Source organism: Amblyraja radiata, chromosome 26 (assembly GCF_010909765.2).
Source record: "Amblyraja radiata isolate CabotCenter1 chromosome 26, sAmbRad1.1.pri, whole genome shotgun sequence".
NCBI lineage: Eukaryota > Metazoa > Chordata > Chondrichthyes > Rajiformes > Rajidae > Amblyraja > Amblyraja radiata.
Window position 1 is genome coordinate 4,379,205 of NC_045981.1, and position 492,304 is coordinate 4,871,508.

The 492,304-nt window shown below is 42.3% G+C and overlaps 1 protein-coding gene across 2 annotated transcripts; it reads left to right on the forward strand.

Annotated features, from left to right (window-relative positions):
- The first annotated feature begins 58,368 nt into the window (after positions 1-58,368).
- shisa6 (shisa family member 6) lies at positions 58,369-462,765 on the forward strand. 2 transcript variants are annotated; one of them, XM_033044070.1, is made up of 7 exons: positions 58,369-59,404; positions 113,429-113,586; positions 161,449-161,559; positions 406,894-407,019; positions 429,137-429,199; positions 455,742-455,894; positions 459,051-462,765. In XM_033044070.1, exons 1-7 carry the CDS (start codon positions 58,848-58,850, stop codon positions 459,638-459,640), a joined length of 1,758 nt encoding a protein of 585 aa, XP_032899961.1. In that variant the 5' UTR covers positions 58,369-58,847; the 3' UTR covers positions 459,641-462,765. The 2 variants fall into 2 exon arrangements, with proteins under 2 accessions (XP_032899961.1, XP_032899962.1); XM_033044071.1 differs by lacking the exon at positions 406,894-407,019.
- Positions 462,766-492,304: the final 29,539 nt, after the last annotated feature.

Below are 492,304 nucleotides of genomic sequence, written 5' to 3' on the forward strand. Positions count from 1 at the left end.
GTAGGTGCAATGCAATAAATATGTTTCAAAGGGTTTATTTCAAAGAAAATCTCATTCGTTATAATTGGTGTTGAGATAAAAAATAAAATGCATGCAAGAAGGGCCGAAGAGAGGGAGAAAGGATAAATTATATATTTATTTAGTTTAATTAATAGTTTCTTATTTCAAATTAGTGTTAAAGTAACTTATCTTACAACTGTTTGCCAATGTGATATTAATGTTTTTTCAAATCTCTATAGGCAAGATGCAGTTTAGGCTAGGAGATTTCTGGACCCATATATAATCTAGGGTTCAAGAGGAATTATATTCAGTATCATAGTGTGTGATTTCCCATGGCAGTCTATGCAAGTCTGACACCACCATGTTGAATTGAATTGAATTGAACACATTTTATTAGCCAAGTATGTATACATACAAGGAATTTGCCTTGGTGCTTTGCTTGCAAGTAACAACACGACATATAGTAAACAATTAAGAATAAAACATTACAATTTAAACATGTGAAGAATTTTGGTTGTTGAGTTGAGCTACTGCCCGTGGAAAAAAGCTGGAAAAAAGCCGGAAGTGGCGGCGCTGCCTTGCAGCTGCGGCTCGGCTCGCCTGCAGTCCGTGGAGATCCTCAAAATCCTTGTGCACCACCTGCGTGACGCGCAAATGACACCCAAGTGGGACGGGCCCTTGGGACACTCCTTCAGACTGTCATTTGGATACATGGGCTAATTTGGGATAGTCAGCATGGTTTTGTACGTCATAAGTTCATAAGGCATAGGAGCAGAATTAGGCCATTTGGCCCATCGAGTCCCATCCTCTCCACATCCACTCTAGCCACGCCTTTCGCTATTCTGTATGTTTTAATGAGGTCCCTCTAAACACCAGAAAATATAGGCGCAGTGCGGTCAAACGCTCATCACAGGTTAACACACTCATTCCTGGGATCATCTTGTAAACCTCCTCTGGGCCTTCTCTAGAGCCAGCACATCCTTCCTCAGATACGGTGCCCAAAATATGTGTGCTACTTCTGTATCCAAACATTTACGATTTCTTCACAGCAGATTAATGAACCAAGACATTTCTTCCACATGCTTCCTTCCCGGTGTTAATTTGCTTGGCTGTGTTGCTACTCAAGTTGATCTTGCATCGTTTATCAATATTAAATGAAATGTGTCAGTCTCTGGCTCATTTCCCCATTCTATCCTGAGATATTCCATCTCTCTGACAGTGAACCTTTGTTCAAATACATAGACAGCTTCCAAGTGCCTTCACATCTCCACCAAACCACCCGAAAGGCAAGTTTTCCTGAGACCTAAGGAAATCCTAATTAAAATATATTACAAAATTGATGCCAATTTATCTCATCCAGATTCAGCATCCATCCACAGATTGGCTGAGAGTTCCCCATTGTTATTCTCCTCTACGTTAGCTTGCAGGTGTACAAATGAAATTATTTATCTGAGGGCTTGTATTCATCTTATTAGTAGAAAATCTAGTTTCAATTTTGAATTGACACAGAGATTGTCATTGAATTCAATGGATACATGCTCGAACATGCAACCTCATCATTCAAAGTCTAGGCAGTTGTCAGTCATTCCTGTGTTAAGCGAACAATTGGCAATAAGAATAGATATGTCGAGATAACATCAAGATATACCACAGCAAAGTGAATTGTACACAAAAATAGCCCCATGACGTGTACATAAAGCAATTCTTGTGGTGGTGGTGTATTAGAATTACTCTAGGACTGATCATGCTTGGTTTTGCCAGCAGCTCCACACAGTGCATTTGGCAAGCTGCATTTTAATAGTGAGTTCCAGGATGTACACCCACACTTGGCTCGATGTGGAATCCAACACTGGAGTACAGGCTTACTGGAGCTCCACAGCATATATTGATGGGTAACCTGCCTTCTTATTATGGGTCGTGTTAGACCTGGTACCACCTCTTCAAGCCACCACTTCCATTAATGGAGTCATAGTGTCACACAGCACGGAAACAGGCCCTTTGGTCCACCTCCATGTTGACCATCTAAACTAGTCCCATTTGCCCGCAATTGACATATATCCCTCTAAACTATTCCTATTCATGTATCTGTCCAAGTGTCTTTTAAATGCTATTATAGTAGCTGACTCAACAACCTTCTCTGGCAGCTCATTCTGAATAACCCATCACCCTCTGAGTGATAATGTTGTCCTTCATGTTCTTTCCCATAATTCAAAGAAGAATTTATATGCAATTTTTTAAATTATTTACAATTATTTTCATACCATAGGTTATTTTATTTATTTTTTATTTGATTTAAGTATTAGTTGCCTTTTAATGTGTTTATTTGTTTGTTTGACTATTAATACCTTGAAATTATTCCGAATGTCAGCAACTTTGAGACAAATTGGAAAAGTTTGACAGCCTTGACAGATGTCAGAGCTAGAATAGTGTATTTCCATCAGTCAAGGTTTTTCAGAGGAGATTCTGATCGAGGCTTGTTTCTTTACACATGGCTTAGTGCACAGGCCAATATGGGATCTACTGACTGTCTTGGCATCATGTTTGGCCACAGTCATTGTGAACCAAAGGACCTGTTCCTCTGCTATACAGTCCTATGTTGGCTGTAACAGACACAATCAGCTTCACCAGCAGAGGAAATATATCTGTCCCTCCATTACACCATCCTCCTATATATCTCCCCCCTTGGCTAAATGTTTATTTGCTCTTCCTATTATTCCTTACCTTAATATGCATTTTTGATTTACTCCATCTGTGCTTTGTGACATTTCTCTTTTATGAGCTCTGCATAAATATAAATCTGTGTTTTAATTTAACATCATTAATCCCACTCATATTTCAATTTTAATGTTCCTTTAAATGATATCATTTGTGGACGTCACAATTTAAATAAATGTAAGTGCTCCCATTAAATCTTAAATAGCCTGTAACAGAGCATTCCATATTTTGGCAAAGCCAAACCATGTTATATTGCTGTGAAGCAAGTAGAATGGTATGCCTTTAAATTACTACTTGACAGTTTATGCTGCTTTTGTGTTTTAAATACATGAATCGTGACAAATGGTATCACTGAAAATCACAATGGTGGAGTACATTGGCAATTTGTTTGTGCAGCCATCCCCGTGTCTCCTTTAGTTATCACAAAAAATTATGAATCATTGGCCAGGCTGAGGGCAAGACATTTGTTTCATTTGCAAGCTAACCGTCAGCCATCAGTTCCTATGAAAATAGGTACAAGATGCTGGAGTAACTCAGCGGGACAGGCAGCATCTCTGGAGAGAAGGAATAGGTGATGTTTCGGGTCGAGACCCTTCTTCAGATTTTCCCATTACCTTCTATCCAGAGATGCTGCCTGTCCCGCTGAGTTACTCCAGTATCTTGTGTCTATCTGCAGTTCCTTCCTACACAATTCCTGTGAAGTTCGTTTCAGATTCCATTTAAAAATACGTTAGGTTTCCCTCTCTGTTGTCTATTGACAATCACTTATTCATCAAGAAGTGAGTCCGGCCATCTCTGGAGTTTTGTCAAATCATCGAGCATATGTAAAAAGTTGTGAAAAGTTGGATGAACTGATGCGCCTGTTGATTTTTTGTAGTTTTGGTATTTCAATATTCCAGCATCTGCAATCTCTTATTCTCTCCAGTTAATGTTTCACGTTCATGACTTCTCTAAATATTTGTGCTAGTGTGCATTACCATTAACATGGTAAAATGTGCAAAGGGCTTCATAAAGGCCTTGGTAACGCAAATCCTGATATTTTACTGGCCAATATCAGGCAGTGATTTTGACAGTTTTGTTGTATGTTTCTTGTTTCTTTTGCTAGATTAATACTTCAGGTCAATGAAATTCTCGGGGCTAATGAAGGAAATCTACTCCCTACATTTAAACGTCGAAGGATGCTTGTTTCTCTTTCTCTCATGCTAATTCATCTTCTGTGTTTGTGCAACATTTTTACCGCTGAAGTCAAATTAATTACCCAAGTCTAACACTAAATCACATGTATTGTGATTAAGCCAGATAAATACAAGCCTCCTTACTTGGAGTGTTGCCTCAATCTATTAAAAAAAAAAACACACATGAATGGCTGGTTCTACAAGCACTTGTACAAACAGCATTATTGTTTAATAAGAAATATGACCTAAAAAACTCCCAGTAATTTATGGGAGAAAAAAATCCGATTAAACACTGTGGTCATCCATATGAAAATGCTATTTTATATTAAAATTGTCACAATATGTTATTATACTTATTGATGACATTAAAGCATACGTGCATAACCTATCCATCACTGCTGTGGTTTAAAAGCCGATGAATAAGAATATGCCAAATTGCTCATAACACAAGATATGGTTATAATGGCTCAGTGATATACTTTATTTAAATTTAATAGCTCCAGTAATTTCAGTTTATATATATTTTTTTGTAAATTGAATTGCTTTTAAAGATTGTGATTCAATGGCTGGGATTCATCGATGCACATAAAACATATCAAGGTTTTTGTTCTCCTTCGGTTTTTGATCTCTCCACGCTTAACCAAACGGCAGCTTTCACCCACCCTCAGCTACAGGGTCATTACAGGATGAGATCTATAACGTGACTGTCAATTATTGAAGAAAACGCAATGAATGATAGATGACAAACAAATTGGAATGCAGGAATTCTCTCGCTGGCAAAGCATTTAAAAAAAGCAGAACCTCATGTCAATAGGTATGCAAGGGTCGGCAAATGCTGGTTTACACAAAAAGTCAGAGTCCTTGAGGAACTCAGCGGATCGGGCACTATCTCTGGAGAGCATGGACAGGTAATGTTTTGGGTTGGGGCCCTTCCTCAGACTTGGGTCTGACAGAGCTCCTGTCGGAGAGAGGAGAACTTCTCCAAAAATGTCATGCTTTGACGAGATTTTACAGTAAAGTGGAAGGGTGAAACTTCATGTCAAGGTGAGTTGAAGGCATTCCGTTCCTATATAAAATATACTGAAATATCTCCCATCAATATTTTTAGGTAATCATTATTTGGGGATTTTCTTTACTCCATTCAACATTACTCCTTGCAGAATGAATCAATGGCTTTGTTTGTTCTGTTTAATATATTCACCAGCTCTGCATTGTCTACTTTTCTTTTATACACTAATCCTCCATTCGGTCAAACACCATGTGAATAAATTTGTTCAAAAAAACCTTAGGTTTAGATATAGGTTTATTATTGGCATGTGCATCGAGGTTCAGTGAGAAGCTTAGTTTTGCTTGCTATCTAATCAAATCAGATATTACTGCATATGAACACAATCAATCCAACCTCAAGTACAATGGGTAAAACAAAGGAATGATACAGAGTGCTGAACATAGTTCTCAGCATTGAAGTGCACCAGCTCTGCGGAAAGAGTCCAATGTCTTTTGCTGTTAGCCCTCTGGAGAAAGATATATACAAAAACACACAAGATCTCAACGGAATGCATTATCTTCATTCATTGTGACCAATTATCCAGATAGTCCTCGCCGTTTCCCCAAAAGCATAAGTTACATATAAACATTTCACTTTAATGCCAATGTGCCACTAAGCACTTGTGCCAATGTGATTCTCAGTAACCACTTTGTTCAAAGCCGTATTCATCTCAACCAGAAAAGATTGTGGTACTGGAATCAGCTTTCTCTGTCTATACTTCCAACTTCTCGACCCGACAGCCCTGACTGATGAAGGACAGCATGTTAAAGAGTTTCGTCACCACCCTGTCTACTTGTGACCCACTATCAGGGACTATATAGTTGTACTCCTAGGTCCCGCTGATTCAAACACTCCCCAGTGACTTACTGTTCACTGTAAAAGTGGTACCTTGGTTTGGTTTCCCAAAGTCTATTCAATTTCATGTTTGTGCAATATTACACACGTGCCATGCAATAACTGGTCACTTAAATTTCATCATTATTATAATACACATAACACTCTCAATGGCTTGTAACTGTTGACTGGTGGCAGACCAATTTCCTTCCGGGATAAATAAAGTTGTATCATATCTGCATTGGCTGCAGGCAACGACATTTCGTTCAGACCGAAAGGTCTGAATGACAAATAAAGGATCTAAGTCTAAGGATCTAAGTCTAAGTCTAAGTCTAATATCGTAAGTGCAACACTTCACACTTACCTGAATTAAATTCCATTTGTTACTCCTCAACGTACTTACTCAGCTGATGAAGATCCTCATCCTGAAGAAGAACATAACAGTTCCGTAGGGCTCCAAGTGAACAGCAAAATATTAATCCCTCATCCAATAATGGCAATATTGTCTCAGTGTTAAACTCAGTGTTAAACTTAAAAATTGCACCTCGCCTCCCACAAGATTCCTGTTGAAGCTGAACTAGGCTAAAGGGGATAAAATTTCAAACTGTATCACCATGTCTAAAGAACTGAGATCACTTCAATTTCTGTTATTTAGTAGTACTATGTGCCCAAATCTTGGATACTTAAAACCGTCAGAAGAAGGGTCTCGACCTGAAACGTCACCTATTCCTTCGCTCCATAGATGCTGCCTCACCTGCTGAGTTTCTCCAGCATTTTTGTCTACCGTTGAATTTTTTCAGCATCTGCAGTTCTTAAATAGTTAAAAGCAAGTTCTAATTCATTCATTCAAGCAGAACAAAGGAGGATACTTTGTGACTTTGTTGGGCACCTTTTATGTGGCAACTCTTTGCATACTTTGGGCACGCAAAACAAAGAATATCACTGTGACTTGTCACATGTGACACTAAAGTATAATTCATTCACGACTCTCAAGCTCTTCACAGATGGATAGAGGGAGGACTCAAGGATGTTCTCAAAGCCTCCTTGAAAAGAGTGTAGCATCCCCACCAACTAATGGGAATCCCTGGTCCATGAGGATCCACCCTTTAAGGCACGTCCAGCCCTAACTGTATCAGAGTCTTCTAGTCCTATGTTGGCCTCATCAGCCAGCTTAAAACCAACAGAACTGGCGTGGAAGCATGGCGTCTTCAATCACATTGCATTCTCCCAGGAATAGACACAACTGTCAATCTGTGATGGTCCTCAGACCTCTGTATGAATCATTTAATGTTTCAGCACTGACAACTGACAATTTTATCTCTGATATCATGAAAATAATTTATTAGGATTAATAGGTACTGCTGTAAATCCTCTCCCCAGAGCGGAACGAAATAAATATTGTGAGGTTTGACAGATATTATTCAGAAACAAACCTCAATCTTAAAATTGGAATAATGAGGAGACCTGTGGATATGAATGATATTAATAATAAAATGGGGTCTGGATTTAACAACTCTCTAAACGGGCATGGGAATAGCCGTGAATGATTAAGCCAGTTTAATTGCTACTGGTGCAGGCAGTGTGCCAAATTTGCATTGCTGTTTAATTTATGTGATTGGTGCGTGCAGATAGCACTCGCTGGCTGTATCCCTCAATAACGGCTGACATCAATTAACATTGGTCTGTACGACCAAGGCTCCACCTGCCTTGTTAAAGTGAGGTGTGTTTCGGCTGCAGCAGATCTGGCAGGTGTTTAGAACCTTTGTCTGATCCAGGAGACATTGATGCATGGCATTCTGCCTCTTGTGGCTACTCAGCGAATCAATAGATCATGGCTGTGTTTTTCTTTTAACCTCTGTGCTACATTCCTGCACCAACCCCATTTCTTTGACATTCTTAATAGCTATAAAAAAAATATTGATCTTGCGACCACAAATAATCTCTGAACTAAGACTATTATTGTTATTATTGCACTATTATCAAGTTTTTTTGTGTGTACATATGGGTGCGTGTGTACATATATATATTTGATCTATATGTGTATTTGTGAGTATGTGTACATGTACACACACGGAACTTTTTTTTCTCTCTCGTTTATTATGGGACGACAGATGGCACAATGGGCTAAGTGTTCGGCTGGCAACCGGGAAGGTAGCCGGTTCGAATCCCGCTTGGAGTGCATACTGTCGTTGTGTCCTTGGGCAAGACACTTCACCCACCTTTGCCTGTGTGTGAATGTGTGTGAATGTGTGTGAGTGATTGGTGGTGGTCGGAGGGGCCGTAGGCGCAGAATGGCAGCCACGCTTCCGTCAGTCTGCCCCAGGGCAGCTGTGGCTACAGAAGTAGCTTACCACCACCGAGTGTGACTGAGGAGTGAATGAATAATGCGATGTAAAGCGCCTTGAGTATTAGAAAGGCGCTATATAAATCCCATCCATTATTATTATTATTATTATTATTATTATTATATTTACAGTGTACCATGTTTACATGTTCTGCTGTGCTGCTGCGTGAGAATTCCATTGTTCCATCTGGCGCATATGACAATAAAACACTCTTGACTTTTGACTTTTGACTTGAATATATTTAGTGACTAATGCCCCTGTCCCACTTAGGAAACCTGAATGGAAACCTCTGGAGACTTTGTGCCCCACCTTGGGTGGGGCACAAAGTCTCCAGAGGTTTCCGTTCAGGTTTCCTAAGTGGGACAGGGGCATAAGCCTCCACATTCTTAAGCTCACCATCCTATAGTTCCCAGCATTTTCCCTGCAGCCCATCTTGCCACCTTCAGTCTTCCAGCACCTTTCCTGTATTTAAGGACGACTCGTAAATTTCAACCAGGGCCCCCGCAATTTTCTCTCCAGTTTCCCGCAATGTCCTCGGATATATCAGATCAGGCCCTGGAGATTTGTCTACCTTCAAACATGACGGCACCTTCAGTACTTCTTTGACAGTAACCCTGACTGCTCTCAAGACACTTCCAGTGACTTCTCCAATTCCCTCCTTCCTACTGTATTTTCCTCAGTAAATACAGAGGAGAAATACTCATTTAGTACCTTGTCCGTCTCCTGTGACTCCACACAGAGGAGACAAGCTTTGATTCCTGGGAGGTCCCACTCTCTCTTTAGTTAACCTTTTTCCCCTTATGTATTTATAAAATCTTGGGATTGTCTTTAATGCTACTCACCAGAGCTAGCTCCTGGCCGCTTTTCACCCTCCTGATTTTCTTTTTTAGTTTACTCCTTTGTTCCCAAAATCCTCAAGTGATGCACTTGATCCCAGCTGCCTATAACTGTCCCATGCATCCTTCTTGTTTTTGACTAATGTCTCAATTTCCATCGTCAGCCAAGCTTCCTTACATTTGCCTGCTTTGCCCTTCACTCTGACGAGGAAATACACATCCTGTGCTTTCTTCTGTACACTCTTAAAAGCATCCCACTTGGCCGATGTTCCTTTCCCCTCGAATAACCTGCTCCAATCAACTTGAGCGAGACCTTCTCGCATACCATCAAAGTTGGCCTTACCCCAGTTGAGCATTTTAACATGTGGACCCTCTCCATCCCGATCCATAACCTAATCGAACTGTGGTCACTAGTTCCAAAAGGCACCTCCACAAACACTTCATTAACTGGCCCTTCCCAATTTCCCAATACTAGCGTTGCCCTCTCATGTGAGAGGGCCTCCACATACTGTTTAATAAAACTCTCCTGAACACTTTTGAGGAATAGCACCCCATCTAAACCCTTCACGCTATGATTTTCCCAGTCTATATTGGGGAAGTTAAAATCCCCTATGCCAACAACCTTATTTGACCTGCAGCTGTCTGCAATCTCCCAGCACATTTGTTCTTCTAATTCCCGTTGACTATTCGGGGGTCTGTAGTACACCCCCAACAAGGTGATCATCCCTTTCTTGTTCCTCAGCTCCACCTATACAGCCTCACTGGACGAACAGTCCATAATGTCACCTCTGAACACTGCCGTGACATCCTCCTTAACCAACAATGCAACCTCCTCCTCTTTTTCCCTCACCCCTGTCTCTCATGAAGCTCCTGTACCCTGGAACATTGAGCTGCCAGTCCTGCCCCTCCCTTAACCAGGTTTCAGTCATGGCTACAACGTCCCAGTCACTCGTATCTATCAATGCCCTAAGCTTATCTGCCTTAATCATCAAGCCCCTTGCATTAAAATACGTGCAGTTTAAATCAACCCTCCTTCCCTGCTCTCCACCTTTCATCTGCCTGTTCTGTCCACTAACCTTTCCCACACTACCTTCCATACCAACGTCTAGCTTCTCACATACCGCTGTCCTGCACAAGATCCCACCCCCCTGCCAATATAGTTTAAACCCTCCCGTGTAGCATTAGCAAATCTTCCCGCTAGGATGTTAGTTCCCCTCCAGTTAAGGTGCAACCCGTACCTTTTGTTCAGGTCACCCCTGCCCCGGGAGAGATCCCAATGATCCAGAAATCTGAATCTGACTATGGTATGCATTGGTACATGTGACAATAATAAGCCTGAACATACGCCTAAATTCACACCTAAATGCTGCAATGAGCAGAGATTGAGTTGTGAGCATCATAACCCAACTTGCCTGCTGGTCGGGAAAGGCTGAACCGAGGAGTTAATGCAAAGACTGAGATAAAGGCCAAACTTAGCATTGCCCTGAGCTGGTTATGAATTTATAAATTATTCACTGTTGGCAAAGTAGAGAACAAGGCATTAACATGTTCCCAGAGTTCTGAATTCAGAATTGCACCATTACAGTACACAAGGTCTCTGAGCCCACAAGCTGGTGACATTATGCCAGGTGCCAATCACTCTAAAATTATTCTGAAGAAGGGTCTCAACCCAAAACATCACCCATTTCTTCTCTCCAGAGATACTGCCTGTCCTTCTGAGTTACTCCAGCATTTTGTCCCTATCTTCAGAACCAGCATCTGCAGTTCCTTTCTACACTCGAAAACTATTTCTGGGTGTTGTCTTAATTCCCTTTCAATCATTGCTGATTCTTATGAGTCACGTCCATCTTATAATTCTGTTCACAGAAGGTCCCACTGGCGTTCATTTCATTATTTGCAACACCTAGAAGTTAGCATGACAAAGATAATTGTGGAGTATATTTTGTGCCTAAATAGATGGAGAAAATAATTCAGGTCAGGGAATTCTTTCCCTAATTATCTGCTTTTCTCCCTTGATAATATTGACTTCATCTTGGCATGAGTTCCTTTCACTTCTTAATCACTCCCTGAGCATCATGAGCGACTTCCTTCCACTCTGATTCTGCGGGTTATGAGGTGACCTATGAGGCTAAGATGAGAACCAAAGATTCTTCCACCGATGGTGGCGGTGATATGACAGTAAGCAGGTAGCTTGTGAAGTAGTCCACTCTTCAGCTATTTGTGCTGGTCCTCTGTATAGTCCTTGAGCTTGCATAAGGAGTTAGCAACACCATGCAAAAGGCTCCTTCTCCATTCAGTGATTAAAGCCCAGAGGTGCTGTCTGAACGGAGTTTGTACGTTCTCCCCGTGACCGCATGGGTTTTCTCCGAGTTCTTTGGTTTCCTCCCACACTCCAAAGACGTGCAGGTTTGTAGGTTAAATGGTTTGGTACAAGTGTAAATTGTCTGTAGTGTGTATAGGATAGTGTTAATGTGCATGAATCACTGGTCCATGTGGACTTGGTGGGCTGAAGGGCCTGTTTCCATGCTGTATCTCTAAAACTAAATCTAAAAACGTAAAGGTTCCCAGATATTAATGAGAATGGTGCACCTCTTCAAGGAAACTTTGAGCACCTGCTTGAATCTTAATCGCTGACTGCCTTGTAATCTCCTCCCCCAACAGCTCAGAATAAGGAGTCTGATGGGAGGAAAGGGGTGTTTGAAGATCAAAATCTCTGACCCGGCAGAAAGCGCGTCATTGACACGGCAGTAATGACTTATATGCTTCTGAAACCTGCTCTAACTATAAGAGATATTTATCTTTAACCACTGGCGTATGGGATGGTTGCCAATTTTTCATTCTTAATAGATCGTGTACTTTTCTGCTAATGATGGAGAAGTCATTATGAAACCACAGAATCAAAGGGCTCACAATTACAAAAAAGAAAATGCTGATGTGTATTAAAATCTGCTCATGAAATGTTGTCACATTAAGGATGATAAAATTACAATCTGCAAAGGAAGGTGTATCATTAAATGAGTTAACAGAGTAAATTATGCACTGATTCAGAAACCAGTGCGATAATACTATGTAATCATGATTTAAATAACACAATCCACACCAACTAACGATACTAACGTTGGCTCCTTAAAAGATAGTACAGAGGGAGGCACCAAGTTAAAACGTTGTAGCAATAGATTAACTGGATTGGCAATACTGTGAAAGATAGATTCCAATTACATTTTGAATTCAGGTTGAGTTTAACTTAATATCTAAATTTTACCATTCACTATAAAATAGATCACCTGTTTATTGCTGCTACATCCTGATTTAATCATGATTTTTATGATACATATATCATATATTCAGGGCTAAAACATGGAGAATAGGCTCAGTTGTGTGTGACACTCATTTGACACTTGCCCAGACAAATTAGTATTGAGCAAATATATTGTGTGTAATAACCAAGAATAAAAAACCAAGTCCCAACCACATCCCAGGACTTTGCTTTTGCCCAATGTTCAGTGTTCCTTTGGGACTTAGAATTCCAGATTCACCATCTCCAGTAAGAATGTAGCTAAAAGGTTGCCCTGCAGAACATCACATATTTCAGTGGCAACAATCTTTGGAAAACTGAATCTAAGAATATTTTTGATAGAGTCTGAAGAAGGGTCTTGACCCGAAAAGGTCAACCATTCCTTCTACCCAGAGATGCTCCATGTCCCGTTGAGTTACTCCAGCATTCTGCTGACAAATTATAGAAAAGCCTATCAAACTAAACCTATTGAGTAGATCATCAGCCATTATGGCATGCATGTCTTACACGCACTGCATGAACATGCACCCTTCTATTGCATGAGTCTATAACAACTGATGATGCATTTCATTCATAAAATGTGGGAAGAAATTATTAGTAACCATGAGACAAAAGAATGAGTATAAACTAAGAGAATAGGCAGGATGAAAACATTCAGTTCCATTTTTTAATCTAACTCAGTCCAGTTGTCTTGCAGTGACTAATAACTATGCACTCTACATATGGAGGCATATCTGTCCCAACAGACATCAATATACTAAGCCCTTTATTGAAAACTAACATATTCAAACTAAAATGACAGTATGGAAATATTCAATTGTAAAATTAACATTTCAATTTGAACGTGAGAAAAAAAAGACTTACAAACAGAGCTTTGAAAAATTCCATTGTATTTGCTGACTTTGCAAACATTTTAATTCTTTCCCTCTTGAGTACTTTCTTGGTGGCTATAAAAGCCAGATTACAGTATGCGTTTAGATTTTCCTATACATCATTCAGATTGCAGAGGATTTGTGGATGTGATATTCAGTTTAATTATTTGACTGAAGTTCTTCGAGATTTACATCACCCAGCAGACCCTTGCTGTAATAAGTTATTTTATGAATGTATGTACAGAATAAGGTAACATTCAGGCCATGTAATTAACTAGGAACTAAATGTAGCGTCAGCTTTCTCCATGACGGCATGCATTTTCAGCTGGCAATGCACAAAATCAAAATGTTATTGCCATCCTCTGAAAGATATTTTTCAGCATGTACTGAACAAACCTCCAGTATTAAAGTATTAACTGGCTGATTGCAATGGAAATCAGTGTTCATATTGTCTCAGGCTCCATTGAAACTTGGTCATCAATTACTGAATATCGGTCCACATCCATTCATATTGTTCTCCACACATTGCTCTGTATCCCATAATCAAAACATAATCTTAAGCTTTGATAGCTCCAACTTAGTGATCCCACAATCTTTATACTTTTAGAAAAAGTAATTGATGATGAATCAATTTTAGATTTGCTATGATTGGTGGTTCAGACTGCAAGAGGTGTGCCTTATGGGCCTGTCCCACTTAGGCAACTATTTAGGCGACTGCAGGAGACTATGCAGTCGCCACAAGCTCACCACATGTTCGCGGATGGTTTCAAGGGAGACACCTTCATGGTCGTGAGGAGTTCCCGCATTCTGGGAACTAGTCACGACCTCATTTTGGTCGCCGTGAATTTTTCAACATGGAGAGTAGTGAGAACTCTCGAGCCGTAGGTGGGTCGCCAAGAGGTCCTGATGGGTTGCCAGGAGGTCGAAGGTTGTCGGAGGTTCTCGTAGGATGTAGCCCGTGCTGACTGGTGAATTTCATTGGCTCATTGGGAAAAATAAAGGTAAGCAGTAGTTTTCAGAACCAAGGATAACCGGACGGTAATGATAAATGCCGTGTATATCTGGCTTCTTAAAAGTTATCTCCAGTCCTTCTCCCCCCTGCCCCCCCCCCCTCTTTTAAAGGACTTACTGTACACTGTGCTTTAGCTGTCTTTATACAGCGCCAACCTACCTGTTCATTGTGGTGTGTGTCTGTTTCACCTTGGCTTTGCACCATGTGAATTCTTTAGACAGCGCTCCCACCGCTTGCCCTGTCCCCGTCTGCATAATGGGCTGGTGAAGGAAGCGATGTGTTTGTGTGTGTGCGTTCCACTCTGACAGTCGCCTGGCAACTTGACAGTTGCCGGCAGTCTGCTGAAAAATCGCCTAAGTGGGACAGGCCCATTAGTCATTATTGTACCACATTTTACAAAGTTTAAGATGAGATGTTAGGAAGGACAAGCATATCTTTCCTGCAAGATAAGCATGCGAGATGAAAATGGGATTTTCTAACTTTAACAACATGAACCCTTAGAAATAGACTAATATTGAGTTAATGGTACATTTTATTCCATGATAGAGCCCTATTAACTCAAAGAGCAACATGATGGTTTACATCAACATAGCTAAAAGCCCTGTCCCACGGTACGAGTTCATTCCAAGAGTTCTCCCGAGTTTGCCCTGATTCGAAATTCAGAGATTTATGGTAATGGCCACTCATCGGTACCATGGCTCTCGTGGACATTTTGCAAGTGCTGTAAGGCAGCAATTCTACCACTGCGCCACCGTGCCACCTTTAATTGGCTTAATAAAATATAAATTGTCCCTACTGTGTGTAGGATAGCGCTTGTGTGCGGGGATCGCTGGTCGGCGTGGACTCAGTGGACCGAAGGGCCGGTTTCCATGTTGTATCCTTGAACTAAACTAAACTAAGCTAAACATAACTAAACTAAACTAAACTAAATTAAACTAACTAAACTAACAAAACTAAACAAAGGAAAATACACAAACTCCTCTGCCTGATCCGACAGAAGACCAAATGGACCAATCAGACCCAAATCTGTCATTTTACTCCCAGCCTTGTCATTTACTTGACAACCCAAGCAGTAAAGTAAACAGCTACCAAACTACTTTGTATTATACATCATACATTTTGGTGAATCAGAACAGTTATTTTAAGCCATGTGTTGAAGGAGTGAGCAGAGACGTCAGGCTCTCTCACAATGACTTTATGAAAGCGGTTGTGTGCAGAAATGAAGTCATCAGTTTTGAGGAGGTTGGTTCATGTGGGTATGCTGGGGATCTCTGCTTCTTTTTGTTCTGCTATATCCAGTCTTTCAGGGCAGCCAACACTGGGACCTGGCCTCATTAATAAATCTTTATTTAGCTTGGTAAATCAGGCCACGTACAGTAGTTCTCTCACAGTGAAACCATATTCATTTTTTTAAATAAATATAACATTTTGATAACTATTGCTCTTTAATATAACATACCCTTCTTAATTTGCTTGGAAATATATTTTTGCACATCTCTCATGGCGAAACTGTGACATTTATTTTGTTGATAAATATAATATATTGATAACTATTTCTCTTTAATATGATGCACCCTTCTTAAATTGCATGGAAATATAATTTTTGCACAACTTGCAAACGAATACATTATTAAGAATTAAATTACAATATTTTTTTAATTAAAACTCATCCGAGCATTTCACAAGGACAGAATGAACATAAAGTTTACGTCACTGTAATTCACCAAATACCAATTTGTGGATGAATGTTAACTAATTTTAATCCTTAAGCATTATTCATATATTATTATTATATTAAACCATTATTATATTAAAATCATATTATTAAGGATCTAGAGCTGGTGACGACATTGACTTTTCATCACATCTTCTAAACCGCACTCATTCCTTCCATGGGAATATGCATGGCACAGTGCAGTTTGCTACATCGGACAGTTTCCCCATGAGAAGTGGATCAAGCGAGGCTGGATCTAGTTCCCACTCTGTTCAGCATCTCCCTATCTGCCCTCTGTCCTTGTTTTGTACGCCAAAAATACATTTATTCAAGTATTTACAATACTATTTGCAATACTCAATAATTCAAAACGAAACCCACCACCATGCTACAAGTAAAACAAATATTCTTAAATAACTATGTCCCCATCCTTATTAAGGAAGCATTCCACCCCCCGTGGTGCCCAGCAGTCCCGGAAATCCTCCAGCGTTCCCCTGGACAGTGCGTAGTCCCTCTTTAATACGACCCGGGCACGGACATAATCACGGAAAAGGGACAGGCAGCTGGCTTGGGCAGAGCCATCTTCCACCCGGAGCCGTGACTCCAGGATGACTAGCTTGCGAAAATTACCTACTGACAATCAGCATTAAGAAAACTGTTGCCGTGGGTCAGGGCTCTCCACTCTCACCCTAAATACCACTCAGCAGAAATCTGTCACCAAATTCACCTCCCCTAGGATCTATGGTGACTGTAGCCACTCTCTAGATGAAGAAACCAATGCACATAGAGGAAAGCCAGCAACCACTTTTGGGAGGTTAATCAAGTGAGCATGGAAGAGCAGGAAACTCACAATCAAGACCAAGATATCTGTCTACAATGAATGCGTGTTGAGCATGTTACTGTGCGGCAGTAAAGCTTGGATGACTTACCTACATCAAGAGTGGAAACTGAATAATTTTCATGTTGCTGTCTTTGTTGCATCCAGGTAGTTTCTTGGCACGGCAAAATCACCAGTGAATCTGTCCTATCCCTGTCCCACATGACCAGCGTCCCTGCGACCCTCAGGCCGAAGCTTCTCTGCTGGCTTGGATATGTACACAGGATGTGTCCCCAAAGGAGTGCGAGACTGGGAGGTCACCAATGCACTGAGGCCAAGAGTAATGTCAAGGCTTTGCTACAACGATACAATTAAAAGAGATATGACAAATGTTAACATTGGCACTGACAACTGGGAAGCAACTTCTGAGGAGCAGGGAAGATGGAGAAAGGACCTCCAGGTGGGTAGCAGGCCAGTTCAACGGCCAGAGACAACTCCACCTGTGGAAGCTGTGGGAGGGTCTGCAGGCAAGGATAGGTCTAGTCAGCCACACCAGGAAATGTAACCACAGAGGAAACATTCCCCTCTCCAAACAGGGCAACATCAAAGCCGCACCTCATATCTTGCAAATTGACAGATGCCAACAAACCATTTACAGGTCTAGAGCTGAAGTCAATGTTGACTTTCCACGGAAAGATGATTAAAGGCCAATGTGCATTTACCTAACGTCTTTCATGACTTCTTGCAGTGCTTCACAATTGATGAAAGATCATTGTACTGTTGAAATATAAAAGGAAATGTAGAAGCAATTTGTCCACAGCAAATGTTTAAGTGATGTTGATTGAGGGATAAGTAATGGCCAGGTCATTATGGATAACTTGCTGTTGTTTAAGAGTGCCAAGAGACCTTTTAAGTCCATCTAAGATAGTAGAAAGGGATGTCTGTCGCCACTTAAAGACACCACCACCAACAGACCTGAGTTTCGTCAGTACTGCCAGACTAAATTTTGTGCTCAAGATTTGGTTTGTACAAAATGTAGGGGAATGCAGTGGCATGGAATTTGTGCATATATAAAAATCTGAAATCTAAGGACTTGAGCATACAGATTCACCAAATGACTAAAATGATATGCGAAACCTGTCCCTCCAAAAGCCAGCAACATTGAATTCTTGGTTGCGATAGGAATCCATGACCTTCTGGCTGAGAAAGTGCGACCCTTAACAATAGAGCCACAGATGACAACCAGTTCATTCATTCAGCCAGGTGCACTGCTGGCTACCTTTCACTGACTCGTCATGTGTGGACCATGGGCTCCTGGTCCAATTCCCCTTCTTGCATTGCTTCATAACAGAACACATTCGAACACTAACGTAAAAATAGGAGCTCCTCACACGTGAGCTGATTAACATTTTTCATGCTGTTTCAGGTCTTGAAGAGCTGCCAGTCCTTAATGATGCTATTGCTGAATCTCTTGCTATTGGTAATAAGAAATGATAATAACATTTACATACTAAACACTCTCTCTTCGGGTAAACTACCACAGACATTTAGCAATGGTTCCGCACTGCTGATGAAATTGGAATAGGCCACTCTGCCCCTCGAGCTTCTCATTCAATTGCATTGTGGCTGATCTGCATCTTACTTTATTAATGAAGAGTTCCAGAGGCCTTAATACCATACCTAATAAACTATATCAAATAGCTTTGTGAGTAATTGGAGAAGAGAGATATGTTTATACCATCTTAGAGTCATAGCATCATACAGCATGGAAACAAGACCTTTTGCCCAACTATTGCAGCTCCGGAATTGGCGGCGCTGGTAAACAGCTGCGGCTCGCCTGCAGTCCGTTTGTCTTTACTTTTTTATGTTGTTTTTTTTCGTTTTGTCTAGTTAGTTTTTGTTTTTTAGGTTGTGTTTATGTGGGGGGGGGGGGGGGGGGGTGGGGGGTTTGAAACGGGGCTTGCTATCTCTCTCTTCGGGGGAATACGACTTTTTTATCGTATCCCCCTTCTCTGCCTCCGTCTGCGCTGAGGCCTGATGGCGGAGCTGGCGGCCTCGAGACTCCGGAGGCAGAGCCAGTCAGGACTTGCACTGGGCTCGCTCCCGTGAGGGCGGCCCAGCTCGGGGCTGGAACGGTGCTCCCGTCGGAGTGGCCCAGCCCGAGGTGGAACGGCGCTCCCGTCGGAGTGGCCCAGCCCGAGGGAGGAACGGAACTCCCGTCCGAGTGGCCCAGCTCGAGGGAGGAATGGCACTCACGTGAGGGCGATCCGGCTCGGGGCTGGAACGGTGCTCGGGTGGCTGGGACGGCGTTCTGGCGGCGGTGACCTGAGTCCTGGGGTTCAGCCGCGGGCCAGCGGCTGCGTCCGCTGGACTGGAGGGCGGCAGCTTCGACCACCCCGGGCCGCGGTGTTTGAGTCGGCCCGTTTGCGGGGTTTGGTGAGCCGCGGGACTGTTTGTGCCATCGTCCGGTGGGGAATCGCCTCAGCGCAAAGGGAGAAGAGGAGGGAAGAGACTGCAGCCCTAAGATTTTTGCCTCCACCACAGTGAGGAGGTGCTTGGAGGACTCACTGTGGTGGTGTTAATTTGTGTTTATTGTTGTTATTATTGTATGATTGTATGTATGACTGCAGGCACGAAATTTCGTTCAGACCGTAAGGTCTGAATGACAATAAAGGCATTCAATTCAATTCAATTCAATTCAATTCAATTCAATTCAATTCAATTCAATTCAATTCAATTCAATTCAATTCAATTCAATTCAAGCACGATTTCCTCTCTAAACTGGTGTCTTTCACCTCCATGTGTCTCCAAGTGTCTCTTAACTGCTGTTATCTTGAGAAGTTCTTCCCTCTGCGTCCTGGCACTAATCTTCACATTGGGTTGTATCACATGGACAGCTGACCATTGGTCCCATGGGAATCCAGTGGCTTGTTTCATCAGCACATTCTGCACTTCCGTGTTTGTGTATGTGCAGTGTGGTCGGAGACATTCTATAACTTACTTTAGTTTAGTTTATTGTCACGTGTACCGAGATACAGCAAACAGCTTTGGTTGCACGCTAACCAGTCAACGGAAAGACGGAGTCATAGAGTCATAGTGTGACTCAGCGTGGAAACACTCCCTTTTGCCCAATTTGCCCACACCGGCCAGCATGTCCCAACTACACTAGACCCACCTGCCCACGTATAGCCCAGATCCCCCTAAACCTGTCCTATCCATGTACCTGTCTGAGTGTTTCTTAAATATTGGGATAGTCCCTGCCTCAACCACTGCCTCTGGCAGTTTATTCCATACACCCACCACTCGTTGTGTGATTATTATCGATGCATCCACAGTGTACAGATACATGATACAGGGAATAATGATTAGTGCAAGATAAAGTGCAGTAATGTCTGATTAAGTTCGAGGGCCTCTAACATGGTAGATAGTAGCTCAGTTGTTGATTGAATGGTTCAGTTGCCTGATAACAGCTGGGAGGGAACTGTTCCTGAATCTGGAACAAAAAGCTTTTCACTGTACCTCGATACACGTGACAGTAAACTAAACTAAACAAAACTAAGTAAACTAAACTTCCTGCACTGAGGGGCTGGACATACTTTGTATCCAGTTACTCAGTTCTACATCAGCCATTGCGAGTTTATTGAATGATTAGTATCATTGATTAGGGGTTCGGGAGAGGAATCGTTGTGGTTGTGGGCCCAAGGGGGAGCAGGGTGAGCTACATGAACCAAGGTGGCATGTCTTAGTTTAGTTTAGTTGAGTTTAGTTTAGAGATACAGCGCGGAAACAGGCCCTTCGGCCCACCAAGTCCGTACTGACCAGTGATCCCCGCACATTAACACTAGCCTGCACACACTAGGGACAATTTACACTTATACCAAGTATACAAACCCAAGCCAATTAACCTACAAACCTGAACATCTTTGTAGCATGGGAGGAAACCGAAGATCTCGGAGAAAACCCAAGTGGTCACGGGGAGAACGTACAAACTCCATACAGGCAGCACCCGTAGTCGGGATCGAAACCGGGTCACTGCCGCTGCAAGCGCTGTAAGGCCGCAACTCTACCGCTGCGCCACCATGCCACCCTTGTCTTGTTGAACAAGATTTGACCCATTTTGTTCCCTTGTTCTGGAACACCCCGCCCGCAGAGGTTGCTTCTCTATTTCCCCAGCACTACTTCAATCAAAGCTCTGAACTACCGAAATGATGTAATTCCTTACTTTTAGTATACTTAAGTGAATACAAGCCATGTACTCACCATGCAACATGTCCACATAATTTAACCCCTGAGTTCACTTTTGTCTTTTAGTCAGTGTTTGTTATGCCTTATTATGATGAAGAATTCAGGCATCCTTTTAATTACATGTATGAACAGGATCTATCAACCTCACAGTTTGCTCATTGAGTTAATAGTTGTAATTCCATTTTAAACTGTAGAGTGGATATAATTGATGAGAAATTGTGCTTAAGCAAATTAGACCCCATGCGCTGACAATGGTGCTTGAATATATATGTATTGTTTGCAGGTATGTCTTCAAAGTATTTCCACCTTTTTACACAAACTGGAATATTTTTGTTACACAGTCTCTCTTATGGGCCAGTCCCACTGTTCGAGCTAATTCAAGAGTTCTCCCGAGTTTCCCCTGATTCGAACTCGGAGAATTACGGTAATGGCCGCTCGTGGGTACTCGGGGCTCTCGTGGACATTTTTCAACATGTTGAAAAATCTTCACGAGCTTACCGCGTTTCCCAAGTACCTGCCGTTAGCGTTACGAGCCGCTAAGAGACGTCCTGAGCTCCGACGAACCCGCTACGTACATTCTAGGAAAAGGGAAACGAGAGACATCGACGGTCTATATCACTTTCCCTTTCCCCTGACTCTCAGTCTGAAGAAGAGTCTCAACCCAAAACATCACCTATTCCTTTTCTCCAGAGATGCTGTCTGACCGTTGAGTTACTCCAGCTTCTTGTGTCTATCTTAGGACAATATCCTGTATGCTTGCCTATAAATGCCTACTAAATTACATAATTATATCTGAATCCACCACCTCCTTTGGCAGTCCGTTTCAAGCATCAACTCCTCAAAAAAATGACCCTCAGATCACTTTTAAATCTCTCACGTCTCACCTTAAATCTATGCCCTCGTGTTTCCCAAAATCTGTTAAATGGGAGACAGATTTTGACTATCCTATTTATGCCTCTTACATAATCTTATATCATATACAATCTATAATAAATGGTATGCATTATATGTATATCATATAGTGTATATGCAATGTAATATATAATATTTACTTTTATCAGGAAAATTCTGAAGTCCATTTGATACAGCCTGCCCAACCTTTCCTCATAAGCCAATCAGCCGTTAAAATCTAGCGCCTAAATCCTAAAACGCTAAATGCTAAACTGCTAACCGTTTCCCAGGGTAGAAACACCAAAGACAAGAGGGCATGTCTTTAAGGTGAGAGGGATGGGTGCCTGGAATGCACTGCTGAGGGAGGTGGTGATACGATTCGATATCGTATAGTGATATGACACTGGATAGGATACGATAGTGGCATTTAAAGAGGCTTTCAGATAGGCACCGGATATACAGGGAATGGAAGGATATGGATTACATGAAGGCAGAGGAGATTAGTTTAACTTGGCATCATAGATAGATACAAAGTGCTGAATGTAACTCAGCGGGTCAGGCAGCATCTCTGGAGAACATGGGGAGGTGTCAGGTGTTGTCAGGTGTCCCAACCCAAAATATCATCTATCCATGTGTTTAAGAAGGAACTGCAGATGCTGGAAAATCGAAGGTACACAAAAAATGCTGGAGAAACTCAGCGGGTGCAGCAGCATCTATGGAGCGAAGGAGATAGGCAAGGAGATGGGAAGAAGGGTCTCGGCCCGAAACGTTGCCTATCTCCTTCGCTCCATAGATGCTGCTGTGCCCGCTGCGTTTCTCCAGCATTTCTGTGTACATATCATCTATCCATGTTCTCCGGGGATACGGCCTGACCCACTGAGTTACATTCAGCACTTTGTATCTATCTATGATGCCAAGTTAAACTAATCTCCTCTACCAGCCTCTGCAGTTCCTTGTATCTATCTTGGCAACATGCTTGGCACAGATATTGTGGGCCCAGGGGCCTATTTCTCTGCTGTAGTGTTGTGCGTTCCATGTTCTAACATAATTTTCCTGCAGGTTAACTGCTCCCTTATCCATGCAATGATTCTAGTTAATGACCATGAGAAAACCGTCACCTTAACAGCAGGAAAATAAAGTAACTGGGTATTCAGCACTCTGGTCCTTTAAATTATCTTTGTTTTCTATTTTTCACCTCTCTCCCTACTTCCCAATAAAACATGGACATAAAATGAGGGGATCCGTATGTTACCCAGGGAGCAGATCTGCTTCGTACACAAGAATACAAGCCCCCTGTCATGGGATAAGCAATTTTGAGTATCCATACTAGACTCTGCAACATCTGGAAAAAAAGTGCTTCCTTAATAAGTAAGAACAATTCTTATTCATGTATAAACATCAGCAAATATCCAAAATCCATGTGGTTCTTGACACTTTAAGAAATATTTACAAATCCAGTATATAAATGAATGTCATTTTTTAAAGTTGACATGTTCCGGTCCAGTTTCTAAACTTTCTTATCTCACTTGACTTTCTTCTTGAATCTATCAAATGATTGCCTCTGGAATGTATGATCAAGAAAATGCCTTGATCCCAGAGTCCAGAATCCAGAATCAATCCTCAACTCTACCAACATAACAACAAAGACCCAATGTATTTTGGAACTTGATCCAAATATATTTTCCAGATAACTTAAGCCCCTGTCCCACTTATGAAACCTGAACGGAAACCTCTGGAGACTTTGAGCCCCACCCAAGGTTTCCGTGCGGTTCCTGGAGGTTGCAGGTGGTTGCCGGAGGTTGCAGGTAGTGGAAGCAGGTAGGGAGACTGACAAAAACCTCCAGGAACCTCCGGGAACCGCACGGAAACCTTGGGTGGGGCGCAAAGTCTCCAGAGGTTTCCGTTCAGGTTTCCTAAGTGGGACAGGGGCATAACAGATCAGTAAACGATGCCTCTACATTTCTTAAACGTATCTTCTCATATTATGGGAGCAACTGAAATAATTTCCTCAGCAACCATTTTTTTGAGTTGAATGTCTCATGTAATTTTAGGCCGTGGTGCTCAAACATCAAATTCAACCCCAGCTAAACTGTGCACTTCACTTCAATTCTGCACTCTGCTCATTTCCTGCTGTTCGGGACTGTTTAACATAATAATTTCCTGCACTCCATCCTACTAAGGAGCTCCAGTCTATGTATGTATGCTACCCAGCACCGCAATTTGATTGAATCTGGTACAAAGTGAGCATTCTGCCAAGTGTTTATGACTTGCCATGCAATCAAACCCATTTGCATAACGATATCGTTTTTATTTTAACACTATTTGACTGGTAAATGAATGTGTTTTTTTTGGTGTTCTGAACATGTGTTAATCTGCATGTGAATCCCTATAAAATGCTAAATGGACCAATTTTACACCTAAAACAACTGTGGTGGTCACACCTGGAATATAATGCTGAAATAGAGCATGCACAGGCATTGTTGGGGTTGCATGAAAAGATCATATCTTTGCTGCATTGATTACTATGAAGAGTGTCAAACCGTTTCAGGGCTCTCCACAAGGTAACCATAAAGCGTATAAAATCATGAGAGTTTATAAAATCATGAAAGGGATAGATCAGGTAGACGCACAGATTCCCTTGCCCAGAGTAATGGGATCGAGAACCAGAGGACATGGGTATAAGGTGAAGGGGGAAAGATTTTACAGGGATCTGAGAGGTTATTTCTACACACAAAGGGTGAGGGGTTTATGGAATGAGCTGTCAGAGGAGATAGCTGAGGCTGCCACTATTGCAGCGTTTAAGAAAATATAAAACAGGTGTATGGATAGGACAGGTTTAGAGGGATATGGGTCAATCGCAGGCAGGTGGGACAAGTGTAGATGGGACATGTTGGTCAGTGTGGGCAAGGTGGGGTGAAGGGCCTGTTTCCACGCTGTATGACTATCTAAAAGCAGCTGTAAAAAGGATGCTGTGGAGATGAGGAACTAAATCAGGACAGGAGCAATCTTGTAGATATGATGATGTGTTCTTATTGAATCCTGTGCAGTGAGCGAGTCTACCTCTCTCCCTGTAAGGAGAGGGATGATCAGTGAAGCTGAAGTTGCAGTCGGCTGCTCTGATGTACTTAGTCAAGGAAGGTTGCCATCAGTGAAGGATGATGAGGTTTCAAATGTCCCGAGCACAGAAGACAGTGCAAGATATCAACGTCAGAATGAAGATCCTTTCATTGATGTCCCACTGCTGATATCAGTGTGAAGGACTCTTCTTTATTCTATCAATGTTTAATGGCAGCAAGAGAGGGAATCTGTGCTGTGTGACTTACACCAATGTTAGGTGTGAGACTGACAATGAAGAAACAGCAAATCAAAGTGAATTGCAGGCACACTTCTACAGCCAATTTGCCCATGGATGTGACTTCACCCAGAAATGATTGTCAGCACAGTCTAAGCCAGTTATATACATTCTGTTCCATTCACCTATGTGTATTTATGTCTACTGCAAAACAAATCACCAATAACCAGATTTAATTTGAAGGCACTAAAAACTGCAGATGCTGGTATTTTGAATCACAAACAATCTGCCTGAGGAATTTAGTGGAACATGTGGCACGTATAGGGTGAAAGGAATTGTCGACCTTTTGGATTGCCAGCATGCATTGGGACTGAGAGTGGAATGGGTAGATAGCCAGTATAAAGAGCATTGTATAGGTGGTGAGACAAGGGGCAGAGATAAGTAGGAAAGAACTGCAGATGCTGGTTTAAATCTAAGATAGTGTAGCGGACGCGAAGTTGTCCGTTAAAGAATGAGGCAGACTCAAAGTTTGTCCAAAATACAGGTTCTTTATTTTCCACTAAAGGGCCGGTCCCACGAGCATGCGACCTGCATGCGGCGAGCGCGACCAAACCGGAAGCGGGGGCCACGCGGAGGTCGAGTGAGTGACGTGAAGTTCGAGCGAAGTCCACGGGAAGTTTGCGCGTGACGTACGACGTCAAGACTCTGCATACGGCGTCAAGACGCTGCGCACGCCCTTCGAGGTGGTGCGAATGGCGTCGAGGCAGCTGCGAGCCAGCAGGCCGTTGCCGCGCAGAATTTTTGAACACGGTCAGTTTTTCGGAGCACCACGTGATGTCAGAACCAGCTCCGCCCAACTCCATACGGCTCCGGCGATCGAAGTGGGACCGGCCCCGCGAGGCCATACGGCTCAAGCGACCACGTTTGGTCGCGCTTGCCGCATTGGGGGCGCTGTCCTGTGTATGGCTGCCCAGCCAGCAGCTGTCCGTCTTTTCATCTCTTTTTGTATTTTTAGTTAGTTAAAGTGTTTTCGTTTCTGGAGTTCTAGACTTTTTATGTGGGGGGTGGGGGTTTCGACCCGTCCTCGCGGCCTACCAGCGGGCCTGGAGCGGAGTTTCCTGTCGGGGACCGCCCAGAACCACGGCTTCGGCAGCGGCACAGCGCTGGAGCGCTATCGCGGAGCAGGCGATGCCTTGCCCGGGTCGCCGCGCTGGAGCTCCGGTGAGCTGAAGACCGCCGAGAAAAACATCGCGGAGCTGCGGGACTGTGGAGCGGCCGGCCGCGGGCAGCGGCGCTGTACTTTACATCGGCAGCCTGGGATCTCTAGCCGAGATCGCCAGTGGTGGAGCTCCATCCGGCGCGGCCCTGTTGGCCTCGGAAACCGCGGCCTCCAGTACGGAAGCGGCCGTTCCAGGTGTCCCAAGCCGCTGTGAGGATTCTCCCGACGCCGGAGCACCATCACCCGGCGAGAACGGCCTGGAACATCGGGTCTCCGTAAAGGCAACTGTGGAGGCCTCAATAGGCCCGACTATGGGTGAACTGGGGTTGGGGACTGGACTTTGTGCCTTCCCTCATAATGGGAACCATTGTGGGGGGATGTTCTTTATGTTTAAATCTCTTATTAATGTTATGTCTGTATTCCTTCTTTATGTGCTGCATGGCAAGAAGCATTTCACTACACCTAGGTGTATGTGACCAATAAATAACCTTTGAACCTTTTGAACCTTTTTTTGCTTGTGGGACAGGCCCTTAACTCTCGTTACTCACCAACCTTGTGCGCGCGCGAATAACCATTAAATACTCCCCAGGGGCACCTGTGACCAAACTGTGACCCCCTATCTCTCGTCACCGGGACACGTGATCCCCCCCCAAGAGCTGAAGGTTATGTATAATGCGTGGCCCACCTCCCGGTGGACGCAAAATGCTGGAATAACTCAGTGGGACAGGCAGCATCTCTGGAGAGAAGGAACGGGTGACGCTTCAGGTCGAGACCCTTCCTCAGAGATGATTTGTGAGCCGAGAAGGGGGGTGAAGATTTTTTTTCGTCACAGACTTAAATTGTTCCTGCACCTCAGTCGCAGAGATAAAATCCATAGCCCTTGAATTATGACACGGTGTGCATTTCCAGTATTAGCCACTGAATTGCAATTAAGAGCAAGTCTAGGATGAGTTTTCTCATGAGATACAAAGGCTGAGGTCAAAATGTTCAAACCCCTGCTGAGCATTGCAGACATGATATAGGCCAGGGACAAAAATTATGTCCTTGCACATTAGGTATTAGAGTATCAAGCCAGCTTCAATTGATTAGCCCGCATTGCAACCTAATCATTTTTTTCTTTTTGAACAAGTGAGCCATCAGGAATATATTCCTTGCAGGTAGAAAAGAGCACCTTGTATTTCTAACGCTAACACAAACAACACCGTTAATGAGTCCTTAATAAAGCCAGAAATCTGCATTTCACATGAATACTTCACCAGCTGAATGTTGATCATTTAGTCTGCAAGAAAAAAGCTATTTAAATGGGCTAATCTGTGCAGAATTATGAGAGTAGGTGAGATCCCTTCTTCAGGAGGCTATCTGCACTCCCTGTTCCCTGGGCAGTGTTGATTACAGTATGTCCAATCACATTTTTTTTCAGTGATCTTCCCTCTGATCATTTTCTAAAGCATTTCTTCAAATATTATACTTGATTTCCACACTGATGTTATGTGGGCCTTTTGCATTGACAAGCACAGTATGATTGTATTTCAAGTTCAAGTTCAAGTGAGTTTATTGTCATGTGTCCCGAATAGAGCAATGAAATTCTTGCTTTGCTTCAGCACACAGAACATAGTAGGCATTTACTACAAAACAGATCAGTGTGTCCATATACCATAATATAAATATATACACACATGAATAAATAAACTGATATTTATTTTTGCATTAGCTGAACCTGTTCCTCTATAGTTTTGTTTAAAGCCATTTGTAATTTGTGGTGTTGCGATTCATGATACAGGACAAATAGAAAGGCTGAGGGATAGTATGTGTGAGTGGAAAGATATCTTTTTCTGCTCACTTATATTTGTTAACAAAATCCAAATTTGTTGTTCTACTTTCTCTTTCTCTGAGCTGCTTCTTATAAATTGCTCCCATTATCTGCATTACTACCTCATTACCATCTCATTTTTAAACCAAAACAGACATTTCATTAAAGTAAACGTCTTTATATGAATGGGGAATAACGTCTCTCTGTGTGAATATAAATTGTGCTTGTGGAGTTATGTTGTAGAGTGCACCTCATGTTTAAGTAAGTAAAAGTGTTGCCTTTTAGGTTTACAAGGTAATGCAAAGATTTGATGTGTTGCATCTTTTCCTGGATGCAGAACATAATGATATACAGTAATTGCATGTTCCTTCCATGGGGAGAGGTTATTTAGTGTCTCCAGTTTAATGCTTGCGGTTAACTCTCTCATAGCTCCAGCGACCTGGCTCGATGCAGACCTCTGAGAAGTCTGCACAAGCTCCCTGTGCCTGCCTGCGTTTCCCTTTAATGCTCAGGTTACCTCTCACAACACAAGGATGGCACAGTAGTGCAGCGGTAGACTTGCTGCCTTGCAGCGGCTTTCAGTGCCAGTGACCCGGGTTCGATCCCGACAATGGCTGCTGTCTGTACGGAGTTTGTACGTTGACCCCGTGACCGCGTGGGTTTTCTCTGAGATCTTCAGTATCCTCCCACACTCCAAAGATGTACAGGTTTGGTATCAGTGCAAATTGTCCCTAGTGCATGTATGATAGTGTTAATGTGCAGGGATCGCTAGTTGTTGCGGACTCGGTGGGCCGAAGGGCCTGTTTTCACACTGTATTTCTAAATTAAACTAAACTTAACTAAATTAAAGGACGTGCTGGCTATTAGGTTAATTGGCCACTGTAAACCTACCCTTTGTGTAGGTGTCCGGTGGGAGAATCTGGGGAATGTTAATCGGTAAATAAGAGAGAATAGTTAACATGGAAATGAATGGATGAATGAGGAGGAATTTCTTTAGCAAGAGTGTAGTGAATATGTGGAATTCATTGCCATGGACACTGTGGTAGCCAAGGAATTATTGGGTATTTTTAAAGCGGAGGTCGATAGATTCTTGATTTGTAAGAGTGTTAAAGGTTACGGGGAGAGGACAGGAGAATGGGGTTGAGAGGGAAATAACAGCTGAGCCATGATCGAATGGCCGAGCAGACTATGGACTGAATGACCTAACTCAGCTTCTATATCTTGTGATCATATTATCTTATGAATGAGATGTCCTCCGAGAGTTGACATCATCTCATGGAGACACATGACCTTCCTCAATGTATTAAGGCAACATAACAGGAATAATCAAGAGCCTCAACATTGTTATTCCACAAAGTTTTGAATTTTCCTTTTTTTTTCTTGAACGTGGCGCATTTACTCTCAGAGAGAGTGCAGAATAAACTGATACAGACTTGTTTGCACACTTAACAGATGGGATTAAACGTTAACTCTCATTTATTTGCCATAGAAAGTAAAACACTTCAATGATTAAAGGATACCCAAAAATAATTGTTATCACCACTGAAAATATTTTCAAACGGGTTTATAGGGTGATAATATATCCTCAGCAGAAGATATGGTGTCCATTCCCATACAAGCACTTGAAACCTATTATCATATGTTTGCTACAATGATGGAGCATATCACAATATATTAGAGTAAACTAAGTTGGAGATCTCTTCCCTAATAATGAACGCACTGGATAACTCCTGAAGGTTTACTGTCCTCCAATGCTATGGTGCTCATGACTAATACTCCAGAAATTGCCACTGCCAAAGCCAAGATACTCCGACACATCTACAACACTGCTATCCACAAAGTGGAACATTTTTCATATACACCATGTCTGCAGACACAGGCAATTGCTATCCCATTGTTGGACTCTCAAACGTTTCCAAACAAATGGAAACTGCCATGAGGCATTCTATTGCAAAGGGCTGTCGTGGTCCTTCTGCCCAAGAAGGGCGATCTCCGCCGTCTAAAAAACTGGCGCCCAGTCTCCCTCCTCTGTACCGAATACAAGGTCTTTGCCAAGGCAATGGCAAACCGTCTGGGCCCAGTGCTGGCTCAAGTGATCCACCCTGACCAGTCTTACACGGTCCCAGGCCGGTCCATCCAGGACAATATCCATCTGGTCCGGGACCTGGTCTACCTGGCTCAGGAGACCGGTGTACCCACTGCCTTTCTCTCCCTCGACCAGGAGAAGGCTTTTGACAGGGTGGATCACGAGTATCTGTTGAGGACTCTGCGGGCGTTTGGGTTCGGACCGCACTTTGTGTCCCGGATCCGACTTTTATACGCCACCGCAGAGTGCCTCGTGAAAGTCAATGGATCCTTGACGGCCCCCATTCCCTTCCACAGAGGAGTACGTCAGGGATGCCCCATGTCTGGCCAACTGTACGCCATCTGCGTGGAGCCATTCCTTAGTCTGCTTCGGAGGAAGTTGACGGGCATGGTTCTACGCGAGCCGGTCATGGAGGTGGTCCTCTCGGTCTACGCCGATGACGTGCTCCTCATGGTCACCGACCCCGTCGACCTGCAGAGGATGCATGAGTGCCAACGAGTCTTCTCGGCAGCCTCCTCTGCAAGGATCAACTGGGGGAAATGTTCTGGACTCTTGGTGGGTCCCTGGCAGGTGGACTCCCTCCCGGAGGAGATGAGGTCTTTCACGTGGAGTACCACACACCTCCTCTACCTGGGAGTCTACCTGAGTCCCGGTGCGGAGACCTGGCTGGCGAACTGGCAGGAGCTGGAGGTGAAAGTCGTCACCCGGCTGGGGCGCTGGGCGGGTCTCCTCAGAGTGCTTTCGTACCGGGGCAGGGTGTTGGTCATTAACCAACTCGTGGCCTCCATGCTCTGGTACAGATTGACCACATTGGTCCCATCAGCCACCTTTGCTGGGATCATCCAGAAGAAGTTGGTGGACTTCTTCTGGGGCAACGGAAAGCACTGGGTCTCTGCAGCGGTCCTGAGTCTCCCGATCGAGGAGGGCGGTCAGTCGCTGGTGTGCATTCGCACCAAGGTGGCGGCTCTCCGCCTCAGGACCCTGCAGAGATACCTGTACTCAGGGCATCCTCCCAGGTGGCACGTGCTGGCAACGCACTTTTTCCAACGGAGCCGCTGCCTTCAAGGAGGTACGCGGATCCCGAAGGTGGGGGTCAGCCGTGCGGTCCTGATGGGGATGCCTGGCTTCTACAGGGACTTGCTGAGAGTCTGGAACCTGGTTGCCGTTGACCAGGCCCCACCTCCACCGGCGGAGGGTGACGGCCCGGGCTTGAGAGCAGCCGGTCCCTGTCCCGCCCCATCGGGTGACCGGGGGGCTCAAACGTGTGGAGTACTGGTGGTTGAGCAAGCCCCCGCTCAGCCGGAAGTACTCATTGGACCAAGGCGCCGTAATCCATCCCGGGAGCCGGTCCCACACAATTTGAGCCGCCTTTCCTCGACACCCTTCGTCTCCCTCCGAGACGCAGGGAGGCGTGTCCTGTACAGGCTCCTCCTCCACACCCTGCACTTCCTCGCCCTGGTCCACCGTCCGGACACCAAGTGGCGGTCGGTGTTCCCTTCCGGTCGCGAGGGGGGCCCCCGGTGGGGGTCCCTATACGCAGGGATTCTCCCCCTCTACATTGGGGACCTGGGGTGGAGGATATTGCACCGAGGTGTTCCCTGCAACCTGTTTCTCTCGCGGTTCACAGACTCGCCAGCCGCCTGCCACTTTTGCGGGCTGGAAGAGTCTGTGTACCACGTGTACATGGAGTGCGTGAGGCTGCAGCCACTGTTTCAATACCTAAAGGGGCTGCTCCTTGCCTTCTGGCTGCATTTTTCACCCACCATCCTCATCTTTGGACACCCTGTGCGTAGGGGAGAGGGTAGGGCTGAAGATGTGCTGGTTGGGTTGCTCCTGGGCCTGGCCAAGCTGGCCATCCGCGAGTCACGGCGCCAGACGGTGGAGGGCTCTACCCGAGCCAGCTGCCTGCCCCTTTTCCGGGGATACGTCCGTGCCCGGGTGCGGATGGAAAGAGAATACGCCCTGTCTACGGGCACCCTGAGGGAGTTCCGGGACCGCTGGGCACCGAGGGGGGTTGAATGTATCCTTGACAAGGATTGCAATATAATTGTTTAGCTCGTCTTGTATTATGGTGGTGTTTTGTTTTAGTGTATTGTCAATACTATTTTAATATGTGAATAAATATTTTTGATTTAAAAAAAAATAAAAAAAAATGAGGCATTCTATTGGGAAGCTCTTACACATGTACGCTTGTCCTGTACATCAGTACACTTTGGGGTCTGCAGGACAACTCAGGCCTAGGTGCTTTGCCTTAGTCTCAGCATAGATAAAGGGGTTGAAGTGAGATTAGAGCGAATATTCTTGGCATCATGTAGTATTTGATAACACATGGCATCAAGTAGTCTATGTTAAATTACTATCAGTAGGAAATTAGGTGAATATTCCCCAATAGCCAGAATCAGACATGGCTCATCCCTTGAAAACTGCTGTAGGAGTTTCTTAAAGGGCCTGTCCCACTTTGGTGATTTTTCAGCGGACTGCAGGTGACTGTCAAGTTCGCGGCACTCGCCTGAAAAACCAGGAACTGGAACGGCGACTGTCAGAGTGGAACACACACACACAAACACATCGCAAAGGTGGGGGCCAGGGAAAGTGGGGGAGCGCTGTCTGAAATTCACACGGTGCAAAGCCAAGGTGATACAGGCATGCATCATGATGAACAGGAAGGTTAAGACGGCTAGCACAGTGGATGGTAAGTCCTTTAAAAGAGAGGGGAGAGGGGGGAGGGGAGAAGGGGGGAGAATGGAGATAATCCACTAACTATCCTAACGTCAACATATTTCACAATTGTACTGTTTCTTGAACTTTCAGGCAATATCTTGAAAACCATGCCTAATATCAGTAATGGATTTGGACATCTAGTGGTGCTCATGATATGGTCGCTTCATTGGGGGAACCAAACATAGTTCAGGTAAGTGCTTTGTAAAACACCTCCATTCTGTCCACAACAGTGACCGTTGCTTCCAGTTGTCTGCCACGTTAATTGTCCACTCACTTTCTCTCTAACTTCTTTATCATGGTCTCCAAAGAAACTTGGAGAAGCTGAGAGAAATAGCAGATCCTCCTTCGGCTCAGCAGTGAATTTTCTGATTTTCTGATAACCATCCATTACAGTCTTGGATCTCATAATTCTGGCACTCAGTTTTTAGAGGTTTTTTTTATTGCAAATGTCATTTGCCCCTTCGAGTTAGACAGCCCTCATTCATTTGTTGTCACAGACATGATATTTAACTTCTTCTGTTCTCTATCATTCCTTGTCTCCTCTACTCCTGCACCGCCCCCTCCCTCCACCTTCTCCTCAGCCTTTAACTTGCATTATTTTAACAATTTCCCCGCTTGAGAAAGCTTATTGATGTGAAATGTTATTTGTTTCTCTCTCCACATTTGCTGCCTGAACTGCTGAGATTCTCTATTTCATATGTTCAGCATGTCCTTTGTGGTGGTATCTTCAATGTACGTCAAATGCAATAAGGACACGCAACACCTCCTTCTCAAAGGTAACTAATAGTCAGAAGTAAATGTTGGCCTTGCCTGTGACGCCCGTATCCTTGAACAAGTAACGTTTGACTATTAATATGCAACTCTTTTCTCCTGCTCTACAGGTGTGTGGTAGATGTTGGTTCAACTTCTTCTTCCAATCTAGGTTGCACTAAATAATTAAGTCAGACAGGACAGTTATTTATATTCAATGAAGAATGCAATCTAGGACAACCCCTTCCATGAAAGCAATTGCCAAATTTGGTAACTAGAAATGTTTGCAATTATTTAACTGGGGCAATTCCACAGACTGGACTAGTTTCAGGTGTTCCCAGGTGAGGGAAAGCGTCTTTAAGTTTGACACAGGACATTACTGTAAAATGAGCCCGTTGGTCCAGGCTCCAACAGCTCCATCAGTCTTACCCACAGTGTGATGGACTGCCTATGGTCCAAAGGGGCAGTACGGAGCAACACAGATTCCCCAGGTCCACTGAAGCTGTAATATATTTAAGTGGACTTCCTTATAGGTAGCAACAATGGATGACATGTTGGAGAGAATTGTATTGTACCAATGCACCAATTTCATGACATTTACAATATCATTGTACCAATGAACCTACGTACAATGTTATCTAGAGTCCAACACTCCTTGCATCATCACCTCTATCAGCAAGATCAAAGTCAGGGTAACTGTCAAATAGTGATTCAACTCTAACACCTCAACCACAAAGCAGATGAATGAAGAGTGCTTGCATCCCAAGGCTGTATTGGCAGATGAGTGCATGGAATTGCTAGCATTACGATCTTGCTGATGTACAAAAGCGTGCATCCAGGGAACCCTAATACATTGCTCTTTCTCATGCTGTTCACCTGGCCTAATATATGCTAAGAGCATCTTATCCCAAGGGCTTGTAAAAATAGATACATGATATCCTCTCTTTCCGTGACCTCTTCGTAATCTCATTCAAAGTTGGGCCATTGTCTCAGAACAAGGGGAAGACCATTTAGGACTGAAATGAGAATTGGAGCATGATGACTCTAAGGAATTATTTATCATAGGGCATTTTGAAGGTTTAGACATTGAGTTCATTGAAAAATGAGACCAACAGATTTCTGCAAGTGGTGAGAACAAAGGGATGTGGGGATAGTGCAGGAAATTTGAGCTAAGGTAAAGGATCTGCTAAGATATTGGGGAATGGCAGAGCAAATTTCATGGGTCAGACATTCTGCCCCTTCTCCTAATTATCCTAACTCTAAATCCTGCCCATTTCCTCTGTGTTTGAGATTACTGATAATTTTAAAAAGGGCAATGCTTCAAAAATATTCAATTGACCATGTCAACCATCGATCGCCCATTCACACGTCTGGTGTTATCCCACTCTCTCACCTGGTCCATGCCACACATTAGGGGCAATTTTACAGAGGCCCCATTACATAGAAACATAGAAACATAGAAAATAGGTGCAGGAGTAGGCCATTCGGCCCTTCGAGCCTGCACCGCCATTCAATATGATCATGGCTGATCATCCAACAGTATCCTATACCTGCCTTCTCTCCATACCCCCTGATCCCTTTAGCCACAAGGGCCACATCTAACTCCCTCTTAAATATAGCCAATGAACTGGCCTCAACTACCTTCTGTGGCAGAGAGTTCCAGAGATTCACCACGCTCTGTGTGAAAAATGTTTTTCTCATCTCGGTCCTAAAAGATTTCCCCCTTATCCTTAAACTGTGACCCCTTGTTCTGGACTTCCCCAACATCGGGAACAATCTTCCTGCATCTAGTCTGTCCAACCCCTTAAGAATTTTGTAAGTTTCTATAAGATCCCCCCTCAATCTTCTAAATTCTAGCGAGTACAAGCCGAGTCTATCCAGTCTTTCTTCATATGAAAGTCCTGACATCCCAGGAATCAGTCTGGTGAACCTTCTCTGTACTCCCTCTATGGCAAGAATGTCTTTCCTCAGATTAACCAACAATCCTGCACATCTTTGGGATGTGCAGCCCGGGGGAATAAAGTACGGGCGAGGACAGCGATGTGGCGTTCAAGGAAGGAGACTGGTGGAGGCCAGCAACAGCCTGGGACTTGCCTGGTACTGGCACCACTTGTAAGAACTATAGCATGGACTTTGAGCATGGCGCCAATACATGGCACGTCCTGCATACAGCTCAGTAGATTATTCCTGTTTTGTTTTTTAGTTTAGAGATACAACGCTGAGAAAGGCCCTTCAGCCCACCGAGTCCACACCGACCAGCAATCCCCACAAACTAACACTACCCTCCATGCACTATAGACACTTTACAATTATACCAAGCCAATTGACCTACAAACCTGTACGTCTTTGGAGTGTGGGAGGAAAGCGAAGATCTCGGAGAAAACCCAACCGGTCACAGGGAGAACGTACAAACTACGTACAGACAGCGCCCCTAGCCGGGATCGAACCCGGGTCTCTGCCACTGCAAGCGCTGTAAGGCAGCAGCTCTACCACTTTGTCTACGTGTTGCCCTGTACACTTGCTAATCGGGCATATGGTGATGATGATACTCTATTGTTCTATTCGTAAGGAAAATAATTTCACTGTGTTAACAATGAACATATGTTACAATATAAAGCACTGTTGATTATTGGGAGGAAACCGAAGCACCCACCGAAAACTCACACAGTCACAGGGGGAACATGCGAACTCCATACAGTTAGCACTCGAGGTCAGGATTGAGCCTTGGTCTCTGGCATTGTGAGGCAGCAGATCTTCTACTGTGCTAGTAGAACTAAAGACCAAGGTTGAATCAATACCTTTGGTGGTATCTGCGTGGAGTTTTGCACATTCTTTCTGTGATTGCATGAGTTCCCCTGTGTGCACCTGTTTTCTCCCACATCTCTGCCCATTTTCCACCGATTGCAGTTGGGTGCCACCACAGTGAAGAAAACAAGACAATCGGAAATCGAGGAGATCTGACCAGTAGTACGGTATTGGATTCCACTCTCTGCACCATTCCAGGGATGTCCTCCAGCAGTCGCCAGAAGAGCATTCAATCTCTGTTATAGCCTGCTAGACCCTAACAAAAGAGCAGGAGGAGAAGGAAACGGAGAAAACATGAGCAGCACTTTCAGCGTGTGCGGGCGGAACTGGATTGTGATACCAGTCTTGGAGGGAGAGCCTTCTCTCGACATGCATTCAAGGACCAGCTACTCTCCACCAATTCTTCCAAAGACCCAGAAGCATTGCTATAACAGTGTCATGACAAGAGGCTTGGCAGTCAGGCACAAGTACTATACCACTGATAATTACCAATGTGCACTCAACTTCCATTTATTTGGCTTTATGCTTTGGATTTGCAGATAAGCTTCATTTGCTTTATATCATTATCCATATTATCAAATTACAAGTATTATTATGCTAAAACAGGAAAGAGAATTTTGTTAATACAGTCTTAATATTCTGTTTCATAAATGCATAACACAGCGGCTAGTTAATATTTGACTACTGACTGGAAAATATCAACTGACTGAACCAGCACAAACATTTGATTTAATGAGTCAATAAAACAGCATGCGTTAGATCAGGGGAGGCTGAAGGTCATGAAGCAAGATATTAGTTATGAACAAGACTTTGAAATCAATATTAGCGACACAGAGCTGATGCCTCACGGTGCCATAGACCCAGGTTCAATCCTGACCTCTAGTCTAGTCTATGGATTAAGCACAGATGAATTTATCAAGATGGATAGAGGGGATTTACGCCCATGAAAACTCGGGAGGTGAAGACTCATCAGACGGAAATCATGAAGCTACCACCACGCAAATTCAGGAAGCTTGGTGAAATTCCTGGAAAATACATCAGCATCTTCTTGTTAAAGATATCTGTGAGAATAAAGCAGCCATTATAGCATTTTGCTTATCATTAATGATGGGTTATCATAATGGTAAAATGGAGGAATCTTAATATTGGCCAAATTAAAGGTATAATAAAATGGAGGATCTTTGCATTTGCAAGGCCTGCTTGGCTTCTGCATGTGAAAAGTTACAAGCTGAGAGCTGGCACCAGATAGTCTGGATCCTAGATTGATATGCAGGATAAGGTAAGATCCAGATGTCCTTCCCATTGTTAAAATGTATGAGGACTTTGCTGAGGAGCTCAGAGGTGTTGCATATGCATGGTCAGGATTGGCCAGATAAGGGGAAGTTGGAAATACTGTTAATAATGTTGCAGAGTTTTTTTTTTGCCACTGTTTGATGATTGGCTGAAGTGTGAAGCCTTGTGTAAATTGTTTATACAACCTGGGGAAATGTTGCATTACTTAGTTAACTGACTTCCTTCCAGAAGCTTCTGTAGAAACATTGTAATGGGGTACTTTGTAATTGGGTTAGGGAACTGTCAATAACAGTATAATGGAATCAATATTTGTGATTGGTTTGTAGGAGCTGCCACCCCCGTCTAATTTCGCGCCACAGGGTCCGATGACCTAAAAAGTGTGAACCCCATGAGGATCGAGGTCGATCTTCTGGAGAGGTGCTTGGGACTGCGTAACCTTTTGGAGGTTTCTGCTTTCACGAGGCTGAAGGACTTGAACGAGCAGAGACAAGGATCGGACCCGCGGTGGTTAGGTATTGTATAGGGAGTCTGTTATTGTTAGAAAGAATAAAGAATAGTGATCTGGTGCTTGACTCAGTGTTTTACTGAACTAGACTAAGGGGGGTAAGCTCTAGGAGCAGAATTACTGTGCTAAAGGTGTCACATCTTTGCAAGTTCTTGTTGTGCTGGTTTAGGTGGCACAGATGGTAGGCCTGTAACTCAGAATGGATTCAAGCTGATGAAATAACAACGACAAACCTGAGGAAATGTTAACTTATTTCCTGCTGCAGGAAGATTTACACCCTTATAATAACTCAGTGAAAAAGTTACGAGGTGAATGATTTGACTTCCAGGATATATTTCAGGAACACTGCACACAATATTACATTCCACACAACCTGAAAAGATCCACAATTTACTTTTGTTATATTTGCTTTAAAATTATAGATTTATTTGCTGAAACCTACATGGTGTTTTGTTTCTCATCTTTTTGCCTGGGGTTGGGATTGAAAGAGGGAAGAGGGGAGAGAGGGGAAAGGTTCCTAACAGATGGGTGTACCAGGGTCAGATGGATGAGTGGAAGAACTCAATGGATAAATCCATTTAACACTATCCTCAACAAATTCATCAAGTTGACATGGCATTAACACCAGCAGCGGGAAATCCAACATCTAAAAGCAACAAGAGCCAAGAGTCAAGAGTGTTTTATTGTATATGTCCCAGATAGAACAATGAAATTCTTACTTGCAGCAGCTCAACAGAATATGTAAACATAGTATTCTGTAAAAAGTATAATAAATGAGAGAGGGAAAAAAAGTTCAGTGTGTGTATATGTACATATACTCACAAATACACATATATACACATGCACACACATACACCAAGCTAATTAACCTACATATCTGTACGTCTTTGGAGTGTGAGAGGAAACCGAAGGTCTCAGAGAAAACCCACATCGTCGTGGGAGAACGTACAAACTCCGTACAGACAGCACCCGTTGTGGGGATGGAACCCAGGTCTCCGGTGTTGCAAGCGCTGTACGGCAGCAACTCTACCGCTGCACCACCATGCTGCTTCACCATTTTGTGAAAAGCTTTTGCTTGCATGCGATCCAGTCAAAGAAAAGTCAACACATGATTACAATCAGGCAGTTGACAATGCACAACCAAAGGACACAACATTTACTGCAAGATATAACATTGAAGTCCGATAAAGTCCAATTAAAGATATTTCAAAAGTCTCCAATGAGGTAAGAAGGGTTTCGGCCCGAAACATTGCCTATTTCCTTCGCTCCATAGATGCTGCTGCACCCGCTGAGTTTCTCCAGCTTTTTTGTGTATCTCCAATGAGGTAGGTGGGTGAGGACTGTACTCGAGCTGATGAGAGGACTGTTCAGTTTCCGGATCACAGTAGGAAAGAAACTGTTCCTGAATCAGGAGGTATGTGTTTTCAAACTTCTGTCCCTCTTGCCTGAGGGGAGAGGGGAAAGGAGGGACTGATCTGGGTGAGACTGGTTATTGATTATGTTGGAGGCTTTACTGAGGCAGAGTGATGTGTGGATGGAGTCAATCATGTGTAGATGGGAGGCTGGTTTGTGTGATGGTCTGGGCTACGTTTGCAACTCTCTGCAATGTTTTGCCTTCTAGAATTGAACTGTTCCAGAACCAGGTTATGATGCATCCCAATAAGAAGGCAAACATTCAAAATTGAAATGCATTTGTAGAAGTTGCGGATATGCTGAACTTCTTAAGCTTTTGAAGGAAGTCGAGGTGTGGGTGTGCATTCTTCACTGGTACAGGACAAATTGCAAGTGTTATTTATTCCCAGGAATTTAAGGATTTTGACCATCTCAACTTTGAACATCCCTATTTTACCTACTACTTATAAACGGAAACAGAGTTTGTAACCATTTGACAAGCTATGAGTTAATTTATGAAATGATGTATAAGGCATTTGAGGTATCATGAGCATCATTTACTTGATAGAAGCAATGTGTAGCTTGGCAAGCAATTGCTAAGCATAATGAAATGCTTATTTTCTAATTACAATACCTAGTTGGATTACACATTTGACCACCAAACCAATTTTATTTGAAACTTAAACTTGAATAAGCTAATCTCGTGTTTTCATGTATAACAATTATAGCTGAGTTTGTGCTATTCATTGTCACCACTGTTCAATAATTGACATTGCTGTGGTATTGTGAAATCTCATCACTATAAATGTATGACAATATTCTTTTATTGCATTTTGCTTCACTTTGCATGAGATAAAATTTGCATAATGGATTATTAATAATATTCCAGCATTATCTGCCTGCAGATTCAAATGCCTTTTTTTATGACAAACCGTACTGTTACATAGTAGGAGGCCAAGACACAAATCCTAGCCCCCTCTGTCAATTGCATAAAATGGTTTGTGTGGGATTATCTAAAAATTGATCCTTGGAGAATTGTGCAGATTCTGCATCTTAGCAACATGGCTGTTTGGTGCATAGTAACTTGAACGATTATATCTCACAAAGGTACCAATTTATTAATGGCAAACATTCAAAATTGAAATAAATAAATACTTTAAAATGCAATTTGACAGCTACTGACATTTATATAAATATTTCAAATCTACTGTAACAGTGATTTTTTTCATTTTGAGAATTGTAAAAAAAAACCTAATCACATTATCTGATTAATTCCAGATTCCGAAATGCTGTTTCCAAAAAGCACAATAGGTGTGATTCATCTTGAGACTCAAAGAAAGAAATGTATGTTAAATGCATACTTTATGCCCGTACATTGATATTGTTATTAAATTCTGTGCTGCCCAAAAATAATGACTTTTTTTTAAACAAGAAAAAAATAGGACGTTTAGTAAAATACATCTCCAATTTACTACGTCAAGCTTAAAAACCTCAATGCATTTCTGCCCACGGCTGCCTGCATTAAATATTTACCAGTAAATATTGTTGAAATATTTCCAAAATGTAAGATTAACATAATCAAGATTCTAATTAGTAACCAAATTTCCCTCAACTGTGTCAAAATGACAGATTTGTTACTCAGTTAAGAGGGCTAATTTTTGGTTGCAGAATTATCATGACCTGTTCCCACATTCATACTATTTAATACAAAATATTACACACTGCTGAGAAATGAATGGTACATATGTTTTCTTCCAAGTGTATAATAACCATTACTATCAGCCATTTTAGAGGCAATTCCCATGCTAAATTAATCTACAAATATTTTTTCTCACTCTGATCTTAATTGCTTTGAGTTAATGAAAACCTTCAGCTGTTTTTTCAATGAAAATGCAGTATTTTGCTTTACATGAGTTCCACTGGTACAGATATAATGACTTAAGATTTGGTCAACCTTCAAGGGAGTTATTGAATTAGCCATACACAGTTAGCCTTCTATCTGCAAGAACAGAGAATGTAATGGAATGCTTGGGGCTGGTGGTTTGAAGGGTAGTTGAAGGGAGGGAAGGGATTCGGGAAGATAGGTGGAAGGGTCAGGGCAAAGGTTGATGGTCAAGAGTCACGTGTGTTTTATTGTCATATGTCCCAGATAGAACAATGAAATCCTGAGTGGCTCCATGTTGGATTCTCAGTGCAGATTGTACTGGATCCTACCTGGGAGAAGGCAATTCTGGATTTAGTGTTGTGTAATGAACCTGATTTGATAAGGAAACTCGAGGTAAAGGAGCATTCAGGAAGTAGTAACCATAATATGATGTTTTAATCTACAATTTGAGAAGGGACAATCGGACGTGTCAGTATTACAATTGAACAAAGGAGACTATGGAGCCATGAGGGAGGAGCTGGCCAAGACTGGAAAGATACCCTAACAGGGATGACAGTGGAACAACAATGGCAGGTATTTCTTGGAATTATGCAGAAGGTGCAGGATCAGTTCATTCCAAAGAGGAAAAAAGATTTCAAGGGGAGTAAGGGGCGACCGTGGCTGACAAGGGAAGTCAGGGACAGTATAAAAGTAAAAGAGAAGAAGTATAACATAGCAAAGATGAGCGGGAAGCCAGAAGATTGGGAAACTTTTAAAGAGCAACAGAAGATAACTAATAAGGCAATACGGGGAGAAAATATGAGGTATGGAGGTAAGCTAGCCAAGAATATAAAGGAGGATAGTAAATGCTTCTTTAGGTAGGGGAAGAGGAAAAAATTAGTTAAGACCAAAGTTGGACCCTTGAAGACTGAAAAAGGTGAATTTATTATGGGGAACAAGGAAATGGCAGATGAGTTGAACAGGTACTTTGGATCCGTCTTCGCTAAGGAAGACAAACAATCTCCCTGATGTACTAGTGGCCTGAGGATCTAGGGTGACGGAGGAACCAAAGGAAATTCACATTAGGCAGGAAATGGTGTTGAGTAGACTGATGGGACAGATGGCTGATAAATCCACAGGCCCTGATGGTCTGCAACCCAGGGTACTTAAGGAAGTGGGTCTAGAAATCGTGGATGCATTGGTGATCATTTTCCAACGTTCTATAGATTCAGGATCAGTTCCTCTGGATTGGAGGGTAGCTAATGTTATCCCACATTTTAAGAAAGGGGGGAGAGAGAAAACAGGGAATTATACACCAGTTAGCCTGACAACGGTGGTGGGGAAGATGCTGGAGTCAATTATAAAAGATAAAATAGTGGCACATTTGGATAGTAGTAACAGGATCGGTCCGAGTCAGCATGGATTTACGAAGGAGAAATCATGCTTGACTAATCTTCTGGAATTTTTTGAGGAAGGGGTTGCGTCCAATCACTGACCAACTTCCCAAACAACCAGCCGCTGTCTCCAAGGGCATTGTGTCCAATCACATAATGCACTGGCCACTCTGCGGACAATGAGATGCTGTCTCCGAGGGGCGTTGTGGCCAATCATCGACCTGCTTCCCTTACTGAAGCAGAAGATGGCTGCACCCAACACTTGTTCTCTGCTGATTGCACACAATGCTAGGCAAAGAGACATTTCAGGTAACATTCTTTGTAAAGATTTTTTTAGCTGTATGAAGTCAATTAATTCATGAAATAATTATCTTTTGGGGGCTATTTTACTGGTTGTGTGTTAGAAAAATTCTAAACTTGACTTTCAATGATAAACATCTGGACAGATGCAAGAAAGCAGCTATGACATATAATACACAATAAACTGTATAATAAATACACAATAAACAAGTTATGCATTCTTGTACTCTTACATGGGTATGACTACTCATGAAAAATATAAAAAATTTCAGCCAAATGGCCCCGCGTAAAAATACTGATTTCCTCAGCAAAATATTGATTTTCAGGTACTAGAATACTGAAATGCTCTGACAAAACTTGGCAGCTCTGAATATATCGCGTAATTGGCAAACTATTAAAAATAACTTAAAATCCAGGAGCTAAGGTGGGCCCCTGGACCCCACCCGTAATGGGCGAGCACTCGGAGTAAGATTTTTAATTTCCAAATGTTGGCAGGTACGTTACCCCGGTTCACCTTCCTACCGGACCACGCAACACACATCTAACATCTCCAGTTCCATCCCGGGTTATGCCGTCTGATGAGCCTATGGGCGGGTTCCCGGTAACACCATCAGACGAGCCTTCAGATGGGTGTCCGGTCCTGCCGACCAAAAAACCTTTGGGCAGGTTCCTGGCCCCCATCGGCCGACTTGGGACAGGCCCCCAGTTACGCCAACTGATGAGTCTTCAGGCGGGTTACTGGTCGTGTCGACCGATGAGCCTTCCTGGCAGGCGCCACGGCCATGGCACCTCGGAACGGTCTCCCAATCTCGGCAAGATTGAGATATGATCACCAGGTAGACTTGATCGCCGTAGAAAAAAATCCAGAAATTAGAAAATGCTTAGCGCTATGTAGAAATGAAGCAGACATCCCACACCACAATCCTTTGTCAATTTGAACAGTTTTGGCATGATCTCTATTCCAGTTTTCCCGTCACTGAACTAATGGAGCAGACATTCAATTTTGATCACATCATTAGATAATGTCTGATGATTCTTAACCTTGTGCATAAAAATGATTTGGGCTTAAAACACTATCAGAATCAAGTGACTATTAATACAAATTCATTGAACATATGCATGTTTGGTATAATGACACTAAAGTTCTCTAATATAGTGCATGTGTAGCATCATCCACAATACTTGACCATAACCAAAACAAATTATAATAAAGGATATTACATTGAACTGTGGAATAATTTCACAATATTTTGAACTCCACACCAACATTTACTTTTATTGCTTATTTTGCTGAAGCAGTAACTCCAAGTTGGTTTCCTTCAGGGGGCTGCTGAGACTAAATAAAGCATCTGCACCTCTGATGTCTCAAGTTAGTGGCTTCATTCCTAGCGTAAGGACAAGTATTAGTTTTCAATCAGCCAATATAAAGGAAATTTACTCAACACTGATTGAAAGATCATAAGATCATAAGTGAATTAGGCCATTCGGCCAATCAAGTTTACTCCGCCATTCAAACATGGCTGATCTATCTCTCCCACCTAACTCCATTCTCCTGCCATCTCCCCATAATCTCTGACATCCGTACTAATCAAGAATCTACCTATATCTGCCTTAAATATATCCACTGACTTTGCCTCCACAGCCTCCTTGGCACAGAACTCCATAGATTCACCACCCTCTGACTAAAGAAATACCTCCTCATCTCCTTCCTAAAGGAATGTCCTTTAATTCTAAGGCGATGACCTCTGGTCCTAGACATCCTCTCCACATCCACTCTATCCAGGTCGTTTATTATTTGGTAAGTTTCAATGAGCAGCCCCCTCATCCTTCTAAACTCCAGCGAGTAGAGGCCCAGTGCCGTCAAACGCTCATCGTACGTTAGCCCACTTATTCATGGGATCATTCTCGTAAACCTTGCCCATCAAGCATTTCTGATAATTTTCCAGGGAAAGACTATGACCAGGAAAATCTAATGATCTTTCCCTTCCCTAATTCTGAAGTAATGAAGTCAATTGTACGCTCCCCGTAAGGAAACCAACCAGCTTGTCGGCTCATTGTGGTGCAGGGATTAAATGTGAAGCCTTTCATGACTGTGTGTTCCCAATCTCAATGCTCAGAAGAGTGTCAGCACCCACAGATAGACACAAATAGCTGGAGTAACTCAGCGGGTCAGACAGCATCTCTGGAGAAAAGGAATAGGTGATGTTTCGGGTCGAGACCCTTCTTCAGACTGAGAGTCAGGGGAAAAGGAAACGAGAGATATCGACTGTGATGTAGAGAGATGATAGAACAAATGAATGACTGAGATGCAAAACAGTAAGGATGATAAGGGAAACAGGCCACTGTTAACTGTGTGTTAGGTGAGAATGAGTTACAGACAACGAGACTCAACAAGACAACTGAAGCTGGTATGACTTGGGTGGGGGTGGAATGGAGAGAGAGGGCATTGCAAGGGTTACTTGAAGTTAGAGAAATCAATATTCATATGTCTTCTTGTTGAGTCTCTTTGCCTGTAACTCGTTCTTTCCCTTATCATTGTTACTTTTTGCACATCTTTCATTCATTTGTTCTATATCTCTCTGCATCACTGTCTATATCTCTTGTTTCCCCATCCCCGACTTTCAGTCTGAAGAAGGGTCTCGACACGAAATATCACCCATTCCTTCTCTCCTGAGATGCTGCCTGTCCCGCTGAGTTACTCCAACTTTTTGTGTCTATCTCCAGTTTGGTTTATCTGCGGATTAAATTATTTCCAGCCAGGCTGATTTGAAATCACACTGGGAAGAACAATTTTTATTTATTACTCAACCATAATGGTCATTAAGCACTAAAACATGTACATTCTGATGTTACAATTCAGAAATGCATATGCGATATCAATGCAGGAATAAGATGTGATATATACACTTAGTCTTCACTCAGACTCCCTCAGCAGCAGTACCTGCTCCATGTGTAGCAAATCAATGCAAACTGCAAACTAGGATCAGTTAAATCAGTTACAAGGAGAAAAACACAGAAATGCTGCTTCTGCATTAAAATGCATGTCTGACAGAATAAAATGGCATTGTTAATCTCACAATGCAGTTAAGTCTTGATGCTTAGCATAAGCTAAATGTTAGTAAAAGCATCGTATAAAATTGTCAGTACAGAAGATTTCACAGTTATTACATAAACTCATTAAACCTGGTTATGAAAGACAATCATCTGAAATGGCATTTAAGTTAGAGCAGAGGCCAAATTGCCCAGAGAAGCTCAGATTTATTTGGCATTTGTCTATTTAGCTTCTTGCCTGGTGGCTTAGTGGTTCATCTGAGGATTCTACGTTCTACCAGTAAGCCATGAAGGGACATGTGGTAGATATCGACCAGTAATGGCAAGACAAAGAAAAAAGATCTTGGGAGTCTAAAGCTGACAGGCAGTTGCTGGAACATGCACTAATCCAAAGGTCCATGGTGGCATGTTGCTGCAGCAGTTGCCCTACTGTTCTAGTGACCCAGGTTTAATCCTGACTTCACATTCTGTCTGTGAAGTTTCCACGTTCTCCCTATGACTGTATGGGTTACCCTCAGGTGTTCCACTTACCTTGCACATCCCAAAGGGTTGTTGCTACTTGCCTATTGCCATTTGCCTCAGTGGTAGGTGAAAGTTGAATGAGTATCAAGTTAGAGTCACAATATGAAGTCACACCACATGGACAGGTCCTTTACCACAAGGAGTTTGCACCAACCATCAACTATCCATTTAACCTAGTTTTATATTAATCCCACTTTATTCTCCCCACATTCTCATCACCATTCTTCCACTCACAAACATGCTGAGGGAAAAGATGGGCTCACCAACTACCATCCCATTGGAATGTTGGTAGAAACTGGAGCAATTGGAGTAAACCCTCGTAATCTCAGGGAGAATGTGCAATCTCCACACAAACAGAATTTGAGGTCTGGACTGCAACCCCACTAATGACACTGTGAGGCAAAGGCTTCACCAGCTCTGCCACTGCTCCATTGATGGACATTGAGAGACACAAGCTTGCTGGGAAACAAGGAGGGTAAGGGGATTGATAGGGTAGCTCTGAGAACTGGCAAGATTCAATGGACAGGAACATGTCCTTTGGCCCATAATGTCTGTGCCGAACATGATGCCATATTAAGCTAATCTCCTCTGCCTGCATTTAATTCATTTTCTTCCATTCCCTACATATCCCTGTGCCTACCTAAAAGACTCTGAAACACCACTATTATACCTTCCTCCACCAATGCTCCTGTAGCATGTTCCAGGCACTTGCCACACTTTGTGTAAGAAACATGCCATGCACTTCTCCTGTAAACTTTGTTCCTCTCACCTTAAAGTATACTCTCTTGTCTTTGACATTTCCACCCTGAGAAAAAGGTTTTGACTGTCTATGCTTCTCCTAATTGTATCTATCTTTATCAAGTCTCCCCTCAAATCCTCAACCTCTGATGTTCCAGAGAAAACAATCCAAGTTTGCCCAACAGTCCCTTATATCCAGGCATCATTTTAGTAAATGTCTTCAGCACCCGCTCCAAAATCTCCAAATCCATTTTGCTTCGGGTGACCTGAACAACGCACAATTTTCCAAATGTGGCCCAACCAAAGTTTTATAAAACTGCAACATGACTTCCAATCGCTTGCTCACAATGCCTTGAGCAATGAAGGCAAGCATATGTTTAAGGAGGAACTGCAGATGCTGGAAAATCGAAGGTAGACAAAAGTGCTGGAGAAACTCAGCAGGTGAGGCAGCATCTATGGAGCATACCATATGTCTTCTTTGCTATTCTATCTGCTTGTGTTACCACGTTTAGGGAACTATGATGTGGAAATATTACTGAGAGAGAAAACAGGGAATTATAGACCAGTTAGCCTGACATCGGTGGTGGGGAAGATGCTGAGTCAATTATAAAAGATGAAATAGCAGCACATTTGGATGGCAGTAACAGTACCGGTCTGAGTCAGCATGGAATTACAAAGGGGAAATCATGCTTAACTAATCTTCTGGAATTTTTTGAGGATGTAACTCGGAAAATGGACAAGGGAGAGCCAGTGGATGTAGTGTACCTGGACTTTCAGAAAGCATTTGATAAGGTCCCCACATAGGAGATTAGTGGGCAAAATTAGAGCACATGGTATTGGGGGTAGGGTACTGACATGGATAAAAAAATTGGTTGGCAGACAGGACACAAAGAGTAGGGATAAACGGGTCCCTTTCATAATGGCGGATAGTGACTAGTGAGGTACCACAAGGCTCGGTGCTGGGACCGCAGCTATTTACAATATACATTAATGATTTAGATGACGGTATTAAAAGTAACATTAGCAAATTTGCAGATTACACAATGCTGGGTGGCGGTGTGAACTATGAGGAGGATGCCATGAGGCTGCAGGGTGATTTGGATAGGTTGGGTGAGTGGGCAGATGCATGCAGATGCAGTTTAATGTGGATAAATGTGAGGTTATCCACTTTGGTGGCAAAAACAGGAAGACACATTATTATCTGAATGGTGTCAGGTTGGGAAAAGGGAATGTACACGAGATCTGGGGGGTCCTTGTTCATCAGTCACTGAAAGTAAGCATGCAGGTACAGCAGGCAGTAAGGAAAGTGAATGGCATGTTGGCCTTCATCACAGGAAGTTGAGTTTTGGAGCAATGAGGTACTTCTGCAGATGTATAGGGCCCTAGTGAGACCACATCTGGAATATTGTGTGCAGTTTTGGTCTCCAAGTTTGAGGAAGGACATTCTTGCTATTGAGGGGGTGCAGCGTAGGTCCGTGAGGTTAATTCCTGGAATGACAGGTCTGTCATATGTTGATAGAATGGAGCGGCTGGGCTTGTAAACTTTGGAGTTTAGAAGGATGAGAGGTGAGCCTATTGAAAAATATAAGATTATTAAGGCTTTGGACACGCTAGAGGCAGGAAACATGTTCCCGATGTTGGGGGAGTCCAGAACCAGGGGCCACAGTTTAAGAATAAGGCATAAGCCATTTAGAACGGAGATGAGGAAAAACTTTTTCTCACAGAGGGTTGTGAATCTGTGGAATTCTCTGCCTCAGAAGGCAGTGGTGGCCAATTCTCTGGATGCTTTCAAGAGAGTTAGATAGAGTTCTTAAAGATAGCGGAGTCAGGGGATATGGGGAGAAGGCAGGAATGGGGTACTGATTGTGGATGATCAGCCATGATCATATTGAATGGCGGTGCTGGCTCGACGGGCCAAATGGCCTACTCCTGCAACTATTTTCTATTGTCTATTGTCTATTGCATATACTACTTTAGATTGCAACTCAGTTTCTGGAGATAGTAACATATAACCAGCATTTATAATTTTGTATGAAATTATCAAACATTTCAACACAAACGTGTTCCAATTCATTTCATAAATGTAATGATTGATCATTCAAAACGTTGTGCTTAAACCCTGAGTTTTGTTTGAGGTCCATGGCTATTTTACTATTGGTTATTTGGGCAGCTAGCAATCCTAAAATAGTACTTAATAAGTTGGGAGAGGTAGGAAAGGGTGACAGAAGCAAGAGATGATAACAAAAAAAAATGAAAATACGAACAGATATTAAATGCTCCAACTGCAATGAGAAAATACCAGGAAACGAGGAGGATAAAACCGTGGTGAGGGAGCGAGTTAAAGGTCGGCAGCTGCTAGCAACCGACAACTCTGAAATCTGAGGTGGACAAAAATGCTGGAGAAACTCAGCGGGTGCAGCAGCATCTATGGAGCGAAGGAGATAGGCAACGTTTCGGGCCGAAACCCTTTGAGGCTTCTGAGCCTTTGGAAAATCAAGGAGAATTCTGATTAGGGGCAGTACTCGGGGTCCCTTGCTGAAAAATGCGAAGACCATTGAAAATCGCTTGAGAGAATGCAATGACGATTGACTGACCACCCGAGTTAGTCGGGTGAGGCTCCACATCTCCCATACATTGTAGCCCGGGACAATGCACTTGGTTGACGCGGGTGATGAAAATGCAATACTATTCAGCAAACGAAAGAATTAAAACTGGGAAAATATAGTGATATCTTCATAGATTTTGCTCGGGAAAGAGAAAGGAAAGGCGGGAACGACTGGGAATAAAAGGGAAGAGTGGGTTTGTCGTGAAATGAGAACACTTTGGTTTAATGATATGGATGCCGTGTGCCCATTCCCCATTTGTTCACAGCGCAAAGTTCTTGCTAAGATTTGTTGTTGTTTCATCTTGCAAGTGTAATTGTCCATCGCTTAGACCCTCGGTTCAGCATTTTTTTCCGGATTGATGGAATTCCTGTATCCATGCAGGAAGAGCGAAGTGCGTAACTTTGTTAGTAACCTGGCAACGGATTACAGTGGTTTTAAAACTGTGAGATGATACAGCATGAAAAGAGGCAAAGGTTCACTTCCTCGTTCACAGCACGTTGCGTTAATAAGACACTCCGACCAGATTCTGAATGTTTAAGAAACCGCTGGTATAATTTCATTTTCCTCCGTTTATTTATTAAGGTCCTTTATTATTTTGCGCCAATCAGGAAATAACAACTGGACGATGTCCACAAATTGGTGGAACGGCAACGAGGAGAATATTCCTGACTTTAGTTATCCATGTGCTTGCTCATTTGATGTTGTGGGTTAGTGTAAGTAGGCTATTGGTAAAAGCTCCCTTGAAACCACCAGACACTGGAGTCGGGATAGCAATCGCACCATCAACCACCTTCCAATAAACGTAGCCTTTCCATCAAGCAGCATAGGCATTGTTGTATTTAAAAGGCATTCACTTTTCCACAGTAATAAGTGCAGTGCCTACACCATGTTACCCGCCTACTAATATTGGCAATGTGTGGGAAGGAACTGCAGATGCTGGTTTACACTGGAGAAAGGCGAATAGGTGGGGTTTCTGGTCGAGACCCTTCTTCAGACTTTGGTACATCAGTCGATTAGTATACTGATACTAGTCACCTGAGCAAGGAGTCACAAGACCGACCTGTGATCATGTTCCATGTATGTTGGAGATAGACACAAAATGCTGTAGTAACTCAGCGGGACAGGCAGCATGTCTGGATAGAAGGAATGGGTGACGTTTCGAGTCGAGACCCTTCGTCAGCCTCAATGTTTCAATCTCCGCCTGTCAATACCAAGTTTAAAGTGGGTTGTTTAAAATAGCATTCATTGGCGCTGCAATGAATGAAATTGTTCCTGGGGGGGGGGGGGGGGGGGGGGGGGGGGATACTTTGCTGGGATTGCAGGGGTCAAAGCAGAGCGATTGACACGATTGTTATCAGTAATTGAGATGCAATCAAAAGATTTAAACGAATATGAAAATGAATCAGATGCAGCGGCGAAACGGTGCCACCGGGATTTCTCCATTTAAAGGACGACACTGATGTTTCCCTTTTAAATGCATGAACTGCAGTATGTTTGAAGAACAGAAATATGTCTGTCTCATCTGATCTCTGGTAATCTGCCCGGGGGTGGCGGGAAAGTGGCACCGTGTACATTTCACTCCGGGTCTGCTGGAAGAGCGGCCGCGGGTTTCCCCAAGGAGGGATGGATGGAGTCACTCGCTCCAAACAGTTTGTAACAAAAACCTCAACCGGCGCCAGCCTCTCTTCAGCAGCAGGGGAAGCAAATGAAAATTAAATTTAAAAAAAGGAAACTGAGATTCTGCTGCTAACTTTGATCTTCTCCAGTTGCTCGGCAACCAGAAGCGCCTGGCTACATCTTTTCGGTTTGAAATCTTCCCACTTTCCCCTGATCTTTACACATGTCAATGCATTTGAAAGAAGGTAGATTGCGGAGCGGCGTCAGCTGAACAAGAGAGTGTCCGTCCTAACCATGTACCTTTGGTTCATCCCGTTGGTTTAATCGTTGATCAATCTCAGAGTTCTGGACCTACACGGAACGCTCAGTCATTCTGTGCACACTTATAACGTAGTCACTAATAAGGTGTCGAGTTAGTTAAATCTCCATTCCCTGCTTATTGAGACCGAATGGTAGATATATGCCTGCCTTAACACTGAAACACGTCTTTTATTCCAGATCCTCTCCCCCGCCTCCCACGCCAACACTAAACAGTCGAAGCTACCTCTCCGAACACTAAATTGATGAAATTATTTACAAGTGATAGTGCCCTAGGGACGCCAGTGTGAGAGTCTCTTACCTCCCCTCCCCCCCCCCCCCCCCCCCTCCTCCCCCCCCCCCCCCTCTCTCTCCCTGTTAAATCGATGACAGAATACAATGTTGTACTGAAGAGTTAACTTGCAACATTCAGTTTCAGGCTCGCATTTGTTCGCACTGCAATGAATTCGAAGCAAACCTTCAGTGAGAATCATAGATGGAATATCCGGCAGATATCACGCTGCGCCTGGGCCGTCCAGTTTCGTGGTTCACTAACAATCTAAGGAGGTTTGGTGTCTAAACAAAAGGGTTTGATATACAGTTTAACACACACACGCCTACACACAAGCGATTACACATGGGATACGTGCCGTGTTGAATTGTGATTAGACCGGAAGCCTACTCCTGCGTTTGAAAAGTTTTATATGTACCAGCAGACAGACACAGCTGCGATGGGCGCTATATAAATGTATGTCTTCTATTTACTTGGTGCCAAATTTAATGTGGTGCAAAATATTTATCTCAGCTGACCAGACCAGGGAAGTCAACGCATTTGCAACAGGTTAAAACTTGCAGGAAGCAGGGACCTTCCCAGGGCATGGGTTAGACGAGCAATTGAATCAATTCAGCTCCAAACTTCCAAGTCGCTCTTGCTTTGGTCTTGGGCGATCATAAACAGAACACAAACCCTACTACAGAATTGCAAATCCCTGGTTGGTTTTTATTGCACTGTGCCAGAAATTGTGTTTTAAACGCCTGTTGTCGGAGTGCGACTCTTCCCCGCTAGAAAAGTCTTAATTTTCCAATTTTTGCGGCGAAACGGGTTCTAGCTTTTACAACCTTGTTAGCCCGGAGACTGATCTTGCTTAACTGGAGGCTCACCTGTCCCCCGACACACACCCGCTGGATTAAGGAGGTGCTTTACAATTTAAAGCTTGAAAAACTTAGGTTCTCTCTCAAAGGCTCTACCAAGACATTCCTAGATACATGGAACCCTTTCTTGGAACTTGTTAACTCTCTCAACTTGACCCCGGACTCGGAAGAGGACTGAGTGCTCTCCACCATTGTTCTGCTCTACTGCAGCTGCTCTCCCCTTAACCACCCCCCCCCCCCCTCCCCACACTTATTTATTTAATTACTTACTTATTTACTGTTATTAGTGACCCCCTTTTTTTTTTTTTTAGTACTTTTTGTTTCGTTTATCTGACCATATTTGAGTGGATGTGTATGTATGTGAGTGTTGTTTGTCCCCGTTTGGTTCCGACCTGATTCGGGTGGGTTGAAGGTGGGCAAGGGTAAGGGCTTTGAGGGTCGCTTACATACTGTTGCACAATTATACCTTGACTGTCACTGTCTGTTATCGTTGTATGTATGCAAATTGCTGTGAAATTCAAATAAAAAGATTTAAATCAATTTTCCAATTTTATATGGTATGGTTTTTTAAAAAAAAATCAAGAATCACTCGGCCCATCGGGTCCTTACCGGCTCATAATCCGAAAATGCTGCAACTGTTCAGCGGGAAAGGGGAGGAGCGTCAACGTTTCAGCTCGATCACCGTTTGCCAAATCCATGCATCCGAAGTGAACCGTTAACTCCGTTTCCATTTCCATAGTCGCTGCCTCACCTGCTGAGTTTTCCCACCGTTTTTTCTTTTGTTATATTTCAGATTTCAGATATCTGCTTTTAAAAAAAAAATTATTTCCACTTGGAACAAAAAGGTATCAGTTTCTCTCATAATTTTTATTTTTTGCCGCTGTGGGAATTTGCAGTCGGCGATGAACGAAGCAGCAGTAGAAACACAGAAACATAGAACATAGGTGCAGGAGGAGGCCACTCGGCCCTTCGAGCCAGCACCGCCATTCATTGTGATCATGGCTGATCGTCCCCTATCAATAACCCATGGAAATCAGTAAATCAGGAAAACAAATTAAAGGGATATGGGCAAACATGGACAAATGGGACGAGCTTCGATGGGGCATCTTGGCCGGCATGGTCGAGTTGAGTCGAAGGACCAGTTTCCGTGCTGTTTGACCCTATAACCAACGCTGGGACTATGAAAGTAGCCGGGAACCCCATGAGGTCAGAGAGAAGTATATCACTGCAAGGGTTATTAGACCTGCTAGATGGAATATACTACATCTGGCATGTTTTTTTCCCGTTGGCTGCCATTTGGACCGACTCTGATGTACAGTAGAAAGACACAACACGCTGGAGTAACTCAGCGGGCCAGGCAGCATCTCCGGTGAGAAGGAATGGGTGATGTTTCAGATCGAGACCTTTCTTCAGACTGAGAGATGCTGCCTGTCCCGCTGAGTTACTCCAGCATTTCGGTTTAAACCAGCATCCGCAGTTCCTTCCTACACAGCTTATGTACAGTATAAACACATTGACATTTTCATTCACGTTTCTAAAAGTAACGATTTTTCATTCTCTCCCCCATTGATTTAAATCGCCCGAAATATGCTCACCCTTGGGAGCTAAAATGCACTCATTCGCCAAAATTACATGGGACGGGATTACTCTGAAGAGACCCGACCCAAAACGTCGCCTGTCCATTCCCTCTCCGGATGCTGCCTGGCCTGCTGAGTACCTTTGCTCATCTCTCCTGCATCTGCGGGAGCTGAGCGGCGCCCTACCAAAGCCGACCGTGTCTCGCTGCGATCTATGATTTGCCATCTGCCATCGCAGAGATGAGCGGCTCCAGGAAGCTATTGCAATGAGATGGCGAAAAAAAAAGCTCTGCATACTTCGAGGAACACATATGATCGAGAGAATGGAAACACAAGGAACTGCAGATGCCGGTTACAAAGAAAAACAGACACGATGTGTCTGAAGAAGGGTCTCGACCCGAAACGCCATCTATTCCTTTTCTCCAGAGACTCTGTCTGACCCGCTGAGTTGCTCCAGCTTTTTGTGTCTATCTTCCTGCTGGATAAACTGTCAGGCAGTATCTGTGGAGAACATAGATAGGTGATCATCTATGATCCTTTTAGTTCCTGAGTAACTTTGTTATATTGAAGCATGAAAAGTCATGCACATATATGGGGGCTGTGTTTGCAATATCACCTATTTGTTTCACTAGATTTAGCACAGTGCCGCCACTTATTCCAAGGCACCCTTTATTTGTTTTCATTATCCCAAATTGCCAATGGGGTTGAAAATGCTCTTTAAGATATTCATCTTTGCACGCACAGTGCCCTCCATAATGTTTGGGACAAAGACCCATCATTTATTTATTTGCCTCTGTACTCCACAATTTGTGATTTGTAATAGAAAAAAACACATGGGGTTAAAGTGCACATTGTCAGAATTTAATAAAGGCCATTTTTATACATTTTGGTTTCACCATGTAGAAATTACAGCAGTGTTTACATATAGTCCCCCCATTTCAGGGCACCATAATGTTTGGGACACAGCAATGTCATGTGAATGAAAGTAGTCATCTTTAGTATTTTGTTGCATATCCTTTGCATGCAACGACTGCTTGAAGTCTGCGATTCATGGACATCACCAGTTGCTGGATGTCTTCCCTGGTGATGCTCTGCCAGGCCTATATTGCAGCCATCTTCAGTTTATGCTTGTTTTGGGGGCTAGTCCCCTTCAGTTATCTCTTCAGCATATAAAAGGCATGCTCAATGGGTTCAGATCGGGTAACTGACTTGGGCACTCAAGAATTGACATTTTTTTAGCTTTTAAACTCCTTTGTTGCTGTAGCAGTATGTCTGAGACCATTGTCTTGCTGTAGAATGAACTGCCGGCCAATGAGTTTTGAGGCATTTGTTTGAACTTGAGCGGATAGAGCGTGCCTATACACTTCAGAATTCATTATGCTAACACCATCAGCAGTTGTATCATCAATGAAGACAAGTAAGCCAGTACGTTCAGCAGCCATACACCCCCACCACCGTGTTTCACCGATGAGGTGGTATGCTTTGGATCTTGGGCAGTTCGTTCTCTCCTCCATACTTTGCTCTTGCCACCACTCTGATTATGTTAATCTTTGTCTCATCTGTCCACAAGACCTTTTTCCAGAACTGTGGTTGCTCTTTTAAAGTACTTCTTGGCAAACTGTAACCTGGCCATCCTATTTTTTCAGCTAACCAGTGGTTTGCATCTTGCAGTGTAGCCTCTGTATTTCTGTTCATGACGTCTTCAGCAGACAGTGATCATTGACAAATCAACACCTGACTCCTGAAGAGTGTTTCTGATCTGTCGGACAGGTGTTGGGGATTTTTCTTTATTATAGAGAGGATTCTTCTGTCATCAAGTGTGGAGGTCTTCATTGGCCTGCCAGTCCCTTTGTGATTAGTAAGCTCACCAGTGCTCTCTTTCTTCTTAATGATGTTCTAAACAGTTGATTTTGGTAAGCCTGAGGTTTGGCTGATGTCTCTAACAGTTTTATTCTTGTTTCTCAGTCTCATAATGGCTTATTTGACTTTCATTGGCACAACTTTGGTCCTCATGTTGATAAACAGCAATAAAAGTTTCCAAAGATGATGGAAAGGCTGGAGGAAAGACTAAGTGCTGAGAGCTGCCTTATACCTGCATTAAGGGGGTAATTAAACACACCTGAGCAATTACAAACACCTGTGAAGCCGTGTGTCCCAAACATTTTGGTGCCTTGAAATGGGTGGACTATGTGTAAACACAGCTGTAATTTCTACATGGTGAAACCAAAACCGATAAAAATGGCCTTTAATTAAATCTGACAATGTGCACTTTAACTACATGTGATTTTTTTCTATTACAAACCTCAAATTGTGGAGTACAGAAGCAAATAAATAAATATTGAGTCTTTGTCCCAAACATTATGGAGGGCACTGTATGTTCAGATTATGTGGTGTATTGGGTTGCGATACCATATCACTTTATTTATCCCAGCAGGGAGATTGATTACTCGCCAGCTTCCTACTCTCACAATCCTCAAATCCAGGTGGAGTTCCCTCACCCAATCCCTCGGGTTCATACCGAATCCGCTCATACGACAAGCAACAATTCAAGCCCACACGTGTAGCTTGCAGACCGCTATAATTATTTGCTCCACATTCTAATAGTTAAACGTCAATTCCAAATTCCCTTAAATAAAGTTTGGCTTTGGGGGAGTGGGCAGATTCAGATTTGAACGTGGCCTCTCAACAAAGAGTTCCCTCAGACCTAACCAGCGCCTGACCAGACAGAGACTTCATTAGATAAGAGCTTGATCGACCGAGGATCGATTTAAGCTTCTTTAGTAATTGATTGGATACAAACAGGCGGCTTAAACTCAACGCTAGCCCCAGATGTACCCATTCTGAATGAGCGACGTTCCCAGCCTGTACAGACAGTACATCTATCTCTGCATGTGGCTGATCTTCCGGCAGCTGCATTCCAGTGGTGTTCAGCAGTGCCTCTCTCTCTCTGAATATTTCCCCCCTCTTTTTGGAAGTGATCTTTCACTGGAAGGCTGGGTGTACTGCGGTGACGTTGTTTGTTCGTGGGGGTAGTGCGTGGGTTGGACTGCTGGGGGTGGTTGGTTGGGGTGGAGGCGGACTGCCTGGGCTCGCTCGGCTCTCAGCTTCACTCATTCTTTCTCTCTCTCGTCTTCTCATCTCGGTGCCAACGTGAGTAACATCAGCAGCGAACAAGGGCGAGCCGAGCGCCGCGGTAAGTGTTTGCTTTTTTACAGCGAGAGTGTGCGCTGCAGCACTTGGTGCCAATTCACGGCGGAGTGCGTTACAGCTCAACACCAGCGAGGATTTAAATCTAATAAACACGTCCCCGTCTCTGCTTTGAAACGAACCGGAGCAATTCCCGGCGTTGCTGTTTGCCGCTCCTTGTCTCGGAGACACGGTGTTCTGCTCGAATGTAATGCATGCCCGGGTGACTTGGGTGCGCCGCGCTGTACCGGTGATATTTAGTATGTAGGTAGCGATCTCTCTCCACCAGACTCTGCTATAACCGGCTTTTTTTATTTTTATTGCTGCCCCCCCCCCTCTCCCTCCCCCACCTCTTGTCCACCCCTCCCAACCTCCACCACCCCCTGGCCCGCCACCTTGCCCCATCACAGCAACCCGGGCTAGTGGAAGCACCTTAAATCCCTCCCAAGATCTGATGGTCCACGAGAGAGAGAAAATACTCTTCAAAACTTCCACATCCCAACGGTACGGAAGGGATTTTCGCCTGTGGACGAGGGATGTGATCCAATGCAAACCCCCATCCTGATATTCTTTTATAAAAACAAAAGACTTTTGTTATCTTCCCTGCCTTGGGTAGAGGTTGCCCGGTTTGCCGCAGTGGATAGTGCATCTGTTTGATTTATACTCCGTGTGTATCTATTGAAATAGATATCTCAAGCCCGTTTGTTTCCTGGGCGGATTGAAAGCGATGCTTGTGGCGAGCCCATGGCTCTCGGGCATGCGGGAGCTGGCCGTTAGCGGAGGGATCGGGCAGCAGGGCAGGAGGAGCTAGTTTCTGCCCGGGGAGAGATCGCAGGAGAGAGGTGAGGAGCGAGAAGACAGCGGCGAGGCGATGCAGCACCTTCTGCTCTTCCTCGTGTACATGGACCCACTTAACCTGCTGCTGTGCGCAGGGAGGACCCGCAACAGGACGCTGGCCTCTTCCCGGCGTCAAGGGGGTTACACTTCCAAGGTGCAACAGATCAACACCACGGTGGTGGTGCCCGTTCTGCAGATCAGCAGGATGAAGCCGCTGGTGCTACAACACACGGAGAAATGCCGGGGTCACTACGACGTGGCCGGCCAGTGGGACCCCGATTTCGAGTGCAACAGGACTTCCTACAATTTCTGCTGCGGAACCTGCTACATGCGCTACTGCTGCCAAGACAAGAACTACCGCCTGGAGCAAAACAGCTGCAAAAACTACGTGACTCCCAAAGTGGAGCTTCAAGTCACCACCGACCCGGATCGGAACGAACTGGAGAACGTGTACGACCCCAGCAAAGACAAGACTAACAGCACGGTCTACATCAGCTGCGGCGTGGTCGCCTTTGTAATTATAGCTGGTGTCTTCGCCAAAGTTGCCTACGACAAAGCGACTCGACCTCCTCGTGAAATGAACGTTTCCAGGTAAGAACAAGCTTTTGTTTTTTATTGAGACAATGCGGTGGTGGTCTAGTGTATGTGTTATATATATGTATATGTGTGTGTGTGTATATATGTGTGTGTGTGTGTGTATATGTGTGTGTGTGTATATATGTGTGTGTGTGTGTGTGTGTATATATATGCGTGTGTGTATATATATGTGTGTGTATATATGTATATGTGTGTGTATATGTATGTGTGTATATATATGTGTGTGTATATGTATGTCAACACACACACACACATATATGTGTGTGGTGACTTCCAATGGTCACACATTCCATGGATTTCTTCGTTATCACTTCTCAAAGAGTCTCAAAGGAAAATCACAATCATCACAAAATCATCCATGATAATACATTCACAGAAATGTGCTATTGTCAACTATATACATAGTCAACTACATATATAGTCAACCGCGCGCGCGCGCACACACACACACACACACACACACACACACACACACATCTATATATCTATCTGGTGATGTATTGATGGGGAATGGGACAGGAATGGTATAGATAACCTCCGTGAGTGTGTAAGATCTCACATCTGATGCTGGATATTGATATCCAACAGTGAATAAAAGCATCTCAAGTGAGACCAAGTTAAGAGTCCTCTAGAAATGAATTTTGACTCTGGAGCGGTAGGTTATTGATAACACAGTAACTCGAAATATAAAGAGTCACAGCACCAAAGCCAAACTAGAAACCCACAAAAGAATCAAAAATCTGCCAAAAAATCCAATATAAGACAATCCACAAATTTATTTTCATAGAAATTTTAACATATTGTTAAAAAAAAGTGACACAACTTGCAATTGTCCAATTCATTTGTCAACATGAAGTTAACATGTACTTAGAACCAAGAAACAGTCCAAGACCAATGTAATACAAATATATTGAGATCAAGTTATATAAATCAAGTTTAAGTAGAATAAACTGTTAATTAAAACTCTTCCAATCAATCTTTGAAGCCCTAAATAAAACATTATTTACAAATTAAGAACGCAACATCAACAGAATCCTCTTTATAAGGAGTCTGCAGAAGGGTTTCGACCCGAAATCTTGCCACTTTCCTTTGCTCCATAGATGCTGCACCCGCTGAGTTCCTCCAGCATTTTTGTCTCTCTTCCACTTTATGAAGAACAAAATGATGGACAAAAATGTTATATCTTGATTTATTTTGGTATAATTCATTTTCCTCATCTTAAAAACTAGATTAAGTTAATGCAACAGCAGCATGAAACTATTTGCAAGGAATGATGTGGTTGCTTTTATTCCTGGTGGGATTATTTTCCATGTGAAATGTCAATTCCTTTTATTTTTCCATCTTTAAAATTATGTCAGAGAAGAACTGAATTGACCGTTGCATAAAGTAACTTTTATTTCTTTGGCATACCCATTATCTGCCCATCCGCATGACCTGCTGTGCAGGTGTCTCTATCGCTGTAGAATTAAATTACGGGCATTTTACCACATTCCCATTGATAAAATTGGGTTTCAAGTGTATACCTGTGTTAAAAGCAATGAGAGAAGTGTGTACACCTTTCATACAATGAATAACATTGCTTGCACACTCATGATTTAATCCGAGCCTGATGGAAAACTACAAGCTGTACCTTGGAATCAGTGTGAAACGTACAATCCTATGGTTCAATACTTCCAATGTATGAACAAATTGTAAGCTCCTGTTCCCATTCTCCTCGTATCAAACCATACATCTATGCTTAAGCAAACACATTCAAAGATCTTTTTAGTTGTAAAGTGTACCGAGAGTGCAGCCAGAAGCACAACCTAAGGCTGTTATGTGTAATGACATACATTACAAGTTCTGGCTCAAATCTAGGAGTTGTTGTATAACTCATAATCACATCACCATTAACTCTGGGCTGTTTGCCATTCGTCCATTTACTTTTCCAACATTTTGCAAACTTCACACACCAGCAGCCGAAGCTGCAGCAAGTGTGAGAAACCGAATGTAACCAGCTCTAATGATTAATGTGTTCAAAAGGGAACTGCAGATGCTGGAATATCGAAGGTACACAAAATTGGGAGAAAGAAGGAAAAGGGTGCCCCTTTTCCTTCTTTCTCCCACCCCCCATCAGTCTGAAGAAGGGTTTCGGCCCGAAACGTTGCCTATTTCCTTCGCTCCATAGATGCTGCTGCACCCGCTGAGTTTCCCCAGCAATTTTGTGTACCTAATGATTAATGTGATCTTGTATATTTTGTAATGTGAAAACTGCTGGCAGAGATATGAAGCAGTTATTTAATTACAGAGTTCAGTTACAATTAAAATACTTTGGGTAACGCTCTCTCAATAATGGGATGATTAGAGACTCTTGGTTTCATCGTAGCTTTCTATCTTACTACTGGCCATTCATTTACTGACATGTAAGAAGATAGTATCATTGTACCTATGGATTGTAAGTATGCAAGCATTTAGCGTAACCAAACCACAGCATGAAAGTGAATTGAACCAACATTGCTGCAACCCAATGATTTCACGAAATAGTAGAATTCACCTTGCTTTTTATAAATGCAGCAAAGTGTATGAAGATTAAAGGGTTTTAGCTACTAAAGCTGATAAGTAAAATATATTGCATCACATTTTCATTTCTAGACATGCTTTCAGTGGCAGCATTTTACCTACAAACTTTAAGTACGGTTACTGGATTTTGATGAGATTTTCCGGTAATATTCACCATATTTTTGATTAAAACCCATGCTTCATAAATCAGTGTAAAACCTTCTTATTTATATGCCTGCTTTGGATGGATTTTCTTTAAAGAGATAAGCTGAACATTTAAAAAAAACTAAATTTGATTAAGAAAGAAAATAACAAGAGGGGAAGGTGATAAATCCGTAACTTATGAAGGAGTTCAGTTTTATTATTTACGGAATTAATTTCAAAAGCGAATTGCTTATCCTACTGCATGAGCGGAATGAAAGAAACACACAGCAGCCAAGCACATGGTAGTGTAGCACAGTGCCTAAAGCATAGGGAATCCTACTGTATCATCAGTATAATGTACAGTGTCTGGCACATTGGAAATCCATGTATATTGGCTGTATAGTGTACAATATTTGATGCATGGGGGGTCCAAATATATTCCTAATGCAGTGTACAATGCTAGAAAATATGGTAAACTCCAGCATATTAATTTAAAAAAAACAAGAAATATTGACGTACTCTTCAGGTAATGTACTATTTCCAGTATAGTGCACAACGCCCAAACATTGGGAAACTGAATTACACAAAAAGAAGTAGAAAGAATCGTAGAATACAATCAAACCACAGCCCCAAAAATATTAACTATTAAGCAGGAGACAGAGAGAATAGGTTGTGGTGGCTGTCATGGGATCAGTCCATTTCTGGCGTGTAAAGGCCAGCTGGTCAGATTTCAGAATCAACGTGATCCCGCAAGGAAGAAAGGCAAGGATGGATTGGTTTGGAAATCTTGGATGGCAAGAGATGTTGCAAGTTCAGTCAGAAATAAAAAGGAAGCATGTGTCAGGTTTAGGATGCTGCAGTAACACAGGATCCTTGCGAAATGTAAGGGAAGCAGGAAGGCACTTAAGCAGGGGTTCAGGAGGACTAACAGGGATCAAGAAATATCCTTGGTGGGTAAGATGAAAGAGAATCCCAAGGTATTATATATAATTTAGAAATAAAAAGATAACTGGCGAGACAGTAGGACCAGTCTAGGATGAAGTATTTATGCCTGTAACTGGAGGAAATACTTTACATCAGTATTCATCAAGGAGAAGGACATAGTGAGATTGGGAGGAGTTTGCGGATATTGCGGGGAATGTTAATTTTAAGAAGGAGATTGTGTTCGGTCTTTTGAAGAACATTAAGGTGGATAAGTTTATGGGGCTGGAAGTATCTATCCCAGGTTATTGGGAGAGGCACGACAGGAAATTGCTCATGCGATTAGGAATTAGATTTTTCTACCTTCTTTCTCTGTAGGTGAGGTCCCAGAGAAATGTAGAAATGCAAGTGTTGATCCTTATTTAAGAATAGCAATAGGGATAAACCAGGCCATTTTAGATCGGTGAGCCTTACGTGGCTGGTAGGGAACTTGTTGGTGAAGATTCTTGGGAGAAGCTCTGCCTGCATCTGGAAAGGCATAAAGTTCTCAGGGATTGTCAGCATTGTTGTGTGCGTGAGCTTGATTTACAAACCTGATTAAGGTTTTTAAGGAAGTGATGAAGATGATTGCTGAAGGTAGCATGGTGGGTGTTGTACACATTGTCCTTAGTAAAGCTAGGCTGATCTAGAAGATTAATGCATATGGAATTACTGGAGACTTGGTAGATTGGATTTAAAGTTGGCTTGGCCATAGAAGACTCTGGATAATGGACAAGGGATATATTAATATTGTTTTACAAGGAACAGTAAAGGGATCTCTGTTTGTGATGTATATAAATGATATGGACAAAAATGTAGGTGAGCTATTGGTAGATTTACAGATAACACAAGAAATGTAGATAGTGAACGAGGTTGTCAAAGGGATTCAGCAGGAGAGAGAACAGTGTGAAATTTGGGCAGAGAATTGGCAGATGGAGCTTAATCGGGTCAAGTGTGAGGCGTTGGGAGATCAAATGACACAAAGGAGCTGGAGTAACTTAGCGGGACAGGCGCTTAGGAGAGAAGGAATGGGTGACGTTTCGGGTCGAGACCCTTCTTTAGACCCAAACCGAAACGTCACCAACTCTTTCTCTCCAGAGATGTCGCTTGTCCCGCAGAATTACTCCAGCTTTTTGTGTCTATCTTCAGTTTAAACCAGCATCTGCAGTTCTTTCCTACAAATGTAAGAGGAAAATATACAGTAAATGCAGGATGCTTAGGAGCATTGATGTACAGAGGAATCTTGGGTTGCATATTCATCGGTCTCAAGGCAGCACAAGTAGGTAGAATGGTAAAGATGGCATATGATACATTTGAGTTGGAAAATTGTTGCCCCATTACAGTAAAGATGGGGAGACTTTGGAGAGGGTGCAGAAGAGGTTTACCAGGATGCTGACTGGATTAGAAGATATTGACTATAAGGAGTTGTGGGACAAAATTGGATTATTTTCTTGGAGTGTTGGAGACCTGATAGAAATATATACGGTTCTGAGAGGTATAAATAGGATAGATAGTCAGAGTATTTTTTTCTCGTTAAGAAATGGCAAATACTATTGCTTTAATGTGGGAGGTGAAAAGTTTAAAGGAGGTTTATAGGACAGGTTTTTTTATACAAAGTGTGATCGGTGCCTGGAAAAGACCTGAAAGTGATAAAAGAAGATCCAATAGCAATATTTAAGAGACATTTAGACAGACACATGAACTGGGGATGAGGGATATAGACCATCTACAGGCAGATGCACAGATTAGATTGGCATCATGGTCAGTGCAGACCAATCAGCCTGTTCCTGTGTTGTGCTGTCCAATGAGGTATTCTCAACCCCGCACCACAATTCCCCACTGGCTCTATTCCATACCTTACAGTCGCAGGCGTTAGATTTGATTTCATGAGGAAATCTCTCGGAAAGCAGCCAGCCTCGATGGACTCCCTAAATGTGTGAAAATATGTGTAAATCAACAGACCAAAATCATTGCTGGCATCTTCAATCTCTCCCTGCAACAGTCTTCTGGTACAAGGAACATTGCATCATACCTGTCCCCATGAAAAATAAAGTGACCTGTCTCTGTGACCATCGCCAGTAGCTCTAACATCGACCACGGTGAAGTGCTTTGACATGTTGGTAATGGTCCACATTTGTGCCAGTCTGCCAGATAATCTGGATACTCTGTATTTTGCGTACAGGAAAAATATGTCTACAGAGTACACCATCTCTTTTGCATTACATTCAGTTATGGATCATCTGAATAATAATAATACCTGAAGAAGGGTTTAACATCTGAAGGGTTTCGGCCCGAAATGTTGCCCATTTCCTTCGCTCCATAGATGCTGCTGCACCCGCTGAGTTTCTCCAGCATTTTTGTGTACCTTCAATTTTCCAGCATCTGCAGTTCCTTCTTAAACATAACAATACCTATGTCAGCTTGCTATTCATTGACTACAGTTTAGCCTGCAACACTATAATGCTGCATATGCTCATTCCAAATCTTCTGGACATTGGCCTACATGAAGCCTTCATCTACAATTGGCTACTGGACTTCCAGACCGATGTCATTTCGAATTGGTCACAACCATTCCTCCAACCTGCCTTCAGCGTGTTGTCTCTCAGGGTTGCATGCTCATTCCTTTGCTCTATTCCCTGTGCACCCATGACCGAATACAACACCAATTCTGTCTTAAAGTTCTCTGATGTCGAGCTCGTCTACAAAAATAATGACAAATTTCAGGAAATACACGTAGAACCTAGTGTCATGCTGTCGGCCCTTAATGACAGCAAGAAGAAAGAGTTGGTTATTGACCTGAGGAAGCGTAAAGGTGAATATAACCCTGTCTTCATCAATGGAGCTGCAGCACAGATGGTTGACGACTTCAGGTTCCCAGGCATCGATATTATTAACAATCTAACTTGGTCATTTCACACCGATGAGAAGATCAAGAAAGTGCATCAACGTATTTACTTTCTTGGGCATCGGAGAAGATTTGATGTGTCCACAAGGATTCGCACAAACATCTACCGACGAACATTGGAAAGCATTGTGACTGGATGCATCACTTGAGTGTGGTGAACATAATCCAATCCAACATGGGGTTGTGACGTCATTCCATTTCAGTCCATCTTCATCCATTTCAATCCATCTTGCATCAGGAAGGCTGGAAGTATGGTCCTGGATGCGTGTCATCCTAACCATGAGCTTTTCTAGCTAAGGGGTTGCCACGTGTTCTTATTCGTAACTCTACCTCATTCAGTTATTCCATGTTTGTACTTTTTGCATTCTTTTGCACCACTCAGATTTTGCACCATAATCTTGCACCATTCTGCTGTTTTGCATTTGTTACAATCATGGTTGTTTTACCATTACTGTATATGTACTATTTACTCCATGAGCTTCAGGTGAACATGGAATTTCATTGCACCTTATTGCACATGACAATAATCTACAAATTGAATCTAATGTTCTATGTTCCCAGTACATGGTCAATGTGGTGTAAAATGATGAAAGTGTTTGTGTCCTGGGACTGTCACCATGTGTAGAATCATAGAATCACACAGTCATGCAGCATTGAAACAGATCTCATCCATGCTGACCTTTTAACACATCTGCAGTAATCCCATTTGCCCACATTAGTACCTTATCATTCTATGCCTTGTCTATTTAAATGTCCATCCAAATGCTTCTTAAATATAATGATTGTATCTGATTCCACCATCTCCTCTGGGAGTTCATTGCAGATATCAAGCACTTTCTGCATCAAAATCATATTCCTAACGTTCATTTTAAATCTCCTCCCTCTCACCTTAAATCCATGCCCTCTTATTTTTGATACCGCTACCTTGGGGAACAAATAGACGTTGACTATCTACTCTATCTTTGCCTCTCGTAATCTTATCAACGTCTATCAGGTCATCCTTCAACCTTCTTCATTCCAGTCAAGACCATTTGCAAGACCAGTCTATCCAATCTCCCCTGGTGACATCCTAGTCAATTTCCTCTGGACTTCCTCCATTGCAATCACATACTTTCTATGGTGTGGTGACCACAATCCAGATAATACTCCATATAAGATCTGACAAGTATTTTGTAGGGGTGTAACATAACATCCTCATTCTTATATTCAATGCCCTGATGTATGGAGGTATGCAAGTCATTTGCCTTCTTAACCACCAAACAATCATTGCTGTTGCTTTTATGGAACTGTGGACATTGACTCCTAGGTCTCTCTGTTCATCAACTTTCTTTAGAGTTACTGTATACGTCCTGCCCCTATTTGGTTTACCCCATGGTGTAGGTTTAGGTTTATTATTGTCGTGTGTACAATGGTACAGTGAAAAGCTTTGTTTTACATGCTATCCAAACAAACCAGATACACCATACATAGATACAATCAGTACAAATTCAAGTCCAATAGATAGAACAAAGGGGAAGATACAGAGTTCAGAATATAGTCCTCAGCATTGTAGCACATTAGAGCGTATCAGTTCCTAATGTATCACCATTGAATTTTTCGGTATTAAATTATGTCCATCTATCCATCAAGGTTCCTCATGGAAGGTTGGTTAAGAAGGTTCAATGGTTGGGTAGCAAGATGTATTCAACAGTGGCTGAATGGGAGATGCCAGAGAGTAATGGTGGATGGTTGTTTGTCAGGTTGGAGGCCAGTAACTGGTGGGGTGCCACAGGGATCTGTGTTGGGTCCACTGTTGTTTGTCATGTACATCAATGATCTGGATGATGGTGTGGTAAATTGGATTAGTAAGTATGCAGATGATACTAAGATAGGTGGGGTTGTGGATAATTAAGTAGTTTTTCAAAGGGGTAACATGAGGGGGAACTTCTTTACTCAGAGAGTGGTGGCTGTGTGGAATGAGCTTCCAGTGAAGGTGGTGGAGGCAGGTTCGTTTTTATCATTTAAAACTAAATTGGTTAGTTATATGGACGGGAAAGGAATGGAGGGTTATGGTCTGAGCGCAGGTATATGGGACTAGGGGAGAATACGTGTTCGGCACGGACTAGAAGGGTCGAGATGGCCTGTTTCCGTGCTGTAATTGTTATATGGTTATCCGCTGTTCCAACTGATCTACATCCTGTCGCTGTCTTAGACAACACTGTCCACAATGTAGTTGTAGTTCTTATTCTTAACTCTACTTCATTCAGTATTCGTGTCATCTGCAAACGTTCCAAGCTGTTTGCAGTAAAATGCTGGGGCTGAACAGCAGATGAGGCTAGATCTGCAGAGAGAAAAATTGTTAACATTTCACTTCAATGATCCGCAGTTAAACTATTAGTTGATCAAAATATGAAAGATGATGCATGTGTGCCAACCCCGATGCGATTGTTCTGATTAAAATGCCAAATAAATACATACAGTACGCTTAACTATTTTGTATATTTATTCCAATAAAGAGCATTTCAATATCAGTCATATGAATATCGATTTTGAGAGATTCGGGTGTTAGATTCTTAGTAGTAAAACAATCCAATTAAAATGATGTTGTGAAAATTGTTAGGCAGGGGCTGAATGACGTACTGTAATCATTCACCAATTAAAGTAATTGAAAGGAATCAAGGTCCCCTTGGACTGGGCTGTTGATTTCAAAGTAGGAAACCAATTGAGAGAAGCAATCAGAGATTGACTAAAGTAAAAATAGATTGTCCAATCAGTAAACATTGGATGGTCATTGAACAATACAGGTTTCCAAACCAATGAACCCTTAAACTGATCAAGTTTCCTTAGTCCATAGAGCAGATGGTCCTTTGCTCTGCAAGTCAGGGAAGGCAATGGAGCCTCTGCTCCATGAAATAGGGCTTCCAAGTTCCTTAGAAACCTACACTCTCTAAAAATACATTCTGGATGACATTGACACATTACTGACCCTTTAATGGTGAGCTACTAAACATCAACCAGGCTATATCTCCAGTGCAAATTGCCATTGTCGCATTTTCAGTACAATACTGATAGAGCTCAAGAACTGGTTGAGAGAATAATTGATATAGAATGTAGCTCAGTTCATGGATTACTTGGTAAATGCAACTTCTGGTAATGAGCTAAGATATGAAGGCTAGGTTGGTTGGCGCAGATTTGTCAGTGTCAGAGATGAGAATCTATAAATGCATAAAATCTGCTGTGCCAAGAAAAAGGGAATCAATAATTCTCCCCATTCAAATTCACTACTTGATTAGGCCTGTGGGAAAATGCTTGAAATGTTCGGCAGGTCAGGCAGTATCCGTGGTGAGCAAAATAGAGCTAATGTTTCACGTTAATAGCCCATCATCAGAAATGGGATAAGTAAGATATGTTTTAAGTGGGATGTTGGGCGAGAACAAGATTGGATGTGGCTGTAATGGATGATGGTGGACTAGCTTACTACCACAAGGTAACCAGAGTCATAATAGATTATTCCTTGAAAAAATATGGAAGTTCAGAATCTTTATGGGCATTTGCATCTGTTGCATTTAGGACATGCGGGAGGTAACATGATGGACCAATGAGCACTCCCTAACTAATCCGACAAAGATAGAACCACTAAACCTACAAAGTCGGGTATGAGCAGCTTTATTTTGGTTTAAAAAAAGTTAAGAAATTTAAAGAAATAGAAGGAAAACCATGAGGATCTTTAGTCACAAATGTAATAATTATATCCAAGGCTCCATTCTTTCGGTCTGATTTGGGTTCCAATGTATCCACTGTCTCTTGCTTTCTTTTTTTCATTTATTTTCTATTTCCCTGTTTCATTTAGCTATTCTGAGATGACAGGGTACTATTCTCATGTATTTTATTATTCACCTTCATTTGGTGAGGTGCTTGAGGAAGTATCAAGAAAATGTGGCCTTTTTCCATTGCACAGTTTGCATGAACACTACATCAGTCGCTGCCTCAAAAAGGCTGGCAGTATCATCAAGGACCCACACCATCCTGGCCACACACTCATCTCCCTGCTACCTTCAGGTAGAAGGTACAGGAGCCTGAAGACTGCAACGACCAGGTTCAGGAATAGCTACTTCCCCACAGCCATCAGGCTATTAAACCTGGCTTGGACAAAACTCTGAACATTAATAACCCATTATCTGTTATTTGCACTTTATCAGTTTATTTATTCATGTGTTTTGTAGTCAATGCATATTATGCTCTGTTGTGCTGAAGCAAAGCAAGAATTTCATTGTCCTATCAGGGACACATGACAATAAACTCACTTGACTTGACTTGACTTGACTTGACTTGACTCAGTGCAATCTCTGAAAGACCATGTCCATAACACAAACCATCTACTGTTCACCACACCCAGTCTCACCAAAATGAAAGGGAACATATTGATCTCGGCACATAAGATCTTGGTTTTTCAGCTCTGTTCAACATTTCGCGGTTCTCTGCTCTGAACCTTTGCGATTGTCATTCACAAAACCGCCACTCTATAACCCCGGTTACATTATTGCAATAGGCAATATCATTGCTGTTTTACATTTAACAATACTAAAAACATCAATATGCTTTGAACTTGACATTTTCATAATAATCATAAAATCTTTACCATTTGCTGGAATTTTTAACGAACAGTTCTGTGCTCATCAAATGGTCTTTGAAGCTTAGAGTCACACGGTGAGGATGACTCTCTTTTCCATCAGTATGACATACATGCCAGGAAGGTTTGGTTTTATTGAATGATCAAGCAGTATATTTACACCACTATCGATCCTTGTGCAAGGGATGCACAAAGGATAAAAGATGGTTGTGCGATTTGGAAGATTGCAAAACACTTGCAGGATGTAGAAAATTCAATAAAACACAATAGTGATATATAGCTCTGTTTAAGCAGCAGAACCTCTTCAGAGCTGATGGGTGAAAAGTCCTCCTGTGCAATGTTATACATTCTGCAATTAACATAATTTCTGCACCATTATCACATGCATATATCAACCGTAAAACGTTGGGCTTGTATTTACAGTTCATTAATTTTGCTGAAACATTTTCTGTGCACACTGGTACAATATAGTCAAGGGGAGGGTTTGAGGATTTTGACCTTTCTTTGCATTTTTTAAAATAAACTACGGTATTGGGAACAGTCTGTCCTGATTGTAAGTGAAGTGAGGTTGCAATTGCAAACTATGGAGCAAATGTAACCTTTAATCCAAAGTTATCAGCCGTCAGGATTAGTAATGATAACAAAAAGTATTGGGCTACCAACCCTAATGGAATTCATGCTGAGTTATGCATAGAAGTGGGGAATGGCTTTTCCAAATCCCTGCTAATTCTAAAAAAAAGTGGTACAATACCCTACTTTAAACATTGGAGAGGATTGAGGAAACTGTCATTAACCTGTCATTAAAAATAATCATGTAATTTTAGGTCCATTAACTTTATATAGCAGTAACACATTTTCTAGAAAGGATCACTGTCAATGCATTCTACATCCAGCTTATAACCCAGCGATATGAATATTGATTTCTCTAATTTCAAGTAACCATTGCATTCCCTCTCTCTCCGACATCCTGTTAGTTTTACAGTTTCTATCCCATCGTTACCACCTCCTCCATGGCCAACAATGGACTATTGAGGATTCTTTGGTCATCGGTGTGATCTCTGATCTGTTTTTTACATTTTCACACTGCTAGTTTCCCTCTCCCCTGACTCGGTCTGAAGAAGGGTCTCAACCCGAAATGTCATCTATTCCCTTTTTCCAGAGATACTGCCTGACCCGCTGAGTTACTCAAGCATTTTGTGTCTATCTCTAGAGAATCTTAGCATGGCTTCCACAAAATGGGAGTATGGGATGTTTGAGGAGATGACAAAAGAGGTGGGTGATGAATGATGCTCCTTCGTTTATGAAGACTCGCATAAGATCTTTGATGAAAAGCTATAAAGCAAGAATGAGCTTTATGGGGCTTGCAGGCAGACGTGGATTGTATTAGGAACGGGTTGCATTCATGTTGGCACCTTTATTTGCTAATTGTAATTGGTTTTAATAAGACTGAAGCCATAAAATAATATTACTTCTATACCTTATAGTCCTTGTAATGTGTATAGCAGGATTACACATATGTCACTGGACTTGTATTGCAGCGACACGCTGTTAATCTGAAGAGTAAATTCAAGTCCCGTTGCAGCTGAGAACGTTCAAACTCTGTTAATTGTTGGACCTACAATTTAAAAAACCCCACAACTACCAGCATTGAAGGCAATGACACCAGTGGTCGATTGGAAAAACATATCTGGTTTAGCAGTGTCAAGTCGGAAAGGAGATCTGTGTTACTTACGCAAGTGTGGCCTTTATGGGATCAGACCTTCGGCAGTGTGGTCAATTCTTAAATGGCAAGCCATTCATTTCTAGGGCAGTCAAGGGTGAATGTGTAATGCTGGTTTTGCCCTGTCCTGAAGATGAATGGATAAGTGATTTTTCTTTTTTTCTGCATGAAAGGGCGGTCCATAGGGATAATCATTAACTAATGACTGCATTCATTTTGCCTTTATCATTTTTTATCAACGGAGGCATCAGAAGAAGTTCGCGGAAGACACAAAGATAAATGAAAATGTAATAAGCGTAGCTGGGAACAATAGACTAGAGGCAGATTCATATACAATGAGGGAATGGATCAGCAGATATAATTTAATACAGATTCGTAGTACAAGTGGACAGGGTCAATACTACATGTTTAGTTTAGTTTAGAGATACAGCGTGGAAACGGGTCCTTCGGCCCACCGAGTCCACACAGACCAGCGATCCCCGCACATTAACACTATCCTATACACACTAGGGACACTTTTTTATTGATACTAAGCCAATTTGTAATCGGGATCAAACCCGGATCTCTGGCGCTGCAAGGCCGCGACTCTACCACTGTGCCACCGTGCTGCCCTAGTGTGGTGTAGTGTTGCATACTCAAGGCTGGTGAATGGCGAAGGAATCCTTGTGTTGTAGTCCATTAGTCTGTGCAGGTTCACAGCTGGAGACATGAGCAATGGTAGAATTGAAGAGGATGCTAGGACAGTTCTATATCAGGCATGGGAACTGTTGGACAGCACTCTGTTTTGATCAAGTTCCATAGATAGATGGAGACCCTGGAAAAGGTTTGCGGGCCAATTAATAGATTGCTACCTAACTTAAAGATATTTAATTAACAGTAGAAGCTTCAAAAGTTATAACATCACATCATGATAAAGGGGATCTACAATATTTAAAATTCTAATATGATTACATTTCTCACAAATGGATAGTATATTTGACCTTGAAAAGTTGGTCATAAATATGTTAAGAATTATATTTTAACCCAAAGGGTTGTGTTAGCAAGGAATATTCTCCAACAAAACATTAGTGCATGCTTGCTCAATTATCAATCTTAAACATGAGACTCATATATTTTTGTCAGCTAATTGCTTTAATAGTCATGAACCCAAACAGCTAAAGAAAGTGAAGATATGGATATTTTGAACGGCAGATCAGGCTCAAGAGATTGTGTGCCCTGCTCCTGCTTCTGAATCATAAAAATAAAACTGGGTTAGATGTGAAGAGATACTCTGCTTGTTGAAAATAATTGACCTTGGGAAAGTATTACAGCTGAGTGTCAATTCAGTGCAAGATTAAGCATGGAGCTGAATGTGTTACCGTAAGCTGCAAACACCTTCACATACGGAAGAGAGGTGGTTACTGAGGGCTAAGTCATTTCAGCCTTCGGGAATTGACCATTTGCAGGGAATAGAAACATAGAAAATAGGTGCAGGAGTAAGCCATTCAGCCCTTCAAGCCAGCACTGTCATTAAATATGATCATGGCTGATCATCCAAAATTAGTACCCTGTTCCTGCTTTCTCCCCATATCCCTTGGTTCCATTAGCCCTAAGAGCTATATCTAACTCTCTCTTGAAAACATCCAGTGAATTGGCCTCCACTGCCCTCTGCGGCAGAGATTTGCACAGTTTCACAACTCTCTGGCTGAAATTCTTTTCCCTCATCTCAGTCTACGCCTTAAAGCCCAGTCCTATGGTACGAGTTCATTCCAAGAGCTCTCCCGAGTTTGCCCTGATTCGAACTCGGAGATTTATGGTAATGGCCACTCGTCGGTACTCAGGGCTCTCGTGGACATTTTTCAACATGTCGAAAAATCATCGCGAGTCTTCCCGTGCTTACCTGCCGTTAGCGGTACGAGCCGCTAAGAGACGTCCCCGAGCTCCGACGTACCCGCTACGTTCATTCTCCGTGCTTACCACGAGTTTGATTTTTTTTTAAACTCGGGAGAGCTCTTGGAATTAACTCGTACTGTGGGACAGGGCTTTTATCTTAAACTGGCCTACCCCTTATTCTTAAACTGTGACGCCCCCTGGTTCTGGACTCCCCCAACATTGAGAAAGTTTTTCCTGCATCTAGCCTGTCCAATCCCTTAAGAATTTTATACGTTTCTATTAGATATCCTCTCATCCTTCTAAATTCCAGTGAATACAAACCCAGTCGATCCAATAGAGCTCAATTTCTCACCACTCTCTCCTGTTTAGCTTTTCCCAAGAGATTGTGCAGTTTTGAATGGGGCCAACACAGTACGTGAGTGAGGGGGAGGGGAATACTTAGTTTTTTTCCATTTTTTCTGCCCAAGGTCAAATTGTAAAAGGTAAGCTTTTAACACTCAAGACTGGTATTACCTAACCACAAATATCAACTTATTTCAATGCTTTTAATGCCATGCAGCATTGGCCTCTATCATGAATTAGATCTGAAAATGGAACAAGCTTGCACTTATTCAAGCCATATTCATAATAATCCCATCACTGTTTATCATACTGAGCTACAATTCCAATAGTCGGGGAATCGAGAACCAGAGGACATTAGCTGAAAGTGAGGGGAAAGATTTAATAGGTATCTGACGGGCAACCTTTTCACGCAGTGTGGTGGGTATATGGAACAAATTGCCAGAGGAGGTAGTTGAGGCAGGTTCTATAACACCATGTAAAAGACATTTGGACAGGTACATAGATAAGGAAGATTTAGAAGGATATGGGCCAAACATGGGCAGTTGGGAATGGTGTAGATGGGGCATGTTGGTCTGAAGGGGCAAGGACTTGTTTCCATGCTGTACGACACTATGAATCTTTTGGGTGATACATTTTATAATTATGTCAAATTAACTGAAAATCAAGCTGTACATTTCACCGGTACACAAAAATGCTGGAGAAACTCAGTGGGTGCAGCAGCATCTATAGAGCGAAGGAAATAGGCAACGTTTCGGACCAAAACCCTTCTTCAGACTGTATATTTCACCATTCATTTATTTCATGGTTCTCAAATAAAGTTGGCACAATTTTATTATAAAGTTTACAAATTTAATGTTGGTTTATTTAAAATAAATATATATCAAAATTGTAGTTAGGTGACAAGACTAAGGTAGCGGTAGTGTTGCTGCCTTATCGCACTAGAGGCCCGGGTTCCATCCTGACTGTGGGTGCTGTCTATGCAGAGTTCACACACCTGTGACAGTGTGGGTTTTCTCCGGGTGCTCCGGTTTTCTTCCATGTCCCAAAGACGTGCAACTTGGTGGGTTACATTTTTTTCTATAAATTGTCCCTAGAGTGTATGATAGAACTAGTGTACGGGGTGAGCGCTGGTTATGTCATAAGGTTATAAGGAATAGGAGCAGAATTAGGCCATTCGGCCCATCAAGTCTACTCCGCCATTCCTTCATGGCTGATCTATCTCTCCCTCCTAACCCCATTTTCCTGCCTTCTCACCATAACCTCTGACACCTAGACTAATCAAGAATCTATCTAAGTTAAATCACAACAATTTGGAAATAAACTGGAAACTTTTTAAACATGAATCACTTTGCAGATCTGACACAATTTTGTAGCAGGAGCAGGTTCACCCTTTTTCCAGAGAACATAGTGCATGTTGTTTTGAGGAGAGCCTGCCATAACCAGGTTTTAATAACATCACCCCAAGGTGGACCACAGTCGAGTATGTTCTTTGAATTACTCCTTCTCTGGGGTCTTTGTATGGTTCAAATATCCCACCCACCTATCTTGTGTACTCATCCACCAAATCCCCAGACTTCCCAATGAGCCTAAGATTCTCTAAGTCCAAGACTTCCGTGCGCTCTGACCTTTGTAACTCCAAACTTCCCAAGCCAATGACTCCCAGAATCCATGATAGCACACACCTCCAAAACCCAATTGACCCTTTCTGATTCATCAACTTCCTATTCTCCCTGATTAAATACTTGACCCCATTCTACTTAATGTACTGATGGTCCCCATTCTTCCCTTCTTACTTGACACATTCAGAAAGCGTCAAGTTTCTTCTTCCTTTCAATTAATGATGAACACCAAATATTGGGAGTGCAGCAGCAATGTTATAACGTCATTAGGAATAGAATTAGGCCATTTGGCCCATCAAGTCTACTCCGCCATTCAATCATCCAGCTTATTTTATCGTCAATTATAACCCCAAGAAATTTATTTTCATGCACTCTTTCAACTTCCACCCCATTTATCTTTATACTTACTAGTGTATTTATTCTACAATTACCAAATAACATTATTTTAGTTTTACTCAGATTTAATGAAATTTTATTCCTATCAAACCATATTTTCAATTTACCCATTGTCGTTAAGACTAGAAAAACCTTTTGTATTTCGGTTTGTGGAGTAGGTGTGTGGAATAAATTGAACGGGGAATTAAAGCAATGCACAAACATGAATCATTTTAAAATGATATATTAAAAAATAATTTTCAAGGGGTACAGGGATGGAGGGGATGGTTGACAAGTGGGGGTTAATGTTTATCTATTGCTTTACTATTGTTTACTTATGTTTGGGTACTTCAGATATGAAGTTTGTATGTGCATAATAGTTGTATGTATATATATGTCTGTAGGTATTATGGGAAATTGCCTAGGGTAGTATTATTATTATTAATTAATTGATTTTTAAACATGGTAGAAGTGTTGGGGAAAAGGGGTGAGATTTAATAAGTTATTCTTCTTCTCACTCCTTTTCGAGCTTGTACAGACACATTGGAACTTTGCTTTTGTTCTTTTCATTGCTTTGTAAATATTGATTGTAATGTCCAATTGTTTGATAATTTCGATTTTGTTACTATTAATGTCTTTAATGTCGTTACTTGTTCGGAATAAATAAATAAATAAATAAATAAATCTATCTCCCTCCTAATCTAATTTTCTCCCCATAACCCCTGACACCCGGACTAATTAAGAATCTGTCTATCTCCGCCATAAACATCTCAACTGACCTGTGGAGAAGGCCTCCACAGCCTTCTGTGGCAAAGAATTCCACAGAATCACCACCCTTTGACTAAAGAAATTTCTCCTCATCCCCTTCCTAAAAGAACGTCCTTTAATTCTGAGGCTCTGACCTCTAATTCCAAACTCTCCCACTAATGGAAACATCCTCTCCACGTCCACCCTATCCAAGCCTTTCACTATTCTGTATGGGTCAATGAGGTGCTCCCTCATTCTTCTAAACTCCAGTGTTCACAGAACTATTGCTAGTTGATACGGGAAGAGAAACGGCCAATAAATATCCCACACATTAAACAGCAAGTCTCCAACCCTGGTGTATTAAAATGGAGCAAGAACAGGTGTATTCATTTTGTCGATGTACGAAACATATCACTCGAATCTCCAACAGATGCTGAGTCATTGCTGACATGACAGGGCAGCTGTTGTAAGTGACATTTACGATCAAAGAATGAAAGTAATCACATATTTACTTAAAGGTATGCAGCTGGTGTATTAGTTAGAAACATCATAGGAGTTGGCATTTTTTATCTAAATGATTGAGTCTTATTTCTTATGTGAATGTCTATAAAAGCTCTTACTGCAGGGTTTGTGTTGGTTAATGAGCACATTTCATCAATTTGAAATTTATACCTGGAAGATTTTAATATAGGAAAGTAAAATCGCATGTACAGAGATTATTTTTTCATTATGAAATAATTATAAAATATGCCCCACTCCCCGAAGGTAAAAGCTTTTTATGTCCTTTTACAAATCATCTTGAAATTCCTGATATATGACATTAGAATCAAAGCACATAGATTCTTAACAGAACATTAAAGGGTTTGAAAGGTTTATGTTTGGGAAAGGTTGACACCAATAAAACGGTTGCCTATTTAAAAGTGCTGGTGCTGGATAATCAGAAAGTAACCAATGGTTCAATTCCAACAAAGAGTATGTGGTGCCTGGCTTATTGTGGCTTGTTACTGGTTAAGAGTGTTAAATTGGTTACAGAGTAATGAAAACTCCATGGAGGGTAAAATAGCAAATATCCTTTAGTTGGAATTCAGATAATCTCTTATAGAGTTCTAGATAGTTATGAAAACGCTTTTAGTAGATATCTAGAGATCGGCATTCTATCCTTCCCTTGCCAGCTATACTTAATACATATCTTTTCGCTTATCTTCATGTAGTGAGGAAATGCAATATATAGGAAGAATAATATTACTTTTATCAATAGCTTAGCTTCCTGCCTATGAGGTGCCATCACAATTACACCAGCTATGGTCAAGTAGAAATGCAGGCATTGCTAATGTTATCTTTTTTTGGATTTTAAGAATATATATAGGGGTTCCTGCATTTAAATTGAACCAACACAATCAAAATAGTTCTGATCTGTTTTTGCTGTTTCGTGTTAGTTTTAGTTTTTGATATACAGCAGGAAGCTGTATATGAGGAAACATGCCCTTCGGCCCACTGAGTCCATGCTGGCCATCGGTCACGCTGTCAGCCTAGTTCTATGTTATCCCATTTTCCATCCATTTCCTACACAATAGGGACAATTCGCCACTTAACCGAGAGACCCGCATATTTTCGGGACGCAGGAGGAAAACAAAGCATCCAGCGGAAACCCACGTGGCCACAGGGAGAACATGAAAACCCCACACACTAAATTAACTGCTAATTTAGTGCAGATCTATTCTCCAAGAGCACCTGTGAGTGATCTGTTCCTTGGCCTCAGCCACTTCACAGCAAACAATGTTGTCATAGATGGAGATGATCTGTTGACTTTTCTTGACATTTTCTGAAATCGTCCTGAGGGTACTGTTAGGGTGGCTGGGTTGGGGAAAGCTGGGAGCATTTGGCAGTGTCTAATCCTAATTAGTATGTCTCTTAAAAGAACCATCTGTATTGCCTTCCTGAATTCATTGGCACAACTTATATATTACAGTACACATCCCAAGATGAGCAGGCAAATAAATCATGAGATGGAAACGTTTCACTAATGTTACAGTCCCCCCATGCAAAAATTTAGCACATGGCCCTGATAAGAGTTTAATATTAAACTCTTGCTACTTAAAATGACCGGCACCCTCATTTGACGATGTTTCTCTTGGCTTCGGCAGTTCGCTTCTGTAATCCAGAAGGTTGCCAACAGAAAATCCAGGGCAACAAATCCATCAAAAAACATCAAGAAGAAAACATTTCCTTCTGTATTATCTAATATAACTTTACTACATTTTAATTCTAGTGGTGTTGAATAATATATAATTTGATGGCTTTAGTTCAAATAATGCTGCGTGTAAAGTCCTAAATATTATTCAGGATTATTCAGTCTGAAGGAGGGTCTCGACCCGAAACCTCACCCATTCCTTCTCTCCAGAGATGCTGACTGTCCCGCTGAGTTACTCCAGCATTCTGTGTCTACCTTCGATTTAAACCACCATCTGCAGTTCTTTCCAAATCGCAAGGCTGCTACTTATTTATTTAACATGAAGAATTAATTTGAAAAGATTAGGGGTTTGATAGACCCTGATCTTGATTAATCGTCCCATGGCTGACCATACTAGTGACCTACATACATACCCATTTAAACATTGTATGAAGAATAAGTACACTACATGTGACAATGGTGTAATACTTAGGAAGGAACTGCAGATGTTGGTTTAAACAGAAGATAGACCCAAAATGCTGGAGTAAATCAGCGGGACAGGCGACATCGCTGGAGAGAAAGAAAGGGTGACGTTTTGGATCACGACTCTTCTGCGAAGGTCTCGACCCAAAACGTCACCCGTTCCTTCTCTCCAGAGATGCTGCCTGTCCTGATGAGTTACTCCAGCATTTTGTGTCCCTCTGTGATTTAATTATGTTATATTTGAACATACGAATCGATGGTAGCCCATTCAGCCTTCAAGTCTGCTCTGCTATCTGCTGTTACCTTTCAAGGATTACAAATTTGCCTATCTCAATATTATCTGGGAACAAAGTCCAGATACTCTGCTGGTTATGAAACATAACAATGGTTTCTTGAAGATCACAAACTGCAGCTGAAATGTTGACAGAGCCACACACGGCTTTCTTAGGAATGGGGGTCATGCAATTTACCTCGGATAGACAATAGGTGCAGGAGTAGGCCATTTGGCCCTTCGAGCCTGCACCGCCATTCAATATGATCATGGCTGATCAATGCTTTTAATCTACGTTTGATCACCCCTACAAATACAACCAAAATCTATCCCTATTCTCTTGGTGACTTTCATTTGTAAGCTGCTGGGAAAATGCAATCTTACATTTCCATGTGTTCACAAATTGAATTAGAAAACAATTTAGAAGCCACTGTAAAAAATAAATGCTCGGATTTAAATTTGTGGACCTCACTGTGAAAGACACAACTATCCTCTGGAAATTAGATTAGATTTTGTACTCTCACCCTTGTGTAATTGGTTAACCTGAATGGATGTTTGACTGATCCAGCATCTATGTTGCTAATAAATTCAACTCAAGTTGTAGGTTCCAACCAATGCACTGATCCAGGTGGGATGAAATATAAACAGTGAATGGTTTTGGTACTAATAATTAAGTCAGTTAGCAAGTTTGTTTATTCTCCCCATTCTCTGTTCGAGCTCAAACATTAGGAGACCATAACATGATAGATTTGTGACTACATCATAAAATGTGGCAGACTCTCAGAATTTACATCCACAGATCTAAAGATTGTGAGGCATTGGTAAGGCTGCTGAGAAGCTTAGCCTGGCTTTGTAAGTAGAGTCAATGAAGTTATTATTGCAAAAGTATGATAGAATCATTTCCATACATCCATTACTCCTTGCCAGCCTTCATTGCCTCCCCATCCAGAAGAACCTAACATTCTGAAAGATTTGGCTTTGAGTTTGCGTTGCTCCACTGACATGCTTCTTGCGCTCTCAGCCATCTACAACCTGCACAACTCTGCACTGGACCACATGGACAATAAAAAAAAAAACATACGTCGGGCTTCATCCCCTCTAAGCTAGTTACTAAGCTCAAGGAACTGGATTTCTGCACATCCCTCTGCAACTGGATCCTCGACTTCCTCACCAACAGACCACAATCTGTACGATTGGCAACAACACCTCCTCCTCGATAACCATCAGCACGGGAGCACCTCAAGGCTGTGTGCTCAGCCCCCTGCTCTACTCACTCTATACTTACAACTGTATGGCCAGCCACAGTTCAACCTCCATCTTCAAGATCACTTACGACACCACTATTGTTGAATGAATTACAGATGACGAAGAATCGGAGTAGAGGAGGGATATCGATCGACTGATGAAATGGTGCCAGCACAACAACCTTGCTCTCAACATCAGTAAAACCAAGGAATTGACTGGTGACTTTAGAAGAATGAGGATCCACAAACCTGCCTTCATTGCCGGGACAGTGGTGGAGAGAGTCAAAAGCTTCAAGTTCCTGGGAGTGCATATCTCTGAAGATCATAAAGAAAGTTCACCAACTGGAGATTGATGAGATTTAGTATGTCAACAAATACGCCCTTGAACTTCTACAGGTGTGCAGTATGTTGCCTCGTTGCATCACGGCCTGGATCGGCAACTCAAACATCCAGAAACAAAGAAGGCTGCAAAAAGTGTTGAACACTGCCCAGGCCATCACAGTACCGACCTCCCTGCTATCGAAGGGTTCGACAAGAGCTACAGCCTCAAAAAAGCTGCCAGCATCATCAGAGACCCACACCATCCTGTCTACGCTCTCATTTCACTCCTGCCATCGGGAATATGGTAAAAGAGCTTGAAACTGTAACGTTTAGGTTCAGAAGAAGCTTCTTCCCTTAAACCATCAGGCTGTTAAACACTACAACCTCCAAATAAGCTCCGAATTATATAAACTGGGGGCATTATTTATGATTTTGCATTACTATTGTGTATTGATTTGTCTATTTGACCTTTTTTTACTAAATATACTGAACTTTTTGTTGTTGTTCATTATGGGTTTTGCAGAGTACTATATTTACATATCAGTTGTGCTATTCCAAGTAAGAATTTCATTGTTCCATGTCGGGATATATGACTTTTGACTTCAAAATTCTTGTGTTTGTCCAATTCCGGCTGTGTGTGCATTTCCTCAGTTCAGTGTGTAAATGTAAAGAGATCGAGTCCATAACTATAAGACCTAAACACACGGTCGACAGGGGGAGATGGAAAGGCAGCCGACAGTTGAATTGTGAGAGGACATGTCTGTGGCCCATTAACGGGGACTGAAATACAAGTGGCTATAGAGCAGTGAAGGTTACCATTAATGTTACAAGAAGCAGGAGAGCCTGAAAAGGAAGTGGAAACCAGAAATGAGAAACAGAAATGTATTTTTTCAGCTTCCCCACTTCTTTTCGGAGAGTATTGACTTTTTCCTGTGGTTTGTTTTAACAAGTATATTCTAACACGTTTCCATTGCGTGCAGTGGAATTGATAGGCCTATTGAGATGCATTCCTATCAATGGGCAGTGGGGTGAAAACTATTGGTGTGAGAATGGGATGTAGGGTGGAATAATAACTCCCTGTCACTCTACATTCATAACATGTAATAACATGTCAGGTAAATATCTGCAATAAAATACTATTTCTCTGCAAGAAATTAGGACGGAATCTTTATTTTCACAATGGTCGTCCACTCGACTAATGATTAAATTAAATTTCTAAATTTCTTTATTTATATAGCACATTTTTAGTCAACTTGCATTGACCCCAAAGTGCTTCACATAATTACATCCACACACACAGGCAAAGGTGGGTGAAGTGTCTTGCCCAAGGACACACACAGGCAAAGGTGGGTGAAGTGTCTTGCCCAAGGACACAACGACAGTATGCACTCCAAGCGGGATTCGAACCAGCTACCTTCCGGTTGCCAGCCGAACACTTAGCCCATTGTGCCATCTGTCGTCCCGCCATCTGTGGAGCAGCAATGCATGTTTTTGACAAGTTTCATTTTGCCGGTTCATAGTTCATGTATGAACTTCAGAATGAAATGGAATATTTGGTTCGGTAACTTGAACGTCCAGGAGCGGAAAAGATTGCAGAAAGTTGTGTCCACTGCCCGGTCCATCATCGGCTCTGACCTCCCCACCATCGAAGGGATCCATCGCAGTTGCTGCCTCAAAAAGAAAGGCTGCCAACATCATCAAAGACCCACACCATCCTGGCCACACACTCTTCTCTCCATTGTCATCGGGAAGAAGGTACAGGAGCTTGAATTCTGGAATAAACAGGTTCAGGAGCAGCTGCTTCCCCACAGCCGTCAGGCTATTAAACTCGCCATCAAACAAACTCTGAACAATAACAGCCTATTGCACTTTATCTGTCTATTTATTGTGTACATACATGGTCTATAGTATATAGACATACTAGACTTTTATCTCCTGGTCTGCATTATGTTTACATATTGTGTTGTGCTGCAGCAAGCAAGAATTTCATTGCCTAACTGGGACACATGACAATAAAACTATCTTGACTCCTGAATATCACAAGTTGTTGATGGAGCCTGGCTTTATGTTTTACAGTACACAAAGTAACACTTCTTAAGCATTTTCATGATGCACCCTTTAAATATCTACATGGCAGCAATTTGTGTCTCTGTGATGTCTTTTTTACCTGTTCTATTCCGATTATATGTTTTTATTCGGATTACTATGTAAGGTGTCCTTGAGATGTCTGAAAGGCGCCCATTAAATAAAATTTATTATTATTATTATTATCTTCTTCAGAGTACCTTCAGGAGGTTGCAGCCATCAACTCCAATCCTTCATCCATATGCATGAATCTCATGCCTTGTATTTCTCCTTTCCCTTTTCACTGGTTACACAAATTGTAAGTCTGTATACTGAGCTTGACATTTTCACTGCCCCTTCTACTTCTATGCCTTGTCTTCACCTGAAGACCAGCAGAAAAGTAATTTCCTGCTGACATCAGTTTTCAGCAGCTGTCTTTCCACTTCCAGCCTCTCCTCCTCCCACCTGGCTCCATCTGACTCCCCCGTTTCTTTTCTTTGCCTCTGTCTATCATCCACTTAGAAACGTAGAGACAGAAAATAGGTGCAGGAGTAGACCATTTGGCCCTTCGAAACCAGCACCGCCATTCATGGCTGATCATCCAAAATCAGTACCCTGTTCCCACTTGCCTCAGTCTCCCAATTCCACAGCTACCTGGCGTGAACTGCTGATCATCCTTCACCTCTCCTCTGTCCACCAATCATCCTTTCTCACCACTACCCCTCTCTTTATACCGGCTGGCTATCCCCCATCTCCCCCCTCAGTCCTCAAACAGGTTTTCAACCCCAAATGTCAACCCTTCCTTCCTCCCCACAGATGTTGCTCCACCCACTGAGTTCCTTTGACCATTCATGTTCCTGGTAAAACAATAATTAAGATGACGAGGGATAGTGGTTGTGGGGGGTTGTTGTTGTTGGGGACATGAAGAGGGTGGCGGAGGGTGCATGCTGCGGAAATCTCAAGCCTCAGAGTTATGGTCAGCTCAGGTTTGGTAACACCTCTGCTAATTTAAAAGGTCTCTATATTAGCCAGTTCAATGTAACATCCTCTGATCATTGAATGCTGCATGTACGAAGAGCAAATTGAGTTGAGCATCCGATACAGTACAGAACAGTGGTAATGCTGCTGCTTCACAGCACCAGTGACCCAGGTTCAATTCTAGCCTTGGGTGCTGTCTGTGTGGAGTTTGCATGTTCTCCTTGTGACTGTGTGGGTTTATTCCGGCTGCTCTGGTTTCCTCCTACATCCCAGAGACATGCAGGTTTGTAGGTTAATTGGCCTCTGTGAGGAAGGTCTGTTTCCATGCTGTATCTATCAATTCAATCAATCAGCTATTTTCAGTCTCTGAGGCGCAGTTGATCTCATGAGGTAGAGCAGAGAAGAACTAGAAGGCTGCAACCTAGTTTGGGAGAAGTAACGTTTAATATGAGGGAAATGTTTACTTTTAGAGTTCGGCAGAAAGATAAAAAGCAGGACATCTCGGGTTGTACCGTTGGGATTATCTTCTGTGCTACAGGCTAGAAATAGGCTGGTAAGACAGTCAAAGTCATGGCTGAAGAGTTGGTTTAGGAGGGAGGACTTCAGATACATGGATCATTGGGGTCTCCTCCTGCACCAGAAAGATATGTTGCACCTTTGGGGTGGCACAGTGGCACAGCGGTAGGTTCTGCCTTACAACAATTGCAGCACAGGAGACCCGGGTTCGATCCCGACTATGGGTTGCTGTCTGTACGGAGTTTGTACATTCTCCTTGTGTGGGTTTTCTCCAAGGTCTTTGGTTTCCTCCCACATTCCAAAGATGTACAGGTTTGTAAGTTAATTGGCTTGGAATAAAGGTCAATTGTCCCTAGTGTGCGTGGGATAATGTTAATGTGCAGGCGATTGCTTGTTGGTGCGGACTCAGTGGGCCGATAGGCTTGTTTACGCGATGTATCTTTAAACTAAACCAAACCTGAACTGAAGGGGACCAGCGTCCTTGCAGGAAGATTTGCTGGTGCTACTTGGAAGGATTAAAAATAGTGTGGTAAGATGGTGGCGACCAGAGTAGTGGGGCTACAGGTAGATTGATTGAGGAGAAGATAGTGGTTAAGTCAACAAGTAAGTCTGATAGGTAAACAGGCAGGGTCAGGATAATGAAGATGGTAAGGATCATGGTTTGAAGTGTATTTATTTTAATGCAAGGAGTATCATAGGTGAGGGAGATGAACCCAGTGCCTGGATTAGCTCAAGGAACTACAATATTGTAGCCACGCGGAAACCTGGTTGAGAGGAGGGCAGTATGGGTCTGGGGGCTATGTTCAGGGCTAGTAGACAAAAATTTCTGGAGACACTCAACGGGTGAGGCAACATCTGTGGAGAAAAGGAATAGGCGATGTTTCGAGTCGATGCTTTCTTCAGACCAATGTTCAGGGCTAATGACTTGCTGTGAGGATGAAAGGTACGGATAGCAAGGCTTGGAAATCTTGAACAATAATAAATCAAAAACTCCCCTGACCTGTGCAAATTTCTTCCCATTACAAGCAGTCTGAAGAAATGTCCTGACCCGAAATATGGTCTATCCATGTTCTATAGAGATGCTGCCTGGCTGGCTGAGTTACTCCAGAACTTTGTGGGGGTTTTTGCAAACCAGCATCTGCCGTTCCTTGTGTCTACAAGAAATATTGTAAGTTTAGTCAAAAAGGGAAGCATATGTAAAATTTAGGAAACTGAAGTCAGATGAGACCCTTGAGGAATATAAAGGAAACGGGTACATTTTTGAAGAAGAAATTAGGCAGGCCATGAAATATCCTTGGCAAGTACAATTAAGGAGAATCCCAAGACATGTTATGTGTATTTGAAGTGTCTGTAGCTAGGAAAGGGATAGAGCCTTTAAGAACAATGGAGAGGATTTATACATCCATATTCATCAAGGAAAGGGACTTGGATGATATTGTGGCAGAGTATGTTTGAAATGATATTGCAATTAAATATTACGAAGGAACATGTTTTGGGTGTCACAATAAACATTAATGTGGATAAGTGGATAAGGGGCTAATGGAATCCATCCCAGGTTACAGAGAAAAGCAAGAAATTAGGCTGCTGGGTGTTTGACCATGATATTTGTGTCCTCTTCAGCCATGGATGCCAGATGCCAGAAGACTAGAGAATAGCCAATATTGTTGCCAAGGGACAACCCAAGAAATTATAGGCAAATGAGCCTCACATCAATGATAGAAAAAAATATTGGAGAAGATACTTAATTCAGTTTAGTTTATTGTTACGTGTACCGAAATACAGTGAAAAGCTTTTAGTTGCATGCTAACCAGTCAGCAGAAATACAATACATGATTACAATCGATCCATTTACAGTGTATAGATACATGATAAGGGAATAACGATTAGTGCAAGGTAAAGCCAGCACAAGTATAGTCCGAGGTATATAGTTGTTCAGCACTGGTCTCTGGTTGTTTTTTAGGATGTTTCAGTTGCCTGATAACAGCTGTGAAGAAACTGTCCCTGAATCTGAAGGGGTGCGTTTTCACACTTCTATACCTTTTGCCTGATGGGAGAGGGCAGACGAGGGGGTGACCAGGGTGTTATTCATCCTCGCTGGGCAATGTAAGGTATAAATGGTGTTAATAGAAGGGAGGATGATTTGTGTGATGGTCTGGTCTGCGTCTACAATTCGTTGCAATAAGGATAGGGCTTGCTCACATTTGGATAAACATGGACTCATTAGGGATAATCAACAAGGTTTTGTGCAGAGGAGGTTTGGCCACATAGATTGTATAGAGGAAGCAATAAAGGTTGATGGGCTTGGCAGCAGATGTTGCCTACAAGGACTTGAGTAAAGCATTTGATACAGTCCTTCACGCTGGACTGGTCCAGAAGATGAAGTTGCATGGTGAGTTGGTAAAATGGATCCAAAATTAGCTTGGTCATAGAGTGGTAGAGAGGTTGTTTCTGACTGGAAGTCTGTGACCAGTGGTGTTTTGCAAGGATCAATGCAGTAACCTTGCAGGAAAGGGAGCACTCTGGAGAGAAGGAATGGCGATGTTTAGGGTCGAGTCACTTCTTCGGAAGTCCGAAGAAGGGTCTTAACCCAAAACGCTGGTTCACTTACTGATGACAAGGAAGGTCGTCAAAAGATATGGATCAATTGGAAATTTGGGTGGAGCAATGGCTGACGGAGTTTAATCTGGACAAATGTGAGACGATGCATTCTGGGATGTCTCACGTAAGAGTGAAGTAGACAGTAATAAAGCCCTGACAGTCTCAAATGATGTGGAAATAAACTGCAGAAAGAAAAATATTCAGTTGCATTACTTGCAATGTCAAGCATCAAAGTGAAGAAGCTTGCAGCACCATCTGTATATTCAGGAACCAAATACTGAGGAGAAAATATTTAACTGTGAGATTTGTTGTGCCAGGTTTGATAAACAAATCGATTTGCGTGATCACCTCATAATTCACAGTAAAAATATATTGGCAGAGCCTTTTGCAGGATTGATGTACAGATCTCATGGTACATGTCCACAGTTGCCTGTCAGTAGCAACATGTGGATGATACAGAGGGCATATAACATGCTTTCCTTCATTGGTCAAGATATTGAGTATAAAAGTTAATTGTCAACTTTACAAAACTTTGGTCAAGTTTGGAATATTGTTTGCCATTCTAGTAACTGCATTACAAGAAATATCTGAAGGCTTTGAAGAGGGTGTAAAAATGGTTTGCCAATACTCTGCCCGAATTGGAGTGCATTAACTATCGGGAAAGTTTTGGCCAAATTTGGATTGCTTTCTTTCCACTTTGGAGTCGGAGGGGGTGACGATAGAAATATATAAAATTATCAAAGGCATAGTTAGGGTAGGCAGTCAGAAGCTTTTCCTTAGGTTGGACTAGTCATATGTTTTGGGGCATAGCTTGAAGGTAAGAAGGGAGAAGCTGTAAAGGAGATACGTGAAGCAAGATTTTTTACATAGGGAATGATGTGCCTGGAACAGAATACCACTGTGGGTGGTGGAAGCAGATAGATGGTGACGCTTAAGAGGCATTTAGACAGACGCATGAATTGCAGGGAATGGAGGGATATTCAGTGCATCCAGAAAGTATTCAGATTCCTTCACTTTTTTCCACATTTTGTTACTTTACAGCCTTATTTAAAAATGGATTAGATTCATTTTTTTGATATCAATCTACACGCAATACCCCAGAATGAAGAAGTGAAAACAGGTGTTTCAAAATGTTTGCAAAGTAATTAAAAAGAAATAACTGAAATATCACATTTACATACATATTCAGACCCTTTGCTATGACACTCAAAATTGAGCTTTGGTTCATCTTGTTTCCATTGATTATCCTTGAGATGTTTCAACAACTTGATTGGAGTCCACCAGTGGTGAATTAAATTGATTGGACATGATTTGGAAAGGCACACACCTGTCTATATAAGGTCCCATAGTTGACAGTGCATGTCAGAGCAAAAACCAAGCCATGAAGACGAAGGAATTGTCCGTAGACCTCCAAGACAGTATTGTGTCGAGACACAGATATGGGGAGTGGCATAAAACAATTTCTGCTGCATTGCAGGTCCTGAAGAGCACAGTGGCCTCTGTCATTCTTAAATGGAAGAACTTTGGAACCACCAGGACTCTTCATAGAGCTGGCCGTCCGGCCAAACTGAGCAATCGGGGAAGAAGGGCCTTGGTCAGGGAGGTGACCAAGAACCCGATGGTCACTCTGACAGAGCTCCAGAGTTCCTCTGTGGAGATGGGAGAACATTCAAGAAGAAAAACTATATCTGCAGCACTCCACCAATCTGGCCTTTACGGTAGAGTGGCCAGACGGAAGCCACTCCTCAGTAAAAGGCACATGACAGCCCGCTTGGAGTTTGCCAAAAAACACCTAAAGGACTCTCAGACCATGAGAAACAAGATTCTCTGGTCTGATAAAACCAAGAATGAACTATTTGGCCTGAATGCCAAGCGTCACGTCTGGAGGAAACCAGGCACTGCTCATCACCTGATCAATACTGTACCTACGGTGAAGCATAGTGGTGGCAGCATCATGCTGTGGGGATGTTTTTCAGCGGCAGGAACTGGGAGACTAGTCAGGATCGAGGGAAAGATGAATGGAGCAAAGTACAGAGAGATCCTTAATGAAAAGCTGCTCCAGAGCATTCAGGACCACAGACTGGGGTGGAGGTTCACCTTCCAACAGGACAACGACCCTAAGCACACAGCCAAGACAATGCAGGAGTGGCTTTGTGACAAGTCTGTGAATGTCCTTGAGTAGCCCAGCCAGAGCCCGGACTTGAACCTGATCGAACATCTCTGGAGGGACCTGAAAATAGCTGTGCATCGACGCTCCCCATCCAACCTGACAGAGCTTGAGAGGATCTGCAGAGAAGATTAGGAGAAATTACCCAAATACAGGTGTGCCGAGCTTGTAGCATCATATCCAAGACGATTTGAGGCTGTAATCACAGCCAAAGGTGCCTCAACAAAGTACTGAGTAAAGGGTTTGAATACTTATGTAAATGTGATATTTCAGTTATTTCTTTTTAATTACTTTGCAAACATTTCTAAACACCAGTTTTGCTTTTTTATTATGGGGTATTGTGTGTAGGTTGATGATTAAAAAAAAAAGAATTTAATCCATTTTAGAATAAGGCTGTAATGTAAAAAAATGTGGAAAAGTGAAGGAGTCTGAATACTTTCTGAATGCACTGTAGACCATGTGCAGGCAGTCGGAATTAGTTTAGATTGGCATCATGGTCAGCACAGGCATGGTGGCCCTGTTCCTGTGCTGTACTGTTTAATGTTCCTTGTTCCACTTTGCAATAAGGCCAGAGAAACTGCCCTTGCGAAAGTAAGGTAATAAATTCCAACGGATGATAAATCTAGAGAATGCCTTAAAGTATGTCAGCAAAGTAGGGCACTTGCAGAGACAGAAAAGTGATGGGATTGTAATCAGAGATGTGTTTTGGGGGCAATTGTAAGTGCCAGTGCTTGATGATCGTGGGAGGGAGCAAACATTGATTGGGGGAAGGTGGGGTAGCCAGGTCAATGCCCATGGGATGGGTCTGGAGATCGATGAGTAGGGATTCATTTTGGGAGATCAGTGACTTGATGGCAGTCTGGTTTGATGTACCCGCTGCAGGAGTTTGGATGTGGAAAGTGATATCACATGGGGTAAAGGGCCTGTCCCACCAGCATGCAGTCGCGGGGAGTGCGACCAAACGTGGTGGCTTGAGACGTAGGGCCTCGCGGGGCCGGTCCCACTTCCAACCGCGTAGCCGTCTGGAGCTGGTCCCGACATCATATTCACCAATCAGCTGGGCAGGAGGCAGGCCGACTGAATTTGGACGTCGCACGGCGCCGGGCGGTGACGTCATCGCGCAACGGCACACCGGGCGGTGACGTCATCGCACAACGCCACGCGCTAGGCTTATTGATTGGACATGATTTGGAAAGGCACACACCTGTCTATATAAGGTCCCATAGTTGACAGTGCATGTAAGAGCATCCAGACGCTGCGTACGGCATCAAGACGCTGTGTACGCCCGTCGAGGCACTGAGTACGGCCTCAATGCAGCTGCGGGCCGACAGGCCGTTGCCGCGTGGGATTTTTGGACAGTGTCAGTTTTTCGGAGCCCCGCGCGATGTCCGGACCAGCCCTGCACAACTCCATACGGCTCCGGCGATCGAAGTGGGACCGGCTCCGCGAGGCCGTGCGGCTCAAGCGACCACGTTAGGTCGCGCTTGCTGCATGGAGTCGCATGCTGGTGGGACAGGCCCTTAAGTGTTGGGATCCCAGGCAAGCACATTACTTGAAGGCCATTGTGTGTGTCAGGTTCTGTGCATTGTCCTGGAATCTCTCAGATTCACCTTTCACAGCGCTGTAAATCCCTGCTGCCGGCAGACTGACCCTGGACCATCTCCTGCAGCTGAAAGTTGGTAGTGGTACAGAGACTTGCATTGCCCAGAACTATTTGCCTGTGGACAGGTCCACTGATCTCTTGCAAGTGCACAAAGATCCAGAGGAAAACAAAATGCAGACTGTGAAATTTACATAAATCTCTTAAGTTTATTTTTGCTAAATGTGAACCTTTATTGAAGTTGTGTTGTGTAGTTCACAAACGTGACTGCAGACAATCCAAATTTGAGGTGACGTTCTGTTTTAGTACCAAGGGAATTCATCTGTTGAAAATGACACTTTACGATGAATGTCAAATATGGCAAATCATGGTTGCAACGTTTGCAGTTCCTTCTTACACAGCTCGTTACAGGTTGAGTTGTTATTAGAACTCTTGTACTTCACTTCATTTTATTATGAAAGAAATTAGTACAAAGTGCAGCAAAGTGGCGCATTGATAGAGTTATTCTCTTCCAGAGGCCCAGGTTCGATGCCGACTACGAGTGTTGTCTCTATGGACTGTGACTGTGTGGGTTTTCGCCGGGTGCTCCGGTTTCCTCCCACATTCCCAAGACGTACAGGTTTGTAGGTTAATGAGCTGTTGTAATTTGTCCCTAGTGTGTAAGATGGAGCTAGTGTACAGGTGTTAAGATTCTAGGCCAGCACTTCACTTAAAGGGCATTGTGTGTGTCAGGTTCTGTGCACTGCCCTGGGATCTCTCAGTCAGATTCCCCTTTCACAGTCGGCATGGATTCGGTGGGTCCCCGGGGCCTTTCTCCATTCTGTATCCCTAAAGTAAGGTTGAAGGAAGTATCAGGCCTTGAACACAGTTTTGCTGCAAACTCAAAGATTTTGCTTCTACTATGCATTGTACTTGCCATGTTCATTCAGATTGATTTTAAAGGTGTCATAACCCTGAGGGTTAGATTAGATACTTTTATTGCCACATGTGACAGTCACAGTGAGATGCTTTGTTTAGCGTACCTGGTTATACAAAGAGTTGCCACGTCAAAGATGCCGATAAAATCACAATGTACCCCTTATTTTTGCCCCAATGGTACCCCCCTCCACCCCTTTGTTTTTGGCGCTCCCCATGCTGTTCCCCCCCCCCCCCCCATGCTCTTGATGGTCCTCCACTCCAGGTTCCCCTTTGTCCTCAGTCCCTATGCAACCTCAGGACTCGGGTCTCTGGTCCTCAACCTCCGGCCTCCAGTTCCTAATGTCTCACTGTTCATTTTGTAGGTTCAGACATGAAGAATCACAACTTGCTCCTGGTAGTTAAGTCACTCAACATTCCGACCATTGGTCGTAATCCAGCAGGAACCGGAGCAGGCCATTCAGCCCCTTGAGCCTGTTCTACCATTCCGTGAAATTGTGGCTAATGCATGTGCTATATCTCTGACCCAGCATCTAATCGGTTATACGATTTAAAATTCTTGATCTTGTGTTGGTCTCCCAGATTGGGACCCATCAATTGTCAAGGTAGTTTCAACAGCTGGAATTTCTGATTTGCTCTCCATATTTTCGTGTTCAACGGGTCCTCCCACCCCACACACAGTCCACCAAACAGCACAAATATCCTGGCTCGGGTAAAGAGAGCACAATGAGTACAGGCTAATGCTCTTTGATGGCAGCTCTACAGAGTGAGGTGGGAGAATAGGGAGCACACTAACAACATGAGCACCACTGGGCTGTACCTGATACAGGTCCAGACTTGGTCCTGCATCTGCACCACTTGGCAACCCACTCCACCACCCAGAAATCCCGAGAAGCGAAAAGGGTCTGGGATTCATTTCACCGGACTTCACTAACATTTTCTTGACCTTTGCGTTGGGCAACGTGTGTTCCTTCGGGCCAACATAAGGAAAATCAGTCCTGTACTCTGTGTGCTTGCAGCAGACCAGAAAGAAAACAATTACAAATTTAATGCAATTCTCTTGCTATTTATAGTGTGACTGGCAACAATCTGACCGTGTTGTAAATTCTAATATTGCTGTGGTTTCAGTGATATGTCTGCTTATCTTATGTACTTAATGTACATGCCAGGTATTTTGATTGTAAATTGGTTAAAACATGTTGCACAATGCTTAATAATTCCTTTCATGCAATTCAATCAGTGAATAAATTGTCTTAATGTACCCTGAATGTACAAAATGATACTTTGTCTATAATTAATGAACATTTCAATGATCATTCAAGACATTTTCTTCTTCACACTTGGTTGTTTTCTGGCTTATAAGTAATGTCAAGCAAGATGCACGGAGTCTCTTGCACGGAGTAGGTGAATCAAGGACCAGCGGACATAGGTTTAAGGTGAAGGGGAAAAGATTTAATAGGAATCTGTGGGGTAACTTTTTCACACAAAAGGGTGGTGGGTGTATGGAACAAGCTGCCAGAGGAGGTAGTTGAGTCTGGGACTATCCCCTTGTTTAAGAAACAGTTAGACTGGTACATGGATAGGACAGGTTTGGAGGGATATGGACCAAATGCATGCAGGTGGGATTAGTGTAGCTGGGACATGTTGGCTGGTGTGGGGGAAAATTGGGGCGAAGGGCCTGTTTCCACACTGTATCACTCTATGACTAAAACAGTGATGTTTCAATTGTTGATATTTTTCGAGAATTGCTGGTTAGGAAGAGTGAAGAGAAATTCAGAATTAAGTTATGAAACCAAATGACAGGCGTGAACAAAACTCAGTCTCATTTTAGTTTTCTTTATTGTGGAAGGTGTGTATTTTGGTATCAGACACAAAAAAGCCAATAGTGCTACTGGCATCAGTGCTGCTTCACCAGTTTTGCTTGCATGCATCCTGTGTCTAATTTGAACGTGTTTTGTTCCTGTACATTGCAGGACTCCCTCCAGATATAGTCGTGATGAATTAGCAGTTTTTCTCTTTTTTTTATGAAAGATAGCAATAGCTGCAAACAAGTAAACAAACTTAGACACAAAATGCTGGAGTGACTCAGCAGGACAGGCAGCATCTCTGGAGAGAAGGAATGGGTGACATTTCGGGTCGAGACCCTTCATCAGACTGAGAGTCAGGTGAGAGGGAGACACAGATGTAAGGTGTGAAAACATTTCTTCCAACAATTTATAGTCTATTCTGGGGTAGACAAAAATGCTGGAGAAACGCAGCGGGTGAGGCAGCATCTCTGGAGCGAAGGAATAGGCGACGTTTCGGGTCGAGACCCTTCTTCAGACTGATGTCTATTCGATGCTCCTTTATATCTTCTCAGTGACGCAGCAATTTCACTGTGTAGTAATGGCATACGGTGACGTCAGGAGGAGAGATGTTCACTGAAATCGGAGTCTCTGATTCCATGAGTCAAACTAAGGAGGGTTATCTTTACTAAGAAAAAAAGTTATTTGAACGAGATTAAACACCGATTCATTGTGCCTCATTGATTAGCCATTTTAAAACTCTGAATAGGATTGAGTGTTTCTGAAAAAGGATTCCATTTCAATAAATGTGTATTAATGCATCAATTACATGTGCAACTGCTGGAACTGATTTTCTTTTTAGAAAACTGTCCAACACCGTGTTTGGGCAAATATTCATCACAATACACACTGATGTTTCAGTCTAACAGATACTGGGTGATGTGAAGGGTCAATGCAGTGTCTCCAGTATTCATGCTTGAATTATCCACTTTGCACGGATGTCTCAAGTGTGTGGTATAAATGCACCAAAATCAAAAACTGGAACCTTATTTAATATATTTCATAATTTGAATGGCTATCTGCTCAAAGTCCCTGTCATAATAAAAGTCAGAGAAAATGTGATCAGAAGGAACTTGTTTTAAAAAAAAATTGGGAACACCTTTAAAGAAAAATGTCCCAGTCAGAATTATGTAACTTCAATTTGTGTACTGGATATGGTGAGTGGATCTGAATGGTCTAAGTCATGATAACTAAGATGCTGCTCAGTGGCATTTCAGTATTTGTAATTGTTTTTTCACACACACACACACACACACACACACACACACACACACACACACACACACACACACACACACACACTGGGAACAAAAATCACTGAAATGTGTCATTGGCTTTTTGAGTCGGAAGTTTGGAATAGCTGGACGAGGGACAAGCACAACTTTGTTTGGGCAAACATGCACATCCTTAATATTATGGGCAAATGCATGCCATGCACATTCACAACCTTATGGCATGCACAAAGTGTAAGAAGCAACTGCAGATGGTGGTTTCAAGATAGATACAAAAAGCTGGAGTAAATCAGCAGGTCAGACAGCATCTCTGGAGAAAAGGAATGAACAGGTGACGTTTCGGGTCGAGACCCTTCTTCAGGTCTCGACCCGAAACATCACCTATTCCTTTTCCCCAGAGATGCTGTCTGACCCGCTAAGTTACTCCAGATTTTTGTGTCTGTCTTATGTCATGCACAGTTCTTTGAGATGGTTATTGGTGGAGGAGCTAGCTTTTCCTTGCATCTGATGATCCCAAGTTGGTTTACATAGCAATATCAATCTCGATGTGGTCCACCCGAGCACATCCTCGGTATTTATACTTGGTGGTGAGGTAAACCTAATCAGGTCAGCGTTTTTAGAAAATTGGGAAGGTTGTCTCAATTCACTTTCAACATTCTGAAAAGGTTGCATCTTTAACTTTTTTTCAGAGTTTGGAGGATTTACAAAATTTGCTTCCTGAAGAGAAACGAATAGCTTGTATTTATATTGAAATTTCCAAGCATTTATACTGAATTTATATTTGTATTTTACAGGTCCCATGCAGGACACTCAATTTGCCTTTCCACCAAGAAAGCAATTGTGAACTGTGATAACTGCTATAATGTATCTTAGGACAGTTTAGTTTTAGTTTAGAGATACAGCACAGAAACAGGCCCTTTTGGGCCACCAGAGCTGCGCTGGCCAGCGATCCCCGCACATTAACACAATCCTATACCCACAAGGGACAATTTTTACATTTACCAAGCCAATTAACCTACAAACCTGTACATCTTTGGAGTGTGGGAAGAAACTGAAGATCTCGGAGAAAACCCATGCAGGTCACGGGGAGAACGTAGTCGGGATCGAAACCGGGTCTCTGGCGCTGCATACGCTGTAAGGCAGCAACTCTACCGCTGCGCCACCGTGCCACCCCAAAGTTACATCAGAAGAAATCAAAAGGCAACATACACTGGACCTCATCCATTGCTAGATTGAGGCCACATGCAAACTGGAAGAATAGCACCTCATATTTCACTTGGGTAGCGTATATCCCAATGGTATGAACAATGAATTCTCCATTTTTAGGTAACTAACCTACAATATCTTCCCCCCCCCTCTACCTTTCCTCCACATTTTTGTCCCCACTGTTCCCTGTGCCCCACCTGGATGTGCACCCATCCCTCCATTTCCCCATCTCCCTATCCCTTTCCACCTATATTCCTTCCTCTAGCTTCACGATTCATGCCTCTTCTTTCCTATGTCTTTATCTCACGCTTCTTGTCTTTTCCTTTGGATTTTGTCCAACTTTCAGCCAAACCCCCCCCCCCCCCCCCCTCACCTGAATCTGCCTGTCACGTTCCATCCCCACCTCCCTTCCCTCTCTTCCAGCTTCCTCCCTCCTACTATGATCAGTCTGAAGAAGAGTCACGACTTGAAACGCCACCTATCCATGTTCTCCAAAGATGCTGCCTGACCCGCTGATTTACTCGAGTACTTTGCGCCTTTAACTATCTAAGCTAGCGTGCAATTTCTTGTGCCCGCATTAAACCTTCCTTGAATCTCTTTACTCTGTACCAAACCCTGCCACAATGTAGAGGCATGTGAAAGGGGGGAATGGGAGTGAAATTCAAAATATATCAACTGGTACTGGTTAGGACACAATAAGGAAACTGATGAAATGATAAAAAAATAATCATTGTAAATAAAGTTCATACGGTAAAGATTTTTTTTTTGCAATTTCTGTAGAAATGCTGAGTAATATGATTATATAAAATGTGCTTCTGTTTGGAAGGTGTTGGGCTCCATTTCATCTTTCCAGCCCTTAAAAAATATCCTACTTATTCCAACACTTACTTGACGTGGCAAGGAATAAACCAATGTGGTTCTATCTGAAAACGTTGCTCTTTTTTTTTTCACTTAGAATTTTATTGATTTTTAAGAGATATATATAAACAAGTGCAACACCATCACCATAAATAAAACAAAGTAAGAAAAACAGCAATCAAAATTAAAAAAAAATAAGTAGACGAAGGGGAAAAAAAAAGTACATAAATTAAAAAATTGGAAAACTTTGCTCTTGAGCTATTTATAAAATTACGGAAAAACACACCTCATTTTTCTGTTCTAAACCTCATCGATCATTGATGTAGACAACACTGTTCCAAACAATGAAGGGCCAAGTATCCTGTACACAGTGCTGTATGAGACACTTTCTGTCTCCCCAGATCCTTCAAGGGGAATGGAATTAAACATTCAGGCGTTCAACATCCATGATCAAAGTTCCATTGAATGACCTGCCCATCGACTAGTTTAGACTACGCTGTGTTTAGTCCTAAAGTGAACTACCATGGGACGCTGCAAGTGCTGTCCCTTTAACAGTAGTATGCGAAGGAACTTACCTGTCAAGTTAGACTTATTAGTAGTCCAACTGTGAATCTAGCACTTCTATTGCTGGGTTGTAAAAACAAATTGTACTGCTTGGTTTTGCAAGAATCTAATTTGAAATTAAAGGCTTAGGAAGAATACTGCCTGTCCTTGCAGCAAGCTCAGGATTCTGGAATGGAGCCAACATTGGGAACTGTAATGGTGAATTTATAATAGAGAATCAGAAGTAGGCTAATTAAATGTTTAAATTTTATTTTCTAATCTTACTTTTTGACAGGTGCATGGAAGGCAGAGGTCTTCCAGAAATAAAATCTTTTGCTCTGAACAATATAGAAACAATTATTTCATTGAACAATCTCTTCCATGCAAGAAAATGTTCCTCATCCACCACTTAGTCCATTTGTTTTTATTAATTATGAGCACCTCCAGTTTACATTATCAGCAAATATACATGCAACTCTGACTATGGTTCTTGAAACTCTTAAGTCTGCTTCTTCCATTTTGATGCAACTGCGCAACTAGTGACTTTGTACCCTCTTTATTCGTACCTGTTTCCGACCTATTTCCGGAGATTTAACTCCATTCCTTTGCTATATGACAGCAAGGACCAATGAACATAATTGGGTTAGCCGTGACCAGTGGTTCCAAAGGGAACCTGCAGTTCAACCACAGGTTCCAGGCATCTAAATCCAGGACTTAATCCAAATGACCATTCTTCAAAGTGTTAAGCCCAGTTATGCTGGAACTCCTCAGCTTTACACTCTGTGAACTTTGGTGGCGCAGCGGTAGAGTTGCAGCCTTACAGCGCTTGCAGCGCCGGAGACCCGGGTTCGATCCCGGCTACGGGCGTTATCTGTACGGAGTTTGGACGTTCTCCCCATGACCTGCGTGGGTTTTCTCCAAGATCTTCGGTTTCCTCCCACACTCCAAAAACGTACAGGTATGCAGGTTAATTGGCTTTGTGTATGTGTAAATTGTCCCTAGTGTGTGTAGTGTAGTGTTAATGTGAGGGCATCGTTGGTCGGTACGGACTCGATGGGCTGAAGGGCCTGTTTCCATGCTGTACCTCCAAACTAAACTAAACTAAAAATGTCAGTCTAACCTGAGGTAGGAATGCTAACTACTCTGATATCAATGGGCTTGCCAGCCCATTATGTTACATGTTAAATTTGTTATTTATTTTTTATTTACTTTATTTTTATGTTTTAATCACTTATTAGTTTCTTCAACCTTTTAATTTTTAGAATATTTTTTAGGGGATTCTATCCTAACAACTTTTTACTGTTTCTGAACATCAGAGTGGCGCAATTAAGTGTTCAAAAAGGAACTGCAGATGCTGGAATATCGAAGGTACACAAAATTGCTGGGGAAACTCAGCGGGTGCAGCAGCATCTATGGAGCGAAGCTCCATAGATGCTGTTGCACCCGCTGAGTTTCCCCAGCAATTTTGTGTACCTGGCACAATTAAGTGCCTGACAGCGCTAGAGACCTGAGTTAAATCCTGAGGTATGGTGCCATCTCTGTGGAGTTTTCATGTTCTCTCCCTGCTCTGCTGCCTCCAGCATTGCAAAGACACCTGGGATAGTCAGTACAAATTGCCCCTAGTTTGTAGGTAAGAAACAGGGGATAGGTTAATGGGAAGGTGCTGAAAATAAAATGTGTTATGGTGGGAACAGTGCAAAGTCAAGGTGCTTGGTGGTTGGCATGGACATGGTGGGCCAAAGGGTCTGTTTTGATGCTGCGACTCACTCTGACTCCATGAAACTTGTCAAGAAGTGAGGCCTAGTCCCTAGGCTTGCATCCTGACGGTGGCTATCACGATGTCCTGAACGCAGGGAGCGAATGAACCCAGCTCACAAAAGAGTTCTTGCCAATCTCAGAGTTGTGCCCTGGTTTGCAGATTATTCAAGTTCAAGTTCAAGTGAGTTTATTGTCATGTGTCCCTGTATAGGACAATGAAATTCTTGCTTTGCTTAAGCACACAGAAAATAGTAGGCATTTACTACAAAACAGATAAATGTGTCCATATACCATGATATAAATATATACACACATGAATAAATAAACTGGTAGTGCAAATAACAGAAAGTGGTTGCTAATAATCAGAGTTTTGTCCGAGCCAGGTTTAATAGCCTGATGGCTGAGGGGAAGTAGCTATTCCTGAACCTGGTTGTTGCAGTCTTCAGGCTCCTGTACCTTCTACCTGAAGGTAGCAGGGAGATGAGTGTGTGGCCAGGATGGTGTGGGTCTTTGATGATACTGCCAGCCTTTTTGAGGCAGCGACTGCGATAAATCCCTTCGATGGAAGGAAGGTCAGAGCCGATGATGGACTGGGCAGTGTTTACTACTTTTTGTAGTCTTTTCCTCTCCAGGGCGCTCAAATTGCCGAACCAAGCCACGATGCAACCAGTCAGCATGCTCTCGACTGTGCACCTGTAGAAGTTAGAGAGAGAGTCTTCCTTGACAATCCGACTCTCCGTAATCTTCTCAGGAAGTAGAGGCGCTGATGAGCTTTTTTGATAATTGCGTTAGTGTTCTCGGACCAGGAAAGATCTTCAGAGATGTGCACGCCCAGGAATTTGAAGTTCTTGACCCTTTCAACCATCGACCCGTTGATATAAATGGGGCTGTGGGTCCCCATCCTACTCCTTCCAAAGTCCACAATCAGTTCCTTGGTTTTGCTGGTGTTGAGGGCCAGGTTATTGCGCTGGCACCATATGGACAGTTGCTCGATCTCTCTTATTGTGGTGGAGGCCATCCATCTTGCCCAGCTAAGTGTGGGTAGGTGAGGATCAATTCCATCTTGATTTGGCCAATTATTATGCACAACACTACATCAAATATGCTGTCCAAATCCATGGCCACTTATCTGCTTAATGGATCCCAATAGATTTGTCAGACATGGGCTCTATCCCTGGATAGAGTACTATTCCCTCCTTCATTATACTGTCTAATGTTTTAATTGCTGCAGATGTCAGTACCTCAGGCTTATTGTTCCCAAGGTTATCTTCATGACACTTTCTATAAAATTTTCATATTTGCATTTCTACAATCTTTGGACAGTGATCCTATTCCTAATGCACCTTTGAAACTGCTGGCCATCTGTGCTCTCTATTTATGCCACAAGCATATCTCTTACCAGCTGTGGCTCAGTTGGTAGTATGCACACATCTGAATTAGAATCACTGTAGGTTAATTTTTCACTCCAGAGACAAGAGCACTCTCAGATCTGCTGTCCTTTTGGATGACATGATTAATTACAGGCCATGTGGTTTAAGGTGAATGTGGCACTATTTTGAAGAAGGCCAGAGATTTCCTTGGTATCCTCGTCAAGATTTACCTTCCAATTAACAACACCCGCAACTGATTAGTGGGGGTTATTGGCCCCCTAGTGTTTATGGATGCTTGCTGTTTGAAAATTGGTGGCTGTGTTTCCTACAATACAAGAAGGAGTACACATCAAAAGTATTTAATTTCCAGAAGGAAAAATCGCAATGCAAAGGTCAGGAAAGGGATTGTAAAACAAGGAACTGCAGATTTACACAAACCCCCCCAAAAATGCTGGAGTAAAGCCCCTGTCCCACACTTAGGAAACCTCTGGAGACTTTGCGCCCCACCCAAGGTTTCCGTGCGGTTCCCGGAGGTTGCAGGTGGTTGCAGGTAGTGGAAGCAGGTAGGGAGACTGACAAAAACCTCCGGGAACCGCACGGAAACCTTGGGTGGGGCGCAAAGTCTCCAGAAGTTTCCGATCGGGTTTCCTAAGTGGGACGGGCATAACTCAGTGGGTCAGATAGCGTCTGTAGAGAAAATGGATAGGTGACATTTTGGGTTGAGTCGCCTCTTCAGGCATCCATGAAAATCTTTTTTCTTTCAATTTCTTGCACTTTAATAGTTGCTCGTCCTGGCAATTGCAATCTGCACCAGTGGTTTTCCTTGAAAATGCAGACACAAATAACCCATTCTACATTATTGTCATCCCTTTATCATTGGATAATTGTTCTCAGACTTATTCGAGTTCCATAACTTCAATATCTATCATTCTCTTTGAATATGTTTTAATACTTTATTGAAAAGCTCCTGTGGAGATTCACTGGGGCATGGCTCTACTATTTGTGCTTCTCACCTTAACAACATTTGCATCTATGAAATGCAAATGAAGTTCCCATTTCTCAAGAAATGACATAATTTGATTAGCAGGTGATATTAACGTACTTATTCTGGCTTATCCATAGATCAAAGTTGCTTTTCCTAATCTCTTTTAAGGGATGGATAATAGGTTCCATTTCAGTTGTTAGATATCCCTATCTATAGCCTTAAGAAATATGTATTGAAGTCCTCTGAGTTATCACTAGGGTTAGCTGTATCTAAAGTGAACTATATTTCGCAATTATGTTCTGGAATTTTACTTGTGAAAAAATATCAAGGTTTAATTCATCAAATAATGTAAAAAGAATGGGTTGCCTACTTAGCAACCAGATGAGATAAATTAATGTGCAACCCAGGAGAATTTAGCTCATTGTGGAATTTTAATGAAATCTGTCATTGTGGATATTGTCCTATAAACATGCTAGTTTTAAAACTATGAATTTGTGATTTCCAGAGAAAAGATTAGTGTTAAAGAGAAAAGCATTATTTTACTTGAATAATATAATAATACATGGAGAATTCAGATAGGTTCTTGCAAAGAGCCGAGATGAGAAATGAGCCGAGATGAGAAAAGGAGCACACAGTCTCAAGGAGACTGAGATGGGAAAAACATGTTTTACACAGAGAGTGGTGAATCTCTGGAATTCTCTGCCACAGAATGTAGTTGAGGCCAGTTCATTGGCTATATTTAAGAGGGAGTTAGGTGTGGCTAAAGGGATCAGGGGGTATGGAGAGAAGGCAGGTACAGGATACTGAGTTGGATGATCAGCCATGATCATATTGAATGGCGGTGCAGGCTCGAAGGGCCGAATGGCCTACTCCTGCACCTATTGTCTATGTTTCTATGTTTCTATGTCTAAGAGGAGATGATGAGCACAGCTCGCAGTACAATAATCAAATGCAGGGTCTGTACCTGGTGGAGAACATTGAAGAATGGACAAGGGTGAAGATGTTACAAAGCAGCAATAAAGTGAGTTCAATTTCGGAAGCTGTAAAAATTACTCAGGAGCCTTTGGCAGCTCAGGTGATAAGAGTGTGCTCCTGTCCAGACAGACCAATCTACTGGATGTGTGGGAAGGAACTGCAGATGCTGGTTTACACCAAACATAGACACAAAATGCTGGAGTAACTCAACAGGACAGGCAGCATCTCTGGATAAAAGGAATGGATGATGTTTCAGGTCTGAAGAAGGGTCTTGACTCAAACCTAGCAGCAGCACAACATATATGTAAACATAGTACTCTGTAAACACCATAAAAACAAAAAAAAGTGCCATTATTGCAACATGAAGGAGGCAAACAAAATTGCAATACACACACACACACACACACACACACACACGCACGCGCACGCACACACACACACACACACACACACACACACACACACACACACACACACACCACACCACACCACACCACACACACACACACACACACACACACACACACACACACACACACACACACACACACACACACACACACACACACACACACACACACACAATATTATTGTTATATATATATATATATATATAACAATAATAATGCAAAGATAAAACAATGCCCCATGTCTAAGTAGTTCAGAGCTTATTTGGAGGTTATTGTGTTCAATAGCCTGATGTTAGGTTATAAGATGGATGCTGCTAAACCTGGACTATACAGTGTGCAGGCTCCTATACCTTCTTCCCGATGACAGGAGTGAAATGAGAGTGTGGCCAGGGTGTTGTGTGTCTCTGGTGATGCTGGCTGCCCTTTTGAGGCAGCGACTCCTGTAGATCCCCTCGATGGCGGTGAGGTCAGTACCTGTGATGGACAAGCCAGTGTTTACCGCTTTTTGCAATCTTCTTCGCTCGAATGACCGAACCAGGCCGTGATGCCCCCAGCCAATATATATTATCTACTGTACACGGGTAGAAGTTCAATAGAGTATTCGCTGACATGCTGAATCTCTTCAATCATTTCAGGATGTAGAGGGGTTGATGGGATTTCTTTATGATTGCATCAATGTGCTGGGTATAAAACCAGGGAAGTTATGCTGGAATGGTATTCAACATGAATTAGGTTATAGCCAGGGTAATATGCTGAGTTTGCGGGCACCATGTTATAATATATGATTGTACCTCACAGGGTGGATTGGAGATTTAATGAGAATTTTCCCAGTACATGAAAAGTGTAGGCATGCGGACAAATTGGATAGATTGAGGTTGTTGTCTTTAGAAGGTTGAGGGAAGACTTAATTGAGATACGTACAATTATGGTAGGCCCAGATTTTGCAAATATAATTATCTATTTACTTCAGCAGAGTGATCAAAAACTGGGTAGGATTTGCTTCACTAAGAGGCTGAAAAACAGCTGATAAACTTCAGGAACTCACTGCTTGAAAGGACTTACAGCATAAATCATATTTGAAATATACTTGGATGGTGTACCTAATAGTCCGTAACCTGCAGTGCTGCATATCCAGTGCTGAAAGGTCAAGTAATAGTTGCCTGACATGGACACAATGAATGTCTCCTGTGTTGTAAATGCTCTGTGATTCCATGTAAAGCACTTTGAAATGAGGTTATGAGAGGTGATGTAAAAGGCAAGCATGTTGATTCCTTTATAACACTACACTCTAAATTATATGCAATCCATTTAAATCTGGAAGCTGATAAAATGTTGATCTTCGGAGTTATAAAAGATAGACACGGCTTCCAAGAATGACTGGCAAGTGGAAACAGGAATCACACAGAGTTTGTTTCTTTTGCTGGAAATATTTTCGATCATCTCTGCACTTGCAGCAAGAAAAAAATGAAATTAAAAGTATATAAAAATGAAAATAGGAATCTGACCTTTAGTAACAGAAATTAACTCTGTAGTTTTAGAATGTCCAGGGTATACTTCACTAGAGGATTCCATATTTTCACTGAACCATTCCAGTTCTATTATCGCTTTTTGCTTCATATTTTAATGGAAATTGCTATTGGATTCTCACAAAACTCGTCTCTTTCCTTAAAACTAATCTTAAATCACACTTGTAAATCCAAGACCTGTCGAGCATTAGTTATTTTGTTCTTCTGTACTGCAATCTAGAAGATAACGACCAATTTACACCCTCAAATTACATTTACATTTTTATCCGGTTTATCAATTTAATTTCACATTCCCGTCCATCCCGATTACAAGGCCGTATTCTCCTGCACTTGATGGTAGTGCAGTTTGTTATTTCAAATTCATTCTGGCATTTTAGCAAAGTGCTCTTCTAAAACTGCCATGCCATCAGAGAACACGGAACAGTACAGTATAGGAACAGGCCTTTCGCCTGTGTTGAACAGGACGAAAACAAATAAACAAATCCTTTCTGCCTGCAAATGATCCATGTCCCTCCATTACATGTGGCTATCTAAAAACCTCTTCAAATTAACTATCAAATCAGCTTCCACCACCACCCCTGGAACCTCCCATTCTCAGTGTAAAATCCTCTTGGATCTTTCTCTTTCTCACCTTAAATCCATGCCTTTTGGTATTTGACATTTCCATCCGAGGAAAATGATTCTAATTACCTTTCCTATCCATGCCTCTCATAATATTATAAATCTCTATTTGTTCACCCCTCAGCCTCTGACGTTCCAGGAAAAGCCAATCCAAGTTTGTCCAACCTCACCTTATGACAAATACCCTCTAAACCTGGCAGCACACTAAAGACGTATAGGTTTGTAGATTAATTGGCTTCAGTAAAATTGCAGATTGTCCCAAGCGTGTAGGATAGTGCAAATGTATGGGGTGATCGCTGGTCAGCACGGACTCGGTGGGTCGAAGGGCCTGTTTCCGCGCTGCATCTATAAAGTCTAACGTCTAAAGTACAGTGAATGGCCAACCCCTTAGTTTGCAACTATTGAACTCTTCAACTGGCAGTGTTCTCTTTAGCTTTTTTGGGGAAACATACCAAAAGCCTGTTGTGGGTCACCTCCACATCTACCTATTGTTAGTTGGCTTCGAGGTAATGATCACTTCCTTGCTTAAAGTGGCTCAGTTCAGGAACTGAACAGAGTGGGGAAAACCAAGTACCATCAGCCAGCCAGCCAGCCAGCCAGAGACCCGCTGATAACACTCTCACCTTTGATGAGAAGGTTGCCCATTCAAGTCCTGTCCAGAGACTTCAGCAATAAGCTCCGGGCTATCAAGCCAGTGGGCTACTGAGAGAGTGCTGTGTTGTGACCTATAGATCTGAGCCACTCGAAGGCTGTAGCTGGTTGATATAAAAGTATTTATTTGGTTAGAGTAACAGACATCCTCCTGGAGTCCCTCTTGGAAGAATATCCAAAACTAAAAGTACATCAACTTTATATATATATATTTATAAATGAAGGCAACAATAACCGATTAACTACAGTTTTTATGGCTGTAACGATCTACTCTTTAAGATTTTGAATGTAGGCAAGTGACTTTACAGAATGACACATTATAAATACAATGGGAGCATCTTGTAGCTGCCAGACACATCTCTCAATGTTCAAACACCTTTGCTGGGACACAGTAATTCACATGTTCATTCAATTAGTTAATAGCTATCCAGGTGATAGATAATGCCCCTGTCCCACTAAGGAAACCTGAACGGAAACCTCTGGAGACTTTGTGCCCCACCCAAGGTTTCCGTGCGGTTCCCGGAGGTTCCCGGAGGTTTTTGTTAGTCTCTCTACCTGCTTCCACTACCTGCAAACTCCGGCAAACACCTGCAACCTCCGGGAACCGCACGGAAACCTTGGGTGGGGCGCAAAGTCTTCAGAGGTTTCCGTTCAGGTTTCCTAAGTGGGACAGGGGCAATAAGTCTGCCCAAGAAGATTCTAACATCTCTATCACAATGGTGTGAAGCAACTCCAGAGATGCTGCCTGACCTGCTGAGTTACTCCTGATTTTTGTGTCTATCTTTAAGTTGAAGACTCCTGGTTTGATGTAGGCCATTATACATATTCTATTATTTTACATTCAGCTGATACATATAAGAACAAACTACGTGTTAGTTTACAATGTACATTAGACTAGAACTTCTGAATACTGCTTCTTGTTTTCGAATTAATACCTGCTACTTCCACATAATTTAATAACCCCTGAATAATCCCTAACATGTCCTTTGTGTCATGTTTTGGATGAGGAATTAAATCTAGAATATCCTGTCATATCAAAATGTACAAGAGTTACTGCCACAATTTCAAACATGCATAAGCAATTTTTTCCCAATGTCGTCTCTCAATTAAAATCGCAAAAGTGGATTATCTGCGCATTATAAAATTGTTATTTGTAAGAACATTCTGTGTAGAATTTGTTTTGTTGCATTTCTGCAATAGAACAATGACTACACTACAAAAGCAGTGGATTTTAGAAAGTCTTGAGGCCGTCACTAACGATATGTAACGGCAAGTGTTTCTTGTTTCATTGCCTTTCATCCCTTGCACTGCAAAATCCCACAGGTATCAATAAATGAATAAAGCAACTAGTCAGATATGGATAGCGTTGACCTGGAAAAGACTGGAATTGGTGCTGCTTCTTTGAATGGCATTAGAAGATGTTTCACTTGCTCACTTGAAATGCCATACTTTGAATTTGAAGTCTGATGAAAAGACATGGCTTGAATTTAAACCCAGAACATTGTCAATAAGATACAAGAATACTTGCAACTGAACAGAGTTGAATGCTGTGTCCAAGCAGACCATTCATAATTTTTTGCAAAGTATTGCTCATTGCCATTTGTGTCATTGTCAGAGATTCTTAACAGTCCATAGAATAATGGCTGGTTTAAAACCACTTGGAAGGAACAATCACTGCATGACCCCTGATGTTTTAGAGTTGGAGGCTAATTACTACCGTACGTTTTAAGGAGGTGATTCCATTTGCTCATGAGGATGAACCATCAGACGTCTGAATTACATTCACATCAGGGGGTCGATTGTCACATGTCAATCTCAGCAATGATGGGCATAATCATAACCTTGAATGAAGTTGGACGATTCCGCACCCACTTAACATTGACGGTTCTAATTTAGATTCAGAATTATTTCATAAGAGCTTTACCTGGAAGTTTAAAGCTTGTTTTGGTCTCCTTTTAAAATGGAAGTTGGAGTTCACTAATTTATGTGGGGTCCAAAACATAATTTTGGACAGAACTAGTTGGACGTAATGCAGTCAATTATCCAAACTGTTCGCCAATGTGAAGATGGAGGCAGGTGAAGATAGAAGATTCAACTAGAGCAATCCCCCCACTCAACATCAAGACTTCTCGTTAGCTCAGTAATGCCAGCCTGAATCCATCAAGTTGCATTGGGTAGGTAACTGCTCACAGGTTTCATTTAAATGAGGCTTAGGGGTTTGATACTGACTGTGACTGCTTGGCCATTCAAGCTCGCTTGATGCTGATCATTCACCTTGTTTGTCCAGATGAAAGTGGGTTTTCTCCGGGTGCTCCCGTTCCCTCCCACATCTGAAGATTTGCAGATTTGCCTCTGCAAATTGCCCTGATTGTGCAGGGAATGGATACAAAGTGGGATAACATAGAAATAGTGTGAATGGGTGACCGATGGTAGGCGTGGACTCAGTGGGTTGTAAAGCCTGTTTACATGCTGTATCTCTAAAACAAAAACTCAAAAGTATTTAACAAACTCAAAATATGGGAGCTACAACACCCGTAAAAGAAGGTGTTGAACTGCAAGAACTGAAATAAGTTTTCCAAAATAGTCCATTTTGTGTTTTGTCTGGCTTTGGTGTGAAGAATGGTCTCGATCCGAAACGTCGCCTATTCCTTTTCTCCAGAGATTCTGTCTAACCCTCTGAGTTACTCTAGCTGTTTGGGTCTATCTATGGTCTACTTACATTCTAATTATTAATAACTATTAATACGTGGCAATTGCAGGCTCATATCCAGGTTCATTTGGTTTTAAAAATATCTAACCAATTCTTCATTGCAGCAGAAATGTTGTTCCTTTGTATGGGTTACTAACGCACATTCTTATTAATCAACATATCTTAGGCACACAGTGCAAGATTTTAAGAGGTTTTCAATTCACACTTATGCTTCCATGTTGCTAACCTTTTGATCCTTTGTAGCATTGGTGTACAAATACATGTCTCACCAGTGCTTCTGACGTCCTTGCTCACTGTAACAGTGGCATTCCTTCTGCACCAGCTGCCGCCCACACATTTTAGAAAGATCACAAAATTACATCACAGTTCTCGAAGGAACGGAGAGAATTGCTAGCTGAAAAAAAAGTCTATTTCGTCTTATATCATCTTTATGCTATTATTATTAAATCATGATAGCTATTGACTAACTGTGACAAGATCACTATTTCTTGCTCTATGCCAGATTCAGACTGACAGTTAGAAAACACTTTGAGATCACTGCTCCATTGTCACCTATTTTCCCCACTTAACCATAAGTGGTATCTCAAATCATTAACCTTTGAAAAGTGTAGCATAATTTTCTTGAATCAATCGAATAAATTTGTTTTTGGAACCATTATTAGTTTCTGCTTCCATCATCTCCGCAGAGAACCAGTTCCATAAATTCACCACTCAGTCACTAGATAATGGCTTGGATTTTCCGTCATGAGTGATGGCAGGTTCACTCCAGAGTGAAACAAGGAAGTTCTAAACTTTGACCTGAATTCCTCTGCCCAATTCTAGGCGGACCTTGCTACTAAACCCTGTGGGATCTTTCTGTGCAGCAGGGTATTTTGTTACATGATTTGTGTTTAATTTAGTGTTTACAATTATTTGTACGTTTTTTGATTTTTTTAAAATGTTTGAATTATTTATTTCATTTTTAATAAGTCGGTTGCAGCAGACTTCCCTCAGTGACATCACTTTACTCAACAAGACTCACCAGAAAGGCCAAAAAAATCATAGCAGACCACTTTCACCCGGCACATCACCTCTTTAATCTCCTCCCATCAGGAAGGAGATATAGAAGCATTAACAGTAAAACATCTCGCTTCAGAGACAGCACCTACCTCCAAGCCATCAGATATGTGAATTTGCACTGTCAAGTCTTCTAATGTTTTTGCAGATTCCCCGCTTGAAAGGGATTTGATTTATCTACCCCGAAATGATGAACTGGATTCACTCAGACCAAACACTTCTTTTCCACCTTTTATTTTCTCCTTCTTTTATTTTGGCAGATTAGTCTTTAGCAGTTTTTAGCAGTTTTAGTCTTTATCAGTTTTGGTCTTTATCAGTTTTGGTCTCTATCAGTTTTGGTCTTTATCAGTTTTGGTCTTTATCAGGTGAAAAACCGGCTGCCAATCGGGTCTGTAGAAAATCAGTCCTGCTTGCCTTTTCTGGCTATCGCGGCAGTCTTTTCGGACAGTCCTTTTGATTTACTGTTCAAGTTCTCTGCTCGCAAGTCTCTTGTATTTTCTTCCCTGGCTTCTGGTGCTGTGTGCCCTTTTGGCCCCCAGGCAGAACTCGGCAGGCTGGGGTTCCGCCCACTTTAATCACTGTCTCGTGATTTCAATTGTAGTATTTCTCTGCACCTGTTCTTTCATTTCAGTTTGACTTGACATGCACTAATCACTCTGCACTTTCTTTTGCACTTGCACTTACACTTAACATGACGCTGCTGGGGACTGTCCTTCCTGTATATATTGTCCTTCGTACGGTAATAAGTTGCATTTGCGAGATGGCAAAGCTCGGCCGAGGGTTTCTTCACCTTTCAGAAGAGTTTCATGGGAGGAGCTTAAGATGGACACAAAATGCTGGAGTAACTCAGCGGGTCAGGCAGCATCTCTGGAGAGAAGGAATGGGTGACGTTTCTGGGTTGAGACCCTTCTTCAGACTGGAGCTTCTTCCGATCTCTGTAGATCACATTGTAAGAAGCCTGCCACTATTTATTACTTGACCCTTAAGTTATTTGGGAAAGCAATATCAACTTTCTGGAATTGCTTCAAATAACTGAGAGGAATGGGGAGTGGGGAACCTGAACTGCAAGTAAGTGCAACTTGCCCATGTCAATAAAATCCAGGTGAAATTCCATGTAGTAGCTTTGCAATTAACCATCCAGGCTGCAACCTTGTCCTCCTGTTCTACTAAGGACGTTATCTAATCTTCCTTATATTCCTGAAAACAGCAATCATGTCACCTCCTAATCGTCTCTTTTGGTGAGGAGGTCTCAGTTGATGTGCTATTTTCTGATTGCAATCAGAACTGTACACAGTATTCCGAGGCTGCTTGTGACATTTTATATAAAGGTACAGCATTGCTTCATAAACTGAGCTCCACAGCGATCTTTTAGTAGATCCTAACAGCTATTCAGTTTGTTACACAATTGTAAAAAGCTACAGTTTCTTGTAAACCTGGATCCCCATATTACTTTCATGTTCCTTATATATTAAGCTTTCTAATTCAGGCAATAGACCTTTTGTGGAGATTTTGTTCTGACCTTAAGCACCCAGCTGATCAGATTGTGTTATGTTCATTTTATCAAAGTGCCAAAATACAAAACAAGATGCTCAAATGAAACTTAAACTACACCGAGTAAAGAACATCCGGGCCACACACTCATCTCCCCACTACCTTCAGGTAGAAGGTACAGGAGCCTGAAGACTGCAATGACCAGGTTCAGGGACAGCTGCTTCCCCACAGCCATCAGGCTAATAAACTCGGCTCGGACAAAACTCTGAACATTAATAGCCAATAATCTGTTTATTTGCACTTTATCAGCTTAATTATTCATGTGTGTATATATTTATGCAATGGTATATGGACACACTGATCTGTTCAGTATTCGTGCCTACTATGTTCTGGTGTGCTAAAGCAAAGCAAGAATTTCATTATCCTATCAGAGACACATGACAATAAAACTCTCTTGAACTCTTCTTGAACAGTATGCAATTCATGTGCCTGCAAAACGAATCTTATTCATTGTCAGAGTAGAAAATTCAAGGAGTAAGTAAGATGAGTAACCAGAATAGGATATTGGAAAGAGAAAGAGTCAAGAACTGTGTCTAAAATTGGGCCAAAGGAAAGGTTGGCAGTTTGAGGGTTGGACAATGTGGGGGGGGGGGGGGGGGGGGGATTAATGCCCTCTCTGCCCAACATTTCCCACCTGTGACCTTTGCCCCTGTGACTCATTCTCGGACCAGTGGCTTTTCTACCTTTCTTGCTGTACAATGGTGGAGAGCACCAAAGGCAGACCCACCACCACACACCATTCAATGGCTGATGCTTAACGTTGTTCCAAAGATGTGTTAGATTTTGTGGGCTGGAATGTTTAGAAATTGTGGGTTCTGAATAAAATATTGATTAGCCTGTCATGGACAATAATACTGTTGTCTTCAAGTGATTATTTTAATTGTCATATTGGGATATTTTTTAACCAATCAATGTAATAAATATGAATTAATGTAATAAACATGAATTCAGTCTGAAGAAGGGTCTCGACCTGAAACAGCACCCATTACTTGTCTCCGGACATGCTGCCGGTTCTGCTGAGTTACTCCAGCATTTTGTGCCTCTCTTCGCTTTAAGTCAGCATCTGCAGTTCCTTCCTACACACAATAAATACGAATAATAATAATAATAATAATGGATGGGATTTATATAGCGCCTTTCTAATACTGAAGGCGCTTTACATCGCATTATTCATTCACTCCTCAGTCACACTCGGTGGTGGTAAGCTACTTCTGTAGCCACAGCTGCCCTGGGGCAGACTGACGGAAGCGTGGCTGCCATTCTGCGCCTACGGCCCCTCCGACCACCACCAATCACTCACACACATTCACACACATTCACACACAGGCAAAGGTGGGTGAAGTGTCTTGCCCAAGGACACAACGACAGTATGCACTCCAAGCGGGATTCGAACCGGCCACCTTCCGGTCGCCAGCCGAACACTTTGCCCATTGTGCCACTACTCCATGAATGTGAAAGTATTGATCCAGACTTTAAAGACCCCAAAGCACTTGGGCATTGATAGCTGTGACATAGAGACACTGTACTTGTTTCTCAATGTATATTTTTGTCTCAACTTTCGCAGGGCCCTGGCGGACATTTTACGAAACCAGGGACCAATCCCAGTACCACACTTCGAGAGGGAGAACATGACAGCAATAGATGGATCGCCCAAGGATAGTTCACCTGTTCGAGCCACCAAAAACCATTTCACGCCAGTTCGAACATCCAAGGGCAACCACGGTGAGTAGAAATTGGGTTCCCGTTGCGATTTATGTTTTAAATTATTATTTGAAATAATTCATTTTTACTTGACGTACTCAGACTGTGATGTAGTAAGCACTTAGTTTGTATGCCACAAGATCATAAGTTAATGCCAAATTCAGTTCTGGGGGCAACAAAACCTGTACGAATACATCCATTTCAATGTTATCATCATTATGGCTATTTGACATTGATTAGGAAGCATTGTGTATATCTTGATTTAGACAGCAATTGTAAGACTGATAACTGAGACTGACCGGTTATATTAACTTGTGGCAATTGTACTGAGATCAAATAAGCATTTCTTATGTCTGCTTGAATTCAAAGGAAGAACATCATTGGAATAGGTGATTGATAAACATGTTTTTTTTTTTAAATTACACCAAAATGTTTGAAATATAAAGTGTTGACATGGAAACATCGGAAACATTTTTCCTGCATCTAGCCTATCCGATCCTTTAAGAATATTGTATGTTTCTCTTGGATACCCTCTCATCCTTCTAAATTCCAGTGAATAAAAGCCCAGTCGACCCATTCTTTCATCATATGTCAGTCCCGCCATCCCGGGAATTAACCTGGTGGACCTAAGCTGCACTCCCTCAATAGCAATAATGTCCTTCTTCAAGTTAGGAGACTAAAATTGCACACAATACTCCAGGTGTGGTCTCACCTGGGCCCTGTACAACTGCAGTAGGACCTCTTTGCTCCTAAATTCAAATCCTCTCCCAATGAAAGCCAACATGCCATTAGCTTTCTTCACTGCCTTCTGTACCTGCATGCTTACTTTTAGTAACTGATGTCCAAGCACACCCAGGTCTCGTTGCACCTCCCCTCGTCCTATTCTGACACCATTCAGAACATATTAGCGAAACACAAAATTGGCTATTAATAACCGACCTGCATTTCAGAACAGCAATTGCATGAAAATCTTCCAAAAGAGTCAATGATACATCACATTGTCAACCTTTCCTTAGTGATTAGGTTTTTCTCTCTTACCCTGTTTTAAAAATAAAATTGTATCAGGTTACCAGTAGCGCCAGCTTGCAAACCCTGCACTTCCAGATTCTAACCTCTCAAGAAGCTTGGAGCAGTCAGGACCTGAACTAAATGAAAATCAAGCAGAAAAAAAACCCAGTTATAAAACCATCCTTGTCTTCAGGGATCTGTTCAGATTCTTGTGATAGAAGCTTTTATACTTGCTGAGTGTTAACGCAGTTTGAGTAGAGGTGAGCTAATTATACAAAGCTATCTATCATTCAACACTAAGTTATCATTAAATTGATCTGAGAACAATTTGGATAGCTGGAGTTAGAAATTGTGTTATGACACAAGCACAATGCTACAGTGGCTCTGAGATTGGAGTTAAGATGCATTACTGAGGCAACTGCAATGAATTTTTTTCTATTTCTCTCTGTATCAAAATCAAAATCATGCTTCGATTCAGATCCAATGAGTATCACATGTTCAAGGAAGCTTTTTTTTGATAAAGAATACTTGCTTTGAAATTAGATTTCCGCCTGAAAAAGGGTCCCAATCCAAAATGTCAGCTGTCCTTTCAAACTGGGCATGTCTGAAATTCAACTGGGCATGTCTGATTATGAGTGTAGGAAGGAACTGCGTAAGCTGGTTTTCACCGAAGATAGACACAAAATGCGGTAGTATCTCAGTGAGATACGCAGAATCCCTGGAGAGAAGGAATGGAGAAGGGTCTCGGCCCTGCAATGTCACCCATTCCTTCTCTGCAGAAAGGCTGTCTGTCCCGCTGAGTTTCTTCAGCATTTTATGTCTATTTGCATGTCTGATTTTCAATTGCCCTGCTGACACCAGCAGGATTTCTGTCAGATTTCAGTGTCAGATGGTATCATTCTTTGTGCAATGAATCATTGCATGGCAGAGGAGTTTGGACCATGCTCTCCTGGGGTCATAGATCACAGGTTAGTCCCTAAAGAACATGACTTTAATTGGGCAACTCTATTTCTGGAGGTCTACAGGTGAGAATAATAGTTATCTACATTTTTGGAGGTTCATCCTACACTGAAATGTTTCTTTGACAGACTTTCTACTGCCTTTCCCCAAGCCCATGACCTGTAGTTGACACTCCCCTGGAACCCCTCTGCTCGGCCATGTCTTACAACCCTTTACATCCTGACTCCGGTGCTCTTAATTCCAGATTTCTCTCCATTTGTGATGGCCTCATCCCCGATACCCCCTCCCACAATTTCTCCAGCCTCCTCCAAATCCCAACAACTTTAACTGGCTGGTGGACAATTCAACAATTTGTGAGCTGTGCTTAGGCATCCATTCCTTCACCCAATAACTTCCTTCCTGCAACTGTTGGCCTAACATCCCAAGCATAACATCCCAGGAAGCATGAATTCCTGGTGATACATTTTCATACGGAAGTAAATGTAATGCCCATTAATGTGGAACTGACATCCCACACCCCAGTCTCACGTTCAGTTTCATGCAGTGGGACTAGACCCCAAACTAATTTCTAATCCAAAGCACATTTGTCCTTCCAACAAATCCGTTGGAATGTATTGGAATTAATTGGCATTTCTAAAAGGAAATATGTGCGAATATTATTCTTGGCTATTATCTTGGCCCATTTATGCTCTACTCAGTACTGAAGTTATATAAATGTATGTAATATAGTTGCCAGTAAAATGTTACATATACTTTCTTTCATTCAGCCCCACTAGAGACATAAGAGCAGGAACATAACATGATCCACAGCGGACTTACTGAAATTCAAGTAGATCATAATTCACCTGCAACAAAACTCTATTAACGTATCATGTTTCGATACCAAAGATATGTTTCAATATCCTTCGGCTCTCTATCATCACAAAATGTTATTGATCTTAGCCTTGGAAAGATCATTTGATGCAACAATCTTAATCATTTTGGGAAGATTTCTATCATTTTTGGTGTCTCCCAATTAGATTCCCAGTCATCGTCTAAGTTCCAGACACAATATTTCTGAAATCTTATCTGATATTTCTGATCAGAGATAATATTTTTTCTATATAATTTTTCTCTACACATTGCTAAATCATTCCACCACTTTTCTTAATCATTTTTATGAAATCATCTCATGATTTTCTTAGCTCTTTTATAAGCTAACCCTTTTAGTTTAAATCATCCTGTTATGTTAAGGCCAATGTAACCTTCCTTGTATCAAATGGCAAGGACTGAATGGAGTGCCACTGACACTGGACTTACTAAAGCTCTATTTAGTAAAGCATCCTCCTCATTTTATTCCAGGCTCTTTGGGAGGATGTTTTGTTCTTTAATTTTTGTAACTGGGCACTCAAGTCCCTAAGCATCTCCCTCTCATCATTTAGAAAATAATGGAAAAATATATGACCACATACTTTCCTATACTGAACTGCATCAGACATGGTAGTTCTCATTCATTCATCCCAAGTATTACTCAATATAATTTTCTCCTGCCATCATTCCCATTTTTCCACTCCTGGTATCATCAGTGAATGTTGTATGTATATACCTGTTTATTCATCCTCATTTTAAACATAGAACAGTATAGCACAGGACCATAGCCTACAATTTCCATGCTGCCCATTATGGCATGTTAAATTAATCTCCCCTGCTTGCATGTGATCTATAGTCCTTCACTCCCTGCATATCTATGTGCCTATCTAAAAGCTTCTTAAATGCCACCACTGTCTCTGCCTCTACCACCACCCCTGGCAGAGTCCTGCACATCTCATTCAAACTTTACCCCTATTTTAATAAGGGATCGGCCATTTAGGACCGAGATGAGCATAAAATGGCTACATTCAGCAGGTGGTAAGCATTTAGAATTTTCTTCCGTGGAAAGACAAGATACATTGAGTTCATTCCGAATTAAAATGATTATATTTCTGGACATGACAATATAAAGGGATTATACTGAGACGAAAGATTAGCAAAGATTTTTTGAATGGATCCCTTGAGGATATCATGCTTTAAAGGGACTGAAGAAAGGTCTTGACCCGAAACATCACCATTTATTTTTCTCCAAAGATGCTGTTTGACCCACTGAATTACTCCAGCATTTTGAGTCTGTCTTAAGCTTGAAGGGCTGACCAGACTACTCCTTTTATTTCTTAGGATCTTATAGTCTAGGATCTATGTTAGCTTTCATAGCAAAAGGATTTGAGTATAGGAGCAGGGAGGTTCTACTGCAGTTGTACAGGGTCTTGGTGAGACCACACCTGGAGTATTACGTACAGTTTTGGTCTCCAAATCTGAGGAAGGACATTATTGCCATAGAGGGAGTGCAGAGAAGGTTCACCAGACTGATTCCTGGGATGTCAGGACTGTCTTATGAAGAAAGACTGGATAGACTTGGTTTATACTCTCTAGAATTTAGGAGATTGAGAGGGGATCTTATAGAAACTTACAAAATTCTTAAGGGGTTGGACAGGCTAGATGCAGGAAGATTGCTCCCGATGTTGGGGGAAGTCCAGGACAAGGGGTCACAGCTTAAGGATAAGGGGGAAATCCTTTAAAACCGAGATGAGAAGAACTTTTTTCACACAGAGAGTGGTGAATCTCTGGAACTCTCTGCCACAGAGGGTAGTCGAGGCCAGTTCATTGGCTATATTTAAGAGGGAGTTAGATGTGGCCCTTGTGGCTAAGGGGATCAGAGGGTATGGAGAGAAGGCAGGTACGGGATACTGAGTTGGATGATCAGCCATGATCATATTGAATGGCGGTGCAGGCTCGAAGGGCCGAATGGCCTACTCCTGCACCTAATTTCTATGTTTCTATGTCTTGTCATGAAAAGCATAAGCCATATATAAAAATCTATGGAAATCAGTGTGCCACATCAAGCAAATTGGAATATGTTGTCTCTTCCTTCTACTTAAACAATTATGAATATGTCACCAACAACTAGTGTGTTTTTGCTTTACTAAACAATTCAACCTTGACAATTGCCTTTTGGAGTAGAAAAAAGCCACAATTCTCATCTATTCAATGTGGATAACCTACTCTGAAAAGCCAGCACTGTTAGTAAGAAATGGCCTTACTTCCACTATTCTTATTGATTGGGTCGGCTTGAGTGCTCAATCATTCTAACCCTTAAGTTAGATTTCAGTAACTTCCTCACAATTTAGCACTGCAGAATGTACATAGAATTCGATGACCCATTTATAAGGTACACTCTTAATATATTAAAAAATGGGTTATAGAATTCCACTTGGTAACACTTGAGACTCAAAAAAGGATTGTGCCTTTGCAGCGTGCAGTGCTTTCCAGTTAAGTAGGACAGTCAGCCATTGGCATGCATTCCTCCATAGCTGTGACTTTATGCCTTTGACCCTGAACGATAGATATCTTAAAGAACCCTCTTGGATGTTGTACATTAATAATAAGTATTTTCTTCTGACAGTTGTTGAACCTGAATTACAAAATGTGGCTGCAGTCTGTAAAAAGGGACATCTATACCTCCCCTTAGGTATTGCCTGATTGTACTAGGAAATGTAACGCAAATCCAAATCCAAATGGTAAGCGGATACTCTAATCTCAGCGGAGAACAACCAGCATCCACTATGAGTCCGCATCTCACCACCAATTCCAGCCACTATCCCTCTGGTCCCCCTCGCTGGCTCCTCTCCTCTCCCCCATGGCTCTTCTCCCATCTTTTCTCCGAGTTCACTCCCCCCCGCCCACACACCCCTCTCCCCCATACACCCCTCAGACTCACCCCCCCCACCCACACCCCCTCCACACACCCCGCTGCCTACACACCCCTCTCCCCCCACACAAACCCCCCACCCCTACACACCTCTACTTCCCCTCCCACACCCCTCCCGCCCACATACACAACTCCTCCTCCACGCCCACCCTCCCCCCACACCACCCTCCCCCCCTCCTACACCTCCCCATCCACACACGCCCCACCTCCCACCCCATCACACACCCCAGTTCCTTCCCCCGCTCCCCTCCTCTCCTCCCACACACGAAGAGGAAGGGGAGAGAGTGCTCGGGGATGAGGGCAATTGTGCCGCACCTGCGCGGTTAGGGGCTATGGGTGAGTGGCGGAATTTTGCGTTGGGGAATGGGTTGCATTGGGGGAACGGGTGAGTGGTGGAATATTGCCTTGGGGAATGGGTTGCGTTGGGAGACCTGGCCTCCCGTGTGACTAGGACCCAACGGGTCCCACTTAGTCTACTAATCTTTCTAAAAGAGAAATGGGGCACTCATACCCATGGGGTTGTCAATCACAGCGATGTAGTGGACACACGGCACTCGGTTAAGCAATGGGATGTGCTCAGCTTTTCCTGCCTTTGAACTAAAAAGAAAGTGGGTCAGAGTAGCACACTGGCAGAGCGGTGATGCACAACACGGGTAGGCTAACTGATTCACTTCTTGATCATGATTTCTTGTTGCCGAAGACACTAATCTCCATATCTAGAAGTCTGACTCTACTGCAGTATTAAAGTGTTACTTCACAAGTCATGTTTATCTACTGACGTCAGTTAAACGGCATTACAAGAAGATAAGGCGCATCCACCGCGATTTCACACACTTGCAGAAACGACAATGAATGAATTTCTACCTTTCTACCCTTACAGTTGTAATATTTGGCAGATAAATGGTTCCAGTGTTGCGAATTGTATGTTGCTATGTTACATAATTATATTCCAATATCACATCTTTCTATTGTTAAATGCTATAGTTATTTTGATCTGTAATAAATTCTGTGTGGAATGACATTGAGGCCACTTTATATTCTAAAACAGCTCTCTTTTATTAAAAAAATGGGTTAAAAACTGAACAGCTTCTAACTGTGCCAACATTTGTGAATGAACATGAGTGCAAGCTGCCTGCAATGATTTATTTCCCACAAAGTGCTACATAAAGTGTGCCTTGGTAGAGTAGAGAACATCAATACCAGAAGGTCAATCTCACATCGATGCATTATAACTTGGAAGATGGATATTTCTTTCATAAGTAAATTAAAAATATTATTTTCAAAAAAGGCGAAATGAACCTGTATGAATTTAAATCTGTAAATCTTGGTGCTGGTGTCGATGTTAACCTCTTGCTAAAGATATAAATAAATTCAAACACATAAGTTCTCTTTTTTCTTTAATCCAAACCTTGACTGCAGAACAAAAGACTGGTAATAAAAGATACAAAGTACTGGAGTAACTCAGCGGGTCAGGCAGTTTCGCTGGACAACATGGATTGGCGACGTTTCAGGACTGGTTCCGACATAAATCATTTCCTATCCGTGTTCTCCAGGGATAGTTACTCCAGCACTTTTTGTCTTTTTTTTGGTGTTGCAAACGAGCATCTGCAGTTCCTTGTTTCGACAGAAGACTGGAAATGTCAGGAGCCGGTGGTAGACCTGCTGTGAGGTGGGTGGTGTGGGCTGCTTTCGCAAGTTGAACACCATTTTCCCCACGGGAGAAAAAATGTTGATTAACACTCTGCCCCGGTAACAGAACTACAAACATGCAGTGAGAAGTAGCAGTGAATAACTTACGAATCTCCCACCCAAAAAAGATTCAGAAGACAGTGTCTCCCTGAGCTGAGTGGATTCATACCTGTAATTGAAGAGACAAAAAGAACGGGAATAAATTGAATACGTTTCTCCTTTAAATCTTTAATTTTATTGCAATTTGCGATCAGGTTATTAGTAAACTCGATGATTAGAAGTTATCCAGTTTACTAATAACCTGATCGCAAAATACAATTAAAGTTCCAAATCTTCAAACTTCTGTAATTGCCTCCTCTTTGCTAGTTTTCTTTTCCGTAAGGTATTCTTAAAACCAATTGTTTTTGTTTGAGTTTTGATCTTTTTCCCGAGCATCTCCTCAGGAATTGAGGTCAAATTTGTTTGATTGCTCTCCTGTGAGCCCCTTGTGTGATTTTATGACATTTAAGGTGCTAAATTAATGTCTGAAGAATGGTCTCAACCCGAAACGTCACCTATTACTTCTCTCTAAAGTTGCAGCCTAACCCGTTGAGTTACTCCAGCATTTTGTGTCTATCTTTGCTCCGTTAATAACAAATTATTGTTAAATGCATTTTGGCGTATTGGCAGAATTGCATGATATTACACCAATTATACATTTTTTGATGGACATAAAATGGACAAACCACGTATATTTATGCTGTTCCACTGAAACCCAACACAACCGTAAGGATAAATATCTCATCTGTCTATAAACCTTGGACAACATTGAATTCAATAATTTCATAAACTGAATCTTTCCAGTTAATGTCAGAACTTTGGGTATACGAGTGGTGTCAGTGGGGTAGAGATCAGGTTTGGCATTTTGGCAAGATAGACACAAAAAGCTGGAGTAACTCAGTGGGTCCGACAGCAACTCTGGAGAAAAAGTATAGATGACATTTTGGGTCAAGACCCTTCTTGAGACCTCTGAAGAAGGGTCTCGACCCAAAGCGTCACCTATTCCTTTTCTACAGAGATGCTGTCTGACCCACTGAGTTACTCCAGCTTTTAGTGCCTATTTTGCAGTATAGTGATCAGTTTGTAATTTTAGCTCAGAACGCAAACTGCTGGAGTAACTCAACGGGTCAGGCACCATATCTGGAAGACATATCTGGAAGACATATCTGGAAGCTGGGGGCAGGTCAAAACCTCGCAGGTGATATGTGGATACCGGAGAAGGAGTTTTGATCGGCAGGTGGATGGGCAAAGGCTAGAGATGAAAATAAGTCAAAATGGTGGCAAAAGAGGACCAAAGGAGACAAATAAATACAGAATGGAGATAAGAAACAAAGATGGCGGATAAGTTGAGAAGAGGAGCAAAATGTAAATCCAGAGGGTGGGATCAAGGAGGAACGGGGGAGGGTTGGTTGTGGGAAAGAGGGCCGAATTGTCAGAGAAATGGGTGTGCAATGGGTTAGGGTTCGGGGGGGGGGGGGGCAGTAAACTGTAGTTTTAGCAAAACATTTTTTCTCCATATGTTATCTGATCAGCTGGATCTTTACTGGATTTCATATTTCTAACAACTACAATGCTATGTGTTATTCTGTTCCAATGTAGCTTTTTGTTTTGTTTCTCTGCTGTTCTTCCTCCACTCGCACCTCCTCCAGACGAATCAGCTCACCATCCTTCACTACTCTCTCAGCCGAAACCAATCCGATTCATCCCTGCCTGTCACAAAAGCTGCCTTTGTACTCCCCACCTCCTCCTTCACAACTTAAAAACAAGTCTGTTTTCTAAATATTCCCATTTCTGAAGGGAAATTGCTAGCCGGTTTTCTCTCAACAGATGTTGCAGCATTGTCTCTATTTTTTATTGTAGATTTAATTTTAATTCCAGATGTATATTTCATGCAATTAAATAAATTAAAATCTAGTCCATACAGTAAGGAAAATTCCCCCCTCTTCTCAAATAATGATGTATATGCATTGGTGCTATTGCAGCAGAGAAGGAGCCACGGTTTGACGTATTCTGAAACATTTGAGAATGAAACAAGAGATGCTGTAAATTTGAGGTGAAGACAGAAAAGACTGGAAATATTTCATGTAGCACCAGTGGCAAGACAGAGTAAATTCACAAGGTGCTGGAGTAACTCAGTGGGTCAGGCAGCATTAGTGGTGGATATGGACAGGTGGCGTTTCAGGTTGGGACAAAGCCTGGCAAGCGATAGATGGATACAGGTGAGGGGGCTTAATTAGCAGAAGGGTGGGCCAAAAGCTAGAGATGAATCAGAGGCAAAAGCATGTAACAGAATGTGGGAATAGAAGGGACTTTGTCTTGCCCCCACCTCTCTTTTCAGCTTTCTCCCCCTACTGCCAATCAATATGAAGAAGGGTTTAAGAAGGAACTGCAGATGCTGGAGAATCGAAGGTACACAAAAATGCTGGAGAAACTCAGCGGGTGCAGCAGCATCTATGGAGTGAAGGAAATAGGCAGCGTTTCGGACCGAAACCCTTCTTCAGAATATGAAGAAGGGACCTGATGTAAAACGTTGCCGATCCAAGGCCACCAGAGATACTGCCTGGCTCGCTGAGTTACTCCAGCACTTTATGCTTTATTTGTGTAATCTAGCATCTGCAGTTCCTTATTATCTCCATCAGAGTTAATATTTTGGTTGAAAGACTTTCCAAGGTGTTTATCATTTTCTGATTCTCTTCTGAAAACATCTCAGTCCAATATAGTTTCTTGGCAACACTCTTTCTATCCTACATCAGAGTGTTGGTTGGGGGATGGGATTTGAAATCTGACATTAGCTTAGTCAGGTTAATATGCTGGAGTGTTAGCACGCAACAAAACCTTTTCACTGTACCTCAGTACGCGTGACAATAAAAAAATTGAACGTGTAAAAATTGAAATCTGTGTTTGTACTTTCACCTGACAAAGAACAGAATCTAAAGCAAATAACATCCATGGCAATGAAACGATAATTTTAGATACCTCTTAGATTTATCCTATCACATTGTAAGGGAAGTGGATCACATATGAATGCAAGCGGTGGACTTCTCCATGGTATTAGATTGCTCTGGTTGCCCATAGCAACCTTACTACCTACAAATAGGTTCAAATTTAAAAATGTACTGCAATCAAGTAAGGACTTAAAACAGATTAATTGAAAACTAAATTTCAAGTAGGCTGAAAAATAGGGTTCTAATAATGCAACGGTGACACATCTATAATGACCACGGTTGGGGTCCCAGTTTATGAGTGACATGTACAATAAGGTTTCTCTCTGCTGTGGCTGCAAGTCTGAGTTATTAATTGATGTGACCTGGACATTTTGGAGGTCAAACTCACAGAATGAGTCATAATTCAGTAAGAACAAACAGTACTCAAGTTGAGATCATCGAAAGTGAGTTGTTTTTTTTAAATGCCCTTTTGTATCAGCTATAGCTGGTTTTGGTTTCTTTTTGTTTTCTTATTCCTATTAGATGTGGTTGAGATTTATCAATGGTAAAAGCTTAATTGCACACCCCACATCTTGCTGTAGTTATTGCAATAAGACAGAGTGTTCAGGACTGCAAGATCTCCAGTGAGGCAGTATCATGATTTAATTTGGGGGCTGTGTGTTGAACAGTACATATCTTTCATGTCCTTCTGCTTCTCTCAATAACATTGACTCAATGCTTATGACTGTCCTCTAATGCAGCGTGATAGATGAAAGGAAGCTAAGTTACATCTAAGTGAAATCATAATATTACTAATCCTATAGAGTAAATTTGATACAATAGGGACATAGGTCCAGGAATAAGTAATTAGCACTTTGAGAGTCTCCCATCGTACTTGGGGTCATGACTGATCTGTGACTGTCTGCATTGTTGCCTTCAATTAACAACAATCTCAGGTTTAGAATGAACAAATAACTCAGTATCGACTGAAAGACCATTCGAACTTCTATCACCTATGTGTGCAGAAGTTTCTCGCAAGTGAAAGGTCTTTAATTATAAGACAATGCCGCCCAGTCTGAGACTGTGGCAGGATTATGCTTGGAAGGTGCATTGAAGCATAGCCGATGCGATACAATGCCATTGGCAGCGTTGGATGGCAACGGTTTTGGTCTCTGTCTCACCATGTTGAAATCCAGCTGAGATAAAATGGGCATTGCAGATTTTTGGATTTGAAATCACAATACTTGATGTTCTCTCAGAGCCTCAGGCTGGGTCAAATAGGGGGATTGGGAGAGGGCAGGTGTATTCGGTGATGATGCCCGGGGATTGGCATGGGAACTGAGTGTAATATTTGTGATCAGACCAGTCATGTTCATAAGTGATAGGAGCAGAATTAGGCCATTTGGCCCATCACGTCTACTCCACCATTCAATCGTGGCTGATCTATCTCTCCCTTCTAACCATATTCTCCCAATAACTGCTGACACCTGTACTAATCAAGAAGCTATCTATCTCTGCCTTAGAAATATCCATTGACTTGGCCTCCACAGCCTTCTGTGGCAAAGAATTCCACAGATTCACCACCCTCTGACTAAAGAAACTCCTCCTCATCTTACTAAAGAAACGTCCTTTAATTCTGAGGCTATTACCTCTGGTCCTAGATGCTCCCACTAGTGAAAACATCCTCTCCACATCCACTCTATACAGGCCTTTCATCTGCCTGAAGGGTCAAGCCTGTTGGTCAGGAAAATCGGAAGCAGGAAGATCAGAATGCTGTATCCAGGAAGTGCTGGTTACATGCTTCAAGGTGCAGAGATAGGGGATACGGGCAAAGATGGAGTATTTAGCTTTTTTTAGTTTAGTTTTGAGATTGAGCATAGAAACAGGCCCTTCAGCCCACTCAGTCCATGCCGACCTTCGATCACCCATTCACACTAGTTCTATGTTATCCCACTTTCACATCCACTTCCTACACATTATGGGGATTTCGAGAGGCCAATTAATTTACATACCCAAACATCTCGGGATGTGGGAGGAAACCGGAGCACCCGGAAGAATCCCTATGACATGCAAACTCCACACAGACAGCACCCGAGGTGTGGATTGAACCTGGTCTCTGGCATTGTGCAGCAGCAGCTTTACATGTTGCATCATTTTAGGTATTAGGTCAGTGAATGCAGAGTGGAGGTCAAATCAAATATTTTTCAGGCTGAGAATTACCAATTCCGTAGTACAGGAGTCAGTGTGGGATACACTGTTTTCTGTGGATTATCACCTAGTCGTGGCGGAGAAGCTTGTGTGGACCTGAGATCCTGAGAGCGATGCCGTCTGGACCCATGGTGGTAAGGTCGAGGGGGAGGTCTCTGACAAAGATCAATCCAACCAAGACTTCAACGGTGGAACAGGTGGAGGACGATGGTTGACCTTAGTGGAGCGTCACAACGGCTGGGAAGGCGGATGAAGGCTGCAGCAGAAAAGGGTCTCCGGTCGTCTTGGACTCCATGCCACTGGATCCTGACCCAGATCTGTCAAGGGCCGTGGTGGGGTGGCTGTCTGTGCACCAGTCTCCCCACGTTAAACAAAGTCACGCACAGGCATCCTCCATATAGGGAATAGCTCCCTGGAGACACCCATGGTCATCCATGACTGAAGGGGGACTAAGACTGTATATCCCATTCTTAATTTATTGAAACGATAGTATAACATATTCAAGTGTGCTGCTGATTCACATCTAGGAATGAGGTTTAACTGTGGGGATAAGGGAAGGTGCCCACAAACTTATATAGACCGGTAAATGAAGGGCAAGAAGATGGAAGATAATTTCACATTATTTCATTTTTGGGATGCAAATGTTGCTAGCAAGGCCAGAAATAAATGTCCATCCCTGAATGCCCTTGAGAAGATGGTGGTGAGCAACTTTTTTCTAAATCTCTGCAACTTCATGATGAAGGCGTTGCCACAGTGCTTTGGGTAGATCGTCACAGGTTTTAGTCCTAAATAATGATTAAGATCCAGCAACATATTTCCAAGTCAGGTTGGTGTGCAACTTGGAGGACAACCTGAAGGTAATGGTGCACTCATGTGCCTGCTGCCCTTGGCTATTTTAGTATTATATCTTGGCAGGGCATGTGAGAAAATTGCCAAGAACTTTACAGGCAGTCTGCACTGCAATGACTGCACAGATGGAGGAGGGAATGGTGGCTTAGGATAGTGCATGGGGTATTAGTCAATCGCCTCATTGTCCTGGATGTTTACAGCTGCTTAAAAGCCAATGGAGCTATATTCTTCCAAGCAATTGGAGAATATTCTTGTGCACTGCTGATTTGTGCCCCTGAGATGATAGAAAGGCTCTGAGGTGAGTCACATGCTGCTAGACACATCGCTTCTGACCTGTAATGTGGCCAACTAATACATGTGGTTGGTCATCTGATCAACGGTAAAGTCATGGATTTTGATGGTACAAGGAACTGCAGATCCGTTGGGTCCCAGCATCACACGGGAGGGCTGGTCCCCCCAACGCAATATTCCACCTCTCCACCAATTCCAATATTGGTGGCCGGTGGGGGGGAGGGGGGTGTATGGACATTGTGGGCCGAATGGGTTCTTGGGCTGGCGGCTCAGTCTCTCAAGTCTGTTGTGCTGGCAGCTCACTCACTCATGGCTGGTGGGCTGGCAGTTGACTCACGGCTATTCCTTGAAATTCAATTTCAAGCAGGGTGCAAGGCGACTAAAGACAGCGAGTCGTGACCTCTCCCTCCTCCATCTTGCAGAGACTGAGCCACGCCCACACTTCTGGGGTTTATAGTCCCTCCCCTCTCCCACCAGAAGGGGCATGGCCTTCATGGCCTGATTGACAGAAGAAAGAATCTCAAAAAATTTTAAACACAAATATTTTTCATTGATGGGAAAAATCCTTGGCACCTGATGAGAGGAGGTGGACTGAGTAAGGTGGTCAAAAATCACAGCCATACGTGGTAGCGTTTTTTCTAAGATCAATATAAAGCACAAACAGGAAGTGGTCAAGATTAGACTTTTAATTATATAGAAGGCAAGGCAACTTTAATTAGGCAAGGCAACTTTAATTAGGCAAGGCAACTTTAATTAGACAAGGAAACTTTAATTTGGCAAGGCAACTTTAATTAGGCAAGGCAACTTTAATTAGGCAACACAGCTTTAGCATTTCCAAACCAAAGGCAACACAGCTTTAGCATTTCCAAACCAAAGGCATCACAGCTTTAGCATTTCCAAACTATATTTTCAAACCACATTAAGGGCACTGACAGGACAGTAAAACCACTCACAGTCTAGTAGACATGTGTTCAGTGTTATTCACAGCTCTGACTGAGAGACGTGACCCTCTCGCTCCCCCATCTTGAAGAGACTGACTGAGGCACTCAACACTTCCAGGTTTTATAGTCCCTCCGGAAGGTGGGTGGCCTTCAGGAGAGAGAATCTCAACATTTTTCAAACACTATTAACTTTTATTTTTCATCGATGGGAAAAATCCTCATGTTCTGCACGGCTGAGGGAGGCTCTGAGTAAGATGGCCAAAAATCACAGCCGTAAGTGGCAGCGATTTTTCTAAAATCAATATACAGAACAACAGGAAGTGGTCAAGATCAGACTATTAGTAATATATATTTTCCCTGTCCACGCTCAGACATCCCCATTTATATAAAAAACAAATCAGGTACATCAGGCTCAAGCAGACCTGAATAAATCCATGCTCTCTTTCCGATCAGCCAAATTTTCCAAGGTTTTCAGTCTGTAATATGTCAGGAATAGATATTGATTTAATGTAGTTTAGCTTTCCCAACTTTCTCAAGGACTAGAGTATTGTTTCATTTTCAAAGAGCACTTCTTGAACCATGAGCGCATTGGAATATGATAGTCAGAAGGTCTACAATCTTTCCTCCTATTTCCTTGAAAACCTAGCAATGAAAACCATCTACTCCTCAAATCTATCTCCCTTCAGGACATTGTTTACTGTATTAAGATTCTTTTACATGCGCTACTTTTGTTACATAAATTAAACTGATTTTTGTTTCTTTCGGATGTTTCGTTCACTCTTCTGGTTTAAATAGTTTTTTTCCCCAAAGGCTGAACCATTGTGATCTTTGCAGCAGATTGTGGAATTAACAGCAGAAAGCGTGATGAAGAAGGGTCTCGACCCTAGACGTCACCCATTCCTTCTCTCCAGAGATGCTGTCTGTCCCGCTGAGTTACACCAGCATTTTGTGTCTATCTTCGGTTTAAACCAGCATCTGCAGTTCATTCCGAAACAGAAAATGTGCCCTCTATTACCTGTGGGCAAGGCCACAGAGGAACCGCTACATAAAGAATAATACACTATTATGTGTTCAAAAGCAACATAACTCAGTAATAAGCTCTGTTCTTTTGATTTGTTATCTCCTAAATTTGATGTACTGTTGCCTGGTGCCAGATTTCAGATGACAGGTTTTCCTACATATCAAACAATACCTTCCAGGCATCTATTGGCCATGGATTTTTTTCCCCCCTCACTTCCCAAAGGCTACATTGTGCTGTTCAAGTATTGCTACACTTTTTCACCAGGTGTCAGACCAAATGGAGCAGATTCCAGCCACTGCAACAGATAGAAATTAGTTGTGGTGCTTCTGAATAATGTAAAACGCATCATGTTCCTACCATATTACAATTATTTTGCTCGTGCTCCTGTAAAATATACAATAGATAGATAGATAGATAGATATAATTTATTGCCACACAACCAGGGTTGGTGGAAATTTGGGTTGTCAGCAGCAGTACAATAATAAAGAACACACAATAAAACTGTAACACAAACATCCACCACAGCATTCATCACTGTGGTGGAAGGCACAAAAATTTGGCCAGTCCTCCTCCATTTCCCCCCCGTGTACAGGACCAGAGTCCAGTCAGTCCAGGATCGGCTCTTCCTCACCGGAGACCGCGGCTTTAGATTGTTGTAGGCCGCAGGCCGGCGGTCGAGATTTAAAGTCCCCGCCGCAGCCAGAAGCACCGTAGACTGCAGGGCCGGCGGTCGAAGCTCCCCTCCAGGGGTGATGGTAAGTCCATGCCGGCCCCGCGGTAGAAGTTGGCCGCGGGCCGGCAGTGATGGCTTCTTCTTCCCCCAGGTCCCCCACGAGGGATCCCGGGCTGTAGACGCCGCGCCAGCTGGAGCTCTGCAGACCGCGGCTTCAGGCTGCGACTTCAGGCTGCCGGCTGCCCCAGGCCAGCGAAACGGAGCGCTCCCCTCCAGCGAGCCCCAGCGAGGGTCGCCCGCTCCACGCCGAGAGTCCACGCTGTGCCCGCCGCTGAAGCCCCGGGCGCATCTCCGGGAAAGGCCGCGATGTTAGATGTTCGATCCTTGATGTTAGGCCACGGGGGAGGCGACCTGGAAAAAGTCGCCTCTCCATGGAGGAGGCGACCGAAGCGGTTTCCCCCACACCACCCCCCACACAAAACACACGAAGAAACACAACATACACACTTTAAAACATACTAAAAAAAAAAGAAAGAAAAAAAGCGAGTCATCTGCAAGATTTCATTTTAAATCTTTTCGAGGAGCTAGTTACTTATTAAGCCATTTCTTGGCTCACCTGTGATAACTAAGCAGAAAAATAATGATGTTAATTGCTGTAATTGGCTGAATTTATCATTCAAGGTCATGCCAAATATATTGCAAATTATATCTAAAATCTGCTGAATACAACGATGGGAATAAAGCAGGTATCTTGCGGTGAACAACGCTTTTATTTTTAATCATTCTTTGTTTCTGGTATAAACATTACTTTTCCATTGGGGTTAATTAACTGAACCTGTTTAAGATTTTCTGAGAAGCCTATTATATTGGAATGACTTTGATTTGCCAGGCAAAAACCTCTGCGTTTACGAAGAAAATCAAAGATGCACATGAAGAAAAACTAAACAACAACTTGTATTTACAGTACGTAAGGTGTTTGTGGGAGTAACACCAATCACCTGTTTTGCTGAGTTGTTTGGATGTCAAACACTGTAGTCATAGAGTTATGCGACATGGAAACTGGCCCATTGGTCCAACTAGTCTATGCTGACCAATATGTCCCATCTAAGCTGGTTCCATTTGGCCACATAACCCTCTAAAACGTTCTTATTCATGTATCTGTCCCGTGTCTTAACTGCTGTTATAGTACCTGCCCCAACTACCTCCCCTGGCAGTTTGTTCCATACACCCACTACCCTTCAAGTCAAAAGGGTGTCCCTTAGGTTCCTATTAAACATTTCCCCTCTCACCTTAAACCTATATCCGCTGGTTCTTGATACCCCTACCCTGAGGAAAAGGCTCTGTAAATTCACCCTGTCAATTCCCCTAGTGGACAAATTCACCCCTCAGACACCTGTGCCCCAAGGAATAATGTCCTAGCCAGTCTAACCTTTCCCTATAGCTCAGTCTTGGCAAGTCCTGGTTAATTCCCTGTAAATCTTCTCTCTACTCTTTCCAGCTTAATAATATCGTTCCTATAGCAGGGGACCAAAACTGAATACAAAACTCCAAATAGTTCTCGATGTCTGATAGATAAATTATTTTATTTGCATTAAGTTGCACATTTCATTTGTATTTTTTAAATGATCATATTGTCCCAGCATCATTATTGTACGAGTCGGAGGATAGGTAGTTGAGGGATGACTTTATTGAAGTGTACAAGATCACAAGGAACATGGATAAATTGAACACACAAAGTCTTTTGCAAATGGTCGATGGATTCAAAAAAGAGGGAAGGGCCTGCCCCACTTGGGTGACATTTGGGCGACTGCGGAGCGCCAGTGACTGACGCCCGTAAAACTGTCAAGTTGCACGACATACACGCTGACATATGCTGTCATGCGAGTGACACCCGGTTAGGGTTGAGGCTGTAAAATATTCTTCCTTCAATACATGTATTTTAAACATTAATATGTTAAATTTAATACAATTAAAACAATTGTGCAAATGAAAAGAGTCGTTCAGTTTTAATTATAGATGTGTTGGTCTGCTTCCACATCCAATCACCAGGGATGGATTCAGTGAGTGTCGACTGAACTCCCCTCTCCCCTCTTCCCCCCTCCTTCTCTACTCCCCCCTACACTTTTCCCTTCCCCCCTCTTCCTCCCTTCTCCCCGCTCCACTCTTCTCCCCCTTATCCACTAACTCCTCCCCTCACGTCCCCTTCTCCCCCTCTCCCTCCCTTCTCCCATTATCCACACCCCCTGTGGAGAGCTAGTGCTAATGCTAGTGCTAGTGTCAGGGTTAGGGTTTGGGTTTCCTCCCGCACTCCAAAGGCGCACAGGTTTGTATAAATTGTCTGTAGCGTGTGTGGGATAGTGTTTGGGGGATCGCTGGTCGCAGGCTGGGTCCACAAATTGGGGGGGCGTTGGGGAAAGTGGGAGGGGGGGGGGGGTGGTGGAGGTCGAGAATGGGACAAGGGAGGGAGAGGGGGAGAAGGGGATGTGAGGGGAGGGAGGTAGTGGATAAGGGGAGAAGAGTGGAGCGGGGAGAAGGGAGGAAGAGCTGGGAAGGGAAGAAGGAGGGAGAGGGGAGGAGAGAAGGGTAGGGGGGAGTGGAGAAGCAGGGATGGGGGCAGGAGGGGGGGAGAGGGGAGTTCAGTCTACACTCACTGAATCCATCCCTGTGAAAAAAGACAGTGATCGGATCTGGAAGCGGACCAATACATCTATAAATAAAACTTAACGACTCAGACATCTTTTCATTTGCACAATTGATTTTATTGTATTAATTTTAATATATTAATATTTAAAATCCATGCATTGAAGGAAGAATATTTAACACCCCATCTGTGGTCCCTAACCCCAACCCTAACCTTAAACCTAACCGGGCATCACACACAGGACAGCATACATCAGTGTGTGACAGGGCACATGACATGATGAGAAACCCAAATGTCACCCCAGGATTTTGCACATTCCAAAATCCTCGGGCGACAGGGAAGCACCGCGCATTACCGGGCTTCACTGCATGCGTCACCGCGCCTCACCACGCTTCACGCCCGCGTCACGCCGTGACAACCTCTTTTTCGTCTGTCCCCCAAATGACGCCCAAGTGGGACAGGTGAGAGAAGGGAGATTTAAGAGGCACCTCAAGGGCAATCTTTTCTTTCAAAGGGTAGTCTATATCTGGAATGAGCTGCCGGGGGATCCTATAGAAGCAGATAAAATTGTGAATTTTGAAAGACACTAGACTAAGCGTGGACCCGTTGTGTCCCATTCTTCCAACGCAGTATTCCACCAAACTGCGCATGCGCGGCTGACGGGCATGCACAGTGCAGGCTCGACCGCCATGTTCAAAGTTGTGCAGTTGATGGCAGAAATTAAGTTAAAGCTAATAAAGTGAATAGAGAACCCGTGGAGCCGTTGGGTCCACGTACAAAATTCTTAAGGGGTTGGACAGGCTAGATGCAGGAAGAGGATTTGAGTATAGGAGCAGGGAGGTTCTACTGCAGTTGTACAGGGTCTTGGTGAGACCACACCTGGAGTATTGCGTACAGTTTTGGTCTCCAAATCTGAGGAAGGACATTATTGCCATAGAGGGAGTGCAGAGAAGGTTCACCAGACTGATTCCTGGGATGTCAGGACTGTCTTATGAAGAAAGACTGGATAGACTTGGTTTATACTCTCTAGAATTTAGGAGATTGAGAGGGGATCTTATAGAAACTTACAAAATTCTTAAGGGGTTGGACAGGCTAGATGCAGGAAGATTGTTCCCGATGTTGGGGAAGTCCAGGACAAGGGGTCACAGCTTAAGGATAAGGGGGAAATCCTTTAAAACCGAGATGAGAAAAACATTTTTCACACAGAGAGTGGTGAATCTCTGGAACTCTCTGCCACAGAGGGTAGTTGAGGCCAGTTCATTGGCTATATTTAAGAGGGAGTAAGATGTGGCCCTTGTGGCTAAAGGGATCAGAGGACATGGAGAGAAGGCAGGTACAGGATACTGAGTTGGATGATCAGCCATGATCATATTGAATGGCGGTGCAGGCTCGAAGGGCCGAATGGCCTACTCCTGCACCTAATTTCTATGTTTCTATGTCCCCGTTGTGAGGCAGTCAAGTACACAAAGAAAATTACAAAAATGGCGATCTGAATATCGGCAAAGGTCCGAACTGCACACGTGCGGATACCAGGCCCACTGTGCATGCGCGGGGAGATGTCGTCATTTTCCATCACTGCCGCGTCACCGGCGTCATTTTCAATTGTGACGCGGCTGGCGGGCCTCCCCAACTGCGCAGGCGCAGCAGGCTAGTGGAAGCGCTGTTTTAAGTTAATTTAAGTTTTAAATGTCAATAACTTGTAAAATAGCATCAATCTGAATGGAACTTGGCTAATGCACACTGCAGGTCAACGGTGAGTAAGGTGAGCATAAAATTGTCATGCTATAGTGTATGCTTTGTCAGAGTTTCGGGAACACAAATATATATAATCAAACAAACAAGATGAGAGTTTTAGTAATATATAGATTTAGACAGATATAAGAAGAGTTTAAAGGGCTATGAACCAAATTCAGGCAAATGAGACTAACCAAACATGTTAGCTAAGGTAGATACAAAATACTGGAATAACTGGGACAGACAGCATTTCTGGAGAGAAGAAATGGATGACGTTTCAGCTCGAGACCCTGCTTCAGACTGATGTTGATTTGGTCAGAATGGTCTAGATGGACTAAATAGCCTGTTTCTGTGCTCTGCGTTTGTACAACTCCATGAGTCTATGTCCTCAGTATTTTCAGTTCTCCCTTGCACTCAGAAGGTGGAAGGTCCATGTTGGACTTACTTCTGATCCACTGGACACTTTTTAAAATTATTTTTCTAGGTTTGATTGGGTAACAAGCCAATTTATGGTCTCCGCCCCCAGGTTTGTGGGTGTGAACTCTTGTTTTCTGTAGTGACAATCAGCAAATAAATAATTTAGCGAAATAATCCTCAGCAGAATCTCCCAGTGTTTTGTAGGGGAACATTCTCACTCACACTTACGTTGTAAGTGTGGTTTAAAGTGAGGCACATCTTGAGCAAATCATCAGAAACCTAGCAGTGGTAATTTGTATTAATGCTTGCTGTGAGAACAGCCAGTACCTGCAAAGACCAATTTGAATGGAATAACTCCAAGGGAGTTTAGACCTAATCAGAGATTGATTACTAAAGCTTTCATGTTTTAAGAAGAATGAAATTTCTTATGTCAAATATGACATTTTTCTGTTTACTTCGCAAGCAATTGAATTTGTTTATTAACTGAGCTGCAATATATATTGCAGGAACTCTCAAAATGTCTTAACTAGAGAATTCGACTCCATATCCTTTGATCTTGCATCTTGCTAATTTTGCTCAAATTGTGACTAAACACAGATGTTTAACATAGTTTGAGCAGTCTTCTATTTTAGTTGAGGTGTGGTGTGTGTGTCAATTCTGCACACTGGATATATACAAAGTGAACATGGATCCTTTTACAATGCTAATATCGCACCAACTTTCCACGTTTACCCAGGATGATCTAGGTAACATCATGTGCTAAGCACACGTGGAGGAAACTGCAACAGTGAGAAGAACCACCCCTACTTACAATATTTACAGGGAACCACATTTACTTGGAGTTTCATAGACAAATACAACATAGACAACTCCTGACTACGGGTGCTTGTCTGTATGGAGTTTGTACGTTCTCCCCGTGCGTTTTATCCGAGATCTTCAGTTTCCTCCCACACTCCAAAAACGTACAGGTTTGTAGGTTCATTGGCTTGGTGTAAATGCAAAATTGTCCCTCGTGTGTATGGGGTAATGTGCGGGGATCGCTGGTCGGTAAGGAAACGCTGGGCTGAAGGGCCTATTTCCACGCTGTATCGCCAAGCTAAAAAACAAAATTAAACTGACAGGAACACATAGTTAATCAGATTTAATGGTCAATTGTTGTAGTTTAGGATGGCATCCATGATTACGAAGGCTAACAAAACAGTTACATTTTGCTCAGTCTACTTGGAGTTGGTATAGAAGGTTAGTGGCCACAATTAATTCTTCAGTGTAATAGGGAGACTGAGAAGAGGTTGGGGAGATCAGGACTATTTGCCAAAGATGACCTCATAGCAAGGGGAGATGGACTCTTAACACAAGGCAGCTCTGGAAGTAACTCTTGCATCAAGTAAACTTAGATGCAACACTAAATGAAATAGTTTCCAGGAGTTACTCACAAAGATCTGCCATATGCTGTGACTTAATATGCAGCGACAGAGCAGGACAAGAACTGCCTTGCCAGTGGCTATTAAAGTCACTGTCACACTAAATGTCTCCTTCTGCTCCTTCTCCATGCTGATGACAGCAGCATGTGGCAATTGGCTGCACTGGAGGGATATCACAGGCTTGTTAATCATAGAGGTCACATTATTTTCTTACTCTTGTGGTTAAAAAGCAGCGGGCAAAGCAAGTACAAGGACTTTTAATGATAATGGATATCCTATGGCACCCAGGCCAAAGTTCAACATTACAAAGGAATTCCTTTGTATTTTGCTCCCGCGGACTGCTTGGCGCACCTCTTCCCAATAAAATATGGATGTAATCTTCCAATCTGCAGGGAATAGCCATGATTCCTTTGTTAAATGATAGTGTACTGTGTCTTCTATGCTTGATAGACTATCTGCTGAATGGTTGGTTTCTCAGACCAGTCTGAAGCCTGGACACAGAAGGAGGATATGCATGTAATCAGACCCATGCTGCCACGCTATTCAACAGGGCAAAATACATCAGAATCTCCTTGTGTAAGGTGGGGCGCAAAGTCTCCAAAGGTTTCCGTTCAGGTTTCCTAAGTGGGACAGGGGCATTAGACTGCTTTTGTAATTGGAGTCCGAATCGTAGCTGTGCAATCAAGCTAGTGTCGAATCGTAGCTAGCCTGTCCGAATCAAGCTGTGCAATGTGTATCCTGTGGTTCCAGGGCCGAGTAACCTGTTAGTGGAAAAGTAACTTGGGAGAGGAATAAGTACCTGTTAGTGGAAAACGTACCTTTAAGGGAATAGTACCGCCAGGTGAAAAAGTAATTTGAAGGGAAAGTCTCCTGTACCCGTAGGAGAGGTTCAGTTGATTGACAACAGCACAATTTGGGTAATTCAAGTTCAAGTTCAAGTTTATTGTCATGTGTCCCTGATAGGACAATGAAACTCTTGCTTTGCTTCAGCACACAGAACATAATAGGCATTGACTACAAAACACATGAATAAATAAACTGATAAAGTGCAAAATGACAGATAATGGGTTATTAATGTTCAGAGTTTTGTCCGAGCCAGGTTTAATAGCCTGATGGCTGTGGGGAAGTAGCTATTCCTGAACCTGGTCGTTGCAGTCTTCAGGCTCCTGTACCTTCTACCTGAAGGTAGCAGGGAGATGAGTGTGTGGCCAGGATGGTGCGGGTCTTTGATGATACTGCCAGCCTTTGAGGCAGCGACTTCGATAAATCCCCTCGATGGAAGGAAGGTCAGAGCCGATGATGGACTGGGCAGTGTTTACTACTTTTTGTAGTCTCTTCCTCTCCAGGGCGCTCAAGTTGCCGAACCAAGCCACGATGCAACCGGTCAGCATGCTCTCTACTGTGCACCTGTAGAAGTTAGAGAGAGTCCTCCTTGACAAACCGACTCTCCGTAATCTGCTCAGGAAGTAGAGGCGTTGATGTGCTTTCTTGATAATTGCATCAGTGTTCTCGGACCAGGAAAGATCTTCAGAGATGTGGAATTTGAAGCTCTTGACCCTTTCAACCATTGACCCGTTGATATAAACGGAACTGTGGGTCCCCATCCTACTCCTTCCAAAGTCCACAATCAGTTCCTTGGTTTTGCTGGTGTTGAGGGCCAGGTTATTGTGCTGGCACCATATGGACAGTTGCTCAATCTCTCTTCTATACTCGGACTCATCCCCATCAGTGATACGTCCCACGACAGTTATTTAGAATACTATGATTTATTTAGAACTGTACAGCTATTAGTGGAATGCTTGTGTTTTACATTGCAGTTTGTTGTTGTATGATAGTTATTAGTAGTATTATTTCTTGTTTAAGTACAATTTTGCTTGCGTGTTCCGACCTCATTTGCCTTTGTTTAGATTGAAGTGTTTTGAGTGTAGGAGCTTTGCTGGTGAAGTGAGTTTGATTGTTCCGTTGCATCTTAAACTGAGATTGCTTACCGACTCTAAATTGTTTACCGGTTTGAAAGCTTGTGCGAATTCTGTGTGTGGGATTGGTGTGAAATAATTTTGGGTACCCGGGTTGAAAGGAGATATTTATTGTGGGAGAGACTTACTGGCGTATTGAAGAACTTGTGGCCATTGTTTGTGAACAAACATGTTAAGTCTTGTGAGTGAAGTGTGAATCGTTTGGATACTGTGTCCACTGTTAGTAACAATGGGAAACCAGATAGAGAGAGATACAATGGAAGATCCCGCAAGCCCATTACAATTAGTTGTAGTGCATTCCCACAAAAAGCAGAAAGATTTAAATATTTTTCGGGAGCGTTGAATAAGAAATTAGGAGGAGATTTGTGGCCCGAAGGAGGGGTTGGAATGCTGGAGGGCATGAAATACATTGAGAAGGCTGTTTGACAATGTAGCTGAAGTGATAGGTAGCGAAGGAACTTATTGGGCCATGGAGACAATATTACGAAGGAGTAAAAGAACGCAGAGAGGCTGCGATAATGGCGAACTGGCAGGAGGCTGCTTTGAAGCTTGGAATGATGAAGGAAACAAACCTCTAAATACCTTAAAGAAGGAATGTGGATGTCCTTACAGAGAACATAGAGAACGGGAGAAAAAGAAAACATTTGTAGACTTAGAGTTAAGGGACCCGCTGTTTGGCTTTGGCTTGGAAGGGGGCGATGAAGAATATTTAGAACATTGGGAGAGCGTTCGAATTAAAGGAAGTTTGCAGCCTCCACCTTATTTCCCCTTGCGCTCACCATACTCCACCTTCACATCCAGCACCTTGTACACCCTGTGTGCATCACATACCTCCTCCTGTGCCTGCAGCACCACCCACACCCCCTGCTGATGCTATAGTAGTACCTGCTCACCAGACAGCAGTACCAGCACAGGATTCTTAGACCCCAACAGCTCCACCACTGGCAGATAGTCCAGTGGCGCATGGTACAAGGAGCTAAACAAAGAAAATAGCGCCCATGTTGAAAGCTAAAGTACGACCACCAGAACCATTTTATGAGCTGAAACCGAGAAGAATAAGATGACCACCTAGAGAGACCAGGTATGCCTTTAAGAATTATCGCCTTCCCCCTAGTGATGAGGATGATACATTGGAGGGTGAGACAGTATCAGGGCACTGAGAGTGAGTCAGACATAGTAAAAATGATGAAGGAAGAACCAATATCCCGTCGTCAGTTCCCAGTTGGGGAGATGCCTCACCCAGCCTTTGATTCGGCTAATGCAGTTGGTGCAAACAATCCCCGAACCATTGATGTATATTCCCCATGGAAACCTAATGAAATGATGGCAGTACTGAGTAAAATACCTGGCAGAAATAAATTTGTGGACTATGTCCAGATTGCTATGTGTGTGTATCACGCGGACTCAAGAGATTTATGGGCTGTAATACAACGCATCATAACTCCTACAGAGCACACCAGGTTCAGAACCACTTTAGGACACCCAACTCATGAAGCACTGGCTAATGTAATCGCTGATAATAGTGCAAGAGAAGTTTTAACTGCCCTTCAAAAGCCAAAAGACAGGGAGCAGATGGGTTTTTAGAAAGGTTCTCTGAACTATATATGGGCCGGTCAGGAGATCTAAATTTTCGGAATGGGGCAAATTCTCCTCAGTACCACGCAATATTGTTAAACTGTCTGCCAACTAATGTGGCCGAGGCAATTATGACAAACCACATGGCGCAGGGGTGATTGCAGTCTTCTTATAGCAAGAGCAATCCTCAAAATTGAGAGATTCAAGATGTCCATGAAGGTGTCTTTCCCCCTTAACCCCATTCTCCTGCCAGATGTTCCATGCAGGTCCTGAGGACATGGCTGGGGACTCTATCCAGGCCAGTTGCTTTCCATGGGTTCACTTCCAGGAAGGTCGATATAAAGTCTACGGCAGAGACAGCGGGCACAGGTGCACCCGAGGCTTTTGGTCCAGAAGAAATCAATCCACCAATCTTCGGCTCAAAGTGAGCACAGAATGCATTGAGCTTGAAGGATGTGTTGTTGCCAACAATACTATCTGACTTCACTTTGTAGCTCGTTATAGCATGTAAGCTTTACAAAAATCAACAGGTATCCATGCGGATATCCTGGGAATCTAGCTTGGTCAAGATCTCCATCATGGCATCCTTATTGGCTTTGCAAGGTCATATTGTGTGGGATTGTTTGCCGAATGCTGCAGACCTGAACTTCACCTGCTGGTGACCCTCAAAGGTCATCCATGGTTTCTGGTTCGGTAGAATCCTAAATCTAAAGAAATTCACCTCCAATGGTATAAAATGTCACTTAGCTGCAGTCGATGAGAAACTACGTTAAAAGGAATGAACATGAATGGGCAGTTTGACATTTAAAGAATTAATAGATAATTTAGAAAGAATACACATACCTTGAAAGCATTGAGGCCCAACAGCAGAGGCAATCCAGGCATGGTAAATTAGCAAGTTTAAGACCAAAAGAAAAACACGTACATTTTGTTGCCAAGCCTGAGAAAAATAATCAGATTATAGCAAAGGGTAATGAAGAAATTGATAAGGAAACGGAAAGAAGCATATGAGAATAATCTAATGGGAAGCAAAACACAGATTTGAAAAGCTTCTTTTGAAAAATGAAACCAAAAGATTAGTAAAGGTTACTGAGAAGGGGTTCCGGTAGCACAGTGGTAGAGTTGCTGCCTTACAGCGAATGCAGGGCCAGAGACCTGGGTTCGATCCCAACCATGGGTGCTGTCTGTACAGAGTTTGCACGTTCTCCCCAGTGCCGGATTTACGTATAAGCTAAACAAGCTATAGCTTAGGGCCCCCACTTTCTAGGGGGCCCCCCGAAAAAATTGATGGGCCTCGAGGTCTAGGGGGGCCTCCGGCCAAGGCAGAACACCTACCGTTCAACTCTGGGCGTTTTTGGAGTGTGGGAGGAAACCGAAGATCTCGGAGAAAACCCACGCAGGTCACAGGGAGAACCAGTGCCGGATTTAGATGAAGAGGGAAAGCAAGGGCTACTTGAAGTTAGAGAAGTCAATGCTCTTACCGCTGGGGTGTAAGCTACCCAAGCGAAATATGAGGTGTGGTTCCTCCAATTTGCACTGGGCCTCACTCTGACAATGGAGGAGGCCCAGGACAGAAAGGTCAGGTTGCGAATGGGAGGGGGAGTTAAAGTTATGAGCAACCGGGAGATCAGGTAGGTATAGGCTGACTGAGCGGAGGTGTTCAGCGAAACGATTGCCGAGCCTGCGCTTGATCTCGCCGATATACAGGAGCCGACACCTGGAACAGTGGATGCAGTAAATGAGGTTGGAGGAAGTGCAAATGAACCTCTGCCTCACCTGAAAATACTGTCGCCGTCCTTGGATGGAGTCGAGGGGGAAGGCAAAGGGGCAGGTGTTGCATCTCTTGCAGTCAGGGCCGGCCTTTAACCGATTGGACCGATTGCTCCCAATTGGGCCCCGCGCTAGAGTAATTAACTCAAATTAACGCCCAGGTATGTAAGTTAATTGGCTTGGTAAATGTAAAACAAAATTGTCCCTAGTAGGTGTAGGATAGTGTTAGTGTGAGGGAATCGCTGGTCGACCTGAACCCGGTGGGCCGAAGGGCCTGTTTCCGCGCTGTATCTCTAAACTAAACTAAGTGCTCCCACCAAAACATACAAATTCTTTAGGCAGAGTAGATACTGGAATGATGTTTCCATGGATATCCGGTGCCAGGAACAATAAAGGGATCGGCCATTCAGGGCTGGGAAATTTCTTCACCCAGAGGGTAGAAACATTTTCTATCCCATCCGACCATCTTTACATCTGCCGACTCCAACCTCTTACTATGAATAAGCCAATCTATACGACCAAGTCATCGTGAATCCTGTACATCTTAATATTCAGAGTGGTGAATGCCGGAAACGTGTTTCCAGAGTGATGTTAGAGGTGAGTACAATGATGACCTTTAATGGTTTCTTATACCCCTTAGAGGCTTTTAGTAGGGTACATGGAATTACAGGGAATGGAGGGATACGGAGCAAACACAGGCAGAAGCGATTAGTTTAACCTGGTATCATGTTCGGCATGGACATTGTGGTCTACAGGGCCTGTTCCTACATTGAACTTCTCTATGTTCTATGTTCTTTGCAAATTGTCCCTCAATTTATTGGTTACTCATATTTACAGTAAATGTAAATTGTTCTTGAAGACCACAATCCTATGTCTTACTTTGAGTGAGTCAGTGTTACATTTTTGTTTGATAATACCTCTGTTAAGTAGCTTGAGATGTGTTATTAGGAATGGAGGCCTTTTATAGTTTCGTTTTTGCATTGAAATAAAAGAATCAACAACTTCGCTAAACACATGCTTTTGAGTAAAAAAATCAAAGATTCAGCATCAAACATCAAAATCAGGGTGTTATTTTAAAGCTAGATACTGAATTATGAGTCACAAAGCAAGTTATTGCATTCCTTATTGTGCAGATAATTTCTGTTTGAAAATCTATTACCATTTTCTGAAGGTTTATCAGATTCCTCAAACAGACACTAACCAGCAGGCGTTGACTACTATATTAAGTTATGACTTAAATAGTAGAGTGGAAAGGCATACATCCTTGTTCCCATTGACACATAGACTCGCGGTATAGTAAACAGAACAGACAGGTGCATACAACTACAGTCATTGGTAGAGTGAATGAGCAAAACTTTGGCAAAAGGAATTTCCACTTCGATGACTTTGAGATCAGCTGCTTTGGACCAAAATCAGATTGATTTCTTACATGTTTAAAACATTGAAATACTGATTTCCAAAGAGTCCATAGAAGTGGAATGACACGGCATTACATGTTGTTGTGCAAATACAGTGAAGGATCATTTACAATGGAAAAGAAGGACTTTCTAGGGGATGTGCATAGTTAATGATTTTCCTTCCAGTTATGCCATATGTCTGATGTGATAGTCTGGCTGCCCAACAATAGTCAATGCACATCTGTAATTATATATGTGGTGTGAAAGGATCATCGTGAAATATGTCTTCATGGCACTTTTACCAAGCCAATTAACCTACAAACCTAAGGTGCACAAAAATGCTGGAGAAACTCAGCGGGTGCAGCAGCATCTATGGAGCGAAGGAAATAGGTGACGTTTCGGGCCGAAACGCCACCTATTTCCTTCGCTCCATAGATGCTGCTGCACCCGCTGAGTTTCTCCAGCATTTTTGTGTACCTTCAATTTTCCAGCATCTGCAGTTCCTTCTTGAACACAACCTACAAACCTATACGTCTTTGGAGTGTGGGAGGAAACCAAAGATCTCGGAAAAAACCCAGGCATGACATGGGGAGAACGTACAAACTCCGTACAGACAGAAACTGTGGTCTGGATCGAACCCGGGTCTCTGGCTCTGCATTCGCTGTAAGGCAGCAGCTCTACTGCTGCACCATCATGACTGGCCCATGGGCAAGGTCCTTATTGAGTATTTCTTCTCTGTTTTTGCCGTGGAGATAGGCATGAAGACTGGGGAGCTTGGGGTAGTCACGAGCAGTCTTAAGAGCGGTCATTATTATGGTGGAAGGGGTGCTGAAGGTCCTGATGTGTATCAAGATAGACAGATCTCTCGGGCTTGATCAAATATATCTGAAGACATTGTGGGTTGCTAGAGAGGAAATTGCAGGTGCCCTGGCTGAGATTTATGAGTCATCATTAAATACAGGTAAGGTGCCTGAGGGTGAAGAAGACTAGAGAGTGGCAAATGTTATGCCTCCATTCAAAAAGGTTTGTAGGGAAAAGCTTGGGAACTACAGGCCGGTCGGTGAGCCTAAGATCTGTGGTCAGAAAGTAACTGGTAAGTAATCTAAGGGATAAGATATCCATGCATATAGATGGACAAAGGCTGATTAAGGATAGTCAGCATGGTTTTGTACAGGGGAGATCGTGTCTCACGAATCGGATTACGTTTTTTGAAGATGTTATCATTGTATATATACAACATATAATCCACCGCCATTTTCGCCACCTCCAACGGGATCCAACCACTGGCCACATCTTCCCATCTCCTCCCCTTTCTGCTTTCCGCAGAGACTGTTCCCTCCATAACTCCCTGGTCAATTTGTCCCTTCCCACCCAAACCACCCCCTCTCCTGGTTCTTTCCCTTGCAACCGCAGGAAATGCTGCACTTGCCGCTTTACCGCCCCCCTAGACTCCATCCAAGGACCCAAGCAGGATTTCCAGGTGAGGCAGAGGTTCAGCTGCACCTCCTCCAACCTCATCTACCGCATCCGCTGTTCCAGGTGTCAACTTCTCTACATCGGTGAGACCAAGCGCCAGCGATCGTTTCACTGAACGCCTCCACTCTGTCCGTGCTAACCAATCTGATCTCCCGGTGGCTCAGCACTTCAACTCCCCCTCCCATTCCGAATCTGACCTTTCTGAACTGGGCCTCCTCCATTGTCAGAGTGAGATCCAGCGCAAATTGGAGGAACAGCACTTCATATTTTCCTTAGGTAGTTTACACCCCAGCAGTATGAACATTGACATCTCTAATTTCAGATAGTCCTTGCTTTCTCCCTCCTTCCCCTCCCCCTTCATAGCTCTCCCACAAGCATACTATCTCCGCCTTTTCCTTTCTTCCCCCCCCCCCCCCGACATCAGTGTGAAGGATGGTCTCGACCCGAAACGTCGCCTATTCCTTCTCTCCATGTATGCTGCCTCACCCGCTGAGTTCCTCCAGCATTTTTGTCTACCATTGTATATATGGATTTCAGCAAGGCATTTCACAAGATTCTGCATGGTAGGTTGCACTGGAAGGTTAGATTGCATGGTATCCAAGGAGAGATTGCTGAATGGATAGACAATTGGCTTCACGGAAGGAAGCAGAGAGCGATGGTGAAGGTTATTTTTTGGACTGGAGGCCCATGCCTCAGGGTTTGGTGCTGGGCCCATTGCTATTTGTCATCTATATTAATGATTTGGATGAGAATGTACATGGCATGATTAGCAAGTTTGCAGATGACACAAAAGTGGATGGTATTGTAGATAGTGAAGATGGATGTCAATAATTGCAGCAGGATTTTGGTCGGTTGGGCAGGTGGGCTGATAGAATTCAATACAGAGAAGTGCGAGGGGTTGTATTTTGGGACGTCAAACATGGGCAGAACCTACACAGTGTCTGGGTAGTGTTGTAGAACAGACAGATCCAGGAGTGCAGGTACATAGTTCCTGCAAAATGAGGTCACAGGTAGATAGGGTGGTCAAAAAGGCTTTCGGCACACTGACCTTCATCAGTCAGTATTGAGTATAGAAGCCAGGCGGTCACATTTAGAATATTGTGTTCACATAGGCCACATTTAGAATATTGTGTTCAGTTTTGATCACCATGTTGTAGTAAAGATGTCAAGCTGGAAAGGGCGCAGAGAAGCTTTACGAGGATGTTGCCAGGATCGAGGGCCTAACCTGGAGGGAGAGGTTGACCTTGTTAGGACTTTATCTCTTGGAGTGCAGGAGGACGAAGGGTGTGCAGAAATCATGAAAGGAATACATCTACATGGGACCAGTTTAATTCCGTTCAGAAGCTACACGCAGTCATTATAGCTGCATGTCGTAGCTGGGAAGCAAGTCATAGAAATTTCCCAAGGGTAGGCACAGTATGCTTGGAGATGTGGGGAAAGGCATGGGGATGTGGGGAAAGATGGAGGGCGAGGTTATGGTGTGCTCCTACATGACTGGCCACCAGCAATGTGAGTGCATGACCCGGATGCTCACGTTCGTGTGAGATGACCACTACAAGGTATGGGCTAATCAAGGAGGAAGTGATCTGAACTCAGGCGCCACCGGTAGTAAAGGCAGGCAGTAATTCCACCTGCATATCGCTGACCATTGAGAACTGAAGCCGACAGATCCTGAGTACAGCCATCGATATGACAGTGCCGACCCTTTAATTGCCAACTCATTTTTGGACCATGTGTGATGAGGTACGAGAGTTATTGTAACTGAGCAGTGAATGTAGGACTGAGATGTGGAAAAACTATTTCACCCAGAGAGTTGTGAATCTGTGGAATTCCTTGCCACAGAAAGCAGTGGAGGCCAATTCACTGGATGTTTTCGAGAGAGAGTTAGATATAGCTCTTAGGGCTATTGGAATCAAGGGATATGGGGAGAAAGCAGGAACGGGGTACTGATTTTGGATGATCAGCCATGATCATATTGAATGGCGATGCTGGCTCGAAGGACTGAATGGCCTACTCCTGCATCTATTTTCTCTGTTTCTATGTCATACATTACAACCAAAAGTTTCAGTTTCTGTTGGCATTTAGAGAGCTATTAGTTGCATGACCTGTGAAGTTCTTGGTGCATGACTAACAACGGGCAAACTTCAGTGGTGTCCACGTGTACCAATTTCCTGATGTGTACCTTTTGTACCCCCTGGAAGTGATCGCTTCCTCAGGTAAGACCAGTTTTATATGCAAAAGGGCCCAGTGTCTGGAACTGACTACATTTATTCTCAGTTCAGGAATATTTTAATTCAGACTTGGACAAAGGAAGAGAAGTGGGGAAATTTGGGGGAAAATAAATCAGAACATTGCATTGGTAAGAGCTAACCCAGATTTAAGAAGTAGCATATTCTCAGAGGGAAATCACGATCTAATTAGCTGAGTAACAAGCCTCAATGTAGTCTGGAGCTGGCCCAGTTATTTAATCAGATGCTGTGCATTAAAATACTACTTCCATCTTGGCAAATGATAAAAGAAATAGCAATTTCTCCTATTTGAAAAGTCTGTTTTGTAGAATGTCTGAAAACTGTGAAAATTTGCGACACCAAAGCTGAGGCAAATATTCAAAAACAAATTCAAATGAGCTCTTCTTTAAACCCTTCTCTTCTTTTCCCACCTCGTCTCAAATCAATCGATTACAAATTTGATTCTGCCCTGGATGGTGTGTTTTATAACATTGCTATTCACCTTGCTTTTCATTTATGCTTTCTGCCTGTGTTGACATCAGTATAACCAGTCACAAAGATTGCATCCTTTCTAGATCAATGTCACTTGATGGATCAGTCCATTTCTTCCCCAAGTGCCGCCTACTCCAATGAATTTTTCCAGCACTTTGTGTTTTGATGAATTTAATATTCAATATCAACTCAACATGTTCATATTTTCATTTGAACCAGGGCTTAAAAACATATATTTTGAGGAAAAAGGGGAGAATTTATGGGTAAACAATTTGATATCAGAGATTGAGATTGAGAAGTGATTCTATGGATGAGAAAAGTCAAGTACTCTCATGTGGACACCTCTGAAAACAGGGAAATGAGATATGGATTTGCAGACTGCAAATATTTTATGTTAGGACTCACGGAGAGGCAGAATGTGCCAGTGAGACAGCAATCATGATAGTCGTGTTTGATTCTCATTGTCCTAATCAAAGATTAGCCCAATGCAGTCTGATCTTGGCCAGGTTCATTTATCTTGAAAACATCTTAACAGAATGTTGGCACCCTTCATGCGAGATCGGATCGCACTCAGCTTTGATTTAAAAAAAACTGCTGGAGGAACTCAATGGGACAAGCAGCATCTGTGGAGGGAAATGGATGATGCTTTGGGTCAGCACCCATTTTCAGAATGATGGGGCTCATGTATACGGAATGGTTGCTCCATATAGATACAGTTAAACAATCTCTAGAATAATTAATTCTAAGTGGAAGAGGAGGCAAATGGAAATACTCTGAGATGTCAGCCAAGACATGTTGAGTCATGGAATCATACAACTCAGAAACAGGCCCTTCGGCCTAACTCATCCATAGCGACAAAGATCCCCATCTATGCTAGTCCCATCTGCCTGTGTTTGGCCCAAATCCCTCTAATACCTTCTTATCCGTGTACCTGTCCAAGTGTGTTTTTAATGCTGTTATAAATGCAGTCCCTGACTCAATTATCTCCTCTCATCCTCTGAATGTAAAAGTTGCCCCTCAGGTTCCTACTAGATCTTGTCCCTCTCACCTTAACCCTATGTCCACTGGTTCTCAATTGCCCTACTCTGGGCAATAGACGGCATCTACTCCTCCCATGATTGTGTATACCTCTATATGATCACCCCTCATCCTCCTGCGCTCCAAGGAATAATGTCCTAGCATACTCAACTTCTCTCTACAACTCAGGCCCTCGAGTCCTGGCAACATCCTCATACATCTTCTCTGCACCCTTTCCAGTTTGACAACATCTGTAAGATTACCCTTCAGCCTCTCGGAATCCAAGGAATAAAATCCTAGCCTGCCCAACCTCTCCCTGTAGCTCAGGCCCTTAATTCTTGGCAACATTCTTGTAAATCTTCTCTGCACTCTTTCCAGCTTAATTGCATCCTGTCTATAGCAAGATGATTAAAACTAAACATTGTACTCCCAATGTGGCCTCACCAATATCTTGTGTTACATAAAATAGGAATTTTTAAAGTAATGAACAAACTTTCTTTCTGTTTCTACTCATTATATTATCTTTGATTGTGAGCAATTTTGGGCAATTGTGAGCAATTTTGGGCACCGTATCTGAGGAAGGATATGCTGGCTCATGAGAGGGTCCAGAGGAGGTTTACAAGAATGATCCCAGGAATGAGTAGATTAACATATGGTGAGCATTTGATGGCACATGGGCCTGTATTCGCTGGGGTTTTGAAGAAATGTTTTGTAGGCTTGGATAGAGTGGACGTGGAGAGGATGTTTCTAATAGTGGGAGAGTCTAGAACAAGAGGTCATAGCCTCAGAATTAAAGGACATTATTTTAGGAAGGAGATGAGGAGGAATTTCTTTGTTAGAAGGTGGCGAATCTGGGGATTACCTCAGAAAGCTGTGGAGGCCAAGGCAGTGGATATATTTGAGATAGATAGATTCTTGATTAGTACCGGTATCCGAGGTGATGGGGAGAAGGCAGGAGAATAGGGTTAGGATGGAGAGATAGAATAGCAATGATTGAATGGCGGGGTAGACTTGATGGGCCGAATGGCCTAAATCTGTTCCTATCACATGATCTAATGATCTCATGATCATTCACGGTATACTTCAATTAGATTAAACTTCAAATTGGCAAGTTCTCGTTTAATCTTACTATTAATTATGGTTGATGGAAATTGGTTCAGAACACAGTCAGGCTGACCAATCCTTCATGATTGAATAGCCATCTTGTATAGTTTCCAATAGAAGCTCTATCAAGTCCCCAGGGAATAATATTCCATCAAAGGCTAAATGGTCCAAGAAAGCAAGTGAAAGGGTGACTATTATAAGGATTAAGATGTTGTGCCATTCAAAGTTTTCAATGTATGAATCACAATGTGCTTTCACAGTTTCAGGGCAGTGCATCCATAGTCAAGAACAATGTACCAAAGGCCAAGCCGGCGTTTAACAGTAATGTGTTGTCAAAGTGATTATTCAAGAAAATACATCATATTTCAGTTAAGTCAGTGAAGCTTAATAATTTATTTCTCTTAAGTCACGATGTTACATCTGTTCACAAGGCATTAGACTAATGCAAAAATTGGCACAGGAACTAAAATAGAAGCACTTTACGTTTTGTCAAAAAAATAACCAAGTCTTCAATGGACAGACACAAAATGATGGAGTAATCAGCAGGACAGGCGGCATCTCTGGATAGAAGGAATGGGTGACGTTTTGGGTCGAGACTCTTCTTCAGACTGAGAGTCTGGGGAGAAGGAGACACATAGATAATGGGCCTGTCCCACTATGGCGACTCTCTATGCGACTGCCAGGGTCTAATTTTAATGGAATTCACCCATGACAACCTGCGACAGCACGTACGACGACCTATGACAGCTAAAATCGTCGCCACTGTTGCAGAACATTTTTCAACATGTTGAAAATTTTGTGGCAATCGCCGGTAGTCGCACTAAAAAAATCTCCTAAGTGGGACAGGCCCATTAGTCAGTGCAAGGTGTGAGAATGAGACATCAAAGGTGATGATGATCCAGGAAAATGTAGAATAGATCTACATAGATCATTGTTAGCTAGTGGAAGGTGACAACGAAGCATACAAAGATAAGCTTTAATCAAAGGGACAGTCTGACTGGTCGGAGAACTGGGAAGGGGGAGGGATGGAGAGAGATGGAATGCGAGGGTTACTTGAAGTTAGAGAAGTCAATATTCATACTACTGGGGTGTAAGCTGCCCAAGCGAAATATGAGGCGCTGTTACTCTAATTCGCACTGGGCCTCACTCTGATAGTGGAGGAGGCCCAGGACAGAAAGGTCAGTGTGTGAATGGAAGGGGCAGTTTGAGTGTTTAGCATCTGGGAGATTAAGTAGGTTTAGGCAGACTGAGCGGAGGTGTTCAGTCTTCGAGAGATGATGGAAAATTCATTATGTTTAAGACATCTTTTAGATATGTGCATGTATCGATTCTACTTTTGACAGATTCTAGGTGTCAGATTGCTAGTTTTACTTCCATTCTTCTATCATCAAGTTACATAAGTAAATAAACCTATTTATTTTATCTTCTGATGCATATTTACAGCCACAAAGGAGTCCTGCCTTCACTGTACAGTTGCTTTGCTTGCAGTCCTTAGTTCTTAGAAACCATTTACCTAACCCTCACATAAACGCTGGAGATATGCCTTGAGCAAAAGTAAACATCAAAGTTCACGTACCAATGCTTTCGTTGGGGGTGTGTAATTATTTTCAAGAAAGAAATCCATGGATTATAATTGCACTTCAGGGATAACAAGTGCATTCATTAAACACTTCTATGCTGTGAAAGACATGGGGTGTTGTGTAATGTGCGTGTACAGTGGCAGAAGCACTGAAAGAATCAATGAATACATATCATTAGCATTACAGTCGTCACTCTTTTTGGGTATGAGAGGTGAAGTGAGATTGCAATTACTTCGCTAACTGGGAGGAATTCGATTTGACATTGAGGTACAACAGGTTTGTTTGAAAGAATACAAGTAACGTTTCATGCAATTATATTAAAGAGCAACGACTTGATCATATCCTGGGAGATAAGAAAGATCTGTGCCTGTATTGTCTTCCACAAATACCACACATGATGGTCTTGGTAATAACTGAAGACGCACTTCAGCTGGACCTTTCATTTTTCCAGATCTATTACTGGATGTATTTTAGATGTTCCAGGTCCGGCAGCTTTTTTTTATCAGTTCCCTGTGTTTTGTTCATCTTTGTAACTAGCATTTTAGCAGGGTTCTGCCCAGGGGCTTGACAGAGCTCCAGACAACCTAGATGACCCTATTTCATTATAAACCAATCCAGCACAAAGCAATACACTAAGTAATGTAGTTTTACCAATTGACACTTGTGTTCTTTCGCACAGAGAGTGGTGGGGATATGGAGCGAGCTGCCAAGGGAAATAGTTGAGGCAGGGACTATAACATCAATTAAAAGACAACTGGACAGAAACATGATTAGAAACGGTTTAGAGGCATATGGAAGATAGACACAAAATGTAACTCGGTGGGATGGGCAGCATCTCTGGAGAGAAGGAATGGGTGACATTTTGGGTTGATACCCTTCTTCAGACTGAAGAAGGGTCTCGACCCAAAACATCACCCATTCATGAAGCATGAAGCCTTTGTTGAGAAACTGATGCATTTTAGGTCAAACACTGCCCAGCTTCACACGTGGAGGTCCCCAAGCCCTGACTACTGCCTATATTTCCCCAAGTTCTTCAGATGGAAGGGAATCTATGCAATTACAAGAGGAGTATGACCTTTATGGAATTTAAAGCAGTTTAGTTTGGAGAAGCATGATGGTTTCAGATATCCTATTCATTAAGAAGAACTAGAACAACAACAGAAATTCACCAGAATAAATCAGGGCGAGGTTGCTGATGGTTTGTTCGCAAATTTAGCGGGCAGTTTGTAAATGGCGCAGTTATGCAAACAGATGAATGAGGAATTAATCCAGTTTTAGTGTTGACTCAAGGATTTGGGATGTAGTCAGGAGACTCAAAGGAATTGCTTCTTGGGAAATGTTGTGGTATCTTCTCCATTCATTTGAACATGCAGATGGAACCTCAGTTAATGTCTGTTCCAAGAGATGGCTTCTATTAATGCTGCCCATTCTCACTACGAGGTTGTGTGAACCTTCGAAGTAAATCCAATACCAATTAGTCATCCCTGCATAAACCATATTGAGGAATAATAGAGAGCAAGGATTTCCCTTAGATAGACACAAAATGCTGGAGTAACTCAGCGGGACAGGCAGCATCTCTGGGGAGAAGGAATGGTTGACGTTTCTCTCCAGAGATGTTGCCTGTGCCGCTGAGGTACTCCAGCACTTTGTGTCTTTCTTCAGTTTAAACCAGTATCTGCAGTTCCTTCCAACACATATGATGTTTGATTTGGGGGTATTAGCTACAGGTAGCGGTTGGACAGACTTGAATTGTTTTCTCTCGAGGTTATGGGAGACCTGATAGAAGGCATAGATAGGGTGGAGTTTAAGAATCATTTTTTCCCAGTATGGAGACATCAAATACCAGAGGGCATAGCTTTAAGGTGTGAGAGGCAAAGGTTAAAGCAAGACAAGTTTTTTACACAGAGGGTGGTGAGTGACTGGAACAGGGTGCCAGGAGTAGTGGTTGAAGCAGACACGTCACTGGCATTTAAACGATTTTTGTTTCGGCATATGGATATGGTGGGAATGGAGGGTTACATACAGATAGATAGAAATTATGTTGGCATGATGTTTGGCACAAACATTGTGGGCCGAAGAGCCAGTCTTTGTGATGCACTGTTCTATGTTCCATGTCTAAAATACTAATGAAGCTATCCTAAACTATTTAAAGTCATTTCCTCATCTGGTAATTTAAAGAAATAGACAAATTATGAAACTAGATTGAGGAAGATTAGTTTTAGGTGTCCGATCTCAGCAAAAACACCTTAGCTGTGTAGTTAGCTCACCAAAGGTCAATGCTGTTTAGTTGAGATGACAAAACCATCGCGACATGGCCGACTCGGATTAAATGGCTTATTAACGACTTCATAATTTTCATTGTTGGGCACAGGTTTTAAATGAAATTACATGAATAAAACTGTCTGACTCAGTGGATAAGTAGTGCTGTTTGCCCTGCCCTGATCCTCATTTGAGCAGGTATGCGCCTCACAGCTCAAAACCATCCATAATTTGGAAGTAATTAGGGCTAAATTAGAATTCACTCAGAGATGTCAGAAGAACAATTTGAGGAGAGGACATTCATCAAGATTTTGCAGATTTATATTATTTGCACTCTGCTCTAGTGGTTTATTATTATTTAATTATAAATGTCTGTATAAAGCACAACCTTCAACTCACAAGCAACCATTTTCCATTAGATAGACACAAAAAGCTGGAGTAACTCAGCGGGGACAGGCAGCGTCTCTGGAATGTTGCTTGTCCCGCTGAGTTACTCCAGCATTTAGCGTCTATTTTAGGTGTAAGCCAGCATCTGCAGATCCTTCCTACACATTTTCCATTAGATATGTATATATCTATATTACTAAAAGTCTGATCTTGACCACTTCTTGTTGTTCTGTATATTGATTTTAGAAAAAACGCTGCCACTTACGGCTGTGATTTTTTGGCCATCTTACTCAGAGTCCCCCTCCGCTGCGCAGCACAAGAGGATTTTTCCCATTGATTTAAAATAAAACAGTTATTAGTGTTTAAAAAATGTTGAGATTCTCTCTCCTGAAGGCCACGCCCCTTCCGGAGAGACTATAAAACCCGGAAGTGTTGAGTGCCTCAGTCAGTCTCTGCAAGATGAGGGAGCGAGAGGGTCACGTCTCTCAGTCTGAGCTGTGAATAACCCTGAACACATGTCTACTAAACTGTGAGTGTGGTTTTACTGACCTTGAGTGCCCATAATATGGTTTGAAAATGTAAATGTGGTTGGTTTGAAGTGAAGCACAGCAAATGGCTGTTGGTGGTGGTTGGTTTGAAGTGAAGCACAGCAAATGGCTGTTGGTGGTTGATTTGAAGTGAAGCACTGCAAATGGCTCTTGGTGGTGGTTGGGTAGAAGTGAAGCATTGCAAATGGCTTGGTGATGGAAACTTGACAACTTCCTGTTTGCACTGTATATTAATTTTAGATAAAATGCTACCATTTACGGCTGTAATTTTTGGCCATCTTACTCAGTCCCCCTCTGCTCATCAGGTGCAGAGAATTCTTCCCATCAATGAAAAATAAAAGTGTTATTAGTGTTTAAAAAAAATGCTGAAAATCTCTCTCCTGTCAATCACGCCATGAAGGCCACGCCCCTTCCAGTGGGAGCGTGGGAGGGTTTATAAAACCTAGAAGTGTAGGTGTGGCTCAGTCTCTGCACATTGGGGGAGGGAGAAGTCACGACTGAGCTGTGAATCAACTGAACACACGGAATGTCCAATGAACTGTGAGTGTGGTGTTTCTCTGGTGTTTTGTGTGGTTTTATGGTGGTTTCATGGTGGTTTCACTCTGCTTGAAATGGTATGAAACTGCATTTGAATGTGGTGGCCTTGCACCCTGCATGAAATGGTATGAAACTGCATTTGAATTTGGTGGCCTTGCACCCTGCATGAAATGGTATGAAACTGCATTTGAATTTGGTGGCCTTGCACCCTGCATGAAATGGTATGAAACTGCATTTGAATTTGGTGGACTTGCACCCTGCTTGAAGTGGTACGAAACTGCAATTGAATTTGGTGGCCTTTCACCCTGCTTGAAGTGGTCGGAAACCTACTTGAATTTGGTGGCCTTGCACCCTGTTTGAAATGGCATGAAACTGCACTTGCATTTGGTGGCTTACCACCAGTTTCCTACCACTTCAAGCAGGGTGCAAGGCCCCCAAATTCAAGTGCCGTTTCCGACCACTTCAAGCAGGGTGCAAGGCCACCACAATCAAATGCAGTTTCATACCATTTGCTTGAAGTGGTAAGAAACTGCACTTGAATTTGGTGGCCTTGCACCCTGCTTGAAATGGAATTTCAAGGAATAGCCGTGAGTCAACTGCCAGCCCACCAGCCGTGAGTGAGCTGCCAGCACATCAGGCTTGAGTGACTGAGCTGCCACCCCAAGAATCCATTTGGCCCACAATGTCCATACTAGCCCTCTGGAAACCAGTCCCTTCAGCCCACAACACCCATACTAGTGCTCCAGAAAGTGGAATTGGTGGAGAGGTGGAATATTGCATTGGGGGACCAGCCCTCCCGTGTGAACATGGGACCCAACAACATGCCTCAGACTCATATTCCTGCCCGTATCCATAAGCATTTTCTTTTTCTTCCATATTGTCAATGCCACTTGAGATTTACCATCTCTCAATCCTGATCACAGAGAGAGAAGACCTTCACTCCATTAGCCTTGCTTTAACCTAAATCTGGCTGGTGAAATCAGTCTGTTCCACTCCATTGCTTTATCTGCTCCTCCTTTAAGTGACATTCGCAACATTTACAATGTAAATTTGATCTGCACTGACAAGAAATGCTGAGGAATTTCACAGAGGAATTGCTTGTAGAATGTAAGGAATCTGCTTTAGGGATGTAATGTTGAGACTCTATTAAGCGCTGGTAAGGCCAAATTTGGAAGATTGTGGGCAACGTTGGGCACCATATCTGGGGAAGGATTTGCTGGCTCTGGAGAGGGTCCAGAGGAGGTTTACAAGAATGATCCCAGGAATGAGTAGATTAACGTATGATGAGCGTTTGTCAGCACTGGGCCTGTACTCGCTGGAGTTTAGAAGAATGAGGGGGGACTTAATTGAAACATACAGAATAGTGAAAGGCTTGAATAGAGTGGATGTTTCCACTAGTGGGAGAGTCTAGGACTAGAGGTCATAACCTCAGAATTATAGGACATTATTTTAGGAAAGAGATGAGGAGAAATATCTTTAGTCAGAGGGTGTTGAATCTGTGGAATTCTTTGCTGTGGAGGCCAAGTCAGTGGATATTTTTAAGGAAGAGATAGATAGATTCTTGATTGGTACAGGTGTCAGAGGTTATGGGGAGAAGGCCGGAGATTGGGTTTAGGAGGGAGAGATAGATCAGCCATGAATGAATGGCGGAGTGGACTTAATGGGTCAAATGGCCTAATACTACTCTATTCTTTATGACCTTATGACATGCTTTACTGTTTAGGTGAATTTGTTGTGATTGTGGATTTGCACAATACTGAATGTGAATTTGTACAATGGCGGTTCATCCTTCTCAAAGCAAGGGGATATATTTTCTCATTTTACTGCAAGGGCTCTGACTCATATTGGAAAACAGTTCTAGAGGCACCAATGCTTTCCCAAGTGATCATGTAACATCTGTGAAACTGGATGGTGAGAGCTGGGCTAGTCTCAAAGCTAGTCTCACTTGACATCCTCACAGATACATTGGCCAAATGGAAATGCAAGCAATGGGGAAAACTCACACAAACTTTTCCTTTCATTACACTGGCAATGTAGAGCCATTTGTAGCACTGGCCAATACACAATTGTTAAATTCACTGATGACCACTTTGCTGTACCATACAATGATTTAATCCACAATGGGGGAGAAGGCAGGCATGGGTTATTGATTGGGGATGATCAGCCATGATCACAATGAATGGCGGTGCTGGCCTCCTCGTGCACCTGTTTTCTATGTTTCCAATTAATATTAAATATAACTTGTAATATGTAGCCTAAATGCAGCCTAATTATTAGATAAGTTAAAAGATAATGGTAGGCAGACTCTGAACTTATCCAATTATTATTGTGTTCACCTCACACAGCAAATAGAGCTACTGTCGCAACAGTAGGATCCATCAATGATCGAGAGAGATCAAGAGAATGTTTGTTTGTCATATGCAACCACATGTGAAGCAGAACAATTAAATTCTTTCTTCCCTACTGCTGTACAGGCACATTGGACTCAACAACAACAATAGATATACAATAAAGTATCGTTGGACAGAAAACAATAATTCAACAAGCCAATACCAAATGTAAAACCAACAGTATTCTGTCCAGGATTGTATTTACTATCAAGCTACTTATCTTCATTCCCTTTTATGTCCTGGTGCTGATGCAATTATAGCTCAGCCACTGAGCTGGGAGGTTTACAGGGAAGACTCTCACTGCATCACTACAGTATGTAGTGAACCAACTTCTCAATCATTAACATGGCTTGAGTTTGTGACATGTTACTTGCACACTACCACTTTTACGATACAATACGATATGATTTAAAACTTTATTTATCCCAATAGGGGAATTGATCTGCCAACAGTCATATGACACAACAATATACATGAAACATGAAATTAAAGTGATGAGTGTAAAGTCCAATATTGGGGATGTGCAAAGATTGGGGAGTCCCATCTAACCACATTGGCCCATATCCCTCTATACCTTTCCTATCATGTACCTCTCCAAATATCTTTTAAATGTGTGAAAAAGTTGCCCCTCAGGTACCTATTACATTTTTACCCTCTCACCTTAAACCTATGTCCCCTGGTTGTGGATTCTCCAATTCTAGGCAAAAGACTGGTTATGCATTCTCCCTATCAATTTCCCTCATGATCTTACTCACCTCGACATGATCACCTCTCATCCTCCTGTGATGCAAGGAATAAAGTCTTGGCCTGCCCAACCTCTCCCTAACTTAGGCCCTCGCGTCCTGGATATATCCTCGTAAATCGTCTCTGCACTCTTCTCAGTTTAACCACATCCTGCCCCGGTTTGACTTCTCAAAATGGAATACCTTGCACTAATTTGCATTTAACCATTCATTAGCCCACTCTCCCAACTGATCAAGATCTTGCTGTAGTATTTGATGGCCAATTCCTGGCAGAGCTTTGAACAGAATGTGTGTTGTGATGGTCTAGCTATGGGCCTCTGCAATGATTTCTCTTGCCCAGTGGAGATGACTGGATTTTATTAGAGTTTAAGTGAGAGGTGACCAAAAAGAGATATTTAAAGTTTTATACCAATTAAATATAAGGATGTTTCCATGAGCATGAATCCAGTGTTAACGTTGATGTCAATAGGATAATCACAAATAAATTTAGCATAAAGTTCAGGAGAAACCATTTCACTTAGAGTGATTGAAATATGTGCTGTGGAACTGATTAGAGTGGGTGCATTGAGATAATTACATCAGGGAGAAAAGAATAGAAAGCTAATGGAATTAGTTGAAGTAAACTGGAAAGAGGCCGCTGGGTAGAATAAATAATGACATCAACCTATTCTGCGCCTGTGTGGCAACTTCTATGGAAATAATTTTTACAATGTTTCCGCAAACTATGACAGAATTTGTAGTGAAGAAACAACAACACCTGTAGAAATCACACATTGTCCATTTATCGATGAGCGTTCAATATTCATTATCGCAGCCACTTTATCAATAATTTGGGGAAGAAATATATATAAAGGGGTCTATTTCCTGATCATGCTCTCCCAATGAAACAGGGAACATGCAAGAAGAGTGGATGTGAAAATTGTTGTTCTACAGGCCAAATTTTCACCACTGCACATGAAGTGGACTCTGGGCCACTCACAGGCAGCACAGTGGTGCAGCGGTAGAGTTGCCACCTCACAGCGCCAGAGACCAGGGTTCGATCCTGACTGTGGGTGCTGTCTATACGGAGTTTGTACGTTCTCCCCGTGACCTTGTGGGTTTTCTCTGGGTTCTCCCGATTCATCCCACATTCCAAAGAAGTGAAGGTTTGCAGGTTAATTGGCTTGTGTGAAATGTCCTTAGTGTGTAGGAAAGAACTAGTGTACTGGTGATCATTGGTTGGTGTGGACTTGATGAACTGAAGGGCCTGTTTCCAGGCTGAAACCAGCCTTAAAATGCAGTCACACATATTGGAGCTAAATGTTGTGGAACAATTTGAAAAAAAAAATCTGTTTTTTTAAGTCACACTAATTAAGCATGCCACTGCCTTTTAAACATAAGATTTTAAAAGCACACAGGAGGATTCAATGTCTGCACTGTCCTTGGTGATAATTTGCAGATTTTTCTTCTTGGAAGTGTACATTATGTTTTAGGTCAATGGGTTTGTTATAGCTTGAGTACATTTAAAGCCTTTCATTAAAACCAAACTGGTAATAATTGATTGACACAAAAAGCTGGAGTAACTCAGCGGGACAGGCAGCATCTCTGGAGAGAAGGAATGGGTGACGTTTCGGGTTGAGACCCTTCTTCAGACCTAATTAGTAATAATTGATGTTCTTTGGGGACAGTGGGTGCAAGGTCCAAAGATATTTCCAATAAACTGAGTGGATATATTTAATTGTTCAAGACTGAGGTATTAAATATTTCTGCTATCCCAAAGTCAGGGAGATTATACATTTAGCATTATTTCAGTTGCTTGTCTTATACAGTAAGGACAATTGTTACATATCTGAAAAGGAAGTTGTGTAGAGCATGGTGTCATATAGCATAGAAGCAAGTTTGTCAGCTCTTCGAATCTGCAAGTATCCATTTACGCCTATACTGATCTGATATTATTCCACCCTATTGGCATGGTATAGAATGGCACTTTATTTGTCCCATGTGAAGTTCATTTTTGTATATAGTTCTGTACCAGTACCACTATACGTAAACACTTAGATGCATATTAGATAAGCATCTCAGATTCAATACAAGTGTATACTAGTTGTACACTGAGACAGTATACAGCGCCACCAGTTTGGCGCCATTTTCAAGTCCCAGTTGGTGTAAGTACAGGGAGGGTTCTCAAAACGTTGCAGACACTTCTGGTGTGAAATGAGAAGAGAAACTGCTTGGGACAGTATAGGGTTAGCATGGATGCACAGCAATTAGCACAGCTGCCTCACTGTTCTAGAGACCAAGGTTGGACCCAGGTGTGTGTGCACATACAGGTTCCCTTCAGGTGGTCTGCTAACCTTCAAAGGCAATAGACAATAGACAATAGGTGCAGGAGTAGGCCATTCAGCCCTTCAAGCCAGCACCGCCATTCAATGTGATCATGGCTGATCATCCACAATCAGTACCCCTTTCCTGCCTTCTCCCCTGACTCTGCTATCTTCAAGAGCCCTATCTAGCTCTCTTGAAAGTATCCAGAGAACCGGCCTCCACCACCCTCGGAGGCAGAGAATTCCACAGACTCACAACTCTGTGTGAAAAAGTGTTTCCTCATCTCCATTCTAAATGGCTTACCCCTTATTTTTAAACTGTGGCCCCTGGTTCTGAACTCCCCCCAACATCGGGAACATGTTTCCTGCCTCTAGCGTGTCCAAATCCTTAATAATCTAAAATGTTTCAATAAGATATCCTCTCATCCTTCTAAATTCCAGAATATACAAGTCCAGCCGCTCTATTCAGTCAGCATATGACAGTCCCACCATCCGGGGAATGAACCTTGTGAACCTACGCTGCACTCTCTCAATAGTATGCTTGTTGGTAGTGTAATTACTCATCTTGCAGGCAGGTGGCAGAAAATTAAAGGGGGCATTAATGAGGTCGGGAGAGGGAACACTAGGATTAGATCATTTAGGTGTTTGTTGGTTAGTATGAAATTGGTGGGCCAAGAAGTCTGCCTCCATGCTGATGGCTCTCTGATCCAGAAGGCCTTGCACAATCTGTAGAAAGAGAAGCAAGTTTCAGCTCTGTGTCCCTTTGTCCTGAAATGTTTGTCATTCCAGTAGTGTGAAGCATATTGGTCCACAGTGTACTTGGGTTGTATAATAGATAACTACATTCTGTGCATTGACAGCCAAACGTGAATTATATATGTGTGAAAAACCAGCTCATAAATGCTTTAGTTTAGTTTAGAGATACAGGACGGAAACAGGCCCTTCAGCCCACCGGGTCCGCACCGACCACCGATCCCGGCACATTAACGCTATCCTACACCCACTCGGGACAATTTTTACATTTACCAAGTCAATTAATCTACAACCCTGTACATCTTTGGAGTGTGGGTCTGAGTGGTAACGTTTTCACATAAAGGGTGGTGGGTGTATGGAACAAGCTGCCAGAGGAGGTAATTGAGGCAGGGACTATCCCAACGTTTAAGGAACAGTTAGACAGGTACATGGGTAGGTCAGGTTTGGAGGGATATGGACCAAATGCGGGCAGGTGGGACTAGTGTAGCTGGGACATGTTGGACAGTGTGGGCAAGTTGGGCCGAGGGGCCTGTTTCCACGATGTACCACTCTATGACTATGTTTCACTGTTTTGCTTGGGGATGCCTTATCAATGCAAAGGCATCCACGTTTTCGACTAAAAAAAATATGCGGTATAAATAAGTAATGATTTATAGTTACTGTTTACAAATTCATGCAGGTGGCAGTTACTTCAAGACTTTGCCACAGCTAATAGAGTGGAAATTGTGAATGCTGTTCCTCTTGCTAACAGGGCTCTACGGGAAGGATTCAGGCACCAGCCATGGCTATCGCAGCGGAGGACCTGACCTGCACAACTTCATCTCTTCAGGATTTGTGACACTAGGGCGAGGACATCTCAAGGGTACAGTAGAAACTGCTTCTTTGCAAAAACCATTTCATACTTATAATCGTCAGTCCAAAAGCTCCAACGATGCAATGCTTGTGTGCCCATTAGAAGGGAAGGGAATTTTAGTGTAGTCTGTTGGCGATGCAGGACGACTAAATCTGAATACCTACTCGGTAATAAATCTAATTCAGCTCCTTGTGTGGTGATTGTAGAGCATGTTTCGTAATAATCCTGGGCATTGCATCAATAAGCCCGTGCAAAAGGGAAACAATGTTGTGCAGCGTCTTGCAGTACTGCAGTATCATGAAGCAATGTTGTTATCTGTTTGTATTAAAGCTGATCTGTTGATGCTAAAATATTGTAAATGCTATGTTACACTGTCAGGTAATAAATATATTTGTTAATCATATACAAAGAGAAAGGCACAAGGACTTCCTGCTATCAGGAACGGATGGCTGACCCAAGACAGGCACTTTTAAAAATAATTCTAGATGTACTTTTATGTCTCCTTGTTGTGGACCACAGTTGTTAAAAAAACATTAAGGCAGAAATCCCAAAGGGAAACTCATGCTACCCGACATTACCACCCCATTCAGAAACTGGAAGTTTAATCTGCTCTAGTCTGCTTCTGAAGTATGATTGTTTGTACAATAGATGTTGCTCCAATTGCAGATTTTTTTAAATGTCTGATCATTTCTATTCCCCAAGTTGATATATAGCTGCTGTCTCCCTGCACCTCCCTGCATTCCCTAGTCCCTTCTATCCATAAACTAGTGCATCCTATTCCTTATATCTACCATCTCCAGTGGTCTCCAGATAATTTTACCTTCCCCTGAATTCATCTTATCTAGTGATAATCCACTTATTTCTTCTATACCTACTCCCCTGTAATGCCGACACTGAACCATCGTAATCCTGGATATATTTCCCCAAAATCGATGGGGTGACATGAAAGTCAATATCTACACTGAACCAAAAATGAAAATGATTAGCAGGGAATTAATTAGCATAAGGAATTGATTTTTTTTTCTCCAAATAAGGTTGTTTCTATTCCAAGTGACAACGACTTATTATCATCCGCTAGTTCACAAACTATATAAATAAAATAGGTCACCCAGATGTTTTTTTCCAAATGGCTCCTCATGTAAATGGTCCAAAGTTCAATCAATCAATCAATCAGCATTTAAATGTGGTGTGCTTGCTGAGGTAAAAAAGTTCAATGCCTTGTGGTTTCTACATTTATTGAGACCTTGTAGACTAATATCGTCAAATATTCTGTGCTTGGTTGCCATCAATGAATCTTCCTCTTGCCCTTTGGGTCACCGTTTTACAGATGACGTTGCTGTGTTGATGAAACCGATTTTCCCAAAAGAGTTTTTATGAGCTGTTTAAATGTCTATTAGTGCTGTGATTTGCTTGATTAATTGTGGTCACAGTGAATGGACAATTAATTAAAGGCAGAAGCCCAGGTTTTCATTTTACTTCTGCCCTTTGCAGTATTAATCTTGCACCCTTATCAATTCTAACACAGCGTTAGTCTTCCATGTTAAACGCTGGGTACCACGACGTAAACACCTTGTGAGTGAACGTTTCAGAATTACTCGTCATCCATTATAGATTTTAAAAATTGGCAAGGCAGAAGTGTGATTTGTAGATCTGAAAAAGACTTCAAAAATATATAGTTCACTGCACTGTCACATTGATTTTCCTTCACACCAATGTTCATTAGTCTTCAATGGGTAGAGGACAATGAGCATTAAAATACTCCTACTTTCACAATGCAGTTTTTCTCAGTTCCAATAAAACACATTTGACATCTGCAAAACATCATTCTGAAGAAGCAGAAACGATTTCTTGATCACTGGGATGGAACTCAGAAATGTACTTATTCTGGCTGTCTGATGTGAAATTGGCTTTCCATATTCTGCATCTTCCAATGCAAAAGGATCTGTATGTGCAGAGACTTTTAAACTGCATGTTGAGGGATATATATTAATATAGATGGCGCTGGTCACAACCGATCAGTTCTTTGCAGGGAAAGTGAAAACACTAATCAAAATCGTGGCATCTCAACTGTTCCTATTCTGGTACCATATCAAAATTGTGTCATTTATATCTGTATCTAAACTGATAGCAAATCAAAATTGTGCCATTTATATCTGTCCAGGGTTAGCAGGTTGGAATTTCACATCAACATTCTTACAAATTGTTCATTGTGAATGTAATTTTCCCTGCAAGTGGAATACAGCATCCGTTTGAAAGCACTTGCCACGGCCACAGTAAGGAATTAGCGAGAGCAGTCATTAATCAGAACACTTGAAATGTCGGAGCATTTACTTTAGCAAGCACAATGTGTCAATAAACTGCTGGGGTGTAGGTGCCACGAGCAAATCCATTCATTGACTGTCTTCAGATCCCGAGGACAGCAACGGAGATTGGCAAGGATCTAGCTATGAGGTGTCTGAAAAATGTCTCAAATCCCAATCTTGCTAGATGAAACATGGGTCCCAGTCTGTTAGGGTAATCAAATGAGATCATTTGTTATGCATTTACCATATTTAAATTGGGACAGTGGGAAGAGAGGACGAGAAAAAGAAACAGGTTAAAACAAAAGGAAAGTAAAGGTTAGAGAATGAGTATAGAGTATTTAGAGTATGAATAATGCTCAATTGAAATGAAAAAATAAGATTGAGAAAGGACATAAGAAAAACGAAGTTAAGAATGTACAACTAGCTTTGTGATGGTTGAGTGACGTTGTTGAGAGGTTATCATTACCCAAGAGAAGTAAATAAAGTGTTTCTTCACTGATGAGATTGTGTTTGATGATGGACATACTTGCCTGTTAAACATTGTTGTGCACAATACTGTTTACAGGGAGGAGGCAACTAAACCAGCTTCTTATCCTCACTATGTTAATTCAGTGCGCAATTTAGTCATGCAGTGACCATATTTGATGATTGATATGTTGATTAACTAACCTTAATGTTCTGACTTCAGTGCTACTAGCAGTGTGAATGCTATCTAAAGATAGAGTCATAGAGGCAGTGAAAGATACAGCATGGAAACATACACTTGGTCCACTGGTTTGACATTAAACATCACACACTCATCTTTACACTAATCCCATTGTATCTTCCCGCTCTGCTGGAAGTGTGCATATGTGAGCAATAAACACTGGCTACTTTGGAAGCACTGACGTCAGTAGTGGTGCCCCAACATTACTTTGTTTAAAGCTTATTAATCAGAACCATAACAATTAAATCTGATCTCTGGATGGCTAAATCACACAAGGATAAGCATGGGCATTCTGGTCATATTTTGCAATCCAAAAAGCCCTCGGCTCCTATTATCAAAATGTGTAAGTATAAAAGTCCCATATACAAGTAAATACTGCATCTCTCTATCGATGGAACTGCATTTTGGCAAAGGATCAGCAAAGAAGGAAAGAAAGAAGAACTGTGATACAATGGTATGGATATTCCAATCTAAGCAAGAATACCCTTGAAGTTTTTTTAATATCTTTTCACCTCAACCATTAATTGTTCAGCTACCGAGTCATCACCTCAGAGGCAACATTGTATTTCAACCAAACTTTCTAATAGATAGATAGATATAATTTATTTGCCACACAACCAGGGTTGGTGGAAATTTGGGTTGTTCCAGTTTGGATTATGTTATTAATTATATCAGCGATCTGCCGTCTGGATTTGATGGAGTTAGTTTATTGATCGTTGCCAATAATCAAATAAATCAGACAGCAAAGGCACAAACATGCAATTGTCTATTAACATTAAAGTCAGAGTAAGTTGCAGTAAAACTAAAGAAAGCGTTGGTAAGTTATCAATGCGTGAGGCAAATTGATTACAAATGATTTCCGATTAATTCATCTGTCAGTTGATTACAAACTCACAATGGAGATCGACGTCACTGCTTAATAAATGTAGATGATCTGGGAACCTCCAATCACCTCTTTTTGCAAGAAAGGTATCCAGCAACCAATCACTCCTGGTTTTCTGCTGAAAGATGTTGTCCTCGTGTGTTCAACCATTTGCAATTTTTCCTTTGCTGATCCTCCTGATTGCTCTTCACCCAGGCAAGTGCAAAAGATCAACGGCCATATTCTTCGGATTTAATGAATAGTGGGCTGGCACAAATCGATGCTGTAATATGTAGCACCAATTCATATCACAGGTTCCTCGTGTTTGATTTATTTACAGTGGGTGATTCACAATGGGTGTGGTCTAGAACATTTTTGCAGCTTCTCTCATCACTATACACTTCTCCTGAAGGATTAAGCTGCGTCAATGCCTTTCTTTGTGTGCATGCCCAAATACATCGACACTGGACAATAAGCTCTAAAACTACAAATAATATTACAAAAAAAAAACCTAAACATCAAAGACTGAAATTTGGTGACAAAATTAGCAAATTGTATAAACTTAATTTCCTAAGACCGTCTAATTCCATTGATTTGCTTGTGTGACCTGTATATTAGAACTATTCTCTCATTTTCCATAATTCAGCTCCCATGGGGATGTGGGTACAATTGATGATCTCTCAATCAACTAAACAATAGTTTCTAGATGCATCAAGTTGTGCATTCCGTATCTAGTTTTCAGCTCTTTGTTCCCAAGCATGTGACACAGGTCCAACTATACAGGACATATTTGTTAATGGTACATCAGCTTTGATAGTGCTCTATCCACGTGGCCATCATCTCACTCTATAGGCTTGAATGGTTACACAGCATTTGCAATTACTTTTCCCACTAATCAGTCCAAATGGAGACTTTGTTTTGATTGTGCATAAGGCAGTTCTGAGAACTTCTCTTCCCTTTTGTGACTCTGATCTCATGGGATATTTCTGCACGAGCAGGTTTTAGCAAACCACCAAATGGTATTTTCTGTAATTGGATTTGGTGGAAGATTTCCAGAATTGAAAAAAAACACAAGAGGGAGAGAAATATATGTAGCTAGTTGATAGTTCTAGCAAGGAGCTGAACTGATGACGAAAGGTGATTCATTATGGAATTGAAATGCTTACGCAAAGGTTTCATTTAAAATAAATAGTAATAGCTATAAATGATCACAGGTGAAAGAGGACATAGGAAGTGATGCCCCCAGTTAAAGCATAACGTAACGAACACATGATTGAATTCTCAGTAACCCCTCTTTTTGTAATTACAGTAACATATTATACCATTCATAAATAGTATCATTAGGCTCTCTTGTAACATAATTATCACTTTTAATTAGTTATCATTAGCGAAACAAACAAATATGCCGCAGAGCACTTTGCTCATCCTTGCGTCGAGGTACGTAAGACATGGGACCTTATCCATTGCCATTGAATAGACTTCAGATAGAGGTCAATGAAACATGTAAAGGAAAATAAGGTTTCATATGAAGAAGAACAGCATCATCATGCATTCAATCGCTTGACGTAGAAATTCAAGGATTTTCTCATTAAGTCAATCAACAATAATATGCAAAGGCACTGGCTTATTTCATCACAATCCTGCAAATGAATCTTTGTATCTTTGTGGACATTTTGCAAGTTGTGTTTAAATGGACATCAACACCAAAGGCTGTGAAAATGTTGCAAATTAAAAGCTGCCAGAGCAGGTAGTTGAGGCGGGGACTACCCCAACATATAAGAAACAGTTAGACAGGTACATGGATATGATAGGTTTGGATAGATATCATATGGGCCAAATGTAGGCAGGAGGGACTAGTATAGCTGGGTCATGTTGGCCGATTATGGGTATTTGGGCTGAAGGGCCTGTTTCTATACTGTATCACTCTATGACTATAAAACAGATGTTTCCTTTCCTCATTATTATCCAGTGAAGAGTGAGATATTAGTGTAGTACAGAGTGTGAACAGGATGCTTTGTCTATTCTACAGAAAAAACAGTCCTGCCACATACATATGATCATCAGGATGAGCTACCCGTGTATAGTTTCCAAGCATATAAGTGGTAGATATACATAGGGAGAAGACTATGCATCATGATAATAAAGATTTCATTACTATAAATACAGGTTAATACATCGGCATGGTGATAAAGGGGTCTTCTTCAGGTTAGTCAGTTGTGATAGTGGTTGGTACTTTGGTCCCAACTATTCATAATCAATAACAAAAATCTAGACGAGAGGACCAAATGTTACATTTCCAAATGTACTGATGATACAAAACCGGGAGGATATTGATTAATGAGGAGGATGTAAAGGGGCTTCATGCAGATAGAAACAAGCTGAGTAAGTGGACGAGAACATATCAGATGGAATATAACATGGAAATACGTGAGGTCACCCACTTTGGGGTTCCTTACCAGAAAAGCAGCATTTTGCAAATGTTGATGAATGTGAAAAGCTGATAGTTAAAGAGACCCAGCAGTCACTGAAATCTAGCATCCCATTGTATCAAGAAATGGAAGGACAAATGTTATGTTGTGTAGAACACAGAGTGCTGGAGTAACTCATTGGGTCAGGAGAACATGGATAGGTGATGTCTCCATGTCTTCCCAAGATGCTATCTGACCTGCTGAGTTACTCTAGCACTTTGTATTCCGTGCAGCATTCCAGCATTTGCAATTCCATGTGTGCCAATGGAATCATCTTGGTTCTTACTGCCAGATGATTAATGATGATTTGGGTACAGGAGTTAAGATATCTTAGTGCAATTATATGGTGCTTTTACTGGGATAACAGCAAGATTATTGTGTCGAGATTTGGTCTACTTTCCTAAAAAATGATATCATTGTTTCAGAGGGAGTGCAGCAAAGATCCACTAGACTGATTCTTCATGAAGAGAGATCGAATATTCTAGACTGTAATCTCTAGAACAAGGGGAAGAGATCTCATTGAAACTTACAACATTGTTATAGGGCTGTCTATGGTGTATGCAGGGAGGCTGTGACCCCTAGGGGTGATGGAGGAAGGAATAGACCATGTGTGTCGTGATGAAGAAACATTTAACACGGAGGGTTTTGAATCTTTGGAATTTCTACCCCAGCGGGCTGGAGAGGCTACATTGCTGAGTTCATTAAAAAGCGAGGTCATTACATTTCAGGAAGTTAAGCGAATCAAGGGGCCATAAGGTCATAAGTGATAGGAGTAGAATTAGGCTATTCAGCCCATCACGTCTACGCCTTCAATCATGGCTGATCTATCTCTTCCAACCAACCCCATTCTCCTGCATTCTCCCCATAACCTCTGACACCTGTACTAATCAAAAATCCATCTATCTCTGCCTTGAAAAAAATCCACTGGCGTGGAATTCTTCGCCACCGCCTTCTGTGGCAAAGAATTCCACCATCTGTCTAAAGAAGTGGATATTCTAAGGAACGAAAGAAATAATTAAAGAAAGGTGTGGAGATAGTGCCGGGAAATAATGCGAGGTAGATGATCAGCTATGATTTTGATGATTGTTGGAAGAGACTCAAGGAATAGATGTCCTCCTGCTGTAACTATCTGATTATAAAGTATCGCAGACGCAAGTCAGAGCTAGGAATTGGATCTGGCATTGTAGTGGATTACCGGAGGGGGTTTCACCGGGGGCAACATCTATGAAATTGGGAAGGTGAGTTACTGCATGCAAAGTAGTGGATTAAAAAACGAACATTTTATACGTTTGGAAACACCATGTGAACTGTCCTCATCAACTTTACAAAGTGATTTTGATTAATGAAAATTGGTTCAACTGTGAACTGTACATGGCCCTTTGCAGACAGCCCTTTATTCACTGTACATCCATTTCAACCAAACATTGACAATTTCCACATCAAAGTAAATATTTTCTGGGTCTATGTAAAACTACCAAAGCTTCCAACAGCTACTTACTCAATGATTTCCAGACCAATTATTCATAGGGCCTTCTCCACTTGTTCAGTTAATATTAGTGCGGCACGGTGGTGCAGCAGTAGAGTTGCTGCGTTACTGCACCAGAGACCAGGGTTCGATCCTGACTACGGGTGCTGTATGTACCCAGTTTGTATGTTCTCACTGTGACCTGCATGGGTTTTCTCCGGGATCGCCAGTTTCCTCCCACACTCCAAAGACGTACAGGTTAATTGGCTTGGAATAATTGTAAGTTGTCCCTAGTGTGTGTAGGATGGTGTTACAGTGCGGTGATGACTGGGAAGCACGGACTCGGTTGGCTGAAGGGCCTGTTTCCGCGCTGTATCTCTAAACTAAAAAAAATAGACTGGAGAGGCCCCTATGATTATTATGATACTTTAAAATATTCTGCATACAGCTGCTCCATCCCCAATATCTGCTGCAATGACCCCAGTTAAGTAACAGGCAATGAACAGAGGGATAATAAGTACAGATAGATAGGATGGGTTTAATTTGGGATCATGGTCGGTACAAACATAGTGGGCAGAAGGGCCCGTTCTGTACTGTACTGTTCTATGTGCAGGAATCAAGGGCAGAATTGCCAACTCCTGATCCTTTGTTGCCAGCATCAACTGGGCCAGGGACTCAGATCTCTCCCCCATTCACCCCAGAACCTCATTCCACCAGAACCTTCAGTTTCTCAGTGTGTTGCTAAGAAAATGGCCGCTGCTGGCCTTCATGGCAGAGAGTGGCTATTCAGCCCATGTGGTAAAAACTATCATTAAAGAGAGTCTAGGAACTTATGCAAAGATACATATCAGGCCCAGCTAGAGGACCAATGCAGAGCACCAAACACAAAGCTAAATGATAACCATTGCAACAAGACCTCAACTTTTATCGCACACCTCCCTCCTTTTACATAACCTTTTGCCTGCTGTTTATATACACAAACACTGTCTTCACCTTCAGTGTTGATTGAGAAAGCCATAATTCCGCCATTCCCTACCCACCCCTGTAAAAAGCCACAATTTGTTGGTAGTAATCTTTTACTGCTTTGCGCTATTCAATTAGAAAGTGGGGAAGTGATTCCATTATTTTTTATGTGGGGACCATTAGACCTGTTATAACCAGCTGCAGTCTTATTCACATGGAAGCCTGGGCTGATGGGTTCAAATCCATTTGCAAAATTTGTAACTGATCCAAACCAATACGTACAGGTTTTTAGGTTAATTGGCTTCCGTCATAATTGCAAATTATCCCTAGTGTGCAGGACAGTGTTAGTGCACAGGGTGATTGCTGGTCGGTGCTGTCTCGATGGCCCACACTCTATGTCTAAAGTCTAAAATCCAAAGTCAATAGCAGAGAAAAAATTAGGACTGGTCGCATGATTAAAAGTTACAGCGAATGCAGCGCAGAAGTTTCGGGTTCGATCCCGACTACGTGTCCTGTCTGTACGGAGTTTGTACGTTCTCCCCGTGACCTGCGTGGATTTTCTCCGCGATCTTCAGTTTCCTCCCACACTCCGAAGACGTACAGGTATTCTGTAGGTTAATTGACTTGGTAAATGTAAAAATTGGCCCTAGTGGGTGTAGGATGGTGTGAATGTGCGGGGATCGCTGGTCGGTACGGACCAGGGGGGCCAAAGGGCCTGTTTCCGCATTATATCTCTAAATTAAACTAAACTAAAAGAAGGAATATTAAAGATATTTATTTTAGGTGTTTCAATTCATTAAAAGAGGTAAACAGGTTCAAACCTCTTCCTCCACTGTTACATATACAGCACTCCAAAGTGCTATCGTGAAGTGTCGTGTGAAGTGGTTAGATGCTGACCATCCCACCACACTCTTTAATCAACGAATCCTTCATCTAAGTCAGGCCTTTTCCTTAAAATGTAGTGTAAATCAGAGGCAGGGTAACCAGAGGTTTGGAAACCAGAGTCACCTGACAGTCTGCTCCAGTGGGTAGCCACATATATGTGGGTTATTGCAAGGGTGAATATTGCAAGGGTCAAGAACGTTCAAAGGGAAATACATTCAATGTCGAGTTGTAGAGGACATGAAGCCTAAGATAGACACAAAAAGCTGGAGTAACTCAGCGGGACAAGCAGCATCTCTGGAGAGAAGGAATGGATGATGTTTCGGGCCTTCTTCAGACTGAAGCCTAATGGCCACACATGATAGTTAATCAATGCACGCCAGGGCGTTGGTGTGCGCGTTCCTCAGAGAAGTATCCTAATGGTTCATCTTCATGGCAGGTAATGTTGCCCTTGAGCATAAATGAGCAAACCACCACAACGCCTTTGCCAGAAATTCAATGGTTCAAATGCTGGGCCATCATTGTGCATCATAGAACACTCACTGGTTACAGAGTGACTCGATCAGCACAGCAGAGACTGAGTGTTCTCTGAAGAATAGCTCACTTCCTAATTTGTTAAAATGTCTTAATATTTACAAGCCCAGAAAGTTAAACCAGTACTGGCTCGATAAACTCCAAGAACTGCGCAACATCCAGTAAAGATCAGTGTTCTGAACAAGTGGCTCTGCTACTGCGGTGAATGCTGCCAGCATTCTCCAGACTTGTTAAGGTAGATCAAGAGGAGCATATTGATGAGGGCACCATCACTCCCAAGTTCTCTTTCAAATGGCACAGTAAGATTTAACGTATAGGCTTCCTCATCCCTTTCTTGTCAATGGCTAAAAATGTGTGAATTCCTTGAAGTAGCATCATTACAGCATAGACAGTCGAAAGTCAAGGTGACCTTTCCCACTAAATGCTTGTCAGGGAACTAGGGATAGTTGTTAATTGCTCACGTCACTCTCATTCTGAGAGGAAATATTCCTTTCTAAGATACGGAGCATTTTGATGATTACGTGTAGTGATGAGCAGGCTGTGTTTGTTTCTCTATGCCACCTGCACTCTCTTGAATTTTGATTATGAAGGAATATTAAAGCCAAGCTGTGTGAAACCCATCGAACTTGCAATACATATGTCCTGAGAGATCAGCAGCATTGACTCCAGCGTGACCCAAGAGGAGACTCGAAGGAGGCGATAAATGTTAATGGGGTGGAATATAAATGCAGAATCTCAAATCAATCAGCCGCGCAGTGATTTATGGCAGATCGGAGGCTTAGAGGGACCTTTCTGAGCCAGACTGATGATTGCTGTTTTTTGCTGGAGTTATTGAACGGAAGAGGAGGCAGGTGGGTGGGCCCGACCCATTGCCTTCATCTTCATGGCTAGATTGTAGCGCTCACTGCAGCTTTCAAAGACACCCGGCTCTGGTAAAAGTCGTATATTGACAGCGCACTGCTGCATGTTTTACAATGAGAAGCAGATTAATTGAATTTTAAGCGCAGAAACTCCATTCTACCGAGCCCAGAGGCTAGAAATGACGCATCATATTGCATCTGTTTAGAGCTGTTTATTGTATTGAAATGAATGGGAGTTAAAAGCATATTAATTCCATATGTCGCCTTAATGTTGAAATCTTGCTGCAGCCAAACTCTGTCTTTACCTTTGGGTATTCATGTTTGCTGGGAACACTATCGGGACACAGTCATTCAGTAAGCACATCATTTATTAAACTGCTTTCCATGATTTAACACCCTGATTATGGACTGTCATTTGCACCTTCACAAAGGAAATGATCACATCAACATTTGCAAAATGATATTTCTGTGCTAAATATCAAGCTACAGAGTTGGACTAGATGCAGAACACCTCCTATTAAAAGCTTGCCAAACACTTTAATTCCCCTTCCCATTACCACACTGACGTTTCTGTCCTGGACCTCCAACATTGTCAGAGTGAGGCCAAACGCAAATTGGAAGAACAGCACCTCATATTTTGCTTGAGTAGCTTAACTCCACAATGAATATTGATTTATCTAACTTCAAGTAATTCTTGGACCCCCTCTCTGTCCCTCCCCCACCCAAGTCCCTGTTCAAGCTTCAAAGTCATCTTGTTGAATCTCATTGTCTGCAACTGGTTTTCACCTAGTTAACAATAGCCTGTTTCCTCTATCACCGTTACTTTTTTGCATATCTTTCATTCATTTGTCATTTATCTCTCTCTATTACTGTTTATATCTTGCGTTTCCCTTTCCCTTGACTCTCACCTATTCACATCACACATTCCTTCTCTCCAGAGAAGCTGTCTGACCCACTGAGTTACTCCAGCATTTTATGTTTACCTTCCCTGGTAAAAGGACACTGTTTCTGACAGAGGGGATAGGTTCACCATTATTTTAATTAAGTTGTTGCACACAATGATGATTTGTTATGATTGAAATGGTCGCTGATTTTATATTGATTCACTGGCCTCCGACAAGTATCTCCAGGTTTGAGAGAGAGTCTCTCCAGGAAAAGGGGTTTATGCAATTTAATTTAGCATTTTACATAGTGTTTATTTGCTAATACAAAGGGTTGGGAATATATTTTGAGACTGTCAAAAGCAGGCCCATGAAAACCAGTAAAATTTAACTGTCTTCTTGGTGTGGTTAACAGAAGAGCGTGTGAAATAACCAAGTTATTTAAAATAGTAGAAAAACAAGCCCACTTGAACATCTGTACTGCTGTGTCTGGGTAAAAGCCATGGAAGAAAGACTGGATAGACTTGGCTTATACTCGCTAGAATTTAGGAGATTGAGAGGGGATCTTATAGAAACTTACAAAATTCTTATGGGGTTGGACAGGCTAGATGCAGGAAGATTGCTCCCGATGTTGGGGAAGTCCAGGACAAGGGGTCACAGCTTAAGGATAAGGGGGAAATCCTTTAGGACCGAGATGAGAAGAAACTTTTTCACACAGAGAGTGGTGAATCTCTGGAACTCTCTGCCGCAGAGGGTAGTTGAGGCCAGTTCATTGGCTATATTTAAGAGGGAGTTAGATGTGGCCCTTGTGGCTAAAGGGATCAGGGGGTATGGAGAGAAGGCAGGTACGGGATACTGAGTTGGATGATCAGCCATGATCATATTGAATGGCGGTGCAGGCTCGAAGGGCCGAATGGCCTACTCCTGCACCTATTTTCTATGTATCTATAAATGACTAGTAAATTCCAGCTTGTATGCTTTGATCTGGCCAGCCTGGTTTGTTTTTGACTTCTTTAAGGGCCTGCCCCACTTGGGCGTCATTTGCGCGTCTTTTACGCAACATAATTTACGTGTCGTGACGCGCACGTGATGCGTGCATGGTGCACATTACACGTGCATGGTGCGCATTACACGTGCATGGTGCGCATTACACGTGCATGGTGCGTGGTGACGTAGGCAGTGACGCGCGGTCGTGCGCGGCGCCCCAGGATTTCAGGATGTCGAAAATCTTCGCTCGCCATCTGGGTGACGTGCAAATGATGCCCAAGTGGGACATGCCCTTTAGTATTTGGTTTTAGAGATGCAGTGTGGAAACAGGCCCTGAGGCTCACTGAATTCATGCTGACCAGCCATCAGCCCGTACATTAAAGGGCCTGTCCCACTTTCTGATTTTTTCGGCGACTGTCGGCATCATTGACTGACGTATCAGGTCACTGATGCGGCGTGATGACGTATTTTCAAGTGTTGCAACATTTTTTTTGTCGCCGCTGGATTTTGAAATGTTCAAAATCTTTTGGCGACGCTGATATGACGCCGGCAGTCGCCGAAATAAATCGCCAAGTGGGACAGGCCCTTAAAACTAACTAACACGCTAGGCACAATTTAGAATTTTTAACAAAGCCAATTAACCTACAAAACTGTACGTCTTTGGAGTGTGGAAGGAAATCGGAGCACCTGGAGAAAACCCACGTAGTCATGGAGAGAATACACAAACTCCGTACAGACAGCACCCGTCGTCAGGATCAAACCCGGGTCTTTGGTGCCGCAAGGCAGCCTCTTTGCCGCTGTGCTACAGTGACATCCTCTTGACCCTCGCTGTGAGGAGTTTGGTAAACTACTGACTCCTCTCTTTACCATCCACAACCACTGGTATCCCCCTCCCTATCCCTAAATTAAGAGGCTGAGGGGTTGCAGACACTGGAACCTGGAGCAACAAAAGAGAAACACAGCGGGACAGGCAGCGTCTCTGGAAAAAAAAAGGAATATGTCACGTTTCAGGTCGTGACCCTTCTTCTCACGAACAGGTGAAGAAGTGTCTTGACCCAAAGGGTCACCTATTCCTTTTCTCCAGAGATGCTGCCTGACCCGCTGTGTTACTCCAGCTTTTTGTGTTTTAACTTCGGTTTAAACCAGCATCTGCAGTTCCTTCCTCCACAAAAGGAGAAACACAACAGGTCAGGATTTAATAGGAATCTGAGGGGTAACGTCTTCACACAAAGGGTGGTAGGCATTTGGAACAAGCTGCCAGAGGAGGTAGTTGAGGCTGGGACTATCCCTTCGTTTAAGAAGCAGTTGGACAGGTACATGGATAGGACAGGTTTTGAGGGATATGGACCAAGTCAAGTCAAGTCAAGTTTATTCGTCACATACACATACGAGATGTATCAACCACAGGCTGATGGGACTTGTGTAGCTGGAACATTGTTGGCCGTTGTTGGTGTTTTGTGATAGTACGCAAGGATAACTGCTGCATTTGTATAAAGGACAAAATGCCAGCATTATAGTGGAAGATGGGAAGTTCCCTCCAGATCAACAAATTGACTTGTTTCTTCTAGCAAGATCATTCTCCTCAAATTATCTCCCCATCCATTTCCTTCTTATGAAAACATTAATAAAGTGCCTGCTATGATTGTGTATACCTGTACTATTCATTGCTCATTGTGCATTCGAATGGTGAGAGCTCATCACAGTACACTTCCTGACTGCAGTATGCCCATTACCTTCAGGGGGTGGCTAAGCACACACTCACCTTTCCGCCCTCCTTCAGTTTTCTGTTTCTCCTCAATTTTCATTCCAGGTACTCAAAGAAAACTAGTCACCAATAACCATCCCGGTTACATCTCACATGACGGAGGCTGTGGGAATTCCACTACCTATATAGTCTAACACAAAACTTAGATGGGGCTGTCTGCAGTATTTATGTAACAAAGCAAAGTCCGATTAAAAGAGTATTCTATTTAATTGACAAAGGGGCTGAATTTTCAGTTCCAAAGTCTAGATATTTTATTAAAAGGTGAAAGTTTTTCAGAAAAAAAAAAGATTTGACTCTCATCTGCAGAACTTTATTTGATTTATTGAATTTGTTACTTGCATCACTCCTTGTGTCATGAGGATGAAATGCAATTTCCAAATATTGTCACGTTACAGCATAATCTGCTTTGAAATGGAAGGGAGAAGGCACAAGGCAGTCTGTGTTCCTGTTCTAATGTGCTTGATTGGTATCACATTCCACACCATAAATTTTGTTTCTTCGTCCTGAGCAAGATTTAATTTTCATGCAGGTTATTCTGAAGTAGATAAATGTTCAGAATAAATGGAGCTCGGAATTGTGTCATCCAATTGTCTTCAATTCACTGATGAATGGCAATGTTTCAATGGGATTTTATATCGGTTCACAGATTAACCAAGGTAAAATACCTCTGCTATTGTTATCAAAATTGGTAAAGTCTTCTGGATAAGTCAGAGGCTTAAATGCTGCAAAATTACAATTGTAAATATAACGTGGCAGTCAACATCAGATACAATTTATAAGGAGGACCATTCACTGGAGCTGAATATTACAGTACAATCTAGGAACATAACATTAGGTTTGAGAAAATCGCGGCTGATAAGCCAAGCTCTGCATATTGAAGAACGGGAAATGTTATCTTCTGTTCTTAGCTTGAAAGCATTCTTGCTTATGATGTTTGTGGTTTCAGTGCTACCCCAGGATTTGATCATGTATCCTTTTGACTGTCAGAGCTAGTGGCAGAGCTAGAATTCTCTCAGTACTGTGGTGAACATTCTTTCTCCAAGCAACATCACCAAAATCTTCCCTTCAACTCATTACTCACTGTGCGTTCTTGCTGAATTATGATTATTTCTGTAACTAAAAATTATAAGTGTTTCCGTTCACAGAGCTGCGAAAAATACAATAAAATTCCTTAACAAAATATTTTCCAAGTTTAATTCTAATTTTCAACACTTTTACATTTTTCACAGGATTTGCATTTTATCGTCCTTAGCTCTTCAAGTTTATCGATGATGCCTATTGGAACAAAACATGTCATGCATGCTACAAGACAATGCAACAATAAACTCCAGTGACACATAGCTGTAAAAAAACTAAACATGATATTATTGTAGCAGGCTCATCATTGAATAGCTACCAATTATTGTGATAATACAAAATTGTTTTACAAAGTTATGTTGATTATTAGATTCATAGCAAACAGACCCTGACCTCCCTCCACTTTACCTGATTGATTTTCTCCCAGCATGTACCCTGCCTCAGAGCTCGGCTTTATAGTTTTCTGTAATAGTGTTTCGCCCACTGAATGAACATAAGACCATTAGGAATAGAAGCAGGTATAGGCCATTTGGTTCTCTGTGTCTGCTCTATCATTCCGTCAGATTTTAGCTGATGTCAGTGCTATTTTCCTGAATTCATCGCTCATCACTTGGTTCCCCAACATTTGGAATTCTCCCCTAAAGGCAATCTGACTGCCTATAAATGCTTCAAAGAAGTTCGGAGATTGTCGCAAAGTCACAGCTATACAGCATGGAAACAGATGCTTCAACCCACCAACTCCATGTTGACCATTAGCCGTCCGTTTGCATGAAAATTATCCCACATTATTGTCCCAGGTTCCAATGAGCCTCCATCCATTTGCAGTGGCCCAATTAACTTGCACGCCTTTTGGATGTGTTGAGCTTCTGAATGAAGTGCTCGCAGTCACAGCGTGGATGTGCAAATAACCAACATCCAAGGTCGAGATTGAATCTGGATCTCTGGAGCTGGGAAGCAGCATCTCTCTCTCTCTCTCTCTCTGCACTCCTGTGCCACCCTTGTGTAGATGCCAACTTAATCAATTTACCGAATCATCCAGCCATCCAGAAACAATCAGAGATTGCAGTCAGGCATCCCATTAGCTAATGAATCAGGCAAAGAAGTACTCTATCCAGCAGCCCAATCACAAGTTGTGATTATGTTTTGGATGACGTATTATATATCTGAATTTATTTTCTTTTAATAGACTGGCTCATTGTACTTCATCAGATTATGAACCTGCTTCTTTGCGTTTTGCTTGAGTTTCCAGCATTTGCAATTCCTTGTGTTTCCAACTTGTGTTCTGTGTCCCACTGTAAAGATATGGCCAAACACTTATCACTGAGTCTCACGGACAAAGCTACATTTACTGGAAGTGTCTGACAGTGCCTCATAGAGAACAGTAATATCTAATCTCATGAGCAATGACTTAAAAGAACAATACTAATATTGGTAACTGAATAACTGAGGATGTAGTGCCAAGCTACTTTGATACTCAGTTGGGTACTGTCCTAATTGGCCAGAAGAACTGCAAGTAACATTGCCTTGGTTAAACTCACTGTTTTATTTTAAAGAATCCAATTTGTTTGCAGCCATATGTTACTTTCATGTCCACCGATTCCATCAGGATTTCATACACCAGAATTTATTATTTTGCTTCAATAAATTAGATTGATGAAACTGTCAGCAAATTATATCATTATTCTGTTAGAAAAGTCACGCATTGGCTGGATTGGCTACTTTAAACAACCCCACAATAGCCCTTTCGTTGAAAGATATTTTTAATTGCCCTCATCCCATGCATGCACGCACACACACACACGCACACACACACACACACACACACACACACACACACACACACGACTACAGCAGCGCGCCCGCACCTCACGCAGCACACACACACACACTCACCTACCAACATACACACACACATACACACACACACACACACCATAACAACACATACCACACCCACAACCACTACACACAACACACACACATAAACACCATACACACTACACACACAAACACAAACACATACCAAAACACATACAAAACAGCATACACACACACACACATGCACATACAACACACATGCATACACATACACATACACACACAAACACACACACATAAACACACACACATACACACACATACACACATACACACACACACATACACACACACACACACATACACATACACATACACATACACACACACAAACACACACACATAAACACACACACATACACACACACATACACACATACACACACACACATACACACACACATACACAAACACATACACACATACACACACACATACACACACACACATACACACACACATACACAAACACATACACACACACATACACACACACATACTCACACACATACAAACACACAAATACGTTATCCTTGGCTAAACCGTTGCTAGCCCAATTTCCATGATGGCTGCATTAGAAAGCCATGGTGCAACGTGCACGAAGAGTTTAAATAAATGGGTAAATAAAGTTGTTGAGCTGCATCTGTTGACACCTACTGATGAGCTGCCATTTTGATCATGCATTAAGTGGTGTACCAGCAGGTTGCACTATAGACATCTGTAACTGGAGCAGCAGCTGCCTAAAATTGGACCTTGGCACCTGCTGTGTAAATGAAAAGACATGAGAATTGGTGTCTTGCTGTGCAGTGATAGTAAAGGTCATGATTTCGGCTCACTAAAGAATTGCATCCGATTGGCTTCCTGTGGACCAGAGCTTGCTGTGGCAGAACAAATAATATTAAATTCACAGCATCCGAAATATCGGCAAAGGAGAAACAAGGGTAACATGTGATGGATGCATGTGGGAGAGAGCAGCAAATGGTGCAAATGGGATTTAGAGTGAGAGAAAGATTGACAGCATGCAAACGGGCCAGTTATTCCACCAAGTCCATGTGCAACCATCAACTGCATGTTTACAATAAACCTACATTAATCCCAGTGTTTGCAGGGTGTGGAGGTGGTGGGTGGAGGAGGAGGGGAGTGGGGATTTGTCTGAAACATTTGCAATGCTGGGTGAGCCTAGGACGTGCACGGTGGAGATGATGCAGGGGGTGGCTTGGGTAGAGAGGTGACAGAGGACAGGACTATTATCATAGCCCGGGTTGAGGATGCACATGTTTGTGGCTATATGTGTAGCATGCCTTTTCCAAAGCATTCAGCTGTAAATTCATACACACACCACTGGCTGTAACTATTCAGAATACACAGTGTGATTGTATTGTACGTGGAGTTTTTTTGTGCCTCAGATTTGCATTGCATCTGCTTAGATGTGGTAATGGGATGCATTGGAAAAACAACAATTCATGAGAGAGCTTTTGATAATAAATCTCTCTGGCAGTAAGGTCCCAGACAATGGTAGACTGCAGTAAAAGCCTTACACTTTCCAAGGGCTTTTGTGCATCCCTCACAGTTGGAGACTCTTTCCAGTAAATTGGGTAAATTGGGAAAATAATTATGTAGTTGGGTGATCTTGTCTGAAGGGACGCAGGTGTTATCTTTGGCTGTTGGGATCAGGAGTAAGTTTGGGGTGAAAGCTGATCTGCAGGTAGAAAAGGGTGGGGATGGGCCGGGGTGGTGTTGATGTAAGGTGACGTCAGCAGCTGGAGGGTGGATGCTTATGAGGTAGTTGACGTTGGTATTGTGGAACGTGAAGATACCTATGGTAGACCCATCCAGAAGTCTAAATATAATTCCTAGAGAGGCCCAGTATTGAGGTCATATTGTCGACACCGTGAACGTGGAGCTATTCAGGTGGCTTCCCTGTACGTTACGCTGAAGAAGACCCCACAAGCAATGTGAAGACCCTGCTTCTGCACGAGTTGCCCCTGCTGCCTGCATCCATCATCGACAATCCTCGGAGTGCACATATCGAGGCCTCTCCCTGCATTAGCACATCACCCACTGAGGACTCGGAAGGAAATCGGCTGACCGTGCAAAATTCGCAGTAAGTCCATGATTTCTCTTTCAAAATGTTTTACATTGAAATTGAAGCATGCGGTGACAAGAAGCTACGTATAATATGGTGATTGAACTTCTTCCTAGGGGTCTTGGGCAAACACAGTTCCTTTGCAAAACCAGTTGAGTGAAACCGCATTTTGGATGTGGAGCACAGTTGGTACTATATATATGAAGAGAATAAAATTCTAGATTTGTTCTATTGTTGCTGTGGTCAGTACTGACTAGGTAATCATCCATTGAGCATTCCAATTGCCTTGAAGTGGTAATGTCCTTGAACTTACACAATCCTTGGCCACGAACTTCTTGCAGTCCAATCTCAGCTATGTTCATCTCATGCTTAAGTGTCCATTGCACCAATTACATTGTCAATAAAATACATACATATTTTTCTGCACTTATAATGTGCCACAGTGAGGATGGTAGCTAATCAGAGCGTTTGTGCCCATCAATGCAACGGGCATACAGGCCCATTAATGCAACACTACATGAATAAAAAATATAATATCTATAATACTATAAATTAATAATCTAAAAATATTTACCAGACTATAATAGTGCAAAATTGAAATACACAGTGCAATGAAATGAATGAAGAGCAGTCCATAGTAGATTGTGGTTCCTGCGGTAGAGTTGTGGATAGTGTTGTGCTGTGTTCAACAGCCTAATGGTTGTTGGAAAGATGCTGTTCTTGAACCGGGAGGTCATGGTTCTCAGGCTCTTGTACTTTCCTCCCAATGGTGGCAGTGGGATGAGAGCACGGCCAGGCTGGTGTGCGTCTTTGATAATATTAGCTGCCTTTATGGGACAGCTCCTGTGTAGATGCCTCCGATGGTGGGGAGGTCAGTAATGGTGATGGACTGGGCAAGGTCTACCACTTTCTGCACCCCTTCTTCACTCCGGGGTGTTCAAATTACTGGAACAAGTTGTGATGCAACCAGCCAGAATGTGAATGTGGGGAAAATAACAATGAGCAGGCATTTATTAATTTTTTTATTGATAGGTTTTTGGGATGTTACAAGAGGGAATAGAACATACAGAACTTACCTGTTTTCTCTAATGCATTGGCTTTCTGATTTATTTTTGCATCATCTCCCTCTTTCCCTGAAGTTGATTCCCATTAAGCAAAAAATTCTCTGGGCGTCAATTATCAGAACATTAAGCTACGAAGTTTAGCTGTTTTGCATTTCCCTTTTCTAGATTTCTGTGCCAACCATGAAAATGCAGTTTGCATTATGTTTGTGATCAACTAACTTAATTTCTTCATGCATTTATTTGTTCTTTATCTCTCTATATCACCATCTACATCTCTCGATTACCTTTCCCCTCAGTCTAAAGAAGGGTCTCGTACCAAAGCATCACCTATTCTTTTTCTCCAGAGGTGCTGTCTGACCCGCCGAGTTACTCCTGCTTTTTGTGTCTATCCCCTTGAGTTTAAACCAGCATAAGCAGTTCCTTCTTCCCCACTCAATTCCACATTGAGGCACATGACAACAGCTGGTGATCCATACTTATGTATTATCCCTTTGTACAAACAATGAAGGCAAGCGTGATGCCAGGTATGGTTCCAGGCCCTGAGCCACAGTAGATTCCCATCATTCAGACTAAAAAACTGTTTTATGTGGTTGAAAATTGTTTTTATCTGCAATAAAAGAACACTATGTTGCTTGTGTCCATTAATGGTTGATTAGAGTTTCAACTCCTGCCCTTTTGGTGAGATTTCTATTCAAATTAAAGCACCTGTAAATACCATTGACCGGTGCACCACACACAGAATTTGAAGCCATTGTCCCCGTGGAATTTTCAACAAGGATTTCTGTAAGGAACTGGCAGTCTGTGCTACCTGCCTCCACAAATTGCTGTGTCAGTGGCCATTGCTCTTTGTCTCTTGAGATGTGCATTTTCCTGCAACCTCAAATACAGCCTCACATATTTGGCCACTTTGCCCAAGGCCGTCATGATCTCAATCTTCAGATAACCACCAGGTGGCGCTTCGATGGCAGCCTCGCAAACAGTCTGTCTGTCCTATTCGTCTTTTTTTGGTTGTTATTTTTAGTGTGTTTAAAAAGTATGTGTTAATGTTCTCTGGTTTGTTTTTATGTGGGGGGGGGGGGGGGGGAGGTCAGGGGAAACTTTTTGTTCAATCTCTTATCTTGCCGGAGATGCGATTGTTTTCCGGGTCGTATCTCCGGTCGCTCTGCGGCCTAACATCGTGGAGCTGGAGGCCTTGCTCGGGACTGACTTTGAGCCCCACCGCGGGGTGTGGACTTACCATCGGAGCTTGCGATCCCTTGCCGGGGATCGACGCTCCAACCGCGGCCTGCGGACTTTAACATCAAGGGCTCACAGTCTCGGGAGAGACCGAGTCGGGAAGCTCCGGAAGCCGCACGTCCCGAAACTTTGCCTATTTCCTTCGCTCCATAGATGCTGCTGCGCCCGCTGAGTTTCTCCAGCATTTTTGTCTACCTTCGATTTTCCAGCATCTGTAGTTCCTTGCTACAAAGAACAGCTACTTGCAGCCCTGTGTGGTTTCAGTGAAAAGCCTAGAAATTGGATTTGAACCAAAAATACAGTGCCTGATATTTAGGCAAAAATAGAAACATAGAAACATAGAAAATAGGTGCAGGAGTAGGCCAATCGGCCCTTCGAGCCTGCACCGCCATTCAATATGATCATGGCTGATCATCCAACTCAGTATCCCATCCCTGCCTTCTCTCCATACCCCCTGATCCCTTTAGCCACAAGGGCCACATCTAACTCCCTCTTAAAGATAGCCAATGAACTGGCCTCAACTAACTTCTGTGGCAGAGAATTCCACAGATTCACCACTCTCTGTGTAAAAAATGATTTTCTCATCTCGGTCCTAAAAGACTTCCCTCTTAATCTTAAACTGTGACCCCTTGTTCTGGACTTCCCCAACATCGGGAATAATCTTCCTGCATCTAGCCTGTCCAACCCCTTAAGAATTTTGTAAGTTTCTATAAGATCCCCCTCAATCTTCGCCTCAAATAGCGCACAGAACATCTGTTGGAGTTTTGTTTTCCCCTCCCACAGTTTAGGTCGGGTCGGGGTGAGTTCCCACTGCCATGGGTACCGTGTAATCCCATGCTACCTGCTCCATGGTCACATAGTCAGCGACTAAACCGTCTCCCCCACTTGGTGTGGACCCCCAGCAGGACCACAAACAAGACCTGTCAAAGGGGTTGATGAGCTTCTAGCGAGCCAATGGCCATCCACACTTCAGTAGAAGCTGCAACCACTGTCGTATAAAGCATTGTGCGTGGCCGTTGATGTTTTCAACGTTGAAACAACAGGTGCTGTCTGTACGGAGTTTGTACATTCTCCCCGTGGCCGCATGGGTTTTCTCCGGGTGCTCCGGTTTCCTCCTACACTCCAAAGACTTACAGGGTTGCAGGTTAATTGGCTTTGGTATGAATGTAAAATTGTCCCTTGTGTGTAGGATAGTGTTAACGTGCGGGGATCGCTGGTTGGTGCCGACTCGGTGGGCCGAAGGACCTGTTTCCGCGCTGTATCTCTAAACTAAACTAAACTTCAGGACAATGCTGTTCTCTTGCACAAATTCAGCAACTTTCGAAATCCAATACACAGTAGATACAGACATCAAATATTCATATAAGACCTCACTCAATTCCCATGGTCCACAGATAGACAGCCACACTCATTCTTAAGGGAATGTATTCACTTCCTTATTACCCTTTTGCTCTTTAATATACCATAGAATCTCATCAGATGCTCCTTTACCTTATCTGCCAAGGGTATCTCATGTCCCGTTTTTGCCCTCCTGATTTCATTAAGTGTACTCTTTCATCTCTTCAATTCTTCAAGGGATTTATTTGATCCCAGCTGCTTCCTTTCTGCAAACCAGAGCCTCATTATAACTCATCGCCAGGGCTCCCTAATTGTGCCGGCTCTTTACCCTTCACTACAACAGGAATGTCCTGACCTCTTCGCATCTCACTTTTAAAAGGCTCCCACTGGCCTGACATCACTGCTTGCTAACAGCCTCTTCCGATTAACCATTGCAAGTTCCTGGCTAATGCCTTGTCCCAATTTAGGAATTTAACATGCACCAGTCCGATTTTTCCCATGACTATTTTAAACCTAATAGAATTGTAGTCACTGGACCCAAAGTGTTCCCCCATTGACACATCAGCCACTTGTCCAATTATACTCCCCAAGAGCTGGTCACCTTCTGTCCTCTCTCTACCATGTACATGTTGCATAAGAAAACATTTAACAATTGTCTAGCTGTTTCTTAAATGTTGCGATAGTCCTTGCCTCAACTGGCAACATTTTTTTCTCTCTAATGTCTTGGTGGATGGAGTTGTTTTAATATGTTGATTTTATGATATGGGAAAAAAAATCATTTCAGTCCTGTAATGACATCTGTAAATATTTCCAGAAACTCAGTTAATAAACTAATTGTATAATTTTATTCAGAATCGCTGATGGGTGTTTATCTTAACTGCTTTGTAAATCCTGATTAGCTCAAGGAGTCCAGAATTCAATTCAGCAAGTGATTCTTTCCTGTCATGGCTCATTGAAACTTGAATAACAATAAGCAAGTGAATACTGCAATATGTAACACATAGCAACCAGTCATTTTGAGATCGCAATGTAAAAGTGGATGCTTCTTTGAACTGAGTTAAAAGCCAGTTGCCTCTGAGTAAACCCTGATCACCAGTGCCAATTCTGAGGGAAGAGAAAAGTAGGTGAATTTTCAGTGAAATCGCAATGGGTCTGCTGGCAGATATGAGCATAACTGTGCAATTCTTGAGCATTCCACTCAGCAGAAAACCAGCCTTGGTACCCTGACCTTTCTATCCTGTGCCTCCCTCATTGTCAGAGTGATGCCAAATGCAGATTGGAGGAAAGCACCTCATATTTCGCTTGGGCAGCTTACAACCCACCAGTATGAGTTTTGATATCTCTAACATCAAGTAACCCTTGCATCCCCTCTCTCTTCATCCCTCCCCCACCCAAGTCGTTGTACCTGTTTCATAGTCATCTTGTTGAGTGTCATTGTCTGTAACTTGTTTTTACCTAGACCAAAGGGAACAATGGCCTGTTTCCGATATTATCGTTACCTTTTTTGCATATCTCACATTCATTTGTTCTATATTTCGCTATATCAGTCTATATCTCTTGTTTCCCTTTCCCCTGGCTCGCAGTCTGAAGAAGGGTCTCGACCCTAAAAGTCACCTATTCCTTCTCTCCAGAGATGCTGTCTGACCCGTTGAGTTAATCCAACTTTGTGACTATCTTTGGTTTAAACCAGCATCTGCAGTTCCTTCCTGCACACAGCATAAACCCTGGCAGTTTTCTGAAAGATAGACCAGCTGCTTGCTAAGTCCACAGCCAGCTAGCACAGGTAGAGCGAGCCATAGATACCAACTGGAGAACTTGGCTACACGGGAGACATACGGACATGCAGGTGCTGGTATCGTGAGCAAATTGCAATGTGCTGGAGGAACTCAGCAGGTCAGCCAGTATCTGTAGAGAGAATGGGCAGGAAACATTTCAGCTCAGCACACTTCTTCAGACTGATGGATTATTGAATAAATGTTTTTAATTTAAATTGCTTTGAATGCCTTAAGTGTTTGAGTACGGGTTTTTAGTCTTTAACTTTAAAATTTGTTTTAATAATTCACATTTTTTTAATGAATTTTTGACAAATTTTGAGTGGCAATGAATGTTTGTGAATGTCAGAGACAATGTCAGTTTGAATGGTGGGTTATGCCCCCTGTCTCACTTAGGAAACCTGAACGGGAACCTCTGGAGACTTTGCACCCCACCCAAGGTTTCCGTGCGGTTCCCGGAGGTTTTTGTCAGTCTCCCTACCTGCTTCCACTACCTGCAACCTCTGGCAACCACCTGCAACCTCCGGGAACCGCACGGAAACCTTGGGTGGGGCGCAAAGTCTCCAGAGGTTTCCGTACAGGTTTCCTAAGTGGGACGGGGGCATTAGGCTGCAGTTGAGCTGGGGCGGGCGTCAGTTTTGGTTAGTTTATTGTCACTTCCACCGAGGTAGAGTGAAAGGCTTTATCACTGTCATCGCTGTCATTGCCAGACTAGGTATGGCAGTCAGCCATTTGTGGCAGGTGGGACATGTGCTATTCCCATGTGCTGGGCGCTGAGCTCTGGGTCAAGCTGGAGGAAAAGCACAGTCCAGGGTGCAGACAAAATGTGTAAGAAGGAACTGCAGATGCCGGTTTACACCAAAGAGAGACATATTCTCCGAGATCCGCTTTCCTCCCACACTCCAAAGACATACAGGTATGTAGGTTAATTGGCTTGGTGTATGTGCAAATTGTCCCTAGTTTGTGCGGGATAATGTTAATGTGCGGGGAGCACTGGTTGGTACAGCCCGGTGGGCTGAAGGGCCTATTTCTGCGCTGTACCTTTAAACTAAACTCAACTAAAATGTTGGAGGTAACTCAATGGGTCAGACAGGCAGCATCTCTGGAGAAAATATGTTTTGGGTCGAGACCCTTCTTAACAAACGTCACCCATTCCTTCTCTCCAGAGATGCTGCCTGTCCCGCTGAGTTACTCCAGCATTTTGTGTCTATCCACGGTGCAGACAACTCATTAACTCAGGGCAGCAGAAGATCTGCAATGTTATATTTTTAAGTTTCTTCTTTCATCTGTGACATTTTGCCAGTGGCATTGCTCATGGTAAGATGCAATTTAAAACAGATAATCTAGGTTGGCATTTTAGTACAGTGCCGTATCGTTGGGATGTGACATATTTCAGATGGGATCCATCCTCAGCCTCTCAGGCAGGTGTAAGAGATCCCGCGAGACTCGGATTTGTGCCATTCCAGTGAAAAACAAATGAAATTGAAATGAAATAACCAGAACATGCTGGAAATAGTCATCAGGTCTGGCGGCATCTATGGAACGATAAACAGAGTTGCCATTTCCAGTATTGGCATTGTTTTGGTATTATTATAACAATTCCATAGTCCATTTCTATTCTAAATGACTGACCATGTGGTATTCTGACTGCTGCGGAAACATATAGGAAACTTAAACTTAATGGGCTGTCCCACTTGGGCGACCTAATCCGCGAGTTCTGGCGAGTTTGCCCTCGACTCGTACTCGCAGCATGGTCGACACGAGGTCGCAGGATGTCTTCGTAACTCTCCTTCATGCTCGAGAGTGGTCTCCGCGTATTCAAAGCCTCAGCTAGGTCGCGGCGTTTTTTTCAATATGTTAAAAAATGCCCGCGAGTAAAAAAAGGTTGCCATGGAAAAAAATCGATACTTTTTTTATTGGTAGGTTTAGTCGAAGTAGGGCAAAGTAGGTCGTAGTGGGTCGGCATGTTAGTCGTAGGTAATCGAGGATAGTCGAAGGTAGTCGTAGATAGTCTTCATCATAGTCGAAGGGAGGTCGAAGGGAGGTGAAATGAGATTGAAGGGGTCGTCTTCACTCTACACTATTTGGTGACCAATTTTCCCTAAGTTAGAAATATACAGAGCAGCTAGATGTTGGTGGTAGCGCTGGCAAAACTAGGTCGTTGTCTTCCTCTCGCAGTGCCTTGTTAAGAATTAATGGGGAACCCCAAAGCAGGATGTATAGAGAACCCCTCCCTTCACCTCCGATTCACTCACTGCCCACACTATTTAACGGATTTGTCAACAACTTCCACATTTACTGTTAATTGATTGAAAAGAGTTGGAGAGAAACGTGGGATTGCTGTTGTCAAAGGGGAAAAAATCCCAAATAATTCTAAAGCCCTCAGGGAGAGCTATGGTTTTGATTTAACTTGCAGCCATATTTTCTTTCTCTGCTGGAATTAGGTGCATGGGTGTCAATTTTCCTTGTATTTTGACATGCAGGGCGTGGAGGGGAGTGGGGGGAAGTGGGCCACAATACTAACCAATTCTCCAGGAGGAGAATGAAGAGTTCTCAGTGGAAGAACCTATTTACAACGTGCGATCATTGCATAGTTTTCCCTCACACACACTTCAATGTGAAACAGTGTTCAATAGGGAAGCATTGGGTGAGATGCAACAATCTGCAGATGCTGCAATCGAATGCAAAAGTGCTGGAGGAACTTAGCTGGTCATGTGTGGGAGTGTGTGTGTGTGCATGTATGTATGTGTGCGCTTTTATGTGTGCGTGAGTGTGGGGGAGTGTGAGTATGTGTGAGAGTGTGTATGCGTGCGTGTGCATGCGCATGTATGACCTTATAACATCACTGACTATCCACCATCCACTCTATCCACTATTCTGTATGCTTCAATGAGGTTCCCCCCTCATTCTTCCAAACTCCAGCGAGCACAGGCCCAGTGCCGACATACGTTCATCATAGGTTAACCTACTCGTCGCCTGGATCATCCTACATTTCCTCCTTCCATGTGGCTTTGTCTGTCACAGATAATTTTGCTCAGTGTTTCTATCCTGGATGTTGAAAGCTTGCAGAATGGCTCAATGCAGACCATACCTCGAACTGCAACATACAAGGTGCCAATGTCTGAGCAGGGATCTTAGATCCATTTAAGGGCAGTCATCATCATTTTATTGTTTAAGAAGGAACTGCAGATGCTGGAAAATCGAAGGTACACAAAAATGCTGGAGAAACGCAGCGGGTGCAGCAGCATCTATGGAGCAAAGGAAATAGGCAACATTTCGGGCCGAAACCCGGAAGGGTTTCGGCCGAAACGTTGCCTATTTCCTTCGCTCCATAATAATAATAATAATGGATGGGATTTATATAGCGCCTTTCTAGAAACTCAAGGCGCTTTACATCGCATTATTCATACACTCCTCAGTCACACTCGGTGGTGGTGAGCAGTTTTGTGTACCATCATCATTTTATTTTTCGTTGTATTGCCCCCACCTAGATGGGTGAAGGCTCCTGGCAGTCTACAAGAGGAAATGCAGAAGGACTCAGGTAAGAGTGGGATAAGTCAGAGATGCACGCCAACTGCAGCTCCTTCAATAATAGACAACACTCACTTCCAAAGCAGCAAGCTGTTTCCTGGCGGTGTCTGCTACTGCTGCCACTTCTCCAAGAGTGGGAAGTCTGTTAGTGCATGCTTTGGTATGCGTTTGGGTGATGTCCCGTAATGACATTCCTGGCAAGGGCATGGAAGATGGAAAATGTGAGGTTAAGTATTGGATCGATAGTAAATGTATGAGGGTCCTAACCCAAAACATCACCGAGCTCCAATCTCCAGAGATGTTGACTGACTCACTGAGTTTCTCCAGCACTTTGTGTCTTTTGTACACAAAAAAGCTGGAGAAACACAGCGGGTGCAGCAGAAGGAACGAAGGAAATAGGCAATGTTTCGGGCCGAAACCCTTCTTCAGAAGGGCTTCGTCTGAAGAAGGGGTTCGGCCCGAAACGTTGCCTATTTCCTTCGCTCCACAGATGCTGCTGCACCCGCTGAGTTTCTCCAGCTTTTTTGTGTACCTTCGATTTTCCAGCATCTGCAGTTCCTTCTTAAACGCTTTGTGTCTTTTGTTGTCAGCCAGTATCTGTACTTGTTTTGCATCTTGTTTTTCTCAAATGTGTGAGGGTGTTGGGGAAGAGAAGCTTAATAATCTCAGATAGTTGAGTTGGGGAGGGGGGGGGGGGGGGGGGGTTGGAAAACCTGGTCAAGTGCATGAGGCCGGTGGGGATGATGTTGGAGGATGGGATTTGATGGCACTGACAACACATGTAAGATCAGTAAACATTTTGTGTGAATGCATTCGTGACCATGAAGCTTCACTCCTGGCACTGGTGTTATTTGTGAGCTTCTCCCACACCCAATCTGGTTTTGGATCGGGACGTGTTGTTGAGCTGTGGTAGGAAGGAGATACATCTCTATATCGCCACATTAACCAAAACAAAATCCCGAAAGTCAGTGTGGGCACTCTTCCTTGTGTTCACTCTGTTGTTCCAGCAAGCTCCCAACACCTGTGCAACGATTGCTGCCATCACCTACTTTGCAGTTCCCATTTGAGATTCAGCCACGACTTCACTTAACACCACAATGTGTCACTCACATAACAAGCCTCAATGGACGTTTGCCAAGCCTGACACTAGCCTGGATGCCAAAGACTGGAGATGAATTAATGGGAATGTGGGAGCACAAATTCAGTGACCTTTCTCCATAGCACTAAATGGGCACAGGTTAATGGCAATCGTGATCCCAGTGCAGAGTTTCTAGTAGCATTCAATTTAATTTCCATAAACTTTAGTGACAGGACCAGATTTCAAGACAGGGCACAGCACAGCGGTAGAGTTGCTGCCTTTACAGTGCCAGAGATCCGGGTTCGATCCTGACCAAGGGTGCTGCCTGTTCAGTTTGTACGTTCTCCCCGTGACCTGCATGGGTTCTCTCCGGTATCTTCCGTTTCCTCCTACACTCCAAAGATGTACAGGTTTTGGATTTGGTAAAATTGTAAATTTTCCCTAAGATGGTGTTAGTGTGCGGAGATCACTGGTTGGTGCGAACTCGGTGGCCCGAAGTGGCAGTTGCCATGCTGTAAACTATATCTCTAAACAACATTAAAATGAATAAATATTGAAAAAGCTTGTGATATAAAAATTGGAAGAAAGAGCAAAACAAACATGTCATAGAGATATTCACAAAACTATAACAACCAGAAGAATGAAACTACGAGGATGATCATCACCTTTAACAGAGGCCTGGACAGAGACTGAAGGTGGATGCACAAAAGCACATGAAATAAAAAGCCAAATGTCACCAGTGCTGCAACATCAATCAATCCCTGTCCTCACCAATTCAAATCCTATCGAAGAATCCTCCTGGGTTCTACTGCTGTCAAATTTAACCCTTGATATCCCAGCATGTAACAAACTGAGCTGAGGTTCAAAAGAGTCCACTGGGAGTAATAGGAAGAGGCCAAAAGAGATGAGACAAGTATTTCAGATCCAAGCAATCTTACATTGCATCACCAGCCCACAAATCAGATGGCCTGGAAAGGAAAGAACTGCAGATGCTGGTTTAAGTCGAAGGTAGACACAAAATGTTGGACGTTTCGGGTCAGAATGCTGTTTAATGTCATTTGAATATAAGTTCAAACGAAATTAAGTTTCTGCAGTCATAACAACAAACAAAAAAAAAAAAAAAACACACAATTCCACACAAACATCCATCACAGTGAATCCCCAAACACTTCCTCACTGTGATGGAAGGCAAAAGTCTTATCTCTTCCCTGTTCTATGTTCTTATTCTTCTCCCGCAGTCAAGCAGTCAAACTGCTGCATCGAGCTGATCGAGGCTCTTGATGTTAGATGTTGGAGCCCCCCGGCGGGCGATGGTAAGTTCCGCGGTCTTTTAAGCCGCGCCGGGCGATATAAGGCCCCCGCTCCGGGTCGATTTAAACCCTTCGATTTGGGCGGGGGAAGTTTGCCGTTGCGGGAGCTCCAAAAAGCGGTCCCCCACCAGGGACCCGCGAGCTCCGGATGTTACCGTCCACAGCGCCTGCAGCCAGAGCCTCCGAAGCTCCGTAGTCGGGTCGCAACCGCGCGCCACCACAGCGCTTCGCACTCCGAAGTCGGCCAGCCCCGCGACGGTGAGTCCGTAGGCTCTGCGACTGGAGCCCCTGGTCGATTCTGGTTGGAGACTGACGATGTTAGGCCCAACGACAATGGAGACTCGACAAGGAAAAGGTCATGCCCCCGTACAGGGAAGGGATTAAAAAGTTCGACCCCCCCCCCCGCCCCCACATATACACAGCTAAAAATAATATAAAAACTAAAATCAAGACATCCACTTAACAGACAAAAAGAAAAAAAAAAGACAGACGGACTGCAGAGGCCGCTGCCACAAGGCACCGCCATCTTACAATGATATCAGATATCGGAATGATATCCAGACTCTTCATCAGCCTGAAGAAGAGTCTCAACCCGAAACGTCACCCATTCCTTCTCTCCAGAGATGTTGCCTGACCTGCTGAGTTACTCCAGCATTTTGTGTCTACCGGATGGTTTGGGCACCTGTTGAGGATAAAGGCAGCTAATCTTTCACAGGCAACGCACAACAGAATGGGAAAATGGATGGTGAATAAAAATGATGAGTACCATTCCAGAACTTGTATGGTCGGAAGGTCTCACTAGCAACCATAAAAGCCAAATAATTTGCACTTCCCCCTGGCACCTCAAGGTGAAAGAGGATGGGAAGTAAAAATCTCCCAAAATAATGAGAGATTACACCAGTGACTAAACTGCAAACATGCGGGAAGTGTTTTAGGGCAAGACATTTTCATTATAGGTGTGAATCTAGAATATGTAATTCTTTTTAAAATGTACAACAGGAACTGGTGATCATTGAAATATTGATATCTCAGGCTTCAAGTTGTTAAAGCACTATTATTGATTAAATACTGGAGATAAAATGGAACATAAAATCCATGTTGGAATCTGACTTTCATTAAAGAAAATGATCACAAATGGAGTTACATTTTATTAAAGCTCTTCAGGGACTATAAATAATTAAAAATTACCAATCCTAGAAAGTCATTGCACTGCTTGTCCTACTTGTTCGAAATTTACGGATTAACTGATGTGCTTATCATGTAATATCCTAGACAATGAACTAATTAAGTCATGCAATTAATGAAAATACCAATGCAGGTCTCCATGAATGTGCAGTTTAACCTTGTGCACTTTCATTTGAATGATGAGATTTCAAATTGAACGTGGGTGCGGCTGCCTGTTTATTTCTGGTGAGAAATCAAATGGAAAACTTATATTTCATAAGAGAAAATATGAGTGGCGAGAGGGGGGCAGAAGGAGTGAAAGATTTCTGGAAATAAGTCTGAATAGTACAGTAAGAAGGTAGACACAAATTGCTGGAGTAATGGGCTGTCCCACTTAGGCGATTTTTTAGGCAACTACAGGCGACTAGTTTGTCGCCACATGTTCGCCGATGGTCGCCGGGTAAGTCTCCTCAAAACGTCGTAGCGCCTTTCTGGTTGCCGCTAATTTTTCAACAATGTGGAACATTTTTCGGCGACAGTGGGTTTAACGCCAATGAGCGTAGATTGACTTCTCCTGACTTAGGTGCTGTCGTAGGTTGTTGTAGCAATGTTACAAAATTTTGAGATTTAAAAAATCAAGTCTGTAATTTATCCCATCAGATAAAGCATAAAAAGAAGTTTAATTTGACACCTAATTCACTTTCATATCTCAAGTATTTAAAAAGTTATGGCCATTTTCATACTCGGAAATTAGCATCTTGTTCCCTATTGATTTTCTATGGACATAACAAAAAAGCTGTGATCGTGGACAGTCAAAAGCCCATAACCTTCTTAAAAATTAAGAGAACTGAATGAAATTTTCAGTTATCGTAGTTTGAACCATTCTGAAACAAATATAAAATAATCTTACTTGGATGACCTGAAATTAAAGCATATAATTAGTTAGTTACCCAAGTGTAGCTAATTTCAAACTTCAATTACTAGATCTAAACATCTATCCATTTCTTAATAAATGATTAACATTTTTAAATAGCCTAAGTGTCCAAATAATATTCATAAATAATTCACAATAAAACATGATTTTTAAATCTCATTTACATTAATTTATAGGGCAAATGGAAGGAATTTAGTGTTCAATTGCTGTAAATTAAAGTCCATTTTAAATCAGCTTTCTAGTGGGATCCTGTGAACGCGCTGGTTTAGAACGTTCACATTGCGCTAGATTTGTGCCCTCAAATGCCCAGAAAAATACTGCGGGATATAATGGGCCCAAAATGAGCTACTCGCAATATTAAACTTTGTATAAAGGGATCTTAAGAAGCCCTTTTTAATGTAAAAATAAGCAGCCTACCTTCTATTATTTGCTCTATGCGACCCTGACAGCCGCCGGTGGTCGCGGGTTTAGAGATTGATTTTTAAACTACTATAACTATTATACGAGGCCTTTAAAACTAATAATAGCTTTTGCGACGGGGTCTTCCAGCGATTTTTCGTTAATAATTAACTAGGCTGAACATCTTCGATTTGAACAGCCTAGAGAAAATCGCGTTTTAAACCCGCCCCCCTCTAAACGGCGCCAAAATCGCGCACACTCGCAGCGACAGATTTTCAGCGACGCTTCAGGTAGGCTTTGCAACATACCTAGTTGTTGCCAGCATGACGTAGGTTGTCGCCGGTTTTTCGGTTTCCTGCTACGACTATGACAGTCGCTGGCAGTTGCCTAACAAATCGGCAAGTGGGACATGCCCACAACTCAGCTAGACAGGCAGCATCTCTGGGCAGAAGGAATGGGTGATGTTTCGGGTCGAGACTCTTCTTCAGGTCCAAACCAGCATCTGCAGTTCCTTCGTACGCAATATAATACGAACATCAGTCTTGAATCTGAAGAAGGGTCTCGACATGAAACGTCACCTTTTCCTTTTCTCCAGAGATGTAGCCAGACCCGCTGAGTTACTCCAGCACTTTCTGTCTATCTTTGGTGGAAACCAGCCTCTGCTCCTTCCCACAGAGTCCTGAATACAATAGGATCTACCAGTAGGAACAACAGTGCCAGGTCAATCTTCCAATTATATCAACCAAGATATTTTGTGAACCTTTATAAAGTGCAGTTTAAGGGATGCATACACATGAATCTTAGCAATGGGATGGATATGAATATGCATGGATGTATTTGTTTGTCTATGCTGGATGGATGTACATGTGTCCTATGCATTCACTGAAATCTATTTAGTGATTTATTATATAGTTGGCCTTACATTCTATGTGTTTTTGTATTTTTTCTATTTAGCAGCCTGTTGGAATTTGATGGCTGATTGTATTTTAAATAATTTTCATTGAATTAACACATTGTTATTTGAGGGATTGGAAAGCATCAAGCTTTGTTAAATCACTGAGCATTTTTTTTTGTTGAAATATTGATCTTTTCTATATTAATGAATAGGGTTGAGAAGTTGCCATTAGATTTCAACAGGAAATGTGAAGCCCAAATATGTATGTCAGCCTATAAATGGATAAAGCACGGCCTACATTTACTTCCTTATAACAATGGCAACTCTTCACATGTGGCAAGTAGACCCTTCTGTCCTGGGCTTCCTCCACTGTCAGAGTGAGGCCCATTGAAAATTGGAGGAACAGCACCTCATATTTCGCTTGGGTAGCTTACACCCCAGAGGTGAAAAAATATCGACTTCTCTAACTTCAAGTAACCTTTGCTTTCCCTCTCTCTCTCCATCCATCCCCATCCTAGTTATTTGACCTGTCTGGCTGTCTTCCTAATTACATTTTATCTTTGTATTCTTCATTGTCACAATGATCTATTCTGTTGTCCTTGAACTTCGTCCTCTTTGATGTCTCGTTTTCACAACTTACCCTTCCATATCTCTGTGTCTCCCTCTCCCCTGACTCTCAGTCTGAAGATGGGTCTCGACCCGAAACGCCACCCTATTCCTTCTATCCAGAGATGCCGCCTGTTCCACTGAGATACTCCAGCATTTTGTGTCTCTCTTCAGGACATTGGCCCAGTATTATCTTGTTCTTTTGTTTCCTGTATTTTGTTATTTTCTTCCCCTGTATTTGAGTAAAGAGACAAGATTGAATGCAGTAAATGAGATTCGCATCGACCATTACTCTGCGGGATAGCATTTGTCTATGGTTGTACTAACTTCTCACATTCAGTTTCATTAGTGTCAATAGAACTGGATGACAAGTAACTCAATACTAATGGTGCTTAATAATTAATTCCTTCTTAGAATATTTAGTGCTGTTTAAAGAAAGCAACTTATTTTCTATCTATTTGCATGTTTAATTACCTTCAGTAGAAGATAGAGAAGTATGTCAGAAGAGGGGACAGGGAGTTAACTAGATGTGACAGAGTTAAATTACTGGACTAGAAATCCAGAGACATGGATTAACCTATGATGAGCGTTTGTCCACACCGAACCTGTACTCGCTGAGGTTTAGAAGAATGAGGGTGGACCTCATTGAAACGTACAGAATAGTGAAAGGTTTGGATAGAGTGGATGTGGAAAGGATGTTTCCACTAGTGGGAGAGTCTAGGACTAGAGGTCATAGCCTCAGAAGTAAAGGGCGTTCTTTTAGGAAAGAGATTAGGAGAAATGTATTTAGTCAGAGGGTGGTGAATCTGTGGAATTATTTTCCACAGAAGGCTGTGAGGCCAAGTCAGTGGATATTTTTAAGGCTGAGATAGGTAGATTCTTGATTAGTACAGGTGTCAGAGGTTATTGGGAGAAGGCCGGAGGATGGGGTTAGGAAGGAGAGATAGATCAGCCATGATTGAATGGCAGAGTAGATGTGATAGGCCGAATGGCCTAATTCTACTCCTCTCACTTATGACCTTACGACCTTATGACAATGGAACACAAGTGGAAGGGGGTGGCCCTAGGTGTTCTCAACCTTGTCTCCAGACTCCATGAAGATTCATGAGTCCAGATCAAAATAGTCAAAACAGAGTTCTTCAGACTCTGAAGAAGGGTTTCGACCCGAAACGTCACCCATTTCTTCTCTCCAGAAATGCTGCCTGTCCTGCTGAGTTACTCCAATGTTTTGTGTCTATCCCCATTGACCCCATCAATCTCAGATGATGGACTTCAACCAATCATCTTCACTCGGTGAGATATAAAATAAACTCAGTTTACTCATTATAGTAAGGGCTACAAGGACCAGACATCATCCCAACTGTAGTGTGAACCTTTTTATGCTCCAAAATTAATGACAACTCTGTCAAATTATCCCATTATAAATTCAACCAAGGCATCAACCCAAAATCGAATACTGCCCAGCAATGACCTCTCCATGTAAAGCAGCACAAATCCAATCTCGTTAATTACTAGAAGAAGTCAGCATGTCAAACAACATCTGTGGTGGGAACAGACCACCCTTTAGGGCTTTTGGGCTGGGACCTTTCTTCTGAAGTCTGAAGAAGGCTCCCAATCCGAAATATCAACTGCCCATTCCCTCCACAGATGCTGCCAGACCTGTTGTGTTCCTCCAGCCTTTTGTTCTTTTGATCATGATTCCAGCATGTGAAGTTTCTTGGTCTCCTAGCTAATCACCCCCCTAGTTATCCAGCTCCAGTTTTTTAGTTTTTAGTTTTAGAGATACAGTAGGGAAACAGGCCCTTCGGCCCACTGAGTCCACACTGACCAGCAATCCCCGCACATTAACATTATCCTACACACACTAGGGACAATTTACTCTAATACCAAGCCCATTAACCAACATGCCTGTACTTCTCTGGAGTCTGGGAGGAAACCAAAGATCTCGGAGAAAACCCACGCGTGTCACAGGGAGAACGTACAAACTCCGTACAGACAGCACCCATAGTTGGGATCGAACCTGGGTCTGCTGCGTTGCAATTGCTGTAAGGCAGCAGCTCTGCCATTGCACCCACTGTGCACCAGTTTCTCTGCTTCCTCCTCAAAGTTCACCCTCACATCCAGCATGGTGTTCTTTGTAAACTTGAAGATACAGTATTTCATTTAATTCCCATGTTTAAATCATTAGTATATTTCACGAACGGCTGGGTTCCCAGCACTGATCCCAGTAGTACATGACTGTACTCTTATCTGCAGTTTTATCGAAGGCCATTTGAAAATTGAAAAGTAGCAACTCCACTGGTTCTCCCTTATCCATTCCACCCATTACATCCTCCAAGCACATTAGTAAGTTTGTCAAACATGGTTTTCCTTTCAGAAATCCATGTTGACATTTTGTGTAAGTCTTTTCATATTTTCGAAGTGTCTTGTTATCAGAGCCAGTCTAATACTCCTACTACTGATGTTTGATCAACTGACCTGCATTCCCTCTGTTTTACTCTCCTTCCTTTCATAAATAGTGGGGTTCCATTTCCCATCCTCAAGTGTACAGGAGCCATTCCAGAATCCATGGGGTTTTGGAAGATGGCAACATTATTCCCATGGCTTCCCTTTTCAATGCAATTTTTCAAGCCCAGGGGATTTATAAGCTTTCAGTCCCATTATTTTTCACTGAAGCTAATTTTCTTTAATTCTTCCTTTTCATTAGGTTCTTAGTTCCTTGGCATCCTGGTAAATTGTTTGTGCCCTCTTCCGTGAATCATCGTTTTTGTTGCTAAATTCTAATCGGTACCAAATCCTTAGGTGGGCTAGGAACATAGACAAAGCTGGAGCAACTCAGCGGGTCAGACAGCATCTCTGGAGAAAAGATAAAGTTTCGAGTCAAGGCCCTTCTTCAGAGTGAGAGTCAGTGAAATGGAAACGAGAGATAGAGACGGTGATATAGACAGGTATAGAACAAGTGAATGAACGATATGCAAAAGCTGGCTTCTTTTTCTGGAAACTTTATATAACTTTATAACTTTCTTATAGAAACTTACAAAATTCTTAAGGGGTTGGACAGGCTAGATGGAGGAAGATTGTTCCCGATGTTGGGGAAGTCCAGAACAAGGGGGTCACAGTTTAAGGATAAGGGGGAAATCTTTTAGGACCGAGATGAGGAAAACATTTTTCACACAGAGAGTGGTGAATCTCTGGAATTCTCTGCCACAGAAGGTAGTTGAGGCCAGTTAATTGGCTATATTTAAGAGGGAGTTAGATGTGGCCCTTGTGGCTAAAGGGATCAGGGGGTATGGAGAGAAGGCAGGTACAGGATACTGAGTTGGATGATCAGCCATGATCATATTGAATGGCGGTGCAGGCTCGAAGGGCCGAATGGCCTACTCCTGCACCTATTTTCTATGTTTCTATTTTTCCTTTCAGTTTAGTTTATTGTCACGTGTACTGAGGTACAGTGAAAAGCTTTTGTTGCGTGCTAACCAGCCAGCAGAAAGACAAAACACAATTACAATCGAGCCATTTACAGTGTGCAGATACATGATAAGGGAAATACATTTAGTGCAAGGTAAAGCCAGTAAAGTCCGGTCAAAGATGGTCCCTAATGAGGTCGATAGTGGTTGAGGACTGGACTCCAGTTCCTTTGCTTCTAATACTATCCTTAGCTCTTTTGTTAGCCATTGTGGTGTTTCTTTTCTGTTTGTGTTTTTGCACCAGAAAATAAATTACAACAATTACAGTTCCTTCATCCATTCGTGGAAAGTTAGCCATTGACAGGCAGGATGGATGTCCACTGTTCCACCTATCTGTAATGCTCCGTAGTTCTGTGACAGCCAGCTCTCTCCCAATAACTTCAGAGTCTCTGTAGTTTGGATCCTACTTTCAGATGGAACTATTTCACTTTTCATTCAGATGCAATATGTTACAGTTAATCTTCCCCAATAGATTCTGCATTGTGGCACTGTGACATGACTGTTAAAGCTGCTTCTGATAGTTCCAGTGACCCAGGTTCAGTTCTGACCTCCAGTTCTGACTGCGTGAAGTTTGTACATTCACCCGGTGACGATGGGGGTTACACGCAGGTGCTCATGTTCATTCTCAGATCCAAAAGTCACGTGGGCTGGCTGGTTCATTGGCTATTTGACCATAAGACAGTGGAGCAGAATTAGGCCATTCGGCCCATTGAGTCTGCCATTCGATCTATCACTGATCTATTTTTCCCCTCTCAATCCTAATCTCCCTGTAACCTTTGATGTCCTTACTAATCAAGAACCCCTCAATCTCCACTTCAAAAGTACCCAATGACTGGGCCTCCACTGCCTTTTGTGGTAATGAAAACCTCTGGCTAAAGAAAATTTTCCACAACTCCATTCTGAGATTGTCATTTTATTCTGAGGTTGTGCCCTCTAATCCTAGATTTACCCACTACTAGAAACATCTAGGCAGAGTAAAGTGTTAGTAGAGGGAAATTGGATGGTTCTGCAGTCAAGGAAGAAACAGAGGGCTTTAAGGCCTTCCTAGTGGGGGATGGAGGTGTAGAGTGACCGAATGTCCATAGTAAAGATGAGGGAGTAGGGGCTCCGAAAACGGATAGATGGATACACGGGAAGAGAGTTTGATTCGCAGATGGTTAGACAAAGGCTAGAGAAGAAATGGGGACAAAAGGTGTCAGATAAGATGGTGAGGCAGGTATTCAGGTTTAGTAATGTCACAGCATTATTTCATGCTTAGGAATACCTACTCAAAAAAACATTGAACTCTCTATTAGACTTAATTATCAAATTTCCACAAAACCCCTACGAATCCACCTCCCATTATCAAATGTCATTATTAATTAATTTAGCTAAAATAAATTATCCATGTGAAAATTCCTCATGATGCATATCAATGGAGAAGCTTCCCTTTTGCAAATCTTTGCCAATTTTCCTTGATATATATAATTGCTATAACATTGACTCATTGGGATAGCATCATTGGATTATGAATCCATTCATCTCTATAACAAATAGTGCCCACAGGAATACCAAAGTACACTTAATATCCACTTTATCCACCTTCTTTGATGTACAACATTTAATTTAACAGTTAGGTGATTATTTTACAAATTGTGGAATGCCTGTATTCTATACTAATTTACCAAATTAGACCAAAGTATGTTGTATGTAAATGTGCAGAGTAGTTTACTATTTAGTCATAGAGTCTCAGAAGATATAAATACAGTCCTTAATTAAAGGTGATCTCAATAAAACATTATACTGAGTTACGGGCTCCACTGGGCTCCAGGGGAATACCCCAAGAAATGTTGATTTGTAACCTCATGGCTTTATGTGCTTTAGTCTTGTAAATTAACCTGATTAATTAGACTAGTTTAGATGGAGCATCTTAGTCAGCATGGATGAGTGGGCAGAGGTTCTGTTTCTGTGATGTATGACTCTATGATTGTGTTCATATCTCTGATATCCCATTTGCTCATGAACAAAAGAATTCACAGAAAATGAAAAAAGAGGAAACATTTGATGTTTTTCGGCAGAGATCAGCTAAGCACAAGTAGGGGAAATGAAAATCGGGACATACTGATGGCACGAGCAGAAACAAATTGGAACCGGTTTGTGTGGAACACATTCAATGGCATAGACCTGCTTCCATAACGGCAGCTTTGTGAACTGTATGTCAAATGACTGCATTACTTACTCTGAATACCATAGCAGCACTTACACAATCGGTGACCCCCACCAGAAAGCCTTGACATGGTAGTCATGCCTACTATGTTCTATTATGCTGAAGCAAAGCAAGAATTTCATTGTCCTATCAGGGACACATAACAATAAACTCTCTTGAATCTTGAATCTTGAAAGCCAAAAGCAGTGAACCCATCGTACCAGCACCTCCACCGAAGAAGGGTCTCGACCTAAAACGTCACCCATTCCTTCTCTCCAGAGATGCTGCCTGTGTCTACCTCCACCTATATGTCACACACCATCCTGACTTGGAAATATATTATGATCGTGACAATATTGTTGGGTCTATATAAAGGACCTCTCTCAGGAAGAGGTTTATAGATGTACCTTCAATAGAAAGACTCCAACGGTTCAAGAAAGCATCTCGTCACCACCGTGCCAAGGAAAATCTTTTGATATGCACATCCTGAAAATGAATTAATAGAAGGTAATCAAAATGCTTTGAAAGTCAAAAAAAATCGGCAGATGGTGTAAACCTGAAATAAAGAATGCTTTATGGGCTAAAACCTCACAGCATGGATTATGAAAATCCTGCAAATATAATTTAACCTTGATCATAATGATATTTAACTAAGCACTCATCGATAAGAAATATGCATTTGTATGATGCTTTTTCATGACCACACAATGTTCGACAGCACTTGAAAAACTTTGAATCATATCAAAGTGCTACAACTTAGCAACTAAAGCAAAGGCTCTTGAAACAAAATGAACGTCACTAAAGAGAAGATAGACACAACATGCTTGAATAACTCAGCAGGTCAGGCAGCATCTCTGGAGAAAAGGAACAGGGTCAAGACACTTCTACAAACTGACATTTTGGGTGAGAACCCTTAGCCTTTAGCCACTAAATCTGTTCTTTTTGAAAAGCTTTAGCTTTGGAATAACTATTTCTTTTGATGCAACACCTAAGGTTTAAATAGCACAGTGAAATATTTTTACACCAACCCACAATATAATTGATCATTTCAAGAGAAAGGCTTTAGGCCAGGGGTGGGGAACCTTTTCATGTTGGAATGCCACATTAGGTTAGCTGTAATCTAATGTCTCATCCAAGAAACTTCAATTGGATATACTTCAAAATGTACATTATTTTGTAAAATTCTAACTACAGGTACTATGTACTAACTTCAAGAAAATGAAAACATTTTGTTAATTCTAAAGTTAACTAATCTTTTAATGATCTAGTGGGAAAGCATTGAATATTTGGTTGCAACATGGAGGTACGCAGTTTCAGCTGATCTTCTAGATGGGTATCCATCATTTGTGACCTTAAGGGCGTCTTGATTTGGGTTAGGTAGGAGAATGTAGATTTGCAGCAATAAGTGGTTGAAAAGCACGAAAGCATTTTTCATGCATGTTGCCGAAGACGTGGATATTCTGTTGCATTTTTCCATATTTCAATCAGGTCTTTCATAGTGTCAAATAAGGACTTTAAAATGTCATCTTCTGAGAGCTCAATCAATTCCATTTGTTGTTCTTTAGGAGCCTTGGAGACATCTACTAGGTGAGGTTGAAATGCTAATTTGAGTGTGATGTCATGATTCTTAAGGCAGTGAACCTTTCATTGTATTCTTTAATTAATAAGTCTATAACAGTTGCGTATTCTTCAAATGATTTGCATGAATCCTCCTGCTCATCAATGACCTTCGCTAACTGGGGAAAATGTTCATCCAAAATTTCATTTTGAAGAGGAGTTTTGAAAAAATATATATTTTTTCGAAATGCTTGGATTTTTTGCCACATAGAAACATGGAAACATAGAAAATAGGTGCAGGAGTAGGCCATTCGGCCCCTCGGGCCTGCACCGCCATTCAATATGATCATGGCTGATCATCCAACTCAGTATCCTGTACCTGCCTTCTCTCCATACCCCCTGATCCCTTTAGCCACAAGGTCCACATCTAACTCCCTCTTAAATATAGCCAATGAACTGTCTTCAACTACCTTCTGTGGCAGAGAATTCCAGAGATTCACCACTCTCTGTGTGAAAAATGTTTTCCTCTTCTCGGTCCTAAAAGATTTCCCCCTTATCCTTAAACTGTGACCCCTAGTTCTGGACTTCCCCAACATCGGGAACAATCTTCCTGCATCTAGCCTGTCCAACCCCTTAAGAATGTTGTAAGTTTCTATAGGATCCCCCCTCAATCTTCTAAATTCTAGCGAGTACAAGCCGAGTCTATCCAGTCTTTCATCATATGAAAGTCCTGACATCCCAGGAATCAGTCTGCTATCATATATAGACTTAGTTTTACCTTGCAAAGAAACATTCAAGTCATTTTGCTTTGACATGATATCACACAGAAATGCAGTATTTCTATAGAAAACTTCTTTCCATAATTCACATTGCTGATTCTGTTCTTCATGAAATGTAACTATCTGTTCTCGCAAAGTTAAAAAAAATGCTAACACCTGCCCCTGTGATAGCCAACGGACTTTACAATGATACGGCAAATCCCCACTGAATGCCTCATTGTACAACTTTAGCATATTACAAAACTGACGACGCCGTGTTGCATGCGGTCTTAAAGCCGCAGGTTCCCCACCCCTGCTTTAGACATTCCCTCGGGAGTGGACAGAGATATCAGTTAGACCTTTTCTTCGTCTTCAACCCCACTAACTCTCTTTCACCAACTCCAGGCTGCACTAGTGCTAATTAAGGCTAGATTGGGAAAGAAGCCTGTCACGAAGAACTGCACCCCCGGGCAGTCACATGAAAGTCAAATAGTTCCCGCATCAACTGACAGTCTGACACTGTGACACCAGGATTGATGCTCCTGCTGCATTTCAGGAGACACTCTGCAAACCAGCTCCAAAGAACTAGTCAATTGGATCTGGAGATAGCGATCAGACTCATTTAGTAAACTCTGCAAAGATTCTGCCATCAGATCTGTTGTACTGGTTTTCACTTCATGGGTGACAGAAGTAAAGGGTATTCCTTGTCAGTTTGGCCGACAGGATAATCTCCAGAGACAGTATTGCCTGTCCTGAAAATGGAGATCTTAATACTAACCAGCAGAAGGGCTAGCAACATATACAAACCCAATTAAATGACTTCTCGGTTAACCTCCATACAACAAAATCTGTGACTTCTTTGCTGCCTTGTTTGGTTCTAGGTTATAACTATTTGACCTATTGCCAATTACTTGGTAGCTGATGATGGAAATGACTAAAGGTGGTGATTACTGTTAATTACCATGTAATTAGTCCAAGAGAAATTTACAAAACATGACTGTTGCTATTAATCAGCAGGATGAGACCGATTCACTTTTTACGAGAGATCTCCAAAATGAAATAGCTGTTTTGGAAAACGCATTTGTTGTATGAAAGGAAAGCACCTTCTAATTGACTGAAATTTCCTGATGCAGCTACAGAATGGTGCGATATGTGACGAGGTCAGGATGTCCGAGCTTCAGGAATGAATTGCCATGTTTCGATGTGAAATAGCTTGGAGCTAAGCTGTTCCCAAGGGGAAGGAGCAATAATATTCAATATCTGTTTCACACAAACACAATCAATTGCATAATACACAACCTGATTATGTTCTTCACTGTTGCTGTGGTTTATATTTGCAGTACAGGGTGCACTCCATAGCCTCAGCAGCATCTTAAATACTATGGAAAGTGAGCAAGGTCAAACTGGATCATATATGTCCAATTCACATTTCAGGTGTGACTGTGCATTTTCTGCCTTACCGGGTAAAAATCCATATAAACCAAAAGTATGTCACTGTGTCGTTAAGTATCTTTTTGCAATTTTCAAGATGTTGATTTTGCTCGCAACATCAGCTTTTACATGGACTTGACCCAAAACTTGTCCATTCCCTCAGAGATGCTGCTTGACCCACTGAGTTACTCCAGCACTTTGTGTTTCGCTCAAGGTTCTAGCCTCTGCAGTTCTTTGTGCCACTATTTTGATTGCCCATTTCTAACTGCCCTTGGGAAGGTGGTAGGGAGCTACTTTCTTGAGCTGCTGCAGTCTTTCTGCTGATGGTATTCCCACAGGATAGGGAGCTACAGACTGCGACGCAGGGCCAATGAAGGAATGACAATATATTTCAAAATTGCAATGCTGTGTAACTTACTAGGCAAGTGTTTCTACTATATATCGGGCAAGAGCAAGCGCAGGCTCGGTGATCGTTTCACTGAACACTTCCACTCAGTTTGCCTAGGCCTGCGTGATCTCCCAGTTGCTAAACACTTTAACTCCCCTACTTCTCTAACTTCAAGTAACGCTTGCGTTCCCTCTCTCTCCATCCCGCCCCCATCCAAGTTCTCTGGCAAGTTTCACTGATTACATTTCACTTAATGTATGCCTTTTGTAATCACCTTCCTCTTAGTTAACAATGGTCCATTCTGCATTTTCCAATGCTCATTGTCCCCTTTGATCTCTTGTTTTCACACCTTACCCTTCCATATCTCTCTGTCTTCCTCTCCCCTGACTCCGGCGTGCATCGATTGACTACCAAGCGTGACCATCAGGCTTCAGTCTGAAGAAGGCTCTCGACCCGAAACATCACCCATTCCTTGTCTCCAGAGATGCTGCCTGTCCTGCTGAGTTACTCTAACATTTTGTGTCTATACGGTGTAAACCAGCATCTGCAGTTCCTTCCTATCCAAGTGTTTCTATGTCCCTGGCCCTTGTTGCGCTTGATGATAGAACTATCAGAGGAACTGCCGTGCATTTTGTAGGTGGTACATACCGTAGCCATGGAGCTCTGGGGTGGAGGAAACAACTCTTGAAATTGACCAGACATTCTCTCAGCCGGAACAGTGGTGCAGCTGGAGAACTGCTGCCTCAAAGTGCAAGAGTTCGATCCTGACCTCGGCTGTTGAAGTTTGCATTGTCTCTCAGTGACCACGTGGGTTTCCTCCGGGTGCTCTGGTCTTCCTCCCACATCCCAAAGACGTGAAGCTGCTGTAAATGTCCTCCAGTGTGCAAGGAGTGGATGAGAAAGTGGGACAACATAGACTAGTGTGAATGGGTGATCGATGGTCAGCATGGACTCGATGGGTCAAAGGACCTTTTTTGCATGCTGAAGATAGACACAAAAAGCTGGTGTAACTTAGCGGGTCAGACAGCATCTCTAGAGAAAAGGTATAGGTGACGTTTTGGGTCAAGATCCTTCTTCAGGCTGCTGTAACTATGGGTCCATAGATCCATGCTGTATCTATAATAAATTAATAGTGAAACGAATGAGGGAACATAGAAACATAGAAAATGGGTGCAGGAGTAGGCCATTCGGCCCTTCGAGCCTGCACCGCCATTCAATATGATCATGGCTGATCATCCAACTCAGTATCCCGTACCTGCCTTCTCTCCATACCCCCTGATCCCTTTAGCCACAAGGACCACATCTAACTCCCTCTTAAATATAGCCAATGAACTGGCCTCAACTACCTTCTGCGGCAGAGAATTCCACAGATTCACCACTCTCTGTGTGAAAAAAGTTTTCCTCATCTCGGTCCTAAAAGATTTCCCCTTTATTCTTAAACTGTGACCCCTTGTTCTGGACTTCCCCAACACCGGGAACAATCTTCCTGCATCTAGCCTGTCCAACCCCTTAAGAATTTTGTACGTTTCTATAAGATCCCCCCTCAATCTTCTAAATTCTAGCGAGTACAAACCGAGTCTATCCAGTCTTTCTTCATATGAAAGTCCTGACATCCCAGGAATCAGTCTGGTGAACCTGCTCTGTACTGTACTGTACTGAGAACAAAGCAGCAATGTACATTCCCAAACCTAATCATTGGAAAATATTTGTGCACTATGAACTGTGCAATAACTGGGCCTGACTCATTCTTCCCTGGCCAGTTTCACATGGGGTGACAGGCAAGTGATTTTGATATAGACAAAAATGCTGGAGTTAGCTGGCATCAACTCAGACTGAAGAAGGGTCTTGACCCGAAACGTCACCCCTTCCTTCTCTCCGGAGATGCTGCCTGTCCCGCTGAGTTACTCTGGCATTTTGTGTCTATCTTCGGTTTAAACCAGCATCAGCAGCTCCTTCCTACACAGTGGCTTTTCATATGCAAACAAGGAGCAAGCTGTTACACATGTAAGCAGCATGACTCCCTGGATTCACTATGATCACACACAGCACCCACGTGCAATTGAGCATGACCTACAAGCTTGGCTGCATTACAACTGCCATCTACAGCTCTGAGATTTTGAAAAAAATTTCATTTGCTATGTCGCTCTTCCAGGGAGATGCTAAATGCATTTCGTTGTCTCTGTACTGTACACTGACAATGACAATTAAAATTGAATCTGAATCTGAATCTGAATCTGAGAATGTTCCCGATGTTGGGGGAGTCCAGAACCAGGGGCCACAGTTTAAGAATAAGGAGTAAGCCATTTAGAACGGAGACGAGGAAACACTTTTTCTCACAGAGTTGTGAGTCTGTGGAATTCTCTGTCTCAGTGGAGGCCGGTTCTCTGGATACTTTCAAGAGAGAGCTAGATAGGGCTCTTAAAGATAGCGGAGTCAGGGGATATGGGGAGAAGGCAGGAACGGGGTACTGATTGGGGATGATCTATGATGATCACATTGAATGGCGGTGCTGGCTCGAAAGGCCGAATGGCCTACTGCACCTATTGTATATTGTCTATTGAACTATATGGAGTCACCTGGGACTCTATTCCTTGGAGCACAGGAGGATGAGGGGTGATTTAAGAGAGGTGTATAAAATCATGAGAGGAATAGATCCGGGAGATGCACAGAGCCTCTTGCCCAGAGTAGGTGAATTGAGAACCAGATGACATAGGTTTTATGGTGAAGGGGAAAAGATTTAACAGGAATCTAAGGGGTAACTTTTTCACACAAATGGTGGTGGGTGTACGGAACAAGCTACCAGAGGAGGTAGTTGAAGCTGGGACTATCACAAAGTTTAAAAAAACAGTTAGACAGGTACATGAATAGGACAGGTTTGGAGGGATATGGGCCAAATGCAGGCAGGTGGGACCAGTGCAACTGTGACATGTTGGCCGGTGTGGGCATTGGTCTGAAGGTCCTGTTTCCACACTGTATCACTCCATGACTCTATAAGACCCTCTGAACACTACCCGAATCAGCGTTCATGTTCTGTTTCTCCCGGACGTCAGAATGGACCTGTCATGCAATTTAATATTGATTATTGGTAACAATGTCAATATGTACACCGCAGGTTGTGCAGCTGCAGATCAGCTAGGCTTCCATTCTTCATTACTATCTAGTAACTACAGATAGAAAGTGTGTGTATGAATGTTGCGTGAGAATAGAATCAAGCTTGTTTGGTTGTGAAGCAGGTTGACAATCCGGCTAACGGAAAAGCACCTTTGCCATCTGGCACTGACGGAATTGAATCAGAATATCTTCCTGCGCTCGTTGTTAATGTTCATGCTGCTCAACATGCCCCAGCATTGACTTGTGATTTGAACTTCCTGAATGTCACGCCATCTCTTTATTAGTTTAGTTTTGTTTAGTTTAGTTTAGAGATACAACACGGAAACAGGCCCTTCGGCCCACCAAGTCCACGCCGACCAGCGATCCCCACACATTAACACTACCCTACACACACACACGAGGGACAATTTACATTTGCACCAAGCCAATTAACCTACAAACCTCTACATCTTTGGAGGGTGGGAGGAAACTGAAGGTCTCGGAAAAATCCCACGCAGGTCACGGGGAGAACGTACAAACTCCGTACAGACAGGACCTGCAGTCGGGATTGGACCCGGATTACCGGCGCTGTAAGGCAGCAACTCTACCGCTGCGCCACTGTGCTGCCCTTTATTTGGAAGGAATATTATTGCACACTTAATTATCCAACTGTAAATTCTTCTGCTGCTTCCCGTCCCCTTCCAGAACGTTATTTCTTGTATTTCAGTGCATGCATGAAGGGTTTTTCCTCTGGTTGAGAAAAACAATAACCCTCCTTCGTGGTTCAGTGAAATGATGGCTGATCTGACCTCGCCTTCAGCTTCACTTCCAGGCAGGTTCCTCTAACACCTGACACTTCATTCTCCAGAAAATCTATCTCAGCCTCAAATATACTCGATAGTTCCGTTTCCTCATCGCTCTGCAGAAGAGAATCCCAAAGATTCATAAACTGCTGAGAGAAGGAATTCTTCCCCACCTCCATTCAAAACAGGCAATGCCTGACAGTGAAACTATGTCCACATATTTTGGATTCCATCTTGGCAATTACCCTGTCAACCCCCAAAGAGTGAAGATGAACATATATAATGTATGAATGCTTTGGGATTGTGATACTATAGACAATAGACAATGGTCCATAGGTGCAGGAGGAGGCCATTCGGCCCTTCGAGCCAGCACCACCATTCACTGTGATCACGGCTGATCATCCCCAATCAGTACCCCGTTTCTGCCTTCTCCCCCTATCCCCTGACTCCGCTATCTTTCAGAGCTCTATTTAACTCTCTCTTGAAAGCATCCAGAGAATTGGCCTCCACTGCCTTCTGAGGCAGAGAATTCCACAGATTCACAACCCTCTGAGTGAAATTATTTAAGTAAGCATTTTTATTGCATCTGAATCCTTGCCATTGACACTAGGCTTGGCTCTTTATCATGAGCATATCACCTATTTTCCTTTTTGTATTGTTAATGATGAATTTGATGGGTACAACTTATTTAAATCAAGTTAAAACAAAAGTGGTGAAATATTGCACAATTTTGCTTGAGCAAATTAAATGCCATTGTATGACAGGGACATTCTCAGGACTGGCCTATGGCAGACGAGTTGGTAAACACAAATCATTTTGATGAGTCATTGCCACAGCATAAGATGAAACAAGTCATTTTGTAAAGTTAGTGTTCTACTGAGCTTGAATTTACCTTCAAACCAAAAAGCAGTTTCTGCAAAAAATAGATATTTATTTCAGGTCTGCAGCCACACTGCATTAAATAGACACAACCAAAGCTGATGGAAGCGTATTCAGCACTGTGTAATTACACTATCTCAATTTAGAGACTTATTTCAGGTGGTGAAATATTTTTGTTTTGCCTGTTGTGAAACTGGGAAGGGTACAGAGGAGATTTATGAGGATGTTACCAGGACTTGAGGGTCTGAGCTATAGGGATAGGTTAAGTAGGCTGGAACTTGTATTTCTTGGAGCGCAGGAGGATGAGAGGTGATCTTATAGAGGTGTATAAAGTCATGAGAGGAATACATCAGGTAGATGCATCAGGTCGAGTCTCTTGCCCAGACTAGAGGAATCGAGGACCTGAGAACATAGGTTTAAGGAGAGGGGAAAAGATTTAATAGGAATCTGAGGGGTAATTTATTTCACGCAAAGGGTGGTTGGTGTATGGAACAAGCTGCCAGAGGAGGTAGTTGAGGCAGGGACTATCGCAACGTTTAAGAAACAGTTAGACAGGTACATGGATAAGACAGGTTTGGAGGGATTGGATTTGGATTTGGATCAGGTTTGGATTTTTGTGTACCTTCGATTTTCCCGCATCTGCAGTTCCTTCTTAAACAGGTTTGGAGGGATATGGGCCAAACGCAGGCAGGTGGGGCTGATGTAGCTGGGACATGTTGTGGGCAAGTTGGGCTGAAGGGCCTGTTTCACTGAATCACTCTATGACTCTAAGACCCATTTTTAATTTAGTGTATCAAAATCAAAAATCTGTAGATTTCTTGAATATTCCTGCAGTTGATGGGAGATATGGCTTAAACCTAAGAATTTCCATTTCAATCTTGGTTTCTTTCCCACAATGAAGAGGGGGAACCACTGGAGGCAGAGACTCATGGTTGAGTGGATTATCTCCTCTTGTTGTAGCTTTTCCTGTTGCCTCTTTAAACTGGTTGTGAAGACATTTGAGAATAACCATCTTGACAGTTTTTCACCTCCCATCATTGATGAAGTCTCTGCCTGGGGACTGCTGTGAATTCAGGAGATCAATAATGTAAGAGGGATTAGAGTGCTTCTCTTCTGAAAAAAGAAGTAGCACAGGCACAACCTCAAAATGAAAATCAAAAATAGTGCCAAAAATAGAAGAAATAATATCATGCAAATATTTTAGAACAAAGTTGCTCAAAACGGCACAATAAAAGTTGCGAACCTTAAAAATAAATGTTTATTTTTCACATGGTGCTTTAGATCTTGATATATCTGTGTTGCTTATATTGTTTCCCATCTTGGTCGTTCCCTACAGACACAAAACTCACACTTCACATTTCCTCTGTTCTTGTAACTTGTTAGTCCAATTGTACCTTTTATTCCCAAAGGTCGCGAAACCATGTTTTTAACTGTGGCAAATAGATAATGAGGAGGTATTTGGGTAAAGTGTAGAGTTCCAATCAAAGTATCTTGTCCTGGCCTTCTCTTTGAGAATGTCTGTGGTAAATAAAACACAGTGGAATAACCAACCAATTTAGAAATGTTTTTATTCATTAGCCAAAATATTTGAATGTCCAACAGAATTGATTACAACTTATATGTTATTCCTTTTATATTATTTTCCATATTCAGATTGAGATTTACGACCTCAAAATAAGAAAGAGGTTCCCGGATAGATCAATGAATGTGGATTTTTTTAACATTAACAATATTGGCTTTCTATATATAATCAAGCAATGTCTAAAAGGTAGAAATCAAGAGGGTAACACATGGAAGAACGATATTCACAATTTACCACATTAGCCAGAGGAATTTGTACCAGCCCTGAAGTATATATCTTACCCAAATAGCATTAAGTATATTGGCATTGCAGTACAACTCAATATAACAGGGATGTCAATGGACAGTTTTAACATTTGTTTTGTAAGCTATCTCTGCTATGACTAAAGCAAACATTCACCTAATTTTCCTTCCTGAGGAGGCTTGATAATACACACAGTATAACTGAATGCAAGATTGAATGGGGTATGGCATGTTGAGGCTGTCCTGCAATATATTAGATGGTTCCGACCCGAAACAGCACCTATTTCTTTTCTCCAGAGATGCTGCCTGCCTGCTGAGTTACTCTAGCATTAGGTGTCTATATTAAACATCAAACCTGCCTCAGGTTGCAGAACAACTGTTTTGTCCATAGAAGGGTCTCAGCCATACCTTCTCTTCAGGTATGCTGCTGTCCTGCTGAGTTACCGCAGCATTTTGTGTCTATTTTTGGTGACCAGCAGTTCCTTATTCCCAACTCTTTCTATGGCCTTTCTCCTCTCTGTAACCTCATCAATCGGTCAGATTTTCAGGATAACTGTAGTCCTCCTATTCTGGTCTGTTGAACTTCCCGGGTTATAATTGATGCATCTCCAGCAGTTATGCTTTCATTGGCCAAGTTTCAAACTCAAGTATCATCTCAGCTATGTTTCTCTTTGTTTTTTGAAAGCTCTCCTTGAAAACCTTCCCCTTTGATATATTTTAAGCAATTATAAGTGCTCTATAAATACAGACGTTTGCAGTTGTCGGCAGGAGGTTGTGTATTCTGGCCTCTCCCAGGATTTGGCACCTGATTAAGTTGATGCAAATCTAGCGTTCCAGCTAATTACTGAGTGTGGTTTAATTTTGTTTAGTTTGGTTGAGAGATACAGCGTGAAAACAGGCTCTCCTACCTCCGTGTTTGGGCTGACCAACGATCACCTGTACACTAGTTCTATCCTACACACTCGGGACAATTTACACAAGCCAATTCACGTACAGACCTGCACATGTTTGGAAGGTGAGAGGAAATTCCCACCTACCCTCCATGTGAAATTAATAAACTCGATAATACGATACATCGATTATTGTAGACCACTGTAATATGAAGGCAATGAAAGCAGGCCTTGCCAAGAATACCAACAGATCATAAGATCATAAATAATGCAGGGTTAGTGACAGTCATAGGTTACATTAATCCTTCAATAAACACAATGGTTTATTTCTATAATCCTTGTTCATAGCACTTACCATGTTCAAATTGATTGCTGTGTAGACCCAGACTACAGTAAGGACTACATTTCAAAATGTAGTCATGAGCTGTGAAGTTTTAAAAGACACCTTATAATGCAAATGTCTTGCCATCATTTTAGATGCCATGTTTCAAATTTTCTACAGTATAATATGCAGATTGATGAAATCATGTGATGAAAATTACTGGCTGGTAATTACTCCAAGTATTCATCATTCTTTTGTGTTCAATATTATTAATAAATCATTCTTTAATCCATAGCTGGAGGTAACTATGAAATAGTGTAATGTCCAGCCTAATTGTGCAGTAAATCTTCTGCTGTGCACTGTTCAAGAGATAAAACAGTTTATGTCTCATCAGGAATCGTTAGATTTATCGTTACTCTCCACTGGAAACTTTTCAATCGACAAACAGGTTGGCAAATCACATCATAGTAATTTTTTTTTAAAGAGGTGGAAAAAAGCCTTATGGTTAAATGATGTGAGGAGCTTAATCCCACTGAGGATTAGCTCTTGTGGTTTAAAAGATCATTTTATCTCTTTGATTGGATTATTTAGAAAGATCCATTAAGTTTCAGTGCAGTGCGGGTGGTAAGCCAAAATCGACACTCTCAATCTGTGGGAAAGATTTTCACTGATTATATGATTCATGTTTGGTGACTGATATGATGTGGAACTTAATATCTCATGGTATCACTGGTGACTGATATGATGTGGAACTTAATATCACTAGGAAGTACAGGAAGAGTTAAGCAAGTGCAGGACGGAGAACCAAGTGGTCCAGACCACTTCAAATCAATGTAAATGGAGTTAGATGCAGAATGGTGAGAGGAAACTCACATGGAGTAAAACGACCAACATGAGTCAGCTGGCTTAGTTAACATGTTTCTGTGCCGTAAACACGATGTAATCTAAAGTAGTTTTATCAGGAAATGTTTGATGACGGCACGAGTTGTGCGAGGCTACACTCCTTGTGGTAGGTCTACATCCCAGTCTGGTCAATCCATTCATGAAGTTTTTATTGCCTAAAAAACACTGCAGCATAATGCTGTCCAACTGCGGTCACAGTCTTGTCATTGCAAGTTCGTGAGGAATCGAGGAGTTGTTCTTTTTATCTGAGATGTGTTTCTTCAAGAGTCACACCCGTTCCTGGCTCATTTGCAACTGACACCAAATTCTTTCCCATCTGTTTCTCCCTTTTAAGGCCTTTTTTGAAACCTGGCTTTGTGAACATTTTTGATTGCCAGTGTAAAATCTCCTCTCACATGAAGTTTTGTCCAACGGTGCCTCACTGAACCATTGGGGCACTTTTCTCTTGTTACAATTGCTATTGTTCCATAGCCATCTACCCTCAACTGTTCCATTCACATCTTCCATCTCCCATCAAAAGTAAAAATGCAAATAGGTCTCGATAGAAATACTTAAAATCACGCCATTTGGCTCATTGGAAAGGCAAGTATATATTATGTATCTACTTGATTGTCATTGAGAAGGTGGTAGTGAACATGAAATACCAGACTCCTTCTGATGAAGGTCCCCCTCACCATTTCCAAGCTGTGATTCACAGAATTTTAGCCAAACCTGACACACTTTTTTGTGTGACAACCCAAAGATAGATAGATAGATAGATAGATAGATAGATAGATAGATAGATAGATAGATAGATAGATAGATAGATAGATAGATAGATAGATAGATAGATAGATAGATAGATAGGGAGGGAACCAAGTGTAATATATCAAAATTTGCGGACGATACAAAAATGTGAGGAAAAGTAGGGGATGAGGAGGATAGGAAGAGTCTGCAAAAGGATATAGATAAGCTAGGTGAGTGGGCAACAACTTGGCAGATGAAATTTAATACTAATAAATGTGAAGTCATTCACTTTGGGAAAAAAAATGATAGGGCAAGTTATTTTCTAAATGAGGAGGAGCTGCGTTGTAATGCAACGCAAAGGGATCTAGGGGTATTAGTACATGAATCACTAAAAGTTAGTATGCAGGTGCAGCAAGCAATCAGGAAGGCCAATGGAGTTTTGGCCTTTATTGCTAGGGGGATTGAGTATAAAAACACGGAGGTCTTGCTGCAGCTGTACACAGTATTAGTGAGACCACATTTGGAATACTGTGTACAGTTCTGGTGTCCATACTTAAGAAAGGATGTACTAGCCCTGGAGGCAGTGCAGCGAAGGTTTACAAGATTAATTCCTGCAATGAGGGGATTGACATATGAGGAAAGGTTAAGTAGGCTGGAACTCTACTCTTTGGAGTTTAGAAGAATGAGAGGCGATCTCATTGAAACATATAAGATCGTGAGGGGCCTTGATCGGGTGGATGCACCGAGGATGTTCCCAATGATCGGGGAAACTAGAACTAGAGGACATAGTTGCAGAATAAGGGGGGGCTCTTTTAAAACTGAGATGAGGAAGAACTTCTTCACCCAGAGGGTGGTTAATTTATGGAATTCACTGCCCCAGGGAGCAGTGGAAGCAGAAACTTTAAATATATTTAAGACTAAAATAGATGGTTTTTTAGCTGCCAAGGGGATAAGGGGCTACGGGGAGAGGGCAGGGATATGGACCTAGGTATGGTTAGTATAGTAAGACCTGAGTGATCTCCTGGACAAGTGTCGATCGCCTGGATTGGGGTCGGAGAGGAATTTCCCGGATTTTTTTCCCGAATTGGACCTGGGTTTTTATCCGGTTTTTTGCCTCCCCCAGGAGATCACGAGGTTCTAGGGGTGGAGAGGGGTGATAGCGGTATAAAGGGGAGGGTAGTGTCTTGTGTTCTGTGTCTTGTGTCTACTGTTTGTGGGTAAGTGTGTCTGTTTAGTGTTCAGCCATGAGCGAATGGCGGTGCGGGCTCGACGGACCTGGTGGTCTACTCTCGCACCTACTTTCTATGTTTCTATGTTTCTATGATAGATAGATAGATAGATAGATAGATAGATAGATACTTTATTAATCCCCTCAAGGAAATTCAGATGTCCAGTAGCCAACAGTCAGAACGTAAAACAGACAATATTTAACAATAAACATAAAAACATCCCCCACAATGGTTCCCACTGTGAGGGAAGGCAGCAAAGTCCAGTCCTATCCCCTGTTCACCCATGGTCGGGCCTATTGAGGCCTCCGCAGTCGCCGCTACGGCAGCCCGATGCTTCAGGCCCTCTCGCCGGATGATGGAACTCCGGCGTCGGCAGAACCATCTCAGCGGCTTGGACCTCCAAAACAAACACTTTTAACTCACTAAAAATCAAAAAAAGTGTGAAAGGACTAACACCTGCTGGCATGGCAGACATACTAGACGGCTCTCCCTTGCCCCTGACAAACAACTTTCTAGATTGGTACTCTGACAACACCTTAATCATTCATTTCCTTCATGACTAACATGCAGTGGCTTGGGTGCATAGAGTCTGGAAGATGTACAACTTATCAAGAGATTGTTGGCAGTGCTTGCCAAACTCACTACTATAGAACAATTTCATCATGCTTATAGTACACCTGAAAAACAATTTACAGGAGTCCCTGATAGTTATCTATGACAATAATCAATTTCTTGTGGGAGATTAGACAAAGCACAGGCAATCAAGAGGCTTAGATTCACTCAGTAACAAATTATTCAACAATCAGCATTGGCTCATGTAAATTAAGGAAAGCACACCGTATGCCTGGCCAACGCTCCAGTAGCCTGGCGTGCATTGACAAACTACCTTTCCTGGACTTAGCTGGTTGTTCATTGTGCAATTGAAGTTGTGGAGATAATGGTAGGAGGCATTATAGCAGGGAAGTACAAGGCTCAATGTTAGGTTGATTTAAGATCCACTGGTCATCAATTCACTTTTTTTTAGAGATACAGCACGGCAACAGGCCCTTCGGCCCATCAAGTCCATATCAACCAATGATCCCCGCATATTAACACTATCCTACACACACTAGGGACAATTTACATGCACCAAGCCAATTAACCTACAAACCTGAACGTCTTTGGGTTGTGGGAGGAAACCGAAGATCTCGGAGAAAATCCACGCGGTCACAGGGAGAACGTGCAAACTCAGTACAGACAGCACCCGTAGTCGGGATCGAACCCGGGTCTCCGGCGCTGCAAGCGCTGTAAGGCAGCAACTCTACCGCTGCGCCACCGTGCCACTCAGTTCTTAATGTTCACTGTCTGTTTCCAGCATGAAAATGAGATAAAAGCAAGTTATTAGCAGGATATTTGGAGGCTCTGCGTCTCAACATTTGCAGAGATTTTTACTTATTTAATGGCAGTTTCTACACCTTCTCAAAGTCCAACTTCGATAGCCATTACTTCTCGGGAAGGTGATGGAGCTATAGTTTATGCACTCACCGCACTCTTATGATAGCAATAACGAATCCTCCAGATTGCTTCTTGATTAATTGCTGATCTTGGTAAAGGAGAAAATAGATCGATCCTCACTCTAATAAAGTTCATCAGGAACTTTCCACAAAATATTTGCTCAGAATCGAAATACCTCACATCGCTATTTACATGAGTTTGAACGATAGCAGACCATATGTGCAGCAGGAAACCATATTTGAACTCCAGTTAGATCTAGTGATGTACTGTAGGTGTTGATGCTGCACAGTTCTGGCCACCTAGCTTCAGCCCTGAGCTTCAGTAGTTCTATATATGAAGTTTCATGTTCTCCCAGTGAGAGCTCTGGGTTCTGGCCACGGTCCAGAGATGTACCAGTAGGTTAATTAGCTGCTGTAAAATGCACCCAGTACCAATGCATTGTTGAAGCACCAGGAGGAGCTTGAGTGATGGCATCTTGCAGAAACAGGACCTTCGGCCCAGCATGTCCATGCTAACCATTTAAATAACCATCTATGCTAATCTTATTTACAGTACTCGGTCCATAGCCTACTATGCCTTGGTAATTCAAGTGCTCCCTCGATACATCTTGAGTGTTTTGAGAGCCTCCTCTTCCATGACCCAATCAAGTAATATATTTCAGATTCCAAACACCTCTGGGTGCAAAGTACATTCTTCTTCAGATCACCTCTAAAGCTTTTCCCATGTTCTAGTTTTTATACATCTGTCCTGGAGAATGGTTTCCTCCTAATTCTGTCCCTAATAGTATTTTACATCTCAATTAGGCTTTTCTTCAGCCTCCAAATAAACATTACTGGGCAGCGTGGTGGTGCAGCAGTTGAGTTGCTGCCTTACAGCGCCAGAGACCTGGATTCGATCCTGGCTCACGGGTGCTGTCTGTACGGAGTTTGTACGTTCTCCCCGTGACCTGAGTGGGTTTTCTCCGGGCGTTCCAGTTTCCTCCCACACTCCAAAGACGTACAGGTTTGTAGGTTAATCAGCTTGGTATAATCGTAAATTTTCCCTAGTGTGTAGGATAGTGTTAGTGTATTGGGCAATCGCTGGTTGGTGTGGACTCGGTGGGCTGAAGGGCCTGTTTCCGCGCTGTATCTCTAAACTAAACTAAACTAAACCCAATCTACTCAGTCTCTTGTCATAAATGAATCTCCTCTGCAACCTCTCCAGTGCGATCCCGGCATTATTGTGGTGTGGTGACCAAAAAGCAATATTTTATGAAATTGTATCACAACCGAATCTGCTCTTACATTCTGTGACTGCTAATGAAGTTCGTAGCCCGTACACCTTCTTTATCACCCTGTCTACCTTCCTGTCACCTTTAGGGATTATTAGTCATGTACATCGGCGTCTCTCTATTCCTCAATACATCCTTGGGCCCTACCATTCATTACACATGTCCTATTCTTTATTAGTCCGCCCAAACTACATTACCACACACTTATCACAATTAAATTCCATATGCATTGCTCTTCCCACTTTTCCGACTGATCAATATCTTCCTGTAACCTAAAACTATACTGCTCACTATCAGTTTATATGACTATTCTGTTCAATATCGTGAGCAAGTTAATGGGCAATAGGCACATTTCTTACCCAGAACGACAGATGCTCGAATGCGCTGCCAGGGGTGGCAATGGAAGCAGGCATGATAATGATGTTTCGGAAGCTATACTGTAAGATGGACACATTTATATGTAGGGAAACGAGGGCATGGATTGTGTGCAAACAAAAGGGATTAGTTTAATTTGGATCATGTTTGACATGGACATTGTACGCAGGAGTGCCTGTTCTTGTGTGGCACTGTGTTCCACATACCTTATCACTGAAGGTGATTCTTAAAGTGGAATATGTAACTTGTCTTGAAACTTGGAATATGAGCCATCATGGGCGCAGAGAAAGACAATTAAAACGCATAGCTTGTCTCATCTCCACTTGTATTTTAACAAGTGGATATTCTCAAGAAATGCAATTAAACACTTCACCTATTCCGCCTTAGAAATAACACTTGAGTATTCCTGGCCTGCAAAACGCATTAATTGACTTGTGTTTGTGAAAAGTAATAACCATTTCCTTTCAGCACAAATCTACATTGTTTAATGCAACTGTTGTGAAGCAGAACACATTCTAAGCACAAAAAGCAATTCCCTCACATTGAATAATCACTGTATTGCCTTTGGCTTGAGTTCACTCTGTGCAGGACTCATATTGACTCAAATACCCTCTGCTCCCCGAGATTACTTCTTAATTATACTCAAAGATTAACCTGCACAGCAAGCTATGCACAGTTCAGCTATTAGTAAATACAATATATCTTATATATATATTAGACTGCATAGACTAATTGGTTTATGCAAATAACCAAATGCAAACATTTATCTCGAGACCAATTGCAGGTACTAGCTAGTTTGAGTCAAAAGGTATAACTTGAAACTAGATTCATGGGAACAATAAATTAATAAGAGCACAGTGCCTCTGGCTGTTAAATTGAGCATGCTAGTCCCATCTCCCCAGCATGTGTTTGAAAGCAATTAAAAATATTTTTACAACTAATTGAAAATAAGACTAATGAAGGCAACTTTTAAAGCCGTTGTTGGAGTCTGCACTTGTTATATTTTTCTCTGCCGTCAATGTCCATGTGAAGGACCTGGTGGAAAGCTCCACCTGTACAGATCAGAAGAGAACTATAATGCATTTTATATGATGCAACTACTATTTCAGTTCTGATAGAGTGGAAGACATTACTGGGGCAAATCACAATAAGTGTGTGTTATGATATCAATTTATATACTCAGAAATATAAAACGCTGATCAGCATGGTCCATTATAGAATTCAATGGATTCACAAAATGTAGTTATTAAATACATTCGTAATGACAAGCCACATTATCGGTAGTGACCATGAAATAAATGGCTTATGTAAAATGTCCTTTACAGGGTGGGTCTGCTGTCTGTCTCATCTGTGACCAACCAACTTTTAACTACTTTCTAAAATGGTCAAACAACACATTGAGTTGAAGAAGCCTGAGTCTGAGGAAGGGTCTCGACCGGAAACGTCACCCATTCCTTCTCACCAGAGATGCTACCTGTCCCGCTGAGTTACTCCAGCATTTTGTATCCATCCTCAGTGTAAACTAGCATCTGCAGTTCCTTCCCACACATTCAGTTACATCGGACTGGTACAAAAATATTGAGTAAATAGAAGCAGGCAAACAATTCTGCATGGCCGAAGCAATGACATTAGACAGAGGGGAGATTTACCTCGCTAATCTCGCCTGTAAGGCCTTTCTCTTAATATCTAACATTACGGAGCTCTGTTGCACACTAATCTGGCAATAGAATCATGTCTTTCAACCAACATGCACAAATCCTCCTTTAACATATCTGAACAAGTGCAAGGTAGTTCATAGCCAGGATAGAGAGACCTGTAGGGCACTCTTTCAGTAGGGTTTTCGATGACCAAAACTCGGCACATATTAGCAGTTTTCAACATGTTGGCTGGGGCCCGAGGAACACAGTTGAGGGGTTGCGTTTGCGGCAGGAAAATAGAGAATCTGCACAAGGGGGAAACCTACTCGCTCTCACAATTCAGCCAGTTTTAATTTTATTTATTCCATTTTTGGCCTGTGTTTAAGGGGAAAGGGTATAAGTGGAAATGTTTTCATGGGAATCTGAGGGGCACCTTTTTCACACAAAGGGTGGTGGGGGTATGGAACAAACAGGGACTACCAGATGAGGTAGTTGAGGCTGGGACTATCCCAACGTTTAAGAAACAGTTAGACAAGTACATGGATAGGACAGGTTTGGAAGAATATGGACCTATCACAGGCAGGTGGGACTGGTGTAGCTGGGACATGTTGGCCAGTGTGGGCAACATTGGGCTGAAGGGCCTTTTTCCACGCTGAGACTTTATGACTATGACTCTGACAATGCATGCATTCCTTGACCATCCCCAACTTTCCTTCAGAATTGCACCAACTCTACTAAGATCACCAATTTTTACCAGTTGCAACCGGCACTTTGCTGGCTAATGTGGATCAGTACTAATTGTAAAAGAAATGTGTAAGAAGGAGCCGTGGATGCTGGTTTAAATCCCTAAAGAAGGGTCTCGACCCGAAATGTCATCCATTCCTTCGGTCCAGAGATGCTGCCTGTCCCACTGAGTTACTCCAGCTTTTTGTGTCTAATTGTAAAAGACCTGGGTTAAGCCCAGTGTAGCCAATACAAGCTGGTTCGTGAGGCAACACAATGCCTTCTAAGAACTGGCTTGAAAACCTGACAGATTATTTAATTATTATTTGACATTGAAATAATTGTGCAATGTACATCTTACATATTCACATCTTTAGATACATATTAAAGTGAAAAAAACACTGCCTTAATACAAAATACAGTATAGGAGTGCATTAAAACACATATACTAATCATTTTTACGTAAATACAGATAGCAGTCAAAGTAGTCATAATTTATTTGATGTTCCTTATAAGTTTCCTATTGAGTAATACACTTTCCTTAGAGTGTACAACTTTCTGGATAAAGTCTACATATTTTTTTTAATATGTTGAATTTGATTACAACTCAAAACAAAGAATTGTATTAAAAAAAAAACGACCTTTGAAACAAGGAATGCGGAATCTGTAAAAAGAGCAGTAAGAATGTAAGTCAGAGAGAAAAAAATATGGACCTGGTTTTGTGTGTGAGTGAGGTAATTGGGGAGGAACGATGTTTAGGTGACCTTTCAAAACTCCGAGATCAGTTTGACCGAATACTACTTCTGTTGCAAATGCTGTTTAATTCTATGTAATCCCAGATGCACCATTGTGGCAGATTTTCCAATTCCCATGGCAACCACTTTGTTGCAAGCCCACTCAGGATACTTGTGGATGGCTGATGTGAGAAAATACCAGAAAGTGCGTGTTAGAAGCCCATTCTTCTGAGATATGTACTGAGGGAAGTTGTTCAAATGGAGATGAGAGAATGATACACAGCCACGAGCAGCAAGACTAACACTAGGTGCGTCAAATTGGAGCTTGGTCTGTAATCTGTGCATTTGTCATCTTCAGTTCAGTTCAGTTTAGTTTATTATCACGTGTACCGAGGTACAGAGAAAAGCTTTTGTTGCGTGCTATCCAGTCAGCGGAAAGAAAATACATGATTACAATCGAGCCATTTACAGCTATAGACACATGAGAAAGGAATAACGTCTAGCGCAAGATTAAGACAGAAAAGTCCGTACAAGGATAGCCCGAGGGTCACCGATGAGGTAGATAGTAGTTCAGAACTGCGCTCTGGTTGTGGTGGGATGACTAGGTTGCCTGATAACAGCTGGGAAGAAACTGTCCCCGAATCTGAAGGTGTGCGTTTCACACTTCTATACCTTTTGCCTAATGGGAGAGGGGAGAAGAGGGAGTGGCCAGGGTTCGGCTCGTCCTTAATTATGCTGCTGGCCTTGCCGAGGCAGCGGGAGGTATAAATGGAGTCAATGGGAGGGATGTTGGTTTGTGTGATGGTCTGGGCTGGGTCCACAAATCACTGCAATTTCCTGTGGATCTGCAGATCAGTTGCTCAAAAGATAAGTTACATAGAAGTTACATTTATAACAGTGACCATAGACTGGTACTGCACAGGAACAGGTGATTCAGTCCACAATGTCTTTTTATAACAAGAGGAATCCAATATAGGAGCAAAGAGGTCCTTCTGCAGTTGCACAGTGCCCTGGTGAGACCACACCTGGTGTATTGTGTGGAGTTTTGGTCCCCTAATTTGAGGAAGGACATTCTTGCTATTGAGGGAGTGCAGCGTAGGTTTACCAGTTTAATTCCCGGGATGGCGGGACTGTCATATGCTGAGAGAATGGAGCGGCTGGGCTTGTACACTCTGGAGTTTAGAAGGATTGGAGGGGATCACATTTAAACATATAAGATTGTTAAGGGTTTGGACATGCTAGAGGCAGGAAACATGTTCCCGATGTTGGGGGAGTCCAGAACCAGGAGCCACAGTTTAAGAATAAGGAGTAAGCCATTTAGAACAGAGACGAGGAAACATTTTTTCTCACAGAGAGTGGTGAGTCTGTGGAATTCTCTGCCTCAGAGGGCGGTGGAGGCAGGTTCTCTGGATGCTTTCAAGAGAGAGCTAGATAGGACTCTTAAAAATAGTGGAGTCAGGGGATATGGGTAGAAGGCAGGAACGGGGTACTGATTGGGGATGATCAGCCATGATCACATTGAATGGTGGTGCTGGCTCGAAGGGCCAGATGGCCTACTCCTGCACCTATTGTCTATTGTCTTCGCCAAAAATAATGCCAAGTTAAACTAATCTCCACTGTCTGCTCTAATCTCTATCTGCCGCCATCTCTGTCCATATCCCTTCATTCACTGCCTATCCATGCGCCTATCTAAAAGCCTCTTAAATGCCATTATTGCACCTGCCTCCACCAACACGCGCCAGCCACGTGCGCCAGGCACCTACCAGCCTCCATGTAAAAAAAAACACTCACGTGTCCTTGAAACGTTGCCCCTCTTACCTTAATGCCATGCCCTCTAGTCATTGACATTTCCACCCTGGGAATAAGATTCTGACCATCTACCCTACCTGTGCCTTTCGTAATTTTATAACCTTCTATCAAGTCTCCACTCAGCCTTCGTTACTCCAGAGAAAACAGCCGAGTTTTATAGCTAATGAATGAATGAGGAGCAGTACACCATGGCAGCCATTGTCGGCACCAGACTCAGCGAGCAGCACTAGCTACACTGCAAGCAGCTACACTACAATACCCTACACCCTGGCATTCTCTTAAACATCTTCTGAACCTTCTACAAAGCTTTCACATTACAGTGCCAACTAAGCCAACACATTACAGAACTGCACACCATTGTCCAAATATGGTCTAACTGAAAGCTACAAGACAGGTTTAAAGTAAAAAAAATAATAGGTTTATAACAGGAATGGGTCCCATTTAAGGAAAGCGATCACCAAAACCGGTTATTAAAACATTTCTCGCATATTTGCATAAGGTCTTTTTTAGGTTCAAATGGTTCTGTTTTGTGCCTCACCTTGCCCAACAGCTCCATAAATCTGATTCATATTATTCCAGCAATAGACATCTCAGTGGCTAACTCAGTTGCCTCCCCAGCAAAGAGCTCCACACCTCAGTATAAATTGTTCTCTCAGTTATTGTCTTTCCATCCTCGTCATTGTCTGATGTCTAATACCGTCTGTATATGTCCGTCTAATAATAGGAGTATTTTTGTTGTCATATATTTTCCACTCATTTTTTCCAGCCTCGATCCAACTGCTATCCGCATTTGGGTTTCTCTGAATGCTTCTCTATTTGGCATGGTTTTGTTTTCATCTGGTTGCATTAGTTTGAATGACCAGCACATTTACTGCATTAACCTCTGAGGATTCACTTCAGGCCAGCTATGACATAGGAAGACTTTTACCACCTCCCTGGTTGCCCCATTACCTTGTTCAAAAGGTTCATCATTAGGCTCTTTCATCAAAACTGCAAACCTCTCCTTCCAGGACAGCAATGTTTCACAAACACTGCCCAAAAAATACATTTCATGGGAGCTTCCTTTTAATGTTATAGAAACATAGAAACATAGAAAATAGGTGCAGGAGGAGGTCATTCGGCCCTTCGAGCCTGCACCGCCATTCGATATGATCATGGCTGATCATCCAACAGTATCCTGTACCTGCCTTCTCTCCATACCCCCTGATCCCTTTAGCCACAAGGGCCACATCTAACTACCTCTTAAATATAGCCAATTAACTGTCCTCAAATACCTTCTGTGGCAGAGAATTCCAGAGATTCACCACTCTCTGTGTGAAAAATGATTTTCTCATCTCAGTCCTAAAAGACTGCATCTATCCTGTCCAACCCCTTAAGAATTTTGTAAGTTTCTATAAGATCCCCCTATCCTATCCTTAAGCTGTGACCCCTTGTCCTGGACTTCCCCAACATCGGGAGCAATCTTCCTGCATCTAGCCTGTCCAACCCCTTAAGAATTTTGTAAGTTTCTATAAGATCCCCTCTCAATCTCCTAAATTCTAGAGAGTATAAACCAAGTCTATCCAGTCTTTCTTCATAAGACAGTCCTGACATCCCAGGAATCAGTCTGGTGAACCTTCTCTGCACTCCCTCTATGGCAATAATGTCCTTCCTCAGATTTGGAGACCAAAACTGTACGCAATACTCCAGGTGTGGTCTCACCAAGACCCTGTACAACTGCAGTAGAACCTCCCTGCTCCTATACTCAAATCCTTTTGCTATGAAAGCTAACATACCATTCGCTTTCTTCACTGCCTGCTGCACCTGCATGCCCACTTTCAATGACTGGTGTACCATGACACCCAGGTCTCGCTGCATCTCCCCTTTTCCTAGTCGGCCACCATTTAGATAATAGTCTGCTTTCCTGTTTTTGCCACCAAAATGGATAACCTCACATTTATCCACATTATACTGCATCTGCCAAACATTTGCCCACTCACCCAGCCTATCCAAGTCACATTGCAGTCTCCTAGCATCCTCCTCACAGCTAACACTGCCCCCCAGCTTAGTGTCATCCGCAAACTTGGAGATATTGCCTTCAATTCCCTCATCCAGATCATTAATATATATTGTAAATAGCTGGGGTCCCAGCACTGAGCCTTGCGGTACCCCACTAGTCACTGCCTGCCATTGTGAAAAGGACCCGTTTACTCCTACTCTTTGCTTCCTGTTTGCCAGCCAGTTCTCTATCCACATCAATACTGAACCCCCAATGCCGTGTGCTTTAAGTTTGTGAACTAATCTCTTATGTGGGACCTTGTCGAAAGCCTTCTGGAAGTCCAGATACACCACATCCACTGGTTCTCCCCTATCCACGCTACTAGTTACATCCTCGAAAAATTCTATAAGATTCGTCAGACATGATTTACTTTATTAGATGTCCAATCTTTTAACTTTCTTCGCATGTTTCAACTTTATTTAGTTTTGCCATACACTCATTGAACACAGAACATAGGATATACAGTACACGAATGGGCCCTTAGACACACAATGTTTGTGTCAAACATAATGTTGTTAAACTGATCTCATCTGCCTGTACATGATCGATATCCTTCAATTTGCTGCATTTCCATCTGCCTATCTGAAAGCCTCTTAAATGCCACGGTTGAATCTGCCTCCACCACCCACCTGTAAAAGGTTCTAGACTCCCACTACTCTCAATGTTAAAAAAACTTGCTCCGCACATCTATACATACATAACTAAAACTCTGATCTTGTTATCTTCCGGTTTGCCGGTCTTTCTGGACATTTGAGAGAAAACCATCCGTCTTTCTAACCTGTCCTTGCAGCTGAAACACTAATCCAGGTAGCATGTTAAACCTCCTTTGCACCCTCTGCAAATCCTCCACATCTTTCCTGTAATGGGGCAACCTGAACTGCATGTAATACTCCAAATGCAGCTTATCTAATGTTCTATAGAGCTGCATCACTTCCTGCCTCTTATATTCGATGTCCCTCGCAATGAAGGCAAGCAAGCCATATGCCACCTTGTCTACCTGTGCTGCCACCTTCAGTGACCTAGGAGCTTGGGCTCCAAGATCCCTCAGCACAGCAATTGTGTTAAGGATCTTGCCATTATCTGTATACTCTCCCCTTACATTCAACCTCCCAAAGTCCAACACCTCGCCCTTGCTCGGATTAAACTCCATCTGTCATTTCTCTGCACATTTCTGCAGCTGACCTATATCCTGTGGTATAGAAACATAGAAACATAGAAACATAGACAATAGGTGCAGGAGTAGGCCATTCGGCCCTTCGAGCCTGCACCGCCATTCGATATGATCATGGCTGATCATCCAACTTAGTATCCCATCCCTGCCTTCTCTCCATACCCCCTGATCCCTTTAGCCACAAGGGCCACATCTAACTCCCTCTTAAATATAGCCAATGAACTGGCCTCAACTACCTTCAGTGGCAGAGAATTCCACAGATTCACCACTCTCTGTGTAAAAAATGATTTTCTCATCTCGGTCCTAAAATACTTCCCTCTTATCCTTAATCTGTGACCCCTAGTTCTGGACTTCCCCAAGTCAAGTCAAGTCGAGTTTATTCGTCACATACACATACGAGATGTGCAGTGAAATGAAAAGTGGCAATGAAATGAAAAGTGGCAATTCTCCAACATCGGGAACAATCTTCCTGCATCTAGCCTGTCCAACCCCTTAAGAATTTTGTAAGTTTCTATAAGATCCCCCCTCAATCTTCTGAATTCTAGCGTGTACAAGCCGAGTCTATCCAGTCTTTCTTCATATGAAAGTCCTGCCATCCCAGGAATCAGTCTGGTGAACCTTCTCTGTACTCCCTCTATGGCAAGAATGTCTTTCCTCAGATTAGCAGACCAAAACTGTACGCAATACTCCAGGTGTGGTCTCACCAAGACCCTGTACAACTGCAGTAGAACCTCCCTGCTCTTATACTCAAATCCTTTTGCTATGAATGCTAACATACCATTTGACATCAAATGCTAACATATCTTCTGACATCAAAAGTACTGACCAGCCCATATTCCATTTAATCTTAAATTATACAATGGGCCTCTTGCAATCTTTAGGATTGAGCACTAGCTCCTGATGTGTGAGTCCCACAACCAGCTGGTATGGAAATAAATATTCTGCACTAATAAAACAGTAATGTAAAAGCAGCTTTTGAGAGCATGGTTCACACAACCTCTTGAGGGAGCTATTAATGCCAGACATTGCGTAAAAGCCTTGAGGCATTTGTTGGAATGATGCATATCAATGAAATACCTGCATTGAATGGTTCTTTTTGGTTTAGTTTTATTTTCAAGAACAATGGTTGGTGTTATTTTTCAATGTTGTGAACACACTGGTAAAGCCTTTTGGAAAATATTAATCTTCTCTTGAGAATTTATTGTGCGATACACAAAAGGTTACAGCACATTACAATATCCATGATTAGTCCGCAGCTGAAGTATTGCGTTCATTTCTGGCCACAGTGCTTTAGGAAGGTGTCAAAGATTTGGAGAGGGTGCAAAGGAGATTTATTGATATTGCATCGGGGATGAAAAACCTCAGTTACCAGGAGAGAGAATCTGAGAATGGACACAAAATGCTGGAGTAACTCAGCGGGTCAGGTAGCATCTCTGGAGAGAAGGAATGGGTGACGTATTGAATCAAGACCCTTCTTCAGACTTGTCCGGCTGAGTTACTCCAGCATTTTGTGTCCATCTTTGGTGTAAATCAGTATCTGCCGTTCCTTCCTAAACATTATCTATATAATTAAAAGTCTCATCTTGACCACATCCTGTTTGCACTGCATATTGATTTTAGAAAAACCACTACCACCTACGGCTGCGATTTTTGGTCATCTTGCGCAGGACAAGAGGATTTTTCCCATCGATGAAAAATAAAAGAATTATTAGTGTTTTAAAAATGTTGAGATTCTCTCTCCTGTCAATCACCGCCATGAAGACCATGCCCCTTCTGGTGGGAGGGGGAGGGACTATAAAACCCAGAAGTGTGGGTGTGGCTCAGTCTTTGCAAGATGGGGGAGGGAGAGGTCAACTTGGTGGCTTTCCAGCCTGCTTGAAATGGTAGGAACCTGCTTTTGAATTCGGTGGCATTGTACCCTGCTTGAAATGGTAGGAAACTTAATTTGAATTTGGTGGCCTGCACTCTGCTTGAAATGGAACTTCAAGGAATAGCCGTGAGTCAACTGCCAGCCCACCAGCTGCGAGTGAGTGAGCTGCCAGCACATTACGCTTGAGTGACTGCGCCGCCAGCCCAATAATCTATTTGGCCCATAATGTCCATACTAGCCCCCTGGAAACCAGTCCCTTCAGCCCACAATACCCATACTTGTGCTCCATAAAGCCCCCCCAACTGGCCACCAATATTGGAATAGCTGGAATATTGCATTGGGGGACCAGCCCTCCCGTGTGAACATGGGACCCAACGGGTCCCACTTAGTCTAGTAACATTGTAGAATCCAGGGTTACTCGCATGGCCACAGAGAAAGTGAAGGAAATATTTGATAGCGATTCAACATTATGACAGCTTACACTGAATAAAGAATGTCCTGTAAATTGCAGAATGTCCTGTAAAGGAACCAAAGGACATTAAAAAAGAAAATTGTCATTACGTAGAATGCACTGACTGATGGCTATTGGGAGCAGTTTTAATTATGACATTTATAAATAAATTATATAGTACTTGAAATTAAAATATTGTAGAGCAAAGAGGAGTAGAGAGGGTTAATTGGATAGGTTTTTTACAGGGCCAGCATAGGAATGATGGGCTGTAGGAACTGCTCCTCTTAGATGTATTACTGCAGAAGGCTTCGCTTAATCTGTCCACCCAAATCACCACATACGCTCTTTTAAAGAATTTGATCTGAATTTGTAAAGCTAATGAATATTAGCCAGTGGCAGATGAACGGGGTGGTTTGTGGTCATCAAGAGCACATGGCTCTAATGATCATAAAATATATTAAGATGCACATATACGTGCACTCTCTATCTTCTTAACCAGATGCTTGCGATTGAGAATGACTTGTTCTCGCTCCGGTTTTGAGCTGGCTGATGTTGGAACCACAGACTCTTGCACAAAAAAAGAAAATAGGGTGGAGCTGTGGCTCAGCGGTAGATTTGCTGCTTTACAGTACGAAAGACCCGGATTCGATCCTGACTACGGGTGCTGTCTGTGTGGAGTTTGTACGTTCTCCCCGAGACCTAAGTGGATTTTATCTGGGTGCTCCAGTTTTCTCCCACACTCCAAAGACGTACAGATTTGTAGGTTAATTGGCTTTGGTAAAATTGTGAATTGTCGCTAGTGTGTGTAGGATAGTGTTAGTGTACGGGGATTGCTGGTCGGCACAGACTCGGTGGGCCGAGAGGGCTGTATCTATAAACGAAACTAAACTAAACTAATCTAAACTAAGCTGGGATTTTAGATAGGGTGATTGGGTTAGTTGTGAGGCGTTGTGTTTTCTTCTGCTGTTGATGCAAGTCCTCTGTGTCCAAGAAGGATGAACTTGCGGTTACCAACACAATTCTGACTGCACCAACTCACTGTGAATAGTAATAGGCTGGAAATTTGTAGGAGTCAGCAGGGATGTTTCATTTATTCAAGCAAACTTTGAACACGTTCATGAATCTTTTTCAAAGCAAAAATCAAAGTGCTGCAGCATCTCAGCAGGCCAGGCATCATCTGCGGAGAGAATGGATGTTGTCTCATCTTGGGACCCTTCTTCAGTCTGATGGAGGGGGGGGGAGGTAGGCGGGGGTGAGAAAACTGGAAATAAAATGTGGGGGAGGAAGGGGTGGGTGATTAGCAGAGAGATAGAAACATAGAAACATAGAAATTAGGTGCAGGAGTAGGCCATTCGGCCCTTCGAGCCTGCACCGCCATTCAATATGATCATGGCTGATCATCCAACTCAGTATCCCGTACCTGCCTTCTCTCCATACCCTCTGATCCCCTTAGCCACAAGGGCCACATCTAACTCCCTCTTAAATATAGCCAATGAACTGGCCTCGACTACCCTCTGTGGCAGGGAGTTCCAGAGATTCACCACTCTCTGTGTGAAAAAAGTTCTTCTCATCTCGGTTTTAAAGGATTTCCCCCTTATCCTTAAGCTGTGACCCCTTGTCCTGGACTTCCCCAACATCGGGAGCAATCTTCCTGCATCTAGCCTGTCCAACCCCTTAAGAATTTTGTAAGTTTGGAGAGAGATGGAGTAAACGACAGAGGCTTGTGGGGTGACAAGGTGATGGAAGGATGTCACATAAGGAAAGAAGAGGAGGAGTGAAATGTAGAAGGCAGAATATGGGTGCCCAATGTCGGAGATGGGGGGGGTGGGAGAGAAAAGATCGGATAAAAGGAAAAATGGGACTTAGGGATGGTAGATGAACCTAGGGAGAGGAATGGGCCTGTCTCACTGGGGTGACTATTTAGGCGACTGCCAGGGACTAATTTTAATGGAATTCCACCTACGACACCTGGCGACAACCTACGCCAACAAAATTGTCGCCACTGTCGCCGAAGATTTTTCGACATGTTGAAAATTTTGTGCCAGTCGTCTGTAATCACCCAAAAAATCGCCTAAGTGGGACAGGCCCAGAAAGGAATAGGTGACTGGGATAGTGACAGAATTGAGTGTGCACCAGATGGTGGAAGCAGGGGAGGGAGAGTGGACATGGAGCACCAGCTTCACCCTCCCACGTGCTTCTGTGAAAGAGTTAACATTAGAAAAGAGTGCTTCAATGTAAATGACATTTACATTCTTTCTCGTGTCCCTCTCCTTAATTGTCCAAGGAACGCTTCCAGTAAAATTCAGCAGGACCTACAGAGAAGGAACTGAGAGGTAACAATGTCTTTAAAATAAGATAGACACAAAATGCTGCAGTAACTCATCTGATCATCCAGCATCTCTGTAGAGAAGGGATGGGTGACACTTCGGATCGAGACCCTTCTCCTTTAAAATGTTGACTGCACTTGTTAGCATTCAACATGGCCGATTTCTCAATTACGCAATTAGGCTTGAGTATCTCGTGCATTGATTGCCTCCACACAAATGATGCGGTAAAGCTGGCATTTCTTCATTGACTCGTCATTTATTTTCTCTTATTTCATTGTGTTAAGCAGAGTATTTGGACTTTGGGTTCACTTTCACATTCAGTAATCAAAAAATAGGATTTAAATTATTTAAGATTGAGGACGGAGGCTTTAAATAGTCGTGTTGGGAACATAATTCGCAGTTTCTGGGGAATGTCAGCAAGTCAGTTAATATTTTGATTTGCATTAAAACACACACAGGGGGAAGAATTGTGCAGAATAGGAATAGGAAGATGTACACTTTTTCTTCTCACGGATTCGCTAATTGTGGTTGCTTACAGAGTTTAAATTAAGATGTAAATACTAACTATTGGGCTTAAATAAAGTGCACTCACTGAGTGACCAGTTGCATCAGGTGATTAAAATTCATGTTTCATGCTGCATGCCCATTGAAGCAAATTGCAGATTGCTTTGGTCAAAGAGAAATACTCTGTGGAGCAATGCCATTTGGCTGCTGCAGTGATTACTGAGGGCTGTGTTGAGAATGTGAATGTTAAGTAGACCATGAAATAGGAGATACAGGTTTTGTGAGTGGAAATTGTTACATGGGGACGCAAAATGGTGGAACACTTGACACTCTCAGTGACATAACGGATGATCATCTTCCCCATATCACCTTTGGGAATATTTTCAGCAAACGTTCCTGGGGAGAACAGGAGACATGCAAGCAAGTAAAGGAAGGTGAAAGCATCAGTGGTGGCCCCTCATTCCCATCCCCTCTCACTAACACGCTTGCAAACCCATGGCAAGCTCTGTGCTGTGCCCACTTGTGTTGTGGTCCTGGTGTTATATCACCAGGATAAATGTTTGATATCAGGAAAAATAACATATGTTGCATAATAGACACAAAATGCTGGAGTAACTCAGCAGGACAGGCAGCATCTCTGGAGAGAAGGAATGGGTGACGTTTCTGATCGAGATCTTTCTTCAGACCCTCAGTCTGAAGAAGGGTCTCGACCTGAAACTAGTCCCTGGCAGTTGCCTAAAGAGTTGCCTAAGTGGGACAGACCACTTAGTGTAGCTGCTTGCAATGTATCGGCTTGGTGCTGCTGGCCCCGACGATGGAGGCCACGGTGTACTGCTCCTTGCTGTTTTGTATGAGTTTGTTCGTTTGTGTCGTCCGTGAAAACCCTACAAAGATTACTTTCATGAGAGAGGTACTCATAAACATCGGACATACGGTACCTCCAAACATTGTTCCGGATTTATTTCACTCGCTGGATTATTTGGACATACTCGTCGGCGGGGCTGTGGCTGCGTTCAAGGTCTTGAGACGGAGGAGGACCCGTGGGAAGCGCTCTGGAGCACTCGCCCAACTCCGGCGACGAGGATCACGCACACCACTCCCGAGCATATTCCTGGCATTCTATTCTCTCAAGAACAAAATGGACGAAATGCTGCAACTCCTGCATCGGACAAACAAGGACTTCTCTCGAGCCGATGCCCTGTGTTTCACCGAGACCTGGCTGTGTGAGTCGACCCTGGAAAGTGCGCTGCAACTGGCTGGCTTCCCACTTCACAGAGTCCTTATTTAGACTGAATCCCCATCTCTGGATTCAAGATGGGATAAATGAGCAAGAATTCCTGTTTTTGATTCAACCCAGTGACCCCACCATGCACAAGATCTGCTCTGAAGCAACCAGTGGACATTTTGTCAAGGATATGACTCCTGTCTACCCATGTTTTCACTAGCAGCAGTATTATGGGCCTGTCCCACTTACGCGATTTTTTTCGCCGACTGCGGCATCCGTCACAGTCACAGCAGGTGACTGAAAATTTTCGATACGTTGAAAATCCAGTGGCGACAAGAAAAAGATACGACTCACGACCATACAGGCATCACCCCGCGCGTCATGTCAAATAGCCAATGCAGATGATAATTACGTGCCCTGGATGCTAATGTCGTAAAGAATCTGCAAATATCCTCTAACCCAAACTCTATGCCATCAAATATCTGTCACACTCCAACACATGGTTTAGTGTGCACCTTTTTCTATTTCTGCTCATCCTGTCGCTATCAAAGGTGAAACAACACCAGTTAAAAATGTTACAATGAATTAGGCTTGGTTATAATGCAACTGGCCTTGAGAAATCTGCCAGTACTTCACATCATGAACTGAATCAAGAAGAACTGCCTGCTAGTAGCAGGTCAATTATTTCCCATATGAATAACAGGAATACAATAACCTCATGACACTAGTCCTTGTGCACAATGAATGTCCTATTGCATTTGAAATGGCACCAGCTAATTGATGGAGGGCTACCCAATAATAGTAAACAAAACAGTTCATCTCAATCCTGCACAATTTGGATCGCCCAGTGATGAATTGAAATCTAATGTGCATTTATTGAATTAACTGAATTACAGTGTTGTGCTAAAGGATTCAGAATGATTGGTCAGAAAAGCCACAGATTAATTTTTAGTATTAAAGTTGTTAGTTCGGCTCTAGGTTGGTGGATGTGCTCAGTATACTTGAGGATGCCCAGCACCTGTGGAATTGTCCCCCAAGCAAGGAGTCAGTTGTTCAGGCTGGATGACAAAGAAATTGCCATGGATGGCTCAGTTGAGTATAGTTTAGAGAAACAGCATGGAATCAGGCCCTTTGGCCCACCGAGTCCACACTGAACATCTGTCATCCATTCACACTAGTTCTATTTTATCCCACATTCACATCCACTCCCTACACTAGGAACTATTTACAGAGGAAAAGTAACCTAGAAACCCAGGCGTCTTTGGGACGTGGGCGGAAACCAGAGCACCCTGAGAATACCCACATGGTCCCAGGGAGAATGTACAAACTCCACACAGGCAGCATCCGAGGTCAGGATCGAACCAGAGCCTCTGGCGCTGGAGTCTGGAAGCGTAGAAGGCGTATAAAATTCTGCCCAATATCACCACAACACTTGCTGGCATAAGCAGTCGAAGTAAATAAAAGGGAAGTTGACTTGGTAATAATTTTATAAGTTTTTGTAATTGCTTGTCTTGTCAGTTCTTGATTTAAGAGGCTGCTACATGACAGTCGACAGTGTACCAGTAGTAAAGATGAAAGTGATGGTCATTAATGCCAGTAGTTGTCACAATTCACAGAGCGTGCTCCTGCTGTGCTTCCTCAAGAATAGTTGACAGTTTGGCTAACAGGAGTCATTTTGCCCTCCCTGTGTGAGAATAATTTGATGCCTCTCGGTTGTGTTGTGTGTCAGGAATTGACTCGTGGCTTTGAAGAACTGATTAATTTCACAAAGATACTGATGGATTGTGTGGCTTCATGCTAACCACCTCCTGCAGTGAGGTTTGATAGATTAGAAATGCAGATCAGAGTTAGAGATACAGTGAAGACAGAAGGAGCAGCAATTTGTAAAGGTGGGTCACGCTAATCCATCTCGGGCCCATCAGATTAGAGCTAAATATGCCCCAATGTGGGAAGCTAACAAGGAGGCACTGGGCTGTGGGAAGGAGGAGGATGCAATAACACTGTCGAGTTTTGTTTTCTGCATTATTAAAAATGTCAAATGGACAAGGATGCAAAAGCAATGTGTGGGAGGGAACTGCAGATGCTGATTTACGCCGAGGATAGACACAACATGCTGGAGTAACTCAGCGGGACAGGCGGCATCTCTGGGTAGAAGGAATGGGTGACGTTTTGGGTCAAGACCCTTCTTCAGACTGAGAGTCCGGGAAGAGGGAGTCAATGAGGCCCAGCACAAATTGTAGGAACATCACCTCATTTTTGCACTTGGGCAACTTACAACCCAGCGGTATGGATATTGACTTCTCTAAGTTGAAGTAACCCTTGTTTTCCCTCTCTCTCCATCCTAGTTCTCCCACCAGTCTCACTATCCTCCTGATTACATTTTACCTTTGTATGCCCCGTTTTCAACTTCCCTCCCTAGCTAAGAATGATCTATTCTAAATGTTCCTTTATCTTTGTTCCCTTTGTTCTCTCGTTTTCACACCTCACCCTTCCACATCTCTGTCTCCCTCTCTCCTGACTCTCAGTCTGAAGAAGAGACTTAACCCGAAACGTCACCTGTTCCTTCTATCCAGAGATGCTGCCTGTCCCTCTGCAAAATTAATTTAATGTCCTCATTTCCCTTCAATCAGAAAATGCACATTACAGACGTTTTTTCTTTTCTCTATTAAGAACTGTCCTAACATAAAATGTCATGTTTGTTAATCAATAATAGAGCAATGGTATTAATTTAGCCACTCAATAGTCAAAATTTAATTTGTAATACCCAACGTGAAAATTAGGTTAAGAATTATGTCTTTAAACTCACTCATATTGTTGGAATATCCTCGCACTGAGTGCAGTGTGGGTGGCACAGCGGTAGAGTTGCTACTTTACAGCAAAATGCAGCGCCAGAGACCCGGGTTCGATCCCGACTACGGGTGCTGTCTGTATGGAGTTTGTACGTTCTCCCCGTGATCTGCGTGGGTTTTCTCCGAGATCTTCGGTTTCCTCCCACACTCCAACGACGTGCAGGTTTGTAGGTTAATTGGCTTGGTTAAAAATGTAAAATTGTCCAAGTTGGCGATATGCAGAGTACTGCCCTGCCGACTACAACATCCAGAAGGTTCAGAAGGCGGTGCAGAGGCAGAGAGATGACACTGGAATTCTGATTTCCTGACCCTTGCTCGCTGTAAATTGGTTTCCGGCTGAAAATGCTTGCTCGCAAAACAGTGTGGAAACATCTAATGTACGTTTTCCTCTCCAGTATGGCAAGAGAAATGGAGAGCAAGATTAACAACCCTGAGGATTAACTTTAGCTGTGTATTCTAAATGATTGAATTATAAACACAAAGCATTTTCAACATCGACTATTTTTTATCACTCAGACATGGAAGGATATTATTAAATTTGAGGCTGTAATAAAATGATTCTGGCTGTCAGCCCTTTAAACTAGGCAGAACAGCGAAATATATGAACTTCAATGAAGAAAGGTTGATATTGCCACAATGCGACAGACGTTTCGAAGGCCAGGGATGTACGGGCAAAACTGATTCACAGATTGTAGTAAAGGGTTCAAATAATGGGCTGTAATAATTATTTTTAAGAAATGCAAAGGATTATGCAGAAAATGCTTCACCCTTAGCTAACATTATGAGGTTATTAGTTTTGTGGATTCAGTGAAAGATAGGGAGGACTAATCTAAACGATTTAGCACTTTTCACAATCTCTGGCTGTCTCAAGGTGCTTTACAATGCAGTGAAAATATAATGTGTTCCACAAAGAATGATTGCAGGAGTATATTGATCCTGCAGACGTTCTCTCATCTACTTGTCCATCAATCTAAGCTACCATCCCAAGTGACATGTCTACAACACGAATAGAATAGCAGAACGCGTGAAAATGGGAGCTATCAGGCTATCGGGCACCTCAAGCCTTTCTGCTTCTCTCTCTCCACCCAATTAATGTGATCATGGCTGATCTAACCTGACATCAACTCCTCATCTGTGCCAGTTTCCCACAGCCTCCATTCCCAACATTATGTTCAATGCTGAAAGATTTTGGGTAACGATAGACCATGGCCACATTAAAGAAATAATTAGTAACCATTCACCATGAACGGTAATTATCTCACTGTATCAAATGGATCTCCCTAGTCTTTGCAACCCTCGTTGACTAACTTGGATGGTTAATTTATCCTGATTTTATTACATTCTCCAAGCCCAGGTTGAGTTTGTAATGTTACTTTAGATCAAGGTTTACCAGTGCTCAAATTCCTTTTTCCTGCAACTCGATCAGTTGTAACAACCTCGACGTAGGTAATAACTCCAGTACTGGGGAGAAGGCTGGATATTGGAGTTGAAAGAGAATGATAGATTAGCCACGATTGAATGGTGGCGTATTCTTGACGGGGCCAAATGGCCTAATTTTGCTCCTATAACTTGTGAACGGATATATTTTACCAATGGAAATATTCATGTCCTCATTGTCTAATCATTTAGCATGTGCTGGATGTAATAGAGCTTTTTGTCAGAATACATTTAGATTAATGGACATATCATAAATCCACGATTACCCTTCCCTGAAAAATGTTGTCTCTTGCTAAGACTCATCTTAATGATAACCTTAAATGAGGTGGCTCAAGAATAACTTCCCACTTGAAGTCCTAAACATCCCAACCACATGGTGTGGATCTAGACTGGTGAAGGATGGCAGATTTGCTCAGCTGAAGAACATTGGTGAACTAATCGGCTTTTTTGACCACCTGATAGTTTACCATTATTAGAACTAGTTAGTATTAATTTCTAATTCACTTACCTCAAATTCCAGATTACTAACTGATTTTAAGTCCCACAACTGCTATGTTGGGATTGCACCTATGGATTGTTAGTCCAGTTCTCTGGACTGCGACTTTGATCATTTAAGAACAGCACACTATTATACACAAATGGAACAAGCCCAGAAACAAAACAGCAATTTGGAGTCCATGAGAATGGAAGCAGAATCATTCCGTGACATTTATCAGCGTTGAAGTACGGTAAATGTTGGAAATCTGGAATGCTGGCTAGCTGTTGTTATTGAACCCTGAAGACTGTAATGAGCTTAGAAGATGCTGTAATGTGACAAGATGATACCACTGCTCCAGCATCCATTGAGCATCTTTGGAGACATGTTGGAGGTGAGCACAGAAAGGTCAGAAAGGAGTGAAATAGATGGGTGTCTAGAACCTCAGGGCTTCCCATAGTGATTAATCAATCATGATCTAATCTCTCGTATAGAAAAGACCACAACCTGAGAAGTGAATCTAGTATAGTGCGTTTAAACTATTACAAATCAACGTTGCTTCACGTGGAAAGAGTGCTAAGTGTTCGGCTGGCAACCGGAAGGTAGCCGGTTCGAATCCCGCTTGGAGTGCATACTGTCGTTGTGTCCTTGGGCAAGACACTTCACCCACCTTTGCCTGTGTGTGAATGTGTGTGAGTGATTGGTGGTGGTCGGAGGGGCCGTAGGCGCAGATTGGCAGCCACGCTTCCGTCAGTCTGCCCCAGGGCAGCTGTGGCTACAGAAGTAGCTTACCACCACCGAGTGTGACTGTGGAGTGAATGAATAATGCGATGTAAAGCGCCTTGAGTATTAGAAAGGCGCTATATAAATCCCATCCATTATTATTGTTATTGCAGGGAAGATTCCTAGGGAAGGGAAGTTTTTTTTGATAGAAAGGGAAGAGTGAGTCTGTCTTAAAGGAAATGGTTCCTTTAGAAAGTTGAATGTTGTGTACAATGTACCCGGATTGCCATTTTCATGGATGTGTGGAAAATTGTAGTTGGTCATGTGGATTGTTGATGTGGAGACTGGTTGAGGATGTAAGATGAGGACAAAGGGTTTCCATCCATCATTGTTTTGGAAGGGAAATTACCAGGTGAAAACAGATCTGTGAGAAGTGGAAGGGATGTGGGTGTGGAGGTTGGTGACTATGCTGGAGAAATAGTTACAGCTAAACAAATACCAGAAACACTGTGTGGATGATCTTCAGAACAGGTAGGGTGGAGATACAGAAAATGGGAAAAGAGAATTTAATCTGTAATTGGGATAAAATATACTGTACATAGGTTGGGGAGACCTGCAGTCAAGGTATACGTGGGAGACCATGAGGTTGGTGTGGATTCTGCTTCCTAAAATGGAGGTAGGGAATTGAAGAAATAACTTGTATCATTAAATTCACATTACCAGAATGCTGCCTGGATTAGGGGAGGAGGGGGGAATAGCTCCAGGGAGAGGTTAGACAGACTTAAGATTGTTTTATCTGGAACACTGGAGGTTGCGGGGAGATCTTATAGAGGTATCTAAAATTCTGAAATGCATAGATAGGGTAGACAGTCAGAACCTTTTTCCCAGGATGGAAAAATCAAATACTCGATGGCATGGTTTCAATGTGAGAGGGACAAAGTTTAAAGCAGATGTGCCGGGTAACTTATTTATACATAGACGATGCTGAGTGCTTGGAATGCGCTGTCATGGTTGGTGGTTGAGGCAGATACGACAGTGGCATTTAAGAGACTTTTGGATAGGAGACTGGTTATGCAGGGAATGGAAGGATATGGATTATGTGCAGGCAGATAAGAGATGGTCTTGGTATCATGTTCAACACGGATATCGTGGGCTAAAGGGCCTGTTCATGTGCTGCCCTATTCTATGCAATTTCAGTCCCCTTTGGTTAAAGTGATAAATAGGTCCTAAATGCCCTATTTCGTTTAATTCTATATTTTTCATCCCTTACTCAAAAAATAGAAGTTAATCATGCAAAGGCAAGTCTAACTGACTTTAGAAATCTTGCAGCAATAAAATAAAACCCCGTTGTTTTCTTGCTGGAATCACAGTTTGCTCTAAATAGCACTTCAAACTGGTTGCAATGTTTAAACAGCGGAAGTGTTGAGACATGTGAAAGTCTATAATGCACAAAAGACACCTTTCACATAACATTCTTAATGCCTTTTGCATAGGGCCATTGAGTCATAGAGCACGGGAACAGGTTCTTCGGCCCAACTTGTCTATGTCGACCAAGATGCCCCATCTATGCTAGTTCCGCATTCCTTTAAGGGGAAAGGAGCAGAGTCCAAGATAACCAGTGGAGAAGCATCTGACTAAGATTCCCTGTATTTCTGTGAGAGTTATACCAGTTATGTTCCATATTTTATTTACTGTCCCTAATATTAATCCCCTTATGTTACCTTTACGAGAAATTTATGTTTGATCATGAGCATTTAACCTAAACCAGGTTGCCAGTAGCCACTGGTACCCATTCAGTTCCACCGACATCAATTCAGAACTAGCAGTCGAGGTGGAATTTCTTAATCTTAAATCTCAAGTGTTGGACAGTAACTGTTACATATATTCTTTTGCAGTAGATTTTTGGTTGAATAAATTTATTTTAAAAATCAGCAGGAGTGGCACGGGTAGATTAGAATAAAACAGTCAGATAGTCAATAATATTTGTGTCAATAATATTTATGGTGTCCATGTATGACCGTTTGACCCTTCATAAAACCATTTCTAAGATTAATTATTGAGCTAAATTTCCATTTCATTAAGTCTTTACATCCAAGAGAATGTTGATGGTATAACCAGAAGTTTATGACATACATTCAGATTTAAATGTTTCCCGTTGCCTAATAATGAAGTGAAATGCAGTTTGTCAGCATAAAGTGAAATCCAAGTTGGAAAGCAAAAGATAACATTTGTTATATTTTCCATCCCTGATCAGTCTGAAGAAGGGTTTCGGCCCGAAACGTTGCCTATTTCCTTCGCTCCATAGATGCTGTTGCACCCGCTGAGTTTCTCCAGCATTTTTGTGATAGATAGATAGATAGATAGATAGATAGATAGATAGATAGATAGATAGATAGATAAGTGTTTCCTCGTCTCCGTTGTAAATGGATAGATGGATAGATAGATAGATAGATAGATAGATAGATAGATAGATAGATAGATGGATAGATAGATAGTCAGCGTTATGGGGAGAAAGGAGAATGGGGTTAGGAGGAAGATAGATCACCATGATTAAATGGCAGAGCAAACTTGATGGGCTGAATGGCCTGATTCTGTTCCTGTCACTGATACAGAACTCAGATGTTTTATCAGCAGCTGTTGATGTTGACGGATTAGATATTTTGTGCTGGAAAATTATTTTTACAGCAATAGGTTGGAGAAATTGTCAAGGTTAAAAGCAGATCTTCCAAGTACGTCACCAACACTTTTCACTTGCTGCGCATCTTCTTCTGCTTATTTATAAAGTTCTATTATTTTTAATGAACTTGGAATAGCAATTGTATCACGAAATAACAGGGGATGGAAGGAAATGGCTTGCTGTAGAAAATCATTCAAGTGTCGTCAGCTGTGCCTCAGAGCTGTGAGCATTCTTCCCACTGTCAGGAGGATCTGGGTTCAAAACCCACTTCACACACTTGAGTGCAAACGTGTAGGCCAACACGCACAAGGAGTGGTGCTGCAGTTATGATAAGATGGTAAATCATGCACTTCCTCTACTTTCTCAGTGGGCATGAAAGAGATTCTGCCTTTGATCTTGGCATCATCACTTATCCAGCACTGACATTTGCCCCAAACTCAATCAACATCTTCGGGAAAAAAAGACTGTTTATCTGTTCATTATCACATTGCGGATTGTGTTCCTTTGCTGCATGAAAATGGAATGTCTGCCTAATTCAGTACAACACAAGCTACTCTTGAAAAACACCGACCCCCCCCCCCCCCCCCCATATTTCCCGGCAATGAAGACGCACCTGTGCCGAAGACACACCCACATTTTGAGTTGCTAAATTTTGAAAAAAGGCTGGCGGGACATGGGTTTGGTCAGTAGAAAGCAAGATGTGAAACTCCTTCAAGCAGGCAATGAGGAGCCTCCATCTTCGCCTGTCCCACAATGCGCTGTGCGGTTCAGGTTTGAGGGACGGGGACGGGGAGATCGCATAACGGGGAGAGAGAGAGAGAGCCCGGGACAGAGCGAACCTTCCGGCCAGTAGTTACCCGCCAACCACCATCTCCACCGGGTGAGCATGTGCCGAAGGACACCATGGCTAGCTGGCGGGCGGACCGACAGACGTTCCTCTGTCCGGTCCCAGCGGCCGCTCGCAGCCACCCGAGCTACTGAGTGAGTTGCTGCCATGATCTCCGACACCCCTCCTTCTCAAAGCACCTGCCCTCCCCACAACTTTACCCCTGGTGGCCCTGCCAAGTTTACTACTTTGTGCAGCCCAGGCCCTGCTGACCCGGGCCAGACTCCCCACACGCGGTGAAAGAAAGTCTCCCCCCCACAGCGGCGCTGTCCTTTTACAGCCGCTTCCCATCAGCTGGCAGCAATGGGGGATAGACTTGGCTTTCCCCCAGTACAGCAACATCTTTCTTGCAGTACTTGCAAGTCTATCTGTCTTGGCTAACAATCTAACCTTCGGCCTCCAAAACGCAGGTAAATTTTCGGGCCTTATTTTAGGGTTAAAAAATAGCGTCTTCATTGCCGGGAAATACAGTAATTGCTAGAAAATGCTTTCAGATCTCCTGAAAAGAATGTAAGAGGCCTTATACAGATCTTGCTTTCTATTATATTCATTTATACACTCAAGTCCTGTATTCATCCCAAACTACCCATGATATTGAAGTGGCTCAGAAGCACAAGAGGGGAGCAGCTGCCCTGCACCTGCGAGCAATTCATTACACAACAACATGGGGGAAGTGACTCGGATCCAGCGAGTAGCAGTTGCCTCCAGCAGGAAATGCTGTGGGACATAATGGAGCCTGAAGGCATTGAGAAAAATATTAATTAGAAAAACAAAAATAGAAAGTCTAGGGATTGGGCATGGTACAGCAGCGTAAACCAACGTAAAATGCTTAATTTGCTTAATTTTAATAGTTATTTACTTTTTAACTTTTTATTTTAAATGTAATTGTTAGCTTGCTTAATTTTGCCCATTCCAAATTAAAATCTACTGTCTTGAAAAGCGTTTACTTTCCATTCATCAGAATCAACATCAGATTCGTATGTACAATTTATTTACAACTTCATAGAATAATACAACATGGAAACAAAACCTTCAGCCCACATTGCCCACACTGACCAAGAAGCCCATGAAGCTAGTCCCATTTGTCTGAGTTAGATACATATCCCTCAACAACTTTCTTATCCATGTACTTGTTCAAATGCCTCTTAAATGTTGTTGGTGTACCTGCCTCAACCAATACCTCTGGCAGCTCATTTTATTTACGAACCATCCTCTCTGTGAAGAAGTTGTCCCTCAGGTCCCTCTTTCTTCTCTCACTTTTTTTTAATTTAAAAAAATATATATTTTATTTTATTAGAAGTAAGTACAAAAACAAAGTGCCTAATATATATTTTCATAATACATTTTATGTACAGCTTCTTATTGTTTTTTTTTTATAATAAAGTAAAATAAGAATAAGAAAAATAAATTAGATAGTAAAGGATAGAAAGACGTGAGATATATAGTGTGTGAAGAAGAAAAAAGAAGAATGAATGAAGAAAGTTGAAGAAAAGAAAATAGGTAAAAGAGAATAAGACATAAAGAAAAGAAGTAAGGAGATCATTGTTTATAATCTTGACCAACTCTCGTCCAGTCCTGAAACAGTTAGCTTTTACAATTGTGTTGCACCATATGATTCCAAAAAGACGACAAATGGAGACCAACTCGTTATGAATTGGTCTGATTTATCCATTAGGAGGAATCGCATTTCCTCAAGATGTGCGGTGTCCAACATGCTTGCGATCCACATTTTAAGCGTTGGTATTGATGTATTTTTCCAAAATTTAAGTATTAATTTTTTTGCTATTATTAAACCACAATTAAAAAATAAATGTTGAGATTAGTTCAATTTATTCCCATCTTCCGTTACTCCAAATATAATCATTTCAGTATTAGGTTCCATTCTTATCTTAAATAATTTTGTAAATATTTCAAAAATATCACTCCGAAATCTATAAAGTTTTATGCAGGAAACAAAAGAGTGTGTTATAGTTGCGTTTTGGGATAGACATTTATCACAAATGGGGGATATATTTGGATAAAATTTGTTCAATCTTGTTTTTGAATAATATAATCTATGTAAAATTTTAAATTGAATTAGATTATGTCTTACATTAATCGAACATTTATGAATATATATCAAGTATTTTTCACATGTAACCTTCGTAATTTTTATCATCAATTCCTGTTCCCACTCTTCTCTAAGTACCTCTGTCGATGGTAGGTACCTCTCACCTTAAAGCTATGCCTTCTAGTTTTTGATTTGCCTTCCCTGGAGGAAAAAAGCAGAGGGTTGTATTCACCTATCTATGCTTTTCATGATTTTATACAACTCTATAAGGTAACCCTCAGTCTCCTATGCTTGAGGGAGTAAAGTGTCAGCCTGATAAATCACTCCGCACTAGATGGAGCTCAAAGGAAGAAAAGTGACTGAAGCGTTAATGTGAACTGTTTGGAACCAATCACCATTATTCTATTAGTTATTAAATAGTTATGGTGAAAGCTAAGACTGTTCCGTAATCTCGGGTCTTAGATTGGGGCAAACCCAATTTGGAGATCCTCAAGAACTAGTAACATTCTTATAAATTCTCATTGCATTTTTTTCTTTCTAGTTTAATGATGCACTTCCTGCAGCAGGGGAACCAAAACTATACACAATACCCCAATTGTTGCCTGACCAACGTCTAATACAACTTCAACATAACATCACAACCCCTGTACTCAATGCTCTGACTGATGAAGATCAGTGTGCCAAACGCCTTCTTCACCACCCTGTCTATTTGCGACACCACTTTCAATTAACTATGTGCTGGTACTCCTAGATCCCTTTGTTTTACAACACTCCCCAGGGGCCTACCTTCCAAAATGCAGCAATGCAACACATGTATTTATCTGAATTGAGTGTAATTTCCCATCCCCTTCGACCACTGTTTAGCTAATCGCAATCTCACTGTACTTTTTAACGACCTTCACTATCAATGATACCTTGTATGTAATGTCATCTGCAAATGTACTCACCATGGCTTGTACATTCACATCCAATTCATTGATATAGATGATGAACAACAGAGGCCCACTTATGCTGAAAGACATTCTCAAATGTTTCACTTGACAGGATAACATTATAGCGACGTGTCCCGTCCTGAAACATCAACAGTCCATTGTCCCCCAGAGATGTTGCTTGACCCACGGAGTCCTCTAGCAGGTTGTTTGTTGCTCCAGATTCCAGCATCTGCAACCTCTTGTGTTTCCCTACATTTTAATACATTGCTACCACTATTGATTAAATTAACAACCAAATTGAAGAAGCAATTTGATTATTTAACTTCCACCAAAGTGGCAACTTTCAGTGGAGCACAAATGTAAAATGTTTGTCGAGAACTGTCTCAGGGATACATCAGTGAAAGTCATTTTCAATACTGGTGGTAGAAATTACTTATGGCATTCTCAGATTTTTTTAAAATGATCAAAATCATTCTCTCTACAAAATGAATATAACTGTCCATAAGAGATACTGTATGTGTAGAATTAATTAATAGGTTCATTTGTAATCCAAATGCCTGTTCCTTGTTCAGTCTGTAATGGCCTTGGTTAAATGAAGTGATAATATTACATTTTGTTTCTATTCGTTTCTTGGGTTTATGCTCTTAAATTCTATCATAAATTATCAGTTATTAAATTCTCATCAATCAGTTTCAACAGGATAAACTGACACAACCCCAAACACCTCATCACTTGAAAGATGCTCCACACATATATCTACAACATCCAAAGACATGGAACTAAGCAAAAATTACAATGATTTTTGACAGAACCTTTGCTGCAGATATATATATAGTAATATTCCATCATTTTACTGCAATAGCCCAAAAACAGTAATGCTGGTGGAGTATATCAGCACAAAAGGCTCATTTTTGTTTTTAGGAGAAGAGGGCGTACCTGTTCCTCAAAAACACTTTGATTTTGTTCCTATTTCAGCATTTTAGTTCAATTATATTCCTACACGCAATTCTTGGCATTAAAATTAATTGAAATAAAGCATATTCTACCCTAACCCTGCTCCTTTCTAATTTTAATCCTTGGCAATTGTATTGGCTCCATAGCAGGCCGTGTCCAATAAAACCAGCTAATGATTTCGCACCAGGAAATATTCAATTTCGCTAAACAAGCTGTAACTAATAATTAAGAAAAATGAACCTTCACAGATGGCACCAACCGGACACAAAATTAGTCATTTTGAGGTAGAGAAGGAAGTTGCTGTTCATTTAAGAAATACGGGGACAAATCCTGAATGAATTGGCCTGTATCATTCCAGAAACCCAATTTAATAATTCTTTCAAACAATAATAGAACAAAGCTACTAACCAATCCCAATCTGGGCCTCCAACCGATCTAATTCCCTGAGGCCCAAATAATCTGATCATTGATACCAAAGATACTAGATCTTTGATTGATGCTTATACCTTCTAGAGCAAAGCAAACATACTGGTTTGCCTTCTAAATCGTTTATAAACTGACAGAAGATAATGGAGCAGAATATTTTTGATAATGTGCTAAAGTTCTACATAATCCACTTACTAACTGTACATGTAGCAAAATTAAAGTGAAAAAAACATGCTACTCGATAGTTTCACAAAAAAGTATTGTTAAATTAGGTGATGTGACTTTTTGGTTAATGTCTTAAGTTTTGCTCTCGATTTTATATATTCTTACCTACCACTGTATTTCTGAAAGACATCATCAATAAAGTAATTCTTGTGTTATACATTCTATTTTATATTTGTTTTGTTTTTCCTATTTGTAGTATAGTGCAGGTAGTTTCTGAAAATACAGATGTTGAAAACTAACCGCATAGAGGTAGATATATCTGCAGATTTAATAAACCAGTTGAGTAAGTATCTGAACTTCTGGGTGAAGTGCACAGTTAAAAGTATTGGGTGCAAATTCATTTCATCCTCCTGCACATCACACCCGCATCTACGAGCATTGTGGAATTATTTCTGTAGCCTGCTGACACAGTGGGGTGGTGCAGCAGTAGAGTTGCTGCCTTGCAGTGCCAGAGACCCAGGTTCGATCCTGACTACTGGGGTGCTGTCTGTGTGGAGATTGCACATTCTCCCCGTGACCAGCGTGGGTTTTCTCTGGGTGCTCCGGTTTCATCCCACACTGCAAAGATGTACAGGTTTGTAGGTTAATTGGCTAGATTATATGTAAAATTGTCCCCAGTGTGTGTAGGATTGTGTTAGTGTTCAGGGATCGCTGGTCGGCCCGGACTCGATGGGCCAAAGGGCCTGTTTCCATGCTGTATCTCTAACCTAAACTAAACCAAATTAAAGTAAATTAAGGTACACAAAATTGCTGGGGAAACTCAGCGGGTGCAGCAGCATCTATGGAGCGAAGGAAAGTAAATTAAGACTTGGTTTCACAGGAATGGAGATTTTCTCTACTCCGACGGTCATGGGATTGAATCTGGTGAAAACTATCAAGAATATGAAAAGGAAAAACACATTTGTCTGAAATTTGATCTGTTTGTAATATTTCCATCAGTTTGGAGATATGAAGAATATAATTAGCAGAGAGAGATTCGGAGTCAACGTATGGAGGCAATGTTTCCAGGATTCCTGATGGCCTTCAGGTGGCATGTTCCACAGAATTCTCTGTAATGCACAGGGCACAGAATGTTCTGTTCTCCAATGAATTAATGATTGTACTGACTGCTGCCCATGTTGCGTGATTGTGCTCTTGGTCTTTGACTATCATGAATAGGGATCCCTTATCATCCACTTTTGCCAAGTACAATGGTTATCACAATGACTGTAAGGACTAATGAGCTCTTAAAAAATAAATGTCTTTACACTGATGGTGAGTAACAAGTTATGAGAATGATCCTTTAAAAATAGATATTGGGAGTCTGAATGGTTGGGGAGCTTGAAAACATTTTTTCACACCATCAACAGAATCTTAATCAAAATAAACATGAAGACGTCTCACAGGTTCACTAGTTATGTCATAAGGTCATAAGTGATAGGAGTAGAATTAGGCCATTCGGCATATCGTCCACTCCGCCATTTAATCATGGCTGATCTATCTCTCCCTTCTAACCCCATTCTCCTGCCTTCTCCCCAAAACCCCTGACACCCATACTAATCAAGAATCTATCTCTGCCTTAAAAATGACCATTGATTTGGCCTCCACAGTCTTCTGTGGTTGTGGTAGTTTTTGAAGGGAGCATTGTGAGGGGTGGGGAGGAGGAGTTGGGGGTTTTAGCTCAGCCATTGCTTTTACAAGGACAGGATATTAGTCAGCTCATGTATCAATTTGGGTCGGTCAAAATATTCAAAGAAAATTGACCTTTTTTTGCCTTGTGCTTGCAGATATGAGATTAATATCTAATCCCTTGGAAAGCCAATAATAGAAGATAGGTAAAATGAGATAATATTTATAACTTTGTCTGATAAATATTTCCATGTAAATATTTAATGATCAAATTACTAATTAGGCAACAATACATAGTAATATCCTAAGGATAAATTCTCGATCTACCAATCTACGCTATTGTGGCCCTTGCACTTTTTTTAACCTGCACTTTCTCTGTAACACTATATTCTGCACACTGAATATAGTATTTTACTACTTGATGTACTCATGTATGATATGATTTGCTTGGATATGGTTTTTCACTGCATCTCAGTACACATGATACCAATAAATCAAAAACAAAAGCCCACTCCATAAGAAGCTGATCCAACCTCCATTTTCATCTTGGCTCATGCTACAGGAAGGATGCTGCTGACAATGTTGGTGATCCCATGTTTGAAGGCATAGAGGTGAGCAGCGTTACTGCACCTGATAATTATACCACTATATATATCGGCGAGACCAAGCGCAGGCTCGGTGATGTGGAAAGTAACTGGGGCTGAGTTAACTATAATAACATTATAATAAAGATTCAAAGATAATTCTTCCAATTATGTTGTTCCATCACATAGGGATCATAAATCATGTTTGTTATTCCACATTGAAGTTTTGGAGCTTATTTATCCTCATAGAATGTTTTATAAAATCACCTTATTTTCTCTCTGAAATTTTTTTTCTTCTAAAATCAGAACCAAAAATGCAGGAAACAAAAAAATGTATGATTCCCAGTTCAAATTCGGGTGACAATTTCATAGAACATAGAACAGAACGGCACAGGAATAGACCCTTCAGTCCACGATGTCTGTGATCAACATAATGCCAAGAGAAATTCTTAACAGCCTGCTCATAATCCATATCCCACCATACCCTGCATATCAATGTGCATATCTAAAAGTCTCTTAAATTCCACTATCCTATTGACCTCCACCACCACCACCCCTGTGCCCCTGTTTGGTCCAGGTCATCCCACACACACCATGTGGACACCCAATTGAACTCAACAATGAGGATCATCACAGGAACAATCCGCTCAACACCACTCCCCTGGCTCCCTGTCCTATCCAACATAGCCCCTCCACACATCCGGCGAGTAGTCCTCACTCAAAGGATGCTCCAAAAGACCAAAAACTCCCCTCACCTGCCAATTCACATGGACATCTTCAACCCACCCACTGCTCGACTTCCATCTAGACCACCAATTTGGAAGAACCCACCACCAGCTGATTTCACCATCCAATCAGCTTGGAAAAAGGAATGGGAGTCCAAGGACGTCCCAAATAAACATCTGGTGTCAGACCCCACCCTACCGGTCCCTGGCACCAATCTCCCAAGGAAGCAGTGGACGACGCTGAATAGATTCAGGACTGGACATGGCCCCTGCTTGGCCAGCCTTCACAAATGGGGCAGCAGTCCAACCCCACGGTGTGCTTGTGGAGAGCAGCAAACAAAGCAACACATAATTGAAGCATGCCCTCAACAAAGACTCAAAGGAGGACTTGTCACCCTTCATACAGTAGATCAAGAGGCAACTGCTTGGCTAAAGGACTTTGCATTCGCTAAATAAATAAACCACCCTTGGCAGCGCGTTCCAGGCACCCACCACCCACTGTGTAAAAAATCTGTCCCGCATATCTCCTTTAAATTTTTCCCTTCTCATCTAAAAGATCTGCCATCTAGTATTTGATCTTTCCATACAGGGATAAAGGTACCCTATCTGTGCCTCTCATAATTTTATATGCTTCTCAAGGAAATCTTTGTGTTAGTTGAAAAGATTTAGCCTGAAATGAGCGTGGAAAGTCTTGGTGTAATTCCCGCAGGCTGTGAGTGCACAGCATGGACATTTTCTATGAAGCTAACATTAATTGGGATTAACTGACCCAAATCACAGAGATAGCTCTGGGTGATATGTGCCAGTGGAATGTTGCAGTGCTGAATTTAAACTCAAATTGGTGCCGCAGTGTTGAGGTTGGAACTGGCCTCAACCAATGCTTTGTCTAAGCAGGGACTTAGAAGCAAAGGTGCAGAAATGTGATGAAGAATATTTATTCCAGCAGCAGCAAACGATTCCTTAATGCCATCCTTCCAACATGCCAGTGCCTCACAATAGTACAACCCTGCTGTACCAGCATGTTCTAATACTGACACACTTTTTTTTCCCTTGTCATGAATTGTTCAGCGAATAAAATTGGCAAATAGCCGCTAAGGAATATTGGCTTTATATTGTGGGTGTGTGGCTCAATAAAAACACAGGATGTGTGTGTTTCACAGATATTTATTGCTCATTTCTAAATGCCCTGGAGGAGATGATGTTGAAAGGTTTTCCTGAACCACTGTAATAAAAGTGCACCCTCCCTGCTTCCACAGGGAGTTTCAGGTTTTACTCCAGCAAATATGAAGGAAGAGTGATATAATTCAATGCCGGGATGGTGTGTGGCTTGGGAGAGAACTCACAGGTGAAGATCTTTTGATATGCAACGTGCCCTGGTCTTTCAAGGTCACTGCACCTGAGGCTCAGTCAGGAACCTGGGGAATAGGGTAATTGCTACATTGAAAGCTCAGCTGGAGCTGGGGGAAAGGTTTTAGTTCAGGTAACTGGAGATAAAGGTCTCATTGTAGAGGAGTGAATGTTGTTGATTGAAGATTGCTTCAACGTTTCCATTGGGGATTTCTTGGCAACATCATTACAGAGTTGTGTAGGAAGGAACTGCAGATACTGGTTTAAGATAGACACAAAGTGCCGGAGTAACTCAGCGGGGCAGGCAGCATCTCTGGAGAGTACACAAAAATGATGGAGAAACTCAGCGGGTGCAGCAGCATCTATGGAGTCTGATGGAGCAGCATCAGCCTGAAGAAAGGTTTTGGCTCGAAACGTTACCTATTTCCTTCGCTCCATAGATGCTGCTGCACCTGCTGAGTTTCTCCAGCATTTTTGTGTACCTTCGATTGTCCAGCATCTGCAGTAACTTCTTGAACACAGCATCTCTGGAGAGAAGGAACGGATGACGTTTCTGGTCGAGACCCTCTTCAGACTTCTTAGAGAGTTGTCAGTTGTGGGATCACAGAGTTCACTGGAGGCTGGGGTTTTAGGAAACAGGAGGGTGGAAAATCGACAATTGTGAGCAGAGTTTGGAAAATCTAATAGGGTTCAAGGATTAGGCATTTGGGAATCTCGAGTTTAGAGAGTTTGGAGTTTTAGTATGTTAGGGACTCGGGCAATGAAAGCCAGAACTGATCAGTGAGTCATGGACAGGCACAACTGGGGCATAATTGACCAGAGGAAGGGGGCAGGGGGAGGAGGCAAGTAGGGAATTACATCCTGGGTGGGGAAGATTCTGAGGATTGAAGTTAAGTCATGGGAGTTACCTTGGAGGGTTCCCACATCAATACAATAAAATACAGTACAATAAAATCTATGTTCTGAGTGTCCAACAATGAGAACATCTGAGATTTCTTGGACTAAATTCCTTAGCAAAGCTCGAAAAACAGCAAAGGAGATTTTATTGGGAATGGCAACATCTGGTGAGCATTAGGCATCAACTCTCATCAAACGCAACTTCCACTCTCAGGCGCTTGGTAGAAATTTCAAAATGATGCCTGATATCTTCAAAATAGTCATTATTGTGTTTAGCTCTGGGAAAAGCACACTGCAATCAACACCGTGATCCAAATGAATTTGCAGACCATATTATGGGCAATTTTCCACTTTATCGGATGGATGACAATGTTATATCTATGTTGATTGTGGAACAAATGGGTGATGTTCTGGGTCAAGACCCTTCAGCCAGTCTGAAGAAGGGTCTCGACCCAAAACGTCACCCATTCCTTCTGTCCAGAGATGCTGCCTGTCCTGCTGAGTTACGCCAACATTTTGTATCTATCTTCGGTTTAAACCAGCATCTGCAGTTCCTTCCTACACATTGATAGTGGAACACCCTGACTGGAGTTGGCCCAAGTCCAAAGCGTTATTCTTCAGTACTACAACTGCAAAATCAATCATGCTTAACCATAGATCTATTCATCGCTCATGGACAGATTTTAAAATATCATACAGATTGAATCAATTAGGCTGAACTCCATCTTTTATGATCATACGTTCCACAGGAGCAAACTGAAAGGCAACATGGTACTAATGACTGAAGAAGGCTGCAAATGTTGGAACCTCATGTTGTACACTCCTGTGATAAGCCCTGTGTCATTGGGGAAGAAACACATCATGGAGCCCCCTCCTTCTGTTATTAGTTTAACTGTTCAACTTGACAGTCTGGCTTCAGAACTGGATTAAGAGTTGTCTTATGGTGGTGTGTTTACTTCTGGTCTCCATCTTATAAATAGGATAAAGAGAAATTAGGGAAGATCCATAAACAGATTCACAAGGTAAATGCTAGAACTCATCAATTCCAGCATGATGAAGATAGGAATGGAAGGAGGCTGAGATGGAATCTGAGTAAAATCTTGAGGAACATAAATGAGGTAGATTGTCGGAAACATATCCCCAGAACAGGATGATTGAAAACGAATGGACATATTGTAGGTTTAGGGTTAAGGAGGAGAGATGTATAGATTTAAATTTTAATACAAAACTAGACTAAGTGGGACCCGTTGGGTCCCAGCATCACACAGGAGGGCTGGTCATCCAACGCAATATTCCACCTCTCCACCAATTCTAATATTGGTGGCCAGTTGGGGGGGGGCTTTCTGGAGCGCTAGTATGGGTGTTGTGGGCTGAAGGGACTGGTTTCCAGAGGGCTAGTATGCAAATTGTGCGCCAAATGGATTCTTGGGCTGGCGTCTCAGTCAATCAAGCCTGTTGTGCTGGCAACTCACTCACGGCTGGTGGGCTGGTAGTTGACTCACGGCTAATCCTTGAAATTCTATTTCAAGCAGGGCATAAGGCCACCACATTCAAGTGCAGTTTCTTACCACTTCTAGCAGGGTGCAAGATCACCAAATTCAAGTGCAGTTTCATACCATTTGAAGTAGGGTGCAAAGCCACTAAAGACAGCGAGTCGTGACCTCTCCCTCCTCCATCTTGCAGAGACTGAGCTACACCCACATTTCCGTGTTTTATAACCCCTCCCCCCCACCGGAAAAGGTGTGGCTTTCATGGAGTGATTGACAGGAGAGAGATTCTCAACATTTTTAAAAAAACTAATAACACTTTTATTTTTCATTGATGGGAAGAATTCTCTGCATCTGCTCAGCGGAGGGGGACTGAGTAAGATGGCCAAAAATCACAGCCGTAAGTGGTAGCGTTTTATCTAAAATCAATATACAGTGCAAACAGGAAGTGCATTTACAGTAGTGCCTTTCAACTTCAAGCCAAAGCACCCAAGCCACCATTTGCAGTAAGTAGTGCATTTCAACTTCATGCCACCATTTGCAGTAAGTGGTGCCTTTCAACTTCAAGCCAATGCACCCAAGCCACCATTTGCAGTAAGTAGTGCCTTTCAACTTCAAGTCAAAGCAACCAAGCCACCATTAGCAGTAAATAATGCCTTTCAACTTCAAGCCAAAGCTCTCAAGCCACCACTTGCAGTAAGTAGTGCCTTTCAACTTCATGCCACCATTTGCAGTGCCTTTCAACTTAATGCCAAAGCACCCAAGCTACAATTTGCAGTAAGTAGTGCCTTTCAACTTCAAGCCAATGCACCCACGCCCCAATTTGCAGTAAGTAATGCATATTAACTTCAAGCCATTGCACCCAAGCCACCATCTGCAGTAAGTAGTGCCTTTCAACTTTAAGCCACACCCAAGCCACCATTTACAGTAAGTAGTGCCTTTCAACTTCAAGCCACACCCAAGCTACACCCAAGCCATCATTTGCAGTAAGTAGTGCCTTTCAACGTCAAAGCTCCCAAGCCACCATTTGCAGTAAGTAGTGCCTTTCAACTTCATGCCACCATTTGCAGTAAGTAGTGCCTTTCAACTTCATGCCACCATTTGCAGTAAGTAGTGCCATTCAACTTCAAGCCAATGCACCCACGCCCCCCATTTGCAGTAAGTAGTGCCTTTCAACCTCATGCCACCATTTGCAGTAAGTAGTGCCTTTCAACTTCAAGCCACCATTTGCAGTAAGTAGTGCCTTTCAACTTCATGCCACCATTTGCAGTAAGTAGTGCCTTTCAACTTCATGCCACCATTTGCAGTAAGTAGTGCCATTCAACTTCAAGCCAATGCACCCACGCCCCCCATTTGCAGTAAGTAGTGCCTTTCAACTTCAAGCCACACCCAAGCCATCATTTGCAGGAAGTAGTGCCTTTCAACTTCAAATCAAAGCTCCCAAGCCACCATTTGCAGTAAGTAGTGCCTTTCAACTTCAAATCAAAGCTCCCAAGCCACCATTTGCAGTAAGTAGTGCCTTTCAACTTCAAGCCAAAGCTCCCAAGCCTCCATTTGCAGTAAGTAATGCCTTTCAACTTCATGCCACCATTTGCAGTAAGTGGTGTCTTTCAACTTCAAGCCACACCCAAGCCATCATTTGCAGTAAGTGGTGTCTTTCAACTTCAAGCCACACCCAAGCCATCATTTGCAGGAAGTAGTGCCTTTCAACTTCAAATCAAAGCTCCCAAGCCACCATTTACAGTAAGTAGTGCCTTTCAACCAAGCCAAAGCAACCAAGCCACCATTTGCAGTAAGTAGTGCCTTTCAACTTCAAGCCAAAGCTCCCAAGCCTCCATCTGCAGTAAGTAGTGCCTTTCAACTTCATGCCACCATTTGCAGTAAGTAATGCCTTTCAACTTCAAGCCACACCAAAGCCATCATTTGCAGTAAGTAGTGCCTTTCAACTTCAAACCAAAGCTCCCAAGCCACCATTTGCAGTAAGTAGTGCTTTCAACTTCAAGCCAAAGCACCGAAGCCACCATTTGCAGTAAGTAGTGCCTTTCAACTTCATGCCACCATTTGCAGTAAGTAATGCCTTTCAACTTCAAGCCAATGCACCCACGCCCCCCATTTGCAGTAAGTAGTGCCTTTCAACTTCAAGCCACACCCAAGCCATCATTTGCAGGAAGTGGTGCCTTTCAACTTCAAGCCAAAGCAACCAATCCACCATTTGCAGTAAGTGGTGTCTTTCAACTTCATGCCACCATTTGCAGTAAGTGGTGTCTTTCAACTTCAAGCCACACCCAAGCCACCATTTGCAGTAAGTAGTGCCTTTCAACTTCAAGCCAAAGCAACCAAGCCACCATTTGCAGTAATAGTGCCTTTCAACTTCAAGCCAATGCACCCACACCCCCCATTTGCAGTAAGTAGTGCCTTTCAACTTCAAGCCACACCCAAGCCATCATTTGCAGGAAGTAGTGCCTTTCAACTTCAAGCCACAATTTGCAGGAAGTAGTGCCTCTCAACTTCATGCCACCATTTGCAGTAAGTAGTGCCTTTGAATTTCAAGACACACCCAAGCCAACAGGGGGGGAGGGAGGGGGGGAGGGGGGGAGGGAGGGGGGGAGGGGGGGAGGGGGGGAAGGTTAGTATGAACCATTTTAGAACCAATAGACATTTTTTTGCAAGCTTTAGAACCAATGGACATTTTTTTGCAAGCTTTAGAACCAATGGACATTTTTTTGCAAGCTTTAGAACCAATAGACATTTGTTTGCAAGCTTTAGAACCAATAGACATTTTTAGCAAGCTTTAGAACCAATAGAGACACATTTTACAAGCTTTAGAACCAATAGACATTTTTTGCAAGCTTTAGAACCAATAGAGACACATTTTACAAGCTTTAGAACCAATAGACATTTTTTTTGCAAGCTTTAGAACCAATAGACATTTTTTGCAAGCTTTAGAACCAATAGAGACACTTTTTGCAAGCTTTAGAACCAATAGACATTTTTTTTGCAAGCTTTAGAACCAATAGACACATTCTGCAAGCATTTTAGAACCACTAAGGGCACTTACATTTGAGTTGACATGTGTTCAGTGTTATTCACAGCTCAGAGAAACGTGACCCTCTGCCTTCCTCCAGCTTGCAGACACTGATTGAGGCACACCACTTCCTGGTTTTATAGTCCCTCCCCCCTGCCGCCAGCGGGGGCAGCAGAGAGAATGGGGAATTTTGTAAAAACATTAATATCTCTGTCATTTTTAATCGACGGGAAAAATCCTCGGCACACATGCGGCGGAGGGGGGCTCTGAGTAAGGTGGCCAAAAATGACGGCCGTAGGTGGCGGCGTTCTCTCGCAAATCGCAGCACAGTTCGCCAAAACCGGTCAAGAACAGAGTTTTAGTAATATAGAAGATAATTAGAACAAATGTCCTTTCACTTTCAATAAATGCCAATTGGAACCATTTGTAAAATATTATCCATTAGATGGTCAATCTCTTTAATGTTATTAGTTTTTCATTACTTACCATGTGGGGCTGGAAATTACTGTAAAATGTAATCACTTCACAGACCATGTGCATTGTGCTCTCTGCCCAATGCATTGAAAGTATCTAATTCGGATGTCCACCTCCAAAGAAAACCGGCCCATCCTAAAGGGAAAGCTCGCCTGGAAATAAAGTGCTTATCAAATTTCTGCTTGTAATCAAATGTAATTCCTGGGATGGTTACCTCAATTTACAATCCACACTATTCAATTCTCCATTATTTGAAGACGTTGCTGTCTCGGTAGCTCATGAGTGCTTGATCATCTATATCCATGAGCAACTTCTGTAAGCACCAATGCACACTTTACTAACCACGCATTGTATTTTGCTCCGTGTTCAGCACTCAGAATGCAAAGTGTAACTAGACAATAATTTCTCTCACAGATTTTCAGTGTATCAAGATTGAATTTATCAGTTGCAGTCGTATATTTCTCTAACAAAGATTGAATCATTCTGTCATGTTTTCCATGAATGTTTTCATCCTATTTCCTCAATGACAACTAGTTTATTTGTGTATGCCTCCCTGGGAGCTGCCTGCATCGTGTACTTGGAAAGGATGGTGAAAATAAATCATTTGACAAATCTTCTTCAATGAAAGACACTAGCTAGTGTGTCCTTTAAGGTTGAAGTAAGAGCAGATCTTTTTTTGTTATTCATGTTTTTCACAGTTTATGCAGAAAAATTGCTATTTGCAACAGCTCAATCATGTAATCTGAAGGGATCTTACATCGAACATTGCCAAGAGGCTAAAGACAGTTTTATCTCAGTGAAGTCGGAGTGCAGAGTAAGATTACGATGGGAGTTACCGTACTCTAGCAGTATTCAAAGAGTTGAATTTGACCTGGGGTGTTCCATCTGTAAACAGACATCTTAGCCAATATCATGATGAAAGCTACTGGAGCCGCGCACAACTCATCCAAAAAATATGAATCATGAAGCATGGCCACAAGCAGAATTGATGCAGATAGTGACAATATTATTTATAAAAGGATAAGCTGATATAAAGCTCTGAGAATGGAGCCATTAACCGGACATTGAAACTAACATTTGGGCAGTTGTGTACACAAAGAATTCTGTCTGCAATACAATTGCAAATCAGTGGATGCATTTTGTGCAATAATCTCAAATTAACATATGTTACAAATATAAATGCTCTTCAGTTTGCTTTAATAGTTTCTAATCTTTCTAGCCAAAACCCAACCTATATGGCACAGCTAAATGCACGCATCCAGATTTCCCTTCTATATTTAATATGAAATGTGTACTGAAAATTCAAATCCTAAAATACAGCTCTTGATGTTTTCATGTGCATTGAATTAAGTTCTAGGGTGGAGAATATTCTGGGGTCTGCATCAGTAATGCAAAACCATCATGAAAGTGATTGTGAGTGGGATATTTGTTTTACTGATTGTATTGGGAAGGGTGATTATATAGTGGGGTTGTATACATGACTAAGATACTGTATAGTATATGAGGGTTTTTTCTTTTCTTTTTCTTTTTTTCTTTTTTGTATGGCTTTGTAAATATTTGATTAGTGTTTAAATGTAAATAGTTTGGTGTACATATAGTGGCTGGTGTACATATGGTGTACATATAGCTGCTAAATTTGAATAAGATAATTACAAGCAGTTGAATCAGGGGTGGGAATTAATAAGCTTTGGCTTCTTCCTGCTCATTTTCGGACACATACGATTTCATTTATTTATAGATATTGTTTATAACACTTTATAAATATTTTTGTTTTGTTTATTGTATGCTGTTTCACACTTGCTTTTTATTCTTTTATTCTGTTCGAAATAAATAATAAAATAAATAAATAAATAAACAAATACAAGGATCAACAGTTCATTCAAGTTGTGGTCGTACCTAAGAAAATGAATTAAGAAAAGACAGTCCAAATCTTAAGTGGAAGAGGAGGTAACTTCTAATTATCTTTCAGAGACTGTTTAAAAGGCAGGTCTAACATTTAATTAATGTGAGAATTTCCCCCCCCCCAAAAAAAACCAACAATTGTTTTCTTGTTGCATTACAGAAACACTTGTTTGTAAAACATAGCAACACTTCACTGGTTTCATAACGCATCATATGTTAGTTACATGGTATAATAATCCTGTCCTTTTAAGTAGCACACCTTCTAATTTACCGCATGCTGTTGAAATAGTAATAAGCGTATTTGAGATAATATGCTGTAGCACACCTCTCATATGCAGCGCAGTGTTTTATCCAATTTATATTCTGGCCCCATCTACAAAGCAAGGGCAGAGATGTATACGCATTTGCTCTTCCCATATAATCTTGCAACTTCATTTCCCTAAGATCCACATGCAAACTGAGTTCAATGTTACAGCTTGAATAACTTTGTGCATCAATGCCAACATGCTAAATATATTATGAGAGGAGCTGCAGTACAAATATAACTAACATCCTGCTACCATGGTTAGTTTGTAAGAAGCCGAGTTGCATTGAGGAGGCGGGGCAGAGTAGTGAAGCACCTATTTAAAAAATCCAGTGCTAAATAGCTACAATGCACAACATTGTCCGATTTGGAAAGGTTTCATTTATGAATGCTTGCTAAAACGTCATTGACTATACGTGGCATAAGTCTTCAATTTGCAAGTCTATTCCTAGTCAGAATGAATGAACACCCCACTTTCTGTTGATAAGAACACACTGCACCAGAATAGCCACCATGCATTTCCCTTAGCCTTTGCTTAATTGCAGAATTTTGCTGAATGTAATATTTTCCAAGATTGCATCCCTTTTCTAAGTTGAGGAATGATTGTATATTAAAGTTCAGATTGCATTCACTCTATCAGCAATGTGTACTGATTTTTTATTTGCAAAATAGAAACCAATTACTCTTAAAGTTTTAAACCCCCCCCCCCCTTCATATATATATTTTTTCGAGACTGAAACAGATAAGAGGTGAAAAAATAGGACAATTTGAAACTTTGCAACAACCAAAGTAACAAAATGGTTCGATAGTTTTTTAGTAGCTTAAAAAACATCTGCCAGATTAGCTTCTCCGCAGTAAACAAAGACTGAAACAAATGAAAATAATTTTAAAAAAATGAAAGTTATTAAACAAATAAAATGCACCTATTTTCTATGTTTCTATGTTGTTCAGGATTGAAATGCCATCTACTTTTAATCATGACCGAAGCGTGCACAATCTACAAAACTCTCTTCACACATTTCTTGCAAACTTGCAATTCTGACCATCAACAAGATCAAAGGCAGAGCGGATTGGAAAAATAAAGTTATTTCTAACTTGCGCACCATTCTGAATTGGAAGTATATTACTGCTCCTTTGTCATCGCTGGGATTAAATCTGGAAAATGAACAAGATGGTGGGAGTACCTTTGACATGGTAAGGCAGTGCAAGGTGGTAGCATTGCCACATGGCCAACTCCCATATTGCAAGAATGCAGGAAGATTATACAAAGTCTCAATAGATCGGTAGTTAAAAGTGGTACAGTTAGGTTGTACCTCACCAAAAGATTTTTCCTGTGTTATTGTTGGCAATCTATAGGGCAAATGAATACAATGAATAGCTAGTTTAACAATATTCACTTACAAATGAACGGAGTTCATAGAATAGTTGATGGTCATTGCACATTCCTTGTTACTGCCTCATTTCTATTCCACCTGCAGAAAGTATTTTCATTTAAACAACATTTTCCCCAAATCTTCGAAATGTATACACAAGGAATCGGTGATGCTGGAATCTTGAGCAAACCATAAAGTGCTGGAGTAACTCAGTGGGCCAGGCAGCATCTGTGTAGAGATTGGACAGGTGGTGTTTTGGGTCTGGACCCTTCTTCAGACTGATTGTAGTACGTTGAATTGGTAGATGGGTGGACAAAGATGATGAATAATAGTGTAATTCTTATATCTCAGCTCAGCTGTTTTTGAAATGAACGCTCATTGTGCTTTAATATATTTATTTTATCTGCAGAAGATGTAGTTTTAGGATTTGTTGATATCATTAGGACGGTATTCAAACAGTATTTTAAGAAAACATGTTCATGATATTGAGATTCACTGTGACCCAGAATTATTTTTACACCGCAGTTTTCAAGGCAACACATGATGATGCTTCCTGCCAGAATGTTTCTGAAGTCAGAATACAGCACTATTCCAGTCCTGCTTAGGTTTCCAAATATTTGGTTGCTCGGGTTCATTCTGCACTCAAGCACCATGTGGCCAGAGCAGCAAATGATAGTCAAAAGCAGCTAATTGTCGACGTTAGAGTCTTCTACATTTTAATTGAGGAAATAAGACAAATGGTACAAAGCATCGGCCCAATGAATGATACTTTGTCATCACATGTACCTAGGGTAAATACTGTATTTTCCTTCCCAACAACCCCCTTCAATAACATCTACACAGTCACTGAAACAGCCAAATGTACATGAACAATGTTCTTAAAGCTGAACATTGACTCTACTCATTTCGACAACATACCCCTCTACTGCAATGAATGGATGTCAGTGACAAACTTAACACAAGGATTAATCATTGTCGGGGGTCTTTTCTTATCTTTCGTCGGCCATTTGAGAAGATTTATGAAGCAGAAATATCCGAGAATTAACAGTCCCTGGAATGGGCATTATTTTCAACTATTGGAAGAATAAGTTGTCTGAAGATATAGATCAATGTGATGCCAAGATCAATTGGATCCAAATATTTCAAGTTAGATTTTATCATTTAACTTGCTCACACAATAGGCGGTCAACAGTAAATGCTCTGTGATTTTTTGTATTGTTCCTTTTTAACATTATCTACTGAGAATTGCCCAGAATGGCAGTCTGCTGATGGAACCAAATGGTTTGTGGGTTTGTGGTGCGGATCAGGTTGAACCCCTTGCTTATAGTGACTTGGTTAGGATAGGATCGTCAAGTTGACCTCCAGTTTTTAAATGATTGTAAGTTTATCGTATGCAGACTTTGGACATTTTGGAGATTGAGCTCAATTTGTAACTTTTTTTACATGGTTGAGAATGTCCAGAATATATATACAACAGTGGTATGAATATTAATAATAATAATAATAATGGATGGGATTTATATAGCGCCTTTCTAATACTCAAGGCGCTTTACATCGCATTATTCATTCACTCTTCAGTCACACTCGGTGGTGGTAAGCTACTTCTGTAGCCACAGCTGCCCTGGGGCAGACTGACGGAAGCGTGGCTGCCATTCTGCGCCTACGGCCCCTCCGACCACCACCAATCACTCACACACATTCACACACAGGCAAAGGTGGGTGAAGTGTCTTGCCCAAGGACACAACGACAGTATGCACTCCAAGCGGGATTCGAACCGGCTACCTTCCGGTTGCCAGCCGAACACTTAGCCCATTGTGCCATCTGTCGTCCCGAATATTGATTTCTCTAACTTCAAGGAACCCTTGCAACTCCCTCTCTCTCCATTCCATACCCACCCAAGTTGTACCAGCTTCAAACTCGTGTTGTTGGGTCTCAATGTCTGTACTCATTCTCACCTAACACACATCTAACAACGGCCTGTAGACAAAAATGCTGGAGAAACTCAGCGGGTGAGGCAGCATCTATGGAGCCAAGGAAATGGGTGATGTTTCGGGTCGAGACCCTTCTTAAACATCTAACAAGGGCGTGTTTCCTTTATCATCGATATTTTTATGCATCTTTGATGCACCTTGCTTTCACCAATCTTTCCACCACCACGCACAAGAAGGACAAGAAGCGCAAGACAGACACCATTGTATGCAGAAGCCGAGAAGTGTGTTCAGCTCTGGACACGATAAAGAGACACACACATATATATATATATACTTCCCATCCACCAGAGTCAGACTCCATCAATGATTACTAACTTCAGGGGAGGAAGGTGCACATTGGGTGAGGGAAACTGTATATCTAAAGTCTAAAGTAAAATCTAGAAGGAAACATAAAAACATGGACTAGGACAAATAAAACATAAACCTTACAGAAAACATTAATCAATAAGAGGTCAATGAGAATGCATTAAACATGTGCATTAAAGTTAGAGGTGTAATATTAATGCAGTACCCTTGTTCCATGGTAGCATCTATTGAACCCTCTCAAATGTATTACTGGCGTGAACAATATTATCAGCCATTATCCTGCACATATAAGTACAATGTTCTGAAGAAAAAGTTCAAATAAAGAGATTACATGAACAAATGCAGCAGTAATCTACTGAATCATGTTTTTGTGCAACAAATAATTTAATAAACAATATATACATCAAGAAATCTTCAGAATTAGCACTGGTAAAATATGTATTTTGTTTTTTAATTTTCACATCTGTGTCTAACACACATTATGCATTTTAATCATGTTTTCCAGAAGGAGAATAGTAAATACCTTCAAATATTAATTGGCACTAATTGTACTCATTAGGAAAGTGTTAATGTGCCATGCTGCAAATTGGTAGCTTGTTAATAGCTACTTGGAGGTTCAGGTCGGACAAAAGTTATAGAACCTCCACTGCCACTCTGAATTAACTTCAGCATATTTTCACCTTCTTGGCAGGACAGAGGTACAATCCACCTGGAGTGAAAGACAAGTGCACTGTAAATTAATACAGCCAAAATGAAAAATACACACCTGTGTAGCCCACATAAATGGCCGAATGAACACTTTAGTTTAGTTTAATTTAGTTTAGAGATGCAGCGTGGAAACAGGCCCTTTGGTCCACTGAGTCCGCACCAACCAGCGATGCCACACACTAACATACTAGGGCCAATTAACCAACACACCTGTACGTCTTTGGAATGTGGGAGGAAACCGGAGCATCCGGAGAAAACCCACACAGGTCACTGGGAGAATGTACAAGCTCCGTACAGACAGCACCCGTAGTCAGGATTGAACCTTGGTCCTTGGCGCTGTGAGGTGGCAACTCTATACTTGTTCTTAGAAATGTCATATAATCTGATCCAAATGCACTGTTTCTCAATACTAAGGCTGTCAATTTTAACTAGTAGGTGGGTGTGAGTGTGGTGGAGTGTAGATTGCAGTGTGGGCTGATGGAATAACTGAAGTGCCAGAATGCTATGTGTAAATCAGTCAACATTTCATAGTGCTTTTAGGGAAAAGAGTGTTATCCATTCAAACACTTCAACAGTGAGAATAGAGAGGTCAGTGATGGGACGTGATTTATTTTATTGAAAGCATGGATTAATTTGTACTAGATGACTGCTTTATGCTATCTGTTTTATTTTACCACAGTGGCATGGTTGTTAAGATAGTGTGATAAAAAAGCAAGAAGAATGTTTTTTTTTTGTTCATTACAATTTTAAAGCAGTTTTTTGTATTGCATTGAGCTGTGCGCAGTTATTCCTTGGAGCAGATATTCTTTTTTCCTGAGACCATCCCTATCAAAAGGGGGTGAGTTTAACAACCTACCATTTGAGGAAGTGGTGGGGAGTTAAGGGCCTGCCCCAGTTGGGCGTCATTTGCGCGTCATATACGCGACATCATTTACGTGTCACGTCGCATGACACGCACGTCGTGACGCGCACGTGATGCGTGCATGGTGTGCATTACGCGCGCATGGTGCGTGGCCACCTAGGCAGTGACGCGCAGTCGCGTGCGGCGCCCGAGGATTTTGGGAATCACAAAATTTTCGGGCGCCACCCGCGTCACGCCCAAATGAGACAGGCCCTTTAGATGCAAAGCTGGTTGTACGCTCCACAAGCTTTTATTCTCACATAAACTGGCAGAATGGAAAAATTGACATTCCACTCAATGCCACCGATTCCCTGCCTGACACGTTTGGTTAAAATTGCGTTTGGCAAGAATTAGATTTACAAATGGTACCGAGCTGCTTCAACCTTTAAGAGTGGATTGATTTTTATTTTGACAATCCCTTGCAATCAAATTTACTCTCAAATTGTGTATTCATTCCTTGGCCCTTTGCCGACCAGCAAATCTCAGTCAGAAAAACTGAATGATGGGGCATGAGGTTTACAACAGTGACCTTTCATATCTCAGATACCACGGGGGCTGCTGGAGATACAACATTTATGCTTCTGGAACTCTTCACCTGTCAGTCCCCCACAAGATTCATGAGTTTGAAGAATCAAAGTTATATAATTTATCCATTAGCACTCAGCACATCTGTTTATGGGCCTGTACCATTTTGGCGACTTTTGAGGCGACTGCAGGAGACTATGCAGTCGCCACATGGTCGCCACATGTTCGCGGGTAGTTGTCTCCACTCCTTCTCCCTCGTTCTCTCCCCTTCTCCCCCCTCTCCCCCCTCTTTTAAAGGAATTACCGTACACTGTGCTTTAGCTGTCTTGATTGCAGCTCCAACCTTCCTGTTCATCGCGGTGTGTGTCTGTATCACCTTGGCTTTGCACCGTGGGAATTTTTTAGACACAGCTCCCCCACTTGCCCTGGCCCCCACCTTTGCAATGTGTTTTTGTGTGTGTGTGTGTGTGTGTGTGTGTGTGTGTGTGTGCGTGCGTGCGTGCATGCGTGCGTGTGCGCATGCGCGTGAGCGTGTGCGCGTGTGTGTGTGTGTGCGTGTGTGTTCCACTCTGACAGTCGCCATTCCAGTTGCCAGTTTTTGACAGTTGCCGGCAGTCTGCTGAAAGATTGCCGAAGTGGGACAGGCCCATTACTCTATTAGACTCTGGGGTGTTGCTGATCACAAAATTATTTCTAAAACTGGGAAAATATGTTAAAGCAGCTGTGGATACACGGGACTCCCTGGAAGTAGGATTGGAGCGCGTAAAACTCAAGGACTTTCAATTAAAAATTAGGAATATTGTTTTAAAATAAATCAGTAGATTCCCTACAGTGATTTCTTGTGGTGTACCGACTGAGGGGGGGGGACATATGTCATATTCCTTTTGAAATTTTTATTTTATTGCTATGACAAGGCCAAATTAGCTTGACCCCACATTGAGGTTAATTGCTTGCAAAATACAGCAGCAGTTCCACCTTTCCGAGCCATCTTTGCTCAATGGGACATCTCAAAAGGATTAGGATTCCAGCCTGTAATGATGCAGATTGAAGGAACTGCATATGATGGTTTACAAAAACAGGCATAAAGTTCTGGAGTAACTCAGCGGTTCAGGCAGAATCTCTGAAAGACATGGAAAGGCAATGTTTCTGGTCGGGACCCTTCTTCAAATGTAGAACTTGAGTGACATCTACACACTTGACCAGGAGAAATTAGTAATTCCCTTACACTGACAAAGAGCCAAGTCATATGGTTTCATTATTTACAAATCTCCATGATTACCACATGATAAACTTGAGAGAAATGTATTGCTCTGATTTTATGAATTAGCACAAGTAGATTTGAACTCCGAAGTCTCTGACCTGCCATTAACTCCACAGCTTCCCCTTTGATTAAACAACGTTAATTCACAGGACGATATATTCACATTAGAGACTTTCACTGAGTTGATTCTTGTGATTTGAGGGTTGTCCTACCAAGAATGGATAAATATATTATATCTTTATTCCTTAGTGGAATGGGAGTGGCTTTATTGAAATGCATAGCTCCTAATGCCCCTGTCCCACTTAGTAATCCTGAACTGAAACCTCTGGAGACTTTGCGCCCCACCCAAGGTTTCCGTGCGGTTCCCGGAAGTTGCAGGTGGTTGCCGGAGGTTGCAGGTAGTGGAAGCAGGTAGGGAGACTGACAAAAACCTCCGGGAACCTCACGGAAACTTTGGGTGGGGCGCAAAGTCTCCAGAGGTTTCCGTTCAGGTTTCCTAAGTGGGACAGGGGCATAAGAGGACATGACTTGATAGATGTTAAAATGGATCAACTAGAAGGAGAGTCTCAAATGAGGAGTCATAGTTGCAAGATAAAGGGGGCCATCTTAAAAAACTCAACTTCACACAATTTATTTTGGCGGAGGGTGATGTTGGAATTCTCTGGTATTCTTTCACCCAGAGAGTTCTGAAGGTGAGATCGCTGCAGGTGATTAAGGAGGAGTTAAATACGTTTTGGAAAAATCAAGGAATTGAGGACTTTAAGGAACTGGCAAAGATGAAGAGTTAATACCTGGACCAGATCGTGGGTGGCAAGTCTTGAGGGGATGAGTAGCCTACTCCAGCTCCTATTTCCTTGTTTCCTTGTGATTGTAGCCGCAATTATAATTGGCTTCACTGTAACCAAGATCAGCAACAGTTAAAGTAAAACACCAGGGGTTCAGTACCTCCAGAACAGGCATTCACTTTGAATACAGGAATGGTTCTAATTGCGACTGTGAATGCATCAGCTCTGTAATGTTTGAGACCACGTAAGGCCCTGTTGTGACTAGCACAAGCAGAAGGAAAACACGTCCGACATCTTGCAAGTATGATTTATTCTGCCCCACCCACGGACACTTCTCCAAGGTCACCTGCTCTCGATCATGAGGTACAGCCCTTTATATTAAAGGGGCACTGGCATTTATATATACATCACATCTCCCCCTTTACTTTAATTACAATTCTCCCCCTTCCCTTAAATTACCTTACACTCCCCCCCCTTCAACGTTGGTCAAAATTAATAACTTGAACCTTAATGAATTTAATGTGGATAAAGTACCACAAATAACACAGTGCTCGTCATACTACAAAACTATTAAAAAATTGCCCAACAATTTTACATAACAAGTCGAGTTGGGGGTTTTGACAATCGCCCACTTCTCGTGCAAGTCGTCTTTCCAACTCGTTCTGTGTCATATTTCTGTTGTGTGCGAGTGTGGCTTGGCTCGCTTCGAGCCGATTCCCCCACCACAGACCCTTGTGATGCGGCCTGTGATAGTTCGCTTGAGTTTGGGAGACTAGCTCCTTCTGGGTGAGGGGTTCCTCCTTGTGGGAGAGTGTTCGCACTTGTCTGCTGCGTGTTGCCAGGGCGTGGCTCAGCTGCTTCGTGCGCAGGTCGTATGTCCTTCCTGTTCCTGCGGAACTCTGTACCGCTCGGTGTAGAGATGACGTAGCTCCGAGGGGACAGGTTTTCTCTTGCAATACGGCCGCGTTGCCACTCAGTTGGTTTGGCATGAAACCATACCTGTTGTTGTTGTTCCAGGCGCGGCAGCGGCTCGACGCTTGCCTTCACATTGAAGTATGCCGCCTGTTTTTCTTGTCGGATGGCCAGTTGTGGTCCCATGGGATGGACATGATGAGGCAGTAAGAGTGATAGAGGCGATGGCAATTTGCTACTTAACAGTCTACTGTTCAGTAACTGTGAGGGGGCATAGCCGCCTGTCCCATCAAGTGGGGTGTTGCGGTATTCGAGGATGGCGTACATCGGATCACGGCCGCTGCGTTTGGCTTTCCTCATGATACCTTTTATAGTTTGCACACAGCGCTCTATCTGCCCGTTGCTCTGTGGATATATGGGACTTGAGGTGACATGGGCAAATTCCCAGTCATCCTGGAACCTACGAAACTCAGCACAGACAAATTGTCTCGTGCTGCCAGTCATCACCAAGTCAGGAATGCCATTCCGGGCAAACATGCCCTTCATCTCACGTATCACCGAATGTGACATCATGTCTGTCAGTTCTGACACCACTTCTGACACCATGTAATGTTTGAGACCACGTAAGGCCCTGTTGTGACTAGCACAAGCAGAAGGAAAACACGTCCGACATCTTGTAAGTATGATTTATTCTGCCCCACCCACGGACACTTCTCCAAGGTCACCTGCTCTCGATCACGAGGCACAGCCCTTTATATTAAAGGGGCACTGGCATTTCCATATACATCACAAGCTCCTAGCAAGCACTGTCATGTATTGGAGATAGGAGAGGCATGAGTCAATACCTTCAGGGGAAGATAGAAAACTGGGTAAAATGTTCTTGGAAGATTTTTGTCAAATAAAAAATCCAAATAAATTAGCTGGCTAATAAAGCACAGCTGCAAATTAAGTATCAAAATGTCAATGAACATTTCCTGGAGGCTATTTCAGAATGTCCTTATGAATGCTAAACCCAGAGGTAAGAGTAAAAAGTCAAGAGTGTTTTATTGTCATATGTCTCAGATAGAACAATGAAATTCTTGCAGCAGCACAACAGAATACGTAATTATGTCCAATTACTGACCCTGCTCAATAAATTACCAGTAAATATTGCTGCTCTCGATTTTTCGGATATGAAGTTTGGGCTGGAAGAATTGGCTCAAGGCACAGCAAACGTAGATGAAACACGGCAGCAACTGTGAGGATGTGGAGAGTAACATTTCATTACAATTTAAGTTATAACTACACAGGTAGATGTATAAAGCTATCTTTTACTTGGTACATGCTCTTCGTCTCCTCCATGACATCTGTTTTCCAGGCCCCAATTCCCTCATCTTCACCATGGATTCCCCCCCCCACCACCACCACATCAGTCTGAAGAAGGGCTTCGGCCCGAAACGTTGCCTATTTCCTTCGCTCCATAGATGCTGCTGCACCCGCTGAGTTTCTCTAGCATTTTTGTGTACCTTCGATTTTCCAGCATCTGCAGTTCCTTCTTAAACAAATAATTAGACAAAGTGTTCATTTGGGGTTTTTTTGTAGATAGATAGATAGATAGATAGATAGATAGATAGATAGATAGATAGATAGATAGATAGATAGATAGATAGATAGATAGATAGATAGATAGATAGATAGATAGATAGATAGATAGATAGATAGATAGATAGATAGATAGATAGATAGATAGATAGATAGATAGATAGATAGATAGATAGATAGATAGATAGATAGATAGATAGATAGATAGATATACATTTTTTTCTCTCTCGTTTATTATATTGGTTACAGTGTACAATGTTTACACATTCTGTTGTGCTGCTACAAGCAAGAATTTAATTGTTCTATCTGGGACATATGACAATAAAACACTCTTGACTCTTGACTCTCGACTAACAACCTAGTGATGCCAACAGCTCCACGAATCTGTTCCACTTGCAGTGTGTGTCACACTCAACTCGGCATGTGGAGTGGGCTGTAGAAGTGATGCTGCATTGATCATTGCTGTTCCACCATGCCCATGAGAATGTGGAGGTGGTGCTTTTGAATCACAGTGAATCTCAGCCCTCTATATTATAGTTTACAGATCGAAAAATAGTAAAAACCTGCGCATCAAATGAAACGAAATCTGTACATAATTGGCAACTGAATGTTTTACACTATCGTATTTGTTAAAAATGTGAACAAGCAAAAACGACCTGGATTATTCCACTCCTGAGAAGCAGAAGTGCTCATGAATATTAACCCACCTTTCCCCATTCTAAAGGTGTCTATCTCTTTCACAAATGGCACGGTACTATACACTAAACCTGTGTACGAATTTGCTCCACCTATCAAACCAGTCAAGGAGGTGGGGATATGGCAACATTTTTCTTTCTCTGTCTTTTATGGATAATAGTGATTGTGCCCTTAATTTTTAAGAATGAACTGCAGATGCTGCATAAAATCAAAGGTGGACAAAAAAGCTGGAGAAACTCAGCGGGTGAGGCAGCATTTATTCTCGACCCGAAACGCCACCTATTCTTTCACTCCATAGATGCTGCCTCACCCGCTGAGTTTCTCCATCTTTTGTGCCCTTCATTTTAGTTATTCCTATGTGCTCCAGTCATTAATGTTTGACATTATATATTGTAACACGTTTAGTGCGGGAACCTTGGCTTCATCTTACTTTTGTTTGAGGTCAGCATCCGGAATATTATGTGAAAAGGTCTGTAGGAAGTACTCGCTGACATTTTGATACTTGCTGAAGTTGTAATACATCAGATACCTAATTTATTATAATATTCCTCTAACTCTCGCCATCAACATTACCACCGGGCCTGACTCAGTTAATGCAAGTTTCGCTGTAATGGTCATATCCTGCACCTATTCAGCTGCTCCTCACAAGTTTACAAGTTATAGGAGTAGAAATAGGCCATCCGGCCCATCGAGCAACAGCTCTGGGTGCTTATGCGAGAGGCTGGTGACTTCTAAAGGGCACCACAACACTCAATATCTCAGGTGAAATGTAAGGATTCTTACTTGAAGAGGATGACATCAGAGGTGGAAATGCATCTCAGCAAAGGTCAACAGAGTGATCAGGAGAAACATTGAGGCATTCTGACCTTCACTTCCAGCTCAGGAGCACGGAACAGCTTCAACACTTGATGCTACACACCTACAATCCAATTGATTTAGCTGTGCTCGGTGTCAATTCCCTAAAGGACGGATCACGTGATCTTGATTATTGAAATATTTGAACTGCTTTCATTACTTTTGTTTCGTTTTAGTGGGTTCACTTTCATCTCTCTGTAGAATGTTGGTTTGCACACCATACTCCTTCATTTGCCTTATTCAAGTGACTAGCCTTCAGTTAATGTATGTGGGCAGGTGCAGGCATTTTATTCTTGTACGGGAGTGGAGGGTGAGAGGTTGAGGTGGGATTGTATTCGGTTCTGTATTCACCTGAGATACATTAATGTGTGCAGGCTTGCAGACTCCTGGATGAGGACGGTACACAAAAATGCTGGAGAAACTCAGCGGGTGCAGCAGCATCTATGGAGCGAAGGAAATAGGCAACGTTTCGGCCCGAAACGTTGCCTATTTCCTTCGCTCCATAGATGCTGCTGCACCCGCTGAGTTTCTCCAGCATTTTTGTGTACCTTCGATTTTCCAGCATCTGCAGCTCCTTCTTAAACTCCTGGATGAGGACACTCTTTTAGAAAGAAGGTGAGTAAGAACTTCTTTAGTCAGAGGGTAGTTATTCTGTGGAGCTCATTGCCACAGACGTCTGTGGAGGCCAAGTCAGTGGATATATTTAAGGCAGAGATAGACAAATTCTTGATCAGAACGGGTGTCAAGGGTTATGGGGAGAAGGCAAGAAAATGAGATTAGGAGGCAGATTAAATTGTGGAGTTGACTCAATGGACCCAATTACCTAATTCTACTCCTATAGCTTGTGACCATGTGAATTTATGATCTGTTCTTTCAAACAAACGTGCTACATTCATATGGTGCCTCACCAATCCCTTTAAAAATATTTCTGAAGGCTGATAACTGTTATAATATTGCACATATTATATTTAAGAGGGAGTTAGATGTGGCCCTTGTGGCTAAAGGGATCAGGCGGTATGGAGACAAGGCAGGTATGGGATACTAAGTTGGATGATCAGCCATGATCATATTGAATGGCGGTGCAGGCTCGAAGGGCCGAATGGCCTACTCCTGTACCTATTTTCTATGTTTCTACATAGCAAGCTCCCACAAACAGTAATGTGAAAATGACCAGATAATCTATAATAATAATATTGACTGAGGAATAAATTTGGATTCATCATCGTCATCGTTGAAAACATTAGCGACACAGTGGTGCCAGTTTCCAACGGGAACGGTGGCGGATGCACCACAAATCTCTGTCCTCCAGTTCCCGCGGACTTCCGCCACTGGAAGTATAGGGTTTTGGTGTGTGTGTTTTATCATCATTCCTCACAAAGCTATGCATGACAGCGATCGCAACTTCTACTGAAGTGTGGATGGACGTTGGCTCGCTGGGAGCTCATTTGACCTTTGACAGGATCTTGTTTTTGTTCCTGCTGGGGGTCCACAGCCCCCTCCTCACCTGGCAAACCAGGTGGGGGAGACGGTTTAGTCGCCGACTATCCGACCATGGAGCAGGTAGCACGGGATGACATGGTACCCATGACGAGGGGAACTCCCCCCAACCTCACCTGTTAATGGCACAAAAATATTGAGAACCAGGGATAACACTTGTTCCAGAGTAAAGCTCTAAGATCTTCCTTGCCACAATTGGAGGGCAAAAATGTTATCTCATCCATAAAATGGCACCTCTGATGAAGTAGCATTGGAAAGTCAGCCTATATTTCTGTTCCACAATCTCTGGATTAGGTCTTCTGAATTCAAGGTAAGAGTGTTACTAACTGGTAATTTTCAATGAACAGCAATCAAATTACACCTCGTTGGTGCAGAATCTCAGCATCGCAATTTAAGTAACCGGTGTCCTCTCATTAATATTAATTTAATTTGCACATCTTGGAACATTTCTTCACCATTACTGCAACAAGAAAATACACTTTGGAAAAACACCCACATAATCAACTCCAAACGGCATTGGTGTGAGCTATCTGTTTATTCAATCATAACAAATGAGAATCCAATCTTGTGGTTGAAACCGACACACTTTAGGGAATTGACACCGAGCACAGCTAAATCAATTGGATTGTACAGTAGGTGTGTAACATCAAGTGTTGAAGCTGTTCAGTGCTCCTGAGCTGGAAGTGAAGGTCAGAATGCCTCAGTGTTTCTCCTGATCACTATGTTGACCTTTGCTGAGATGCATTTCCACCTCTGATGTCATCCTCTTCAAGTAAAAATCCTTTACATTTCACCTGAGATATTGAGTGTTGTGGTGCTCTTTAGAAGTCACCAGCCTCTCGCATAAGCATCCAGAGCTGTTGCTCTGAATGTCAAATGCAATAGTTGGTGAGGTTTGCTCCTGCGATGATCCCCATACTAACACATTCTTTTGAACACGGATTAGCCGGTAGCAACCAGGATTAAAATGCGTTAATGCTTTCCCTTCCTGACCCAAGTCGTGGAAGGCAATCCAGCCCTGAACATCCTGACAGTCTGAAGAAGTTGAGAGCAGTCTGAAGAAGCGTCTCAACCTGAAACGTCACCCATTCCTTCCATCCAGAGATGCTGCCTGTCCCACTGAGTTACTCTAGCATGTTGTGTCTATCTTCTGACATTTGACAGTATCAGGCTGTGCTGTTACTCAATGTGTAATGTAGCATTCCTGAAATATTACCCGACTTGTACTTGTGACTTGGATGAAGGGAAAGTAGATTTGATGTTGCAGTTTTGACTTGTTCTTCTTGAATGGTTGATTGGTTTGATGGACTGAAAGGCCAACTCCTGCATCTATTATTTTTTGCTGTGTTCACTTGGATCCTGCCAGTGTCTTTGAGATTAAACGGATTACAAATATAGAATCGTATGAGTGTTGTTGCCATTATGTTGAAGGGCAGGCACATCAGATTGAATTGGGGAAGCTGAGCCCATGAAATAGTTCAGTTTAGTTTATTGTCACGTGTACCGAGGTACAGTGAAAAGCTTATGTTGCATGCTAACTAGTCAGCGGAAAGACCATACACGATTACAATTGAGCCATTTACAGTGTACAGATACATGATAAGGGAATAACGTATAGTGCAAGGTAAAGTCCGATGAAAGATAGTCTGAAGGTTACCAATGAGGTGCATAGTATGGAACTCATTCTTGAGTCCAATCGGTTCAAATTTAAAATCATTTTTGTCCAGAAAATATTCATATGCTGCTGATCACCACAGAGCAATTGATCATTTTGTAATCAATTGTACTGGTCTGTAACTCCCTTTACATCCACATTCCACCTCCGCTGCATTAATAGTGCTTATTGCAGGAACACAGATGCAGTGTTTGAAATTGCTAAGTGAACAATTGAATGAAGGGGGCAAAAGGCTCTTATGCAATGAATTTGCAAAAGGCGCTGATGATGGAACACATGTTGGATAACCTATTAACATTCCGAATATTTAATTCAGCCTCATCAGCCTCCGCTATCGCTTCCAGAAGGAAATTCCACGGGTAGCAGTGAAGACCAGGGAGTCAGTGGAATGACTCACATTGACTTTATGTCAATAGAAAACACCATGAATGGGTGGGAAGGAACTGCAGATGCTGATTAACACCAAAGATGGATGAATAATCCTGGTGTAACTCAGTGGGACAGGAAGCATCTATGGAGAGAAGGACTGAAGACTGAAGAAGGGTCTCGACCCGAAACGCCACCCATTCCTTCTCTCCAGAGATGTTGCCTGTCCTGCTGAGTTACACCAGCATTTTGTGTCTGTCTTTGATCAAAAAGATCGTAGGCTTCTCTTCACCCAGCTGATAGCAGTCATAAAATCATAGAAAGTTGGAGCTCAATAACGGGCTGTTTCAACCCACCTCATCCAATCGTACTTATCAATCGCTACAGAATTTGGATTGGAGTCAAGATGTCTTGTACATCAGTGGAGCTGCACACTAAATCTCGTTGCACTGACGTGCAATGACAATAAAAGATATATTATTATTATTATTAGAAGCAGTGACTTACTTCTCTGCTGGTTTACAGCGTTCTGTAGCAATGGAGGGCTTAGATGGTACCCTTGAGATCCAGAAATTTACCACAGGTTACAATAGGGACTCGGTAATTACCATTATAAAAAATGAACGTAAACATCAAATGTCACAACCTTTTTCTCCGGGTGGAAATGTCAAAGATTATAGCACATAGATTTATGGGGAAAAGGGCAATGTTGAAAGGATTCAATTCAATTCAATTCAACTTTAATGTCATTGCACAAATACTAAGTATGGGTACAACGAAATGCAGTTTTGCGTCAGTCCGTAGTAGTAGTGCATATAGAAATTTAAAAAAAAAGAGGATACAGAATAATCAAAAATACAGAATAATTAAACAATGGGGACGGAGGGACCGGAGGAATCTATCGGCGGGACTCCGAGTTCAGCAATGCGACGGTATAATTGTAGAAGCTGTACCTCATCCTACTGGTACGAGACCTGAGGCTCCTGTACCGCCTCCCTGATGGGAGGAGGGCAAACAGTCCATGGTTGGGGTGGGAGGGGTCTTTAATGATCTCCCCAGCCCGTTTCAGACACCATTTTCGGTGGAGGGCATCCATGGCAGGGAGCGGGGCACCGATGATGTGCTGCGCGGTTTTCACCACCCGTTGTAGTGCCTTCCTGTCCGCAACAGTGCAGCTGCTGTACCATACCGTGAAGCAGGTGGTCAGGATGCTCTCGATGGTACAGCGGTAGAAGTTGGTCAGGATCTGGGGGGACAGGTGGGCTTTCTTGAGCCTCCTCAGGAAGTAAAGGCGCTGCTGTGCCTTTTTGATCAGCTTGGAGGTGTTGAGGGACCAGGACAAATCCTCCGAGATGTGTACCCCGAGGAATTTGTAGCTGGAGACGCGCTCCACCTCAGTCCCGTTTATATGGATGGGGGTATGACTCCTCTGACCTTCCTGAAGTCGACAATAATTTCCTTCGTCTTCTTGGAGTTGAGGACGAGGTTATTGTTGGCACACCAGGTTGTCAGGTGCTGGACCTCCTCTCTGTAGGCTGACTCATCGTTGTCACTGATCAGTCCTACCACCGTGGTGTCGTCAGCAAACTTAATGATGGCGTTGGATCCGTACTTAGGGATGCAGTCGTGGGTGAAGAGGGAGTAGAGGAGAGGGCTGAGCACACAGCCCTGTGGCACGCCGGTGTTCAGTGTTATAGTGGAGGAGGTGAGGTTGTTGACCCTAACAGACTGTGGTCTGTTGGTGAGGAAATCCAGTGGCCAGTTGCAGAGGGAGGTGGAGATGCCAAGCCCGCTGAGTTTGGTGATCAAGCTGGCGGGGATGACAGTGTTAAAGGCGGAGCTGAAATCAATGAACAGCAACCTGATGTAGGAGTTGTTGTTGTCCAGGTGGGTCAGGGCAGAGTGTAGAGCCGCCGATATGGCGTCCTCTGTAGACCTGTTGGCCCGGTAGGCAGACTGATGGGGGTCCAGTGTGGGGGGGAGGCTGGCTTTGAGGTGAGCCAAGATCAGCCGCTCAAAGCACTTAGCAATGACAGGGGTGAGTGCCACTGGGCGGAAATCGTTGAGGCTCCCTGTGGCTGACTGTTTGGGCACTGGCACGATGGTTGAGGTCTTGAGGCAAGTGGGGACAACACCCTGGGCCAGTGAGAAATTGAAAATGTCGGTAAAGACTTGGGATAGTTGTCCAGCTATTTTGACTTGTATAAAATAAAGGAGATGTGCGAGACAAGTTTTTTACACAGATGGTGGTGGGAGCCTGGATGGCACTGCCAGGGATAGTGGTGGAGGCGGATACGACAGCAATGTTCAATAAACCTTTCAATAGGCACTTGGATAAGCAGATAATGGAGGGATACAGACCATGTGTCGGCAGAGATTAGTTCATCTTGGCATCATGATCAGCACAAGCATTGTGGGCTGAAGGGCATGTTCCAGTGCTGTTCATTTCTATGTCTATGTTATATCTGATCTTCAGCTAACTCCTGTTTTTCAATGCATAGGTATAGAAGTCAGTGGTGAGTTGATCCATGTGGAGGATGTTTCCAGTGGCTCTCCAAAGAATCACAGGCCAGCAGTGAATACATTTTGGCCCTGTGATTATGTGCATCAGGCGATAAGCAATTGGTGTCTGCTGAAAGTTTGCCTGCGATCCTCCTTGTGTATAAAACGCACAAGCACAGGACAACGGAAGAGGGATGGATAGTGTGCTGAATGTGCATCTTGACATCCCTGTCTCAGAATCATTCTGTGCAAGTGAGGCTGGAGATATCTGCAGAATCAACAGGCCTGAACAGATGATGAGATGAAGCTGGGCTCACTGCTATTTGATCAAAGGCCCCACATTACCCTACTTTCTAGGCAGGAGCGTGTGAAGAAGGGTCGAGACCTGAAACGTCACCCATTCCTTCTTTCTAGAGATGCTGCCTGTCCCGCTGAGTTACTCCAGCTTTTTGTGCCTATCTTGTTTGCATGCATGTCTGTTTGATGTGTTGGATGTAAGTAGATGGAATAAGCAGCCTGCCTTTTGCCAAACCCAGAATCATAATTGGAAATGAAAAGGGAAGGTGACTTGATTCTGGAATATGTTTTGTAGGAATTATTCAGAAGTCAAAATAATTAATACATTCAAAATTGTTTATCTGAATTGTTTCTCTCTAGAAGTTCATTCTGGTTGTTGTGTTGACAACCTTATAAGCTCATGAGGTCATAAGTGATAGGTGCAGAATTAGACTATTCGGCTCATCAAGTGTATTCCGCCATTCAATCATAGCTGATCTATCTCTCCCTCCTAACCTCATTCTCTTGCCTTCTCCCCTTAATCCTTAACATGCATATTAATTTCCCTCACTGGGATATTTCCCACCTATTTCTCTCCTGGGATAAATAAAATTATATTGTATTGTGTCGTATTCAAGAATCTATCTTTCTCTTACTTAAAAATATCTGTGGACGGGCAAAGAATTCCACAGATTCACCACCTTCTGACTAAAGAAATTTCTCCTCACCTCCTTCCTAAAGGAATGTCCTTTAATTCTGAAACTATGACTTCTGGTCCTAGACTCTCCCACTAGTGGAAACACCCTCTCCACATCCACTCTAACCAAGCCTTTCACTATTCGGTAAGTTTCAATGAGATGCCCCATCATCCTTCTAAACTCCAACGAGTACAGGCCCAGTGTCTTCAAACGCTCATCATATGTTAACCCAATCATTCTTGTAAACCACTTCTGGACCCACTTCAGAGCCAGAACATCCTTCCTCGGATATGGTGCACAAAATTGCTCACAATACTCTAAATGTGGCCTGACCAGCGCCCTATAGCTCCTCAGCATTACATCCTGTTTTTGTATTCTAGCCCTCCTGAAATAAATGCTAGCATTGCGTTTGCCATCCTTACTACCGATTCGACTTGCAGATGAACCTTTTGGGAATCCTGCTCGAAGCAATCCTGCATCTGCCACTTCTCTACACACTCTCCCAACCTGTCCAAGTACTTCTGCAGAGTCCCTGTTCTCTCTACACTCCCTGCCCCTCCACCTTTTTGCACAAAATACCTTCAATTATCATCAAATTTTGCCTGGGTCAGAATTCTAAATTCTTGAACACAATGGACAATAATAACATGATTCATCCACAAAAGAAAGAACTCGTTTAGGAGATGAAAAATCAATGATTTAATCACCTGATGAACTATAATTATAGAACACAGATATAATACACAAGGGGAGATTAGCAATATTACATCACCCATTTTGATTTTCTATTGATGCCAATGGACACATGCAGCTAATTTTAGGAGCCAAAAGAAATTTGGAAACCGAGTCTTAAAGGTTAAAATTATTTAGAAATACAGGTTATCTTGTGAAAAGAGTTCTGCAAACTTTAATCAAATTCATAATCATCCTTCCATTCAATTTAAGAATTCCAGTTAATGACACAATTCCGCTGTGAATTTGATGGAAATCATCTGACACCTTCTTCCTCTGTGTGCAAGGCTTTGGGAGTGTGACTCGTACTTGCAACAGATACACCACCAGATCAGAAGATTAACCCCAGCTTTGAGTATAGAAGCTGGGATGTAATGTTAAAATTGTACAAGGCATTGGTGAGACCAAATCTGGAGTATGGTGTACAATTTTGGTCGCCTAATTATAGGAAGGATGTCAACAAAATAGAGAGAGTACAGAGGAGATTTACTAGAATGTTGCCTGGTTTTCAACAACTAAGTTACAGAGAGGTTGAATAAGTTAGGTCTTTATTCTCTGGAGCGCAGAAGGTTAAGGGGGGACTTGATAGAGGTCTTTAAAATGATGAGAGGGATAGACAGAGTTGATGTGATCAAGTTTTTCCCTTTGAGAATAGGGAAGATTCAAACAAGAGGACATGACTTCAGAATTAAGGGACAGAAGTTTAGGGGTAACATGAGGGGGAACTTCTTTACTCAGAGAGTGGTAGCTGTGTGGAATGAGCTTCCAGTGGAAGTGGTGGCGGCAGGTTCGTTGGTATCATTTAAAAATAAATTGGATAGGCATATGGATGAGAAGGGAATGGTGGGTTATGGTACGAGTGCAGGCAGGTGGGACTAAGGGAAAAAAGTTGTTCGGCATGGACTTGTAGGGCCGAGATGGTCTGTTTCCGTGCTGTAATTGTTATATGGTTGTTATATGGTTAATCCAAGCGTGCTTTAATTAATTTGACAAACATTTCCAAAACAAAAACCCAATGGTTTTCAGGTTGTTTTTAGGCAACCCACTGACACCAAATGGTTCACCCACACAACCTGACAAGAATAAGTTCCCCAGTTTGTGGATCAGCATTTATTTAAAGAAGCAGAAATTATAGTCCATTTTTCACTATTGAATGACTCACCTGAGGGTCACTGCCCCTGCTTTGAAAAACAATCTCCCAGACATTTCTCAGCCATTGCAAACAACTGCTCCAACAGCAATAAGCAGAAGTCGATCTTTAATGCAACAGCTACCATAAGCTTTCCTGGAAACAACAGACTTCCCAAGCCTAAATCATCAGAATCAATTTATAATAGTGCGTGTCAAAGCATGCAGTGCTTGCTGCAGTGGGAGGTGGTGAGAATGGTGCTGAGGAAGGGGTGGGTGATTGTGGATATGATAGTTTGAATTGGTGCACAGCGCATCTTTGATTTATGCACCGGTACATTGCCATGCAGAATTGGAGACATGCTGGAGATTGAATGCTGCTGTACATGTTAAACCAGCCACTCTAGTTCAACAGTAGTCTAGCACAGTATTGAGCTGAGAAGACAAATGCACTTTGCATCATTCCAGCTATGGTGGATACCCTTCAGTAAACTCACTCGTTCAAATGGCATCGCTGACCTTCAATAAAAAATACATCCAGATGAAACTCTTTTCTTTATTTTACTTTACACTTCAAGAAATCAAAGCAGTTTAATTTATGTTTAGGTTTATTATAATAGAGGTACAGTGAAAAGCATTGTTCTGTATGCTACCCAATGGTTCTGTAAAGAACTCAGACTTACACAGGTTGAAACACAAGCATCTTTATTGTTCAGGTCATTAACTTCTATGCAGCTCATTACACGCTCACACTGCTACTGCTACTGGTAGGCAGTGGGTAGGTTCTAATGCCCCTATCCCACTTAGGAAACCTGAACGGAAACCTCTGGAGACTTTGCGCCCCACCCAAGGTTTCCGTGCGGTTCCCGGAGGTTGCAGGTGGTTGCCGGAGGTTGCAGGTAGTGGAAGCAGGTAGGGAGACTGACAAAAACCTCCGGGAACCGCACGGAAACCTTGGGTGGGGCGCAAAGTCTCCAGAGGTTTCCGTTCAGGTTTCCTAAGTGGGACAGGGGCATTACACTATGAATGGTATAATTAGACGGGGTTATAATTACTAAGCATTCTAATTGACGAACATGCTATAGCCAATCTACATCTCTTCTTGTATAAATGAAAACAAGTAAAGCATTACAACTACGATGAGTAAATAAAATGTTAAATGCAAATTGCCACATCTGACAATAATGGGGTTAAACATAATCGCCATGTCTAACGGGTGGCTTGCTAACCCGCCCGGTCCTTGTACGGTAAGGAGCTGCCTCATCAACCTTTTCCTCCGAAAAGTTGAGGGCGCGGTTTGGTGAGCCCGATGGGATATGGGGAGACACCGTAGGGGAAGACCGTCACGGGGGCACCGGTGAGCCGGTTACAAAAGGGGAAGAGGGAAGAGACCGACGTGGGGAGTGGATGGGACTAGTAGCTGCAGGTACTGGAACAGCGATCACTTTAAAGTTGAGCGGAGGTGCATCAGGAAACGGACTCCGTTCCATCACAGTTGATGGTTGCGTCTATAGATGGTACCACCGACATCGACCAGGTAGGAACATGGTTCCTTTGAGGGGCCACAAATGTACCCCAGTTTGGTATGCCCTTTGTCTGTTTGTAGTCGGACCACTTGGCCTTGAATGAGTGGCTGAAGTGGCTTGCTGGTCATGTCGTAAGTGAGTTTCTATGTGTCTCAGTTGGACTGTGTGTGCTTCTGAACTACAGCGGGGTTGAAAACTTTGGGCTTTAAATGATCCTGGCTGACGGGCAGCTGAAGTCGCGTTCGGCGGGACATCAGGCGCTGGGCTGGAGGACCTAAAACTTTATCTCTCGCAATATTTCTCAGGTTCAACAGGTCCAGGTAGACATCAGACTTCGCTAGGTAGGAGCGCTCCATGAGATGTTTAGCGCTGCGAACAGCACGCTCGGCAAGTCCATTGGACTGTGGGTATTCTGGGCTGCTGGTAATGTGTTGAAAGTTCCACCGTTTGGCAAAGTCTTTAGACTTTTGGCTGGTGAATTGGGTCCCGTTGTCAGTCTGAAGACGAGCTGGGATACCATGTACGGAGAAGTGTTGTCGGAGCTTTCGGACGACTATCTCCGAGGAGATGGTTGGCAGAAAGTCAATTTCAAACCAGTTCGAGTATGAGTCCACTAACACGAGATAGTGTTTCCCATGCCAGTCAAAGATGTCGGCAGCCAGCGATGACCATGGTAGAGAGGGAGCAGGTTGAGACAGCAGGGGCTGTTTCTGCTGGTGGGGTGTTTGTCTGTTACATGATTCTGTTTTCTCCCGAATGTTCCAGGCCAGTAGATAATTTATTTTGCATGCTGTAGGGTAGCCTCCATGCCTGGGTGGGTGACCACTGTGGATTTCCTCATAGTACTCGTTTCGCAGGGAAGAGGGGGTGACCGTCTTGTGACCCTTAACTATCACTCCATCCTGTATTACTAGTTCATCACGTACCAGGAAATAAGGTCGCAGTTCAAAAGGAGAGTTGGACTGTTTGTTTGGCTGCCCGCCTTTGATGATTGAAGTTAGCAGCTGAGAGGTTTTATCTGCAGCGGGGCGTGTGTTCGGCGAGGCGGAGCAAGCGGTCGGTTGGAACGAACGATACTTTCAGGACGGAGAATTCGTCCTGTTCGAACGGGTGTTGTTCGTTGGTGGTGCGTGGAGCTCGAGGTGGAGTGTCTGCGATGTGCATGTCTTTACCTTTTTTACAGACAATGCGAAAATCAAACTGTTGTAGCTGCATCATCATGCGTTGAAGTCTTGCTGGGGCAGCATGGATCGGTTTGCTCAGGCTGGTGACCCGTTTCCACCGTGAAAGTCTTGCCAAAAATAAAGTCTTTACGTTTAGAGCAGGCGAAAACCACGGGTAAGCAGTTCCTTCTCGATCTGTGCATAGCGTTGTTTAGTATCCGTTAGGGTGCGCGGAAGCGTAGGATACCGGCATCACATCGCCATTGAAGGAAGTCTGTAGGCATGCTGCGCCTAGTCCATACTGGGATGCATGTGACTGGCAGGTTGATGTTGATGTATGACAGGATAGGTGCACTAGCGAGCTGTAGTTTTAAAGTCTCGAATTTGGCTAACTAATTGGCTAACATGCTATAGCCAATCTACAGTTTCAATGGAGCTTTTACTGCCATGTGAAGGACAAGGGATATTTATTGTTACATATACACCATTTCTGGTGCAGTGAAATTTGAGTTGCCATTTGCAGCACACATGCGAAGGACTAACACAGTGAAATTAATTATCTTGCAAAGAGTCCAGCAGAGTATTGCCATACCCCTGATCCCCAATGAGCAAGTGTGCAGAATTAGCAATTGTGAAGAAAGTCTGCTGAGCCCGCTTGCAAGGGGCCGCATTTTGGTACCATTTTCAAAGTCCGCGCTCTAGTTCTTAGGCAAATCCCAGGATGTTGTGGACCTCAAGCCAAATCAGAATCATGCCGACCTCAAATACAATAGGTAGAGCAAAGGGAGAGATACAGAGTGCAGAGTAATATTTAGGAAGGAACTGCGGATGCTGGTTTAAACCGAAGATGGACAGAAAACTGATGGACAGAGTAACTCAGCGGGTCAGACAGCATCTCTGGAGAGAAGGAATAGGTGACGTTTCGGATCGAGACCCTTCTTCAGACTGAGGGGAGAGGGTAACCCTTCATATCTCCGATTTCCCTCTCTCCTGACCCTCAGTCTGAAGGGGCTCGACCCGACACATCACCTACTCCTTTTCTCCGGAGATGCTGTCAGACCCTTAGATTTGCTGATGATTTTTAAGTTGACACAGATCGACAGGGTGATGCTTGGAATCGAGGATCCTGCCACCTGAAGCTCACCTGTGGCCCACTCCCATCATAGATAGGACATGCAGTGGAGGTTTGCAATTCAAAAGATCCTATTGTTGCTGTAGGCCTAGGAACGAGTGCAGGAATAGTATGGTGTATGAGTACCAGCAGCAGGCCGGATTAAGCCTATTGTAAAATTAAGAAAAAGATTGATTGAGAATGAAAAAAAAAACATGCTTAGAGATTAGAATAGCAAAATTATTATTAGATTAATACAGCAAGCTGCAGTGAACTAATGAAGCAGGTATAATGATAAATTATATTTAAATTATTCAACAATGTACAGAGCATCAGTAGCAAACTGGAGACATATGTAACACCAATTAGAGAAAATATGTGTTGCAAAAATTGCAAACATTGCTACGGAAAAAAAATCAACTTTGATGATAAAATGTTACAAGCAATAGTGTGTAAAGAATTGAGAGGGTAGGAACTTGAGGTTTTTGTCATGTTAAACTAAAGAATTCTATACCCCGTAACAAGGAAAGACATAACTAACGAAGACAACAAAACATTATCATACATGGATGGATATAATGTGTGCACTTGAGGCCAAGGCACACATTGGGGCACCACTACAGATCATCAAGATCACAAGTCATAAGATCATAAGTGATAGGAGCAGAATTAGGCCATTCGGCCCATCAAGTCTACTCCTCCATTCAATCATGCCGGTTCTATCTCTCCCTCCTAACTCCATTCACCTGCCTTCTCCCCATAACCTCTGACACCAAGCGGAGCACCAAGGCAAATTCCTTGTATGTGAATACTTGGCCAATAAACTTACTTACTTACTAACCTGTACTAATCAAGAATATATCTATCTATCTCTGCCTCAAATATAACCACTGACTTGGTCTCCACAGCCTTCTGTGGCATCAACTAGTGCAGAGGATGTCAGAGAAAAGTACACTAGTGTCAAAATATAAAGTGAGTTAAAAAAAATTACAGAATGCTCAGAGAGATTTCAACACCCTCTCCTTCCAATCTTCCAGCTCCAAGGAGAAAAACCTATCGATTTAATCTCTGCCAGGCTCCTTTCACAGAATCTCATATTGGTACAGCTCATTAAGTGGTCATTCAATACACTGAAGTTGTGGTGTCTCCAAAGAGTAATCCAGTTAATTCACATCCCCAAACCCCTCCCAACACTTGTTTAGTTTGGAGATACAGTGCGGAAACAGGCCCTTTCGGCCCACCGCGTCCGCACCAACCTGCGATCCCCGCGCATTAACACTATCCCAATCTACTAGGGACAATATTTCCATTTACCAAGCCAATTAACCTACATACCTGTACGTCTTTGGAGTGTGGGAGGAAACCGAAGATCTCGGATTAAACCCACGCAAACACAGGGAGAACGTACAAACTCCGTACAGACAGCACCCGGAGTCGGGATCGAACCCGGGTCTCCAGTGCTGTGCCACCGTGCCGCACACATGCACTTCATAGTTATTATTTTTTATTATTTTATTACAAAATGTTAATAATTTTATTTTTGTCAAGTTATTTTTGCATTTTCTTTCCGAGAGTGATACGTTTAGATTTGTATCAAGTGGCCCATCAGGTAGATCATTCCAAATTTGCACAACTTGTATTAAAAATGTTTTTCACAATCACCTCTGTTCTGTCAAACAGCTGTCAATATCTGTCTGATAGGTTTCGGCCCGAAACGTTGCCTATTTCCTTCGCTCCATAGATGCTGCTGCACCCGCTGAGTTTCTCCAGCTTTTTTGTGTACCTTCGATTTTCCAGCATCTGCAGTTCCTTCTTAAACAGCTGTCAATATCTCCACATGAGCCCTTGGTAATAGAATTTCTTTCTTCAGCAAAATCCTTCATAATTTTAAACACAAATCTAATCTCTCTGCTGTAAAGTAATTATCCCTGCTCTCCAATCTCTCTCTATAAATGTAATCTCTCACATCATGTAACCATTCTCGTAACTATCCGAACGCACCATCTATAGAGCTTCACACCATTTGTTTACTGTGATACCTAGAATTGAACACAATACTAATATTTTAAGTAGGTTTATCTTAACTTTGCCACTTTTGTGTTCTGTGCTTTCATTTATAAATCCAACACCCTGATCTGTTATGTTGTTCAAGAAGGAACTGCAGATGCGGGAAAATCGAAGGTACACAAAAATGCTGGAGAAACTCAGCGGGTGCAGCAGCATCTATGGAGCGAAGGAAATAGGCAACGTTTCAGGCCGAAACCCTTCTTCAGACTGATAGGGGGTGGCGGGGAGAAGGAAGGAAAAAGGAGGAGGAGGAGTCCGAGGGCTGAGGGATGGGAGGAGACAGCCCGAGGGCTGAGGAAGGGGAGGAGACAGCAAGGGCTAACAAAATTGGGAGAATTCAATGTTCATGCCCGCAGGATGCAGACTCCCCAAGCGGAATATGAGGTGCTGTTCCTCCAACTTCCGGTGTTGCTGACTCTGGCCATGGAGGAGACCCAGGACAGAGAGGTCGGACGGGGAATGGGAGAGGGAGTTGAAGTGCTGAGCCACCGGGAGGTCAGGTAGGTTCTTGTGGACCGAGCGGAGGTGTTCGGCGAAACGATCGCCCAACCTCCGCTTAGTCTCACGAATCTGATCTGTTATCCCTGGTTTCCAACCTGATCTGCCCATTCAAAGATTTGTACACCCCCACCTCCACGTTTTTACCTTGTAACCCTTCTAAACTTGTTCAATTTAGTTTATTCTTCATACCAAAATATATGCTCATATTTTTCCACATTGAATTCCATCTGCTATTTCTCTTCTGGAATCCAGTGACAGTGGGATTCTCTGCCTGAGGGGGCTGCAGACCTCGAGACAGGAGTCAATACATCGTTGAATGTGGGGAATATGGTTACTGTAGGAAAAAAATAATAATACTGTGGTAAAGAAATCTGCTGCGAGTGTCAGCACAGCGATGAGAGGCTGAATGGACGACATCTGCTTCCATTTGCTACATTCTTACATTGATTCTATTAGATTTCCTATATCCTCTTAAAATCGATGAATATTTTTGTAATTCATTCTCACTTCATCAACAAAGATTAAGGTTATGCGCTGAACCCCCACATCTAAATCAAAGTAGCAGTAAGCCCTGTATTGAACCTTGAAATCTATTCTCCTCCGTTCTTTTCATTGCAACTGATGATGAATCTGTGGAATTCTTTGCAACAGACGGCTGTGGAGGTCAAGTTAGGGGATATTTTTAAGGTAGAGATAGATAAATCTTTGATTAGTACGGGTGTCAGAGGTTATGGGGAGAAGGCAGGAGAATGGGGTTCGGAGAGATAGATCAGCCATGATTGAATGGCGGAGTAGACTTGAAGGGGCCGAATGGCCTAATTCTGCTCCTATCACTTATGATCTTATGAACTCTGCTTACGATGACTTAGTCAATTTTAGTTCCATGTTCTATCTGACCCATGATTCTCAATTTCATTAAAAGTGTATTTTCTGGTAGATGATCAAATGCCTTTTGAAAGCCCACACACACAATCTCAAATACATTGCCCCATCCACCCTTTTTGTTACCTCATCAAAAACATACAATGACATTCATCAAACACCATTTGCCTTTAATTAATCCCTCGACTGCGATGCCTCTTCTTTATCAATCCATGCTTGTCCATCAATTTTCTTATTAATTATTTGTTTTAAATGCTTAAATCAATCTATGTGACATCCCAGATGTAACTGAAAGTTAAAGAAGTCTCATGGAACAGAGACAAAATAAGTCGGACAGCTGCTGTCCCAATTCTAAAACAATATGATCTCTATTCACAATGTTTTTGTAAACCAGTAAGTCAAATCTTGAAGTTTTCTTCCACATTTCTATGTAGGGAGGCATAATCAATAAAAAATAGTATTATAATTCATCCATTGTTCCAAATATAAATACGTCTGAGCAAGTCATACATTTTAAAACTGTCTGCAAAACTCAAGCTTTACAGAGGGTTAGGCCACTAAGGATTCAATATGCTGCTATAAATGGTTGCATTTTTCAGAGAATTGATTACTTTTCTGACAGCACAGCTTTACTTTGATTAGTACCCATGGCAGGATGGGAAAAGCATCTCCCGTTGTGTAAGTAGCAAGTCCCAGGAAGCTTTTCTGAAACACCTTGCTATTCAGGAAGGATGCCCCCTGTGGGACTAAATCTTATGATGAGCTTAACGTTGCCCTGAGTCTCTGCAGCTAACAGATAATGATGGCACCTTCATTCATCTTCTTCACCTATAAGTGCTCTTCTCAGAGCAGGAAGCAAAGAAGATAGCAGGGGGTTAGTTTGCAGTGTGTCTGAGATTAAACACATAAGGAAGTGAAGCTGTTCTGCAGTACGTCAATAACAACCTGGCCTTATTCGACTGACTGTCATGTGTAAGGTGGATTGCTCGAGTTTAAAATACAACGGCTTGGTGTTGGGTGGCACAGTGGCGCAGCGGTAGAGTTGCTGCCTTACAGCGCCAGAGACTCGGGTTTGATCCAGACTAGGGGTGCTGTCTGTATGGAATTTGTACGTTCTCCCTGTGACCTGTGTGGGTTTTCTCCGGGAGCTCCGGTTTCCTCCCACACTCCAAACTACAGGTTTTGTAAGCCAATTGCCTTGGTAAGATTGTAAATTTTCCCTAGTGTGTGTCGGATAGTGTTAGTGTGCGGGGATTGCTGGTCGGCGTGGACTCGGTGGGCTGAAGGGCCTGTTACCGTGCTGAACGTCTAAACTAAACTAAAACAGCATGTGATGTTGTGTTAAAATTAGAACTATTTGTTTTTTTGCTGCAGGCTTAATTCAATGCTGGAAAAATTAATGTGGGGCAAACATTTGTCCTGTTGATGTTTGCATAAAAGGCATCTGGTTATCTGAAGCTTTATTCAGGAATGACTGTTTTCTCTAAATGTTGCTTTTTGGTAGATCAGTTCCTGGATTTAAGTTCAGATTCCCGGACAATGGATTTAGAGATATTCATTTGAATCCTACAGTGGTATTTGGGGGAACTTGCGTTTAGTAAATTGGCAATAATCAGTAATTATGATTATGAATCTATACTATCACTTCCTTGTCTGATCTATACATAAATCTAAACCCAACCATCTATTTATCTCTTAACCTTCGCTCAGTCTGCCGGTTGCCAAACAGTTAAACTCCCCTTCCCATACCTACACTGACCTTCCTGTCCTGGGCCCCCTTCATTGTCCGAGTGAGGCCAAATGTAAATTGTAGGAACAGTATCTCATATTTTGCTTGGTCAGCTTACAACCCAGCGTTATGACTAGTGATTTCTCTAACTTTGTCCCCTCTCTCTGTCCCTCCCCCCCCCTAGTCATCGTTGACGGCAGATGGCACAATAGGCTAAGTGTTCGTCTGGCAACCGGAAGGTAGCTGGTTCGAATCCCGCTTGGAGTGCATACTGTCGTTGTGTCCTTGGGCAAGACACTTCACCCACCTTTGCCTGTGTGTGTCCTTGGGCAAGACACTTCACCCACCTTTGCCTGTCTGTATGGAAGTAATTGTGTGAAGCACTTTGGGGTCAATGCAAGTTGACTAAAAATGTGCTATATAAATAAAGACATTATTATTATTATTATTATTATCGTACTAGTTTTACTGTCGTTCTGTTGAGTTCCTCAGTTTACCCATTACCATGAATCCCACACCCAACAATGTGTCTTGAATATTGTTGTTTTTTAATTTCTCCTAGATAGGGTGGCAAAGAAAGCTTTTGGTGTGCTGGCCTTTATAAATCAGAGCATTGAGTATAGAAGTTGGGATGTAATGTTAAAATTGTACAAGGCATTGGTGAGGCCAATTCTGGAGTATGGGGTACAATTTTGGTCGCCTAATTATAGGAAGGATGTCAACAAAATAGAGAGAGTACAGAGGAGATTTACTAGAATGTTGCCTGGGTTTCAGCAACTAAGTTACAGAGAAAGGTTGAACAAGTTAGGGCTTTATTCTTTGGAGCGCAGAAGGTTAAGGGGGGACTTGATAGAGGTCTTTAAAATGATGAGAGGGATAGACAGAGTTGACGTGGATAAGCTTTTCCCACTGAGAGTAGGGAAGATTCAAACAAGGGGACATGACTTGAGAATTAAGGGACAGAAGTTTAGGGGTAACATGAGGGGGAACTTCTTTACTCAGAGAGTGGTGGCTGTGTGGAATGAGCTTCCAGTGAAGGTGGTGGAGGCAGGTTCGTTTTTATCATTTAAAAATAAATTGGATAGTTATATGGACGGGAAAGGAATGGAGGGTTATGGTCTGAGCGCAGGTATATGGGACTAGGGGAGAATACGTGTTCGGCACGGACTAGAAGTGTCGAGATGGCCTGTTTCCGTGCTGTAATTGTTATATGGTTATATGGTTAAGTGTCATCTGTACTCTCGTTGCCCTTTCCCCTGCCTCTCAGTCTGAAGAAGGGGTCTCGACCCGAAACGTCACCTATTCTTTTTCTCCAGAGATGCTATCTGACCCACTGAGTTACTCCAGCACTCTGTGTCTGTCTTTAGTTACCTCTTAATATTTCTTAACAAACTATCCTGTTTAAGGGCAGATAGGGATGTATAATAAATGCCAGTGACTTCAAGAACCCATAAACATATATAAAAATAGCAGGCATTCAAAAATGTTCATAATTTTTGATAATATTGCCAGCTGGATAAGCCGTGGAACATGACTGTTTTATTCTAGTTGCTTCATATGCAGAGTTTGATCCATTTCTTCCATCAGGTAATCCCCTAAAATTGAGGTTCACATCAGTTGATGGTGGAAAATCGATTTGATAATGGCAAATAATTAGTTTTAATAATGAGCCTGTGACTCCTTAATTCAGACAAATCATATCCAATGGAATGCTAAAACCTGTGATGTCTAACCTGCAAGAAGACCAAGGACAGTAATTATATGGGGCATTAAGGTTCCAGAGTCAGAAAGAAACCCTAAAGTCATCGTTCAGCAAGAGAATGTTGCACATGTTGGGATAATGATGGTACAGAAGGATTAGTAAAGATCATAAATTAATGGGGGAGAAGAATCCAAGAAAGTTCACGTGACTGGCCATCATTAACTGGACGTTACCAGGCAGTGGCTTAATGAAAAAAGTCCAAAACAGGAACAGTGGTTAGAAATTGTGCGAGATATCTTTACTATGGAGAAACTGACATATTCCTTGAGAGTCAAGGAGAATTCATTTGAGAAGATCTGGGGAAAATGGACCGCTTATTTGAGCCATGACACCAACTAGATAAATGCCGAGCTAGATATGGGAAGATTGTGTTATATAGAACTAGATGGTGAGTTTGTGTGAATATTGAAATATCTCCAGATAACTAATCAATGTAACATTTTTTTTATATAAGTGAACCACACGGTCTTATTCCAATTTTTTTATTTATTTACTTCTTTATTTTTCCCTATTTATTTTTTAATTTTGATTGTTGTTTTTCTTATTTTGTTTTATTTATGGTGATGGTGTTGCACTGTTTTGTATATATCTCTGTGAAAAATCAATAAAAATGTGAGTGAAAAAAAAAAACTAGACCAGTCGCACAAATACTGTGACCACAAGTGCAGATCAACTTGAGCTGAGTGGCCTCTGGTGAATGTTTCTGTTCCCGACTCCCTGAAGTCTTTCCACCTTCTCCACAGTGCCGGACAAATGTTTGATGGAGCATTCACCACTGGCCTAGATGAGTATAACTGCAACCATGTAACAAAAGGTCAGCACCAACCTACACAATATCAGCCGCTTGATTAGCACTTTAAACATCCACAACCTTCAACACCTCCACACCATTGCTGCAAATACTTAGCTACAAGATGCACCACAGCAATGGCAACATGAAAACATCCACGACACATCCTAAACATGCAACATGCAGAAGCAGCAGCTGCAGGTTTTCCATGAAGACGTACACCATCCATCTTGGCAGAATCCCTTCATTCTTTCATGATACTAATAATAATAATAATGGATGGGATTTATATAGCGCCTTTCTAATACTCAAGGCGCTTTACATCGCATTATTCATTCACTCCTCAGTCACACTCGGTGGTGGTAAGCTACTTCTGTAGCCACAGCTGCCCTGGGGCAGACTGACGGAAGCGTGGCTGCCAATCTGCGCCTACGGCCCCTCCGACCACCACCAATCACTCACACACATTCACACACATTCACACACAGGCAAAGGTGGGTGAAGTGTCTTGCCCAAGGACACAACGACAGTATGCACTCCAAGCGGGATTCGAACCGGCTACCTTCCGGTTGCCAGCCGAACACTTAGCCCATTGTGCCATCTGTCGCCCCAGAATACTGGGGCAAGATCTTACTGATTTCAGTAGCAGCATCCTCAAGTGAACTGTGGAAGATTTGTTGCCATTTTCCAAAAGCAAAGCCCAAAACCTGAGATTTAAGAATTAATTTTAGAGACTGTAATTTAAAAAAAGTGAAATGAAGCATGATTTTCAGCTTTAAATGAGATGCAGTTTCGGCAGATTAGGGATGGTGAGAGGAGTGTTCAAATTATAGCAGAAGGTGGAAAAAGGCATGGATGATGCTTTTCATCTGTTGAGAATGAGGTTGAAATGAAGGCAGTATCTGTTTTGAAAGGAATATTAGGAAGTCTTGTTATGGACTAACTGCAGAGGTAAAGGTTCACTTTTAGAAATGAAGAAAGACCAAGGTTTCATTTTGTTCCAGCACAACCTGGTCAGACAGTCCAGAGGGACACTGTAATTGATTGCAAAACCCGTCTAATATTAAATGGAAAATAGAACCGTCAACTTAATTAAGAAATATGAGGTCATGTTAATTGATCAAGAATATTTAAAGCATGTGTTTATACATAATTTGGAGTAAAGTCAAATTCAGTGACCTTGTCATTTGAATTTCATTTTTTTTTCTCTATTAATTTGGGATGTGTTAGTGATGGTTAGGCAGTTGCGATTGAAGGGGAATTTAGATATCAGAGAAAGATTTGTCAATTGACCCTTTTATGTGGACTATGGACTAATTTTAGCTAAGTTGCAATACAGAATGGGGCGTGGAAAACTATTTGACCATCTTGGGTAGACTCATAGCAATTTAAGTTTAGTTTAGTTCATTGTCACGTGTACCGTGGTACAGTGAAAAGCTTTTGTTGCGTGCTATCCAGTCAATGGAAAGACAATACATTTATACATAATTTGGAGTAAAGTCACATTCAGTGACCTTGTCATTTGAATTTCAGGAGCGGGATACTGATTGGGGATGATCAGCCATGATCACATTGAATGGCGGTGCTGGCTCGAAGGGCTGAATGGCCTCCTCCTGCACCTATTGTCTATTGTCTATTGATTACAATCGAGCTATTTACAGCGTATGCAGTTACATGATAAAGGAATAACATTTAGTGCCAGGTAACCCGATCAAAGATAGTAATACAATAATATTATTTCATCATTTAATTAATTATTTAATATAATAAATGCGTCTAATTAGATTCAGGTGACTGATTATTAGTGTGGTTTGTCAGCGAACAAACAAAGCTTTATTTCTCGAGTTTCTCGATGGCCCTAACATTTTGTGATTAGAGGAAAATACATTTCGGAGCTGGATTAAATATTTTCCATTGAAGCCAGGTACTAGACAGAACTCTCAGGGTTATGGGAAGCCCTGGACCAAGAGGAGGAAGACCAACTTCTTTTAGTAAAGAAATTAGGAAATGAAGGGAAAAAAATGACATTTTCAGATTTTGGGTGAAAATAATGGAATATTATGAACAGTAATTTGTGTTTATCTTAAGAACAATCAGTTAACTGAGACTCACAGAATAGTTGGATGCTCAAGACCTGAGGAATCCAAATGTATTCATCTTTTGTCCGTAAGAAACCGGCTTATTATACAGCTCTGGGAGTTCATACACACTTGGTGTCTATAAACAAATTATTTGTATTTGGACCACACACACGAAGCAGAACCACCAATAATTTAATTAAGTTTGTAAAAAGTTCCTTAAACTTTTAAAGGGCAGACATGACAAGAGGTAAGGAGATGTGATGCAATGCACAATCTTTTTTGCTGAAGTATTTTCAGCAGCAGAGTCCTGGGAAATTAATTATGCATTTGTTTATAGGTAATATCAATCTGACTTTGCTCATGAGCTACATCCTTTAAAATGGACCTGAGGTAAAAATGACATTTTAATCAACAATTTTTCTTTTGTTCGTATGACTGTATAGAAACTACAAATAAAGGTAGCCTGCCTCCTCCCCTCCAGGCTAAAACATGAGTTCACTGGATTTACCTCAGGGGGTCAAAATGGATTTTTCAAGATGAGAATACTGAGTCAACTCATGCTCTTGATTCCTCTTGTTGAACCACATACTGGGTCCCCAGGAGATTACACACTTTTTCTCTCTCAGTTCCCTGAATCTTTCACTTTTTTTCCTCCCCCTGCTTTATAAACCTTTCCACTTTCTACTTCAAATGCTATTAAAATGTTGCCGATCGGATCGTGTTAATTAAAAGTATTAATCAGATTTGGAAACAGCACAGAGACCAGAGAGACCTGAGGCAAACATACATGAGATTGGTTTACTTTAGTCTTGAACAATCTGTTTTTCCTCAGGCTATTTCGATAGTATCAAACAAACTAAATCAAAATTATTCTTTTGATAAGCATATCACAGCTTGAATATCGCACCTGGAAAAATCTTAACAATATGGAAACAATTTTGAAAAGGAGGGTTTTGATGTAGGAAGAGATGGGGGGCATTTATAATTATTCCTTGTACTGAGATTAGAGTGGGGAATTGAATAGTCGACTGTTTAGAGATTTTGTGCATCCATGGTTAGGGGGTGCAAGAGTTTACAAGGTTGTTGTTTATTATTGTATGTATGACTGCAGGCATGAAATTTCGTTCAGACCGTAAGGTCTGAATGACAATAAAGGAAATTCTAATTCTAATTCTAAGAGGTGAAGCGAATAGAGAACATGTATTTGAAGTGAGCACAAGCCAAGAGGGCGGCACAGTGGCACAGCGATAGAGTTGCTGCCTTACAGCACCAGAGAACCTGGGCTTGATCCTGAATACAGGTGCTGCCTGTACTGAGTTTGTGCATTCTCCCTGTGACCTTGTGGGTTTTCTCGGGTGCTCCGGTTTCCTCCTACACTCCAAAGACGTGCTGATTTGTAGGTTAATTGGCCTCTATAAATTGTCCCTAGTGTATAGTATAGAAATATAGAAACATAGAAAATAGGTGCAGGAGTAGGCCATTCGGCCCTTCGAGCCTGCACCGCCATTCAATATGATCACGGCTGATCATCCAACTCAGTATCCTGTACCTGCCTTCTCTCCATACCCCCTGATCCCTTTAGCCACAAGGGCCACATCTAACTCCCTCTTAAATACAGCCAATGAACTGGCCTCAACTACCTTCTGTGGCAGAGAATTCCACAGATTCACCACTCTCTGTATGAAAAATGTTTTTCTCATCTCAGTCCTAAAAGATTTCCCCCTTATCCTTAAACTGTGGCCCCTTGTTCTGGACTTCCCCAACATCGGGAACAATCTTCCTGCATCTAGCCTGTCCAACCCCTTAAGAATTTTGTAAGTTTCTATAAGATCCCCCTCAATCTTCTAAATTCTAGTGAATTTGTGTATAGAATTTGTGTATGGGTGATCGCTGGTCAGTACGGACTCAGTGGGCTGAGGGGCTTTTTCCACACTGTATCTCTTAAGTAAATTAAAGGTAAGAGAGGAGGGAGTAAAAAGAGCAAGACATAGACTCATGGCTTTGTTGGCAAAAGGAATGGTGGTGAGAGCTCTCCTCTCTTAGTGTAACCTGGCAATGCCAAATGATCAGATAATAATAATAATAATACATTTTATTTATGGGCGCCTTTCAAGAGTCTCAAGGACACCTTACAAAAATTGAGCATGTAGAGGAAAAACATCTAAGGGGAATGAAATAAATAGTAGAGACATGACTAGTACACAAAGTAAAGACAGAATTCAATACAAAACACAGTATGAGGCAATTAATGCACAAATGAAAAGGGACGGGGACGTGGGGCTAAGGATAGGCAGAGGTGAAGAGATGGGTCTTGAGGCGGGACTGGAAGATGGTGAGGGACACGGAATTGCGGATCAGTTGGGGGAGGGAGTTCCAGAGCCTGGGAGCTGCCCTGGAGAAGGCTCTGTCCCCAAAACTGCGGAGGTTGGACTTGTGGATGGAGAGGAGACCGACTGATGTGGATCTGAGGGACCGTGAGGGTTGGTAGGGGGAGAGGAGGTCAGTGAGATAGTGAGACAGTGAGATCAGATGATCTTAAGATTAAGATGCGGGAATTATGTCCATAAGCCTGTCCTATTTGTGTAGGAAGGAACTGCAGATGTTGGTTTACACCGAAGATAGATACAAAATACTGGAGTAACTTGGAGGGACAGGCAGCATCTCTGGAGGGAAGGAATGGGTGACGTTTTGGGTCGAGACCCTTCTCCTGACTGTCCTATTTGTTGGTGCTGAGCATCTCACCTTTTGACTGGATCACTCTGTTATGTTCCTTTAGCTGGGAGTAGTTGCCTTGAGGATGTATCCCCACAGAACTCCTTCTGAACAGCAATGCCCTTGGACAGTGATGATGGCCTCCACTGCTGACATCTCCATTGAGTAGGAATGTCTTTAGCTACCACAGGCCTTCTCTTTGATTCCTCCCTCTGCTTCACCTTCACCCATCCCACCATTTCCGTGGCATTGGCAGCTTCTCCAGAGCTTCTTTCAGTAATAACTTTAGAACAGTGACAGCTGTTGACCCAGGGAATTACTTGCAAGTCTTTCTAATTACACAAGTACGATGTGAACCCAGTGGTATAACTAGCATATGGGGAACGATATCACAAGACTCAAATGTAATGTCAGCCTTGAAATAGCAGAAATAATTCATCAGGACTTCACTGATCTTTTATGATCTGTCGGTTTCATTTTACAAATGCTCTTTTATATCCATAAATCGATTATAATTTGATTGCCTGAAGAAGGCTCTTGACCCGAAACGTCACCCATTCCTACTCTCCAGATATGCTGCCTGTCCCGCTGAGTTAGTCCAGCTTTCTGTGTTCTCCCTGTGACCTGCGTGGGTTTTCTCCAAGACCTTCAGGTTTCCTCCCTCACCCCAAAGACATACAGGTTTGTAGTTTAATTAAATGTAAATGGAAAATTGTCCCTAGTATGTTTAGGGTAGTGTTAATGTGCGGGGATCGCTGGTTCCACTCTAAACTAAACTAAACTACAACAGGTGGAGCAAGAGGAAGATACAGAGTGCATAATACAGTTCTCAGTTCACCTATCATGTATGGTATCCATGGAGTAGGCCTGTTTGGACCCAACCTTTGGTTACCTTCAGTAAAAGGAGTATTGTATGTAACTTATGGGACTTGACATTTTCCTTGGAGCCATCCAGTTTTCAGCAGCTGTTAGAAATATGGATGCATCACTTGGCCTTTATCTGATTTGTTTCATTGTTGTGGGAATCCTACTCACCTTGTTCACCTATCATGTTCTTTCAGGGAAGGCATAATGCTCAACCAGGTCATTCTGTCCAAATGTGTCACATTCTAATCATTCTCAAGCTGAAGATATTTTTCAAAATGTCTTAACTGGATTAATAACCAACTTATATTTGTGATCTTTAAGTGAAAACGTCTTCTCTATAAAAAAAACCTTTCACACCATTAAAACTAGTAACTTCACAATCTTAACTAGATAGTGGTCAGAACATCAAACTTATTGTCACAAATAGCAGATGAACCAGCAACATAAAAAGCATTTAACGGGAAACTAGATATACAGAAAGGAGTAATGTAGAACGGTTTGTTAATGGTGTAAGTTGTAAATAAAATCTTCTGTTGCACTTTTTTGTCTGTAATCTATCCTGATAGATAATAAATACCAAGTGTCTGTATCATCCATGTATGTTTAGGTTTAGATGTATTATTGTCATGAGGTACAGTGGTTTATTATTGTATCGAGTTACAGTTTGGCATGGTATCGAATCATAATCAGGTAAAACTATACATAAATACAATCGTCAAACTCACGTGGGTATAGTGGTAGAGCTGCTGCCTTACACCTTCAGAGACCCGGGTTTGATCCTAACCACTGCTGCTTGTCTGCTCCGAGTTTGTACGTTCTCCCCGTGACATACATGGGTTTTCTCCGAGATCTTCGGTTTCCTCCCTCACTCTAAAGACATACAGGTTAGTATTTTAATTGGCTTGGTGTAAATGTAATATTGTCCCTAGTATGTTTAAGGTCGGGTTAATGTGCGGGGATCAATGGCTCCACTCTGAACTAAACTAAACTACAACAGGTAGAGCAAGAGGAAGATACAGAGTGCATAATACAGTTCTCAGAATTGTAGCACAATCGTTCCGCACACAAAGCCCAATATTTGCAATGGGGTCGAGGTGAAGCGACCAGTACCTTAGCTTATGGAGAGACTGTTCAGAATCCTGATTGCAGAGGGGAAATAGCACACTGATAACTACTGGCTCCAAGCCAAGATCTGCTCTGTCTCACTGGTGGGTATCAGCAGCACGTCCACTCAGGATACACGGCCTTCAATCTGCCGCGCTGATCTCTCTGTAAAACTGCCAAAAGCATCACACCTGTTCCAAATAAGAAACACTTAGCTGCTCAGCCGTCCCACTGAGCTCTCTCACACACAGCCACTCCCACTATAAATCAGAGCTAACAAACTTGCACCATGATCCGCCTACACCCATAATGAACACAAACCACCAAGCTGCTCGACTGACATCATCTATATCCACACTGTTGTTACTATCCTGTCTACTCACTGTCATTTTATATTAATATATACAAATTACACAACTATTTGCTTCATTATTTAAGAGTAGCTATTCACAATGTCTGTGACTCCCCAATTGAACCTGATCATGAATCATGAAGAACAAGTGCGATGACCTTTTGAATTCACTGTTGTCATGGGGATGATTACAATAAAACTCCAACACGTTCTGGAAGTGGAATAAAGATGGAATATATTTGAGGGTTTGAAAGAATCCGTGGAAGCTACTTTGTGATTCCTGGCCACTTCCTTCATTTTCAATGCCATTGCTAAAATCAAATGTTCACTTGGACTATCTCCGACATCTTTTCCCCCTTTCTTCATCTCTCTGTCTCTATCACAGGGGAAAGACTGTCAGGTGATGTTTTGTGTGAAGCACAAACATTACCTATCCATGTTCTCCAGGGATGCTGCCTGACCCACTGAGTTACTCCAGCACTTTCTGTCTGTCCCAATAAACCAGCATCTGCAGTTCCTTGTTTCTGCATTCTTCTCTATTAAAACTACTTATTTTTCTGGAGAGTTTCTACCCCAATCCAAATTCAGCAATATATCACCTTCTTTCTTCTACTGTGATAAAGTTAGTTAAATTATACCCCACTGTAAGTTGTTATTTCTCTCAACGTATCGCGCCCTTTAACTTTCATCCATCTGTGTGCTTTAGTTAAACACTGCTGGTTCTCAGCAAATGGGCAAACCATCTGAGCCATTGTGCCTCAGATCAAAGAGCTGACCAGATGCAGTTTGGTTCTTAAGACTTCCTAGTTTATTGCCCATTGCACCCAATGAACTCTGTTTAAGCATCTGTTGTTGAGAGCACAGAGTACCCTTGAGTGCCTTTATTGTAGGAAGGAACTGCAGATGCTGGTTTAAACCGAAGATAGACACAAAGTGCTGGAATACCTCAATGGGACAGGCAGCATCTCTGGATAGAAGGAATGGGTGATGTTTCGGGTCGAGACCCTTCTTCAGACTTGGAGAAGGTCTAAAAACGGGTCTCGAGCATCTTGTGTCTACCTTGAGTGCCTTTGTTACATTCTATGCTGCAGGCCTTGAGAAATAATCCACTACTGTTGTCCAGCTTCAGGGCAGGTTTCATCCAAGAACCATTCTTGTACATTGCCATTTTTTCCACGCAAGGCTTTGGTTCCTGGATATCTTCCATCTGCCTTAGCCTCAATCAGCTATTTGCAGTTGGCCATGATGTGGAAGAACTGCTCAGCATTCTCAGTGCCATGGCTGTCTGTCCAACAGCTGCTTTTAATTTGTACCAATTGCCCTCGCAATAATGTTGACATGCTTTTGGTCTACACCAATTTTTATGATAGAAATTTAGAAAGGTTTCTCCACCAGCTGCGTTTTCAGATGTGAGTTCAATTCTCCACACACAGAATTTTAGCGAAGGCGTTCCAAACTACTCATGGCATTTCGGTTGCCAGTTTGAAGCAAGCTAGTTCGTTGTGTGGTCTCCCTACACACTCCTCATTCTGTTCAATTGAACGCCTCCAAATCCCAGCTGGCCAGAATGAGAGCCAATGATTAAACATTGAATCTCCAGGAAAACACACTTGGTAATCCAGAATGCAAATGGCAAGATAAAAAGAGACACGTACGGGATATATTTTTAAGAGTATTTAATCTTAATTACTCTTCATATCAAAGAAGTCTAGCCGTGATCACTAGTTTTTGTTTCTTTAAAGTGGTGCCAGAAGTAAGACAACGTTTTTTGAAATAAAGTAGAACAAAAAGGAGAAATTATTTGATGTATCTGATGGATGGATAAACATAACAGCAAATGTAAAAAGAAAAATCTCGATGAATAACTTATTCACAAGCGATTAAATTTAGAGATTAAAATATCCTTTTAAAGAACATGGTAAAAGAAATGGCAAGACCTTATCCCTCATAGTTCAACCATGATTAATCACCATGAATCAAATGATGCATGGATTGAGCGAGGAGCAAAGTTGATGTGTGGACGAGGGTGATACAAAAATGAAGATAGAGTTGAATTAAACATTTCAACAACACAAAATGCCTGATAAACATGATAGAGTACAGTTGGTAGAGATATAATCAGTGCTATTGATTATCAGTGCTATAATCACAAATTTCCAGTGCGTTTTTATGTTATGCAACGTATAATGGCAGAAGGGGTGTATGCCGATCTATAAACGTACTGTCAGGGATTTTGGTCATTAGATCTTTCATGTACAAATGAACAGACGATGATGCCATTGCTGATTTAACATCCCTGGTTAAGGGAATGTGTCCTTCTGGAAATCACTTTCAGATTTATTTGCTCTTGACAGGCAGAGTTGCAGAGTTAACAGATGCATGAAATATCAACCAGCATTATTCAAAATAACTGGGATTAATTGATGAGTAACGGTCCGACTCTTGCATATTCATGTGAAATCTTTAAATTCAGTTACGTTTCGAGGTGGTATGGATAGGGCCATGAGAATTATTGAAACCATAGCTTTACATTTGGATACCATTGCAAAGGTACTATGTACTGAACAAACACCTAACGCCCGTCTTTAGACGGCGGCATGATGGTGCAGCGGTAGAGATGCTGCCTTATGCCCCTGTCCCACTTAGGAAACCTGAACGGAAACCTCTGGAGACTTTGCGCCCCACCCAAGGTTTCCGTGCGGTTCCCGGAGGTTTTTGTCAGTCTCCCTAATGGTCGAAAGTGGTTTCTGCTTCTTCTATGTTCCGGCGATTATTTCAAAAAATTCAAAACCGGCCGCGACTAAAAATAGGTTGCCGTTTTAAAAATCGGTAATTTTTTAGTCAAAGCCGTTTGCGATGCTAGTTGAAGGTGGTTGCTGGAGGTTGCAGGTGGTTGCCGGAGGTTGCAGGCAGTGGAAGATCTTACCTTCCACTACCTGCAACCTCCGGCAACCACCTTCTTCAGACTGATGTCAGGGGACAGGATGATACATAAATAAGGATGTATAAGGTGTGAAAACAGGACAAAGGGAATGAGTTCCAGGAATATGTAGAATAGATCGTTGTTAGCTAGGAGAAGCTAACAACAAATCAAACAGAGATAAAACGCAGTGGGAGACAGTCAGACTGGTCGGAGAACTGGGAAGGCAGAGGGGGGTGGAGAGAGAGGGAAAGCACGGGTTACTTGAAGTTCGAGAAGTCAATGTTCATACCACTGGGGTGTTTGCACATTGGGTTATACACAAATTAATCAAGCACACAGAAGAATTGATTATATACTGAATTACATCTGGCAGAAACTAGTTGCTAATCTAAAGATCTAAGGGATATATAAGGGTCGCATGAATTCTGAACCTTTCATGAAAAAGGACAACACACCTTTTTACAAAGTCAAAAGCTATATTTTGGAAAACGCGCAAAAATACAAAGTTCTCCGGATTTAATTATTTTGAATGACAATTCTGATAAGAGCTGGGAAAGCAACTTTACATCAGGCTCCTTTTACTCTGTCCTCAACACTGTGGTTGGCTGCAGGCTGATTTCCCATCTCCATTAATGACGAGTATTGTCTAGGAAGGAACTGAAGAAGGTTTTCGACCCGAAACATCACCCATTCCTTCTGTCCAGAGATGCTGCCTGTCTCGATGAGATACCCCAGCATTTTGTGTCTTTCTTCATTGAAAAGTATTGTCGGTTCTGGAGAGAGAGGATATCAGGGCACAACAACCTTAGCACTAGAGCCTAACCAGAACTGAACGCAGGGAACAACTGTAGTCAGCAATGCGGCATGGGTGCCATTAGCCAGTGTAATTAAAAACAAAGCTGCTCTGTGATAAGTTGCTGCTCAATATGCTTTTGAACCACTCCAGCTCAGAGGAACGACAGATTGGCCAGAAACCAAATCACTTTGGGGACTGTCAAATCATGAGTGGCAAATTTAAATGCAAAGCACAGGAATCCTATAAAATAAATTCATGCAAAGAAGTACAGTGTCTGACAGCAACGTGAAGCAAGGAATGTTAATAGACACCAAGGAAGCGAGGAGAATGTTACAATTCCTACCAGCGATGCTTCGTTATTTGAACTCTCCGAGACCATGTCCGGATTTAAGTGGTTTTAACTAATGTTATAGCGGAGGTTACATAGTTTACGTGATTTATCTTTGGTAATACGGTAAAAAGCTGGTATCAAAGTAACACAGGTTTTGGGAATCAACGGCAGATAATGTCTGAGCTGGAAGACAATAAATCACAGAGTGGCAGGTACCCTGATGCCATATCAGCCTATTCCCTGGAAGTAACCAAGCACGTCTCACACAGTAACTGCGAATGCAGTCTGCAGTCAGATACAGAGTTAGTTTAAAGGCTTGTTACAGACAGAGGTCCTTCAAATCACTTTGCGTCATTTATATAATGAGCAGTGCGCCACAATGTTAGGTGATGCAATGAGGTAGGTGAGATTTAGACTACTGAAAACTGTAATTATGGGAGGTGAAGGAACTGCAGATGCTGGTTTACACCAAAGATAGACACAAAATGTTGGAGTAACTTAGCAAGAGAGGCAGCATCTCTGAAGAGAAGGAATGCGTGATGTTTTACAAGAATGTTTACAAGAAGGTTCACAAGAATGATCCCAATGGGTTAACATGATAAGCGTTTGAAGGTACTGGGCCTGTACTCACTGGAGTTCACTGGAGAGGGAGGGGACCTCATTAAAACATAGAATAATGAAAGACTTGGATAGAGTGGATGTGGAGAGGATGATTCCACTAGTGGGAGAGTCTAGGATGAGAAGTCATAGCCTCAGAATTAAAGGACATTCCTTTAAGAAGATGAGGGGGAATTTCTTTATCAGAGGTGGTGAATCTGTGGAATTCATTGCCACAAAAGGCTGTCAATGGATATGTTTAAGGCAGAGATAGATAGATTCTTGATTAGTACGGGTGTCAGTGGTCATGGGGAGAAGGCAAGAGAATGGGGCTAGGAGGGAGAGATGGATCAACCAAGATTGAATGGCGTAGACTTGATGGACCGAATGGCCTAATTCTGCTCCTATCACTTATAACCTTATAACCTCGACCCGAAACATCACCCATTCCTTCTCTCAGAGATGCTGCCTGTCCCATTGAGTTACTCCAGCATTTTGTGTAATTATGGCAGCATGGCCTGTGGATGGATCACCCTACACTCTGGACTGAATATACAGCTCACACGCCTGCATCTACATACACAAACAGAGAACACAGGAACAATACAGGAACAGGCCACTGTGCCTCCTCCTATCTACCTGACTACACATGATCCATATCCCTCTAATCCCTGCCTGTTCATATGCTTATCTAGATGCCTCTAAAACATCGCCACTGCACCCATTTCTACCACCTACCATCTAGTTCTATTTCACAAGCAGACACATCGAAATACCTTTTGATCCCTGGCTCCGTACACAGTATGATATTTCACATCTGACTTTACAAAACGGCTGGGCAGGACGAGACCAGCTGGTCCACTCAGTTATACCCCTGGAGGTATGGACACCTGCTTATTCTACACTGCAAAAATTCTTGCTTTGTCTAAGGTGCCAACAGAATCATTGGCAAGAAATAATCAGGGATGTGAATGCATGCTTTTTTGTTCATCTTCTTACTTCTGTGACCAACATACCCAGAGTTTAACATTCCTGAGTTGTGGCTGAATAGCAGAAGGCTAATGCCCCTGTCCCACTTAGGAAACCTGAACGGAAACCTCTGGAGACTTTGCGCCCCACCCAAGGTTTCCATGCGGTTCCCGGAGGTTGCAGGTGGTTGCCGGAGGTTGCAGGTAGTGGAAGCAGGTAGGGAGACTGACAAAAACCTTCGGGAACCTCCTGGAACCGCACGGAAACCTTGGGTGGGGCGCAAAGTCTCCTGAGGTTTCCGTTCAGGTTTCCGTTCAGGTTTCCTAAGTGGGACAGGGGCATAAGCTTATTTTGGGCAATTACTTAGAACTGCAAAAATAATCACAGCAAAATATTCTGCATGGAATGTAACCCTGCATCACTGCAGTTTGGGTGATGGCAATTTGCTCTTGAGGAATTCACAAATCAAGAAATCTGAGACGCAGAATAAAAATTCACCTTTATGGAATATTTATGAGAAAAACATAACTAAATAAACACAAAATGGAAGAGAAACAGCACATCTTGTCAAGGCTTCAAGTTACGATGCAGACTTGGAGTGCAACTCCTTCATAATGTAGGGTTGCACTGTATATATGACATTAAGGGCTGTAGTGTGACTAAATATAGAAACATTGTGGTGTTTAATAAGCGTCCTTTAAATTATTAAGTATTCACCATGTTTGTTACCACTGAACAATTATTGTGAGATTCCCTTCAGGTATATAATATAAAGCTGATTTCAGCTTCCTGGTCATCATAATTGCCAAGTGTTATTGTAACAGAATTTGGTCCATTGACATCCAGTTTGAGTGTGGTTTGAGACTTGATCTTTGCAGATTAGGGGCCAAAGATGGGAAAATGATATGGAATAAAAGAAAGCAAGACTGATTTTCCATTTAAATACAGGGCATCCATTCCAATATGGGACTGCTGGCAACCATATCTATTTACATTTCTGCATTGGTTTCCACTCCACTGTAAGAATATCGATCTATATATATTTATGGTCTCCAGTCATTTTTCAATGCCTTACCTCAAGATCGATACCAAGTCTGGCAAGTGAAACCACGCACAGGCAATTCCCTTTCCTCAGTGTGAAGTTTGGGATCTGGAACATTGGGATCCTCGTGAGCAGCCTCAGCAGCGATAGATCTGAACATTCCTCCACTATTGTAGCTGTGTACCCAGATACCTAGACATGACATTGCTGCCCTGACTGAAACACAGGAAGGAACTGTTCAGCTCAAAGAGGGCACATCTTCTGAAAAGACAAAGCATGAGAGGAATGCTATCTTCATATGATGACCTTCACTCTCAAGATGGACTTGGTTCTGGCATCTTAACGCTTCGCTTTGTGTGTTAAGTGAAGCACACATACTCTATTCTTTTGGTTAACTCTAACATGAAACATGGTCCTCAGGGCATATACTCCAACTCTCGAAGCTACAAATGCAATAAAAGAGGACTTTTGCTCCAAACTTGGTATCCCAGATGGTGACAATATGATCCTCCTGGACAACTTCAATGCCATTTAATAAAAGGATATAACCCTCTGAGGGTGTAGGCAAGGTCATCTTCCTGACAATGACTTGATGCAGAGCCTTGTCACACCAACATGCTAATCCAACAGAGGAATGAGACAACGAACCCCAGATCTAGGGACTATTTAATTATGGGAGAAAGAGACTGCATGGGCATTAACTCAAGCCGTTACAGTCACTGACTAATATTACACTTACTACATTATGGGTATTATTCCGGGCAATACATAACACACCACCTAATGTGATGTTACCTCCATCAGCCTGGCCCTAAAACAACATAGAAACATAGAAATTAGATGCAGGAGTAGGCCATTCGGCCCTTCGAGCCTGCCATTCAATATCATGGCTGATCATCCAACTCAGTATCCTGTACCTGCCTTCTCTCCATACCCCCTGATCCTTTTAGCCACAAGGGCCACATCTAACTCCCTCTTAAATATAGCCAATGAACTGGCCTCAACTACCTTCTGTGGCAGAGAATTCCAGAGATTCACCACTCTCTGTGTGAAAAATGTTTTTCTCATCTCGGTCCTAAAAGATTTCCCCCTTATCCTTAAACTGTGACCCATTGTTCTGAACAGCAACGGATGGGGCATCACCTCAAGAAAATTAATTATTTTGAAATTTTCAATGGTTTCACAAAAAATAGATCTTCTCATATATCACCTCATTGACAAGCTTATACTGTAACTCCACATCGATGTGTGCTGAGGAATGTCCACATCATCCGGGCAGGACTGAAGTCTGTCATAATTAAGTAGAGTACATGAGGGTTTGATGAGAATGACTTGGAGTTACAAGAGCTTCCGAACCATACACTCAGTACACACTTGGATTGAAAACTCCACCACTCAGCTCAAGTGAATCGAAAGAGATCCTAAGGCTGAGGTCAAGCAAAATGGTCTTTTAGTGGGTCTTAACGTGGGTGGAAAGATTATAGCCACTTGCTGATAATGACAATTTCCATGGGGCCTTCAACACTGTCAAGGCATCTACATTCCACCCAAGTCCCAAGATCTCATCATGTTGGGGGCCAAGAACATCTTAACAAAATCGGAGACATTCAGAGCCTGCTGGGGAAACCATTTCTCTAACAAGCCATTGGTCTTGATATAAGTCCTTACCTCTTTTCCACGGTGAATTTTTCAGCTCAGCACCATCCCTGACCAACGAGAAGTCGAAAAGACCCTCTGTCAATGGAGCAATCACAAGCACAGATGGTATCACTGCTGATGTGCTGAAAGTTGAAAGAAAGGAACTGCATTCCCAAATTTGCAACCTCATCTCCCATGTCTGAGATGAGTAGGTCACATCCGAGGATCGCGTAGACATTTCAATGGTGACCACCTTCAAGAAAGAAGACAAATCCGACTGTGATCATTACAGAGCGATCCGCCTCGCTGCCTGTCGCATGGAATGTCATTTTCTCAGCTATCTCCTCCCTATTGCTGAAGGGCCATTTTCTAACTTTGCAATATGGATTGAGACAAAGTGAATAGATACATTGTGGACTGTGACAAGTCCAAGATAAACAAAGGGAGCTGCATCAACCAAAGCTTTGCCTCTGTCACTGTAGAAGATTAATTGGAGTATCTTTCTTGAATTTGGCTGCCTGCAGAAATTTATCTTCATCCTGCGTCCTGTATGTGATGAGATGCAAGTTGTGACCTTAACCAAGGAACTTTAAGTAGATCCAGTCTTCGTGCAGACAGGGATGGCGATCCCTTTTCCCCATCATGCTCACCGCAATGTAGCGCCTCACATAAAAATAAGTCAAACTCGCTCCTGAAGGGTTGACTTTCCTACCCCAATTTACCCCAAAGTATTGTAAACTGGAGATTAACTTACCCAGATAAAATGTTGGCACTCACAATTGATTGGAGTAACAAATGCTGCTGGCTGAAATCAGGCAACAGCTTTTCTCCCAGTGGTACCATTTCTAGGCTGTTTAACAACAACATCGAAACCTAGTAATTAAGGAAAAGGAGGCTGGCAAGCCTAGGTCCCATGGTCTCAACTGCTCAGGGGTATGTAAGCATGAGTTGTTTTCAGATTGCATGGTATTACATGTCTCCATAGTGCAGAATTCACCACAGATTAAATTTCAATCCTTTTTCATTAGATGATGTGATTTATCAAAGTTGAGAGGAAGCTTGCATGTGGGAAGAGAATTGTCAAGGAGACCAGACTACTGCCTTATAAATTGCAAAGATTCCTCTGAAACAGATTGCAACCAGCCCCCCCCCCCTCCCCCTCCCCTCCCAAAAGAAAAAGAAATAAAACATGTCAGTGAAACCTGCGCTTCAATTAGCTGACGGAGATCCATCCCGACCAAACCCAAGCTGGCATTGGGAACCCAACTTAGACAGGTCCACTTTAGGTTAGAAGAGTTTGATGGGGAGGGGGGGGGGGGGGGGGGAGTAACTGGGGCAATACAGTTGTTATGGACAGTAAGGATGGGGTGGTAGTTCACATCTCGTCTTAAAATTTACCCATGCACGACATTAATTATGGGCAGTGCATAACCATCAACTTTGTAATATCAGTAACAGGATCTTTTCTTTAACGGAGTAGCAGTGCTCTTAGAGAGGACTGCTCTGTGAATGCACAATCTTTTCCCAGGATAGAGGAATCAGGAACTAGGATGTGTATGTTTATGGTGAGAGGGAAAAGATTTAATAGGACCTCGAGGGGAATTTTTTTCAGTGGTGGATATGCGGAACGAGCTACTAGAGGAGGTAGATGAGGCAGAGACAATAATGACATTTAAAAGACGGTAGAATATGAGCTAAATGCGGGTAAGTGGGACTAGCTTAGATGGGGCATCTTGGTCAGCATGGGAGAGTTGGGCCAAAGGACCTGGGTTTCTCTGCTGTATGACTCCATGTCAAGAACTCTTATAGCAGTGGCTTCCCCCATTGAAGTTTCACAGTCATTTATTAACATCTGGAAATTGTGTGTGATATGCAAGACTTGAGTGTCATGTCAGGTATCTTGAGAATTAAATCCAGTACAATGGTCAAACAGTTATCAAGTGGCTCCCTCTCAGGCTGCTGAGAGTAAGAACTCAAAGGTCAAATGCACACAATAGCATAGGCCAGAGGTTTTGATGCTGACCTGCACACTAAGAATATTATATACGTCTTTATCTCCAGATATAACTATTTAAATGCTTAAGAAGGAACTGCAGATGCTGGAAAAATCGAGGGTAGATAATAATGCTGGAGAAACGCAGGGGGTGAAGCAGCATCTATGGTGCGAAGGAATAGGTGAAGTTTCAGGTTGAGACTGAAGATGGGTCTCGACCCGAAACGTCCCCTGTTCCCTCGCTCCATAGATGCTGCCTCACCCGCTGAGTTTCTCCAGCATTTTTATCTACCTACTACTTGAATGCTGATCTCTTATCCCCAATTCCTAATAAAATTCAGTCATCCATGACAATATTTCATGCAGTCTCTTTCATTGATCCATGTGATTACCGAATTGCATAACCTAACTTCTTCCTCATTAGTAAGTCTTACTATGGACTCATTCATTGGTAAACTTGTTGCCAGCCTCTGTCAGGGACTCATCAAAGGGCTCCGCGTATCTTTCACAACGTCTTCAGTTGCTTGGTTCCTACTGCCTATGAACCAATGTGCTGAACCACATTGCCTCTCTGTCTTCTTTAAAGGATATTTCTTCCTCCAGACTTGTAATCTTTCATTCACGTTTCTCATTTAGTTTCCATCTGGCCATTTGTACACATCTTCTGATGTTATTTACCGCAAAGGAATTCCATGAGAATTATGAATAATGAGAGCGATGTTTGGGCAGTTTCTAACCATTATTGATCTCGGCTCCAATTCACTCTTCATTTTTGTTCACCTGCACTTATACCGTGCAGCTCTTTCTCCATATTTGGCATCAGATGTACATTTTTCTTTGAACGTTGTAAGTGAGAAGGTGAAAAGCCATTAGTAAGCTAGTGAAACAAGGGATGTGGGAATAGAATGGCAGAGATCAGACACTGTTGTTTGCAGTACAAGGTGTAGTGGCAACATCTGCTTTTGCTGAAGATAGACACAAAATGCTGGTGTAACTCAATGGGACAGGCGGCATCTCTGGATAGAAAAATTGGGCGACGTTTCATAGAAACATATGTGCTGGGGTAGGCCATTCAGCGCTTTGAGCCAGCACTGCCATTCAATATGATCATGGCTGATCATCTAAAATCAGTACCCCGTTCCTGCTTTTTTTCCCATATCCCTTGATTCCGTTAGCCCTTGGAGCTAAATTTAACTCTCTCATGAAAACATCCAGTGAATCGGCCTTCTGCGGCAGAGAATTCAGGTTGAGACCCTTCTTCAGTCATGACCCGAAATGTTATCCATTCCTTCTATCCAGAGATGCTGCCGGTTCCGCTGAGTTACTCCAGCATTTTGTGGTGATTTTCGGTGTAAACCAGCATCTGCAGTTCCTTGCTACACCTGACTAGAGTGGCCACGATGGAAGCAAAACATAAGAGAGAAATGCATGCTTGGCTGCATATATAATACTTGGCGATGTATATAATATTGCAACATTTGTGCATTGTAATCAACTTCTACAATTTCCTTCTATTGAGGTCAATAAATCTGAAATACAAATCAGTTGCAGTTATGTAGCTACCAATTATCACAAAATCCCATCTGGCTGACAAAGATCCCCGATGGGAAGAAATCTGTCGTTCCTACCTGATTTGGCTTGTATGTGGCTCCAGACCCATCGCAAGGTAGAGGATTCTCGAAATGAAATGGTCATTTGGTGTAAAGGCAATTGGTCAGGGGTAATATATGCTGGCTGTGCCCGTGATGGCCTCAGTCTATGAATGAAAACAAAAGTCGAATTAAACTAACAGCGTAACAGTTTCTAATTGGCCATTTATTATTGGCTCTCTGGTGCAGCACAGAGGATGTTATTTACGGCCAAATGCAGCTTCAGTGAGTTCTTGAGGCATTACCTTATTTGTCTCATCATCTGCAGCTTTGAAAAACCAATTAACAAAAGAAGCTGTGTTCCCTGCTGGTACTGGTTGGGGGTGGGGTTGAGTAGGGAGGAATAGCTTGGCATTCTGTCACCATCTCCTGAGGACATTTCCAATTGCAGATGCCTTTCCATTCTTTCTTCAACATAGTGATTTGCAGACAGTTAGACTGCAAAAAGTTCAATATTCTAGTTAAAAACAATCCAAATCTTATAGGTCACTTCAATATTATGCATTTGTACTACGCGCCCTTATTCACTAATATCACAACACAATATTGCATGGTCCAGTTGATGATAAATTTTCAGTTATTGAAATTATTTCCAAGCATCAATTAGAAAAATAAATTGACCTTGAGCCCTTGTGGTGACAAACTAGTTGGAAGTTTTTAAACATATATTGTTGCTTGTGTGGCATAGAAGAATATGCTGGAGACTGGACTACGGTATGAAGATATGTTAATGACTCCACTCGTTCAGTATCAATTATAAGGCATCTCCCCAAAATCTTCAATGAAATTACCACTGCTACATGTTGATGCATTTGTATTTTCCCATCAATATTAACACATTAATTTATGTTAAGTGCAATTATTATTTATTTATGCAATTTTCCTTGAAATTTCAAACAATGACGTTTACTTAATTGACACAGAGATGAAATAATATTGGTCAAATAAATAGAGAAATACATAAAATTATCTTCATAATTCAAGGTTCACATCATGAATGGGTATGGAGTGCTGGAGTTTATTAAAATGCATAAATCTTTACACCATCTGAACTCTGATTGCATCACTATCCAATTTGCTCCCCACTGTTGATTGTCCTCATATATGAAGTGCTTCCTACACAGCATTAACCACTAATGCTGTCGACACCAATATTGCACTGTGGGTGTTATGGAAAATCATTAAATATAATTTCATCTCTGAACAGCACTGGGAAGTAGAATGCAAATAAAGATGGCACAATTCAATAGGAATGCTAGCAGAACATTCAAAAGAGCGAAGGCAGACAAAAATGCTGGAGAAACTCAGCGGGTGCAGCAGCATCTGTGGAGCGAAGGAAATAGGCAACGTTTCGGGCTCCATAGATGCTGCTGCACCCGCTGAGTTTCTCCAGCATTTTTGTCTACCTTCGATTTTCCAGCATCTGCAATTCCTTCTTAAACATTCAAAAGAGCGAGCTGCTTTCTGTACTTCGGTAGAATATACTGTGTCCCAAATAACACTTGGATTTCTTTTTTAATAAGTATTCACCTTAGCACTGGTTTAATCTGTTCTAGCCATTTTGGATTCGTAGCCATTTAGGATTTAAACACTTCTCTGTGTCCATGCAAACAACATTTTTGGTTATTTTGTAGCAACTACATATATGGACGACTATTTAAGAATTGCTGGACTGGACTGCCGAATGCTTGCTACAAGTGTGCAGAATGTTCATAGAATAATTTCAGTTAGAGCATTAACAATTGACATTAAAAAGTCTACATTTCATAAAGTATTTTTGTGGTTATGAGAGGAAAGGCTATTCAAATGCGAGATCTCTCTTTGCAAGCTGATGAGAAACTCCAAGCAGCCTATTCAAATGTACTGTAGCAACTCATCGAGACTTCTTGGACAGTACCTTGCAAGCCCACACTCTCTACCAGATGGAAGAACAGGAGCAGCAAAAGGAGGGAGCATCACCTCCTGTAAGTTGACCTTCTAGACTCACACCATCCTGATTTGGAATCCATTGCTGTTACTTCACCATCACTGGGTCAGAATCCTGGAACTCCTTTCCTAATAACATTGTGGTCTACCGACACCTCAAGGAAAGAAGCTCTCCGCTATTCATGAAAGGCAATTATGGACGGACATTTAAATGCTGGCTTAACCAATGAAACCCACAAACCTTGAATTAATAAAGGGATTTCCTGCACACTTCATGTGAGCCATTCACAGCCTTCAGTGTAGGCCCCAAGGATCCAAACAACACGACCCTGCTCTTTCCCACCTCACCACCCCGACCTGTACTCTTCAAATGGCTTCCCTCACCATTAATACTTAGCACATCAGACTTAGACTTTTCTAACATTACCTGTTTCTGAATTTGCTTGGGAATCAGTTCTTCAGAGTAATCCCCTCATGGGCACATGGGCTTCAGATCTTCTACTCTTCAGAACTTTGCCTGTGCTTACTCAGTGGCTCGCTACCTTCAAAATAAACGTTAAGCCTCTTAAGAATTTCATTGTAGCTCCAGAAATATCAGTTTACTTTCTGCAAGGATGTACAAAAACAACACTTTCAAGTTTATGGTTCAGCTCTTTTAAAAATAAATGTTAAAATCATTGCAACGAGGCACTTATATCAGTTGTAAAACCTTGCAGTTGTGAGATATGAGAATGTGCCGTTGTTCGATGCTCTCCAATGTAGCAGGGGAGTTTAGGACCGATTGTGATCATAAAACAGATCACCGGTGGCGTCATGCTTTCTCATGCTATTGTTATCAAGTGGATATAACGTGATGAAGGAGGAGAGATCATGCCTCTTTATCCCAGACATGATTCTATATTGGAATATATTGATCCTATATATTCTATAGGAAACAAAGAAAGAAAATACAATAATTTAACAATTCCAAGCACCATCCCAAAGTCGTAGAGACTTTTGTAGCGTTCGGACAACATTTCAGTCTGAAATAAGACTTTGTAGAAAGAAAAATTATTTGCCATGTAATACTAATGCCTTGTGTCATAGAAATATAAGGAATGCCAATACCTTTGTGACCTACTTCTAATTATGTTTCTCGGCTCATGATGGTGAGTAATGCTTTAAGGGCCTGTCCCACTTGGGCGGCATTTGCACGTCATTTACGCGACATCATTTATGCGTCACGACGCACAACGCGCGGGTAGTGACGCGCACGTGATCCGTGCATGGTGCGCATTACGCGTGCATAGTGCGTGGTGACGTAGGCAGTGATGCGCGGTCGCGCGCGGCGCCTCAGGATTTTGGGATGTACAATATCTTCACGCGCCACCTGCATGACACGTAAATGATGCCCAAGTGGAACAGGCCCTATAGTTCTCATGAATAACAATATACTGTACGTAAATGGTTTGGTGCAAAACAAATGAGAGAAAGATTGCCCATTGAATTTGTAATGGATAGTTTTCTTATGTGTAATATTTTGTGAATGATTAGATACAAAAAAGGATCAACACTATTTAACTAATTACATCAGCCCAATGTATAGTTTTCATTCAGGATATTTGCAATTAACTCGCTGGAGAGACTTTTCTATTAAGTGCAACTGAAGAGAAATGTATGCAAAATCAGAACAACCAATATCCATTTTACATTTTGATTTTCTCTAGATCCCAAGGACTAGCAGTGTAAATATACTCAAAGCTCCTTAAGCACTTGTAAACTGTCATATTACGGCAAATTTAATACTTCCATGCAAATTGCTTTCTGTACAATAGCCGGCTTCCTATCGACCCCATTTTAATCCATTTGCATCTAGATAAATTTTCAGCAAGTGTGTTGTACATTTAATCTGTGAGCACTTTATTGTAAGAAAACTGTCAAGCATTTAAGAAATATTTAGATGAAATGGATAGATTCGGTGGTTGAGTAAAAAGACCATTAATCCACCCTACTGGTTTGTTGTGAGTAGTTTAGCAAATCTCATTACAATGTGTCAGCAGATCACGATAAGGCAACAAGTTTGGACAATTCCAGCACCTGATTAGTATAAGAACCACTCTGCCAGCCTGAGAGAGTTAACTTTGCAGCCAGCTTTCAGAGATAATTGACAATGTTAATAGCAGCAACTGTTTGCTGACAGGTTTGAATAATTAGTCCATTGATTTGTTTTGATAATTAGCAAAACTCTGTCTAATTTACTTGACTCATCAATTCCGAAAAGCGTTTGGTTGAAATTGATCGGAGTTACTCACAGAAAGAGCAGCCAAACATGCACTTGCCAACATTAGCGTTTTTCCTGCATTATGATTCAAATCTCTCAGTCCAAATAGTAGTAAGTAGATATCAGCATCAATCAGAATGTTTCAATTGCCAGACCACCGTGCTTTGACATGGTTATCCAATGGCCAAGGTTACAGATACACCAACACTTACACACACCACACCACCCAGCCATCATAGAAACATTGTGTTGTGCACTTTATGCCTATTAAGCAGGACAATCACTGTACATCAAGGGTGAGGGGAATAAATAAATCTCTAGGGTACTTAAAATGGTACCAACCAAATGGGTTATTTGGGTTATGAGCTTTCAAGAGTTTTGGAAAGGCAATTGTCTCGGTAGGTAGAGATTATTGTGGTGGATGTTTGTGTTAAATTTTTATTGTGTATTGTGTGTTCTTTCATTGTACCGCTGCTGGCAAATTCATTTCACTTGCACTTTATGTGCAAGTGACGAATAAAACATGACTTGACTTGACTTGAAAGCACTGCTGGGTAGTAGTGGCGGCAGATATAAATGGCAAATTGTTTAGGGAACTGAACGAAATATTTGGAGGAAATAAAAAATGAGACATAGGGAAGGAGCAGGAGAATAGGACTGGCCGGATCACTCTCCCATAGAACCAGCAGAGCTAAGGTAGGCCAAGTCCCCTTCCTCTGCACTGTCATCCCCCCACAATTGGGCAACTTTGTCAACATTGAGTGACAACATGTTGTCCACTTTCATTGCCGCTGCTTATATTATTAATTCAGAAAAAGGCTGAAACTCTCAAATTAGTCTTATGACAGCTATCCGTGACAGAAGACAACCTCCGTTTATCTTGCCTAGGTCGGTCTGTGCCCAGATTGCAGAGACTAAATTTAGAATAGAATAGTTAGAATAGAATAGTTTCTTTATTGTCATTGTAACATGAACCATGTACAACGAAATTGTAAAATGTCAGCCAGTCAGTGCACCATTCAAACATTTCTAAAAGCTAACGATACATACAAGGTAAAATATTTAAAAGGATAAACAACTAAAATAAATATCATAAAAATAGCACGCATAAACACCCAGCCCTACATCCTTCTGTCGATTTCACAGTCTCTTAGTATGTATCGCCCCTGCGTTCCTTGACGGCTACATTTAGTGCCTTTATAGCAGTGGGGTAAAAACTGTTTTTAAGTCTGTTTGTCCTTGTCCTTGTAGATCTGTACCGTCTGCCTGACGGTAACAGTTCAAACAGGGAGTGTCCGGGGTGGGAAATGTCCTTAGTGTCTTAACCATGCTGTGCCACCTTGCCCTAAAGTCAAAATGTTTGACCATACAGGTCAATCTGACAGTGGATAGAAGTGACAAACATCGAACACTTGTATTTCCGTGTCTCTGACCCACTTCACTCCATATCTCTGGATGTTAATAATTTAAGTGTAGAGTATTGGGATTATATAAGTATGGATAAAAATTTCCTTTATGAAAGAAATATTGTTTAAAAAAAATAAAATGTTACTTGCCAATGGCAACATTTCCACTTTCAAGATGACGCATGACTTTCGAGTTGCCACACCACAAAATGACTTGAGCTAGAAAATATGTTTTAACAGAATTACAACTAATAATTTTTATTTTTTATTTTTTATTTTTTAGTATGTTTTAAAGTCTGTATTTAATGTTTCTTTGTGTGTTTTATATGGGGGGGGGGGGTGTGGGGGGGTAAGGGGGAAACCGCTTCGGTCGCCTCCTCCATGGAGAGGCGAGTTTTTCCAGGTCGCCTCCCCCGTGGCCTAACATCAAGGATCGACACGGCCTTTCCCGGAAACGCGCCCGGGGCTTCAGCGGCGGGCGCAGCGTGGACTCTCGGCGTGGAGCGGGTGAGCCCTCGCTGGAGGGGAGCGCTCCGTTTCGCTGGCCCGGGGCAGCCGGCAGCCTGAAGCCGCGCGCGGTCTGCACAGCTCCAGCTGGTGAGGCGTCTACAGCCCGGGATCTCACGTTGGGGACCCGGGGGAAGAAGAAGCCATCACTGCCGGCCCGCGGCCAACTTCTACCGCGGGTCCGGCATGGACTTACCATCACCCCTGGAGGGGAGCTTCGACCGCCGGCCCTGCAGTCTACGGTGCTTCTGGCTGCGGCGGGGACTTTAAATCTTGACCGCCGGCCTGTGGCCTACAACAACTTAAAGCCGCGGTCTCCGGTGAGGAAGAGCCGATCCTGGACTGACTCTGGACCTGACCACGGGGGGGAAATGGAGGAGGACTGGCCAAATTTTGTGCCTTCCACCACAGTGATGAATGCTGTGGTGGATGTTTGTGTTACAGTTTAATTGTGGTTGTGTGTTCTTTATTATTGTATCGCTGCAGACAACCCAAATTTCCACCAGCCTGGCTGTGTGGCAATAAATTATATCTAATCTAATCTAATCTAATAATAATAATAATAATAAATTTTATTTATGGGCGCCTTTCAAGAGTCTCAAGGACACCTTACAAAAATTTAGCAGGTAGAGGAAAAACATGTAAGGGGAATGAAATAAATAGTAGAGACATGACTAGTACACAAATTAAAGACAGAATTCAATTCAAAACACAATATGAGGCAATTCATGCACAGATGAAAAGGGAGGGGAAACTCAACTGAGTTTCAATTTGTCACATTAGATTCACATTTCTGATCATGTGTAAATCATAGAAAAGGACAATTTTCAGCCAATGAAGGTGAAAACTATTTGAAAACATAACCAATTTGAACATTAATATATACACTGAATTCATACATCACCTCTGCACGCAGTGCTTCCTCCCCACCTCCAGATGGGTCTGATAGAAATGCAACAAGCCGGAGAGCACCAGATAGCATGCTTGCTAGATTACTGAGCATCAGTGCACTGCTTTACTATTGTCAGAGGAATACGTTGTTTGCTGTGAGCCATCTGTGAGCCTCCACTCAATGTTGTTCATTTGCAAGGTCCTATTGTGATACAAACTACAAGAATTAGCTGGTTAAGGCAAAGGCATTCACAACACAGAGGATGCAGATTTGACCTCTGGTCTTTATCACAGAGTCATGGACTCTAACAGCGTGGAAACAGGTCCTTTGGCCCATCTTATCCACCCTGCCCTTTCTTGAGTTACCTCATCTCAAATGGTTTAGAAGCCTGAAAGTGCTAGGATTTAGTTTAGTTTAGTTTAGAGATACAGCGTGAAAACAGGCCCATTGACCCACTAAGTCCATGTTGACCAGCGATCCCCATGCACTAACACTATCCTACACACACTAGGGACAATTTACAATATTACCAAGCCGATTAACCGACAAACCTGTACGTCTTTGGAGTGTGGGAGGAAGCTGGATTCCCAAAGAAAATCCACGCAGGTCAGGGGGAGAACGTACAAACTCCACAAAGACAGCACCCGTAGTTAGGATCGAACCTTTGTTCTCTAGTGCGGTAAGGCAGCAACTCTACTGCTGCGCCACCAATTTAATTCAATCACTCAATCTAAAGAGGAGTGCTAAATAGAAATTGGACTATTGTGTAGGAAGGAACTGCAGATGCTGGTGTCAAACAAAGATAGTCACAAAAAGTTGGCGTAACTCAGTGGGTCAGACAGCATCTGTGGAGAAAAGGAATAGGTGACGTTTCAGGTCGAGACCCTTCTTCAGACTGAGAGTTAGAGGGAAATGAGAGATATAGACAGTGATGTAGAGAGATGTAGAACAAATGAATGAAAGATATGCAAAAAGGTGCCGATGATAAAGGAAACAGACCGTTGTTAGCTGTGGCCTGTGGACTATGTTCCTTGTTCTTACAGCCTCTGTACCTTTGGTCTTGAGGATGAGTAGCCAGTCATCCTTGTTACACCCTCTGCCTGAAACCTCATATGAAGATGAGATGATCGGCAAGCTTCTGCTTCAGCTTTTGTGGCATTTAGAAGTGTATAGAAAGAAGCAAGTCAGCTTATTTTGCATGGGTGACCATTGTTTTGACTGGCCTGCTAAATTGTTCCCTGGTTAGCAACGCTGCTCATCTCAGAACAGTTTCAATATATGACAAATATATGTGAACTGTAGTTGTAAATCAAGCTGAGAAATCAGCCTGTTACCTGATGGTTCCGAGCAATCTGAATTATAGATTAGCATCTGGTCCTCTACATTATTAGCACAGTGTGTGAGATTCATTCACGAGCCTCAGAGAAATATTAGTAAACAAAATATACAGTGTTATGATTCAGAAGTTATTTTTAAGGCTTCCATTGTGATTGAAGAGGAAAAGTAAGTGACAGTGATTCAGTGAAGTCCTTAAAGTGTTCTTAGATTGGCCATTGAGGCTCTCAGAGGAGCTCTAATCTTTGCCTTATAGTAGGAGGCTCAATACTAAACTCAACGTCAGTCCTAATGTGTTCCAAAGGTAGAATAAAAATGGCTACAAAAATGTTTTATGAAGAGAGTCACAGGCAGTAGGATTTAGACACACTAACATGCCAAAGAGATTTTCATTTATCCATCTTAAGATCATGATAGGAACATGAAATTAGTGTCACAGATAGGCTGGGTGGGCAACAAGGATATTAAGGTCGGAAGAAGGGTTTCGGCCCGAAACGTTGCCTATTTCCTTCGCTCCATAGATGCTGCCTCACCCGCTGAGTTTCTCCAGCACTTTTTTCTACCTATCATGAAGTGTTTCCAATGTTGTGCATCTTAAAGGGAAATCTGTAGGTGGTCTGTAGGTCTACTGCTTGTTTCTCTTGATTGAGGATTTGAGAGGTACTGTAGTGTAGCAATAGACAATAGACAATTCGAGCCAGCACCGCCATTCAATGTGATCATGGCTGATCATCCACAATCAGTACCCCGTTCCTGCCTTCTCCCCATATCCCCTGACTCTGCTATCTGTAAGAGCCCTATCCAGCTCTCTCTTGAAAGTATCCAGAGAACCGGCCTCCACTGCCCTCTGAGGCAGAGAATTCCACAGACTCACAACTCTGTGTGAAAATAGCCTGGATGAGTAACTGCAGTACACTTTATGCAGGACAATCACTGTGCATCAATAGTGAAGGGAATAACTATTTAGGGTAGTTCATCAACTTCATCAATAAGGGCATTGAATATAGAAGGGTCTCGACCCGAAACGTCACCCATTCCTTCTCTCCAGAGATGCTGCCTGTCTCGCTGAGTTACTCCAGCTTTATGTATCTATCTTCGGTTTAAACCAGCATCTGCAGTTCCTTCTTACACATACAAGTTTTTACAGTTGTACAAGACGTTAGTAAGGCCGCACTTGTAATATTGGGGTCAGTTTTGGTCACCCTGCCATAGGAAAGATGCCGTTAGACTGGAAAAAGTGCAGAAGAGATTTACGAGGATGTTGTCAAGAGCTGAAGGCTTGCGTTACAGGGAGAGGTTGGGCAGGTTATGGCATCATTCCATTGAGCAGAGGAGATTAAGAGGTGATCTTATATAGAGGTGTATAAAATCAGGAGGGGCATAGATAGAATGAATATACTGAGTCTTTCACCCAGGGTTGAAGAATCAAGACCGAGAGGTCATAAGTTTAAGGTGAGAGGTGAAAACTTTAACAAGAACCTGAGGGGCAACTTTTCCACACAGAGGATTGTGCGTATATGGAAAGAATTGCCAGAGAATATGAGATAGTTTAAAATCAAACCAGAGTTTACAATTTCAAACAGGCCTTCAAATATCAAACATAGATAGATTAAAAATGTTAAACTTAAAACAGATGAACTATTTGTTGTATAAATCAGGATGGACCTGAAAGATAGTGACCTTCAAGTGGCATATTTTTATTGCAACTTTATACGCAAACCTGCTGCCAACCTATGAATAGGCAATCAACTGATGATAGCCAAGTGAATTAAAGTATATGTACCATGAGATTCGAATAAGAGAGACGGTTGTTATTCCTCGTTGTCTTGTAATTCCTCGGTGATACCATTTTGGTTCAGTTGTTATCACTTTTCCCCAAATGAGAAAGTTATGGATTTAGTTCCCCCTCAGGCAGAAAAGCTGGTCGATGTTACAAACATCCACAAACTTTCAAAACTATTCAAACTATTAAAACTTAATATTACAGACAAATAAAATGTTTAAAAAGTGTGTATTCAAATTAGATTTAAAATAATTAGTTCAAGTTCGAGTTCACATTTATTGTCTCATGCACTAATTAAGGTATGGTGATATTGAGTTACTATACAGCCATACAAGTAAAGAGAATGCAATACACAATAAATTTAACATAAGCATCCACCACAGTGGAATCAACGTTTCCTCGCTGGGACTAGGGGAGAATACGTGTTCGGCACGGACTAGACGGGTCGAGATGGCCTGTTTCCGTGCTGTAATTGTTATATGGTTATATATATGGTTATATGGTGATGGAAGGCAATAAAGTTCAGTCATCTTCCTCTTTGTTCACCCGTGGTCGGGGCCTTTGAACGGGGTTGTTGCCGACGGTCTGCTGTTCAAGCCCTCTCGTCAGGATGATCGAAACTCTGGTGTCGGGACGGATCGGAACATGGAGCTCCCGAGTCGGCCGCTTGTTACCGGAGACTTCACGATGTTAAAGTCCACAGGTCCTGCGGTCGGAGCTCTTCCACAGCGATCCCCGGCAAAGGATCGCCCGCTCTGCGATGATAAGTCCGCACCGCGCCTGCGGCTTGAAGCTCCGGGCCGGTCTCCAGGAAAGTCCGCACCAATCCAGTTGTTAGGCCGCAGGGGGGACGGAGATGCGACACGGATAAAAATCACATCTCTGTCGAGGAAAGTGACTGAAAACGGTTTACCCCTATTCCCCCACCCCCCACATAAAACATATCAGGAAACATTAAAACATACATTTTAGACTCAATAAAAATGACAAAAAAGTTGAAATAACACACAGGCGGCTGGTGAGGATGCCATCTTGGCAAAGTACATTTAAATGCACTGGTGAATTCAATTAATTCTGAAAATGCAGACACACATTCCTGGAGTAATTCAGCAGCATCTCTGGAGAGAAGGAATGGGTGATGTTTCAGGTCAAGACCTTTCTTCATTCTGAATGGGTGACGTTTCGGGTGGGGTCGGATTCTGTCTGAAAAAGGGTCTCGACCCGAAATGTCACCCATTCCTTCTCTCAGAGTTGCTGCCCTTCCCGCTGAGTTGCTCCAGCATTTGTGTCTATCTTCGGTGTAAACCAGTATCTGCAGTTCTTTCCTACACAGGCAACTATGCATCATGCTTTGAGAAATATGGACACCCATGGCAGATTGCATCAAACATCCAGTATTTGTCTCATCGGGGCACAGTGAACCTGCAGCCTTGTTGATGTATCTGGTTCACATCATGGGGCAAAAGATTTCCATGAGTTTTTTTAACCCCTTTTTATATTTACCCCTCTGTACATACTTCAATGCTTTCATATTTTTGATACACATTATTTTTCTAATCCTTGTCAGTTAATCCTTATCCTCTATCTTCTCGTATGTGTAATTATTTAATGATTTTATGAATGACAGCCCACATTACAGGGCCAATAATGTCTTAGTTTTCCAGACTGTGGATTGAACCAGTGACTCATTTGGGAAGGCTAACACTAATGGCCCTGTCCCACGATGCAAGTTCATTCGAGAGCTCTTCCGAGTTTAAAAAATAATCAAACTCGTGGTAAGCACGGAGAATGAATGTAGCAGGTACGTCGCAGCTCGGGGACGTCTCTTAGCGGCTCGTAACGCTAACGGCAAGTACTCGGGAAGACTTGCTAACGGCAGGTAAGATTGGGAAGACTCGTGAAGATTTTATCAACATGTTGAAAAATGTCCACGAGAGCCCCGAGTACCGACGAGCGGCCATTACCGTAATTCCCCGAGTTCGAATCAGGGCAAACTCGGGAGAACTCTTTGAATGAACTCGTACAGTGGGACCAGGCTTTTAGATGAAGGCTTTTGCTGAGCAATAGGAATGCCAACGGCAGCCCAATCAGTTATGATTTCTGTGAGTTTATCATCTTGACCAGCCTCTCCCTTCTACCATGCTACTGGAAGGTGAATGTAATTGCTATACACTCAACAGTAAAGCAAATACTGTTTGGCATTCAATGCTAAAATGTCCTATTTGGTTTTATCCGTCTCGGTTGGGGATATTGCAGATGTATCCATTCCTACTTGCCATTCAAAGGGCACTGAAGAACCGATCACACTGTGCAGATCACCTGTAGACACCGGCGTGTTAAGGATGACAGATTTTCTTGCTGCAAGGGCATTAGTGAACCATATGGATTTTTATGACCATCCGGTAGATTCAGGAGTATTATTCATTTCAGATTTAATTACTTGAATTTTAATTCCCCAGCTGTTGTGGTATGATTTAAACTTGTGTCTTCACATCAAATTCTCTGTAAATTAGTTCAAGAATATAATCACTATGCTGCCATAACTATAGTGTGCTTAATGTTAATTGCAGTGGAGAGTTTTTCAACGAGATATTCGGTAGATTAAACCAGGGCAACAACTTATTGTAGGTACACAAAAAAGCTGGAGAAACTCAGCGGGTGCAGCAGCATATATGGAGCGAAGGAAAAAGGCAACGTTTCGGCCCGAAACGTTGCCTTTTTCCTTCGCTCCATAGATGCTGCTGCACCCGCTGAGTTTCTCCAGCTTTTTTGTGTACTTTCGATTTTCCAGCATCTGCAGTTCCTTCTAAAACAACAACTTATTGTCTTTTGTGACAAACTATGCAGAATCAGACCCTGTGGGGTTGGAGATTGCAACCTTCACGTGGTCCACCCTGTTTCGATGAATGCAATCAACCTGGTGTGCACAATCAAATAAGATCAAATAGAACAAGTTGTCCTACAACTTTAGGCTGTGCACGCCATACTCAAGAAGAAGCAGATGACCCCATGATACACTTTATTTATCCTATGCCTCTCCTTTGTCACATCTATGTGAGGTCCATGGGAGCATCATTTGAAACCAGGATAGATGAAACATTGACTACATACTGCCCCAGCTCACCATCATCTCCTGACCCTTGATCACTCTCTCAGGGCCAACGTTTTTTTCCAGCCAAGTAATGAAAGGCCAAAGCCACTGCCTCTAGTTCCACCACAACTTAATTCCAATTCATTTACAATGCTCTGGCTTTATTCTTCTCCATAGCCATTGGCCCAGGCTGGTCATGACCCTGGAATCCTGTTTGTCCTTGAACTGATCCTGTCCATAAGCAAGATTCCCATAATGGTTGTTGGTCTGGAGTTTTATCTTTTCGTTCCTCCTCTCTTCCCTGAGCCACACCTGGACTTGCATCCATTTCTCCCCTTCCACCTATATTTCTTCCACTGGGTTCACATTTCTCACCTCTTCTACCCTGTCTCGAACTTTTTGTCTTTTCACCTCTGGCTATTGTGCAACCATCTGCCCCTCATCTCCATCCACATGGTACTTGCTTCTCTCCCCTCCTCCACCCCCACTAGAAACAGGCTGAAGATGACTGTCCTGACTTGAGACGTCACCTAATCATGTTCTCCAGAGATGCTGCCTGACCCACTGAGTTTTTATAACCCATGAAGGTCTTTTCCACCCTTAAGTTCTAATCATGAGTATTCCTGATTTTCTTGATCTAGAACACCATTAATGGCTCCACATCTCTACTGAGGTCACTCCTCAAGACATATTTTTGCTTAAGCTTTTGGCCACGTACCCTCAAGTGGCTTGGTATCAGGTTTTGCCCACAAACATTCTTGTGAAGTACACTCGGATATTTTACTTGCTGCAACGATATCTTGTCAGCTGCCATTGCTATGATTAATGGAATGGAATGGTGTCACAAGAAGTTATTGGGTTAGTAATGGTGAGAGTTCAAGCCATATCACAGGCGCTGTGCAATTTAAATATAATTGACGATCCATTCATTAAAAGACAATGCTTGAGTAGGTTATGTTAACCATGAAATTACCAGGTGCTCATACAAGCTCGTTCACAGTGGCCTTCAGACACTGCTGGCCTTACCCGATCTGGCCTAAATATAACTTCAGACTCATCAATGCACTCGACTCTTAACTGTTCTTTTACATGGCCTAGCAAGATATTCATCTGTATCAAAACGTCTACATTTTAAAAGCTGCAAATATAATTAAGGGTGGGTAATAAATGTTGGTCTTGAAAATACCACAGCGAAATAATACGAGTAAGCAAGCTCGTCACAAATCAAAGATCAAACCTGGGTGGCCTTATTGGTGTTGATCAGTTGCACTCTAGATAGTTAATTTACCAGCTGAGACACAGGAGGCTGTTAGTGCTGGTATTGATATTTCCCCAGCACTTCTCTCACAATCCCTGGCCGGCAGACAGGAGTGCAGCTTTAGTGATCCTGCACCAGTACTAGGTATGCACGACGAACGTCCTCTTGCCAATGTACTGCTCCACTGACGTTCAATATCATTAGCAGAATAGAATGCACACAGTTTGAATGTTAAGTACATTTCCTGTTGGTGTCTCACCTTTCCAGATTTTCGCATACTGAAAGCCCTTCCCTCATAAACAAGCTGGAACTCCGTGTATTGAAGCTGTCAGAATCTTCATTTTCATCTATAATTCGCATTTATATTCATAAAATTAATTTTGATACGGCAGATGCTTTGATATCTTTACCAGTGTGTGCACGCTCCCTTTGTACTGCACTGCAGCACCTGTGTAACAACACACAGTATATACAATCAGATACTGCATTGACATTTCAACAGGGATGAACACTTTGATAACAGCCATGCTATTGTTGCATCTGACTGCAATAATAGCCAAATAAATATTTGTTTTTTTTTTGACAATGTGGCTTGTCCTGCTTATAAAAATCAACTCTATTGATAAGATAACCAAAAATCTAAAGCACAATAAATTTGGCCAAATGGTCAGAATGGATGGTTCGTCTCCACATATGCAAAGTCCCCCCGACCACATCCTACCCTGTCAGCATTTATTTCCATTCCTCTCTTCATATATAATGATCTAGCTTCTTCTTAAATGTATACATGGTTTGAACTAATGTGCAGGAAGGAACTGGTGTACGAAGGAAGATGCTGGTTTTAACCGAAGATAGACACAAAAAGCTGGAGTAACCCAGCGCGACAGGCAGCATCTCTGGAGAGAAGAAATGGGTGGCGTTTCAGGTCGAGGCCCTTCTTCAGTCTGAACAAGGGTCTCGACCCGAAACGGCTAGTCTGAAGAAGGGCCTCGACCTGAAATGACACCCATTCCTTCTCTCCAGAGATGCTGCCTGTCCTGCTGAGTTACTCCATCTTTTTGTGTCTATCTTAAGTTTGAACTAATGATGCATGAGCTATTTATCGCCGATCAGTGCAAGAAATACATCCATGTTCTCCATTGTGAGACTTGCAATATGTATACATACAATATATTATCAGTTCTACTTCACTAAACAACACTACAAACTATTTTTTTAAATGAAAACATTTTTCCCCTCTCCTTTTTTGCTCTGGAATACCTGAGGGTGGAATACATGTGTAGTGCGGGAGGTTGAGGTCAGATCGCAGCGCATATTTCTATTTGCAGCTTTAGCGGCCGAACTCACATCACATATGCTGGTCCATTACCAGCAAGCATGGCCTTGAATATTAACAGCCACATTCATGCGCTGCAGGAGACTGTGTGCAAATGGCCCAGCACGTTCAATGTTTTATGTGGTGCAGTTCCTGGTGCCCTCGGTGAACCTGAGTGTGCAAATCTTCATTCGCATTGTCAACATTTCAGCTCCTAACTATGTAAGGTGCACTCACAGTGGCGGCTCTTGAATTTGTTTCCCTGATAGCCTTCAATCAACAGCACTGCAACTTCAGGGTGAAGGTTGTACTTTCCCAGGGTTGCAGACAGACCTGGAGAAAAATCCAAAGTCTGCACCGCTGTGCACAATGATACATAAAGCCATGAAGCAGAGAGCAAAGCAAAACGGCAGTCAAAATACAAGAGGAGTGTGTGGTTGTTCAAAATATGAATGCTTTATCATTAAGTTATCAGTTTCTCGTTTGTATGGTGAGATTTGCTGAGATTTTAAGCTCTACTAGACCAAGTGCAGACCCGTTGGGTCTGTTCCACCAACGTGCGGTTGTGGGGGGGGAGGCGGCATGCAGCGTCACACACACTAACTATCCCCCACCCCCCCCCTGTACTCACGCTAATTACCCCCCTTGATATTATATTAATATTATTAATTTGCTCCTTTTACCCCATAACCACCCTATCTACTGACACATAGCCCCCAACTTGCAGTCACATCTAGAGAGGGGGGGACGGGGAGGTAGAGAGTGAGGGCAGAGAGAGAAGAGGCAGAGACACAGAGAGAGGGGCAAGAGGGAGAGGGGGTGGCGAGGAGGAGAAGAGGGAGGGTGGGTGAGAGGGGAAAGGTGGGGGTGGAGGGGAGGAGAGAGAGAGGGTGAGAGTGAGGGGGAGAGAGGGGGGAGAGGTGAGGGGAGGGGGAGAGGTGAGGGGAGGGGGGGAGGGGGCGGGGGAGAGGTGAGGGGAGGGGGAGAGGTGGGGAGCAGGGAGGGAGAGGAGAGGGGGGGGAGAGGAGGGGGGGAGGGGAGAGGAGAGGGGGGGAGAGGATGGGGGGAGAAGAGAGGGGGGGGAGGAGAGGGGGGGAGGAGAGGGGGGGAAGGAGAGGGGGGGAAGGAGAGGGGGGGAAGGAGAGGGGGGGAAGGAGAGGGGGGGAGGAGAGGGGGGGAAGGAGAGGGGGGGAAGGAGAGGGGGGGAAGGAGAGGGGGGGAAGGGGAGGGGGGAAGGGGAGGGGGGGAAGGAGAGGGGGGGAAGGAGAGGGGGGGAAGGAGAGGGGGGGAGAGGAGAGGGGGGGAGAGGAGAGGGGAGGGGGGGGGGGGGAGAGGAGGGGGGGAGAGAGAGTGCCTTTTTATTTCAACCCAAACCCCCCAAACAACCATTTGCAGGCAGTGCTTTTTTACTTTAACCATATTTTAATTTTCAAACCACATTAAGGGTACTTACTTTGGGACGACAGATGGCACAATGGGCTAAGTGTTCAGCTGGCAACCGGAAGGTAGCCGGTTCGAATCCCGCTTGGAGTGCATACTGTCGTTGTGTCCTTGGGCAAGACACTTCACCCACCTTTGCCTGTGTGTGAATGTGTGTGAGTGATTGGTGGTGGTCGGAGGGGCCGTAGGCGCAGATTGGCAGCCACGCTTCCGTCAGTCTGCCCCAGGGCAGCTGTGGCTACAGAAGTAGCTTACCACCACCAAGTGTGACTGAGGAGTGAATGAATAATGCGATGTAAAGCGCCTTGAGTATTAGAAAGGCGCTATATAAATCCCATCCATTATTATTACTCACAGTTGTGTGGACATGTGTTCAGTGTTATTCACAGCTCAGAGAAACGTGACCCTCTGCCTTCCTCCAGCTTGCAGACTAATTGAGGCACACCACTTCCTAATTTTATAGTCTATCCCCCCCTGCCGCCAGCGGGGTCAGCAGGGAGAATGGGGAATTTTGTAAAATCATTAATATCTCTGTCATTTTTCATCGACTGGAAAAATCCTTGGCACACATCAGGCGGAGGGGGGCTCTGAGCGAGGTGGCCAAAAATGACGGCCGTAGGTGGCGGCGTTCTCTCGGAAATCGCAGCACAGATCGCCAAAACCGGTCAAGAACAGACTTTTAGTAATATAGATTATAGTCTCTCTTTCTCTGGAACATGCAGTTGTTACAAATCCAAAAGAAGTATTGCACCCTGTACCATGAACAAATATCTGTGTGAACAAAGGCAATTAAATGTCCTTATCCAAGGTAAAAAAAATCATGACAGACTTCCGGTGGCACGGTGCTGCCTTACAGGGAGAGGGAGAGGGAGAGAGGGAGAGAGAGAGAGAGAGAGAGAGATTGATACTTTTAATGAATGATGAGTGACCTGATTGAAACTTACCAAATGGTGAAAGGCCTAGATCAGGGGTGGGGAACCTGCGGCCTTCTAGGCCATTAAGTGCGGCCTTTTGAATGAATCCAAATTTTGTAATTGGCCAAATAAAATATGTCACAAAATGGAGAATCGCTATATATTTGCAGGGCCTGCTTGGCCACTTTCAACCTCACCTAGTTGATGTCTTCAAGGCTCCTAAAGAACTACAAATGGAATTGATTGAGCTCTCAGAAGATGACATTTTAAAGAAAGATCTGATTGAAATATGGAAAAATGCAACAGAATATCCACGTCTTCGGCAACATGCACGAAAAATGCTTTTGTGCTTTTCAACCACTTATTGCTGCGAATCTACTTTCTCCTACCTAACCCAAATCAAGACGCCCTTAATGTCACAAATGACGGACACCCATCTAGAAGATCAGCTGAAACTGCGTACCTCCATGTTGCAACCATATATTCAAATGCTTTCCCACAAAAAGCAGTCACAACAAAGTAATTAAAAGGTTAGTTAACTTTAGAATTAACAAAATGTTTTCATGTTCTTGTAGTTAGTACATAGCAGTTAGATTTTTACAAAACAATGTACATTTTGAAGTATATCCAATTGAAGTTTCTTGGATGAGACCTTATTACATTACAGCTAACTTAATGCGGCATTCCAACATGAAAAGGTTCCCCACCCCTGGCCCAGATAGATTGGATGTGGAGAAGATGCTTTCACTAGTGGGAGAGTCTTGGACGAGAGGCACCGCCTCAGAATAAAAGGACGTACGTTTAGAAAGTGATAAGGAGAAATTTCCTTAGGCAGAGGGTGGTGCATCTGTGGAATTCATTGCCACAGAAAGCTGTGGAGGCCATTAATGGATATTTTAAGGTGGAGATTGACAGATTTTTGATTAGTACGGGTGTCAGGGGTTATGGGCAGAAGGCAGGAGAATAGGGTTGAGAGGGAAAGATAGATCAGCCATGATTGAATGGCGGAGTAGACTTGACAGGCTGAATGGCCTAATTCTGCTCCTATAACATGAATCTGTATATTTACACACATTCATTATTTGGCACTAATTAAGGTCTATCTCATGGAATGTTCCTAACTTTTGTAAGCATATAATGACAAATATGTAAGTACCCGGCGTGGAGTACTTTCTAACTTTGTCTGTGGTGACTATGTGCATGCCTTGGGTATGCAAGCCAAGAATGTCACTGTGTCTTGTCACATGACAATGAAGTGTCCCCTTCTGTTCCATCCATTCCATCAATTCCACTGCTCTTGGGAGTCTTGTGGAAGAATGCAATATCCAGAGTCTTCACAGCATTTAGATCAATTTTATTTTAACTAAATCAAGTATTTAAAATGATGTATTTAAATATTTTTAATTGTTTCCTGGTGTTTTGCTTATTTATTAATTTTAATTAATTTTAATTTATTTATTTGTTCATTCTTTAATAAATACCCGAAAATACGAACCTGAGTGGTGACTTTTTCACACAAAGCAGGTAGAAATCCTGTTGGGGACAGGATGGACGCCCCCCCCCCTCCCTGACTTGAGAGGTGGGGACAATCCCCCACCCATGTTTTGTAATCCGGACTTTATCAGACGCATTCTAAGGGCTGAATCGGCCTTTCAGCGCCCGGTGCGGCTTGAAATCAAACTGCTGCATTGAGGCGATCGAGGCTCCCGATGTTGGCCAATGAAAGACCCCGTGAACGGGCTGATTCAAGCCCCACGATTTGGGGCGAACTAAGCTGCTGTTGCTGGAGTTCGGAGTTGGTCACCAACCAGGTCAGCTGCCGATGTTACCATCCACATGGCCCACGGCCGAAGCCTCATGTGTTTGCGCATGCGCGCACGTGCGCGTGTGTGTGTGCGCATGCGCGCGTGTGGCCGCCAAGAAATTGTGTCCCCCACATGTTTTGATAAAGATTTCCGTGCCTGCCACAAAGGGTGGTGGGTGTATGGACATGGTAGTACGGAGGAGGTAGTTGAGGCTGGGACTATCGTAAAGTTTAAGAAACAGATAGGTACATGGATAGGACAGGTTTAGAGGGATATGGGCCAAATGCAGGCAGGTGGGACTAGATTTGATGGTTGACAAGTTGGGCAAATTGGACCGAAGGGACTGTTTCCACACTGTATGAATCTAAGACTTTATGAGTCCATAAAAAAGACAAAAAATGTTTCTGACTTTCACTCTCTGCCAAGCAAGCTTGGGACCAATGGATTCCTCTGAAATTGAATCAGTAGTGACTTCAGCCCTAGGGGAAGTTGTTAACCAGCTCCAAATGCCGCTCAAGCGCTCACAGTCAGAAACCTCCTGCACTGCAAAAGGCCTCACTCACTGTCAGCTGGGCGCCCACGTCAGGTGTGTGTGAGCTTCAAGGCCACAGGATTGGCGAGTTCAGGCACATTACCAGTCAGGGCAAACTGGAGTAATGAGGGCCAATCTGCTCAAACAACCCACTGACAGCATGTAAGTGCAGTCATTTGCATCTGTGCCAAAGATGATCAAATGACTGGACTTAATAATGCATGGAAATAATCCTTCCTTTCACCTACTGATGAAGAAGGAACTGCCTGAAATGGTGGAAACAAACTTAGTTCTAACTTTTGGGAATTAATTGGGTGTAAAGGAAAGATTTGCAGAGCTGCGGGGAAAGTGCAGTGCTGTTTGACTAATTGGATAGTTCCTTTCACAGTGCCAGCACAGGCATGATGGCCCCAGTAGTCTCCTTCTCTGCTGTGGCATTCTATAATTCTGTAAAACAAGCCTTATTGCAAAACAAAGGCCTTGTCTGAAGCTGTAGCACATTGTTAGCTTGTCATTCAGGTTTACATTTCTCAAATACCATCGTAGAAATTGACCCATGTATTTCCTACAATAAACCAGCTGATTCCATCCTAAAGAAGCGATGGGATTGCCACGCACTTGAATTGCCAAAGTGTGTAACGATGGGCCGAGTGGTAAAAAAGGGATTAGTATAGATAGTATGTGATAGTCATCGCGGATGTGTTGGGCCGAAGGGCCTGTTTCTATGACACATGACTCTATGACTCCCTTGGAGATGTTGTTAGTATTGCAGTTGAAATCAATGTCCATGTGGATCTTAACATTTTCAATCTTGATTCATATTTCTACCATGTGGTTTCATAGACCATAAAAGTCATTGGTTGAATAAATGATCCGGAATAAGGCCATATCTTCAGAAAATCAATTTTTAAAATGCAACTTTCCAAACTATGCTGTCATAGAAACATAGAAACATAGAAAATAGGTGCAGGAGTAGGCCATTCGGCCCTTCGAGCCTGCACCGCCATTCAATATGATCATGGCTGATCATCCAACTCAGTATCCTGTACCTGCCTTCTCTCCATACCCCTTGATCCCTTTAGCCACAAGGGCCACACCTAACTCCCTCTTAAATATAGCCAATGAACTGGCCTCAACTACCTTCTGTGGCAGAGAATTCCAGAGATTCACCACTCTCTGTGTGAAAAATGTTTTCCTCATCTCGGTCCTAAAAGATTTCCCCCTTATCCTTAAGCTGTGATCCCCTTGTTCTGGACTTCCCCAACATTGGGAACAATCTTCCTGCATCTAGCCTGTCCAACCCCTTAAGAATTTTGTACGTTTCTATAAGATCCCCCTCAATCTTCTAAATTCTAGCGAGTACAAGCCGACTCTATACAGTCTTTCTTCATATGAAAGTCCTGACATCCCAGGAATCAGTCTGGTGAACCTTCTCTGTACTCCCTCTATGGCAAGAATGTCTTTCCTCAGATTAGGAGACCAAAACTGTATGCAATACTCCAGGTGTGGTCTCACCAAGACCCTGTACAACTGCAGTAGAACCTCCCTGCTCCACTACTCAAATCCTTTTGCTTTGAATGCTAACATACCATTCGCTTTCTTCACTGCCTGCTGCACCTGCATGCCTACTTTCAATGGTACACAAAATTGCTGGGGAAACTCAGCGGGTGCAGCAGCATCTATGGAGCGAAGGAAATAGGCGACGTTTCGGGCCGAAACCCTTCTTCAGACCCTTTTCAATGACTGGTGTACCATGACACCCAGATCTCTTTGCATCTCCCCTTTTCCTAATCGGCCACCATTCAGATAATAGTCTACTTTCCTGTTTTTGCCACCAAAGTGGATAACCTCACATTTATCCACATTATACTGCATCTGCCATGCATTTGCCCACTCACCCAGCCTATCCAAGTCACCTTGCATCCTCCTAGCATCCTCCTCACAGCTAACACTGCCCCCAGCTTCGTGTCATCCGCAAACTTGGAGATGTGGCATTCAATTCCCTCGTCCAAATCATTATTATATATTGTAAATAGCTGGGGTCCCAGCACTGAGCCTTGCGGTACCCCACTAGTCACTGCCTGCCATTGTGAAAAGGATCCGTTTACTCCTACTCTTTGCTTCCTGTCTGCCAGCCAGTTCTCTATCCACATCAATACTGAACCCCCAATACCGTGTGCTTTAAGTTTGTATACTAATCTCTTATGTGGGACCTTGTTGAAAGCCTTCTGAAAGTCCAGATATAACACATCCACTGGTTCTCCCTTATCCACTCTACTAGTTACATCCTCGAAAAATTCTATAAGATTCGTCAGACATGATTTACCTTTCGCAAATCCATGCTGACTTTGTCCAATGATTTCACCACTGTGATGTACTTGTCAGATGCACTGCCTCCCAGCTAAATCCAATGTTCCCACAATTGGCCCAGCCCTGACATCTGCATTTATTTAATTCAATGATAAAATGTTCCATATGCCTCCGTATGAAAGTAGCACAAGTAAACAATTTTACAAGCTGGACATTGTTTAGGCTGAGAAATGTCTATGAATCCCCATTGATAATGAGAAATGTCAGGGGCTGGATGGTATGTGCTGGAGTGTTATTGCTTCTATTTATGATGCTGGAACAATGTGGCAGACAAACAGAGGTATCATCCACCTTTCACACAAATTAATTTTACTGTGATACACCACGGGATTAGGGATTAATTTGGAAATATGGGAAGATGTTTGAGCCCCAGCTATCACATATAAAGTACATATCAGGTCCTGAGATGTAGCTGATTAATTGAACTGAAAGATTCAGAAATAAGGAGCCCTTAACTTGCATATACTTGAGTTTATTTAATTAGTTAAAATCATTTGGCAATTTGATGTTTTTCTAAGGACTCTTTTTTTTCGAGAATCAAAATGACACAGTAATTCAGTCACAACTGCCCATTCGTGGATTTTTAATACATACAATAAAATCAAAAGCCTAATCAGTAGAAGAAAGAATCTGCAATACTCAATTAGGCATTGCCATCATTTCCTGAGTCTCCCCTTCAACCAATCGCTGCGATATATATTGCCACAAACGACTTTGTAAATTAAACAAAGAATTACTCACGCATCCTCAGGAGACTGAGATTTTCAGCAAATCCAGTCACAAATATCAGCATCGCATCAATGCCAAAGCATCTAAGCACAGCAAGCAAGTAAATCAGTCCCTTCTCTGCAAGATTTATTTTGTAATGGATAAGCTTGCACATAAATGAGATAAATTCACTGCTTGTGATTCAATGCAATAAACCATTCCAAAGTCACAGCGCATTCTCTAGGTGAACTGGAATGGTTTTAAAACACACCAGAAAGGAATGCAGCAAACATTTTTTGACTGGTGCAAATTCAAGCTATTTCAAATAAATTGCTGTCAGTCTTGAAATGAAGGAGGCCTTTGAGCTACTGTAACAGAAAAGCATCCTCAACAGGGAGCCCACATCTGCCAGCAGCATGCATTTATTACATCTTCCTCACATGTAAATATATTGAAAATTAGGAGAACACATCTCCATACCATGTGACAAAATGTAAATCAAGGAACTCTTCAGATGAGATCTTTTAATTAAATAACTTAGCGGCTCTGCTCATAATGTTCAGTGATCGATGATATTCCCTCCTCTTCTTTCATTTGAGCCCTTATTTTGCATCCTCTTGATGGACAAGGAAAACAGAAGTCTGAATAGAAGATAGCTGATAGAAAATAGGGTGGCACAGTGGCACAGTGGTAAAGTTGGTGCCTTACACCGACAGAGACCTGGGTTCAACCCTGGTCATGGGCGCTGTCTGTACGGAGTTTGTCCATTCTCCCCGTCACCTGCGCGAGTTTTCTCTGTGAGCTCAGGTTTCCTCCCACATTCCACAGATGCACAGATTTGGTAAAATTGAAAACATTGTCCCTAGTGTGTGTAGGATAGTATTAGTGTGCGGGGATCACTGGTTGGCATGGACTCGATGGGCCGAAGGGCCTGTTTCCCTGCTGTATCTCTAGTGGGGGTGGGGGAGGGAAGGGGTTGGGGGGGGGTGGGGGGAGGGGAGGGGTGTGGGGGAGGGGTGTGGGGGAGGGGTGTGGGTGAGGGGAGGGGTGTGTGGGAGGGGTGTGTGGGAGGGGGGGGGTGGGGGTGAGGGGGGGGGGTGTGGGGGGGGGAGGGGTGTGGGGGAGGGGTGTGGGGGAGGGGTGTGGGGGTGGGGTGTGGGTGAGGGGAGGGGTGTGGAGGGGGTGTGGGTGAGGGGAGGGGTGTGGAGGGGGTGTGGGTGAGGGGAGGGGTGTGGAGGGGGTGTGGGTGAGGGGAGGGGTGTGGGTGAGCAGAGCAGAGGGGTGTGGGGGAGGGGAGGGGAGGGGTGTGGGGGAGGGGAGGGGTGTGGGGAGAGGGGAGGGGTAGTAGAGGAAGGGAGAATACTGGAGGAGGGAAGGTGCATGATAGGGTAGCAATGCTGTGATTAGTGCTAAACCAACAATGGCGTGCCGTTGACCAGATTAGACGCCATACAATGATCAACTTCCATTTTAAGAATTTCTATCCAGTTGTCTCGGTAGTCTTTACATGAAGTCTCCCATTCTCTTTCTTTCCCCACTCCTGCTTCCACACTGTGTAATCACTCAGAAATTGAGCTGACTTCGGTTTAAACCATTTGGCACAATGGCCAACACTAGACCAGTCAATGGCCAACTACCCTTGCACCATTTTGATGGGTACAGCAGGCAGATTCTGATTTGTTCTATAGCTGCATTGCACCCAGAGGAAGTCTCTTTCCCTTCCCCTGCCTCCCTTGTACGTCTATTCCCCACATTAAATTGACTTATGCAACCAGGGAGCATATATAAGAAGGGTCTCGACCCGAAACATCACCCATTCCTTCTCTCCAGAGATGCTGCCTGTCCTACTGAGATACGCCAGCATTTTGTGTCTATCTTCAGCAGATATTTCCACTTCATTCTACCTTTTCAATGCCCAGGCAAGGAGTGGGCGGGTTGCGTTAGCGGGGGTAGATAAAATAATTTTCAAGCCTTTCACCTAACTCCTTCATGGAATTATTTAATATTTCCATTGTGCTTTTGCTGATATTTTCCAGTCAGTTCATCAGTTTTCCAGTAAAATTAATATTCATAGCATGAAGGTGAACATCAAGGCGGGAATTCATCATTTTAACAAATAATGTGCACAATTTTCTCATGAAGTGGTCTCAGTTGCATATAAAATGATGAGTTTAAACGGGGTATTTTGAACAAGATTTAAACAGGGTGGCTCAGTGGTAGAGTTGCTGCCTTACAGTGCCAGGGACGCAGGTTCCTTCCTGGTTACCGGTGCTTGTCTACAGAATTATCTCCGAGATTTTTGGCTTCCTCCCACACTCCAAAGACGTACAGGTTTGTAGGTTAATTGGCTTGGTATAAATGTAAATTGCCCCTAGTGTGTGTAGGATCGTATATTAATGTGCGGGGATCGCTGGTCGGCGTGGACTCGAAGGGCCAAAGGGCCTGTTTCCGTGCTGTATCTCTAAACTAATCTAAAAATTCCATGCATATTCTAAAACAAAACACACATTTACAAGGGACTCCCGTCAATGGTTTGTCAGAACACTGACATTTGCAAATTGTGATTCAATTTTATCAGGATAGAACTATAATTAAGAGAGCACAGCATCTGAAAAATAGTTGTCAATATATTATGTTTAAGAAGGAACTGCAGATGCTGGAAAATCGAAGGTGCACAAAAATGCTGGAGAAACTCAGCGGGTGCAGCAGCATCTATGGAGCGAAGGAAATAGGCAACATTTCCCCTCTCCCTCTCCCCCTCCCTATCTTTTTCATCTCTAGCCTTTATCCACTTATCTGTCCATCAAAACGCCGCTCACCTATAACAGGATGTTGTTCACCAGGCTTTGTCCTGCCTCCACTTCTTTTACAGGTTACTCTCCCTACTGAAGAAGTGGCCTGACCTGAAACATTGCCTCTGCTTCCTGACCCATGGAGTTACTCCTGTACTTTGTGTTTGATGCAATATTCCAGCATCTGCAGTTCCTTGTGTCTCCCTCGGTTTGTCTGTTTTTGCTGCTGAATGTAACTAGTCCTCAAAATTAAAAGCGCGTGAAAGTACATTCCCTGTGGTTGCCATAGCACGACACTTATTATGGAGAGATGAGATGATGAGGTGGAGGAGGGAGGGGGAACACATCACACAGTATCCGTTTTCCCTAACCACCCAATACATGTCAGTCCTTATTGAAGGAAGGGCATTGTGCGAGTTGATAACATCATTTGCACTTTGAACACCTGTGCTCCAGCAAATCAGGTCACTTGTGTTTAAAAAGCAGGTGCTTAAAATGGTACTTGGCATTAGTTTCAGAATTAGGAATGGAAAATCAGGTTAAACAAAGAATCTCATCAACTGCTGCACAGCAGGTGTTTGGGTTTATTTAAGTAAGGACTGGACACCATAACGTTTGATATATCTGCAGGATGAAAAACAAATAGGCAGATGGACTGTCTTCATTGCTGCCTGACCTGAGAAATAAAATATTTTCCTGTCCTTTTAGAAGGTAAATCTAACTGCACCCTTGCCTTGCTGAGACTGGCTCTGGAGAGGGTCCAAATTAGGCTTACATGTATGATCCTAGGGATGAGTGGAGTTTAGAAGAATGAGGGGAGACCTCATTGAAACGTACAGAATAGTGAAAGGCTTGGATAGAGTGGATTTGGAGATGATGTTTCCACTAGTGGGAGTGTCTAGGACTAGAGGTCAGAGCCTCAGAATTAAAGGATGTACTTTTAGGAGGGAGATGAGGAGGAATTTCTTTAGTCAGAGGTTATGGGGAGAAGGCAGGCGAATGGGGTTATGAGGGAGAGATAGATCAGCCATGATTGAATGGCGGGGTAAACTTGATGGGCCAAATGGCATATTTCTGTGCCTATCACATGATCTTATGAGACTAGATGGTGAGATTGGACCCTGATGTGTCCAGTTGCTATAACCCCAGCTGAGGATAGAACCACCATTCATTTGGAGATCTTATGATGTTACTTAAACTGAATAAATGTACTGAATTATGCCATAGCAGTATATAAAAAATAGCGACTTAAACTGCCATCCATGATGCAGTTAATCTTTTATTTTTCATAATCTGTGATGTGTTAACAACTCCTTGAAAACTTTGACTAAAAATGGGAAATGAGCAAGTCATTCCTGTGCCTATGGATTGTGATAGACACCCCTTTAATTCAGTGAAAAATCGAGTAGCTGCATCAAGATTGTGGGAATATTGAAAGCAGCTATAAATTACAGTTAGATTAACATTTATTTTGAATTTTTCAACACAAATTGTGTGATTTGTTAAGTTTTGTAACATTTGGAAGATAATGTAGGAGGTGCAGTCCCTGCACACTAGACTGTAGTATCACTAATTTTTTGACGTTTTAAGATCTGGGATGTCAACTATCATATGTTGCAACAGTGTGCTAAACTCTTCAGGAAATAAAGCCATATTTATGGCAGGAAAATGACAGCAACCATTCAATGGATCTCTTCAATAGATTTATGGAGATATACTGTAAGTGGTGTTCTGGGGCACAACACTGGCGTGTGCTTTGAACATTTCATTAATAGAAACTATGACACCACAAATTAAAAGACGATTTATTTGTTAAGATGTCTCAGATTCAAGAGACAAGAGTCAAGAGTCAAGTGTTTTATTGTCATATGCCCCAGAGAGACAATGACATTCTCACTTGCAGCAGCACAACAGAATATGTAAACAAAGTACACTGTATTTACACCATCTAGCCTCATAAGAGAGAGAAGAGGGGAGAGAGGAGGAGAGGGGGAGAGAGAGGAGAGAGAGAAGAGGGTAGAAAGAAGAGGGAGAAGGGAGGGAGTGAGAAGGGAGAGAGAGGGGGGGAGGAGGGGAAGAGAGAGGAGGAGAGAGAGAAGGGAGGGAGGAGAGAGGAGGGGAAGAGAGAAGAGGGGAGAGAGAGGAGAGAGAGACGAGGGGAAGGAGGAAGTGAGAGAGAAGAGTGGCGAGAGAGAGAAGAGGGGAGAGAGAGGAGGAGACAGAAGGGGGAGAGAGAGAGGGGGAGAGAGAGAAGAGGGGAGAGAGAAGGGGGAGACAGGAGCATGGGGGTCCTTTTCCAACACAAGCCATAGGTGACTGGGCAATCTGAACCCAAGCACCAAGTTGAAAGAGGCCAAAGGTGCGCATCCCTCGGTACAGCCCCCACTCTCCCACGGCCACCCCCGGCGGGCTACGGATCCGCTGGAGGGAAGGTGTGGGACAATGTTCATCCCTTCACAGTGATGTGATGGACTCGGGTCATCTGGACCAATCGCTGACAAGTTCCGCCCCCCCCGCAACGTCATGTCCGTTATTGGACTTTTCTGTTGAGCGGCAGTCGGCCCGTTGGCGTGTAGCCGACGCCGCCTTTCGGGTAGGTGGCGTTGCGACAGAGCGGCCATTCGGTAAGTTTGCTTTTAGGCGACGCAGCTTTTCGGCTCGTTGGCTTTTAGGCGTACCGCACTTTCAGTTAGTTTGCATTTAGGCGCCCCATCCTTTCGGGTTAGTAGGTGTTTCGTCTTCGTACTCTTTCGGTTTATTGGCGTTTTGGCCTTGTTTCCATTCGGTTCTTTGGCTTCGACTTCTTTGCTTCCTCTCGTCCATCGGCACCACGTCCGCGCATGGGGTTGCGGACCATCAGGCCCTGGGGATTTATCAGCCTTCAGTCCCATCAGTGTAACCTGCACCATTTCCTGCCTAATGTGGATTTCCTTCAATTCCCCTGTCACCACAGATCCTCTGGCCACTAGTACATCAGGAAGATTGTTTGTGTCCTCCTTATTGAAGACAGATCCAAAGTACCTGTTCAACTCATCAGCCATTTCCTTGTTCCCCATAATAAATTCACCTTTTTCAGTCTTTATGTGTCCAACTTTGTTATTAACTAATTTTTTTACTCTTCACATACCTAAAGAAGCTTTTACTTTCCTACTTTATATTCTTGGCTTGCTTACCTTCGAACCTCATCATTTCTCCCCGCATTGCCTTTTTAGTTATCTTCTGTTGCTCTTCAAACGTTACCCAATCCTCTGGCTTCCCGCTCATCTTTGCTATGTTGTACTTCTTCTCTTTTATTTTTATACTTCCCCTGACTTCCCTTGTCAGCCACGGTCGCCCCTTACTCCCCTAGGAATTTTTCTTCCTCTTTGGAATGAACTGTTCCTGCACCTTCTGTATTATTCCCAGAAATACCTGCCATTGTTGTTCCACTGTCATCCATGCAGGGGTATCTTTCCAGTCAACTTTGGCCATCTCCTCCCTCATGGCTCCATAGTCCCCTTTGCTGCATTGAGGAAAGATTATTTAGTCAAAGCCATCGACAAATGTTATGCCATTTCACTCAGGAACAAACCAACAGATAAATTTCCTTGTAACCACGTTGTGTCACAGTACAATTATTACACTTCCTTTATGTAATGCCTGTACAACACAACGTATTGCTAAAGAATCTGACTTCAGTCCCCATTTGATCTTGTCACATCTGCACTCTGCCGCAGACTATTTCATTCATTCCATTAAAACAGGCAATGTTTCTGAGATTGCTTTATGTGAAAATATCTTTTGCATATTTGATTTTAAAATATCATGGCCTTGCAATTACTTGACTGCCAATTAATGATGTTAGGCATTCATGTCAGACACCAGCATTTTGGTTCACACTAACACTTATTATAAAGCATCCATTGAGATCAAGGCCTTCGAATTGAAGATTATTTTAGTTTTGTTTTGTTTTTTAGTTTTAGAGATACAGCGCGGAAACAGGCCCTTAGGCCCATCGGGTCCGCACTGACCAGTGATCCCTGAACATTAACAGAAGCCTACACACACTAGGGACAATTTACACTTATACCAAGTATACATATACCAAGCCAATTAACCTACAAACCTGCACATCTTTGAGGCGTGGGAGGAAACCGAAGATCTCAGAGAAAACCCATGCGGACACGGGGAGAACGTACAAACTCCGGATAGACAGCACCCGTAGTCGGGATCGAACCCAGGTCTCTGGCGCTGCAAGCGCTGTAAGGCAGCAACTCTACCGCTGCACCACCGTGCCGGTTCATGAGCCAGCATCTCTCTGTGTAATACCCAGTGACACCAGTTGCAGTGCCATGGCATTTGTTGTTCTACTGCAAATCCAAACAGTTGCCATCACTTCGCCTAGCAGTTGTGATCTCGACTCAAAGTTTTAAAATCAAGATACCATTATACAAAGCAGTGCTCTCCCAGTGTGAGGATGGAGTTTGGGCAATGCCCACTAAAAGCAGCACTGTAAGATGTGCAGCAATTGGTAGCAACAGCCTGGAATGACCCTGAGGCTTGGCACTGAGTCAATGTGAGCCAAATCTCCATGGGAAAGCAGTCACACCACCTGTGCGGTGACATGTGAGAACTCAGTGTGGACATAGAAGGACAACTAAGAGTCAGCCCCATAATTGTGGAAGAATGTTAGTAAAAGCTGGTGATTCACTGTTTAAATAACAATTATCAGTTTCAAACCAGTAAGGTGAACTTTGCCAAAACAAAAAGTTCTAGATGAAATCAAAAGGCTAAGCCGTGTCTGTGACTGGAATGGATAGGCTGAGGAAGGTTTCAGACCCAAAACATCACCTTTCCATTCCATCCACAGATGCCGACTGACCCGCTGAGTTCCTCCAGCACTTTGCGTTTTGTTCAAGATTCCGGCATCTGCAGTTTCTTGTACATTGGAGATGAGACTCAGGTGATACACAATTGTTACAATTAAAATTCTTTGCTGGGAAAAAAGATACCTTGGTGGGCTAATGTGGATCCCAATGAAAATGGTAAAAAAAAAAAGGAATAAAACAAATGGGGAAATGCTTGGATTGATAGGGTTGGTCTCAGAGCCAGCATTGACTCGATGAGAAATTTGCCTCCTTCAATTGTCCAATATGTACCTAAGATTCCCAGGAATGGGTGCATTATTGTTCTGGCTCTAATTAAGCCAATTTTTAACTGCTGGATGTCCAGTCTAAACTCTTTACATGCATATACACATTCCTCTTGTCCCAAGTTTTGAAAATATTTGGGGGAGGGAAGGTGATATAAGAGGCTATTGTTCTGCTGTTCTTCCCAATACAGTTATTAAAGGGAAATGTAGATGGGCTGAACTCTTAAATATTTGAACAAATTATATTGACACCAAACTGAAATGGCGAAAATACAGCAGACTGCACTTGGTTTACAGTTGTGGTCACTCTGCTGCACGAAGATCCATTTATGCTGGAAAGGGTGCACAGAAGATTTCTATGAATGTTGACAGGGCTCAAGGGCCTGAACTAAAGGGAGAGATAGGGCAGGCTAGGACTTTATTCCTTGAAGTTCTAATTAAGCAAATTTTTAACTGCATCATGCCTTTTCTTATACTATATATATATATATATATATATATATATATTTTATACTATTATATATTTTCTGTGCTAGAGAATTTTGCCCCGTTTATTCTAATAAGCACCATTACATTGGATTCCTTCCTCTGATTATCATTAACTATGATCCCCGCACAAACTCAATGTGATCTGCTGGGCCTTGTTCACTTTGCCAGATGGTGAGGAGTTAAAGTTGACTAGGCCTCTGGTGTTGTAATCCAGTAACTCTGTCCCTAAAACAGTAGCAGGCTTTGACCGAAGGCAAATCTGGAGGTAGGACTTTGCTGCGTCAAAGCCTGTTCTGGATGTTTAAAATTCAGACATTTAAATAGATTAAAATTGAAGTAAGTAAATAATGCAACCACTTATAAAAACGAAAAGAATAAAGTACATCAAAGCCCATAAAATACTTAGAAATAATGATAACAGTTTAGACAATAAATGAAGATCAATAACTCACATTTGGCTTCTAATCCTCAGACCACTGATGCACAGTTGCATCAACAGGGTCTCAGTCCAACAGTAGGATGGGTGTAATGCTGGGGAATCTCAGCAGGATAACACACCACCGCTGTACGCCTTGTAATTTGTCTCACTCAGTAAGTCTCAGGCTTCTGTGTTTGGCATTGCTTGGGCAGATGTCCAAGATTTATAATGTTTCAGCACCAGTCTAAGTATTAGGCAGTTGTACAACATAGAAACAGAACCTTCAGGCCATTAGGACTATGTTGACCATCTACACTAATCCCACTTGCCCGTGGTAATTGTTTTAGACACCCCTATACTGGGAAACAGACTCGGGCTATCTAACGTATCTGTGCCTTTCTTTATTTTATATATTGTAATTGTAATAAACACATCCAGTCACTACCCACACACCAAGGTCCTTTGAATACCAATGCATTAGTCAGAAATAATCATGGGGCTGACATACTCAGCAGTCAGGTGAGATGGCAATGCAAATTCTGCATTTGACCATCCATGAGATTTATTTTATTCCACTGCATGTCCTTCTAGATTTCTCAGTCTTGCAACAGCTGAACTGACCCCTCTGTTACTTTTATAGGTAGCTTCCTACCACTTCCTTTTATTGGACTGTGTTAAGAGAAGTGTGGGATGGAGAGGGGAGGAGTTCACATGTTTCTGTTGCATAATGCAAAGCCACATCTCCCAAGTTACTATATCTGATGCTAAACAATTGGACTTCCGCTCTGATTTATCACCTGTCCTGAATTTTGCAGAATAATTTGATTTAATGAGCATTCAAAAGAGTTAATGCATCAATAGCATGCGGTTTGGCACATTACATATGTTCATTTAATGAGGGATGCCACTGGCACTTTGTACAAGACTAGAATTGTAACCATGGTTTCATCAGTATGAGAAAATCTTAGATTGGATACATACCTGGGGCTTGGCAGTAAATATTTTAGCCACAAATAACCCTCAAGGAAATAACAGAACTCATTCTTTCACAAGTAATGTACCCTACCAACTGACTGATAAAAAAAACAGCTTAACATTTCTTCTCTAAAGTCAACCAGAGCAAGTGTTGTGGATGATAAATACTCTGACTGCAGCCAAGCAGAGCTATGGTGCACGTCCTTGGATGCAGTTCATTGAATTCCCACAGAGCCCTTCGTTGATGGCAGCAAGGTCTCTCTCTGGGTGAAGGCCTTTGCAAGCTCAGGCACTTTAGATAATATGAAAACGAGCATGTTTGCTTGCTAAACAGCTTGTGTCAGAGACTATCAGCCAGCCGCAAGCACTGAGCCAAACCTATTCTTTGGCCGAGTGCACTTGCAGAATCCTTTTGAATGATCCTGGTGCAGAATTTCATTCAAAATACAGCTTTACATGTTTCCAAATTGGCATGCAAGGCAGATACGTTACATGGCTGCTGAGATGGGACATATCCCAAGCATGGAGTCTGCTCTTTCTGAACCACACCAAGGCAAGGCTACAAAGCTGAGTGAGTAAAAGCAGCAGGTGTGATGTGTCACTTGAATGGTGAATTAGCATCAGTGCAAGCTTCTCTGTTATTCCCACCTCTCTCTCCACTCTTGTTTTCCTGCCTAATTCCTCACAATGTGCCTGACTGTTCCAACAAGTCAGCACCTCCACCACGATGGCTTGAGCAGCATAATCAAACACTCCCAGCTCCCTCCACCAAATGCTGGGGATGACCCATTAGTAAATTTCCATTGAAGTCCAAGTAAGTTTCTTCTCCTTGGTCTCAATTTCATATCATATCCTTTCAACATAAATAAACGATCAAGTGTTTGTCCAAAGATAGACACAAAAAGCTGGAGTAAGTCAGCGGGCCAGGCAGCATCTCTAGAGGGAAGGAATGGGTGACGTTTCGGGTCAAGACCCTTCTTCAGTGTTTGTCTGATCTGGTCCACTTTGTGTATTAGATCCCGTGGAATCCAGGCTCTTACATGACAAATATTCAATTGTAGTGAAACGTAAGGTGACAAATACCCAGACACGCTCGTGAAACTTCAGGTAGAAAATGGATACAATTACTCTTTTTTTGTGCAAAATTATCAACATGAGAAACATTCCTGACAGAAGGACTCCAACCCGAAACGTCACCTATTCCATTTCTCCAGAGACATAGAAACATAGAAACATAGAAACATAGACAATAGGTGCAGGAGTAGGCCATTCGGCCCTTCGAGCCTGCACCGCCATTCAATATGATCATGGCTGATCATCCAACTCAGTATCCTGTACTTGCCCTATCTCCATACCCCCCGATCCCTTTAGCCACAAGGGCCACATCTAACTCCCTCTTAAATATAGCCAATGAACTGGCCTCAACTACCTTCTGTGGCAGAGAAATCCAGAGATTCACCACTCTCTGTGTGAAAAATGTTTTTCTCATCTCGGTCCTAAAAGATTTCCCCCTTATCCTTAAACTGTGACCCCTTGTTCTGGACTTCCCCAACATCGGGAACAACGCTCCCCTGACCCGTTGAGTTACTCCAGCATTTTATGTCTAACGTACCTGTCAGGACAGATTGACACCTCCGTGTGAAAGTGTCAAGACACCTGAATTTGACTGGGGAAAACTTTACACTTGGTTCATTTTCTGATGGTTCTTCCTGGATCAGTTTCATGTCAGCAATGATTGAATGTGGTGCTTGGGCACAAAGCTCTAATTTGAAATGAAAGCATTTGTAAAGTAGCTAGATTTGTGGAGATTGAAACATAATGTTAAAAGGATTAAAGGCCGGAGGGTGGATTACTATTGATATCCCTGCCATCAGCGCTAGTGTAAATATGACTTGTGATTTTCCGCGCTCTGATGCACTGATCAGTCGGATCTTCAGCAGTGGCACAAGCTGAAGAAATGAGTGGAAACAAATAGATAAACTGTTTGTGATGCTGGAGCTTTGCCATTAGATGTTGAGACCATATGGAGCCTCATGCAGTTAAACGGTCTGGTGCCCTCCGACAGCACCAGAACACCAGAGGTGAAATGGATTACTTTCCACAGCTGTTTGACACTGATGCTTTTACATTTGTGATTTGTCCTGCTTAATGTTATCATAAATTAATGCTATTTGATTGTCAATGATACCATCCTGGAGTCCAAACAGCAGAGTGCATCAGGCATCAGAACCAAGATCCTGAACAAGAAGAAGAGTTTCGACCCGAAACGTCACCTATTTCGTTTCTCCAGAGATGGTGTCTGACCCGCTGAGTTACTCCAGCTTTTTGTATCCTAAATTGCAAGATAAATAAAACAGCATTACGGCGTTTCCATGTGTAAATCCCACACTGAACAGACAGTTCATTTCAATTCATCGTATCCCACTGATGCTTTGGATGTTCTCACGGTTACCACTCTCTAGATCAGCAGGTGTGACCTTTGCAGTAATAAAAGGAGGAAATATTGGAAACACTTAGTATCTCAGGCATCTACGGATGTCGAACCTGATGGCATCACCTTGCTACAGACTTCTGCTGCCTCAAACGCAAGGAGAAGAAGAGTCATCTCCGTGGAATGAACATCCCAGGTTGAAAACCCTCAAGAATGATTTTTACTTGCAGCCACTTAAATACAAACAGCACTCTTCTAACCACTGGGATGTATTGCTACTGAATGAATGAATGCTGTGATGTTGAGAGGAAGATGGGGACAGACGGGGAAATCTTCCCAAGGGGATTAGAGCTACCTGGTCAAGATAATGAAGGATAATACCAGCAGAGGCATGTTGTGGTGCTAGGAGCTTTGGACACGCTTCTAGGTATGAGTCTCCAGGCAGGTTTCTAGATAGGTGGAGATAGATAAATATTTAATAGGTCAAGGAAGGTTATGGGGAATTGGGAGAGTTGAGGCCAGCATTGATAAGCTAGAAGATAGACACAAAATGCTGGAGTAACTCAGCGGAACAGGCAGCATCTCTGGAGAGGAGGAATGGGCAATGTTTTAGGTGGAGTCCCTTCTTCAGACTGAGAGTCAGGGGAGAGGGAAACTAGAGATATGGAAGGGCAGGGTGCATTTAAAAAGACACCTGGATTGGAATTCCAAGAAGAAAGGTTTAGAGGGTGTGGTGTGGGGGGACGAGGCCAGGCTCTGCAGTGACCACACCAACACTCTCAATAGGGTGAACTCACACGCTTTGTTCTATTTACAATGGTAAGAAAGTCCAGGACCACATGGGGGCGCTGTCCCTTGCTGTCATGTGAGATGACATTGGCGATCTTGGGCTTGTCCCAGCAGTGTAGTCCTGGTCTGAGGAGGAGGCGTGGTGATCTCAGGCTTCTTCATGCAGTTCCCCCCTGCATCGAGAGGAGTTGCTGACAGCACAGGTTTCTTCCTGGCAGCTCAGCTTTGGGCTTGGAGAGACAACGTTGGTGGCCCTGAATATCGGGTGGCCTGTCTTTGCATGCGTGTGTGTGTGTGTGTGTGTGTGTGGACGCAGTCTCTTATTGCCTGGGGCAGGAAGAGGTTCTGGAATCTCAGGCTTGCCCTGGCTACTCAGATTTAGCCTCAGGTGGAGGCAATGGCTGTCTAGGGCTGTCAGAGTGGATAAGGGCCAAACGTGGGCAAATGAGACTAGCTGAGATGGCTGAGGGTCCTGTTTCTGTGCTGTATGACTGTGACCCCCATTAGCCTTTAACACTGTTTACATGATAGATATATTGCTCCTCCTAGCATCACTCCCTATTGATGGTTGGCGACATTGTACCAATGCATCTGCTTCCTCCCTTCTTAAGTCAAGGATTTGCCTTAACATAACACAGTTCGAGAATAAATATATTTATTTTAAAATAGGGAACAGTGAAGAAATATGTCATAAAGTAGTGATTCCAATTATTGTGTGCCAAAGGCATTCTGACTGGTAACTTTAACAAAAAAACGTTTAAAGAACTGATACAGCAGGTAGTTATTGGCCTGCTAAATTGCAATTAGCTTGAAGCCATTGCTGAAATGGTAGCACACAATTCTGAGTTTGCGAAATGCACCAGAGTACCAGAATGGCATCGTGACAGTCTGAAGAAGGGTTTCGGCCCGAAACGTCGCCTATTTCCTTCGCTCCATAGATGCTGCTGCACCCGCTGAGTTTCCCCAGCAATTGTGTGTACCTTCTGGCATGGTGACACTACTGTTATGCCCCTGTCCCACTTAGGAAACCTGAACGGAAACCTCTGGAGACTTTGAGCCCCACCCAAGGTTTCCGTGCGGTTCCCGGAGGTTTTTGTTAGTCTCCCTACCTGCTTCCACTACCTGCAACCTCCGGCAACCACCTGCAACCTCCGGGAACTGCGCGGAAACCTTGGGTGGGGCACAAAGTCTCCAGAGGTTTCCGTTCAGGTTTCCTAAGTGGGACAGGGGCATTAGATTGCTGCCTCACAGTTCCAGTGACTTGGGTTTAAACCTGATCTCTGGTTCTGCCTGTGTAGATCTTACAATTTCTCCCACGAAGGTTTCCTAAAGATGTGCTGCTAAGTTAAATGGCCACTCTAAATTGTCCCTTGTCTGTAGGTGAGTGGCCAGAAGCAGTAGATGGCAACTTCTCAGAACAATCTAAACAAGGAAAAGTCACTGATTGCTGACAAACCATCTGGTTTCTGGACGGAGGCAGTTTACTGAACTGAATACCAAGAATACCATTCCCACTGATCTTCATTGTGGCCGTTTGCCAGACTGTAATCAGGGCATTGTGCTGTTTCTGATCATCCTGCATTCAGACAGAATCTCTGATCCATTCTTATCAGGGTACTCCACAGACACAATCAGGCTTGCACGTTCATTGTGGTTGATTTTCTCAATTACTCCCTACAAAGTAATTATGCAGGCATCGCTTCCTTCAATGTAACTTCCAGCTCGTGCCGAATTGACACCAAAATGCACGGCAACCCATGAAACCAAGGTGTCAATATTCAATCTTGTTAATGTTGCCGCTAAATAAACACAGTACTTGATGCGGTAGATCTAATTACTTCTGTTTCCAGACCAGCTTGAATGCTCTGTAAGCTTATTGCAAGAATACTTGTGAGTTATTGGAATGCAATTGTTTAAATATGCACCCAGTGTTCGTTTAACAATATACATGATGGAACAGATTCATAAATTGGCAAACATTTTTTTAATGTCAGACATCTGTTCAAATTCCGATTATGATAATGGAGTTAGTTTCTCTGTTGCAAGGATCTTGTGCTAAATGAGTTTCATTCCAATTAACTTATCCACAAACAATTTCAAAGGCATCACGCACGTAATAACAGGAATGTCACAGTGGCGTATTAGAATCTATTCTTCAGTATCCGTTAGATACACAGTTGGTACCATGTAATAGGGAGGTCTACTTAACCTGAGGCTTCTAGTGAGTTTCTGCAAGTATTATCATTCAATCGAGGGACTCTAATAACAGAACCTATTTTATTTGCAACAAAAAGATCTGAAGATGGGTCTCGACCCGAAACGTCATCCATTTCTTCTATCCAGAGATGCTGCATGTCCCACTGAATTACTCCAGCATTTTGTATCTATCTTAGGTTTAAACCAGCATCTGCAGTTCCATCCTACACAAAGAAACAACAGTGTCTGGTACAACAATGTGACAATTCTGTGCTATGTAATGCACTCAATTTGGAAAGATAATCTGACATGTAAGCACATTAAAATGTTCAATAATGTTGCCATAATCAACATAAAATATAAATTAAACGATACGGAAAAGCTGGGAAATACTCATCAGTTCAGGCCGCATATCAGGAAAGAGAAGCAGAATTATCAATTATTAATCAATGATCTTTGATCTATGGAGCGAAGGAATAGGCGACGTTTCGGGTCGAGACCCTTCTTCAGTCCTTTGCTCCATAGATGCTGCCTCACCTGCTGAGTTTCTCCAGCATTTTTGTCTACCTTCGATTTTTCCAGCATCCGCAGTTCTTTCTTAAACATCTTAAAAAGAGAAACAATCTCATCATTCTTATTTGACCAAAGAAATTAAGAATACGTTTTAAAAAAAATTGAACTTGATGGGAATTAATGAGCTACATCATGCTGGAGGAAGGAACTGCAGATGCTGATTTAAACTGAAGATAGACACAAAATGTTGGATCAACTCAGAGGATCAGGCAGCATCTCTGGAGAGTAGGAATAGGTGGCGTTTCAGGTCGACACCCTTCTTCAGACTGATCAAAGTCTGAAGAAGGGTTTCGACCCGAAACATCACCCACGCCTTCTCTCCAGAGATGCTGCCTGTCCCGCTGAGTTACTCTGGCATTTTGGGTGTATCTTACATTATGCTGGAGCAGGCTACCTTTGTGGAATCACCAGCTAGGATTGATTTATGCTCACACTGACTTTGGATGTCGGGTGCTGATCTGGCTGATCGCTGACTGCGAACAAAGTAAATAAAATCTGGTAAATGACACATAACGTGGGAAAATACGAAATTATCCTCTTGCAGAGTTTGGTGAATCTCTGGACTTCTCTACTGCAGAGCCTAGATCAATTGAGATATTTAAAGAGGAGGTAGATTGGGCAATTGGGAGCTATGGGGAGCTGGCACAGAAATTAATGAGGCCTGGGGTAGATATGGTCCAACTGAATGGAGCCCATGGTCCAACTGAATGGTGGAGTAGGGTTGAGAAGCAAATTGACGACTCCTGAACTATTTTCTTGGCTTATTTTTCTTATGTATCATTATGTAAGGAAAAAACTCCAAATATATACATATTATCTGATTGGTTTGAGATCAGACAGCTCGGAGATGCTGAGGGGTTTGGGTGTACTGTTCTTGGTTCTTGGTTTCTTGGTCCTCCAAAATATTCCAAATGGAATTTAAACTGGAGGTGGTGGAGGGAGGACTTAATCCAGAAAGGGTTATTGGGAAGAAAGAGCTACTTTAAATTTAGTTGCATCTGGTTGGGTAACTATAGTTGGGTGGAGATTATTCCATGCTTTAATTGTGCGGGGGAAGAACGAATTGCTGTACACATCTGTCTTTGTAGCTGGGATCACAAATTGGATCGAATGCCCTCGTCTGCTCCTAATTGGTTTGGGTTTGGTGTAGGTCTTGTAGTCTATGTCGAGCTGACCATTTAACATTTTGTAAAAACAGGTCAAACGGTGAGCTTCACGTCTGTCTTGGAGAGGGTTCCACCCCAGAGAATTCAGAAGTTTGGTGACACTCGCTTCTCTCTCATAGGTGTTAGTAACAAATCGAGCTGCCTGTCTTTGGACACGTTCGATGGAAGAAATGTTTTTATTTGTGTATGGGTCCCAAGCTGCAACTGCGTAGTCCAAATGAGGTCTAACGAGGGTGAAGTATAGCTTCTCCTTGACAGAAGTTGAACAATGATGAAAGTTGCGCATCAGGAAGTTTAGGACACCTGTTGCTTTCACCGTTGCATGATGAGTCTGACCATTCCAATGCAGATCATTCTGCAATTTGATGCCAAGATACTTGGTTTGTTTGGATGTGATTTGGAAGAGGCCAGTAAGCAGGTGCAGTAAGCAATTGTGAAAGCTAACTGAATGTGATCATTTATTACTAGATGAATTGAATCTGCAAGTGGGAAAGTTATGCTTCTGTTTCATTATATATTATGTAACTGAAGATATGTAACTAATTACACCTGGAGGATTGTGCACAGTATCGAACTCCACATTTAAGGACAAATGTAAATGAATTGGAAATTTCAAGGAAGAGTTCCTAAACTAAAACCTGAAGTGGGGAGATTGTCTTACCAGGAAAGGGTGGACAGTCTAGTATTGTATCTTGTGTTAAGATGATTGAGAAGTGGATTGATCGAGAGATGTTGATCTGGGAATGTTTCTTCTCATGAAAAAATCGAGAACTGGAGGTCATTGTTTAAAAATAAGGGTTCATCTATTTAAGGAAGACAAGTCACATTCTTTTCTCTATGAGGATCCGAATACGTTACAATTGTCTTCCTCAAAGGCTAGTAAAAGAAGGGTCTTTGAAACAGAGATAAATGGGTTGTTGATAAGTAAGAGGATAAAAAGTTACCAATATACACGGGAATGCAGATTTGTGATTACAATCAGATTTGTCAAAATCTCTCCTGGGCCTCCTCCACTGTCAGAGTGAGGCCCAGTGCAAACTGGAGGAACAGCACCTCATATTTCGCTTGGGTAGATTACACCCCAGCGGTATGAACATTGACTTCTCTAACTTCAAGTAACCCATACTTTCCCTTTCTCTCTCCATCCCTCCCCCTTCCTAGTTCTCCAACCAGTCAGATTGTCTCCCTGATTAAATGTTATCTCCGTATGATTCACTGTCACCTTCTCCCAACCAAAAAAGATCTATTCTACATTTTCCTTGAACCTCATCCCCTTCGATGTCTCGTTTCCACATGTTACACTTCCTTATCTCTATGTCTCCCTCTCCCCTGACTCTCAGTCTGAAGAAGGGTCTCGAATGGAAACGTCACCCATTCCTTCTACCCAGAGGTGCTGCCTGTGTTACTCTAGCATTTTGTGTCTATCTTCTTTGTCATAATCTCATTGTGTGCAGAACAGCCCTGAGGAGCAAGTGGTTTATGCATGCTTATAATATGTATATTTATGAAGTCCTTGCCTCTAATTTAGGATTTAAGTTCCAGCAGAGATCTTGGTCTGTAAATGCTGACTGCTTGCATCACGGTAAACCTTACAACCCCGGGTCGAGATAGGTTTAAAGACATTGCTAGGATGAAGAACTGTGGAGTTGCAAGGCTTCCCCAGCAGATATTATACAAAGAGGGAGGTCAGACTCTATCAATTAGTCTGGCTGCCTCCATTGTGAAACATATGACACTTGGTGCTTTAATGACTGCAAAACACAGGGAAGGTCTGTCGGCACAAAAGGGACATAAAGGTTATTTACAGATGATTTTTTCCCCTTTATTAGCCTTGTACTTTCTTGCTACTGTTTTACTTCTTCTAGGTATTTAAATGACTGCCTGATGTTTGTGTTGATAATTAGATAGTCCTGATAGACCAGCCATTATAATTCATCTCAAATAGTTGGTGGGATTTGGACACACTTTAACAACAATGTTCCGTCTCTTTCCCTAATGGAGTGTCATTTATATCCCATTTAACACAGGCATGATCTATTCATCAACACAGGATATGTTCTTAGAGTGCACTGGGCCTGTTGTTAAAAGTAAACGCATCAAATGTTACAACAAGTGCAAAATGCTTACAACCAAAAGTTATTAACTCTATTCTTTCCCCGATATTGAGTGAACCAAAGTTCCTTTGAATATTTTTAAATAGTTGGATAGGTAATCAATTTCTAGATGAAAACAAAAATCGAACGGTGTGATATAAACTACTTCTAACATTACTCTTCTGTGTACATGGACGTATCCTCACTATTTAAATATGTAACATTTTGTTGTGCCTATTGAGCAAGTAATAAATGATTAACAGCAGCACATGTTGCATCAAGAGAGAGTTAGATTTAGCTCAGGGCCAAAGGAATCAAGGGATATGGGGAAAAAGCCGGAATGGGGTACTGATTTTAGATCATATTGAATGGCGGAGCTGGCTCGGAGGGCCGAATGGTCTACTCCTGCACCTATTTTTCTCTGTTTCTATGTTTTTCTATGCTTCGCAGTGCTATGGATGGAGCAATGAGTATGTGCTCATTCAGTCTTTCACAAACCCTGCATTGAGGTCGAAACAAACTGCGCTGCAGATGGAATTAACCTACATTTCTCTCCGCACAGCTAGCTTTGTTTATTTAGTTTCCACCTGCGGGACACTCTGCGAATGAGATACAAATTAACCAGCTGCATCTCAACAGGAATTAGAGTGAAATTATAAAATAATTATCAGCCATTCTCAGAGAAAAAAAATAGTCCCAGGTGATTTAACTGATTCTCTAATTCCTATTTGCCTTTAGGGATCTTTAGGCTCTGGCAGCCGATGTCTGCTTAAGATGCATGTCATTAACTTGTTGAAGTGGACTGGGCCTGTGCCTGAATTTAATTTTCATCAGTTGCAAAGTCAAATTTGTTAAACCTTGACGTCGAACGTGTACTGCAACTGACCCGCTCATCGTGAACTCCTCTGAGGAAAGTGAGATATGCTACATGCAATGAACTCCTTTGAAGTGACCATTATTAATGTTGGCACGGCATCCATTTTATGCATAGACTGTTCCCATGCTCAACCATTTGAGTGGCATATACTTAACTATTTGCTGAGAGACAAATCCAAGCATGCCTCAAATTGTCATGGGATTTTTAGTCAACCTTATTTTTTCTTGGAAGTCATGTAAATATTTTTAGTTTTGTTAAAATATTCAAGCTTCAAAATTATGTATGCCTTGTTGTGCAATGTTATACCCCCAGAAGACTTACAATCTACACCTCTTCACTTGATTCCTTTAGAAAGAAAATACATCTTTTTCACTCGCAATAGAAATTTTAGAGAATAAAATGTTATGGCTGCATGCCATTTTTATGCAAATGCAATAATTCTTACAGAACCAAGTAAAAGTGACTCCCATAGATTTCTGTTATCTCATTATATATAACATTGAATTCCATACCATAACATTACAATTATAGTTAGACAATGTTTAAATTGATAACTGTCATTGTGGCATATATTCAATATTTTTTTTAGCTTAGTTTAGAGATAGATAGATAGATAGATAGATAGATATAATTTATTGCCACACAACCAGGGTTGGTGGAAATTTGAGATACAGCGTGGAATCAGGCCCTTCGGCCCACCGAATCTCCACCGACCATACTATACAATATTATAAACATAAATTCACCAACTCACTCAAATTTTCTTCCTAAATGTTCTAACAAAAACATCTGCAAGGGTTGCTCTGCAATCAACCTGTATTTACTCGTTGCTGGCTTTCTAATAGTTACATCACCACAGTAAATACCCACATCTGAACGTACAAGCTCCATGCTGACAAGCACACGTAGTCAGGATCATGCCCAGGACCAAGGTCTCTGCCGCAGTATGGCAGCAACTCTACCATGTAGCCCAATTTTCAGTCAATTTTCTTAGAACACTCACCAATCAAATTTCCATTTTAACTTCAATTATTTTATTTTCTGTCCTTTAAGTTAATCATCTGGTGATTTTAGTATTCAGAGATTTTAATGAAAAAATAACTGCATGGATTTTATTTTTCATTACATGTCCCAAAAATCTCTTGAATCACTAACTAACCACCACTAACCTCGACCCGAAACGTCGCCTATTGAAGGGTCTCGATCTGAAACGTCGCATATTCCTTCGCTTCATACATGCTGCCTCACCCGCTGAGTTTCTCCAGCGTTTTTGTCTCCCTTTGATTTTTCCAGCATCTGCAGTTCTTTCTTAATCACTAACAATTGAATTTCTTCTGCACAACCAAAAATTTCAAAGTAGCATAACTTGTGTTGGATTTTCATTAATCAATCCATGCTAATGCAGTCTTTATACCTTTTCTGAGACTAATCTAATCCCAGAGAAACCCTTGCTTTCTTCTGCAATATTTCAGTATAATATCCACTGTAACGGTCTTAATTCATTAAACAAATGGTGATGTGCTCTACACAGTCCTATTTTACTTTGTCTAACATCGACAGGGCTGGCACTGTGTAACATGATAATTATATTTTCCACAGATGAAAGGAAGAGAGAAATGAAATGGATCAACTGTGTTTGATCAGACTTCTGTCAGCATGATCTTTAATCCAGTTGCCAATCTATTCTCCTGTCCTTTTCCTCTGGCAGAGCTCATATAATTAAAACCCATTTGAACTTCTTTAAATTACAAGGTTTCGTAGTTTATTTGTATCCTTCCCTTGTATCAATTTCACATTACAGCAATTCCAATTTTTTTTAAAGAGATACAGCAGGGAAACAGGCCCTTCGGCCCACCGAGTCTGCGTCGACCAGTGATCCCTGCACATTAACATTATCCTACACTCTAAGGCCAATTTACAATTCTTACCGAAGCCTACAAACCTGTACGTTTTTAGAGTGTAGACGGAAACCGAAGATTCCGAGATAATCCACACAGGTCACGGGGACAACGCACAAACTCCATACAGACAGCACCCGTAGTCAGGATCGAACCTGGGTCTCCTGTGCTGTAAGGCAGCAACTCTATCACTGTGCCACTGTGCCACTCTTATTCAAAGTTGGCAGAATGATTACCATTGTGATCTGATTTCCCATAATCTGGGTAGTCCATCTAACTCTTCATCAAAAGGCAAAATAAATTATTTTTTTCTTCAACCTTAAAGACATTAATAAATGAATGTCAGCCAAGTATACCATTAAAATCCAACGCACACTTTGCTAAACTAGTTCAATAATCTGAGAAATAGAATTAAGTTTCCCGCTAGTTATCTCAAAGTATTCAAACAACTTCTGATTAATAAATTGTGAATTTGCTTCTTTTTTTAATGGGAAATTATTTTCAATTCCCCCTTCATGTTCAGATGTTGCTGTGCAAAAGAAAGCCTTGTATTTCATGGCCTCAAGGTCTCTCAACATGCTTTGCAGCCCATGAAGTAATTTTGAAATACAGTCACTGCTGTAATGTAGAAAACAAAGCAGCTGTTACACGCAGCAAGCTTCCAAAAACAGGTAATCTGTTACAGTGACGTTGACTAGATTGCTGTTTGCAAGATAAATGGTAGCCATAATACAATTGATAACAAAATAAGAACAGAAAATGCTGAAATGTCTCAGCTGGTCAGGCAGCATCTGTGGAAAGAATAACATTTAATGTTTCAGGTTTGTGACTCTGAGTTTTTACAGATTCCTGGCCCTGTGGTTCATCTGATTTTCGCAAGGGATAAATACTTCTCTGTATAATAGGGGTATGGAATCTTTTACAACCAGTTGAGGGTGCAGCCGAGGCCTTAATTTTATGTTTTAAACAAAACACAATGTAGGACTGCCTCTGTACTGCTGTGGAGTGTCAGCCTAGATTGTATGTACTTGAATCTCTGGAGTAGGACTTGAACCTTCTGTAGTGCTAATCATATGGCACTGAATGTTCCCATTTCTTGGCCAGGTAGCTGAAGGATGATCTTAAAGAGGTGTATAAAATCATGTGGGGGAATAGATAGCGTATATACACAGCCTTTCTATTGATGTGGGGGAACCAAGAACTGGAGGGCATAGGTTTTAGATAAGATGGGAACCTAAGAGGCAACTTTTTGATTCAGAGGGTGATGGGTATATGGAGCAAGCTTCCAGAGGAGGTAGTTGAGTCAGGTACTTTTAAAGCGTTTAAAAGGCACTTGGACAGGAACATAGACAAAAAAGGTTTAGATTGATATGGGACAAACACAAACAAATAGGACTAGCTTAGAAGGGGCATCTTGGTTTGCATAGACAATTAGGCCGTAGGGCCTGTTTCTGTTCTGTATGACTCATTGACTCAATGTGACAAAGGCAATATTGTTTCCTCATGTGTAGGAAGGAACTGCAGATGCTGGTTTATACCAAAGATAGTCCCAAAAAGATGGAGTAACTCAGCAGGACAGGCAGCATCTCTGGAGAAAAGGAATAGGCGACGTTGAAGAAGGCTCTCGACCGGAAACATCACCTATTTCTTTTCTCCAGAGATGCTGTCTGACCCGCTGAGTTACTCCAGCTTTTTATGTCTGTTATTGTTTCCGCATGAACATTTAAAAAGTTTAAAACCTCACAAATTTCTGACTACTTTATTACTTAAGCATGTTCAAAATTCTATACTTCATCATCAATGGAACTACTGATTATCTGATCATTAACTCTTTGCTCTTTATATGTTCTTGTTTTGTCAAAATTGATTTATGTTTCCTATATTTTGACTCCCTCAAACATACTCAATGTGCAATACATTTCTTTGAAGCTGAACATAACAATTTCTTCCTTGCCCAACATTCAAACACACCTTTTCAGCAGTGCGAACTGTGGTCAATGAACTCAACCTATCTGCGATCATACTTGCGACTTCTCCAGGACTTGTGGCAGAATTTTAAATTTAACACCCCCCACTGTGAGGGTTTGCTGTCCGGAATGTTCCCAAATGTTCCAGAATCCCAACTCGGACCATGTGTTGAATCTTCGCCAAAAATAAATGTGTAGCAGAGGTGGTCTTCGTGAAAGTTAAGGAAGGGGGAAAAGTTTGTAATTGAAAATGAAATGTTTGCAGATTTAGGAGAGGAAGGAGAGAAGGCATTGAGTGCCTTCAGAACAAGTATTTTGCCTCACATCAGTTGTCCTCCATCAAGTACATAAAACAAAGATCACTCTCAGCTCCGGACACAGGCACAAAAGTCTTACTAATTTGGGAAATGGAATAACTAGTGATGGATTTTATTTTGAGGTTGCGGTTTAGTAATACTGTGATACTGAGATCTTCCAATTGTTTTTGCACCAGTTGCCAACGTCTGGAGAAGGGTTTCGGCCCTAAGCGTTGCCTGTCTCCTTCGCTCCAGAGATGCTGCTGCACCCGCTGAGTTTCTCCAGCATTTTTGTGTACCTACAATCTCTTTTGTCTCTTCTGCTCTGTGATTGAATATGGACTGCATCATGTTATATATTACAGTACCTGTACATAACAAAAACAAATTCACAAAAGATAAAATATTGAACAGCTGCCAGTCGGTGATTATCTACGTTTAAAGATATAGATATACCTGTAAAATATAGGGGATTATCAACTTTTTAAGATATAAAGTCAGGGATTGTGAATGTCACTTCAATGCAAGATGGACTGAAATTTCCCCTTTAAGTTGCTCCAATGCATGCTCCTGAAAATGTGATCTATATACTTTGTAAAATTTACCAGGCCAGGGAATAGAATCTGTACAAATCCTGCACAGCCCACTGGCTGAGATGAAAAAAAATGACAGCTTCACAACTGATAGTTCAACACATAGACAGCAAGGATATGTAGGATCAAGTGACCTCAAAATGTCTATCCTACACAGTAATGATATTTTCAACATTTTATAGGAGAAAGAAACAACTTCACTGAAATACTATCTTCAGTCAAAATTTGCCACATGAAAGATTAGAGTTAAATATCTGAGACTTATGAATTCATAGTACAAAAACTGGCAACTGTTTACAGTGTAGGAAGGAACTGCAGATGCTGGTTTGCACCGAAGATAGACACAAAATGCTGGAGTATCTCAGCGGGCCAGGTAGCATCTCTGGAGAGTCGGAATGGGTGACAATTTGGGTTGAGACCCTTCTTCACATTTGGCAGATATAATTTTCTACTTGGTGGGTTTAGTCAGGTAAACCATCCTCTTGCATTCAAGTATAAAGCAATTTTTTGTTGGCTTTATACTTGAGGCAGAAATTACTCCATTTCACTGTCGTCCATTAGTGCTTGATCCATAGTTTTGAAGTAAATTATACATCTGTTAATTGTTCAGAAATTCCACATCCTGTAATAGCCGAATAACAGATGCGCAGCTGGGTGGCACACTGGTGCAGCTGATGGTGCTGCTGCCCTGCAGAGCCAGATACCCCGGGCTCGATCATGACTTTGGATGCAGTATGTTTGAAATTAACATAGAAACATAGATAACAGGTGCAGGAGTTGGCCATTTGGCACTTCGAGCCAACTATTCAATATAATCATGGCTGATCCTATTCCTGTTTTCTCCCCATATCCCTTGATTCCATTAGCCCTAAGAGCTATATCTAACTCTCTCTTGAATACATCCAATGAATTAGCCTCCACTGCCTTCTGTGGCAGAGAATTCCACAGTTTCACAAATCTCTGGCTGCAAAAGTTTTTCCTCATCTCAGTTCTAAATGGTCTACCCATTATTCTTAAACTGTGATGCCTGGTTCAGGACTCCCCTCACATGGGGACCATTTTCCTGCATCTAGCCTGCCCAACCCCTTAAGAATTTTCTATGTTTCTATAAGATATCCTCTCATCCTTCTAAATTCCAGTGAATATATGCCCAGTCGATCCATTCTTTCATCATATGACAGGTTACATGTTTTCCTTGTAACTGCGTGGGTTTCGTCCGGGTTCTTGGCTTCTTCCCACGTACATAGACATGTGGGTTTGTGGGTTAATTGGCCTCTGTAAATTGCCCGTACTGTGTGGAGAGTGGATGAGAAATTGAGATAACATGTACTGTAAATAACAACAAAGAAAGAATGGGTGATCGATGGCCGGTGTGGATTCGGTGGGCCAAAGGGCGAGTTTCAATGCTACATCTCTAGACTAATCTTGAAGATATTGTATTACAAAATCACTCCCAATCTTTCAGATCCTCCATATTGTCACTTGAATTGAATTTAACAAATATCAGTGGAGGTTATTGTCTTGTACGGTAGCCTCCACAAACAGTGCCGGGAAACTCTCAGCCTCTGTTATGGGCCTGTCCCACTTGGCGATTTTTTTGGCAACTGCCGACGACTGTCATAGTCATAGCAGGTCGCCGAAAAACCGGCAACAACCTACGTCACCCTGGCGATAACCTACGACAGCAACCACGTCACGAGAAGTCAAGCTACGCTCATTGGCATCAAACCCGCTGTCGCCGAATATTTTTCAATATGTTCAAAATTTAGCGCCGACCAGAAAGACGCTACGACTTTTTGCGCGACCGAGGAGACTATTCCCGGTGACCACCGGCGAACATGTGGCGACCAACTAGTCGCCTGTAGTTGCCTAAAAAATCGCCTGTGGAACAGGCCCTTTACATTCTTGATACTGTCCAATGTGGCAGATATTATATACTTGCATCAGTGTGTGATGTATACAGGAAAGGGAACACAATTAATTTGGGGGAAGTATTACAGTTTTCACCCAAAACCATTCCAAACCATCACTTAATATGTTCTTGAGCATTTTAAATGGTAATTGTTTTGAGGCTGCAGTGAGTAGCTGAAGACAATATTATATGGTACTGATCTTCTCTTTGCTGGGTTGGTGAACTGTGCACCATGTTCTGTGGCAGTTTCTAAATAGCATTGATCTAGTGCCTAATACAACAGAGAGATGGGGCTGGATTCAATTACTACACACTGGCATTAATGGATTACGGTATTTGAAATAGTGACTTTGGTAAAGAGTTTGTTTGTCCTGGTTTTATGGATTGTCAATTATGCTTTATGTCTCTGCAGATGTTGGGAGGTTTCAGTTAATGTCACAAAGAGATGTGTTGTTAGGAAGGGAGGAAGACCAAGGGCAAGGAGAGGAGTGGAAGCGCATCAACTCACTGGGGACATTTTTACTTTAGTGGTTAATGGTCCATCCCATAAATGTCCATAAATCCCATGAATTTAAGTTTCCAATGTTTCCTGCATTCTACTCAACACGGCAGGCGGTTTCACTGTAGAAATTGGCATCACATCTATTTTTCAGACAAACATTAAATTAAAGACCAGTCAGTCCTCTCGGGTGAATATAAAAGATCCTGTGGCACCATCTTGAAGAAGAGCAAATGCATTCTTCCTGGTCGTCCAAGTAAGATTTAATACAGAAGTAGTGTCAATTAATTGGTCATCATTGGATTACCTTGCTGTGCTCAAATGAGTCAATGTGTGTCCAACGTTACAATTGTGATTGCATTTCAGAAAATAATATGCTTTAGTTCCTCGAATTATTTGGGGCATTCGGAGATTTTAAATAAAGCTCAAGAAAGTCCTTATGTCTTAGCTGCAGCTCTGTCAATGATGTTGCTCTGAATGAAATTATCAAGATGTCCAAAGTGTAAGTTAAAAATATTTCATCAAAGCAAATAAGGAATGTGTAGGAAGGAACTGAAGATGCTGGTTTATACCGAAGATTGACACAGAATGCTCGAGTAACTTAGGCAGTATCTCTGGAGAAAAGAAAAATGTGATCTTTCAGGGTTTAAAGAAGGATCTTGGCCCGAAAAGTTGCCTATTCCTTTTCATCAGACATGCTGCCTGACCTGCCTGAGTTACTCCAACATTTTGTGTCTATCTTCATAGTAAGTACTGTCTCGAGGGAGAAATCAGTAAATGATCCCAACTGGAAATAGAAATGCCCAACATTTCATTCTCCAAATCAATGAAACAAATTGGAAGTTCGTTCTTGTGAAAGTACAGGTATTATCTGCAGCTTATATTTCTGTCAAATTGGGAGTTTTTTCATAGATTTATGCAGCATTAAATATTGGAAGATATAGTAGAGCTGTTATCAGGCAACTGAACCATCCTATCATCAACTAGAGAGTGGTCCTGAGCTACCACATACCTCAGACTATCTTTAATTATACTTTACTGGACTTTGTCTTGCACTAAACGTTATTCCCTTTATTCTGAATCTGTACACTAATGGACGGCTCGATTGTAATCATATATAGTTTTTCCACTGACTGGATAGCACGCAACAAAAGCTTTTCACTGGACACGTGACAATAAACTTAACCAACTAACTAACTTGAAGAAAGGTTTCGGCCCGAAACGTTGCCTATCTCCTTCGCTCCATAGATGCTGCTGCACCCGCTGAGTTTCTCCAGCATTTTTGTGTACCTTAACTAACTTACAACGTTTGTACATTAACCAAGATTTGGAAAGCAACTATCTCATAACTGAGTCAGAGATTTTTTGTTTGTTAAATGTCGCCACATTGCTGAACCAACTCTGCATGTTTGAGTTCAATTTGTTCAAGATATTTGTGGTGCGCAGTAATATAAGGTACAGTATAAGGTACATTAATTCAAATCAAAGGATACCTCTCTTTAAGAACTTCTAACTTTTCTTATTCTGTCAATGTTTCCCTAGTATCAGGGTGCATTGGGACATATCAATAAGGTGTGTCAATGATTTGTAATAGAGCTGTAACTGGAATTGTCGTTGAAGTCAAAGATGAAACAAACATTTTCTACAATTGAGAAAAATGCTTGGGTCAATATGCTTTGTGTTAATATAGGTTTGCTAACATTAGCAGCTGTATTTGATAATATTTGAATAGAATTATTTTGTAGCAAGTTTACATTGAATGTTTTCAGGATGGACATAAATTATATATTTTCTAAAGAATACAGTAGATAATTTAGGGCAGATCATGTTTGGAGGGAGAAACATGGCAGAACTGACGAATTTCACAATTGCAAATTGCGGACATCTCTGGAGAAAAGGAATAGATGGCATTTTGGGTCGAGCCCCTTCTACCGTCTGAAGAAGGGTCTCGATCTAAAGTGTCACCTATTGAGTCTGAAGAAGGGTCTTGACGTGAAAAGTCACCTATTCCGTTTCTCCAGAGATGCTGTCCGAACCTCTGAGTTACTCTAGCTTTTTTTGTCTATCTTCAGATTAAACCAGCTTCTGCAGTTCCTTCCTACACATCATGTTCTTTTAACCCCAGTATAGTTATATCTTGCTGAGTGGTTGGCATCCATTAGGAACTACGAAAGCATATTCTGAATGTAGGTACAATGAAGTGTATGAACTAAAAGTCAACAAGGTTTCACATGGATGCTGGAATAGGTGATGGATGCATTTGTTAAATATTCTCAGTGAGTGGGTGCTGCAATGCATTCTGTAGGTTAATCATAGTGTTACATGGATAACAAAAACAGTGCTACATATGCTACTGATTTATTTGGGATTTACAGATTACTTTAAATGGTTTTAGAAATTAAACAACAATTCAATCTCGAGTTTTGAAGTCAAGGATATGTGATATGATATCTAAAAATGTGTTAAGCATGAAACTTTTAATCTTACGATCATCTGCTCTCATATCTGTGCGTAGGTTTATAACAAAGTTTTCATAAGGGAAGAGAGGAATAGTTATTTGTTTCTGCTTTAGTTACAACTGGCTCACTGTGCACTACCTGATTCTTTAAAGTTTATAGAATAGAAATTGATGTGTCAGGTAGTCATTTTTAAACATAATGAAACCAATGTAATTCAAAAAGGTAATTAAATGTAATATCATTAACACAAAATGTTTATATTTTATGTATGTTCCACCTTATATAATGTTGTATGTAATTCTGTTTATTGAATACTAGCCTAAACCTCATTTCTACAAAGCTGATTAAAAAAATAGATTTTTGGGGCATATGTCATACATATATTTATTGAAAATACCTTTTGTGGCCCCATACTATGCAAGTTTATTTTGCATTTGCAAATACAGTCAGAAGTGCTCATGATAATGGATTCGCAGATAGATGTGCTACAGACTGATATCTAATTCTTATCAGGGCCAAAGATTTAACAATTTATCAGAAGCAAATACATGGTAGATAACTTCTATGGAGAGTAAAATCAAGTGGGGCATAAAACCTGCATTTGCAAATGATTCTATTTCCATTGTTGCACCAGATCAAAATGTCGTGACCGGCATATTTGTTTAAAAATTGTTACATCAATAATCCAGAAACCTTGACTTCTGATTTGTGAGCAAATAATCCATGTTATGAATGTATTTGTTCCATCGGCATTCCAAATCACATCAGCATTCTTTAACGGTAAAGCAGATTGCAAAGATAGCACACTAAGCAAAACTAAAATCTTGCTGATCTTGCAGAAATACATTTAACAAGGTGCAGTATATTCAGCTTTACAGGTGCTGGATGTCTTTTAGTCCTGTTGCTATCTATCTAACATATTTTGTTAGTAATTGTACAAAATGTATGGAAACATTTGACAAAGCATGACAAAGCAAAAGGTAAATTTTTTGGCAAATGCCCAGAATATTCTGTTTTCGATTGTAAATCTGTAAACCCAAAAGCAATGCATGTATTACAGGTGAAATTTGTAAGGAGTACGGTCCAACAGGTATGATATATTGCAGCTGAGGATTTGTAATCAGGTATCAGCCTGACAGATAGGAAAAGGTGCCATCCTTTGTCCAGAACCACCAACAACATGGACTAAGGAGGCTGGAAGACCGTTTTGTTGCATCTCTCCGCACCTTGACATCACGCATTAGCGGCATGATGACGTTTTTGCGACGCGATGACGTTTTTCGACACAAGTTACATCATCACGACGCGAATTACGTCATCGCGTCGCATGGTTACGAAACGGGAAAAGTCTTGCGTCGAAACGGGGCAACGAAAGCCTCCCCTCCAAACTCAGACAGCAACCAAGCAGGAGGACAGCTAGCCAACTGTGTCTACACAGCGCTTGGTATCATCAACATCCATGGACTGCTCCTTAATGATCAAGTTACAAAAACAAATGGGTTTGGTATTAATTACTGTGATGGTGATTGTGAAACTAAATAACGCTGGCTCGATGAAGTTACACAGAGCAGCGGATGCGGCATAACTGACTTTAATGTTCCTTTGAATAACCAAGGCATATTGAATAAGTAATATTTAACTGGAAGACATTTTCTCCTCATTCAATGTAATGCTACTGTACATAAAATGCTGCACAGGGTTTCTATGCATTGCAGAAAATCATTGGTTTTCCTTGTGCAACAGTTACGCTCACACTGAAAATGCACGGCCGGGAAAATGCAGAGAAAATCAGGTTATTTATAGGTTTGTTTACTGTCACCATTAGTAAGGATTGAGCATCAGGTTTGCACAGATGAGCTGAAAAACTTTGCTTTTCAGAAAAATATCACATGGAGTTCAATGTTTCTCTCTTTGAGAAAGTGGTCAATTTAAAGAAAATCCTACAGTAAACTGTGACTGACATCAGTCCGTTCATATCCCAACATGTTATTTCTAATTAATGAGATCAACCTAAATCAACCTAAAAACAATACTTTGCATTGATTGACAAGGATAAAAATTAAATGACTATAAAAAGGAAATACAATTATTCCTGGGCCAAAGAATCAAGTTGAACAAAAAATGGTAGATAACATACAAAGAATCTCAGATCGGAGGATATGAGATCAAAGATATGGAAAGACTGCCAATAGGTCAGGTCCGAGTCAAACCTTTCTGATTTTGACAATGGACATGTTATCGAGATCTGAAAAGATACAGCAAATAATCATTTAATGCCAACAATAGACACATAAAGCTGGAGTAACTCAGCGGGGCAGACATCACCTCTGGAGAAAAGGAATAGGTGATGCTTCGGGTCGAGACCCTTCTCCTGACTTGTCATGCCAATGCCTCCAGGGGACAAAAGAACCTGGAAGCTGAATATTTTAGAAGGAGTTTATCAATGGATTGAAAGATTGTGTAATCCGACCCAACATCATATTCACAGATGATTTGTTTCATAAGCTGATAAGAGTCAGGAGATGTTTCATTATTGTCAACAATATGTGAAAGTGAGGAGAAATGAAAAGGGAAATGTGGGACAGAAGGGACTATTACAATCTACCTGCGAATGCAAGATTTGAAAATTTACATGCATGTTCTCGTGAAGCCTGTTTTAACTCAGCGACTTGCGACACGCCGGCGAAGGTGGTTAGAGGGACACGGATTTAACCCCATAGCTGGCCTGCGATCCTGCTTGATAAATGTTCTCACTCTTAGACCACTGTCTCACTGTATGATCCAATTGTATGTAAAACTCCTCAATTCTTTACAGTTTCAAGTATCTATGTAGCTTTATCTTTTTTTAAATGTTCTATCTATATGTTGTTATCTACACCATGCAGCTAACTGGAAACAAAGTATCTATTTTAATCTATAGTGATCTATTTTTATTCTGGTGTGGTTTTATAGTCCCTCCCCCCTCCCTCCGGAAGGGGCGTGGCCTTCATGGCGTGATTGACAGGAGAGGGAATCTCAGCATTTTTTAAACACTAATAACTCTTTTATTTTTCATCGTTGGAAAAAATCCTCGGCACCTGATGAGCAGAGGGGTTTCTGAGTAAGATGGCTAAAAATCACAGCCATACATGGTAGCGTTTTTTTTCAAATCAATATACAGTGCAAACAGGAAGTGGTCAAGATTAGACTTTTAATTATATAGATTTTAAAACCACATTTTCATTTTCAAACCACATATTGAAACCAACCACATTTTCAAACCAACCACATTTTCGTTTTCAAACTTCATTTTTGAACCACATTTTCATTTTCAAACTTCATTTTCAAACCACATTTTCATTTTCAAACCATTTTCAAACCACATTAAGGGCACTCACGGGTCACTAAAACCACACTCAGTTTAGTCGACATGTGTTCAGTGTTATTCACAGCTCAGACTGAGAGTCGTAACCTCTCCCTCCCCCATCTTGCAGAGACTGAGGCACGTCAACACTTCTGGGTTTTATAGTCCCTCCCCCTCCCACTGGAAGGGGTGTGGCCTTTATGGCATGATTGACAGGAGAGAGAATCTCAACATTTTTTAAACATTACTAAGTATTTTATTTTTCATCGATGGGGAAAACCCTCTAGCCCTGACAGCTGGAGGGGGACTGGAGATGGCCAAAAATCGCAGCCGTAAGTGGTAGCCAATATAGTAATTTACAGCCAATATAGTAATTTTCAATGTTGCCCTCCATTCTAATAAACACCAGCCAGGTTGTGCCCAGCAAGTTCTCCAAAAATATAATTAGCAGATAATTAGAGATAGAAATTAATTTGCTAAATTCCTAAAGAAAATTTAGTTGAGTAGTTGAGAGTTGAAGTCATCTGGGGTACAGTTATTTTAAATACTTTTCTGTTTCCTTGTAAGGAAATTTGTTGCCTCCGGTTTTCAGTTGGATTTCCATTATTCCCAGTAGTAATTTATTTATAAACCTTATCTCGAGTGAAGCATTACTGTTCTTATTCATTCTCTGTTCAATCAGTATTTACAAGCATAATTTTGTCTCCACGATGTAATTAAAAGGCAAATATTGACTGAATTAATTGTTCTCAGCTGGATTGTTGACCAGAAATGTACAGACATTTTTTGACTGCTTTACATATATAGGTCAGTGTCAGAGTCACCCTTACTTTCTCAGTCTGAAGGTTATTCCAGATTCTGCTGCTGATCACTACCACTTTTCACAGTGTTCTCCAGCTTTCCGTTTGATCACAGGAGCAGACAGTGGGCATTAATAACTCAATCATTGCAGCTTTCCCAAAGTATAGGCATTTGTCGACAGTATTTCTGTGTCTTCCAGAGACCTCCTGGCAACTTCCTGCTAGATCATACTGACTGTGGCACTGGAGAATCTTTGGGATCCAGTTGCATATAAAGCATTTCTTCTATGTGTACCAGTTTTCCCAAGTCCCTCAGACTCCCTGGCAGGACTCTTATCATTGCAGCCTCTGTTCTTTCAGTTGCAGCCCCAAAGTAGCTGGAAGAATGTTGTGGTAAGTCTCTTGGCGAACTAGCTGCAAAGATCACACCTACTGGGCTGCATGTTGCCAACTGGGAGAACATGCAACATTTCAGTAGAGCATACAGTGGCATTAAACAGTGAACCCAACATATCTGTTCTCGGAACCTCACCATTTGGATGAATGGATATGTTTTTGGCCAAGTATGTACACACACTTGTGAAGCTCTCGATCTCTTTGATAAATAAGTTAAGTTATAATCTCTTCACAAATAAGTTATACCCACCCTGCTGTTGTAAGCCAACTGAAGCGGTACAGAACTACTTCTAAACCAAGATAATTATTGCTAATGAGGTAAACCTCTTGTTTTATAACAGAAAGTGATAATTAACATTTTAATCAGTTTCTTAATTCCATTATTAAAACTGTCTGTGCATACTGACGTCAATGATTTGCACGGTGGAGTTAAAAATATCCTAATCTCATGAAATCTACAGAAGCATTGAAAATAATAATTTGACCCTTCTGACAAGCTCTCAGAAGGACATATTCAATTCTGCCTCCATCAATGCTCGTCAATATGCTATGCCCTTATTTCAGTTTTTATTTCATGAACCATGTTTTTTTGTAGGTGTGATGTACTTTATATATGTTTCAAGGTACACAAAAATGCTGGAGAAACTCAGCGGATGCAGCAGCATCTATGGAGCGAAGGAAATAGGCGACGTTTCGGGCCGAAACCCTTCTTCAGACGAAACCCTTCTTCTTCTTCTTATATATGTTTCAATTGAGTTTCATAGATTGTTTTCATGTACATATCTCGGCCAGTTCAATTAGGTTAACTTAAGAAACTGCAAAAAGATGACCAGTGAATTTACAAAAAAACTGATACAGGGGAATAAATTATGACAGCTTTGATCATCTTAGAGTCATAGAGTGATACAGTGCTGAAAGGCCCTTTAACCCAACGCCCACACTGGCCAACATGTCCCAGCTAGTCCTACCTGCCCGCATTTGGTCCATATCCCTCCACACCTGTCCTATCCATGTACCTGTCTAACTGTTTCTTTAATGTTGGGATAGTCCCTGCCTCAACTACCTCCTCTGGCAGCTTATTCCATACACCCACCACCCTTTGTGTGAAAAGGTTACCCCTTAAATTCCTATTAAATCGTTTCGCCTTCACCTTAAACCTACTGTATGTCCCTGGTCCTCGATTCACCCACTCATGGCAAGAAACTCTGTGCATCTCCCAGATCTAGTCCTCTCATGATCTTATACATCTATAAGATCGTCCCTCATCCTCCTGCGCTCCAAGGAATAGAGTCCCAGCCTACTCAACCTTTCCTGATAGCTCACACCCTCTAGTCCTGGCAAAATCCTCATACATTTTCTCTTTATCCTTTCCAGCTTGACAACATCTTTCCTATAACACGGTGCCCAGAACTGAACACAATACCCTAAACGCGGTCTCACCAATGTCTTATACAACAGCATCATGGCCTCCCAACTTCTATACTCGGGACGACAGATGGCACAATGGGCTAAGTGTTCGGCTGGCGACCGGAAGGTAGCCGGGGTTCGAATCCCGCTTGGAGTGCATACTGTCGTTGTGTCCTTGGGCAAGACACTTCACCCACCTTTGCCTGTGTGTGAATGTGTGTGAATGTGTGTGAGTGATTGGTGGTGGTCGGAGGGGCCGTAGGCGCAGAATGGCAGCCACGCTTCCGTCAGTCTGCCCCAGGGCAGCTGTGGCTACAGAAGTAGCTTACCACCACCGAGTGTGACTGAGGAGTGAATGAATAATGCGATGTAAAGCACCTTGAGTATTAGAAAGGCGCTATATAAATCCCATCCATTATTATTATTATTATACTCAATACTCTGGCTGATGAAGGCCAATGTGCTGAAAGCCTTTTTGACTGCTCGATCTACCTGCAACTCCACCTTCAATGAACTATGCACCTGCACTCCTAGATCCTTAGCGACATTTGGCAAAGGTTCCTCCTTGAACTTATTGTAAGAGAAACAGTGTATATTCGGAAGGTATTACTATAACTATAAAGGGCATTGGTAAGACGGCACCCAGGGTATTAGGTCAGTTCATTTTGATCAGTTTTCTGATCAGTTCCTTTTGCCTCTTTTTCCCTTGTCCACACAAAGCTATTCTCAACTTCCATATGCTAGAAGTTGACAACACTGGTCCTTAAATATCAGAAGAAAGGATTCGACGAGTCTTTGATGGTGCAATATCAAGAGTTATTTTTGACCCCTATACCACAATAAATAAAATGTCTCTTTTAGATAAATCTCAAAGTGATAGCGGCTTGTTCAACTTGTTAGCTCACGAGCTACCTGCACAGGTTTGGCCATTCTTCCCAGTTTTGCAGTATCTGTGATGTTACCTTTGAACTCCAATTAGTTAATACAAAAATAAAGGATGAGGACTTTCACCACTACCAATGCCAAAGCGTTTAAATCAGCAACTTTCTTTGCGCCTCCCATATCATCTCTATGGCCAAGCACTGACTGCTTTTGGTCTTTCCTTTTCTTACTGAATTCCCACCACTGTATATCAAATGAGTGTTTTTCCGTGATTTTCCAGGGAACATGGCATGAATATTTTATATCAGTGACTACTATGGGCAAAGTCTGTTATATTACAGAATACTTACTTACTACTGTCCATATGTTTTCTTTCCGTTACGACCAATTTCCCTTTTGGAAAATACAGGAAGATGATTTTTTTCAGTCATAGTCTTTTGTTGGTCAGATTGCTAACTGATCATCACTACATTCCTCCAGTCACTAAATCCTGCTTTCAACAGTGTATCACTAAAGAGTGGAAGGGGGCAAAGAACATGATTTACATCGAAAGGGAATTTATTTTAATACCTCCAGATGTTTTCCTATGTGATGCCTGCAGCAGATATAAGATCAGTCTTTAATTCCTGGAGACCTAGAGGGTTGGAAAACCTCAGAAAGATAATGGCTAATCTTTTCTCACCCTTAGGCGTATGCTGCTGCACACTTTTTCAAAGCACCATCTTCTCAATTATGTGATTTATCCCACATTTTACCACGTTAATGAATAGAACAACTCGCTATTGATAGGAACACTAATTATTGTGTAGCTTTTAGATTCAATGATTTCATTGTGAATGGGAATAAATAAAATACTCTTCGTGCTAGTGAAGCAAGTCACGTGGCCCTGATCTCAGTCTCTGCATCTAAACCTCTCCTCACCCGTAACAATTTATTTTACATGCCTAGAAGGTACGTAAAATGGCATGTAATTTTGAAAACAATAATTGTCCCAAGAAACAGTACCATTAACCTAAATTCAAAGGGAAAGAAAGGTCCAAGGAACTGGGTCTTACTCAAATTAATATTTCCTCATAGTTGGTGTCAATTGCATTAAAAAATAACAAATGTGTTTTTTTAAAATGCAATTGTCAGTAGTAGATGATGCTACAATATATTGGGGAGGACATTTGCGAAGACAAGTCCGTTGTTGATGTGCTAAAAAGGATGCTTAAGCAGCTGCTTGTTGGAGATATGAGTGCGGAAAAGTACTTTTTTGCTGTCTTTCCCATCCCTATTGAGATTAGCTGATGTGAAATAACCTGAAAGATCCTTCATTAACCAAATTCCTCAGCAGAGGCAGTCACAGTTAGCATGGGCATTGCGCGATTAGCAAAGTAAGTTTTAACAAATGTTCACATAAACTAATAATTCCATTGTGATTCATTAATCAGTGATTACCCCAGTCAGCAACTGCTGTCTGCAGCAGGTGGAAGTAAATTACAAGGTTGATGACTGGCCAGGGATTCAGATTAAATATTTCAGCTGCAATGTTAACAACAGCAGTTAAACCCTCTTTTATTTTCTGGATTGTCTGATCCAGCAGGTTCATTTTAGCTGTGCTGGGAGCTGGAGGGCTAATTTGATAAAGAACTGTACTGGAGTACTTTAATTAACTGGAGGCCTCCCTCATGCAGCAGTGAACTTGCAACTATCAAAATATTCTGGATGAGTTGCTCCCAAATCCACGCCGATGTTACCACATGGAACATGACGGCTGTTCTTTTTAGACCAAACAACTCCCCAAATTGCAACAGCATTGCCAATCAGCAAAATATAAGCATTCCCTTTCTTTCTCTCATTCATTTTCCACCCCCTCTCGCTTGAGCTTATTGCAATATGCCATGTGCATTGAAAATTAGCATCGTTATGTCAACTTTCACTATCCTAGAACATCAAACCGTGCTTTATAGCCCATGAAATAGTGATCTCTTTTAATGTTTTGGTTGTTTGAGAGATATGGGTCAGGCTGCCAAGGGGAAAATATCTCTGCTCTTTAAGCAACGCTTGAGGGTTTTTATATCGACCTAGCTGAACTGAAGAGGTTTGGTGCTCAATCAAAAAGACAGTACCACTGGCAGTCCAGTATTCTTGGAGTCCTACATTAGGAATTCATTGTTAGTTTTGGAATGGTAAAGGACCTACTCTCTCAGCCTTTGGACTCAAAGGTGTCTGTGGTACTACTGAGGTAAAATGGTGGTCCCTCCTCTGATTAAACTCCCATCTTGCCTATCACACTGTTCACCAGAATGTTAGTGAGCAGTAACTTTTGAGGAAATTGACTAATAGAGTCATAGTCATATTCATAGAACATGGAAACAGGCCCTTTGGCCCAACTTGTCCGTGCTGGCCAAAATATCCCATGCATGCTGGTTCTTGTTTACCAGCAGCTAGCCATATCCCTCGAGACTTTTCCTGTTTATCTACCTGTCCAAATGCCTTTTATATGCAGTCAATGTACCTGCCTCAACCACTTCATCTGGCAGCACATTCCATATTCAGATTCATTCCCCTCTCACCTTAAATCCATGTCCTGTAGTTTTTAATTTCCCTACCCTGGGAGAAAAACTATGCATTCAGCTATCTATTCCACCTCGTTTGATTTTGACTCTATACCTCTCTTGAAAATTACCCCATGGCCTTTTGCGCTCCAAGGAGTAAAATTTTGAGTGTTTTCAACCCTGCCCTATGGTTCAGAGACCTGGCAACATCCTCATAAATCTCTGCACTCTTTCTAGCTCACAAGCATTTTCTAAATTTTGATGAAAGGTCTCTATCCTGAAACATTAACCAATTCTATCCCAACAATTTCTGTATATTTTACATTTATTGGATAATCTTCCGTTGAGGTACCTGAAGGATCCAAAATAATGGATGATAAAACTATTTCTTGCGGTGGATGAGTCTAGAATAAGTTCAATATTTAAGTCAATTCAGAGAAAATGTAAGGATATAATATTAATACAAAAAATAATATTAAGAACCTAGAATTTTCTGCCAGAAAAATTATTAAGGCTAGTGATAAATTTAAAACAAAGGTTGGTAGATTTTTGTTTGGTAAGGACAATAAGCATCTCAAAATAAGGGTAGCTGGAGTTAAAATGCAGGGAGATGGAGATGGAGATGGAGATCAGCTATAATCAAATGTTATGTTTGGAAGTACTGAGTTATCTCTTTCTGTTTCCATCCCATCACAAAGGAATACCTAGACAATATAACCATATAACCATATAACAATTACAGCACGGAAACAGGCCATCTCGGCCCTACAAGTCCGTGCCGAACAACTTTTATTTTTTTATTTTTAGACATTGGTTTGTTGAGGAGTATCAGGTACAACTATGAGATACAGTCCACGAGCTCTCAAACTATTTGCTGGGTTGTTAATACAAGACCAGTGAACTTCAATTAATTTGGAAAAAAATAAAGATTACAAACCCTGACCTTGGAAAGTAGGAATAGGTGATGTTTCAGGTTGAGACTCTTCTTCGGACCCGAAACATCACTCATTCCATCTCTCTAGTCTGAAGAAGGGTTTCGGCCCGAAACGTTGCCTATTTCCTTCGCTCCATAGATGCTGCTGCACCTGCTGAGTTTCTCCAGCATTTTTGTGTACCTTCTCCAGAGATGCTGCCTGTTCCTCTCAGTTACTCCAGCAGTTTGTGTCCATCTTTGGTGTCAACCAGCAGCTGCAGTTCCGTCCTACACTACACTGACCCTTTTCTGGTTTAGTTCCAAAGTGACCATTCTATTTACAAAACAACTCCTCAAAGAGCAATGATGAACAATATCAACCTCTCTCTGCAAGAAATTGCAGAGAATTGTGGATGCAGCCCAGACCATCGAGCAAACCAACCTCACTTGCATTGACTCCATTCACACTTCACGCTGCCTCGGCAAGGCCACCAGCATAATCAAGGATGAGTCTCACCCCGGGCACTCCCTCTTCTCCCCTCTCCCATCAAGCAAGATTCAGTGACAGTTTCTTCCCAGCTGTTATTAGGCAACTGAAGTATTATGTTCCCAACTAGAGAACAGGCTTGACCTAACATCTATCTCTTTGGACACCCTTGGACTATCTTTAATAATACTTACTGGACTTTATCTTGCACTAAACATTATTCCTCCATGGCCAGAGTGAGGACCATCGTAAATTGGAGGAGCAGCACCTCATATTTTGTTTGGGCAGTTTGCACCCCAGCGGTATGAACATTGACTTCTCCAATTTCAGGTAGTCCTTACTTTCTCCTCCCCTTCTCAGCTCTCCCTCAGCCTTCTGGCTCCACATCTTCCTTTCTTCTCTCCCCCCCCCCCCCCCCCAACATCAGTCTAAAGAAGGGTTTTGGCCTGAAACATTGCCTATTTCCTTCGCTCCATAGATGCTGCCTCACCCGCTGAGTTTCTCCAGCATTTTTGTCTCCCTAGATCCTATATTTGTTCTCTATGGACAGCTGATTGTAATTATGAATTGGCTTTCCACTGACTGGATAGCATGCAACAAATTAGCTTCTCAGTGTACATGGTGCAAGTTACAATAAACTAAATTAAACAAAACTAAACTAAAAGTGCACTACATTCCATTCGCCCACCAGAATTCGCTTAACATGTACAATCCACTCCGTGGTGCTGCACCTACTAAAGAAAATTGCATGTCAATATCTGGCTTGTGCCCATGGATAAAAGATTCAGAGATGATTAAAGCACATGCTGCTTGCGGAGTACATCAATCAGCTCTCTGTACCTTATCTGTGTGTAAAATTTATTCTGCAGTAAACGAAAGGCACATTTGACATTTATTGGAAAAACATTTCTACACCGTTGACAGAAATCATGGACATTCTGAAATCCATGTCGAAAATTCAGTGAACCAGAATGACATGAGAATGATACAAATTGCACAGCGCATTGTTAAGATATGGAATACATAACCCCGTAACAGTAAAAGAAATGCATTCAAGAGAAAATTCCAAACTTGAATTGGATATTTGAAGAAAGAGAAAAAATGCTGGGCTGTGGGGAATGAATACCATAGTGTGACTGAGTGGATAGTTTTTCAAACAGCCCCTAGAGGGCTGAATGGTCTCTTCAGCTGCAACATTCTATGTTTCTGTGATTTCATTTACAATCTTAGACAATCCAAGAAGTATGTTAGTTTTATGTAGCATTATCTGGCATATTACCAATGCAGGTTTAATCAATGGTGTGAAAGGAAAAATAAGTCGCTCCAGAATATTTATATTAATCACTGATAAGTTTTATGACTGTTGCAATCATGAAAGTCATTAATACTAGTTGTGGTGAGGCAGGGTAGTGCTTTAGATGAAAGCCTAAGAGACTTGATGTGAAATCATGGATGTCTTTAGTTTTAAATCAGCAGATGTGAGTCACAGTCGATTTATTATGTACAGACCCAGATTGGTGACATAACATGACTTCTGTAGCTCCATAGAATTCCTATCTGGTACAGAGACAGCTTTTTACATAGCGATTTTTTTTCTCACTTAGCCTTTAATCCTGATATACGTTGGTAATTGAAAGGAAAACAGATGTCACAAGTAATCTTGTCAAGGTTCAGGAAAGAATTGGAAGGGGAATTGTGTGGAAGGAAATCAGCTGGACTTGCTGCTCATGAATGCAATGAAATGATGAATGTTGACAAACAAATACTAAACTGCTGGAAGAAAGTAGTTCGAGCGGAGGCGGAGGGAAAGCCCATATCACGTGCGTTCATGGTCAAAGGGTGGATCCTCAACCATCCTTTGTTTCCACAGATGCTGCTCAAGATACAGAGTTCTTCCATCAGTTTCCACCAGATTCCAACATCTGTAGTCACTTGTGTCTCCAAGCTAGGTGGAACTGATGCAGGACGGATGGGAATAGAACTGATGTGTTCTGCTCTGTTACTTCCATGCCAACACATCACTCCTCAGATCACACTCACTGATTGGTGAATGGCCTCAGGAGTGTGATCCTGGACAGTTGTGGCCATCAACAGCAAGAGAGATATAGCAGGAACTGATATTGAATGGGGAAGGAAAGACCACTCAGTGCATCACTTTATGCTAAATGCTATTTGCTATTTGCTATACTATGTGCTATTTGGAACATCATAATGAAGTTCCCCCTATATCACTGCCCCGTTTTTTTCCTCTCTCAACCAACACCAGTCACGCCTCCTCCCACAGACATGCCATTTCCTGGGGAACCCACAGGAAAACAGATAGTCTTCTCTGAGTTCCTAACATAATCAAAACCTGTTCAAGTGAAAAATTAATATAATCAAACATAGCTTTCTATGTGTAGGAAGGAACTGCAGATGCTGGTTTTAACCGAAGCTAGACACAAAAAGCTGGAGCAACTCAGTGGGTCAGACGGTATCCGGAGAAAAGGAATAGGTGACGTTTCGGGTCGAGACCCTTCTTCAATGTGAAGAAGGGACTCGGCCCGAAATGTTACCTATTCCTTTTCTCCAGAGATGATGTGTGACCCGCTGAGTTAAAACGTTCTATGTGTTGTTCTTGTCTGTTCTAAAAACTGCCTTGAAGATATCCAAAGGTTAAATCAAAGAGTTTACCCTGCCACATCTTCTTTTGAATCTTGTTTTTAATACCACTTAAACTGACTTATGGTGGATAAGGTGAAAAATCTTAGCACTCTGAAATTGAGGCACAAATGGAATAGGGAGCACATTGGAGTGAAATTAATTATGCACCTGTACTAAATGCCCATCATGATTTTGTATTTTGGTTACAAAATTTAGTTCTGCTGTCGTCTGTGGAATCAAATTTCAAAAACAGAATTCAACAAACTTTCAAATCAAGTGTCCTGACCTAAAATATCATCTGACAATTTCCCTCCAAGGTGCTGCCTGGCCCACTGAATTTATTTTTTTAAGAGAGCTTTTTAAATGCTTCTGTATTATATATTGGCCAGGCAATCAAGGCCGAATTATATCTCAGGATATTTATTCGATGTCAAAATTAATAACATTTAAATATTACTATAAAATGTAAAATAGTTCAAAATTCCAATTTTATAACATGGTGAAATCTACTCAAATAATATGCAAAATATCAAAGATAGACAGAAAATGCTGGAGTAACTCAGCAGAACAGGCAGTCCAGCATCTGCAGTTCCCTTTTGAACACAGCATCTCTGGATAGATGTCTGAAGAAGGGTCTGGATCCGTAAAGTCACCCATTCCTCCTATCCAGAGATGCTGCCTCTCCCGCTGAGTTACTCAAGCATTTGTGTTCCTTCCTATGCAAAATACTGAAATTGTTTTCAACTTCAAACCAAATTTTCTTTTGAAAGACCATTAGAAAAGATGCCCGTGATACTTTGTTCATGGCCGTAAGGTTATCCTGACAGTTGGGTGGCTACTGGAGGATAAGGAAAGATTCTTGCTGCTAACTTCACTTAGTTATACGGCCAACTTTAATTCCGACACAAAATGCCATGAATGTCCTTTAGTGTGATCATAAATGGTAACGACCAACCTTTAGAATTTCTAATGATAGCTTGGTGGAAGTGAATGACTCTGCAAGTATCATCAAACATTACACTGACAATGGCAGTTTTGACATTTCCCACGAGCTTGACTATTACTGTAGCTGTAAAAATCAAGCACGGTTTTCCGTGTTTGGATGGTGCCCACGATTTGTCTGTTGTCCCTGTCCTTGTAATAACATCTGTCGACAATTCAAAATGGTTTCACTGTAGGCATTTAGCCAACGTAAATTAAATATATTAAATCCCCATGTGTTGAATAAAATTTATGTAAATTTAAGTATGGAAGTTCTATAAGAACCAGTGGAAAACATTGAAGTAAAATGGCAACCACAGTAGAAGTGGATATGATTTTCATTGTACGATTATGAATATGATTTTTCAATGAGCAAAATAATTGGACGGAATAGTTTAGTTTTGAGATACAACCTAGCAACAGGCTATTTCGCCCACCGAATTCACGCTGACCAGCGATCCCTGCACATTAACACGAGCCTACACACACTAGGGACAATTTTACATTTACACCAAGCCAATTAACCTACAAACCCGTACGTCTTTAATGTGTGGGAGGAAACCGAAGATCTTGGCGAAAACCCATGCAGATCACGGGGAGAATGTACAAACTCTGTACAGACAGCATTCATAGCCAGGATCGAACCCTGTTGGCCAGTAGCTCTACCACTATTCCACTGTGCCAGCCCTAAAATGCAAATGTTATTTCTCTCATTATTCTCAGGCTAATCCTTTCATTTTAGGTTGAGGTAATAGAGGAAGATTTATGCTAATGGTATTTATAATTCTTTATTGTATACCGTACACAAAAGATGATCTTGTTATCGCACAGGACAACTCTATGTAACATGATGGTGGTACGTATAGGGTTCATTGTCATTTCAACACTGTGTTGGCCTTTACAATCTGGGGGGGGGGGGGGGGGTGCAGTGGTATTGAACAGTGTCCGATCAATGTGATTGTATGTTCACAGCCTCTGCTGAGAATAGCACAGAGAAACATAGAGGAATCACACAATTGCTGGCAACGACACAGGGAAATATATGCGATATTTATTACCGCTCCAAATTACGAACCACATAACCAATTCACCATGAAGTATTTATCTATTTCATTTGAATTCCACGGCAATCTTCGCAGAAAGCAGTGGATGCTATTTATGGATAAAATCTATTGAAAATCATTTCGGTATCATCGTTACATACATTTAAGTGCATTTTCTTTTGCCTTGTGCAACATACTTGCTTCACTTACCAGTAATTCAGATATCCCAACTGTAACCTAAATCAACTCAGATTTGTTGTAGCATTTACTTGAAGGCTAGGGATAAAGGAATATCAGGCTTGAAGTTATATTCTGAAACCTAATTCTTTTGTGTGCTGTAAGATAGGATTTTATCCAAAGCCAGATTGTCAAATGTTATTCCGTACTCTAAACATATGTAGCACTGTGTGTGTGTGTGTGTGTGTGTGTGTGTGTGTGTGTGTGTGTGTGTGTGTGCGTGTGTGTGTGCACGTGTGTGTGTGTGTGTGTGTGTGTGTGCACGTGTGTGTGTGTGCACGTGTGTGTGTGTGTGTGCGTGTGTGTGTGCGCATGTGCGTGTATGTGTGTGTGTGTGCGTGTGTGCACATGTGTGTGTGTGTGCATGTGCGTGTGTTCGTGTGTGTGAGTGCGTGCGTGCGTGCGCGTGCGTGCGTGTGTGTGTGCGTGCGTGTGTGTGCATGTGCGTGTGTGTGTTGTTGGGTTACCAAGCAGTGTGGCCTGAGATTGGTGAACTCCAACAAGCACAATGCTTTGTGTAAGAAGGAACTGCAGATGCTGGTTTAAGACAAAGACAGACAGCGTGGACTCAGTTGGACAACAAGCCTATTTTTGTGAAGATAAGACACAAATGTTGGAGTAACTTAGCGGGTCAGGCAGCATCTCTTGAGAAAAGGAATAGGTGACGTTTCTAGTCGAGACCTGCTGTATAACTGTTCTATTATTCTATTCTCTGCTCGGTTTGTTTCTCTCTCCACATATACTGTCTGACTTTCGGAATTTTTCCAGCATTGTTTGGTTTTTCCCATGGATTTTCAGCATCAGTGGGTTGTTTCATGGAAGACTTTTATGTTTGCCTATAGTCTTATGTGAGTGGAATTAGTGCAGCTATGGCAAGCAGTGGTGCGTCTGGTTTCAATGCATTAAAATGTTAACGGGAAAGCATTGTGCTCTTTCTACACTGGTGCTGCTTTGGATGAATTGGAGCATATTTAGTCTACATCTCTCGAACTGGAGAGCGATTCACGCTAATTCTAAAAACAGAGAAAAATACTCCATGGTTTAGGATTAACATGCTTCACCTTGGTCACCATGACAATTCACAAGGATGCTACAGCCCTCCTTCCAATCTGCACACCCGAAACGCAATGGACAGAAGATCAATTTCATGCATGGACACAGTGTGTCAGTTGCTGTTGGCAACGTGACATCAATTTTCCAATTTCTGATTTTTCACACTGACAGTGATCCAACAAGAGAATGGGTTAGTCATGGAAATAAAGAAGTTGTTATTTTATGTAGCTTTTAAGAAACATCTAATATCAGTCGAACAAAATGTATTGGAAGGAACTGCAGATGCTGGTTTAAACCGAAGATAGACACAAAATGGTGGAGTAACTCAGTGGGTCAGACAGCATATCTGGTGAGAAGGAATAGGTGTTGTTTCAGGTCGAGACCTTTCTTCAGACTGAGAGAAGGATCGAGACCCAAAACGTCACCTATTCCTTTCTCCATAACTGCTGTCTGACCCGCTAAGTTACTCCAACATTTGTGTTTTATCTTCACAAAAATAGGCTTGTTGTCCAACTGAGTCCTCGCTGACTGTCAGGCTAGTCCTCCCACTCCCAGAAGTAATTTTCAGTGACGAATTAACCTCCCAATCCACACATTTTGGGGATTAGGAGGAAACTAGGGCACATTGAGGAAAGTCACATTATCACATGAAAAACATTCAAATTCCACACAGCCAGCACCGGAGATCAGGATCGAACCAGAGTCACTGGCGCACCAGCTTTATGCCCCTGTCCCACTTAGGAAACCTGAACGGAAACCTCTGAAGACTTTGCGCCCCACCCAAGGTTTCCGTGCTGTTCCCGGAGGTTTTTGTCAGCCTCCCTACCTGCTTCCACTACCTGCAACCACCTGCAACCTCCGGGAACTGCACGGAAACCTTGGGTGGGGCGCAAAGTCTCCGGAGGTTTCCGTTCAGGTTTCCTAAGTGGGACAGGGGCATTACTCTCTGCACCACTGTGCCACATAGATCTTAGATTATGGATAACCCAGTATAAATTTCCTGCTTACACTATATTCAAATGTGGCCTCTCAGCTTCATCTGACAGTAAAGAAACAAGAAGTTTTCCAATTTTGACACACGCGGTTAGTTTTCCCACCACCGTTTGTGTTAAGAGATTGGTCAAGGAATCCTTCTGTATTCTTGCATACTCTGATGACTGCCTCGCTAAACAAACTTTGGCACAGTTTCCTGCTGCACAATTCTATTGCACACACTGGCCAAGGCATCCAAAAAGACATCCAAAAGACAAAAGACAAAGGCCTTGGAAACTTTGTGTAGGAAGGAACTGCAGATGCTGGTTTATACTGAAGATAGACTGAAAATCCTTGAGTAACTCAGCAGGTCGAGCAGCATCTCTGGAGAAAAGGAATAGGTGACGTTTGAAGAAGGGTCCTAACCTGAAACGTCACCTATTCCATTTCTCCAGGGATTGTGCCTGACCCGCAGAGACATTTTGTGTCTTCCTTGGGCACTTTGTACAAGAGAAGGCACATTTTAGGGCACAAATCTAATCTCCAAGCTTTTCACGGTGATATGAAAGCGACTTACGTTGTTTCTGTAGTTTATGACATGATTTGAAATGTTCAATCAGATGTCCATCTTGCAATTGCCCCCAGTAGCCTGATATATTTTAATGATGTATTGTAAAAAGTCCGCTACATGCTGACAAATGTATTTCAAGGTTTCAATTTTCGCTGAGAAATGTGTTTGATCTGCAGGACAATATTGGTAAACAAGTGCTATTTGGACACTGATTTGGACGAGGATATGGTCATATTTCACCTTGATTCACATAGAAAAGGAAAGCAGATGAATTCTTTACAGACTAATAAAAAATAAACACTGCTACCAGTAATTTTCAATACCCAGGCTGCTTTAATGCCAAGAATAAACAAACTGTATTTGATGGAACAGGACCTCTGAGTGTAACAGGCTTAGTGGATTTACAAAAAGCTGTCTTATTGTTCTTAGCTTTAGACCAATATAGGATTTATTTAATACGATGGATATAAAAAAATCAACACAGAATGTGTCTTTGTTGTGAGAAATTCCAATTAAGATGTGTTTTAACACAATAATTCTGTCAGTCAATATCACAGCACTGGCTTCCCTATTATATATCACATAGTAATTGATTTTTTTAATATAGCAGAGAATTAGAACTGCTGGCCGGTTGTATGTAGCAGAACTGTGTAAGTCAGGTTTGATGCAAACTCTCCACCATGCCACCCCTTCCAGTCACCTCAGTCTCCAACATTTAAGGCTGCATTGTCTGTAGCAACAGAACATAGGACAACAGAATAACACAAATAACAGAAACATTTTGCAGTGTGATGCATAAAGTACTATCCTGCTGCAAAATGGAGGGATGCCCATTCCACTAAAAGAGCTAATTGCTCTAAATATCAAAGCACTGTGAACTCAAGCTGCTCTGCAAATTAGAAGTCCTCCAAGTGAGAAACAGGCTCTCTTTCTAACTTTTTTTCCCAAATTTTGCAATACGTCATTTAAAGAAATCGGGCTTCTGGCAGCGATTGCAAGATGGGCATCTGATTGAACATTTCAAATCTTGTCCTAAACATCGGAAACATAACACCAGTCGCTTTCAAATTACTGCGCAAAGCTTTTCTAAAATTGTTTAATTACTGAAACATCCAAAGTTTGACAGGCAAGCACATAGATGATGCCAATGTGAACTTCTTGCGTATGGTGTGCATAGCCTAAAGTTGTAGGTCAACTTGTTCTATTTGATCATTTGTTTGTGCATTAGTCGAAACAGGGTGGACCACGTGAAGGTTGCAATCTCCCACCCCGCCAAGGTGATATAAAGAAGCTTGATTTGCTCAACACTGTTACATATGAACTTTATGTGGCATTAGTACTGTGTATATCAGCAGCAACTTGCAACTCAAGAGATATTCCTGAGAAATGGGAATGGCCAAAAATTCCTGGAAAATTAGTATCGTTCCACAACCTGCTTCAAAAATGTTTCTTGTGACTATGATGATAAGTCAGAGGAGCAGAATTAGACCAATTGGCCTCAAGTCCATTTGGTCTAATTCTCCAATGCTCCAACATTTGATCATGGCTAATCTATTTTTCCCTCTCAACCCCATTCTCATGCCGTCTACCAGTAGCCTATGACATCTTTATTATACAACAACCTATCATCTCTGCTTTAAAAATATCCAATGACATGCCCTCTACAACCATCTGTGGCAATGAATTCTACAGATTCACCAACCACCCTCTGGCTGAAGAAATTCCTCCTCATCTCCATTTAAGGGTACATCGTGTTATTCTGCGACTGTACCCTTTGCTCATAAATTCTCCACTACTGGAAACATCCTCGTCACGTCCACTCTATCTAGGACTTTCATTGTTCGGTAGGTTTCAGTAAGATCCTCCCCTTATTCTTCTAAACTCCGGTGAGTACAGGCCCAGACCCAGCATACGCTCCTCATATGTTAATCCAATCATCCCTGAGATCCATCTCCTAAACCTCCACTGCCTCTGGACCCTCTTCAACGCCAGCACATCCTTCCTCAGATATGAGGCCTAAAACTGCTCACAATATTCCAAATGTGGTCTGACCGGCACCTTAGAAAGCCTCAGCAATTCATCATTGATTTTTATATTCTAGTCCTCTCAAATATCCAAAATTGCTAATGGAGTCAAGGGATATGGGGAGAAGGCAGGCACGGGTTATTGATCAGCCATGATCCAAACGAATAGCTAAAATTGCATTTGTCTTCCTTAAGGGCCTGTCCCACTTGGGCGACCTAATCTACGAGTTTAGAAGAGTTTTCCCTGGACACAAGCTGCTAGGAAGTCCTATGAGGTGGCTGGAACTCTCCTTCAAGCTCGAGGGAAGTTCCCAAATACTCGCGGCCTCAGCTAGGTCGTGGACATTTTTTCAGTATATTGAAACATTTTCCGTGAGTAAAATTTTTAACTGGTAGTGCAGTGGAGTGGGGTCGCTATTTACTTACAGGCAGTCGAGGGCAGCCGTCTGCAATCTCCTTCGCTGACCGGGCATTTTGATTGGCTCATTGGAGTTTCAGGACCAAGGGAGACCTACCGGTAGGTAAAATGCCCGCTAAACTTTATTATACTTCTTAGAAACATAGAAAATATGTGCAGGAGGAGGGCATTCGGCCCTTCGAGCCAGCACCGCCATTCGTTTGGATCATGGCTGATCAATAACCCGTGCCTGCCTTCTCCCCATATCCCTTGACTCCACTAGCCCCTAGAGCTCTATCTAACTCTCTCTTAAATCCACCCAGTGACCTGGCCTCCACTGCCCTCTGTGGCAGGGAATTCCACAAATTCACAACTCTCTGAGTGAAAAAGCTTCAAATCCGCGATTATGTGAAAACATACACACAAGACTGCGTTTTATGGGTCCAGATATACTAGACGATTGTTTGAATAGACATGCCGACACAAGTAAGTTAATATCTTACATTTATAACACTCTCTGAAATGTGGATACCCCACCTTCTGAGATGTATAGGCGAGCATGGGAAGACAAGCTGGGCTTATTAATTTCAAAAGATATATGGGAGGAAAGCCTACTGTACATACATCACTGCTCTCTCAATGTCAGGCACTCCCTGATACAATTCAAAATACTGCATAGGCTGTACTATTCAAAGGCTAAATTGAATACGATCTTTCCAACTGTCTCCCCTATCTGTGGTAAATGCCACCTCCAAGAAGCAACCTTAACCTATTCCTTTGCATCCTGTATAAAGATATTAAACTTCTGGATGGGAATATTCGATATCTTCTCTAAAACACTTAAAATTAAACTGGAATCAGATACAAAACTAATAACTTTAGGTATGTCAGAGACCTGTTCTAAGTTAACAATAATTCAAAGACGCTTCCTTGACTACGGCCTAATAACTGCAAAAAAACTCATACTTAAATTCTGGAAAAAGACAACAGTTCCGACAGTGAAGATGTGGATTACCGACATGTCCGAGACACTACATTTAGAAAACATTAGGCGTGTTTTGGCTGAAAAAGCAGACCAATTCTCCAAAACATGATCTCCTTTCACTGAATTTCTTCAACAACAGAATGGTTAAACACAAATTTAAAACCAATGCTAAGGGATGATTTCTCTTTTTTCTTCTCGCACTTCTTTGGTAGTTTTTGGTGGTCTTTTCTTCTCTCTATTTTGCATTTTTCTTTTTCTTCATTCTTTCGTTTTTTCTCTTTTTTTAAATTTATGTATTAAGGTTAAAAATGAAGCTGGAAGAAAATTGTATAACTTTCATGTCGATTGCTTTATTCTTGTACAATTGCTTCTAATAAAATAAATTCAAAAACAAAAGGCAGTGCATTCCAGGTACAGTTTAAAAACTTGCTACATGCATCTCAGTTCAGATTCAGATTCAGATTTTGAGTCTCCTTGAACTTACTGGATAAATAATTGTTGAGCTGAAGCAGGCAGGCAACAGTGTACCTGACATGGCACCTTGGAATTCTTCATAGGTCTTCACACTGCCTCAGTTAACTAATTGCAGCCTGTATTATTTTGGGTGCAAAATGTCCTTCAGTCTACCCAATCTACCCTCCCAACAATGTTATCCGTTTCCATGTCAAGATTGTGAACACACAGCCCTGTAGCTTCTGTCACCAATAATATTCCAGACCTTTTTCAAAGTTTGTCTCTGTTTTCCGCTCTGTAGCAACCACTGCATTCTGTTTCAAAATCCTGTTAGCCTGGAACGGAACCAAAACGATTACCTATGTTTCCAACATTCCTTGATGCTTTTAAACTTACTCTGACTCTTGCAGTGCGTAATAAGAAGCGTTACTGGATTTTCACACCTGTTACATTTTGAAGAGTATTAGTAGTTGGCAATAATCATCTACAATGTCGTAGAGCAAGTGTCAATTTTAAATAGCCTTTCTTTAGCAATCTTTCAAGTAATCTTTTAAGTTTGTAAATGGACTGGTGCTATCCCACCAGAACTCCTGACAACAGGGTTTGTTCTGGTAAATGCTGATGAATTTCTCCACTGGGCCATTAAATCAGGGCTGAATCAGAGTATCATGGTGGCACTGAACAAGTGACCCATTTGACTCATGCCAGCATCCAGTGGGGAAAATCCCAATCCTTCCGTCTTTCCTCGAAGTGTAATGATTTTGTGTCCTCAAGTTCCTAAGAAATGCCCTTTACAAAGAAGTGATAGATTCTGCAATCGCCTTTCTGCCAAATCACAAACAGTTTCCTCCCTCACACTCTCATTGTCCCCTTGGTCCAAAACTATCAATCTGTCTCCCACTGTCCACAAACCATCTACTAATCAATAATTATCAAAGCAACACCAATCATGACAGCAACAGCTCTACATAATCTTCGTAACATTTTCTTAGCTCCAAGAACAACATTCACCTTTTCATTGCAAGTGGGTTAGATGGGCTTCTGTTGAAGGCATCTACTGGGCTGGCTCCAGAGGGCCTGGTAAGTGTAGGAATAAAACAAATAGAGTTAAAAGCCAAATGGTGGCCAGCACAATAACGCTGCCAAATGCATTCTTACTGCACAGATGTTACCCTCTCTCTCAGTTTCCTTCTCGGAGAGGTATAGAGGGAAGGGGGCCTCCTGCAGTTAACATGTGTTGTGTTGTGTTATGTGAGTTCAGTAATGATGAGTAAACGCTGGATTAATTGATAAATGTTCCCACCAGCGTAGCAGGGCAATTTTATATTAAAAAAATTTTCTTCAGTTAAAATGTTTCTGAATTGTGCTCCTGCCTCCCACACATGTTCCTTATCTACTGTGGCAGATGGCACATTTCAAAAGGCAATGTGTGTGTGTTATCTCCCCTCCACACTAAGATCATAGTTTAGCATTGAAGAAACTGCTAAATGAACAGCAGAAATTCTAGGTCTAAGTTCATGTTGCACAGATGAGTAAGAAACGGAATCAAAACCCGAACCCTACGCTTTTATAATCACAAATTGATTACTTTTTACACAGGAAAATAAACTCGGCACTATTGCATTTATCTAAATACGTAAGCACAGTCCTTAATCCAATGAATCAATAAAACAAGCTCTTCAGGGACAGGACTAACTACATGCTGACAGCACAGATCTCTTTTACACACACTTACAGAATGAAATTGTTCACTCATCACTTCTCCGGTTGGAATTGGCACTCTACATTCAAATAGGTGGCTTAGTTCGCTTGTGAGAATTAGACACAAAGCTGGGTTCCTGGCCTGCTCTGTGGTAAAGAAGTGAACATCCTAAGCATAGGTTCTAGCATAGAGGGCAGTCGGTAGACAAGGTCCTGGAGGGTGCACTGGTCCAGATCAGAGAACATGGACTCCAACATGAGCTAGTCAATTGGATGCAAAGTTAGCTTAGTGGTTGGAGGTGGAGGCTGGTAGTGGGGAGCATTTTTATAAAGATAGGAGGTCTGTGCCCAGTGATGTAACCCTGGTGTTTTCAAAAGTCTAGAGAGAGTAAAGAGTGTTTAATAGTAAGATTAAACGAGAACTTACCAGTTTGATCGTTATTATATGAGGAGTAACGTTGAGGACGCATGCGTGTCATTCTTCAAAGCAGCGGTGTGAAATCACAGATAACTGTAATGACTAAACATAGTAAGATTAGAGAAGATATATCAGTTGAGTATATGATCAAGGGTGGGAGCGGAGGGCACGTAATCCCTCAACGTTACTCCTCATAAAATAACGATCAAACTTCAAACTGGTAAGTTCTCGTTTAATCTTACTATTTTACTTCGGAGTCACGTGAGTGACTACGTGAAGATTTTAAAGCTCTGTGATTTCATGCCGTGGAAACGAGTCCATGCATCACATCTGCCTTGATTATGGGGAGAATAGTGTTAACATCATTAGACATCAATACGATATTGAATACCCAACGATAAATATATTAACACCAAATTATAGCCCCTATTTATGGGGTAAAATTATATTACAGAACTTAAAATTGTTTCTGCAAATGTTCCAGGTTCAATGACTGGTTTGTTATAAAATCATTGGAAAGTTTTCTTCGTTGACCATCCTGCTGTCTTGAGGATTTGGTCCATAGGAACATCCAACTTCATAGCTGCCGATGTAGCTGCAGCCCTGGTGGAGTGAGATTTTAAAATGCTAGTGTCTACTCCAGCCTTTATTAGGACCTGTTTTAGCCATCTAGAGATGGTCTGGACTGTCACTTTTTTGAGTGGCTGTTTGTAGCTGATTAAAAGTGACATTTCTTTGCCTCTGATGATCTTAGTATACTCCATATCTAATAGTAAGTGTGTTACAATACAGAGACGATCATCTGTCGGGTAGGCCCTGAATTCTGTTTTTAGGCCTGCTGACCCCTGTCTGTTCTGTTTGACTAATTCATTGATGTGAAAAGTTAAATTTCCAGATGAAATAGTCATGTTGTCCAGCCTTAGTTTCTGTAGCGACTGGACCCTTTGTGCCGTGACCAAGGCCATCAGCATGATTGTTTTCATAGTCAGTTTCTGTAGGGACAGAGCTGTAGGTGGAGACCAGTTTCTTAACATGGTCAGTACAATGCTCACATCCCATATTTGGGAGTACCTGGTTCTTGGGGGATTAACATTAAAAATGCCCCTCATGAGTTTGGTTACCAGGGTGTGTCCCAACAGAATGCCGCTCTGTTCCTTGCCACAGGTATGTTGACAGAGCACTTCTGGCGCAGTTGATGGCACTATGACTGAGCCTCTCATCGTAATGGAGGCTTGCCAGGAATTCCAGAACAGACGGGATGTTCATAGATCTGTGGGTGATGTTTATTGTTGTGACAGTACTTCCCATTTCTTGATGACACCAAGTACTGTTTTTTGGTGGACTGTCTGTGGGCCGCTGAAATAATATCCACTGTTCGGTCCGTCAGTCCCAGGTGTAGTAGAGGTGCTTTCAAACTCTACAAATTAATAGGTTTATATAATTATGACATGGGTAACTTCCCCTTGTTGCGGGATGAACCAGTAAATTAAGTCTATGATGGATGGTGATGCATGGTTCTAATACCATGTCGAGTATCACCGGGACCCATGGTTGAGTAGGCCAATCGGGTACTATCAAAATACCAGACGCGGAGTCTTGCTGTATTTTCCTTAATACCCGACTGATGAGGCAGAAAGGAGGGAATGCATAAATAAACAATATCCCCCAATGCAGCGAAAATGCATCTGTTGCCGCTGCCCCAGGTTCTGGTTCCCATGAACATAATTCGATAACTGGTGTGAGCCTGGATGCGAATAGGTCGATATCTGGTGTTCCATACCGTGCTGTAATTTCAGCAAATACATTTTTATCCAACATCCATTCAGTGTTTTCATTGAATTTGCGTGACCTGCTGTCTGCCACTAAATTTAGTTTACCTGGTAAGTAGGTAGCTGATATCCAAATATCTCTCTGGATACACTATTGCCAAACTGTGTTGGCCAGATTGTCACATGATGTCGATTTGTTTCCACCCATATGGTTGATATATGCTACCACGGTGGTGTTGTCAATTTGTAGTCTAACATGCTGGTGATATAACCCAGAACAATATGACTTAAGGCCATGGAATGCACTTAACATTCCCAGGTAGTTTATGCCCAGTGTTTGTAATAATGATGCCTCCTGTGCATTCCATCTCCCCCACAGCTGGAGATGGAATTGGTAGCACCCCAACCAAGTGCACTCGCATCAGTTTGTAGTTCGATAGACGGGTAGCTGATAATGTTTGGATGGGAACAATGCCTAATGTTATCTTTCCACCATTTTAGTTCCATTATGGCCTCTGTTGGTAGCTTCATTGGTCTGTCAAAATGACCACCATAATTTTTGAGTGCTCGTATTTTAGCCCTCTGTAATTTTTGATAATGTAAAGGTCCGATTTGTGTGGCTGGAAACGCAGCCACTATTATGCCAATTATTCTTGCTACCAGTCTGATGGATGGTTTTGTGATGTCAATGATTTTGCTGCAAGCCTCCATTAAGGCTGTAACCTTTTCTTTCGGCAAAGTCACTGACATGTGAACTGAGTTAAGGGTGAACCCCAGATGATCCATTGTGTTAAATAACATCTGTGGTCACCTCTAATGGGTACTGTATAGTAAGCATCTTTTAAATTGATGCTTGCCATGTAGTAACCTTAGGAAATCAATTGCTTAGCAGTAACAAAGGTTTCCATCTAGTAATGAATATATAGTACGAAAGTATTCAAATTAGTCAAATCTATGATGATGCGGCAACCACCATCTTGTTTATGATAAAGATTTTGGACACAAATTTCTGTGATTCGTGTTGGGTTTCCTCCATTACTCCTTTTTTATATGGCCACTGTAGTTCAGCATGCGCTTTTGACTTTTCTTTGCCTGTAAGCACGAACATTTGGTTCGGTACATGCTGAACTGGAGGATTATGTTTTTGTATAAATTCTATGGTATAACCCTATACTTCTGAAAATATAAGTGTCGGTAGTTAATTTATTCCATGCATCCAGATAGAATTGTAATCTCCCACCAACCTCGTAAGGAACCAGACCCACCTACCTCCATGGTTACTATTGGTAGGTTTGTTACTTTTTCGGCATCCTCCGTGGACGTTGAGGCGCCGGTGTCTGGATCTGTAGTTGGGTCGGTGTTGAGGGTTAGCGCATTCCCCAGGAAGGCCGGTCTGGGCCATGGCCTAAAAAAGACCGATGTTGAGTGTTCCTGGCCTTTGAGCTTTCACCAGTTTGTCTTGGCCGACTGGTGGTGCGTAGGGGTGCTGTTTCTGGCCGAAGTAGTTTTTAGACGTTGCTTTAATGAGCCCCAGGGTTTTACTCTCTTCGTCAAGTTCTTTTACCTGTTTTGATAAGTTGCCTCCAAATAGTAATATTGGTGGTTTGGAGGTTCCAGGTTTGCATAGGCCTGCAAATTAGGGTCTAAAGCCGGTTGGATGGCACTTCTTCCTAATGCTGTTTACTCGTATTGGTAGTTGCAAAATAAAGCCAGTGCATCCTGGTGATCTTGTGTCATGTCTTTTTCGTTTATTGTGCGGGCGAAAACCGTAATTCCCGCTGTTAGGACTTTCAGAACTTTCTGTAGTTTCAAGTCCCTGGCTCTGATTGAGGCTCCGACATGTTTTCAAATACACTGGTCTTGCTGTGGTGCCCAATAATGCCTGTCCTTATAGCTGGTTGAATGACAAGTAGTCGATACTTGCAGCTATTTCAGGTTCCAGGTTTTGGCCAGTTTGGTGGGTATTGTTGAATAAACTGGGACACCATATCCAATAGGTTTTCTTGCACCCCATGCGCACTAGGGGTATGTTCTGCACATCCCTCTTCAGGGTCAGCCCAGAATTGACCCCCTGTACTCCCCTCTGATGAGGGAGAAACACTGTGCAGCCCTACAAGAGGTACTGCTGTAGGACTTACTAGCTGCCCACTGTGACTAGTCTCCATCTCCTGGAGCCTGCCACTTTGGAGTATTTGCTCCAACAGCCGCTCCAACTGGCTCCAATGCTCTCGGGCACTGGCCGCTCGCGGCTGCTCTTGTTCCCCCCTCCCAGCCGCTCCAACCGGCTCCAATGCTCACGGGCACTGGCCGCTCGTGGCTATTCAGAGTCGGACTCGTCGGAGTCAACGACTCTGTTAGTTTTTTGCTTCGCTCTACCGCCCGGCCATGGCCGGTGCGGGAGCGAAGTCGGGCACTGCTGTTCCCATTGCGGGAGATTGGTGTGCCGTTGGCTGCTGCTGCCGGCTGCCCGCAACTCCGCGGTTCTCCCCCGCCAGCTTTTTCGCAGCCTTCGTGGATCTGGTCCATGCCTCCACCTGTAAGGTAAGTGGAAGGAACGCAGAGTCTCCTTACCTGCTGTTCACGGCTTTCAAATTCTGCCGCTAAGGGGAACGTCGTTCCCCCTGCTGTGACTCGTTGCAATGCGTGTAGCGATATATGAAACGCATGCGTCCTGGCGGGGTTTTTCATGTAGTCACTCACGTGACTCCGAAGTAAAATTGTCGTATGTACCAATAATAAAACAATGAAGCGCTTACATACAGCAGCATAACAGGTTTATAAACACATTGCTTGTTAAATACATTCCTGATATGGATGGGAAAGCAGATGGCATGATTAGTAAGTTTGCAGATTAACCACTCGGTGTCATCAAGGACAGTGTAGAATGTTGTTTAAGATTACAGAAGGATACTGATCAACTGGGGAAACTGGGCTAGAAAAGTGAGCGGCACGGTGGCATAGCGGCAAAGCTGCTGCAGAGACCCAGGTTGGATCGTGACTATGGGTGCTGTCTGTACGGTGTTTGCATGTTCTCCCTGTGACCATGTGGGTGCTCCAGTTCGCCCCCCCCCCCCCCCGCACTCCAAAGGCATGCAGGATTGTAGGTTAATTGGCTTCTGTAAATTGTCCCGTGTGTGTAGGAAACTGCTAGTGTATGGGGTGATCGCTGGTCAGCACAGACTCGGTGGGCCGAAGGGCCTGTTTCCGTGCTACATCTCTAAAGTCTCTAAGTGGCAGAAGGAATTTAATTCAAACAAATGTAAAGTGATGCAATTTGGAAAATCAATCATACGTAGTGAATGGCAGGGTCTTGGGTGGGTATTGTTGAGCAGAGATCTATCGACCAGTGGCACTAACGTCGGTGGTGATGAAGTGCTTTGAGAGATTGAACATGGTGCAAATCAACACCTTCCTCGACAAAAACCTGGACCCACTGCAGTTTGCCTACAGTTCAACGGTGGATGCGATCTCGCTGGCCCTCCACTCCACTCTGGACCATTTGGACAATAAAAACACATATGTCAGGCTCAGTGGCAGACTGGGTCTAAAAATATTGGTTGGCAGGAGACAAAGGGGGCCCACCCACAACTACAATGCTATCATTTAGCAGGGGCCCACTTGCCATCACTTGCTATCACTTCATCAGGGGCCCACTTGCCATCGGGCAAGCTGACATCCTGGCCAGTCCGCCACTGCTCAGGCTGTTATTCATTGATTACAGCTCGGCATTTAACACAATCTTCCCCTCCAAGCTGGTGGGAATTCCCGGTCAAATGGATGGGACACAGAGCAGGTTTGGCTGGCATTGGATGGGAGAGGGAAAATCCTTCAGCATCATGATCATAAGATCATAAGATATAGAAGTAGAATTCGGCCATTCAGCCCATCAAGTCTACTCCGCCATTCAATCGTGGCTGATCTACCTCTCCATCCCAGCTCCATGCCTTCTCCCCATAGCCTCTAACACCTGTAACAATCAATGTTGTGGAATCCCAACAAAATTGGTCATCTCCATGAAGAATTCAGCAAAAGAGCAGCGTCATCGATGATGGACACAAAAAGCTGAGTAACTCAAAGGGTCAGACAACATCTCTGGAGAAAAGGAATAGGTGATGTTTCATGTCGAGACTCTTCAGAGTCACCCTGGTGTCAGGTGGATTGTTATCTTTAGACCAGAAAGGACAGAATGGATATTTAATAAAGGAATATAAAGAAATTAGTGGTCTATATAGGATAAGAAAGAAAGACCGAGTTCCCTTGGCAGATGTCGACAACAAGGTTTATGCTAATAATAGGCAGATGCAATGGAAGGAAACTGAGGGTAAACACCTTCACCCAATCTACAATTAATTGTCTGACGGAGTGGTAGAGACCAAATATTGCAAATATTTCAACTGGATAAACTATGAATAAATGACAGAAAGTGGGATATGACCCAGTAGATTTTTTAGCTTGTCTCTCACTCTCTCTCTCCCTCTCTCTCTCTCTCTCCCCCTCTTCCTCCCTTCCTCTGGAACTCCTGGGTTTATTAGACAGATTCCACTGGGTGGGCCATTTAATTTAAAACCACTCTTTGCTGAGGTTAATTTTTAGTTCTTCATCTTCTCCTTATGAAGCTTACATTTGTTAAGCAAATACCATCCACTCCGTGCCAGGTGTTTTACTTTTGTTTGCTTCATCTGGGATTCTAATTCCTTTTCAATAAACTAGATGAGCTTTGTCGAACGTGCCCTTTGATTTTTGAGTGACAAGGAACTGCAGATGCTTGTTTACAAAAAAGATACAAAGTACTCAGCAGGTCAGGTGGAATCAGTGGAGAATGTTGACAGGCAACGGTCCAGGCTGGGACACCTTTTTCAGACCGAACCTAGCCATGTTCTGCCAAGATGCTGCCTGACCCACTGGGTTAAGGGCCTGTCCCAGTTTCTCAACCTAATTCACGACCTCTGCCGAGTTTGCCCTTGACTCATACATGCAGCATGGTCGACACGAGGTCGTAGGAGGTCGTGGGTAGGTCGTAGCAGGCCGTGATGCTAGTCGTAGGTACTCGTGACATCAAGTAGGTCGGGGCGTTTTTCTAGCATAATGAAAAATATCCACGAGTAAAAAAGGTTGTGAATTAGGTCGTGAAAGTGGGAAAGGCCCTTTACTCAAATACTTTGTACCTTTCTGTGGATCTTGACGTAATTGTGGGTGATTTCTATCATTCCTATTTGTTCTATGTACTGATTCACAGCATCACAGCACAGTGCTAACCACTGTGGGGGGATGATTTTTCTGTGTGTAAGGTACTTTGTTAGTCTGTGTCCAAGATGGCTGTCGGAAGGGAGAGTGGACGCTGGCGCGCTTTAGCTGCCGCTGCTCTCTCTTCACATTGTGTTTTTTTTGATTTTTTGATTTTGTGTCTTTGGAGCGATTTCTAGCTTTAATTTGTGTATTGATGATGTCCTTATTATTTATTTTTCTCCGACTATATGTTTTTTTTCTCTTCTGTTTAATCTTTGTAAGGAGACCTTGAGATTTGAAAGGCGCCCGAAAATAAAATTTATTATTATTATTATTATTATTATTATTATTATCTCTTGCAGTATCTTCTATAAACGTTCCTAACACTGTAGTGCAGATCATCAACTTCCTTCATTTAACATTAATCATATGCATCTATCTCCAAATTACACCAATTGTCACAGAGCCAGTAAAAAATTATCCATTACACACCATTACATCTGCCATCTCTTCAGCAGCTTGGAATAAATTAATTCACACCCAACTGCCTTGTCATCCTTGATCTCTTTGATGTATTTAACACAATGCCCTTTGTTACCCGCAAGAAACCAATTACGATTTTGATCCAGTGCATAAGGAGACACGTAATCTTTGTTGTAATCTAAACAGATGCAAAGGATCATCCAACTTTTTCAACAAGCCATTTATAATTTCCATATCAGTCTTTAATACCACCCTCCTCCCTACATTAATCTTTGTTTTCTATTATTGCTATTCTTGATCCTTACTGAATCTTAATTAGATTAGATTAGATTAGATTATTTAATGACCACACAGTCAAGCTGGTGGAATTCAGGTTCAGTACAGGATGTTACAAGGTAGGTTGATTCCCGTCAAACATAACATAAAACACAACATCATACAATATACAGTACATGCATGGGGAGGATATATGCTGTTATCATAGTGTGTTCAGAATTCGGATTGCGTGTGGGTAAAAACTGTTTTTAAATCGAGATGTCTTGGCGGACAGTGAGCTGTAGCGCCTTCCTGATGGCAGCAGGTGGAAGATGTCGTGAGCTGGGTGGGAGGGATCAGAGATGATTTTCTTCACCCTTGACACAGACCGTTTGTGATGGAGTGATTCTATTGATGGAAGGGGAGTGCTGATGATTTTGGATGCTTTGTTAACTATGCGTTGTAATTTATTACGGGAGTGAGTGTCTAAACTGCTGAACCAGACTGTAATTGATGAAGTGAGCATGCTTTGGATGATGGCTGTGTAGAATTTGATTAGGAGGTGTTTCCTTACTCTAAACTTCTTGAGCTGGCGGAAGAAGAAGAGTCTCTGGTTGGCTTTTTGAGTGACGACTTACCTCTTTTAGTTTGGAGATACAGCGCGTAAACAGGCCCTTCGGTCCGCGCCGACCAGCGATCCCCGCATATTAACCCACTCGGGACAATTTTTACATTTACCGAGCCAATTAACCTACAAACCTGCACATCTTTGGAGTGTGGGAGGAAACCGAAGATCTCGGAGAAAACCCACGCGGTCACAGGGAGAACGTACAAACTCCATACAGACAGCACCTGTAGTCAGGATCGAACCCGGGTCTCCGGCGCTGCATTCGCTGTAAGGCAGCAACTCTACCGCTGCACCACCGTGACTGCCCCTTGCAATAAATAGTGTTCCTTCCTCAAATAAATGGGGATCAGTGTGGTTTATTTACTTGCTAAGATGTTTCAAATATCCCTTTCCCTGCATGTTGCACTTATCTGCTTGCAATTGCTTCTTGTGCGTAAAACACTGACAAATTGGAGAATTGGGCTCAGTAACTCGGGAAAGCTTTGCGGATAGAACCCTCAATGCAAGTACTGATGGTGATAAATTACAGATTTCTGAATTTGGTTGTTTCTGTTGTTGATAAATAATAAGATTATCATACATTTGAATTGTGTTGGTATTAACAACTCTATTCTAACAGCTTTTAAAAAGGAAATGTTAGAAAGGGGGGTAAACAACCCTCAAAATCCATTCGTATGTAATTGTGTAATTACATTCACACTATGTAATTGTGCCAGTTTAATATAGTTCACTTCCAAAATTCATTTCTATTAACATCAGTGGAATACGTTCCAGTGGCAGAGTACAATGAAGTAAATAATCTATTTGATGCTTCTTTCTGGAAATATTTTTTGATTTCTCAATTAGTACTGTTGCCATTAGAAACAAATATCGATCTATAGCAATTAGGGAAACATTAAATTGAAAGGTGTTATTGTGAGTTGAGTATTACAAATGTATCCTCACAGTTCTATTATTTAATAATCAAGTTACGTTTATGGACTTGCATTTGTGGCATCTAATTACATCATCCAGAGGAGCTGAGCTATAGGGAGAGGTTGTGTAGTCTGGGACTCAGGAGGATAAGGGGTGATCTTATTGAGGTGTATACAATTATGACAGGAATAGATCGTGTAGATGCACAGAGTTTCTTGCCCAGAGTAGGGAATCGAGGACCAGAGGACATAGGTTTAAGGTGAAGCGGAAAAGATTTAATAGGAATCGGAGGGGTAACTTTTTCACACAGAGGGTGGTGGGTGCATGGAACAAGCTGCCAGAGGAGGTAGTTGAGGCTGGGACTATCCCAACATTTAAGATACAGTTAGACAGGTACATGGATAGGACAGGTTTGGAGGGTTATGGACCAAAAGTGGGCAGGTGGAACTAGCGCTGTTGGGACATTGTTGGCCGGTGTGGGCAAGTTGGGCCGAGGGGCCTGTTTCCACGCTATATCACTCTATAACTCTATCTATGACTCTATCTCGTAAATCTCTAAGCAATCCACACGCAATAAGAATATAAGAACTAGAAGCCGGTGATGGCCACACACCTCCCAAGTTTGTTTTGTCAGCTAATGAGGTCACGGCTCATTCTGTGCCCCAAATGCAATTGCTCACCAGGTCCATATATATTCTGAATCCTTTAATGTCCAGAACATTTTTTACACCAGCCTCAAAAATACACGATCTTGCAATTGCAGCCCAATTAGAAAAATAGCAAAGACATGCAACCTTCTGTGCAAGGAATTTCTTCTCATTAGAGTTTTAGATGTACCAGCTCTTTATTTTGCCTCAAAGTCTTATGCTATCTATCTAACAGGAACATTTTAAAACAAGTTTTGATCTATCAATCCCACACAAGATCTTCTGCATTTCTATGTGATCATCTCTCATTTTTCTGATTTATGGGATGCACAAGTCAATGTTAAACACTCATTATAGGACAAGCCTTTCGTAGGTTATGCTGGCAGTTACATTGTACACAAGGTTACATAGACAGTGTGCAAACCAGCATACTTGTCCCAGTAACATTTGATTGAAAGAGCAAGGTTCACCAATATATTAGGAGGAATCCATATGACTGTTTGCAGATTCCTATTGATCGTTCAATAGCCATCCAAGTTATCAGAAAAAAACCAGAATGAACCTTGTTTTGCAGTTTAATATGAAGATTGGTTTTGCTGACAGGTCAGTGTTCCCTCACCAATACATTGAAGAGCTAATATGTAGAGTGTTCTGAAATCCTGGCTTGACCTGACAGCTGTAAGTCTGAGAGAAGAAAATTATAACAAAATAATTGACACTCAAGTTGCCGGGAGGAAGAATTGTTCCACATAAAACAAAGGTGAATATCGATCGCACAACGTCAGTAATTGAATGAGAGTGAGATTAGAAATCAATATTTTGATTTAAAAGAATCTTTGAATTCAGGACTGAGAAACAGCAAGCTGTATCCTGCATGTAATTCATCGCCAGTGAGTGAATGGCCGGTACACAGTACAAATTATGTGTGTAAAATCAATATCAGGCACTTACACAAGTGCACTCGCTCAGGCTAGAATGACTCAATCATCCTCATTCTGTTGGGAACGGCAGTCTCACAATATGCAGCCTAGACAAATTGACTAGGCAGAGGAAGTATGCTAATAATAAAACAGGAAAAAATGATAGATTTTTCTTGCACATTTTTCAAAACCTGTTATCATCTTGCACATGAAAAAAACAGCGCCGATTCCATGCTGTATTTATGACTGCAAGTTTTCACTCTAGAGAATGTCATGTTTTGAGGTCTCAAAATAATTTCTGCTTTTTTGAATTAATTCGCAAGTAGGAACAGGAAGATATATTCGATGAATATGTGGCTGAAGTGATGATGTGGTGGCAGGAGATTTAGATTCCAAAGACATGGGAACTGGTTCTGGTTCTGGTGGGACCATTACAATTCAATAGAATACACATGGGCAAGGCAGAGACATCCAGGGGAATGCGACAAGGGTTGTTTAGGGGGGGGGGGGGTAACGTCAGAGATCCGTGTTCGATCCCGACTACCGGTGCTGTGTGTATGGAGTTTGTACGTTCTTCCCGTGACCGCGTGGGTTTTCACCACGATCTACGGTTTCCTCCCACACTCCAAAGACGTACTGGTCTGTAGGTTAATTGCCGTTGGGTTTGTATACTTGGTAAAAGTATAAATTGTCCCTAGTGTGTGTAGCCTTGCGACTCTTCCTTTGTGTCCTTATGCTATATAGTGGGTCGCCACTGCTGTACACATCGTTCCACTATTGCGGTGTTAAGTGCAAGGTCTTAACGACAGATGGCACAATGGGCTAAGTGTTCGGCTGGCAACCAGAAGGTAGCCGGTTCGAATCCCGCTTGGAGTGCATACTGTTGTTGTGTCCTTGGGCAAGACACTTCACCCACCTTTGCCTGTGTGTGAATGTGTGTGAATGTGTGTGAGTAATTGGTGGTGGTCGGAGGGGCCGTAGGCGCAGATTGGCAGCCACGCTTCCGTCAGTCTGCCCCAGGGCAGCTGTGGCTACAGAAGTAGCTTACCACCACCGAGTGTGACTGAGGAGTGAATGAATAATGCGATGTAAAGCACCTTGAGTATTAGAAAGGCGCTATATAAACCCCATCCATTATTATTATTATTATTAAGGTCTGCAGTAGTACATGGATTGTCCAGCAATGGGCATTGCAGTAGGTGTTGCAATGTCTGGGTCTGTGTGCCACAGTCACTGGTTGTTGTACCCTCGATGTAGCCCCTCGATGCACATTGTCACCCATGACCGCCCGACCACGGTTCGCAGTCGGTCGAGACATCTCCACTTCAGCCAGTGTTCATCAGCACCTGGTGGTAAGCACTCTGCTGCTGGTATGCCCATCTTTGTGGAAATAGGGACAGTGGCTATTCTGTTCTTCCACATCTGGAGGTGAGCTTCAGTCGGTGTTGTTTCCAATGGGCTTGTGCTAATATGCGGGGATTGCTGTTCGGTGCCGACCCGGTGGGCCAAAGGGCATGTTTCCACATTGTATCTCTAAACTAAACTAAAAGAAGATAGTTTATAGCCGAGCCGAGGAAAGGGTTAAACAAATCCAGAACTAAATATAACCACCTTGCTCATTTTGTTTGAATTTACATTCTAAAACAAAGATCGTGATGCAACTTTGCTTCACATCCTTCCCCAGACCCCCCTCCCCCCACCCCCTTCATATAGTAGCTCAATTAATAATTCAAAGACTAAAATAAAGTTGTCCCTGGTTGCAAATTGTGGACTCAGTATGTGAGATGTAAGTATCAAAGTTCACGTTGTATCTGCCTACAAGTGTATATATTTTTTGCTGCAGAGATAACATCCTTGTCAGTGCAAGCACTAAGAATGGATCTGTGATTTCGAACACCAAAGTCTAAAGCTGATGCAGATAGCAATGTGGGATGTGGGTACCATACCTTGAAGCATGAATAGTATACAGAATTCAATTTCAGACTCCATCCCAAGATAATGCAGCACAGAATATAGAATCAGAGATAAAACAGAATGTGAAAAGAGTGGAGAACAGTGGAATCCAATTTCCCATGAGTTCAGCACAAGCTTAGTACTTATATAACAAAACAATGACCTATCCTAACCCTCCCTTCCTTACCTTCTGTTGCAAAAATGTAACTTCAGACCCAGAGTAACATGTTCAGTTCTTATCCATCTGCTGAAATAGCCATTTAATAAATTAAAATATGATATAAAACTGCTGATGCTGGAAATCTGAAATAAATCACACAATGCTGGAAACACTCAGTTGGTTCGGTAGCATCTGTGGAAAGAGAGACAGAGTTAACATTTCAGATTGCACCAAGCCACCATAAGCTGTTAATGGAAGCAGCATTTGACTGTCTTTTCAAGGCAATTATGGAGGACCAATAAATGCAAGCCTTGTCATTAAGCCCACATCGTGTGAAAGAATAAAACAAAGAATCAGCTCATTTAATGATTCTTCGTATGGATTACTGCTCTGGTGGCAACGTTTTTAATTGGACCTAGAGGCATATGTGGTTGCACACCTGAATTCCAAAGCAGCAGCAACTCAACTTCAAGTATTGCTGCCATTTTACACCAAAAAATGATGCATGGAAGCTAAAACGCAATGTATCTTTGCAAATAATTTGCACACCAAGCAAATATAAAGTGACGCTTAAGGCCAGAATCTGCTGTCAACTGCAAACTCCTTCACCACCTTCCCCACCCACAGGGACAGTCCCATCCTGATATTATAGCAATGTTACAAAATTTTGAGATTTTAAAAATCAAGTCTGCAATTTATCCCATCAGATAAAGCATAAAAATAAGTTTAATTTGACACCTAATTCACTTTCATATCTCAATTATTTAAAAAGTTATGGCCATTTTCATACTCGGAAATTAGCATCTTGTTCTCTATTAATTTTCTATGGACATAACAAAAAAGCTGTGATCGTGTGCAGTCAAAAGCCCATAACTTTCTTAAAAATTAAGAGAACTGAATGAAATGTTCAGTTATCATAGATTGAAGCATTCTGAAACAAATATAAAATAATCTTACTTGGATGACCTGAATTAAAGCATATAATTAGTTAGTTACCCAATTGTAGCTAATTCCAAACTTCAATTACTAGATCTAAACATCTATCCATTTCTTAATAAATGATTAACATTTTTAAATAGCCTAAGTGTCCAAATAATATTCACAAATAATTCACAATAAAACATGATTTTTAAATCTCATTTACATTAATTTATAGGCCAAATGGAAGGAATTTAGTGTTTAATTGCTGTAAATTAAAGTCCATTTAAATCAGCTTTCTAGTGGGATCCTGTGAACGCGCTGGTTTAGAACGTTCACATTGCGGTGGATTTGTGCCCTCAAATGCCCAGAAAAATACTGCGGGATATAATGGGCCCAAAATTAGCTACTCGCAATATTAAACTTTGTATAAAGGGACCTTAAGAAGCCCTTTTTAACGTAAAAATAAACAGCCTACCTTCCGTTTTCCCCTCTATGAGATCTGGCCCGTTGTCGGCGGTCGTGGGTTTAGAGGTTAATTTTTAACCTACTATAACAATTAAATAACACCCTTAAAACTAATAATAGCTCAAGCGAGGGAATCTTCCAGCGATTTTTCGTTAATAATTAACTAGGCTGAAAAACCTCGATTTGAACAGCCTAGGGAAAATCGCGTTTTAAACCCGCCCCCCTCTAAACGGCGCCAAAATCGCGCACACGGGCTGGGACAGATTTTCAGCGACGCTTCAGGTACGTTTTGCAACATACCTAGATATTAGGTAGAGTTAAAAATAAACTTACCATTGGTAAAATCACCTTCTCAGCTTTGTCAGCTGTCAATGATTCTAAAATTTTGAATGTCAATACTCAAAATCCAATTAAAATAATTTAAAGGTGCAGAAAATATAATTAAAAAAACAAAATAAAAATTGATTATGTTTAAGAAGGAACTTAAACATTTGGAAAATCGAAGGTAGACAGAAATGCTGGAGAAACTCAGCGGGTGAGGCAGCATCGATGGAGCGAAGGAAATAGTTTCGGGTCTGATAGTTTCGGGTCAACGTTTCGGGTCTGAAGAAGGGTTTCGACCCGAAACGTTGCCTATTTCCTTTGCTCCATCAATGCTGCCTCACCCGCTGAGTTTCCCAAAATAAAAATTGAAGTCATTAAAAAATATAAAAACACTTTGAATTAATTAAGTCATTAAAATAAACATAATTAAAGGAATTTTAGATTCGCTTATACTTTTACTAAACAATTTCATTTGATAGTCTAATCTAAATCAAGTTTAAAATGCAGATTTTCCAATGGATGTACTCATGAGGCTTGTATTCCATCACCCGACTTCATCTAGAATTGAATGTTGCAGGTGGGAAATTGCCAGTGGGATGCAGGTCTAATTTGGTACGTATGTTCATGTGGGAGGTCCATCCTTGCTGAGCCTAGCAGAAAATAATTGTTCCTATTCTAGAGAGGAGCTGCTGAAATTCCCAGTAGGTTCCAGCCAGTGCATTCTGTGAGTGAAAGATGGAGCCACATGGCATATGCTGCTAGTGAAAAGCAACATGCTGAACATATATGTAGACACAATGAACTGCAGATGCTGGTTTACCAAAAAAAAAGACACTAAGTGCTGGAGTAACTCAGCAAGTCGGGCAGCATCTCTGGAGAACACGGATAGGCAACATTTTGGGTCAGGACCCTGTTTCAGCTGAATATGTGATGAGGATGCAAGGAGGCTGTTTATTGGCATATCGCAGTTTCCCTCGGCAACATTGGTGTGGTTTATGTAGAACATCTACCAGTTGAGCTCTTCCATTGACAACATCTCAAGTGTATATTTCTACTTGTTCTAGAGGGCACAGGAAGAATGGGCTCAGCCTGGAGCCAGGTTCAAACATCCTTGCAAGAAGCCATCCTGCACATGGTGGCATTGGAGAACACGGAAAGGGATTAAAACACCAGGTCATTTCAAGTTGAGGGGTAGGACAATCCTTCTCTTACACCTTGCCTCAATTTTCATTAACTCCAACAAACGCATCTGCACAAACACTGAACATCATACTTCGTAATGTGGTCTCTCTTTGAAGCCATGACTGGTGGCAAGCTTTCTAACACTTTTATCTTTGTGTCATTGTAGGCTTGGACTCCAGTCTTTGAACACCAATGGGCTGGACTGTGGCAGCAGCACACGTCACCATGGTTAGCCAGCACATGCACAGCCACACACAGCTAGGACGAGGCACTTAGTGAGCTTGGTGGCACTTGTTGAGGTGGAAGTGGGAAGGGCAAGATGAACATGGTAGAAGGACTAGAATCTCTTCATCAGGTGCTACCATGCTTAACCTCAGCCATTCCACGATCTTTCTCACAAGCAGCAGTGTGCGAAACACAACAGTACTGCCTTTACACTATTCAGTGTGTGCGGAGCCCTTTGCTGATGCATGTTGGCAGTCTATTAATTGGTAGCCTGCCAGAAAAAGATCATGTAGGTGCAGGTTTTAATTTCCATGACATGCTTACATCATAAGTTGAGTGCAAATGATAAAGAATTTGCTCTCTACCAAACTGAGGTTAGTGGACATTGGAACAAAAGGTGTGATGGTGCAGCTAGAGATAATATTTCATAATTTTATATTGTGAATAAAAAATCAAACATGAAAAAGCCAGTCCAAAGCATCTTCCTCTTTAAGGATTGCTTCGTCCATACAGCTTCCCTTGTGTTGCTTCACAATGGGCAAGGCAACAAGAGCTTCAGCCCGTTAGGAAATGTCTCCACAACTTCAACTAATTATTCGGGAGATGAGTATCTGTAACTTAAATATAACTACATTTGTAGTAGGCATCCAAAGAACCCAGAGAGTTGGTATCCGACAGAAAATATTGTGTGAATGTAAGAAATAGGACTCCAACCCTTCTCAAACATTAAATAAAGTTGATTCGAAAATTCAACCTCGTCTCCTGGCATCATTGCTGACGCGGATATATAACACTCTTAGAGCTCTGGTCTTGAATATTACAACCTGTTAGATGCCAAAAATGTGGGCAGCATTACGGCAGTGGTCAAATGGAAATTCATTATGTCAGTCGGAGGCATTGACTGAACACGTGTATCTGATGCTGGGAGGCAAGAGGATTCAACAATGATAGGAAGGTTGTAATTATGTTCAGAGTGAAACGTGCTAACATATACATTACTTCAGTTTGGTATTTTCCGTGATAATTTACAAATTGATGATTTTTTTTTGGCCACAAAAATATGCAAATATAACATGGTGCCATCAGCGCATATAAATCACAACCTGCTTCGTTAAATTATAAATATGCAACAAATCTGAAAGTAGGGCAACTGCTTTGTGATCTAGCTCTCAAGCTGATTAATGATGGGCCCAGCAAGTGTTCCCAAAGGAAACATAAATCAACTGCTTAGTAATCCTGTAAAAGCAAATGGAAAATCAGCAAGGCTGGTAGATTCACATTTAAAGCTGATTCACCTCTCAGTGTCAAATGACATTATTTGGTAAGGGAACGGAAATAAGTGTGTCCAAATGACGGATTTTCAAACCAAAGGTTCGATTCTCACACAAGGTCCATTTTCTGCTGATATGTGCCAGTCTTCCGTGACGGGCAGAATTGACTCCACTCCTTTTCCTCTTTTCTAGACTGTTTCCGAGATCCTTTCCAATATTCCAAACCAACAAGCCATAAGGAAAAAATTGCATATCTGGACTGGGAGGCCAAAAACGATCAGAGGTTTCCCCAAAGATACAGAGAACTTGGAACCCTTGGTATGTTACATTTCTCAACTCCCATGACCTCACCTCCACCTTCTTTCCTCACTTCCTCACCTCCCCCCAGCCCCCCCACCCCCCATCCCACCCCCCATCCCACCCCCCTCTGAAAACAATGTTCAGAATGCAAAAGGGTGCTAATGGTTTCTTTCCCCTTCAGCAATATACAGACTCAAATTCTACAACATTATGAGCACATCTGAATAATTCCATGAAATAAAATTCGACAGCATTCTGATGGTCAAATTCAAACATATCTCCTGCATGCATTGAATGATTAAAAAGTGGGTGTGTTTAAAGTATTCAACAAAAGTCCTTTTCTACTGTACTTCAACGTAAATTTCAGGCATATGTTCTTATGCAATCGGTCTATAGTTTAATACTTCAGGCAGAAATCGTACAGATCTGTTAAAAATACATTAATTTGGCTGTAAGTATGAAAATATCAGAAACATGCAGAATGTTAGATAATATTGGCGGAAAGAGAAGGGGGGGGGTAATAAATGACTTTTAGGAGAAGGGACAGTGGAGAAGGGGTGGATAGAACAAAGAGGATGTGCCTGATAGGGTGAGACTAAATGGACAGATGGGCACATGTAAAGTAGCAGTGAAAGATTTTATGTTTCTGCACCTGTGCAATGTGTTGTTAACAGTGAGTCTTTAGAACAGGTGCTACAACATAAACGGTACTAATAGACAAGGAAAATGGAGTCAACGATGACAGGCAGAAATGGCCACTTCTCATTCAGACAAGAAGAAAGAACAAATGATTTAAGTTGGGCAAGAAGGTAGACAAAAATGCTGGAGAAACTCAGCGGGTGAGGTAGCACCTGTGGAGCGAAGGAATGGGTGATGTTTCGGGGATTGGGGGGGGGGGGGAAGAAGAAAGGAAGAGGCTGAGACAGTGGGCTGTGGGAGAGCTGGGAATGGGAGGGGAAAGAGGAAGAAAGCAGGGATTACCTGAAATTGGAGAAGTCAATGTTCATACCGCTGGGGTGTAAACTACCCAAGCGAAATCTGAGGTGCTGCTCCTCCAATTTACGGTGGGACTCACTCTGGCCATGGAGGAGGCCCAGGACAGAAAGGTTGGATTCGGAATGGGAGGGGGAGTTGAAGTGCATGGCCACCGGGAGATCAGGTTGGTTAAGGCGGACCGAGCGGAGGTGTTGGGCGAAGCGATCGCCAAGCCTACGCTTGGTCTCACCGATGTAGAGCAGCTGACACCTAGAGCAGCGGATGCAATAGGTGAGGTTGGAGGAGGTGCAGGTGAACCTCTGCCTTGGGTCCTTGGATGGCGTCAAGGGGGGAGATAAAGCGACAAGTGTAGCATTTCCTGCGGTTGCGAGGGAAAGTGCCAGGGGAGGGGGTGGTTTGTGTGGGAAGGGACGAATTGACCAGGGAGTTACGGAAGGAGCGGCCTCTGCGGAAAGCCGACAGTGGAGGAGATGGGAAGATGTGGCCAGTGGTGGGATCACGTTGGAGGTGACGAAAATGTCAGAGGATTATATGTTGTATGTGACGGCTGGTAGGGTGGAAGGTGAGGAGAATGGGGACTCTGCCCTTGTTACGAGTAGGGGGATGGGGAGTGAGAACAGAGTTACGGGGTATAGAAGAGACCCTGGTGAAAGGCTCATCTATAATCGAAGAGGGGAACCCCCGTTCCCTAAAGAATGAGGACATCTCTGATGCCCTGGTTTGGAACACCTCATCCTGGTACTCTGGCATAGACAGAGGAATTGGGAGTAACATAAATGTCCAACTTATTTAAGTTGGACTGCTTGATATTGATTCCAGAAGGCTACAATGTGTTCAGGTGAGATACTGTTCCTCAAGTTTCCAATGGACTTTGTTGCGAGCAATGCAGGAGGCCACAGATAGAATGGTCAGGGTGGACGTTGGATGAAAAATTAACATGGAACGCAACCAGTTGGCCAGGGTCACTCCTGCACAAAATGATTCCCAATCTGGATTTGTTTCCTCAGACGTGGACGAGGCCATCTTGTAGACACCAAATACAGTACATTAGATTAGAAAAATATGTTGAGGGAGTCCAGAACCAGGCGCCCCAGTTTAAGAATAAGGGGCAAGTCATTTAGAACGGAGATGAGGAAAATCTTTTTCACACAGAGAGCTGTGAGTCTGTGGAATTCTCTGCCTCAGAGGGCGGTGGAGGCTTGCTCTCTGGATACTTTCAAGAGAGAGCTAGATAGAGCTCTTAAAGATCACAGTCAGGGGATGTGGGGAGAAGGCAGGAACGGAGTACTGATTGTGGATGATCAGCCATGATCACATTGAATGGCGGTGCTGGCTCAAAGGGCCAAATGGCCTACTCCTGCATCTGTTCTCTAGTGTCTATTGTCTATTGTTTCACTATGACTCTATAACTGGTTTTGTTGAGGTCCTTGGACAAAACGGATGCAACAGAAGTTTCGACACTTGCAGTTCGACTAGCACCCATAAATCTGACTTTCCCAGTTTTGTTGACAGCAGGAAAGCTTGGTTCATAGCCCTCTTTAACACACTGACAGAGCTTATTGCTGCAGGCATGTACTGTTTCAGAGAAGCATCGCCCAGCCCTGATATATCTCTTGTTAGAGGGAGCACTAAGTATGAGACTTTTGTGTCAGTTCTTACACTCTGGTGGCTCAATGTCATAACAAAGGCACAAATAGCATGATAGTCCTACACAAACCAAGTGCCCAATGCTCTGAGCCTCGCCAGTGTAAAGATTGGAAGTAAATGCCACATCTACTGAACTTCTTTCTGACGTCTCTCGAAGGCTGTCTGAAAGCCGAGAGAAAGCATCAATTCTTTCAAACTGCAGACTTGCTGTGTGTGCTCCCTGATCAGCGTTTTCACCCAGGTCCTTCTGAGCAGAAATGAGATACAACTTTGACCTTTGCATCCCAATTCCCTTGACCGAACAGCAGCCTGCTACCAGCTGCCTCTATGTGTGAAAGACTGCTCCTGTGCTGTCTGCAATACACGTCTCATCTCGTGCCAGTGGGTGTAAGGAGCAGAGAACCTTGTACCTCTCTTCCCTCTCGCAGAGTGCTCCTCATCCATGAGAAAAAGACCGGGTGATTTTGTTTGTTGTGATTGTGCGGTTACATTTGAAAAGAAGGGGATGAGGCATGTAACAGGGCAGCTTAAAAACCCAGACAAATTCACCTGCAAGCTGCTTGGTGTGTGAGTGTGTGCGTACGTGTGTGTGTGTGTGTGTATATGTAGGTAGGAACTGCAGATGTTGGTTTACACCGAAGATAGACAGAAAATGCTGGAGTAACTCAGCGGGACAGGCAGCATTTCTGGAGAGAAGGAATGGGTGACATTTCAGGTCGAGATCCTTCTTAAGATGGTCCCGTCTTGAAATGCTACCCATTCGTTCTCTCCAGAGATGATGAGGTACTCCAGAATTCTGTGTCTATCTTCATGTGCGCCTGTGTGTGTATATGTGTGTGTGTATATGTCTCAGTGTATGTGTGCGTGTGTGTGTGTGTTTCTGTATGTGTCTGTACGCATGTGTCTCTAGGTGCATTTGTATCTGTCCATGTGTGTGTCCATATACGTGTGTATCTCTGTGAGTGTCTGTACACATGTGTCTGTGCATGTGTATGTGTCCGTGTGTGTACGTGTACATGTGTATTTCTGCAAGTGTCTGTATGCATGTGTCTGTGTGCATGTGTGTATATTCTTATGTCCATGTGCCTGGGTATGGGTGTGCGTGTGGGCATGGGCGTGTGAGCGTGCGTGTGTGTGTCTGTGTGTGTATCTGCTGTAAACATGCTTCGCCTGTAGTAAGCAGACACAGAATATTCACCAGGACACCTTATCAGGTTAAGTTGTGGGATTGCTTTGCGGCTATTTCCAGATCTATGGGGGTTCACTCTTAAATATGATTTCATTGGTCACCTGCTGCTTGGGATTCACTTCCTGTAAGACATTTTTTCACATTGATCGTGCTAAACATGAAGCATGAGGTGTACAACTTCCCCTGCAAAATATCCCCTGGAAACATTTCAATTCACAGCAGCGCCCTAACCTAGTAGACAAGTGGCTTCAAACGATTGGAAGGTATGTTTGCCTTGAGAGGTACATTCTATTGACCAGGCATTGTTGACACAATAAGTAAACCTGTACATGCTCAAATTGAGCTAACATATCCACATGGGGCCAAGATATACCAGATATACCAGCATGAAGTGATATGGTTAATCACACAGCTCAGGTTTAGGAGAGAATGAATTTCTATGTCTCTCTCATTTGCTTCAGTGGTCTGGACATGCACCTGCAATGAATTATAATTCAGGGCACCTAACTGCAGCTTTATTGTCCTTCTGCTACCAGAAGTGCCTTGGATAGAATGAACCTGGTGAGGACTTAACACAGCTCATGATCATTGCAAATACATTGCCCACAGTAAACATTTATTGGCACTTCATTGAGTCCCACCAAGAGAGATAGAAGCACTGCCCTGGGAAAAGGGAAAGGGGAAGACAGTTTTGCATACTGGAATAAAAATGTTCAAGTTCAAGTTCAAGTGAGTTTATTGTCATGTGTCCCTGCATAGGACAATGAAATTCTTGCTTTGCTTAAGCACACAGAAAAATAGTAAGGCATTTACTACAGTACAGATAAATGTGCCCATATACCATGATATAAATATATACACACATGAATAAATAAACTGCAAATAAAGTGCAAATAACAGAAAGTGGTTGTTAATAATAATCAGAGTTTTGTCCGAGTCAGGTTTAATAGCCTGATGACTGTGGGGAAGTAGCTATTCCTGAACCTGGTTGTTGCAGTCTTCAGGCTCCTGTACCTTCTACCTGAAGGTAGCAGGGAGATGAGTGTGTGGCCAGGATGGTGTGGGTCTTTGATGATACTGCCAGCCTTTTTGAGGCAGCGACTGCGATAAATCCCCCTGAAATTCACAGAATTAGAAGTGATTGTATATCTGTATGGTGCTGCCATTTGTTTAGTTTAGATTAGTTTAGAGATACAGCGCGGAAACAGGCCCTTCAACCCACCGAGTCCGCACCGACCAGCGATCACCCCGCACACTAACACTAGCCTATACACATTAAGGACAAATTTACATTTGCACCAAGCCAATTGACCTACTAACCTGAAGGTACACAAAAAAGTTGGAGAAACTCAGCGGGTGCAGCAGCATCTATGGAGCTAAGGAAATAGGCAACGTTTCGGGCCGAAACCCTTCGGGTTTCGGCCCGAAACGTTGCCTATCTCCTTCGCTCCATAGATGCTGCTGCACCCGCTGAGTTTCTCCAGCTTTTTTTTGTACCTTCGATTTTCCAGCATCTGCAGTTCCTTCTTAAACCTACTAACCTGTACGTCTTTGGAGTGTGGGAGGAAACCTCGGAGAAAAATCTCGGAGAAAACCCACGCAGGTCACAGGGAGACTGTACAAACCTCGTACAGACAAGCACCCGTGGTCGGGATAGAACCAGAGTCTCTGCCGCTGTAAGGCAGTAGCTCTCCCGCTGTGCCACAATGCCGCCATTGTTGTAAAGTGACGTTGATGGAACCTTAGGGAAAGTTGTCTCAACAAACACAGCTTGTAGAGAACCTTGATAGACACAAAATGCCGGAGTAAACTCAGTGGGACAGGCAGCATCTCTGGAGAGAAGGAATGGCTGAAGTTTTGGGTCAAGACCCTTCTTCAGACTAGAGTCAGGGGAAAGGGAAATGAGAAATGTAGACGGTGATGTAGAGAGATATAGAACAAACGAATAAAAGATATGCAAAAAAAAACGATGATAAAGGAAACAGGCCATTGTTAGCTGTGTGCTAGGTGAGAATGAGAAGCTGGTACAACTTGGGTGGGATAATAATAATAATAATGGATGGGATTTATATAGCGCCTTTCTAATACTCAAGGCGCTTTACATCGCATTATTCATTCACTCCTCAGTCACACTCGGTGGTGGTAAGCTACTTCTGTAGCCACAGCTGCCCTGGGGCAGACTGACGGAAGCGTGGCTGCCAATCTGCGCCTACGGCCCCTCCGACCACCACCAATCACTCACACACATTCACACACATTCACACACAGGCAAAGGTGGGTGAAGTGTCTTGCCCAAGGACACAACGACAGTATGCACTCCAAGCGGGATTCGAACCGGCTACCTTCCGGTTGTCAGCCGAACACTTAGCCCATTGTGCCATCTGTCGTCCCGCGCCATCTGTCGTCCCGGATAGGGATGGAGAGAGAGGGAATGCAGGGATTACTTGAAGTTAGAGAAATCAATATCATATACCACGGGGCTGGAAGCTGCCCAAGCGAAAAATGGGATGTTGTTTCTCCAATTTCCATTAAGCCTCACTCTGACAATGGAGGAGACCTAGGACAGTGTGGGAATGGGAAGGAGAATTAAAGTGTTTGGCAACCGACAGGCTTCATCGCTTAAATCACTTATGCATGCCATGATAGTCACACTCACCCACAGCAGCTAGATTGGGAATTAGTCCCATGCTGTTTACTTTGGGAATGTCACCTTACAGTGAGGATCTGTCTCGTAATTGGCACTAAAGATATCTATGGTTAAAGGTTGCACTGCTCGTTAATGAATTAGAGAACCAGGCTCTAGCACGACGGGACATTGCTCTAGGGAACCATTCAGAAGCACAATGGGACAGTGCGTTAGTGCCCACCAACAGCAGAGTGCACAGTGGGACAGTGCATTAGAGAGTTAGCCGAGAGCATGTTGCACAATGGGACAATGAATTAGAAAACTGCCCCACAGTGAAGTGCACAGAGAGACAGTGAATTAGAGTTTGCCTATTGAAGAGTGCACAGTGAACTGGTGAATTTGAGTCTGCCCATTGCGGAGTGCACAGTGGGATGGGGAATTAAAGTCTGCCTATTATAGAGAGTGCAGTACGACTGCGGGTTAGAGTGTGAATGCTGCAGAGTGCTGCACATTAGGCTCCAGACCCACATTCCCAAACCCGGGATCTGGACACACACTTGCCCATTCCCCAGGCCACACACCAACTCCACTCCAGACCAACCAGAGTGGAGGAGACGCAATGATCAAGAATGATCCTAGAAATGATTGGGTTAACATATAATGAGTGTTTTACAGAAGGTTGAGACTTAACAAATAGTGAAAGGACTTGATAGGGTGGATGTGGAGGATCTTTCCACTAGTGGGAGAGTCTAGGACCAGAAGCCATAGCCTCAGAATAAAAGGACATTCCTTTAGAAAGGAGATGAGGAGGAATTTCTCTAGTCAGAGGGTGGTGAATCTATGGAAGTCATTGCCACAGAAGATAGTGGAGGCCAAGTCAATGGATATTTTTAAGCCAGCAATTCTTAGATTCTTGATTATAATGGGAGTCAGGGGTAATGACAGGTGATTGTGGTTGAGAGGGAAAGTTAGATCAGGCATGATTGAATGGCAGAGTAGACCATAGACTGAATAGCCTAATCCTGCTCCTATAACATATGAACAATCAGGATGGTTCTATACACTGTTGTGTTCAAAAAGGAACGACCCAAGTAGTCGTTTCAGGTGCGACAAAGGTTCAACTGTATCTCCTCCAACCTCATCTACTGCATCCGCTGCTCTAGATGTCAGCTGATTTACATCGGGGAGACTAAGCGTAGGTTGGGCGATCGTTTCGCCGAACACCTCCGCTCAGTCCGCAATAACCTACCTGAACTCCCGGTGGCTCAGCACTTCAACTCCCCCTCCCATTCCCAATCCGACCTCTCTGTCCTGGGTCTCCTCCATTGCCAGAGTGAGCAACAGCGGAAATTGGAGGAACAGCACCTCATATTCCGTCTGGGGACCTTGCGTCCGGATGGCATTAACATTGAATTCTCCCAATTTTGCTAGCCCTTGCTGTCTCCTCCCCTTCCTTAACCCTCTAGCTGTCTCCTCCCACCCTCCCATCCGCCCGCCCTCGGGCTCCTCCTCCTCCTCCCCTTTTCCTTCCTTCTCCCCCCCCCACCCCTCCATCAGTCTGAAGAAGGGTTTCAGCCCGAAACGTCGCCTATTTCCTTCGCTCCATAGATGCTGCTGCACCCGCTGAGTTTCCACAGCAATTTTGTGTACCCCTGGTTCTATACACTCCCATGTTATGGACAGGTTGCATTTGTAGTAAATCATCCATATAGTGATTTCCCGTAACGCGAGGCCTCAACAAAATGGACAACATTCTTTGCTTCTTTATCATTGTGCATTTGTTTAGTTTTTTCTTCACACCTGAACTCGGTGGAGGGTGAATTTTTATTTTGTATCTCAAATTTTTGGTAGCGTTTTGTGAATTCCATAAGGGTGAATGTCATTCCTGGTGCTGCCGTGACATGGGTGTGCGTGCACTGTATTGAGAAACCGAAAATCATGCATTGACAACGAAGCAGTGAAAGGAACGGTCCGCCTCGCAAACTATACACCCATCCGCCCCCTTCAGCTGCCCCCTGCTCCTTCCCCGACTTCAGAACCAACACAACATCGGGAAAGCAGATCATCCTCCAACCCTGGAGACAGCCTTGTGCCCCAGTCCCACTTAGGAAACCTGAACGGAAACCTCTGGAGACTTTGCGCCCCACCCAAGGTTTCCCTGCAGTTCCCGGAGGTTTTTGTCAGTCTCCCTACCTGCTTCCACTACCTGCAACCTCCGGCAACCACCTGCAACCTCCGGGAACCGCACGGATACCTTGGGTGGGGCGCAAAGTCTCCAGAGGTTTCCGTTCAGGTTTCCTAAGTGGGACAGGGGCATTAGAGTAGAGGCATATTGGCACATAGCAATAACTGAGAATAAATGAAGGCCTGCAGTACAGTGCACAGTGGGACCATGTGCTCAGATTCTAATCTGTATTGCTGTCAAATGATAGGATGCAACGTTTTGAGAAGCTTACCACTGAGTTTCTTGGTGAAGGGTGGGATCAGAAGAACAACATTCATATTAAACTCCCATGATGGTATTTCTTCACAACGCCAGAAATCCGCGTTCAATCCTGACCTCGGGTGCTGTCTGTGTGGAGTTTGCATGTTCTCCTATGACCGCGTGGGTTTCCTCTGGGTGCTCCCTTATTCTCCCACATCCAAAATCCATGCGGATTTGTAGATTAATTGGCTGTGAATTACCCCTGGTGTATAGGGAGTGGATGAAAAAGTGGAGTAACAGAGAATTTGTGTGACGGGTCAGACAGCATCTCTGGATGAAAGGAATAGGTGACATTTCGGGTCGACCAAAAACAGCACCTATTCCTTTTCTCCAGAGATGTTGCCTGACCCACTGAGTTACTCCGGCTTTTTGTGTCCATCTGAAGTTGAAACCAGCGTCTGCACATTGAATTAGTAGGGATGGTTGGTCTCGGTGGGCCAAAGGGCTTGTTTCCATGCTGTGTAAACTAACGTAAACTAAATTAAAACACATTATCCTGCTTCTGATCATCACGAATTATTCTCCAATTCACTGCAGATCAGAGATTCAGGCGACAATGAACAGTTTCCATTTGGTTAGGAGAATTCCTGCATGTCAATGAAGTTCAAATATTTAGTGTAGAAAAAATTAAGAATATAAATGAGATTTATATATGCGGGATCATGAATGTTTTTGAACCATTTATAATTTGAAATTATAAAACAATTGGATTGCCTCAACATCTGAATTTACAGACGGACCTCTAGGGAGAGTTCGGATCATTTTCAGTCTGATAATGTGACTAAATATTCCTTTGTTAATGATTTTTATCCCTCAGCCAAAGTCAGGAATAAGGTGAAAGGATTTAATTAAACAAAAGTCTACAATGCTCCTCCCTGCCGGCTGGGTTATTAATCAAAACACTGCAGTTAATTCCAATAAAGGCCATATTTTTAGGGGGGATATACAAATTATTTAATCTTTACATTGTACACTCTATATATTATTGTCTTCATTGCTGCGTGGTAGCTCTATACATCAATATTGAGTTGTTGATTAAAAGAGGAACCGAAGAACTCGGCACATCATACGTCATCTGTCAAGGCAATCGAACAGACAACGTCTCAGTACGGGAGATATAGGCAAAATGTTGGAGCAACTCTGCGGGTCAGGCAGCAACTCTGGAGAAAAGGGCCAGGTGGCATTTTTGGGTTGGAATCCTTCTCATGAGACTCTTTTCCAAGACCAGAATGGATAGTAGACAGAAAATGGTGAGGGGAGAGGGTAAGCCAGGAGCTGATAGTTGATGGGTAGATCAAGTTAAGGAGGGGGTCTTTGGCAGGTGAGGGAGAGAAAGGTGGAGATTGGTTGAAAGGCTGATGAGTGCAGAAACAAAGGACTGCAGATGGTGGAATCTGATAAGTAAAGAAGTTGAGGCTCGAATGTGGTTGAGAACGATGGTGGTAGTGAGTAGTGGACTAGAGGGGGGTGGAAGTGGGGGGGGGGGGGGGGTGGGGGGTGATGAGCAGAGGGAGGATGTGAAGGAGAGGAAAGGAACTAAGTGATAGACAAAGCTCTATGATCTTTGGTGATAGAGAAGCAAGATCATGGGGCGAATGAAAAGAAAGGTTTGTGTGACAGCACCTGGGTACATCAGAAGGAGAGAGATGGGAGGATCTGGGGGTTTACCTGAAACTGGTGAATTCAATATTCATGCCTTTTTGGGTAGTAGTCTTCCCAAGTGGAATACGAGGTGCTGGTCTTCCAGTTCTCATGTGGCCTCACACTGCCAATGGAGGAGTCAGACAAGAAGATGTGACTTTCTCTACCATTCTCTCCTCCACTTGACTAATCTGCCAATTTACGCCTCCTTACCTGGATCCACCTCTCACCTGCTCTCGTCCTACCCATTCCCCTCAGCCTTTTCTACCAGCTATCTCCCTCTACTCCAGTCTTGAACAAGGGGTCCCAAACCGGGTATCCCATTGCTTTTTTCCCCATGCCAGACCCGATGAGTTGCTCCAGCAGTTTGTTTTTTTTTGCTTCTACGGTCTCTTGTGTCTCCAGCCTTTTAAGTAAGTTGTATCTCTACAGGGAAGCAATAATGAATGTGTACTATCAACTTGAAACAGATTTGCAAACACATTGATCCCTTAGCTCAGCATGACACGAGCTGTAAAATGCTTGTGGCTCTGCAATGTTTACACAATAGATCTGTACCAGACAGTGGTTGATGGTTTACCCATAATCAGTCAGTTTAATGCTCACTACTGCATAACAATTCTCAGATTCCTGCTTCAACCATGCCAGGCATTCAGCAATGGTAGACAAAAAATGCTGGAGAAACTCAGCGGGTGAGGCAGCATCTAGGCAGGAATTCCTTCTCTCCGTAGATGCTGCCTTGCCCGCTGAGTTTCTCCAGCATTTCTGGTCTACCTTTGATTCTTCCAGCATCTGCAGTTCTTCCTTAAACAAGCATTCAGCAAAGACTGGCAGCAGAGACTGTTCCATTATTATGGCTTCCCCACCGCATACTGACCACTGCTCCTCCTCTAATTCATGCACCACTCCACAATCCCCAGGCATAAACACAAAGGTCAGAGAGAGACCACCATCATAAACTGCCAACTTCTCCACGGTTTGCACAAATATACTTTTTAGGCAATGGCTTGGATTTATGAAATGGGTCTTGGGAAAATGATTATCCAAATCAGCCATGATCATATTGAATGGCAGTGCAGGCTCGAAGGGCCGAATGGCCTACTCCTGCACCTATTTTCTATGTTTCTATGTGCTAATGATGAGTGGTACCCAGGTACAGCTCTGCATGTTAGCAGCCAACTGCATGAACAAGAAACCTGTGCAAGCACGTTTTCGCTTGCAATCCGAAAAGACAAAGGAATAACAACTAAAAAGAGCTCAACTCTCTGAAGCACCGGTTATAATTATCTTATTTAAATGATGGAACAAAATTCATAAGCAAAGGAAGGAATTTTTGCAATATGAAACATGACGCACGCCAATCAAGACTCCTCGGAATAATAAACCTCCCACGAGACATCTACAGAAACCTAATATAGAACTGATTTTTTTTAAAAATGCAGGCATGTGACCACTGAAATTGAAAAAAAGATACTGGAGATGCTCATCAAACCAGGCAGCATCTGGAGAGAGAGAAAGAGAGTTCATGTTTCAAAACATTGTGGTTGAATGGATGCAGCCAGACCTGTCAATATCCATAGTGGAATCATCTATTCCTTCCACATCGTTCTCATTCATCATTCCAAACCGGCATATGTTCAATTTCTTGTGCTCCTGCCCAATTACCTCATGAGAGCAATAAATGACGTAGAATTAACAGAGTGACTTTTATCAAATAACAATGCATGCAATTAATATTTCTTCATTTGCACAATGATGTTGTCGCCTTGTGTCACATGACTTGTATGACGTCATTCATCTTGTGTATTAGTTTTAAGTGAATGACGTAGAACACAGAACATAGTACAATGATAAAGAATAGAACAGGAATAGGACCCTCAGCCGATAATGTTTGTGCCAAACATGATGCCAATTTAACTAATTTATCCGCCTGCTCTTGATCCATGCCTCTCCATTCCTGAATATCCATGCGCATATCTAAATGTCTCTTACATCACTATCATATCTGAGCCAACCACCACCCCCTGGCAGTGTATTCCATGCCTATACTTCCCGCTGTGTTCATCACCTTTAAATGTTGCCCCTTTCACCTTAAAGCTATGTTACCCAGTCTTTGACATTTCCACTCTGGGGAACTGGTTCTGACAGCCTATCTTATCTGTTCCTCTCATCATTTTATATACTGGTATGAAGTCTCCCCTCCAGCCTCTGACACGCCAGAGAAAACAATCCAAGTCTACCTAGTGTCTTCTTTTAGCCGATGCCTCTAATCCATGCAGTTTCCTGGTAAAAAGTTGTCTGCACCCTCTCCAATGACTCTACACCCTTTTGTAATGGGGTGACCACAACTATATGCATACTCCAAATCCGCCCTAATCAATGCCCTATAAAGCTGCATCATGAATTTCTGACTCCGATACACAATTCCCCGACAAATGATGGCAAGCATACCACACAACTTCTCATTCTACCTGCCTGTGTTGCCACTTTCAGGGAGGAATGGATTTAGACACTCTGTACAATAATGCTGTTCAGGTTCTTGCCATTAACTGTATATTTTCTCCTTCAAATAGACCTCACCTTACACTTGCTCTGATTAAACGTCATCTGCCATTTCTCTGCCCATTTTTATAGCTGATCTATACTACTGGATAGCTTGACAGCCTTCCTCACTGTCGCCAACTCCAACAAACTTGATGTCATCTGCAAACTTACTAACTGACCCATCGACATTTATGTCTAATTAATTTGTATATATCCCACCTCCAGTTTAAATTCCATTTGGAATATTTTGGAGGATCAAGAACAATCAACAGAGGTCACAGCACAGATCCCTGCGGAACTTGACTGGCCAGCCTGAATAATACCCTCCATCTCAACCCTCTTGTCTTCCATCAGTGCGCCAGTTCTGAATCCATACAACCAAGTCACTGTGAATCCCATGCTTCTTAATCTTCTGGATCAGCCTATCATGAGGAACTTTATCAATTGCTTTACTAAAATCTACGCTGGCAATAACCACCTCCTTATCCTTATCGATCACCTTTGTCACCTCCTCAAAAAACAAAAACCTTGATTGTCAGGTATAAACCCATGCTGGTTGTCCCTAATAGCCCATTCACTTCCAAATGGGAGTAAATTCTATCCCAAATAATCCCCGCCAATAGCTTCATTATTCATTAATCATTACTACTGATATGAGGCTGCAATTCCCCAGATTCCCTCAGCTTTCCCCTTTTTTTAAACAAAGGAACAACATTGGCTTCTCTCCAGTCCTCCAGGACCTTGTCTCGTGCCCTTTGCCCTCCTGCCCTCTTCTCTTGCCCCTCCCAATGACCTGGGATAGATCTCATCAAAGTACTATCGTATCGTATTAAGCATGGAGATTTATCTACCTTGATGCCCTTCAAATGCACTTACACCACCCCCTTCTTGATTCCAAATTGCCCTTGCATATTAGTATTCTCCACACTTATGAAAGGAGTAAGTGCTTGGCCACAAAGTTTATAATCGGCTCTTTTGATATTGGAATAATTTAAATCAGAAAGGCTGTGCATACTCGTTTCATATTCATTTATGACAAACACAGCATTGATTCACTTGTGCTCAATTGCTTGTTTGATTGTGGAGATGACCCACTTGCTTGAACCACTGCAGTGCATGGAGTAAATGTATTCTAACAATGTTATTGACTGCATTTGGACTCGGTAATAATGTAGGAAAAGTTAGATACTTCAAAGTGGGCAAGGTTCTGCCTTACAGGGGCACTTGCAGTTACTGGCCTTTCTATCCATTTCCTGCCTTATTTTACATTGAGAAGGAACAGCAGGCTGCATTTCCGGCTTGTTGCTTCTAGCAGGACCAAGGGAGCTCTGTTAAGTCAAGTCAAGTCATTTTTATTTATATAGCACATTTAAAAAACAACTCTCGTTGGCCAAAGTGCTTTACATTGGTTAACAGGCTACCAGTTGCACTCGAAACTTTTCAACAGCAACAAAAAACCTTGGTCTGATTTTTTCAACATCTGTTGCCATTGCCTTGACTGCCATCCAAACGTCAAGGCAGGTAGGCTTTGCCGCTGTGGTTTAATGAACAATGTGAGCAGAAGGACAATGGTTGCACACAATATTTCACATGATAGCCTCCAGGGGATGGTAGCTGGCTTTGAACCAACATAAACCAGCCCGTGTTTGATGATGAACATCAGCAAATGGACCTCTTCCCATTTAGCATTGAGGCGAGCATCATGCCAAAAGCATCTGTTAAAATTAACAATTAGATTTCTACACAGAGGCACCATCTAGATATTAAACACCTAGTACAAAACCTGCTTTAGGAATTTGTTCATTCACAACTTCATACATTTTTAAACAAAATTTATATTTTGTGATGCTAAAGTTTTTTTAATCAGACTTATGCCCCTGTCCCACATAGGAAACCTGAATGGAAACCTCTGGAGACTTTGTGCCCCAACCCAAGGTTTCCGTGCGGTTCCCGGAGGTTTTTGTCAGTCTCCCTAATGGTCGAAAGTGGTTTCCGCTTCTTCTATGTTCTGGCGATTATTACAAAAAATTCAAAAACGGCTGCGACTAAAAATAGGTTGCCGTTTTAAAAATCGGTAATTTTTTAGTCGAAGCCGGTTGCGATGCTAGTTGAAGGTGGTTGCCGGAGGTTGCAGGTGGTTGCCAGAGGTTTCAGGTAGTGGAAGGTAAGAAATTCTCCCTTGAATATAATATTCAAAGGAACGCAGTGTTAAAACACAATTACATTTACTGAGGAATGTGAATCGATGTATTGATGACACCTTGTATAACTACCTGTTAACTACTGGCTGTTAATGTGCTAACAGTGGTAGTTAACAAATCGTTTTCGTCTGAGTTGAATAAAGTGAGAAACAGCTCGAATCTTTCTGCAGTACTCATTAAGCCCGAGCTGGAAATTTAAAACTAGGGGAACACTGTACCCCTGCGTACCCCCCCCCCCCCCCCCCCAATTCCATCACTGTTTGGAGGAGGTGCAGCTGAACCTCTGCCACACCTGGAAAGACTGCTTGGGTCCTTGAATGGAGTCAAGGGAGGAGGTAAAGCAACAAGTGTAGCATTTCCTGCGGTTGCAAGGGGAAGTGCCCGGAGAGGGGGTGGTTCAGGTGGGAAGGGACAAATTGACCAGGGAGTTATGGAGGGAGCGGTCTCTGCAATAAGCAGGCGGGGGGGGGGGGGGGAGATGGGAAGATGTGGCAAGTGGTGGGATCACATTGGAGGTGGCAAAAATGTCTGAGGATTATTTGTTGTATGTGACGGTTGGTGAGGGTGGAAGCTGAGGACAAGGGGGACTCTGCCCTTGTTACGAGTGGGGGGATGGGGAGTGAGAGCAGAGTCACGGGGTATAGAAGAGACCCTGATGAGAGCCTCATCTATAGTAGAAGAGGGGAACCCCCTTTCCCTGAAGATTGAGGACATCTCCGAGGCCCTGGTGTGGAACACCTCATCCTGGGTGCAGATGCGGCGTAGACGGAGGAATTCGGAATAGGGGATGGAGTCCTTACAGGAAGCAGGGTGGGAAAAAGTGTAGTCCAGATAGCCATGGGAGTCAGGGTCTTTGTTGGAATCCTTTTAGATAAAAATCTGGAAAAAATACGCAAATCCGATGCTTTTTCCACCACACCTGATGGCAATCGAAGAGATACCACTATCATTACCTCAGTTTATGTTAAAAAATATATATTTATGTAAAAAATATTTATATTTTAAATTAGCAAATGGCATCAGATTGAGAAAGGTAGATGAGCTCACTATCCATGCATCAGCTGTTAATGAGGATAATCTATTCTGCAAAGTTATTGTAAAAGCTTTCCTTTAATTTTACTGTACCCCTCATTTGATTAATCACACATATTAAAGTATCATAATGTCTTAATTCTGTCCGAATGCCTCATGCGGGCAAAAGTTAAATAATATAAGAAACCTGTTTTACCGTAGAAAGTGACTAAGCACAAGCAACCTTGAATTTAGACATGACTTTGGCCAGAATTGTTAGATAAAAGTCACTTAATATGCAAGTGAGTGATGGAACCTGAGGGGACTTTAGTTTAGTTTAATTTAGTTAGTTTAGTTTAGAGATACAGCGCGGAAACAGGTCCTTCGGCTTACAAAGTCCGCGCCGACCAGCGATCCAACACACTAAAGGGCCTGTCCCACTTTCACGACCTAATTCACGACCTCTGCCGAGTTTGCCCTTGACTCATACTCGCAGCATGGTCGTCACAAGGTCGTAGGTATGTCGTAGCAGGCCGTGATGCTAGTCGTGGGTACTCATGGCATCAAGTAGGTCGGGGCGTTTTTCTAGCATGATGAAAAATGTCCACAAGTAAAAAAGATCGTGAATTAGGTCGTGAAAGTGGGACAGACCCTTAACGCTATCCCACACACACTAAGGACAATTTACAATTATACCAGGCCAATTAACCTACAAACCTGTACATGTTTGTAGTGTGGGAGGAAACCGGAGATCCCGGAGCAAACCCACGCAGGTCACGGGGAGAATGTACAAACTCCGCGCAAACAGCACCTGTAGTCGGGATCGAACATGGGTCACTGGAGCTGTAAGGCAGCATTTCTACCGCTGCGCCACCGTACTGAGTTGATGAGAATGTTGGAAGAATAATATAGGATTTATAGACAAATGGGTGTTGATGGCCAGCACAGATTTAATGGGCCGAACCTCGGCATCCCATGCTCCATGCCTGCATGAGTGGCTTCCTCCAACTCTGTGTCCTCACACATGCTTGCAACTTCTCTGTGTCTGTCTATGCACCATTATTAGGGCATTGACGGCTGATATTTTAATGTTGCCTTCCTGTCCCAGGCAATTCTGAGCCAACACCTGAAAGTACTTTTGCTCAAAAAGTTATCATTAGATTGTCAATTAATAGAATATTTAAAAATAAATTGTGTTTATCATTGTTTTATAACATTGAGGTCTTCTCCTCAAGATTGTTTCCTTCTTCTTCTACTCTCTCTCATCCTTTCCTCACAACCCCACCTCCCTTCTGTCTTTCACCTCCCTCTCATTTCTCCTCAATTCCCCATATCTCTCCATTTTTTTCGCTCCCACCTTTTTCTTACATTCTCTGAAGCACCACTCTTCACATCTCCCTCTCTCCTCTGCTCTTCCTCTCTTTTTGTTCCCCCTGCCCTTCTCCCTCTCCCCGCCCCTCCCCTCAGCCTTTCACAACATCTTCCCCTCATCTTCTCTCTGTTTCCCTCTCCCTCTCCTGTTCATCAGAATCACATATCAAAGCATTGGAGCTCAACACCCTGCTCTTGCCATTGGACATCAAAGCAGCACACGTGGTTCCTCACTCCTGTTCACTGTGGCCACTGGGGGCCCTAGTCCAACAGTGTAATGGCATGTAGATGATCATATATTGTATTGGTGGTGGTGGTGGGCTGTGTGGACACACAGCCTGGTGGGCAAGGGACCATTGTCCAACAGTCTGAATGGGGAGCATCTCGTGGTCCAGAATGTGGGGTAACAGACAAGTGAATAACCAGTCCAGTGAAAGGTATTGAAGGTATTATCCAACAACCGTTTAAATTTTCCTCTATCTAGTCCTCACAATTAAACATAAAATAATGTACATATTAATTAGTTATCAAGACATTGATTGCATGTCTTCACTCTAGTTAACACAAAAGCTTATGAATGAATGCTTGTGCAATTACTCGTTCAGTGACTTGAAATATTATTGACTCACCAATTATACTTGCGCTGATTTTCTCATTTCATGCAAAGACATTTCAAAACTCCTCCATATGTGCACATTCTATGAGCTAAACCGAGCAATATTTACAGTAAGCTTTTATATCATTGACTTTTGTTAAATCTCCAACGTGTGAACTGATATTAAAATTCACAAATATAGTAATAATTCCCTTCAAATTGGTTTATTTCAGGGGAAAATAGCTATTTGCAATATTTAAAAAAGCAGCATTTATCTTGTCCCAGAATCTCCACTAATTCATTCAAAGCTCAGCTTCACTATTCATCTGCCAAGTAAACTCTCCAATTCCATGAACAATTCCTGGGAAGAAGAGTGTCGCTATTATTCTCATACTTAGGGTTGGCAGAGTCATGCAGCGGATAGAGTTGCTGCCTCACAATTCGAGAGACCCAGGTTCAATCCCAATGTTGGTTGCTATCTGTGTGGAGTTTGCACGTTCTCCCTGTGACCATGTGGGCTTTCTCCGAGTGCTCTGGTTTCCTCCCACATCCCAAAGATGTGCGGATTTGTAGGTTAATTGGCCTACGTAACTTGCCCCTCGTGTGTAGGGAGTGGGTGAGAAAATGGCCTGACGTTGAATTAGCGTGAAAGGGTGATCGATGGTCAGCTTGGACTCAGTTGGCTGAAGGGCCTGTTACCATGCTGTAATGCCAAACTCTAAACCAACTCTTAGTGCACCCCTTATGTGAGTGTCCTTAGTGAAGCTAGCGTTGAGCTTATTATCAAGGCCCAGGGCAGATCAGTCTTATCAATTTTTCATCAAAATCCCTGCTTTGATAGCCAATGGCCAAGCTTAGCAGCTGTAAAAAGAATTTGAATGTGTTTGAATATCAGTCACAAACATTCATAAAAAATAAAAACATTAAAAATAGACCTTTTTAATTCTTAAAAATGGTTTGAAAGATATTTAAAAAAATAAAACATTTAAAATCAATTAAATTCACTAGAAACAGGAACTGCAGATGTTAGTTTACAAAAGAAGAAGTAGAGTGTTGGCATAGCTCAGGCAGCATCTCAGGAGAACAATTAGATACACACATTATATTTATTTTTATAGAAATGAATTATCCTACATTTACTCTTCACCCTTGTAGTCAATCTTCTTTATTCGGTTGAATGAATTCTTAGTTCCTGTCCTGGATCTAACTGAAATGCATCATGAACACTGGAATATCAGAAGTTCACTCCTATTGAATGGAGAATCTTACATATGAAGCCAAATCAGAAAATCAGTTCACATCTGTAACCATCTTCTTTTGTGCAGAGGTATATGCTCACAACTTTGTATAGGACCGCCAGCATTTCTGGGAAAGATTGAAGACATAGCATTTTTGCATTCTTAAAAGTGTCCAAAAGCACTCAGCAGTCAGTGAATTACTTCAGAAGTGATATTGCTTGTTATATAATGGAAAACAACAGTGTAAGCATATTATCCGAAGCATTGTTCCTTTAACAGCCAAGAAATTAGTGAACAACTAGCCCACTTCCTTAACTTGAGTTGAAGAACAAATGCTATCAGATCACTTGCCAAGCAACTCTCCTGTTCCACAAAACAAGTTCAGAGGAAGAAGAGACTGGCCATTATTCTCGTCAATTGGACATCATCATTTGTGAACATTGGCAATCATCTCCTATCACTTTTACATTGATATTTTGTGGATTCCATACACTCCTGGCTGAATTAATTTAATCGCCATTACACCTGTAATCACTCCAGCTGCAATAAACTGCAAGGTCTAAAGGTTGTTAACCTTGCCCCGGATCTAATCACTTTGCTGCGTGGGTTTTTCTTTTATGGACGATCTCTTATGCACCTGGAAAGAAGATTGGCTTAGTATTAGGAAGAACCAGGATGTTCCAACAGTGCTGAGATAGGAATCTCAATTTACTGATATCTTGCTGACAAATGAACAAAACTGGTAATGTCAAACATGTAAGAGAAGAGCAGAGATGGGGACGTGTAAAGCACAGCGGTATATTGTCTGAATGATCTGATGTAGCCTTGTCTTCTGTATAATTTTACAGAGAAAATTTAAAATGAGGAATGAAAGTCGATGATTGTAACTTCATAACAGTTGCATTTGTTGAGTAAATTTGAAATTTTCATGTTGTATCTTAGACTTAGACTTAGATCCTTTATTTGTCATTCAGACCTTTCGGTCTGAACGAAATGTCGTTGCCTGCAGCCATACATGTAATAATAAACAACAAAACACACAATAAACACAAATTAACATCCACCACAGTGAGTTCACCAGGCACCTCCTCACTGTGATGGAGGCAAAAATCTTAGGGTTACTGTCTCTTCCCTTCTCATTCTCCCTCTGCACTGAGGCGATATGTTGTTACCCCACCGGGCGATGGTAAGTCAGTCCCGCGGCTCACCGAGCTCCGCGAACGGGCCGGTTCAAGCACCGCGGCCCGGGGTGGTCGAAGCTGCTGCCCTCCAGTCCAGCGGACGCAGCTGTTGCCGCGGGAGCTCCGGAAAACAGGCACCAGCCTGTGACCTGCGAGCTCCCGACTATGTCGTCCACTGGCTCGCGGCCGAGCCCCGGATCCAGGTTGCTGCCGCCAGAACAACGCCTCAGCTACCGGAGCACCGCCTCAGCCCCGTGCCGGGCCGCCCTCACCGGAGCGCCATCCCAGCCTCGAGTCGTGCCGCTGCCACTGGAGCGTCGTCTCAGCCCTGCACCGGGCCGCCCTCACCGGAGCGCCGTCTCAGCCCCATGCCGGGCCGCCCTCACCGGAGCGCCGTCTCAGCCCCGAGTCGTGCCGCTGACACTGGAGCTCCCGAACGCCGCCACAGCTCGAAGGCGGCCAGCCTCGCGTTGGTGAGTCCTGGCTGGCTCTGCCTCCGGAGCCTCGAGGTCGGTCGCAGGTTGGAGGCCGCCAGCACCGCCATTAGGCTTCAGCGCAGGCAGAGGCAGAGAAGGGAGGATACGACAGAAAGAGTCGCATACCCCCGAACGGAGAGACAGAAAACCATGTTTCAGCATTAGGAAATTTGCAGATGACACAAAGCTGGACGGCAGTGTGAACTGTGAGGAGGATGCTATGAGAATGGAGCGTGACTTGGACAGGTTGGGGGAGTGGGCAGATGCATGGCAGATGAAGTTTAATGCGGATAAATGTGAGGTTATCCACTTTGGTAGCAAAAACAGGAAGGCAGATTATTATCTAAATGGCGTCAAGTTGGGAAAAGGGGAAGTACAACGGGATCTGGAGGGTCCTTGATCATCTGTCTATGAAAGTAAGCATGCAGGTACAGCAGGCAGTGAAGAAAGCGAATGGCATGTTGGTATGATCGCATTGAATGGCGGTGCTGACTCGAAAGGCCGAATGACCTACTCTTGCACCTATTGTCTATTGTCTGTTGTCAGATGCTGGTCTTCCCACTTCTGTAACCAGTCAAGGGACTTCAAACACAAATTGTCTACAGCGTTATCAGCCATTCCATCTGAATAAACACCTACTGGACTTCCCACAAAGCAGCCTCGTAGCGGCCATATTCCAAGATTCGCCAGAGAGTAAAATCGCTCATTTTTTACTTAATTTTGCACTCATTTACACATATCACAACATTAATACGACCATCAACAAATTGTTAACTCTGTTGACTACATTCAGTTATGACATTTAGTACCTTCAAAAGCACAGTATATTTTCTGTAAAAATCTGCACATTTTAAACAATGAATATGTTTGTTGGGGGGGGAATAAGTTGCCAGAATTTATTTTTGCTTTACCTCTTTTTTTCTTTAATCCTCAGGTAACCATCACCATAATTACAATCACTTGGGATTGATCAGTCCCACTCAGACCCCCACCAATGGTAAGTGCAAAGTATTTAGCGTGCTGAAGGCTAGGGCTTTTCCTCATTCCTTGTTCTTTGTGGCAGGTGGGGAGATGTTGATGTATTGGTGTCTGGGGACTGAGTGGACCCATGGACTAATCAACTCATCTCATATTATAATTAAAACAATGGCTAAGCATTGATAATATAGTGAGCTATATATGAGCTAAATAGTCTCGTTTTTCCAACTCTGCTACTTCAGCCTATCCTTGTGCTCGAATGGGATAAGTATCATCGGCATTAAATGAAGAATGAGCTGCAACATCCTCCTCACCAGGTCCCAATTTATTTTACAGCCAAATCATTGCATTTTGAAGTCAAATTATTATTGCAGGAAATTGCAGGAAAACTTAGCAACCCATTTGTACATAGCAAGTATGGAGAACAAGAGTGAAACTAATACAAAGACAGCCACATTAAGGTAGAAGAATGATGTCTCTAAATTGCCTGTCTTAAATTACCAGGAAGTGCATTGCACTGTTGATACTTGGTGATTTTTTTTTCTGGTGGAATATTTACAGCTTCCTGCATTGATGGATTTGTGTCCTTACCAAGCCACGCATTTCTAATGTTCTTGATGAAGTCTAACTTTCATTCAAAAATAATAATTGGAGTCTGATTCAGCATCTCATGATGTTCAGTGTAATGTTAAATAATCAGTTTTAGAGATCACTTCACACTTGAGCTTTTATTTTTTATGCTTATGCAGCAAATTTCTGTACAGGTTGATGTATCGTCTCTATTTTTATTGAGGTATTACTCTCAAATTGTTTATTTGATCTTCCCAGTATAAACACTTGGTGTGAACCGTAGTTAAAAAAGGAGAAAAGTATTGAACTATGGTATGGAGATCAAATTCAATGCTAAGATTCATAGATTCATTGAGTTACACAGATCAGAAACAGGCCTTTCAGCCCAAATCACCCATGTCGGCAAGATACCTATCTACGCTAATCCTATTTACCTGTATTTGGCCCATGTCCATCTAAACATTTTCTATTAGTACCCATCCAAATGTCTCTAAAATGGTGTACCTCTACCTCCCTCTAGCAATGTGTTCCATATACAGATCTCTGTGTGAAAATGTACCGCAGATTCCTTTTACAACTTTCTCCTTTCACTAGAAAACTTGTCATTCTAGTTTTAGACTACTCTACTTTGGGTAAGATACTGTGACTGTCTACCATATCTATTCCCTTCATAATTATATAAACCTGTGTAAATTTACCCCTCAGCCTTCTTTGCTCCAAGCTAAATAACTCCAGACTATCCAATCTCTCCTCGTAACTCAAGCCCTCCTTTGGGGAACTTTTTCTGCACCCTCTCCAGCACAATCAAATCCATTCCCCAGCACTGCAACCAGAACTGCATGCAATATTCTTAGTGCTGCCTAACCAATGTTTTGTGTGACTGTAACATTACATTCCAACTCCTATACGCAATACCTCGGCTGATGAAGGCAAGTATATCACACACCTTATTCACCACTCTGTCTGCAGGTGTAGCCACTTTCGGGGAACTATTTAGTTGCAGCCCAAGATCTTATTATTCAGTAAGACATCGCAGGGTCAGAGCATTTGTGACTATTATTCAAATCAATCTAGCAGTATCAGCAGGACTTATGTGTATATGTTTCCAAGGTCATTATATGTGTATATTTATAATTAAAATTAATAAGGAATTATTGCTTCAGGGTAGGCACAAGAAATAGCTTATACATACAAATAATCTATCTTTTTGGTATGTTGGCCTTCATCAGATGGTATTGAGTTCAGAAGATGGGACGTTATGTTATAGTTGTACACGGCATTGGTGAAACCACAATTGGAGTGTTGTATTCAGATTTGGCAATCCTGCTATAGGAATTATGTCATTAAGCGAGAAAGAGTTCAGAGAAGATTTACGAGGATGTTGCCAGTACGAGGGCCTGAGCTATATAGGGAGAAACTGGGCAAGATTGGACTTTATTCCTTGGAGCGCAGGAGGCTAAGGGGTCATTTTATAGAGGCGTATAAATAATTGATAAGATGAAGGCACACTCTTTTACCCAAGGTAGGGGAATCAAACATAGAAATGTAGAAACATAGAAAATAGGTGCAGGAGTAGGCCATTTGGCCCTTCGAGCCTGCACCGCCATTCGATATGATCATGGCTGATCATCCAACTCAGTATCCCATACCTGCCTTCTCTCCATACCCCCTGATCCCTTTAGCCACAAGTGCCACATCCAACTCCCTCTTAAATATAGCCAATGAACTGGCCTCAACTACCTTATGTGGCAGAGAATTCCACAGATTCACCACTCTCTGTGTAAAAAATGATTTTCTCATCTCGGTCCTAAAATACTTCCCTCATCCTTAAACTGTGACCCCTTGTTCTGGACTTCCCCAACATCAGGAATAATCTTCCTGCATCTAGCCTGTCCAACCCCTTAAGACACCAGAGGAAACAGATTTAAGTTGAGAGGAGAAAGATTTAGTAAGGAACATTAAGGGCATATTTTTCACTCAGAGGGTGGTGAATATATGGAACGAGCTGCCAATGGAAGTAGATGAGGCAGGTACAATATACTTGGACAGGTACATGGAAAGGAAAGGTTTAGAGGAATGTGGACAACATTTAGGCAAATGGGACTAGCTTACATGGGGCACCTTGGTTGGCAAGGATAGGTTAAGCTGACAGGCCTGTTTCCATGCTGGTTGACTATGTACTATCTGACTATCTGACTATGTACTATTGACTATCTGAGCAACTTGGCCTTTTCCATCTCTTGTTACATTGGCAGGGTCATTTTCATTGAAAATCTGGATGAGTGAGGATTGATATGTCATTCCCATATTTTCGAGTCTTCACATCAGACAATAGAAATCCCTACATACTCAACTACCTCCTCCAGCAGCTAGTACCATACACCCACCACCCAGGGAATAACGCAGTGCAAGATGAAGCCAGTAAAGTCCGATCAAAGATAGTGCGAGGTTCCCCGATGAGGTAGATAGTAGTACAGGACTGCTCTCTAGTTGTGGTAGGATGATTTAGATGCCCGATAACAGCTGTGAAGAAACTGTCCCTGAATCTGTACATTTCACGTAATGGGAGAGGGGAGAAGCGGGAATGGCAAGGGTGCGACTCATCCTAGATTATGCTGCTGGCCTTGCCGAGGCAGCGTGAGGTATAAATGGAGTCAATAGAAGGTTGGATGGTGTGATGGTCTGAGCTGCATCCACAATTCGCAGAAATTTCTTGCAGTCTTGGATGGAGCTGTTCGCAAACCAAGCTGTGATGCTTCCCGATAACATGCTTTCTACGGCGCATCTGTAGAAGTTGGTGAGGGTTGTTGGGGACATGCCGAACTTCCTAGGCCTTCTAAGGAAGTAGAGGCGTTGGTGTGCTTCCATTAGAGGAGATGACTTACGTTTTACGATTCATGCTTGCCTTTTGCTTGCATTTCTCCTGCTTCCTCGGCTCTCTGCCCCAAATAATCATCTGCTAATGTCACTGTGATGCTTTCACATTTCCCAAAGCTTGTTCAAACAATAACTGCCAGGGAACATTATAGCTGAGCTAAAAAAAAGGGGACTTCATACATGAATAATGCAGCAAATTGAGTAATATTCTACACGTTGGAAAGATTTTCAGTGCTTTATGTTCACAATTCTGCAATTCCTATTCCTCATATATCAGCATGAATGCTAGTTCCGTAAATTATATCGGTAAGTGAGTAAAAAACACAAAACTGGTTATTCTCGGAAGCTGAATTGACTGAGATGCAATATATTACAATATACTGTATCTCATTTACAGCTTCACTGCATCTTTGATTAAACAAGTCAAGGTGTAGGGTAATGTTGTGTAGCTTTGATGAGAACTTTTCTTTAGCCTAAAAATCTGACTGCAACTTTTCATAGCTCTCTGCAACTGATTTTTATCTTAAACCCAATTGCTTTCAGATACTGCAAAAAAAAATAAAAAACCTTGATGCGTAAAGTATGAAACCGGATAACATATGATTAATCTCACTTTTGCAATTTCCTACCGTAAATACACAATGCATAAATACTCCATGTCTTGGCAGAACTAGATCTTAGCAAGAGGTTGTGTAGGAAAGAACTGCAGATGCTGGTTTAAACCAAAGATAGACACAACATGCTGGAGTAACTCAGCGGGACAGGTAGCATCTCTGGAGGGAAGGAATGGGTGACGTTTCGGGTTCTGAAGAAGGGTCTCATTCCGAAACGTCACCCATTCCTTCTCTCCGGAGATGCTGCCTTTCCCGCTGAGTTACTCCAGCTTTTTGTGCCTTTCTTCATGCTAACTGTTCCACTGAGTTACTCCAGCATTTTGCATTTATCTTAGCAAGAGGTTTATGGTTTTTACCTCAAAGACTGGAAACCCACTGAAGAAAGCATGTTCATCACTGCAGATTCCATCAAAATGAGTTGTTGCTGCTTCAGTTATGGTCTTGTTTTCAAAGATCTGTGATAACATCCTCTGCCTAACACTGCAATTATTCCATAGCTCTATGGTTTGCCCTCTTGCCTCCTCCAATCTCCTTTAGTCATCTCACCTGCTTGGGTCCTTTCTTCCATCTCCACCCCTCCGCCCACAATTTTCCAGCTACTCCCACTCCCTGATCTATTCCCCAGAGATAATGGTGCATTGCAGTCAGCAACAAATGAGATTAGTGTTACAACAAACGATGTGCTGGAGAAACTCAGTGGGTTGAGCGGCATGGGTGAGGGGAGACCAATTGCCGATGCTTCAGCTTAAACCCGGGTATCAGGTTAACGGTGCGTTTGGAGGAAGGGAGCTAAAGATGCATCACTGTCTTGGTATTCATTTCCATTACACTCTCCTCCGACTGGCTTGATTATGTTCCCAGATAGTTCTCTGTCTCTCTGTCACAGTTTAAGGATAAGCGGGAAGTCTTTTAGGACCGAGATGAGAAAATCATTTTTTACACAGAGAGTGGTGAATCTGTGGAATTCTCTGCCACAGAAGGTAGTTGAGGCCAGTTCATTGGCTATATTTAAGAGGGAGTTAGATGTGGCCCTTGTGGCTAAAGGGATCAGGGGGTATGGAGAGAAGGCAGGGATGGGATACTGAGTTGGATGATCAGCCATGATCATATTGAATGGCGGTGCAGGCTCGAAGGGCCGAATGGCCTACTCCTGCACCTATTTTCTATGTTTCTATGTCATTAAATAACAACTTCCCCATTGCCCATCTTGTTCACAAGTGCTTTAGGTGCCTTGCTATGAAGGAGGGGAAGGTACACAAAATTGCTGGGGAAACTCAGCGGGTGCAGCAGCATCTATGGAGCGAAGGAAATAGGCGACGTTTCGGGCCGAAACCCTTCTTCAGACTGATGGGGGGTGGGGGGGGGGAGAAAGAAAGAAAAGGGGAGGAGGAGGAGGAGCCCGAGGGCGGGCGGATGGGAGGGTGGGAGGAGACAGCTAGAGGGTTGAGGAAGGGGAGGAGACAGCAAGGGCTAGCAAAATTGGGAGAATTCAATGTTAATGCCATAAGGACGCAAGGTCCCCAGACAGAATATGAGGTGCTGTTCCTCCAATTTCCGCTGTTGCTCACTCTGGCAATGGAGGAGACCCAGGACAGAGAGGTCGGATTGGGAATGGGAGGGGGAGTTGAAGTGCTGAGCCACCGGGAGTTCAGGTAGGTTATTGCGGACTGAGCGGAGGTGTGAGATAAATGTTCATATTGTGAGATCAACTGAGTGAACTCGAGAACTTTTTTCAGTCACAAAGCCCTTTCCCTTTGAGGTAACACTGGATAGTATTAGGCATCCCTGACCATACCCACAGCACTTGTTGTCCCCAAAATTGTGGATCACTAATCAATGCAATGTTATTAGTCTTATTCAGTTAAGATAAATTAAGGCCTTCAAAGTGAAGCCTTGCATCTATGTTTAGACTAACAATTTGAACACTATGAAAGCAAAGTGAAAGAGATATAGCTCAGATAAGGTTAGAGATCAGTCTGAAGAAGGGTCTCGACCTGAAGCATCACCCATTCCTTCTCTCTAGAGATGCTGCCTGTCCCGCTAAGTTTCCCCAGCATTTTGTGTCTATCTTCGGTTTAAAGCAACGTCTGCAGTTCCTTCCAACAGATGCAGCTAACATTTTACAAATGGCCTTATGTATTTAAAATTGTTACTTTGTGGTCAATTGCACTATTTGTGAGATTACAGAGCCTTTTTCAAAAAGGCTAGATTGTATTCTGTGGTCAATTTCATATAAATTACTCTAAAAGGATTTTATATTAGAGTTCAAGTTGCCCTGTGTACGAAACTGGACATTACATTGAATGCCTGTTTTTGTTTTTTATCATTGCGTAAACTATTTTCTTGCTGCTTGACCTGATGTGACTGATAAGCAGTCATTGTTGACAACTAACTTTCTCAAGTTCCTTCATACATTCTGACACTACTGAGGATTCAATGCTCAATTTTCAAATATTATAATTGGAGCAATAGTGCAGTGGCACCTAAGGATACCCACGCTGTTATGTGAGCAACCCCTCAATTAGAAGCTCAAGAAACTGCAGATGCCGGTTTACAAAAAAAAAGATACATAGCGGGTCAGCTAGCATCTCTCGAGAACATGGATATGTGTCTTTTGGAGTTGGGACCTTTATTCAGACTGATTGTGGTAGTGGGGGGGGGGGGGGGTGGGTGGAGAATACTGGAAGAAACTGGGACAGAATAAAATCTGGGAAGTGATAGGTGAATACAGATGAAGGTGGGGTGGGGTGGATAGGTTGAAGGATGGATATAAACCTGAGATGAAGAGACAAAATGTGTGAGATAAGGATAGAAGAGGTGAGAATTGTGAAGCTAGAGGATGGGATATAAGTGGAGTGGGACAAGGAAGGGGAAAGGGGGGAAATGGGTGTGAATCTAACTGGAGCACAGCAAAGAGGTATGGGGGGGGGGGATGAGGGATTTGATCATAGGTTAGGTGCCTGAAATTGGAGAATTGAATGTTCATAATGTTAGGATGGAAGCTACCCACGAGGAATGAGGACTTTGCATATGGCCTCAATCTGGCAGTGGAGGAGACAGAAAGGACAGTATAGAAATGGGAATGGGGGTTAAAATATTTTCGCAACTTGGAGATACAGTAGTATTGAGCACAAATTGTTCAACAAAACTGTTGCCTATGTTTAAGAGACAGTTAGACAGGTGCATGGATAGGACAAGTTTGGGGGGGATATGGACCATGCGCAGGCAGATGGGGCTAGTGTAGCTGGGACATGTTGGCCAGTGTGAGCAAGTTCGGCTAAAGGGCGTGTTTCCACACTGTATCATTCTACGCTTGGTCTCACTGATAGAAAGGAAGCCACATCAGGAATACCTCATGCAGAAGACATGGTTAGAGGAGGTGCACATGAACTTCTATCTCACCTCATCTACTGTCCTCCATTACTAGAGTGAGGCCACATGCAAATTCACTTGGGTGGCATGCAGCCTAACAGTATAAACATTCAGTTCTCCAATTTCAAGTTACTAACCTACTTACAACCACACCCTTGCCCCCTTGTCCGTCCCCCCCCCCCCCCCCCCCCCCACCCCCCCACCCCCCCCCCCCCCCCCACCCCCCCACCCCACCCCCTTCACTTCTCTGTCCCCCACTTGGATTCACACCTGTTCCTCTCCTTCCCTCTCCCCCTGTCTCCTTCCGTCTATATTCCTTCCCCTGGATACAAAATGTGAACCTTTTCTATCCACCTATCACGCCAGGCTATGTCCTGCCCCCACCTCTCTTCCAGCTTTCTCCATCCCTCCCTCTCCCCACTGCAACCAGTCTGAAGAAGGAATGTCACCTATCCATGTTCTCGAAAAATGCTGCCTGACCCACTGAGTTACTGCAGCACTTTGTGTCCTCAATTGGAAGGGTTTTGATTGCCTTCAATGTATAGATTGAATGTGATTCCTTGTAAATGTGTCAATACAATATATGTCAGATTTTTTTATGATGAGTGAATCCTTGAGAATCTGACTTTCTACGGACATTGAGGAAGCCTGTCCTTACTTTCACTACAGATCCCACTGTAAGGAGTCTGGGAGATTACGGTGGAACTCAGTCTAAGTCCATTCCACTCATTATTTTTAAGAGCAGGCATCTTCTCTTTTCCTCTGTCAGGTTTGTTTTATCATGAAAGTGTGAGGAAAACACAGATGACCCATTCTGCTCATTAACATCTCGAAACAAGAAACAAATTAATTCACTCAATTCACCCCGATATAAATCAAAATAAGTGGATACTTCTCATTTCTTTATTAGTATTCCTGCTGTGTATTAGTAAGGATCAGCCCATTGTTCTGATGAATGGTTCATTTCAGAATGCATTCAACACACTTTGGTTGCAATCTATGCCAGAAATTAATAAGATGTCAAGGTTAAGTTCGTTTACCTACACATTTCTTTGACATCATTATGTGCCCCTATTTTTCAATAATAACATTACTACCAAAAGTCAATAAAAATGATGAGTATCTTTTACTTTAGCTCTTATTAAGAAAACCAACTATTGTAACAAATGAACTACTTGGGAACAAGATCCCACTGCAATGTTATTCTTAAAATGATCAGGTAATTGAATTCAAACCATGTACAAAATGAGCACACATTAACTAAATTATGTACCTATAAAATACTCTCTTTTCTAAAGATAGTTTGCATTTATATAGCAGTTTAAATCTACAATGGTTCTGGAATTCTTCAGAAAATGAATCAGACAATGTAGACACAAGGAATGGCAGATGCTGGTTTCCAAAGTGCTAGAGTAACTCAGCGGATTAGGAAACATATTGCCGGATATGATGCCTGATCCTTTAGTTACTCCTGTACTTTGTAACCTTTTTTAAATCGGACAACAATAGATGGCAACAAATATATCAGGGAGGGGGATCATAAGATTGAGATGTTCTAAATAGAAATCATGCTTCATATCTTCGAATGACTTTGTCCAAAATTGTCCAAAGGCACCAAGTCAAGGGCTGGTGTAGTAGTATAACTATGTTCTTGAACCAACCGTAAATGTTCAACAGCAGTTTGTTTGCCAACATGACCACTGAGGAAATTGGAACACATGAAATATTAGGTTAAGAAATGAATAATTTCATATCACTACATATTTAAAAGATGTGGTGGAGTGTTTTGATTTTCAGATGAATTAAGACGAGTGAAATGAATTTCCATATGAACTGGCCTCAACTACCTTCTGTGGCAGAGAATTCCAGAGATTCACCACTCTCTGTGTGAAAAATGTTTTTCTCATCTCGGCCCTAAAAGACTTCCCCCTTATCCTTAAACTGTGACCCCTTGTTCTGGACTTCCCCAACATCGGGAATAATCTTCCTGCATCTAGCCTGTCCAACCCCTTAAGAATTTTGTAAGTTTCTATAAGATCCCCCCTCAATCTTCTAAATTCTAGCGAATACAAGCCGAGTCTCTCCAGTCTTTCTTTATATGAAAGTCCTGCCATCCCAGGAATCAGTCTGGTGAACCTTCTCTGTACTCCCTCTATGGCAAGAATGTCTTTCCTTTGTCGGATTTGTTTTATCATGAAAGTGTGAGGAAAAAAACAGATGACCCTATTTCCTATTTCCATAAATCTGAAAATAGACACAAAAAGCTGGATTAACTCAGTGGGACAGGCAGCATCTCTGGGGAGAAGGAATTGGTGATGTTTCGGGTCGAGACCCTTCTTCAGAAGTCTGGAGTTACTCCAGCTTTTTGTGTCTATCTTCGATTTAAACCAGCAACTGCAGTTCCTTCCTACACATAATATAAACCTGTTTCCTTTATGGTTCAAAGCCCTCAGAAGCTCCACATGAGATTTTTTTCTTCCATTTATTATGCAGAAACATTGTGTGTAGCTTAATGTGGCAGCAAGTTGTAAATAGAACTCATTAAATGTCCATCAGACAGTTTGATTAACACCAAATCACTCATGTAAAAAGCAAGCAATATGTAATTTCCTTTTGCGAAGACAGGCCATTAATATTTTGATATTAAGTTTATAACATTATTTCACTTCAGTGTTACATGGGTTTTAGACCATTTCAGTTCTTTGTTTTACTAACTCGACCTGTAGTAATTTCAACGGCTCAGAAGAAAATTCTACGTTATTTTTAAGTGCCATGTAACCGATCAAATAGCAATGCTTCTTATTTGCATTTTAAATAAGAATGATGAACAGTCAGTGTGAAATCCTAAAGCACAACATTGCAGATTCTGGAAATCTAAATTTAAACATGAAATAGTGGATATATTCAGCAAGTCAGGCAGCATCTGTGGAGACAAAAAAAAAACAACAGAATTCACTTTTCAGGTCAGTGACCTTTCTTTGGAACGGGGCAAGGTTAGAAGTTGGGAGGTCAGTTGAGTATAGAAGTTGGGAGGTCATGTTGCAGTTGTATAAGACATTGGTGAGGCCGCATTTAGAGTATTGTGCTCAGTTCTGGGCACCATGTTATAGGAAAGATGTCAAGCTGGAAAGGGTACAGAGTGTGTAGGAAGGAACTGCAGATGCTGGTTTACACCGAAGATAGACAAAAAATGCTGGAGTAACTCAGCGGGACTGGCAGCATCTCTGGAAGGAAGGAATTGGTGACGTTTCAGGTCGAGACCCCCTTCAGACCAATCTGCGTACAGAGAAATGTACAGAGAAGATTTACAAGGATGTTGGATGATCCTTGGATGATCAGCCATGACCATATTGAATGGCGGTGCAGGCTCGAAGGGCAGAATGGCCTACTCCTGCACCTATTTTCTATGTTTCTATGTTGCCCGGACTGGAGGGTCTGAGCTATAAGGAGAGGTTGAGTAGGCTGGGACTCTATTCCTTGGAGCACAGGAGGATGAGGGGTGATCTTATAGGGGTGTATAAAATCCTGAGAGGAAAGATTGGGTAGATGCACAGAGTTTCTTGCCCAGAGTAGGTGAATCGAGGACCAGAGGACATAGGTTCAAGGTGATGGGGAAAATATTTAATACAAATCTGAAGGGTAATTTTTTCACACAAAGGGTGGTGGGGGTATGGAACAAGCTGCCAGAGGAGATAGTTGAAGCAGGGACTATCTGGAATAACTCAGTGGGTCAGGCAGCATTTCTGTTGAAAAGGAATAGGTGACGTTTCAGGTCAAGATAAGTGCATGAGGAAACCTTGAAATATTGATAGAGTCTCAAAGAAAAGCTGGTTACATTTGAAAGTGAACAGGAAATAGGGTATTGGTCGGGGTCAAATAATGATTTAATTGCTGTAGTGTGTGATTGACAGTTCTTAGTGTGATTGCAATGTTAATTTGCGCAGTTCAAAAACGGCACAGAAACACAAAGTAAGGAATGTTGCTCCTGTACATTTTTTACTTAAAATATCTTTGTTGCTCTTTATGATGATTCCTATTCGACAGGATGTTCGATCAAAATACCGAATCAGAGTGACAGAATTGCTGATTGGTGAAATGATGAAACTTAGACACAGTATCTGAATCAGAATTCTGAATCACTGCCAGTCTAACCTCTCAATTCAGATGGAGCAGACAAGTTGTAATAAAAATGAAGTGCAGATACTGATTTATACCGAAGAGAGACACAAAAATGTTGGAGTAACTCAACGGGTCAGACAGCATCTCTGAGATGATGCCTGACTTGCTGAGTTACTGTATTCCAGCATTCTGTGTCTCTCTCTCAATTCAGATAATATACATCAGGCAGCAAGCTGTGTGATTCAATTGAGAAAATACACTGCAAAACAAATGAAAGCACCCAAGTTGCTGGACTTTCGAGCAAGTCACTTATCTGAAGAATTGAAAGAGTGGATGGAAGCGTTAATGCTGTATCACGGCCATGCCAGACAAACCAGAACAGGAGACAATGAAGGTGTTTATATTTAGTTGGTCACACAGGCAGAGAGCTGCATCAAACCACAGAGGCCTCAAATGAGGCCCAAGAGTGCAAGCACATTGCAATCCTTCTAGAAATGAAACAGTTGATCATGCAATCAGGGGTAGGGAAAATCCTTTAATATTTTCTGAATGGGGCAATGAGTATTAGCAGATAAATGCAACTTTGCCGATTTGAACAACCGATTTAGAAGAATTCAGATTATTTGTGGCCAAAAAAGACACAGAGTGGTGGAGTAACTCTGTGGGTCAGGCATCCCCCTCCCATTCCCAATCCGACCTCTCTGTCCTGGGTCTCCTCCATTGCCAGAGTGAGCAACAGCGGAAATTGGAGGAACAGCACCTCATATTCCGTCTGGGGACCTTGCGTCCTTATGGCATTAACATTGAATTCTCCCAATTTGGCTAGCCCTTGCTGTCTCCTCCCCTTCCTTAACCCTCTAGCTGTCTCCTCCCACCCTCCCATCCGCCCGCCCTCGGGCTCCTCCTCCTCCTCCCCTTTTCCTTCTTTCTTTCCCCCCCCACCCCCCATCAGTCTGAAGAAGGGTTTCGGCCCGAAACGTCGCCTATTTCCTTCGCTCCATAGATGCTGCTGCACCCGCTGAGTTTCCCCAGCAATTTTGTGTATCATCTCTGGAGATATGGTTAGGTCGGGATCCATGCTGTCCTGAGATGCTGCCTGGCCCGCTGAGATAGATACACCAGCATTTTATATATTTTTTTGTAAGCTCGGCATCTCCAATGCCTGATGTCTCCAGATTAGTAGTGGAAACTAGCTTGAGGAATTGCCTAGCTATGAGATAGATTTAATTCTAGAAAGCGTGAATGGCATGGAAACCTATCTAAAGCCAGGCTTTAAGAAGAAGTACAGGTTGTGTACAGGTGTCAACTGTGTACTGTACAGGTAGTCTACAAGAAGAACTCCAGGAAGTGAATGAAGTGCAGGGTGCAGAATAGGCCATGCATAGCAAAGGGGACCTGAATACTAATTAGAGTATTGTGAACAGCAACTTGATCAGTTGGGAATCAAATAAACTGCTTATGGGATAAACTGCATTTGCAATGAACAGGGTATGGAGTGGATGAGATTAGTTTGTGCCAGGGTCAGAATCGGAACAACAGCTGAACACGATGTGCCTGTTATCAGATGCGGTCATTCTGTTGAAGGAGCAGGAAAAAAACAATGTTACTTCAACTTAAATTGGGTGCAATATGCAATGTCCTCCCAAAGTCAACCATCAATTTCATGGCATTTGGCTAAATCCAGTGAGTCATGTGCTCCTGCAGCAGGAAGATGCTCTCCAATGATGGTGAAGCAAAGAATCAAGAGAACTGAGAAGTAGCTTTTGTTATAACCACACTTTAAAATATTACAGTATGGCAGATGAGAGGACAAAGATAGATCGAGGCTGCATCAGGACATTGCTTTAACTCAACCAACTACTTGAGTACCGCAACTCTGATGAATATACAATTGTGTTACATGGAAGTTGGTGACAGTGCATCTTCATATCATCGTCCAAATGTTCTCAAAGAGAAAATTAAAACTTAGTTGTGGAGATGCTTTCAACCCATGATAATAGCCCAATAGTGCTATTTTCGGAGCCAGTGAATGTTAAGAAATCAAGTGGCAAGCTGAAGATTTCCAAGGAGTGAACAAAGCTCCGAAGAGGAGCCATTACCATTTGAAGATGATTTAAGATATTTTCCCAACGTGAATGGTGTCCTGCATTCATATAGATCTTTAGTTTAGAGATACAGCATGGAAACAGGCCCTTCAGCCCACCGAGTCCATGCTGACCAATGATCACCCGTACACTAGTTATATGTTATCCCACTTTTGCGTTCTAAACACTAGAGGCAATTTACAGAAGCCAATTAATCTACGAACCTGCACGTTTTTGGAATGTGGGGGGGAGGGGAGGGGGGAGAAACCCGAGCACCTGGAAAAAACCCACACGGTCCCAGGCAGAACATACTAACTCCTTACACTCGCAGCCAGGATTGAAGCCAGACCTCTGCCACTGTATTGCCCCTGTCCCACTTAGGAAAGCTGAACGGAAACCTCTAGAGACTTTGCGCCCCACCCAAGGTTTCCGTGCAGTTCCCGGAGGTTGCAGGTAGTGGAAGCAGGTAGGGAGACTGACAAAAACCTCCGGGAACCGCATGGAAACCTTGGGTGGGGCGCAAAGTCGCCAGAGGTTTCCGTTCAGGTTTCCTAAGTGGGACAGGGGCATAAGGCAGCAAGTCTACGGCTGCTGCACCATTGCGGAGACCACATTTAACGCATTTACACACATTACTTGGTAGATGTCATTAAAGAGATATAACCTTTGAGGTCAAAACAACACCAGAGGGATTTCAGCAAAGATTGAGTACTGCATTTGAGGGTCTCATTGGGGTACACTGAGTTAGGTGGAGAATAAGAGAGGGGGCAAAATTAGACGATGAGCAAATGTTGATCGTCTTGATGAACATAGGTAAAACATACATTTATATTACTAGAGAAAGCTTCAAGAATTTTTCTTCAAATTCCTCTGCATTTTACCAGAGGATTTAATAAGTTGACTAAAGAACATAATATTCTGTTCACTATTTTAATGAAGGACTTTCAAGTTATTTAATGTCTTTCAGAACTAATAAGTGTTTTGAACCACATTGGATTTGGTTAATAACTGTTGGATTAAAAAGAAAATATTCATCAGTATTCATCAGATCTAGGGTGGAAAAAAGCAAAATTAATATTTCATCTCAATGAGCTGAAAGGTCACCAACACAGATATTGTCTTTTTTTTTCTCATTTCCACAGATGCTGCCTGAAGTGTTAAGTATTTGCAGCTCATTTTTATTTTTATTTTAAATACCCTGCATCTATATTGCTTTTCCCATTTCTTTGGAAGATGTGTAAACAATGGGAGCCAGAGCAAACATCCACAAGCATCTATTAGTATAATTGGCTAGATAATCAGCTGAAGTCATGTTAGTTTAAGGGGTAAGTGTAGTCCAAGATACCGAGAGAACTTCTGATTTCTCATCTTGTACGAAGGAATCTCTTACATCATCTTGAGTAGACAGATAGAACGCAGGGATACATTGATGAGCACTGAGGTAATCTGACATTGACATCAATAATATGGAAACTAACAAATAGTATGAGAGGATTGTTGTACGAATGTAATAATCCCTTGTTCGCTAATGCCCCAAACTGCTAGTGAAGATTGACCATATAATACATGGCCAATCTTTCATCATTTATTGTATTTATAGCATGGGACCTTAGTTATGTCTGACACTGGATGGAAACATAGACATAGAAACATAGAAAATAGGTGCAGGAGTAGGCCATTCGGCCCTTCAAGCCAGCACCGCCATTCCATATAATCAAAGGTTCAAAGGTCTTTTATTGTCACATATACCAATTAAGGTACAGTGATATGCGAATGACCATACAGCCATACAAAAAAATAAGCAACAAGACACACAACTACATAAAAAGTTAACATAAACATCCACCACAGTGGATTCCCCACATTCATCACTGTGCTGGAAGGCAAAAAAGTCCAATCTTCTTCCACTTTATTCTCCTGCGATCGGGACAGTCGAACCATTTGTCGGGGCGATCAAATCTCCTGCAGCTGGCGGTCGAAGCCCCCAGTGTCGGGGCGATCGAAACTCCCGCGTCTGGGCGGTTGAAGTTCCTGCGGCTTGGAGTTCCCAAAGTCGGTCTCTGACCAGAGACCGTGGGCTCCGTGATGTTAAGTCCACAAGTACCCATGGTTGGAGCTCAGAGGTCAATCCCTGGCAAACGGATCGCGGACTCCATGATGGTAAGTCCGCAGGCAACTGCGGTGGAGCTCTCAAACCTCGGTCTTCAGGAAAGGCCTCCAGCTCCTCGATGTTAGGCTGCAGTGCGGACGGAGATACGGTACGGAAAAAAATCGCATGTCCATCGAGGTAAGACATTAGAAAACGTCTCCTCCAACCCCCACCCCCCACATTAAACAAGCGAAAGAACAATAAAACCATACATTTAACACATACTATTTAACACAAAGAAGGAAAGGGCAGACAGACTGTAGGCGAGGCAGCCATTGCTGGCGCCATCCAAACCCAGTTCCTGCTTTCTCCCCATATCCCGTGATTCCGTGGTTAGGTTTAATAAAGCACAACTAAATGGAAGAAAATAGGTTATATAGGATTACGGAATGAGAAAGTAAGATGGAAAAAAGTACCAGTAGAATAAGGTGTGAAGGACTGAAGGTGTTCTACACGTGTCAAAGAGCCGGAGGAGGCGCTGTCCTGAACGGCTGCCTGTCCTGCAGCTGTCCGTTTCTTTTCCCTTCTTTTTTATTATTTTTAGTACGTTGAGTGTGTAGTCAGGGGGTCTAATCTTTTTATGTGTGGGGGGTGGTGGGGGGGAAGGGGGAAACTGCTTTTCGAGTCCCTACCTGGTCGGAGGGGTTACTTTCCTCCGAGCAGCGCCTTCGACCTGTCCTTGCGGCCTACCAGCGGGTCCTGGAGCAACGTTTCCCTGAGGGGACCTGGCCAGAACATCGGCTTTGGCGGCGGCGCAGAACATCGGCTTTGGCGGCGGCGCAGCGCTGGAGCGCTGTCGTGGAGCGGGCGATGCCTTTCCTGGGTCGCCGCGCTGGAACTCCTGTATGCTGGGACCGCCGATGAGGACATCGTGGAGCCGCGGTTCTGTGGAGCGGCCAGCTGCGACGCTGAACATTACATCCCGGAGCCTGGGATCTCTCGCTGAGATCGCCAGTGTGTGGAGCTCCGTCCGGCGCAGTCTGTTGGCTTGGAAGCCGCGGTCTCCGGTGGGAAGGCGGCCGTTCCAGGCACCCCAAGCCGCTGGGGGTTCTCCCGACACCGGAGCACCATCACCCGGAGAGAACATCGGGTGCCGTGGCGGCGACTGTGGAGGCCTCATTAGGCCCGACTCTGGGTGGACAAGAGGATGGGGACTGGACTTTGTGCCTTCCCCCACAGTGGGAATCACTGTGGGGGGATGTTTTTGTGTTTTGGTGTTGAACTTCTCGAATGCTATGTTGTATTTTTATTAGTGTGCTGCAAGGACATCTGAATTTCCCCTGAATAAGGGGATTAATAAAGTCTAATCTAATCTAATCTAATATTTATTTATGACCCAGCAACTTGGCAAGTGAGAATACCACTTACATTTTTAAGAAAGAACTGCAGATGCTAGAAAAATCGAAGGTAGACAAAAATGCTGGAGAAACTCAGCGGATGAGGCTGTAACTATGGAGCGCAGGAATAGGTGACATTTCGGGTCGAGACCCTTCTTCAGACTGAAGAAGGGTCTCGACCCAAAACGTCACCTACTCCAGCGCTCCATAGATGCTGCCTCACCCACTGAGTTTCTCCAGCATATTTGTATACCACTTAAATGTAATCATTTTACCAGGAGCATTTTGCCGAACTCACCCTAAAAATATCTCTGCTACGTAAAGTTCAGTAGCAGAGAGATCAAGATTCAGCAATATGAGTTGGAAAGATCAGGAGAGTTGGGAAGGTATGTAATGAAATACGTGACATTAAGTTTTGGGTTTGAAAGAATGCAGGTGGAATTGAGGTTTGAGACCACTTTCCTGTGTAGATGGGGACTGGAAGTTCAATTAAATCATTCTGTGGTGACGTGGCTGTAAATCATTCCTTTCAAATTACATATCTCTCTCAGGGTGATCTTTTATGGATAAAGAAAATGCTCCATAACCAATCAAGAACAGCTGGGCTATAAACTTGAGCATGTGTTAAAACTGTAAGGACTTTCAAGATGCTTCACAGACGTGATCCTAGACTGAAATATTTACTGCTTTGAAGAAGCGGTAGGAAAGGCTGGTTTTAACCACAGCAAGACAAAGGATGACGAGCTGGCAAAGCATTTCAAACGCTTGTGCTAAGATGTCCGAAGGCTTTGCTGCCTTCAGCTGAATCAGACAAATACAGGAAATCACAAAAAAAAAGACACAACATGCTGGAGTAACTCAGCGGTTCAGGCAGCACCATTAGAGAACAAGCTGGAAGATAGGAGGGGGCAGGACAAAGCATGGCAAGTGATAGGTGGATATAGATGAGAGGGGTTTGATAGGCAGATGGTTAGAAAAAGCCAGAGATCAAAAAAACAAAAAAACAAAATAGTTTACTTATTAAAAGTGCAATGCAGACAAAAAGTCTAATCCCTATAGACTACGGCATTTTAGGTCTTCATAGGTGAGAAGTTATTATGTCATTGTCTGCTGGGCAACAGACCCAATGCTGATTGTAGGATTAATATAACACGGTGTTTCTTGCTTGGCTTGTACACAATGGACAGAATGGCGCTCTTCTGTGCAGTGAGTTTCAATTTTTCCAGTAATTATTCTGATTCAATGTACTAGAATAAATCATGTAGTACTTTAAAACTCTTTGCATTCAAGGAGAGAGAAATGATAAGCACTAGGGTTGTGTTCCCTATACAATGCAATAATTGCCATTGAAAGAAGATAAATCCAGGCACCCACCAGCTTTTGTTTCTTGAATTATTTCACAAATTCCCTCCTAAAAAGATATGGGACCAAATATTATAGCATGCCTCTGAGTCTTGAAGTTTCCAACAGGTAGCAGTAGTCTTTGTCCCACCCTTTCATTTGCCCACAGTTCCTTGAAGATATTGAGCAAAGCAGAACATAAACATTTACATTACAGGGAGTGAAAGCTTAGTTTTCTAATTTCTCTTCAAGACCAAGATTACATTATGGAAAGAGATTACATCCTTTCAGTACAACTGCACTAAATTCTCTCAAAGGCCAATACAGCCTTTCTACAATACAATACAATTTATTTGTTGTCATTTGAACCTCTTGAGGTTCAAACTAAATTTGGTTTCTGCAGTCATACACACAAGAAAAAGAACCAAGACACAACATAATTTACACAAACATCCATCACAGTGAATCTCCTCCTCACTGTGATGGAAGGCAAAGTCTTATCTCTCCCCTGCTCTCCTCCCGATGTCAGAGTCAAAGTCCCCGGCGGGCGATAGTAAGTGTCCCGCGGCCATTAAAGCCACGCAGGGCGATGCAAGGCCGCGCTCCGGGTCTTGGTGTTGGAGCCCCCGGCGGGCGCTAGCAAGTCCCACGGCCGTTAAAGCCGCGCCGGGCGATGTAAGGCCCCGCTCCAGGTAATTTTCAACCCCGCAACTCGGGCGGGAGAAGTCGCCGTTGCGGAAGCCCCGAAAAGCGGTCTCCCACCAGGGACCCGCGGGCTCCCGGTGTCACTGTCCACCAGACCTGCGGTTGGAGCCTCCGAATCTCCGGGGTCGGGCAGCAGCAGCGCGCCACCACAGCTCCCCCCGCTCCGAACTCGGCCAGTTGGTGGGTAAGTCCGCAGGCTCCGCAACTGGAGCCCCAGGTCGTTCCGGTTGGAGGCCGCCCACGGTGCTCGGCCCCAACGACAACGGAGACCCGACAAAGAAAAGGTCGGGTTCTCCGTACCGGGAAAAGATTTAAACGTTTCCCCCACCCCCCGCGCCCCACACACATACTCAGTTTAAAAAAACCCACTATAACTACATTTAAACGAGACAAAAAATAAAAAAAGACAGACGGACTGCAGAGGCCGCTGCGACGTGAGTCACGCCGCCCACCGAAAACCTAAGATCTCATGGTCAGCTCTGCGTATGGTCCTTCTGTTTAAGTTTAACATGGGGTTCACATTGTTGGACCACACTTGGACCATTCTCATAGCATTCCAGTCCACCAAATACAGTCTGAAGAAGGGTTTCGGCCCGAAACGTTACCTATCTCCTTAGCTCCATAGATGCTGCTGCACCCGCTGAGTTTCTCCAGCATTTTTGTGTACCACCAAATACAAAGGGTTTGTTCACTAATAACCTTTTTGCTTAAAGATGTCCATGATTTACAACCATGAATTGGTTTGAACTTCCACTGTTTGTGGCCATTCACCATTTAGAAAGTGCTCTATTCTTTATTGGCTCAAAATGCATGACCTCTCATTTCCCAATATTAAAATGTATTCAGCACATTTTTTTCAATTTGCTTAATCAATGAATACTCTGTAATTTAACGCTACAATCTGCTGTATAAACAGTATCCCCCATTTTGCATCATTTGTAAACTCCGACAAGTTTCTTACTATCCATTTTTGCAGGTCATTTATAAGCATGGTGAATTGCCATGGCCCACTATAGAACCTGCTGGGTTACATCTGGTTACATCTTGCCAACTCAAGTCAGTACATCTTTCTTCTCTAACTCTCAGCCAATTCCCTAGCCAGATCAATAATATGTCTTCAGTTTGATGAACTTTAGGTGTAGCTATTAGCAGTGTTAAAAAAGATGAAGTAGCTATAAAAAGTGTTGAAATTTCACTTACATAACATACATAAGTTGTCATATGTTTAAAAATACATAATTCTGTCATATGTTTTTTAAAAAATCAACAATCATGATATGACTTATACAAACCATGCTGGCTTTCTCTGATCAGCTGAACATATTCAAGATGTTCAGCTTTTCAATGCTTAATTATAGACTAGTATATGTTAAGCAAACTGGTCTATAATTCACTTTCTCTCCCTCTTTTAATGAGTGTGTGTCACGTACATATTTCAGACTAGACTAACAATTCTGAAATCGCATTAAGGAATTGGCAATGTGAGTAACTGCTGTTTTTAATTTCCAGGTTGATATTAACTGGCCTTGGGGAGTTATTGCTCTTTAGTGGCATTACTTTCTTCATCACCGATATTTTGTTTGCATGGAAATGTTTCAATAACAAACTTGGGGTGTTCAGCTTGTTACTTTCTTTCTCGATGGTCACTATTGAGGTCAAGCAATTCTCCACACATTTGGCATTATTTTCACGTACAATATCACCATTATCAGTTTTCATGTTGTTTATGAGAACCTTGTTTCCCTAATATCAAAGTCATATGTTGATTTAATATCCCAAACAGATCTTGATATGTTTGAGTAGGAAGGAACTGCAGATGCTGGTGTACACCGAAGATAGACACAAAATGCTGGAGTAACTCAGGGGGACAAGCAGCATCTCTGGATAGAAGAAGGGTCTCGACCTGAAACGTCAACCATTCCTTCTATCCAGAGATGCTGCCTGTCCCGCTGAGTGACTCCAGCATTTTGTGTCAATCTTTGATATGTTTGATCCACTTTTGTTGTTCCTCGTGTCTCTCCATTGTCAATGTTTGTGCTAGTTTATGAATCCTTTACATAATTTGATCCTAATTTTGTGGTTGTTTTATTTTCCTTCTGATCAGTAAAGCTTTTATTTCTTCATGTTATAATATTAACTGGTTCCGTACCACATTCATTTATTTTTTGAGGATCTTTAACTGATCTTGTTGCTTTAACGATAAATAGATTTGCCAGTTTACTTTGGACACTCAGTACTGAGGAAGGGTCTCGACCCGAAACGTCACCCATTCCTTCTCTCCAGATATGCTACCTGTCCTGCTGAATTACTCCAGCATTTTGTGTCTAACTTCGGTTTAAACCATGGTCTGCAGTTCCTTCCTGCACTACTGAATTAAAGTCAGCCTTACCTAAATTTCATCTCAAAACCGAGGCTCTCATTTCTTCCTTTGGAACGCTAGATTGAATTTGGTCATAATTACATTAACAGATGAATGTTTATGCATCAATGTCATTAATCATCATATATCTATCAAATATGCCCTGCTCTCTTGTTCAGTCTAAGGCATTTCAAGTCTTGCCAACCTGTACACATGTTGATATTCAGTATTTTGCCTCAAGCTAGTCTTGTTACGTACAGAATATGAACACAAATAGTATTTAAGATTTGTAATTGAACTCTACCTGTGTTTCCTTAGTGCTAATCTAATCTAAAGGGCCTGTCCCACTGTCCGAGGTAATTCAAGAGTTCTCCCAAGTTTCCCCTGATTCGAACTCGGCAATTACGGTAATAGCCGTCCGTAGGCACTCGTGGCTCTCGTGGACATTTTTCACAGTGCTGAAAATACATCACGAGTTACCGCGGATCCCGAGTACCTGCCGTTAGCGTTATGAGCCGCTACGAGACATCCACGAGGTCCGACGTAGCCGCTACGTACATTCTACGTACTTACCACAAGTTTGATTTTTTTAAACTCGGGAGAGCTCTTGAATTACCTCGTACAGTGGGACAGGCCCTTAAGGCTGTCTCCATTCTATTATCCATCGGTTAGTCCCATTCACAGGACAGTGCAGTCGAAGCAGTCCCAATACGCAATGTATAACACAGCCTTACTCATTCACTAGTGCTATACACAATGTCGCCTTTTGCCTAATTACATCTCATTTTATCCTCTCTCATCCTTGGGGACATTTCAGCCTGCTCAATTTGCTCTAACATTTTTCCAAACTCTCTTATCAACCTTTCAATCTGGTAAATTTGTTCACACCACAGACCACTTGCATCTGTGTGTGAGAAAGAACTGCAGATGCTGGATAAAATCGAAGGTAGACACAAAATGCTGGAGAAACTCAGCGGGTGAGACAGCATCAATGGAGAGAAGGAATGGGTGACGTTTCGCGTCGAGACCCTTCTTCAGACTGGTGTCGGGGGGGTTGGGGGGGCGGGGAAAAGATAGAAAGTGGGTGGAGACAGTAGGACGTAGGAGAACTGGGAAGGAGGAGGGGAAGAAGAGAGAAAGCAAGGGCCATCTGAAATTAGAGAAGTCAATGTTCATACCGCTGGGGTGTAAACTACCCAAGCAAAATATGAGGTGCTGTTCCTCCAATTTGCACTGGGCCTCACTGACAATGGAAGAGGCCCTGGACAGAAAGGTCAGATTGGGAATGGTAATTGGGAATGCATCACTAATGGTCACCTTATCCCACCCATCAAGATGACCAGTACATTCAATTTCCCGGTTTATTTAATGGTTCTTACTTGGACTACATCCGCAAATTTATCCTCCTGCACTGATGTTTTACTTGTCGGTTTCTATTTTTCTCTCTCCGGAATGAAATACCTCCTTTCATTTGAGCTGGAGAGGTTGGAGGTGGAGACATCTACTAGAGATAGATTGGAGGTGGAGACATCTTCTGTAGATGTGCTCACTTTTGAGAGCTTCGCAATCCGTAAACTTCCACACTCCACAGTCCAAACACAAAATCCATTTTGCTATAGCTGGGCTTTTATTATTAATAATTTAATTTTATGTTTAAAGCATGGGTGAAGGATAGACTACTTTAGGTGTAAGTTTTTGGGAAATCATTTATTTGTCTTTCTCCTCAATATATATTGTCATCTTCCCAGACGGAATCCCTCACCTAAATTATTATCAGGATTAGCTTCCAGGCTGGGCATCGCCATCATGACTACCTGAAGATATTAATCTCCTTTTCAGATTTCAGAAAGTTAAAGTTATTTATTATGCATTTAATAAAGTAAGCAAACTCTTGGAATTAACATTGGGAATCTATGCACATGTGTGTCTTCAGTTTGATGAGTATTAGGTGTAGCTAACAGCCTCATATGAGAGACTTTATCAAATATCTTCTAAACATTCACTTATGTAATAACCATATAACCATATAACAATTACAGCACGGAAACAGGCCATCTCGACCCTTCTAGTCCGTGCCGAACACATAATCTCCCCTAGTCCCATATACCTGCGCTCAGACCATAACCCTCCATTCCTTTCCCATCCATATAACTATCCAATTTATTTTTAAATGATAAAAACGAACCTGCCTCCACCACCTTCACTGGAAGCTCATTCCACACAAGGATCTGAAGTGGATTCCTGGAGAGAGATAAGAATGTGTTTGCTTTCTGTAACACAATTACAATTACAGCATGCAGGTGCGCTGATTAAGTGATAGAAAACTATTTATGTTCAAATGCCTCTGTAACAAAACATCTAATCAGTGCATATGGTGTTATTCACCAGCACGCAACCTGGTATCCCATCAAATACAATACAGGCATCGTAGATAGTCATTCACAGTTGGTATTTATTTGTAATGTTGTACTGCAGAGAAAAATAAATCAGAATGAAAGCTGTAAATGTATTAGAATATAAACCAGTGGAGACTAGGTGCAGACTCTTCGGCCATCATGACTACGCTGAACAAGATGCCAATTTCAACTAATCCTGTCTGAATGCACATCCATATCCCTCTATTGTCTTTTCATGTGTCTGTCTAAATGATTCTTAAACTTTGCTATCTATTTCCATTTGATAACATATCATTTCCCCTGGAAGTGCATTCCAGGCACCTATATCCTCTAGTTTTAGACAAACGGGGAACGAAGTCTGGTTATCTACCCTATCTATGACAATTTACAATTAACCAATTAACCTACAAAACTTGCATGTCTTTGGAATGTGTGAGGAAGTCAGAGCACCCAGAGAAAACCCACATGGTCACATAGAACGCATACAAACCCCGTACAGACAGCATCCATGGTCAGGGTTGAACTGGGGTCTCTGGCACCATAAGGCACTACAGAAGAAATCCTAATCCTGGTTGTCTGCCCTGGGAAGCATGTTATTATGATAGATTGTTTGCTTTGCTCACCTTGTTGAGTTATGGATATAGTATCCTAATCTCCATGGTCACCAGAGAGCCTTGGTGTCTCTACTGTAGATCGGATACATTTGTCATTGTCTGGTTGTTTTCCTTTTTGGATCAAAACAAAAGCTGTTATCTATAACTTCAGCCATGGACATTTTTAAATGCTGTGCATTGGACAGATGCACAATGGTACGATGACAACTATCTGATGACAGTCAGTATCAGATACAAATATTCCGATACTTAGTAAGTGGCTGTGATGTCGCGATGCAGACATTCCTCTGTGAATCCTTCGCTGTTTGTGCACCAATGCACTTGACATGCTAGTCCTTATCACATTGCAGTAATTGCGTTATACAAGTAGAGGTTTAGGAGATAGACACCAAATGCTGCAGTAACTCAGCCGTACAGACAGGCAGCATCTCTGGAGAGGAGTGGGTGACGGTTCGGGTCGAGACCCTTCTTCAGACTGATGTCAGTGGAGTGGGCGGTACGGAGTAAAAATGTAGTTGGAGACAGTAAGACTGGTGGAAGAACTGGGAAGCGGGAGGGGATGGAGAGAGAGGGAAAGCAAGGGCTATTTGAAGTTAGGGAAGTCAATGTTCATACCGCTGGGGTGTAAACTATCCAAGCGAAATATGAGGTGCTGTTCCTCCAATTTGAGCTGGGCCTCACTCTGACAATGGAGGAGGCTCAGGACAGAAAGGTCAGTGTGGGTTTTTGGAGGTTGCTTTGGTATATATCAAGTATAAATTGTTAATTATTATCTCATTCATCCTAATGATACAATGCAAGATAATATTGAATTCCGGAGTGCGGCCTACCTTGATAGTTTCTGTTTATCTATCTGCAGATTAGTTACCAATGCCAACACTTAAATATCTCAACGTTCAATTGAATCATAGGTTATGATTTGGTTTTCAACAAGTATTTTATTTCCTAGAGGGGCTAGGTATGTTTTCCCTGAAGCAGAAGAGGTTAAGAGGGGACATGACTGAGATGTATAAAGCTGTGAGCGACTCAGACAGGATAGACGGCAAGAAAGATTCTCTGCATGAGAAGTAGATACAACCAGAGGCCATAGATTCAGAGTGTGGGATCATCATTTAGGGGAGGGGAGGGGGGGGGGGGGGTCCTTTTCACCCAGAGAGTGATGAGTAGCTGGAATACTGAAGGCAGTGCCCATCTTTGTTATTCAATGATTGCAGTTAGTATAACATATTGGTGGAAGCTGTGTTGCTGGAAGATTCTCATCAACTCCTCCAGGATCTTCTATTCACTGACCCACAAGAGACAATTTACAATGCCCAATTAGCCTCCCAACCCCCGTGTATTCATGAAGTGGGAAGAATCTGGAGAACTCGGAGGAAACCCATGCAGTCACTGGGAGAGCATGCGATCTCAATGCTGCGACACTCTGCCATAGTTGATTGCTGCTTGGCAGGTTTGGTTAGAAGTATTTTGTGAGGCCATCAAGAATTAAGCTTTTTGGTACCTACTATGTTCTTTCATGCTGCAGCAACCCTGTAGAAGGGTGACATCAATTTGCAGTATTTCATCCTGAAGTGGATATCTATCTGAGTTGGTGATGGACTGATATTTGTTATTGTCAGATTCAGAAGGTACTGCCTAACTTTGTTATACAATGGTTGCAGTTAGTAGTATTTTAATGACATTTTAAATTAATTAAATAAATGCAAGTGTTAAGATGGAGTTCATGTCACAGATTATTTTAACCATTCTCCCTTTCGATTTACAAATAAAAATCATAACATGATATAAAAATGTCCTGCGCACAAAGTGAATGAAAGGTTGAAAGGATGGTAAAAGGATTAAACTGCATGTAGAGCAGAGGCAAATGTTGGCAGGGAAGTCGAGCTGAGGATCGGGGCTCGGGATAAAGGAAGAATACCACTGCGTCACCATGCCTTTCTTCCAGTACTTTGTATTTTGGTATTAATCTAATACTGTTGGTGTCTCACTTTGCACGCATCTTATTTTTAAATCTCTGTCCACAGAAAAGCCTCGGATGAACAGCATCCTTACATCTGCGACTGAGCCATATGACCTGTCTTTCTCAAGGTCCTACCAGAGCCTGTCACACCTTCCACCATCTTACGAGACTGCAGTCAAATCTGACATAAGCAAGTATTCTTCACTAAAACGATTAAGTAGGTGTTCCATGATCTTCCATTTACATTATTTTTGCACCATACCTAGGATCTTGGATCTGGTAATTTGTTTTATTTTTAATTGCACCAAATCTCTTAGTGCTTTGTTCTTTCCATATCACATACCTGTTGCCCAAACATGAGGAGCAACCGTTCAACTTCATGGTGACTCATTTTCCATAGATGGCTAAGGTCTTATTTCCATTATAAAGCCCTCAAGGCAGTGTATCTGAGCAGGTCAGAATTATGCTAAATGTGGTTAAATGGATTTAAAATGCAGTGCAGATGCTGGTAGTCTGAAATAAAAACAGGGTTATGCTGGAAACACTCAACGGGTCAAGCAGCATCAGTGGAAAGGGAAACAGAATTAAAATTTCAGGTTGAAGAACATTTGTCAAATTCTTCATTCTCATAAAGAATTTTCCATCTGATATGTTAACTCAGTTTCTCTTTCCACGGATGCTGCCTGATCTGATGAGTGTTTCCAGCATTATCTGTTTTTAAATGTGGTCTTAGTTCACGTTGAGACACCTTTCATTTGCAGGACTGCTGATTGAGCACAAAATGCTGGAGTAACTCCAGCATCTCTGGAGAGAAGGAATGGTTGACGTTCCAGCTCTCGACCCGAAACATTACCCATTCCTTCTCTCCAGAGATGCTGCCTGTCCCGCTGAGTTACTCCAGCATTTTGTGTCTATCTTCAGTTCCTACTGCATCTGCAGTTTCTTCCTACACTATTGATTGAGCTCTGATTTTGTCACCCATGTTGCAAGGTAACTGAGGCATGGCTGCTCAGAGCATACCATTGAAAGGCCCCTCGTTAATAGTACACAACAGTATTTCCAGAAGGTACCTTCCAGCATCTGCAGTTCCTTCTTGAACAGTATTTCCAGAAGCACTTGTTGTTCAAGGGGCGGATAAGTTAATGTTCCCATCGCCTTAAAGAGATTATGGACATGGTTCCCTGATTCTAGCCATTGAGGTAGAACCAGTGAGGATACATGCCTCTGACTACGGTGTATGATGGAGTCCATTCTACAATGTGAATGAATCCCTTTGCTTGGATTGAGTTATTTTAGGATTTTACAAAACCAACTTTCCTTAATGTAGTTCTATTTGGTCAAATATATTTACTTGTGCTCATTACTGAATCGAACAAGATTGAAATAAAGAGTCAACATATATTAGCTAAAGTGTCTCCAGGAATTCAGGTATAATAATATTAACAATAAACAGCATAAAATAAGAGGAATATAATAAAGAGAAGGAAATGTAACATTATGAAAATGAAAAGCGACATAAAACCAAAGATAATTGTCGTAGAGAACTGAAGCACTATAAAGAAAAAAAGCGAAGACACTAAAGTGAATAATTAGAAGGCAAACAAGTTAAAGACTTCAAATGTTGAGTTTAATAAATAGGAAAAGAAGTGGAGGAAATGTTGGAACTGCAGCAAAATCTTCAACATGTGAAATTTTAGGGGAAATAAAAAGGAAATAAAAAGGAAATCTTAAATATATAGAAAGAAGACAAATCAAATCCCCTCCCTCAGCACTCGGGCTGTCTCCTCCCATCCCTCATGCTCCTCCTCCTCCTTTTTCCTTTCTTCTCCCCGCCACCCCCCATCAGTCTGAAGAAGGGTTTCGGCCCAAAACGTTGCCTATTTCCTTCGCTCCATAGATGCTGCTGCACCCGCTGAGTTTCTCCAGCATTTTTGTGTACCTTCGATTTTCCAGCATCTGCAGTTCCTTCTTAAACAAAATCAAATTAGATATTTACTTTTTTAAGATAAGATTATCCCACAGTTGCACAATCCCAAAATGAATAGACGATAAAAGAAAGATGCCTACAGGTTCTAACAGATATAACAAATTAGACCACACTAACAGGCCAGGTATGGTGTAATCTGAGCTGCTAATGACATAGAAATAACTTCTTTATTGTGCTATTATGCAACCACAACTTTCTGAATTGTGGCTTAATTGTAAAGTTTTCAATTCTCTAATTGGTATGAGCAGAATGATCTGAAAGAAAGCAACGTTAGCATAGAAACATAGAAAATAGGCGCAGGAGTAGGTCATTCAGCCCTTTGAGCCAGCACCGCCATTCAATATGATCATGGCTGATCATCCAAAATTAGTACCCCGTTCCTGCTTTCTCCCCATATCCTTTGATTCCATTAGCCCTAAGAGCTATATCTAACTCTCTCTTGAAACCATCCAGTGAATTGGCCTCCACTGCCTTCTGTGCCCGCAATCTGTCCATAGATGTGCATTCTTTCGGATGTATTGCTGAGAGGGGATGAGCTGGCACACAAGACCAGCAAACCTTGCAGTACAAATGTTGCTTTACCCTGGAACATGACACCAAACATCTTGGTATTTGTATGGAAAAACATTTGCTGGAAAAAAAATAGGCTGATCACCTTTCATGCTGGACATCTGAGTCAAGGGAGATGTACACTGCAGGGGGGTGGCAGTTATGCTGCTGATGCCTGACTGCATCGGCTATGTTTTTTCGTATATATCTGCCCTCATAGGAAACATTCCTGTCAGTATTTATCTGGTGGAAAGGTAGCTCATGCATCCCACAATCAAATACACTCAATGCTGCATGAATATCAATGTTAATCAAATCACAATTGACTGCTGCATTACAGCAACAATTCATACATGTCATATGTGTTGCTTAATACAGTATTATTAAATGTTCTGAATAAAATTGCAAATAAAGCTGCTTTTTTTCTTTACCGCATCTAGAACTGGCTTGCTAGTTAGTGTGAAAAAGTGGGTTTAAGGCAAGAACGGTTTTTCAGTGCTATTGAAAATACTACAAACATTATATATGACACGGCAAAAGATGATGAACAGAGATCTCTTCTGAAGAAGAAGGGTCTCGACCCGAAACGTCACCCATTCCTCCTCTCCAGAGATGCTGCCTGTCCCGTTGAGTTACTCTACGATTTTGTGTCTCTCTTCTTCTGACAATTGGCATCTAGTTTATATCCTTGGAATTTGACGGCCCCTTGTTTGAAATTTCAACCACCCAGCTGAAAGTTGGATATGTAGCAGCCTTAATTGTACATTAAAACTATTCAGAAATGTCGAATACTTTTGAGATTGCAATCTAAAATGTGCTTCCAACTCAACCCTGCAGGTGAGAAGGAGATGGACGAGTACTACATGAAGAGAAGGCATCTTCCAGACTTGGCAGCAAGAGGGACTCTGCCTCTCCATGTTATCAAAATGAATCAGGAACACCACAGTAACCATAGAGAGAGGCCTAGACGGCCAGTACGGGCCATGTCACAGGACAGGGTCCTGTCTCCAGAGAGAGACCTGCCTCAAGAATGTATCATGTCTTATGAGCGCATCCTGTCTGATGAACAACTCTTGTCAGCTGACCGCCTCCAGTCCCGGGACCCTCTGCTCTCTCCGGACAAAGTCATGTCCCTCAAACGCACCGCATTCCACGAGAGGGCCATGTCCAGGGCCCTGTCTCAATCCCACACAGATATCTTTGTATCCACACCCATCTTAGATCGTTATAAGATGACAAAAATGCACTCACATCCCAGTGCCTCAAACTCTTCGTCCAATACCTTAAGTACAAATCAGACGAACCACACTGCTGCTAAGCGACATGCCTTTGCTTCTCGTCGACACAACACGGTGGAGCAGCTCCACTATATCCCAGGACATCATCGTAACTACCATACAGCCAGCAAAACAGAAGTAACTGTTTGATGGTAAAAAGCCCATCGCCGATTCTACAATAACAAGAGTGTGGAGGGTTTGCCAGTAAGCCAAAGGACAATGGCACTGTCAGACTACACTAATTACCCGCACTCTAATTTCTGATATGTTATTTAGGCAAGTGTATTTGTATCTAAACAAAATGGCGTACTATACAAGGCTTCAGTCTTTTCAGAGAAACTTACCATCAATTCCTTGTTTTATTCAAGGTTTTCATTTTAGTTGGTACATTAGCACAACAGAGGGCGGTGAACCAACCAGGTCACCTGACAGTTTCTATCAAAGGAAGCCATTTGGTATGGTCATCACTTGTATGAGCTTAGAGCAACAAAATCAAGGGTTGAATTTCTAGCCAACTACTATTGCTACTCTCGGAAATTGAAATTATTTGTGTTGGAAGAGACGGATAATTAATTTGGTAATTAGAATTTTTGGGTTAATTCAACAAAAGTAAAGGATACCATATCATCCCGAATAGTGTGTTTTTAAAAAAGTCCATCTTCTAAGCATGTACAGTAGAATTCAATTAGACCACGCATAGGCAACCAATTCATAACATAAACGAGGGGCAGAGCTGGCTTTTATTCCATGCTTTAATTTTTGCCCCTTGGAATGGTTGCTTAGAATTCCAGGCCTAGGGTTGGTGAAATAGCTTCATTATAGAGAGAATACAAATTGCACCATTGACCATATCTCTACCACTTCCGATAAGTGTAACGAGTTATATGTTTTTTTTCCTCTCTCAATGGTACGAGTTTTTATACGGAGTGTACGAATTCCCAAGAAATCTGCAGCACTTACAAGATAATAAGTTTATTTCATGAGCATGGGACTCTGTAAATGGATCTTTGAACCTGGGACGATATTACTTGCCGAACTTAGTTTTTTTAAAATCTCATGCATTATTCGCAAGTTTGCTTCTGACACATGAAATGCCACTCAGATAGGCGTTGAAGTCACTAACCATGCCAAAGAGCCAAGCTTAGTGATGGTTTGAAGTGAACCCGACAAAGATTAATCATTTGTTTATGTTAATCACCGAGTAGTGGTAGCCAAGAGCTTTCAGGCATGCAGACATTAAAGTTTTAGCAAACCATAGAAGGTGGAGGAGACAGAGTTTATCCATTTGTAATGTCATGAATGCCAAGTTGCATTGTTTTCTTGTTTTCGGCCACTCTTCTGCCATGTGCTGGAAGAGGAGATTAGCGGATAACTTGGCATTGTGTGTGGCATGGACATTGTGGGCCAAAGGGCCCGTTCCTGTGCTGTAGTGTTCCATGTTCTATGTTCTATGTTTCCCATCCTGCTTCGCTTATATTTGTGTACTTTTTTGTTCAGAGTATTTATTCTTCTGTGAAACATTGATTATTCATGTTTAGAAAGCAACCACATGCATTCATCATTCTTCAGTTTTCTGACACGTTCTCCTCATCATTTCCTGCTCAGTTTGCTTCCCCTAGAGTACTAGTGAAGCTGCGAATGGTCCAGGTTGGCCAGGCACCTGTACACTCAAGTGTACATGCAGTGCAGTGGTGAGGACACAGGCACAATCTAATGGTGGAATTCAGAATAATTAGAAACATATATAGAGCGCACAGGACTCTTGGGGTTGATCTGAAAATTGATATCCCCCACAGATTAGCATGTTAAGTATTCAGATCTACTGTTCACAAAAGTGGTGGAGCCTCTGGATCTGTAAAACAAAGTATGTGTTGAAAATTGTGATTTGTAAGTTTGAAGCTATATATAAATATTGGACAAGTGCTGGCCTGCTGAGGCATGTATTGTATAGTGTGGAATGATTTTTAAGTCATTGAATGGCTTGTGGTGACCTTACATACAAGTGGAAGAGATCCTATAGTGTAGCAGTTGTGTGATCTTCTGTGTTATATAGGTGGCCTAGAAATGTACTTGGGATTTTTTGTGCAACGTAGGCCATTAAGTAATAATTACATAGTTAGATATGGATTTTATCTTCATTAGCAAGTTCCTAAAAAGCGAATCCATCACTAGTAAGAAATATGATTAGATGATTATGTGAAACCAAATGTTATTTTAACTATCTGGCTACCTTCAGATCATTTTAGGCTCACACACATCTCGTCATAATTCCTTTGTATTGTGTATGAAGTTATAAAATATCCGCAACATTACGCACTGTCCAGCAATATCAGTGAGATGCCACCTCATTGCAATGCAACCAAATAAGGGATGTGAAGGAAAATTTGCATTTGTTTTAAAAGTAAAGGGAGAATAGCTTGCATTGTAAACAGTGGAGTGTGATCAAAGTCTCGTAAGTCTTGTTACAGATATTTGAACACTTATATGCCATGGTCCTGGTTCAAATCTTGGTTTTCACTACTATTTAGAATTACATCTCTTGTGGATTTAGACAGGTTAGAAAATAAAGTTGCTGGCATATTTGATTAATGCATCTTGAAAGACAGGAGGATAAAATTAAGTAATTAAAGAAGGTAATTGTCCAAATGCCAAGCCATGTTGCGGCAGAGATACAGACATTCATCGTCTAGGCTTGCTGGCTCAATGACTTTGTTTTAGTCACCAATAAAGTGGAGAGAGTGCAATGAAAGGAAGAGTTATTTATTTTACTCAACATATTTCCCTCTTTTGTTGATGCTGCTCCATGGACCAAGTGACTTTTCTTTCTGACACTAATTCTTGCAGGTGTTATTAGTCTTGAGGCTGAGTGTGAGGAGCGATTTGCTTATGGTATCAAGATATCGGTCAACTTCTATGTTCGAGTCATTGCAGTGAAATGGAAGACGAAGCATAAAAGCAGCTTAAAAGAAAAGGCCAAATGTGACAGAGCAATCAGTGTGCACATTGGTACCTGTGTCATCGTGATTATGCCCCTTACAGATCATGTCAGTCACAAAGCATAGGAAAGCAAGGGCAAACTATGAATCAGTGGCTAGCTCATCCACAGTATCAGAAGATGAAAATTGCAATGTACATAGCAAAGGCCAAAGTGGGGGAATATTCAAAGTTGGAAGAAGATTTGCAGTTTTTAAAGGATCTAAGACACTACTGTTATACTTTGTATATTATCTGTAAATAACACAGTGACACCAACTAAATAAAATTGATGCTTTCAAGCTAATGTACATTTTATTGATTAAAGCACAACAAAAGTTACAACTTACTATTTAGAAGATGGTGTTGTTGTCTATCGACGGTAATGAAGTGTTGCAGGTCTTAAGTGAAAGTGTTAAAAGGGTATTTAGGTTGTTACAGAGTAAAATATGGAATTTACAGAGAGGTTATTATAGGCAGGCGCCTGTGAGAAATAGCATTCCAAACACCAATCTGTGACAAATTTAGCATGAGATGCAGATAGAGTAATCATTTGACTAATCCCCAAATAATGGAGTAATCCAAACCCGCAGTTGATTTAAAAATTGAATAATTGTATTGTAATTAGTTGGGATCTGCAACCATTGTAAATCAGATTCTCGGATAGCTTCTTGCCAGCAACGCTGCTAGTGTCAGCAAAAGTGACTCCCTGTTGATGTGGCAAGGGTAAACCTGCTTCTCCCAACACTAACAAATAAAACAAACTGGCACCAGTTGGATGTCTCAGCCCATGAGTAGCTACCCTTGACAATCACAAAAGCTGCAACAGTCTACGGTGAGAATAACATCCACCTTTCAATGTTATTGCTCCTTTTGGATGACAACAACCTTTTAAATGATTATTATCCATCCCGTCTTGCAGGGATAATTGCAGCATCGATCATGACTGTAATCAGGGTTCTTACCAGTTAGAGAATGTTGCATTTGGAATGCCTCCAATTTGGCCACAAAACTAACTCAGCTTCACAACCCAACATTTATTATTTTAAAAGTTCTCTTCACTAAGACATTTACACTATAGTCCTGGTTCTTTCTTTTTTCTTGTTCTTCCAGGACCCCCGTCTTATTTATTGTTTATTCATTGGTACGTGTACCTGAGCTCACCAGATCCTGGTGGGACCACAGTTGCCCTGAGGAACTGCACTCATTCAGTTCCAATGGATTGTTTCCTTCTCATTTTCAGTTTGGTCTCGTGCTTAATACCATGGCCAAGATTGCCTGGTTACAAGGCTGGGAGAGGAAGCTCCGAGGGTCAGATGGGTGCATGACAATGTGACCTAAATAAAAGAGGGCAGATCTGCTCAAGGTAAATTCACCGAGTGGACTGATTCCACCAACGGAGCAGGAAAGCAAAGATCTGAACTCATTATTGAAAGAATTTCACACAGTGATCAAATTATACCAATCTGTAAGCTATGACTTGATTCAAAAGAAGCATTGTGGAATGAACTGCAGAGGCGGAGTGCAACATACTGGCACGACAATACTGCAGACTTGCATGACTGATCAGAGATTAATATTTAAGCAATTGTAAATGGCAGTACAGTTCAAAGGAAAAGCATGTAGGAAGAGGAACATGTGGCAGATAATTCAATATGAACTCACCACACGTTTCCAAGCAGTCAACAGTTCGACATCTGAATGTTGCCGACCAGCACCTAGCACACAGGGATCATGAAAGATAAAGCAAATCAACACTGGAACATTAACATATGCAGCATATCCTCCATTTACACTGCAATGATCAGTCTCTAAACAGGAGTGGCAGCGAAAGCCAAGTGCAATGGGCTTTATTTCATGGACAGAGAATTGGTTGGCAGACAGGAAACAAAGAGTAGGAATAAACGGGTCCCTGTCAGAATGGCAGGCAGTGGCGAGTGGAGTGCTGCAAGGCTCGGTGCTGGGGCCGCAACTATTTACAATATTTATTAATGATTTAGATGATGGGATTAAAAGTAACACGAGCAAATTTGCAGGTGACACAAAGCTGGGTGGCAATGTGAACTGCGAAGAAGATGTTAGGAAGTTGTAGGGTGACCTAGACAGGTTGAGTGAGTGGGCAGATGCAGGGCAGATGCAGTATAATGAAGATAAATGTGTGGTTATTCACTTTGGTGGCAAGAACAAGGAGGCAGATTATTATCTCAATGGTGTCAGATTAGGAAAAAAGGAAGTGCACCGAGACCTGGGGGTCCGTGTTCATCAGTCACTGAAAGTAAACATGCAGGTACAGCAGGCAGTGAAGATAGCTAATGGCATGTTGGCCTTCATAACGAAAGGATTTGAGTATAGGAGCTAAGAGGTCCTTCCGCAGTTGTACAGGGCCCTTGTGAGACCACATCTGGAGTTTTGTGTGCAGTTTTGGTCTCCTAATTTGAGGAAGGACATCCTTGCTATTGAGGCAGTGCATCGTAGGTTCACCAGGTTAATCCCCGGGAAGGAGGGACTGTCATATGAGGTAAGATTGGAAAGACTGGGCTTGTATTCACTGGAATTTAGGAGGATGAGAGGCAATCTTATAGAGACTTCTAAAATTATAAATGGACTGGACAAGCTAGATGCAGGAAAAATGTTCCCAATGTTGAGGGAGTCTAGAACCAGGGGCCACAGTCTAAGAATAAAGGGGCGGCCATTTAAATTTGTGGAATTCTCTGTCACAGAGGGCAGTGGAGGCCAAATCACTGGATGGATTTAAGAGAGAGTTAGATAGAGCTCTAGGGGCTAGCGGAATCAAGGGATATGGGGAGAAGGCATATTACTGATTGTGGATGATCAGCCATGATCACAATGAATGGCGGTGCAGGCTTGAAGTCCAAATGGCCTCCTCCTGCACCTATTTTCTATGTTTCTTTGTTTCTATGAGAAGTTTGTGTGTGACTATGGGCTGGCCGCTGTGGTCGGCGTGGTAACTGGGATGGGGGGGGGGGGGGGTGTATTTGGGGTCAGGCAGGTGAGCTGTCCCTGCAGCAATTGACAAGATACAACATCCTTCCTTGGGATGACCACCTGCAGAAATCAGAAACCAGAAACATGGGAATAAAGTAGTAGATGATCGCCTCAAACAAGGAGGACATTAATCAGAGGTAAGTCTGCAGGGAAAATACTGATCAATCACTTTTTCAGAAGGTGTTAAATAGTAGATTGTGCAACCTCGTAATCGGATTGTTAAGGGTTCATCTATTTGTGAATTTTATATTATGCTGCCATGTAATATTGTAGATTAGCAAACTAGTTTGATAAAAATTGAGATAGGCACACCGCAGAGAAAATATCCTGTGTGTGGTATAACATTGTGGTGGAGAGTGGGCTAATGATGGCTTAAATTGTACCTTTACAAGTGCCATGGTTATGCTGACACAAGGAACTGCAGATGCCAAAATCTTGAGCAAAACACAAAGTGCTGGAGAAACAGTGGGTCAGGCAGCCTCTGTGGTGGTGGTGGCGAGGCGACTTTTTCCCCCCTCAGATCCTGCCTGACCCAGCTGAGTTCCTCCGGCACTTTGTGTTGTGCCATGATTATGTCGAAACATTGGATGTGCTGGGAAGCATTTAGAGTTACTGCTCTAATTGGTTACAGTTTAAACCTGTAGGCAAGACATTTTCTTTCCAATTCCTGCAATGGATTTGTGGCTTTGTTTGATGGAAACTGTTATACCTACTGCATGGTGGAAGCAACTCCACCTTGGGAAATCTGTAACACTTTATGTTCACTCGACGTACTAATAATCCAATCCACATGACTTCTGAGGTCTTCTACAATAGTATTTATTTCTGCATACCTTCTTAGTTTAGGATCTGTAGCAGTCATTCAGCCTTCTCACCGTATATAAACTTGGGTGAAGTTTTATATTCACAGTTTTGAACTAGCTTCAGAACCAGTTGTAGCATAATAGCTAATTATCTGACTAATAAAAAATAATACAGGTTAGAGTTTTATGCAGCTGGTATTTAACTGGCTATGAGAAAGACTATCGTTACTATAACATTTTAACTTAAGTAGCGACAATGGATTTGCTGAGAGAGAGGTGGTGATTTTGTGTTTTTGGTCATTTTATGGATTGTTTATGGTAGTATACATAACAATGTACCTTTGTAACTCTTACTTTGCACAAACTATTGGTTGAAAATCGAATAAGCTTCAGGATGAGCAGTACTTCACTATTTCTCTGTAACTTAATTGTTGTTCAAATTACCTGTAAAAGCACATCCTGTGTGTTCTGTATACAAACTGTAACAAGTTTAGTAAAAACTTATATAGTCTTAAGGACATTTTTTCACTTTGTCAGTTACAACTATTTATGGATTCAGTAAAAAAAAATTAAACCAATTTAAACAAAACACAAATGGCTCTGACGTTAAATTGGTTCTGTTTCCATTAACCTCTCCGGATTTCAACATTTTAAGGACTCTTTTGCCTCTGCTGATGGACTCTGCTCTCCCAGTCACGTTCACCCAGGTATCTATTGAGACCGCACTGTTAAACCATCCTTGACTGTGAATTAGGGTTAGGGTTAGAGTCAGGGATTAAATGGCAGTTCAATTGGATGAAGTCAGAGTGCACTGCAGGTTATTTTTACTACATAAAGATTGATCCTTCTAAATAACAGATAAAGGGTTTAGCTTAAGGGTTCATCTATTTGTGAATTTTAGTTTAGTTTAGAGATACAGCGTGGAAACTAGTTCTTCAGCCCACCAAGTCCGCACCGACCAGCGATCCCCGCACATTGACACTATCCTACACTGGAGACAAATGTTTACACTTATACCAAGCCAATTTACCTACAAAGCTGTATGGCTTTGGAGTGTGGGAGGAAACCGAAGTTCTCGGAGAAAGCCGACGCAAGTCACGGGGAGAACATACAAACTCCGTACAGACAGCACCCGTAGCCAGGATCGAACCCAGTTCTCTCGTGTTGTAAGCGCTGTAAGGCAGCAACTCTACCACTGTGCCACTGTGCTGCCAGGTGTGATTATAGTTGGCATTTTTGACAGGTCTCAGCAGCAATTTAAGTACCGAGCGTGGGTCCCAGCCTGACTGTGCAGTCAGACAGCAAGGTTGCCCTGAAGGTGGTGATCTCATTGTACTTAGAATAGATGTGCAGTGTTGCAGTTCTTTGCTATGGTTTCCAAGCCAGGTGTTATAAAGTGTTCACAGACTCCCTTGGGTTGAATGAGTCATGGAATTGTATTTGCATGTTTCTAAATAGTTTTCAATTTAATGATTTTTGTGCAGTAATTTTGAGCTTGAAAAAATTTGATTATGAATCAGTTTTGAGCTGGAAACAAATAGAGCAAAGTCTCCCAGAGTCCCATCACTGATGCAGCCAACCCTTGAAACCCAGAGTCCCATCACTGATGCAGCCAACCCTTGAAACCCAGATGTCCCATTTCTATTTTAAGTTTGGTAACATCAGCTGAAGTTCATTAAAATTAGTACCTACGACAAATAAAATCACTGCACTTCTTGCAAATGTTCTATTTTGGACCCCTTGGTGCCAATTGATTAGCATTTTATTCCTTAATGAAAACTTTGATTCCATTTTTCCAAAGAAATGTATTTGTGTATATCTCAATTCAATTCAATTCAATTCAATTCAACTTTATTGTCATTGCACAGATACAAGTATGGGTACAACGAAATGCAGTTTAGCGTCAGTCCGTAGTAATAGTGCAATATAGAAATAAAAATACAGAATAAGCAAACAATGTGGACGGAGAGACTGGAGAAATCTATCGGCGGGACTCCGAGTTCAGCAATGTGATAGTGTTGTTGTAGAAGCTGTTCCTCATCCTACTAGTATGAGACCTGAGGCTCCTGTACCGCCTCCCTGATGGGAGGAGGGCAAACAGTCCATGGTTGGGGTGGGAGGGGTCTTTGATGATCTTCTCACAGTATCGGCAGGAGCTCATTCACCTTAAACTTGTGGCTTCAAGACACGCTCTAGGCATAAGTATACAATCCAGGCCAGCACTTCAGCGTAGCATCATTAGACGTCATCCCTCAATCCCACAAAATGGGGAATTATGAAAGATAGACACCAGCAATAAGAACAACTTTCATTTATACAGTAACCTGAAGGTATGCTTTCTCTCACGAAAAGCTCGGAGCACAATGTTTAAATTCATTGGAGATTGTTTAATGAATGCAAGAGTATAAGAAATAAAGGTGGGAGTAAGCCATTCATCGGAATCATTTTCCTGTTGTGGAAATGTCAAAGATTAAGGTTATGTAAGGTTAAAGGGAGGAATGTTTAAAGAAGATGTACAGGGTACGCTTTTTAACATAGAGCGTGGTCTATGCTTGAACACACTGCCAGGAGTAGTGGCAGAACTAGACATGACAGTGGCATTTAAGAGGTTTTTAAGTAGGTGCATGAATATACAGGGGATGGAGGGAGAACAAATTAGTTTAATTTGGTATCATGTTTGGCACAGACATGGTGGGCTGAAGGGCCTGTTCCAGTACTGTACTGTATTCAATGGCTCTGCTATTTAATTAAGACCTTGGCTGAATCTTTCTTCAGCACCACGTTCCTGCACTAAACTCATACCCCTTGGTTACTTTAACACCTAAAAATCTATTCATCTCTGTCTAGAAAATACTCAAGTGACTGGGCCTCACAAGCCCTCGTAGAGGGTATATGTCAATGCTCCTTCACCCTCTGGATGAAGAAATGTATGCTCTCCTCTGTGGCGGGTGACTACCCTTTGGTTTGGGACCATAACTCCTGCTTCCAGCCAAGGGGAACATCTAACCTGTCAACTAACATAAGAATTTTGTACACTTGTATGAGATCACCTCTTGTTCTTTTAAACTCCAGTGAGCATACATCCAATTTGCTAACACTCATATGATACACCATCTTTCATCAGTTACTGATTGTGCATTCTGCCCAATTTTCATTGCTATTAATTTTAATGGAAAAAAAAGATTGGGAGGATGTTCAATAGACAGCCAGTCCACTATCGTTTTAGTTTAATCAAGCTAGTTTATTACAGCTGTCGATACAAACCTTTGTTTCTCTAATAAAAAGTATTTACTGTGTTTCAACTGGCACAGCAGTGCTCCACCATTGTGAACTGCCATAACATTGCAGACAAAGATAGAAAATACTGGAAAACCTCAGCTGTTCAGGCAGCACCTGTGGAAAGAAAAGCAATCAACGTCTCGTGTCAGCAACTCTTTGTTTCAAGTTTTTGATTTCCATCAGCTTTAAAATAGCTCCACACGTTCTTGTAAGGATGTTTACATCACTGTAGCTTCCCATATCCCCACTGACCATTTTTGAATGCAAATGTATTTGATTAAAAATAATAATGGGTCTTTCAACGTAGCATGATATATAACCATGACATTAGGCTACTAAAACTGTGATTATCATTTTTAGCAAAGATTAATCTTTGAGAAAGCTTCAGCTTGCCAATGAAGATAATACACACATTGTTATCATTGCACTGAAATACGTAGAAAATTCAAGTTGATAATTAGTTCACAAACGACAATTGGCTGCACAATACAACGAGAGGAAAAGGTCAATTTGTGTGTCTCTACATGAGATGCCAGTGTGTTAATGAAACACTTTTTGGACCCAATGATATCAGCAGGTGAGACCAGTTAGATGGACACTAAAGCACTTTCTGTAGCAATGGTATACCATGCCCAGACAACAGTCAAATTATTTAAGAAGGAACTGCAGATGCTGGAAAATTGTAGGTAGACAAAAATGCTGGAGAAACTCAGCGGGTGAGGCAGCACCTATTTCCTTCGCTCCATAGATGCTGCCTCACCCTCTGAGTTTCTCCAGCACTTTTGTCTACCAACAGTCTAATTATGTTTCTTGAACCAAGAGAAAAGATTGTCAATGTAGCATTGAGTTAAGCCCATATATGTGCCAGCAAGCTGGGCTTCACAAATTAATTTTGCGCAACATCCTAATGCTCAACATATCCATGCGTTTGCTTCCAATTGTGATTCCAGTTTATCGCCACATGCACAAGTGAGTTACAGGTAACATTCCTTGTGCCAACATCACAGGCTGGTAGACCCAGACAAACACATAAAACATCAATTAGATGTAAATTATACAAGATAGTGAATAATAAAATGCTGCAAACATAAGATGTTAACTGGAAATCAGAATTGGAATAGAAGTCCATGCTCGTGCAACAGATGATACGCAGGGTCCCGCTGCTAAGGGAGGATTCGGGTTATGCTGGAGGGATGCGGGTGGGGGGGGGCAGCTTTAGTCCTAAAGGCGGGATATTTAACAATGGAGAATCTCACTGACAATGCACTGAACACAGAAGCTGCCAGCAATCACACTGTGTTGCTGGAGTTAGCCATGCAGGAGGCAGTATCTGTTCACGTGCATGTGGCAGCACCGAGTCTGACCAAACTAGTCCCCTGCTCACAGTTTCCCTCTCCCACTTCCTCCTTCTACTTAAGATAGACACAAAATGCTGGAGTAACTCAGCGTGTTGGGCAGCAGCTCTGGAGAATCGGAATAGGTGACATTTCGACATCTTCAGACTGAGAATCAGGGGAAATGGAAATGAGAGGTGTAGACGGTGATATAGGGAGATATGGAACAAATGAATGAAAGATATGCCAACAAGTAATGATGATAAAGGAAACATGCCATTGTTAGTTGTGGGCTAGGTGTAAATGAGTTACAGACCATGAGACTCAGCAAGACTCCTTCTATTTCCTGGGTAAGTGGAAGTATTTTGTCTGGATAGTCTACAACCCAACAGTATGAACATTGAAGATAGGCACAAAATGCTGGAGTAACTCAGCGGGACAGGCAGTATCTCTGGAGAGAAAGAAATAATGATGTTTCGGGTCGAGACCCTTCTTCAGTCTGCCTGTCCCGCTGAGTTACTCCAGCATTCTAATGATAGGGTTCGAAGGATTGGATGCTGCTATTGTAGAGGCCCCGTTCCCATAGCCGATTTCCCCAAGGCCATGATCTCTGTTGGTCCAGCAAAACAGATAATACGGCAAACCATTGGAACCAAGGGTGCCGGAAAATCGGATTCATGGAAAATCATGATGCCATTGTAACTCCTAGGGATTGAAACTGATGTAATGTAATGTCTCCACCCTTCATTCTAATTTGCAAACATCCTTGATGTCTTGGTCTGAGTCTTCAGTGGTGCACCAAATATATTCATGTTCAAGGAGCTAGTTATGTTGGAGCCAACAAATTGAAAGAAAAGAAAGGGAGTGGGGAAAGGCAGGAACTGCACAAAGAATGAAGCAAAGGGGCAGCTAGATCTTAATGAGAATAGCCTTCAGGGAGAGTGAGAGTGAAAGAAAAAGGAAGCATAGCAAATGAAAACAAGAATGGGATTTGGACAGGAAAGATAATGATTGCTGGAAGAGAAATATTTAGAAAGACTTGTACTGTAGATGACAGCACAAGAGATTAATTGTATTATATCATGCATTGTGTGTTCCTTGATATAACATCTTATCTCTGATATTCAAGACGTCTCCATTTCACCTTCTGTGAAACTGCAGAATGACTCAGCAGATCTGAAAAATAAATGTCGTGAAACGTTTTGAGATGTTTTGAAGTTTAAGGTACAAACCTTTGGCTGAAATACTTTTAAATCATGTAGTTGGTGCCCAATTATTTCATCGTCTACTGGCAGGGTCATGCATTAATGCATGAACTCCCTGTTTCCAAAGAAGAGAATCACATTTCTAATAACCAAAGGAATGTTGTCGAAAGCAAATTAAAAAGGAAATAAAACAACAAACAACTGAATGTTTGCTCTCAGGTCACGAACTATAATTCCGTGTTTCTTTTTGAGTAGAAAGACTAAATGACTGCAAAATCCTTTAACATCTGACAACAGTTTTCATATCATTTACTAAAACAGTGTTCAGTGGTGGATGTTCCCATGTAGGCAAGCATGCAACCAAAATGATATCTTGTGTGCAAATGCAAATATACATTCATATTACATTATACCTTTCATTGGCTTATAATGACTCCCCTACATTATGAAGTAGTAATGCCACAGCTAATGTTCTTAATGTCAGCTGAAGTTTGTGCCTTTTATACCCCATAACTGTGGGACCCAGGAGAGGACTGTAGCCCTGAGGTTTGATACACGACTTAGTATCTAAACGTGGGTGTTCTTCTTTTACTTCTTCTTCCCCCCCCTCCCCCCCCCCCACTCTCACATCAGTATGAAGAAGGGTTTGGACCCGAAACGTTGCCTATTTCCTTCACTCCATAGATGCTGCCTCACCCGCTGAGTTTCTCCAGCATTTTTGCCTACCTTCGATTTTCCAGCATCTGCAGTTCCTTCTTAAACATAATTACTATCACGGTGGCGCAGTGGTATAGTTGCTGCCTTACTGCGCTTGCAGCGCCATAGACCATGGTTCGATCCCGACTACGGGTGCTGTCCGTACGGAGTTTGAACGTTCTCCCCGAGACAGTGTGGGTTTTCCCTCGAGATCTTCGGATTCCTCCCACACTCCAAAGACGTACAGGTATGTAGATAAATTGGCTTGGTGTATGTAAAAATTGTCCCCAGTGTGTGTGGGATAGTGTTCATGTGCGGGGATCAATGGTCGACACGGGCCTGATGGGCTGAAAGGCCTGTTTCCACGCTGTATCTCTAAACTAAGCTAAACTAAACTACTATCATGTGCTGAATAATAATGAATTAAATTATGTTTTTTTCAATGAAACCAAATCTGTGTATCACTGATTGACTATTAAAAATAAACGAGAATCACAAAATCCAAATAAACTCATTTTTATCTGTAATCATAATTTTTATAGAAAGCAAACATTTCAGATATTGTGTGACCAACCATTTCCACGCGTATGGCTCTGGTACCCATAGATAATAAACAGAAAGTTTCAAGGTCATCTTGAAAGGTTCTACATCGAGCACTGTCTCTAGAGGCAGCCAATACCATCAAAGACTCACGCCACCTTGACCATGCCCTCTTCTCACTGCTACTATCAGGAAGACGTTCGCTAAGAATTATAACCATCAGGTTCAACCATCAGATTCTTGAACGACCATGAACAATAAGGGCCGGCACGGTGGTGCAGCAGTAGAGTTGCTGCCTGATGCCCCTGTCCCACTTAGGAAACCTGAACGGAAACCTCTGGAGACTTTGCGCCCCACCCAAGGTTTCCGTGCGGTTCCCGGAGGTTGCAGGTGGTTGCCGTAGGTTGCAGGTAGTGGAAGCAGGTAGGGAGACTGACAAAAACCTCCGGGAGCCGCACGGAAAGCTTGGGTGGGGCGCAAAGCCTCCAGAGGTTTCCATTCAGGATTCCTAAGTGGGAAAGGGGCATTACTGCTCTTTCATTGCCAGGGACCCGGGTTCAATCCCGACTACGGGTGCTGTCCGTATGGAGTTTGTACGTTCTCCTTGTGATCGTGTGGATTTTCTCCGAGATCTTCCGTTTCCTCCCACACTCCAAAGACAGATATGTAGGTTAATTGGCTTGGTGTGTGTGCAAATTGTCCCCAATGTGTGCAGGATAGTGTTAATGTGTGGGGATCGCTGGTCGGCGCGGACGGTGGGCCGAAGGGCCTGTTTCTGCACTGTATATCTAAACTAAACTAAACGCTAACCACAAGTCTACCGCAACACCAGAACACTAATGTATTTTTGGTGGTTGCTCTTATTTCAGTGCCTATTTTTCATGTCAGTACATACCAGTACGACATTGTAACACCCCTTAAAAGTTAAAAACTCGATTTTTATATTTTTAGAATTTTTGATCTTACAAAAAGATTACTAAAGTTTAAAAGATAAAATTGATTAAATAGGTACTCAGGTCGTTAAATAGTTTAAGCAAGTTATATGTCTATAATGATCTACCATAGACATCAGCTGCAAGGAATAAATGTACGGGCACCTTTGGGTCTATAAAAAAAACTCTGCTGTGAAAACTATTGATTTATTGTATATTTTATTTATGTTGTTGTTGCTTCTAATGTCCCTGTAAAGCTGGAGCAAGTATGAATTTAATTGCTCAGCCATTGTTCTGGTTCATATCCGCTGCTTATGACAAGTAAACACTTGAAATATTGAAACCTTGAAATCCATTTTAAATGGTAATCAGATGGAGGTGCAAGAAACTGCAGATTCGAGAATCTTGAGCAAAAAAACAAAGTGTTGAAATAATCTGTGGTTGATGCTGCTTGACCTACTGAGTTCATCCAGGCCTTTGTTCAATGATGGTTCCTTCTTCATTCCTGACAAGTGTTCTTGCCCACAAGACCAGCAAGCAGGTCCAGGAACTAACTCAATGTTTTTTTGTTCATTTTGACACGCGTTGAAAATAGTCTTGCAATGAATCTAAATTATTTATAGATACAGGATTCTTAACATGTGAACATTCGCTTTCTGTCAACACCACATTCTCCTCAGCTTCCTCCTCAATGCTGCTGGCTTTGTGAAACATCCGTGATGGTGTCCATTGGTGTGACAAAGTTCAACATAACCAACTTCGCTGCAATGGCTACAATTTCTGCTTTCCCTAATCCTAAGTGTGGTTCACCAGGATTATTTTCCATGATGACACTTGTTGAAAATCCATTGAAGTTGTTGTCATTAGCTTCGAAAATGCATGAAAGAAGCAAATCTGGATAGGTTCCTGTTGTGCTGCATCCATGATTTCTCCAAGATGCTCATTTCTTGAAGCAATATTTAGGCTGGATTCCGGGCAGATGATTATCTTCTGAGCAAACATGATGCAGTAAATGCATTAATATATACATACATATATATGTAACTTGGTCCTTTGCCTGGCTAATTGCAGGCGAACTCGGTGGGAGAAAAATGTGTCCTTGGACGTGAGGATGAGCTGGGCAGTTACCCATGAGGAATAGCATCTTGCATTTCTGGAACCTTGAGGAGCAATCAAGATGCTGAAGCCATCAAATCAAGAATGTTGATGTCATCCAGGCCTATTGCTTGGCTGTATGACTTCTCTAGCTGTCAAATGGTGTAAAGCAACTTTGCTATTTAAACCAGCTGAATAATAAAAAATAAAAAAATTCTCGACTGTAGGCATGCTTGCAACAACAAAATGTGACACCACCTAGTTTGATTTGTTCCCTCAGCTACAATGTAATGGTCAGTTGTGTCTACTGCGCATTTGCAGAAGAAACTAGTTTTATCGGCATCGAAGATATCAATATGATTCTTAAATCTGTTCTCGGATGCCAGGTCATCTAGACTTGAAGTGCCTCTGGATAAACTATCCCCATAAAGTTGTTTGTAGAAGTGATTTGGTTACAATTTACTTCACGACAACAAGCCGTTGCTGAGGCTGAGGTTGTCAACACACACTTTATTTTGCAAAACATTCAACTTTCCCCACCAACTCTATTTGTATGAAAGCTAGGCTGGGTTGGAGATTAATGTATTATTATACTAAGTGAAGATTGTCTGCTCCAATTCTAGATCTTTGCATGTTTGTATTTTTTTAGTATTGTTATTCCCTTCTCCACTCTTATATTCTTCATTTATATTTTCCATATTCAACCACTCAGTGTGTTATGTTTGTCATGAGGTTTTTTTTTCACGTGTTCTCCTTGTATAAAATGCTCACCATACTTAATACTTGTTTTCCAGTTATTGAAAGTTACATTTTCTTTCCCCGCCATGGATAGCTTTCATTTGCACCTGTATCTTAAGTTTAACTCTGAAGCCCCCCTCAAGTCTGAAAAACAACCTTCCACCATCACCCTCTGCTTTGTTCCATTAAGCCAATGGTCCATCCATTCAGCTATGGAGAATGTCATGGACAAATGTATCAGGAAAGGATTGGGAAGAGGAGTTCAAGTGACATGCAACCAAAACTTGAGTTGACCATTGTGGACAGAGGATAGATGCTTTGTAAAATGGACGCCTAGTCTCAGCTTGTCATCAGTGTAGAGGAGGCCGCCCGATTGTGAGCATCAAAAGCAGTAGACCAGAGGTGCCTCAGCTTGAAAGGCTATTTATGTCACTGGATGAGTGGTGAGGGAGGATGTGTAGGTCTTGGTGTTACTCCTCCTTTGATTGCAAAGGAAAGTAAGTGCCTGGACATGGGGAGATGTGGGTGGGAAGTGTTGAGAGGACCGTGAAATCCCAAAGAGAGTGGTCCCTGCTGAGAGTAGAAAAGGGGGAAGAGGTGAAGAAATTATTGGTGGTAGGATCACAGTGAAGCTGGCAGAATTGACGGAGGATGATGTGTTGGATAGATTTCTGATTATTTTCTTCCAAGCTGTCATCAGATTAATTTCTGAAAGAAATAATTGTTTCATGAAAGTTTAGCTTGAGTTTCATGCATTTATATTCTGTTCCACAGCAGCCTAGGATTTTTTAACAACCTTAAAGATTAATGTGTCACCTGCAAAGATTTGTGCATGTACACACTCAGCACTTTCAGTGCCTGCAAGGTCTTTAGAATTATGCTACTTCATTGATACTGTCTCTCCTTATTCTGGTGATCAAAGTGTATTTTTTTCACAATTCCCTGACTTAAATTTCATCTGTCTTGTATCTTCCCAGGTTATCTTTAGTCTAGTTTAGTTTAGTTTAGAGATACAGCGCGGAAACAGGCCCTTCGGCCAACCAAGTTCGTGCCGACCAGCGATCCCCGCACATTAACACTACCCTACACACACAATTATACCAAACCAATTAACCTACAAACCTGTACGTCTTTTGAGTGTTGGAGGAAACCAAAGATCTCGGCGAAAACACATGCTGGTCACGGGGAGAACGTACAATCTCCGTACACAGCACGCGTAGTCAGGATCAAACACGGGTCTCTGGCGCTGTATGCGCCACCGTGCCACACCTCTGTACCTCTCCATCTATAATAATAATAATAATAATAATACATTTTATTTATGGGCGCCTTTCAAGAGTCTCAAGGACACCTTACAAAAATTGAGCATGTAGAGGAAAAACATGTAAGGGGAATGAAATAAATAGTAGAGACATGACTAGTACACAAAGTAAAGACAGAATTCAATACAAAACACAGTATGAGGCAATTAATGCAAAGATGAAAAGGGAGGGGGACGTGGGGCTAAGGATAGGCAGAGGTGAAGAGATGGGTCATGAGGCGGGACTGGAAGATGGTGAGGGACACGGAATTGCGGATCAGTTGGGAGAGGGAGTTCCAGAGCCTGGGAACTGCCCTAGAGAAGGCTCTGTCCCCAAAACTGCGGAGGTTGGACTTGTGGATGGAGAGGAGACCGGCTGATGTGGATCTGAGGGACCGTGAGGGTTGGTAAGGGGAGAGGAGGTCAGTGAGATATGGGGGGGGGCCAGATGGTGGAGGGCTTTGTAGGTGAGGACCAGGATTTTGTAGGTGATCCGGTGGGAGATGGGACGCCAGTGAAGTTGTTTGAGGACTGGAGTGATGTGATGCCAGGATTTGGTGTGGGTGATGAGTCGGGCGGCTGCGTTCTGGACCAGTTGGAGTCGGTTGATGTAGGTGGAGCTGATGCCAAGGAGAAGTGAGTTGCAATAGTCCAGTCGGGAGGAGATGAAGACATGGATGAGTCTTTCAGCAGCGGGCGGTGTGAGGGAGGGTCTGAGTTTGGCGATGTTGCGGAGATGAAAGAAGGAGATTTTAATGACATGGCGGATGTGAGGCTCAAGGGAGAGGGTGGAATCAAAGCTCACGCCAAGGTTGCGGGCCTGGGGAGATGGGGAGACAGTGGTGCCGTCGATGGTGAGAGTGGGGTTATTGATTTTGCTGAGTGTGTCTTTTGAGCCTATGAGGAGGAATTCTGTCTTATCGCTGTTGAGTTTGAGGAAATTATGTTCTATGTCACTCTACAGTCTGCTACTATCCACCTCATTATTTAATACATTTCTGGAGTTGGTTTACTACGTTGAAAATCTATCCTGATTACCCAAGTTTAAATTATTAAAACGAGGTTAAATTATTAAACGAAGAGTCAAGATCGAAGAGTGTTTAATTGTCATATGCCGGGATCAGAACAATGAAATCCTTACTTCCTCCAGTATTATAACACAACACCAAAAACCGATAAAGGTCCAATAAACAAATATAATAAAATATATTATGTTATGTTTAGGAAGGAACTGCAGATGCTGGTTTAAACCGAAGATAGACACAAAGAGGTGGAGTAACTCAGCGGGACTGGCAGTATCTCTGGAGTGAAGGAATGGGTGACGTTTCAGGTCAAGACCCTTCTTCAGATCGGGATGTCTCGACCCGAAACGTCACCCATTCCTTTTCTCGAGAAATTACAATTTATACTCAGTAACTCATGCATTTTGGTAGCAGGAATAAAAATGGCATAGATTATTTTCTAAATGAGGAGATAATCCGGAAATCAGAGATGCAAAGAGACTTGGGAGTGCTGGTGCAGGATTCCCAAAAAGTTAATCTTGCAAGTCAAATCGATAGTAAAGAAAGCAAACACAATGCTAGCATTTATTTCGAGAGAGCTTGTATGCAAAAACAGGAATATAATGCTAAGGCTCTATAAGATACTGGTCAGGTCACATTTGGAATATTATGAGCAATTTTGGGCATCATATCTGAGGAAGGATCTGCTGGCTCTAGAGAGGGTCCAGAGGAGATTTACAAGAATGGTCCCAGGAATGAGTAGGTTAAAGATGATGAGCATTTGACAGCACTGGGCCTGTACTCGCTGGGGTTTAGAAGAATGAGGGGGGAGGGACCTCATTGAAATTTACAGAATAGTGAAAGGCTTGGATAGAGTGGATGTGGAGAGGATGTTTCCACTAGTGGGAGAGTCTAGGACTAGAGGTCATAGCCTCAGAATTAAAGGATGTTCTTTGAGGAAGGAGATGAGGAGGAATTTCTTTAGTTAGACGGTGGTGAATCTGTGGAATTCCTTGCCATGGTAGGCTGTGGAGATCATGGTAGTGGATGGCTGAGATAGATAGATTCTTGACTAGTACAGGGGTTATGGGGAGAAGGCAGGAGAATGGGGTTAGGAGGGAGAGAAAGGTCAGCCATGATTGAATGGCATAGATTTGATGGGTGGAATGGCTTAATTCTGCTCCTATGACATGATCTTATTGGACCATATTAGAGCAAGCTGAAGTACAAAAACAGCAACCCCAGGAAAATACCAAGATATTACTCTCCTAAAACTAATAAGGCCCCGAATCTATTGGCAATGTTATTGAAACAACAAAGTATCGTTCTTTTAATGTGCTTGAAAGTTTGTGATTTTTACAAAAGGTAGACTTTGGACTGAAAGAACCGAAAGGCATCGTTTACTGCTGGACAATGAAATGGAACATTAACCTTCAAATGTCACAGAAATATGAGGAGGTTTTTCTGTGCAATTTGAAAAGTCTATAGTCTTTGGTTTGTGACATAATTCTTTCAATAATGATGTTTTACTGCAAATTGCTGTCTTTTGGTCATTTATCACCCATTAATCCCCCCTAGGATACATTGAATTATTGCTTATAATTTTCATGTACTTTTGAATGATCTTCATCTTTAAATTTTAATACTACTGTGATAAAAGATATATGTGGTCCATAAATCCAATTCTTTCCTGATAGATTGTTGCAGCAGTTTAGATTTCCTCTCTACCTTAGTTATTGATTTTGAAGTCCCTAATAATTGAGATGTCCAAGGAAACTAATGTGTGATCTGGAAGGTAATCATGTTTCCTGGCAAACGACAAAGTGGTATTTCTCACCGCCAGCTCAATCACACATGCTGATCATTCAGCAGCGAGAATGTCATTGCCTATCATATAATATCATGCATAGGATGCAGCACCTGCAGTAGGTGCATATGCAGTATCTGGTGCAAGGCAATAAATGTTGACATGTCTTCACTTTACTGAGTTTATAACAAGTTTATACCTTCATAAGTGATAGCAGAATGAGGCCATACAGCTCATCAAGTCTACTCTGCCAATCAATCATGGCTGATCTATCTCTCCCTCCTAATCCTGCTTTCTCCCCATAGCCCTTGACACCTGTACTAATCAAGAATTTATCTATCGACCTCTGCCTGAAAAATATCCATTGACCTGGCCTTCACAGCCCTCTGTGGCAATGAATTCCACAGATTCACCATCCTCTGATTAAAGAAATTCTATCTCATCTCCTTCTTAAAGGAACATCCTCTAATTCTGAGGCTACGACCTCTGGTCCTACACTCTCCCACTAGTGGAAACATCCTCTGCACATCCACTTTATCCAGGCCTTGCACTATTCAGTCAGTTTCAATGGGGTCCCCACATCATCCTTCTAAACCACCATAAAACAAATGGTTGAGGTACACATCCACTCCAGCAAGGTTTCAATACCCCATTGTCTAAGCCTGCTGGGGATCAGTAATTGCATTTTTTTCTCTCAGAATGCAATCACGGACTAATAAAGAGAAACCCCCAAGGAAATGAAGAGCTATAATGTGCGGGAAGGAACCACAGATGCTGGCTTACACCGCAGAGTGTAAGTGTAAAATGCTGGAGTAATTTGGTGGGATAGGTAGCATCTCTGGATAGAATGACGTACCCACTTCTTCTCTCCAGAGATGCAGCCTGTCCTGCTGAGTTACTCCAGCATTGTGTGTCCATCTTCAGAAGAACGTTGATACCATGTGCACTGAGCATTTTTTCAATAGAGAGATTGACATTCATCAATTCATGTTGGGTGTAGTTTCAAACCAAGGGTGACAATCTCATTCTCTCAAGTACAGGCATTTCCTACATTTTACTGTTTATGCACTTGCCTCTTTTCTGTTTCAGACTCACCTATACATTAGTCCATGATCCATTCTCTTCATTCCATCTCTCCATTGTTATCCCTTTAATCCCTCCCTAAGCATTTCCTCCTTGTCCTCCTTGTGCACTGTGGAGTAATGGGGATAAATCATTACTGGCAATGCAGTTCTTCAACTATCAATGTATCAATGTACCTCAATGTATTGGATTTAAACCTATTTGTCATCATTTGGCTCATTTCTCACTGTTTAATTGTCAGCTGTAATGCTAAGAATTTAAAACCTTTTTGAAACATTTTAAGATTATAGTTTGACACTAATAGTTGAAGAATCACATTGCTAGCAATGATGTGTAGGAAGGAAGTGCAGATGCTGGTTTAAACCAAAGATAGAAGTATCTTAACCCGAAATGTCACCTATTCCTTTTCTCCAGAGATGCAGTCTGACCTGTTAAGTTACTCCAGCTTTTTGTGCCTATCTTTGCAAGCAACGGTGTTAAGCTGACAATAACACATTCACCACTTGTTACAGGTAGCATTAGCATTCAGTTCTATTGACGTCAAGGAATTTCAGGGTTAGCTACTTTTCTTTTACTTGTTGGAGCTGTACCTCATGTATGAATTGCTGGCCCGTAACCTGCAAGGGTAATGATGGGAGATTGTCCGTTGCACCAACTATCGATAATTGTCTCCTGAGCTCTTCAATTGACTCTTTAAACTCTTTGGATCAGAGTCCCAAACAACTGCAAGAGATGAATTAATAATGAAGGCAAGTGCAACCTTCAGTCTGTATGTGACAGGAAACAGTAAGAGAAATGTTCCAGCCTATCTGGCAATTTATCCCTATTCAAATGAATGGAGTTATTCTAGAGGAAATATTTAATTTAAAAAATGTATAGGGTGAGCATCTTCATCTGTCAGGGTTTGTGAAAGATAAACAGGAAATAAGTAATTCCATCTTCTCCTCATGACGCAAGGGAGCAGACTCTCTGGAACATCAGTATTAGTAACACGAGAGTAATTGGTAGAAGGTAATCCAGAGAGAGAGATGTGAATTTAAGTGCAGAGCACATCCTTCTGTTGACATCTAGCTGTAGCACTCAAAGTCGAATGTCATATTAAATTAATTCCTGTGTTTTTTTTTAAACGGGCACTAATGCACTCCTGCAGCTGAATGTTGAGATAGGAGGTTTGTTCCTACACATTTTAATTTAATGGAAAAGGAAAGGAAAGTGATAAGAAAGAAGCTCAACATTGTAGGAAAATAGTCAGATTGCAGTTCCGTTTGTATAATTTTAAACGTTATCACATGTGGTGGAAAAGGGTAATGAGGATTGGACAGAGAAAATCCTTATGGGGTAAGCTTATAGCTGAGACCTTAACATCTTCCCAGAAGTTGAATATATTGACTATTTATAAACTCTAGAAGCCAGTAAACATGTGGACATTAGTTAAATGATTGGAGCCATCAATGGTGGCATCACATCACTCCAGTCCTCAAAAAACTTCACTGGCTTCCCATCTCCCACCGGATCACCTACAAAATCCTGGTCCTCACCTACAAAGCCCTCCACCATCTGCCCCCCCCCCATATCTCACTGACCTCCTCTCCCCCTACCAACCCTCACGGTCCCTCAGATCCACATCAGCCGGTCTCCTCTCCATCCACAAGTCCAACCTCCGCAGTTTTGGGGACAGAGCCTTCTTCAGGGCAGCTCCCAGGCTCTGGAACTCCCTCCCCCAACTGATCCGCAATTCCGTGTCCCTCCCCATCTTCCAGTCCCGCCTCAAGACCCATCTCTTCACCTCTGCCTATCCTTAGCCCCACGTCCCCGTCCCTTTTCATCTGTGCATTAATTGCCTCATACTGTGTTTTGTATTGAATTCTGTCTTTACTTTGTGTACTAGTCATGTCTCTACTATTTATTTCATTCCCCTTACATGTTTTTCCTCTACATGCTCAATTTTTGTAAGGTGTCCTTGAGACTCTTGAAAGGCGCCCATAAATAAAAATAAATAAAAATAAAATAAATAAAAATTAAATAAATAAAATTTATTAATGGTAGTGAAGCCTCGCTGCAGCAGTGAAGGCTCGCAGGTCGACCCGTGCGGTCGGCGGTCGATGAGAGTGTGGGGGAACCGCCGTGAAGGAGTGGGACAAACAATGGACAATGGGGACCCGGCGTGGCGGAACCACTGTTGGGGAGGAAGAGAACAAAGGAGGTGCCGACTTGCTTAGTAACTTTGTCAGTGCCGTAGGTGGCCGCTATTTGTATACCTTGGGTATGCAAGCAGAAAATGTCACTATGCCTTGTCACATGTGACAATAAAGTATTCCATATTCCATTCCATTCCAACCATAAAAATTAGTCTTGTTTCAAAACTGCCTTATCATTCAACAACATAAACATGACATTCGCTGGTAGATTTGAGGCTGCTAATGGGACATTTGTAAATTGATCTTCCTTCTTCTAATCCAGTGATGTAAGTGCATGGAGTCACTTGAGTTATTACCACGCAGAGACACGCCCTTAAACCCAACTCAAAATACCTATCCCGCTTGCTTGCAATGGGCCCATAACCATCCTTTCCTATTCATGCAGCTGTCCGAATGACTTTTAAATGTTGCAATTGTATCTGGCTCTGCCTCTTCCTCAGCTCTTTACATGACTCTTCGTCCATAGCTCTGACTTCATCATCATGATCACAACTAAATTCATCTCCAAACTCCTGGATCTAGGAGTCAGCACCCATCTCTGCCACTGGATCCTCAACGTTCTGACCCGCAGAGCACAATCAATGGGGATAGGTGACAATACCGCCTCCACAATAATTCTCAACACCAGTGCCCCAGAGGGATGCATTCTTAGTCTCCTACTCTGCTCCTTGTATATTCACAACTCTGCAGCCAAATTCTACTCCAACCCCATCTACAGGTTTGCAGGTGACACGTCTGTGGTGGGCCGGGCAAAATGGAGTAGAGGTAGGAGATAGAGAACTTAGTAACATAGTGACAGCCCAACAACCTCTCCCTCAATGTTAGCAAGGTAAAAGAGCTAGTTATGGACTTCAAGAAGCTTGGTGGTGTACATGTTCCAACCAGCATCAATGGTGCCGCTGTGGGGATGTCTGTGTGGTGGACTTCTGTGTTATTGTGTTTTTTTTAATTTTATTTTTTGTATGACTGTAAGGGGAAGTGGGACTAAAGATGGAAATTAGCTACTATACTATAATCTTGGATATTTACATGCAAATGTTCATTAACCATGGGAGTTAGCCTATCCCATGACAGAAGGGGGAGTTGTACAGTTTGATAGCCACAGGGAGGAAGGATCTCCTGTGGTGTTCTTCTGTACGGCATCTTGGTAGAACCAGTCTGTTCCTCAGTTTACACTGAGTATGTACCATTGAGCAGGCTACATGGGGTGGAAGATTGCACCCTTCACGTGCTCCGTCCTGTTTCGACTAATGCAATCAACTCGACGTGCACAAATGGAAGATCAAATAGAACAAGTTGTCCAACAACTTTAGGCTGTGCATGCCACACGAAAGAAGAAGAAGAAGCAGGCTACATCATTCTTATGCATATTATCTGAGTCCATAAACAATGACCTCATGGAAAATGATTACCTTTTGCACAAAGGAACAGACTCAATGACTTTCTCAAATTGGTTTTGAAACAGTGGAACTTTCACAGTAATTTATGTAAATCCCTGGCTTATGGGGAAGGAGCAACCAGGAATGGCACTGGAAACCTCAAATCCAATCTATGGGCACACACAGACGCCCAGCATAAACAGTGGAAAGAGTCCACAGACCCCCTTCTGCCCCGTCTCTGGCAACGTTTGAGGACCCAAATTGGGCTCATCAGTCACCTCAGAACTCACAGAATTGCTAAAGAAGCAAATCATCTTCGACTCCAAGGAATAGCCTGACGAGAGGAGTTCACTAGATCATCTTCCGTGCTTTGGCACAAGAAATTCTCCTGAGAAAACTGTGTATTAACTAGATCCTCTGAAACATTTGTTAGGCTGTGCCTAATACACAGGAGCATAGAAATTCATCCCAATCTGATTGAGTTAACCAGGGTGAATAATAGTGACTACATGAATTTGCCTTTGTATTCGGTTCCATTGAATTCCATGGCACTGAATTTCAGAAGCTAAGTACGACATGGAGCTGCTACAACATGGCACATTTAATGCGGCCAGCTTAATGCTTCCTTTGTGGTTTGGTGTCATTTTCTGTTTGATCATATTCCAGTGAAATACCTCGAGGCATTTTGCAATATTAAAAGATGCTCTGCAAGTATAAGCTCTCGTTGTTGTTATCACATGTTGGGCTATTGATCTGGGGACATGAAATCAATTCCTACCATGACAACTGGTGAATTTAAATTCAAGAAACCAAATAAAGCTGGAATATATTGCTGGTATCATTAATCATTAGCGGACTTTTGCAAAACCTGTTCTGTAATTCTAATATCCTGCAAGAGAGGTAGCCTGGCATTCTATGTGGCTACAGCCACACAGTAAAGTAGTCAAGATAGACACAAAATGCTGGAGTAACTCAGCAGGACAGGCAGAATCTGTGGAGAGAAGGAATGGGTGACATTGCAGGTCGAGACCCTTCTTCAGACAGAAGAAGTCACCGACCCAAAACGTCACCCATTCCTTCTCTCCACAGATGCTGCCTCTCCTGCTGAATTACACCAGCATTGTGTGTCTATCTTCGGTTTAAACCAACATCTGCAGTTCCTTTCTACACAGTAATGTAGTTACCTCTTAAATGGGTCTCAGTCATAAGATAAATAACAACAAAATCAGCTTATGTTGATGTCAGTTGAAGGAAAGGTATTGACAAGTACATATAGAAAATCTTGCTTCCATTCATTATAATGGGCGTTGTGGGATAATATAAATACTGAACAATAATGAATGCACTAATCTCAACAAGATTTTCCACAAATTTTCCAAAAGATGAATCAACTGCAATGAAAATCTCTTGCAGTGTTCTTCAGAAGAGCAGCTGCGGATATATCGTGAAAGCATACTGCTAGTTCCTCAGCCCCGGTCTATTGCCACATAGATCTTACCAGCCCTTCACAAGTGAGCTTCTGAGAGCTCGGGAGACTTTGTGCCTGCTTTAGCTCCGAAGTTGGGCGGGCTAATGCCAGGTTTCCAACCAGCTGACAGCCATTGTACATTTTAAGACACTGCCTGCTCTAAAAGTGCCTGCCCTTTTCATGTACCTGAACAATGTGAATGGCTCGATTGTAATCATGTATTGTCTTTCCGCTGACTGGTTAACACGCAACAAAAGGTTTTCACTGTACCTGACAATAAACAATAAACTAAACTGAAATTGAGACTGAAAGTCATTCACTCCCATGTGTTAAAATCTTGCAGGAGAAGATACTTTTTGCCAACTCCTTTTACTTTGGGCCTGACATTGTTATACTCCCTTTTACACTCACATTTTCATCACTTCTCTCTTCTTCTTAGATCATGCCCAATATAATCAAAGATTTCCTGGCCAGAAAAATATATTAACAGAGTGAAAACACCCGAGAGATGCCCACACTCATTCTTCACTGGCATGAATCATCACATCAGGGCAGGGACCCTCATTTAATACCTTCAGAGCACTGAGACGGTTGTGCTTCAACCATCATTCCAACTGTGATAAACAAATTCACTGCAGGATGAGGACAGACTTGGAGCCTTACTTATCTTTAATGGCTCAGATCCACACTAGATATTACATTTACCAGGTAAATCAGCAGGGAATTAAAATTGAACTATTTTATGACGGGGAATGAAAAATATGTGCAGTGTAATAGTAGAGATTGTTATTTTTACAATTTTTTTTAAACAATGAATGTCAATGAATGTCTTGATAAAAATCCATTTAATATCACCACAGGGACCAAAGACCAAATTTATTCCATCTGTATGAAAAAAAAATTAGATAATGAATCAGTACAGTTCCAACTTATTGAAAGACCAAACCAAGCAGAAACAATTGAGGCAACTTGGACTGATTGTTGAAGATGGCACAGATGAGTTTGCAGGTTTAAAGTTACCCGACTTCAAAGTACTTTAAATACAGACACCGCAAGCACTAGAAAATATTTTTCAGCAGGACAAAATTACCCACTTTCCACCGTGGCTGAACATTTGAGCAGAAGTTTCAACAAACAACAGATCTGGAGCTGAATACTTCTGCTGTGATAGTTAAAGGGGCAAGAAATTAGTGTCTGGATGTGGCAGTATGCATTTGAAGTTAGAACATGCAGAGTAAAGGGCAGTTCAACAGTGATCTAGTCTCCACTCATGGAGCGTACATCAGCAGGAGATCTACTAACATTGAGCAAGATCTTCAACCAAGCATGAAAGCAAAATTGGTCCTGTCTGAATGCCTGGCTCTCACTCATATTGAAGTAGTTTTGCAGTTAGGTCTCCTGTTGAAATTATATTTCTCTGCATACATTCTAGTTATTGAATGGTTTCTATGCTAAGGGAGTGACATGTTTTTGAAGAAGCAACTCTAGCGATGAGTCAGAGAGTCAGAGTTACACAGCATGGAAACAGGCCCTTCAGGACAATTCATTCATGCCAACAAAGGTACAGTATCTGACTGATATAGTCCCATTTGACTGCGTTTGGCCCATTATGTTTGCAGAGTTCACAGATAAAATAACTGTTATGGAGTCATAAATTTATATAGCAGGGAAACAAACCTTTCAGCCCAACTCCTCTGTGTCGACCGAAGTACCCCATCTATCCTCGTCTCATTTATCCACATCCGGCACATAGCCATGTATCTAGCCTTTTCTAGCCATGTATCTGTGCAAATGTATTTTAAAATATGTTATTTCACCTGCCTCAACTACCTCCTCTGGCAGCTTGTTCCATATATCCAGCATACTGTGTAAAAAGTTGCCCCTCAGGTTTCGATTAACTCTTTCCCCTCTCACCTAAGCCTCTGCACTCTAATTCTTGATTCCTCTACCCTGGGAAAAAAACTCTGTGAATTCACACAATCTTGACCCCCTCATGATTTTATACACATCTGCAAGATCATCCCTCAGTTTCATGTGCTCTAAGGAATGAAGTCCTAGCCTGATTAGCTATTCCCTATGCCTCAGGCCCTTGGGTTCTGGCAACATCCTTGCAAGCTTTCTCAGGACCCTTTCTAGCTTAATGGCATACAGCATGGTGACCCCTAAAACTGAACACAATATTCCATGTCTGGCATCACAATGTGTTGTACAAGTGTAGTATAACATCCCAACTTCTATATTCAATTGCCCGACGGATTAATGCCTGCGGGCTAAAAGCCATCTTCACCACTTTCTACACATGACGTCATTTTCAGGCAACTATGTATCTGTATTCCTAGATCCTTCAGTTTCACAACCTTCTCCAGGGCTCCACCATTCACAATGATTGGCCTGCTCTGGTTTGACTTATCATGACGTCACACCTCACACTTATCTTCCATAAACTCCATTAGGCATTTCTCGGCCCATTTGCCCAACTGATCAAGAATAAGGAGCAAGCCATTTAGAACGGAGACGAGGAAACACTTTTTCGTACAGAGAGTGGTGAGTCTGTGGAATTCTCTGCCTCAGAGGGCGGTGGAGGCAGGTTCTCTGGATGCTTTCAAGAGGGAGCTAGACAGGGCTCTAGCGTAGCGTAGTCAGGGGATATGTAACGTAGTCGGGGGATATGGGGAGAAGACAGGAACGGGGTACTGATTGGGGATGATCAGCCATGATCACATTGAATGGCGGTGCTGGCTTGAAGGGCCAAATGGCCTACTCCTGCACCTATTGTCTATTGTCTATTGACCCACTGTGATTCTTGATAACCATCTTCACTGTTTACAATACCACCTATTCTAGTGTCAACTGCAAACATACTAACTATGTCTTGTCTCTGTTTGTCATCTATATTAACGATTTGGATGACAATATTGTTAACTTGGTGAGCAAGTTTGAGGATGACACCACAATTTGTGGTGTGGTCGACAATGATGAAAACAGGATCTAGATGAGCTGGCGAATTGGGCCAAAACAGGCAGATGGAATTTAGTTCAGACAGGTGTGAGGTGTTGTATTTTATAAACCTAGAAATACAGTCCCCCCCCCCCCACATAAAAAAGATTAGACCTCCAGAAACGAAACATTTAACTGATGTAGCGAGATAAAGAATAATGAATGAAAGATATGCAATATTCATACCACTGGGCTGTAAGGTGCTTAAGCAAAATATGAGATGCTGTTACTCCAATTTGCATTTAGCCTCACTCTGTCAATGGAGGGGTCCTAGGACAGAAAGGTCAGTGTGGGAATGGGAAGGAGAATGAAAGTGTTTAGCAAGCGTGAGATCAGGTAGATATGATTTGACAGGGTAGCATTCAAACAATTCTTTTCACCATATCTCCATCCACAAGACAATAATAAACCATTATCAATAACAATCAATAACACCTTAGGTTTTTAATTCAGTGTTTGCCTCAGTTTAGCTATGCTTAAAAATCAAAGCATGATCTTATTTTTGATGATATTTGCTGAACTAATTCTCCTTCAATGCTGGAAGATATTACACCCATATTTCCTGGCCATTCAGTGAGGGAAAGAGGACTTATTTCTTTGAAGATCTTTGTCTTGAAGATCACAGCTCCAGGCCTCAAAATCTTCTGAAAGGAATATGATAAACCTATCTTAAATTCCCAAAACCTACATTAACTGCCTCGAACATATTACCAGGCTGGATTTTACAGCATGTGTTGTTGGCACAACAACGACCTTTCGATCAATTAGGCAGCACTTTTGAGATTACTAATTTAAGTGTTATTTGTTTTCTGACCTCTACAGATACTGCCTATTTCCAGCATTTTCTTTCTTTTTAAACCAAAATTTGCAGAGTTAGCCGGAATAATAGCTAATAATCTATTCTACAAAGAACTAGACTGACGCTCTTTAAAATCATTTCACTTTGGATTCTTTACAATCATCAGTGGGCTTCAAATATCTGCTCTGAACTCATGTTGCATCAGTATCCTAACAGACAGAACTAAAGGTCTCCGAAATCACAACTAAACAGCTGCCAACTTACAAAGTAAATCTCTTTAGACTCCCTGGTGTCCTTGCTAATATTTATACCCCAAACAATATCATCAAAACATATGGTCGGCTCATTATCACAATGTGCTTCAGGGAGCTCAGTGTGTAGAAATTACTTGATGTGCTTCCTATAGTAAACTGGTGACTAGATTTGCAAAACTATTTCACTGGCTGTAAAATATTTATGCCAATCTGCAGTGAAAGGTGATTTGATAAAGAAAAAAAAAATCCTTTTTGATTTCAGTAGAAATGGATCTCTAATCTCACAGTCAAGTAGGCCACGCTGAACACCAGCCACAGCTTCCATGGGAGAAGTTCAATTAGGGAGTGTTTTGCTGTTGCCTTTGACCATTGTGTGGTGTTGGCATGTGAACCACATGCGTTGTGGTGCTTTATACCCACCTGGAGCTCCTTTTTTCACCTCCCCTGGTCCTCAGCAGCCACTTCCCAGTTCTCAGTGCCATTGTTAACATTTATCATGTCTTTTAATTGTACCCCAGTAGTGAAACCTTGATCTTCCTTTTGGCCGTGCATTGGCAACCTCCCAGTTTAGGACATCTTTGGGGGAATGCATTCATTTTCCATCCTGTATACATGACCAAGCCAGGGTAGACCCTTCTGCTTGAGTGTCACAGGGATGCTGGGCGTGTTGGTCAAAGAGAGGACAGATGCATCGGTGATTTTGTCCTGTTAAGAGACTCCCAGGATGCCGGGAAGACAGTGGAAATGAAAATAATTCCGTTTCCATTCTTGGTGTTGGTAAATCATCCAAGGTTCACTGCTGCACAGTAACATGCTCAACACACATGCATTGCAGACAGGTATCTTGGTCTTGATTGTGAGCTGCCTGTTCTTCCATGATTAGCTTTCCAAAGGAAGTTGTGGCCATTCCTATACATAACTTGATTTTTCCATCCAGACAGAGTCACTGTTGTTCCTGGTGTAAATACGCTCCTAAGGCTTACCCCCATAGCCTAGTTCAGTAAAAACACTGACTCAAGCACTGGACCAACTAATCTTTATTTTTAGAACAAACACAAATTCTCCTCTACGATACCTAATCACCGTGGGTTCGGTCCTTGTCTCTGCCTGGCCAAGCCCTTCAGCCTCATGTCAGCAGACACTGCCCAAAAGGTCATGCAGTCCCAAGCGCACTTCCAGAAGATCGACACCGATCTAAATGAGGGCTACCTTTTATAGGTCCACGAACCTTGAGGGGCTGAACTACATAGAGGTGGTTCCCCTTACAATCCAATCATACATATCAATTACATAAATACATTATTGGCAGTTCCCCAACCCAATTACAGAGAGTCTTAAACAATGTTTCTTACAGAAGCTTCTGGAAGTAAGTTAGGTTAACTGAATAATGCAACATTTACCCTGGAACACAAAACAATTCTGCCAGGGCTCAACACTTTGGACAAGCAACAAACTGCCGGGTAACTGTCTTGTAACATTATTGACATTCTTTACCATTCCTTTGCAGCAATCCAATCATAGCAATGCATTTAAATTTCTTTGCAGAGTTTTAATACATATTATCAAAGGAGGAAATGAGGAGAACACCTGGATCTTTCACCATCCTGCATATCAATCTGAAGCTCAGACTGGCCGGCGCCATCCGCAGCCTGTAATTTTCCACTGACAAAGGTTAAGCAATTCAGACAAATGCAGGGATTCTCCATTTTATAGTGTCTTTAATTTGATCAATATTAACACTGGTGGGTGTATTTCTTGTCAGCATCCATCTGAGTGGTATTTAGGGTGATTTCAGGGGAGAATGGAGTGCCCTGACCCATCAAAAGTCTTCTTTACGCTGATTATTATTGGTATTCGTTGCAAGTATGACCTTGCCTGCCCATCAGTCCATGAGGTCCTTCTTCCATTGTGGTGATCAGTGCAGCAG

Bases quoted from the DNA above. Each gene is read 5' to 3' on its own strand.
- shisa6 (XM_033044070.1), top strand. From the start codon at position 58,848: ATGCAGCACCTTCTGCTCTTCCTCGTGTACATGGACCCACTTAACCTG. The intron at 59,405-113,428 runs GTAAGAACAAGC...CAACTTTCGCAG, and splicing joins CGTGAAATGAACGTTTCCAG to GGCCCTGGCGGACATTTTAC. The intron at 455,895-459,050 runs GTAGGTGTTCCA...TCAACCCTGCAG, and splicing joins TTCTTCACTAAAACGATTAA to GTGAGAAGGAGATGGACGAG.